This window comes from Dipodomys merriami, unplaced genomic scaffold (assembly GCF_024711535.1).
Source record: "Dipodomys merriami isolate MVZ:Mamm:240054 unplaced genomic scaffold, mDipMer1.0.p SCAF_9, whole genome shotgun sequence".
NCBI classification, from domain to species: domain Eukaryota; kingdom Metazoa; phylum Chordata; class Mammalia; order Rodentia; family Heteromyidae; genus Dipodomys; species Dipodomys merriami.
Window position 1 is genome coordinate 59293633 of NW_027206512.1, and position 576716 is coordinate 59870348.

General features: G+C 39.6%; 2 pseudogenes; one reads left to right on the top strand and one right to left on the bottom strand.

Moving 5' to 3' along the window:
* Window positions 1-28590: 28590 nt before the first annotated feature.
* On the bottom strand, window positions 28591-36826 carry LOC138820660 (U6 snRNA-associated Sm-like protein LSm6 pseudogene; annotated as a pseudogene).
* A 164013-nt stretch (window positions 36827-200839) lies between these two features.
* Window positions 200840-211068, top strand: LOC138820661 (AKT-interacting protein-like; annotated as a pseudogene).
* The last annotated feature ends 365648 nt before the right edge of the window (window positions 211069-576716 follow it).

Genomic DNA, 576716 nt, shown 5'->3' on the forward strand with positions numbered 1-576716 from the left:
TCTCTGCTTCCTACTCAAACATAAATACAAGAATTTTTTTTCTAGTTTTTATACCTATCATTTAGACTCTTAGGATAGTACAGGACACACAGGATTATCAAATACTTGATAAATAAATTGATTAATGCTTTTTTGTATAAATGAATAAAAATATAAGCATATATATGTGTATATGTTTAAAGTCATGATTCAATTGCTAAATATTTCTTTCAAACGATTCTCCCAGTTACTCTGTTTGCCTAATTAATTAAAAGAGGTATTGAATGTCTATGTATTTTAACCTCTTTTGTATTTTTCTTCTGTGACTAGCATTCCCTAATTCTGAAAATCATGCTTTCCCTCATCCTTCATCTGGAACCTGACAAGTTAATATAAACCCATCTTCTGATTCAGTGCGTTAGGTCAAGTGCAGGTCCAGACTCCAGCTGGGCCAATGACAGAAACTATCACTAATAATATCAGCAATGACTGGGCCAGGAATGTTCACCAAATTTAATTGGGGCAGAAAATATCTTCCTTAGGATTTTTGGACCTGTGGAATTTGAGACTTGAAGTAGTCATTTTCTGATGACTGAAGCTTTACAGCATCAAACTCAAGACTTATTGGCTGAAATATTTTTCAGTATGAAGTCAAAGCTTAGAGAAGAGTCCAGGGGATACATTCCCATGGAACCTAAATCCCTGGCTCCTAGTATTCCTGCAGAGATTCAGGAAATACCCCAATCCCTTTTGAATGATAGTTGTAAGTTGTAGATAATACTAAGTGCTATTATTTGTGGTTAATTTAGCTCATGCTGAGTTCCCCCTACATTTGAAACCAAAAATCTTAATAGTGAAGCCTGCAATGCCAGTGATTGCCTTTGCCCAATTTTCTCTCCAGTTGCTTATGGACACTCATTTCTCCATATACAGTCCAGTGTCTCTTTCTGCCGTGCATGTTTTGGGAAATGCATACTTAGTCCTCTTATTCTGCCAATGTTAGAGTATACATAGAAGGTGGAGCCTACTACTCAACTAGACCAGATAGTATTTAATGGGACCACCACCATAAATGTGCTGGTCATCACCAACTGAAACTTCGTTGTGACTAAATTTGCCCCTAAGGGATATGGTACCAATATTTTGTCTATTTTGTCCATATGGTAAGAGGAACACTGGAATCACCTTATAGTTTTTCTTCTATTCCTTGAAAACCAACTAAACTGGAAATGTTTCTTGCTATTTGTAGTTCTTCTGTGCATTGATAATATATAATGTTTGATTATTTTTCTGTGGATTGTGTTTTTCTTATTAACATGTGGCTGTTAGTTTCTGATAGTTATATTCCTTCTTCTCTATTGTATGTTTTCACATTTTTGTTTGTGCAGTATTTATTATACAAAGGCTAATGATTTATGTATTCAAATCATCCATTATGATTTCTGAATGTTTTTAACTTTAGAAGGGGACTTGTCCTGTCCCCCAAGTTCTTTTTTGAATTCTAAATTTCTTTTCACACCCAGTAAATTATTTTCTGTATTTCACTTTGTTTTTCTAATCACTGTACTTTGTCCCTTATATATATAATTCATCATTGTAAGATAAGTCTTGTTATCTCCATTTTTTTCAGATTATGACAAGGAGAATGAAGTTCAGAATTTTCCAGGTGATGTACATGGTGAGTACTGAAGTTCTGACTCCCCACCTCAAACTCTTTGAGCCTTTAACAGCCAACGTGTAGTGGAGAAACAAGGAAATTTATGATTCTTGGAAACTGTCTTTCTCATTTAATTTATTCCCCAAATACTTCAACCTGGCCAACACTGAAAATTAATGTAAAAAAATGGACTCTATTGTGGGAGGGATGCTGTTGCCAGAACAAACTACTGTAAGTGTATGTCATTCTCATTGTGCCTTTGGTTAAAGAATGAGTGGGTGAATGAATGTGAATGGTGTGCCAGAATCACCCTGACCTTATCTGCACTGGTAGAGTCAAGGTGAAGGTTTGAGTAAGATGAAGAATTCACTGGCTGCCTGGGAGGGGCAGCAAGCCCATAAGGGTAGAGCTGATTGTCTGACAGTTCCACAACTGTTCTCCCCACAGGCATTATCTGTGGCTCACTCTGAATTCTCAAAACACTGTCACATGCCTTTACAGCGTGCTTGTCCTTTTCACTTTGCCCAACATGGGTGTGTCTCTCAAGCCTCCGCACTGAGTCCTTTTGATTCTGTGCCCTTTGTGTCCCTCTCAGTACTAGGTACAGAGCAGAAATGCCCTCAGCACACAGGTTAGGGCCCACAGGGGCTGCTGAGGTTTGGAATACAGTCTGTCATCTCATTTCAAGATGAGAACACTTACAAATTCGCCTCATTTTTGCGGTGTTTTAGAGAAGTCTGAATACAATGCCGATTTCTTTTTGATCAGTTGTAGTGCTTGAACTCAGGGCCAAGGTGCTATGAGCTTTTTTTGCTCAAGACTGGTGCTCTACCACTTTGAACCACATCCCTACTTGCAGTTTTCTGGTGGTTAATTGGAGATAAGAGTCTCATGGACTTTCCTGCTCTGGTTGGCTTTGAACTGCAGTCCTCAGATCTCAGCCTCCTGAGAAGCTAGGTTATAGGCGTGAGCCACTGGCACCCGGTTCTACTTAATGGTCTCTCTTCTCTTTTCTTCTCTTCTCTTCTCTTCTCTTCTCTTCTCTTCTCTTCTCTTCTCTTCTCTTCTCTTCTCTTCTCTTCTCTTCTCTTCTCTTCTCTTCCCTTCTCTTCCCTTCTCTTCCCTTCTCTTCCCTTCTCTTCCCTTCTCTTCCCTTCTCTTCCCTTCTCTTCCCTTCTCTTCTCTTCTCTTCTCTTCTCTTCTCTTCTCTTCTCTTCTCTTCTCCTCTCCTCTCCTCTCCTCTCTCTCTCTCTCTCTCTCTCTCTCTCTCTCTCTCTCTCTCTCTCTCTCTCTCTCTCTCTCTCTTTCTTTCTGTCTTTGCCTTTTTTTGTTGGTCATGGGGCTTGAACTTAAGGCCTGAGCACTGTCCCTGAGCTCTTTGCTCAAGGCTAGCACTCTACAACTGTGAGCCACAGTGCCATTTCTGGTTGTCTGGTAGATGATTGGAGATAAGAGTTGCCTGGGCTGGCTTTGATCTGCAATCCTCAGATCTCAGCCTCCTGAGTAGCTAGGATTACAGGGGTGAGCCACCAGCACCCAATTTAATGGTATATTTTCTAAAGCAGGTAATTTACATTAAAAAATGATGGATATATTGGCTATTTTTGAATGAAAGAAATATGATCACTAATGTACACATATGTGTGCACATATACATTTATGTATCCATTGTCCTAGTTTAATTTATTCCATATCAGTAGAACCCACACAGATGAGGCCACATGGCAAAGTACTTTATATGAGGAAGAATTTGTGACTGACAGGGAGAAGGATAGGGTAACTTGGCCCTTCATGATTTCCAGGTCATCAGAGGAAGTTGGAGAGGTGACTAGAGGACAGATCTGGCAGGACTTTTGAGTGGCATGGTAAGAAATGCGAATTTCATTCTAAATGTCTTGGGATAACATCAGAGGATGCTAAGTTATATAGATGCTTTTATGCTTGCAAGATAGTGTACATTGTGGAAGCAAATAGAAACATTATAATTAAAGCCAGCAAAGAGAAGTCTTTCCTTTTCTTTCTCATGAAATTGAAATATTTTATTACCTGTTTATGTGCAGATCATACTATAATTAACATTTTCATGTGTGTTTTTTAGTTCAGAGGATTATTTGAACAATTTATGAATTACCTCTGAATTACAAGTTGGTAGCCAGTACCTGAACTGTTTATAGTTGATGTTAAATGTATATTAGGAAGATTTGAAATTTTTACAGCATGCTTGGCCCTGTATCATTGTTGAAATTGAAGTATATTCTGTGAATCAATGTTAATCTAGAGCGTTGGCAGTCTTGACAAAAGTAGTTGGGGCTTTGAGAAAAAAACAGTACTGAGTTATATCTATTCTTTCACGACAAAGGAAATTGTGCCAAAATAATCTCTCTATGGAGAGTCCTGAAAAAGTCCTCTGGTTTAAGTGGTAGCTTTACTCTCCAGAAAGCAATCACTAGAATCTAACAGCTTCAGATATGTGATTGAGAATATTCTTTCTCTTCAACTTGGTTTATGGAATACTCTATTTCTGAGACACAATAAAGAAAATAAATTAAAACAAGGAAAACAAAAGCAAAGCACTAGGGGGAAAAACACATTTGCAAGTTAAGGAGGTTAAGTTTACACCTGCAATGATTTGGTTGATTTGGTAGCGTGCAATGAAATTAAAAGCATTTGTTTTAAATGTAAACCTCAGCCAGACTGTGTAAGTAAATCCAATGGACCGCGAGTGTTTTTAAATGAGAAATTTCAGATACTAGTTTGGACATGTAGCTCACAAAAACTTAATTCTCTTCCTAAACAAAATGTTACTCAGTTGTCATCCCTATTTTCAGTTAATTTGTTTTCTCAATTCTATGTCTAATATAGAAGATTATCATATTTTATTATTAAAGGAGAAATTCCTTAGAATGATACAAGATTTAGGCATCTACTTTTTTTTCCTTTGAGGAAGGAATAAACAACTTTTGGAATCCATAATATGTACCAGGTGCCAGCTTTTGAATGTCCCCCTGTTGTAAGGTAAATCATCCCGGAAGCCACATTTTAAAATATAGAATATTGGAGTCTTTATTATACAGTTAACAGGCTACAGGCTGCCAATTGTTACAAAGGCCTGCAGCACACACATAACACAGCTAGGGAACATGCTAAAGAGGAAAGAAATAACCAAAACAATTACCAACAAGCCAATTCAGCTCCAATGGAGAGCTGAACAAGGATGTCATGATGACTGGAGATGAGCCAGGAGACATGATATGGGACATGATCACAGAAACACATGTGGCATGGTGTCTGGCTGCTTGGCTGGTCCTGGCCTAAACAGGTTGGGGCAACTGGACTGACAGATACAATAACCTATTAGCCAAGTGCCTGCTCCTGACTCTCAGGTGATGGGGGGGGGGGTGTTCCTTCCCCCAGCATGAAGACAAGAAGTCAGATCCTACAATCCACTATGTGGCCAATATGGTACCAGCCAGACCTGACCTCCTTACTTCACCCCAAAATTCATGTTTTCAAACTTGTTATCGCATATACCACAGGAGTGCTACTGATGGTTTCATGACACCGTGTAGTGAGTGACCCTTTTAGAAAGACACATGGGGAGAATTATTTCCTTTGGAGACTCTAGGTCAGAAATGGCTTTCCTCTGCCCAAATATACTGGGATCCATTTAACCAGTTCTTCCTTTTATACCCTGACTGCCAGGAAGCTCAAAACTAAATTACTATTTTATGTGTAACTAATTTATTAGAGGCTTTTTACTCTCCTATGTCCTCATTTGACTATTTTACCTTTCTTATCTCTTGACTCTTAGTAATATTGGCTATTGCTAGATACTTTTTGTGGCCACATATGGTATAAATGGCATCTTAAGATTATTTTATTGCATCAAAGCTCATCATTTTTATTATGTAGTAAGTGTTATAGATAGTGGTGTTCGTATATCCATTGTCACAGTCCTCCTTCATGTACTACACCAGTATTTACTCACTTATGTCCTTTACCATTGTATCCCTTGGTTGCAGGGAGGCTGGCTCCATGTCCAGTCATGGATGTGAGTAGATTAGAGATAACACATCCATTGCTGCCCCAGTAGTCAGGGGATCAGGCCTAAGATAGTCAGTATCTGGTAGATCCTGGACCCATAGACTTATTCTTAAATGGACATGTGGCTTGGCACAAGCCAGAAAGATAAGAGAAGGAATTTCTTAGAGGCTCTGGGTCAGACCCTCCCTGTATCTATATCTCTATACGAAAGTATAGAGAAATTGAGTTGAAGTCTCTGGATTCATAACTCTTGAAGCCGGGCAGGTCTTTAAATTTCTTTCCTACTAAGTCAGAACAGCTAATTCTTCCTCGAGTTGGGATCGGACTGGGGACAACAGACACATACAGCAAGAGAGAAAGCTGGAGAAGTGGGCTGGGATCCAATAATGAATGGCTTGTGGGGCTGGGAAGGTGGCTCAGTGGTAGAGTGCTTGCCTTGCATGCATGAGGCTCTGGGTTCGATTCCTCAGTACCACATAAGCAGAAAAAGCCGGAAGTGGTGCTGTGGCTCAAGTGGCCTTGAGCTGAAGAGCTGAGGGACAGCGCCTAGGCCCAGAGTTCAGGCCCCATGACCAAAAAAAAAAAAAAAAAAAAAAAGGAATGGCTTGTTCTGTTTACATTCTACTTTCCTCCTAAAAAGGTCTGGGGTAGTTTGCTTTAAGAGAAAACACCAGTAATTTGAAAATAACAATAATTTCAGGCATTCTTACATAATAAAGGAACATATCTGTGATGCATCATTCACCCAGTCTTCTTGACTGTACATGCTGTTGCCAATGGCCACAATGTCTTATTCTTACCCATTGCTAGAGTCAACCCAAACATCCTTTCTTAAGCAAAGCAAAAGGGGTTTGCTAACAATTTACTTTACTTATTTTATCCATGTAGCTATATCTGTTTTCTTTGTGACTACAGATATCTATCTCTCCATTTGTGCATCTATGAGATAGGTCTGCAGCTGGCTATGTGTTTCCTGAAGGCAGTATATTCCTTGAGGGCAGTTAGCAGGTCTTTTCACCCTAGCATCCTTTCTACCCAGTGTAGTGTCTGCCAAAGAACTGCTACTCAAGCCATCCATGCACTTAATTGTCTTTCACAGTAAACAACTGAAAATTGAGAAGCAAGGATGCAATACATTCTTTGGAGACAAAAAGAAGTCTGATTACAGAAAACAACTTACCTTTGTCCTGTGCTTTGGAAAGAACGCAGAAAATCTGGGTGTGCTCCTGTAACTTCTAGAGCACTGGAAATGGGAGGGCTCTTAGTTTTACCTTCTGGTTTTCCAAATAAGGAAAGGTAGACCTAGCGAGATGAAATGACTTGCCTAAGTTGCATAGATTATTAGAGGTGAAATCAGTATGAGAACCTAGATTCCCTTCTTCCCAGTCTACTGCCCGTTTGATGCCTTTTAACTTTCTTGCTGTTGACCACTTTGGTTTCAGTCACTTGTATGTACCCCACTAAGTCTTTTTCTCTTTTATTGCAAAAATAAAATGCTCAGCTGGATAGTAGCAGCTCATGTAATTCTAGCTACTCAGGAAGCTGATATCTAAATATCCTGGTTCAAAGCCAGCAAAGGCAGAAAAGTTTGTAAGCCCCATCTTCAATAAACCAGCAAGAAATCTAGAAGTGAAAGTGTAGCTCAAGTGATAGAATAACAAGAAATGAGAGCATGGGGGCCTAAACTCAAGCCCCTGTACTGGCACCAGAAGGAAAGAAAGAAAGGAGGGAAGGAAGGAAGGAAGGAAAGAAGGAAGGAAGGAAGGAAGGAAGGAAGGAAGGAAGGAAGGAAGGAAGGAAGGAAAGAAGGAAGGAAGGAAGGAAGGAAGGAAGGAAGGAAGGAAGGAAAGGAAAGGAAAGGAAAGGAAAGGAAAGGAAAGGAAAGGAAAGGAAGGAAAGGAAAGGAAGGAAAGGAAAGGAAGGAAAGAAGGAAAGAAAAAAATGAGAAGAGTGAAAAGCGCACTGGATTATTTGCTAGACCCAAACAATATAAACATTCAAAATCCCTGTGAGTACCATTAAAACATAGTATTTAATCTCAGGCTACTTTTCAAGAAAAAGTCACTTGCTCCCTTTGGTGACAGGAAAACATTGTAGAACCCTGCAATATGGCAAGCTTACAAAGAGTAATAAAACTCAAGGCACTGCAGAGAGCATCTTTTTTTCATTTGCTTTAACAAGCATTGTTTCATTTTAATAATCTGTGACAAGATGTCTAGCTAATATGAAAAGCCTGGTAAGTACATTGAATAAAATGAAATATAGTCAGGACTGTGGACCTCTTTTGAAATACTTTGCTATCTAGCCTTTAGCTGGAGGTCAGTACTGCTGGCTGGCATATGGAAATTTTTCCAGCCTTGAAGATTCATGAAAAGAGATGATTGTTTACTTCATTGCTGCTCAGTGTACTTAGCTGATACATAAGAAATTTTGTATATTTTTTAAATGAATGAAGTGGTTTAAACAGCCTGGCATATGTAGTGTTTGGGGGCTCATTGGCCATGAGCATGAAATGAAAAGCATAGGAAATCAGCTATTTTCAGTTCTATCACCTTATGTTTGCTCTGAAAAATATTTACATGGACAATTCAAGCAAGCTTCACTTATTATGAAAAACACTCTAAGTTCAGTACAATACTCAGAGCTTGGGACAGAAAAGAGGACCTGACAGCAGGGCTCTTGTCTCTGCATCTTGAAGAAGGGAAAGAAGCAGGAAGGAGATGAATTAATTTCAAGATCCTGCAGAAGAAGATTCCTGGGGCTTCACTACACTAAGGGATTAACTGAAACATTGAGGACCCCTCCAAGCTAGCTCTATAGCCTGACAACCTCCTTTGAAACGTAACTCCAACTTTCTAAACGTTCATCTTTGTCCCACCTGCATCAAATTTAATAACAATGATAGCTACTTAGCTACCAGTTAATAAGCACCAAGTAGCTCACAAGGACATGCAGCTCACAAAAATGTAATTCTCTTCCTAAACAATAATGGCACCATTTGGATACCATAAGAATTTATCCATGTTTAATCCTTCAGACAACTTTCATTGCTGTTGGGATGATTCCCTGATTTCTTTTCCACTCCTCTAAATCATTCATTTCCCCCCCCCCCCAGTTTCTCAAGTTTTCCCTATTAATGTGTATTTATATGGTTAAGCGATGGTTTTGTTGGCAATGATATGAGTGTATGTTTGTTTGGGGCTTAGTGTTTTGCTAGATGTGGTCCTAAACTCTTCACGAAGCATCCTTCATTTTATCTGGCTCAGAGCTATGCGGTATTGCCAATCACTCTCCTTATTTTGCAGATGAGGCAGTGGAAGTGCAGAGGCTGTAAACATCCCCCCCGAGATGCACAGGTGCTAGTGAGAAGCCTGGGATGAGACCTGTGTTCTTTTGAATCTTGATCTTAAAATTGAGATCTGTGCTGCTTCAAAGTCTTTTCTGAAACAATCTGAGGATCTCCCTGTACAGACAGGGAAAGATGCTTTCTTTTTTTTTTTTTTTTAAATTGTATTTTATTTTATTTGAGAACATACTGTACAAAGGGGCTACAATTACATGGGCAGGATAATGGATACATTTCTTACCAAGCATTGCAGCCTCCTCCTTTGTTTACCCTTCACTTCCCTTCCCCGCCTCCCCCCTCCCCCCACCCAATTTTACCCCCCTCCCCCCACCCAATTATACCCCCCTCCCCCCCCCCACACCGGCATTGTAAAGCTGGTTTTGACATGACATTTTGTACTTCTCATTGTTGCAATAGGTCCACCTGAATCCTTAAACGACTTGTTTGTCCCCATCTACTCCACATGTTATACTGACATCAAATATAGTGAAAACGGGGGTTACACTGTGGGGGAGGGACATACAAAGCAACAAAGAAATAATCTTATAAATGCATTAGAAATACATGCATGAAAGAAACGAAAACATTAAAATACATATTTAAGGGTTCATTTTCCTAGCATCACATTATCTGACCTTTTCGGCTTGACTCATACCTATACTAGATATTGCAAATAAGGGAAACCATGGGACTTATGCTTCTTTGGGCCTGGCTTACTTCACTTAATATAATTTTTTCCAAACCTTTCCATTTCCTAACAAATGGGGAAATGTCATTCTTTCTGATGGAGGCATAGAATTCCATTGTGTATATATACCACATTTTCTTGATCCATTCATCTACTGAGGGGCATCTTAGCTATGGTAAATAATGCTGCAATAAACATAGTTGTGCTGGTAGCTTTAGTGTGGTCTTGTTTGTAAACATTTGGGTAAATGCCCAAAAGTGGGATTGCTGGATCATAGGGGAGATCTATGTGAAGTCTTTTGAGGAACCTCCATACTGCTTTCCAAAGTGGTTGAACAAGTTTACATTCCCACCAACAATGAAGTAGGGTTCCTTTCTGTCCACATCCCCTCCAGCATCTGTTGTTATTGGAGTTCTTGATTTTTGCTGTTCTAACTGGAGTGAGGTGATATCTCAATGTTGTTTTGATTTGCATTTCTTTTATGGCTAGGGATGTTGAACATTTCTTCATGTGTCTATTGGCCATCCTTCTTTCTTCTTCAGAGAAGCTTCTCTTTAAGTCTTTCGCCCACTTATTTATTGGGCAGTTGTTTCTTTGAGGATTTGTTGTTGGGTGGTTTAATTTTTTGAGTTCCAAGTATATTTTAGATATGAGACCCTTGTCCGTTGTATGGCTAGTAAAGATCTTCTCCCAATCGGTGGGTTTTCTATTGATCTTGCCAGCTATGTCATTTGCCCTGCAGAAGCTCTGCAATCTTATGCAATCCCATTTGTCCGACCTTTCTTTGATTTGTTGTGCTTCCGGGTCTCTATTCAGAAAATTTCGACCTGAGCCAAGGAGACCTAGGGTTTCTCCTATTCCATCCTGTAATGTTTTCAGAGTGTCTGCTTTGAGTTCAAGGTCTTTGATCCATTTGGAGTTGATTCTGGTGCAGGGTGATATATAAGGATCTAGCTTTAGTTTTCTACATGTAGTTAACCAATTTTGCCAGCACCATTTACTGAAGAGGCTGTCTTTCTTCCATTCTATTGTTTTAGCTTCCTTATCGAAGATTAGGTGGCTATAGGTCTGTAGGTTCATTTCTGGGTTTTCAATTCTATTCCATTGGTCCTGAGGTCTGTTCTTATGCCAATACCAAGCTGTTTTGATTACTATGGCTTTATAGTAGAGTTTGAAATTTGGTATTGATATTCCTCCAGCAGTGTGGGAAAGATGCTTTCTATGCCTGATACTACATAGAATTCTACCTGATTTCCTCCTCTCTCCTCTTAGTTTGTTAAGCTGCTTCTTCCTTTAAAATTGACATTAGGCTTCTGGTTAATCACAGCACATTGTCCACATAGCTGTATCTTGTTTCCTCCCATAATCCCTTAAAATAGAGTTAGAAGGCTAGTGCTTGTGGCTCACACCTGTAATCCTAGCTACTCAAGAATAAGATCTGAGGATCACAGTTCAAAGCCAGCCCAAGCTGGTTCTTATCTTCCATTCATCACCAGAAAACCAGAAGTGGCACTGTGGCTCAAAATGGTAAGCACTAATCTTGAAAGAAAGAGCTCAAGGAGAGCACCCAAGCCCTGAGTTCAAGCCCTATGACCTACAAGGAGAAGAGGAGGAGGAGGGGGAGGAGGAGGAGGGGGAGGAGGAGGGGGAGGGGGAGGAGGGGGAGGAGGGGGAGGAGGGGGAGGAGGAGGAGGAGGAAGAAGAATAAAGATCCTGATCTTCAAAGACCATATACAGGTAGCAGGAAAGTTGAAAGTGAACTGAGACAAACAAATATAGGTCTGACAAACAATTTAGCAGAATAGAGCAAGTGCCTGTGGACATGCCTGCTTTCATTCTTCAACAAAGTAGTTTCCCCAATTTTTTATGGGCTTTTCTGTTATTGGCTTTTTGTTTGTTATTGGTGGATTTGACTGACCCATTGGCTGTACAGGAAGAATGCCAGTAGCAAAGGTAGGTCAGAGACACAGGCTGATGCTGGTAACTGGCACATCCTGTCCCAGCCCTTTGATGCCTCACTCTTAAAAAATATGGAGTGGACTAGCCAGGATAACTGGTTATTTGAGAAAGACCTTCCACATAAAAAGACGCAAACAAATACATATGAAGTCAACTAACCAAACAGAGACCGAAAACAAAACAACCATGAAAAGGAATGAAGTAAAATACATAATATTGGAAAGAGGAAATTAAAAAAACACGGCCAGTAATATTTTCAGGGAGACAAAATTTGTTCATTTGTGTAATAACAAAAGAATGCTTCAAGAAAGGGAACATTAGAACAATTAAGATTTATTTCTTAGGAGAAAAGATACTTTTCATTCTAATCCCCCCCAAAGCAACTAATTGAAACTGCTCATAAAAATGGGGGGGGGTACTTTTGGGCATTTATCCAAATGATCACAAACAAGGTCACACTAAAGCTACCAACATAACTATGTTTATCACAGAATTATTTACCATAACTAAGATATGGAACCAACCCAGATGCCCCTCAGTAGATGATTGGATCAAGAAAATGTGGTATATATATACAATGGAATTCTATGCCTCCATCAGAAAGAATGACATTGCCCCACTTGTCAGGAAATGGAAAAACTTGGAAAAAATTATATTAAGTGAAGTAAGCCAGGCCCAAAGAAGCATAGGTCCCATGGTTTCTCTTATTTGCAATAACTAGTATATGTCTAAGACAAGCAGAAAAGGTCAAAAGTTATGTACAAAGGCACTATATAGAACAAGTATGTTCTTCTACATGGAAGCCCTTTAAATAGTTAAGGAAAGGATTATGATCACAGACAAGCTGACCTTTGTTTATTCTAAGATATTCCCATTCCCTGATTGTGAATCTTCCTCATTCATCTTTGCCATGGTTTTGTCCCAAATACAGAAACTTCTTTTATCCCCGCCCATCACCCACAGTTCCACCAACCTCCTGCTTTCCAGCTCCAAGGCTCTGTTCTATGGGAAATCAAAAGTGCTGACAGCTCCAGAATCAACACTATTTTCTATGTATCACTGAGAATCAAACACAAGTCATTGCCAAATGAAGTTCTGACATGATGTCAATTGTAAGGCACACCTCATTTTCAGAGGTGTTAAACATAGGACTTAGAAACAATGAAAGCTTCAGAATATTAAGATGTGTCTTATTCTGTGACCACTGAAGCTGGAAAGTGAATTCCCAGGGGATGTAACTTTCCCTGACTGGGATTGTCACCTGCCCAGGGCTTTCCAAGTTTGTGTCCTGGTGAGTGGCTATATTGTTTGTTTTTTTCCACTGTGTGCCTATGTGCATTGCAACAGTGCAGCTCTCCATTCTGAGGATAACAATACAGTTCTAACCTAGTAATAACTAATAATAGGAAAAATATAATTAACAGTAAGCAAGCTACTTCTTTGCAAAGGCAGACCTCAGGAAAGGAGAAGATACAGCTAAAATACTGGTAAAATGTATGGATTCAATCAGCTTGAAAACAGAGCAGTCTGAAAATCTGTATAGACTTCAGCAATGCCAAAATAATAATCTAACAAATTCACTAGAGGAGGTAGAGAATTATAAGGACTTAGTATCTATGCGTAAGCCTGAGAATGGTCCAAAAATTTGAAGCATAGTTTAAAAATATAATGACCCTTACCTCATAGTAAGTTCACACTGTCATCCCTCCAAATTTAGCAAGCTCAAGAGGTTGGTCCCTTCTTTTCAGGAAAGAAATTGAGTAAATTTTGGAAATTCCATTAATCGTGCCAATTTATATTTTTATTATTAATTGAAGCAAAATAAATGATGCTTCTCAATAGTAGCATTTATAGTATAATCTATTGAAATCTTATTTCAAAAATTTCAAAAGTACAAACAATTCACAAATTCCTACAAGTGTTCTATGAAATTGTGAGAAAAAGTAGAACCGTTGTGCAGAGAAGGCTGAGTTTCTGCAAGCTTCTGACTACAGCAGTTTTATTCACCAATCAATATATAACCTTATTGTCATGTGCTTTTCTCTTTATGGATATCTGATTTAATGTATACTGCTGATCCACTGTCATGAGCCCTGTAACTCATCGGGAACCACAACTTGTGCCTGCATAAAGCTTATACAAGTTTTTTTTTTTTTTTCACATTGTAGCTCCTTATGGTTGGAAAAAGTAGTTAGACCTTCATCACTGTTGAAGGAAGTTTGAAACAGTTGAAATTGTCAACAGCACAAAAATGTGACTGCTGTGGCATGCAATAAGTGGAAAAGGACACTTGATTATAGAATAATCTTTTTTTTTTTTTTGGTCGTGGGGCCTGAACTCTGGGCTTGGGCTCTGTCCCTCAGCTCTTCAGCTCAAGGCTAGCACTCTACCACTTGAGCCACAGCACCACTTCTGGCTTTTTCTGCTTATGTGGTGCTGAGGAATCGAACCTAGGGCCTCATGCATGCAGGGCAAGCATGCCACTACTGAGTCACCTTCCCAGCCCCTAGAATAATCTTTTTGTTAATTGTGACAATACCATACAGCGGGGTTGCACTTACATGAGCAAGGTAATGAGTACATTCTTTCTTTTTGTTGTTGTTGTTGTTGTTGGTCATGGGGCCTGAACTCTGGGCCCGGGCACTGTCCCTCAGCTCTTCAGCTCAAGGCTAGCTCTCTACCACTTGAGCCATAGTGCCACTTCCAGCTTTTTCTGCTTATGTGGTGCTGAGGAATCGAACCCAGGGCCTCATGATGCAAGGCAAGCACGCTACCACTGAGCCACCTTCCCAGCCCCATGAATACATTTCTTATCAAGCATTGTTGCCTCCTCCTTTGTTTCCCTTTACCACCCCCCTAGAATAATCTTGAGATTGGAAAGTGGGGTATCATCTCAGACATCAGGGAGGAACATTCATTTTTGGGGGGGCAGGGGATGGCTTGTGAACATCTACGAATGGTCACAAAAGCTTAATTAGTGGGACTGTAAATAAGTTTTAGGCTGTGGGGAAATTCACAAATGCAGAACTCATGAAAACTGAGATTTACCAGCTTTCTAACAAAATTTATTTCACCTTTCTTTCCCTTGCTACCTAAGAATCTTCCTTCCTTCCTTCCTTCCTTCCTTCCTTCCTTCCTTCCTTCCTTCCTTCCTTCCTTCCTTCCTTTTTTTTTTGGTCAGTTGTGGGGCTTTAAATTGGCAGCCTGGGCACTATTCCTGAGCTTTTATACTCAAGTCTAGCACTCTACAGCTACAGCTCCACTTTTGGTTTTCTGGTGGTTAATTGGAGATAAAAGTCTCATGAACTTTCCTACTTGGGCTGGCTTCAAACCTTGACCCTCAGATTTCAGCCTTCTGAGAAGTTAGGATTACAGGCATGAGCCACTGGTGCCTAGCTCTACTTTGTATACATGGAGATGTCACAGCAAACCAATGAGTAAACAGTAGTACTGTATTGTGGACAAAGTCCCTTTCCATTATCATTAGGAATTATTTCAATTAGAGATATGATGTTCAATATATTATATATTTGAAGAACCAAAACATGCCTGGCATGCTCCAAGAGCAGGCCACACATTATTCTAGGTACTGGGGCCACACACAACAAGCTGACTGCTCTCGTCCTGCTTTCAATCTTACCTGGAGATATAATCAAGTTACAGGAATAAAATAAAAAAAGTGGGAAAGAGCCTTCTCAGTTTTATGATCTTTGTTCCTAGGACCTGGGCGTTGGCAGTGTGATTGCCTTTGTCCTGGGATGAAGAAGGGAGAGGGAACTGCAAAATGGGACATTCAACTCTTACAGTAGACATGCCTACCTTATATCTAGTAGAGACATCAAGCATGTGTGAGTCTGGAGATTAAGCCAGAGGTTAGGTCTAGAACTATACATTTTGGTATGAAATACCACCTATGGGTGATATTTTAGAGTCGTGAAATTATATGCAATTATCTAGAGAGCTGGTGTATGTCAGTGTTTATAGGAAGAGTGGAAGGAATCCAAAGAGACTGAAAAGAAAGGAAAAGGTGTAGAAGAAAAACCAGGAGAGTGTGGCAAGATGACAGTCATTCCTTGCAGGCTCTGGATTGGACTGCAGTGATTCATTTTCTCCTGATTCTGCTCCATCTGAAAAATCTGTATTGTACTGCTTTGCTTTTTATGCTGTGATGCTTGTTGTCTCCAAAAGAGTTTTTAAAATAGTAATTGAAGTGGAGGATTTGCCAGATGGTAATTGCATAGATGACTTCCTTCACTTTTTTAAGTCTTTAAGGCAACATTCCAGTTTCTGTAACCTTCAAACATATGTGTGAATAGTTTAGTGAGTTCATTATATAATTCCCTGAACAGCAAAAGCATGATATCATCGAGGGGAAAAAACAAAAACAAAAACAACCTAACTCTCTCCCTCATAAAATGGAGCAATGAACCATTTACCCTAAAAGACCTTCACAAGGAAGTCTATTTATATTTGGGACCTTTTACAATACATGCTCTACTGGCTTTAAGTTTCATATTTTTCACATTTCTTAGAAGTACATCTAGTTTTTTTGGATGGTACTGAGGTTTGAACTCAGTGTCTTGTACTTCCTGGGAAGGTAAACCGTAACCGTATTCCAAACTCTTTTTGTTTTAGTTTGGGGACAAGATCTCTAGTTTATACCCAGACCAGCCTGGATAGTGATCCTCCTCTTCACTTTTCTTGTCTGGCCTCAGAATGTGATTTCCAGATCCTTGCTTTCCAATTAGTTTGGATTACAAGTGTGAACCACATCAGGCACCAAGGGTTCACACCTGTAATCCTAGCTACTCTGGAGGCTGAGATCTAAGGATCAAGATTGAAGCCAGCCAGGGAAGGAAAGGCAGTGAGATTCTTATCTCCAATTAATCACAGAAAAGCTGGAAGTGGCGCTGTGGCTCTAGTGACCGAGCAAAAAGAGCCCAGAGAAATCCCTCAAGCCCAGAGTTCAAGCCCTGGGGCAGGCAAAAACAAAACAAAGTAAAAGCAAAAACAAAAACAAAAAAACCACCCAAAACAACAAAACAAGTGTGAGCCACTACAGCAGGCTAGACAACTGATTTTTGCACCTAAGTATACTTATTTGTTCATATTAAGATGTGGAAAGTTTTTAAAACCCAGAAGTCACTTTTAGGCTCTTAGTCAATACCAACACCTCTTCTCTGATCACTTATCTAACTTTAATTTTCATTGGATAGACTTAACCTTTGGATTCCCTGTAAGTAAATTAAATGGCTTTTTCTTCTTTGTGTGTGGCTGGTTTTGTATAATGTAGTATCTAGGAGATAAGTACATATTGCTACATGTGATAATGGGGCATTCTTTAAATTTTTTTTCCTGTAGAATCTCTTTTTATTCATATTTCCAAATTTATGTGTCAGTTCTACTGATCCTGGGCACTGGGACTCTTCCCTGTATTTGAATATAATAACGAAAGCACATATTTCTCTTGGGTGTCTACTTGTGAGTAAATAGTGATCACATAGATCCATATCAGACTGGAATCATCAGATAACAACATAGTCATGGGAATGTGATATTTTTTAAGGAGGTGGTATTGAGTTTGAATTAGGACCTTGCCCTGGCTAGTAGGTACTCTACCATTGAGCCCTATCTCTAAATGTATATTTGTGTGTTTTTAAAAATTCTAGCCAGGCTGGGCACCGGTGGTTCATGCCTGTAATCCTAGCTACTCAGGAGGCTGAGATCTGAGGATCTTGGTTCAAAACCAGCCTGGGCAGGAAAGACCATGAGACTCTTATCTCCAATAAACCACTCAGGAAACCGGAAGTGGGACTGTGGCTCAAATGGTAGAGTGCTAGCTAGCCTTGAGCTGAAGAGCTGAGGGACAGCGCCCAGGCCCAGAGTTCAAGCCCCACAACTGACAAAAAAATAAAAATAAAAATTCTAGCCACTAGGAAATGCAAATTGTGATCATGATATATTGTTCATTGCTCAGAAAATCAGTAAATATTTTAGCATACAAAATGTCTCCCATGTTCTGCTCTTACTTTTAACATTACTCATGGGAGTATAAAAGGTTTTTGGGAAGCATTTTTGTCCATGTATAGTAATAATAGCTTTGAAAATTTTTATAGCACTTGACCCAGGTGTCCTTTTATTATTTTTCTTTTTTGGAATCTATCATAAATATTGTTACTTTTTTGAGCCACAGTTGTTCTGGAAGACTGGTTGTAATCAGAGAAATAGTAGAAATAGTTGTATAGAATCTCTAACACTTGAAGTTATCTAGGACTTTCTCAGTGAAAGGCACACACCAAAAAATATGCCCATATCCAAAAATATGATGAGCCAATTATCTGTTTATTAATAAAATGTGACATTTTACCTATGAAGAGTTTACCACAATATCAAAATATGACTTAGTATAGGGCTAGTTGTTAAAAGAAAGGCATGTATTTAAAGGTTGAAGATAACATTGGAAAACAATTGTATCATATAGCATAGGGAAAAAAATCACCCCAGGAAGAAATGCCAACAAAGTACCAGTGCTGATGATCAGAGTGGTAGATTACTGGGTGATGGTTCCATTTTATCTATTTTAGTTTTATTTTAAAATTTAGTTTACTTAAGTACTTCAAAAATTAAGTTTTTTTTCTAAAAACTTTTATTTTAAGAGAGTATTTTTCTTTCTTTTTTTTTTAGTTTTTTTTATTGTGAAAATACTGTACAGAGAGGTTACAATTACATGGGCAAGATAATGAGTACATTTCTTATCAAGCATTGTTGCCTCCTCTTTGTTTTCCCTTCCCATCCCTTCTCATCCTCCCCCCCAGCCCCCCCAATCCTTCCCGTCCCCCAAATTAAGTTTTTAATTACATTATGTTCATGGGAAATGAACGTAAAAGGCAACTATTTTTCCCAGGGTATTGAATCAATGGAAGATAGAAGTGGGAAAAAAGAGTGTGGGGTTGAGGAGAACATGGTAGAGGTATATGTCATGTCCATCGAGAAGGACATGATGAAACCCATCAAAACCTTCAAATGACACAATAATTCATTTCAGTAGTTTTAAAACTGACATTATGTGAGTCTTCTAGGGTTGCCATAGCAAAATTCTACAGACTGGAGGTTTAAAATTGAAGACAGGACAGGAATTTCTTCTCTCGCAGTCTTAGAGGACAGAGGTTTGAAGTCAAGGTATCAGCAGAGCAGTATTTTCCAAGGAGGCATTAGGTAGGGTCTCTTTCAGATCATGTTAGCTCCTAAAGCTTTTGGCTTGGGATAGCATAATTCCAGTCTTTGCCTCTGTATTTTTACAGACTTGTTCTGTGACTGTGTCTCTGGGTCCTCTCATCTTCTTTAAAGGATTCCAGTTATTAGATGTAAAGCCTGCCCTAGGTCTGGAGTGACTTCATGTCCAGAGCCTTGATGAATCACATCATCAAATAAAGTCTCATTCTGCTCTCCTAGATGACATGATTCTTCAAGAGACTCTTCAATGCACTATAACTAGTAATAATAGTATTAGCAATAAGGGTGCTCTACCAATTGAACCACACCTCCAGCCCTTCTTTGCTTTTGGTATTTTTCATAGTGGATCTCTTGCTTTTCCCTAGGCCTAGGGTCAGATGGTGATCCCACTTATGCCTCCTGATTACAGCTAGGATTACAGTTATTCATTCCTTGACCAGCTAATACCATGATTTATTAATTCCTCAAATTTAATATGTCTGATAAATATAGTAATCATTTTCTTAAATGCATGTATTATATTACTTCCCATGTAAAATGTGGATGAAACCAAGAATTATTAATAGTGTGTTTCTGAGGAGTATGAAACAGAAAAGGGTAAGTCATGTATCCTAAGATGCTTCAGGCTCTGATTTAGGGAAGGTTTGGGGAGACCCATGTATCGTCTCAAGAACTTAATTCTGAAAAGGTTAAGGGCTTTGTCTAATGTGAATTTACTGGAAAAACAGGAAATGAATGAGGCACCTGAATATTGGACAGAGGGTCAGTTAATGCCATTTCTCTTGCCTATGTAGGAATTGTGACAATATATTCATTATTCATGCTAACTCCTGCATCAGACCAGCTCTGATGGTTGTGCCTTGTGACTCTTCTGCCCGTAGCAGGAATTGTTTTCCCAGCAAATGAGACCTCTAAATTCCGCAATCTCTTAGGGAAATTCCAAAATAATTTACTGTAAAGTAAACACAAAGGATGTATTTCTGGTGATTAGACTTTTCACAGAACTTCATGTTTTTGAAAAATAGAAGAGAGGAAAGCATTTTACCATAAAAGCCCTGTTTGTAGTACTGAGGTTTGAACTCAAGGCCTTGTGCTTGCTAGGCAGGTGCTCTATCTTGAATAAAGCTACCAATGCTTTCTGGTTTTATTTATGTTTTCTATAGGTTCTCACTTACCCTTAAAGCTGCCCTCGGACCAGGATCTACCTATCTCTGCTTGCCACATGGGATTACAGGAGTGTCTACCATACCTAGCACTGAAAGGTTCTTTCCCCAAATCACACCATCAAAAGTTCAGGGTTACATCTACCTTTTACAAACAAGGCAGTGGACTGTAAACGTTTAGGAAACCAGTAGTATATTTATCAGATATAGTATGCCTAAACAAATACATGACTATTTTTACTCCAAATAACGCTTCTTAGGGAATAAGTCAATGAATCATATTTGAATCTCCTTGTGTAATGCCTTTCTATTTCCTTTTTTATCAGTGATAACCACCAGATTCTACCAGAATGTTATTAGAAGTTCAGTCTTTTGTGTTATTGAACTGTCCAACCCCTTCTCCTCTTCTTCTTTGTAACAGATGAAGTTTGATTTGTGTAAGGAACAATATGTTGCCTAGTTGCTTTTATAACAAGTATACTCTTAGTACTGAGTTTTGGCATTGAAGATGGGATAGTAGTGTTATGTCTAACTATTACATCTTTTTAAAAATAAGGGAAACATTTTCTTTCTTTTCCCTCCATTCTGAAACTGGAATTTAGATATAATGTTTTGAATTGTAGTAGGCATATTGGACACTATAATGAAAGATATTCCCTGGAAAGGTCAGACAAAGAGCTAGAAGAATCGTAGGCTTCTGATTACACCATAGATTTACCATATAAACTTTGGATAGAACAACTTATCTGCATTTGTCTATATATAAGAAGAACTGACTCTCTTTGTTATTTCATCAGTCTTTTTTGTGACAATTGAATTTAAATCTAACAAATGTCATATACTTACATTTTTCAAATTTAGATAATTTACCATTCTTAACATTGTATAACTTGTTTCTTGTTTCATGTTGCCTTGAGATTTTATTGCTCTCAATACATATAATCTTCCTTCTTTTTTTCAATTAGTTAAAAATATTGTGCAATTTATTTGATGATTGCTTATTGATAAACATTTAACTAATTTCTAATCTTTTTAAAATAACAAACATTGAAATACTCGATTATGAAGAACATTTTTATAGATGTTTCTTTATGCCCTTACACTAGAATTTCTTGTTGATTTGGGTATGTGCATATCTAACAATTGTAGCAAACTCTATGTAATGTTCAATAGCTTTGCAACAATTTGCTATTTGGGAGTTTCTTCGAGAAGGTTTTGCAATAGCTTTAAAAACAAGCTTAATGTTTCCCAATTCTTTTGCTCCATTACTTTTTCTTATCCTATTGCATTGCTGAGGCCTCTGGTACCATGTCAAATGGAATGGAATTGAGCACAGCCCTACTTGGGTTACTGAGATTCTATTTTACTATTAGTTTATCAAACATTTTTGGTCCAAATGAATTTTACATTGCATACTGTTCCTGTGTTTTCTAAGATTTTTTTCTTTATATTTTCAAATGTTATGTTCCAGTGGATGGATTTCTATATTTTCCTTTAAAAAATTCTGTTAATTATTGACATAGTGACTACCAAATAGAAAATACTGTTTGCTTTTTAAAAGATACTTTCCTTTGGCTTCTCTTTTAGTTTAAGAAATAACTTACTGTCTTCTCATTGGAACCATCTTCTTATCCTGATCACAGAAACCAGTTGACAGGATTTCCCATGGCCTCTCCTAAATTAGATAGGAAAACAACTTTTCTGTTTTTTTTTTTTTCCAGGTAGAGTCAGCAGTTCACTTGCAATGCAGAACAGTGACAGTAGATAGACAGTGCACCCCTGCATCCCTTTTAAGATTTAAAGGGACCAAAGTGGAGGGAATGAGATAGTCGATGAAGAGGCAGGGAGATTATATTATCTCTAATAAACATGAACAGGACCAGACTTAGTAGTTAAGAACCAGAAAGTAAATGGAAAAAAGTAGATACACTCCTCACCCACCATATTTCCTTTTAAATGTTAATGTTATAATATTATTAATTATGAGAGTGGTCCTCTAAGTCTGCTTTCTTTAAACTGGTATGCATTATCCTGCCCATGTAATTGTAACTCCTCTGTACAGTATGTTCACAAATAAAATAAAATAAAATTTAAAAAAAAATCTGAACTATTTGTAAGTGAATGAAAACAGAAAGAATGAAACACTTACCTGGAAAAGGATATCCTAAAATAGGTCACCTGGGTTTTGAACGAGCCTTGTCTATCTTTTCCAACCCAAAGCATTGTCTAAGGATAGGAGTTGCCAGAGAAATGTAGCCATAGATATTTTCTCCGTTTTCTTGTGGACCTGCAGAACCTAGGTGCTCATGGGAAATTCTTCTTCCAACCCGAGAATTACCTTTCCACTCTCCCTGGCTTGGAATTTAGGCTTTTTAAAAGCCTTTTATCTTTTAAGTTTACTGCCTTATTTTATGGAAAAAAACATTCATTACTATCTTGAGTAAGGGTTCATGGCAGGTAATTCTGAAAGTTGTTGGCAATTTGGAAGTCACTTTGTTCTACTTCCATGCTTGATTGATAGTTTGCCCACATATGGACTTATAAGATTAAAACCATTATTTCTCCATTATTCAAAAACATTTCTTCATTATTTTCTTGAGTCCAGTGTTACATAAAGAAGTTCATTTTCATTAGGAAGTATTTGTGTTTGCAATTTTCTCCTTTTTCTCTTCACTAGTAAATTCTTACAACACTGTTGTACACCTGACATTACATACAGGTACCACAATGCCTGGTTTATTTGTCAAGATAGAGTCTCTCTAACTTTTTGCTTGGACTGTCCTTGCATGAAAGTCATGCTGATAGCTGCTTCCTGAATTACTGGAATTATAAGTAAGAGCCACTTATCATTTATTTGGCTGATAATTTTTTTAAGTTTTCAATATTTTTTGCTACTTGAATTTTTCACTTTCTCCATTCCTTTTAAAATAATTCTGTTGGTTCTGTAGCCTGGGAGGATTTCACCAAACATAGTGCCCTCACTCATCAGTGTCTGTTTTAGTCCTCATCCAAGAGTGATCACCTTAGTATCTGCTGCTCCCTACTTCTGGCTGTGCCCACAGGTGTGCGCACACACACACACACACACACACACACACACTCATACACACATACACACATGTACACATGTGAACTTTATCACTATGTATTTCTGTCTTTCTGTTTGGATTATTAGAAAAAGTATGAGCTCTGTACATGATCTTCACAGGAAGTAATAAATATCTATTTCATGGCTTTTAGCCAAGTGCTCTACACTTGGCCCTTGCCTCAACCCTTCTTTCTTATTTACCACAAAGTGTCCCATACTTTTTGCCTGTGTAGGCTTTGGACAGTAATCCTCCTAACTCATTTCTCCTAGTTAGCTGGAATTGCAAGTGCATACCATCATATCTGACTTTTTTTTTCAATTGTTAAATATTTATTAGAGTTACAGTGGAGACAGGGATTTGAATTTTCTTGCATCATTTTTAACCATAAGCAATAACCAATAAGCAGTTGTGCATTCTGGAAAACAAACTCAAAGTACATGTTTCACTGGGACTACAGCTAAGGTAGTTTAGGTAAAAAGTAACAAGGATAGGTTTTGACCATGAGCCAGCTAATAGTGAAAAAAAAAAAGGAAACATAAAAGGTCTTTCCTTTACATGTACAAGGAGTTTGGCCACGATCTGAAAGTGTTTTGCTTTTTGTTTTTTGTCTTGTTTTTGTTTTTTCAGTGCTGAGTTTGAACTCACTTAATTCTTCAAACAACTAACTGTTATGTCTTGATTAGACTTAAACCACAATCCTGTCGTCTCTACCTCCCATGTGGCAGGGCTTATAAGTATGAGCAATATCACTCGGCTCCACAGTCTTAATTATTTATTACCAGCTTGTGTCACTTCATCAGGAAATGCTAAAACCTTCCTCCCCAAAGGACCCATGTTTGTTTTTGTTAAAGCTATAAGAGATGCCAGGCTCCCATGGCTCACACCTATAATCCTAGCAACTCAGGAAGCTGAGATCTGAGGATCACAGTTCAAAGCCAGCCTGGGCAGGAATGTCCATGAGACTCTTCTCTCCAATTAACCATGAGAAAATCAGAAGTGGCACAGTGGCTCAAGCAGTAGAGTGCTTGCCTTGAGCTGAAGAGCTCAGGGACAGTACCCAGCCCTAGAGTTCAAGCCCCACGACTGAAAAAAAAAAATATATATATATATAAGATAAGCTGGAACTATTGACTCATACCTGTAATCCTGTAATCAGGAAGCTGAGATCTGAGGATTGCAATTTGAAGCCAGCTGAGGCAGAAAAGTCTCTTTGAGACTCTTACCTCCAATTAGCCACTCAAAATCCAGAAATGGAGCTGTGGCTTAAAGTGGTAGAGCTCTAGGCTTCTGCAAAAAAGCTTAGGGACCGTGCCCAGGCCATGAGTTCAAGCCCTACACCTGAAAAAAATATATACATATATATACACACACATATGCACATACATATATGTACATATATGCATATATATGTACACATACATGTGTTTATGTGTGTGTGTGTGTGTGTGTGTGTGTGTGATGAATATTTAAAGAACCAAGATTCACTCTGCCTCTGATGTCCTCATACTTCCAATGCAAACAAGAAAGCATTTTCCTGTCTCTGTAGCTTTGGGTTAGTTTGGCTGAGAAGAATGTGAGTTCAGGGTAGAAGGTTACTGTCCACAGCTGGGTGAGGTAGAATGGGCTCTGGCCTGAATGCAGCTCTCCATCCCTGGGCTATCGCCAAAAAATGCAAAAGTTTCCTAGAACAACAGTGAGATGTTCACCAAACACTTGGGCTTGAGTTTGCTTCTTGGAATGCCACACTGTTTTCTTTTTCTGGCACACATTGTTCCTGCTCTAACCTCACCGACTCTAAATCATAGTCTTGAATTTCTCCTGAACTTCATCAATTCAATCCAGCAAGTATTTGTTGAAGTGTGCCTGGCAATGCGAGGCACCAGGGATGCGCTGAAGAACCAGGCATGCGAGGAGGAAGGGAGCACAGCTGTGCTGTTCGTGATCTCACTGCGTGGGCACAGTGAGACTCAGCACAGACGGCAAACCTTCGTGCTGTGAACTCGGACTGCCCAAGCCCCTGTGTGCAGGGCCACTTATCGTGTTCCCTCCAACAAGTTATTTAGCCTCATTGTGCATCAGTTTTCTTAATTGTATAAAGAACATGATACTGGTAGTAGACAGTAGGAGTGTGTATATGTGTGTGTGTGTGTGTGTGTGTGTGTGTGTGTGTGTGTGTATGTTTATTTGTGTGTGCACACATGTGTACAGACAATGATAGTGCTATTTCATATATGTTTAGATATGTGTATATACATATCTATGTACTCATAAATCTGTATACCTATTGTGTATGTATGGGCGTACATTTATATGTCTTTCTATATACATACACATACACATACACATACACATACACATACACATTCTAACTATCTAAAAGGAAGAGACAGGAGGAATATGGTTGAAGGCCAGCCTGGGAAAAGTATATTTGGGACATGCCAAAACAAGTTGAGCATGGTGGCTTATACCTGAACCCTACCTATCTGGAAGATGGAAATAGAAGGATAGTCTCAGGATAGCATGAGATCCAATCTGGGAAATAAACTAAGGACCTAAGGATTGATGCCATAGCTCAAGTGGTAGAGTTTTTGTGTATAAAAGTAAGAGGCCCTGAGTTCAAACCTCAGTACCACCAACACACACAACATACAACACACACACACAACAACACAATCTTTACAGTTGATGTTGTAGGAGAAGTCACCAGCGTTTTTGTTAGGAAATGGAGTAGAGGGGCTAAAGGCCAAATTTGCAAGGGAGATAGGATAATAGAGGCCATGAAAAGACAGGAGTGGAAAAGAGAATCTTAGATTTGTGAACTCGGGTCCCTGGGAGGATAATGGGGGTATGAATACAAGTTTTGAAAGCTGGGAGAGGAGGCTGGAGGAGGAAACGGGGGATGGATGTGTTTATTTTGGACGCTTGTGGTAGGATATTTGTGTGGGAAAGTCTGAGGGTGCTGAACTAGTGTGGAGTCAGAGGCAGGCGCATTAACTGCCTTGTTGGTGAAAGGTGGACTCGCAAGGGCTTTGTACACAGGTAGGACCGGGGAGTAATGTAGTAGCCTGAAAGTATCATAGCGAAATGACACACTGGGTAGCTTTGGAAGGGAAAGTATGCATTTCTGGTGGTGAAGATGGAGTTTCAGGTCAAGATGAAGGAGCCAGCAGGTTCCCTGCTGAGGGCTGCCTTCCTGCCTTGCAGACAGCTGTCCTCACCGAGTGAAGAGAGACAGGAAGGAAGTACAATATCCAGGAACTCTTCTTTTATGTTCATCCCATCCTGAGTGCTCATCCGCCTGACCTCATCTCACCCTAATTCACTCCAAAAGACTTCATCTCCAGAAGTGACCAATCACATGACGGAACAAGTGAGAGACGAAGTAATTGAGTAAGTGGAATGAGGGACTTTAGTAATCATTTGGGAGCTTATCAGGGGCAGGGGTTGTCTCTTAATCATGTGGGCCAGACTGGAGTAGAGCAGGTGCATCCCAAACACTTGGAGAATTAAATTACGTTCTACGTGCACCAATGCTGACATTGGGAAGGCCTGCTACCCCATAAAATGCTTCCTTCCGGTTTGGACCAATCATGATCACAATTACTTCTCTGAGCGAGATGCCCCTTTGTCCCTTGGCTAGGGTTCAGATCCACTGCTTTCAGCCAGAGTGGGCAACACAAAGGAGCTTCAGAGGGAGGACAACAGTTACTTTCTTTCTGCAGGTTTCTTCCCTGGCTGCTCAAATCTTTCTCTACGTCTTTGCTCTACCCCCAAGGAGGTGAGGCTAGCTGGGATGTGTAGGCATAGCTGACTTTCCTGGGGAGAGGGACTCTTTTATAAAAGATATTGTACTTTCTAGAAGGTATTGTAGAGCTCAGATGTTAAGGGAAATAAAAGAAAATAGCAATTTGGTGCCTGCAAAATCAGAGTTTTAGAGCCACAAGCTGTCCTTTGGCAAATTTGAGTCTGAGGACAAAGCCTAATGATACCCAATGCTGCCTCAGCCCTAGCCTGCTTCCGGCAACAAGGTGGAGACCTTCGTACTGCACAGGCTGAATGTCAGAGGTGAGCAGATACCTAGATACTTAGAATCTAGGCAACTCTGTAGGCTTTCTTCTGAGATGCATGCTGTTATCTATAAAAAATGACCATATTAAATCCTGGCTTCCAGAATGGTATAAGAAATAAACAAGAAGCTTTGTTACTTTGAGATATCTTTTCTGATTTTCTTTAATAGCTAATCCTTATGCAAGTAGAAAAATTGGGGTGTACTATACACACACACACAATTCATGTAAAAACTAGTGAGCTCTGAATAAACTCTTTAGTGGAAACTATAGACTAGTCAGGGTTCTTTGGAGAAACAGAACCAGTGGATTGCAAGCCCAACCTCCAAAGAGGAAAGATGATTCATGTCTCTTAGGAAGATAATGGCTTCCTTGTTTATATATTTATATATATATATATATATATATATATACATACATACATACACAGTACATATATACACATGTACATGCAGACATGCATGCTTAAGTACTTACATAAAACAATAAATCTTGATTTCTCATCAGGTTTGGGCCTGAATGAGTCAGTGAATCAAGCCAACAACTTCTCCCGGGTGTCTACCAGTGCCAGGCTTTGAATTATAGCCACCCAGCCAGGCTTTCCCACAGTGCATTTTGGGTACTTCCCCTTGGCTCACATAGGGCAGGGGTGTGTGCATACTTTCCCATGACACCAAAATGCAGCGAAGCTAAGCAGAAAGCACGTGGCTTGGGTTTGGCAATAAAAGCATTTGGCCCAATCCAGCCATGGGTGGCAGGTTGGGGCAAGACCCCCATTTGATGATATAAGAGCTCCTTTTTGAGGCTCAGTATGCCTGTGCAGGTAGCCCTGCCTGGGTGTAGAAAGGCACTGAAAAGGTGCTACCCAGAGAGACCTGCCCTGCATGCACATGTGAGTCAGCTGGTGGGAAGGCCACTCACCGCTTCTGTACACCTCGCTAGCACTTTGGAAACTGGTAATTCTCATCCATCTTGTGTCTTCCCTTGCCAGAATCTGGAAGGGAGGCTAAGGAAATCAGCCTCAGAATACCAAGAGCTTGCGTTTTGTTTGAGTGATTGGTTATTCCACCCTAGGAGTTTCCTGGAAGCTAGTAGAGGTGTGTCCGTCATTACTAATTTTCTGTACCAACTTGGCTAGACTATACTGATTACTTATTTTGCCAAACACCAGTCCAGATGTTGCTGTGATGATATTCTGTGGATGTGATGAATAGTTACAGTTAATTTCAATTAAAGCAGATTTTCCTTCATAATGTATATGATGTGTGTGTGTCGGAGGTTGAGGGAGAAGGGATTTCTTATTAGTTGAAAGTCCTCAGAGCAAAGACTAAGGTTTCCTGAAGGAAGAATTCAGACTATAATCTATCAGTCCAGTTTCCATTCTTCATACAGGTACCTAATCAAGAAACAAGATGTGTAAGGCATACAATATTGGCTGATGATTTGGCCTTTTCACTGGCCTGGCTGCCTCCCTCTGGGGTTGGGGCTCCAGGAAGCTGCTAAGAAATATCTTGGCTTTGCATCTGGTTCTTCTAGCCTCCTGGTTAAAGAGATTTACTGCCTGAGTAATGATGTGTTTGTATGACTTCTGGAGATACAATTATCTCTGACTAATCCTGTAGTTACAATCCACCCATCCACCCACCCATCCATCCATCCATCCATCCATCTATCTACCCCCCCACCCATCCATCCATTCATCCATCCATCCATCCATCCATTCACCCATCCATCCATCCCTCTGTCCAGCCATCCAACCATCCAGCCCTCCATCCCTCCCTCCCTCCCTCCAACAAATATCTAGCACCCTCCATTACTATTCTTACCCTAGGTGCTTGTACAGAAGAGCACATAAGTACTCAGATTAACTATTTTGGTGGTCTGTGGTCTAGAGAGAGCCTATCTTTGAGAACCCCTGCGGCATTTTTAACCTTTTCTCTAGACAGATTCAGCCTTTCAGGCCATACCTCCTATCTTCATCCTGGTCCTTTGGCTATTTGCCTTCCTGTTCTATCCTGGCAGTTCCCTTTGGAGATCTCCTTTGTTGTCCATTCCTCCCTGGAATCAGCACTAACAGTACAAATGGATGATGGCACTGGTCCTTCACTGAACATCAGGCTAATCTGATCATGACTGTATTTTCCTAGTGGTTGAGAATTCCTTTACTTCTTAAGGTCTGACCACATCCTGGAAGCCCATTTAGACTCCTGGGAAAAGAGCATGTAGAGGATATACATGCTGATTTTTGTACCCCAGGCTTCTGTCCTCAATATCATTGCTGCCACCTGACCTCAGGGCCTGGCTCTGTGGCTCATATACCACTGTTTCTATCTTCTGTGGGTGGTGTTACCAGTCAGGCCTCCCATCCTGAACTGCCTTTCAGTATGTAATTTCTTTTTTTGGTGGTGGTGGGGGGGGTCCGGTCATGGGGCCTGAACTCTGGGCCTGGGCACTGTCCCTCAGCTCTTCAGCTCCAGGTGAGCACTCTACCACTTGAGCCACAGTGCCACTTCTGGCTTTTTTTAAAATTTTTTCTGCTTATGTGGTGCTGAGGAATCGAACCCAGGGCCTCATGCATGCAAGGCAAGTGCTCTACCACTGAGCCACCTTCCCAGCCCTCAGTATGTAATTTCATGTCTGCTCCTTGGGAAAGAGATTGAGATTAACATGGAAATTAAAACAGTGAAATGAATAGGTAACTGTAGGGTGCGATGCAGTCTCCTGGATCTGCACAGGAGGCTGAGTCAGGCTTAGCAAAGGCCTCCTGGTTGAGTATGCTTTACCTGGAATAAGTTAAGCAAAATATTATATAGGCCACCTGTGTTTTTTTTGTCTTGTTCTAGGTGGATGAAGCTAATGTGTGAAGTTTGGAAGAATAGATATAGTCAGTTCTCGCCTTCCCTCCCTCTCTCTCTCTCTCTCTCTCTCTCTCTCTCTCTCTCTCTCTCTCTCTCTCTCTCTCTCTCTCTCTCTCTCTCTCTCTCTCTCTCTCTCTCTCTCAATCTCTCTGTGTTACATGGGATCGAACACAGGATCTTACCAATGCTATGTGCTTGCCCAGGCAGGCATTTTAATGATTAGCTTTATTCTAAGCCCCTTAAATATAGTTTTGCCTTGTGAAAGTTTCAACTTTTGATGAGTTTAATAGGATAAAACCCTAATATAATTTAAGGAGCATTTGTATCTATGTGCATACTTTTATATGTTCTGCTATATGTGTGGTATCCAAAGTTTTTATTCTTACTGTCTCCTTATTTCTCTCTTGTTCTGCTTTCCACATTTTCTACCTCTCAAGCTCTCTGTTTCTTTTTACTGGTTGATTATCATTGCTGTCATTCATGGAATTTGATTTGAGAACCTCACAGATCACTTAAGCCAGCAGTAGGCTGAGCTCTCGATTTTTTTGTATCTCAGTTTGTGTCTCAGTTCTCTTTCTGACTGGATGTCTTTGATTATGTAACACAGATTCTTCATCTCATGTGCTGGATGATGCTAACCAGAGCAGGTTACCTAGGTGCTTGACATAAAAGAAGCTTACAGAAGAGTTCTTTAAGGTTCTCATTTGTTCTACAGGTTGCAATCCTATAGCTCAAGGCTTACCTTTCTGAAGAGTCAGGAAAGTAAGGGAAATGAGGATCATTGAAGTCAACCTCACAGATGAACAGGAGGTAGAAAGGGCATCTGGGATCAGTGAAGCTCTGGAATCAGGTGGAAGAATGTGTTTGCTATTACACCAGGATGTTGTTATCACGATTCTAGCACTCCCTGCTTATTCCTAACTTTTCTTTCCTTATTCATATTTGCATCCATGTATCTTTCCTGTAGCTTTGCCACCTCACACCTCTACATATTTAACTTCTGTCAGGAAGGTCTGCTGACATGGGAAGTCTTCAATTTGTCACCAAGCATTATGAGTTCAACTCCCATTTTACAGTTGTCACTGAGGCTTTAATAAACTAAGAGGGATAATAAAAAGTAAAGATAGGCAAGTTTGAATTAGGAAGTGGTAGATGCTACAGGGAGATACGGAGAATCTGAAATGGAGGTTCAGAGATAGGAAATGTTAGTTCCTATAGGGAACTGACAAGGAAACATTGTGGCCCATATAATATTTAAGTAGAGCCTACAAAGAAGGCAGGACTTGAAGAAATGGAGAAGGAGTTCGGACACAAAGAATGGAACTGTGAAGGAGAACAAAGACCGAGAAGCATGGGCTAATATGGAGCTAATGAACATTCATTCTATTGAAGTGGAAGCTACGTGAAGGGGAAGAAGTGTTGATCATACTACAATTTTTGTGTCAAAATAAGACATCAAATATCTCACACTGCTTTCCTTCTGTGCTGTTGGCAAATAGAAGTGGACCATAAGTCATAAGACTATTCCATTGCACAAGGCTATTGGAACAGAGTAGTGAAAAATAGAGTAAGATTTTGCCAGTCACAAAAATGGGTTCTTCACTGCCATCCCTTCAATAGATAATGTTTTTAGCAATACTGATTCATGCATTGAATGGTGCCAACAAAATAAAGCAGATCATTGATGTTTTTTTTAAAGAAGACTGGAATGAATCCGAATGAGTGTTCCCTGTTTTGTCAGCAAGTCAAGATGTGAACTGGGGCAAGTCATTTCTGTGCCAACCTGGGTGCCTCCTTACATCTGTAATCCCATGAGGTGGCTATCTGACGGTGACTTTCCTAGCCTTTTCAAGTCTATAATCACTTCCAGGTGGCCGCTTTAACTATATTTCAAAGGAAGTCACTCATTGTGTGAGTGTTGGCAGAGAGACTTCTAGTAGAAAGCATCCCAGAGGATAGACTAGAATGGCTGAAACAAAAGCAGACTCCACTAACATCAAGATTGGGGTATACACTAGAGCACTGGCCATGGAGATGGCAGATTTAGGACACTTTAATGAGTTTCAGAGATATAATGCCTAGAGAAATGACAAGGGCAAAGGGGAGGAGGAGCATGGACTGCCTTGTAGGTTTTAGGTTTGGGGCAGTGGGTTGATGGTGGTGTTGCTTTATAGCATAAGAAATAAAGGAGAAGTCGTGAGTAGGGGTGGGCTTAGTATTTCACTGTTACTGAGACTCATGCATGGATTTTATTTGGAACATGCTGACATCTACATACTAATGAAGACTTGGCAATGTCAATGCTAGAACATACTAGTGGCATTCAATGCCCTGGAAGGAAAGGAGTGAGAAAGAAACGGACACTAACTTCATTCTGTAGGTTGAGTATCTGTCCATAGTTTTGAAGGGGGCCAGCCAATTAGGTCACTAAGTAACTGGGCTAATGTCTCAGGGTCAGTTTCTTAGAAGCTCTGGTTTCAGATCCCAGCCTCCTTCCTGCTGTGTCTTAGACACAGAGCCAAGATGTTCTCTGAGTCACCCCTTCCTCATTTATTAGCTGTCTGACCTTTGGAAATTTGCTTAACCACCCTGCACCTTAATTCCAGCAGCTGTCAAAGGGGATACAAATAACAGGACCTGCTCTCTTTAACTAAAGTACTAGTCTGAGAGTGAAATCTTTGCAAATGGAAAAGGATTAGGAAAATATGGGTAATTATTTATATGATGAGTCCAGACTTTCCTCTGGGATTTTATTTATTGAGCTAGCAAGTGAGTTAAGCGAGATTTCTTGTAATTTGCCGATTTCCTCTAACACTCTAGTAGCATATGATTTCTAGTCAACAGGGTTTAAATAATTTGGTATTATTTAATGATTTCTGTCCAACTAAGGAAGGGAAAGGGTAGTTGGGATTAGGGAACAGAGAGGGGAAGCTGAAAGAGTCCAGACAGGAGGGGATAGAAAGGGCACGGGCAGAGTTATGAATGGAAATATCACAGAGAAACCCAATAATTTTTACAACTACAGTTAAGGAACCAAAATTGAAAGTTTTTCTATCAAATCACCGTACCCTATATTTCCAAATATGTTTCTCTACAGTCCTATAAAAAACATAATCACTTCAGTTGGCCTTGTGAACAACAGACCTATATACATTTGCTTTACAAAAGGTAGCAAGAAATGGAGATACTTTATGCTGAACTTGGAAATGACATTAGAAAAGCACACAGCACCCTTGTTGAGCAAGATGAATTTGGTTCATCTTCGAATTGAGGACCTAGGCATGGATTATATATCATATCATTGTCCTGCAAACCTTGAGATCTAGCACAGTTATGTGTCTTCAATGCAGAAAATGTGGCTGTTGACCTCATACAGTTTCTCAGCTCTCTCTCTAACTGTGGACTATTACTGGTTCATTCCTAACCTCTATCAAAGTCTAAATCTAAATTCTCACCTTGAAAAGCCCAGCACAGGAAAAGAAAGAGCTGTAGAAACAGCCACAGATCAAAGCCTGCAGCACTTTTAAAGACGTGGGTGTATGTGTGCGCAATGTCAAGTAGCATTATCTTGTAGCCTGTCTTTTAAAAATTGTTTGGAGTTTGTAGCAGAGAATAAGTGGAAGAAGGCTGTTGTAATTAGGAGAGCAAACCTCTTCTTACAGAGAATGCACCATGTTTATTACACAACTCCCCTGAAGTCTCTACAAGGGTGATGAAGATACTAGGGTATAGTGGGAACCAAGTAAACTTTTTCTTTGTCATAAGCTCTTAAGCTGGTTGGCATTGAGATTTTATTAACATAGAACTGAAAGATCTCTGATTACTACAGTGTGTGGGCATGGCTGGGCAGGCAGAAGAATGGGAAAATAAAGTAATTCATACTAGCTGGAACAAAAAGAAAACTTTATCCTCCTGTCTCAGAAGAGATAATCTCCATCTTGTAAGCAATTTTCCTCTCTCTTTTTTTAGATCAGTTGTCCAGACTTGAACTAATCACTGAGACCAGGGTAACAGAGTCCTTGTGTCCGCTGGGCTATTTATTCACTGGCAGCTAGAATAAGAGTATGGCCAGTATTTCTGATCGATAATGATTTGATTCCTCATTGAAAAGAAAGAGAGTGAGTGCTGGACAGAGGACAAAGGATATATTGTTGTCATTCTTACCTTGTCTTACCTTGGCATTCTGGAGACTATACCGTCTTCTTTTCCTCTGTGATTCCAATGAGGTGCTCCCTACTAGAGTCCTGTCTTGTTCACTCCTTGTTATTGAGAACAGCGCTCCCATTTCATCCTCTCACTGCAACTTTTCTGGTGCCTCTGATCCATGAAGGCCATTTTCTCTGCTATAGCACAGTGCTTTAGGGATCACCAGGCCACCATAGCCTGCTGAATCTGAATCTCACCCAATCGCTTTTCCAGACCATTTGCCTTCTGTAATGTATTTCTCATTTCTTTCTTCTTCTCCTTGCCCATTACCACCTTAGATCAGACTTTCATTCCTTTTCACTTGGATGATTGAATATTTTCTTATCTTTCTGCTTCTGGTCTAATTTTCCTTTAAGTTCCACTTCCTTCAGGGCAATCGTATCAAAGACACAAAATTCTGGCTCGGTCAATATCCCATTTAAACCAGTAGGGGAAAATAAAAAGGCAGAGTGGAATGAGATGGAAATACACTAAATGCTGGCGGGCTCCTTTCTGAAAAGATGGTGGCATTGTTCAAAAAGTCCGACATGAAATATTCTGGCAAAATCAAAATCAATTGCCAGGTGTTTCAATAAATGTGCAATAGAGGGGATATGCCAGAATTGGACTGAGGTAGACTGAGGTGGGGGTGAGGTAGTAATGATAAATGAGGCCTGGCTAGGATGACTGAAAGGAGAGCAATACAGGATTTCATAATAATGGATGTTGAAATGATGGGTATTGCCCAGCTGGTTTGAGATTGTTTGTATTTTTTTTTTAAAAAGGATATAGCCTTGCTTGCTAGAATATGCCATGCCTTTATTGTGTTTGTGTATCCAAAGAGATGCCTTCATTCATTCACTAAGCACTGTTTTCTGAGTCCCTTCTACAGGTTACGTACTGTACGTCAGAAGGTACTATACTTCACACACAGGAGGTGAGCCCAGGGTGTGCACGCACGTGGGAGAAAGGAAAGAAGTATTTTTGAGGTTCATCTTTCCCAGCACATCCAAATGTGTACTTTTTGTCCAGTAGATGCACAAAGTAGGTTTATTGAGTTGAAAACAATTCATGTGATTAAAAGATGCAATGCAGTCTCATAGGAACCAGAGGATTAGCATCTTTAGTTAATAAACAGTACGCTCATAGCCCAAAAGCACAACTCGAGTTTGTCCAACTGTGCTGCTTTACTTATTAACTAGGACCCAAACTCCCTTATGTGTTTTGTTCTCTTTCCTTCATTTTCCTCATTTTTCTTTTTGTGAAGTTCTTATTAACACATTTTAATAAGTATACGTGATGACTCATGTCTCAAGGAACAGAATAAAATGAGTAAGATGAGATTGGGGATAAAGTGTGTGTGTGTGTGTGTGTGTGTGTGTGTGTGTATGTGTCTGTGTAAAGACACTGAGAGAAATAGGTACAGATGAAAATATCAGTATGGCTATAAGTAGACTATCCCCGCTTCATCCTCAAGTTTGTGCACTCCATTTAGCTTCTCCTTTGTCCTTTTAAGTATGTTGTTTTGATATATGTTATTGACTCAGGAACCATTAGCGATTCCTTCCTGAGAGTCACTTTTCTGTCACTCATGTGAGATCTTAGGCATAGGAAAGATTAAGTTTGTGATAAATTCATCTCAGAAGTAAACAGTGGCCATGTCCCATCAGAGACATGAGAAGAGATTTGGTGTAGTTGTCCACCCATTTCCATCACAGACACAGGCTCTCTGGGCCTTGTGCCTTTGCTCTCCATGAAGGGGTCAGATGTGTATGACCTAGGTATTGTGGCTGCCCAGTTCCTTTTCTTTTGATCTTAACAACCCTGTGGGGTAGCATGGATGCTTATGGAGAAGGCTGGTGATTTACAGTCGTTCGGAATTCATGGCCTCTATTCTAGTATTGACATTGTTATATTAATTAGTATCTATTCAATGAGAAAACCATAATAAAAAAGCCATCCTAATTTCACTTTTACATTGATGGGCATTATAGTAGCATTCATTTGCCACTTATAATGTTCTGGGCTTGGAGTCAAGTTGTTCTTTTTTTTTAGATTTTGGTATTTCTTTTAATTCTTTTAGCATTTTGTATATTGACATACACATAAAAAAGAATGAAACCTAAAGGAGCAACTCTTTACAAATTGCTCATAATTTTATACATCTACCTTACTCATATGTCAGTGAAAAAAATCACCAACTATTATAAAAACTGGACAAATTATATCACAAAAGAATCAATGAAATAGAAAACCATTTCATAAAAATAGGTCTAAATAGGAAATGAACTACTTTCCGGGTATCTTCAGACCCTTCTCTTCTGGGTTCAAGTGTACTGATATATTACACATTGTTTCCTTGGAGAAATACATTCCCTTACTTACTCTTCAGCTGCCCATTTACATATTCCTCTGTCTGCTCCAAGACTCTGTTAATGCAGCCTACCAGGCAAGCCAGGACCCCTTCCGTAATCTACTCTAGAACTTAATTTGACTACAACTAGCCATCTGATGACTTGCTTTAAGAAGTCACTAAGGGTTTGCTTCTGTAGATTCATTTTAACAATCTTGGACAGCAGAAACCTGAGTTCAAATCTCAGATCTGCTCATTATTTAGCTGTGTGACTTGGGTAAGTCATCATTTCATTTCTCATGGCTCTAGGTTCATTTTGCCACTCAGACCAAACCATAGGGTGAAGTTGATTATTTTTTATAGGGATTCTGAAGCTCATGGCAGCCATGTAAAGATTGTTCTTTGACTGACTCCATTTTATAGATGTAAAAAACTGATCTGGTGCCGGGCGTCCATGGCTCACACCTTTAATCCTAGCTACTCAGGAGGCTGAAATCTGAGGATCGAGGTTCAAAGCCAGTCTGGGCAGAAAAATCCATGAGACTCTTAGCTCCAATAAATACCAGGAAACTGGAAGTGGCACTGTGGCTCAAGTAGTAGAGCACTGGCCTTGAGCTGAAGAGCTGAGGGACAGTGCCCAAGCCCAGAGTTCAAGCCTCATGACAAAAACAAAAACAAAACACTGATCTTGTGGGAGATTTACCCATCTAGTGAGTATTGGAACAAGGATTGAAAACCGAGTGATGTGGCTTCAGAACCAGTATTATTTTCCTTTCTTTCTTTCTTTCTTTCTTTCTTTCTTTCTTTCTTTCTTTCTTTCTTTCTTTCTTTCTTTCTTTCTTTCTTTCTTTCTTCTCTCTCTCTCTCTCTCTCTCTCTCTCTCTCTCTCTCTCTCTCTCTCTCTCTCTCTCTCTCTCTCTCTCTCTCTCTCTCTCTCTCTCTCTTTCTTTCTTTCTTTCTTTTTTGTTTTTCGTGGGGCCTGAACTCTGGGCCTGGGCGCTGTCCCTCAGCTCTTCAGCTCAAGGCTAGAGCTCTACTGCTTCAGCCACAGCACCACTTCTGGCTTTTTTTGCTTATGTGGTGCTGAGGAATCAAACCCAGGGTCTTATGCATGTGAGGCAAGCACTCTACCACTGACCCACCTTCCCAGCCCCCAGAACCAGTATTCTTTTTTTTTAAATTTTATTTTGTGAACATACTGTACAGAGGGGTTACAATTACATGGGCAGGATAATGCATACATTTCTTATCAAGCATTGCAGCCTCCTCCTTTGTTTACCCTTTACATCCCTTCCCAGCCTCCCCCCCCAATCCTTCCCCCTCTTCCCCACCCCCACCAACGTTGTAAAGCTCGTTTTCGACATGACAACTTGTACTTCTCATTGTTGCAATGGGTCCACCTGTATCCTTAAACGACTTGTTTTTCCCCATCTCCTCCACAAGTTATACTGACATCAAATATAGTGAAGGCAGGGGTTATACTGTGGGGGAGGGACATACAAAGCAACAAAGAGATAATCTTATAAATGCGTTAGAAACAAATGCATGAAAGAAAAAAACATTAAAATACATATCTAAGGGTTCATTTTCCTAACATCACATTATCTGACCTTTTCCGCTTGACTCATACATATATAGATATTGCAAATAAGGGAAACCATTGGACCTATGTTTCTTTGGGCCTGCCTTACTTCACTTAATATAATTTTTTCCAAGTTTTTTCATTTCCTAACAAATGGGGCAATGTCATTCTTTCTGATGGAGGCATAGAATTCCATTGTGTATATATACTACATTTTCTTGATCCATTCATCTACTGAGGGGCATCTGGGTTGGTTCCATATCTTAGCTATGGTAAATAATGCTGCAATAAACATAGTTGTGTGCTGGTAGCTTTAGTATGGTCTTGTTTGTGATCATTTGGGTAAATGCCCAAAAGTGGGATTGCTGGGTCATAGGGGAGCTCTATGTGAAATCTTTTGAGGAACCTCCATACTGCTCTCCAAAGTGGTTGAACAAGTTTACATTCCCACCAACAATGAAGTAAGAGAACCAGTACTCTTAACCTCAGCGTGCTTTAGATACTTTTCTGGAGAAAGTGAGAGACACTCAGCCAGCTGGGGATCCTGGTTGGAGAATGTAGGGTTGGCATGGGAAGAATGAGATGATGTACAGAGAAACCACAGTGCTATGAGCAGGCAGCAATTGTCACTTGCAGGGACAATGAATGTCTTTGACCCTTACTCTCACTGACCAGAATTTTTTTAAAAATAGTATTCTGATTCATGTGGAAGTTGAGGACAGAAATGTCAACAGTGTTGGAATGATGTCTTTGCTCACAAGATGAGCCAGCTGAGGGTGAGCGGGATAGTCGTAGGACCTTGGGCATTGACAGTGTCAGTTCTAAATTCAATGTTTGGGTCTTTTGTGGCAACAGCACAATGGAAGAGTGCCCTTGGGTGGAAAAATGGGACGGAGCAGGAATTTAAGTGTCTTTGGTGATCAGAATTTGTAGGAAAAAGGGAAATCAGACACATTTCACAGGACCTGTGAGGAAAGCCCCTCCTAGGACCTGGTAGAACTTCTGGGAGCCACATGAATGGAGGTTTCTGTCCGACCCTCTTCTTCTCAGCCTGGTGTGGCCTGAAAGCAGTCATTTATTAATTTACAAATGTCAGACATTTGTAAATGACTTCATTTCTGGTCATATGGTAGACAAGATGGCCCAGAGAGCTCTTCCACTGTGCAATATCTATGTGCTGAATGAAGTACTAAAGCCCTACTTGCTCATGCATCACTGAAACTCCAGAAAGTGAGCACGTTCCTAAAGATCATGACTCCAAACAAGCCAATCAGAAGCTGAAACAAGATCTGTGAGTCATCATGAAAGTAGAACTGTCCTAGAAATAATGACACAGGCTGGTGCCTGAAGCCTTTAGAATGATCTATCACACAGGAGATGAGGACTGGATCTGAGGCCTCATGGGGCTTGTGAGTGAGGAAGGATGCTGGCCTTTAGTTCGCCTTGTAGACAATGATTCCTTTTTTTGTTTTTGTTGGTTGTGGGGCCTGAACTCTGGCCTGGGCGCTGTCCCTCAGCTCTTCAGCTCAAGGCTAGCATTCTACCACTTGAGCCACAGGGCCACTTCTGGATTTTTCTGCTTATGTGGTGCTGAGGAATTGAACCCAGGACCTCATACATTCCCGGCAAGCACTCTACCACTGAGTCACCTTCCCTGCCCCTAGACAATGATTCTTGAAGGGTCTGGATAGTCAATGAAAATATCAGTCAGAATTGCCATGTGCATTTCTGCTGTTGTTATGAGTTAAATCTAAAGAATGATATTGATCTTCTTTGGAATTTATTAGCGCCAGTCCTGATCTATGTATTTAGGGTAGCTTTCACAGGGTGCATGGGGTAAAGGAAAATAAAGTCAAGTAATTAAAGCAGTCCTGTTTTGAGAACTTTCCCTGGAGCCCAAAATAGTAATATGCCAATTATCTCATTAGCATTTTCACCTTAGAGCCTTTAGGATGTCTCCAGGCTAACTTCAGCCAAAAGAAATACCTAAGGAAAAATGATAAATCACACAAGGGAGAAGGCTATCATGAGAGGCAGGCATCAGAAATAACTATAACAAATGTTCACCCCTGTTCAACCCAGGAATTAGACTATCATGTATAGGAGCAAAATAAATATAACAACCAAGCAGATTTGGAAGAAGAATGAAAAGAAACTTCTGAAATTATAATACCGTGATTGGCATTGAAACTAGATGGATAGGTGAAAGAAGGAATTTATTATACTGATCTAATTTGCATAGTGATGATCTAATAGCTGGCAGATAACAGACAGCAATTATAGTGAGTCTGTATGACTTACTATATATTAGATACTGTTGTGAGCATTTTGGAAAAGGGGGTACACTAGAAACTAGATCTGCAAAATTACTTAGAGAGGGCAATCTGAATCCAGGTGTTCTGGTACTGTGGCTCAAACTTACTAGTGAAATATCTTAGATGTAAGTTATATAGCCCACAAGAGCTTTAGTTTACTCAGATACAAACTAGAAACATAAGTGGTGTGGTCTAGTGGATTTTACTGGAGGACAGTTTCTGTGGTTTACTTTTATTAACTCACACACATACACACAGGAGAGAGAGAGAGAAGAAGAGAGACAGAAAGAGAGAAAGACAGAGACAGAGAGAGACAGATAAGAGAGAGAGGGAGAGGGAGAGAGATACTTAATTTTCAGCTTTAATTTGAACATTAATATTTTCCACACACATAACACACATTCTTTGGGGAGATCTTCTTGGCTTATTAAAAATTCCATTATTATGTAGATTTAGAATTAGAATGTATATTTGCACAATTACAATTCAGTGCCTCAGAACAAATTTATATGATCTATCTCCAATCATATAATCGACTAAGAACCAGCATGGTTTAGGAAGAGCATTGCACTGAGACCACACAGCAGGTGATTTCTGTCCATTGGTTCAACTCATTTCTACACATAATGGGTCATTGCAAATTCAGACTTCATTAGAAATAAGCTGATTTGATAACACTTATTTGAAACTGTCCTCAGAGTTAGAATGACTCCAATGTTTTGCTCCTCCTAGAGTTTACATGGAAAAAGAATTCCATTTTGGAATTCTGTCTAATGGAGAGAGATGGTTGTGATAACTGAAGAGTCAATGAAGATCCAGTTAGCTTCACATGGTATCTTTACCTATCCCTCTCCATATTGGTAGTTTGCAAACAACAAAAAACAAACTCTGGATTATTTAAGCAGAAAATGTAGGAAACGGAACATAAAGTTAGAAGGCTTATATGATTGATGAGAAGGTCAGGGACATAGCCATGAAAAATGGCAGGGACCAAAAGAGGTAAGGCCCAGCCCCCCCTCCCCCCCTACTAGGGACTCACTTGATTAGGACAGCCATGTTTGCATCCCTGGACACACCAGTGGCCTCTTTGACAAATAATTTCTTGTGATTCAAATTGTAAGTCACACCTTCAAGGTGCAAAATCAGGTGGGGTTAGGTCACAGGCTCAGAGCATGGCCTCTTTTGCTTTCTGTCAAAACAGGATGTTGATATTGATGCAATCAAGATGCAGAACCATTCCCTCAATAACACAGTGACCATACTTAATAATGATCATTATATTCTTGAAACATGCTGAGGGAGTAGATTTTAAGTCTTCAACCACACAAAGCTGCTTTGTGAGGTAATCATATTCTAAATACCTGGATTTAGTCATTTCAAAATGTACATGTATTTTAAAACATATTGTTCAGAATCACTCCAGTTTGATCTGTCAGGTAAAAAATAATAACAAAATTAGAGGAGGCGAGCTTGTTGTTAAAAAACAAGTGTAGAAAGTTGCTTTCATCAGAAAAAAAAAGTCTAACTCACCTGAGCTGCTTTTGTTAACATTTTGATGTACCAACACATTTACGCATATGCTCTTACAATGTGAGTTTCTATAGAAATGTACTTCCCAAAATATCTGTTTCAACAAATACTTGTGTAACACTATATTATCAGTTTTTCACCTGAAATGATAGAAAATGGTGACTCTTTTTGTGATTGTATCTGTGCCTTCTAGACCTTCCTGGATCTCTCTTCTCCTTTAGGCTTTGAGGTCCCTGGCAAACAGAATTGATGTATCATGTCTGTATCCTTAGAGCTTAGCCACTGTCCTACACTCAGTAGGTCCCAACGTAATTTGTGTAGGGTGTCAGCAAGACTATATTGTGTATAAAGAAAATTAATTGTCCCATAGATGGTGATTGCATGCATATTAACAGCTTGTTGAGGGCAAGTGCTCAGTTGCCTAGGAACAAGAGTTTCTCAATTTGACCTTGTGAGGAGGGAGAAAGGGGCTGAAAAATTTCCCTTTCCTCTGTAGCTGATACAAGCTGTCTGCTTCATGGCAAATTCTGCCTGATTCATTTCTGCATTGGCATTCGGGAAGAGATGCCTTGCCTTTTCTTCTGCTCAGGAAGTGGCAAAACCACATTCCCCTTGCATCCAATTGCATGACTGCTGACCCTTGAAGCTTAATTTTAGAAAGCAAGAAACCAATACCTATCTTGGCACAAATCCACAAACATTTGCTCCAAAGCCTACTGAGTTGCAATAAGTGCTGATGGCCCAGAAACGATGCAACCAGTCAAAGGAAAATAAGAAGCATTTTCTGAGGACCCAATACATTCAGAGAAGACAAGATATGCAGGTCCTTCCCCAGTGTGTAAAGTGTGGTTCCTGTTTTCCCCAAGATAGAATGCTTCTGCAGAAGTTGTGAATTGATGACTAAAAATAAAAGTAGGGCTGGGAAGGTAGCTCAGTGGTAGAGCACTTGCCTTGCATGCATGAGGCCCTGGGTTCGATTCCTCAGCACCACATAAGCAGGAAAAAAAAGCTGCAAGTGGCACTGTGGCTCAAGTGGTAGAGTGCTAGCCTTGAGCTGAAGAGCTGAGGGACAGCGCCCAGACCCAGAGTTCAGGCCCCACGACTGGACCCCCCAAAAAATAATAATAAAAAAGTAAAATAACATGGACATTATAGCAAAGTGCAGATGTGTATTTGGCAAATCTTGAAGCAGTAACATTTTTGATGACCTTGTGAAGACACAACTAAAAGCATTTCAGGATAATGTTATATGAAAACTTGATATGTCTTTCTCTCCCTTCCTCTCTATTTCTCCCTCTCCCTCTCTCTCTCTCCCTTTCTCCCTTCCTACCCACCCTCCCTTTCTCTCTCTCCCTATTTCATTAAGTACTGAGGAAAAGGTGGTTCATTCCCTTGGAGTAGAGTGGAGGGGAACAGGAGGAAGAGGAGGAGCAGTGGCTTCTGGGTGAAGGTGATATTTTCAAAGAGTTGAAATTGATTACTGGACGTCCCTAGAAATTCTGGGGACCATGAGTGAACACAAAGATGTACGCAATGTAAGGGAGCTTTGGGGAGACAGTATAATTGGGGCATGCACATAAACTTCAGATTAAATCACACTCCAAAGGCATATTCTCATGGAGAAGGCATAGAACAATTAGTCATACCTTCACTCACTTCCTCATCAAAGGGGGGCTTGGACAGGGCTGCATTCATGATAAACAATACTTTACCACTGAATCAGACCCCAGTCCTCCATTTCAGGTTTTCTTTTCCCCAGTCCTGAGGCTTAAACTCAGGGCCTGGTCACTGTTCCTGAGCTTCTTTTGCTCAAGTCTAGCACTCTACCACTTGAGCCACAGAGCCACTTCTGGCTTTTTCTGTATATGTGGTACTGAGGAATCGAACCCAGAGCTTCATGCATGCTAGGCAAGCACTCTTACCACTAAGCCACATTCTCGGTCCCTCCATTCTAGTTTTAATGAGAACCGGTCTTAATGAGAATAGCAAACAGTTATGTGATATTTAACACATACATTCTTTTTCCCCATATATTAAACAAGCTTGTTTGCTATTTTGCTATCTGTGATTATTCCCAAATTGTAGGTGGAGGCACAAAGAGGTTAAGTGGTTTGGTCCCACAAGAAATAAGTAGAAGAGAGATTTCAATTCAAGGGGCTAGCTGTGATATCCTTCTCAGCCAGTACACTGTGCTGCTCTATACAAGGGGAGATACCCTATGCTGGAGCTAGAGTTGGCTATGGGTTTGGATTTACACAACCCTTGAGGGTTTATGTTCTTAGAGGAAATATTAAATAGACAAAAAGTAATCACAAAAGTAGGCATTTATTTCCAATGGTAATTAATACTACAGTCATGCAAGGTACTGCGGCATGACTAGATGTGGCTAAGGAAATGTAAAAGTCAGGACAGTTGTTCCTGAGCAGGTGACCATCATACTGTGGCCGGTGGGATAAACAGTAGGTATCCAAGCGAAGAGATGGAGGCTGAGAAAGAATCCCATTCCTAGGGCAGGAATCATGTATGAGTCACCTTCACAGCAAGAAGGCTCCTGCCTCCTTCAGTGGATAAACAGAAAGAAGGCTGGTGCCACTCAAGGCCAATGCCACGGCAATGTCCTTTAAATCAAAGATAGGGAGGAGATAACGATTGTGTAAGGGCCTCTGCGAGGATTTTCATTTTATTCTAAGTACAATGGCGCTCCTCTGAGTGATCCTAAGCCCAGACTTGGCATGGTTTGTATTTTAGAAAGCTCAATCAAGCTGTTATTTGAAGAAAGGGGTGGGGGCAGGAAAGGAGAACCAGGGGGGCTGTGGGAACCGTCTTGGATGAACACAGTAACAATGGCAGCTGGAACCAGAGCCGGAGCTAAGGAGATAGAAGCACAGGCTGTGGCATGAGCTTGCACATGCGGAGTGAGGAAACTGGGTTTGCCCGAGATGACTCCCAAATTTCACAACTGTCTAGAGCAAGGGTTAGTACATGTTTCCAGCAAAACTTCAGTTAGAAATATTCTATGCTTCGAGGACCACCCAGTCTCTTACGACTATTCACCTCCATCACTTTAGTATCAATGTAGCCATAGACCTAGGTAAAACAGTGGACATGGCTGTAGTGAAATTGTCTTTGAACATAAGAGGCTGCCCAGATTTGGCTCATGGCTTCTGGTCTAGAAAGTGTGAAGGCCCCTGAGATTTGATATACCAAGGAAGACTGGGCTTTGATTGCCCAGCTTATTTTATTTCTTCTTCAAGACAGCACCAGACAGGGGTTGGCATTCCATTCATTAAAGATAATAATCTATGTTAAAAACAGTATTAGTTAATGCTGACTTATTAATTACCTAATGAAGCATTATTAACTAGTGCGTGACTTATCCAAGATGAAGCTGTACAAAGTGGAAAAAGTCAGTATTGGACCACAGATCTTCTATATTTAAATTATTAAACCCACTAGCCTCGCACTGTCTCCTAGTCTTATTCCCCCTACATCTTCCCCCAACGGTGGCAATTTTATTTTGTAAGTTTTCCTCTCTTTTCCCTAAGGACACTATTCCATTTTGGATGACTTTTACTTAAGAGCCAAATAACAACAACAAAAAGACAGTGAGTCTGAATGTAGCATCATGGCTTTTTTTGTGCTGTACAATAGACTTTATATTGTTTTGTCCGGCTTCTATGAAGTAGGACATAGGAGGTTTGTTTTAAAGAAACTAGCAGCATTGTCTGTCTGTCTGTCTGTCTGTCCGTCTCTCTCTCTCTCTCTCCTTCCCTCCTTGCCCCCCTCTCTCCAAACACAATTTTATCTTGGGGATAAACAGTGTTATTTTCATTCCCTCCATTGGAGCCCCACACTGAACATTTTCTATTAAAATTTAAATAAGGCACTTCAGAGGCAGATGAAGACGGGAGGCTAAAATGAGCTGATTCACTAGAATCTGTTCTTGAGAATATAACTTATTTGCTCTTACAGCTTATGCAACTGGGTTTCATAATAGAAGCTTGAAGTGGGCCAGCACCGTGTTCCTACGCTCCTCCACACAGAACAGCCATTTGCAAAGCAGGGAAAGGCGAGGCACAGACTCTCCCTAACCTTACCCCCACACACCTGGGGGGACCCAATTATCATTCCAGGAAATTGTTGGAAGCTGACAGGCTTTTGAAGATACATTGTATTCTAGGTGTGTGATCATCAGTCAGTACACATAGCAAAAAAATTACTTTGCTGCTAGCCTGACTGTCCAATATTTTTCTCTTTTCTTTGACTAAAGTAGGAGACAGGCCTTGCTAAGATGAGGATGTATATGTGGGCTTGGGTAGGAGGTGCAAAGAGGAGATGGGAGGAGGCAGCGGACGGGCTGAGAGCCCAGGGAGAACAAAGGAAAGGCAGAACACAGCATGGCGAAGATCCACACGGAAGGCTAGATAGACAGCACAAAGTAAAAGTTCAGGAGAGGCAACTGCGGATGGTTAGGGTGGCACAGAAGTTCTGATCGACTCTGAGAAGTGATCGTCCAAGCTGTATTCTTCACCCATAAGTGATGGCGTTGGATGATTTGGAAAATCCATCCATCTTCCCTTATACATGCTTTAGCTTTCTCATGGATTTAGTTACCCACAGCCAACAACTGTCTGAAAGCACCAACTGGAAATTTCCAGAAATATATACTTCATAAGCTCTAAATTATATATCATTCAGAGTAGAACAATGAAATCTTAGACTGTCCTGCTCTATCCTGCACTTGAAGATCCTTTGTCTCCGGTACCCATGCTCTGTACACTACCTGCCTGTTAATTGTTTAGTAGATGTCTTGGTATCAAATTAGCAGTCACAGTATCACAACACTTGCGCTCAAGTAAGCATTATTGTATTTAATGATGGCTCAAGATCATAAAGGTGGTGATGGGAGCAAGTTGGGTATCTGAAAGAGGAATTTTAATGTGTTTCATGTAAATGAAAAGATGTAGTTTACTAACGAAATAAGGAAAGAAGAACAAATTTTTACCTTGAAGTTGTAAGAGTCATGGTAAGCATGAATATGAATATTATATCAATGAATTGTAAGAAGGAAAAGAATTCATGATAATTTTATTGTTGTATCTTAACCTGAAAAAGTTTTCAGGGCCTGATAAATGTATAGTTGTATGGTAAGTGCTGAGTTAATATGGAAAAGGCATGAAACTTACATATTATACATATATATTATGTATAAGGTTCAGTACTATTGTTAGTTTTAGGCATACACTGGGAACAATACTTCTTATGAATGGAGGAGCTACTGTACGTAGTCACTCATTCGTGTGTGTGTGTGTGTGTGTGTGTGTGTGTGTGTGTGTGTGTGTGTGTGTGTGTTGATCTTGGGGCTTGAACTCAGGGTCTATACTCTATCCATGAGCTTTTTTTTTTTTTTTAAACTTAAGGCTAGCACTCTACCACTTGTGCCACTGCTCCACTTTTGTCCTTTTTGGTGGTTCATTGGAGTAAGAGTTTCATGGCTTCAAACTGTGATCCTCAGAGCTCAGCCTCCTGAGTAGCTAGGATCATAGGTGCGAGCCATCACTGCTATAATAATAATAATAATAATAATAATAATAATAATAATAATAATAATAATAATAATATCTATAGGTGGTTTCTAACGACCTTACCACCATTTACCAATATTCAATCTCCTTCCCTGTCTGGGTATTTTGAAGGAATTCCTTGTCCCTCTTATTCAAGATAGACACATCACATGCTTTTCTTGTGTCAAGGAAATGGGAGTAGAAGTGGAATGTGTAATTGCAAGTGTTCTTCTCTTCAGTCTGCTTTGGTTTTCCTTCTAGTCTCTATTAGTGTCACTGACTGAATGACAATAACCTTCAACGCCACTGACAAGTGAAGGCCATATAGAACAAACAAGAACAAATGCTTTTTATGCTAAACTAAAGAAAATCCAAGGTTTCTTGCTACAGAGGTGTAACCTAACTAATGAAATAGCTAGGTTTCATCAGCCTTCAGTATGCACCATCAAAATATCTTCCATGTGTTCACATACCAGTGATTTTTCTGTCATGTCTAGAGGAAAACAGTTATATCAGCCAGGTATGAAATAGTAAATGTCTCTTATTCCCATTTTCCTAGCTTTTGGTGCAGAATACTTGTTAACTATATCTTGTGAATCACAAGCAGATGACACATGTGAGAAAGCTCAAGCATGAAATGATTCCCTCTTCATGGTTTGAGATGGGCTACATCATGGAACATGGGAGAAGGGATGCCTCACACAGTAGACAAAGGGAAAAGACAGAGTTGAAGCTGCTGGCAGCATCTTTTGTGATTCTTTTCAGGGTGGAGCCTGAGATGACTGCAGAGTCGTCCTTAAAGCCTGGCTGTGACCCTTGAGTAGCATTCTGTACTCAAAAGGGATCTGGACATAGAGCGACAAGGAAACACAAAGGCTTTGTATTTGGAAGGTGAAGTCTTATTATTTCATGAAGTGGTCATCTTAGAAGACTACCAGGATGCTAAACCCCAAACCTAAAACCCAGACCCTAGGGATGGATAAGTAAACCCACCTACAAATAGAGGAGCAACTAGGGCTAAGAGCCAAAATTAAAGACGATCTTAGAAAGGTGAGGCTGTGACTAATGAATCCAGGTCAATATTGTATCAATCATAGTAAAGTCACTAGGGTGCCCATTTTATGGAGAATCTATTCCAAGGAAGTTGAGTTACCATAGGTCTGTTCTTAAAGCTATTGGGGAACCCAAAGTCTGTTTTGGGGAGTACACTGGCTTAAGAGAGAGTGCAGTCTTGAGGCTGGATATAGAAGCTGCACAGGCAGAGCTAAGGGCTGGCGCTTGTTTGTTCTGTTGCTTGGCAGTGCTCTTAGGGCCTTCATATGCCTGGTTACTTCTCATCAGTCAGATCTTACGTAAAGCCACTTATTACCTTAGAGGGCACTAGGCAAACCTCTCCAATGAAAAGGAGGCACCTGTTCCTTCCTACCGCATCACAATGTTTTATTTGCATCCGAGCCCTTATCACTACCTGGAGTTTTTCTTGTCGATTTGCTTCCCATTTGTATCCCTAACAACCATAAAAGTAGAAATCTTGTCCTCTTTCACAAATAACCCAGGTGACCAAGCATAGCATGGGGCATCTCACAGAAGCTGAGGTAGTAGTGTAGAATGATCAGCTGAATGGATGAGCTAGATGTGGACTGACCAGCTGCAAACTGCTGGGGAGCTTACTTAAGCCAGTGAAATGTGTATCAAATGACAGAAAGAAGTGCTGAAGTAGCACACGGTGTGTGAGATGCTCAGTTCAAGTGCAGGACCACATGTTGGGATGTCTGTGCTGTCTGAACCCAGAGGGTACTCTTAGCAGCTAACTTGTATGGGTGTGTTGGGGGTGGGGTAATAATGGTGCTTTTGAAGCCAGGAATATGTGAGGAATTCGCAACTGTAGCTCCATCTCCCAGCGAGATTGCATTCACTCAGTAGGTCATCTGAAAAAGTCCTGGCAAGTAAAGCCCTTTCTCTTCTTCAATTTCTGACTTCGTACTCGCGATCTCCATTTGGATATATGTAGACAATTTAGACTCAAGAAGCACTAGACTAAAATTATTCTCCCTGTTCCAAAATGTGTTCTTTTCTTTATGTTTCTTTGTTCAATAGATATCACTATGCTTTCTACGCATCTAAGTAAAAACCTTACAGCCCTTTGGATTTCCCATTCTCCCTTATTTCTATTATATTAGTCTCTAAATTTTGTGTAACTATCCCTTACTTTCTGATTTCCCTTATATTTTATTATTGCTTCAGATTTTAGGTTTTGGCCAGATTTTTGGCCAGGTTTACCTGCTTCTAAAATTCCTCTTTAAAGCTGTCTCTCTCGTGTCTAATTTTTCATTCATAAACCTTGCTTGTATCTTTTCAGAGACTTCTGCTCTGAGCTAAATTGTGTCCCTCAAAAAAAAAAATAGTGCATCTGGATGCTGGTGGCTCATGCCTGTAATCCTAGCTACTCAGGAGGCTGAGATCTGAGGATTACAGTTCAAAGCCAGCCCGCAGGAAAGTCCGTGAGACTCTTATCTCCAATAAAACCACTAGAAAACTGGAAGTGGCACTGTGGCTCAAGCAATAGAGCGCTCGCCTTGAGCTGAAGAGCTGAGGGACAGTGCCCAAGCCCAGAGTTCAAGCCCCATGACTGACAAAAAAAGAAAAAGAAAAGTAGTAATGTTGGAGTAGAAATCCTCAGCAACTCAAAGTTGAAGATAGGGTCTTTACAAACATAATCACAGAATAAAGTCATTGGCATGGGTACTAATGTCATGTGGATGGTGCCTTACACAAAAGGAAATATGAAAACAAATACACACATGAACAGGCTGCCTGAGAAGGTGCGTGCAGACACTGGAAGCGAGGCAATCGAAACCTTGCAAAAATGTCTCGTTACACTCCTCTGATGGACTTGAATTGCCTAAACCTTGATCTTGGGGTTCTGAGTAATCCAGAATCCGATTCTGGCACATTTTCTAGCATCTTCCACCCTTCTTCTTTTGAGAGAAATTTTGTATGTGTTCCAGAGCCTTCTCTGGGTTCCTGGACCATGGCTGAGTGTTGTGCATCTTCCTTTATTTTCTTACCACCCCATGGTTGTCATTCTTTTGGAATGAACTCTGCATCCCCTCACCTCAGAGGGAGTTTTCTTTCTTCTACTCTCTTCTATTCTTCCCTGACACCATGTGCCAGCCTCTATTGAGAAACTGTTATATGGAATTACATTTGGCTTTGCTTTGTAGTTGTGTTTTGCTCTGGATGGGATATTCAGGGGTGGAAATTATTTCTTAGATACATCTTCCTCTCTGGTGTTAAACCTAGAGGGTAGCTTATGAGATCCGGCTATCTAGCTGTGTATGGATCACTGGAAAGTGAGCTGGACAGAGTGACGAGAGTTTAGTTCTTGTGTTTACTCTGAAAATCGCTTGCTGGATGATCTTGGGCAAGTTGTTTCTCCTCTCTGGACCTCCGTCTTTTTTATTAGCAAAGTGGAAGGTTTGGTCAGATGATCTTCATACCATCTCGAGGGACTCTTTTTTCCAGGGATATTCTGTTGTGGTAGTCTCAAAACAGTCCAAACTGACATCATAAATACCAAACACAGGAATTTCAAGCAGATTGAGGTCAAAGGGTGGTGTTCAAAGGGCGGGCTCAAGCCTCCCATTTGTTCCTACGAAGGTAGCCATGACTTTGGTTTCCTGGAAAAGCTGAAAGGAACCAAAAGCTGACAGGACCCAGGGACTGATTCTGGGTTGGGTTATAATTAATGTTGGAATTTTGAGCTTTAGGAACATGGCTGCTGTGTTTGGGTCACTCCCTTGTTGTGGCAGTTAGGGAGAAGGCTGGTTGAGGAAATGAAACTTCTCCCAATAAGAGACCTTCAACCCAGAGAGAGAGAGAGAGAGGAGACAGACAGGCAGAGAGACAGAGACAGAGACAGATAGAGACAGGAAGAGAGACCCTTAGAAGGCAGTGCCCTGCTGAACCTATGACTCTCTTTCTCTTCTTTCCATATTTGCAATTTTCCTCACAGCAATGAAGCATTTACTTGGAGAGACAGGGTATCTACCCTGTTGATCCCTAGGATCTTCAGGTGTCTTGTTGGAGACATGGGTTTAGATTGTGGTGAGCTTGATTTTGTGATAGGAGGCAGAACTCATCTGCAATGTTGCCAAATTGTGTTAGTAACTGGCACTTTTTTTTTCACATGGGAAAATCTTGGCTGGGTTTGCCCTCAGTGAAAGCTCCCTTTCCTTCAGCAGTCTTCCCTGAGAGATCGGTATCTAGACAGCCTGGAACAGTGGACGAAACTGTTCCCATGCTATGAATAGCAAATCCTGGCTCTGGGTGTGAACATCATATAGACATGTGGTTTTTGGGTTTTCTTTTAATTTCCCCCAGAGATGGTTCATAACTTGCTAGTTCATGCAAATCATTGGGTCTACTAGTTGTAGAGTCAACTGGGTGGAATGATGCCTTAGGACTTTTGACAATTTGTTTCAACTAAAGCTTACTACTGATCTCATCTGCAGAACTTCTATTCAATAATATTACTTTCAAGGTTAAGACCTCACACTTGTTGAAATAAAATTGTGACTTTCATTTAGTCTGGCAAAAGAATATTTCCTTCAGTGACATTTGTGGGGAGAAAAAAATATACACCATGTTAAATTCTATAGTCCCAAAGGTCTGGTAGTAACAGCTTGGAACCTTCACAGGCTCTGGTTTGAATTGTAATTTTAATATTTATTTCTATACAATATCATATCTTTTCCTTTTCTGTTTTAGCAATTTCATTTTTTCCCTCCAATATCAAAGGAATTGGCATCATCACCTCCATCCACCAGATAAGATTAGCACTTAAGGAGAAGATACGATGGTCTCTACATCACCTAGTAGGAGTAGAGAGCCTTGGTACTCAGATCTGGGTCTTCTGACTCCTATGCAGTGTTCTTTTCACAGCATTGTGCTTTTAGGCTTGCCATTCAATGTTTTCTCTGAACCTTGAGTCGAAACACATATGTTACGTGTCTGCCGTCAGTCAGGCTTTCTGGTAAATACTAGACAACTCTTGATCTCTTACCTGATGAAGTTTATAGTGAAATAGTCAAGGTATGATTCTCTAGGAAATCTCCCCAATACACAACAGAATCTACACAGCTTGAGAGCTAGAAAGTGCTCAGATTGGCAAGCGAGAGAGTTTGCAGTTTATTTATAGGTCATGGGAGTCCTTGTTGAGTATCCTGTGTTCACTGAAGTCTTAACAAAAACAAAATAAATTCAGGAGGAAGGATTTGCAAACACATATCCCCTCCTACAGACTCAAGGAAAAATAGAAGACAGACAAGGCCCAGTGACTTGTTCAAATCATAGTAAGTGACGGGGAAGAACTGAAATTTCCAGCCTGGCCATGGTATCCCCCACTATGCCCTGTGTCCAGTTTCTGTTATACAGACACTTATAAGTTGATGGGGAAGAATACAGGAGCTAGCAGGGAACAGGACTGCTTGGTTTTGGTCCCCTTTTCTCTGGGCCATTATTACATTTTTATGGAGAGTTTTCCTTATGATCTTTTTCTCTCTGTCTTTTTGAAAGGAGACTTAACCTTGGAATTTGTCTTGGCCAATGGTTTGTGTAGAAGAAATAGAACTGAAATCCAGATTTGCTTAACCTAGAATGTAGTACTTACTTCTCTGTCATTTTCAAGCTGGTGTTGGGACTACGTCTTTTCTAGTCACCTCTCCAGTGCAGATCACACCCTTCTCCACAGTAGCATACCACTGGGTAGGGCTTCTGATGGAAAGGCAGTTGTAAAGAAGTGTCCTCAGAGAAGCTGTGCAATCCTGTGGGAAGATGGGTGTACCTGGTTTCTTAAATCTTGCTGTCTGTATAGATCCTGCATGCCCCAGCAGGTCACAGGCTTGGCTGTTGGAAAAACAGGCAGTTGTTTGGGAGGAAGGATCAGAGATTCTGACTGTGGTATGGCTGTGTGATGATAGGGAAGTCATAGTCCTGTCTGGGTTTGAGTGACTTCACCTATAAGGAGAAAGAGCAGGGCATCAAAGAAGGAGAGGCCTTCACAGAGGCTGGAGAGAAGGCTGCACTGGGAGTCGCCGGGCAGGTGAGACTTCATAGATGGAGGCCTGGCTCACGTGGTCTCTACCCTTCTTGTCTGCAAATCAAGGAGTGATATGAATACACAAATGGCCACAGATTCCACTGTTTACCAGAAAACAGGAAAATAGCTTTATTGTAATTTGTAACCTGGACAAGAAGACTGAATATATCATAAGCCTTTTTATTTGTTTACTTTTGTAGTTTAAAAGTAATATTCGTTATCATTTAAAGGGAAGCATCCTTAATATTTTGGTGTATTTACTTCCAATTTTCCTCCTCAGTCTACACACACACACACACACACACACGATTTCATTTCTATTATTTTAGAATGTGAAAGGACAAAAATACATTCAGAGCACATACACAATGAGAGAAAATAGTTGAATTTTCATGACAGAATAAAAAGGAACATAGATAGTATTTAGGCTATCCATGTTCAAAATGTGAAAATAATCTCTCTTTTTTAATGTGATCAATGGTCATGATAAGAATTAGCATTTGCTCACCTTACCACACACTGGTGCTTTTACAAAGTCCTTCACACACACACTCTGCTTTCCACCTTTGCCATAACTTCACAGTCTTCATGTAACACAGAGGTTTAGAAAGTTGCCAGATATACTCAGGTGGAAATCCGGGCTTGCCTAATTTAGCCAAGGGCCCAAACTGACTGTTGGAAGGTAGATTCAGAGGTCCCACGCAGGACTGAGAACTGGACTTTGTAGGGGTGATGTACAGAGGGGTTACAGTTACATAAGCCAGGTAAAGAGAACATTTCTTTTTGGACCATGTCACTCCTTCCCCCATTCTCTTTCAGTCCCTCCCACAAGTTGTATAGGTCACTTTCCACCCAGTATCTAGTGAGTCTCACTGTTCTAATAGTTCACCCTTTATCCCACCTTTTGTGTGCCACTCCCTTACCCCCAAATATATACCATTCCATGGGTTTAAAAGACTGTCTTCAAGGTGCTGAGGGTAGACTGGAAATAAGAGCAGGGCTGTCTCAGCTGGTTCTCAGCTGCTGTGTTTGCTGAGGCCCATGGTCTTACCTCTCTGACAATACTGACTATCCCAAGTTGCATTGCTCTGCACAGTGAGCTCTGCTGGGCTCCCAACAACTGCCAGCCATGAGAAGGCTTGGGCCTGCAGCCCCCGTGAGCCCCAAGATCAAGTGATGACAACCTCCTAAAAGACTGTAAGGAAGAACCCAGGGCCCACCAGCTCATTCCAGCCCAAACTGGAGGATGCGAGTGTTTTGTTATAGAGCAATCATCACAGGAAAACATTGAGTTGTATTGTGTTGAATTTCAGGCTTATTTTTTTTTTCTAGGCACTTCTTTGCTCTAGGAAATGGATTTTTGCCCTAAAAATTCCAATTCTTGTGCAAAAAAGGATTCTTTTTTTTCCTTGCTATTTTCTAACTTCTAACTGGTCACCTCTATTAGATATTCTTAGTGAGCATTTTTTTTTCTCCATGTATATTGGCAGGAAGCTCGGTGTAGACAGACATTTCAATAGATTAAGGTTGAGCAAACCATTCATTTATTTAAAAGGGAGCAAACACATGATGTCTAGAGCCAAAAGAGTTATGAAAAGTCCTGGAAAGCCATGGGAAGATTATATAGAAATATCAAGAAGTAGAAAAGGCTGTAGAGTAATGTGCAATTCCGCATTTTGACAAGTAAGCCACGTTGGCCTTTTTACTCCTATGATAACATTCTAAGGTGAAGACAGTGAGAGGAAGTAGACGTGCATTCCTGAGCTATACACTTGTTCACGATGCATTAGTCTTTCAAACAGCCATGTATTATGCACCGTAGTATCCTAACTGGGGGTTGTATGGATATTCTTTACTGTGTGTAGGATTTTCTTTTTTCTTTTTTTAATTCTTCTTCAGATTCTGATAATAGTCACATGGTTTCATGAAAGATTTTGCAGATTTAAGTTTTAATGGTTTGGAACATTTTAAACAGTATTTGTGGTGTTTATCTTGGAAGCCTTGTTACAATACTCCCATGAAACCCCGTGGCTTAGAACTCTGTGTGTGTGTGTGTGTGTGTGTGTGTGTATGTGTGTATGTGTGTGTGTGTGTGTGTGTGTGTGTGTTGGAAGTAGGGAGTGAGGGGTGGGTGTGAATAAAAAGAGATGACTTCCAAAATCGTGCCTTACACATTTGTTTGGAGAGTCATGCCATTATCTAAAGTAGGAATTCTAGAAGAAGGCTGGAACTGGGTTAATATTTCATAGATTTTTTTTAAAAAGCGGCTTCTAGCTGCAGCAGAGTACCAGGGTTGTGATTATGTAGGAGCTGTTTTTCAATACCGTATTCACTTGCTAGGGCTGCCACAGCAAAACCATCATAAATATTAGAGATTTGCTGTCTCGTGGTTCTGGAGGCTAAACATCCAAGATCAAGGTGTTGACAGGGCTGATCTCTTCTGTTTCTGACCTATTTAACTTCAGGTTATTCCTTGGCGTGTAGTAGCATGACTTGGATCTCCACATGTTGTTGTTGTTGATGGTGGTGGTGGTGGTGGTGTGTGTGTGTGTGTGTGTGTGTGTGCGCACACGCATGTGCACACGTGTATGCTTGTGTGTGGATGAGTGGGTTTTTCTCCAAGTTTCTTATAAGAAAAATGAAAATCCATTCTTACTGGATAGCAGTTATCTAGAACAAACTCTAATGATCTCATTTAAACTTCAATACTTCTGTAAAGTCACATCTCCACACGAGCTCATATTTTGAGATATTGGGATTCAGGATTATTAGAGGTGGGAGGGATATAATTCAACCCATAACAAATGCCAAGCACATGGTTATTAGATTTTCTTTTTCTTTATAGGAGCTTATGTGGTGAATCTAATAAGAAGTTTTTTTGGGGGGAATGTACCCCCTATCACTTACTGATGCCTCTGAGTTGCTGCTTTATAGTTCTGTGACCTCAACAAACGCAAAAGTATATCCTATGCTGAGCGACAGGAGCCAGTGATAGATTGTATGACTCTGGTTTGTATGAAATAACTGGATATTACAATCCACAGTGACAGATTCACTGGGTTATAGGATCATTGCTAAAAGATATAGGGTTTCTTTTGGATTGATGCGAATGTTCTTCATGTTGATTATGATAGAACATCATCCTAACATTTTAAAATCCACTGGATTATAACTTCAGCTGGATGAATTTGGTGTTGAACATGAATTACATCTCAATAAAGCTGTTGTTATAAAAGAGCTGTTAAGCTGGGTGCCCTGGCTTGCACCTGTAATCCTAGTTACTTGGATAGCTGAAAATAAGAGGATAATGATTTGAGGCCAGCGAGGGCATGGAAGTCTGTGAGATTTTCATGGGAAAATTATGCATCCTCTAAGACAAGCAGAATAGTTTTCAAGCCTCCATCTCTGGGGGAAGGGAGCTGGAGGCGGTGGCATATGCCTGGGACTCCAGCACAAAGGGAAGACTGAGAGTTAGTGGATCGCAGCTCAAGTGTATATCCTAGTGGGAAGCGAGACCCTGCCCTAAAAACAAACAGTGAAGACCAGGGCTGGCAGCATAGTTCAGTGGTATGGTGCCAAGCTAGCAAGCACAAGGATCAGAGTTCAAACCTCAGTACTTCCAAAATTGAGACAAACACCAAAAGATGAAACAAAATACGTCGGCAGTCGCATGTGAGTGTTTGGATGAGTTTAGAAGTCGGTTTCACTTATGAGATTCTTAGGTCCTCTGCTTCAGCCTCTCTTCGTGTCTCCGTTTTAAGAGAATGGCGTCTAACAGGGAATCTCTTAGACAGGTCCACCCCACACTTCACATGCTGTCGCCTTTCGATCTTACAGACCCTGTGCTCTGGGAGTTCCACATCCAAATTTGAACTCGGTCACTCTGCAACTACAGGGAATTTATTATACCTCTCTGAGGCTTTCTCTCCAACGGGGAATAAGGCATGAGAGTAATAATATTAATAATATTAACAATAACATCAATAGCAATCCCTTCCATACGGGGCTGCTTGGAGGATTTAATGTGAGAATGAATTATCCAAGAGTACTTGGCATGCATCTGGTATGCAGTGAATCATTAAAAGGCAGTGTCGTTATCAACAGTAACATTAACTTCCTGAAATCAAGACTAAAGGGTCTATGTTACCCAAATGGGCCGGATGATTTTTTTTTTAATCTTCAAGAATCAGACCCACTGAGCTTTCTTTTACACTGATACTCTGTTACACCTCCTGTGCGTTTTTAATTTGTAAATAGTTCACATAGCAGCATCTGTGTCAGTCCAGAACACATTTTTTTCCTGGCACTCCTTCCCGTAGTCTGGTAAGATCTTTGTGTTATCAAATAATCAGCTTGCCTCTGTTTCCATGAGGCACCAACTGCCACACAGAATGTGACAAATCAGTGATAATTAAAAACAGTCTTGACAGATGCAAATACAGCTTGGTAGTATTTATTGAAGACCTACTTTGCTCAAAATAATATGGCAGACATAGCAGGAGGGACAAAGATGAGCAATATAAGGATGGTACTCTCACAGAGGCCACAGGATCGCAGAGACACGTCCAAGTATCTATTCAGTGATATGTCAGATTCTCTCTGAACTTACCAGGGTAGGGGCACATCATCACTTTGTGCAGTGTGTCATGCCAGGCCCAACAATAGATAAATGAAACAAATGTTGTGGCCTCCCAGAGAAGGGGTGATTAACCCAGTGTGTAATGAACATATGTGCCAAGAGGAGAAGTAGCTAAAATTAACTAATACACCATTCAGCAAACAAGTCATGTTCTTCCATGGGCTACTATTTGGACTCAAAGGCCAGGCTGGACTCCACATCTACTGGGAGCTGCTTCTAGAACAATGGAGTAGTATTTAGAAATTTGGAGAGGGGACCAGATAGAGCAATTATGGGAAGAAAAACTGGGGTCCAATCATAAAAGGTCCTACGTCATAACAATGAGATATACAAGACACTATGTTGAAAATGAACTTTACAACTTTGGGGGGTGGGCGGATAGTTGTGGAGGTGGGAGGGAAGGGATGGTAGGAGAAAAACAAAGGCGGAGGCAACAATGCTTGATAGGAAATGTACTCATCACCTTGCTCATGCAACTATAATCCCTCTGTACAGTATTTTTTACAATAAAACAGCACGCAAAAATAAAAAAGGTCCTAATGCCAAGAGAAAATAATTTTTAAAAAGTTCTTAAAGGAGAATGACAAACTCAGAATAATGCCCAACAATATATGTGCATGAGCATGTATATGATAAAAATTTATCACTCACATTGCTTTTTTTTCTACCTAAACCAACGGGCATCAATAGAGAAATTGCTCTTTTTTCCTTTCAAAACAGATAAGTATTTGAGCAACACAGCAACATGCAGTTTCAACATCAAGTTCTCATCTGACTCATTTGTCTCTCAACAACGGAACATTTCGTTGTCAGTAGCATTAATTATATCTACACGCACTCTAACGTGACCTTTATTTTCCCCCTTTTATAACATTCTCTTCACATGGGCTCACCTTTGGGGGGCTGGAGACTAGTGATGTCAGCACAGAGCCCTTACCATGGGGGCAGTCTAAGATCTGGAAGCTCAAGTCCAACTCTCAGGGTTATGGGTTACTCTGCCTCCGGCTTGACATGCCTGAACTGAACTGGGGAATATTCTCTGCCACCAGGATGCAGAAAAGCAGGTTTTTCTGTTCACTAAGCAAGTCTTCATTTCAAAGAGTTGAGGCATGACTTGCAGAAGAGAGTTGGAAGAAGCAAACATTTTATTAAGCCCTTGCTGAAAGAGAAAAAGACCTTGGGGTATACAACTTCCAGTTTAAATGTCAGGCCTGCTCATTTCTTTCCTGGGTAGTTTTTAGGGATTCTCTCTAAGGTTTTTAAGTTTTATTTTTAGAGATTCTCTCAGTAACGTGAGGATGGTTGTATTTACCAGGCAGGGTTGGAGATGAGGTCGATGGGGCTATGGGATGTGAAGCACATCCACTGGTTCAGACTCTGGCACAAGTTTTGGCCTTTGCTCTCAAAAGCACACAGCTATGATGTGCTCTCCTGTCCCGCAAGGCTAAGGAAGCCAATTCGCAAAAGTCAAATAGAGCAAAAACCACTACAGCAAACACCTAAAGTCAAGGTGCACCTGCGCGCATAAGCACACACATACACACACCCAATGCCCTTCTTATGTTAGTGGCCACGGACCATCTGAGAAAATGAAACACATTTTTATACATCTGTGTTGTAGAACATGCTCTTCACCTGGGAAAAGCAAAGGACTCAAGATGCACCAAGAGATAGGAGTGAGGAAGCCATATTGTAGGCTGGCTTCATGAATGTACAGTTACAGGGGCCCACAAAATTACTCAGTATTGAACCCACAGATCTGCCTTCATCTTCTTGATATTCTTAATGACTTTTGAACAAGGGGCCTCTCTCTTTTTCCCTGGGTTCTACAAATTATATTGTCAGCTATTATGGCATCTTTTTTTTTTGTCATTGTGGGGCTTGAACTCTGGGCCTGGGCGCTGTCCCTGAGCTCGAGGTGAGCTCTTAACCACTTGAGCCACAGCGACACTTCTGGTTCTTGTTAGTTAATTGGAGATAAAAGTCTCATAGACTTTCCTGCCAGGGCTGGCTTTGAACCCTGATCCTCAGATCTCAGCCTCCTGAGTAGCTAGGATTACAGGCGTGAGCCACCAGCATCTGGCTCTTATGGTAGCTTTAAGTGATTATATTTCTCTATCTTCCTCTTCACCCCCATTTGGTATAGCTGAATTCACATAAAATAAAGGCTTACATGTCACTGTGGAGGACTAATGTATACTGTGTCTGGTGGACTCCTGGTAGAATTTTTCCTATTGGAAAAATGTGTAATTTTCTCAAGGTCACTTGGTTGGATTTTAGTAAGGATCAGATCAGGATTGATTGGTATGGCTTTCTATTCTTTCTGTTATGCTGTGACAAATGAGAAAAATCTGAAAGGTAATTCTGGTTTAGAAGTAACACAAAGGCACAAATGAACATTGGAAGATACTGGAATCATGCTGACAGGACTGGCGATGAAGGCATCAGCATCACACATTTTATGTTGTTTCCCCTGGCATGTTCTGGCTTCCTTAAGTGGAACCTCTCACTCAGGGGATGGTCCATAGACAACACTCAATTAACATTTGTTGATAGAATTCAAGCTAATGGGATTCCTGCTCATTCTTCACTCTTCATTAGTTTGGCCTACCTTCTTGTAGAGATCTAAGCCTTTCTGCCTGGTCTTCTTTCAAACCCTGTATTTTTGACACTAGGATGTTCTTTAGAAAGTTTTATGACTGATTGTATCAGCAGAGTCTCAAGATATTAACCAATAAAATCTTCTATGGTCCCCCATTTTTACTTTTTGCACAAACTTTGCTGGTTACATTTTCTTTTTTCCTTTTTGGTGGTACTGGGGTTTGAACTCGGGCCTTCACACTGCTATACAGGTATTGAACCACTTGAGCCATATTCCCCACCCCAGCCCATTTTAGATAGAGTCTCATGAATTTCTCCCTGTGCTGTCCTTAGACTACAATGCTCCTACCTATGAGTCCCACATAGCTGAGCTCACAGGTATGAGCCGCTGAGCCTGCCCTTTGAGTATCTATTTTAATGTTTCAGGACCATCCAAATCACCATTTCGGTTCTCCACTATCTGGGAGTGCCTGCAAAGGGCCTTCTGTTCTTCCACATTGCTATTTTAATTCAAGGTCAGCATTATTCTCCCTTTTATGTCTGGGCTGCAACATACTCTCTTCTTAACATTGTTCCCTTGGTTGGCATATCATGAGGGGTTATTGACTTTTCCTTCTGAATTGCTCACACCCTGCTTTCTCTCTACTGCTCATCACTTATGAAGATCAGACCGCCAACAGCCCCCTGGAGCGTCTCTCCGCCACCTTCCAATGTGACTACTCCATAGCAGCCATCGTGGTGCTCACAATACAGGCACTGTGCAGCATTCCCACTGCTTACAGCTCAAGCCCATTGTCACATCGGAGGTTCTTACCATCTCCACTTATTGACCTTTCTAGTTGGTTCCCCTGCATATAAACCTGCTCTGTTGCCCTGACACAGGTTTGCAGTAAGTTTCCTTGAGAAGGAGACTCTGATACAGAATTTTGTGTTCTGGGAAGTATCAACTTATCTCAGGAGGAGGACAGTGATCCAAAATTGATGGTGACCTCTAATGGCTGCCTAGGGATTTCTAAAGTAAAAGGCTGCCACAACTATCCCCATCAAACCCTGAATTAGGTGGTTGTGGGGAGTGGACTGTCTTTGGCATGGCGCCATCTTGAGGGGGTTAGGTCTGCAGCCACTGCCCCCGATGAGCTGGAAGTGGTACTCTCAGTGGCTGGAAAACAGCTTTTCCCTTCCAGAAAGGAAGGGCCTGGAAGTACAGCTCAGGGTCCACTTCACTTAACCTCTTTTCACCTCACGGAGGCTTCTTCCTTTTTCTGTGTGTGGCTTCATGCCTGGTCCTTGCCTTTTCTCCTGTTTGAAATGGTCTTTACCAGCCACTTTCTCTGTTTGATCTGAATCCTTTCAGTTTTCCTTTGTGACTGATGTCAAATGCCAAGCTCTCCAGAATCCTCCCCTCGCATTCCTCTTCTCTCAGACAGACTTAGCTGCTATTTCTTGCATTTGCTTCCATGTACTACATCAGAAGCTATGGACACTGCTTGAGAGGCAGTCCCTGTCCCACTGGCCCATTGAGGAGACCCATCCCTCTTCTATACCTGTGAAGTACGCTACACATTCCTTTATTACAGCATCTGCCTTGTTGTTTATTGATTCACTGGCTTGATCATCCGTTTGTTTATTCACTGGGTATTAATCCATGTAGCCAGTATTCCACGAAGCCCTGGAGGCACAAGAATGAATAGTTTTGCTGATGGATAAATGATAAATATTCATCAGTGGGGTCTACAAAGCCTGCACAATTCTAACTTGGGCAAATAGTATGAGGTTCATGGAGCCAGGAGTTTTTACAAATAGTTTTTACAAAAAGACCTAGTCTTGAGGTGAAGGGAAGCAGTAGGTTGGAAGTGATCAATACAATACAATTTACTTGGAAATCTGCCCACGCCCAGTGGCAGGAGAGCAAATGGGAAGTTTAAAGATGAGAAAGAAGTTGGCTGGGGCTGAAGTTTAGAAATCAGAGAACAGTAGAGGGTGATGTGTGGTGACTGCAGAGCTCATAGAAATGTTTAGGGCTTGTCACTTACGCTCACAGCAGTGGGAAGTCATTAAAATGTTCTAAACAAAGTGTCAAAATGATCAGATTAGAGATCTGAAAATATGAGCTGTCTGCTTTGTAGAGAGAAGATTAGAGGGGGTCAAGGACACCATGGAGATAGTTTGGAGGCTGTTTTCAGTTCCTAACAAGAAGAAAGTAGCTTGCACTAAGAGGAGGCGGATGGCAAGAAGGGGATAGGTCTCGAGCAATTTAGGAAAACAATAAACCTGGCCAGCCAGAGTGACTGGTCTTCATGTGATTGAGGATGATGGAAGGGATGTGTGAACATTGACTTTAGATTTCATTCACAGCCATTTTGGATTCAGAATTGGAAGGAAAAATTATCAAATTTTCTCTGGATACAAACACACATGCATATGCACATACAGGAACAAAACCATTTTCCATATACTATCATTTTCTATATAATTTCAGAGAGATACATAAAACTTCTGGAGTCCAGTTGTGAACCCCAGGTAAAAAAAGACATCTTGGTATTCTTTCCTCTTTTTCTCTTTCTTTCTTTCTTTCTTTCTTTCTTTCTTTCTTTCTTTCTTTCTTTCTTTCTTTCTTTCTTCCTTCCTTCCTTCCTTCCTTCCTTCCTTCCTTCCTTCCTTCCTTCCTTCTTTTCTTTCTTTCTTTCTTTCTTTCTTTCTTTCTTTCTTTCTTTCTTTCTTTTTCTTTCTTTCCTTCCTTCCTTCCTTTCCTTCTTTCTTTCCTCCTTTCTTTCTTTCCTCTTTCTTTCTTTCTTTCTTTTTTCTTTCTTTCCTTCCTTCCTTTCCTTCCTTCCTTTCCTTCTTTCTTTCCTCCTTTCTTTCTTTTCTTTCTTTCTTTCTTTCTTTCTTTCTTTCTTTCTTTCTTTCTTTCTTTCTTTCTTTCTTTCTTTCTCTATAACTCTAGGTTTTATTATTGAAAATAATATAGAATCTAGCACACAATGCATATTTGTTTATGAAATGTAAAAGGGTGAGAGGCGCTGGAAGGTACTGAGAGGGTTCTGCTGCTTAATTCTCTACCTTTTCCACAGCAGTGTGTGTGTAGGAGTCTTACCAGGAGAGTCACAACTTGCATATCTATGAACCAACTGCTCATTAGCTTGCAAGGCAGCATAAGGTGGAAAAGTCCACAAATGCACCCATGAGCCTCCAGGTAGTGAAGAAGAATAAATTTCAAAGTATAACTGCTCCAACGACCCTGGATTTTTCTGCAGCAGATGTCTCTCTGTAATACTAAGCGCTTTGGATTGCAGACTAAAATTTCCCTCTTTCTATTTTATGTGGGGGAGGGCATCATTTAGAGATGAAGACAGGCTATCTATGGATGGGTGCATAAGTTAATGACTTGCATCTTGCGATTCATTTTTACCTTGTGGAAGAAGCAGAAATGGTAATTGGGTTCACAAACAGATTTAGAACAGAATCAGGCCTTTGCAGATAAGACATTGCAGGAGGCCAATAAAGATAAGAGGGAGAAGAATTGCATAGGAGGAAATTTTAGGAAAAGATTTAGTTCATACTCATTAACCCTAGATGAGATTAGCTTCCTTTCTGTGTATTGAACAAGTACAGTTTAGGGATAGGGAGATTCCCTATCTGGCGCCTTAGGGATTGATCACTCAGCTTGAGTCCAATCTAAGCAGGAATTCATTGTGTGGGACCCTTGACCATAGTCTGTGATCACACCAGAAGCTGCCTGAATGTGGTCCCATTGTTGAACAACTCTGATGTAAAGTCCTGTCTTGATAGTTCAGTCCATTACAGAATGGAAATCATTTTCAATTTGAACCAAGTTTCTAACTATTGATAGTGCCTGCTCAGAGCACTGAGTTGAAGGACTCTGGATTCAATCAAAGAAAATGCAGTAATTGATTACCTATGTCTGCATTTCTCATGGATCCAGGCAGGAGGATGGGATGTGTACTCTAGAACCAAAAATGTTCTATATTTCTTATTCCTGGACCAGAAGATTCAATTGATTAATTCAGCTTATAATTACTAAGCATATAATATATGTTAGCCATGGTCCAAGGAGCTAGGGATGCCAGTCTGAAGTAAGGCTATTTCTTTTTTTGGGGGGGGGCTCCGGTTGTGGGGCCTGAACTCTGGGCCTGGACTCTGTCCCTCAGCTCTTCAACTCAAGGCTAGCGCTCTACCACTTGAGCCACAGCGCCACTTCCGGCTTATTTTCTTTTTGCTTATGTGGTGCTGAGGAATCAAACCCAGGGCCTCATGCATTCAAGGCAAGTACTCTACCACTGAGCCACCTTCCCAGCCCCAGGTAAGGCTATTTCTTAGTCTTCCTTTTGCCTATCCTATCTACAAGGTTAGACACATTTGTCCTTAAAACATGATCTGCACAAACCTACCATGGCTTCCTGCCATGGCTTTGGCTTTCACAAAACCACTTTCTCTCTTTATACCCATCTCACAGGCTCTCTTACAATGTTGAAACATCCCATGATTTGATCCTCAAATCATGTGAGCACCAGCTCCATGGCATTGCCACATAGGGACCTAAAATATGTCTCGAATGAGACCTTTGAGGAAGAGGGTCTCTCCAAAAAGAGACCTTCCACCTTTCCAACTCAGGAAATGGCCCTGCTACGCATGCAGTTCCACTTGCACAATGGCATAGTGTTTCTCTTTCCTTCACCACCACGTATCTAAGCCTTCAGCTGTTCTTGTCAATAATTTCTACTTCCCAAACTGCTCCCTAACCTGCCCAAACCTCTCCACCCCTTGATCACGGGACTGCTCATCTTCCAGCCCAGTATATTTCCTGCTGTATCAGTTCATTATCAACGTGAGCTCGCTGTGCTCTACTCTTCGTGCAGTGGGCAGGTCCAGATGATAATGGCACATAGGGTCCAGGAACCTGGGCTTCATCTTGACTGTGAAGTTCCTGGGGCAATATGTTTACCTGGGGCATCTGTTTGCCTAAGGGCCAAAGTGGCCCAGCCCTTAAGACTGTGGGTTGAGTAGGTAAAACAGTAATCACATGATCACATGGCAGGATAATATGGTGTGATGTAACCGCAGGGGTGGAACTCTCAAACTGCCACACCCACACACGCTCTGCCAGGTCTGCAACATTCTAGCATGGTTGCATTCCTGGTCTCAGACGTAACACTTGTGTTGCTTCCAAATGAAGCTGCATGCAATCACTGCACTTTCTGCCCAATCAACTCAGTCTCTCAAAAGTAGGATGAGTCCTCTCTCTGAACCAAGCAGAGTCTATGGTGGCCATAGATAGGAGGGCTTCTATTTAACTTCTATAGTTGGACTGATGCCTTTCTGCTCCAAGTGCAATCTGATGTTTGCCTAAATAACACTCCGTTATCAAGATAGGGAAAATTTCTGACTCGGCCTTTTGAAGACCTACTGAGTTACAATTTCTGAGTGATTGTCCAGTTCTTCACATGATAAGGGCTGCTGCTCTGAATGGTTGCTTGGTGCTGGGAAAATGATTGGCCAATACTAGGGAGATGGTTTCCTGTTTGTGTCATAGCACTTCCTGAGAGGAAGCATGAAGTTCGGTGTCACTTTTTCTGAGCATCCTGAAATGGCTTACATTTTCTATTTATGTCTTCTGAAGACTATAACACAGCTGGCCCTTTCCTAACAAAGAATGAATGAGTTTACAGAAGGGTGAAAAAAATCTTAACCCATGTTGCATCTCTTAAATGAGAGACCCAGGAAAAAATTGTAGATTGTCCATAGCAGGTTCTCATCCATTCCTCTTGGGACAGTGGCTTGTTGGGTTGTGTGTGTGTGTGTGTGTGTGTGTGTGTGTGTGTGTGTGTGTGTGTGTGTGTGTGTGTGTGTGTGTGTGTGTGTGTGTGTGTGTGTGTGTGTGTAGGGATGGGGGAACAGGGTGCAAATGTGAAGCTAATGACAGGTGCTTAGAGACCTGCGTGAGACACAGAGATAAACTCTTGCACTCTCTAAATTCCCTTATTGTGGTTCTCAGTTCATTGTCTTGGGAATCATAAAACCTTTGAAAATCAGTAGAGGCCAATAAAGAGGAGGGACATTATGGTCATCAATATGGCCGACATGAGGTTGGAGAGGCTGATGAGTGAATGCCAGCCAGCTCTGTGCACAGAGCAGAAAATAATAGAGAAAATGGGAGGATTACTGGGAAGTAAGGGGCAATGGAAAGGTCCTAGGCTTTGGAAGGGTCCTAGGTTTGAGTAAAAGCATCCAGGACTGTGATAATTGTAGGAAAACAGAGAACATGTCCAGGCCATGTTATCAGTGAAAAGCTCATGGAGCACCTCGCTATCTGTTCCCAGCATCCTTGCAATGAGGATATAATTGCTATCTCTCTCGGGACTCTGTACTACACCATGATGCTTTCTGCTCAAAATGTGGTTCTTAGACCAGTAGCACAACCTCACCTAGAAACCCATGAGAAAAGCAGATTCTAGAACCCCTTCCCTGACCTCCTCCTAAATCAGTTCTTCTCTTCCATAGAACACGAAGATGATTTACAGAATGAAAGTTTGGCAGTAAAGGAATTAGGAGGACTTGTTAGTTTTTAGGATTTATTAAAGCGGGATTGCTAGTCCCCTGAGCACTGCTTTCTTTTTCTGGAGGGCTTTGCAGGAAAGGAGAGTTGTGTCTTTCTTCTCTCCTTTGTACCTAGAATATAATTGGCCATTAATGCTGAAGGAAGGTCTTCCTCAGGATTTTCTTGTTTCTCACTGACTGCTTGGAGCTCCTAGCCCAGCTGAGATGGCAGGGGGTGGGGGAATGGGGGTGGTGTACATGGTGATTGCAGCTGCCTAGCACGCAGCTGACGCCAGCCACAGATGCAGGCATTTAGCGTGTGATTAAGGACAGAATAATCCACTTAACGTGGGTTGTGGGAGATATTTGGCAAGAACCAAGGTATTCAAGGGTTGGATTTGAGCTTCCAAAGATAATGTCTTTCCCAATTATTTAAAGCCCTTAGTAACTTGGATCGTGCCCAGACAGAATTAAGCCTCTTTAAGACACGATTCTGTACATAGGATGCTTGCTCATTTTTTTTCCCCCAGCAGAATTTTGACTCTAATATGTGTTTATGTCACCTGACTGGAGGTAGGCGTTGTTCAGCCAGGATCTTAGTGGAGCAGACACCAGTTGGACTTACTACCTGTAAAGGGGACACACACACACACACACACACACACACACACACACACACACACACACACTCTGCTGGCTAACTTAATTAAAGAATTAATCTATTCCATAATCCAACAAATACTGTGGTGCTGGCCTGAGGTTGCCATAGTGAGTACACAAGCCATCCCTGTTTTTACACAGTAATTGCCAGGTGGTGAGGATGGAATGAAAATGAAGCAATTATAGCCAAGGGTTAGGGAAGGAAAGACAGAGGTGGGAGAGCCAGGCAGGCAAGCTTGGCTGAGGAAGGGCACAAGTGCCGCAGGAAGTGACCTGTAGGCTGATACTTGAAAAGGGAGTAGGAGTAAGTCCCTGGGGTGGGAGGGAGGAAGCAAAGCTGAGGCAGAGTAGTCTAGAAACAGGAACCTATACTGCAGCAAAGGGAACAAAGCACTACATGGTTGGGATCATTGGAAGGATGATGCGGGGAGAATGTGTGGGCACTGGTGTAGACTGTGGAGTGACTAGAGAGTAAGAAAGGGCAGGACATGACTTCCTAATGTGAATCCTTCTAAGGTCTTTTCACATCTTATTCCAGCCTACGTGTGGAAATCCTTGAAACGTCAGGTATTGTAGGACCTGAGACAATTTCTCTACTGCATCTGGACAAGTGGGCCCCTTAAAACAGCAGTAAGAAAAGAGTGGTTGTGGTCTGCCAGCCTCCTATTGCCTTTTATGTTCTGGTCTGAGCCAAGCCCCCTTCTTCTTTTCATCCCTTAAAACTAACTGCAGGTGCACCTTCAGGGTTCTCTCTCAGTCTTCCTCAAAGAACACTTTAGTCAGCCATCTGCATCTGCGGATTCTGCAGCTGCACCTGCAACCAACCGCAAATAAAAAATACTCAGAAAAGATTCTGTCTGTACTGAGTGGTACAGACCTTTCTTCTCACCACTGCTTTCTAAATTATATACTATTAAAACTGCAGAACGGCTGGACACCTCTGACTCACGCCTGTTATGCTAGCTACTCAGGAGGCTGAGATCTGAGGATCCCGATTGGAATCCAGCCCAGGGCAGTTAAGACTGTGAGACTCTTATCTCTAATAAAATCACAGAAAAGGCTGAATGTGGCTCTGTGGCTCAAGTGGTAGAGTGCTAGTCTTGAGCAAAGAGATCAAGGACAGCGCCCAGGCCCAGAACTCAAGCCTCAGGACTGGCAAAAAAAACAAACTACCACCACCAACAAAAACTGCAGAACATTCACGTTGTATTAGGGAGACTATATGATGTAGAGATGATTTAGGTATATGGGTAGTTTGAAATACAATGCCATTTTCATAGGAGGGCTTTTTTCTTCTGGGGGTGCTTGATACCAGTCTTTAGATGTCAGCTGACTTCCTCTAGTGACTCTTGAGTCCAGTTGCTCTTACAGGAGGGGTTTTCCTTTTTCTCTAGGCTTCCCCTGTCTTGTGGGATGAGTAAGCCGCTTACTGAGAGCCCAGCTACAAACAGTTCCTGCAGGGCCTCCCAAGCAAGGACACCGTGGCAGCTCCCCCAACGCAGGTCAGCTGTGTCTGCTCAGTCGCTTTGCACCCACTGTTGCCCCAGTCACGTTTATACATGCCTTTATTGCCAAAGCCCTTCTTCTGCCCTGTCACCCCTCAAAGGTTTCTGAAAGGTGGCTGTGTGGTGTGGTGGTCAGACCATAGGACTGAGGGCTGGACATGCTGGGCGGCACGGAGGCCTCTCCTGCCCTCGCTGTGATCTGAGTCACTGCTTCAGTTTCTGCAGCTGCAAAATGAGGACAAGCGCCCCTGCCCTGTCCATTCTCCGAGTGGTACTGGGATCAAACAAGGTGCTGCGTGGGAAAGTGCTCTGTACAGTCCCATAAAAGAGGGGCTTTCATTAGCCCCGTGGGCTTTGCCAGGTCAGCGTCTGACCTCTCAGCCCTTTTCTGGCATAGCTGGAGGAACCAGGATGTGTGCAGTTCTCACCTTCCATGACTAATCACGGCCTTCCTGTCTGAGGCTGGCACATGAGGTTTCATCAGTGTTCCTGCACACGGGCACTTAATGGACAGCCCAGCTAGAGACCCTTCGCTCCCATGTAAACGTGGTCTGAATCCGTAATTGCGGGGACAAAACAATGCGAAATAAGTTTTCGAGGTACAATCTGCTTTGCATCATTCCTTTTTGTCTGTTTTCTGGTAGACTGTGGAGAGCAAGCACACCCATCATAGATGATTATCTGCCAGAGCTACCTGCTGGCATTTCCTAAAATAGGTAAGGAGAGAGAGAGAAAGAGAGACAGAGACAGAGACAGAGAGAAGGAGGAGGAAGAGGAGGAGGAGGAGGAGGAGAGGAGAGACCAAAGTAATGCCTCTCTTCAAATAATTACCCCCTAGAGTGAAAAATCATGGCTAATGTGCAAAGTGGACAGTAAATAATTTTAAAGATTAAGGTTTTTAAACTCATAGCTCATAGTAGTTTATCTTTAGGAGGAGCCTCTAACAATCTCCTCCTCTTATCCACAATACAAGGAGGCAATAGACTATCTCAGGATGTTCAGGCAGTTATACTGGGCCATTTCCAGGACAGCGTGGAGGATCCTCAGACAGCATTGAACCTCACAGGTCACACCCTTCCCAAGGCTTCCTTGGACTTTCCCCACCACACCCCCATGCAGATACTTCTTCTTTCTGCTAAAGGATGTGCATTGCTCTTGCATTATTCTCTCTCTCTCTCTCTCTCTCTCTCTCTCTCTCTCTCTCTCTCTCTCTCTCTCTCTCTCTCTCTCTCTCTCTCTCCCCTTCTCCCTCTCCCTCTTCCTGTTTTTTTTTTTTTGAGACAGGGTCACTATGTAGCCTGAGCTGGTCTTCTTGCTTCAGTTTCCAGAGTCCTGAGATTATGGGCATGTGGTACTACTATTCTCAGATTACTTTGTATTCTTAGCTTTCTAAGAATTAGTAGAATTCACAGTGGATCATAAGTACCCCCAGTCTCCTTGGCACATCTAAAACTATTTCTAGATGGAAGGGGTGAAATTAATCACTGCCTACTACACTAGGCAGGGTTGGACGGTAACAGTAGCCTCCCACCTTTTCTGATTCTCTTGCACTCAGTTTCAAAGCCAAGCTCCCACAGCAGCCAGTGGTGACTATAAGATGTCAATCAACAAACTTTTGCCTCTCTTCTTCTGGTGACCTGCTCTATTTTTCTGAATACATCTGACCTTCTGAGGTGACAGTGGCATCAGACAACATCCACATTTGCTAATGCAGGTACTTTATAACTATTTCTCTGAATCATTAATACACTTCACATAATCCCATGTCATAATTATTAATATGCACACACACATGCATATACACTTGCTTTTGCAGATGAGGAAACTGAGACTTAGAAAAGAATGGAAATGTCCTCCAGGCCATAGAGTTAAAGGTAGTGATCAGGTTTTGAACAGGCCTGTGACTCTAGAGGTTTTTGTTCACCACATTTTGTTGTTCCAGAAAACGAAAAGAATCTATTTCTCACAGGGGTAACTTAGATCTTGCTGAAAATATGTGATGGCATCTGAACAAACGTAATCGGCAGTATAAGAGGAATCTATGAAATGTTCCCTCTGAAGAAGACTCCAAGGGGTTTTTGGGAAGGTAGAAACCAAGGTGCATTTTCAATCACAGGGACCAAAGAAGGCCACACCAGAGAGATGAGCTGGTGTAGGAGAATAGAAGACTGAGCATATATACATATATATGTATATATGTATGTATGTATGTATGTATGTATGTATGTATGTATGTATGTGTGTATGTATGTGTGCATGTTAGAGGTCTGTTTTTTGGCTGAAGAGGATCTGTGGAGGGGGCACTGAAGACACATGGAAAGGGCCAGGAATTTGGGGCACAGATAAATTCCAAGGCTTCTCAATGCCAATCTGAAAAGTGAGGGCTGCATTGAAGAGCAGAGAAGTGGTCTGATTCCAGAGTTATTTGGGAATAAGATTGAAGATGGGTTGGACAGGGAAAGAGAGTAATTCTGGAAGTTCCACAGCAATCCAGACAAAGCTAAAGAAATAGCTGTGCAATTGCAAAGGATGGTCCTACAGCATCTGAAGACTCCTTGGACTGTGATTTTCTCTCTAATAACGCTGCCGATCCTTCTGTTAGTATTGTCTAGAGACCTCAGTAAGTCCTTAGACCTAGTCTCCAATGGCCATAGGCCTATGTGTAGCATTTAAAGAGTTCTTGGTGAGGATCAGAAGCTTTTGGGCCTGGCACTTCACCCCCCAGTGGGATGGCTCTGGAAAGCTAGCTGAAGCTCTCTGAGTGACACCAGGTGATTGGCTCATTTGATCCACCCATTAGGGGTTTTAGCTCAGAGTATGGGAGTGCCTACCACGTTCAAAGCACCATGTGCAATACTGGGGTTAGATCATGCTCGTTTCAACCTTCTTGGTGAGACACCCAAGTGAAGTTTCTGTTAAGCCCTGTGTCTGCCGGCACAAAAGGTGCAGTCGTAAAACCTTCTTTCAAAGCAAAGGAAAAAGAGGATGGTATGTTGAGAGCATGATGAAAAAGAAAATCCCCAAACAGAAGTGATTCAGGTTACATAAAACCCTGAAAGAGTTGGGCGCCAGTAATCCTAGCTGCTCTGTAATCTCAGGAGGCTGAGATCTGAGGATGGCCATTCAGAGCAAGCCCAGGTAGACAAACCTGGGAGACTCCAATTAACACCATTAAGCAGAGGTAGAGATATGTCTCAAGTGTGGTAGAGTGCTGTCTTGGAGCAGGAAAAGCTGACAGAAGCATGAGCCTCTCAGTTCTAGCTTCTGTACTCTTGTGCACATATGCATGTGCTTGTGCACGCACGGATGTGCATGTGCGCGCGCGCGCACACACACACACACACACACACACACACACACACACACACAGAATACTGATGTGTGCTCTACCTGCCCTTGGGGATCCTAAACAACAAGGATTTAACTTCATGTTCAAACCAAGTCAGAGGCCTCAATAATGAAGGCACAAAACAAAACCAGGATTAAAACTTTCTAAGGGGACCTTAGTAAGAGTGAAAGCAAACACAGAAAATGACTGAACGGAATCTAGTCAGCAATAGTCTGAGAAAACATATTCATTTTTCAGCATTCATACATTTACTTTTTCATGAACTCTGAATTTTGTAAGCTCTCATTCACTATGTGTGTTTCCTGGATGTTTGAACAGATTTGGGGAGTTAGTGGAGTAGATGTTAAAATCCTTATGATAAGGAAGTGTACCTGGGTTATCAGCTTCCTCTCATGACTACCATGGAAAGTAGTGGACTGCATGGCCAGCAAGAGACCCTGAAACGAAGGAGTGGTGGCTGGAATTCAGTCTCTGATCTGTTTGCTCCTGGAGGCTGAAAGAACAGCCAGGATGCATGGCAACTTCTTCCAATTAGCATGGACTTATTCGGTCTGTTTGCCCAGCTGTGTACCTGAGGAATTGTGTGCACACATCCTGATTGGCTGGCTTCGAGAGGAGTTTTCTAATTGCAACAACTCTGTTAGTTGTGCCATGGACTATGGGTCCAATGTAGTGAGAATGTAGCATTATTTTTTCCATAGTAACATTTATCGGGTCTTGTGTTCTAGTCCTTTGGTCAGATGGCTCAAGGGTTGCTTCATCATGAAAATATGAATAGAGAAAAATACTATCCTCTAGTTCGGTAGGGAGATAGTCATATAACTAAGCAACTTAAGTAAAAAATAAAGACATATGGGTAGAAACAAGGGCACCTCCTTTGGTCTCAGTACTGACTTCCAAGAAGTGATTTCTGGTTGGGTTTTGAAGAATGAGTGGAATTTGAATAGTGGTAGAAGCATAGGAAGATGTTCCAACCCAAGACCAGAAATGCAAGCTGATGTTGGGGGAATTTCAAGTGGTGTAGGGTTGAAAGGAATCTAATGGTTCAGTGTGTCAGATTAGCTCTGCTCCTGGAAATCTTCTGAATCTATAAGGCAGGGAGGGATCCAGTCTCTGATTCGGAGCCTGCTATCAGCTTTATTATTTGTCTGCCCCATGGTGCTACGAACACTTTCAATGTGTGTATTTCCATGATGTTCTGGATGTTTGTGGAGACCAGAGAGCTTGAATCCTCTCCACCTTTGCTTCCTTAGTGAATGAATATGAAAGGGTCTGACATATAGTCCTGACATGCTTGATGTACAATTACCTATAGACAACCAGGGGGAAATTTCCTAATCGTATGTACATTTTATACTTTCAGGGAACCACCTATCACTTTTCTTGAATCATCTTAGACATTGCTTACCCAGACCTTTGAGTGTGCATGAGCATGTATGTGGTATATGCATGAACATGGTGGAATTGACATCAAAGTTATTAAAAATTATTATTTTGGAGAATGTGATGAGAGGTAAGCAGGTGGGGACGATTTCGTGACATTCAATATAGCTGTCTTTGTTGTGGACTGAACAATTCCATAGGGCCATAGTGGGAATGATTCATTTAGAAGAGTTTCTACTTTATGAAGTTAAGCAAACAGTAATGTCAACAGTGGTTTGTAAGGCTGTAAATGATTTGTTATTTCTTTTTGATGACATTTCTGGATTTCTCTAAGTGGACGAGCATGGCATTCATATTAAAAACTGTTAAAATTAATGGTGGACAATTTGAAAGTACTGAAAAAAAGTCAAGGTCAAAATAAAATTGATTTACATTTTGTCAGTCAAACAGAGAAAGCTATAATTAACAACATTTTACATCACTGAATGTGTACTATGATTTATTTTGACAGTACTGGAGTTTGAACTAGGGCCTTATGGTTGCTAGGCAGATACTGTATCATTCTGTTTTTAGAGAGGGCATGTACCTGGACCTTGATCTACTTATTTAATGTTTCCTGTTGTAGTTGTAATAACACGTGCACACTATAATGCCCGGCAGCACTTTTTCTCGTGAGGTGGAGTCTCATGGTCTTTTCTGCTGGAGTTGGCCTGAACTGTGATTCTCTGTGTTCTGTGTATTTTTTTACTTAAAGACTTTATTTGTCCTTTGAATAATTTCAAGTAACCCAGAACTTGCTAAGAAGAAAATAAAGATGATTTCTAACTCATAATTCAGAGGTGAGCACTGCTATCATTCTGTGACTATCCTCCTACATTTCCTATGTTAGCTACAGCCCTGGCTTCCTTTTGATAAGTGTTTGATTTCAGTCTGACAACGTGTTACATACTAGCCAAACTTTATTTCCTCGAATCCCCAAATAAGCTTGTGAGATGGGAAAATACAAATTAAAGGTTAAGTAACTTGGATGAGCTACTGTTTGAACCTGGTCTTAAAGCTAACGTTCTTGTCATTTTCTTCATTCTCTCTTTGGTTTGGTTTCCCAGGGGTTTGAACTCATGGCCTGGCACTTACTATGCAGGTACTGTACTACTTGAGCCACAACTCCAGCCCAAAGCTAACATTCTCAATGATTATACCACATTCTCTGAAAGTCACACAAAGACACAGACACAGACACAAACAAACAAACACACACACCCCACAATCTGTGATCACTTTTATCATCCACTTAGTTAACTCTCTTATTTTTATATAGTATCAACATATTCTGTATTTTATGATGACATGTAAAAGTCACTTTTATAGAAAAAATACAATATTTGCATATTCTTTGTTAAATTATAACTCTTTTTTTGGTCAGTCTCAGGGGACTTGAACTCAGTGTCTGGGCACTGTCCCTGAGCTTCTTTTACTCAAGACTAGCTCTCTATTACTTGAGCCATAGCGCCATTTCCAGCTCTTTCTGTTGAAGCGGTGCTGAGAAATCGAACCCAGAGCTTCATGCATGTGAGGCGAGCACTCTAGCACCGAGCCACCTTCCCAGCCCCTGGAACCAAATCTTAAAGAACTATTTCTTCAAAGACTACCAACCTTTGCCATCAGGCCTCCAGACCTAGTGCCTATCCAGTTCTCATGATCTCCACCAGAGTTGGCCCTGGCTTTTCTGCTCAGCCATTTCAGTTTCCTCCTCCCACTAGAGAGGTGGGGAAGGCAGGCTTGCTGAACTCATTTGTACCCGAAAGCTATGAGAAGAAACCATCTGCTAATATGCTGCATTTTATGAAGGCATTCATATGGGCATTGCCTCAGTCTAAAAGGCTTTTCTCATGTGTGTGTGTGTGTGTGAGTGAGTGTGTGTGCTTCATGCTAATAATTCCATCTGGCTGAGAAGGCATTTTCTAAGTAAAGAAATTAATGGACAGGTTAAGCAATCAGGATAGTGTGAAATCGTCAGCAAGAATTGCAATAAGAATTTAGGTCATAGAACACCAGACTTCCAGCAGAATACAAAGTGTTCACAGTGGGGTTGGATCAGGTCACTGTGGGCTCTCTCAGCTCCAGTTTGCCAATAGGGTGTATGGGGAATTCCCAGAGGGCACCCAGCGTGTGTAGCTCTTCCCCAAATCACTTGACTGCGAATGTGCTGGGGTGGAGACAGTTTTCTTGGTGTGAACTGAAGTGTATACTTTGAGAAGTACTAGTCTGTGGGTTTTTCCATATAATGTGAATTCACTGTTAGAACTTCATTCAATAAGTGACTGGCTGGTGCCTGGCTATTCAAAGTCTGGCTAGCTTCCTCTGGGAGCTTCTTAGAGGTAGACACTCAGTGGCTTTCCGTACCCCACATCTACAGATTGGAAATGTACATTTGAATAGGATTCCCGAGTTAGACAGCACATTTATGTCTAAGACACATGCCCTGCTGTTAGGGCCAGGGAAGTTGTTAATACTACAGAAGTCACCATCCAGAATCCATTTAATTTCAGAGAGCCTGTTTCATATATTTAGTGAAGACGACGTACGGTGAGTTGTGGAAACATTGAATGTACTTGAATCCTGTGCTTCCTCAGACTGCTGGCCGATAGAGCATTTCCTTTGTTGGCATATTCTGATGTTGCCTTAACAAGATCCCTGAACAACTGTGAGAAATGCATTTTCTCCTGCATCTGTGCCCTCTGCCTTGTGAGAATCTTGCAGTACTATAGCAAGGCCACAATTGCAACCTGAGCAACTTGCAACCACTTCACATTAGCTAAAAGCCCTGGGTGGTGAGGCCCCTGGAGAGAGGTTTCAGCTGGGAACAAGGCTAAAGCCCCTCTAATGGCCTAGTCAGCTGTCAGGGCTGTAAACACATTGCTCCCCATTCAATGCCATTTGCCCCTCTCTGTGACCTCTCATGATTCCCAGACCCTGGCCACGTGGCCCAGATGGCATAATCTGTCAGGCCAAAGCAGGTGACAGTAGGACTTGCTGTTAGGTAATCAGTGACTATAATTAGCTGGGTGGAAGCGATAATGGGACCAACTGCAGGGCTGTGGGGAGGAGGGGGAAATGGAGAGGGGGGAGCCCATAATGGGTAAATAACCAGCAAGGGAGAGAGGCTTGCTCTTGACACTCCCCTTTCCTTCCTCCCCTTCCTTTTCCCTCTAATATTATATATTGTAGATCATGGTGTGTGTGTGTGTGTGTGTGTGTGTGTGTGTGTGTGTGTGTGTGTGTGTGTGTGTGTGTGTGTGTGATTTCATCTCAATCTGGAAGGTCAGTGCCAGGCAGTAACAATTCAGTAAGAGCTCGTTTGGCACTTGATCAATTTTCTTTCCTAGAAGCCATTCCAGAAAGCTGTGGTTCCGTTTGGTAATTACTCAGTGACAAAGATCTTGTGTGTCTAAGGGTAGGGGCGGGCTGTGGAAGGTTCACCTGATTCTTGGGAGTCAGTCAGTCAGACACACTGGCAATCAGACTTTGATCCTGCTGGCTTCTAGCCAGGTGAGCCCAGCTGCCCTGTCTCTGACAATGGTAGGTTCCAGCATACATCTCCAGAGTATCTCCCTGAGGTCAAGTAAATCCCACCATCAGTACTGAAACATACCTAACACCAGGTATGCTCTGAAAAATCTCATTTTTCTAGCTTCTTGATATAAGATAGCACATGATTTCACTAGAACAGAACCAACTAGCAAATCACTAATCACAGACAAGAGATGGGAACTAGTTATGTTTTTGAAAAAACAAATGGTTGTGTAGGAGCCCAGTGTGGAATCCCACTATTCCAGTGGCCAATGTAGGAGGATCTCGAATTCAAGACCAGACTGAGTGAAAGCATGAGGACCCTATCTCAAAAGCAAAATACAAACCTTCTATAGATGTATACCTATAATCCCAGTTACTTGGGAAGTAGAGATAGGAGCATTGCAGTCTGAGTCCAGCCCAGTAAAAAATGTGAGATCTGATCTGCAAAATAACTGAAGCAAAAGAACACTGAAGATGTGGCTCACGTGGTAGAGTGCCCATCGAGCAAATATGAGTCGCTCAGTTCAACACTGTAGGAATATCAAAACAACAAGAAAATACAAACAAAAGGACAGGGCGTAGGGTTCGAGTGGTGGTACAATGCTTGCCTAGCATGGGCAAAGCCTGGTTTCCATCCCCAGTGTCAAAAGAAAAGGTTAAGTAGTGAGGTTGGCCATGTCTGTGACTCACATAAGGAGGAGAACAGTTCCATCATTTTCTAAATCAGAGAGAAAGTGGTGAGAAGGGCATTCAAGAAATCATACCACTGAGGTCTGTGTGTGTGTGTGTGTGTGTGTGTGTGTGTGTGTGTGTGTGTGTGTGTGTGTGTGTGTGTGTGTGTGTGTGTGTGCGTGTGTGTTTTGCATTGTTGGGCCATGCTATGGAGATTCTTCTCAGACAGAGCCATCTGTTATATGGAGCTCACTGGGAACCTTGTTGAAACACGTTCACTTCTGCTCTGTGAAAATTCTAAACTGAAACTCGTCTATCTGTCATATGTCCTTTCTTACCTGAGAACTGTTTACGGTGTTCTTTTTTATTCTCCTTAAGAGAGGCCCCAAACACCTATATACCTATAAATAATCAGTTAATAATTTTATATGTATTCCTCTAGATCCATCTACATATAAACATTTTTCATAAAAGTAGTAATGTTTGCTCACTTGGAATATAATTTTTTTTCTACTTAATATGTTGACTATTATTCTATAACAACAGATGTATACTTCTATACATTTGTTTTCCAATTTTCTATGCTTGCTCACTTAACATACAAAGGGCTACTAATCCTTTTTTTGAAAACCACTACTTCTCTAAGGTAACTTTTTTATTTTTTAATAAGTTTCTTTATTGTGAAAATACTGTACAGAGGGGTTGCAATCACATGAGGTAACTTATATTCCATAAAATTCACCTTTTTGAGGTACTAGAGTTCAGCTTAGGGCCTAACACATGCTCAAATTCACATACTCCTTTGAAATGCACACTTTCCAAATCAATCTTTAAAAGAAATCTATGAACCAAATTGATCGTTATGCTGTTTAGAGAGACCCAAAACACAATTCTGGCAGTCACTCAAGAGGTAGAATCAAGAATTGACCTCCACTGTGGAATTGCAGAGCAACTCAATTTCATAATTTCCATGGCCTGCCAAGCTACGGGAGGTATTTGCACAAGTAATTGTGCAATGGACCCCTCATTACTGGTTGTCTATTTGAGTCTTTTTCTGGGGAAATCTCCCCAAAATATTTCAAATTCTATAGAATTAGAGGTGTAAGTCTAAATTTGTCTCAACCCACAGTATATGAAAAAGTAGCATTCCATGGCATGTGTATATTAACTTTGACATGGCTAAAAATATATCCTGATTGGATGAAAACTTTCACAGACTGATCATTACATTGTTCTTTGAAATCAGCGATGTTTGTAAGGAATTTACATATATAACTGTAAGGAGCCTAGTTAATAATTTGTGGCATCCCAGAAGTACTGTGGCTACCATTAGTTAAGAGCTGCATGGGCAAGAAACAGGAAGCAATTCAAATAGATATAAGATTTCTTTTAAAGGAGGTGGAAAGCTTCTTGAATTAATTAATAGAATTGCTAACTAGGACTGTCCAACCTTGTAAGTACAATAAAAACAATGAATTTAAAAAACATAGATCTTAGCCTAATACAAAAGCAATCTGATAAGTAAAACTTTTACATACCTTTGTATATATCAAGTGTATTTAAACATAATTGCCAAGAACAGTTGTTACTATGATTATATGGCACATAAATTAGGCAATTATGAGATTATGAGGACCAGGTATTATGCTAAATGTTTCATATACATTATTTCATTCAACAGCCTTGCAAAATCACCTTTTAGATTATTTAAGAAATGGAAGTTAGAATTTTGACCCAGTGATTGTCACTGACTGTTAATCAACAGACTATATATGATAGCCATTTGGCACATTGCTGTCTAGTAATTTCTTCCCTCCCAGTGTCTATTTGGCCTCCTGCAATCTGCCTACCCATCCCAGCCTATACCTGAGATCCCATACCCTGAAACACTCTCCAAGCCCCGAGACTCTGTGGAGATGTTGTGGTTTGTGTCTTGGTTTCACCACGGAAGCAAATTACTCTCTGAAGCTCAGTGTCATCATCTGTACAATGGGATCTGAGCATACACCTTACATATGTGTGGTGAGAGTTCATTAACTGTACAAAGTAGAGCTGAGATGTGCCCCGTGCTGACGGATGGTTTGGGCAGAACTGGGCCAGTGTGAGGCCATGTGGAGACTTCCATCTTCAGAGATAATTACAGTCAATTACAATCAGCTGGCACCTACCCTGCCATGTGGCCTGAGGGAAGAGGAAGGTCTGGAGAGAGGAAGAGACTTGTCTAGCATGTCACTGCTCTTCAGCAGCACAGTCTTCACAGTGATTCTCTCACTTGGTTTGTTTGGTGTCTCTGTGTGTGCCTCAGAAGCAAAGACTGCAGTGGTTTAGTGAGCCTGAGCGAGCAGTGCTCTATTTCTGCACCGAGTCCTGCTAGTGTTCCCTTATTTAGGCGTTGGGCTGCTCTGTGGTGTGTGTAGCAATTACTGGATTCCCTCACCACGTCCAGACCATGTTGATCAAGAGCTTTGCTTCCAATGTGTGTGGGGCCTTGCTGAAGTTCCTTACCCTTTCTCTCTCTCTCGGTCTCCATGCCTTGATCTGTAAAATGTCAGAAATAGCCAGAGCTGCCTTAAAAGGATAGGAGGATTATTAATGCTCGTGGAGTGCTTGGAAGAGGGCCTGCATGACACCTAGTATGAGCTCAATAAATGCCAGCCTCAGACAAAGCCAAACAAACCACACATGGTTCTATCTGCTTTTAAGGCTTCTTTTCTAACTGCCGCCTCCTGCTGTCCTAGGAGAAGACTCCAGGGAAAAAATTCATACTTGGAACCCCAGAGTAGGACTGAAGATTGTAAGGTATCCAAAAGCATGGCCTAGTTAGAAAGCACATGAGTGAGTGTGTATGCTCCGTCTCTCTCTGTCTCTCTCTGTCTCTGTCTGTGTCTCTATCTGTGTCTGTGTTTCTGTCTGTCTCTGTCTCTGTGTTTCTGTCTGTCTCTCTGCTCTCTCTCTCTCTCTCTGCTCTCTCTCTCTCTCTCTCTCTCTCTCTCACACACACACACACACACACACACACACAGCTACTTTTAATAGCTGGTAAGAGCCAGAGAAAATCCAATTACAGATGAATCAATCGATTAAAAAGAAAGGGGGCAGAAAAAAGGAAAGAATGTTAGAGAGACACAGAGCCAAATTACAGCCAGATAATAGAATTAAGAGTCTGTAGAACAAACCAGGAGAAATAATAAAGGGATAAGGGCTGAGAGCTCCGTCACTGTCCTGTGAAGATTTGATTCTTGCCCCTAGACTCCAAAGAGCTGCTAGTAGGGCCCACACCCTAAACAAGTGAGCAGATTAGAAAGAGCCAGAATTGTGTTTGGCAAATCACGTTTTGCAGAGAAATGAAGCAGCACGTGTGGTCTCCAGAAGAAGATTCTTTTTGCTTTAAACATATGCTCACAGCTAAGGTTGAAAGCAAACCTTTGGTTTGCAAAGGTAGAGCCTGGCCTCATAATTTTCTGTTTTCGAAGAAATTGTGGCTTTGCTCTCCCAGAAACATCTTATTGCTAAGTAGAATTTCTCTCGTGCATGCAAACATTTAACGAAGCAAAGCACATCCACTTTTAATTGTGTTTTCTTTTTTGGGGTGTGTGTGTGTGTGTGTAGGGGGGCGGTGATGAGAGGTAGGTGGAGCTGTTAATCCAGCAACAAACTCCACAGCTGTGTCTATTACGGGTGGGTTCTAGAATAACATCCGTTTCTGTGTATTTATGGAAAGGCAGCCTTAACTAGGCCACATAAAGAACCAGTGCATCTATAAATAAATTAAGGAGGCTGCCCCTCTCTGGTCCTGCTGTGCAGCTGTCCTCTTTGTTCTAGGCTTTGCCAGTCCCATTGTCCATGCAATTGCCCCTGGCGGCTGGAGGGCCCGTGCGGGGCATGTGGTGGCAGTGGGCATTTGGGGGACAAGCCCCATGGGCGAAACTGTGCAGCTCCCAGGCTGTGAGCTGGCCTGGCTGGGCACGGAGGCTCAGTCCCCTGACTTGGCCCTTGCCAGTGACCTGCCTATAGTCACCTCCTGAGAGGCAGCTGCACCAGCCTGGCTGGACTGACAGATGGCAGTGCTAGGACTGTGTGTGTGTGTGTGCGTGTGTGTGTGTGTGTGTGTGTGTGTGTGTGTGTGTGTGTGAGAGAGAGAGAGAGAGAGAGAGAGAGAGAGAGGAGATTAACAAAAATAACTCTGAATATGTAAGATTCACAGGCAGGGGGTAGGGTAGGGAACTTTGTTTTTTGCAGGACTGGAGAGCTCACTCTTCCCTCTACCCTTCCTCCAGGCTGCTCTCTCTGCTAGCTCTCTCTGGAGCATCCAAGGCTAGACTCAAAGGTGTTCTCTTCAGCACTGAAATGGCAGATTTAAAAAAAAAAAAAAAAAGGATCAGACAGGTATCCCTCTCCACTATGGAAACAAGGCAATGAGTTTCCGTTTGCTGGATGAGCTCTTGGATTTGATGGGACTCTGATCTTGAAAGGAGCTCACTGGTCAAAGCATGGCCCTTGACCTACAACACTAGTATCCGCAGACCTCAGGACCTTCAGACTGACGGAGTTTCACAAGATCCCAAGAAATAACAGACTCTGATCTTCCTACCCTGGGAACATCATTTTTAAATGCTCTGGCTTACAGTCCTGATTTTAGCCCAGTGTGCACATGGAAATCATCCAAACTATGTTCTTCTCGATGATGGTGAAATCCTAACCTTCCCCTCCCCCAGCCCCACAGGTGAGTGTGATCTTACTTGGAAGCAGAGTCTCTACAGATCCAGGGAAATTGCTATCAGTAGAGGAGGCACTGATCCCATCTGACTATATCCATTTGGAAAGGAAAAATGCCAGCCCAGCTGGATGGCTCAGACCTGTAATCCCAGCTATTCTGGAGGCTGAGATCTAAGGATCATGGTTCATGAAACTCTTGTCTTCAAGGAGGTCCTGAGATGTTAAGTGACTGGCCCAAACACAGCTAGATGATGGATGATGGATGATGATGGATTTGAACCCAAGTAGTTGTCAGGATTCCTTCTCTGATCACTGATAATACCAAACTGTACTACAGTTTAAAAAAAGGCATTGCAGCCCTAGTCATGACAGGACTCCTGCTAGCCCTGAGAGATGAGACCGGGAATCTTCCCTTGATTCTCACCCTTAGGGGTGAAGGTTTGAGGTTGGGGAAGGTATCATGTACCCTACAGCCCAGTCTTGGGCTCTAGGATTTGCCCTGTATGCTGTAGATACGGTGCCTGGAAAGGCCTGAGCCTGATTTTGGTTCTTCTGTCAGTGCCTCTTTCTAATCCTAATTCCCAAGCGATGCTGGGCAGGTCTCTCTTGCTCCATGCACCTCCATGTTTACCCCTATAAAATAGCAATAACAGACTCTGATCTTCCTGTCTTATAGCATTCCTAGGGGATTCCAGTGAGATCACACACGATGTTTGAAAACCACCAATATTATAGTTATTCCAACTTGGCAAGAGAAGAGAACTTGAGCTCTCTTCTTGAAAAGACTTCTCACCAAGGCAACTCTTAGCAATTGTTCCTCCCAATCAAGCACTTGATGTTTGTTCACCTTCCGCTAAGCTATTTCCAAGCGTGAGGGGAAATGGGTTCAGGGACAAGACAGAATTTGATGGGGCACGGTTTTGCGGAAGCTATGAGTTCAGTCACCTCCTCTCATCCCAGGACACACCTTCCCATGGGCCTCATGTCCAATCAAGCCCTATGTGCCCCAACTTCCAATGCATTATCCCTGCATATTTTATAGGGGGCTCGCTCTGTTACTTTTCTTCTTTTCTTTAGAAGTCTAGATCTCTGCCTGTTCTCATCAAGCCTTATCATCAGTGTTTGAAAGTCCTGGTTGTGATTCCCAACCCCAAATTCTGTACTAATTCATAGCCTCACCCTCCCTGCCCACCGCAGGATCCCTGCGGAAGCTGCTCTGTACCAGACACTGGGCTCTGGGAATGCCGAATGCCCTCAGTGATGAGAGGAGGCCCTATGCTCCAGGAGTTTGGAAACGTGTGTGGCTCCTGTTGGCTTTCAAGGCTGTCTGTGTGCAGAGGCCTCAGAAGGAGCCTTCTCAGTGCAAGCCTTCTCCTTCCCCCTTGCAGTGTGTAAGAGTGCTATTCCTGGCTGTGTGACCTTGAACAGTCTCTCTGACCTGCGTATTGTTAAGTTAGACCCATAGTAGGGCATAAGATCCAATGTGTACTTACTCTTTACCAACCAATATTTTAAGTGTTTCACTGGTAGAAGTTAATGTTGTTTAGTATGATGTGTTTTTGTAGATGGGGCAACTGAGGCACAGAGAAGTTAGCTAATGTACCAGAAGTCACCAGACCTACTTCATTTAAGACCAGACTCCATAGGCCAGCTCCTTAACTTATATTACTATTATTGTTTCCCTAAGTTGTCATTGGGTTAACTTACGTTTGTGAACAGATAGAGTTACTCAAATGAATGTATGGGAAAGAGGTAGAAGGAGGAGGAAGAAGAGGATGAGGAGGAGGAAGAGGGACCACACCATCAACAGCAATGATTCCATTTTGCTAAAGAAGTTTGAAATGTCTCTTAGGATCTTTTAACTTTTTCTTCTTGGGTGTCAATTTTACATTCACATATAGCACATATTTTCTATATTACTGGGAAGAAAAAAAGAAGCGTGGGGAAAATGAAAAGAATAGAAATTTTCACATTTACAGGACTTTAGGAAAGAAAACAATTGAGTGTCTAAATGAAGCAGAATATGGAATCAGAATAAGTGTTTCTGGACTCAAGATTTCGGAGACACTTCCTGTAGTGCTATAGTGCTTTCCATGTCCTACACTGTCTTCAGCCTCCTGAGTAGCTAGGCTTCCAGATGTGAGCCACCAGCAGCACCTGACTTAATACATTGTCTTTTTATTTTTTTCTTTTTCTGAAATGATTTAGAGTTCAACTCTACTTGGGCCAGCCCTATCTCTGGTGTTTTTCCTTTGTTTTATTTCTTTATTCCTTCTAATTATATAGATTCATTCATAAGAGCCTGTTTATTAATATAATTCCTGTTTTAGTCACTGTTCCAACTCAGTCTCAAAAGTAATATGTGATGTCTGGTACTAGTGGCACAAACTTACAATCCTAGCAACTGAGGTAGAAGAGATCTGAGGATCATGGTTGGAAGCTACCCAGCCAAGAAAGTCTAAGAGACTCTTATCTCCAATTATCCAGCAAAAATCTGGAAGTGGATCTGTGGCTCAAGTGGCACAGTGCTAGCCCAATACTGGGACATGTTAAAAAAATGAAGAAGCCAGTATCCATCATCATTAGGGAATAGAGGCTTTTGTCAAGCTCCATGCTAATGAATTTCTCCTCCATCATGACTCACTCTTCCTCCTCCACCACCTCCTCCTCCTCCTCCTCCTCCTTCTCCTCCTTCCTCCCCATTTACCTTCTTCCCAGGCAAAGCAGGACTATGATTGTTGGCTTTTGTCAGTCTCCAAAGAGCTTCCAATCAGAGCCTAATTCTTCAGGGTCAAGGGAAGAAGCATGGCCCTTTAAGGCATTGTGGTTGTCACAGGCTTTCTTCCTCAGCCAGGAGACTCCCTGCATCTGAGGGGTTCCCCACAGTGTTCCTTTCTTGGTCCTAACCCAGGAGAGTCTTTTTAGCCACAGAGCATCCCTGGGTCCTGTGATGTCAGATTACAAATGTTCCAAGATCGAGACCTCCAAAGAACTCTGCTATTTTGCCAAAGAATGAGAGACTGAGGAGGTCAAGTCTCCTGTCAAGTGAAGCTTTTAGGATTCTTAGCAAGTGCGGGGAACCCTCTCGAGGTGTCATCCCAGTGTTTCACAGGCAGGCTATAATTAGCAGGTGGCTCATCTTGGAGAGAAGCTAAGACCCGTCTTAGGACTGCACCCCTGCCTCTCATCTGGCTTCTCTCCAGCTTGCTCTATCATCCTTTCACTCTCAGGCTTAAGATCTTTAATGACTTCCCTTTAAAATCCATTTAACAAGGGGAGGAAGGTTTTTATAGCTTAAATTAAGAGAGGGGGAAAAAGGAGCACACCTCTTCTTTGCCGCTCTGGATCCCTGTGTTAGCTCACCTGTTTCCTAAGGCTTAGCTCTGCTGCAACCTCTGCTGATTTGCTAGGCTGGTTTAGGCACCTGCTCTGCACATCTGGGCTTCCTTCTAGCTCAGCCCTCCTTGAACTTTATTGTGCTCTCGTGTTTCGTTTCCTCATCTACTTTCCTAATCTTGCCATGAACTGGTTTAAGGGATAAGACCTGGCCAGCCCTTGTGACATAGGAGGTGTTCAAAATCACAGGAGGTGATATTTGATTGAGAAACTAGCTTTTATGTTATGCTCTTGTACATACATCAAGGAGGCATGTTTGATTTTTTTTTTTTTTACATAGCCAAACTGTTATTGTGAAGGAAATAGAAACCAGTTTGGTGAATAGGTGAATAGGCATTTCTGCTCCAAAACATCACATTGTATCAACAGAACACACATGACAAAGGCCTTTTGCAGTAGTCCAGGCTAGGGATAAATGGTAAGAAGAGAGATTAGAGAAACAGTGTGTGAATATGTACAGAGACAGAATAGGCAGCCTGGAAGTAGGAACAGGTGAGGAAACACAAGGAGAAGAAGAGACAACCTTGAAGTCTCCGGCTAGCTGGCTGCTGCATGCCACAGAGATCAGGTCTTGCAAGAGAAGGAACAAGTTTGGCAGGTGTAGAAATAGGTAGAGATAATAAGTATAGTTTGGGATATGTTGAAATTGGATGCTTATGGGACAAGTAGCTTTGTAAATGACAGGCGGGGCACAGAAAAATAATGAGGTTAGTGAGAGAAATGAATAGGAATTTTGTAGATTCCTAGACTAAGGAGGAGAGGAGGGGAAAAAAAGGATGTCAAAATGGGAGGAGAAAAGATGGCTTTCTAGAAGAGCCACAACATACAAATACTCTGAGGAATTCCCATGTGTTCCTTCTGCCAATATTCAACGTCAATGTCCTTACCAAGTACCAAGAGCCATACTTGGTACATCACGCGTTAGTCAGCATCTACTCTGAAGGAAACTAAAATGCTTGAAACTAGGATGGGTGGCTTTTTCCACAATCAGGGAGTACATATTTTCATAGACACACAGTATTACACATAGTTATGTGGTACATTGTGACACTCCAATCTATGTACACCAAGGGTACATGTCTTTTTTGCCATCTTGGTTTCATTTCCTTTCAATATATATCCAGCAGTGGGATTGGCGGATCACATGATAGTACTACTTCTAGTTTTTCAAGGAACTCTTATACTATTTTCCATAATGGCTGCACTGTTTTCCATTTACACAAGCAGGAGACTTCCTTTTTCTTAACATACTCACCAGTGGTTTTTGTTTGTTTGTTTGTTTTGGTCTTTTTCGGAGAAGTTTTTTCTTTTTAGATGGTTTGCTAGCTTAAAAAGGAAAGGCATTTCCTTCTATGGGCCTAAAATTCCAGCCTTGTAAGGTCACCAGTTATCATTTCTGTCCTCACTTTTGAAAACCAGCATGGTGAAGGGGAAAGATGTAGCTTCCAAATTTGTGCCTGTGTTTGGGAGCAAACTGGAAGATGGTACCTGGTAGACAATAGACCCTCATCTGACAACTTGCATTCTTAGAGAGTCATTTCTTAGGTAAATAGGAACAGTGGTACCTCCTTACATTGTACTGAATGAAATTTGCAGCAATGAATGCGAATTCTTACTATTAAATAGATGATTCTTTTTTTTTTTTTTTTGCCAGTCCTGGGGCTTGAACTTAGGGTCTAGGTACTATCCCTGAGCTTCTTTTGCTCATGGCTAGTTCTCTACCACTTGAGCCATAGCATCACTTCCGGCTTTTTTCTGCTTATGTGGTACTGAGGAATTGAACCCAGGGCTTTGTGCATGTAAGACAAGCACTCTACCACTAAGCCACATTCTCGATCTGGTGATTCTTCATAATAAAGGCAGTGACAATACACTGAGGTTGATGATGATGGTGGTGATTGCTATGTACCTGGATTCCTCTGTACTTTACACATACTGTTTGTGATAATCCTCATAACCGCCCTATCAGGAAGAATGCTCAGTACCTCTTCCCTTTGAGCAAGTAAGAACACTAAGGCAGAACAGGCCGTGAGCTTTGATAGCATCAGAATTAGCTCCCCCAAAATTTCCAAGGATGAAAACTCCAGGATGCAGAGGAACAAGTGGGTAGGAAAGACTCATTGCCCACTGAGCAGGAGCTAGAAGCAGAGGAAATGGGCCAGAGTATCTGATGCTGTGTATTTCCCTCACAAGCCACCTCTCTGTGTGCTGTCCAGAACTGCAGAGTCCACACACTCACTGAGTGAGGGCCAAAGTTACCCTTCTTCCACCCTTGGCACTGAGGAAGTCCTGGCTGAGTCCAAGATGGGAGGAGGGAGAAGGGTTGGGTAGGAGAAGTCAAAAAGGCCTTCCCTTCTTCCCTGCCCCATTTTGCCCTTCTCAACTGCCCCCCCCCACTCCCCTGTCCTCCTCATCCCTCCCCTTCCTTCTGCTTTACTTCCATTCCCTTCTTTTTCTCTTCCTCTTTCTTCTTTTTTCTCCCCCCCCTTCCCACCTATTCTCTAATAATGGTAAGTAGTTTTGTACCTGTCTAACTTTTATTTTCTTTCTTTGATTTTTCCTCTCTTTTATTGCTCTGTTTGAACTTGGTTTCTATGTCTTTAAATTTTAAGTTATATATATTTTTTCTGTTGCTGGCAAGCGGGGAAGTGAAACGATTATGTATTCTTTTCTGCCTTCCCTTTTCCACCTGTAAAATGGAGACAGTAAAACTTGCTACTCACCCTGGGGAGGTAGTGCAGATGAAAGGTGTGGGTCAGTAAACTATCTCCAGATGTTTGGATGAAAGCTGCTGCAGAACTACAAAGTCCACTTCCCAGTTTTGTCTGAACTTTCAGAAGTCTTTATATACCATAAAACAACTCTCATCCCCCAAGGATGTATTCCTCATGTGACGCTCTGTGAACAGTTCAAAGATTGCTTTGTGCTTGTGCTGAGTCTAAAGCTACCACTTTAGATGAAAGCTCACCATTCCTTTATGTGAGAAACTGCTATAGGACACAGGAGGAGCATGTGTTTATTACTGCTGAGATGGATTTCAACGCTTCCCCCTCCTCCTCCTCTTCTTCCTCTTCCTCTTTCATTACCATCACTAGCACCTATACCGTTTTCTTCTTTACGGTTTTATCATGTAGCCTAGGCTGTCCCGGAGCTTCATAGTGTCCTGCCTCAGCCTCTAGAATGCTGAGATGATATATTTATACAGCACTATGCCTGGTTTAGATTTGCTTCTTAGCAGGACTGAATTTTGAACTCAGGACTTCACACTTTCTAGGTTTAAGCCATGTCATCAGCTTGGATCTGCTTCTCATTTGACAAGTGTGAAAGTACGTATCATAGTAAAAACTAGAACACCTTATATGTTATTTATATTTTATTTGAAAAAACTTATACCTTAGCTGGGTACCAGTGGCTCATGCCTATGATCTCAGCTACTCCGGAGGCTGAGATCTGAGGATCACAGTTCAAAGCCAGACAAGGCAGGAAAGTCCATTAGATGCTTATCTCTACTTAACCACCAGAAAACCGGAAGTGGCGCTGTGGCTGAAGTGGTAGAGTGCTTACCTTGAACTGAAGAGCTTAGGGACAACACCCAGGCCCGGAGTTCAAGTACCACTACCAACAAAAGCAAAATGAACAAACAAACAAAAAAACCTAACTTATACTAGTTTCATTACTAGAAAATCTGCAAAAATCAACAATTCATAGTCATCTAGTTTCATAATATATAAAAATGTCACATTATTGCATGTTTATCAGGAAAACTTGGAAAGACAGCTTAAAGAGATAACAAAAATTTATCAATACAAATATTCATCACATTTGTATCTACCCTTTATCCCTTTGGTCATACTTACTTAATAATTATTTTATATATGTCGAGAGAATTGGTATCTTATGCTATTTTCCCCTCTATATTATTTAAGGCATTTGATTTTCCCATTTTGTTTGCTAATGTAGCTTTGTGTGGGTGGTAAACCCCTACTATTTAGGGATAATTTAAGAAAATATGTGAAACCACAGAAGTGAATGCTTCATTTAAAAATTTAGAATGTTTTATTACTTTTTACTCATTTATAGTTCAAGAGGGGTCCCATTGTGAGAATTCCCTCCATGCACAGTGTACTGTAAACAAGTCCACCACCTCTCTATAGTCACCCTCTATTTTATACACATACATTTATATATATATATATATATATATATATATGTGTGTGTAGATATATCATACTTCAATATTCACCAGCACCCTCTACTATCCCTCTCTCTCTTCTCACTAAATTGGTTTATTTTTCATGATTCCAAGAATTGTTCCAAAAGGTTGATAGCACCTGAAGTTCCAACAGAAGTAGATGATCTCACTTACACGCCACTAACACCAAATACTTAGAAAACAGCTTCCTTTGAAGCAAGGACCCTCCTAAACCCCAGTGCTTATTCAGTGCTATTGACATTTATCTAAGTGCTGGTGCAGAGAAGAAGAAAGGTAACTAGAGATAAAGGGAGGAATAGGGACTGCGCTGTAGTCAGCTGGAGGGGGTGTGTGGCGTCTGCCTTATTCCCGTCTCCATTATCCACGATGCACAAGAAAAGTTGAAACCAAAGAGTGTCACAGCAAGGAACTGTGTCCAACTTCCTTTCCCTCACTGTTTCACTAATTAACCTGATCACAGAACTCTCCTTTTTGCATCAATTATCACCTTAGGATAACTGTTTCCAGTGGAACATCCTAGAGGAAATGTGTGATGATAAAATGTGGCTGCTTCTTGTGGTGTTGGTTGCAGAACCCCTGGAAGGCCCAGAGGGAACATGACGTAGTCAGGGCTCTGGGTCATTCTTAACATCACACTCGAGGTCATGGTAGAGCAGGAAAGCTTGCCAGTGAACACAGCCACTTTCTCCCTCTTCCTAACCACTCATTTTGCGGTGCTATGTCCAAGAGCTATTAGGCTTTGTTCTAAGGGATGAATTATTTCCTGGTAGTAGTATTATAGCTTTTTTTCTTCTCTTGAAATCTCCACAGTTAAACACAGCTAGTCTGGAGTCTGTAAGGCTGGCCCTTGTCTGTAGACCAGTAGCTTCAGCATCCTCTGGAGGCTTACATGCAGCGATTCCCACCCCCTGCCACCCCAAGTCTACTGACCACAATCTGGGGAAGAGAGGAGTCTTAGTGGCTTCTGCAAACATTCCGGGTAAAGAAGCACTGCTCAGAGGACAGGAGGGTAACTGACCACCTTGCTGTGATTTTCTTCTTGGCCTCTCTGGAGTCTGTTTATGCTGCCACTATGGACTACTGTAGAGTTAACCTGGGCATATACTCTTCACTCCTTTCATTTGAATTCTTTCCCCAAGAAGATATTATCCAGAAGTATTCAAAAGCAAAGATCAGAAAGAGACTTCTTGCTTGTACATCTTAATAGCTGTTTGACTTTGGACAAGTTGTTCTTTCTTCCTGTGCTATAATTTAAGAGCCAGAACTGTCTGTAAGGTTTACAGAAGCTAATGATGTATGAAAATGTGGCATATATTAAGAATCTGTAAACGACCCTACTGAGCTCAGAGACCGTGTATTAGTCGGTTTTCATTGCTGTGACAAAATACCTAAGAGAACTTGAAAGAGAGCCCTTTGGCTCCTGGCCTAAAGGTTTTAGACCATGTCAGCCCTGTCACTGAGGGTCTGTTTTGAGGCAGATCATCATGGTGGAGAAGGCATAGTGGAGCCAAGCTGCTAACTTCATGGTGTCTAGGATGCAGAGAGAAACGGATCTGTCTTACCTTGTTTTCTCTTCCTTCCCATCATGTTCCTCCAGACCCTAGTCTGGGGTGGGCTTACACTCAAGGTAGACATTTGCCCTTTAGCTAACTTTGTCTGGAAACACTCTGATAGACATATGGATCTGTGTGTTTACTAATCTCATAGAAGCTTCTCCGTCCAATCAAGTTGACAGTCAAACTAACCATTTGGCCTCTCGCAAGGACTGGACAGATTTCATGGCTATGAATCTGTCTCTCCTTCGAGCCGTTCAGATGCCTGCTGATTCTAGGCATGGAAAGAATTCAGTCAATTCTACTTATAAGTAAGTCTTCAGTGCCATACATTATTAGTCTCATTTTCCAAGTGGGAAAACTGACGATCTGTCTGGAAGGTCAAAGAACTCTCTCTCTGACAAGGTCAGAGAGCTGAAATGCTGAACCATGGCTTCCCTGGTTTGCCAACAGAGTGAAGGAGGGAACATGCTTGAAAGAAGGAGCTGAGGTGAGAGGAAAAGAACTTTATCCCTATTCCCTGGAGGTAAAGAGAGGGCCAGAAACACAGCTGCTCTTGTCTGTCAAGAGGGCAGGAAGGAGAGAGATACATGTGTCATTTCCATAGCACCTGGAGACATTCACTTGGTCAAAAGCAGGGCCGAGAGGTGTTGACACAAGGTCAGTCTGCGTGGAGATCTGAGGGTAGCTTTTAGCTTATTTTGGCCAGAAAATTAAAGACTGAGCGTCACCGTCAAGCCCGTGGGGTTTTCTGAGTTGTTGAATGATTCTGTCCTGAACTGAGAGTCAATCCCTCCTCCACTTAGCCCATTTGCCAGAAGACTGAAAAGCAGTCTGAAAACAAACAAACAAACAAACAAACTCTGAAGCCTGAGGTACAAGAAATCTGGCTAATTAGCATGGTGGAGAAATAATTGCATTTCCAGTAGCCCTAAGAAGGCCAACAGTAACAAGACAACATTTGGAGGATTTTCTGGCAAAGTTCTCCCCCACCTGGCATTAGTGTTTTTGACAGCAGTACTGGATAGTTATTCTGGATGCTGTCTTAGGCATTCTATTCACAAGCTCTTTTTTCTTTTCTTTCTTTCTTTTTAGTGGTACCGGGGTTTGAACTCGGGGCTTTGTCATGGCTGTGCTAAACCATGTCTTCAGCCCTGTTTATTCACTGGTTATTTTTAGGATAGGGCCTTGCTTCCTTCCAGGGAGGTACCGGAGCCTTGATCCTCCTCCTTTCATGTTGGGATCATTGCTGGGATCACAGGCACAAGTTACCATGTTCTGCTTCCTTTCATGGAAATGGTGTCTTGTGAACTCTTCTATCTGTTCTGCTTTGAACTGAAAAACTTCCATTTTCAACTTACCAAGTGTCTAGGATTCTATGTGTGAGCCACCTGTGCCTAGCTTCAAGCTATTTCAAGTCTCTGTGAGGCACAGGTGGCTCACACATAGAATCCTAGATACTTGGTAAGTTGAAAATGGAAGTTGAAGGCCTGAATAGAGCAAATAAACTGACTTTCATCCAGGCTCGTTGTATAGCCATTGCCTATTATACTTGAGGCCTTGGTATCCAACCCTAGCACCATGTGGAAGGAAGGAAGAAAGGAAGGAAGGAAGGACATGAGAGAGAGATATAGGGAGGGCTACAGATTTTGAGTCTTGCAGCCTCCATAAAAAGAGCCAATATCTTATAAATCTCTTTAGATAGGTAGTTAGGTATAGATAAAAATATGCACATAGATATGTGTGCCCATATGTGGAAAGGGAGGTAAGCACAGTACGCAGTAGTAGACTGGATTAAATCACACAGTGGCTGTAACATCCTTGCCTTCTTCATCAAACCTGTACTCTGCTCCAGCTTCTCAGGACTTCTATGATAACTTAAATTTCACCTCCACACACTCTGCCCATGCTAGTCATTATTCCCCTCTATGATTTATTCTCCCCTAACCTTTGCCATCCATTGACTTGCAATCTACTTAGATTTTGTTTTATTCATTGACTGTCTCCCTGACTGGAATGTGTGCATCAGAAAAATGGAGCATTTGGTCTCTTTTTTGTCGTTTCGCACATAATTGATATTCAATAAATACTCATTGCACAAATGAAAGACCTTTCTTGATAAATAATGTGCATTGAAGAAGTGAGCTATCATGAATGAGCTGAAAATTGTTTTATTAATGTTCTGGTCGCCTATAAACACACAGCTACCATATAACTGAATTCTACTCCATCAATGAAGATGTTAAGTCCCTTTGAAAGAGAGCTAATGGAGCCAGAGTTTTTTTCCCCTTCAATATGGGTAAAGCAGTTTCAGAGATTTTGGCATTCGTTAGACAAAACTCAAAAAAGAGTCATCCTTTGGATGTGAATATGGTATAACATCCTTCCAGGTTTACATCTCTTTCAACTATGGGATAAAGGCATAAGAGATAGGCTTTCATGCCCAGAGCAAGTGACAGAAAACTGGTGACATGTTAATAACCCCATAGGGATCTCTTTATATTTCCTCTTACTTTCAGGTGAAACCCTTAGCATCCTAGATAGAAATGGCCAGAGAATGTCATATGCCACAGATTTGTTTCTTTCAAATGCTGTTAAAGAGTTTCTTTTTTTTTTATTTTTGTGAACATACTGTATAGAGGGGTTACAATTACATGGGCAGGATAATGCATACATTCCTTATCAAGCATTGCAGCCTCCTCCTTTGTTTACCCTTCACATTGTTAAAGAGTTTCTTTGAGGATCCACTTTAATGAATAACACCAGTGTTTTATTAGCATGAGGGGGACACCAGACACCTTTTTACCCTGTACTGAGTCTTCTCTTAGTGTGGTAGGCTGGAGCTATGTCACAAGGGCTACAAGAAGAAGGGAAACATAGTCCAATGGTAAGGACATTTTGATATTCCCAATGTCAATCATTTGGTCTGGTGGATCTTTAGTTAGCAACTAAGAGAAGGATAGTTGGCTCAGTGAATAGGGGCCTGGTTCTTATCTTCCATTCTTGACCTGCACTAGAAGATGCTGGTTACTCACAAGGTCTCTCTCAAGCATTGAAAAGTACAGAGGACCGCCCCTCCACATAGACTAGCGGCCTTGGTAAAGATGGCTTACTCTTGCATAGTACTCACAAAATCCTGGACATAGTGGTCTCTGGTGAGCCCATCAACTCCACACCGACTCTAAAAGATCAGGATAGCATCCTTGTTTTGAAGACAAGACTCAACTCAGGGGAGTTAATGGCTTTCCTGTGATTCCATGTTTAGTGTCAAAGGTACTAGGACTTGAATCTGTAAGTTTGGGCTCTGCATTACTTTGCTAGTACTACCACAATAAACTATTAGAGCCTGGGTGGTTTAAACAACACAAATGTGTTTTCTCACTGTTCTTAAAGCTGGAAGTGCAAGATGAAAATACCAGTAAGTTGGCTCCAGATGACCTTCTTACTGCCTTTTAACATGGTGTTCCTCGTCAGACTACCCATGACGTCCCTTCTTGTGTGCCAGTCTCCTTTATAGAGACACTACTCAGATTGGATTAGGGCCCAGTGTCTCATTTTAATTAACTCCTCTAAAGCCTTATTTGAATGGCTATGTTAAAGGCTCTGCTTCCAAATATAGTTTCCTCTCAAGGGACTGAGGGTAGGTATTTTGTCTTACTTAGTTCAAGCTGCCATAACAAAATTATGTAGGTCAGGTGACTCAAAAAGTAAGTATGTATTTTCTCATAGTTCTAGAGTCTGAAATCATAAGGTCAAGTTCCAACTAATTCTGATTGTGGTGAAGTTCTTTGCCTGACTTAGAAATAGTCTACCTCATTAGAGCTATCGGCTACTTCCTGAATGCAGTATTTATTTATTTTTTCTGATGCCAGAAAGGTGTCCTCTTGAAGAGTTCTGAACTAGAGGCACAATACTAGAACTCTTGGGCATTTCCCATGGCTCCTGTGTTCAACCCCTTGTCTTCCTTTCTTCTAGGATGTCAGTGGGATTTATAAGCATTCCTTAGAAGTTTTGTAACCATTCTTGGGATCTGTTTATTTTTCATTAAGGTGAGGTTGACAAGTATCTATACCCTCTGCTCTGTGGCCTGACCCAAAAAGAATTTTTCTATGTTTAAATGATTATTAAATAACAGAGAATATGTGACCGAGTAGGTAATGATCTATCCAGTCCAATGTATTTACAATCTGGACCTTGAGAGAAAGCATTTACTACTTCTTCCCTAGCCATTTAGTGGAGTGCTTTCTCCTAGCTTCATGATCAGTTCAGTGGTGTTGGAGTGGTTCTTGGCATTTTCATATAGTGGCTGTAGAGGAAAAACCAGTCAAACTTGTCAGAGTAGAAACAGAAGGGAGCAAGGAGGTGGGCTCAGAGGTTCGGACAGCTTCTGGATCCCAGGAAATGCAGACTTACTGGACTGTTTGATTTTGTTTCTCAGGCCACAGAGCCCTCTTTGTGGCTTCTTCCTGAACTGGGCCCACTGACTGTTCCAGTTTCACCAGTCTCACAGCCTGCAGAGTCAATACCTTCAAAGTGTCAAGGTGCGCTCATCCCAGAGCCCAGTCTTCCCTTCAGAGTAAAGCTGAAAGCATGATGTTTTCCCCCTTTCTAAACCCATTCCTGCCTGATTCCATCTCCCAATCCTTGGTAAAAAATCGAGGCTGAATTGTCCTTCTGAGAAAATGTGGTGCAGTTATCAAACATGGATGTCTGATAAAATATCTTGAAAATGCCTAGCACGTAGCATTCAGTGATAGGGTTGCCTATGAAAGTGGATGTACAAAATTCTAGGGATATGAAGCAAGTGAATAAAAGGACAACAAAATATGCATGGGAATACATCATCAGAAAGGAAATGCTCAAAGTTTAAACCATGATTTCCACAGGGACTTGGAAATCTGGCTTATGTATTCCTTCTTTATGGCTTTTTATATTTTTTTTCCAATTTTCCTACTTAAAACATGGGTAGTTTCAAAATCTGACTACAAATTAAGCTTGGTTGCATTTTTATTAGCTTGTACAGGAACTTCATCGTGGCAGTTCCATACATACATGCATACAGTGTCCTCTGACCTAGTGCATCCTCTTACTCTCCCTACTTTCCCTCTCCACTTATTTTGACAGGTTTCATTGTTACATTTTTATATATGCATATAAAGCACTTCAACTGTATTTGCCCTCATTTACCCTCTTCTCCATGGAGCCTACCCGCAACAGAACGTGTTTTACTTTCCTGTCATTTATTTCTTGTTTACATATCGATTGTATAAGAGGGTTTTGCTAGCCAGGTGCAGGTGGCTCACACCTGTAATCCTACCTGCTCAGGAAATTGAGATCTGAGGATGACGGTTCAAAGCCAGCCTGGACAGGAAAGTCTGTGAGACTCTTGTCTCCAATTAACCACCAGAAAGCAGAAGTGGCTCTGTGGCTCGAAGTGGTAGAGTGCTAGCCTTGAGCTGAAGAGCCCAGGAACAGTGCCCAGGCCCAGAGTTCCGGCCCCATGACTGAAAAAAACAAGGTTTTGCTATGGTATTTCCCATATGCATATATTATAACATAGTGATCTCAGGTTATATTGATTAATTAAATTTTCTTTATGGCTAAGTAAAAATGCCATGTTTCTCTATCTATTCATCTGCTATAGGACATCTAAGCTGATTCCAGAGTAAGGCTATCATAAATGGAGCTGCTATAAACCTGGGTATGCTGGTATCTTTTTGGTATATTGATTGACAGCCCTTTGGATATATGTCCAGGATTGTAAGGTTTGTCCACTTCTAGTTTCTGAAAGAATCCCTCTACTGGGTTCCATACTGGTTGCATTAGTTTGCCCCAGAGTTCCTTTCTCCACAGGTTTAACCAACAATGAAGTTTGACTTAGCAGTGTTTTGGTGTGCTTTATTCAGAAAAATATTTTTGTACATTGTTGTTCAAACATCTCTCTGAGAGCAGATGGAAAGAGGATTCCTAAGGATGGGGTTTGGACCAAACCTTCATAGTTATCAGAAACAGGTACAAAACTGAGTAAACTTTGAAGTCAAGGGTTCTTGGTTTATGTAACTGTTTTCATTCTCACTTTGCATTGTGGGCAAATACTTTTTGTCTTGCTTTAAGTGTTCTAGTGCTGGAGTTACTAAGAGTTATAGTTGTTTTAATGTTTATTTAATTTTCAAAACACAATACTTCAGGTTGAAAAAAAAGACAATCCTGAATGTATCTGTAATTTGCGGATGCCTTCTTTTTAGCATAGGGCAAATCCATTGCATCTCATATTTATTGTTGTTGTATGTATAAATTGACTGTAGACAATAAAAAGCCCAGAAACTTGGAAGAAAGGAAAGGAGAGTTGGCCACATGTTGTTGGTAATTCTTTGAAATTTATTTCTTCCAAGGCATAAAAGTCTGAGTGTGCATCTTTTCCTGTAACATCAGAAATTCTCTAATAGGCATCCAGTGGTCAGCTAATGTTGACATTTCCACCTTTTCAGTGTGTTCACAAGTTTATTTTTGAGGTTCTTGTTCTTGTTTCTTTCCCTCTTTCCTCGAGACATCGTTTTAAAGTGTGAGAGATCAGGACATATCATTCTGTATCTACCATCTATACTCTGTTCCTGACCTAATTTCCCTTTCTAATATCACAGGGACCCATAAAGCTTCTCTCTCTAACAGCCCCTGTAACCCTATTCCTTGCCCTGGCTTTCTCATTAGATGCTTTGCTCTTTGAATACAAGGATGATGCCCTAGTCAACTCTATATTCTGAGCAACCAACACAGAGCTTAAGAGTAAACTTCAATATATTCCTTAAATGAGTAAGTACAGTAAAACCAAATTAACTAAAATTATAGAGCACTTAGAACATTTCAAGCACGGTTTTAAGCACTTTATATTAATTAATGTCATCTTAATAACAAAATATCCAGAAATAATTCTATTACTATTTCCCATTTTCACATGAATGGAATGGAGTTTCAGAGGTGCTTATGGACTTTCTGTCTTCTGACCAGCACACGTGTCTCTCCTGATACATCCTTCTAAGACTGGTTTAACTCACTGGGGTGAGTCTAGGAGAAAGGTGTGGGTACCATCCCAGTCCCACATGGGATTTCACCCAGACTAGTCCTCAATTTTTATAGGCTCCAGACCAGGCTGGGCCCATGTGAGCAGGCTGCTTGCTGGCCTTCTGGCTCTCTCTGGACATTTGTCTTGAACTCTTCTGCAGCTTATCTACCCTGATATTTCTGTACCTTTTATTTAGTCTACGTGGGTACCCTTTAGGTCCTTGGACTTTGGGTTTTATTCTGGCTCCTCCCATTTTGATTTTTGTAGCAGGCCTTGATTTCTGTGAGTCAGCCTCTCTGGATATAGCCGGCCATTCACACCGGGCTCTTCTGACAGCTTTTGGAAAATATCCTGCTGGCAACATGCCACCTAGAGTCTCAAGACTGACATGGCCTGTAAAGCGGGTGGTATCACCCTGGAACTTGTCATATGGCTCTGTAGATAAAACATGTGGTAGGTCATACACTTCTAGTTTGAGAGGGGTGGTGGGGTAGTGGAGTATAGAGCTTTCAAGACTACTTTTGGATTTATCTCCTTAGCCTCACCTTTTAGTACCCTTTGTATTTTCCCCTTAACTCCCACATGCCCCAGACGCTGGGGTATGGCTCATCTATGCCGCTTATCCCCTTCCCCCTTCATCTTCTTTTAGGTCAGTCTTGACATCACTGCTTCCCTAGGGAAGACTTCACTGCTTATGTCCGTCACCACTGGCCTACATCATGTAGGTGCCTTTCTTTTTCTTTGTTATCCAGTGAATCTCCATCATCATTACTAATCATCATTGTCATCGCCATCATCACCACCATCATCATCGGAGCTGATATTCATAGCAAGCAGGGATCTAAGAGCTTCACAAGAACTGACTGAATGAACCCAGCCTCATGACCCCAAGAGAGACACTGTGTTAGGAAAGCTACAAAACTTGGTCAGGTTGTAAGATGTCTGGTGGCACAGTCATGTTTTGAACCTGAATTGGCTGGCTCTGGAACTGTGTGTGTTATACTGAAGCACACTCTCTGGTGATCTTTGTTTTACTCATAGCCTCATTCTAGAGCTAAGTTCAAATCCTAGCAAGAATTAAGCTCCATTAAAATGGATTGTGGAATGAATACTGAAATTCTCGTTATGAATACCTAAGGCCTTGCAGGTTCTAGTAATCCAGCTTCTTGATTCTATGAGGTCAAGTTCAACTAATAAACAAGGTTGGCCAATCAACGGTTGTGTCAACTTTGGACTCCTTAAGAATTCTGTGTTAATCCGTCTTATTCAATTTGAAATGTTTGAGCTGGCAGAAAAGTGTCTATCCCAGCCTCCACACTTACTCCAGCTGGAGATCTCAGGGCTAGAGAATCTAAGCGACTTGTCCAAGGTCACACATTGAGCCAGAGACAAACAGGATGCCAGCTGGGCTGGTTTCCAATACCGTGTCTTTCCCCTTGCACCTGGTCAAACAGAAGCTATAGTCACATGAGAACATGCAGTTAAAACAAACAACTGTAGCTGGTTTGATTATGACTCCAAACGGTATGAAGGGACTCAGGGCTTTGGCTGGCATGCCCTGGGGCCGTGATTAGCTTGCAGAAAACATAGCACATCTGAAGGGATATTTGTTCAACAAGGGCAAATTCATCTGGATTCTGCAAAGCCCCTAGGAGCGTCGTTCTGACAGGGAGACCTTTCTCATGTGACCTTATCCAAAGGATGTCTGTTGCTTTGCCCTTCTGCTCTCCGGGTGAGAAGCTCTGAGATTCTGCCATTCTTCTCCAGGCCCCCTGTGCTTTGGGCTATGATCCTTCCTACACTCTTGCCTTCACCTCAGCCATGCTTCCCCACTGCTGTTTCTCCCACAGCACAGGGAGCCTCTCACTTAGAGGCTGATCTCAAGTCTCAGCTCTAAGCACAAAGGAAGAACTGTTCTTTTGGGTCAAATTCACGTAATTATCTTCATTTTTACGTAAATGGAAAGTCATTTTCTCACTTCTCTAAGGTCCTGGCTGCAAAGCACATTTAAAATAGCTACAGGATAAGAGCTACTGTGATGATTAAGTAGACTTCAATATGTAAACTACTTAGTAGGACCTTAAATATAGTCGACCAGCGTGTCAATGTGATTTTTCTGTGAAGAGCCTGCCTGTGAATATTTTCTGTTTTCTGGGCATATGGTCTCTCAGCTTTTCTGTTGTAGGCCAAAACATATCATAGATAATATATAAACAAATGTGTGTTATTGTTCCAATAGCATTTTATTTATAAAAGCAGATGGCAGACTAGGTTTGCATCCATCTTCTCTACCTGGGGCCATAGTCTCATGCTTTCCCTAATTCTTTCTAGACAAATACTAGGCCATTGTTTACTGTCTTTGTCTTTTGGTCCAGCCCCTTCCTGGCTCATTCTTCCTTCTCCAGATGGATGTTTTTGTTGATATTTCTTCATGCAGAGTTCACAGCACAAGCACATAGATGTATCCTAAATTTGTTGAAATGAAAGGAAAAGAATCGTTCCAGACCTCAGAGCCAGCATCTGAGTATCTCCCGTTGAGTGGTGAGGAGCCTGTCAGCCTGTGGAGGAGATCTAGGGGTCTGGGAAGGGCTCCACTGTCTGCAGAAGCACTGTTTTGACATCCCTGAGCTGCTGTGACTGGCACATGGCTAGTGACGGATGGTATGGGTCTCCATGCAGAAGTTTTGTCCTCATGCCAGCTGCACGGTGGCCTCTGCTGAAAGCAAGCAGAATCATTGTTCTCAGCCATTGGCAGTGTGGGATCATGGGCAGTCACTCATTTCACAGGACTCAGCTCAATTGGAAATGGAGAGACAGAGAGCCAGGAGAGAGGATGAGGGTGCCTGCCACGCACATGCGCCAGCTTACCAATGAAAGGGATGGGCACACATATGTTGGCACATATTCCCAGATGAGGGCTGGCATTTCCTGTAGGTCACTGTGGATTGCCATGGGTACCTGGTATTCAGATGTTAGTACCTGGAATGTACGGAGATGCAGTAAACCACTTGGGAGTTATTGCTGACTTCAGTGTCCTGGCTGGAGGCCAGGAGATGAAAAACCTGTGCTGTTTTCTCTCAATCCCCAGTGCAGTTTCCTCTGGTCTAGGCCACCCCAGCCAGCCAAGGTTTCTCTATTACTCTGTTGGGCTCAAAGGCTCAGGAAAGCCCCCAGAAGTGCCAGGTAACCTAGATACTCAACTCCCATAGGGCTGGCACAATTTCAGACACACATGAGGATGGAGAATGAGGGTGGGTGATGGAAGACTGTGACTCTCAGAGTCCTTGGAGATGGAGGTGGAATCCTAGCTCCCCATGGACATGGCGCAGCACTGCCTCAGTCTCTTGGAGGGTGATGGGATTGGATAATCTACTTCCTGGATCCAGATCTTGACTCTGTGACTTGGGCTAAGCTGCTTAATGTTCTGTGCCTCAGTTTCCTGGTGTGTACAGTGAGAACAGTATAGTGCAGTATTACAATATGTACAGTATTGTAAACACACACAAACACATGCACGTGCCAGTGTAAGTGCGTGGTTTGTTTATAGTCTTCAGATTTCAGGTGCCAGAAGTATACTTCTGAAAGTATTTGAGAGGAGAGATCTTTGAGAGGAGAACAGGTCATGAGGACTCTGCTGTCATGAATGGATGAATCCATCTGTAAGTCAGTGGAGTAATGTATTCCTGTTACTAAGGAAGTAGATCTGTTTGGGGATCAAACTGTCTCAGGCACACTTTGCATGGTATTTCTGCCTGTTGTAGTATAGTGAGGAGGTTTCCCCATTATTCTGCTTGTAGTTCTTCCAGCCTCCATAACTATGAGCTAAATAAACCTGTAGTCTTTGTCAATGCCCCAGTGAGTGGTAATATGAGAGCAACAGAAAACAGACTAAATTTTTTAAATTTACAATTTTTTGCTACTATATTCTCACTTGAAAAATAGGGTGATGATCCTACTTCTGAGGTTCCTGATGGGGATGAGGTAGGAACATAAAGATTAAGCCATATCCCTGGGCTTAGCACACAGTAGGTCCTCAGTTATTGCTGGTAATGTGTGTGTCCTTTCACTGCAGACTTGTTATATAATAAGCACAGGGCTGAATTGTCAAGAGTCTTTGACTGGAGACCTGTCTCTTTTGCCAGCCATCTGGGTAACATTAGGCTGAAGACTATCTAGGTGTCTGTACTGAAATGTTAGATCAGAGCAGACCCACTCTTTCTGCTTTACGCTTCCTAGAGGGTAGGGAAAACTTGTGGATGACATCATGTGGAAATTTGCCTTTAGGACTAATTCAAGTTTAGAGGGCAAAGGTCATAGTTAAGGTGTTGTAGGGTTTGTACACTAGAGAAATGTGACCAGGCCAAGGACCCCCTACAGCCTACTGACTTATGCCAAAAGGGAAAGGATTCTTCAGACACATTGTCATTGTCATCATCCTCATCCTCATCATCCTCGTCAGAATCACCACCATCCCATGATCCTCACAAATGTTCCATGAAGTATATGTCATTATAATCCCTGAGCCGTGGATGAGGCATGGAGATAGAGAGATTCCCCGGCCAGAAGCACACAACTGCTAAATGGAAAGCATCTTTGATCACAGCAAGGGTGGGTTAAGTTCCAAGTTAGCCTCATCCGCATGGACTTGGCAAACAAATTGTGTCAACAGGATCGGGCCATGGGTGGCAGAACATTGAAAGGAGAAGTTGAGTAAGTGTCAGTCCAGAGGGCAGGCACATTGTGTTCACCTGGTGATCCACTCCAGATCTTCTAGTGGCTGTAAACCAATTGCACAACTTCTCAGGTGATGGCCACCCCGGCCTGGCTGTGGCACGAGAAGATCTATGAGCACGCCGTCTCTGGAAAGGTTCTGAGATGGGGTCACAGTAGAAGCAGGGCTGTTCCTTCCATCCTGGAAGTGAGGTACACTGGCAATGTTTGAGGGCGCTTAGGCAGGCAGAGCCAGGGCATGGTCAGGCAGCACAAGCCAGGAAAGCATGTTATGTTCAACGGGAGATAGAGGACAGAAAACTACTGGCCCTGCTTGGCTGTGTTATAAGGGGATGACATGATCGTTTGGGTATTTTGCCCAGTCATCCTCCTTGGAAAGGTCCAGAGTTAACCTATCTGGGATTCTGGAGAAAAAAATAATTCAAGAGGGAACACCATGTGATATCCAAGGCTTGCTCAGAATGTGGCCTTACTCTGAGACAACCCACCATGCACTGCAACTCCTCAGCTGGGCACAGAAGCTACCACCTGGCCTTTTGTCCAGCACTCAGCACACCCTCGTGCTGTGGCAGAACTGAGACCACGTTCCCATTCTCACTCAGACCTCTGCCCCGAACTGTCCTGCTCTACATCCTTTAATGCATTTCTGCCTTCACCTCACAGGGTTATCTTCACAAGGTTTTCTTCACAGTATTCTACTGGTCTGGGAATGCTGACTTCTGCATCTCTGTCCTAGGAAAGGGCTTTCCTCATTACATTTGCAGGGACTCCAGGACAGCTTCCAGCCTGCTCTTCCTTAAATCCATTCTCATGGATCCATTGAAAGGCAATGCTGAGGACGCTACCCCTGCTCCGTCAGCCTTCCATGACTCTGTTGTTCTGAAGGTACCTGGCATGTGCAGTAGTTCTGGCTGGATTTTCCTTGGCTAGGTACTGAATTCCACCCCACCAGCCTCTGGGTCCCAGACTACATTTTCTCCTGGTGCTGCCTGCCTTCTCCTCTCACATCTTCTCCCTCTTTGTGGAACCCTTTCATCTTCTTCCCATCTACTCATTTTTCCCTGGAGTGGGTGGCTTGTTTCTGGAGCCATGTTGAACTCCCAATATCCTCCTATGGTTCCTTTTGTGGAAGTCACAACTGGGCTGTGAGGGACAGCCTGGCCGAGTGTGTGCACAAATTGTCGATGTTTGCTGTGTAGGTGAGTGAGTGGATGAAGGCATTGCACACTGCCTTGGGACGCCTAGTGCGGGGACAACACAGTGTGGCATAAACTGCAATGGATAGAGCAAGGTTGTGGTGTAGAGGCAGAGAGTTGGTCAGAGAAAGGGGTAGCTGACCCCATTCAGGTGGTCAGGGAAATAGCCAGGAGTGGATAATCCCATCAACATATTCCTGCTATTTATGGTGGTTGTGGATCAATCAGAGTAGGTTCTGATCCAGGTATGATGTCCTTGGTTGTAGCTGGCATATCCTCTTGAATCAAGAACCCTGGGACTGAGATATCTATGCAGGACGGCAGAGTCACCTGGAGGAGCTCAGGGGAGTGACAGTTACCAACCATATCTTACTCTAGCAGTGACATCTCGGTGTCGCTTTACTTAGTCAATGATGCCAGGTTACAAAAGTTTCAAATATCCCACCAGAGATGCTGATTGGAATCTGATTGCTTTTCTCCATTTTGACTCCCTTGCTTTTTAAAAAAAAAATAGAGCTGCAAGTTTTCTCTTTCCATCGGATGTACAATGGCTAGCTGAACAGAATTCCCCAGACAACTTCAGACTCCTCCGTTACCACATCATCCTGCAGTAACTATGTTGTAGGCCTTTCATGCTGAAGTCCTGCCCCTCGTACATGTATACACTCCTTGTCTTGTCTTTGTACTCACATTATATATTAAGTCAGAGTGTTGCATATCCTCTTCTCTGTCTCAACAATTTTTAGAGTCACTGGGAAATGCTTTATGTCTCTTTTCTGTTCCTAAAACTGTCTATTCACTAGGAGGTAGGGTGAATGAGTACAGACAGATTGTCTTTTGGAATTAGGAGGAACTGGGCTTAAGCACTAGGCCTTTCCTGCTTGTCTAGCTTAATCTCTGGTTAATCTCGGGGCTTTATTTTATTTTTTATTTTTTTAATTTTTATTTATTTTTTATTGTGAAAATACTGTACAGAGGGGTTACAATTACATGGGCAAGATAATGAGTACATTTCTTATCAAACATTGTAGCCTCCTCCTTTGTTTCCCCTTCCCATCCCTTCCCATCCTCCCCCCCACCCCCCCAATCCTCCCCCCCTCCCCCCCCACCAAAGTTGTAAATTCGTTTTCGACATAACGACTTGTACGTCTCATTGTTGCAACAGGTCCACCTGTATCCCTATTTAAACGGCTTGTTTTTCCCCTTCCCCTCCACAAATTATACTGACATCAAATACAGTGAAAGTCGGGGCTTTATTTTAAAACTGAAGCTAGAAGTTGTGAGATTTCAATGAACAAACTGTCTCTTGTTAGGATCCCCCAAGAAGTGGATGCTAAGATTGGATTAACATGGGATAGTTTTATTGGAAGAAATGTCTGTGAGATGGGAAATTGGGGGAGAATTCAGAAAAGCTGGGAGACGATGTGAATTCTAGCTCAGAGAAGGGGAGAGAGAGAGGCAGCTCTGTAGACTACTGTTTAGTCTGTGGCAGAGGTGACCAAGACCCTGGGAATCTAAGCTGGCTAATGAAAGAGCCCTGAGGTTCTCCCAGGAGTCTCCCGGGAGCTGGTGACCCCACGTCTTACAATAGTCAGTCTTTATAGAGAAGCCACTGGGGATGTTACTTTGGCATACATATGATCATGGATTTAGGTGGCAGCATCTCAAGTCCAAGAACAGTCGTGTTTCTTGTCTGTGAGATAGAGATAGTAACTCCATGCCTGACTCAGATCCTGTCCCACAGGGGTGGTTGACTCACACTGAGGTGAAGTTCTATCTTCTACACTTGTGGGGCAGCAACACACAAAACAGAAGGAGGTAGTCTCTCTGGTGAGGAATGAAGAGGGACTTGAATACAGTGTAGGAGATGCTCAGAAAACACTGGAAAGGACCCACCTTGAAAGAATAGGTCCACTCACTCCTCTGATACTACTTGGGGTAAATATTTAAGCTGCTGTTACCTGTTACGGAGAGCTGGTGAGAAGTAAAACAAGATGACAACATAGACACCTACAGACACTAGACCACACCTAGCTCCTTCACATCCAATTTGTTCCAGTTTGTTTAATTCATAGATCTATCAAAGTATGTCTGATTTCAGGCCATATCTAATGGGTTAGCCCTCTATGCCTAATCTTGGAAAGCATATTTGCCCTATCAGAGAGTGTCCCTACAAGGTGCCTGTTTACTTATGATGTAGTGATAGTCGTCTTTCATAGACAGAGGTGTCCTTGGGCAGGGCAGGGTGCGTGGTGTGCCATATCAGACGTGGCTGGGGATCTGCTGCAAAGATACCACTGCAGAGTAGTCCCAGAGAAGCAAGATGCTGGTGTGTTTGTCTGTGGGAATTGCTTCCCTTCGGGGTAGAAGGACTGCTCTGGGCTTGCCCTGCTTTCCCCTGGTTAACCTCAAGCTTGCCCAGCCTGTCTCAGGAGTTCTAGGCAAACTCCATGGCCAGACAACAACCACGGGCCAAAAAGCATAGGCCCCTTTTCTCACTGGTGGCTTGAGCCCCTGCAGCTGACTTATAGGTGGCATGTGGATGTTGGTGAGACAGCCATACCCCTGACATAGGGCTTCTCCCCTCACAGTGGGACCCAGCACAATCGTCTCATACATGCAATCACTTTTTACGTGGTTCAGAAAACCATGGCTCACAGTAACAGGAACACCACCAGCACAGAGAAAAGCCACCAGAGATGATTTAAAGTGATCAGAAAAAATACTCTTATCATGTACTTATCAAACACTTAACCCTGGGACAGCAGGTAAGCTGTGAATGTTACATAACTCAACAACTCTGAGAGATCATTGCTTTTGGGGTTGTTTTCACAAAAGGAGAAACTGGTATTTAGAAAGTGTGCCCAGTTTCCTTGTGAACTTGCCTTTCTCCTGCATCAAATAAAAAAGAGGTATTGGCTTGTGAACCTTAATATTTCGTCCCCAATTTTTACTGTCAAGCATGGAACTAGAACTGTTCTGGAAACAGTTCACCTCCTTGGTAAGACTTCTATATCCACTCACTACAAACCTGGTGATTTCAGACAACAGAAATCTATCCTCTCATGTTGTTGAGGTTAGGATCTGAAATCAAGAGTGTTGACAAGGCCATGATCCCTCTGAAATCAGAAAGGACAGTTCTATTCTTACCCCTTTCTATCTTTGAACTATAGATACATTATTTCAAAGTCTGCCTCCACCTTCTAGAGGGGCTCTCCTGGGGGGGGGTGTCTTTAAATTTCTTCCTTCCTTTTCAGAACACTCATTACATTGGTTTGGGATACACTGTGATGATGTCACCTTCACCTGATTACATCTACAAACCTTATTTCCAAATAAAGTAACATTCACAGATACCAGTGATTATGACTTGAACAGACTATTTTGCAGAAAACAAGTTAACCTGTAGCTTTGGATGAAGCTCTGTTCTAGGAGCAGGGATATCGAGATAAGACATGATTTTGTTCTGAAAGCAATCATGGTCCAAGGAGTTCAATGTGAGTGCTTTGGAAAAAATGAGTAGATAGAGAATACAATACAATCAGTCCTAGAGAAGTTGCATTTACACAATACATTTTCTTCCAATGGGATGGCTCTGCTAATTTTCACATTTGCTTTGTTTTTACTCCAATCATTTATTGATCCAGGGGGCTAGTTACACTTAGATGAAATTTGATTCAAAATGATGCGAATTGTTACTTTTAAACAAGGACAACTTCTCTCTCTAGACTCTAGTTTCCTCATCTGTAACAAAGATTCAATTGTACACATCAGTGGGTCTTAACTCTGGCAATGGGCTAGTATACCCTGAGTCTAGGATTACTAAAAGCATCCCAATTCTTAGTTGTTCTTAGCTGGGACCCGAACGTCAATATTTTATAAAACCTAGAAAGGGCATCCTTTTATAAAGCCCTGCTAACTACTGCATTAAAATCACCTGCCCTGCCAGTTCTGGGTTCTAATATTTTTTTTCACTTTTACTCCCAAATTAAAAGTGCTATGAACTAGATGCTGGTATTGCCCCTAAACTTAGTGTGTTAAAACACTATTCACAATGTGCTATTATTTGGAGGTGATTAGCTCTTACGAATGAGAGTAAGCTCTTATGAGAAGACAGCCATGGGAGGAGGTAACCAGGATAAGAGCTCTCATGGGCTGGCTTGTTCACCCTCTGCTCTTGGGCTTCCCAGACTCAGGAACTGTAAAAACTGAATGCTGATCATGGTAGTTTGTGATGGCAGCCAGGCTCACTGTTTCTACCAAAGCTGACTTCAGGCAGCCTCTGTGAGTATTTTCTTCTTGTCTGGGAGCCTTGTGTTTCTCCCTGCTGCTCATTAACACCCAGTCCAGAGAACCCCACCAAAAAAGTGTTTACAGAAATTCTCTGATTGCAGGGAGCTGTCAGCAGGTCGAGAGGGCAGCTACAGGGATGCCAGAGGTTGTGAATTAGCAATTAATTCCTTCCCTGGCAAAGCTGATCCTTTGACGGGGCATGCTCAAGAGGCCGTAAAGATTACTCAGGTAAACACACTTCCTTCTTTGCAGGGCTTTGGAATCCAGGTGGAAGGATAGCTTAGAAAAAATAACCCGGTTGATGGCTAGGAATTGAAATTATGGGCAGAAGGCCAAAAGAGGTGTGGAAAGTTTTACTGGGTTTCTTTTTTTTTATTTTTCTTTGTCATGGCTCAGGCCTTTTAGTTCTTCCCACCTGGATGTCAACTCTTCCTCCACCTTCTTCTCTATGGGTCCCTGAAGCTATTACCTTTGAGTCTCAGTTTCTTCATCTGTCAAGTAGGTAGAACAGGAGGCTATGCATCATTGGCTTGTGATACAAAGAAGGTTACATGTAGTGATGCTTGTCAAATGGTTAGCATGTACAGGGCAGGTATCACATGTAATCAATGGGTGTGGTTACTAAGTTGTTTAGCTATGATTGCCTTGTGAACCTCCTGGGTAACTAGAACAGAAACTAAAAGATATTGACACAAATGAGTGGAGGGATTGGCAAGAAATGTCATACATGAAATCTCACTTGTCACTTACAAAAATATATCTTGAGAAGATATTATTACCTCAAATTTATAGATGAGGAAGCTGAGACCCAGGGGCGTTAAATAACTTGACACGTTTTACAGTGTTGCCTGGGTAGAGTGTGACTCCAACCACAGTTCTGGGTGAAACTAGATTGGAAGGACAGGACAACATGTAACAGAAGAAATAGTCCACAGAGGAGCAGCATAGGGTGGTAGGTGTGTGTATACACACACGTGCACACACACACACACGTGCACACACACATACACTCACACACATTTATTCACAGATAACCCCATAAGAGAAATTAATTATAAATATTTTTAGTGAAACTTTAGAGCCTAGTTGTGGTGGTTAACTACTTAGATGAACAAGACTCATATGACAACTTGGGTATCCATGTGTCCATCCACCTTCCTACTGGAGTATCTTCTGGCCTCTGAGAGGTGGTTGGATTATCATGAAATATGTCCATGCACCTATTTCTATGTCGTGACTCTAAGCCAGATTCTTTCAAGTTAAGAACCTAGCCTAGCCTTTATAGTTCTGCCAACTGGATTTAAAATTCTCTTTTACCTTCCTTTCACTGCTGTCTCTGGAGATATTAAAACCTCTGTTCTGATCCTCAGTTTCTGGTAAGTGAGTAGAGCAAGAAAACCTGTGTTGTTATTGTGAAACATATGAGATTACATGTAATGTTTTCTGCAGGAAAGTTTTCAAATAAAATTAAGAGATCTAACAGAAATTCCTGGAAAGAAAACCAAAGCTGAATTGGTAAGGTGGAGCACAGACTGTGAAAGAGTCAAGCTGGTCTCTAAAGATAGTGATTTTTTACTAATGTTGTTAAATTTCTTATATGCCTTAGGAGGGCCAAGAGAACCAACCTTACCTCTCTTCCTCTTTTCCTTCTCTTCTTTCCATCCATCCATCCATCCATCCATCCATCCAACCCTCCTTCCATCCTTCCCTCCTTCCTTCCTTCCTTTCTTCCTCTGTCTTTCTTCTCTCACTCTCTTTCTTGCTAGAGCTAGTAAGTTAATCTTAATTTTCTTATTTTACCATTTCTACTCCCACTCTTGGCTTCTTACATCAATGGGATGAAAAACCTGGAAATTCTTGATGTACTGGGAAGTATGATGGTCCCTCAAAGATGCCCGCTCTCTGGTGTCCAGAACATGGCAAAGGAGACCTGAGATTGAGGATGGAATTCAGGATGTAAGGCAACTGACTTTACAATAAAGAGTGTGTGTGGATTTTCTAAAGGGGCTTGATACAGTCACAAAAGTCAATGAAAACAGAAGGGCTGGCAGAGTCAATGTCAGGGATTGTATCAGGAGGAGGACTGATCCTGCTGTTGCTGAATTTAAAGATGCAGGAAGAGGTTCTAAGACAGGAAGAACTGAGAATCAGGAGACAGATCCTCCCTGCAAGCCTCCAGGAAGGAACATAGCATGATGACACCCAAGAGGGCCATCCCTGTTGGACTTCTAACCCACAGGACTATAAGATAATTTGCTGGGGCTGTTTAAAGCCACTAAGCTCATAGTCCTTTGCTTTGGCACTGACAGGAAATGATCTACTTTGAGTTTTTTAAACAAGAGAATGGCAAACAGCCACGGGGATAATTGCTGTGAAAAGTTGGGAAAGCTTGGGTTTTTGGGGAACCAAGTGATCAGATTTTCAACCCCAACTCCAGCATTTCATTTAGCTCTGTGGTCTTGCACAAGTTACTAAATCTCTCACAGTCTCAGTTTCCTCATCCATAAAATAACCACATACAGGCTCTTGGGGTAAGATATTTTACATTCATTGATAACTTGTAAATTTAGGTATTAGCTAACTGAGGATTCATAACAACCTCAGGGAAGTGCTGGACCAATGAGAAAAATAATGACTCACACTGACGAACATCTACTCCAAAGGTTATATCCTACAAGCCTAACTCAATCATATTTCCCTAAACTAAGTCATCAAACACTCTGAAGAAAGAAAGACATCAACACCTATTGTCAATATGATGCACATAGTAAAAGCTTTAAATTCAAGGAGAAGATTTTTGATTCTGGATGAATCATATTATTTGAACTAAAAGGCTGGATTAGTCTAAAGAACTGAAATACTCCTTATAAATATTCACTTTTAAATAAGCTACTGTCATTTATATATGGACTTCAAGTTTCATATTTTTACTTTAGGTCCAACATGCTCTTCATGTATTGGGATGTGTGCTTAACTAAATATTCTACCTGTACAAATTTGCTTCAAAGTTGGCATTCATGTGCATAAGCTCATTGCCTGCTCACCTTTGCCCCGCCCCCTTCTGCTTTTCAACTCAATGATTAATGTCACCGTGTCCCTAATCACCATGTCTAAGACATTGTATCCTCCTAACGTATAACTTGAAGCTTTTCCTTCCAGTGTGACTGTATTTTAAGGATGAAAAATTGGGGGAAAAATTAAGGTTAAATGAAGTTATAAGGGGATAGTCCTAATCTGTTAGGATTTGAGTCCTTATAAGAAAAGATACTAGAAAGTTCTCTCTCTCTCTCTCTCTCTCTCTCTCTCTCTCTCTCTCTCTCTCTCTCTCTCTCTCTCTCTCTCTCTCTCTCTCTCTCTCTCTCTCTCTCTCTCTCTCTCTCTCTCTCTCTCCTCTCCACCATGTAAGGACTCTGTGAAAAGATAGCTATCTGTAAGCCAGGAAAAGCACTCTCCCCCAAACTCTTCCTTTCACATCTTGATGGCAGACTTCTGGCCTCCAAGACTGGGAGAAAATGCAGCTAGGTTGTTTAAGATACACAGACAGTGACGTTTTCTTACGGGAGCCTGAGCAAATTAACACAGTGAAATAAAGTCAACGCATGGAAGATTCTTTTCTCACAGGTTATCGCAGCCGTGCCCTTTGCCTGATCACTGCGGGCCCTGATCCACCGAGCCGTGTGCGGCCTGTGTCCTTCCCTTTGGTGAGTTCTTATCATCCCTTCATGGTTTCTTTCAGCGTTCTGTGGTTAAAATTCCATTTGGGTTCCTTCCTACTTGTTAGGAACCTGTTTTTCAAGAATAAAATACAACAATTCTTTACCATCTTTCTCTCTCCCACTTCGGAATGACCTTAAATATTCCCCCCAAAGACCTGTGTTAAAGTTTAGCTCTCCAGCTTTGTGCTATTGTGAAGCTGTGAACCAGTGAAGTGATGGGGTTTTGAATTTAGGTCCTCAGAAGGCCTAGGAGTGCCAGGGCCCTTATTCCTCTCTGCTTTCTGGCCATTAGGTGACACGTCTTGTTACAACCCATGCTTCTGTTCTGATGAGTAGCTTTACCCCAGGCCCAAAGCAAGCAGGCTCAATTGTTCATGATTTGAACTAAAATCTCTGCAGCCATGACTCAAAATGAGCATCTATTCTTATTTGATGGGGACATTAGGGTTTGAACCCAGAGCCTTGTGCATTCCAGACAAGTACCCAACCACAGAGCTGCATCCCCACTCCCCCTCTTCTCATTATAACTTGGTTATGTCAAAGCTGACTAACACTCTCATCTTTTTCATATCCATGGGACTCAGCACAGAGTCCAATGCCTTGTAGGTTTTGCAGAATTGTGTATTGAATAGGTAAATCTGAATGAATGGTTTATGAGGCAAAGTGATTCTATTAGGATGAATCCTAAAACTCTTCATGTGGCTTGATAACGCTGCAGCCTCAATTAAATCCATCTTCTCTTAGTACCACCGTCACAAGAGTGGCTGGTCTCTTCCATATTTTCTGTCTCAGGGAATTTGAACATTCCTTTCCCTCCACCTGAAATGTGCCCCTTAACGTGTGGTTATCATGGAAGGTTTTATTGACCCTAGGGTCAATCTTTTTCCCTGTCCTTTATTCACATAGTATTGTCTGTTTACTTCAAAACATTGACTCCAGTGTGCTTTAGCATGCTTGTATGATTACAGAATTAAACTTGTGGTTCCTGAATAGGTGATGATGTCCCTGGGAACCGGAAGGTGGTGCTTACTCATGTCTTTTCATCTTTCTCTTTCCTGGGCTTAAAACAATGACTAGCACAATGCAGATACTCAGAACTATACTAAGAGATGGGAGTTAATCCATGGTTGCAGATACAAATCAGACTCAAGTTTTAGCCTTTATTTTCTCTACAGCATTTCATCCACTTGAAGTTATCTATCAATAGATTGACACAGATCAGACTTACCTCCCTCTCATTATCTTTGCCTTGAGATCCCTGCTTTCTATCCATACAGGAATAAATAAAGCTACAGTGTTCAGTCTGTCAAGAGGCTTACTTAATAAAAGTAAAGGGTTTTCATGCAGATTCTTATAGGTAAAGGAACCTAAGATGTTTCTCTATTGGGCAGGAGTAAGTAAAGGTTATGACCAGTCTTCTTTATAAGCAGAGTTGGACCATAAAGACTGAAGTATGCAGGACAAGCATGTACGTATTGTAAGTATGATGGCCAACCAACCCATCAGCATTTAGTTCAGATCCTGAGTTCTAGAATTAGACTTCTTGGGTTCAAGTAATGACTACCCCCATACTGGCAGATTGAGGGCATTTTCTTAGCTTTATTTTCTTTTTCCCTGAGGTAAAAGTTAAAAATAGTACCTACCTTGAGGGTTAAGTGTGTTAAAGCAGCTGTAGTGTTTCAAACATTGTCTGGCACATAGCATGCATCTGGAAAGGCTACATGATATGAGAGTTAGCCGTTCTTGGTATTTTAGTCCATATAAAACAAAATCTACCGCTATATCATGGCTCCTCCGTTCCAGCCCCAGAGGAATCACCAGTCATTGAAGATTAGAAGGAGAAAGTCTTCTTATTCTAGGGTCTGTCTAGGGAACTCTCATTCCACTCAGCCCCTGCAGTCAGGCTTGCAGGCTGCAATGCCTGGTGGATAGTCCTGGTTGACTTTAAGACTTACTATGAGGAGGGATAAATGCCAGCGTGTCTAAGCTAGACACTCCTGACCAGCTTGACAGTTTTCTCTCTGCACATTCATCTGTTTGTTTTGTTTTGTTTTCCTACTGGTTTGAAACATAGTCGGAGTAACTTTTTTTTATTGGGTCCTCTTAAAGACCTCAGCAAGATCACATTTACATCGATGAGAAATGCAGGAAAGAGTGAACGGCAAGAGGATTTGTGTCCAGAGAATGGAAAATTCATACTGAGACATCAAAAGAACTAAAACAAAAAGTAACCATTTGGATGGACAGAGGGGACAGCATACCAGCGTCCTCGTGTGATGGTCCTGAGAAGAATTTCTATGTATTAGAACCTCTGGGAGCTGGAGGTTGCACACACTGAAACACAGGAAGGGTTGTGACAACTGTTCTTATCTGGGAAGAAGACGTTATGAGCTCAGACGTCTACCAGTGAGTACATTAACACGAACTACCTGCATACACAGCCTCAAATCATGCTACAAAGTCAGAAACAGCACCCAGAACCTAGAACATTTAGACTAGAGAGAAAGCACCAGAATTGAAGGAAAATATAGGGCTGTGGCAAAAATCTAGGAATGGTATGTTATAGAAAGAATAGAAAGGGAAGGGCAAATTCAGGGCAAATTCAGAAGCTGAAGGGCAATGGTGACCAAAAGATTCATTCTATAAAAGAAAAGTATGAGGTTCTCAGAAACTGAACCCCTGACACATCTCTAGTATCCATTGGAGTCTAGTTTTCTGGATGTAAAATGTCTCACCAAACTGACAGAATCAGCTGCTACAATATACAAAACATATTTACCTTTCATTTCTTGCTTTAAAAAAATTAGTTCTTGAGGCAGTTTTATAGAATTGTAAATTGTAATTCTAACTTTAGCTGTCACTAGTTTTAATGTTTCAACCTGGTCATTTCTTTTAATTTTTCTGAACTGTTATCTGTAAATGCCATGGGATGAATCTACACTTCTCATGGCTGTTACAATGTTATAAATGTTAGAAGGTTGAAAAGGTTGAATGTGTGGGAAGTTCAACCATCCCAGTGCCTTGTATCTATGAGACTGTCAAGCAAGTTTTCTTCTCTTGTCACAAAGAGGATGGAACATTCTAGACTTTTGTCAGAATGAAATTTGACTAAGAATCTTGTGGGGGAATGATCTTTGCTCTGTTTTTAATATGTAAAACAGTAGTAGAAAAAAATGCCTTAAGGTTTAAGGAAAAGCAAATTCAGGAAACACTTATCCATCTGTCCAGACTTGAGCATATTAAATCTGCCTGTTGAAATTTCATAGCTGAGAACTCCAGAAAAGAACATTTGAAGTTTTGAAGTTTGAAATTTTACACCGCTCTTCACATGCCATCCCTATTTAAAAGAGCAAGAAGTAGCATTTGAGGTGATGAAAGTTTTGTTGAAGGAGAAAAGAAGGGAAGTAGCTATATTGGTATTTCTTGGTTTCAGTGGTTTTCTGGTTAGAACTAGAGATAAACATGGATAGAGATGTAATACCCGGTAAAGAATTCTGAGGCCCCAGTCACCTGGAGGCTCCTGGGTACAGATGGGTTATACCAACTGCAGAGAACTCTGTCTAGAGAGAGTCACAGTCAGCTGGGGACATCTCCATCAAGACAACTTCCTTCCAACATGCCAAGGAGAAAGGTAGTAGTAGTAGTAGTAGTAGTAGTAGTAGTAGTAGTAGTAGTCTGTAGTCTGACGTTTTATCCATTAGAAACCTGAAGTAGAGGTCCTGGGGTATCTATAAATGTTGAAAGATTTAACTATAAATACCTAATATCAGAACTATAGCATATCTTATGGACAAAATATGACAACCAAACAGGATAAATAGTAAAATATTTATAAAATATCACAATGCCAGTTGGTCCATGTGTGACTCAATACACATGTAAACATATAAATATACATGTATATATAATATTTGCATGTATACACACATTTCTTTTATAAATTTTATATGAAATAAAGTTTAAAAACAAAGTCAATAATTCTAAAACAAATTCAAAATAATACTATTAATATTATATAATCTATAATAATATTCTAATCATGTGTATTATTATTACTATTATTATTATTATTATTATTATTAGTGTGAGTCCTGGAGCTTGAACTCAGTGCCTGGACTCTCTCCCTTAGCTTTTTTTCCTCAAAGAAAGCTCTACCACTTGAGCCACAGCTCCACTTCTGACTTTTTTGTGGCTACTTAGAGATAAGAATCACATGGACTTTCCTGCCAAGGCTGGGTTTGAACTGTGATCCTCAGATCTTAGCCTCAAAAGGAGCTAGGATTAAAAGGGTGAATCATCAATACCAGGCTAAGAATCATTTTTTAATCCTTAAAATTTTGGTACATGAAATGTCTACAGCAAACATGGAATGTAGATAATTTTTCCTTTAATAAAATGTGCCAGGGTTTTCTGAGAATACTGCCTCCTATGTTTAAAAAAAGTGGTCTTCGCTTTTAGAACTCCAGGAGGACAATATCCACCTCAGGGAAAGATTCCCAAACATGGTAAAGCTAGAGTGGCCTGCTAAATGCAAAGCAAGCATGGTGACATGTCACACATTCCACTACCAAGGCAAGTTTTAAACCTGCACAATCACTTGTCTGACGGTGGGCGCGGTACTTCTAACTTAATAGAATACAACTCAAGGATTCATACTAGTGGCAATCAGGCCCAGTCTTACATTCATGAGCAACTGAACTGTGCAAGGTAGGGTTGTTTAATCACCTTCCAATTGTTTTGTGATTCTCTTTCACAAAGGAATGAATTTTATCACACATATTCGAGGGCAAAAAGAGCAGAGACCAATGGGACAAAATGAGTGGAAACAGCTAGACCCAAATAACCTGGCACTAGCTGGACAAACATGCTAATGGGGAATTATGTTTGCATTCATCTCCCTTACCTGTTTTCCAAGCTCCAGTAGGAAGCAGAACTATGGGAATTTGGAGCTGACTGTCATAGCTCCACTCTGTTTTCCTGAGAATCTTTGAAATTAACACATTTAGTTTATCTGGGTAGGATCTGGGAAAATTCCTTCATGACCCTGGTTTCTGGGAATGATGGTTTTGAGCATGCTTCAGATGCTATCCCTTCTTCCCCTGGGATGATTGATTACATTGCTCTAAGAGTCAGTTCCCCCCATCAAGCTAAAACTGGATCTATGAATAGGATAAGGCCTAAAATTGAATCCCCAAATGTTCCAATTGTGAACCTCATTTAACAACCAATTTTACTGTGCTTGCTTTTGCACTTGTGCTTATCTACTTTCCTTCCTGGCATCCATATCATAAAGGAAGGTGGAAAATAATTTCCATCGAGAGTTTTATTCTTCATCCTTGGCTAAGTGATTGCCTATCAGCTAAGTGATTACATACCTATCATTAAATTTCCACCTCATTCCTACAACTTAGGTACTGTTGACCCATTTTAGAAGTGTGAGCTTCATTATTCAGAGATATTAAGTAAACAACAGAATTGTAAACAGCAAAACCAAGATTCAAAATGAGATTCGTGGCTGGGAATATAGTCCATTGGGAGAGAGTTTGCAGGACATGGGAAATACCTTGGTCCAATCCAATCCAAAACACTGGATTGGACCAATTTAGCATCTCCAATTGGACCACCAGAAAAAGTTCCCAACCAGTATCCCTAAGCACTCACTCGGTCACAACTCAGCATACTGATCTGAAATATTCCTTACTGTCTCTCTGTGAAGTTCAAAGAAATAATACTTGATGAATGTGCCAAATTCTATCTCAGGTGCTGGGAATAAAGAAATCATGTTCCCTTCCAGTGTTTTTTTTTCAGTAGTGGGGCTTGAACTCTGGGCCTGGACACTGTCCCTGAGCTCTTCAGCTTAAGGCTAGCACTCTACCATTTAAGCAACACAACAGTGCTACTTCCAGTTTTCTGGTGGTTAATTGGAGATAAGCGTCTCATGAACTTTTCTACCTGGGCTGGCTGTGAACCATGATCCTCAGATCTCAACCTCCTGAGTAACAGGTGTGAGCCACTGGCGCCCGGCTCAGGGTGGTTGTGTGTCCTCTACTAGGGATAAATAAAAATATAGGGAAGGCTAGCTTTAATGCTAGCAAGGATAAGTCTCCTTTCCAATTAGCTGCTTTCCTGGGTTTTGAGGAAGAAGGGAATGCACTTGGCTAAGGGACTTAGGCATCTTCGTGGTGGAAAGGTGTTTTGAGTATCTTATGTTTCTTTAAGGATCGTATTCTACTGAGAAGAAAAATAGTTCCCAAAATGTACTTCTTGGACAACTGAAGAGCCACTTTTGTACATCAAGGTCAGGTTTTGCTAGGGGGAAAGACATAAATTCCTCTGACCTTGTTAGCTATGTTAGCTTAGTGAAGGAAGTGAAGTGTGTAGCTCTCGTTTTACTTTCCTGATAAGAGAAGAGAAGGCAACCTATGTTTCCATTAGGACCCAAAGATTAGAACTCCGGATGTCTGAGGAGGCTGTGGCATTTGGAACACCTGCCTTCTCCTCCCTGATCTTTCTGGAAGGAGGCCACACACCTGCAATTGTCCAAAAACTTCCCCCAACTCCTCTGCTCACGTGGCCTGAAAGTCCCAGCTCCCCTCTGTGAAGCATGCCACCTGCCTCCTCGCCTGTTCTCCTCCCAGCTTCCCACCCACAGATTCTTCCTTGGCCCGTATCTGCTCATTGGCTTTCACAGTATTTCACTGTGTAAACTTACACATCTACAATACTAAGTCTAGTTCCCAAATCCCCAAGCCCTTGAAGACAAAATTCACTCCCATAAAATGTGATATGGAATTCATCTTGGCTCTTGTGCATAGTGCTGCAATCAGCATGGCAATGCTGTCTCTTATGGATCTAATTTCTTTTGGATGATAAATAGAAGTGAGATGACTGGATCATAGAGTAGTTCTAATTTTACATTTTTGAGGCACTTCTGTTCTTTTTTCATAGCAACTGCACCACTTTACATTCCCACTAATGGTGCACAAGGGTTCTCCAAATCGACACCAACACTTGGGTTGTTTGCATCAAAACAACAACATGGAACAAAATCAACAGATCACAAAGAGTTCTGGGGCATCTAGTAGGTGTGGTGTGCAGGGCTTGGTCCTGGACTACAATGGCAAACAAAAGCAGATTGCATCCTTCTTCTGGGGGCTATTCTATTATTATTATTCCATTTTGATGGAGGAATGGAAATTGATTAGCCCCTGGCAGTTGTGAAGGCCAAGTATAAGATTATAAGACAGGAAGTGATGGAGAAAGTATTTCTGGCTGAGGTGGAAAGGATTCAGAAGACATCAGTTTGGCTGAAGACAGCTAAGGGATTTCTATATCATTTAGAGACATAAAGTCAACCTCAGAGCAAGAAGTTACTTTCTAATCTCACCACCACAGAGTAAAGGAGCAGTGCCTGGAGGCTTATATGAACTCCAAAACTCTGTCATACCAACCTTCCTCTATGCTAAACCTGTCACAGAGAGAAGAAAAAAATCTGGCTTTGATTTTCATATGGACAAGGGGTTCATAGGTCAGCGCAACGAAGGCAGTGAAAATAGAGTCCCCACCAGATAGTGCTTCCTCCATCTCGCCTACCCCACTAACTACTCTCTGGGCCTCCTGACACTGTTTGTAATTCACTTTTCTATTTTATTTCATTCTTAGATAACTTCCTGGAATGTTTTTAGAATGTTTTTAGGGAAAACCACAGACCAATGCCTGCGTGTGCTACGAAGATGAGGACACACACACACACACACACACACACACACACACACACACACACACACACACACACACACACATTTATCACTACTTCATCCTCTGACCTTGTGAGATCCCCAGCTTGCTGCTTCCCTAATCTCACTAAAGCAGTGGTATTTAACAGAGCTTAAGAGCTCACAGAGAGAATCTCACACAGCTTTGGGGCTTGCCCCCTCCTCTGCAGCCCTGAACATAGGCACACGTCTTTGCATGCATTTCCCTCCATTTCCAGTGTCCTCTTTGACCCTTACCCCATTCACTCTCTGACTTCTGTTTTGAATGTCAATCCCCCTTTAGAGGCCCCAGCAAGCGAGTAGCTGTGAGGAGGGCAGTGACCTAGAGATGAGAGGAAGTCTTGTCTGCGTAGGTTTTCTGTCCTTCACTTGCTCTGTGACCTTGGCTGAGTCACACATTCTTTCTGAGTATTTGTTTTCTCTCTGGGTCATTGCTTATTGCTCAGACTTTTGTAAAGTTGAAATGAATCCCAATAACACAGTACCTCCCATGGAGATGAAGATTGTAGTGAGAGGAATGGATGTCACAGATGGGCAGGCTCTGTGACTGTAGGTGTTTGATCAGTTGATCTCTGGTGCTTTCCAGATCACAGGTCTGGCTCTTGACTTCACACCTCTTGAAAGCTCCATCATCAGATCCTCCCACTGATTGCATGTTTTCCTCTTCCGTGTTCACAGCTACGCTCAGGGTAGTGCAAGGACCATTGTAATGGGTGCTGGCTATGACCTCTCAACACCAATGCTCATTATGAGTCACTCTCAGACAGACGAGTGTTTGGGCATAGGAAGGGTTAATACCTGGAGGACGAACAAGTCCTTACGAGTCACAGGATGGGAATAAAGATGACCGCAGGGGTATCTGAGAGTACTGAACAGTACAGTCTGCTCCCACATCTCCTTTCTGGCCTGCTGGACTATTTTCAGCCTAGAAGTCGGGTTTTATTAGCATCACTGTAGATTCCTTTGGGTCTTCCTCATGACTGTGCAAGGAAATGAGCATCTCAGAGGAAGGCAGTGCACGATGGGATGATGGGATATGAATCAGCGTCAGAGCTGGGTGAATGCACAATAGGCTCAGCAGGAGACTCAGCTATCTTCTTTTTTCTAGTTTCCACAGCTGAGGATAATAATACGTACTTCTTAGAACTGCTTTGGTTGGTGTGTTCACAACAACCATGAAACACAGAAAGATAGATCTGTATGCTTGATATGAGCTTGGCCACATAGAAAATTACATACTTAGGAAAAAAGAAAAGGTGCTGCGTTCTGATGGTCACCTAGATACACTGACTACTCTGAAACCCTGGTTCTCTTTACTTAGTTCTCACCTTCGGTGTTTCTTATGGACCATGCCTCGTTAGTTCCATCTGTGAAGTGGGTATAAAAATAACTACATTTGTGAAGTTCAAATGCAGAACAGTACCGAGTATTTGTGAAGTGTCTCATGTAACATAAAGATGAGAGAGTGAGGGTTTTGATTTTTTTTAGCATACCAGCCCAACAATGCCAGGAGTATAGGTCAGCCTTGTTGAAATCTTACAGCTTTTCTCTTAATGGCTATAGAATAGTTGATGCTGCAGTTCCACATACCAGGCTTCATACAACAAAACTTAAACCAGGAAAGAACTATTATAGTCCTCCTCCTCATTTGATTTACTTTTGATTTTTGGTGCCCATCTTGGGGCTTGAACTCAGGGCCTGGGCTCTGTACCTGAGAGTTTTTGCTCAAGGCTATAAGGCTACCACTTGAGTCACAGCTCCACATCTAATTCTTTGGTGATTCATTGGCAATATGAGTCTCATGGACTTTCCTGCCCAGGCTGGCTTTGAACTGCGATCCTCAGATCTCAGCTGTCTGAGTAGCTAGGATTTCAGGCATGAGCCACTGGTGCCCAGATTGACGGTTATTTTTTTTAATCCCCAGAAACCCCACATTTTCCTTATATCTCATATTTCCTACATATCTCCTTATTTCTTGGTCAGAACTGGGTCACTGAGAAGTGTAAGTGAGGCCCTGTGATACAGGGCAGTAACAATGTGTGATCTGTGATTGGGTAAATTGAAAGCAAAGCCAAGTACAGTGACTAAGGGAAAGAAGAATTTCTTGCTTGATAGGCCACTAATAGCATTAGACACACCTTCACTTTGGAAATAGTGACACAGAATTCAGATCACATAAGTGACATAACCAGGATCCCATGGCCTGAGATTTCAGACTCTAGACAGGAGCATACATCCTCTGACCTCAAGTTGTTTTATTCATGACCAAACATCACTTCCCTGTTGATTAGAAAGAAACAAAGAGTCATAAAAGGATGATTACGTTGAGATGAAAGCATCAAAGGCTCCTGTTTTAAAGGGTAATGTGCTGTTTAAGAATCAAGTGTCCGGGTGAGAAAGTGGGGCAGTGACACTCACTAAGTTGAAAATGAACTGTACAACTTGGGGGAGGGCTGTAGGTTAGGATGGAAGAACTGGGAGAACAGGAAGAAGGGCGTCACTGTTCAAAAGGAAATGAACTTATTACCTCACATGTAATTGTAACCACTGTGTCTATCACCTTGACAATACAAATAAAAAATCAAGTGTGCAATTGTTAGGTGGTTCCTTCAACCAGTAGTTGTTTGGTAGAGTTCATCTTCATCTATGAATCTACTCACCACTCATCCATTGGTCTGCCTATCCATTCAACCATCCATCCTTCCATTAATTCATCCATGCGTCTATGCATACATTCATGTATTCAGCTGCCTTCCTTTTATCCATTTTTATCTTACAACCTTTTATACATAAACTCACATATTCTAGCAACCATGTAATTGACAGTTCAGCATTATCCATCTACCCATGCATACATTCACATATTCTCCCTATCTATCTGTTTTTCTACACATTCACTAACTCCCCGTTTCCTTATCTCTTCTTTTCTTCTCCTCTTCCTTATCTTCCTCAGTTATTCCTCTCATAGTCATTTATCTTGACTTATTAGATGCTTCAGTGTGCTAGGTACTGGGTACCATAATTATAAACATATCTGTTGTTTTCCTTTGAGAAGTTTGCTTTCTGTTTGAGAAGAAACTCAAATATTGTATATTGAGTGCTCACTTCAGCTCTCAATCTGTGTATGCAGTGTCTTGCTGACCTTCTCACCTGAGCAGATGAAGTGTGGTGAGCATGGCTGGGTCCTAAGCCTTTACAGGTCTGGTGGATTTCCCAGTGCACAAGCTTCAGGCCTAGAGGAGGTCTGACCCTGATGTGGATGTCCCATCATCCAGCACAGTGTCATTGGAATGGAAAAGAAAATCTCTTGAAGTTACTGTGATGTTTTAAGATACTCAGTGTATCTGGCAAATGCGTTCTCTCTTGAATATTTAAAATCATGTTTTATTTAAGGGAAATGACTTTCATAAATTTCTGACCCATTTGAGCTTTATATCATTGTAATATTCTTTAAGAGCCCATTCGTGTCCAATAAGGCTTTTCACCTTGTCTAATGACTTTTTAAAATTCTCTTTTCTCGCAATCAAAACTGTAGAAGCCCATCTGAATGCCAGAGGGTTCAAGTTCAGTTCAGAGTGTTCATGGCATGGATTCTGAGAGAATTTTAAGGTGCTAAAATGAATTCTGCTCGTCTGTGTTCAGCTCTGTGTCCCCCGCGATAAGCCCTGTGTGGACTCAGCTTGGAGGACGTCAGCTCAGGTTGGAAGGAATGATCATCTGTTCCCTGTTCAGGCACATCTTGCCTTATGCATATGGGCTTGTGTTTCTAGTTTTAAGGACGGAGACAGGGATATTGGAAACCAACTATGCCAGTCTTTATTATGTGATAGGTCAGTGGGTCCCATTTTCTTACCACAGGGGTCCTGGGGGGTGGAGAGGTTAAATAGTTGAACAAAGTTGTCCAGCAAGGAACTGGAAGAGAAGATAGTCAAGGATGCTTCTTCTATTTTATTTTATTTTTTTGCCAGTCCTAGGGCTTGAACTCAGTGCATAGGGGCTTTTCTGCTTAAAGTTGATACTCTACCACTTGATCCATACGTCTACTTCTGGCTTTTGGCTGGTTAATTAGAGATAAGTGTCTCATGCAGTTTCCTGCCCAGGCTGGCTTCGAAACATGATCCTCAGGGCTCAGCCTCCTGAGTAGTTAGGATTATAGGCAAGAACCTCCAGCTCCTTGCCAAGGAGGCTGAACTCATTCAGGGATTCTGAACTGATTTCTTTCTGTACCCTCCTTGCTCTATGAAGTCTCAGCAGTAAGATAGGCCAAGGGCTTTCTCCTAGGCAATGTGTCAGGTACTCAACATAAGTACAAGTCCCAGAACAGGACAAAGTCAACTTGAGTCCCATCCTTACTTCATGACTGTATTAGTTTCCAGAGACCACTATAATAAATGACCATGAGCTCGATGGCTTAAAACAATGACAATGCATTCTCTGAGTTCTAAGGATCAGAAGTCTGAAATCAAGGTGGTAGCTGGCTTCTAGTAACTGAAAGGGCTCTTTAGCGTGTGTACCTATTTCTACTTATTTTTATTCAGTTATCTTTAAGTGGTTGTACAGGGGAGGTGTCATTTGACAAAGCAGTATATGAATACAATGAACCGCGATCAACAATCTCACCCCTTCCCCTTGAGCCACCTCTTCCCCTACGTTTCTCATTTTTATGGTATATACAATGAATTCTTGACTGTATTATCCTCCCAATTGTCTACCTCTCTCCACTTGGCCTTATCCCCCACCTTGCAAGTAGCCATTTCTTGGTGTTTGTTTTCTTAGTATTTTTTTGTTTTTTTGTCTGCTGTGGGGCTTGAACTCTGGGCCTGGGTGCTATCCCTGAGCTCTTCAGCTCAAAGCTAGCTTTCTAGCAATTGAGCCACAGTGCCACTGCCACTTCCTGTTTTCTGGCAGTTAATTGGAGATAAGAGTCTCATGGACTTTCCTGCCTGGCCTGGCTTTGAATGGTGATTCTCAGATCTCAGCCTCCTGAGTAGCTAGGATGACAGGCATGAGCCACCAGCACCCAGCATTTATTAGGTTTGGCTTAGTATTTCTAAAAAAATTATACTATTTGAGCTCTCCATAGCCTCTATTATAATTCAATTAATTCATTTGGAACTGCTTACATACCACCTAGTATGTTTACTTATAAATTTCTAGGCATATTCTATCACAAATGAAGGAAACCATGCAACCGTTGTTTCTCTGGGTCTGGCTTACTTCATTTAATACAATTCTCTTTCTTTCTTTCTTTCTTTCTTTCTTTCTTTCTTTCTTTCTTTCTTTCTTTCTTTCTTTCTTTCTTTCTTGTCAGTCATGGGGCTTGAACTCAGGGCCTGGGCACTATCCCTGAGCTCTTTCACTGAAGGCTACTACTTTGAGCCACAGTGTCACTTCCACAATTCTGTTTCTTCCTCTGTCTTCATACCTGTATTGCCTCTTCTAGGGACACTTGCCATTTGATTTGGGGTCACCAGGTAGTCCAAGAGGTCTCTTCACCGTGTCATCCTAATTTAGCTGCATCCCATTTGCAAAGAATCTCTTTCCAATGGAAGTCAGGCTCTCAGGTTTGGTAAGTTTGTGGGAACCCCAAGCAGATATAATCATGGTTCTGCTGTAGAATTTAACTGTTTCAGTTTCCTCTCTTGTTAAATGATGGTCTCACCAGCCCTTACCCCGCAGTACTGCTGTCAGTGATAAACACAGTACTGCTGTGAGTGGCGACCACTGGTTACGAGCCCTTCAACTCCCTCAGTCCATGGCATTCTCAATGTACATCACGTCCAAGTCCATAATAATAGATTATCCTAGCTCCATGGACACATATGATAAAATCTACCCTTTACATACAGTGAATCAGTATTTTACCTGTAGTATCTTACCTCCAAACTTTGACCAAGACGACGTTCCTGCCCTGTATTCTGCCCCAGGCCCTTCTCCTCCAGAAGGGGAGGGGAGCTGCCACCAGGGCCTCCAGTGACACTCAGAAGCCACCTTCTGTCTTCTGGGTTCAGAATCTCATCTGATAACCCAGTGGCTTGAAGGGTGACAAGGGTTATTCAGTACTGGTCTGAGGCTAATCTGCAGATAAATTACTACTGCACCGTGGCCTAGGACACCGTCTGGCTTCTGTAAGGAAGTAGGTGGGTTCAGATAAAACACTCAGGAGTGATCTGATTTATGAACAACACTGTCCCCAAAGGAACAGAATGTTTCTTAGAGGAGTTATCTTGCTATGAGTAGATCAGTGTGAGTCAGCTCTGAAGCTCAGGACTCCCACATTCATGGCAGCATGATCATCTAACTTTCCTCCTGCCTATGTCAGTCAACTGTCCGCTACTGAAACAAGTGTCTGAGAGAATCAAGCTATAGAGTGCTAGTCTGGCTCACACTTTAGAGGTTTCTGTCCATGTTCAGATGGACCCATTGAGCTTGCCATAGTCCATGGCAGAAAGTGGGTAGTGGAGCAGATTCTTTGCCTCATGGCTGAGAATGGAGAGAGAGAGAGAGAGAGAGAGAGAGAGAGAGAGAGAGAGAGAGAGAGAGAGAGAGAGAGAGAGAGAGAGAGAGAGAGAGAGAGGAGAGAGAGAGAGAGGAGAGAGAGAGAGTACCAGGCACTGGTAGCTCAGGTCTGTAATCCTAGCTACTCAGGAGGTTGAGATCTGAGTACTGGAGTTTGAAGCCAGCCTGAGCAGGAAAGTCTGTGAGACTTTTATCTCTAACCAAAAAGCTAAAAGTGGAGCTGTGGCTCAAGTGGTAGAGTACTAGCCTTGAGCAAAAATGCTCAGGGACAGATCTCAGGGCCTCAATTCAATCCTTAGGACTGGCACACAAAAGGAAAGAGGAAAGAAAGAAAGAAAGAAAGAAAGAAAGAAAGAAAGAAAGAAAGAAAGAAAGAAAGAAAGAAAGAAAGAAAGAAAGAAAGAAAGAAAGAAAGAAAGAAGAAAGAGAGAGAAAGAAAGAAGAAAGAGGAAGGAAGGAAGGAAGGAAAATGGAGAGACTGGAATTCCAATCCCACACTTCAGTATCCTCCCAATCCTTCAGTATCCTAAAACTTCCTACACCTAAGACTTGCCCAAATCCTTAAATACTTCCCCACCTCCCAACATCACCCCAGGCTGAGGACCAAGCTTTAGGGGACATTTCAGATCCACCTATAGTGCTCCCCTTCCTCCATCTCACTAGTTCTTCCCTCCTTCGCTTCGTGTTTTCCAGAAGCAAACCTCTCCCATCAAATCCCTGGCCACACTCCACATGCCGAGCCATGCATTAGGACTAGCTGTGTGTGACATGGTCCCTGTCTATTGCTACACAGATGGTTTTCCCTCTACCATGCCACTGTGAAGGATACAGGGACTCGTTAGGCATTATACCCTTTTAGAACCCTGGCCACATGGGACAGGAGGAGAGGAATCCATGCCAGTTTGCAGAGGTGTTTTGAGTTTGGCATTGAAGTTACAGAGGTTTGGGCAAAGACTCAAGGTCAGAGGCCCCTGGAACAGCCGAGAGTCCCACTGTAAACTAAATGCTTATCCCTGAAGAGGGGCTGAAGCCAAAGGTTGGCAAGGACAGGTCCAAGACAGGGAAGGATCTCTCTGGCCTTAACAGAAAGGATGGTTTCAGGAAGATTGACCTGGTCAAGGAAGCCAGCGCTGATGCAGCTGATAAACAAGGCCTGGCTTGTATTCTGCAGATTAGCCCTTAAAGCAATCCTAGGAGGAATGCATCTCTCCTTTGGCTAAGGAAGAGTAGATAACAGAAGGAGGGTTATTTAGCTAATAAACTGCAGAGATGGGGTTGAGCCTGGGGCCCTGGCTTCAGAAAAAGGACATCCTGAGTAGGCCAAAGAGAAGGGCAGAAAAAGAAGAAGGTGGAAGGGTGAAGTAAGTTTTAGCATTTCTGAGGCCCATCCAGGTTAGTCTGTTCATGTGATCTGCTCTTTATTCTCACCTACCTTCACTTCCTTGTTCTGTTCCCTAGGTCCCAGAGCATACTAATCTACTCATCTTCCACACCTGTTCTACTAGATCTTCTTACCTGTTTATTTTTTGTTTGTTTTTTAAATATTCCCAGTGGTTTAGGTCTAGGTTCTGCATATAATAAGAAAGCCATATTTGTTTGTAGGAGCTTGGCTTATCTGGTGTGCTATTATGATCTGCAGTTCTACCCATTTCATATGGATGACACAATTTCATTCTTCTTTATGGCTGAATAATATCAATGTATGTATGCACCAAAATTTCTTTATCCAATCCTTGGTTGTTGGTAATTAGGCTGGTTCCATATCTTAAGATTGATTGTAAATAGTTCTTTTATAAACAAATATTTCTCATGTATATGTTGATTTACATTCCATTGTATATATACCCAAGAGTGGTAAAGCAGGAACACCTATAGAAACTACTTTTAGTTTTTTGAGGAACCTCCATACTGGTGTCCACAGTATGTTCATTTACTTTCCCACCAGCAGTGTACAGTGGTTTCCTTCTTTTACATCCTTGAAGCCTTATCGTCATTTGTTTCTTGATGGCTGTTATTCTGAATTAGGAGATGACATCTCTGTGTTTTGATTGGCATCTCCTTTAGGCTAAAGATGTTGAACCTTTATTTATTAGCCATTTGTACTATTTTAAATGGACTGTTTGCTTGTTTATTGTTTTTTCTTCTTTTTGTCTTTAATATTTTGAGTTCTTTACTTATTCTGGATATGAATCCCTTGATGAATACTTGCAAAGATGGTTTCCCATTCTGGAAATTATTTCCTTTGATGTGCAGAAGGTTTTTAATTTGATGCAATCCCATTTGTCATTTTTTTCTTTTATATCCTGAACAATTGGAGCCTTATGCCATCAAGGGTTTTCTTGTAGTAGTTTCCAAGTTTCAGATATTATGTTTAGATGTTTGGCACATTTGGAATTGATTTGGAGAGGGGGTAGGCCAGACCCTGGGACTTGAACTCAGGACCTGGGCATTGTCCCTAAGCTTTTTTGGCTCAAGGGTAGTGCTTTACCACTTGAGCCACAGAGCCACTTCCAGCATTTTCTGAGTAGTTTATTGGAGATAAGAGTATCTTGGACTTTTCCTGCCTGGGCTGGTTTCCAACCTGATTCTCAGATCTCACACTCCTGAATAGCTAGGATTACAGACTTGAGTGCCCAGAATTGATTTTTTGTCCAGAGTGAGAGATAGGGATCTCATTTAAGCCTTCCCCAAGAGGATATCCCAACACCATTTATAGAAGGGATTCCCTTTAGTCCTTTTTTCTTATCTCTTTTGTGCTAAGAGATAAGTGAAAAGCATCTAATGCTTGTATTTTTTTTGTCCTTCCACCTTCCTGGTGACAGGAATGCAGACATAATGGATGCAACTCCATGGGAGAAATTTTGAGAATGAAAGTTAACCAGAATATGCATACAATTTCAGGAAAATAGTCCTTCTTCAAAGATTCATGAATATTCTTTCTAGAAGAGCCTGGGTTCTTGACAAGTTTTGTTTTTGAAGTCAATATATTAGTCTACTTTCTGTAGTGGAACTTACAGTAAGAGAGGGATAAATTTTTACTTAAGTCATGTTAATTTTTATATCTCCCTTATTTTTAGTGTCCAGTATAACTCTATGATGAATATTAGCATTTATTCAATGCTCTTGACACATAGTAGACACCAAATAAATAGTAGTTGTTAGTATTATGGTATCATCTTGCTTTATACAGCAGTACACATTCAGTGTTATTAAGAAGTTAGCAAACAAAACTCATGTTCCAGGGTAAAGCCTTTATGAAAACAGAGTAAAGTTGTTCTTCATGGAGATTCAAAAGGACAATCCAGCCAAGTTAGGCCGTGTCTAAGCTCCATCAGGAACTGAGGCCAGACTTGGAAAAGATCCTTTTCTGGGACTGCTATAGATAATGTCAACTCTTGTCCTCAAACCCAAGGGGCCAGTTGAGGGGGCCCAGTCTTCACATCATGCTTTGTGTTCACAGTTTTTATAGGTGACTTTGGTCATACGGCTACCCAAGTCAACCTAGAATAGACAAACTGAGGAATGTCACAATGGGTGGGGCGCAGCAGGATGACAGATGTCTGTAACTCTAGCTACTTCAGAGGCACATGTAGAAGGCTAGCCTTGACCCTACTGGAAAAACAAACTGAGAAACCCAAAGAAAGGGTGTGTCTCTCAGATGCTACAAGGCTTTGCCCAGCATGTATACAGCTCTACATTCACTCCTCAGCACCACCAAAAGAAAAAACCTAAGGCGTCAACCATGGGAATGAATTGGTGGTTAGAAGATAGAGGTGGTATGTGTACAAGTCTAATTCTTTGAAGCTCAAATGTAGCCATGCTCTTCTTTGTCATCCCTAGTTAGTGCTCAGAACCTAAGATGGGTTAAATACCCCCATCTGAAATTCTTAGGACCAGATGTGTTTCAGATTTTAGATTATTGTTCAGATTTTAAAATTGTATATATATGATGTTATTTGGGGGATTGGATCCAAGTCTAAACACAAAATTCATTTATGTCTCCTAATGCACTTTATGCATATAGCTGGGAGATAATTTTATGCAGTATTTTCAGTGCACCTGTGTTCTGATGAGGGCCTGTCACCCAAGAACCAGGATGAAATTTCATACTTGCAGGGTAAGGTGAACGCCATAATGGATTTTTTACATTCGGTGTGTTTGGTGTATGACTCAGGAAGGAGGCAAGCAAAATTCATTATTTAAAGAGCTTACTCTGACTTTTCCTAACTAGTCCCAGGTGGGGAGACTACTAGAATGATGGGATGTGGATTAGACATTTATTGAGCACTCGCTTGTGTCAGGCTTTTAATCCATCCTTTGGCACCACTGTAAATTACCACCATGGCAAATTAAAGACTGTCTACATTCTGGAGACTGGAAAAGTGGGAGGCAGAGGTGGTGATAAGTCACCCAGGTTCACAACGTGAGGAACTAGGATTCAACCCAACTTGTGACTCAACATCCCAAGCTATTTCTAAACAGTCTCTTTAAATCCTTAGGATGGAGACCTTATCTTTAAAAATTGAATCTATTTTTATTATCTTTACATAGCTGTACAAAGGGATTTCAATATGATGTCCACTTAGGAGTAAGACACGTCTGGATTAGTGAGGAGACCATAGTGAAGGCAATCTTCCTTCAAGTGAGCACAGATTTCTACCCTACTTGTCACTGAAATGGAAAGGATTTGCACTGTGACTCCTTCCCATTCCCATAGGCACTGTGCACCCTTTCCAGAGCCCAACAAGAGCTCTGAAGCCTTAAAGACACACCTACCCTGATCTTAGGTGATCTTGCAGCAAGACTGGCCTTTGAAGCTGCCTCCTGCCCAAGAGACTCATAGTTGCCACATGTCAACGTCCCCGCAGAACTTGCTGCTCACCACCCACCTGCTCTGCGCTTGGGAAAATTCAATCTGTGAAATGCCCTAGTTACAACACTGAGGAAAACAATGACAGCTTAGTTCTTTGTTGGCTATACTAGGCCAAGTACCTGCTTGTCCAGCTTGTTCTCAATGATAAACTGGTGTCTGGTCACTTCTGAAAAGTTCAAAGACTAGTGCTGAGCCTGTGCCTGGAGCCTGAGCATCAGAGCGCTCCTGATGAATTCATCCAAAAATGTCAAGTACAATTTTTTTTTTAAATGGAGACAATGTTGCAGATTGAAATCCTGAGCACAATTCTTTCCATACCTCGCTGTGATCATGCCCTTTGGCCTAAAATGTGCTTTCCCTTCCATCAAGGCTATGTCACCAATGCTTGCGTGTGAGCCGGCCGGGTGATGTATCCATGGCTAATGCCCCTGGCAGCAGTCATGATGTGCCAGTTCCGGCCCTTTACTCACTCTCCTTTGGGACACAGCCCCATCTCAATGTAAACAAGCTAGAATGGGCCCATGGAGGATGAGAAGCTGCGGGACAGAGATAAATCATTGCACCAAAGCCACCTTAGGTCAGAACTCCCGCTCCCAGCCAAACTGTCAGCCATCACCGAGCCTTGGGGTGATTGATTATGAAGCAACAGTTGGTACACACATCTTTACAGTACTACCTCTGTTAGGTGCCAGGCCCTTTCCAACTGTGTCTTAGTTCATCTTTATATCCCTATGGAACCACTTTATTGAACAATTATCTGGTATCAGATACCCGGTTCATACATGTCACGAAACATACTCCTTACAACTACCATGTGAGGTATGTCATAGCTCTGGATCCAAGGTGAAAAACAACTGTCTTAGGTATGGTGGATGGATGATTACTAATTGAAAAGTGGCAGAGTAAGTAAGTGTTCACATCAGGGATGATAGATGGATGATTACTAGTTGAAAAGTGGCAAGAGTAAGTGTCCACATCGGCCGCGTTCTGAATGCCACAACTATCCTTTCTATGCTTCAACTTTAACATAAAAAATAGGAATTCTTTTACAAGATTTTGGTGCTCTGCATCTTTTAAAATAATTTTTTTTTAAAAAAAGAAGAATATTGTTAAAGAAGAATTCGGAGTGTGTTTACAGATATCCAGTTAATAAATGGAGAAGTTGGGTTTGGGAGCCAGGACTCACTGACTCCAAACCCCACATTCACTGATGTCCATTATTAAGAACTATATCCTAAATGGAGAAGGACATGTTTACATTCATGTCATTTCTTTGTTTTAGAAACACAGTTTGTTCTGTTGAATGTTTTAAGAGCCCATGTTTTGCAAACCTCAAATTGTAACCGAAAGCAGGTTGTAAAAGAACGGGTGAGAGTTATTGCCCAGAAATACCAGCTGGGAAGCATTTCAGTGTCAATCTTATTATTGCTTTTAAATTAGCAGTGACTCCAAAACCCTTTGAAGTAGCTGGCAGGAATGCCTAGATTGGGAAAAATAAGCACTACAGGATATTCTCAGCAGGCGTGCTTTAGAAATGCTCCTTCTCTATGTCTTGGCATGGGAAAGGGTTGAAAAAGAGGTGGAGGGATCTTAGCAGGAGCCCCCTAGCTGATGTAGTTTGCCAGGAAAACCCAATTATCCTGTCCTTCTCACTAGCAAAAGCCCACGCAGGGGGAATGAATTATTTGTGGCAGTGGCCAAAGCTGCTGACAACTTCAGAAACCACCCGTGTGGTCTTTCCATGTCAAGCTGACTAGAAGGCCCAAGCAGCTCTGATGCCCAGAGCCTGACGGGTTCCAATCTGAGAGTTGAACCAAGTCAAATCGAATGATGGCTAATGACACTTGAAAAAGAAGTGCTGGGACATACCTGACTCCCACCTTGAGCCTCAACCTAAAGACCAACCTCCAAGACTGGGTGCAGAATGTGCTTTTTGAAATTATTGACTTGTCCTAGGAGAACTAACACTTCAAATACAATGTCTACATATGCCTGTCCATGCAGCCCTGCATCTGCCCATTCAACCATTCAGCTATCCTGCATTGGATGATCTCCTATTCTGTGCCTGAAGTGATCAGGTTTTGTCCATACCACTGACCCTCAGGTAATCAAGGTTTTCATCCTGTTCATGGTGATTAAGTATTGTGAAGAGTGTTGAAGTCACTCATTGGAAATACCAGATATGTGTCACAGGCACCAATTAAGCATTGTTTTTAAGACAATATATTAAAACAGTTGGGTATTTATGCACACACACTCACACACAAAATTTTATTATGTATATGTATATATGGAATTTCAAGCAAGTCCTGATTTTTCACATGTTTTATATATCTACATACATACACACACAGGTATATAAGGGGTCTTTTGTCCTGATTAGATATCTGAATAGGAATTTCAGTCTTTCAGAGGGAATTAAAAGTCTCAAAAGATTCCATTGTAATCTCAGAAGGTCACCCTTTGTCCTTATAAGGGGGAGAGCATAGGAACTTAGCTAAGTGAGCTGGTAAAGAATGTTTGAGACCTGTAAAATGAGATAATAGGTGTGTTTGTATGTGTATGTGCAGCCATGTGCCTTGCATGTGTGCATATGTGTGTGTGGGGGGGGTTTCAGACAGAAATATTAGAGAAAAAAACATTCATTGTTCCCTTCTGTTCTCCTTATGCCTAGGTCATTCTTGTAGTCTAGCTCTTGCTTTAGTTAATCACTGCGTCTCCACTTGGAGCAGATGCTATGAACTCCACCCATCCCATATCCTGTGGACAACTCAGCAGCGCATGCCTAGAGTGTCTTATTACAAGCACAGTTTTCTGCCTGAGATGTTTTTCTGAGCCACAGGCAGGATAGCTGTATGTGCAAGGAGCTAAGGTCTGCCAGGAGTACCTTCACCTCAATCAGTAACGTCAGGAAGGGAGGTGATGAATAGATGAGTTTATCAGCCAGGGGAAGAATGGCTCCAAACGTCGTTCTCTAGCACGTTACAGAGCAGCCCAGGAAGAACTGAGCTCCACAATCACCAGCATAAACATATATTCTGCCTGAGATTCTGTCTTGTCTGGTCTCATAGGGTAACCTCTCTACCGCATGTCCTGGATTGCCTCTGAGTAAATTTCTTGAATGCATGTCATGGCCTCAGACTTTGCTTCTAGGAAAATTAAACCAAAGACAGCAACTCTGGTTGTTGGACATGATGATTGACTTACTTTTGTAATCCAAAGTACATGAGAAATGGAGGCAGGAGGATCTTGAGTCTGGGCTATACGCTGGCCTTTACCACATAACAAAAGCATGGGGCAAACAAACAAACAAATATCAAATAAATAAATAAATGGGGATGTAAGAATGTCTGAAAACAGTCTTCCATATGTGTTTTATAATTAAACCGAATGTATGTCCAAGCAAAGGAATTTTGCAGGAGAAAAATACAATCTGGGAAGTAAGAGATAGGTGATTTTGCCTTTAAGGAGTGAGAAGTACTAGGGCAGTGTCTGGAGGAAAAGATAAATCTATTTCCCACCCTCCTTCCTCCTTCCCTAACATGTCAATCAATACCCAAAAGACCCTATACCTTCCTGTCATTGCTTTTGGGCACATCCATATCCTATGGACAAGTCAGCAGGACATGAAGACCAAAAGGATAAAAGCCTACAGAGGCGTGACAAATACTATACAGTGCTCCAATAAATGGTGAAGTCAATTTATTGATTTCTTAAGTCTGTGTGTTTGTAAATGTAGATTCATTGGTGCTGGTCTCCAGACTTGTATTCCTCGCTGTCCTGGGTGTTGCTTTATTCTTAGGATCAGTCAGGTAAGGGGAAGGATTTGATGGCCTTGCCTAGAACTATAAGGACATTTTTACAATTCCTTAATATGGAGAACGGAAGGTAGAAAGAGATAGGTGAGCAAGAACTAAAAGTATACAAAAATGTCTTTGAAACTTGGTGTAGTAAAAGCATCCTGGTTAGTTATTGTACTAAAACCACAGTGGCGAGGCTGTCTAGGTATAGTGTTTAACTACACATGAATTCGGACATTCTTTAATGGATTCATTTCTTCCTTTTCTGATGGACTCAGGCATGTCTGCGCAGGGGAGACTGGATGGCTGTGTTGGCCTCTTGACTGTTATCCTGAGTTAATGACTTCATCTACCTGTGTGTCAATGTCTCCTATGTGAAATGGGATAAAGAGTACCCCTGTTGACAAGGTACATGATGAACGGTAGATGGTAGATGGTAGAGCTGGGAACAATGCCCTGTAGGGTCTGTGTCACAAAGGCAACCACCTTCATCCTGTTGTTTTTTTTTAATTCCTCAGTCTGGATTGGATATTACCCACTAACTCATTTTCTCTTTTCCTTTCTACCACAGCCAAAGCATTTCCACCTTCCATATTAATCCACACACTTTAACCTTCACACATACCTATTCTATTATCAAACATGAGACAAACGCCTACAGGGGCGATGTGTATCCTCGGACCTTTCCAGCACCCCTGGGGGGCTGCTCATTCAGGACCTTTGAGCCACACTCTGGGTGCTGCCTCTCTTCTCCCTGCTCTCATTTCCAAAACTCCCAGGCCTGGCCTTTCTGTACAGCTTGGCCCTTTCTACATGTGAGAGGCGAATAGCTAAGAAAATCAGGAGATGACCAGGCATCCAAGAGGCTGTGAATGCCAAGAATTGCTTCATCTGGGCGATTCCATGTTTAGACTGTGTAAAAGGAGATACCAGATACTGGAGTGCTCTGAAACGATGCTAGCCACAGATGGTCCTTATAGCTACTCAACTGTCCCCAGCGGTATTTTAACCCTAATATCACAGCCAGGTATGCCGGAAGTTGTGGATCTTAGTAGATGGGCATCGTTCTCTGTTAGGTCTTATTTGATTGGTGTCCTTGAACCCCAGTGACCTGAAAGGTGGGACAAACAAAGCAGCTACCAGCTGAGAGAAAATAACAACTCCTGCAGCCGTCCCTTGTTTAGCTCCTTGGAAGGTTACTGTTCCACATGTGCCTGGAAAATTCCATGGGCATAGCCAAAAAAAAAAAAAAAGGAGTCTTGTTAGGTGGAAGTTTTAAATATGAACCTTTTGATTTTAATTTCAGGTCTCTGAGCTTCATCCCCAACTTGAGGGCCCATACAAAACAAGAGGTGTTGGCCATGGAGCAATCCAGTTTTTTTTTTTTTATTTATTTCATTTTTATTTTTGTCAATAATGTTTTTCAATGTAAGGCTAAAGCTGCTGATAATGGATTCCAGTCAGGTTATCTTTGTTTGTTTGTTTGTTTGTTTGTTTCCCCAGACCCCCAATTAGGGACTTTCAAGGATTCTAGGTGATGCTTTGCAGGCATAGAGAAACTGTATTTCCTAGGACTTTTTTGTAAACAGATCGATGTGTTTTGACTTTTGTATTTCTTATGGAAACATCATGGAAAGTGTCAAGTGATGTTATCACCTACCACCTATGGCTGGCAGCCTGGAGGAGGTGCCACCTAACCACTCCCATCTCCTGGCTGTGCATGCATCACCTACTTCTCTCAAGTGCAGGTTAGATTGAGCGACTCACTTCTCATTCATGGGATAAAGCAGAGTGGTGGCTGTGACTGAGGAGTTAAGATTTGGGTCCTCTCTCTCTCTCTCTCTCTCTCTCTCTCTCTCTCTCTCTCATAGTCTGTCGCTTGTTCTGTCTGAAGCCATCCCTGTCATGTTGCAGTGTGCATACAGGGAGAGACAGAGGAGACTCCGATAGCCATTCAGAGAGGGCACAGGGCTTCCAGTTCAACAGCCTGTGAAGAGCTAAATCCTTCCAATGGCTTGTTAGGCTAACTCCAGGGGACAGCCTAATCTCAGCCCTAGAAGAAAAATCTGTCACAGAAGGAGCCAGCTAAGCTGTGCTTAAATCCCTGACCCACAGAAATCGTGAGTTAACACATGTTTATGGCATTCAGATGCTGAGTTTTGAGGTGATTTTGTGCAGCAAGAGATAACTAATGTGCCAGCACTCTGGGATTTTCCTTGCTTATATCTTAATGGTAAGTGTGTACCCTGCGCTTCAACTGCTAGCAGGCAACAGGTTGGCAAACTGCTTTGCCACCATATAGCCTGTTTGTCTTCATATCTCCTCTAGTGCCCTTTTACATGGAAAAAGGCTACATTTTAGATTTTGTGTCTCTCTTATAGGAAGGCACTTTTACATCATTGATTAGCAGCTACTGCTTATCATGTACTCCAGTGGAGTGTGCAGTTCAGAAGTTTGTGTCTGTGGCACATGAAAACGTAAGCAGTAGAGTGTATAGGGCTAGCTTGATAGCTCTACATTCATTAGTGTCTTCTTTCTACTTGTGTAATTCGGCATCCATTATCAGGATCTCCATATGGTCCAAAGTGGCTGTTTGGAGTGTCACATCCCTCTCTCAAGCCACACGAGCAGGCAAGTAAGCAGGTCATCGAAGCGGAGTCAGTGCCAGTAAGGACTCTTTTTAGAAGCATTTTCCACCAGTATTTGAATGATAGACAAAGGGCATTTACAAAGCAAAAACCAAGTTAGCCATTTACTACATTCCCCAAACTCGCTCAAGAGTATTTGTTGTGTATAACAGTATCCACCCTAGTGATTACTCTGTAATGAACCACAGAGAAAAAAGTCATTTCATTGCTATCTTTGCTGCAATAGCGCTACTACTATTCCTATCTCTACTACCATATATTATATCATATGACATTGATGTTTGTAAAACACTGTTTATCTGTCTAAAATAAGACACCCTCACCTTCCATGGAAAAGTAACATTGTCCATGAAAGTTGTTAAAGCTGTTAAAAATAACTGAACATAAATGAGAACTGGGGTTTGTATCACAATTCCCTTTTGCACTCATCACTTGATAAAAACGTAGGTTGCTTCTGTCTCTTTGCTGTGGTGAGGTGTGCTGCAGTGAACAGGGCTGGCAGATACCTATCTGACAGAAAGATTTCATGTGCTCTGGGTATATGTTGAATCTAGAAAGCTGCTTTTGTAGAAGTGGAGAGGAGGGTAATTGTTACTAGATCCTGGGAAGAGAAGAAAGAAGAAGGGATGGGGATAAGTTTGATCAATAGGTGGGAAGATAGAGTTAGATAGGAGCTAGAAATTCTGGGGTCCTGTGTACATTAAGGTGGCCTTAGATAACAGTGATACATTATAACTTTTTAAAAATTCTTTTTTATTTTATTTTATTGTGAAAATCGCATACAGAAGGGTTACAATTACATGGGCAAGATAATGAGTACATTTCCTATCAAGCATTGTAGCCTCCTCTTTGTTTCCCCTTCCCATCCCTTCCCATCTTCCCCCCTCCCCCACCCCCTCCACCTCCTCCCCACCAAAGTTGTAAAGTTCGTTTTCGACATAACGACTTGTACATCTCATTGTTGCAATGGGTCCACCTGTATCCCTAGTTAAACGATTTTTTTTTGCCCTTCCCCTCCACAAATTATACCTTTACAACTTTTTTGAAACTTTTGTCGTGATGAAATGATACATGCTATGGGCCAGTGGCTCAAGCCTGTAATCCTAGCTGCTCAGGAGGTTGAGATCTGAGGATTGCAGTTCAGAGCCAGCCCTGGCAGGAAAGTCTGTGAGACTTTAATAAACCACCAGAAAACCGGAAGTGGTGCAAAAAAAAGAAATGATACATTTTTGAGGATATAAACATTTTTAAACTGATTTAAACATTACACAATGTATTTATCTATCACATACTTTACCATATATCTATATATATACACAAATATATGTATATAATTTTCTGTTCTATATGCAAGTTAAAATTAATTTAATTTGCAAACTATGCATAGATAATGAATCAGCTCAGTTCCCAGCAAGTGCCATTGTCCTAGTCCCCTCCACCCTGTAAGTAAAAACAGAAGAGGGAGGTCTACACTCTGGCTAGCTCCTGGATAAGTCAAGAGCACTGTGAAGAGAGCCATGTTCTCACTGTACTATTAAATATAACTTAATGCTCTATTAGTCTACTATCTAACCTTTTACTATTTCATTAGAGATTTATATTGTACATGTGACACACTATGTTTTCAATGAGAAAACATAGCAAGCATTCCTGGTACTAATGGTACAGTTTCCTATCTGATATTCCAGTGAGCTGTCTCAGAACCAGCATCTGTTTACAAGACCATATGAGCTAAAAAGGCTGGATCCACTGAATCTTTGTCTTTAGTGCAAGGCACAGGGTCTGCCTAGAGTGTTGGCTAGACAAAAGGACTAGTTAAGGACATGAAAATGTAAAGAAATAGTAAATATTTAAGAAGGTGGAAGCCAATTATCCTGAATTACTATACACTGTACATTCATGAAATTATCATACTGTATATTATATATCACAGATATGAACAGTTGATATCATTGTTAATTAAAAATTGTGTGTGTGCACATGTACATTGAGGATGGTTTGACAGCCTAGTTAGATAGATACCTCCAGCCTTTTAGAATCTTCTTTTTCCCTTCTCTGCTCTTACCTACAACCATCATCCTTGACTTCTGCTAATGAGCCAACCCTTTTTCAAACAACCCAGCTCAATTCTATTTTTAGTTCTTAAAGAGTAATTGCTTGCTCTTTGGAGAATGCTCTCCTGCTGTCTTCTTCATTTCTCTTTGTGCTCCCTTTCCTGACTAGACTTCTATCCATCTTTCAGAATCCAATGTTCTTCACCTTTTACAGTGCCTCCCCTATCCACTGCCCTGGGCCTGGACCAGCTCTTTGTTTCAGCCCTTCACTCTGATAGATACCTTCACAATGCCCCAGACCTGCGAGAGCATGAATAGAACCCATGACATTTCTATCTTGAGTGTGAGCATGGGACCCGTCATAGAATCTCCACTACACAAAAGTGGTAGCAGATGGCTGGCCATATTCAGGTGGCTCAAATTCCAGTTCTTTTCCACTGTTCACTGCCATGGGTTTCTAAGCAGGTCATCAACAACTCGGACTATCAGGTTCCTAATCTGAAATAAAGGGAAAAACCATAGTAGGTTTGATAATAGTGTTCACCTAAGGATTACATGACATTAATTGTGCTTACAAGTTAATAAACGATATACAGATGTTAACCATTGTTATCAATAAATCAGACAGCGATTTATCATGTTTTTAACCAAAAGTACAGATGGAAAGAACCTAGAGATGCTTGACTATTTGTCATCTAGAACCAAACTCAGTGAGTAACACAATCGTCACCTACATCCCAACCCAGAGAAGACCCCCCCCCAACTTTTGGGGCTTGTGGGGCCCTGACCAGACCCCCAAAATTTTATAAGCTAAGGCACTCTAGACACATTTCCTGGGCACCTATCTTGTTCTTAGCACCGCACATGGGTGGGCTTTGGAAATGATGTCACTTGGTGCCTGTCCTCATGCATCACAGTCCAGTAAGATTATGACATTCAGGTTTGTGCCTTTCCCCCTTTTTATCATGATTACCTTCTATGCGATCTTAAGGATAAATGCAATTAGTTCTTCAACAAAATCTGTATATTGCCCACACTATATTCTTATCCAGGTAAGGGGATAGCAGCTCTTGATTTGTACTTTGATCCTTTGTTGTTTATTCACGCGGGGAAAGGATACAAAGGAACAACTCACCAAGAGAAGGAAGAAGAATAGTAAACTGTCCTCCAGGACACAAAGGCACACAGGTGTGACAGCACAGGGCAGTCTCCAACGCAACCTGGACTGTGCTTTCCAGGTGACAGGGGGTTCCAGGGACCAGAGGGCTTGGCTGGAGAGATAAGCTGGGGCAGAATGCCAAGGGCAGTCCTGCTGGTGAGTATTCTTTTCCCTGAGAGAAGCCTGATTCGAGACAGGCAGGAGAAATGGGGCTGACTTGTATGTCAAAAAGAGTAGGCCTAGGCGGAGAATGGATGGCCCCAGCACCTCTGGACCCAAGTTACAGGTGTCAAGACTGCCTTTAGTCTCTTTCTGTTGTACATCCCAGCTTCCTCAAATTCTGTTTGCTTTCCTTTGTTGTTGAAACAATGGAATAAAGAATTCCAATGGGATAAGAAATTGGAAAGACTTGGAAAAAAATCATATTAGTGGAGTAAGATCCCAAAAAACATAGGTCTCATGGTTTCCTTTATTTGCAGTAAATACTATATGTGTAGGATAGTCTTAGCAGATGAGCAGAATAGCTCAATTGCTATGTACATATGACCACATAAGATGATGCTAAGAGAAGAGCTCCAAGGCATGGACACAGAGGCTTTTCTTTGTTGCTGTTGTTTTTAATGTACTATGTGATTTCTTGTTTCTTTTGAATGTTCTTCCCCCAGTGGTATATCCCTGTTGTCACTGTATTTGATTTTGGTAGCCTGCATCTTGTATTTACATTTATCTGAATTAGGGAAGGGAAGGGAAGAGGACCAACAGAATGGTGAGACAAAGAACAAGGTGGGAACCAACACAACAGCAATATACACAAGACAATATGTTGGAAATGATCTGTACAACTGGGGGGGGGCGGCTGCAGAGAGGAAAAGGGTAAAAATGAGGGAAGGGCTAACGAGTTTGACAAGAAATGTACTTATTAACTTACTTATGTAACTAACCCCTCTGCACATCACCTTGCCAATAAAAAAAAAGAAATACTTCTTTCCACTGTAAAGACTTGAAATGTTAAGGAAGTTTTCAATTAAAAAGGGTGCACTCCAGAAACAACCAGCTGGCTCTGCCAGTGCCACTCTTAGATCAACAATCCCAGTGGTGGGGGCAGGGAAATCTGTTTCACTCAGCTTGGGCTACTTGTGTGTTCACTCAGGTCTGTTGAAGACCTGACCAAATAAATCCCCAGGCCTTGAGGGCCATGCTGAGTTTGAGTTTTATCTGTTTGTTTGTTTTTTTGGGGGTCTGGTTGTGGGGCCTGAACTCTGGGCCTGGGCTCTGTCCCTCAGTTCTTCAGCTCAAGGCTAGCGCTCTACCACTTGAGCCATAGCGGCACTTCCGGCTTTTTTTCCCCCTGATTATGTGGTGCTGAGGAATCGAACCCGGGCCTCATGCATGCAAGGCAAGTGCTCTACCACTGAGCCACCTTCCCAGCCCCTGAGTTTTATCTTAAACAGGCAAAAAATCATTTTCAGCTTTTCTCTTTTTCTTTTTTCTTTTCTTTCTTTTTTTTTTTTTTTGGTACCAGTCCTGGGGCTTGAACTCAGGGCCTGGGTACTGCCCCTGAGCTTCTTTTTCTCAATGTTAGCACTCTATCACTTGAGCCACAGCTCCACTTCTGTTTTTTTTGGGGGGGGGTAGGGGAGAGGGGGTATAATTAACTGGACATAATAGTCTAATGCACTTCCCTGCCCAGGCTGGCCTCTAACCACAATCCTCAGATCTCAGGCTCCTGAGTAGTTAGAATTACAGGTGTGAGCCACTGGTGTCCAGAGTTTCCAGGTTTTAACAGCAAGTGAAAGGACCAGATATATATATATATATGTTTGTAAGAAGCCCTGGCAGTACCCCAATTTCAGCCTTCCATACTCCAGAGGAGTTAGAGAATGAACTTTTGCTAGATTACCCAGTTGGCGGCCCTGTCTGCCGGCCACCTTGGGAAGCTCGTGGTCTCTGTGCTTTCTACCTTCCTACACTGTCTGGTTTGAGGTATGGACACCTGTGGGCAATAGTCATGTTTGTGCATCATGGTTCCAGTGTGTACATTCATTTCACGCCTTACCCACGTGGCTCAGCTTACAGGATTTGAACACAAGGAGCTAAGCTGTAGAAGACTGTCACTCATGGCTTCATAAACCCAAGAAAGTAATCATACTAGTTAAATATATACCAGGGGTCAGGTGCTGAGCCCAGTGTCATTCACGCATTGCCACATTGGCATTAGACTTTGCCACAACCCATGACTAAGCATAAATATCCTCATTCTAGCAAGGGGGAAACAGAAGCTCAGTGATTGCCTGAGGTCAGAGCAGGGGAGCCGAGGCCCCGGTATCTTAGTGCTCCACCCTGTGGCCAGTATGTGGGGTCCAAAAGGCACAGCTACACACAGGCTTCAGGGCCCAGACAGAAAACAGGATCTGAGGACAGTGGAGGTGGGAGGGAGGGGTGTGGGCGCGGCAGCCCAAACTCACATCAGGTCAATAAATTACTCTGGCTCTCCTTGGTGAGCTTGTCTACATTTGGTCTTCATCTGGTGGTTTGATTTGTTTTCATATGGCAGAGAGGCATGAAGGCCCTAGTGGCGATATTGTTATATCATGACATCGATTGCTGATCTGCATGTCAGGTGGATTCGTGGGGACAGCTTTCTCCTTTCATGGCCCTGGTCTGTTCACAGGCTTAGAAGCCAGGCAGGAATGGGTTCCAATTCCAGCCCTGAACATAACCCGTGCGAAGTTGCTTAATCACGCATGACTCTTGCTTCACTTCCCCCATTCATAGCCTGCCAGGGGTGCAGAGGACTAAACAAGGTGAGGAAGACTGGGTCAGGTTTACGACAAGATGTCAGGGAAGAAATATCGACTCAAGGCCTCCGCGGCGCATGAAGAGGCCCTTGGTCCTCTCACCTCTTTCAGTTTTCCTTCCCACAAAACACATAACTAAGTGTGTGGATGATTTGTGCTAGGAAATGCGTGAGGAGCCAAGCCACTAAATAGTCCTAGCGTGAGCTTCAGGTTCTCTGTCTGCCTTCCCAGGGCTAATGCTATATCACTCTGCATTTTCCCATCCTTCCTATGGGTTGCATTACTTCCTCTCAGAACTACTGGGAAATATTTGCAGATTTAATCAAGTAAAGTTGGGGGGATTAGGCTCACCCCTAGTCTCTATGAATGTCTGATGTCATTCTAACAAAATAAGTAAGTATCATGTGAAGACACAGGCAGAAGCACAGAGGATAGAGTACCACAGGCATGGAAACAGATTAAATGCTTTAGCTATAGTCCAAGTAATTGTCCTGGGATCAGAAGCTAGAATATGCAAAAATAGTCCTCTCCTACAGGCTACAAAGATGTCTGCCAACTGTTTACTTCAGATTCTAGCCCGAGGAACTGGGGAATAAATACCTCTTGGTTTAAGCTCTGCAGTGTGTGATATTTTGTCTCAGCTGCCCTGAGAAACTATCAAGGTGCAGAGTGGAGCTGGAGTAACTGGGTGGGTGGGTGAGTTGAGTATCTCTGTGGATGTCGTTCTGAGTCAGAATGGAGGCTGTGTGGACTCTTGCGGAACAAGGAGATTGTGTTCTGGTGAGATATTTTTTGCAGTACTGGGTTTGAACTTGGCTTCACAGTGATTAGGCTGGTGTGGTAGCACTTGAGCCACACCTCTAATGCTGCTTTTTTTTATTGCTGTTTTGGAGATGGAATTTAGTAAACTTTTCTGCCCAGGTTGACCCTGAATGTTTATCTTCCAGATCTCAGCATGCTGAGTAGCTGTGATTATAGGCATAAAGAAGTCACTAGTACCTAGCCAAAGATATAGGGGTTTTTGTTTGTTTGTTTGTTTTATTAGCACTTCTGTCCTGTAAGCAAGTGACAATATGTAGAGAGGCTGCAGAAAAAGCAGAGCTGTAGATTATGTGGTGTTAATATACATGAAATATTGGTAATGGGAAGAATGAATTGAATTGATATAACTTCTTTGTACATCATTTTGGGAAAAGATCAGGATCTATTTAGCCACTTTTTAATTCAGAATAAGATATATCTAACACAATATAAGAATCTATAAGCCAGTGCCAGTGGCTTAGACCTGTAATCCTAACTACTCAGAAGGCTGAAATTCTGAAGATTGTGGTTCAAGGCCAGCTAGGCAGAAAAGTCTCCATGAGACACTTAAGTCCAATAAACTGACGTGGTACTTTCCCTCAAATGGTAGAGCTCTAGCCTTGAGAACAGAGCCTTAGGGACAGTGTGTGTGTGTGTGTGTGTGTGTGTGTGTGTGTGTGTGTGTGTGTGTGTGTGTGTGTGTGTGTGTGTGTGTGTGTGTACATTTTTATGGTTGTGAGGTTGGACGTCGTGGCCTTGGCCTTGGGCTTGCTGGGCAGGTGATCTACAACATTTTAGCCTTTTTTTGCTTTAGTTATTTCTCTTAAAAAGGGGCTCACTTGTGCCAGCTTGCACTATGATCCTTCTCTTTTCGCTCTGACATAGCCAGGATGATACGTGCATGTCACAATGTCCAGCTTTTTTTCCATTCAGATGATATTCTGAGAGTTTTTTTTCCAGCGTGGTTTCAAACGGCAATCCTCCAGATCTCTGCCTTCTAAGTAGCTATGATTAATGGTAAGCATGAGCCACTGAGTGCCTGCTCTATTCTACTTTGTAAGGTAGTCATATTTACTATTATATTGCAAATAATGTACACATTTTAAATCTTGCTTACATTTTCCTCTTCTGCCTCTAGCAAACCCAACCGTCCTTAATTGGACTCCTTTTTGCCCCGGAACATCCCGGTGTATCCCCAAATTGTTCTATCACATAGATCACCTGTTGTCTGTCACACTGCGTACACATCCTCTCTGCCTGTACCAGGACCCACATTCGAGGGAATGAGGTCAGTTTCTACTTTCTCCAGGAGATCTGACTTTAGCTGAGTGCACCCAAGTATGGATACCCATCCCTTTTATGTGGAGGGTGTGGACAGACCTCTGAACTCTGCACACATCGTTGTGGGTGTCCATAATTCACACAGTATTCCTCATGTGTAGAAAGGCAGTGTTCTCCTATGGAAATTAGAACAAGAGCTAACTTCTGATGAGCAGAACAGGGGTATTGGTAGCCCTGGCTCTTGATCAGTTGGCGTTCGTTGTGGGAGTTCATGTGTAGATACTTTCATCTAGCTGCTGTTGTCCAGGGTTTGGGTAGATAAGATAGACCCAGGTATCTATTTACCTTAGAGGGCCCCGTAAGTCTGGTCCCAGGAAGGTCAGCTGTGGTAGGGAGCTGTAGTGGACCCAGCCTTAAGTTGAATCCTGAGCCTTGTGGTACCGTGTGCCCCATTCTACTTGTAGGGGTCTGAGGCCGGGGCTGCTGCTGTTGGGTTCCTGGGCACATCGCCTCTCCTCTCTGTTTCTGAGCAGTGGCCTCCCCTTCCTGGTTTGTTCCACTTGCAGGGAAGATGCCTCTTAGCTGGCATGGGTACCAGCATCCTGACTGAAGAGCCAGAGGCACCCAAGGCTCTTGGATCGGTCCGCAGGAAGATTTGGTCCGGGCCTGAGCTCGCTACTTGTATCCGGGCTCTTGTCCTTCATCAGGCTCAGATTGTTCAGGAATTTTATTGCCAGGCAGGCTTATTCTCTGCCCCTACAACCAGAAATGTTTCTCCCTGCATGGAAGTTAGCGTGGGATTTCACTGTGAGCTCACTAGAATCCTAGCAGATGTGGGCTCACAGGGTCAAAAGGGTCAAAAGTCCTGACTTGGCTCAGGGTACCATGTCCTGAGAGACAGACTGTCTGTGGACAGTCGGAGGCCCAGATCACAAGTTTTGGAAGACAGAATTCCCCTGTCACATCAGCAAGTCCAGCGACCTGGAGATTCTGGGGCTCCGCAGGACTGGGGCAAGTCCTTGACAATGCTTCTAAGATGTGTGCTTGGGACTTGGGAGCTGGCTTTTGAGACCCTTACTGGGTTCCTGGAGTCAGAAGGAGGAAGCTCTGTCATCTGCTTTTGATTACAAGGCTTAGGCTGCTCCACCAAAGGCCCTCTGGCGCCTTGCCTCCTTGAAAACATTCAGCACATTTTTAGAAACCACACTGAGGAGCTCTCCTTGAGAAAGTGACTAAACACTGCTTAGTATTCTGAACGCGGAACAGTCTCCGAGAGGCCAGTCATAAAGTATGTGTAGGGGAAAGCTGACTTGGCACTAGGGGAAAGCAGCTGGTGCTGGCACCTGATTGGTGGAGATTGTAAAATGTCTTGCAATATCCGTCTCATCAACGAATACAGATTAAAGTTCCTCCCATCTTATGTGCTACAGTTTTCTGGCTGCACGTAGATCTTTGTGGACACTTTGGAATTATGAAGCATGCTTGGACCTATGCTCCCTTCCCATGTGTCTACCTTAGTCCCATCGGCTGTGGTTAATTACAACCCTCTAGAAAAAAATCGATTGGAGTCCTAACCCATAGGGCCTCAGAACGGGATCTCATTTTGAAAATAATGTCATTGTAAATGTAATTAGCATTGATATATTCAGCAACACGCTAGAATAAGATGGCCCTCTCTATGTTTTATTTTATTTAGTTTTTAAATTATTATCTATAAGTATCTGTACAAAGGAGTTGCAACACATCAGTTTGTATAAGTTTGCATCATGATCAGTGTCACCCCTTTCATCATTCTCTTCCTTCTCTCCCAACCGCACCCATCCCCTCAATGTACCTGATTCCATGTTTACATTTTTACATTGACTATTATGATGACATGCGAGGATGAGCCCTTCATTGGAGGACTAGTTGATCAGAAGATGAGAAATAGACATGAATGAAGACTGTTATGTGATGACAAATAGGAAGATTAGGGCGGCCATCTGCAGGACATGGTGGCTGCCCCCAAAAGTGGAGAAGCAAAGAAAGGTCCTATCCTACACATTTCAGAGAGAGCATGGCCCGGTGGACATCCTAATTCTACACTTGGAGCCTCCAGACTGGAGGCTTTTCAAATTATTATTAGAATATATTAGTTCTAGTGTGAAATTTCTTGTGATATTCCCATATATCCATATAATGTGCTTTGATCAAATACACCTCCTCTATTCCTTGTTCTTGATTCTCTTATTTTTCTTTAGGGCAGGGGTTCCTTATTCTATTCATACATGCACAGAAAGTACTTCCTGTTGTTTAAAGTCACGTAGTTTGCAGCATGTTATTATAGTTGTTTAGGAAAGCAATGCACCATCATTGCAAACCCCTCCCTTATCAGGCTGTATCAGTGTGTGCATCCTTTCATTAGAACACTCACTTAGTGCTGACAGTATTTCAGATCCTGTGATAAGTGCTGGGGCTCCAAGTGCCACCATCTATACTCTGTGCCTTCAAGGGGCTTAGAAATGGGGCAAATGGCACAACACGTCGTAGACCAGTTCTCCTCTGACTTTGATTCTTAACATTTACTTTTCTTTATTGAACTCGTGTGTGTGTGTGTGTGTGTGTGTGTGTGTGTGTGTGTGTGTGTGTGTGTGACTGAGAGAGACAGCTAGACAGAGAGGCCTATAGAGAGCCAGACAGAGATAAAGAGAGACACAGAGAGAGATAGAGAGCAAACATTGGATCAATAATCACGTTCTGAACTCTCAACATTTTATTTTTCTCTTAACTGTTGCCAGCATAACATGGCACAGTTTTATGCAGGCATTTTTTTCATATAAATTAGAGATATATACTAACATAGCAATAAAAGTGTGGGATAGGAAATACCCAACCAGCAATAGTCATTTATTATTATTATTATTATTATCAAATACAACCTGTTTTACCTAATTATATACTTATATATTACAGGCACTTTAGGTTCACATTAGCATCACAAAAACACATGAGCAATGTATTGAACAGGTTCTAGACATTGAGATTATGTGTGATCATATTTGAGGTACATTTGACACTAGATTAAGAGTTTTTGATAGTAAGTAGGAAAATGGAGATGTAGGGCTAGCATCTAAATTTTCAGTTGGGCAGCTGATGGGGACTGTGTACTCTCTCACCAAATTCACAAGTTGAAGTACTAACCCCAGGAACTCAGTCTATGACCACTTATAGACAGAAGCACTTTTAATAGGGATTTACATTAAAATGAAGTCTTTACAGTGGATTCTAATTCAATATAACTGGTGTCTTTATAGAAAAGCACCATTTTCATGCATGGAAAAACATCAGATGCCTGCCTGTATTAAGAGACAATCATATAAAGGCACAGAGAGATGACAGCTAAGTACAGCCTTACATGAAGTCCTCAGGAAGAATTAAATGTGCCAACACCTTGATCTTGACCATTTAACCTCATGAATTATGAGAAAATAAATCTCCCTCTGCTTACGACACCCATCTCTGGTGGTTTGTAGTTACTGTGGTATCTTATCTTTTTAATTTGTTAATATACAAAGCAGTTGAGTGGTCATGGATCCATTTATTCTGGGAGAACTTACAAAAGTGGTTTTAAGTGTTTGGGGTCTGAGTTATAATGGTGGTTGGAAATCAAGAGTTCATTCAAACTCAGAAGCCTATTAGATATCCAGCCAGAGACTATTTCTGCTCAGTGAGACTCAACATATAGATGACTGTTTCCTTTACTAGCAGGCTGGGTTTTGCAAATATGGACAGCTGACAGCACTTCAAGGTGGATTTTACAGAAGAGACTGAGAAAGTTTTCCTAGTTTTCCAAAAATCTAGGAAATGGTGGTGTCCTAGAAACAATGAGAGAGAGATAAGTTATTAGGGAGAGAGGGAGAAAGAAAGAACTCGGTCACATACTGTAGAGATTTTGAGTCAAAATCTGAAGGAAACAGACCGCCAACCTGTCAAGATGGCTTGATGAGAAAACTCTTATGTGACATGGGCTTCAAGTAAGAAACTTGAATCATGCTTAGGAAAAACTGCTAGGAGTTTTTAGAGAAGTTGTGTTTTTAAGGGAACCAAAGAAATAGGAAATGGTAGATGAGTGGAAACGTTTTATTATGAGTTTTATTATGGCACATTCGAATGCTGTTGGGAATGATAAGTGAAAGGGCCGATGGAAAGATTTAGGTGGTAGGAGAAAACATAACTGCTGAGGAAAGATACTTTAATAGGCAAGGGAAGATTTAATTCAGACCAAAGAAGTGGCTTCAGATTTCAGTGTTCCCTCCTACACTGACTTTGAAGTTGAATCGCTAGTGGAATAGTATTAAGAATTGTGGGGTTGTGGCTCAAGTGGTGGAGCACTAGCCTTGAATGGGAGCAACGAAGGGAGAATTGCCCAAACCTTGAGTTCAAGCCCCAGTACAACACTAAAAAGATCTGTGACCTTTACCAGGTTATTAGGCTCTGACTTTTCTGCTCTCTTGTGAGTGGATTAATGCCATCATCACAGGAGTGAAACATAACACTCTCACTCACAGATGTTTACCCAACAGCAACGAAAATGTACCTGTGCACAAAGCTCTGTCTCCTCATAGCAGCTTTGTTTATAATAACTGAAAAATGGATGCAACCAGAATGTCCATCAGCAGGGAATTAAACGATTGTGGAGTGTTTAATTGGAGAATACTCATAAATGGAGATAGCACTGATATAAGCAGCACCAGGGATAAATCTCAGAACCACTGGGCTAAGAAAAAGAAGCTAGACACATTGCATCATTCTGTTTATATAAAATTGCCCTTCTAAGAGGAGAGAAGAAAAGGTACAATGACAGAATACAGGTTCATGGCTGGGTGGAGCTGTTGCTGGAGTAGGGAAATGGGTTTTCTAAAGGGTTATGAGATTGCTTTTGGGGGGGGCAATGTTCGTTTGAAGTTTTGAATGTAGTGGCATTTACATATTTACATGACTATATTTATCTGTCAAAGCATTTAATTGTGATTTTTTTTTTTTACTTTTTATATCCTGCACTGGAATTGGGAAGGGAAGTTTCGTGAAGATAATGCTTAGAATCACTATCCTTGCTACATAATAAGTTATAAATATTTATGGATGAATAAATGTTTCAGGCACCGGACAATAGTTTGGAGCTAAAATATTTCTGTAACTAAATTTAATATTCATCTCTTACCATTGGTTCCAACTTGGACTTGATAATCATATCCCTAAACATTGGTTTTTTTCATAAAGTGTGTTGAGATTAAATATAGAATTTATTTTATAGAGTTATTATGAAAATAAAAAAGTAGACTGTAATCATATGCCCACAGCACTATCTAGCATTGATAAGAAAATAAGAATTCCTATAGCCTTGTTATTATATTTGAATTTGTTTCATCCCAGATGCTTGTGACTGTTAATTACATACACACACATGGATATACATACAATTATTACTGTATTGTGTGTGTGTATGTGTGTGTGTGTATCTGTGTGTGTGTACTAAGACTTGAACTGAAAATTTTTGGTTATTGTTTTTCCTAAGCTTTTTGGCTCAAGCCTGAGATTTTGTGCTCAAGATTAGCACTTTACCATATGAACAATAGCTCCACTTCTGGCTTTTTGGTGGTTAATTGGAGATAAGAATCTCCAAGAGTCCTGCCTGAGCTGGTTGTGAACTGTGTTCCTCAGATCTTAGCCTCCTGAGCCATCAGCATGTAAATCCTGTCCCATTTTTAAGCATAGAGACTTTAGTTTTGTAATCTTACTGCCTGAAGTTCAAATGCACAGTAAGTGTTCCTTAAGTATTTGTTGAATAATGCTTGATTCTTCCTAAAGCCTTGTGATATTTGTATATAGTATCACTTTTTCCTGGAAATGTTATTCAAACACACACACACATACATATACACACACACATACACACATACACACACACAATGAATGACCTTTATGCTTGTTGAGTTTTCTGACTTCCCAGAAGAGAGCAGGAAGTTATTTTGTCTTGTGTTTTTATAGTACGCACTACTTTCCTTTCATGGCATTTACCCCCATTTGCCACAATGTGCTCCTGAGGTGATCTGGACGATGAGCATTGCATCAGGCTGTGTCTACAGTGGGGTCCCTTGTGTCTGTGGCATCTACAGTGAGGTTCCTTGTGTCCCCAGCATTTAGAGTCACCTTCTTGACCAGAAGAACATGGGGAGGAGGAAGCACTTTTCTGCTGCTATCAGGTTGGAATTTTTTTTTCTTTTTAAATTAACATTTAGTTTTAAATGACAATTCTGTATTGTATATTCAAACAACTAATTACAGATTGAATAGTGGTAGTCAGGATAATTGGACTACAAGGCTGATTAGTGGAAAACCATCAAGTTTCCATCAAAAATCCCCCATTGTTCATGGTATACACAACTATGAAAAATTGGTATTATATAAATAAATAACGTTTTTGGCTTTCCGGTCTGTTTGCGATGGATGTTTTTCTATCACCAGTTGCATATAATAGAAAAGGAAGCCCCGTACAGATCAGAAATGGGTCCATTCTAGGAACAGTTCCCCACACAGGTGTTTTTCAATGGGCAGTGATCCTCAATGTTGGCAGAAAAAGAGTTAGCAGGAATTATTGTGAACAGAATTGTTTTGAAAATCTGACACATTGGTCTGTTTCTTTTTTGGGGAATGGTTTGTTCATTTTTAAATGAATTGATTTGCAAGTGTCCATTCCATGTGGCTCAGGGGTAACTGACAGGAAGAGAATATAGGTCAGCCTGTTCAATAAAGGAAAGCAAAAACACGAGAGAGACATCCTTACCAGCTTCCAAATCCAACGAGCAAGACATCTTGAGCCCTGACTGTGTTTAGGAGATGCCTTGCTCCTGTGAAATGTGCTTGTCTGCCTCTGCTTTTCTTTCTTCTTTTTTAAAATAAGTTTTTTATTGTGAAAAACTGTACAGAGGGGTTACAATCACTTGAGCAAGGTAATGAGTACATTTCTTATCAAGCATTGTTGCTTCCTCCTTTTTTTCCCCCCTACCAACCCTTCCCTTCCCTCCCATCTCTACAACTACATCACCCCACCCCCGCCACCACCTAAATTGTAAAGTTCAATTTTTTTTTTGTCAGTTGTGGGGCTTGAACTCTGGGTTTGGGTACTGTCCCTCAGCTCTTCAGCTCAAGGAGAGCACTCTACCGCTTGAGCCACAGCCCCACTTCTGGTTTTCTAGTGGTTTATTGGAGATAAGAGTCTCACAGACTTTCCTGCCCAGGCTGGCTTTGAACTGCGATCCTCAGAGCTCAGCCTCCTGAGTAGCTAGGATTATAGGCGTGAGCCACCGGCGCCCGGCGTAAACTTCAATTTTTGTCATAGTGTCTTGTACATTTCATTGTTGCAATGGGTCAGCCTGTATCCCTATTTAAACAATTTGTTTTTTCCCTTCCAATCCTCCAATTATACCAACATAAAATACAATGAAAACAGGGTTTATACCATGGAGGAGGGACATACAAAGCAACAACAACAACAAAAATCATGTGGTACCTTATAAATACATTAGAAACAATAGCAAGCAAGAAAAAACAACAATCCAAAAATTCATATGGAACAATAAAAGACCTCGAATAGCAAAAATAATTCTTAACAGAAAGAACAGTGATGGAGGAATATCAGTTCCAAATTTCAAACTCTACTATAAAGCCATAGTAATCAAAACAGCTTGGTACTGGCACAAGAACAGACCTCAGGACCAATGGAATAGAATTGAAAACCCAAAAATGAACCCACAGACCTATAGCCACCTAATTTTTGATAAGGGGGCTAAAAAAGTAGAATGGAAGAAAGACAGACTCTTCAGTAAATGATGCTGGCAAAATTGGTTAATAACCTGTAGAAAACTGAAGCTAAAGATCCTTATATATCACCCTGCACCAGAATCAACTCCAAATGGATCAAAGACCTCGGAGTCAAAGCAGACACTCTGAAAACATTACAGGATGGAATAGGAGAAACCCTAGGTCTACTTGGCACAGGCTGAAATGTTCATAATAGAGACCCAGAAATACAAGAAATCAAAGAAAGGTTGGACAAATGGGATTGCATGAAGCTGCAGAGCTTCTGCATGGCAAAGGACATAGCTAGCAAGATTAACAGAAAGCCCATGGATTGGGAGAAGATCTTCATTAGCCATACAACTGACAAGGGTCTCATATCTAAAATATACCTGGAACTCAAAAAATTAAATCCCCCAACAACAAATCCTCAAAGAAACAACTGCCCAATAAATAAGTGGGCTAAAAACTTACAGAGAAACTTCTCTGAAGAGGAAATAAGAATGGCCAATAGACACATGAAGAAATGCTCAGCCTCTCTAGCCATAAAAGAAATGCAAATCATAACAACACTGAGATACCACCTCACCCCAGTTAGAATGGCTATAATCAAGAACTCTAATCACAACAGATGCTGGAGAGATGTGGACAGAAAGGGAACCCTACTGCATTGTTGGTGGGAGTATAAACTTGTTCAACCACTTTGGAAAGCAGTATAGAGGTTCCTCAAAAGACTCCACATAGAGTTCCCCTATGACCCAGCAATCTCACTTCTGGGCATTTACCCGAGTGATCACAAACAAGGCCATACTAAAGCTACCAGCACAACTATGTTTATTGCAGCATTATTTACCATAGCTAAGATATGGAACCAACCCAGCTGCCCCTCAGGAGATGAAAGGATCAAGAAAATGCCTCTGCTTTTCTTTGGCAAAAATTTCTGAAGTTGTTTCTCTTTCTCACTGATGATAGCCGATCACTGATGAAAGGCTTAGCTGAAGCTCTTTCTGATGTAGCCTCTATATTTTTCCTGGTATTCTCTTTCCCCTGTTCTAAAGAGGACTTTGTTTTATTTCTTTACAATCTCGACTCAATTTGGATCTCTTTTTTTTCATTTCCAATTCTTGAGTATCATTTTGTTTTTCTAAAACTTGTTCTGACCTTCATATTTTGTTAGATCCCTTTTCTTGCTTTTGGAAGCCATTTGGAATCTACTAAGATACCTGATACATAGAAGGTATGAACACATATCTTGGTTATCTCTTATAGTCCATATAGACTCAAAAGAGTTAGCCAGATGCTGGTAGCTCAGGACTATAATCCTAGGTACTCAGGAGGCTTGAGATTTGAGGATTATGGTTACTCCAGGCAGGAAAGCTTGTGAGACTCTTATATCCAATTAACAGCTCAAAAGCCAGAAGTAGAGCTCCGGTGGTAGAACAGTAATTAGCCTTGAGCAAAAAAGCCTAGGGACAGCACCTAGGCCCCAGTTCAAGCCCCAGGACCAATGAAAACAAATAGAATTTTTTAGCTCATTTCTCTCAATTTATCTTTCAACAGCCATACTTATTCACATGACTGTACAATGTAGGTTTTTTTGTGGGGGGGAGATGGTGAGACACACCTAATTATTTTTTAAAACAAGTTTCAGTAACCTTGAGGAGATGACATTGAACCAGTGACGTGCAGAACTGCGTGCCGGAAGCTCAGGGTGAGCAGCTGATGGGGGAGGGCTGCTTCGCAGGGAGGGAGAGGACACTATCCACATTTGTTGATGGTCTTTGGTAATGAGTCCTTTGTCCACAGGAAAAAAACCATCAAAGCCTTTTGTAGGTACAGAGAAATATGCATTAGAAAAGAGTAATGCATGCCGGTGCTGTGCTTTGGGATAGAGAATGTCATTATACTTATTTTACTCATGAGGAATAGAGGGAAAGGGACCTTAACTGGTATGACTGTGGACTCACAGCTGATGCATAAGAGCTCTGTTGGGCCTGGCTCCTCCTTCAGTGCTGCTTACTGCTGTGATGGATCCAAATGTGATTCACAGCATTCCTGTACTGGAGACTTAATTCCCAATGCAGCAGTACGGGCACATGGGCTGGGCACATGGGCTTGATGGAAGTATTTGGTCCTGAGAACTCAGTCCTGTCCTCATGAAGGAATTCAGCTCAAAAAAGGCTTGCAGGAGTGTGTGTGTGGGGGGTCACTCCTTTCCATTCTTTCTCATATGAGGGGAGACAGTGTTCCTCTCCAGATGTTGTATTCACGATGTCACCAGGCTTGATCAGACTCCAAACTCACCAGCACCTTATCTTAAATGTAAGACTCCAGAACCAATGAGAGAGAAATGTTCTTTAGAAATTACCCAGTCTTGGGTTATAAAAACACAAAAATAATCTTAGGTATTTGTTAAAGGCAAAAGGAAACAAGCCCCAATCTCCATAGAATAATTGAAATGTCAGAGGGAGACCAGGGAGGGAGAGTGGGAGATAAATGAGGGAGGTAATGAGGCAGTAACAAGTTCAATCAGAGATATACTCACTACTTAACTATGTAACCGTAACCCCTATGTACATCACCTTGACAATAAAACTAAAATTTAAATAAAACAGTAATGAAATGTTATAAATATTGGCCTGATATCGATGGTGATAGAGGAATAGTACTAACTCCTAACCCAGCTGCCTGCTCCAGTCTTGATGGAAATCCTTGACTAGCCCACGAATACACCGATGAAGAGTACAGAGATGTGCTACACTTTGTCCAAGGTAACATAAGGTCCCAGGAGCAGAGATGGGTATAAAAAGAAGTTTAAGTCTTATTACTCTTGGTGACAGAGACCCAAGCATGTAGCAACTGATACTTATCAACTTATCAGGATGCCACTCCATTTTTACAGAAATGTTCTCTCTTATTAATATGCAAATATAGACAGATTAATACAACAGAACAACCATCTTTTCTCTGTTTCTTTTGCTGACAGCATTGTTGGGAAGGGCGTTGGTTCAACACATACAGTTTTTGTTATTGTTGTTGTTGTTCTAAGGCCTTGAAGAAGAAGTGTGAATAATGTGTAGAGGTTATTTTAACAAATCCCCGAAATGCTATACTGCAAATGATTAATAACCTAAAAAATAAAAATGTTGGGTTCATCATGTACGTGTTGAAGCCAGTAGACTTCAATTTGTTTTGGACAAGGATCAGCAGTCATGATAAAGCAGAAGAAAAACACCTCTGACCCCACAAATCCCCTCTAAATATCAAGATCTCTTTAAACAAGACATTCAGAAGCACTAACAGGATGATAAATGACCCATTACATATGTAACATTTGCTTATTTAATTACTAGGAACTTCAATTAAGTTTCTCCCATCGTAAACAAAGCAAGACTGTTTCTCAGGTATGGGTGTCTGGTGGCAATTCTTTGAAATCTTACTCCCAACCAGAGATCAAGTGCTCAGAAGCCAGGGAAGGGGACAAGGCCTGGCCTGATCCCACTGCCCCACAAGGCAAGGCAGTAGGTAAGCAAGAATTGGTGTTAAAAATACCTTTAATCTCAGCCTTCATTCTCCTCTTGCTAAAATACGTCACACATGTGATTTTGCCTTCAGAGCAATGTTTATCGTAGCATTATTTACCATAGCTAAGATATGGAACCAACCCAGATGTCCCTCAGTAGATGAACGGATCAAGAAAATGTGGTATATATACACAATGGAATTCTATGCCTCCATCAGAAAAAATGACATCGCCCCATTTGTTAGGAAATGGAGAGACTTGGAAAAAATTATATTAAGTGAAGTAAGCCAGGCCCAAAGAAACATAGGTCCTATATTTTCCCTTATTTGCAATAACTAGTATATGTGTAGGACAAGCAGAAAAGGCCAAAAGCTAAGATGATGTTAAGCGAAATGAACCCTAAGATAGGGACACAATATCCTTTTTCTTTCTTGCTATTGTTTCTAGCATATTTATAATGTACCATGTGTTTGTTTTTGTTGCTTTGTATGTTCCTCCACCATGGTAGAACCCCTGTTTTCACTGTATTTGATCCCGGTGCCCTCCATCCTGTATATACACTTCTCTAATTTGGGGAGGGGAAGCGAAAAAAACAAAATGCTTAAATAAGGATACAGGTTGACCCATTGTAACAATGAGATGTACAAAACACTATGTTGAAAACGAACTTTACAATCTTGGCAGGGGGTGGGTAGTTGTGGAGGTGGGGAGGGAAGGGATGGTAGGGGGAAAACAAAGGAGGAGGCAACAATTCAATAGGAAATGTACTCATTACCTTGCTCATGTATCTGTAACCCCTCTGTATAACATTTTTACAATAAAAAATGTACAAAAGAAGAAATATTGGAAGCCTCGTGTAATATAGAAGATGGTCTAATTCTTTCTTTTCTTTTCTTTTCTTTTTTTTTTTTTGTCGGTCGTGGGGCTTGAACTCTGGGCCTGGGTACTGTCCTTGCACTCTTCAGCTCAAGGCGAGCACTCTATCACCTGAGCCACAGTGCCATTTCCGGTTTTCTAGTGTTTTATTGGAGATAAGAGTCTCATGGACTTTCCTGCCCTGGTTGGCTTTGAAACGTGATCCTCAGATCTCAGCCTCCTGTGTAGCTAGGATTACAGGCATGAGCCACACGCACCCGGCAAGATGGTCTAATTCTCTTGTTAAGATATAATAGAGTTTAGGGGTGGAAGAAGAATAGAGTCCAATAAATCAGTTATTAGACAATTGCATTCAACAAATTACAGCTCCTTGTATATTGAAGGGATTAGGGTCATGCCACTGGTAGAGAGAAGTGGTTTGCTGGGTAAGACTGGGAACTGGATGTGGTGCAATTGGCTGTATTTGTTGCATAGATCTTGCTCCCCATGTAGATCATTGTGTCAGCTGGTGTGCATCCCTAAGCGCAATGCTACTGCAGGGAAAATAGTGAAGGGCCAATGGAATAAAGCCCAGCCGGCTGCACTTTCACCCCACTGGCCAGCCCCACCCTGAAGGATAGCAGACAGCTCCAGACAGCTGTTGCCTGGAAGTTTGAGATGAGCCCAAGGGCAGAGTGAGAGTTGGCAAGCAGACATCAGAGTGCAGGAACAGTCGACAGTACTGTGCCTCCAACGAAGATAGGTGACAAACTTCCTCTTCTCGAGACCCTGAAGTGACAGTTTGAGGATCCTCTGAACAACAGCACAGAGTGAAAGAGAATCTGTGCATTGTACACTGAGCCATGAGTTGACATTTTTTATTCGGTGTAGCCATTTGCCAAAGTAAGATCACTGTAAAGAAAAGAGCTAAGCCATATTTGCTTTTTTTTTCTTTTTTTGGTCAGTCTGGGCCTGGGCACTGTCCCTGAGCTCTTCAGCTCAAGGTGAGCGCTCTACCACTTGAGCCTTAGTGCCACTTCCAGTTTTCTGGTGGTTTATTGGAGATAAGAGTCTCACGGACTTTCCTGCCCGGACTGGATTTGAACCCAGATCCTCAGATGTCAGCCTCCCGAGTAGCTAGGATGACAGGTGTGAGCCACTGGCGCCAGGCTCACCACATTCACTTCATATCCTAGTTCATTACATGACACCTGGCATTTGGTACCCACTAAACCCCTGCTGAGCGAACAGGTGAATGGTAAAACTGCTTAATGTGAAGCTACTGGTTTGAAAACATAGGCTTTCTCTGGCTGTTGGAGTGAGAGAGGCAGGGGACACAATCTGGAACCCGGAATCCTGCTATTTTTCCAATTCTATCTCTTGATATTTTTTACAATTCTGTATCTTGATAGCTAGGTTGCTGTGTCATAGTTAAAGCTGTGAAATAGCTCAACTTTCTCCAACACTAGCCTCTTTTGCCCCCTAGCCTTGCAGGATGCAATCTGTACAGGCCGGAGGGAAGGCGTATACATTGGTACAAAACATGAATATGCCAGCCCGTTAACATTCCCCACCCCCCACCCAAGAATGCAAGGAGCCTTAGGAATCAGCTTAGAGGTTCAGCTGGTGGTCAGTACATTCTTCAGGCTTGTGGAAAAGGACAAGCACAGACTATTTACAGCCATGAAGAAATGGCCTTGTAAAAATGCAGAAGGACATGTTCACAGAGTGATGACTTAGGTGAGAATAGAAAAAAAAAAACAGTGTTTACATACTGGTACCCTTAAAATACTCACACCTCATCAAATTGTCAGTCTTGTTCACTGGCAACAACGGGAATTTTCCCCCTGTAAGGCAGTACCAGCGCTCAGCGGCAGCGCACTGCGCATTACATCATGAATCCTTCCCAGACCCCAATGAGGTGGGTGGTGAGGGTTAGTGTTCTTGTTGTTTCCGAGGGAGCAGAATGACATGCATGTTCCCCCACTCAGCTTTCCCTGCTCTTTAGGATGATGGAAGATGTTTGCAGCTTTGCCCTGTGGCCCTTGAGGCTCTGTCCTTTTTCCTGTGATCTGCCCCGCCACCCTTGTGCTCCTGAGGAAGTGAAGTCCTAGGGGAAGAGAAGCAGTTTGGCAAAGACTCTGAGCTGCTCAGTGAGCAATCTAAGCCTGGTTCTTTAGGTTCACGAGGTTCCTATCTAAAGAAAAGCCAGAGGCCAGAGCAAGAGCAAATGCCTAGATGGTATGCAGTTAGAGGCAGTAGGTTTTTGTTGTTGTTTGTTTGTTTTTTGTTTTGGGTTTTTTTTTTTTTTTGATCGGTCATGGTGCCTGAACTCTGGGCCTGGGTGCTGTCCCTGAGCTCTTCAGTTCAAGGCTAGCACTCTACTACTTGAGCCACAGTGTCACTTCCAGCTTTTTCTGCTTATGTGGTGCTGAGAAATGGAACCCAGGGCCTCATGTATGTAAGGCAAGCATTCTATCCCTGAGCAACCTTCCCAGCCTGAAGCAGTAGGTTTTGCCATCACCATCAACACCACAGTCTTTCGAGGTTTGCTTTATTATGATCATTACTGTAATCTTTTGCATGAAAATTATAGAGCTCCATCATGAACTTTCTAGACTTCAACCCCAGATTTCTTTAATTCCAAGGCTGATGAGGTAGCACAGCACCCTCCATGGAGTCCCGGGGAGAGGATTATTTGGTCTGTCTTGGATTCACATGCAGGCCTGGTCCTTTCGAGATGGTTCCCTGGGCATAGTCAGAAAGTATGCCCAAACTTTCTGTTTTCTCACCTGGAAAAGAAATAAAGTAAGCCATAGCAGGGCAGCTGTGAACTAGAATGGCTGTTTTCCTCCTTCTCACCACAACAGTTTTGTGTGTTGAAATAATCCCGTTAGACAACAAGCTTATTTCTGTGCGGTTGTTTTGGCTTCCTCATCTTGAGTGACATGTTTGTATTTATAGGGTCCAAGGTGATTAACATTCTTTCTGTGGATTTTCATTAATTATAGCTTCAAAATGTAAGGGTCTCACTCTTGAAAGGTCACTGCACAGATTATCCAAGGTTTTTGGATCCTCTAGTTTAGTCCCTTGACCACTGACTATGTGTTGAACATGTAGAAATTATGTGGCACGTGGAGAGCAAGGCTCAGGAGAGCTGAGGGAAACAGCAGGGACCACTTCAATAACAATGAAACCTTGTGGTTTTCTTAATTCCTTTGTGCTCAGTTCCTGCTCTATATAATAAACATGAAGATGTAATGATGTGAGAACACTAATTGAGATGAAATGCATGACATGCTTGTATCCTTGGCAGATAGCAATGGTTCAGTAAGTATTAGTTCATTGAATGTTGACTAAAATGATGTTCATCAGCTAACAATTTTTAGTGCAAAGGTGATATAAATTGAGTTCTTTTTCAACTCAATGCCTTTAAATTTTTTAAACTATAGAGTGATAAAATAATTATTTTATGCACTTAATATATATATCATATAAAAGGAAATGAACACTTAACATAGCAACACTCAATAGTTTTGATGTCCACCATAATCACACCCTCCTACATTGCCTGCCTGCCTTCCTTCCTTCCTTCCTTCCTCCCTCCCTCCCTCCCTCCCTTCCTTCCTTCCTTCCTTCCTTCCTTCCTTCCTTCCTTCCTTCCTTCCTTCCTTCCTTCCTTCTTTCCTTCCTTCCTTCCTTCCTTCCTTCCTTCCTTCCTTCCTTCCTTCCTTTGTTGTGTCAGTGCAGGGCTTGAACTCTACCTGGGCACTCTCCTTGAACATTTTTTGTTCAAAGGCTAGTGCTCTTCCATTTGAGCCACAGTTCTACTTTTGGCTTTTAAAAAAAAATCATAGTTAATTGGAAATAAGTGTCTCAAGGACTTTCTTGCCAGGGCTGGCTTTGAACTGTGATGCTCAGATCTCAGCCTCCTAAGTAAGTAACTAGGATTACAGGTGCCTAGCTCTTTCTTTCTTTCCAGGAGCAGTCACAACCCTAAATGTTGCGTTTGAATCTTTTCATTTATCCCTGTACGGGTACTGTGTTTTCATTTCTGAACAATAAATCTTTTTTAGTTTTGCATACTATTCGTATTGATTTTAATGGACTAACACTTTCTTCAGGCCTCTATTTGCTTTTTCTGTTGCACATTATATTCTGAGAAGTATCCATGTTTTTGTGGAGTTCCATTTTACTCCTTTAGTACTGTACTAACAGTGAGTGAGTATGGCAGAATCATTCATTTCATACTTAACATTTTCCCCCAGTTACTTCCAGTACTTCGATTAAGATTACTGTACAATCATGCAGTGCTTGGCTGAATGCAGAAGTAGCCATGAGTAAAACAATGCGTCCCAACACTGAATATTTTCAAACTTGCCAGAAAATAGGATTCCCTTATTTTACAAAGCAGTGTTGCCTCTTTACTATCCTAGCTACAGTGTGTATGGGCAAGGGTTGTCTGCCATCTTTGCTAAGACTTGAGAGTATCAGTCTTCAATTTTAGCCAATCTGTTGAGTGAGAAATGGTGCCTCCTTGGAAAGACTTGGAAAAAATTATATCAAGTGAAGTAAGCCAGGCCCAAAGAAACATAGGTCCCATGGTTTCCCTTATTTGCAATAACTAGTATATGTCTGAGTCAAGCAGAAACAAGCAGATAAGTTGATGTTAGGCGAAATGAAGCCCAAGATAAGGACTCAAATGATTTTTCTTTCGTGCAATTGTTTCTAACGTATTTATAAGATGATTTCTTTGTTGCTTTATATGTCCCTCCCCCACGGTATAACTCCTGTTTTCACTGTATTTGATGTTGGTATAATTGTGGAGGGGAAGGGAAAAAACAAATAGTTTAAATAGGGATACAGGTGGACCCATTGCAACAATGAGATGTACAAGTCGTTATGTCGAAAAACAAACTTTACAGCTTTGGGGGGGTGGGGGCAGGAGATGGGAAGGGATGGGAAGGGGAAACAAAGGAGGAGGCAACAATGCTTGATAAGAAATGTACTCAGTACCTTGTTCATGAAATTGTAACCCCTCTGTACGGTATTTTCATAATATAAAAAAATTTTTAAAAGAAATGGTGCCCCCTTAAACTGTAGTGTGCAGATTATTTTATTTTGTATTTTTTATTTAAATTTTATTGTAAAGGTGATGTACAGAGGGGTTACAGTTATATAAGTCAGGAAATGAGGACATTTCTTTTTTGAACAGTGTCATCCCTTCCCTCATTTTCTCCCCAGTGTTTCCCTCCTGATCCCACCTCCCCATTTGATGTAGTTCATTTCCAACCTAGTGTGTAGTATCACTGGTGAATTTGCTCACCCTTTGTCCCCCCCTTCCGTGCTTCCCCTTCTCCTCCCCAAACCAGATAAACTTATATACAAGACAAATGGGTCAAGATTATTTTTAATGTTTATTGATCTCTAGGTGTTTACTGCAGGAAGATGTTCAACCAATAAGTTACACATTTTTTCCTAATGAACATAAATTTTATGTGCAATGAACACACCAGTTTCATCAGTATGTATTCCCAAACATTTTCTGTCATTTTGTAGATTGCTATTTCATTTTCTATACTGTTTCAGATGAACAGATGTTCTTAATATTGGCAAGTACATCATTCATTTCCTCATCATTTGTACTTCCCACTTGTATGTAGAACTCTTTCCCTCTCAGTGTAATAAAGATGCTGTGGTGTTCAAGCCACAACTGAAGGCCCCAATGCTGTCCCTGGTAGCTCAGGGCTACCACTCTACCCTTGAGCCACAACTCCACTTAATGGCTTTTTTGGTGGTTAATTAGTGAGAAGAGTTTTCTCTTGGATTTTCTTGCCTGGGCTGGCTTTGAACCATGATCCTAGATATCAACTTCCAGAGTTGACAAAATGAGAGGGATGAGCCTGAACAGTGCCGGGCTCTGGCATAGTCTTCTAATATTGTAGTTGGAAACCTTTATGCTTTTGCCTTTATATTTGAATAATTTGTACACCTGGAATTAATTTTGCATATGATGTGAGATGTGGATCAAATTTCATTTTTTATTTCCATGTGAGTAACCAATTACTCTAGCTTCATTTATTGACTAGTTTATATCCTTTGCCACTGATCTGTGATGTTGGCTATAATAAATCAGATTTCTATATATGTGCGGCTCTATTTTTTGTACCTCCTTCTTCTCATGTATTTGTCTGTGTATTCCAACAGCTTGCTTCAATTACCATCACCTAATAATAACACTTGATATTTTGCAAGACCAATCTCCACCTTGTTCTTCTTCAGATGTGTTCTGCTGTCCCTGGAACACTGCTATTTCATATGAAATATTTGGGTCAGCTTGTCAAGTTATTTAAAAAATAACCTGCTAAAACTTTCTTAGAATTCCCTTGACTTTATAGATCAATTTGAAAAGAAGTGACATAAACATTGAGTCTTTCTGTGAAGTTGACATTTCATTTCTTAAACATTGTTGTTCTTTAATGCATGGCAATAAGTTTTTATAAAATTTTCCATAAAGCTACTTTCCATTTCTTTTAGATTTATGTCTAGGTACTTGGTATTTTATATCATTGTAAATTATTTATCTTTTAAAATCCATTTTGTCTTTGCTCAGTTTTGTTTGTTAATTTGTACCAAGAACCCCTGAAAATATTTTTTTTTAATGTACTCAGGTAATGAGTACATTTCCTTGTGAACAGTGACCCCCTTCCTCATTCTCTCCCAGTTTTTCCTCTCCCGGCTTCTTTCTCCATAAAGTTGTGTAGTTCATTTCCAACATAGTGTATAATGAGTATCATTGCTGAATTATTTTGCCCTTTTCCCATCATTTCTGTGACTCTCCTCCCCCTTCCCAAATCAGATAAACCTATACACAAGACAAAGGATATAGAAATCAAAAACAGCAACAGAAGGGAATAAATCAAAGAAAAAAGGAAAGAAAGAAAGAAAGAACCTCAAACAGTACAATGAAAAAAAAAACCTTTTACTTCCATTTCTTGGAGTTCATTTTGATCAGCATCATTTTATATGATCTCATGCACATAGCTATTGAGGCCTTACAATCATCTCCTAAGAATTAGCCTCCTTTGCTCTTCCTGTGTGAATGTTGAGATTGCTGTTTAATTAATCATGTCCAGGTGTCATTATTTGTCTTTTGCTATCCATTGGATTTACTTGTAGATTTATAGGCACATTCTAGTTACTGCAAATGAGAGAAATCATGAGTGTTTCTTTGGGTCTGTCTTACTTTGCTTAGTATAACTTTTTCCAAGTCTTTCCATCTCCTTAAGAATGGGGCAATGCCATTCTTTCTGATGGAAGCATAAAATTCCACTGTGTATATATACCACATTTTCTCCACCCATTTGTTCACTGAGGAAAGTCTGGGTTGAGCCCATATCTTGGCTATAGTAAACAATGCTGCAGTGAACATGGTTTTGCTGGTGGCTTTAGTGTAGCCTGGTTTGTGGTCAATTGGATAGATGCCCAGTAGTGGTATTGCTGGGTCATAGGGAAGCTCTAGTTTAGTTCTAGGAAGTTTAGTCTTTTGAGGAACCTCTATATTGCTTTCCTGAGAGCTTGAACAAGTTTACATTCCCACCAACAATATAGTAGAGTTCTTTGGCCACATCCCTGCTGGCATCTGTTATATTAAGTTGAAGATTAATCTATAGATTTGGGGTTTTTCTCTGAACATAATCATGCCAGCTGTGAGTAATGAAATGCATTTTGTTCTTTTCTTCTTTAGAAACATACATCTTCTGCTCTTTTTCATGACTTTCTATTCACTAAAGTGTTTAATGCTATCAAATAGAAGAAGTGATGTTGTACTCTATTTTCTTATTGCTCATCGAAATAATTATTGGATGCCTGCCCTGTGTTGATTTTTTCTTTCTTCTTTAGTTTTTTTTGTTTGGAATTGAACCCAGTGCCTTGTGCATGGGAGGTGTTCTATTTTACCAGATACATCCCCAGCGCTGTAGAAGCTTGTTTTAAAGCTCTATTCCTCCAGACAAGATTTGTTCTGCCAACCTGGGAATACTTTAATCCAAATGTTCAGCAAAAAGTTTCCAGGCCACCCAGCTACTACTGAGATTTGGAACAATAAATCCGATTGGGGGCCAACTTGTGGTTAGGAATTTTCAGAAAAATTTCCCCCTTCTACACAGTGTAGATGATTGAGACAGGATCATAGCCTATAATCACTTTGGGGGTGGTGTATTTTATATGTACCCTTAAGCTAAACTCAGAAATCTTTGAGGACCTAACATGTAGGAATCTTGGACTCCCTACTTAATGTGGGCCTTGAAGCTCGTCTCCTTGTTAACTGGGATTCAGTTCCACTGGGATTTAGTGAACCTCTGGGGTTTAAGACTGACTTCAATGATCTGCTTCACTTTCTGTGTTCCTTTCCAAGCCTCAGTTTTCCTCATAAAAATAGCAACAATAATAGTTAGAAAAGCATGGCAATGTTCAAGGCAATGTATACAGAGGATGAAAGATAATATGATAGTGTAAGGAAATGCCCTTAGAGGATAGCTGGTGTTGCTCTGTTTAAGATCTAGTACATGTCCTTTAGGGATTTCAGACATAATAAAATAGCCCTGTCTTCAAGAATTATGGGAAGTATTAAAAATCATTAAGTTTCTTGTTTTAAATCCCGTGTTTCTGATTACTTCCACCAGAGAAAATGCAATGTCTGTCCCTCAGAAGCTGATACAGAGTGGCTGAAGACTAAGCACATGACAAGAATTAGACTTGCAGCCCACCTGCCCTGCCATTCTCAGAACAATATGCTAATTCTGCCTTTTCTAAACCCATCCCACTGTCCTCCTCCCATGCTCATGCTGTCCTTCTGCAACAGAGGTAAACTGTCCAGTGGACATTCCCATGAGAGGTTTTGTTTTGGTTTGTCTTTTGCCCTTGAGCATCAGAGATATAAGCTCTGTCCTTAATGGAGCTGCTTGATTATAAACGTCATTTGACATTTCTTGGTCTTATCGCTCTCCTCTATTTTTATAGGGTTGCTGTAAGGGTGGAATATATGATTGTTTAAGGAAATCTGTCGAATTTCATTTCTCTGTTGAAAATATTACTAAGCATATTGAAGCTGACCATGAGAAGTTTGGTAAGTTGTGGACTCACACTGAATTTACACATCGCCCTTCACCTGGGCAGTTCTGGCAACTTTAGCATCCTTAATCCTAGGATTGGAAAAGAATGTATAGTCCACCAAGTAAATGGAAGAAGTAACTAACATGTACTGAACACACTTGAAGCTATTTCTCTGTGCTGTCTCTCTTAGGCCATGCTCATTTGGAAGATATTGGAGTGTATTTTGGGAAGGTTCACTGACTTGAGAAACATCACATACAAATCGCAGAATTCCTTTTTATAGCTTCTTTTGTCTTCCATTATTTCCTTTGTTTTACTTCTTCAACAAACTTGGACAATATAGTTTTTTACTAACAAAAGACATAGATAACTTGTGATAATAGTGAAAAGCAAGCTGTAGTAAACAACAGCTTTAAATTCTCATGTTTAGTGAAATGGTAGGTGTATTGGCTTGAGGAATATCATGATGGTTTAAATGTGTCACTGTCTCCATTACGCTTTTAGTGATATTCACATTAGCCTAAGCCTTTTCTGGTACTGTCTTCATAAGCTTATAGGGTATTAGTATTTCAAGAGGGCAACCATTGGTAAGATTGAATCAATGCTACAACTTGAATCCACTGCCACAATTGCTTATTGAATTCTTATGATTGAATTCTATTCTGGACCAGGGAGATCCAGCACCATTTTTTGTGGTGCTTGCATTCTGCTGGGCAGGACATTGGATAAAATGAGTAAATCAATTATTAATATGTTAGAAAAACATTTCTAAGGGGGAAATAAAGTGGCAAAGGAAGATAGTGCTGTGTGTATATGTATGTTTGAAATTTTAAACAGGGTGAATAAATCAAAGGAGAAGCCTAGAATGACTTTCTAATAGTCACACAATTAATACATCATAGGGACAAAACCCATCCCCATGTTTCTTTTAATGTGATTGGCTTCAGTCCTTTGAATCATTCATGGAAGTCAATCCCTAGACAAATCACCAGAATACAATTTGTCCTTGGTACAGTTTTCAGGATCCTATTGATTTCAAAGGATAGATATTGATCTTGAATTTGCTTGGAGACACATACATTAGTTTTTGTGGAAGGACATGGAGGTTTCACAGGTGACCCGGAAGAATAAGAGAGGTTCTAGCCCTTGGGAATCGAGGAGTACTGAGCCATTCTTTCCATAGGTCTTCTCTGCTTTTCTCAGAGCAGCCTCATCAGCAAGTTAGGCTCTGATTATCAGCAGTGCTATCCTTAAGCCAAGACAAGAGGGGCTCTTGGTCTCTCCTGAGCATGAGGTAGAAGTCTCTGCTTAAGGGGTTTGGTCAGCCTCTTTGATTAGGATACCTGCTGGAGCTCTCCCTAACTCCTGAACCCAGTGTGGATTCCTCTAGATGCTCTGAATTGCTTCAGGATATGTGTCTTCAGGGTCCTGAGAGAGTAGCCTGGTGAGATTCCAGGAGGGTAGCTTGAGAAAGAAACAGCTGACATTGGCTGGCTCAATAGTTATTTCATACAATTATATGAATTTGGACCATGGGGTAGGATACTCTAGCTAGTTGGGAGTAACTCTCAGATTAGACCGAGGACAAGTTTAGGGCCATGGATTACCAACAGTCCAGCAAGAACCTTTATCTTAGGTCCTATATGGTTCTCACATCAACTCCCTTAAGTTTGTGTCTAAGAAGGCTGTCATTATTATTATTGTCATTATTGTTATTATTATTACTATTACTTGTAGACAGACAAAGAGGTTACTATTACTTGGAGACAGGCAAAGAAAAGAGCTGGGTTCTAGTTCCTGTGTTCCATTCGTACTTCACACTGCCTTCTTGGGTGAAAGGGAGGAGGTGCCCCAAACCAAATGTTATGCTGCTTCCCTGTGATCAACAAGGCTTTCTGTTTATGGTTTTGCTGGTTCCTCACATGAAAACATATTTTTAGTTAGTTAGTTAGTTTTTGTAGGTCGTGGGGCCTGAACTGTGGGCTTGGGCACTGTCTCTCAGCTCTTCAGCTCAAGGCTAGCTGCCTACCATTTGAGCCACAGTGCCACTTCTGACTTTTTCTGTGTATGTGGTGCTGAGGAATTGAACCCAGGGCCTCATACATGCAAGGCAAGCACTCTACCACTGAGCCACCAACATGTCTCAAGCCCCAAGTGTTTGGTAGAAACAAAAGAGCACTTACAATTTCATTGAGTGTTGTTTAAAAAACCATGTAAAGTTAATTGGCACTTTGAATTGCAAAGTACCAGCATTTACGTAAATTTAACTCACCAAAAAAGAAAATGCATTGAAGCCCAAAGTGTGAGGGTGGAGGTCAGGGGAGAAGGAATCGTTGCATATTATGATAAGTTAGATTCAAATACTTACTCCTGAAGCATGCAAGCTGTGGTTTTAATTATTCTCAGGACTGAAGAGTATGAGTTCAAGTTTCCACAGTAACTGTAACTTTTGTTCTGTTTGCCATTTACCATAATCAGCTCCTTGCTACAGGCTTTCTCAGTGCAGACATGACAGAAGGCTGTGGAATTGGGGGTGGCTGTAGAGACAGCTGAAGGCACAAAGGCCCCGGTGGCTGCTTAATTGTTCAGCTCTGACTTCTTCAAAAGAGGCTCTTTAAAAAAAGACACTGTTTCTTATTGGAAGTTGTCTAGTATATCAGTCAACCAAAGAGTAATTATCGGGTATTTGTTGTGTGTCAACCTCTATCATAGTTGCTGAAAAGACTAGAATGGAAGGAGGAAAGGGAGAAGGAGAAGAAAGAAAAACAGAACCTACTAACAAGTAACAGAATGTGTGTGCTTACGGGTTTATGCATGGTGTATGCATGCTTGTATGTACGAATAGATGTATGTGAGCTCTTAAGAACTGGCTGAGGAAGCCATTAAAATGAAATGTGGCAATGGTGAGGTGGCTGTCATTTCCAGTGCCAGGTGTTAGTGCATAACCAAGGTCTAAACATACATATGAAGCCCCAAACGGGACTCAAACTTCATTTGGGAGAAGATATAGGCTGTGAATAAAAATAGTTCAGGGCCCTGTCAAGTTCAAACATCTGTAGGATTAGCAGAAAAGCATATTTTCTTATGAGTAGTCAAATAAAAATTAATCAAAAGATTACCTTGCTGATATAAAGAAGTTGATTATGGAGTGGCATCGTGCTAGGTGCAAGGAATTAAATCAGACTATCCGTTCTCCAGGTTTGGAAGCCCCTTGCTCTATATCATGCAGAAATGGAATATCTTAGTCTAAAATGATAACATGTTTGTTCAGAAGGATCAAATTTGTAAGCTAATATTTTAAATATCTTTGCATAAGTTTACACTTATTTTATATTTTATATACATGTAATGTTAAAGAGAATGTAGACTTGTAGACATTTTCACATGTCCATTAATGATGTGCCCTAAATAAAGCATTAAGAAATGGTTTTGGAAAGGGAAAGTCTTTGAGAAGCTTAATAGTAATATAATATAATCTCTATATGCTATTAACAAACATGGGAGAAGTTTCCACGTTATCTCATATCAGATAAAATCATGAGTTTCTGGAATAACAAAGGCCAATAGCACTTCATCATTGAAGCAGTTGATTTACTTATCATGTGTGTATCTCAGTCACAGAGCAATCAGAGCCTTGAGGCACCGTGTTGGTGCAAATAGCTGGCCTTGCGTTAATGAGTCTAACAGATGGTTTGCCTTCCCTCCTCTCCCCTCCCCTCCTCTCTTCTCCCCTTCCCCTCACTTCCCTTCCTTCCCTTTCCATATCTTCCCTTCTCCCCCCCCCCATTATTTCTTTCCTAGTAAACAGAAATAAGACATTCTCCAATACAATAGTAATTCACGCAAACAGCTTAAAACTGAATTAATGAATAGACTAAGTCCATTAACTGGAATCAAATTTCAGTTCCCTCCAGGAATTAGAAGGAGTTATAGATAAATCACAAACATTTTCTTGGGATTTCAACAGTAGAAACCCCATAGGTAGATCATAGATAGATCACCCATCCAACATGAATTTGGGACAAATTGTTCTTTATATATGACCATTTCTGTGTAGTGCAAAGGTTTAAGCAGGAATAGCACCAGACATTTTTGCATAATCATTACATGGGAGCTTGGCTGGATCAGAGATTCCTGAAGAAATACAAGACAGGATTCAATCAACCAATGGATGGTGAACACTAGGGCACTCGGTGCACAGTGAGTAGGGCCCAAAAGCTCCCAGCAGAAAAGTCTCAGAGTTTCATTCACAGCCAAACATTTTCCTTGAACAATTACTGGGAATAGAATATGTGCAAAGACAGAAGAAGGTCTTGGGGCTATGAACAGGAGGAAGAACTTTATGAGCACTGAAAACAGGACAGACAGAAAACAAGAACTATACTAAGAACACATCAGTTAATATTTATTGATTGTAGTTGAGATAATATGCTGGAGGTAATGAAACAATAGCATTTTATTCTCCCTTAAAAGCTGCACTGCAGATCAATATCCAGAACTGAATACAAACAAAAATGAAAAGGCAAAAACAAACTAAGAAACAACAATTATATCATCTATTCATAAAAGCGATGGATTTTAATTCTTCAAAGGATGTCAAGATATTGCCTAGAATGTTTTTTTTTTTCCCTGAGATTTGAGAGCCAAACTAGATGTTAACAGCTGGGTATAAATCACAGCAGTGGAAACAGGGACGTAGAAACTCACTTTCTTCTAGTGTGGGAAAGTGTCTACCAGTGGGAAAAGAAGAAAGGGAAAGTCTCCTCACATGCCTCCCTTGCGCCCCACATTTACCATACAGTTATAACTCCTGGGAGGGATCAAAGGATTTGGGGAGCATTTAGGGTAATCCTCGATTTAAGCAATTCATTTCTTTTCACTCTCATAGAGAAGTCTCAGATGAATGGTGAAGCGACTCTATGAGGGTAGCAATTGCAGTAGACAAGCAGATAATAATGATGAACTGAGATGAAGCCCTGACAGAGCACTCCTGGTTTCCTGACTAGCTCCAGCATTCCCACTTCACACCAGGAGGTGGCACCACCCAAAGCCAGCCTGCCAACCAAGGGATAGGAGTGGCTTCAGAGGACTGAACCTTGTAACTGACAGATGATGGTAGGGAGGACCAAGGGTAGGATAGAGGACTTCCAGAAGTTTCTTTACTACCTAAACGTTTGCTAGGTTCTCAAAGGCTGCACCATGAATGGGAGGAACAGAGATGGAGTGGACAAGTCCCAGCTTGTAGGAAAGAAGGATGGGGTCATCCTTAGACCCTGGACAAGTAGAAGCAGTAGAAGCTTCCACGGTGGCACAGAGGATGGGAGGAGGTGGTGAGGTGATGCCGAAGATCTGGCATCGTGGGCTGAGTATCCGCTGGGCCAATTCCCTGTGAGAATGCAGCACACAGCTCCACCAAAGATGACACCTTCTCCTGAAGACTCAGAATTGGACCAAAGGGATCGCTATAGAAAATAAAAGTAATTTCATGGTTTAGCTCATCTGAGCTGCTGTAGGCAAGCACCACTGTAGTACAGATGACATTTCATGAACAATTAAGTCTGTATAAGTAATGAAAGGAGATAGACAGCATTTTAACATTTTTGAGAGAATTGCTTATAACCTAGGATGCTCCTAACCTCCAGGACAGGTCAGAAATTTCTGGCAAAAATAACTAAATAAAAAAAAAAAGACCAAATCAACAAGGCCCAAAATAAGATTTGCCAAATCCAGGCAAAATAACAAAGTTAAAAGAAGTAAAAAAAAAATAAGCAAGACCAAAAACCTTGGAGCTAGATAATCTATTAAGAAGAGAATTCCATTTAACTCATAGTGTTAGAGGTTCAAGAGCATGCACTGACTTCTTTTGGCTCCATGAAGGACTTCTGGCTGTGTCATGTGATGGAGGATGACATCAGGGCAGGAGTGACATAAGAGGGAAAGAGTCCCACGGTGAGACAGGAAGCCAGAGAATGGTGAAGACCGAACCTTGTTCTCCCATTCAGCCCCGTGTGAGAACTAACCATACTGCTCGTGGCTTTATCTCCACAGGCTCCAGATCTTAAAAGCTTTACCTCTTCCCAACATCACCATCCTGGGAAATAATCTTCAAGCATGTGAACTCATTGTGTACACACTGAACACACAGAAACCTAACCTAAAACAGAGCGGTCACAGAGCAGCTGAGTTATGGAGTCATCTGCTCCTATGTATATATTTATGTGTTTACACACACACACACCCATACACACACACACACCCATACACACACACACACCCATACACACACACACACACAGACACACACATATACACACACACACACATACACACACACACACACACAAACGTGCATATTTACTGAGGCTGGAGTTTTGACTCAGGACCTTGATTTGCTAAGCTGGTATGATAACACTGAGACTGTTCCCAGCCCAGTTTTTCACTGGTTATTTTAGGAAGGGCTCTTACTTTGTACCCCAGTTCATGTCTGGGTAATGGTTTACCTACACTTAGTCTTCCCCTAGTGACCAGGATCATAAGTACTCACCATGGCCTCCAGCTTCTCTGTGGAGATGGAGTCTCCTAGATGTTCTTGTGTGAGCTAGAGTGGTCTGGCACTTCTTCTAGTCCACATAGTTTGGGATGGTAGGTGGGTACCATTGGGCTGTGCTGTATGTTGAGAAAGGTTTTTGACTTTTCCAGTCTGGTTTGCTCTCCAACCACAATCTTCTCATTCACAGCCTCCTAAATAACTCTGATTACAGGTATGAACCACTGGTACTTTGAAAGCCTAAAAGAGTGGTTAAAACATAGTACCACTTGGAGAAGTTCCATACTTTACTTTCAAAGACGTACTATACATAGATGAATGGAAAATGTTCATATTTTTATGAATTTTACACTGGATATCTTATGTTCAAACTATTTTATTTCAATTGAATTAGCCTTTGTCTTTCTGCCTTTTTCAATGTGGCTACTGAAAAATGTTAAATCATATGTGCATCTTTGTGGCTTCCATTATATTTTAATCTGGACTATAACAAAGGAGATGGAGAAAAATGAGTGGATCAGAGCTTTGTCCTGACTAAGGTGACCTAGTCAAAGCAGTGTATTTGGAAAGGTACCATCACTGGATGCTGGCAGACAATGACACTGGGGCAAGAGGCACGAACTGGGGTTGTACTCAGCAAACCAATGTGGGGGTCACCCTTCCCAGGAGCAATGGGAGTGCAAATGCCACAGAGAAGGAGCAGGTAAAGTTCATTAAACAAGACTTTCACAGGGATCTTCTTTTATTTTCTACTGTCAAAGTATATTTCCCCCACCTGTTTCATGTTCTTCCATAGAACAAACATACAGTTTTCTATTTCTATATGTTGAATATTTAACACACACACACACACACTCATGCACAAATCCAGATTTCAAGCAATATCTTGACAAGTAGAATGGTGGTGAGGCATTTTGAATATATTAAACCTAAGTACATCAGAAACATATGGATTACATTCCCTTTAAAATACATCCACGTTTACAACTTAATGGGAAAAGTACTTGGCAGAGGGTCTGCCTTTGGTTTTCTAAATCCCAAGTGTTTTCACGCATACACACATATTTGCATATGGAGGATGCTCTTCCGTGGAACAGCAGCTGGACTTTGTCTGCCTGCAAGGCTGGCATAGTAGGCATTTCATGAATACATTACGCTGGAGTTCTGTCCTGAGTACTTCACATAGGACCTTTCCTTAATCGGAAATTTGGAGAAGCAAAAGGAGAATGACCTAATCTGAAACCAGAAGGGAGAGGGTGAATTTAGGAGCCCGGAGCCCAGGCATTGTTCCCGCTTCTGTCTTTATTTGAGATACTAAGGAGTCTTGAGAAGAAACTTGATCTAAGAAAAAAAAATTCCCTCCCATCACTGCTGTTTCTCTAGTCTTGAAATGTCCTTAAGTACATGTTTTAATTCAAGATTAGCAGCCACAACAGTAAATCTTTGTGCCCACATGAGTAATTATTATTACACATTTATTCTTCAAACCTTTTTCCTGCTGGCCATACTCAGTGCCCTGAGAGACACCAATCAGATTCTTCTCCTTCACTAGACTTTTTTATGATGGTCTGTGATCCCCCGGAAGATCCTTTATCAGGAAACATAGCACCCTGTGGTCCTTGCTTTCCTGGAGGAGCTCCTGCAGGGAGGGAAAAACCCAAGTACCTGGGGTTATAGGCTTGAGCTGCCAGCGATAGTACTTTCCACCACGGGGGAAAGCACTGAAATTGGTGACAAAAACCTGAAGAGAGCAGTAGCAGGTGACTAAGCACAGCTCATCTTACTCATGAAAACCTTGAAACTGCCAATCAAACTCACCATGCCCCTCAGCTCAGACAGGAGGAGCATTGACTCCAGAGACTGGGATATTTTCTTTTCTTTCACAAGAAGTGTTCGTTTGGCTGACTCAAGAAAACACAGATGCTTCTTCAGGCCACAAGTGGGCAAGTTTTGAGCTTTCCTTTTTTTTTTTAAATAGTGTTTTGAATCTATTAAAGGCTAATAATAAGAAACATGTAACCAATAGGAAGATTTTGAGTGAAAAGTTCCCACAACACATGTTGTAAGGGAAGGGCTCAAGGGCTGTTGAGATGGTGCAATCCATGAACGCCTTACAGTTTGTGGCATAGGCTTGCATCTTCATGGCTGCACTTCTGGGAGCAAGATGCATCATCTGTTCAAAGGGCCGCGTGAGGGCACCTGACCTTAAAGAAAGGGATACCTAAAGCTCCCTTGGCCTGAGGCTGAGGGGACGGCTGTCTTTGTACCTCCCTGGGGATCAAGCTATTACCTGTGGCCCAATTTCATCCTGCAGGCTCCTTCCCAACACAGAGGAGAGCAGGGGGCCCAGTGGCCTCCTGGCACCCTGTGTATTAACACTTGAGCAAGGCAGGAGGGCTAATCCCTCCCATAAGCTGCTTGGCTGAGCTCCTTTGCCAGATCTGATAGGCGGCTTTAACCTTTCCTTTTTTCCCTCTTGGCACACATTCAACGGAACCCAAATCAAGAATGAAAGAGCCTTGAAAGGGACTTTCCATTACTAAATATATTCGGTTGAAATTCCCGACCTTTCTTCTACCTAGTCTTGTGTTCCCTTCCCTTCTGCTTGCCCCCTTAACATTTGGGACTCCTGACTGGCACAAATGCCCCTGAGGACATGGGCAGCGCCACCGGCGAGGAACGTGAATGGAATTTTCCATATTAAGGTGGCTTATTGGCTTTTGTTGCCAGCGGAGCTGGGGAGGCCTGGTGTTGGGGCCAGGCCCACAAGCGGGAGGGCTTGCACAGCTGGAAGAGAGTTTGGCTTTCCTAGCTCCAGCCACACATACTCTGGCTTCATGGAATATTTTGGTTTTTTTGCAATTCACCCTCTCCCTCCTAATTCTCAATCCTAGCTCCTGTGGCTCCCAAAACATAAACCCAATAAATCTTAGCAGAATAGCTATGGGTTTGGAAATTGCTTCAGGATCTGAGGGTAAGAAGAGAAGCTAGAATGTATGGGAAGCTGAGTGTTCATGGCAGCCCGGCAACACAGACAGGATGTTCCAATGGTGTTGTTTTTGTTTCTGTTTTCCATTTGACAGTTGTGGATTCTGAGAAATAGTCAGTAACATAGAATGCAAACCCAGGCACTCTTCCTCAAGAGCCAGAAAACTCGAGGTAACTCAGACCTGGAAAACTGCAAATGAACCAACACATAATGTTACCTGGATCACTGATGAAAGAGATGAGAAGGAGAGGAGTTAGTGTAAGAAAACCAGTGTATGCTATAAGCTTAATCTCCAAATAGCATTGGCCTCTCCTTTCTTCTGATTATCAGCTGAGAATCCATGTTTGTGATCACGTGAGACTCGTCCCCAGGTTATCCCCTGCAGGGCAGTCCCAGCAAGGCGGGAATCTCTGTGGAGACCAGCAGGCAAATGCCGCTGAAACACAATTCTCTCACATGTATTAGAAAAACTGGTTCACATATCACCAAAGAAATCTAGAATTTGGATGTAGGCATTTCAGATTCTTTTTAAGAACAAGAGCTAAGCTTTATCATGTGCTTACCAAAATGGTAGTTATCATTCTAAGCTCTTAATAACTCTTGTCATTCTCGTGCTAGTCCTCCGACTTAATGGCTACAATTAATCTCTTACAGATGCACAGCTAGTGGGCCGCACAGCCAGGCTTTAAACCCACAAGGTTTGGTTCCAGAGCCCATCTTCTTAGTTACTCAACCAAATAGGCACCTCTCCATGCTGTGAATTCCAGCAGTCCTAATTCTGTTACTATTCTTTCTGTCTGTTCGTCGGTCAATGCAGCCACATAAGCCAACCGCTCTATAAAATGTAAAATGATGGGTGTTTTGTTCTGTTTATATCTCAGCGACTGCAATAGTAATTAACAGCAATCTGTGGCAAAGACTAGAGTCAAGAGATGAGAACAATGTCAAGGGAATGATGAAGACGTATATGTGCCTAATGGAATTCAATTCCAGCCTGGCTGTGTGCCCCCTCCCCGCATAGGACATGCTCTGTCAACATTTGCTTAATAAATGAATGAATGGCTAATATATAGGACTTGTTACAAATACTGAGAGTAGAGATTGGTAAAGAACTTCTTCTAAGTGGTAGGAATTTTTTTTTTTTTTTGGTCAGTCATGGGGATTGAACTCTGAGCCCTGAGCACTGTCTCTCAGCTCTTCAGCTCAAGGCGAGCACTCTGCCACTTGAACCACAGCACCACTTCCAGCTTTTTCTGCTTCTATGGTACCGAGGAATCGAACCCAGGGCCTCATGCATGCAAGGCAAGCACTCTACCCCTGAGCCACCTTCCCAGCCCCAGGAATTGCTTTTGTTCAATCCCAATAGCTTTTGGAAAAGGCACTCCAGAGCTCCAGAGCGGTGCTTGGTAGTGAATGGACTGATACAATTACCAACAAAAGTATCAGCATGGGTGTTGGATCAGAATAAAAAAAAAAATCATTGGTAACTATTAGGTGATTAATCAGGTCATTGGCGATGAATCAGGTATTTCTCTGTTGTACTGGCTGGGGTCATAGGTGCTGAGCATTTAGAAATGGAGCACGTGTCTACACTGTTTGGATCATTACAGGCCTGGACAAGGCCCTTCAGAACAATTCATTATCATCTGTCATTTAGAACTTAGTCATACTAAATCATGCTCCATTTGAAGTGCTTGTTACCTCCTTAGAACAGAGCAGAGTAAGTGCCATTGTAGCCACAACCCAGGTCCAGGACAGACCATCAGACCTGGCCTATCTGGGCTGAGCCCTAGCCCTCTGATTTCCATGGGACATGGACAGGCAGTGGTGAGTCATTCAACTTGTTCAAAGTCTATGCATTTATTTATTTACTTATTTTAGTACTATTGACAAGGACTTCATAACTTATTTAATAAATGAATGGATGGGTTTGTTTCAAATGAATTAATCTTCTTATTCCAAGGTTGATTTAACAAAGCAGCATGTGAGAATGGGTATGAATGGTGAAACTGAGGAAGTGGAGTCTTCCTACTGTGTTGGAGCCAAAGAGAACTCTGTGTGGCAAGACAAGACTTCCTATTGGCTTGTCATTCAATGCTTTTGCCATTGTGTGGGGGTCAGGCCATCTACTAAGAGGTGTGTGGGGAGCAGCCTCCACATCTCAGGTTCCTAGGTAAAGGAACCATCTCCATCCTGAAGGGATTATTCCTCACTCACTGAATAACACCTAGATAAGGCCACTTGATCCTTAGTAACTCACTAAGCAGCTTTCACATACATGTTTATGAATTTGTCTCAGGCTGAAATCCAACCAGCTGTTATACAGGATTTTAAACGCACACTCATATTGTATCAAGCCTGTTAAACTGAACGTTTTCTTCTATTATTCAATCTGCTAAAAACTGTCATTTAATTTAATAATAGCATGGAAGTCTGAAAATAAATGACATGCCTTATTATATAATGCATCTTCCTACTCACTCACTTCATGGAGTCCCTCCTTAGTTGGAGGTGTTTAGTATTCTCAGTACGTACTGGAATCTTATACACCCACAACCTCTCTAAGGCCTGTTTAACACAGCTATATGGGTCTCTGATGGAGTTCTGTAGAGCTACACCTTACTGGGAGATGTTAGAAATGAATATTCTTAAAATATCTGAAGTATGCAGAAAAAAAGATAGAGATCCAATAACTGCATTGGTCTTTCACTGAAACAATTATGTATATGGAAGATCTCTCGAAACATTTTAAATTGATATCTGTAGAAGAAGGTGACAGAGACAGACAGTTTGGAGAGTCAAAATGAGATAGCTCGTGAACTAACTCATCAGATAACTCAGCAAAACTTTGTGTTTGGCTGTCAGACCTTACACCTGAACCACTGGAATTGAAAACACGACTGTGCTTCTGCTTTAAGTTCCAGAGTTCCAGAGAAGAAGTCTCTTACTTGCTGGATGCTAGACTTTGTTCTCTATCTCTCTGTCTCTCTCTCTTTCTCTCTCTCTTGCACACACACACACACACACACACACACACACACACACACACACACACACACACACATATTCTCCTTTTATTCTGGCACCAATCTGTTACAAAAGCTCTCTAAAGGAGGAGAAAACAAATGATCAGGAAGCAATTGCTCTGCAACTTGGGACAAGTTATTTAACTCCTTAGAACTTTCTCCTACTGGGCTGGGAAGGTGGCTCAGTGGTGGAGCGCTTGCCTTGCATGCTCGAGGCCCTGGGTTCAATTCCTCAGCACCACATAAGCAAAAAGAAAAAAGCCGGAAGTGGCACTGTGGCTCAAGTGGTAGAGCGCTAGCCTTGAGCTGAAGAGCTGAGGGACAGTGCCCAGGCCCAGAGTTCAGGCCCCATGACTGGACCCCCCCCCCCAAAATATAAATAAATAAAAAGAACTTTCTCCTACTTATCTGTAAAAGGGGGATAATAGTAATGCACTGGATTGTTATCAGGACTAGCTGAGGTAATACAGGCATACAATTAATTCAATTAATGCTGATTAGTATTGATTTGAGGGGTTATAAATTTTGCCTAAATATCTATCTTTAAAGATTTAAAATGCAACAGGGTGAGAGGAGACCCAATTATTTCTAAGAACTGCTTCTGATAGTTGGTACAGAGATGTATCCACACCTGCCACTACATTCCCAGTGTCCACTTATTTTGGATGTACTATTCTGACTTATTTTCAGAAGGGTCTTTTAGAGGTCAGTCATAACCTGAGTGGATTTTGCAGCCACTGGCACTCACCGGTTTCTTCTGGGGACACTTGGTCCTTTCTACTTCATCCATAGCCTCCATGACTTCTATTTCCTTTTTCCCCTTGGTCTTCCCCCTGGGGCCCAGAAACTAGATTAGATCTTGTTTCCTGATCTCCTTTGACTAGAACTGAGTGGATGTAGATTAAAGAGCCAAGCCCCCCTGTCAAGTGTGTTCTGCTAAGTGGATGCATGATTGTCAACTCTGCGTTGGACTCTTTAGATGCAGGGACAGGGCTGCCTCTGTACCCCAAGTCTATGGGAGATAAAATTGGGATGTATGTCCTAAACATAGTGAAAATTCTTTAGGAGATTTCCTGAAGCTGCAAAGAGATGAAACTCAGGGACTGGTAGAACTGTGAAATTTTAGAAAATACTTTAATTTGGCATTGGACCAGCCTGGCATCCAGTTCCAGCTTTACATCTTGGCTAGCTATGGGACCTCGTTCAAGAAATTGTTGGATATATCTGTGCATCAGTTTCCTCACCACTAAGAGAGGGGCAATAGTAATTACTCCTTCAAGTACTGTTGTAATATGGAAGTGGTGAAATCATGCAAATGGGGTGCACTGCAAAACAATTTTGACACTCTAAATGAAATTACAACTCAGGACTGAAATAACTTACAAATGAACAAGGAACTGAGAAAGTCTTAATCTTGAAAGGAATTCCATAAAATTTACATTTTATCCAGGGCAATTACTATCACTCATCATCCTTCCCTCCCACGTCGCTTCCCAGTCCTTCCCCTTTCCTCCTCTCCTCTTCTCTCCCCTCCTCAGTTTTCTACTTCTCTTCCGTTTTCATTTCTCTTTCCTCCTTTCCCCTTTTCCCCTCTCCTTTTGGTTTCTTTGTAACATTAATATTTTAAAACTATGGTTTTACCATATATTTGTGAGTTCCAAGAGGGACAGAAAAAACATTGAAACCATAGGCTGTCTTTTATTATTTTTACTTATATTGACAGGTTGGAGAATGATGTTGATGTATAATTTAGAGTTTCCATTTATAGCATCAGCTGTACTTATTCAAAATGGAGTGTACATTAAGAGAATCACTGGGATTCCAAGACAACAGAAAACATTTGAAGTGTCTCCCATTTAACTAGTAATAACATGATAAAAAGCTTGTCTTCAAAAAGGAAGATTATTTTGAGTAACCAGAATAAGAAAAAAATAGTATGGGAAGAATTCAGTGTGGCAAGCCATTATATGACTTTAAAGACAAAATTAAGCTTATGTTTTCTGTTGTATAATTTTGCTAATGAATTGAAATTGAGTAAACTCCACCTTATTTTCTACTGACCATTAACACATGGAACAAATGCAAAGGGAAATGTGTGTGTGTGTGTGTGTGTGTGTGTGTGTGTGTGTGTGTGTGTGTGTGTTTATCAGATTTAGTTTAGTTTTACAGAACTTTTCATGATATAATTTTCAAGTTCATTTATATCAATTGATGTTAATTTTTAGTTACATTATTGGAAGAAAAATGCCAAAGAGATGTTTTTATTTTAATCCTCCAGTCCTTAAACTCCTCATGAGAAGAGAATAATTCAAGTTGAAGTATAAAACCATGGACTCTTTTACACTGAGTTAATGGTGGTACAATATCTATTTTATTTAGTTGTTATCTGTAATTTGTGTGTGTGTGTGTGTGTGTGTGTGTGTGTGTGTGTGTGTGTGAGTGTGTGTGTGTGTGTGTGTGATGAATCTTGTCTATTTGAGTTTGCCCTGGGGCAGGATAGTCATGAAGAAGTCACCCAGGGAGAGCCAGATCTGAGTGGAAATTTTGCAGCAGTTTGGAACAGATAAGGGAATTCCTTCAGTCTTAGGTATAAAAGATTAAAGTTAGTCAAACATATCTACACCATTCTAGTTTCTTGAGGAAAGTTGGAGCAAAGCTGGGCTCTCAAGTGGATTGACAGACATCAATAAGGAATTTACTTCCTTCATCTAAGAGATTTCTCTGACTTGTTGCCTTCCACAAAGCATTCCTAAACTGTTGACTTGCTAACTTTTGAAGAACAGTCTTTAGTAGGACAAATGAAGGTAGGATGAGTGAGAGAACTTACTGGTAGGAATGATTGGGCATTGGATACATACTGTATGCCCAGTAGGATTAGCAAGCATTAAAACAACTTATTTACTTCTCAAAATTATCCCATTGACAGGCACTAGGCGGAAGGTAGTTCATGTCTCCATAGAAATAATTGGGAAACAGATCAGAGGTGGTAAACCACAGTGTGCAAGACTGGAAACAATATTCAACACCATATCTTTCTGACTTCAGAGATCTGGTTTTCAACTACTATGCTATATATCCTCTTAAAGAATTTAAGGTTGCTGTGCTTCAATTGGAAAAGCAAAATCTCTGCTCCAACATCTTTTATATTGATTGCTTTTTAAAGGTAGATTCCTAGCCTAGGAACATTTTACTTTTTAAATTGTTTTTATCTTCTATGTGGGTGTCTTTCTATTTGCTTCCACGGTCATTCTAAAGGTATAAAATTTACTTTTCTTCTAGCTCTCTCATTTGCATTTTGCTTATTCAGCTGCTCTTCTCCCAAATGGAAGTGTATTAAAGAGTATGTTTGTATTCTATTGCAAGCATCCAAACTTTTTGGAAACAAGAGTCACTTATTTATGTCTTACTAAGCTACCATCTCTCAATCTCTCGGCAATCTCAGATCTGTCTTTCTCTACCTTTTTGCTAGTATTTGGGACAAAAACCTGCAAACTGTTATCAGCCTTGTCAGGTATTTGATGCCATGGTATGGGTATATTCATAACATTTCATTCCTTTACTATTTCACCCATATACTTTTCCATCTAGTCACTCTCTTATTTACTTTAATTTTGTTTTACTGAAGTTCTCGTCTGTCTTGAATAATGTACAAACTGAGAGATATAAAATGAGAAAAAAATAGACTCCTAGTTTAAGGAACTCTCCAAAGAAGTGAGAAAGGGAAAAAATCTGATTAAACTCAGTAAATAGAAAGTCATTCAGAGAGAGAAACTCCTGATTGGAAGTTGAAAGGTTTAGCATTGATGAAAAAATATAAAGTGATGGAGAAAGTAGCTAGTTTAAAGCTCAGGCATGTTAGGAAATGTGAGTACATCTGGAAAGCAGATGAATTACAATGAACCATTTGAAAGATACATATACACATATATATATATGTACTTGATATATATATATGTATATATATACATATATATATATATATATATATATATATATATATATGTACTTGAAATGGCCTTGGAAATCATTACCTCCAAATTGTTTAACAGTAGTTAAACAAATATATGTTCAGTAGTTAGTTATTCCTGGGCAACTTCCATAACAGGAAGCTGCTTAAACACTGATTTTGGAGAAGAATGGATTTCTATGGTATTATTGTGGGAGAGGAAGTTGTGTTTGTTCAGTGGTATCTGCTGTTGTCAGAAAGAAGCTTCACATCACAGTCTGGACTACAGATCCCCTGTGTGGACTTAATGAGCTCTTTAGACCGTTGTTATTCTATATATAACATAAAAAATCCACTGAAGAGCCCATGATCCAAATGGAGGCATCAAAATTCAACAGTAGTCATTGTCAGGCATAGGTATTAGAGCATATGGCCTATGGCTGATACAAATGTCAATCTACATAAAACTGCTACTACTCTGGTCAAGAGCCTTTACTTTTGGATAAGTTGAGTATGCGTTCAGCTTTCCATCTGCTTGTGGTTGTATTTGGGGGCTATCCTTACTGAACTGAACCTACATTGTATGGATCAGCTGGTCATCTGCTCTTAATTCAACACATTCAGGCACTGCTGGGCAGTTCAATTCATTGTTGTCACTCTTAGTTGGTTTTGTTCCTCACAGCCTAATCCTCATGCCTAGACCAAAGAGAGTCTACTAAACTTTAAGCCAGATATGCCACTCTTCTGGTAAAATGATCTCTTATCTCTTTTAGAACAAATTCTAAAACACTGTTGTGGCACATTGAAGGGCACAGTGCCCTTCAATGTCTGCTACTGCCTCTGTCCTCATGTGACCTTGTCCCCTGCAACTGTCCTCCACAATGGCTGTCCTACCACACTCTGGCTCTTTCTCATGCAATGAAGACTTCTTTTGCCTTAATAATTACACTTTTCTAAGCAAATGTATGGAAAGCTCTGCCCAGCCACATACACCCTCTAGTTCTGCACAAATGTCATCACCTTTCACCTCCTTGATGCCTTACTTTATGCCTTTCTCTGCTTCTTTTTTTTTTCTCTTTTAGCATTTACCAGCCTTTCACACTGTATGCCTTGTTAGGGGTTGGGCTGGGTTGATTTTACATGGTCTCCTCTATGCAGAATATAAACTTTGTGAAGATAAAAATCTTTGGGGGCTGGGAAGGTGGCTCAGTGGTAGAGCACTTGCCTTGCATGCATGAGGCCCTGGGTTCAATTCCTCAGCACCACATTAGCAGAAAAGAAAGCCAGAAGTGGTGCTGTGGCTCAAGTGGTAGAGCACTAGCCTTGAGCTGAAGAGCTGAGGGACAGTGCCCAGACCCAGAGTTCAGGCCTCATGACCGGACCCCCCCAAAAAAGGAATCTTTGGTTGTTTGGGTTGCTGCTAGAACGCCAGTAGGAAGTAGTAGGTCCTCTAACTCTGTTGTGCTCTTTTTTATCTCAGCTCTGGCAGGCCTCAGTGCTTTGCAGTCACTCACTGTCTGTGCAGGCCCAATCAACTGGCACAAATTAGCTGAGCCCAGCAAGAAGGTATGGGGACAGAGCCCTTAGGTTTATTTTTAACCAATGTACTTTCTCTGCGGGAAAAACATTTTTTTCCCCCTGATCCATGCTTTGTCTTAGCAGCCTTGATCTAGGTCTTTTCGTATCTTTTTTCATTCCTATCCCTCCAGAAAAGAGAAATAATTATTATATTTTGCAAATAGTATGCTGCTGTTAAAAATGTTTAAACCTAGAAATGTGGCTTGACTGATGCCTGTCTGGCAAGTATAAGCATGAATCTAAATCCCAGGAACACACACACACACACACACACACACACACACACACACACACACACACACACACACACATTCACACACACAAATGCATGTAAGAAAGAAAAAATACATAGACATAATTATAAAAACAATAGACTCATTTTCTGCATCAAAATAGTAAGGTTTAAATTCTTTAACGTGTCTGAACTTCAGCAAGTTTCCTAACTTCTCTAGGCTTGTAATTGTTGCTTTTAATGCACTGTAACTAAAAAAGGGCTAAGGTGATAAAGTACATGGATAACTAGCAACATAACATAGCATAGCATAACACAGCCTAGCATCACATAACATAGCACAGCATAGTATAACAGTGTATAGCATAACACAGCATAGGAACACATAGCAACACATAACAATACGAACACCACAAAACAACATAACATAAAAGGCTCAGTGTTGAATTAATACAAACGATCATTTTTGTCATGTAATTGTGCTATATTAAACACCTGGACACAGAACTGTTTGCATATGTGGCGTGGAGTCATGGCAAAAAGTTCAGTCTGCATTGGTACGCAATTTCCAGATTCTGCCCTGGGGCTGGACAATTCTCTCCACGTCACATTTTCATGTCTCACCTCAATTCATCCAGTTTCATCCTCTAACATCTGCCCACCTGCACTACACCAACTGGATAGATACTTATTCTGTTAGCCATCAGTGTGCTTTCATTTATGAGTAACAGTACTCAAGCTGACTTTATCAGGACGGCAGTTTATTGGCTCATAAAAGCTGACAAACCTATTGGGCAGAGCTTGCTCTAAGTAAAATCAGGTGTGGCATCCAAATGGAACAAGGCTGTCAGCATTCCATCTCCTCTTTTCTCTCTGCATGTCCCACCCTTCTTTCCTCCGTTCTTAAGTCCACAACCTGGACTCTGTTTCTGTGTTAACTCCCCATATCCAATCTTTACCCATCTCAGCTTAGGTTTATTTTCAGGCTGAAAAGCGAGAGTACAAGTGCAGAGATTTCGTGCCTTAGAATGAAATCCTTTGCTATAGCTCTAGTGCAAATCCCAGAAAGACCTCCTATTGGCTGGATTTGCTTCATGTGACCATCCCGGGAACGAATCACTGGGGCTCAGGAAAGTAGCAAATCACTTGTGTTAACATAGATCAGGCCAAAGGAACAAGGTGCAGCTTATTTCTAGGCCACAGCGGGGCTGTATTTCCTTCAGAGTGCTGATAAGTAAACGAACATAAAGGGAAGAAACTTCATATTACTTCATATTACTATTGATTTGCTGTTAAACATGATTGGCTATTTATAATGGATCACTTGCTTTCAGTTTTACTTTCTTCTACAACAGAAAAACAAAGCATCTTTAGTCATCATCCAGTGTATTTATAATAGAAAAAAGGTCTTTGAAAGCTTGAGTGTGTAAATGTGAATGTGTGTACAAGCAATATGCAAAGGAGTAAATGGGGCAGAGAGTGGCGGGGGCTTTCACCAGGTGCAGGATGCTGGACTCTGGATTCCAGCAGTCCTTGCCGGGAGGAGAGCTTGGCACGCATTTGCAGCTTGTTATTTCATTACCAATGCTCTAGGTTTTAGAGGAAACCAATTTGTCACATTTCAAAACTCCCAGAATTTAGTATTCTTGGAAAGACTCCTACTCTGACGGCCGGAACCCAGCCCCAAAGCCCTAACAGTTAGTCAGACACTGCCGAGCTGCAGGTCCCCTGTCTGTAATCACGAAGTTTATTTTCAGCTCTAACCATCTGATTATTATTTCCGTTTACTGATGAAGTAACTAATTACTTCATTATAGGATTTTTCAAGACCAGTTACCTCCTGTTTGGATCAATTAGCTCATCGCCAACATGATTGCCATTGATTTTGATGGTTGGGCTGCCAGAAGAGCCCAATGGGATCGCTCAAGATTGGAAGTGGATTTTCTATTTGTTATTACAAGATGGTGTATGAAGTTACTGAACTTTTCTTACGCTTGGATTCTTTGGAAAATACCCATTTCCACGATCCTCTTCCATTCTGAGAAGAAGCTGTAGGACTCCCTCATTTTTCTCCTCTATTTAGAGCCAGAGAACAAATGGCATAGGCCGGAACTAAGACTTAATTTTCCCTGCACCAAGATTCACAGAGTTATCAGAAAGAAAGGAACCTCAGCCCCTGCAGTCTCTCCTCTTGGGGCTTAGAGGCAGCATTACCCAGTGTTTTAATGCATAAACTGCAGAAAGGACCTAGGGGGTGTGGAGCCGGCACACACTTTGATCCTTACTTCCATTTAAAATTACATCTTTGATTCGCTTCCATATGTGTGACCTTTCAAGTTTTACTTTTGTTAATGCTCTTTACCTTTTAAAAGTGCACATGATAGAATACCAGCCTCATAGCCTGTGTGGATTTGGTAGTAAGAATAAAAGTATCTCCCTAAAATCCATCCTCGTTATCCAGAATCGGGGCATATGACACCTTCATGGCGAGTGACTTGGCAGAATTGAAGGTGATTATGGATTTTGCAATGGGGAGATACTCTTGGATTATTCAAGGACTATTCTTATTTATTATATTGCTATTATTCAATTATATTATTATTTGACTATTCAATATTATTATCCAGGGAGTATTATTCAGAGAATACATTAATTATTTACAAGGGCTCAATTGAGTGAAAATGAAAAACAGGAGGGTCAGAGGTGGAGCTGTGACAATGTAGAGAAGGCTGGAAGGATGGTAGGTGTGGAAGACTACAAGCTAAAGAAAGAAAACAACCTATATAGTCTGGAAATGGTGAGACAAGAGTTCTCTGGAGAATCCAGAAGATGTAATACTCTGCTGACTTCCTCCATGTCTCCTCACATTTTAGGCATTACAAGCAGTGATTTGCATCTTCTCTGTCATCCATCTGTCCAAAGCTGCCTGAGAAACTTTGCTGAGTAAGTCACTTTGTCACGATCCCTGTTCTCAGGGTCTCCTTCTCTGATCCCTACCTGAGGACTATGAGTAGAAAAAACTTTTTCACGGAGTTGTTTTTCTTTAAAGAAAGAAAATTGGGGCCAAGATTATTAAAGTCCTAGGGGCAATTCAAACTCACCATTTCCCAAACTGAACACATGAACATTTTCTGCTCAAATTAGCTTCTCTTCTCATGTTGCCCTTCAGAGAGAAGGTTGCATTAGTCATGATGACCCAAAGGTAGAGGCTGCGTTATCTTCAACTCTTCTCTAGTCATTCTCCAAACTGTGTGGCTTCCTCTTTCTGTCATACACACAGAGATCTGCAATGGTTCCACCAAAATAATTTCGGTGACCTTGCAGACAGTGGGAGCCTAATTTACTTAAATTAGAACTTACAATAAAACCATAACCATTCTTTGGGGCTTTTAAAATGTTTTTATTTTGGTTTTATTTCATATCTTAACTACAGTAAATAATTCTGCAGTGAACATGGTTGTGCTGGTGGCTTTGGTGTGGCTGGTTTGTGGTCATTTGGATAAATGCCCAGGAGTAGGATTGCTGGGTCGTAGGGAAGCTCTACGTTTAGTCTTTTGAGGAACCTCCATACTGTTTTCCAAGTTTACATTCCTACCAACAGCATAGTAGTGTTCCCTTTTGGTAACATTCCTGCTGGAATCTGTTACTATTAGTTTTCTTGATAATGGACATTCTAACTGAAGTGGGGCAAAATCTCAATGTTGTTTTGATTTGCATTGAATATTTCTTCATGTATCTACTGGACATTTTTGGTTCTTCTTCAGAGAAGTCTCTCTTTAAGTCTTTAGCCCCCTTATTAATGGGGTTGTTGCTTCTCTGAGGATTTGTTTGTGGGAGGGCATTAATGTTTTTGAGCTCTAGGTATATTTTAGATATGAGGCCCTTGTCTGATGCATAGCTAGAAACTGTGGTGTATGTACACAATGGGATTCTATGCTTTCATCAGAGAGAATGACATTTCTCATTTATAAGGAAATGGAGAGACTTGATAAAAATTATCTTGTGAAGTAAGCCAGACTCAAAGAAACATAGGCTGCATGGTTTCCCTCATTTGTAATAACTAGAATATGTCTATAAATCTATAAGTTAATCCAATGAATAGTAAAATACACATAATTACACTTGGTCATGATTAATTAAACAGCACTCTAAGCATTCACACAGTGAGAACAAAGGAAGATATTATTAGGAGAGGTTCACAATGGCTCAATAACTATGTGTATATGACCATATGAAATGATACATATCAACTGAATTCCAAGAAATGGAAACAAGAGTTTTTTTTTATTGTATTGTTTTCAGTTATTTCTCTTCTTTCTTTTTTCCTTTGGTTTATTCCCCTTTGTCACTGTTTTTTTTTTTTTTTAAATTTCTGTACCCTTTGTATATAAGTTTATCTGCTTTGGCAAGGGTAAAGGGAGCAAGAAACGGTGAAATAAAGGGTGAACCAATTCAGAGTGATACTGGACATGGAAATGAACTTTACAACTTGCAGTGGAGGGAGGGGTGGTAGGGGGGTGGAATATGGGAAAACTTGAGGAATGCGGTAACACTGTTTAAAGAGAAATGTACTCATTACCTGACTTATGTAATTATAATCCCTTTGTACATCACCTTTACAATTAAATTTAAATTTAACATAATGTTTTTATTTTATTTGTATTCATATCAAATGTATGCAGATTTTAAGCCACACTGGAAAGAGGGAAGACTTTCCCATCAAGTCCTTGAAAACTGTGGTAAAAATTTGACTTGTACATTTAGTGTCCTTCTCCTAGGTTCAAAGGAAACAAGCTATGGGGAAATTCACTAGAAGCTTAGCAAAGTGTACATGTAATAGGTGAGATTTTTGGAAGAGACATAAATTAAGCTGTACTAAAATGAACAGTTTTGGGCTTGGGAGTCTGGGGGAATCTGGCCTTTGGCGAGCCAGAGCTGTTCAAGGAAGTACACTGGCAGGGAGCTGATTTAGGTTCCAAGATAATTATCATCCGCCATCTAATGATGCAGTCCACACCACCACCCAGCTAGTGCCTCCAACACAGACGTGGCAAGATGGTGTGGTCCTGGAAGCTGGGGTCTTGCTTCTAATTTTCACTTTTAAAGTGTGTAATAAAAAAGTCTCCCCTCTGTCCTTTTGTGATTATTATTTATCATTTTTAATCTTTTTTTATTATGAACATACTGTACAGAGGGGTTACAATTACATGGGCAAGATAATGAGTACATTTCTTATCAAGCATTGCAGCCTCCTCCTTTGTTTCCCCTTCCCATCCCTTCCCATCCTCCCTCCGTCCCCCCACCCAATCTTCCCCCCCGCCCCTGCCAAAGTTATAAAGTTCATTTTCGACATGACAACTTGTACTTCTCATTGTTGTAACGGGTCCACCTGTATCCTTAAATGACTTGTTTTTCCCCTTCTCCTCCACAAATTATACTGACATCAAATATAGTGAAAGCAGGGGTTATACTGTGGGGGAGGAACATACAAAGCAACAAAGAAATAATCTTATAAATGCGTTAGAAACAAATGCATGAAAGAAAAAAACATTTAAATACATATCTAAGGGTTCATTTTCCTAACATCACATTATCTGACCTTTTCTGCTTGACTCATACATATACTAGATATTGCAAATAAGGGAAACCATGGGACCTATGTTTCTTTGGGCTTGGCTTACTTCACTTAATATAATTTTTTCCAAGCCTTTCCATTTCCTAACAAATGGGGCAATGTCATTCTTTCTGATGGAGGCATAGAATTCCATTGTGTGTATATATCACATTTTCTTGATCCATTCATCTACTGAGGGACATCTGGGTTGGTTCCATATCTTAGCTATGGTAAATAATGCTGCGATAAACAGAGTTGTGCTGGCAGCTTTAGTGTGGTCTTGTTTGTAAACATTTGGGTAAATGCCCAAAAGTGGGATTGCTGGGTCATAGGGGAGCTCTATGTGAAGTCTTTTGAGTAACCTCCATACTGCTTTCCAAAGTGGTTGAACAAGTTTACACTCCCACCAAAAATGAATCATTTTTTAATCTTCTATAAGGGTTTGTTCCCTTTCATGTAGCTGCTTCTTTCTATCCTCTGATTCTAATGAGCAATTTGAACTGTATTTTAGACATTTGGAGTGCTTTGTTATGAGACTCTATTTTCCATCAAAAGCTTATGTGTTAGCAGTTCCTCAAACTACTTTGGCTCAGGCCCTTTTGTTGTTCAGATGTCATTTATTATTCACCATGAGGTGCTGTTCCGGTTTGCTCAAGTTCTATGTTACTAGGTGACAGGGCTCTACCCCTTTTTGTCTTAGCTGCCTCTGGGTAGGGTGACACTCCAGTTAGTTCAGGCAGGATAGGGTGCAGGTTAAAATATTACCCATGCCTACTACCCATGTTTCGGCCAGGGGAGGCATTTGTTCTCACTCAAGTCTGAGAGTCCCTTGCCAGGCATCCTTCACATCTTTCAGAGACTCTGCATTAAAACACTAATTTTGTCCAATTTGTTTATTAAAGTTATGGTTCACATTAAAATATGTTTATCACACACTCAGGACTAGAAGTCTCTTGCTATTCTAAGGCCTCTATGCCTTTTTCCACACTACCTCTGAGGCTTTGATATTTGAGACACTGTATATCTTCCTCAATTTTGAATTGTGTTCTGAACATCAGAACACATTTCTTCTATTGTTCTCATCCTTTTGGCTTTCCTATTTTCTTCTATATAATACTCTGTTACAGTTACAACCAGAATATTTTCTTCATAATGAGTAGCCAGGAGCCTACAGTACCATTTCCTAGGAATCACATTCATTCTCCTCTGTACCATAACACGACAGGGGGAAAGTAGCATTACTGGTTGTATTCAAACCACTGGAGAGTTCAACTGAGGATGGGGTCATAGTGTTTGAAGGATACCTGAAAGAACCTTTTTCTTTTGAATTACAAAGGCATAAGGGTCCAGGAGGCAGAGAGGTCTCCATCCCCTCCCATCTTTACTCTCCCTCTTCAGGGAGAGTAAGTGGACACAGGGATTAGAGAGTAGTAGCAGGCTGAGCCATCTCTCTCTGCATGTCTTTGTCTTTCTCTTTGAATTTGTCTTTCTCTTTGAATTGTTTGTCCATGCAATTCAAGTGAGAATGGCTATGTCTGTTCCCACAGGGCATACTTTTAGTATCTCTGCTGTTTAGTATCTCTGCTTTAAATTATTTGTTTTTAATTGCCTTTAAGTAGTTGTACGTAGTAGATGCCATTCAACAAAGTGGTTTATGAATATAAGGCATCTTAACCCCTTTCATCTTTCTCCCCATCTTTCCTAACCCTACCCCTTTCCTCACTTTCCTTAGTGTTGTTGGCTATGCATTGAATTTTATGACTGCCTTCTCCCCACCTCTTTACCTCGCCCCTCCTTTCAAGTACTCATTTCCTGGTGTTTATTCTATTGGACTATAGTTATCTTTTCTAAGGAAGTTATACCCTTTCAATTCTCCCTCGAATCTACCGTATTTCAGTTCATGCTGAGGGATAGGTTTAGACATTGAGCTAAGTAAAATAACATTGGAAAACTCATGGAATAGTGTTTTACTTGGTGAAAGTACATTTTTATTTGATCCATTCTGGAGTGTGTATCGCTGTCCTGGGGTTTAGGACTTTAGCTCTAAATCCACTGTAACACCAGCTCCAGCTCTACCATCAGTCTCACCCAACCCATGCACATGCATGTGTATGTGTTTGTGTGTGTGACTGTGTGTGCATCTGTGCACGTGTTGGTGAATTTCCAAGACTGTGAAACTTATAATGAATGAAAACATAGTGACTAATGGTTCTGGAGGCTGGGAAGTCCAAAGTTTATCAATGGTCATCTGGAGAGGATCTCATTGTCATGTCACCATTCCCTGGCAGAAGGCAGAAGGGCAAATTAAAGAAGAGAGAGAGCCTGAAAAATGGGACAGATAGCAGCAATTGTACATTTATTATGACGAGCTCTAATGACCACATACTACTTGAAGGTGCCACCTCCTAGCACTTCCACAATGACAAATTTTGTTTCATTGTTGGTTTGTGTTGTTATTTTTTCAGATAAGATTTCACTGTGTATATCAGGCTGATTCTATTCTCCATATAGTCCCTGCTAGAATTTTTCTGCCTCTTCCTTCCAAGTGCTGAGATTACAGGCTTATACCACCACACCCAGCACAGGCAATGAATTCCACCCTGAGTAGACACGTATGCAAACCAGAGTAGTGTGTGTGTGTGTGTGTGTGTGTGTGTGTGTGTGTGTGTGTGTGTGTGCGCGTGCGTGCGCACATCCAGAGCTTTCCAAAGGAAAAGTCTTTTAATTTTTCACTTTCTGTTTCAATTTTTTAAATTTTATTTTATTGTAAAGATGCTATACAGAGGGGTTACAATTACATGAGTAAGGTAATGAGTTCATTTTTTTGTTGTACTTTGTTACCCTGTTTTAATTTCTTTTTAACACATAAATATGAACTGAATGTATAGTGCATGACATGCGTTTATGTATGTATACATTGTAGAATGACTAAAACAAGCTAATTCCCTTATGCATCATCACACATGCTTATAATTTGTATGTGTATGTGGTGAGAAATTTTCAGGTATACAGTATATCACATGGACAGACTGTACCCACCATGTTTTACAAGTGAGTTCCTCAGTATGTTTGTCTTTCCTTATACTTCATATCTGTTTACCTACATGTCCTTGAATTTCTTCCCACCCTGACTTTTGTCTTCCTTTATCAGGGACTAAGTAGTTGAATTCTACAAATCACTCGACCATTAGTATTAGTGTTATGTCCTTTTGTTGCTAAGACTCAGCAGCAAAGTCACCAGGGCACTATTCATTGATGAAGAAATCTGACTCCTATTCACTGTGAAATCTGGTACCTTTTTCTAGAGGAAGTGAAAAGGCCATTACTTCATGGGTGTGGGGTTCCAGGATGTTAAACTTCCAACTCTGTAAAAGGAAGATGGATGCTCACAGTCACCACCACTACTGCAGGGGTCTGGGGTTGGGGTAAGTGGCTAAAGGAACCATATAGGTTTGATCAAGGATCACCAGCGACCTTCTCAGCATTTCTCAGTGCATCTTACAGATGTTCAATTGTGCAGCCACAAAAAGAGGAAGAAAAGGAAAGAAAGAGAAGTGATCAAAGTTGTGTTTTCCTCCCCCCTCCTCCTCAGTTCTCTCCAGCTTCCCTTGCACACAGCCTGATTTGGGAAGAAAACAGTGGATTCATTTACACAGCAAGGGAGTGCTTTTCATGTTGGAGCTTTGAAATGAAAATGGTCTTTGGGCAAGCTTCTGTCAGCCCCGTCTGAGAGCAGCAGGGACTGTCATTACGACAGGAACTTGGGGGAAACAAGTCAGAGTCTTTGGCAGCAGAGAACCAGCAGTGCTACTCTTTGGGTAGGATTTTAGGCAAGTGGAGAGCAGAAATCAAAGATGAAGGGACCTGTGCTCCGATGGGTTTAGAGGGTTGCTGCTCGATTTCACAGTTTATAAAATGAACTGAGCCCCTGTGCCTTCCAGAAACAGGCCTTGGGTGCAAATCTGAGCACTTATCTTTGCTTCCATGCCAGCAAGATTTAAATTCATGGTTTTGTGCAGCATGTCCATAGACATTATTAAGGAAAAAAAAAAAAGCAGACAAGGATGGACAGACATTTTCCTCCCAGGACGAATCACATTGCTTCAAGGCAATTTAACAATCTTCACTTTTGAATTTCTTCTTTGGAGGAAAATTGATACCCAGGAAAAATGGCATGTGTCGTTGTGCAGAATGTATAATTTGATGATAAAGGTAGTCACAGAAACCAATCCTCGAAGTAAGCCAGGCCCAAAGAAACATAGGTCCCATGGTTTCCCTTATTTGTAATAACTAGTATATATCTGAGTCAAGCAGAAAAGGTCAGTTAAGTTGATGTTAGGGAAATGAACCCTAAGATATGTATTCAAATAATTTTTTTCTTTCATGCTATTGTTTCTAACACATTTATAAGATTATTTCTTTGTTGCTTTGTATGTCCCTCCCCCACGGTATAACCCCTGCTTTCACTGTATTTGATGTTGTTATAATTTGTGGAGGGGAAGGGAAAAAACAAATCGTTTAAATAGGGATACAGGTGGACCCATTGCAACAATGAGACGTACAAGTCGTTATGTCAAAAACGAACTTTTCAACTTTGGTGGGGAGGGGGGAGGATGGGTTGGGAAGGGGAAACAAAGGAGGAGGCTACAATGCTTGATAAGAAATGTACTCATTATCTTGCCCGTGTAATTGTAACCCCTCTGTACAGTATTTTCACAATAAAAAAATTCCAAAAAAAAAAAAGAAAGAAACCAATCCTCATCCTGTACTTGACAGTTATACTAAATGATCTACTCAGATGACCAGCACAGATTGTACAGGCTAAGAGCTGGAGTGCTGCAGTAGCTTCCTATTTGTGTCTAACACAGGATTATGATTCTCACCACCTCTTGTTTGGGGTTATTCATCATTCAGAAACTCAGTTTCCTTTTCTGTAAAATGAGAATAGCCTTATCCCATAGGTCAAAGATAAAATGGCTATCATGAAACTGACATGTATTGGACACATACTAACCACTCAAAAAACACTCAAAAATGGATAATTCTACCTTAGTAACTTCAGGGTTGTGGGACAAAGAAGGAAATTGTCATGAAGGAAATCTGTGAAAGTTTTTTTTTTTTTACAGGAGGTGATTCTGGCAGAGAGGTATGTCTCTGGACTGAGAATGCAGGAATTGGTGTCTCAGAAATTTGCTCTAGGAAATGGACACAGTACCAGTGTCATGGTAGACTCATGGTGTAGTAGAGATTGCTCTGGAAAAATAGCGTGTCTGATACTCAGATGGTTTGCATTTTCTACTGGAGAAGTGCTTAATTGAATAGACAATGGGAAGTCATCACAGGCTCTTGAGTAAGAAATTGACAGACTGAAAAACGTTGCCTCCCCAGGAAGATTATTCATGAAGCTGTGACTAGTTGTGAGTAGTGGTTGGAGTAGATAGAGAGTGAAGGCTGGGCAGGACCTGGGAGGGAGGGCATCTACCAAGGAGTGGAAGTAGTTAAGAGATCAGAAAGGCGACTTGGTTAGCCTGCACATATATAACACGATTCTAATTTAGCCTTTAGAAGGGAAAAGTTATTTCTTGACAGCAAGGACCAGATGTAAAAACAAATAACCAAGATGGAGGCCAGGAAAAGACAGAATGCCTTTTCCTGTCTGCTTCACACTGAGAGCACTGCTCATGTAAATCATTCTGCAGAGGCAATCAGCACACCTGGCAAGCGAGCCGTGGCATTTCCTTGGCATTATCGGCCCCTGCACAGACACAGACAATGGGTGTCACTGGCATGTGAGCAGAACACATTTGCATTTCATAGGCAATTGAGAGGGAGCTAATTCGAGTTATTCTGCAACCTCCCCAGGGATGACACATCTGGCTGGAACAATTCTCTGCTTCCTGCAATTAGAATGGCGAAAGGGCTTTCAGGCAACCAGAACCTTTACCCAGCCCCTGAGGAACCCCAGTACTAAAGAAGGAGAATAAAAGACCTAGCAGGAGCCCATCTATACTGATGAGTCAAAAAAATCATCAGGTTGGAGCTGGGAAGGTGGCTCAGTGCAGAGTGCTTGCCTTGCATGCATGAGGCCCTGGGTTTGATTCCTCAGCACCACATAAGCAGAAAAAGCTGACAGTGGCCCTGTGGCTCAAGTGATAGAGCGCTCGCCTTGAGCTGAAGTGCTGAGGGGCAGCACCCAGGCCCAGAGTTCAGGCCCCATGACCGACAAAAAAAAAATTATCAGGTTAAGAGTTGGAGGTGTGGGCTGTTTTGTTGATGTCATTGGCTTACTGTATACTAAAGCATGGCTACCTGTGTGTTATGTGTTTCAGCCTATGTATTCTGACAGAAAAGAGTCTAAACTGTAGTCATTGTAAATAACCTCTGGTCTCTTCTTTGGTCAAGCTGAATAACATTCATTCATTTCTAAGGCAACTACTGAACATCTGTTTATTTCAGGTCCCAGGATAAGTGCAGGCACTGGAGTTCTCAGTTCAGGAAGATAATGTTGTGTTTCAACACTTTAACGATTGCAGCTCACTGATTTAAGTGTAGAAGACACTGACAGAATAGGTAAAAGCATGACAGAAATCTGTCTGGAGAAGGAGGCACTTGAATTACAATTACAATATTAAAACCTGCATGAGGAAGGGTTTCTAGTTGGGCAGAGGAGATAGCATTCTCTGTAGAGAAAGCGGCCTAGTGGAAAACAGATACATTGAGGTATCTTGCTATTTGAGAACTCGCGGTGGGGTATGTCTACAGGCTTTGCAAGGGAACAACCTGATGGTAAAGAAAATTCAAGAGTTTATTGGGAGAAGTGTGAGGAAAAAGGTTCTGAAAACAGATTATAAGTCTGGGTTATGAGGAGAGGGAGCCTTTGAGTGAACACCATGGGTAGCATCTGAAATTTCTTTAATCAGGATTAATTTTTGATGGAAGTAGATCAATAATATAGTATTGAACAGTTGGCCCTGAGCAAGGCTCTTTGAAGGATAGAGAGGACTACGATAGATCATCTTTCCTTTACATTGTTGGCCAGGGAACAAAGCAAACCCAAAGGCACCTGTTCATCTGTTTATATGCTTTCATCTAATCATTTACAAACCCTCAGGAAATGCCCAGGAAGTACTCAGGTTCTGGATAAAAAAAAAATAAAGATGAATAAAGTATTGTCTGTTTGTGGTACTCATGGACAATCCAGTAGCCTGTCATACTGTTTGATACTACAGGATCTCAGGGTGTCTAGGAAGAGAACCTTGCACAGATCTAGTGGAGAGGGGTCAAGAATGACTTCTGAGATATTCACAACAAAGTGGGCACTGGAAGCAGAGCGAAGGACAGAGGAGAGAGCAAGCACATGTGCATGCAAGACAGAGAAACAGAGAGAGCGTACAAGGGAGACCCAGAGGATGTAGAGATTCAATTGTAAAAAGAATCAGTGTGTGTGTGTGTGTGTGTGTGTGTGTGTGTGTGTGTGTGTGTGTGTGTGTGTGTGTGTGTGTGTTTACAGAACACGAAACGGGTGGACAGGCAAAATCTGCCCAAGCTGTTTCATGTGACACTTCACCAAGCTGCCTCTTCAGTGAGAGACTGCCCAAACCTGAGGGAGTCATGTTTGTGATGTCCTTCGTCTATCTGCAGAGAGAGAAGACAGTTTGCATGGAAACCCAAAATCTCTAAAAGAGACTTTCAGTTTTATTTCAAAGCTTGACATAAGAGAGTATCAATGTAGGAAAGAGCAGATCACAGAGAAAACTGACTACCTTGTCCTTTTCCATTTCTAGGGAGAGCTTTTTGTTTTTAGTCACTGGGAAATAGCTGAGACAAAGGCAGGGCCAGGGGTCAAAGTCGCTCCCTTGGGAGACCCACAGTAGAGCCTGGGTGTGATTGTGTCCCTTCTGAGCGTCTTCCTGGCAGTCAGAGGCTGGGCACAGAGGAGAAATCTGGACTCTGAGGTGTTATCCAGCCAGGTGAGCAGATTTTGTTCAAAACTGTTCCATGAATGTTCTCGCAGCCTTGGCCATGTTTCTCGTCCCATGGCGATCCATATGAAATCCCAAGGATGGTGGTAGAGAGATATTATGGCTAGAGAAAGATGGGGCACATTGTGTGCATGCATGGGAATGTCACAATGATAGTAGGTGGGGCGGGACAAGGCGACACACAGAGGGGGCCGGGGCTGGGTGAAGCTGGACCTGCTGTCCAGCCAGGGCAGTGTTTCGCAGCCTGGACCTCTGCATTGACACCAAGGCATAAGCCGTGTGCCTGGCCAGCTGGCAGGTAAAGTGCATGCTAAGGACAGAAGAGTCTGATGACACAGACCACAGGATTTCTTTGGAGGACACATTATGAACCCTTTGTGGAGTACATCTACCAGCTCTGCAAGAAAAACACCCCGGGGGGCGGGGTGAAGAAAAGACCTAGACAGGGAATGTGAAAACCAGTCCTCTAGGAACAGCAACAATAAAGAAAAGCAGCTGTCTATTTCTATTCTATTTCCGTTTCTGTTTCCATTCCCCAAAACCCACAATCAACAAATGGTACCCTTGTACCTGGAGTATTCTCTCCTTGTGGAAATATTTACCTAGGATGTGCGCCAGGAGTCACGGGCGTCTGTGTGCAGCCGATCGCTCCTCACTCAGGTGGTTCACTCGGCATGGGTGTTGTCAGGGTGGTGCGTTGGAGTTCACACTTTACATCCTGGATACCTCCCCAGGTGGAGATCGTCCACACTTGGTGTCTGGTGTTCTTGTCTTCCACCTGCTGGTGGACCCCACCTCAGGGCAGCTGGATGAGAGTATCTGTAAAATGGAGGAGGAACCATAATTACCCCCTATTTGGTGAGTTTTAAATGTCTCTCAGGAGACTTTTCAGCAAGAATGATGCAATAAGTCCACTAACCCCCGAGGCTGCTGCACTATATGGAAAAGGATGTGCACCTTTTTATTTTGTCAGTTATGGGGGCCTGAACTCTGGGTGTAGTCCCTCAGCTCTTCAGCTCAAGGCTAGTGCTCTACCACTTGAGCCACAGCACCACTTCTGGCTTTTTCTGCTTATATGGTGCTGAGGAATCGAACCCCGGGCCTCATGCATGCAAGGCAAACACTCTACCACTAAGCTACTTTCCCAGCCCTGGACGTGCATCTTTTAAGAAGTACAGTGGTTGATGGTGTGAAGGTGTGTACTGCTCACATGTTTGGCCAACCTAAAATCAAAGACCTCTGTGCAATGAGCTGTGTTCCATGGAATCCTTCTGCACCTGACGAAGCCAGAGAGAAGAGGCTGACTCAGAAAAAGGAGCCCTAAGAACAGCCCAATGGATATGTGCATGTTGCTGGACTGTCCTGCGCAAAGCCTGGTTTGGTACAGCCTTTCAGTAAACAAAGCAATGCCAACTTAAGACATGGTGACACTGTGAACTGTGTGTTTTCCCATTGGACTCCGGCCTCGTTCAAGCTCATTAATGGCCAGGTCAGCCTGAAGAGTGATGGATGTGAACTGTGAGTGGTACCCGTGTTGTGTTGGCCATGCACGCATCGACTCCATCAGCTGGTGGTGGAAACCTCTCATTAAGTAATGCTCTACTTCTGTCAGAAGTGTCTTAGGGTGGTTATTTAGTGGAGTACTCCAAATTATTGGGGGCCTTGAGAATTAAGTAGTTTTCCAAATATAATTCTAAGGGCAGATTGCATTCATGCAAACTACTAGAGCAGATGAAAACTGGCACTATTTATTTTTATATCTTGTGTGTTGGTTATGCAAGTTAGGATATAGAAAGGATGGGTATAGAGAGACATTCCAGAGCCTGGCACTTGCCAGTGGAGAATAGTTTGAATTTCAGTCTTGAGCCTGCTGTGTTACTGCCTTATAACATGGGGTCTCTGAGAAACATTAGAACAGTGAATGGGAATCCGAATGCTTGTTCATAGCTTTTTTGTTTAAGGCAAAAGACTGTATTTCTATGGTAGGAGGAAGAAAAAGTGTTAAAATAGTTCCTAATATGGACAGATATTTAAATGATGAATGACTAATGTAGAGACAAAATTAACCAATAAAGGATTGTTCTTTGTCCTTTAAAACCATCCTGATTTAAAAAACCCAGCAGGGCTTCCTATCTTTATTCCTTCCTCTGTCAGTCTTTCTAAGATCAGTTGTTTGGAAGTTGTTCTAAAGAGTTCAAGCCACATAGCCTAAGTTTGAAGACTGTATGGTCTTTCTGTTATTGTTGGTTGTGGGGCTTGAACTCAGGGCCTGGGTGCTGTCCTTGGGCCTCTTTGTGCTCAAGGCTAGCTCTCCACCACTTGAGTCATAGCACCACTTCCAGTTTTTGAGTGATTCATTGGAGAGAAGAACCTTACTGGGACTTTTTTGCCTGACTGGATTCGAACTGTGATCCTCAGATCTCAATCTCCTGAAGTAGCTAGTGTTACAGGAATGAGATACCAGTGCCTAGTGAAGATATGGCCTTTTATAGTCCTCTTGCTATTTAAATTCCAGAGCCGTGGTGTCTATATTCATTTTTCTATTGTTTCTGTGACAGAATTCCTACAATCTTCATGGCTTAAAATGACTCATATCTTTTTCTCCTCACTGTTCTAGAAGCCAGAAGCAATTTCTACAGGACCAGGGTCATATAAGACATTGTTGGGGAGATTCCACTCTTCCTATTTCTATAAAGAAGATATATAAATAGCCAATAAAAATATTTAAAATATATTCAGTATCATTAGGGAAATATAAATGAAAAGTACAGAGGAATATCATCTGACATGTAAAATATGACATAGCTACAGCTTAGATATAAAAAAAAGAGAATGCAGCAAGTGTGGCGAAGATGTTTAGGAATTGGAAAACTTTGTGTTTTGCGGATGGGAATGTGTGTGTGGCAGTTATAGAAAACAGCCTTGTGGCTGAGCATAGAAATCCCCGATGCCCAGCGGTTCTCCTCCTATATCCAAATTCTACTTCCCCAAGAACTGAAGTCCAAAATTCGAGTAGTTCCTTGCACCCCAGTGTTCACAGTGGTATTATTCACTATAACCAAATTGTAGAAACAACTGAGCATCTCCATTTGGAGAAGGTTGGCACATATTCAGACAGAAAAGATTTTTTCATCATAAATGTGATGTCTAATCCATGACTAATTGATTTCCTTTAACATGAATTGCGCCCATCTGCAGTTTAACAGTACCTGATTCATCCCTAAAGGGATCCAGCATAGTCTCAAAACAATAGTTGAAAACAACTTTTATTGTCACCAAGGCTCTTTAGTAATTCAATCACCAATGACTTTACACATTGGGAAAAAAAAAACCTGATTAGATACAGTAAGAATTCTCTGGGTTTTGCTTTGTAGCTTTTCCTATCTCCTCATTGTTCCTCCTGAACAACTTGCCCCAACGAATACTTTTTACTGCCTACAGTTCCCCCCCATTCTTTTCCAGGCTTGTCCCATCCTTCCACTTGCCTTTGCTAGGAATATCTTAAAATGTTATACCTGCATACACATACACATACATACAAACAGATGCATACACTGCCTGTGTAGCGTTATGTTCTAGTATATTTCCTGGGGATCTGGCTTCTGTTCACACAACTCTACTGACTTGATTAGACAGTGGCAAAGGCTCTTAGAGTGACCAACTCTAATCATTTTCCATCTGTCTTCATCTTTCTCCAGTGTATCTGATTCTGCTGACTGCTTCCATTCTTTGGGCTTCTGCGAAATTTCTTTCATTATATTGCTTACCCTACCTACTTGATCAGAGCTTTCACTCACCACATGAAATCTTTCCATAAGGCTCAATTATCTTTGGTCTCCCTTATCACATCTTCCTCTGGACGTGGATGCTTCTTACAGTGCTAGTGTGGCATTTAGCTTCCTTCCTCTGTTACAATGCTGGACAGCTCCCTTTGTTCCTGGAAGAGTTACATAGCCAAATACCAGGCTTTTCTAGTCTTTTTAACCAGTCTTTTCCAAATACCAGTCTTTACCAGAGATGGCACCCGTTTATTTTCAGAACTTATAAAGAGAGAATGCTAGAGACATGGGAAAGAAGTAGAAAAATAAAAAAAAAATAAGGCTAGAGTTTTCTAGCCCACTAATAGAGACAGAAAGAGATAGAAAAAGCTCAGGGATCATCTTCACCCTCATTCTCAAGACAATTGAGTAGAAGGGGGTTGTTTGTTGAATTTCTACCATATGTCTGATCTGATGTAGGCATTTGAAATGAGTTATTTCATTCAGTTTTCTGAAACAACTAAGATTTTTTTTCATTTAAATTTTATTGTAAAGGTGATGTACTGAGGGGTTACAGTTACATAAGTCAGATAAACATCTATGTTTTATACATTTTCTTTTGTTCATTTTTCACCAGTAAAGAGTTTCAAGATGTATTTCTTTTAGTTCTGTGATAAGTTCTGAATTCAAGACTTTTTCATGACAAAATCAAGACATATAAATACTTGAAGATTAAAACAAAAAAAAGAAAGAAAACATGTACCATTTGTCAATTATAAATCTTAGGACTAAGATTTGTTATGTGGGACTATTCTCTCACATAGTAATAACAAAGAGCCTTTGTTTTATTCCAGGATCACCTGTTCAAGTAAGTTTTACTGGGAAGGTGGCTCAGTGGTAGAGCACTTGCCTTGCATGCCTGAGGCCCTGGGTTCGATTCCTCAGCACCACATAAGCAAAAAGAAAAAAGCCGGAAGTGGTGCTGTGGCTCAAGTGGTAGAGTGCTAGCCTTGAGCTGAAGAGCTGAGGGACAGCGCCCAGGCCCAGAGTATAGGCCCCATTACCGGACCCAAAAAAAACCAAACAAACTTACTTGTACATAAATAAGCCCCTCTACAAACACAATTTATACAGATTCTGACACTTTTCTTCCTGTAATTTTTTCCTCCTCCCTTTCTCTCTCTGTCTCTTTCTTATAGGGACACATACACACACACACACACACACACACACACACACATGGTATATACTTCTATGTCATATCATAGTTTCTCCAAATCCTACTCTTTTGACTTTGTGAGCAGCATAATCATTTTCTGGGGATGTAGATATTCAGTGCATTTAGATGTTAGTAACATATATATCCTAATATAAAAACCAAAAGTATCTGCAAAGATCATAGCCTTCTTGAAGTCAGTCCATTATCAATATCAGCCTGTATCCATATCTAAATCTGATGTATCTACCAAAAATGTATCTGAACTTCATGAGTAAAGAGATGCTAATCTTATATACATCTTACCTAAGTGTGTGACGTACACTTGACACAAAATATAATACACAGGGTTTGAATGAATAAACCAGTGAGGAAATAAATGGAAGAAAATTGTGGGAAAATGACTTTATGGCAAATCCTTTATTAGGATCATTTCTTCAAAATGGCTCTGTGAGTTGGGCAAAAAATAACCTTATTTCCCAGACAGAAAAAAGCAGAATCTCAGAGAAGAATTTTAGCTTGACTCACACCACTAAACAGTATGGGAACTGACATTAGAACCCAACTTTAACTACACTAAAGTCTACCCTCCTTCAAGACCATCCCTGTGGTACAGACCAGGCATTAGGAGTCCAGACGTGTAAACTGAACAAATGTATTGATAATTGTCATTTCAGCACTACAGAGGAAAAATGGCTTGTAAATCACGTGCTCTCCAGCAGGGAATTTTTCAGTTCTATTCCTCACTCTTCTACTTTCCCATCATGTGTGACCTTGTTTCTCAAGCAAAGTACTTTTAAATAGCCACTCTTGATTTCTCTCTTTCCCTTGCTGCATATAAAATCCATCAAAACTTAAAGATCTTATATTTAAAGAATCCCATAGACTCCACTCCCAAATTACTGGAGCTGAATTGAAACTTTGGCAAAGTAGCAGGGTACAAAATTAACCCTCAAAAATCCATGGCTTTTCTGTATGCCAACAATGAGAAGAGCGCTGGTGAAATCAGGAAAACAACTCTATTTGTAATAGCCCCACAAAAAATAAAATACCTAGGAATTAACTTAACCAAACAAGTGAAAACTTTAAAAACCTGAAAAAGGAAATCAAAGCAGAACATAGGAAGTGGAAAAAACCTTCCCATGCTCCTGGATTGGAAGGATCAACATTGTAAAAATGGCTATCTACAAACTCAATACGATACCTATCAATATTCCAACCCCATTCTTCAATCAAATAGAAGAAACAATCCAAAAATTCATATGGAACAATGGAAGACCTCAACTAGCAAACATGCTGCTTAACAGAAAGAACAGTGATGGAGGAATATCAATACCAAATTTCAAACTCTACTACAAAGCCATAGTAATTAAAACAGCTTGGTACTGACTGGCACAATAACAGACCTGAGGACCAGTGGAATAGAATTGAAAACCCAGAAATGAACCCACAGACCTATAGCCATCTAATCTTGGATAAGGGAGCTAAAATATTAGAATGGAAGAAAGACAGCCTCTTCATTAAATGGTGCTGGCAAAATTGGTTAATCACCTGTAGAAAACTAAAGCTAGATCCTTATATATCGCCTTGCACCAGAATCAACTCCAAATGAATCAAAGACCTTGGGGTCAAAGCAGACACTCTGAAAACATTACAGGATGGAATAGGAGAAAGAAACCCTAGGTCTCCTTGGCTCAGGCTGAAATTTTCTTAATAGAGACCTGGAAACACAAGAAATCAAAGAAAGGTTGGACAAGTGGGATTGCATGAAGCTGCAGAGCTTCTGCATGGCAAAGGACATAGCTAGCAAGATTAACAGAAAGCCCACGGATTGGGAGAAGATCTTCACTAACCATACAATGGACAAGGGTCTTATATCTAAAATATACCTGGAACTCAAAAAATTAAATCCCCCAACAACAAATCCTCAAAGAAACAACTGCCGAATAAATAAGTGGGCTAAAGACTTAAAGAGAAACTTCTCTGAAGAGGAAAGAAGGATGGCCAATAGACACATGAAGAAATGCTCAACCTCTCTAGCCATAAAAGAAATGCAAATCAAAACAACATTGAGATACCACCTCACCCCAGTTAGATTGGCTATAATCAAGAACTCTAATAACAACAGATACTGGAGGGGATGTGGCCTAAAGGGAGCCCTACTGCATTGTTGGTGGGAGTGTAAACTTGTTCAACCACTTTGGAAAGTAGTATGGAGGTTCCTCAAAAGACTCCACATAGAACTCCCCTATGACCCAACAATCCCACTTTTGGGCATTTACCCAGATGATTACAAACAAGACCACACTAAAGCTACCATCACAACTATGTTTATTGCAGCAGTATTTACCATAGCTAAGATATGGAACCAACGCAGATGCCCCTCAGTAGATGAATGGATCAAGAAAATGTGATTCTCTCTCTCTCTCTCTCTCTCTCTCTCTCTCTCTTGATGGAATTCTATGCCTCCAACAGAAAGAATAACATCTCCCCATTTGTTAGGAAATGGAAAGACTTGGAAAAATTATATTAAGTGAAGTAAGCCAGGCCCAAGGAAGCATTGGTCCCATGGTTTCCCTAATTTGCAATAACTAGTATATGTCTGGGACAAGCAGAAAAGTACAAAAGCTATACATATGACCAGATAAGATGATGTTAAGTGAAATGAACCCCAAGATAGGGACACAAGTGGATTTTTCTTTCTTGCTATTGTTTCTAACATATTTATAATATATCATGTATTTTTTTGTTTCTTTGTATGTTCCTCCCCCATGGTATAACCCCTGGTTTCACTGTATTTGATGTCGGTGCCCTGCATCTTGTATATATACTTCTCTAATTTGGGGAGGCGAAGGGAAAAAAACAAATTGTTTAAATAAGGATACAGGTTGACCCATTGTAACAATGAGATATACAAGATGCTATGTTGAAAACCGAACTTTACAATTTAGGTGGGGGGTGGGGGAGTGTAGTTGTGGAGGTGGGAGGGAAGGGATGGTAGGGGAAAAACAAAGGAGGAGGCAACAAGGCTTGATAGAAAATGTACTCATGACCTTGCCCATGCCACTGTCACCCCTATGTACAGTATTTTCACAATAAAAAACATTTTACAAAAAGCAAGAAAAAATAAGAAGTTGGAAATTAAGAAAGAAAAAAAAAAGATCTTTTGACTCTTGATTTCTTTCAGAACTCTCCTTTTCTTTACTCCCTAATCTCTGGACATGTGACTTCTATTTCTCTTGAATATGGTGGCTCTTCAGTTTGACTTCCCTTGTCTTTGCAATCCTATTTGAATACCCTGTTTCGTAAATAGAGATGTATGGCATCAGAGCCAGGCCTGTTATTCTCACTTTACAAATTGCTAAAGGCTACTTTGCTGATACGGTGATAGACTTGCAAAATGGTGGCCGTGGGCAGGGAGTGTGGATAGTGAGTGATGTGGAGGAATGGTAAATAGCCTTTACCAAGAAACTTAAATGAATTGTGCACTGAGTTATGCTAAGTGTTTTGCTTTAAGTACCTTGATGTGGTTACAAATCTTGGGTCTATAAAAGACAAGCTGATGGACTCTGGGGAAACAAATCAATTCAAATAACACCTACTATAGCATCCTTGGGACGAAAAGTGTAGTAAAATAAAGGAAAACTTGCTTTATCTACTAGGAAAGACAAGATTGGCTTTTAAGGACCAGCTTCAAAATGGCACCCGAGGCTGCTGATTCTCATATCTCTATTTCTCCCTTTCTAGACAACCTTGCTCTTATCAGCTTCTGTGGCCATCTGAGGGAACAATTTTTCCATTTACTTAGCTGCTCCGCGATGTACACATGCCCCCACATTGTGTATGACGCATTAGTGGCCCGCTGTAAAAGGCTGAGTGAGTTTGATCAGCCTGGTGCGGCTGCCACCTTTATCTCTCTCTACAGCTGGAGGCACAATCTCAGAGCCAGGCACTGTCAACAGAAGTGTCATCGCGAAACCCTTCAGAGAAAATTGGCTTCTTCCCTGGGAAGACTTTGAAGAATTTTTCTCTTGACCTCAAACTTCAGACATTACAACCAAGACATGAGTTATCAGTCTCCAAAGGCTATTCAGTATGGACGGTTTGTGTAAAATATGAAATTTCAAGTGTCCATTTGTTTTTTTCCCATAAAGGCAAGAGTTATAATAATTATGATTAAAAAAAACTAATGCACATTAGAATAAGCCGAATGCTAGGAACAAGAAGCCCGGGTGGTTTCCTGTGATTATCTCTAGCACACTGATCAGGATATATATGCTACATAGCTTTCAGTGTTGATGCAGAAGAAGTAACGTAGGAGATTTAGCATTTAATTACATTCCTTGTTCCATATTGGAAACGCAACAGCTCTGCTCACGTGTAAGTGGCCAAAAGCTACTAAAAAGCTCCAGTTGAAGGCAAGGGTATATGGAAAAACTATCTCTGATTTAGCAAATCCTTCCCATCAAGAGTTATTATCATGGAATGAAATAAGAATTTATGGTAGTTTGACTTTGTGTAGGGAACATCTTCCAGGGCTCATTATATCCATTTTACAAGAAGTAAAAATTATAGTATTAACTTATCTTTTTCCTGCTGAAATGGATCTCAATGTGAATATAAGAGATTAGTAGTTGAAAAATGTTCAGAATAGGAATTAATGGCATAGTAAATAGAGAAATAGATATTTATACATTTTGCAACAGCTCCTGAGTCCGTTAAGTTCAATATAATGGTTTTTATGGTCATTCCAGGAACTCTAACCCTGAACTATGTTAATATACAAGTCAGTACGCTTGATACTTTTGATGCTTGCTTGATTCATCTGAAAGCTTTTCTTCCAAGGATTATGACTGCCACTGTATTGTTTGACCTGTTATGAAATCTTTTAAACTAAGTTTTCACTGAGTCAAAGGAATGAATGGATACTCTGTTATTCAGTAATCAGCTTGTCCAAAATCATTTGCCTGATAAATCTTCACAGCAAAGTTGTTTCTGCGGTATTGGGACTATTGCTAACAAAGTTTACCTATTGCTCCTCTATCTTGAATTACCCATTGCTGCTGTTAGAAAAGGTTACAAATTTCCTGTGCCCAAACAAGAGACATTTCTTATTTACCAGTTCTGGAGCTCAGAAATCTGAAGTCAAAATATCGAGATGGCTGGTTTCATCCAGAAGCCTTCTCTCCTTGTCTCCCTGTGACATTTTTCCTATTCCCAGATTTCCTTTCCTCATAAAACCATTAGCTTATGGCCCATCCTAATCCAGAATGACATCATTTTAACTTGATTACCTCTATAAACCTGCTCTTTCCAAATCAGGACATATTCACAGATGCTCAAGATGAGGGCATCATTGTATCTATTTTAGACAAAATTCAACCTACCCCATTAACTAAGTAAAATGTAATAAGTTAGTTATAGTAATGCAATCATGATAGTTACTTATGGTATGTGCTTACTATATACCAGTCCTTATATCAGATATTTTAGATTTTCCCTATTTAATCAAAACACTCCTAGGAGGCATGCCTATCATCATCATCATCATCATCATCATCATCATCAGCAGCAGCAGCAGCAGCAGCAGCAGCAGCAGCATCGCCTTACCACTCTCATGAGGATACAGGAAATAGTAATTTGCCCTAGATGAGAAGATAATTTGGTAGGGCTGGATCTGGCCTGGTCAGTGGGAATCCACAGGTAGTCATGGCATAGGGTCCACGTCATCTTCTAACCCAGAGCTTGCTGGTGAAGCCAGCATCGACGTAGGCTTTTCCTCAAGCCCAGCATGTGCTTCCACCTTTCCTTACATTTTTCCATGTGAACATTTCCAGCGTCTAAGGATGTCCCGTTCTGATATTTCATCTTAGCACGGATGCTGCACTTCTCTTGTTCGGCTAGCCACAGCCAAGGAAGATGAACTGGACCTTCCCCTGGAGCTGAGCTTTTTGCTTAAGGCAAAATTTCAGTGCCAGCTTCCTCTCCCAGAACCTGTGGCTGGCATGCTGTGTATTTGCAAAGCAGCAAGAGGCTGTCCGGCCCTGTCACATTGGCTTGATGTTTCTATGGTACATTGCAGAGAGCTGGTGTGAGTTTTCTGTGCACTACAAGTAAATCAGAAATGAAGATTTTTAAGGTGGTGGTGGAAAACAAAGTCCATGTTTTGTTCTTTACTTGATGCTTCGTAAGTTATAACAATTACTTGCTGTAACAACAATTTAAAAAATAGAGATAGGGGCTGGGAAGGTGGCTCAGTGGCTTGCCTTGCATGCATGAGGCCCTGGGTTCTATTCCTCAGTACCACATAAGCAAAAAGAAAAAAAGCCAGAAGTGGCGCTGTGACTCAAGTGGTAGAATGCTAACCTTGAGCTGAAGAGCTGAGGACAGCGCCCAGGCCCAGAGTTCAAGCCCCACGACCAGACCCCCCCAAAAAAAATAAATAAATAAAAAATACAGATATATAGAAGCATAGTTAATGACCCTCTTTACAGTGAGCTGACATTGAAGGCACATTTGCATATTCCTGAGATAACTAATATTAATAACCTCACATGTACCATCTACTTTTCCCTTTCTCTTCGATACATATGTAAATATAAAATAAAGAGTTTAGATTTCTTTTTTTAGTTTTTTTTTTGTTAGTCGTGGGTCATGAACTCTGGATCTGGACACTGTCCCTGAGCTCTTCAGCTCAAGGTGAGTGCTCTACCACTTGAGCCACTGTGCCATGTCCAGTTTTTTGGTGGTTATTTGGAGATAGGAGTCTCACAGACTTTCCTACCTGGGCTGACTTTGAACCATGATCACTAGACCTCATCCTCCTGAGTAGATATTATAGGTGTGAGCCACTGGCGCCTAGCTTAGATTCCATTTGTAAGCAAACAGAATCATATACCTATTTATTTTGAATTTTCTATTTATCACTTGATAATATATCATGAATGTACCATGAATATAGACTAAAAATTACAGGTATTATCTTTTGGCACTTAGTCTTTTGACCTTTTCTTGACCTTGTCCTCTTGATGATACCACCCAGTCCTAGGAATTTAAAAGCCCTAGATTGCTGACTTTCACATCTGTATTTCCAGCCTACTGAGTATCACTTTGTCTCAGAGCTTTTTGGAAGTTAACTTGTCCAAAAGTTAAGGAAAGTGTCAAGGTTTCTCTTTCTTCCCCCAAACTAGCTCTACTCATGGGCTGCTTGCTCTTTAGAAATATCCTACCATTCCTTGGGCAAAGCTTCTAGAACTCTTACAACTCTCAGGAGGCTCTTCCTCTGTCATGGCCTGCATTCATCAGCAAGGCCTATCTGCTCTCAGGTCAGAACATATTCAGAGTTGAGTCACACCACTCTGCTTCATTAACTTCTTTATCCTTTCCATCCTCATCACTGCACATCTGCACCATCAGAGTCTCCGCACTGACCTCCAGATCTGCTCTTTATTCAACTCCCTCAAGACTTCATTAGACAATTATCTTGGCAGCTAGCACCTTTCTACCTACCTCATTTGTAATGGAAGTCGTCTATACTCAGGCTATTCCACAATTCTGTTCTAACAATTCGAATAATATATATCGTATATAGTTATGTAGAAAAATGGAAATTTCAGAAAAATAGATGAAACTTGGAATTATGACAAGTGAGTTAAGCTAAGCTCAGAAAGCCAGATATCATATGTAGTCAATCATTTGCAGAATCTAGACTCCAAAAGGCTCTATGACTGTCTGTCTCTGTGTCTGTCTCTACCTCTGTTTCTATTTCTATCCAATCTCCATCTCTATCTATCTCTATCACCTCTATCTCTACCATCTATATCTACACAAAGAGAGAGAAAATGAAAGGATGGAGGACAAATAATATCTAGATACATGATGTCTATATGTTAGATAGCATAAGGAAACTCACTGGATCTGTTGAGCAGTGGGCAGAGGATGAGAAGATAGGTAATTCATTGAGGTTAATCTGAATAAATTATAATACATACACATGTGAATTATCATGGTGAAACCTCTTTGTACAGTTAATATGCATTAAAATGAATATCAGGAGAGCAATATGTCTTTGTATGCTTCTTTTTTGTCCCCTTTGATCTTTCTTCTTTCTTTACTGCTATACTGTTCAACTCATCTGTGTTCTATATTCATGAATGACTCATTTATACACACAGAGAACTACTAACAAGGCAATTAATTGGAAGGAAGTGTTTGTCTCTATCAAAATACGCATACACAAATGTTTATGTCAACTTTATGCTTAATACGCCCAAAGAGCCTATATATCCATCAACAAATGCATGGAGACAAGGTACACCATATTGTCACAATGAGAATCACAACCAACAATGGATGGATTAGAAAGGCATAACATTCAATAGGAGAAACCATGGACTGTTTTAGTTAATATGGAATTCAGGAAGACCAAAAGCAATCTATGGTGATCAAATGAGCATGGTTGGGTTGAGAAGCACTGATTCAAATAGAGATACAGTGTAAGCTCGGAAGACTAGAACAAACCACCTTGGTGTGGATGGTGATTATGTGGGTGTGTGCATATAAACACATCCATCCTACTGAGCATGCACAGCATACTAATTATAGCTATGCTCACATTTTTTAGAAAAATAATAAAATAGCTAAAACTATACTAATAAGCAGAGAAACTCACATATCTAGGTCACTATTATTACGTAATTGAATGCCAAATTTTGTGTGTGTGTGTGTGTGTGTGTGTGTGTGTGTGTGTGTGTGTGTGTGTGTGTGTGTGTGTGTGTGTGTGTGTGTGTGTGTGTGCTGTCCTTGAAGCTTGAACTCAGGGTCAAGACACTATCCTTGAGCTATGTTTCTCAAGGTAAGTAGATAAGAGTCTCATGGATTTTCTTGCACAAACTAGTTTAGAAACATGATCCTCAGGTCTTAGCCTCCTGACTAGCCAGGTTTATGGGCCTGAGCCTTCTGCACATGGATGGATTTGAATGTCAAACTTGATTCTGAATTATAGTTAATAGAAACATTTCTAGTAATGTACATCTATTTCCCCCACCTCCCTGCTCTACTACAGGGGATAATTGCTAGGCTGGTGCTCTAGGCATTGAGCTATACAGTCAGTTCCCTTGGCTCTTCATTGGTTTTTCAGGTCGTGTTGATTTAGTTGCCCAGGCAAGGCTACAACAGAATTTTTCCCCTCTCTCTCTTTCCTAAACTGCTAGGATTATAAGCAGATACCTTCATGCCCAGCCCTGTTGTCTACATTTTAAAAAATTATGTCATTACGGGAGAGAGATACATTTAGAAAAGTTTGTCTTCTAAAAAAATTATGTTGTAATGTTTTTTTTTTTTTAAATTGTAGCTGAGATTAAACCACACCATGGAGACAGCCTCTGATAAATGTGCCTCTATAATTAACGAGCTATTTTTTGATGCACTAGTATTTTTTTTCTACCAGCTTTTAAAAAGCAATTATTTATGGGTCAAATGTAATGAAGATATCTTCTGAAGAGAAGTTAAATGAGATCCACGTGAAAAAATCAGTTCCCTGTCCCCAGTGGCAGCACTTAGACTGACACCCTCCAGTGTAGCTGGTGCAGGAATCCCTGGGGACCTTGTTAAGGTTATGGCTGTGATCCAGCTGGTGACAGTGGGATGTACTTCTGCCTTTCTCATAAATCCCCCAGTGGTGGAGGGGGCAGGGGAGGGCAGTTGCTGTCCTAACACGGACCACACTTGGAGTAGCATGACTTCCACCACTGAGGAGGGGTTTACATTCATTTTATGTTACCTCTATTGCAGTTATTTGATAACATCACATTTCTAGTGCCTGAGTTTATAGGAAAGGATCCTGGGCACTGCAGGTTTGTTGCTATTTTTTTTCCTCAAAAAATAAGTCTCCAGAAGATGATGGAAAGTTATAAAATGTCAGAGCCACTAAACTTAGAGAAATTATCTTACAGTATACTCTTTTTTTTTTTTTTTTGGTCACGGGGCTTGAACTCTGGGCCTGGGCACTGTCCCTCAGTTCTTCAGCTCAAGGCTAGCGCTCTACAACTTGAACCACAGCACCACTTCGGCTTTTTCTGGCTTATGTGGTACTGAGGAATTGAACCGAGGGCCTCATGTATGTGAGGAAGCACTCTACCACTGAGCCAACCTCCCAGCCCTGCAATATACTCTTTAGACTGTGGTTCTTCAGTGAGGATAGTTCTATTTTTTTCCCCATTTTTGTTGTTATTGTAAAGGTGATGTACAGAGGGGTTACAAGTAACGAGTCAGGGCATGAGTACATTTCTTTTTGCACAATGCCATTCCTTCCCTCACTCTCTCCTGGTTTTCCCCTCAGGACCCCACCCACAAGTTGTGTAATTCATTTTCAACATAGTGTCTAGTGAACACCACTGCTGCATCTGTTCACCCTTTGTCCCTACATTCAGTGAGGATAGTTTTACAGCCAGATTCATCCAGGAGAAAAGGAGGGAAAGGAAGAGAAAGCATTTTTAAAATGCTATAGAAATCCGCCACTTGGTGTACAGACCACCTTAGTTCATTTAATTTTTACCAGCCTTTGTGAGGTGGGAGTTAGTGCCAATATTTTGGAGTTGGAAGCTAATGACATGTAATCATTGGTGTAAACACTGGTCTAAAGGTAATGAGGTCTGTGGAAGGGAAGTTGTGCTGGAGAGGCTCAATGACCATTTCAGATGTGTTTCTCTAAGTTGACATTACAGGGCAGCAGCAAGGCCCGGGGCTAACCTATGCTTTATGTGATGTTGGGCTAGACTGTTGCACTCTGTCCTTTTAATTTGTCTTCACTGCGACAGCTTGGTTGGTTGGCATATCTTGCTTGCCTTTCTTTTCACTACTATTATTTCGTCTTTCAATTGCTTTGCTTTGTGGAATGCTAAAGAAACAGGCCTCTGATTCTAATGGTCAATATTGGAATAGAATTTACAGTTTATAGATGGGTATACACAATTCATGGGAAGATTTAATTCCTCAAACCACGCGCATGCATATCTGAACTCTATATTCCCACTTTATTACTCCAATTCTGTGAGCATTCACTCTATTCCAGCTTCTAAGGGAGAACAAAACTGAAATGTAGGTTCTCTAACTGCAGGACATTATGGCATACACTCTTCTGAAGGAATGGCATCTCTTAGGAGCTTAACATGCGGCTATAGCTGCATATAAGTCAGGGATTTGGGCCTTTATTTCTGACCTAGAAATGCTGATGTGGAAGTGAGGGTTTAAAATAGACCAGCCATTTTTTTTTTAACATTTTGGTTCATTTTTTTTAATCAAACTTTTCTTTAAAGAAAATCTCATAACAGACCAATAACTCAAGAAGCACATCTATGGCAGACTTTATCAAATTGGAGCACTGGAAGCTCATACTTTCCATATTAGGGAGGGAAAAGATGACGCACGTCTTGTTCACTGAGGACTAGCTCAGGCTTAGTAGATCCGCTTCCGGATGTATTGGGCACAGTGTAGACATTCATTGTGCCAGATGTCATTGTGCTCTTTTGTGGTTGTAAAGAGGCTGAATTTCCAAGAAACTAAAACCTCTCCTAAGAGTTGGGACTCAAAATGGAGATTCGATCAAGTGTCCCTTCACAATCAGGACCTCAAATGTTTCCAAGCAAATTCATTTTCACAAGCAGAGGATTCTTTAGCATGATTTCCCACATAGTGTTATACAGTACTTGTCATGATTAGACACTATGTCCTAAGCTCTTTGAAAGAAAATAGCAATGAATAGCAATGAAATAGACAAAAACTGGATTTACTTAATGACTTCCTTTGTTCTCTTGTGAGGAACTCTGGGCACAAAACCTTTTTAGGATTATTGTCCAAAAGTTTTCTGTCTTTCTAGGCCAGCCTTTTATTTTCATTCTGAAGCAAGAGGGAGCAATCCCAACTCTTCTGAAAGGTTCTTGGATTCTTAGGAAAACCAGTTTTTATTAGTAAGTTGTCTACAGTTCTTACAAGGGAATAGTCAAGACATTAATTCTTTCATTGTTGGGTTATTTTAAATGTTTATTATGAAAAGTTTCAAAGGACCAGAATGAGCAGTACACGAAACAGTCATGCAACTCACAGATTTTACAGTTGGAAAAACTTACTCACATTAACTTATTTATACCAATTTTTATCCCTTTCTTCATTTCTTTGTGAAAAATTTCAAAGCAAATTCAGTCATGTCATCTGAGCCCTCCTTTCAAGTATTTATTTATTTGGAGTCATGAGTAAAATTTATCTTAGTCTTCGGCTAGGAGAGTAGATGGTGATCATTTTCACTTGCATTTTAAATCACACACACATATATATCACAGCAATGATACTATCTATATTTTCTCATTTAATCCCCGTGACACCATTTGAGGCAGGGTTATTGCCCTTCCTGTTTTAAGGTAAGAAAATTGAGGCTAAAGCTATAGGAACATCCTTGATAGTTCTACACATCCTGCCATAGTGCAACTAGAGATTAGTTCCTGTTTAGTAAGCACATATGTCTATTCTAGAATTGTACCTATACTATTAGGACTTGAGGCAAAAGAGCTCAAGAGGGTGTCACAATTAGTATGACATCATTTCCAGGTACTTTTCCAGAACAATCAAACCAAGATTTCTGGAGGAAATAGTCCACTCTGGAATTTTTAGGTAGTCCCTAACAAGTGTCCAAGAGAGATGAACATTATCTTTTTTTCCAAGGCAAAGTTTTGATATCACTATGATGAAATTAAGGTACTTTGAAAGGGTATATTCAATACCTTGCTATTTCTTAGGAGATACAAGAAATTGACACAATCTCCTTTGGCTCCCTCTTTATTGTTCATAGGCAAGAGGCACAGAGAATGTTTCTCAGGTCATTTTTAAGAATATATTCTTGGGGCTGGGAAGGTGGCTCAGTGGTAGAGCGCTTGCCTTGCATGCCTGAGGCCCTGGGTTTGATTCCTCAGCATCCCATAAGCAAAACGAAAAAAGCTGGAAGTGGCGCCGTGGCTCAAGTTGTAGAGCGCTAGCCTTGTGCTGAAGAGCTGAGGGACAGTGCCCAGGCCCAGAGTTCAGGCCCCACGACCGGACCAAAAAAAAAAAAAAAGAAATTCTTACATCTGTCTTCAGAAACATATTCAGTCCATTAAGACCCTTGGGCTTTTGGTAGACAAACTTAAGCAACACTGAAGATATCTTCCAGTTCTCTGGGAGACATCATTTATATAGTGCCCAACTTAAACAGCAGTGCATACCAAACACTCTCAGACAAGTTGTTTATTTTGTTCCTGTGCAGCTCACACAGGGGTTCCTATGCTGATAATTGTGGTACCTCAGCAATGACCACATGACTCTAGCTTATTGGGATGCAGCATTCAGAGCACTCTGGTTTATTTTCATGAATCTCTTTGAAGAGGAGCATGGTTTAGGTTATTTCATCTGGTTGTTATATAGTAGCAGGTTTTGAAATACATTTATGAGTCATGACAATCATTTTAAAAAGGAATACAATTTTTTAAAAAGCAGAAGAATGCACTTAAGATGACCACTGATATAAGGAATGTGAAGTACTGTGTGCACACGTACTATATCATGATATGAAATGCATTTTTTAAATTTTTTGTCAGCCATGTGGCTTCAATTCAGGATCTGGACCCTGTCCCTGAGTTCTTTTGCCCAAGGCTAGCAATGTACCACATTGAGCCATAGCTCCACTTCCAGTTTTCTAGTGGTTAATTGTTGATAAGAGCCTCATGGACTCTCCTGAGCAGGTTGGATTTGAACCATGACCCTCAGATCTCAGCCTCCTGAGTAGGTAGGATTGTAGGTGTGAGCCACCAGCGCCCAACATGAAATGCATATGTTTTGACAAGATAACAACTGAAAGAGTTTGAAAATATGTTGTCCAAGATACAACTGAGTAATATAGGATTATTCACTACCTCTCACCTCTGTCTTTCTTTGCCCTATGCTTTCTTATCTTCTTACTCAGAGAACACAGTTATGCCAAAATACAAACAGTAAAACAAAAAAAGTAGGACTAGATGAATGAAGAAAGGGTAGTCAAATATAGTACTAATATTCAATATATACATGTGAAAATGGAGCTGTAACTTGAGGGGGTTGGAGTGGCTAGGATAATTAGGGTGAATAATGGAAGGGGTAAGGTTGATGAAGATACATTGTACTCGGGAACTGGCATAGTGAATTGAAAAACTTTGGCAACTACTTAATGGTCATAAAAATAAAATAAAAATAAGCAGAGCACAAGTAGCTCATGCCTATAATCCTAGCTACTCAGGAGACTGAGGTCTGAGGGTCATGGTTTGGAGTTAGCCAAGGAAAGAAAGTGTATGAGACTCTAAGCATTAAACTAGCAAAAAGCCAGAAGTGAGCTGTGGCTCAAGTGGTAGAGAGCTAGCCTTCATCTAAAAAGCTAAGGGACAGAATGCAGGCCTTGCGGTCAAGCCCTAGGTTTAACACTAATGAATAAATATGTAAATAACTAAAATTGTAGTTATGGGATATCCTTCTGAGTAAAATAATACAGAGGGCAGAATAAAGACTAAAATAGGTAGAAATCAAGAGACACAGATTGTAATGAATACACACATATGCGTATCATTTAGTGCAGAAGTTATGCAAATGTGTATAACTAATTTTTCTCAAAAAATGTTCCATCTTTGTTTGCAGTCTGTAAATGCATTTGAAATGATTATTCATAAATGAGTATTATGGTTGGTTGAAGATGCTGGTCACATTTTAAGGTACCTTCTAATCTCTGTGGAAGACATGATAGGAATTTTAAGCCTGGAAGTAGTCTAATCTGAGCTACATTTGGGACATCTGGAAAAGATGATAGTATTGAGTGAAGGATTATGAGGAATAATTCAAGAGAAGACAGTTTTCAGAAGACCTATAAAGTGGGAACAATAACAGCATCCTTTTCCTGATCTGGTTAAGAATTTAATAGAGGACTGCACGTGCGTGTGTCATGGACAAAACATATTGTGGAACATTTAGTATACCTGGTGAAACAATTAGTACATCGTTCTGATACTCATCATCCTTGGCATGAACTAGTCTAGTGAGAAAAGACCACAGCCCACATGTCTACAGATTGAGAAGTGTGGAAAGAGTCCATCCAAGTCTGACCTACAGTTCTCATATCCTCTGGCAAGGCCAAATCACTTGCTGGCTTCAGAGCTCTTGCCACGGCTTTGTAATTGATGATGCTCCCAGAGCTGGGCTTCTGCAATCCGTCTTCCATATTGCAAAAGAAAAAAGAAACTCCTGCAAAGTGAAGGTCTTTTCACATTACATTTTAGCTTAATGTTCTTTGTGGAAGTCTTGATCTAACCAAGGGGGTGCTTACACTAGGTAGGCCAGTGCACTGAGACCTTCACATCTGTCCCTCGTCCAAGGCTTCACTTCAGAAGTCATCTCAAAATGATCATGATCTGTCTGCCCACTCCTGGACCATCCTAAGTGTGCTGTAAAGTAGATCATCGTATGAAATGTTTCCTTCCCATGAGAACCAGGAAAACACATTTGTTTCCAAGACTGTTTCAATTCCTCATTTCCTGGATTTAGACGAGGTATATTTTCTTATTGATAAGGAAATATGAATTGTCTAGGAACAAAAGCTACAATGGACTTATCAATACCATTAATGAGTCTGTACTTGGTCCATCACAACACGTGATATATAACCTTCACATTCACTTCCATAGGTGAGATAGATTTCTTCATGAAATCCATGAATCAAACCACTAAATAAATTTCAGGAGGAGGGGGAGCTACTTTTGCCCTGAGGATCTAACATAGCATCTGGTTTATGGTAGAAGAACAACTCCACAGCGATAAAGGAATAAAGGGAATCCCCAGGTGTGCTATGCAAATGGTTCATTGATCCACTTCACATCCAATCCCTGCAAGTTTCGGCTCAGAATAAGGAAGTATGAGTTGCACATTGCCTGTGGATGGGGTCTGGGTATTTATCCTACTTCAGATGCCTGTGCTTCTGTTGCATTTGTACTCGTATACACTTTCACCCATCCCTGTCATTCAGAGAGTTATTTATATGAGGACAGGTTTCCTAAGAGACAGAGCAACCTTTAAAAATATTTACTAAAAAGGAACAACAAATGTATCCTGGGGAATTCATGTGTAGAAAAGAGACTTAATTAGGTACCTAACCATTCATTATTTTCTTCTTCCTTGTATGTAATAATCCGGCTTTGATTTGGTTACTATGGTTGGCCTCAAGATGATATTGTTTTGCAAAAATACATGATTTTTTTTTCCTGATTGTCAATTCTGAAGATGCTACCAGAAGATAGTTACAAAGTTTGTTTAGCTTTTATTTTCTCCTTTGATTCATTAGGGGGGATGTAGTTCCAGTGTAGCTTCATTAACTCTTCTCATTGATAGGAGAAACTTTCACATAAAAATGCAGTCTCCAAACAGTGACTTTCATCCATGACTGGTCTCCAGTGTTTCCTGCCAGCCAGCTGCCTCTTGCATCTTTAATAAGCATGTCAAGGTACTTAGCAGCCAGCTCTGCCTAGTAGCGGCAGCAAGTGTGGATGTAAAGGTCAGACCAGGAAAATGAAATGGCTTTGTTTTTCAGTACTTTGTTTTGCATACAGGTGATTTGAAGCGTCTCAGATCTTACAGCACTAGGAATCTAGTGTGCAAGGTTTAATCATGCCGGAAGCCGCCCATGACGGTGTGTTCTTAATATTGCCATACTGTGAACAGGGGAGGGCCTGTGGGATGGTGGGAAGGGCGTTTGAGGAGAAGTCTGGAGACCTGGTTCTCCATTCTGTCACTTCTAAGTGATAACACTGGTAATAAAAATATAGCTTATGCTTCTTGAATTCCTACTTTGTGCCAGGCAGTATTTTAAGCTATTTATTTATAAATATTAGTAGGTTGAAAGGGTTGAAACGCCTAAGCTCAAATATATAGACAGAATGCCATTTCTTTCTATCTATTGTTTGCTCTTGTTTTAGTAGTATAACCATTACTGTCTTAAAAGGTAACATTATGTCCAATATAAATTTGACATCTTAGCACTCTTAGTCTTTTCTATCCAGTGTTAGCCGATGCCCTTGCATTCCTATGTGAACATCTGAAATTTGGTTAATCCATTCTAATCAGAATTTGGGAATCTTGAGCCACAATTGATCATCTAATTAGCTCTAGATTACTAACAAAATAAGTTTGAATTTTAAGAGTAGAAATATTTACCAGGAAATAAATGGGAAAAGTAGAAAATGGTGCTTCTGAGTCTATGTTGAGGTTTATGTCACCTTCAGGTAAGTGAATTATTTTATAATCTCCAGCTACCAACATATGCCATTATTCAAAAATAAGACAAAACACAATGAAATAAAAATAAAGTAGAATCTGACTAAACCAAATTAACAGAGTATATATGTATATATATATATATATATATAAATTATACATAATATTAGGTCAATTTGCATGAAAAATATAAGTCTAATAATTTTTATTTTGGTTGCATGTTGATGTGGTAACATTTTAAATATCTGAATATAAATATATATGTTAAATTAATTTCACTAATTTTTACTTTTGTACTTTGGCTACTAGAAAATTCCAAATATATTTGTGTCTCATCAGACATTTCTAGTTATCATCACCACTTTGTTTCCAAGTTTATGGAACAACGTCTCTTCCAAGAATTTCTCTGGATAATCTGGGATTTTCTCCTCCATTTTTCACTCCTTGCCAGGGGACCTTGGGTATCTAGAAAGCCAGATTTGTATGTCCTCATGGTGACCTCTGAGGTAGCCACTTCCTGTCACTGTATGTCCTCATGGAAGACTTCTGAGTCTTCAACTATTATGTTTGTTTGTTTTTTGCTTTTATGTCCTCCGTTTCACCTGATTTTTGCTTTGTGGATGGCATGTGAGGCTGGTGAAAGAATACCCCTGGGGGAAACCCGCCTGGCCGAGAGGCATCGTTGATTGCTCGCCTAGGAATGCGCCATTCATTTTCCCACAATACTACCCAACTGCCACTGAAGGCATGACACCTACCAAGAAATCTGACCTTTTCACTTGGCTGTGTAAATTCAACACATTCACTTTTACCCATTTCCTGAGCACCATTTGCTTTGTGGGAGATATAGTTTCACGGAAATTTTAAGGGCAGAGAACATTTATTAGATCATAGGAAGACTTAAACACTGTGGACAGCATTGAACTGGCTAAGAGCTTCTCCACATCAATGGAGCTGTGTGATTCACACATAGGATTATTTATTTATTTACTTACTTACTTACCACACCTGGTCAAGACCATGTGCAATAAATCTGCCAATAAGGTGAGCTTGCTGAATTCCCCCTTGGAGGAAGAGAAAAACCATGCTGGGGAATATCTACCTTTGTTTTGTTTTGTTTTGTTTTTCCCAATATTTCTTCTTTGGGTAAATCAGTGAGAGATCAGATTCAAATCTCCATCAGTAAGGTTTTTGGAAGCAAGCTCATTTTGGTTTTTCTCAAATTGAGTTCTGTATGGATGGCTCCAAGCCAGAGTTTTTTTTTTTTTTTTTTTTTTTTTAATTGTGGGAATACCGTACAGAGGAGTTACAATTACATGGGCAAGATAACGAGTACATTTCTTATCAAGCATTGTTGCCTCCTCTTTGTTTCCCTTCCCATTCCTTCCCATACTTCTCCCCACCCCTCACTAATCCTCCCCCCCCCAAAGTTGTAAAGTTCGTTTTTGGACATAACAACTTGTATGTCTCATTGTTGCAATGGGTCCACCTGTATCCCTAGTTAAACGATTTGTTTTTTCCCTTCCCCTCCACAAATTATACCAACATCAAATACAGTGAAAGCAGGGGTTACACTGTGGGGGAGGGACATACAAAGCAACATAGAAATCATCTTGTAAATATGTTAGAAACATTGCATGAAAGAAAAAAAAAACATTTGAATACTTATCTTGGGGTTCATTCCCCTAACATCAACTTATCTGACCTTTTCTGGTTGACTCAGACATATACTAGTTATTGCAAATAAGGGAAACCATGAGACCTATGTTTCTTTGGGCCTGGCTTACTTCACTTAATATAATTTTTTCCAAGTCTTTCCATTTCCTAACAAATGGAGCAATGTCATTCTTTCTGAAAGAATGACATAGAATGGCATAGAATTCCATTGTGTATATATGCCACATTTTCTTGATCCATTCATCTACTGAGGGGCATCTGGGTTGGTTCCATATCTTAGCTATGGTAAATAATGCTGCAATAAACATAGTTGTGCTGGTAGCTTTAATATGGTCTTGTTTGTGAACATTTGGGTAAATGCCCAAAAGTGGGATTGCTGGGTCATAGGGGAGCTCTATGTGTTGTCTTTTGAGGAACTTCCATACTACTTTCCAAAGTGGTTGAACAAGTTTACACTCCCACCAACAATGTAGTAAGGTTCCCTTTGGCCATATCCTCTCCAGCATCTGTTGTTATTAAGAGTTCTTGATTATAGCCATTCTAACTGGGGTGAGGTGGTATCTCAATGTTGTTTTGATTTGCATTTCTTTTATGGCTAGGAAGGTTGAGCATTTCTTCATGTGTCTATTGGCCATTGTTATTTCCTCTTCAGAGAAGTTTCTCTTTAAGTCTTTAGCCCACTTATTTATTGAGCAGTTGTTTCTTTGAGGATTTGTTGTTGGGGGATTTAATTTCTTGAGTTCCGGAACCAACCCAGATGCCCCTCAGTAGATGAATGGATCAAGAAAATGTGGTATATATACACAATGGAATTCTATGCCTCCATCAGAAAGAATGACATTGCCCCATTTGTTAGGAAATGGAAAGACTTGGAAAAAATTATATTAAGTGAAGTAAGCCAGGCCCAAAAAAACATAGGTCCCATGGTTTCCCTTATTTGCAATAACCAAATAATCTGATAAGTACATATACATTTGTCACTTTGTGCTCCAAAGTATCACCTACACTCTATTTCTCATTGAACCACCTGTTTTTATACCTGGCCTTTGCTCCTGATAGACAATGGCTCATTTAGAATACCTCCCTAGTTTTTCTCCATCTGTCCTTACCCAAGTCACATTCATATTTGTACTAGTTAGGCCTCTCCTAGTTGCAAGGAATAAAACATCTCCAACTGACATGAATTGTAAAAGGAATTTATGAATGATATAAGCAAAAAGTCAGTGTGGATGGTTAGCTCCTTCAGGTATGGACAATTCAAAAGTTTATGAACCTGTGTCAGAAATTTGTTTTTTGAGTTTTCATTTATGAATTTCTTTCATTAATTGTCAAAATGATCAGCACAGACCTAAGCCTTTTACCTACCAGTTTAGCAACTCTAGAAAAAAAATGATTTCTCTTTCTGTAATGATTTAGTGAAATTGCATGTTTTGTTCTATTGACATAAATTTATTTATTTAGTCACTCATTTATTTGCTTTGTCACTTCTAAGGCTTGAACTCAGGGCCTGGGCACTGTCCCTAAATTCTTTTGTTCAATACTAGAGCTCTACCACTTTCAGCAACTCTGCCACTTCCAGTTTTCTTGTAATTAATTGGAGATAAGAGTCTCACAGCTCTCCTGCCTGGGCTGGCTTTGAACCATGATCCTAAGATTTCAGCCTTTTGAGTTGCTAAGATGACAGGTGTGAGCCACTGTCGCCTGGCTCATATATATATATATATATATATATATATATATATATATATATATATATATATATATATATATATAATATCTACGCACCTATGAAAATCTGATGTACTGAAGCACAGACCAAAAACCAATCAATGAGGGTGTCAGGTATGGAAACTCCCCTTCCAAACCAAATGAAACAATGGGTGTGGGGCAGAAAACAAAATTGAGAAATGAATCCAAAGTGAGTTAAAATAGAAAAAACATCCCACCATGATACAGCTCATGTCCCATGTCCTCCATGAAACCTAAGCTATGACTTCAGGCAATAATTATCTTTTCCCTTCCTGACTCTTCTTCATACTTGGTCTCTAGAGCATACATTTTGGCTTTTGATATTCCATTCTGCACTTTATTGCAACCATAAAAATTTTATTGCTTGATTAGATCTTGGTGATAATCTAGTCCTAGAGATGTACAACCCCAGAAGGGGAAATAATAAATTTTGGATTATTTTAGAAATAGTTCTCAAAGACTTTTTTTGCTATATCTTAGGAAAAGGAAGGCTATTCAAATTTCTTTTTGAAAATACCCTAACATTCCTTCCAGAAATTCCCTGTTATTTCCTTGGCCTTACAAATCTAAATATGTCAATCATGAATGATAATTTTGTGAGCAAGCTCAGTGATGTATGATGTAATTTAAAAATTTTAGACCAAAAATGTAACTTTGGTATGAAGAGTATTTGTGCATTTCTTTATCTATCTATCTATCTATCTATCTATCTATCTATCTATCTATCTATCTATCTATCTATCTATCTATTCATTGCTACACATGCATATATTGTTTAATTTACTTAAAAACTTTTTCAGAATTTAGACTTCACGGGCAGGAAAACAGTAACACTTTACTGTTACCATCTACTCTAATAGCAGCAACTCAAACACTAAATAACTCTGAGCACCTCAACTTTCAATTTGACTTCTGAATCTTAGTATTCTCATCTACAATGTGGTTATAATAAGACCCACCCTGTAGACTAATTGTAAAATTTATGTGAAGTATGGCACACAAAGTTCCAATAAAATTTCTGGACTATAAAATTATATTAATTAATTTTTTCTTGGAAATAATATATGTTTTCTTGGGGGCATGACTTTAGACACTGGGTATACATTGATGACTAGTAAAAGTCTTCTTATGAAGTTCGCTTGAGCACAAGAAATCCATCAGAAAATATTATTGCTCAATCCCTAATACCTGTCTGACAACAACCAGCATATTGTTTATTAGTAATTCTTAACAGTAGAAAATAACAGCAGAACATAATTGTACTAAATCAAAGACAAGTGCTTACATGATTTCATTTGTCTATTTGTGTTGACAAAAACAAACAAGGGCTGTTTCACTCATCTTGTGTGTTATTACTTGTTAGGTATCATCATCATTTTGGAGGGCCCAGAGTTATAAAGAAAAACTAGAGTAGAAAGGAAGATACTAGCATATAGAGCAGCAGACCTCTGTTTCTGTCTCTTCTATTACTGTGGGAGCCTTTATCCTGTTCTCTTTATTCCTGCCATTATGAACTCCATTTCTTAATGTTAAATAATTTAAGATAGATATGTACAGATCTAGCACTTTTGTTTGTAATTATGAACATTCCCTTTCATATTCATGAGTCCATTTATATTTTCATTTGTTTTATAGTAATTGAATTGACTTCTCTATGTAGGACATTTGGGGTACAAAAAAGGATGAAAGTGATGACTCTAACATTGTCTGAGTTTGCATTTTTATTAAGAAGTTGATCAATTCATGTCTGTTCAAATGTTTAATTAAAATGTGCACTATAAAAAGCATAATGATAATATAATATGAATTATGTCCTAGGGTTGATATAAAGAAAGGACTTTGTACTTAAATAGAAACTAGACACATTTTGGAAGATTTGACAGAGGAGATGATACTCAGTTCTGCCCTTTTATGGACAGCAATTGATAAAATTTTGACAGACAGGGGGATTGAGTGTCCAATAAATGTCTGAAAGCCTATTCTGTCTTACAATATACAACAGTTATTAATTTGGACAGCTAACGTTGCATTTTAAAAGAAAAACTATCCATAAAAGTCTGATTGGAGGGAATCTGGAATATCAGATTTAGGAACTTGAATTTGGTAGACAATGGTAAAGTATTAAAACGATTTTAGGTTGCCAACTAATACTAGTAATCTTTACAAGCACAGAAGTAACATGATTAAATTTAAAGAAGTAGAATTTCGGTGATGAAGTTGTAGATGGATTGGGGAAGAATCAATTAGAAATTAAATGAAGAAGTAATAAAGACACAAGTATGGCAGTGAGAGTTGAAATGAGGAAGTGAATTGATATGACAAGAAAAGACCGGCAAGCCTTAGTGACCAGCTGAATATGGGGACGGTGATTGGATAGAGTTGGAGATGGATATGTTATTTGTAATTTAGACAACGGGGAATGGCCAACAGCCTAGAAGAGAGAGGAGGAAACATTGCCAAGAGGTTGCAGAGTTCTGTTTTGGAGCTGCTGAGTTTAGAAATGACGTTCCTCAGGGTGCTGCACCTGTGACACCTTTGGAGGTGGAGATCTGGAACTTGGAAGACTTTTGATGAAGGTGCAGATTTGAGGCTCACTCACTGGTATATAAAAGTCAGCTGGAATTATGGGACAGTCTAGACTGACAGGCCCGGGTTCCAGGATGAAATGCGCTGAAAGTCTTCAGAAGTTTGCATCATTTATTTTGTTCCCATAGTTGTTTCTAAGTCATCTCACTTCGTATTGCTCTGAAGAGGGGGAAAAAGAAGATTTACACATCAGTATATCAATGAAAAATAAATTACAATTGTCGGTAAATAATTACAACCTGTTTGGCATGGAAGAATTAAAAGATAGTCCAGACTATACATTTGGATCCTTTAACACCTTGATCTTGCACCTTTGCCTTGGCAAAGTCTGTGATTACAACCCTTTAGCCTTGAATAGAAAGGATTCTCTTCAATTTTCAGTGAAAGGGAGGCAAGTTAATGTTCTCAGAATGTAATACTGGTCATTGGTTTACACTGATAGTTGGTAGTGCAGTGTTCTACAAATAGCAAGTTTTCAATCAGGTTTTGCCTGTGACTGACTCAGTGTTTGCAGTCAGGACTTTGAGGAGAGCCATGACTATGGCACTAAGGTGAGTCTCAGCTTACAGAAAGCAAAGTACAGGGAGACTCCGGAGCCCCAGTTGCCTACTTTGCTAGGATGGGGGTGGGTATCTGCCTCTGAGGCCACACCCCACCGTCTAAAGGAAAGGCTTCCTGTGCGTGAACAAAAAGACAAATCAGTAACTCATTTCTTGTTTGCCAGATTGGTTTGTGCCATTGCTTGCTCATTTCAGCTAGGGCTGGGGTTAAAGAGAATTGGGCTACTACGCCTCAAAGAAAACTTTTTTTTTTGGTGTATGTGGGGGGGGTCCAGTTGTGGGGCCTGAACTCTGGGCCTGGGCACTGTCCCTCAGCTCTTAAGCTCAAGGCTAGTGCTCTACCACTTGAGCTACAGCACCACTTCCGGCTTTTTTCTTTTTGCTTATGTGGTGCTGAGGAATGGAACCCAGGGCCTCAGGCATGCAAGGCAAGCACTCTACCACTGAGCCACCTTCCCAGCCCCTCAAAGAAAACTTTTGATATCACATCTGGATATTCGATAAAAGTAACTGAATAGGGCAAAAATATGGTATATCAAGGAGGCCCAGACCATGACATTAGTCCTTATGTGATTGTATCCACCTTCTTTTATATTAACTTCCGCAAAGCCTGGCTCGTATAACGACACCAAGATGGCTCTAACCACTGCATCCTTTCACAACCAGGGCTGGAGGGAGCAGTGGAGGGGACTGCTTTCCTGAAGAAGCTACAGCATATCAAAGGTCCTGAGGTGCTTATGAATTCATGTCTGAATTTGTGGCAAACGGCATGGGCTCTGCTGAATGGTTCCAGGCAAACAAGTGTCGCTTCTGGAGTTAGTTTTAACCCAACCTAAATGCACTGGCCAAGATTTGCTAGACATTAATTTCCCAAAATAAAAACATAGAAAGGACATGGAGAAGATTAAGGAATGCCAATTCAATCATTTATTGATCTGTTCGATACAATTCTTATTTTTACAGGATTGTTGAGCATAAGCAGAGATTTCTTCCTTCTCTCTCCTCCTCTCTTCTATCCTTCTCTCCCTCTGTTTCTTCCTTCCTTCTTTCCTTCCTTCCATCCTCTTTTCTCCTTTGCCGTGTCCCTTACCTCTTTCCCTCCCTCCCTCTCATCCCTTCTTCCTTTATTTTATGTCCTTAGTTTAAGGTAGAGGCAAACATGATTATCTATAGCAGTCAGCTCAAAAAACAAACTTTAAGCACCAACGAAACAATATACTGTATCACCTGAGACTATTGATAATCTGAAGAGCTAGAAACAGAGTTTACACTGACTTTTATTGGCTACCAGAGCCCTGTAGTTACATTTGGCCTCTGTCCAAGGTGATATTCCATTGTTCCAGACTTATTTTCACTTCCAGGCAAAAGTCACTGGTTTGACTATTTTTATAAAAACAAACTCTGATAGCAATGATGTTTGAATCAATTTTTTTTTTGCTCTTGGCTTTGCTTCATACCATCAGCTTTCCCTTAACACATTTTGCCTATGAAATAAAAATTCACAGTTTTTGGCTTCAATTTTTCCATGGAAGTGTACGTCTGTGGAGATGTTAAGCTACCAGATGTTCAAATACAATCCCAGGCTGAGTCAGTGGCCTCATCATAAGCAGACTTTTTGTTTTGGGAATGCTCTGCTCATGCATAGGGAAATAGGTAGCATTTTGAAATGAACTTGTTGTGACCACTTTGAATGAAAAATTCCAGGTGTAGAAACTGACAGCTCCAGCTCAGCAAACTAGATGAGAGCATCTGCAGTGGGGAGAGTTATTCCATAAATATTCTGTCCCACATTTGGCATTCAGATTTTCATCTCGATGTGATTTATGAGAAAAAATTAAGCTAATATGAAATTAAGCATGGGTTGAGATGCTTCCCCTCAGAGAATTAATGTCAGGATCATCTGTGATACAACATAATGAAAAACATCTCCACTACTCCAGGAAAACTACCTCATTTATAATTAGGATAACTTATTTCTTGTTTATGGTTGTCCATGAGTAGCTTTATGACCTTGCCTAAGGTCTGTGTAGCACCTGATTTGTTACATGTATAAAATACAGGATTGGACTTCAACAGCTTCTAATCTTAGGAATCTATTTCCTTTTTGTTTCTCTTACCAAATGGAGATAGAAAAGAATGGGACACACTAATTGGCCCAGAATTTATTCCGCATTCACCACTGTGATTAAAGCATATAAAAAATTTCAACAACAATGGGAAAATTACTTTATTTTGACTCAGTTATCTAATTTTATGTAGGAACTTTTAATTACACATACTTAGACCTAACTAGCTAAATTATATGGATGTGGATATGATCTATTTCAGATCATCTCAAGTTTACTTAGTATCAGCACAGCTATGGGGTAATATACAGTAACCGTATTGCACTCTGGAAGTACATCTTTAATGAGTGCTCCTTCCCAAGATACACCAGAATACAGAATATCCAGGAGGAGGGACCATGAAAGGGGAAGATGCATCCCCGGTACCAGCCATCTGCTTGAGAGTGCCAGGCAGAATGAAAGTGCAGACTCTGACTTAAACATATGAAGAATTTCAGAACCACTGCAATAGCATTAGCGTGGGCTCCTTAAAGCACAGGGCCGTAAGATAGAAGAGAGAATTTCCTCAAAATCAGGCTCTGGTGCCATCTAAGTGAGTGTGGTGAACATCAGATTCCACTTGTCAGCCTGAAAGAAATGGCCTTAGTTCCTTATGCTCTCTTAATCGAGAGCGTATATCTATGTTACTAAGCTGGACCACGTCCATATGATTAGCAAGGACATAGGAGTGGCCATATGGTCACGATTGGTCATGTATGCGACAATTTTGATGGTCCATTTAAGCTCCAGACTTCTCTCTGGTCTGAGTTACAATTTACTCATTTCCCTTGGTTTGGGTGTCCTGGCTTGCCTACCTCACCACATGTGTCATCTTGAGTGCTCTTTCTATAGGTAAAATTCTCCCTGAATCTATTCCAGGGAATTTCAAGTGTGATATGACTTCTCAAGTTATTATTATTATTATTATTATTATTATTATTATCAGTTTCAAATTTGATAATCATGTATTCTTTAAGTGAAAACAGTTATGGAAAAAATGTACAAGGGGGAAATACAAATAAAATTATCTCAGTGTTCATACCCAGAAAGAATCAGCATTTGTCCTGATTAAACCTTTATGGAAAGACAGATATAAATAAAGATAAGTAGAATTTATATGTGGATGAAATAAAGTCACACATTGAGTCCAGACAAGCACTTAAAATAACCCCAGACCATAGCGATAATTTTCTAATATCCCTACCTATACCTCTCTATTCCTGAATCTATTTTTAAAGTTCATTTAGAAAATTTTAAATTCTTATTAATAAGGTGATATGCAGAGTGGTTGCAGTTGAATGCATCCAGTAATGAACACATTCCCTTTTGGACAATGTCACCCCTTTCTTTGCCCTCCCCTAGTTTTTCTTCCCTTCCCCATCTACAAGTTGTATAGTTCATTTTCAACTAGTGTCTAGTGAGTATCCCTGCTGCATTTGCTCACCCTTTGTTCCGATATTTCTGTGCTTCTCCCTCACAAGACAAATAAATGAACACACAAAAGGGAAAAAACACATAACAACAAAGGAAAACCTCTTGTTTGCATTTCCTGGAGTTCATTTCAATAAATATTATTTTATCTAATCAGACTCACATAGGCGTTGCACTTTTGTGTTCCTCCCCACAGAGTATCCTCTTTCGGTCTCACTTTGTATGAATGCCGAGTGTTTGGTATAATTTATCATGTCCTGGTATATTAGATCTAGCACATTTAAATTTTATTATTCCCTTCCCCCCATTGCAAATCACAGGGAATTATTACAGAAACAAGCTACCTCAGAGAAACCCATAACAGCAAGAGACCCAAAGAGAGAGACAAAGGAAAAGCTCTAAACTCTCAGGCAAGTGCTGATTTTGCAAGGACTATTTTATCATAAGACATATGTACACAACTCCCATGTATTATTTTCAATAAAAGATGATATTTTAAGATTGGAATTCTTGAGGAGGAGATAATTCAGTAGCCCTGTGAACAATTAACAGGGAACTAGCAAAATGAATACCAGAAAGCTGAAATCTGTCTTGTCTGAGGGCAGGTAGGGACTAAGGAAACGGAATGAATAGAGAGCAGCATGGAAGGTGAATATAGTGACAGTACTTAGTGTACCTGCATGGAAACAGAACCAGGAAAGTTTAGAGGATGAGTGGGAATAAGATAGAAGAGAGGGGAGAAGGCTGGGAGGAGAAACAGTGATGAAGATGCCCTGAACATATAAATCGATAGATTAAACTGAAATGCCCTTCTTCATTTATTTGAAGGTAATAATAAAAAACAAACAAACAGATACTTCCCAAAGTTTCAGTAAACAGTGAAAAAAATTACCTGATTGTTTTAAGTTGTACACAAAACAAATGGCCTTCTCATTTTACTGGCATTTTTCTTCACTGAGCTGAACCACAGAAGCACAAGGGAAACCACATTAGATCTGATATTTTGTTAGGGGGATGGGAGCTACATCAGCATGCCAGGTTTCTTTCAGAACATGAAACCTAGAAATTTTGGTGAACTTGGCTCATTGTTGGATGCATCCTCTCCAAACTTTGAAGATTTGATTGTGGTTAACATTCAGAGTTTTGGAGGTTTTTCTTGACTGTGCGTGATCATTGCAAAACCACAACACATTCCAGAGAATACCGAGCATTAGTTTGACTTAGAAAACAGATTAAACAAATGAAAGGGAATGTGAATTCATCTGTAATAAGGGCATAATTTTAAACAAAGCAAATACAGTATTTGTCTTGGGAGAATGTTCTGCTGTGTGTTTGTATTTTAAACTGTTTATAAACATTTGTATTCTAGAGCACTAAATACAATAGGACCTTAGTGAAAGGACCATATAGGTTCACCTGTAAATACCTTGAGAGCCCCTGGGTGAATTCTTGGGATGTCCAAGACCATCAGACTATTGAGTCAGCACAAGTCACAGACAAGCAAGGAATTGTGTTAATAGAGTCTACACAAGGAACTACATGTGTAGTACATGTGACTCCTGACTACCACATCCAATATGTAAAGGAATGCACAAGACATTTCACCCTTCTGCACCACAGATTTCTTAACTCCAAGTGATGAGGCAGGCAATCCCATCAAGTGTTACTTACCCAAACTTGTTGTTTGAGACAAGGAATATAAACTACAAGTTCCAGCAAGCCTACAATTATATGACAGGTATTATTGCTTCATGGTATCATCTTCAAGACTTCCTTCATGGAGGGGTGGGGGAAGGAAAGAAAAGATGGAGAAAGTAAGCCTAAGAAGCATGGCTTTGATACTTTATAAGCATGTTAACTATCTGAAGGAGATATATATATATATATATATATATATGTATATATGTATGTATGTATATGCATATATATTATATAAGATCTAGTGGGAAGTGGGATGCTTCAAAGGTGGGAGAGGGCTTTTGATGCAAACAAAATGTGCAAGAATCATTTATACAAGGTAGAGCATTGCACACATATAGCCAAGAGTGTGGTCTTGAAGTTCATTTGTAAAGAAAGCCTGCCAACATGGAACATAAAGGTGGAAACAGCAATAGTTGGACATTAATAACAACTCAGGCATTAACAACAGCGCATTTTATATCAAATGCTATGCTTAATGCTTGCCATACAGTGTTTTACATGTGGGCAAATGATAAGGGATTAGCTATAGGGTAGGATATAAATTCTGGGACCATAAAGGCCAAATTCAAATCCTTGTTCCATTATTTTATAGTCATGAGACTTTGAATGGGTTCTATCTTTTCTGTTCATCACTAGCATCACCTATTAAAATGGAACCTATCTTATAGGGTTGTTATTTGGACTGTATATGGAATACATGTAAATTACCAAGCCTAGATTATGTTGCATGAATATTAATATTAACTACTCATTAATAATATCTTTTCCATCCCTTCCAACTCAATGGCTCTCAAATGTTGTATCTCAATAATGACATTTATTTGACCAAAATAGAGTATTGAATGTGATGCCAGAGTTACTATTTATTCATCTTCATGACAGATCATTCATCATGTCTGTGTGTTGTCTGGGTAGCTGGATTTTGAGACTTTCCTTTCTAGGTTCATTGTTTTCCCTTGAGAATTTGCTACTGCTTAGAGAAGGACTGTGATATAGATGCTTTTCTTCCTACAGATATGACAGTTATTTGCTTACTGCTATGGAACCATAGGTTTTTAATTAGTTGTGTCCTCTATGAAAGAAATCTGATCATTGCTAATTTTTGGTTAAAGCTTTATTAACCAAGTGTACTCCAAACCAAAATAATGTTGCCCTTTGGAAGAAGTTGATGCTCAACTGCCTTGGAAACAGAAAATGACTCAAATATCCTTAAGTAGAGACTTGCTGGTGAACCTGACTTTATGAAATGAAGTCTTTCCAGAAAGTCAGTGTTAGTCTTTAATTAGAAAAGATAGAGTCTTTAGTTGACTGTGTGATTACTTTGACAATGCTCAGTAGTAAGTACTTATTGATAATTTAAGAAACACAAATTCACCATTAATTCCAGAGCCAAGTAAATTTTTTGTGTACTGAATGTGTCAGATGAGTCATAGGTGGTCTTTCTCCTCAAGAAGACAATAACCTAGTGAGGAAATGGATCCTCAAATAAACACTATGACTATATTGAATATATTATCAAGTTCTTAATCTAGAGTCTTCTTCCTTAGTGATCCTCTCCACTTGGGACACATTCTAAGTTTTAATTGTTCAAATATACTCATGCATACTACTTCCAAGTTTGAGGGTTAAAATCAAAATGAGCAAACCCATGTATTAAGCAAATACGTTCAATTCAATGTGGCTGCTGAACATATAATGTTGCAGGATATTTGGAATGGCATCTGTGTAAAGTTAGGAGAAGCCCTATGGAAATACAGTGACACTGGAAGACGTGAGCTTTGCAGGATTTATTCAGAGCAAAGGAGCAGAAAGGCCAGGGTTCAAGAACTCAGATTAGTTGAAAAGGAGAATAGAGTTCACTTTTTTCTGCATTGACAAATAGAGGAAGGAAAGCGGTAGATGATTCAGAAATGCAGGTAAAGTTCAGATTACATAGAATGGTATAAGTCAGGCTGAAGATTTGAGGGTTTATCCTAAGATCAGGGCAGGACTTTGATGTGAATATATTTTGTTCTTCCCAAACCTCACACTGAAATTTAATTGCAATTGTAATGGTGGTGAGGGGCATGGTGGGAATTTTATAAGAAGTATTTGGGGCTTGAAAGCTATTGTTGCTTTTACAGGACTGGGATAGTTCTTCTGGGTTAAGTGTGTTCTTCTTCTTGTGGTACTGGCTTGATAAACAGGAAAGTAGGATGTTAGAGAGGCTGACCCTGTGTTTCATCTGCTCTTCTATCACATTATACTTCATGAGGCTCTCACTAGCAGTTAAGAAGATGATGGCACCATACTCTTGGATTTTTGAATCTCCAAGACCATGGCTCAACAAAACATTTTCTATTTATAAATCACCCATAGTCACATATCCTGTTATAGCGATAGAAATTAATTTATACAGTGGCGGCCTTCTTAAGTATGTGTTCTGAAGAAACCATACTAGCAATAGTGTATAGTCAACTGGTGAGGATAGCATTCTCTCATGGTTGTTACTTGTTAAAGATAGTTTTCCAACATGGATAGCTTTAACCAGTTATACTAGAGGTTCTAAATGGTTAATATGTTAGAGCAATTGTCTTACTCCTAGAATTTTATTTAATATGCAATGTATACACAAATATGGATATAAATGTATATATACATATGCTATTCATGTGTATAAGAGGAAAAGGGAAATGAGTAAAGAATAAAAGGGAGAGTGGGTAAAGAGTTGAGAAACATTGATAGTGGACAGCTAAAACTGACTTACTAGAATTAGAAAAAGGCTTTAACACATTAGTATTTGAAATTATATAATATAAATGCATGTATATGTGATTGCAATGTAAAACCACTAATAAGTTACAATGTACTCCTAGAAGAGACTGGGGAATGAAAAAGCAGGATTTGTGTCTAAATTCATACTCATCCCTTGAGGAAGAAATAAACAAGCCACAAAACACAGAGTATAGACAAAGAGTTCAATAGCAGATAAAGATTGAAGACCAAAATATTGGGTGATGTGCAAAATTTTAGGAATTCCCAGAAATCTGGTGAAGTAATTCCCACAGGAGATATTTATTGAAAGAAGTTTAGTGAAAACTGGAATCTGAGAAGTTCATATGCTTATGTTTGCATCAGTGCTGTAGTATTTTATTAGCCCCAGCTTGACATAGATGAAAGCTAGTGAATCTGAGGGAAGGGAAAGGATTTCCCCATACATCCAGGCCTCTTAAAAGCAAAGAATGCATTTGTACTCTTGTTTCCCTACATGTCAAGCATATTACCTTTCAGTACACTTCCCCTTCTGAGTAGTGAGATACATTTCATCATCTTGTCTCTAGAGACGTGGTTAACATCAAAGAGCCATCTAAACCATACCTCATGCTTTATTAGCAGCAAAACCCTTCCAATCCTGAGAACAGTTAGACACATGCATTCAGTCTCCAAGCCAATGTGAACCCCTAATTCACTTGCCAGTTTAAAATGTAGTCCTGAGTCAAACTCCCAGGAGACATCAGCATCGTAGTACCTTGCCTACAATGTGATTGACAGATTTCAAGTTACCCCAGCAGAATTTACCATGAGAATGGCCCATCAAAGACTAATCTTTCCCCTGACATCCCAATGTTGTGTAGTATCTTTGGAAGTCTATTTGCGTAATTGTTCATGTTTCTTTGTTGACTCAAATCTCACCCTTCCCATAGTTGGATATGTCACTATTCTGTGATTTAGCTGCCTTTACTATCTGATACCTGACTTAGTGTCTGCCTCTAACTACTCTTGTAGTAGTTTTCTTGCCTGCATGGTAGCTCTCATGCTTACCCTGCTTCATCCTTGGGAGCAGGGAGATTCTTCAGATCTCCAGTCTTCTAGGAAGACGCTGGAAAAGAGGGTAGGGCAGTCTCAAGAAATCTCACATCCTCTTAAGTGACATCCTGAGTGCATTATCTTACCTATTGGGAGGGAGTGGAGTCATATGTGATGTTGTCACTGTCATCTGCATCAAGAAAAAAAGGGGACGTCTCATTTGAATTCAAATATCCAAAATTCATACCAGCATTTCCACTTAATTCCATGGAGTTTTCGTGTCCTCTTCTATCCTTGCCAGACAATTAATTTCACAATTAAGTTTTTCTAATTGAAAGTAAGTGCCAAATGTCACTTGTTGGGTGATATTGCTTATCAAGCTCTTCAGGTGAAATGAGGCAGAATACTCTAGAAATCAGTCCTGTTAAACTAGCTGAGAGCCCTCTAACTAAACTTGACTTCTGACTTCATGCATTTCAAGAAGACCAGAGGTTTATATTTCATGCCTACCTGTAAGGAAGGCACCCACAAAACTGTTAGGTTACAATGAACTTAATATCTAGGAGGCCAATTTAAGAAGAATCAATACTGTGAATTGAGTGGCTTAATTATGCCTGGATTAATTCATTAGATAATTAACATAAGAATGTGCTTTTCATACCATTTCTCTGTATATTAATAATAGAACTCTTCACAAGATGGGCCAATTTAACATTGAGGAATGCCAATTAATTTCAGAAATGGAAACTTTCAGTTGCTAAAATAGTTTCTAATTATCTATGTGTGACATACAGAGTGGTCGCAGAGCACTCTGAATGACACACATACTCTTTGAGGCAAATTTAACTTTCCCCACATTTCTGTTTTACTCTTCATATTTATTTAAAAGCAAACAAAATATGTTTTTCCACCCTCCTATTTTGAAATAACCTATTTACCATATCCTTGGCTTTCTATGAGGTTTTCTTGGGATTATGTGCATGTCTATCTGGTTAATTAAGAGTGATTAATACTTTTTACACAGGATTTGTTGAGATTGAAATGTGGCTTCTGATAAGTAGAGTTATGGTTCCATACTTAGAAAAATTATTATTCTTTATGTAACATTTTATCTGGTTTTGTTTCTGCTTTCTTAGCTACAGGGTTGGTGGTGTACTAGCTTTACCCAACCTGATAGCTTTAAAGTTGTAGTACTGAAAATCTTTCTTTATTAATCATATTGTTTGAGTTGATGTGAGGGTTCAAAAAGACTCAGTATAAAACATATTTCTATTCAAACACTGAACTATTGAAAATAAAATAAAAAAATAAGGGATATGAGCAAAGAGATGATCACTTTATTATTGATAGAGTGGACACAGGAAATCATGGCTTATGATTGTGGGAAATAAGTCTTAAGTTACCAGGCATGCACTGAAAAAAAAAAGGAGTAGAGAAGAATGGGTTGCTACCCAACATGGCAAAGTCAAGGAGGGGGACAGACTCTTATCTTTAGAAGAAAGATGAAAAGAATGGATTTTCATAAGCTGATTCTTTGAAAGTACAAGTCACTTTGAAGTACCCAATGGCACATCCTTTATCTTCTTAAAATGATGAAAATTCTGCAGATCTGGAACTGTGATAACAAAAAGTTTATTAAAGCTTCATCACTACTGAGTAGTCTGAGCTTGGTTTCTTGAAAGGAGATTTAAGCTTAGTTCCATCTAAATATTTTCAGAAATTTCTATTCTTAGGAACATTCTTATGCCACCTGGATTTTTATATTAACTTGGTAAGAATGTCATATGGTTTTAGGCAAGTTATTTAGGAGAATATTTAAAATGTCTATATGAGTAAGTGTATATATGCCATAAACATATGATATACGTATTATGTAGTATTTACTTCCACATAAAGCTGATAGTTTAGTCCTTAGGTAATATTACCTATGGAATTCTTATAATTTGAATTAATTGCTATTTTTATTTTATTTTAAATAACTTTTATTCTAGTCTTTAGAAAATATACATTCAAATGTAGAAATTAATTTTATTCAACGGTTAAAATAAGTCTGTTAATTGAATCATTTAAGTAATTTAGAAATGCTTTTCTTGGTAGTTAGAAATTCTTCCTCCTAGACAGTCCCCTTTCACATTCATATCCCACCAACATTACCACCTTCTTTTTCCTTCTTCTTCTCCTCCTTCTCCCCCCTTCCTCCTCCTCCTCCTCCATCTGTTGACCTTCTACAAACAAACAAGTAGATATGAAGTCTGGCTTTTTGAACTTGACTTATCTTACCTAACATGATAATTTTGGGTTCCAATGAATTTTCTGCAAGTGACACAATCTCCTGTTTTTCCTTATGGCTAAGTAATATTTCACTACATATATACATATATATATATATATATATATATATATCATATTGTCTTTATCTGCTCAGCTGTTGTAGTGCACCTTAGCTGAATTCTCAATTTGACTATTATGTAGAGTGCTGTAATATTCATGACTGTGTAGATGTCTTTATTTTATTTTGACTTACTTTACTTTGGATACATTTCCATAGTGGTGTAAGGTCATAAATAGGTCTCAGTTTAGTGTTTTGAGGAAAATGGTGCTGTGTCAGTTGAAGTTTCATCCCGTAACTCCTTTCTATTTTCATCTTTCTCTGACAGTATTGGGTTTAGGGCTTTATGTTTTCTTGACAGGATCTCCATCACTTGAGTCAGATAACAGGCATTTTATTATTTTTTATATTTTTGCTATTTTTCAGAAATAGCAAATTTTCCCCCCTGGCTTTCTTGAGACATGTTCTCCTACCTAGGTCTTCAGTGTAGCTGGAATTATAGGCATGAGTCACCATGTCTGTTCCTCATTTCTCTGTTCTGACAATTTACTGTGAAGGTTCCATTATTAAAAGTAGTATCTGCTTATTATTTAGTTCTTGCTTTTCTGTCATGAACATAGTCTCCTTTTTCTTCAGTGGAGTCAGGAGAATCAGAAGGCAAATTAAAAAGTTGAGTTCCCATCTTGACTCTCATAAGGGAGGACTTACCTATTGAGCAAATGAATATCCAGGTTCTCCATGGATTTAATTGAATTAGAGTTTGGAACAAATCCAATACCCTCAAAAGAATATTATCAATTTGAATAACAAAATCAAACCCAAACTTTTAAGGTTATGAAAAATTTAACTCAAGAATTGATTTTCAATCTCTTTGAAGGATTTGCTTCTTTGATCAGGCACTCAATCCATGCTGGGGAGTTAAATTGAACATTTCTAATTTGCCTTATTATGTCCCAAGGGGAAATTTTCTCCCGGTCTTAAATAGCAACCCCAGAAATCCTACCAAGAACAATTTCTTCACAAAAATCTAGCTAAATTCCCTTGCTGTGAAAGTGGAAGGTATTATTGGACACCAACCTTCGTTTAACTTTGTTTCAGACCCTCACACTGCCTGCATTCCTGAGCTTTTACATTTCAATGCAGTTGGCTACCTGTGTCCTCACCTCAGAATGACTCCTTGCCTTCCTTCTGTTCCATAATCAGTGCGAACTGTGGTGATTGCTATACATAAATGGATATTTCTAATGACTGCTTTCCCATACCGGTACTATTTGACCCATAAACCCTGGGCCAACTTAATTCCCTGTCTCATGAGAATTGGAACACAGGAGCACAGGTGCTACTTGTGAAGTACAGTGGACCTCTGCTCTTCCTTGGCTGCATGTGGGAGAGAAGAATTCTAGGCATCACTGATATTTCCAGAGAGACCGTGTTTCCCAGCTTCCTCTGGTTCAGGATTTCAATTCCTTTTAATGTGCCTTTAACCAAGTCCTTCTTTTATCTTAGAAGAATTGTCTTCTTTAAAGATTTTACTTTTCCGTGCCTGGTGCCTACAACCAAAGACCTTTAACTTACCTTAACCCTCATCTCTCAGGTCCAGCCTTGCCTGACATTCAATTCCAGGTTCAAACTTTCTCTGCAGGGAAATACCATGACCTTATAATACTGAAGCCACCTTATCCCTTCTCTTACCTCTCAGTTCTTCACCTTTATCTTTCTCCTTCCTGGCAACCATGGCTGGATTCAGTATACATCTAATAAAACAAAAATCGCCCCACAGGAGAAGAGTAGTTTCTTAAGGGCATGATTTCCATTGTGCTTTTCCCACCACTATTTCTTGTATGATTTTTTTTGAATAACACACATTCAGTACAGAATGATCTAATACACTCACTTACATATCATATAAAATTCAGAAAAATTCGCACTCACTGGACGGAGATACCAAGAGATGAGATTTTCCAGAAGCCATCCAGTGAATATCAGTGACCAACTGAGCACGGGTAAGCCCAGCTGTAATTGTGGCACTCAAATAGATGAGGGGGGGAAGACACTGGGTTTGAGGTCTGGGTTATATATAGCAAGACCATATCTCAAAATAAAAATCAGCTACCACTTCTGAAACATTCTGTCTCTCCTATCTAATATAGTCCTCTTCACCATGCCACAGAAGGGAGAATATTGTTTCTATCCTCCAGATAAAGAAAGTTGAGACAAGTGAAGTGATTTGTCCATGGTAGTAGAGAGGTGGGCACAAGCCACAAATTGTGTCTGCAAAACTGAGAGCAAGAGAAAGAAACAATGAAAAGTGCCTGGAAGCACTCAGCTAAGCATGATGCAAAAATCAGCACAGTCTTAATAGCCCTTCTTACTGGACAATGAAGAAGGCCATTACGGCAAGAAGGAAGGTGTTTTGAAAGGAGTCACTGAGAAAAGGTCCAGGTGGTGTTCAACAAAGGAGAGAAAGACAGGCTCTCAGTTATTCAACACCTGGAAATAAGCACCAGTAGATTATTTGTAGGCAGGGCTGTGATCAGAGTCAGCATGAACATTAGCAAGCATTTGTGTGTTTGTAGGTCAACTGGACTCCAGGTACTGAGAGTAAACTAGATATATTTAAACTTTCTCAGAAGAAAAGGCCCTTTGAATCATCACTGTAGAGATTTGGAATCTTTGTGGTTCAGAGAAGAATGCCTCACTCCTAAGCACATAGCCAAAAAGCCACAGTCAGAATTAAAACAGAGCTTGTATCTCACTCTAGTGCTTTTTGTGCTACAATAAATGGGCAAAATCAAATGGTTAAAGAGCAGTAAAAGAAGTAACAAAGATGGTAGCTCCATTCTATACAGAAGACTTGTGTAAGTGAGGTTCCCCAAGTCAAGTTCTTCCTGGAGCACTTCAGGGCTCTCTTGTTCCTTTGGAGACAACACTTTACAAAAGATTTACATGGAGATAGAGGGACAATGTAGTTTGCTAATCAGATTAAAAAGAAGTAATATTTATAACAATCTCCACTTGCACAGGTTCTGGCCCAGCATGGAGAACGAACCAAGGTAAAATTGTTTGAGAGTAAAGGTTGCAAATTCCTTTTATAAATGCAGAAGGAGAAAGCCATGAATGAGCAGCTGTCCACTGAGAAAGATCTGAGGATTTAATTATTTCCTCCTTTTCATAAACCAAGAGAAGATGTAAGCTCGAAAGAGCAGAACCGCCTGCAACCCCAGCAATGCCACATTGTGGCATAGATCCTGGCAAAGAAAAGGCTCTGTCTTGTTCTTTCTCTTTTGGAGGAATCCAGGCAAACCAGAGACTCAAGATCCCCTCAAGATCAGCAACAGACAGATCTCCCTGCTTGGAATGTCTTCTGCCACATACCATCAGGTGGCTTGTCATTAAAAGTATCCTCTCCTGTGGCTCATTCCTTAACATCTCCAGGCAGAAGTTGTGTCTATGAAAAAAAAATCGTATTTTGAATTTGTGAGGATGCCTGTCTCAACACAGAGCAGAAGTCCTGCCTGATGAACTCCACAATCAATAGCTTCTGTCATGTGACCTTTAAGGGGTTTCACCACCATCAAGGGGTATCATCATTATGTAACTGCAGTTCACAAACCAAGCAAAACGCCTTTTGAAGATTTAATTAGTACAGCGTTAGTCATTGACCCAGCAATGGAGCTTCAACCTTCTGTTGAGGTGAATGGGCTTTCAATCTCTCTTTACCCAGGCAACATAGTAAAAGAGGAACGTCCTCTTGGCGTGTTACAATGCCCCCTTTCAGATCAATGCAATCCAAGTGGTGTCAAATAGTGTATTGTGAAATATTGGATTTCACGGGAAGACAGAGGCTCAATTTATTTTTCAGCTGGCATGCTCATGTACTCAGAAGAATAGGCCCATCGCAGATTTTGCTTTAGACATGATACCTAAGGAAGATGAAAGTGCAATTATATTCTGCCGTTGTGTGGCAGTTTGAAAGGAGTTAATGCAGACAACGGATGCGTCTCAGATAATGAGCTATGGGGCAGAGAGCTGGTGAGAGGGATGGGTGTTTCAAAAATGATGACAAGAAACAGTAGGCTTGGGAGTCATTTGAAGTGTGTGTCAGGCATCCGTCAAACAATAACTCTCTGTTTGTTTGTTGGGAGCCAGTGAACTTACGGAGTGAACGCTTTCAACTTGACTGAACATAATTGCTTCCAGAAAATAGATTCTGATGAGTGAATCGAGATGACTCCCTTGTAGCCATAGCCTTTGGTTTTGTTAGCATTTACAATGCACGTCCTCCACAACAGCCTGAGCACTGTCTGAGTCCTCTACTAGGCCATATTGAGGAAATCAGATCTGATTTATGCCCCTTTGGAAGGTGATTGTATCATGGGGCACAGACACCTTCATTAAAATAACTACATAAGCAAAGGGACCACTAAAAATGGTATGCCATTGGTTTTTAAAGGTAAAGTCTGTTTTGGATGTCTCTGCATCATAGGTGCTGCTATAGGAATAAGGGCACTTAGAGAAATGTTCTGGTCACTACCCACTTTCAATGACAGCACTCATATTTTGATGCATCTGTGTTGGCAACAAACTTTTCCTTGAAAAAAGAGCTTCTCTGAATGTAGAATGTCAGAGACTGTAGCGGTCCACATTTAGAAGAGGGAATCATTGCCATTGTAGTTGAGTGAACTATTTTTCAGAGGGCATGGCTGTGTGTAGTCACAGAATGTTTGTAGTTTATCTCCTTCAATCCATATGGTGACCCAGAGGAAGTTTTTGAACTCCTACAAGTAGTGAAGATCTATTCACTCCCACTCCTACATTTAGGTCCATGCAGAAAGCCACCTGACTCATTGGTGTGACCAGTCTGTCAGCCCCCCTCAGCCTGCATGTGACATTCAATGCTCAGAGTACCACTTCTCTTCCAGAAGAGGAAATTGATCTTTGTAACACAGGCTCATCCTCTTACAAATCATTGTGGATCTCGGCTGGCTTTCAAAGTGCAGCCTGATTGTCTAGTCTTTGGCTGACCTGCTCTTTGATTTGGAAGGAACTTTTACTTCAAGGTCAGTGGCAGGGGTTAATTAGCTGATGTACAAGCCAATCACTCCAGGTCCTTCCCTTCAGTGAGCTACCCAGAACATGAACAGCCTGAAGAGAAATGGAGTTAAAACAATAACCTCCTAGCCTTCTCTACCCTGGGCAGTTTGTCCACAACCTTTCTAAGGAGCGAATTTCAAGAAAATTGAGGACCTCTCTTTAGTGTCTGTGTTTGGAGGAAACACTTGTAATACTGAGCATCTGTGTGTGTAAACATGGACAACTCAGAATATGTCTGTGGGGATTTATTTGTCCTTTGTCTTTAAAAGGGTATTGGCAGATGGTCCTGAGATTCAGTGGTATTTTGGCCCATAGTATAACAGTCATGGTACTGATATCTTCAACTTGATTCATTGATGAAATCTGACTTATGCACTTTGACTATTAGTCCTTTAAACTATAGGGGAAGTTGTAAACCTGGTTTTGCAGAGTTGGAGAAAATGTTTTCATCATTAACAATCACATTCTGGTTTTCTTGACCTGTTCCTTTTTCTTTTTTCAGTCTGCCCTTTGTTACTTAGTTGTTTTTTTTTTTATCATGCTCTGTAGTTCTTTTTATTTATTGTACTCTTAAAATCCTTCTATCTTGTTTAAATCCCCTCATAACATTTGCATTTTGAATCTACATCATATGATTTTATCATGAGTCATTTGTTTTCCCCATCGATCATTTGTAATTTATGTATCCAACATAAGCAGGATCTTGCACTGAGTTGTGGATATATAGAGAGTAGCATTGCCCTCAAAAAGTTTATAGTCTTCCAGAAACACCAGCTTCAAGGATATAATTTCAACACTAGTGGAAATAATAACATACTATAGAATATTTAACAAAGGGAATCAGTTATAGCTGATCAGTTTACATCTGAGTGAGTCATTTAACATTGATTGAACATAGACTTTCTCAGTAACTATGGGCCAAGTTCTGTTCTAGGCAAGGGTAATTCAGCATTTAATAAAACAGAAAGAACTCCTGGTCACCTTGAGGCTACATTAGTTTGTCCATAGGATTCTGGTTGTTTTTCGCCAGAGATGGATAATGGATCTTTGGAAGGAGGAAAAGATGAACAGGACCACAGACATCTGCAGTTAAGTGGCTTTCTGGTGCACCCCAGAAATCTTGGACCAATACAACTTAGGGGTTGAGGTTGAAAGTCCTAATAGATACTATAATGCTCTTTAGCAAACTATATCCTAAGCTTGGAACACAGAGTATAATCCGTTCACAAATTTTCACTTTCCTTCCCTGTTGATCTGGTTTGTGCTTAGGGTTTGAGTCTCAATAAGCTCATCATAATCAAGGATTATTTCTGTCTGAGTATACAGCCCTTCCCTCTGATCTCGGGGAAACTTGTATTTTCCTCTAGTATAAATGCTGGCCATTTTACTACAATTTCTTCTTTCCTTATATGCATTCACTGTTTAATTCTGAAAACATTAACTACCAAGGTTAACTTTCATTCCTCTGCCTCTAGCACTTGGTCCTATATGCCTGTTCTCCATTAGGTCTACCACAGTAGGAAGGCAGGGAATTAAGAGTGTCCTTCATTGTTCCCACAGCAGGATCAGAACTGTTTTCCTGGAACAGGTGTTACATAAGTGTTTACCTCTTGGGAGCTGCATTTGAGAATTAAAAGTCCTATATACTAAGTCCAAATACTAAGCCCATGATCAAAATCTTCTTTCCATGGAAAGGGCTTCCTAGAAAATTTTTCTTTGCCATTGTCTCTTAGGCCTCAGTCTAGATGCACACTTGCCGGTGACGTGTGTCTGACTCACCTCTTTCCTGCCATTTACCAGCTCTTTTTAAAAAAAAAAAAAAAGTTTTATATTGTGAAAACACTATACAGAGGAGTTACAATTACATGAGTAAGGTAATGAGTACATTTCTTTTTCTTTTTTTGGGGGGGGGGTGGGTCTGGTCGTGGGGCCTGAACTCTGGGCCTGGGTGCTGTCCCTCAGCTCTTCAGCTCAAGGTTAGCGCTCTACCACTTGAGCCACAGCGCCACTTCTGGCCTTTTTCTTTTTGCTTATGTGGTGCTGAGGAATTGAACCCAGGGCCTCATGCATGCAAGGTAAGCACTCTACCACTGAGCCACCTTCCCAGCCCCATGAACACATTTCTTATCAAGCATTTTTTGCCTCCTCCTACCATCCCTTCCTTCCCATCTCCACAACTACACTCTCTCCCTTCTTCCCCCTGCCCACCTGCCTAAATTGTAAAGTTCTTTTTTCAACATAGCATCTTGTATATCTCATTGTTGCAATGGGAGGGAAGGGGAAAAAACAAATTGTTTAAATTGGGATTCATCAGCTCTTGTTTCCTGGTCTTCTGTGAGCTCCTATCAGTCTCATATTGAAAGGAGATCCTCTGACTTTAAAACCTGTTCTTTTTTTTTGGTTGCACTTTTTAACTATTTATTTAGTCTCTTCAAGTAGTTGTACAGAGTCATTTCAACCTGTTGGAAATCTTCCCATGTCAGCTTTCACTAGGTGTGTTTTCATGGGTATAGAATGACAGTGCTACTCTGCAAAGAGATGACTATGAATGTGATCACGACCCTTACTGTGTGCTAAGGCGAGAATCAATTCTAAGGAGAGAATCGCAACACTATTCTGCCCACTTCAAGAAGTGATAAGGTTATCAAACAAGAATTAACGCAAAAGGCCAGTTTTTAAAAGCACTAGTAACAATCGCTATTCCTGTCTTTTCCTTGTTCCGTTTTATCTCCAATCTTGATTAATTTATAATCTCTGATTTCCAAAAAGGATTTATGGACATTATCTTGGAAATATACCTCTCTAAAGCTGTGTAGATTCAGTTGAATCAATAGTCATCTCCTTTTAACTTGGTTGAATATGAGATTTGCCCTGAAAGTTGCACAATTTATAACACTAAAATCAGGCACAAAGTACCTGAGGGAAACATTTTCACTTATTCTTTGTTTGGTTAATTGTATCAAAGCTTATATAAGTTAAATGATGTGATCTAGGTTAACATGTTGAAGCCGAAGAATCTAGTTTAAGCTCAGACTCAATAGCTCTAAAGTAGCTGCATTTAACTATCAATCATTGAATACCTCCACCCTTTATGCCTTTTGATTCCAAATAAATCATCTTTCCAATCTCTTTACACATTGTTTTCGTAAGAATTCTGATGTAAACTCTTCCTAGACTCCTGTCACCATAGTGGATGAATTGAATGCTTATCATCATGTAGCATCAGGTATAAGCCCGAGGGCTTTACATAAATACATATGATTTCTTTTCATTGAAAATTTGGTCTCACTTTTTGATCTAACTAACTGAATTTAAGCTCCCAAGAAAAGAGAAGGAGTGATACTAATATATGGGATTCCTCACTCATGTACAAAGGTACTTCCATTGCAATATGAGGGTTTGTAGTTCATTATGCTGTAGGTGTCAACATAGATTTTGGAATATAGGATCTTTCATTCATTTCCTCAGGCAACAGAAACCACTGGCTTAGAAAATGAATCATGGCACTGTGGGGTTGAAAGGGGATTGTAAAAGAATGCCTCATACCCGGACCTGTTGTTTTTTTTTTTTTTGTATGGATATGGTAGTTGCCCATATCAGCAAGTGTTCATGAACAGCTAGACAGTAGGATGTCAACTTTGAGTGACTTCAATACTTATCTTTTGAGTGATTCATCATTGTTTTCATAGTCATGGTAACATAGAAGAGTTAAAAACCAGCATACTTAAAAGTGGAGAGAGTAAGGTGGGTGCTGGTGGCTCACACCTGTAGCTATTCAGGAAGGTGAGATCTGAGGCTCACTGAAACCAGCCAGGACAGAAAACTCAGTGAGGCTCTTATCTCCAATAAACTACTCAGAAAAAGCTGGAAGTGATGCTGTGTCTCAAGTAGCAGAGTACTAGCCTTGAGCACAAAGAGGCTCAGAGCAAGCCCAGGCCCTGATTTCAGGCCGCAGTACTGGCACCCCCCCAAAAAGTGGGGAGAATAAACTGTGTTTCCCTTTATCCCATCCCCATATTCAGCATTTGGTGAAACACTTCATCAATTTGACATGTATTTGCAACTCCAGAAACTAGAGGGAATAATTCATACTGAAATGGCCAGCAAAACCTTCCTTCATGATCCAGAAATCAGTTTTCTGAGGTTTGTACTATCTTTCACAAAGTGGAGAACATGGCCCAGAAGACATAGGTTATTTTTAAAGAATTTTGTAAATGATACCATGCTGAACCCAAATAAATGCACGTATTTATAGATACACAAAGATACAACTTCATGAAGGTGTGAATAATGTGCCAATTTTATGCTGAAATCTATGAAAACGGATCATTCATATTGTGCAAATTCAGAACTAGAAGGACTTTTATGCATAGAATTATCAGTTGACAAAATCAAAGTGTTGGCCAGCCTTGAAGTGACTGCGGTGAAGAGTATGGACCATGACCATCACAGAAGGACAATGATAAGCTAATGTGGAGAATTGAAATAAGCACAGGAAAGAGTGGGTTGGATAGAAGAGCAGCTGACTCATGTGAAAGCCAGTTCTGAGAATGGTGATGAATGTTTGGAAAGGAACATTAACGGTGAGTCATTCATTCAGCAAATACTTAACCAGTTATTACTGTGCATAGGGCCCTGCACTGGGCTGTGAAATATAGGATTTGCAGGCTAGATGTCATCCGTTCCTCTATGGAGGAAGAGGAGCCAGCAATTATTAATGATTAAGAATTGAGATAAGCATTGCAAAAACGAAATCACTGCATACTAAGAAGGCAAACAGGACATCCAATGGAGCTATTCTCTGGACTGTCTGCCACTCCACCCATTCTTCCTTTCCCTCTGCATTCTTCAAGTGTCACTTAGCCACTGTGCTATAGTCCTGTACAACTCTTGATATGAACCTGTTTATATACCTAGCTGATTCCATCTTTCTCCCCTGGCAGTATTTAAACTCATAAAAGCCAGAGAAGATGATCTACCTATCCTTGAATACCCAGTGCCGACCCCAGAGCTTGAGATGGAACAGATAGAGAAAGGAAAGAAGGATCATCTTAGCTCCTCCATGTCATCAAACATGACTTTTCTTTAAATGGGCTTTGCCATGACACCCTCAATGGTTTGTAAACTATCAAGCTAGTATTACTTCTTCTAAGGCCCTGCCTTCTTTGTCTTAATATCATATACATGTTGTCATTTAACAATTGTGGACTGGGATTACCTTCAGGGAAACATAAGCAGAATTTGAGGGAAGACCAATAGTTTAATTAACGCACAGGCATTTCAGGTTGTGCCATAGAGTGACACGGTTAGCTACAGAGAAGTATAGAGAAGCAAGAGGTATCTGACAGTCTTCCATCCTCCTTTTAGAATGTTGCATTAACCTTTTTTTCTCTACTCTCACCTTAGATTTACAATTAGAAGATGGTGCAGTTTCAGAGAAGGATTAAGTAAGTCATATGAAAGTGACAAAATGAGTAAATAAAGTGTCGTGTGGAATAAAATGTAAATTGGATATAGGCAAGTGCTTTTTCCTGGCCTTTCCATTCAATCCTGTCCAAGTGGTTCAGATTCCTACAGTGGCTTCCATGCTCAGTTCTATTACATGATGCCACTCAAGGGCATTTGATGTTTTCTCTCTTTGGAAATTCATTTGCATTTAAATGATTTGAAATAATCATAAAAGCCAAGTGCTATGAAGTTTGAAATTAGTTACTGTCTATAAATTGCCATGCCATTAAAAGATGATTGTGGAGAACTTTGCTGTCTCAAATGTAGGCAGATTAAAATCTAACAAAGTACACCTTGTTACAAACCTCTAAAGAATGATGGGGTATAGAGTTAAATTGATTTAGCCATCTACTAGCGCCTATAAACTTGATGTACTTGAAGCTTATTCTCAGAGTAACAGATTTTTTAATGTAGGCTATGCCTTCTCTTTTTAAATCGGCTGTTTTATAGAATGTGCTAGCGTTCCTTCTTATCCTTTAAAAAATATAAAGGTGGGAAATTAGTTGCTGTTTTATTTTTTCCTTTTAAACAAAAGCATGTCTTTCAAGAGATGCTTAGAAAAAAGTTGGTAGAGTTCCAAAAGCCCCAGGACAGAGTTGACTCTAGTGTAGAAATTCCTATAATGCCCATCATGGAAAATCCAAGTAACAGGATCTCAATGGTGCAAAGCACAGACATGGTAGTCAGATATTTTGAATTTAAATGGCAGTTTAAAGATTACATAGCTGTATGATCTAGGCAAGTTGCTTAATCTGTGTGATTACAGAGTCAGAACAATAAAAATATCTATAATATAGGATTATGATGTGACCAATAACCCATTTAAATATTCAGTTCGGTCTTAACTGAAGATAAGAACTCAACAAGAATTTCATGCCATATTATTAATAATTAATTAATTAAAAGTTGTAGTGCTGGTCCTAGGTCTTGAATTCAGGTCATGGGCACGCTAAAACGGAGGTTATTTTGCTCATGGTTAACACTCTACCACTTGAGCCATAGTTCCATTTTCAGCTTTCTTTTGTGGTTACTGAGATCAGAGTCTCATAGACTTACTGCCCTGTCTCTCATAGACTTACTCTGTCTCCTGAGTAGCTAGATTTATACATGTGAGCCAGGGTACCTGGCTTAGATGTTATTTTTATACTAGCCATATCCAACATCATGAACTCTGTCTGCCCAAATTATGTTTTTTACACATATCTTCAAAATTATTTGATCATCCTATCAAAAAGCTGAAGTTTATGATGAACTTTGACTTTTAATTTTTGACCAATACAACACAGTGGAAACCTTGCTATTTCTAGGCCAAATATTAAAAAGAAAAAACAAACAATTAAAACCAACCCTCCCTGTTGCTACGTTGTTACTTTAGGAATGTTTGTTTTTGAAATGTAGACACCATATTTTGAGGAAGCTCAAGTCCACCTGGGGAAAGACACACGTGGAGAGAAAGGAAGAGCTACTGAGAGCTATCAGAGCAAAGTACCACAAACTCAGTGCTGAAACAATAGACATTTAGTTCACGGTTCTAGAGACCAGAACTCTAAGATGAAGGTGTTAAGTAAGAAGTGGTTCCTAATGAGGGCTGTGAGAGGTAAGGCCTCTCTAATTTGTGTGTAGCTGGTCATCCTCTCCCTGTGCCTTTCACATAGTTTTGCTGGTGGACATATTTGTCAAAATCTCCCTTTATTGTAAGGACTCCAGTTGTATTAGTGTCCAGTTTAACCCATCACCCCAGCACTATCTCCCCAGTCACATGGATGTGCCATCTTCTTTTTATTTTATTATTTTTTTATTGTGAAAATATTATACAGAAGGGTTACAATTACATGGGCAAGATAATGAGTACATTTCTTATCAAGCATTATAGCCTCCTCCTTTGTTTCCCCTTACCATCCCTTCCCATCCTCCCCCTCCCCGGCCCTCCCACTCAATCCTCCTCCCCCTCCACCAAAGTTTTAAAGTTCGTTTTTCCCCATAAGGACTTGTACATCTCATTGTTGCCATGGATCCACCTGTATCCCTATATAAACGATTTGTTTTTTTCTTCCCCTCCACAAATTATACCAACCTCAAATACATGAAAGCAGGGGTTATACCGTGTGGGAGGGATATACAAAGCAACAAAGAAATAATCTTATAAATATGTTAGAAACAATCACCTGAAAGAAAAAAAAACATTTGAATGCATATCTTAGGGTTCATTTCCCTAACATCAACTTATCTGACCTTTTCTGCTTGTCTCAGACATATACTAGTTATTGCAAATAAGAGAAACCATGGGACCTAAGTTTCTTTGGGCCTGGCTTCACTTAATATAATTTTTTCCAAGTCTTTCCATTTTCTAACAAATGGGGCAATGTCATTCTTTCTGATGGAGGCATAGAATTCCACTGTGTATATATACCACATTTTATTGATCCATTCACCTACTGAGGGGCATCTGGGTTGGTTCCATATGGATTCTTTCACTTTCTTTTTCTTTTTGTCAGTCATGAGACCTGAATTCTGGCCTAGTGCTGTCCCTCAGCTCTTTAGCTCAAAGCTAGTGCTCTACCACTTGAGCCACAGCACCACTTCCAGTTTTCTGGTGGTTTATTGGAGATTAGAGTCTCATGGACTTTTCTGCCCAGGTTGGTTTTGAACCGTGATCCTCAGATCTCAGCCTCCTGAGTAGGTAGGATTACAGGCATCAGACATCATACCTGGCAAGATTCTTTCACTTTTATCACACTACATGTACCTTGTGTAAATTGGTGATTCATGAAAAACATAATTAATTGTTGTTTTAAGCCAGTAAATTAGTTTTAGGTTGATTTTTTTTTAGCAGTATATAACCTAAACCATGGTCCTCCATAGACTGAACTCCTGTCAATTTCTCATGCCATAATCTAAGGTCAATTGACTTTTTGTTTTTATTCCTAGATGCTTTAAATAAGATTTTTCATCAGTTCTTGTTTGCAAAAATAAAACCCAAGGTCTATGTAAGACACAGAAACAAAAACCCTCACAATCTGCTTCTCTTGCATTTTTACTCCCTCAAATGAGAGTTTGGACACCTGGACAAAAAAAAATAGAAAGAATCCCTCAAGACTACCTGTAGGTACAATTTGTCTTTGACAGAACATGACAATGATAATAGTTTTGAGAAAACAGGATAGCTATCAAGGAAATAGTGAAATTAAGCATTACAAGATGAGTTGCTACTTCCTGTCTCTGGCTGTCTGAGTTTTATGAATTCCTTTTCAAATAACTACCTTGGTGGGTGTTGCTCCTCATCCAATGTACTCACAAGCTATCGCTGTGAAGGCCCTCCCATTCCATTCTTGATCATGCCCATCACATTTCCTCATCCATCATTCCCTTTCCATTTAAATATCCCACTTGCGGAGACCAAGCCAAGCTTTTGTCCTTAAACAGTCATGAAGATTGTCCACTATACTGGAGGGAGTGACAATTGGGAGATCCAACAGGAAATCTGGCAAGTCTGCAGATATTGCCTGACTGGACAACTGAGGAAGCCAAGATCATATTCAATCCAAAGAGTAGGATGAGAATCAAACCAGATGAATGCCCTTTCATTCTCTCTCTGGCTTTTACAGACCCCCTATCAGCACAGATGCCAAGGGAAGATGGAAAAATCCAGTTAGGTGGCTGACGGCTATGCAGTGGAAATCCTAGCATGTAAAGACTCCGCATGCACAGACTTTGAGTGTGGATCTCCCTGTGGGCTCCGAGTCCCTGATGAGCTCAAGAAGGTGTCACAAAGAGTTTGTGTGACTCAGGACTTGACAGACTCAACACACTTTTCTGAGGTGCTCACACCACAGTCACCTATTAGAAGATGTAATTCTGATATGGCAAAACGTATTTCTACAAAAACATGTATACTTGATCTCGAAGTTTCAAGTTGTTTGTGGAGCTATATAATGAACTAGATAGAGCTGGGTAGGTATGAGTACCAGAAGCTGAGGGAGAATACCTCATTTTCTGGCTATGTTGGTCAACCTAGGACAAACAACTGGATCATCCGAATTCCAACTTTCCCCTTCATATGAACAAGTTGATATTGCAAAAAATATTCTAGATCACCATTAGCCAGGAAGAGAATCTGCATAGCTCCCCCCCCCCATTGAAGCATTTAGTTTTATTTAGGTGACCTGCACCCAATTTATGGTATAGCATTGCTCCTCAGTCTGAAGAGAAATAACCATTCTACTTTCTTTTCATAGTTTGGAGCTGCAAAGTTTATTATGAGAAACAAACTCAAGGGATCTGTATGCTAACAGATGGCATAATTATACCCAGTAGAAAAATACCTGTATACTTTCCATAAATTAACATGTCTCATGTATTTGTGAGTGTGTGTGTGTCTGTGTGTGTCTGTGTGTCTCTGTGTGCATGATAAAATACACAGACGATTTTTTAAAAGAAAGGAAACAGATTGAGTGCCATTTATTTAAGAATGCAAGACAGTAAAAATGTATATTTGTGATATACAAGGCCTATTTCCATTTTCCAAAGAGCAAGTGCCTTACAAACATACCAAGGGATAAGGGAATGAACTTTGGGTATATACTTCAGAAGGAAATAAATCAAGAGCTAAAAGGTTGATTGTTTACTAAGTAGTTAGCCTTTACTCTATCAAATGTTTACTTGTGATATTTGTAAAACTATGGCCGGGGTCAAAAAATCTCATCAGAATTAGAACCAGTGATGTAATTTATATAGGATGTATGTGAGTCTGGAATTTGAATTCATAGACTCACAATCACAAAATAAAAGATATATATATATATATATATATATATATACACACACACATAATTGTATACATATAGCTTTTATTTTTATATTATGCATATATACACATATATGTATATTATATACACACATGTATGTTTACATATACATATTATATACATATATATGAAGAAATGTCTAAACAAAGAAGTTATTTGGGATATAAGTATGTACTGGGATGGAGTACTATTCATTTAATGGGAAGACAAGAGAAATTAATTGCATGCTATAAAAGAGGCATTGAAAATCCAAAAAAAATGATATGGTGTTGGTAGTTGTTGTAAGTTGAATTTTACTATAGTCTAAAAGAATGAAATTGTTTCTAATATGTACCAGTCTAATACTTAGAAACTCTGCTAAAATTGGCAAACTTTCCCAGGGCAGAGCCTATGATGACTCCATTTTTCTGGTTCTCAGGAAGATTTTATCAAGTTTTATTTATTTATTTTTATTGTAAAGGTGATCTACGGAGGAGTTATGGTTACAAAGTCAGATGGAGTCCATTTCTTTTTGAGCAATGCCACCCCTTCCCTTGCTCTCTCCCAGCTTTTCCCTCTTGCCTCTACCTACAAGTTGTATAGTTCATTTGAAACATGATGTCTAGTGGGTATCACTGCTGCAGTTGTTCACTCTTTGTCCCATCATTTCTGTGCTCCCCTTACCCTCCCAAGACTGATACATGAACAAACAAGACAAAAGTAAATGAAAACAAAAATAGCAACAAAGAAAAAATCAACTCCCATTTCTTGGAGTTCATTTCAGTAAATATTATTTTACATGGTCAAATGCACATAGCTGTTGTGCCTATGTGATCCTCTCCTGAGCATATTCTGTATGAATGTTTAGAGATCTGTATAATATATCATGTCTCAGTGTATTTTTGTTTGTACCACCCAGTGTGTTTAGTTGTACATTTATAGGCACATTCTAGTTACCACAAATGAGGGAAACCATGCAACCTATAAACATAGGATCTGACTCACTTCCTTTAATATAATTTTTCCAAATCTTTCTATTTCTTTATGAATGATACAATATCATTCTTTCTGATGGATGAGTAGAATTCCATTGTGTGTATATATATATATATATATATATATATATATATATATATATATATATATATATATATCACATTTTCTTGACTCATTCATCCACTGAGAGGCATCTGGGTTGATTCCATATCTTGCCTATGGTAAAAAAATGCTGCAATGAACATAGTTGTGCTGGTGGCTTTTTCATATATATGCATATATATATTGAAAAGTTATAACAATTTTGGTTAAAACCAACAGAAGACAATTTAATTGGCTCAAATAACCAGGATCATGTTATCATAGTTCCTATAGTTAAGAATGAATATCTAAGAATGAACATTTGATATCATAGCAGGTTCACTAAAAATTCAGTTATTTTCATAGTTCAGCTTTAACAGTATCATTAATTTAACTTGGTAAAACTCCCTAGAAGGTTATTTTCAGTGCAAGAAAAGGCAATAATACTTCTTATGGGACTTCCCAAAAATTCATTCAGACCTTTCCTCACAAGTCATTCATGAAAATGGGCATAGGCCTTCCTTGAACTCATCACTTTTTTAAATGTTTACTTTGTTGTTAAGATGTTGTACAGAGGGCTTACAGTTATGAGTAAGGCAGTGAGTCCATCACTTGCCAATCATTGTTTCCCCTTCCCTTCCTTGTTGTTGTCCCACTATCCCTCCCCTCCCTAGCTCCCACACTCCTATTCCCCTTCCCTGCCCCTCGCCGCCCGAAGTTGTAAAGTTCATTTCCAATATACTGTCCAGTAGGTATCTTTGTTGCAATGGGTCATCCTGTGTCCTTATTCAGTGTTTAGTTATTCTCCTTTTTCTCACCAGATTAGACCTATGTATATACAAGATGCAGGATATCAAAATTGAGTACAGTGACAACAGAGGAGATATGCCATAGGGAAAAGAACATACAAAGGAAACTACAACAACAACAAAATAATAAAATCACATGGTACATTTAAAACAGAAGAATAAGGACAGATCTATTATGTCCATATCTTGGGGTTCATTTCACTTAGCATCAACTTATATGGTTATTTGTACATGGTTTTTGAACTTTTCAGCTCATCTGCTAAGATTATCCTATATAGATACTAATTATTGCAAATAAGGGAAACCATGGGACCTAAATTTCTTTGGGACTGGGTAACTTCACTTATTATTATTTTTTCCAAGTCTTTCCATTTCCTAAAATTTGGGCGGTGGTGTTCTTTCTGATGGAAGCGTAGAATTCCATTGTATATATGTACCACATTTTCTGATCCACTCATCTACTGAGGGGCATCTGCGTTGGTTCCATATCTTAGCTATGGTAAATAATGCTGCTATAAACATGGTTGTGCTGGTAGCTTTAGTATGGCCTTGCTTGTTATGCTGGGTCATAGGAGAGTTCTATGTGGAGTCTTTTGAGAAACCTCCATCTTCCTTCCTTCCTTCCTTCCTTCCTTCTTTCCTTCCTTCCTTCCTTCCTTCCTTCCTTCCTTCCTTCCTTCCTTCCTTCCTTCCTTCCTTCCTTCCTTCCTTCTTTCCTTCCCCTCTTCTCTCTCTCTCTCTATCTCTCTCCCTCTCTCTCTCTCTCTCTCTCTCTCTCTCTCTCTCTCTCTCTCTCTCTCTCTCTCTCTCTCTCTCTCTCTCTCTCCCCTCTCTCTCTTTCTTCTTCCTTCCTTTTTTCCTTCCTTCATTTGTGTGCCCATATAATGGTTTGAACTAAGGTCATCTGCTCTTGCTTGGCTTTTTCCACTTAAGGCTAGTTCTCTAACACTTGAACCACACTTCCACTCCCAGTTTTCTGCTGGTTACTTGAAAAATTACATCATCTTTTCTACCCAGGCTGGCTTTGGATTTCAGTCTTAAGATCTTAGTAGCTACAATTACAGGTGTGAACTATTAGTGCCAGTCTTGCCACTTTTCTTTTTAATTATAGACTAAATTTGTTGAATGTAGACATCATCTCAAGATGTTGTTTCTAATGTCTTGAAACGCAGAAGTCAATATATCAGAATGGAAAATATGGTCAGAATTTTACTAGTTTTTTTTAAAACTAGGACATGTGAACTTATTACTTTTAATAGAAAAAAATATTGCCATGTTTGACTGAAATAAATCCAGACTGGCCTTTCAGCTATGTGAAAAAGTGGCAAGATAAAATCTGGTGGAGTATAGATCATGCCTTGTAGGATGTGTTGATCAGACCCATTGATCAATATGAAAGCATATTCACACACATTTGTTATGAATATATTATAGATACACTAAATTTAATTGAGGTGGAAGAATTAAATCTAGTCATGGAGGTCAACACTAACAAAGACTATTTATTTTATTGAATATTTCCTAACTGTCACTACTTTCAGTTCCTTCTCTCTAATCCTTAGAGAAAAATAATATTTCTCTAAGGTTGAACAACATGTTTTCTTCCTGCAAGCATATAACCAAACAATATAAAAGAATTTCAACTTAGGCTTTTATTACTAATCCAATTCTCTTTCTTGTAAAACACGATGTCCCTTTCATTTATATTTATATTCATTTTATGCTTGCGTTTAGTTATTTTTTATAAGATATCCCACTTTTGCCTATAGCCAGCCTCAGACTACAGATTTCTTAGCTATGGCTCTCACATTATTGAGACTTAAACATTAGCCACTATGCTTGGCTTATTTAAGATAACTAGAAACATTGAAAATAACTAAAATATTCAAGAATATTTTCCAACACAAAAAATAACTGCTTGATGTGACAGATATGTAAATACTTTGATGTAACATTGCATAATGTATGCAAGAATTGAAGCAGTATATCATATTCCATAAATATGTTCAATTATATTATCACTATATGTCAAATATTATATGTGTACCAGGGTATAGGTGAACATCCATCACATAAATATGTTTTAAACTGGTAAGGAAATATTATTTAGGGCTCCCTTCTTTCATCCCTTTTACTATTTTATGCAAAATTATCATAAGTAATTGTTGGATTTATATATATATATATTTTTCAACAAGGATACAGGGAAGAAGGATGCTTTTGTACAGTTAATGGTAGCTAACGTTATTAGCATTAAAATTACATCAATATGGATTTGATACATTAATTATTTCAAATCATAGAGAACTTACCCTACAGCTACTTAGAAGATGATGGTAGAGCTAATACAGAAATTAATGATACAGTACTAAGAAAAAGTCCAGATTATAATACCATACAACAGATCTATCTATCATTCCAAGTGAATCAGACTTAAATATTATGGTAGTAATTTCTGGGTGGTGGAATTATGAATAGTTTCATTTTCTGCCTTTTACTTAAGTGTATTTTCTGTAACACAAATAATTGTATGACTTAAAAATCAATGTAAAAATGTAATTTCTGACAAATTGTTCCCGTATAATAAATTACTCAATACTTTCTTAAAGCAGAACATTTTCTTTGCAGAAATTTTTCAAGAATTTGGTTAGTGATTTATGATGGGTATGTTATAACAGAGTATGTACCTACACTGCATTATAACCTGGAGAGGAAAGGTGTGGAGGATGGAGCATAAATTGGTATGGTGTCTGTCATTGGAGGGCTCAGACTGGAGAAGGGTGAAACCTTAAGGAAAATGGAGAAGTCGATCCTATACACCAATGGTGACATCGGCTTCTTCCACTGGCAACACAGCCATCCTACAGCCATCCTGAGGAATTCTCTTTATTTTCCAGTGTAGGAAGTGCTGTGGACCTGACTGAAGTGCAGCAATCCTGTCTTGCCTGTGGTTTTACTTTCTGTGGTTTCAGAAGGAAGGGTGAGTAAGATGCAACAAGGGAAGGAGCGAAATACATTGTTAATCTCTTACCAATTAAATACAGGAGACAGTATAGAATATATAGAACTTGATGATGATGATGATGATGGTGGTGGTGGTGGTGGTGATGGTGCTGCTCTCTCATGGTGATAGTAATGGGGCATAAATGTAAAAGGAAACTATCTAGAGGAGATCATTGGGGGAGGAGGGAGCAGAAGAGATAGTGAGAGATGAAAAGGAACAAAGAAATGTGTGTGTGTGTGTGTGTGTGTATGTATGCCTTGTATGTGTCTAATGAAACCTACCAGATGCTGTTTGAAAAATACAAAGGTTACATGTTTTCTCTCATATGTGCAAGCTAGATTTAGTTTATTAAAATATATGTAAATACTTTAGGTAGCATATAAGTATAAACAAAGGAATTTAGGGGATAACTCAAACATTGTAAATTTTAGTCGGGCTAAATCAAAGGTCAACAAAATAAATACCAGGAAACAGGCACTCCTAAGAGGTGGATGGGCTGAAGGGGGGCAGACAAATGAAGAAAAGAAGTGGGGGAGAACACAATATAAATTTCAAAGCATGTCCTACAAAATTAAGAAAAATGAGGGCAGGGGTGGTTTGGGAGGGATGCATGAAGAATGCAGAAGGGGGTGAGTGAGACACATTGTATTTATAAACTGTTTGTTGAATGATAACTCCTTTGTACAACTACTTAAAGATAATGAAAATACTAAATAAAAAAAGAAAGGAAGGGAGGGAAGAAATGAGACTATGGCTTAAGGATGAATTTGTTCAAAGTGTGCAGTGTACATGTAAAGAAATATCCCGATTAAACTCCCTCACATTACAAATCCATACTAACTTACAAGTATGATTAAGAAAAGAATGCATAGGAATTAGTTCCATTCCCAACTTCAGGCCTCCACTGAGAACCTGGGAACCTCTTCCCAGAGGAAAATAGGGAACTACCAGCCTGCATTTTCCACCCCTGTTTTGTGTTTGAGTTTGAAAACTCAAACTGCAGAGGAGAGTTTGTTATTTGTGTCCACAGAGATGGTGAGGGGCCAAGGCAAGATTTTATTCCTTCCCTACAGCTCGTGCTCTGTAGTCTACACCGAGGCCAGGAAAGCGGGAGATAGAAACTCTGTCTCTAAATCGGAGCTTCTCCCAAAGCATTCTGAACTCCGAGCCTTGGACCTGCTCAGGCGAGTCTTCTTTCTCTCAGACATTCCTGTTTATTAGAATTCCTCCTGAATCCATGGCCTCCTTAGCCCTGGGTGGGAAGATCCTATTTCCTGACATAGTTGATTCTTCCAGGACAGTCCTGGGGAGATGAGAGAGGTTGCTGAGGGGAGGAGCTGTGGTCTGCTCTGCCCTGCCTGTCTGGAGTAGCCGACCTGACAGCCTCCAATCAACTGCTCAGCCCCACCCAGGCTGATTGCTCATCAGCATAAGAGCTGTTCTAAAACTTGGAGATGTCAACTCACCCTACTCAATACCCACTTGCTGAGGACCGGGTGCCCCGGGTGCTCCGTGTGTTAGTTGTCACTAAGTTAGGGTTGTGTTTTATGACATGCAGAGTTGGCATTGTTCTAAACTTTTATAAGAATTTTACAAGCTTATCTGGCAAGGAGGAACTGGGCAGAGCTCTCTGAGAGGGAGGGAGTTCTCCATAAGCACCATGCAGTGCTGAACATTTGAAAAGTGGCTGGTGTGGCCAAGGGACAGAGCTTTGGTCTTTCATTTTCATTTAATTTTAGAGTGCTGCCTGTGGTAAGTGCTCTTATCCTCACTTTGCTTTCTCTGGATGGATCACGGGTGCCAGAGCACAGAGGACATAGTGGACATAGTGTCCAGTGAGGACCGGTCAGTACTGTGGGAAAAGGACGGAGTTCATGCCGGTTGGAGGCAGTAGGGGTGCCACAGGGCCTCTACCTACTCATGAACAGGACGATGTCTGTACAAAAGCCTCTGAGCGTATTTCCTTACCATGTAACACCTATTTTCATCTTTTATCAATTCTCTATATACTATTTGGGTCTATAGACACACAGAAATCAAAGCAATTCAAACACATCTTGTAAATCAAACTGAAGGAAAGGGAGAAGGGACCTCAGGGCATCAAGCAAAGTCCTCTGGTTGCGGTAGAAGAGGGATTTGAGGCTCAAAGAAGGGAAGTAAACCGCACAGCACACGTCTAAGTTGTCAGTTTAGCCTCTTATTTTCCCCACCAACATGTTTTCCCTTGTCGCCTGTAATTTCAATGACACTATATATTTGGCACTGTCTTTGATAAAAGAAGTATTAACTGTCAATATTAAATGAGTTTATCTTTTTTCTAAGATTATGATTGAAGAATGTAAAAGAACTAAAAAAAAACTGAGGTAAGAAAGAAAATTAAATTAAGAACCACATAGGAGAAACGGATTTATTCATTGAAATTCTAAATACAATCTGAAGAGTTATAAAATCTATAAAAAGCCAAAGGTGGTGATTAAATGAAGTGATTTAAAGCCATGATTTTTATTTTAAATTTAAGGACAGAGTTAAGGAGGAAAAGATGATAGAGATAGATAGTGGATAGAATTAGATACTACAGGAAGAGTAAATACTTCAGAATTTGAGCGTTTGGTTCAAAAACACTATCATTCTTCAAGGAAATAATAGAGAAATGACAAGAGAGGAAATATGTGATATGTGGGATGAGATGAAGAATGAAAGAAATAATAAAATAAGGGTGAATAATTAATGTTCACTTCAGAAAAATCTCACCCATCAAATGAATGCTAGGAGGCTTACAGCTTGAATAGTTAAATAAAGCCTTGTGATTTTCAAAAGATACAAATGGAAAAGGGTCATATTTACAACTACAAAGGCCACCACACTGCCCTTGACATTTTTCCTAGGGTCTTACGTAGCCAGTGACTATTATAACCATCTTAGGATAATTGATACCGTGGCATTACCTTCTAAACACCTTCTGTTGCTTCTCCCTGAGGTTATAATAAATTATAATCTTGACACATGCTTTCAAACTGATACATTCAAAATCAAAATTCCCAGCCAGGGATTTTTATATATTTGATTTCCAACTTGAAAGGAACACATTTTTAAAAAAACATGATGCATGTATTTTAAATACTGTATATAAAAACATAGGTGTAGGTACTATATTATAAATAATGCATATTTTGGGATTGATGATGGTTTTTTTTCTTTGTTTACTTCTCTTTGCTTCACATTTTCTAAATTCTTCTATAAAGAGCAAGTCTCACATCTGGGATAAAATGTTATTAGTACTAAAACCACACGGTTCAATTTTTATGCTAGTCTGTATGGCTTTAAAAATGTTGTTGTTTGCTTAAGAAACAAGAAATTGACCTCCAGCTGTGGTTTGGATGGAAAATGGAGACCTGGGAGGCTTCCCGTTGGGATTTTCCATCAAAACAATATTTACTTAGCAAGGGTACCATGCCAGTTCTCTTTGTGTCTTTTCCTTCTTGTAGTTCATCATATATGAGGCCACTGCTCTGAATCTTTCCCTGTGAAATCCACAGACTCACCTCGTTGTCCTGAATATCCTCACCGAGGTGAGAGGGCGCCCTGCCATTACCGAGCGAGGCGCACACAGGATGCACGCATGCTCACCTCTGTAATGTGATGCGTGTCAGGTTAGCATGCGAAATTGCTGCCTGAGGGTCACAGTCACAAGACTGGGAGTCGGGCCTGGAGAATTTGGGACACAATTTTTTGCACAGTAGGAGCAATTTAAGATGGATCATAACCATCCATTTCTAAGAACAAGGGGACAAGGTGATCTTGGTGGAGGGCCTGACGAGGTGCAGGCGCTCTAGAAAATGTGGCAAAGGGCAGCCAGCAATGCTAGAAATTAGAGACTGAGCCCAAGACAGAAAGACTTGCAGCCATACACTGAGGAGCTGGTAGGTTTGCCTGTGAGCATTATAGCCAAAGCAGGTTGTTCCCCACAGTATTTAATCTATTAAAATTTACCCTTTAAGACAGGGGCTGGTGGCTCATGCCTGTAATATAGCTATTCAGGAGGCTGAGATCTTAGGCTTGTGGTTTGAAGCCAGACCAGACAAGAAAGATGAGATTTTTATCTACACACACACACACACACACACACACACACACACACACACACACACACACACACACACACACACACACACACACACACACACAGAAGTGAAGCCATGATAGTACCATCCTTGAATGAAAAAGTGAGGGGATAGTGCCCAGGCCCTGACTTGTAGCCCCAGTACTCACACAAACAAGCACACAATGTAAATCCCAACAACTTAGGAAGGTGGGCACTGAAATAGTAAAATTATGAGTTTTTGGAAGGAGGATATCCAATCTTTTCCTTTGGTCTTTCTTCTTTGTTTCTAAAAGTTCCTAAAGAGCCACATCTCTTTCCTGAACTAGGAATGTTCTTACATTGTTCACAGATGAGAAGTTCTTTTTTTTTTAATTTATTTTTATTTTTTATTTTTTTTGTCGGTCGTAGGGCTAGAACTCTGGGCCTGGGCGCTGTCCCTGTGCTCTTCTGCTTAAGGCGAGCACTCTACCACTTGAGCCATAGCACCACTTCTGGTTTTCTAGTGGTTCATTGGAGATAAGAGTCTCATGGACTTTTCCTGCCCGGGCTGGCTTTGAACCATGGTCCTCAGATCTCAGCCTCCTGAGTAGCTAGGATTACAGGCGTGAGCCACCGGCGCCCGGCGAGAAGTTCTTATATGTAAACATTTGAAAAGCTCTACCAGAAAACTCTTAGATCTGATAAATACTTTCAACTCAACAACTGAATACAAAATCAACATGAAAAAGTCACCAGTAATATTAAATCATTGAAAAAGCAACTATGAATATTGTCCACCCATGACAGCCTCAAAACCTAACAAAATAAACAAATACCCACAAATGTACTCAATCATATGTCTAGCCGAAGAGGATAAAGAAAACTGCAACAAAATCATAAAGTATGGAGAAAAGAAATTGCAAGAAGACACTGGAAGATGGAAAGATATTCCATGTTTATGAAATAGCAGAATTAATATTGTTAAAATGGTTGTAACATGGAAAGTGACTCTATAAAAATTCCAGTGGCACTCTTCACCGAATTGATAAATACTACCCTAAAATTCATATAGAACCCCCAAATCCCAAACAACTGACGTAGTTCTGAGTTAAAAGAATGATGGAGGTGTCATAATGTATGTCTTTATGGAGAAGTCATAGTAATAGCACCTGTGATCATGTCACAAAAATATAGCAACCAATTTAACACAATAGGGAAACAGAAAGGAAACCCTTGGGTTTATATCTATTCTAAAAATGTGTTAGACACATACATTAGAAGAGCAACAACCTCTTTACCAAGTGTTTCTGGGAGCTCTGGATGTGCACATATCCAAGACTGAAAACGGATGCCTAGTCCGTACCGTATGCCAAAAATGTTAATTAAAAATGAATCAAAGACCTAGATGTCAACACCTGAATTTTTGCAACTCCTAGAAAAAAATAATAGAGGCAACACTTCAAGGTCTGAAAATTGAAGTTCAAAGCCAGCCATAATAGAAAGTCCATGAGACTCTGATCTCCTGTTAAAGAGCTAGAAGTAGAGCTGTGCTCAAGTGATAGAGCTCTCACCTTGAGCACAAAACTTGGGGATCTCACCTAAGCCTTGAGTTTAAGCATCAGGACTGGCACCAAAACAAACAAACAAACAAACAAACAAATAAAGTTTATGCAAGCAGAGGATGACCAGAGGGAAGACGCTAACTACAGAGTTGCCAACTTGTCATTTGGCAATGAATTTGCAAATACATAAATAACTCAAAAAGCAAGAAGTTAGATATCCAATTCATAAATGAGCAATTGGATCAAACAGATATCATCAAATGAAGATGTACAAATGACTGATCAACTGAAAAATAACTGGTGAATGGCAAAAAACTGATAAGTAACTAATACACTGAAAAATGATCAACATATTTAACCATCAGGGAAATGTCAATCAAAACCACATTGTCAGTCATCTCACTCCAGCCAGAATTGCTCTCTGACAAACTGGCAAGAATATACACTGTTTATAGGACCAGAACTTCATGCAGCCACTGTGGGAATCAACATAAATATACTTCAAAATGTTTGAAATACACTTACCCGTTGCTCCAGCTATGCCATTTTTGGGTTATGCCTACAAGGCTTTACTATAGATATCTGGATGCCCATGTTTAGTGCAACTCTGTTTGCAGTAGTCAGTTACAGATTCAGCCTAAGTGCCCATCAAGGGATGCATGGGTAAAGAGAATTTGCTATTCACACAGTGGAATAGTATTCAGAAATTAAAAAATGAAATTATGCATGGATCGAAAGGTCACAATAAAACCCAATTGATACACACCTACCCTCGCAGATGACATTTCTTTTCCTGACAGCCACAAACATAATATCAAGAATACGTCTCTGCTGGTGAATAGGAGCAAATTAGAACAAACATTGCTCTCACTCTATATTAGCATCTCAAAACATATTCGATGATGATGAAAGAAAAATAAGCAATGTCTTAGAATGATTGGCCTATGCTACCAACATACCGTAAACTTCATAACTTACAAACCACAGAAAATTATTTCCTTCCACTCTGGAAGCCAGGAAGTACAAGATCAGGGGGTTGGCACGGTTGAATCTGGTTGGTGAGGGCCGTTGTAGGTGTTGACGTCAGTTGGCTTTTTGGCACACCCTCACATGGCAAAGAAAGTAAAGGAACTTCCTTGAGCTTCATTCATGAAAGCGGAAATTACTCATAGGGGCAGTGCTCTTATGACTTGCTCACCTTCTGAGTGCCTGCCTCTTAATAACATCAGCGATTGGATTTAATACATGATGTTGGGGGAACACCAGCTTTCATCTCCGCAGACAGATCCAACAGTTGTTGATGGACGATCACCACTAGCACGGCTGAAGTGGAGAGTGGGGGCAATTGGTGGTCAGAAAGTGGATAGTAGTGAAGGTCACAAAAAGGGGCAATGCACCAACCAAGTCCCGAGCTCTCCCTCAGATAGAGGTTACTAAAGATCAAGACTAGGTCCAGATGGTTTCATGATGGAACATGGCTGGATTGAGCTTATCACACTGATGGTGATGGTGAGAGATGATTCTGGAAAGGAGTGTGTGGGTTGAGTTTCACAGGGCATTCTAATAATTGTCACCTGCATAAGAAGCCTTGAGAGTTTCTGGGGGAAAAAAAACTTGGTCATATGATCATTTTAGTGATGATTCCTGTAACTAGGTGGATGGGTGGCCTGATAATAGGGAGGAATTCTGAGGTCTCAGCAGAGATCTGAGGGGCAGGGAGGGCTGGTGTTGGCTAGGGAGGACGTGACAGCACAGTCTTCAATGACAAGACAAAGCTGACACTCGGCTGCTTCCTGTTTCCCCTCCCCCTCCTTCCCTCACCTTTAGTGATTTCTGGATGTTCTGAAGTGGAACCTGGCAGATGGCATTTTAAGACAAAAAAAAAATGTCCTTGCATTTCCAGGTTCCATTCTGATTTATACTCCTTTCTTTCAGAAGGAGATTAGGATGCAGCAGCATCTTGGTAGGTAATTAATGATTCAACACAGTCCTTTTGCAAAATGAAATGGAATCGGCTGGAAGCCTAAATTGCAACTATAAGAATTCAAAGGACACAAGGCGGCTGATTTGTGATTGTCACTTTTCCTCACTAAAAATTAAACTGATTATAAAGAGCTGGCAAGGAGACAGTGTGTTGCAGAAGTAATGTTTCTGACATTTAGCTGAGTGTTTACCACAAATATTCAAATTTATCATTATTGACATTCTTTAGAAAAATAGGGAGAAAATATTATTTTGGACTCACCATGCTTCCTTGTATACACATTTGCAGTCATACATAGCTGGTGGAAAATTAGAGAATTCTGAGCTCCTTCTGTTTTAAGCATAAGAATTTTGGTGGAGGATCTTGGAGGTAAGATCACAGAACTTTTCTTTGAGATTTAAGCAATCACACAAGAAGTATCTATTGAGTGTATGTGTGTGTGTATATGTGTGTGTGTGTGTGTGTGCACATGTGTGCTAGTATTGCAGCTTTAATTTGTCCATAATGTGAGTGTTATTGTTCTTTTCTTTTTTGTCAGTCGTGGGGCTTGAACTCTGGGTGCTGTTCCTCAGCTCTTCAGCTCAAGGCTAGCGCTCTACCACTTGAGCCACAGCACCACTTCTGGTTTTCTGAGTGGTTTATTGGAGATAAGAGTCTCATGGACTTTCTGACCTTGTCTGGCTTTGACCCGAGATCCTCAGATCTCAGCCTCTTGAGTAGCTAGGATTACAGGCGTGAGCCACCAGTGCCCGCCTAATGTTATTTTCTAATAAAAAAAAGTCTATTGATGTTCAAAACATTGTCACAATAAAAGTAGAATAATTCTCCATAGTAGGGGAAGGTCAGTTGTGATTTGTATCACTGTCCTTGTTAGTACATGGCCTCCTTGTGTTCCTTTGACATCTTATCCTTAGGGATACTGTTGGTGTTGGTGCTGCGCTGTGTCCTAATGAAGGTTTTCATTCTGTTCATCCATGGAAAGGCTGCAGCTGAGTTTCCCAGCCTGGTTTCTGGACCTAGTGCTAGTGCTCTAGTCAGGAGAGGGCAGTGGACAGCAGCACTGGGGCTCCCTACACATGCACAGCCCAAACACATCCTTCATCCATGTAAGACTCAACACTGCCACCGGTGCCCAGTCCTCTCCTGAGTGGTTGGCAGGACTCTCACTTGCGCTGATATGCTTTGCTATGCTCCAGCAGAAACGATAGTTTCAGGGAAAGCCACTGACATTTTACATCATCATGATCTTCAGTAGAAATGGCATCTCATTTCAATGCTTTTGACGGTGGCAACCCCTTTTCAAGGCACTAAGCAGCCAGACTTCCATGTAATTGAAGAGACTGCTAATGCAATGGCACCCAAACCATCAGTTGCCTCCCCCGTGCGCGGTGATCGCTGGGGGGCTTCCGCTCTCTCCGCCGTGATTGTCCCTTCTCCATCTGCCTCTCTCGCAGATGAGATCGAAATGGCAGCATTTCACTGGAGTTCAGTCTGGTTGGGGGTGGGCGGGGAGACGGGGTTCTACAGATTGACAAACGTAATTATCGCCTTTGCTTCCCGGCATGTGGTAGCTATGTAATAGTCTCCATATTTATCTAGTGTTAATCAGAAAAGGGTTTAATCAGTTGGAGAGGCATTTTTTTTTATAGCTCTGGCTAGAGAATTCAGCCAATAACAATTGTCTTCCTTTCTGGTATGAGGGTACCACGTTTCCCTGGCTCCAGCTGAGCCTGTCCTTCTTGAGCATTCGACAGGCAGGGCCAAGAGTCTGCAGAGAACTCTAACTCCATTCATTCTGTAAAGTCTGAGCAATGCAGGACCTCTGATGAGTGGGAATAATCAGAGAATGATGGCTTCAAGGAAACAGAATACTGTTCATCACAATCTGAAAGCTGAGTTAGTACAATGGAGTAGAAAGGTTCTAACAGCACATTTTCTTATTGTTATTTGTAACCAGAGGATGTGCATAATAGCTACTGGGGATGGCAGTTCGTTATTTAGGAACAGTTCATAATTTACATGGAGGGAGAAGTGAGGACATGCAAACCAATTTCCAAGTGGGGAGTGCATTTGTCAATTTAGGATGTCCTTGAATTGGAGAGGGAGTAGACCTTCAAGCATGTATAGTCTGCCTTCCGTCTCCACCTCCTCCAGTGAAGCGTGGTCCAGCATCTTCTTGGAGGTCTAAATGATATGTGGGCATCCACATACTCTGAGGAGCTAGAGACTTAGGACTCATTGACAGGGTTACATGGACAGGAGAGTCCTCGTGATGTCATTCCCTGTCGTGAGATTCACAGGGACAGCAGTCATCATGGTGGCTCTGGGAAGAGGGGAGACATCTAATCTTGAGTCAATGAATATTCCCCATCCGAAAACTCCCAGGAGCCTTGCGTGAATCATGCTAGTTTAACCTGTTCCCAGTGCTATGAACTGGGTGGCATTTCCTTCATTTAGCAATAGATTTAACATGTTCAACCAATTTCTCTGGGTCAGACCGATCCGAAGTAATAGAGCTAGAATTATCTAATGGCAAAATGATAGCTTTGCTCTTGCTCATAGGGCAGGTTGTTTGGCATGTACCCCCTCTCATGCTTAGAGAACATAGGTTCAGGTTCACAAAGATTTCTCAAGGAGATGAAGAGAAACAGACAGAGGCTGGTGTTTCTAAAGATGTTTAGGCAGAGACGAAAGCTCAAAGCTGATGGAAGTTAACAATGAATAAACACAGCTAGTTAATCTTGATCCTCCGATTGCTGTGAGTCTTCTAAGGGGGCCATCAGACGGCCCACTGACTCCCTTGTCTGTTTATTTTGTTTGTGAGCTCACCGAGCAGAAACACATCTCTTCTCTGCGGCACTCCCATAAAAGTTAACTAACGCTTCTATTAAAAGACACCAGGAAGGCTCGTTCCCATTTACTTGGAGGCCTATTTACCTCTCTCCTTTCTCTAGTGTGACCTTCCATAGAAGAATAATTTTATTTTCCCCATGGGTTTGGCAAACTGGTTCCAATTATTTGAAATCTCTCTCTGGATGAGAAAAATGGACGACCTGAGCCGTGCTGAACATTTTAGGCATACCTGGAAAGAGAATAACGATATGGAGCTTCTTTAAAGCAATCGCATTGTGCACCCATGGCCACGCTAAGTGGTTTACCAAGGCTTGACTCCTGTGACGCTCATGGCAGGTGGCTGAGGGGAGGCTTCATGATAAGGTGCAAAGGGGGAAACTGCAGCCTCAGAGAGCTGATGCCCCTGCCCAAGAGCATGGGAAAAGGGGGTGACAGCGCAGGAGACTCAGAGATTTCCCTTCAGAGCCCACTATGGCGTTCTGCCGGGGAGGGGGTTGAAGGGGGGAGATGCTGTCCAGGTGGAAGGGGGGAAGGAGAGACCCTCCCTGGGGACTCCAAATCTGAACTGAGACCTGAAAGCATGAGGTAGGTCTGGGATAGAGAAAAATGGAAGCAAAAAAAAAAAAAAAAGACAAAGTAAAAAAAAAAATCTCCAAAGAGCAAGAAATGACCACTCTGAGCAAAGAGCTAAGATGATAAGATAGCTGGCCGGAAGTGTCTGCGCAGTGTGGCTTCGAGCTCCCCACACCCCCTATCCTGTTACCCGCTCTTGATCCTCCCGGGTGCTATTGAGAGGACGAGGACAGACACCGAATGGCTTCTTAATTTTGGCATTCTGGAGACCTTGCCAAGAGAAATATCCATGACACGTGTGTAGCAGAGGAAGACGTGGGAAACAGAGAGGGAACAAAGATGGGTGCATGCGTGTTTCAGAAAAGTTTCCTGAAGGAGTATGTAGGAGAAGAAAGAGAAAGGAGATAAAAATCCTGTGTGAATAGTGATAGGACCAATCAGGAGACCAGGAAGAACTGTGGTAAAAGAGAGAGAAAGGAAACACCAGAGCCTTGCCCGGGTCTTAGCCTGAGTTTGAAGAGGGACTTGTGTACCTTTAGAAGTGTGAATGGGCATTCCTTCCTTTTGGTCTTGTTTCCATGTTTTGCTTATTGTGTATTTCGGTGACACAAACACCATCAATAAATGATATGCACACCATTTTTTCTTTTCATTGTTATCTTTAAGTAGCTGCACAGAGGAGTTGCCACTGAGCAAAGCAGCCTATGAATCTATTTTCATCAATGACACCCCTTTCTACGTTCTCACCCATCCCTCCCTTACCCCCTCTTCCCTCACCCTTCTTAATTTTGTAGGAGACACAATGGGTTCTTGTCTTCATTTTCTCACTCCTCTTCATTCATCTACCCCTTTCGCCTTGACCCCACCCCACCCAGTTCCAGAACCTGCTTCCTGGTCTATTATTTTGCTGAACTTTGATTTTTGCCATTCTAAGGAATTACACTATTTGAGATCTACCATGAATCTACCATATTTCAGTTAATACATTTGTATACACTTAAGTACCTCTCAACATAGTTACTTATAAGTGTATAAACTAAATCTAGCTTCCACATACAGGAGAAAACATGAATCCTTTGTCTCTGGGGCCTGACTAACTTCACGTAACATTACATTCCTTTTTATTCACAGTGATTTCATTTTTCCTGTAGATTCTAATTGATTTTTCTCCCTTATGATAATTAAATGAGATAATCAGCCAATTAACTATTGTCTCAGACTATCAAGGAATACATTTGACCATGTTTAACATGCCTGATACTCTTCTAAATTTAATGGTACAAAGATGGATAATAGAAGTACGTAATTCCTACCCTAAGATGCGCTCCCTGTCCCATAAGATCAGGTACTGTCTGCAGCTCAGTTCACAGTTCTTTGCATACTACTATTGACAAATACATGTAAACTATTTTCATGTGGGGTTGTTAATCAATGGGAAAGAATTTTAATATTTTAAGGACTTTGTTTTTGTCTTACTTCCATTTTGTTTTTGCTTTTTCTTTCCCTGCATGTTCATATTATGATTGAACATAATCTACACATTATATCTGATGTGGAACTTCATTCTGTAATGTATTTTACAAAGTAATAGCAAGACTAATTATACAATTTAAAAAGGAGAAAGTAATTTGTACAGACTCCTTACAGGAGAAGAAACATAAATTACCAATGAACATATTACCAAGTGGTTGGGATCACTAACTATTAGGAATACAGAAATTATAGTTATCATTCCACATTCTCCAGAACAGTTCAAATTAGAAATACTGACCAAAATGAGGTATAGCAACAGGACTTTTTTTTTCTTTTCTTTCTTCTTTTTATTTTATTTTATTTTTATTTTTTTATTTATTTTTACTTTTTATTTTTATTGTGAAAGCAACTGGACTTTTTAATATGATACTTGCTATTAAAAGAAGTATTATAAAACATAATTAAATGGGCAAACAGCATGCATCTAAGTCTTTGCAGTTATTTTGCTATTTCTGACAAGGAATGAAAGATTATCATAGCACAAGGAAATTGTATTCTTTGTAGCAGTTTTGCTCATGAAAAAGCACAATCAAAATGTTCACATTTTAATCAATAAAAAACTGTGCTATGGTAATACAAAGTAATACTAACCCTTTACAAAATGGAACAAACCAATGATGTTTACAACACGAGTGAATCTCAAAAATATTATGCCAGGAAACTGATGTGAAAGTGTATAATGGAAACTATATGATTTCACTATTGAAGACAAGCTTCCTCTATGAGACAGAAATTAGAATAGTGTTTGAACTGGAAGGGGGTCAGAGTTGACTAGCATAGACCCAAGTACAATGTCAGGTAGAAATGGTCTGACTTTTGATTGTGGTGGGGTGATATGAACATAAAAATGTCAGTGCTCATCCAGTAGCACCCTTTTACCATGGGAGACCATCCCTGACCTTTGCCCCTACTAATCCTCCTATTGGTTTCAGGAGGAAAAGGTGTGTGAGAGCTTAAATGCAGAAATATCCAATGTAGGTTTGCTGGCTTGAAGATCATATCAAAAGGCTGGGGATGCAGGAGACCCTTGGGCATTGACTCAGACGTATGTCCTGCACGCACATGCTACCACATTAACACATACACACACATCATGATCTGTGTGTATCTCCAGTATGATCTACCTCAAGGAGGTGAATCTGATGTAGTATGGATGACCTCTGAGTCTCTCCTCTACTGGTTTAGTTGAATAGGTGCCTCTTTCTTTCATAGCTAGTGGGGTATAAGGAATGAACACAACAAAGACGGACTTGTCAAACAGAGATTCTTGTGCTGTTGGGAAAAACTGTACATATTTGCTCTGTTCTCATTTATCCATTGCTATCATTTATTTATCTGCTAGGCAGACATTATTGTGAATACTTTTAATCATGCTCATAATGAAACCTATGATGTTTGCATTTCATTATCTAGCTTACAAATAGCTTCTTCTTCTTTTTTTTTTTTTTTCAAATATGGCTGTCTGCCTGTGGAGGCAGCCATTCTTTCGTGTTTAATTTTCATCCTCTTTTAATTTTAGTTTCTTGATTTTGTTTTGAATTACCTCTAGTTATTTGTACAAAGTGATTTTAAGTCAACATGTCAGATTAAGATTATAGCGCCATTCTTAACCACAATGCTATATTTTGATCTATGAAAACAAGAGACACCCATGGATATGTTCTTCACACTCTAAAATCTGTCCACTAGAGTGTCATAATTGCTCTTAGCTTCTGAAGTATCCTACTCTATGCTGAGACGTTTTCTTCTATCACTGGACCATTGCTCACCTCCATCTATTTTTCTTTCTTTTTTTGGGGGGGGGTCCATCTATTTTTCTGGTCCAATATTGATGACATAATTCCCTTTATAACTATATGATAAATGCAGAGCTTTATTTTGATCAAATATGAAAATGTGTCCATCAACAATGGAGACCATATGCTAGAAATATAGTGTACATTTTCTATTTTCTCACCATAGACATGAAATCATGTTGCTAATATATTACCTATTAACATTACTTCAGGTGTCCATTACACAAACATTTACAAGTTCTTTTATTCTGTTTCTTGTGGCTAGTGGCAGAGAGAACAAGAAGCATTTCAGAGCTCAAGGTGGAATATGTAACTTGGAATTACTTCCTAAGCCGCAGTACCATCCAGATTCTTCAGAGAATTTTGTTTGTAGTCTGGTTTTAACCAGCATCCAAGTGTTAGGAAAAGTTGCATGTGTATCTCTCTAAGCTAGCATAAACTCTCTTTTATACATACGTGATCTGTCAGAACCTTCTTTAAGTCAGGTAGGCACTTCCTTGGGAATAGATGTCTTTAGATACCCTGTGTCTCTCACAGAGTCACAGCATTATAGGTACATGCTGATGATTGTTGGATAAATGGTGAGATCTAAATGTCAAAATAAATACTTAAAGAAGGCAATGGCATTCTTGCAGCGAACTCAAACTCCAAGTAGAAAACTGTTGTTTTCATGGTTCCAGAGGCTCCAGGATCAGTACCAGCATGATTGGTTCTCTTTGATGTGTCTTCACATGGCCTAGCATGGCTCTCTGGTGTCTCCTTTTATAAGATCACTTTCTCTTTGGAACAAGGATTTCAATCTTATAATCTCATTTAGACTCGGTCACTTCCATAGGTGTTTATTTCAAAGCAATCCCTGCTGGACATAGTGGTTTCTACATGTGAATTCTGAGTGGACACAATTCAGACTATAACATTTATTTGTAGATAGAAAATTAGGTATACAACAAGATGTAAGCTCTGCATTAGTCTAAATCAGTATTTAGACTCTTGTTGCTAGGGATTGCTTGCAGTGGTGAAGGTAAGGATTCTGGAAACTCTAGGGCTCAGAAGAGAGCAATAAACAAGACAATCAATGACCTGTTCTTGGGTGCAGAAGGACAGGACCCATGTAGGTATGCAACACTGATCATCCTGTTCTTGACTATGTACAGTGTGCTGTCATTGTCTTTAATTTGTATAACTGGCCAGGCAAGTATTTTCTCTCCTTTTATATAATAACTAAAGTCAAAAATTTAAACACAAATAAACTAACAAGCAAGAAGGAAAAGACATTTAGAAACAGCAACAAGAACAACAAAAATTCCTTGTTTTCATTTCTTAGAGTTCATTTCACTAAGTGTTATTTGAAATGATTTAATGCACATAGCCATTGTGCCTTTGAGGTCTGCTTCTATGAATATCCTCCTGGGGTCTCACTGTGTGAATGCCTGAATAATTTATCATGTCCCAGTGTATTTTTTTACCATCCAGTGTAAACTTGCAGATTTATAGGCACATTCTAGTTTCCACAAATGAGGAAAACCATGCAACCCATGTCTCTTTGGGTCTCACTTACTACGCTTAATATAATTTTTTCAGTCTTTCCATTTCCTTATGAATGGTAAATATCATTCTTTCTGATAGAAGAATAGAATTCCACTATATATGTGTGTGTGTATATATATATATATATAACATATATTATATATATGTATATATATCCAGAGGGGCATCTGGGCTGAGTCCATATCGTGGCTATGTTAAAAAATGCTGCAGTGAACATGGTTGTGCTGGTAGGTTTAGTGTGGCCTTGTTTGTTGGGAGGACAAACAGGAGCACAGGATGGGTGGGACAAAAGGTGAATGAATATGGCTTGGTACTCACTAGAAACTATGTTGAAAATGAATTATATAACCTATGGGTGAGGATGGGAGGGAAAAACTGGGAGAGAAAGAGAGGGAAGGGAGACATAGTTAAAAAAGAAGAAACGTACTCTTTACCTGACTTATATAACTTTAACCCCTCTGTAGATCACTTAAAATAGGAATAAAATTTAAAAAATTAAACACTTTACCTGTGTGGGCAGTTAGAAGTAGAGTCCATTCTAAGTGGTTCTTTGTTTTGTACTGGGTCTAAATTCCTTTAACATTAAGCAGCTTCTTAGTTTTCACTTCATATTATATTGCAACAAAGACATATTTATTGTTTAAATCGCAATGTTAAAGGAAGTAGAAATGTGACCAACTCTTACAGATGATCAAAATTAAGTGTTTTGAAAAACATTACTACTAATGAGACTTCTTGTCAATAGGCATTGCTAGGTCTTCCAATACACAAAGTGAATGAGAAACAGAGTTGGAAGGTATAAAGATTCCCCTTTGTCACCCCTGGACATACTCACTCATCTGGAAATATCCCCTAAGAAGCCCCAGGATTCCAAGGAGCATGATTTGCAACTCAGCCTCCTTGTTAAGTTCAAAACTGAGGTACAGAAAGGCACAGACACAAAACAAAGGACTCTTTGAAGGTCACATAATTAACTCCCTTTAGGTCAGAGTGCCATCCCGAGCTCTTGATTTCTATTCCATGACTACTCTTCATGCAGAGGTGGTGACATCTTTTTTGGAATATATCTGTGGCTTTGTGGCATTAGACTCTTCTAGAATCACAAGTGAATTACACAGGGCACATGAGGTTTTCTGAAAAATCTCAAAGAAAACAAAAGTAAATTGAAAAGGCACTGTGGGGTTGACTACAAACAATTGAAATTCTTCTCAGTTAAATGCCCAGATGAAAAGGCCAAAGCTAGCACAGTTGGGCCAAAGGAGAGAAATGAAAAGTCAAGTCTGAAAGCTTTGCAGATGTCAATATGAAGCAGTGAGGACTTAACTTCTGGAAGGAGAGAAATGCCATGGCCACTGAGCACATCCATGCTTCATTTCCGGTGTGCCGCCGAGCACGTCCATGTTTTACTTCTGGTGTAAGTGCCCGCCTCCCTCTCCCTTAGCCTGCTGTTTAATGAAGGTTTCAACATTCCCGCTGGGTTGAAGGACTTGAAAGTCCACAAAACCTATCTACTGTACCTTGCAGGAATCACCTCTCCACCATCTAACTTTGGATTTTGCCCCCAACTTTCACATCCGGTTGGTCATGACTTACCGGTGCTTGATAAGCCAGAGAAAGGAAAATCATAAAACATATTATGAGAAACTAATTTTATATAATCTAATAGCGATTGGAGAAGGGGTGAGATTCCTTCTCACCAGTGAGAAAAAAAAATGATGCTCAGAAAGACTCGGTGATAGAACAGCTAATGAAAGCACAACAGGAATTAGAACCCAGGTCAGCCTAGAGGGTCCCCAGTGCATCCCAAAGACCACTAGGGAATGGGAAAAGAGTGGTCTTCAATACTTTTTCTTGGGAAAACAGCTAGACTACATTTTCCAAACTGTTTTACTCAGTAGAGCCCAGGAAACTGACTTGTGATGAATGAAATATGAGAAAAACCTATAAGGCCATGTCCATGAAGATGGACATTAAGGCCCCCTTTCCCTCTCCAGGTCTTATCTGACAAATCTACCTCACATGAATACCTTATCTTAATGGCTGCTTAAGACCAGATTTAAAGCCCTGATTCCTATTCATGATCCAAGAAAATTTTGTAGGCTTACTGCCCCTCTCCTTCATAGTCACTTACTTGTTTCTGTGAGGACTATCAAAGCATTTGTTGTCAGTGTATCCCATCCCAATTTCTTCTTTCCCTCAAATGTCTAATTCTAAAATAATGCCCTTATTATAATTGAAGAAGAACTTGTTTTACAAAGGGAGGAAGATGATGGTCTGATTTGCGGGCTGAGAGTAGTAAAGAAAAATTACATCCTGATTATCAAGAAAGAGAGTGCCATGGGTTGATTAAAGCATTATTAAATTTTCAATACTAAAATTATTACTCCATATAGAATATATATACTTCCATAGGTTAATGTGAAACAGATATATTTCAAGTTAACTGTCCTCTTAAAGAACCTACCTAGTTCACAAAGGCATCATAAATGCAATTTGTGATGGCCAATTTCATGTACCAACTTGACTTGGCTAGAGGATGCCCAGATATTTTATTGTACATTATTCTGGGTATGACTATGAGGACATTTTGAAGTCGTATGTTAAGTAAATCAAAATATCTTCCATAGTGTACATGGGTGGCATGCAATTTATTGAAATCTTGAGTAGAGTTTTGTGCACCACACAAAGTCTGTGTACCAATAGACTCTTCTGGTGATTGTGCTTCCTGAATTTGTTTAGAACAATGTCATTAATTCTTCTGGTTCTCAGGCCTTCAAACTTGGTCTGAAATTAAACTATTAGCCTTTGATCTGACTTTCTATCTAATACTACAGATCTTAGAACTTGCCAGCCTTCATAATCACTAGTCAATTCCTTACAATAAATCTCTTTATATAAATATACACATTCATTCTGTTTCACTGAAAATTTGAATTGCAGATTTTGGTGCCAACATTGGTGCTACAAAAACAGAATTTTGAGGATGAGTTTTTTTTAGTTGGTTCAAACAGTGCTGGAAGTGGCTTTCTAATATTAAATTCGAACACACTGGTGGTTCTGGTATGATTTGTCTTGAAACTATCACAATAGGACACTCATGATCAACCTTTTTGAACAAGCAAGGATATGAATGATTGAGTATATGGTACTATGAAATTTGGGTAATGAAACTATCCATTGCTCTTTGACGTGGCTAGACAAAATAAGGAAATAGAAGTCTGAGCTCAGGTTTCCAAATACACGAACTCAGTACCACAAAATAACTCAGATACTTCTAAGTGTGCACTGAAGTAGAATATTTCCTCTCCTTGCAAAGTCAAGGAGATGAGATTGCTAAAACAAACAAAAAACAAAACCAACCCAGAATCTCATCCAGTAAACAGCTGACTCCCCGGCAAGTTGAGCTCTCAGACTCACGAGTGTCATTGATTGGCAATAAGGGAAAGCTGAAAGTTTGACTATGGATTTTGAAAAATTCCCAAAGAATCTGGAAGCATCAAGCGCTAAATTCTGATAGCTTATCTTGCCAGTAGACACGGAACTTCCACCCCAGGAAATTCCACCCCAGGAAATAAGTCTCTTTTCCTCTCTCTGAGGAGATGAATACTTCCTCTCTTGGGGAGACTATAATGGCCCTTAGGAAAACTAACAGGCCCACAGTATATGAAGGGTGGAGAATGTTTCTCATGATTGTCTTGCCTTGTTGGTCCTTGCTCTTAGAGCCCTATTGAACAATGGTGCCTCAAAAGTGTACCGGAAGCTATGTGCCTTTGGATTACTTTAGAACTGCTTAATTTGTCTTGTGATATTCAACTAATTCGTTCAGATTTTGCCTGAAAATGACCACAGTTCGATTTAGTAGTGAAAGCACTGCTGTATTTCCAATATCGTGAAATGTGTGACCTTCTTATTCTTCTTTTGTGTTGTCAGAATTTGGCAATTACAAATATTGGTATAGGACAACTTAAACAGCTGTATGTCAGGCAGGGACAGGTTTTCTTGGCAAGCATTCTCTCAAACATTATTTTGTTATGCAATTGGCAACACACAAGCTGTGTGATGCTTTTCAGAGCCGTAACCTCCAAAATCTTGAAAGCTGCAGTGCCCAAGAGCTTTGTATGAAGGGCCCGAGTCCCTGTTTCTATATGGAGCTTGCTGGGAGTTGAGGAAGGCATTGTATGCAGCATTTCCCCTTTATGAAGAGTATTCATGATGTGGAGCCCTTATTTACAGGGCACTCATGGACTGTCTCCAGGCAGAGTAGTAATCCTCACACTTCTTGGCAGCCTGGCTGGCAGATAACTGAATTTGGATCAAGTCTCTTTCTCTCTTATCAAACACTGCTTTCGTAGAGGATTGGCTGACCTGGGAAGTTTTGGGTTGTTTTTTTTTTTTTTTATCTTAGCTCTAAGTGCCTCTGCCAGACAGGGAATTTCTAGCCAAGTATCAGCCTATAGCTTTACAGCATTATGGCTAAATGAGACTCCCACATCTACCTCTTTGCATTTTACTGTGGATAGTTTATGAAGAAGAGAGGAGAGTAGCAAAGCCCACAGCTATGCTATCTGGCTAAAAGTAGCTTCTATTTAATAGATACATAACAGATTTATTCACTTATTATTTGTTCATTTGTCTTTTATTGACATATTATATTAGTCATTCCTTTCATTCATAAAATAATTGAAGATAAGTGACCAGGTTCTACTTGTCTTTATTATTCTAGTTAAAAGACAGTCCGACATTTAAATAGAAAATCAAATTTATCTGGTTTACAGGCTTCTCTTTTTTTTTGGTTCATGTTCAGTAAAAGGAATATGTAGGTCAAAGAACTAAATATTTAGTGCTTTTAAATCATATTACAAGCATTTAACCATCATTTTCCTGGTTAGGAGATATTGGGGGCTAGCGATCTTTGGAGTCGGTGCTATACTATATTACTTCTTAGATTCTCATTTTCTGAGAAGGTACGCGTTTCATCCACAAAGTTTATAGATGTTCCCTGGATGCCAGCTTGTTTTGTCCTACATCAGCTTGACTTCATGGTCTCCCATGGGATTTCAGTTACACTCTGCTGCTTCCCAGGAAACATCTACAGTGGAAGAGCAGGTGACAAAAGAGATAGATGCTGCGAACTTCACAACTGTGCTGAATAACTAATAAGATAGAATATTGGTTTTGGACTCCTGTGGAGATGCTAAGTTCTGGGGCAGGAGATGTATTTCGACTTTATGGCTGTATGAATAGCCCTTGGATAAATATTATTTTTAATTAAAGAGTATCAGCAATTTATTGCCCAATTGAGAGAGAGGCAGAAAAGAGAGAGAGAGAGAAAGAAGGCATCAATGGACAAATGAACATAAGAACATGGGAAGCATGGTTTTAGGAGTGATTGACACATGCTTGTTGCGCTAGTGATTGGCTTTCCACTGATAACTTCTACGAAAATTCCTCTCAGTCAAGTCTGCAGAAACCACGTTGTTGTAAGCTCAGTGGGAGGATGTGTATAAGGAATTCCAAACATTGAGCTGTTTCAACCCAGTGGCAGTGACAGTAAAGGACAGAACTTACGATAAGCCACATTGATTTCTGCCTTCTGATACTCATCCATGTTTTTGTGTAATGCCCCCCTCTGGTTTGAACCTGTATCTACGAGTTACTTAAACCTGTAGACTTTGGCACAGGTCTGAGTTGTTACTCTCAAGATTGCATTCCATTATGTCAGACCATATCATAACGGGAGACTCACTCTGGAGATTTGTCTAGCAAATCAGTGATGATCTCACTCTAGATGATAGTTCTAGTGGGCAAATAGCCATGTTGAGGAAGCCCATAGGACTAAGAATTGTGGCCACGCTCTTAAGAAATTCAGGCAGGCCGCGGCCAAGCAATTGAAAGAGCTTCGAAGCAGCTTTCCTCATCCGGGCCTCTAGATGAGAACACAGCTCCATCAAAACCTTGATTCCAGCCATAGGAAATACTAAGTAAGGGCCCCTCTGAGTCTAACCCACACAAACAGGGATAATAAATGTGTGCTTTGTTCGAGTTGCTAAGTTTGTAATAATATTGATATACTGCATAGAAAATTAATGCAGAATGGAAATAACAATAGAATCCATTTTGTAGGATTGTAGTTGGCAATAGTGTGTTAATAAGTACAACACTCAATAGTCTTGGACATGTAAAGGTCATTTAAGCTTTGCAATTGTAACTATTAGTGGCACGGTGCTTTGAAGTAATTTAAGATCCAAGTCTTTTTTTCCCCTTGTGTTTTTATAAAAATATTAACTGATGGTTTTTTTTTCCCTAATTTGGCCCATATTTTCTAGTCCCAATCTCAAATTCCTTTTTGGCTTAGTTTTTTTTTTTTTTTTTTTTTTTGGTCCGGTCGTGGGGCCTGAACTCTGGGCCTGGGCGCTGTCCCTCAGCTCTTCAGCTCAAGGCTAGCACTCTACCAAGAGCCACGGCACCACTTCTGGCATTTTTTTTTCTTATGTGGTGCTGAGGAATCGAACCCAGGGCCTCGAGTATGCAAGGCAAGTGCTCTACCACTGAGCCACCTTCCCAGCCCAGCTTAGTTTTTTTTTTTTTTTTTTTTTTTCAGATCTATCTCCTTTTCTTATGCCTACACCATCTCTCTGAAAGATTTAGGTAAGAACAATTCTTTCTCTTGCACCAAATTTTAAAGCACTTCTAGAGGTAAGCCACTGCTCTTTTATTAACAACCACCACCACCACAAAGTCAAGATCTTACTGCTGTCCCATTGGCTCTCTGCCACCTGAGCCACATCTTCAGATTGTTTTGCTAAAAGCAGAGTGATTCTTAGTTAGGGCCTCATCTGTATCCGCAGGCCTGCTTTAGACCAGAGTCTTCCTACTGCAGCCATCCCTCACCACAGATATGCATTGTCACATCCAGTGTGTTGACATGGGTCCCTACTATTTTGCCAGGCTGTCCTTGAACTATGATCTTTCAAATAAGAGATTATAGGTATGAGCCACAGCACCTGGAGCCCTTGCTTGTTCTAATACAGTCATTAAACATGAAGAGGAAACAAACAAAAATAAGGGGAATGAGTTTAAGCACAACTAATATCAGGAGACTTTTATGTAACTAATACATATTTAACTTAATCCTTAACTTTAGCACTATTGACTGCCCTTCCCCTCCCCCCCCACAAAAAATAAATGGAAAGAGAAGCAGGGGGGAAAAGCAAGTGGCAATTTAAATAAATAAAATGAAAATAGTATTATCTTAGAGGATAATCCTAGGTTCAAAATCTTCCTCTCTATTTTGATAACTCTATGGCTGTAGTACATTGCTTAAATACTTCCTGATTCTGCTGGTTAAATGAAGCTATTTAACCATCTCAAAAAGTTGTGAAACTCAACCAGTACATGTGTGGCTCTATTCATCTCAGGCTGCAGCACGGGTAGTGGCTTTGCTCTGGGGTTTCATAGATGATAGATGATAGACAGAGAGATGAAAATTAAAATTTCACCAAAGTAAGGTGATGAAAATTCAACAAAAGTCTTCATGGAATTAATAAAGTGTTGCTTGACATTTCTTAATGATCTTTTGGGAAAATGTCATGACACGGTGAAGAGAGCTTTTAAAGGCCTCCGTGTTTTTCACAACGGGAAACAGGCTTAGAATATCATCCCTGTTCCAAAACCCCTCCAGAGGTGCCATTGCTGCTTTATTCTGTGAATAAAGAGGCTGCAATTTAAAGAGTATGTTTGAAAGCTAACTTTAGTGCTTTGGCCTTTCCTGTATCCATGTTTTTATACTAGCCCTGGAGAAAGCCAACACTTCAATTGGTACAGTGTTAGAACACCATCCACGGCACCTTAAACAGAAGTCTATTTATCCCAGGATTGTGGCTTATTTGGCTTGTTGGAGGACCGAAGCTATTCTTGCTAGAAGTCTGTGTGATGGAGGTTTTTGAGATTTGCATAGAGAGACTTTATCCTAGAGGAAAAGGGAGCTGTAAGGAAAAAATCCATGGTCTATCACTAGAAGTTGAATGAATTTGTATCCATCACATCTCATCTCTTCTCTACCTCCAACAAACATGCTTGCATTCTGGAGATTTTGGTCTGGGAAGATAAGAGACTGACACTAAAATCTCTGTTAATCCTAAAATTTTACTTTACATTGTGAAAGATGTAGGGACCCAGGACTCATCTCCCACAATGACCCAAGACAGACTGGGATACAGAAAGATAGCAAGAGCCCTTGAAGGTAGCCAAAGTAGTGAGGAGGAATAGAAAATTATCTGTATATTGGCAGGTTTCCAGTGGGGAATGAAGATGAGATTAGATGCTTATAAGCATTTGGTTTATTTTGTTTTAAGTCTTCAGCTAAAGCACAATCATAAAGCACACTGACATGTGAATTGCTGAACTGTTTGCAGGTATGTGTGCAAATTATATCAGTCAATGACTAGTCACTGTGCTGCCCACACTGTAAAAAGATCAACATGTTGGCAGAAATCATGAGTTAGAATAACAACTCCTGAGTGAGTGGAAGATGGTGATCCTAAAAGCCCTGCAAGAGTCAGTCAGCAGATAGCTCACAGGAAAATTTTGCTCCTCCAAGAGTCTGGGTACTCAATGCTTTAAAGAAATCTTTTCAAAAGAAGAGGAAGAGGAGGAGGGGGGAGGAGGAGGAGGAAGAAGAGGGGGAGGAGGAGGGGGAGGAGGAGGAGGAGGAGGGGGAGGAGGAGGGGGAGGGGAGGGGGAGGAGGAGGGGGAGGAGGAGGGGGAGGAAAAAAAATCTCTTTTCCTAAATTGTTGGATCACGTCTCATCTCCTTTCATGTCTCTGCTGGCTTACTGCCTCAGACATTTCTGTGAACTTTTCTTTCTTTGTGTAACCACATCCAAACCATGATTCGTCTCTAAGACTCAAACTCTGCTATCTTCTGAACTGGTTTTGTGTGGCTCAGCTTCTGACACCTAGAACTTGTTTGGGCTTCAATTCGTGTCCATGACCTTGATTCCCAGTCTTTGATGTTTGTCTATAGCTCAGTTGGAACAGCGATCTCTGCATCACCCTTCTTTCTTTCTACTCTAGACTTGGAGATATATATATATATATTTCCAGGCCAGTGGTGAAATAGAGCAAAGGGCTCTTTCTTCCTATTATACCTCTCTTCAAGATGCCATTCAGTGACTTCTCTTAACCTAATCTTACAACACAGAGAAATGAGAACAGTGTAGTATTCCTGAAGAAAAATAGCCCTACAATGTCATTCTAGTAATGAAATCATCTCACTGTACCCTCCAAACGTGGGGTGCTCTGAGCAGGTTTCAAAGACAAAGGAAATCCAACCAGTGAGGAGAAAAGGAAAAGAATGTGGTTGAAATGACCTGAACTATGTCTCCTGAGATACCTGGTGTAAAGGCATTTTGTTCATGGGGGTTTTAACCACCAAAACACACAAGCACACACAGCTCAGAGATCACAGATGCCAGTGAAGGGCAGTTTCAATTATTTCTCACATCTTTCATTTTCCTGTAGGAACAATAGTAGCAGATCTTTTTTATATATGTCTAAAAGCCCTAAAACCAAGCAAAGTGGTGTTGTTAATAGTGATGGAAAGGAAAAGGATGAGGTTTTCAGTGACCCATAGAACATTTTAAGGAAGACTAAAGACCTAAGAGAGGTTTCGAGGAACTCATATTTCATTTCCAAGTCTCCCAGGGGCACCAATAATCCTCAGTCCATTTCAAGTTATTTCCTCAGCTATAACTTCTCTACAGCCTATAAAAACACGCTTTCCTCTCGCCTACTATCCTTATTGGAACTGATTTATGTCTCAACCAATTAGATGGGATGGGACCCTGCCTCACGTGACCTCACTCTTTCCTGAGAAAAGCCCTATCACGTGATATCTGAGAGTAGCCTCCTAGAGGGGGTCTTTAAATTTGTGGTTCTAGAGACCATTAAGCGTTCTGTGAGTCAGACTGTAAATTTCCCTCCCTCCCAATCATCACCCCACTGGCTGAAAACATTTTTTAGTGCTTTTTTTTTTTTTAAAGTGAAAGGCACCAGTGTCGAAAGTGTTCAAATATCACTGGGTTTTACGTTTCCAAAAACATGGATTTCTTTTTTCCACAGAAAGAAGAGGTTCTGTATAGATGGTTAAAGCAAAAATGAGCTTAAAAAAGAACCTTTACTCCAAAGTATTCCTTTTATTCATGAGAAAATGAAGTCTTCTAGAAACTGTGGTACACATCATTCTTGCTAGAAAGATTTTGAAACAAGTAATGCCTCAGATGTTACAACAGAGATAATGGAGGCATTCTTGTTTCTTAGATTGGCATTTAGATTATTTCATGATGTCATCTTTCCTCCTCAGAGGCCAGCAACTTCTTCTATACAGACATTACTCATTAAGTAAAAGTTTCGTTAGGATTTATGGATTTGCTCAAAGTAAATCTGTAGGACCTGAACTCTTATTTCTAAGGGAGACTCTACATTGTTCTGTCAGTCTAGTAGTATTGTTGTTTGTTTTACTGGAAAGTCAAAGTCAACTAGTCTCTAAAGCTGACTCCCTGTTTCAAAGGTTCTCCCAGCCTTTGCCAGGAGTTTCTTCTTTGTTGATTCCAACAGAGGGACATTTCAGATAAAAACTTACTCTTATATTCATTCTAAATTAAAAGAGATGAATATATTGGCTTCCTCAATTGAAAGAAAATACAGAAGTACAATATTTCCAGTTACATGCCATACTGTACCATACCATACCATAGAATACCATTCCCCACCATCTCCTACACAGCTGTAACAGAGGTGTTTTCTCACCATGTCCTGCCTCCAGCCATGCCCATTAGATTGACCCATTGAGGCCATTGCCATACCCAATACACACCAGACACATGAGGAAGAGGAATAGTACTTATGGATGTTTCTGTATTTTCAGTGTTCGGCATATTACATTTGGTGTATGGAGTCCTCCCCTTACCCTTCACATGGATGGGCATTTAGTTAGTCGCGTAAGATGTATTAGAAAGACTCTCATTCATACCTCATCTCCTAGCTCTGACCATTTGTATTTACAAAAAAAAAACTCACAACAGCACAGAGGTTAAAGTAAAAAATAGGACTGCCATGTGATTCTGCAACACCATTCCTGGCATATTTCCAAAATATTCAAGACAGCACGCAGTGGAGGTACCTGCACACCCATGTTCACTGAAGCATTCTTTGCAATAGCTAATTTATGGAATCAGCCTGAATGCCCATCAGCAGACAAATGGATAAAGAAAACACACAGTAGAGTATTACTGAGGCATACAGAAGAAAGCAGTTATATTGCTTCTGGGGAAATAGAGGGAACTGGAGATCACCTGTTAAGTAAAGTAAGTTATCCTGGGGACGACAAACATCCTGTTTTCTCTCACCTGTGGATTCTAAATTTAAATAAAAAGACATAACAATAGAAAGGGAGCTATTTGTAAAGAGGAAAGGGACCAGTTGGATAGAGGCAAAAATAAAAAGAGGATAAAGGATAAGAATGTGATGAAAATGTCATAATGAGACTGCTTATTTTGTACGTTAACGTATGCTCGTAAAATCTTAAAAGAGAAGAATGCCATGTTGATGACAACAATCTGAACAAATTTCAGGTCTTTAAGCGAAAATTATGGGAGGAATACAAACTCAGACAACACATCTGGTGTGTTTCATATCTCTCTGCCTGTTTTTTTGGCCACAATTAGAAAAGAGGGGGGACATTAGAAAGGAACAAAAAAAATCCAACTTTCCCAGATTTGTAAGTTGAAGAAAATACACACCAAGAACATATGGTATTCACTTAGCAAACATTTATAGGACATCTATTATGCACATGGTTCAATAGCATGTATTAAAAGATAAAAATTGATGGATAATCTGTCCTTGATTCAATACTTTATACTAACTTTCTACATAATTTGGGAAAATAGTCTCCTGACTTTAACTTTTACATTTGTAAGGAAATTTTAAAGAAATTTGTTCAGGTCACCTTCATGGAAGTATAAAGAATCTAAAGGAAATGACAGTAAGAGTCAATTATCCATTCATCCAATAAATATTAACCCTGGGCCATCTACGTTCTAGGTATGGGTGATATGAAGGTAACATGAAACATACCAGGGTGTTCTGTCTGAGTCTGTATGCTTTATGAGCTGGAAAGTAGCTGATGAATCATTAATGCTCCAATGATGTTTCAAGGTCTCCGGGAACTTAGCATAGAAGTGGCAGCAGCAACAGTTTTTCATCCATCCTGTATTCATGAGGCTTCACTCTGTAATACCACTAAATAGTTTGAGTCAAATTGTCTTTCAAGTTAAACAAGGTTAAATGTATGAGTGTGTAGTCTTAAGTTCCAGCGGGCTGTTTTAGTATCTGGGGATGACTAGAATGAACTTTCCAGAACTCATTTGTCCAATATGCATGTGGTGTGGCTCTGAGAGTCAAACCCAGATTAGAATTATTTATCAATTGCACTGTAAATAGCAGCCTGAGGTAACGTTGCCTTGTAATGGATGATTTTGTAAATCACCAATACAGCCATTAACAAAGACTATATACATTTTCATACTGATGTAGTACTACAGTTAATTGCTACATAAAATTTAGTCTCTTCTAAGCAGTAGGAAGCTGTGGAAGTAGGTCTTTTGTGTGGCTAACTCTACCACAAATCTCATCTCTGTGTACTCTAATGAGCCATTTTCAGAGGATGCCATTCAAATCTTATCTTCAGTACTTACCAGCTGTACAATCTTTGTCTCTTATCACATGGTGGTGATAAGTCTCCCCCAAGCTCAGGACCATGAGATGACTCAGTGTCCAACAGAGTAATCACATAGCCACCTCTACGCTTGCATTAATATTATTTCATAGAAAACTGGGTCCAGCTAAATCTTGTCATGAATATTTCCAAAGGAAAGATCTGTTTGTCTGTACTGGGCCATCATCTGCAGATACCAGGGTTGCATTTGGTGTATTTTACAGCTCCATGTTTCTCAATATAAATATGAGAATTTTTGTTCCTAGGACTATGTTGGTTCACTTTCAAGTCTCAAATCTAGGATAACCCTGACATATCCTTGATACTCAATAAATATGTGTTAAAGGTATTAAATAAGTAATTGCATATTGTTACAAGGAAGAACCAATAAACTGTAACTCTAGTGGCCATCTTGATAAATTTAAGGCTGATAAACTAGTCTATTCTGGTAAACAGTCTTATTTCTTAGGAATTTATACTTTACTGAAATCAGTTCATTTTAGATACACATCTCACTGTGTAGGAGCAAGTTCACAATTTTATAGGTTTTGTTCTGCAAGTGTAAATCAATAGATGCCCATTACATTTAAATGCATTAACTGGCCAGAGGGTGAAACCTAAGGTTATGGATACACCTATGTGTAAAATTCACTCAGCTGTTCTCTGATTCCAAAGTTATTTGGAATGGGAAAAACACGGAGGGGAAATATGGGCTATGTATATCGAAACAGGATGTATCAAGTTTCTCTGTCAAGTTCCTCATTTGTAAATAGCATTTGTGATTCCCACCTAACCAAGAAAGATTAAGTAAAATAATGCCTTGTAAAATACAGTAGGTACTAAATAATTTATTCCCCTAAGAGGAATTATCTACATTTATAAAATGGAGTTAATATTTCCATTATAGGAGTATTTGAGCTTGGAGTGACATATCTGATATACTTTTTAAATTACTTTAAAATACACCATCATTAAAATTGAAATTATTAATAAGGCTGGAAATATTTTATTCTAAACATTTAAAAGATCTAATCTCTGGTATGCACTTAAAATTACCTTTGATAGAGTTTGCTTTAAATTTTAAAAATTAAGCCAGTCTAATATTAGAATCCTTGAACCATATTTAGAGCTCAGGAGATACATTGTCAATATCTGTGATGGTTTTCTGCCAGATAAAAATAGTAATTTCTAGTCTTTAAAGCATATATTATTCCAGATTTTACTACAGAGTCAATGAAACCTATTGTCATGTGACAGATTGATGACACTCTTGAAGAAGTCTTCTTGTACTTCCATTCTCCTTCCACAGGGGTAGTATTTAGTTAACCCTCTCCTACACAACCTAGCAGAAGTCTTGAAGAGTGGCCGTAATGGGACATCAGCTTGGATGCAGATGGTCTCTCTCCAACATGGGAAAAAATGTTATTCAATAAGAGATCATTTTGCAAATGATTACCAGTTATCTGGTCCATAAAGCAGCTAAGCTCGGGTCATTATTTCCATAGAAACTTTGTAAGTGATTTTTAACATTTCTCTACTTTATTAACCAAAATGATAAAGTTGTTGTGAATTACTGAGATTTTGGAGATCTTTGTGGGCATGCACTAGAAAAGTCTGTCCCCCCTGTTCTGAATGGTACCAGGTTGCTCTGCTTAGAGTTTGTCCTGTCTTCACTATCTCCTGTCTCCGGCAGATCAGTTCTTACCCTGTGCAATTATTGCATCTGCTTCCTTCCACGCTCCATCTCCCGCTGTCATTCTTGAAGATGAGCGAACAGCTCTCGTCTGCCCTGGGCGTCACTGGCTTTTAGTTCTGTAAGCCATGCATTCTGGAAAACCCTTCTGATGACAACATTGGAGGCAGATGGTCACTCTACAAGCTGTCAGTGGGCAAATCGAGGAGCACAACTAGTTAGAAATCATCGTTAAGGAGGAGAAAATAGGAACCAAAGAGACTGGGGACCTCTTTCATAAATATTGTTACTAATTTTTGTCTGCGTAACTCATTTCTCTTTTCCCACATTTTTATTATCACATATTAATTGGCAATACACAGGGTTCTTTTGTGATACTTCCATGGATGATGTGATATTCTTTGATCATACTCAGCCTGTTACTCATTCTTATACTTTTCCCTTCATCTCCACTTTTAATGTTCTCCTTACAACTTTTAATTAGCATGTATTTATAAAATGGAGTTAACATATACTAATGGTATGAGGAGGTTTCTCCATAATAATTTTATAGGTGGGTACATTCTACTCTAAACAAGTCCACTCCCTCTATTATGTTCCCTTAGGTTCCTTCCTTCTCTTCTCTCCACTTTTCTAAAAATACTCAATATGATTAGGTTTTTAACAATTATCTTCCAGTAGTAGTACAACAGTTGCCCTTCAGCAAAGTATGTTTTGAATACAATGCATCTTGGTCAGTGTACCCTTTGAACATTCTTACCCCTCCCTCCCAACCCCCCTTTATCTCATTTTTCTTAATTTTGTAGGCTATTCATTGAATTTTTTTTTACTGACCCCCCCCTTTCTTTTCTTCATGTGTCTGGCCCCTCCCCTTGACACCGCCAACCCCTTTCAAGTACTCTTTTCCTGGTGTTTATTTTGCTGACCCTTGATTTTGCCTTTCTAATTCTTCTTCATGACTCCATGATATTCCACGGCATATTTCCTTGGCTGATTCTGTGACTTAACTATTGTGAATAATGACACGATGAACATGGGCATCCAGATGTTTCTATTATGTGCATTCCTTCAGCAATACACCCCAAAGTGTCATATAAAAACAGGTGATTCTCATATGAAATTCTTCTATTGCTTCCCTTCGAGGGAGCAGGAGTCGTCCACTTCCAGCTTTGTTTCTTTGTAGCCTTGATTTTAGGGAGAGACCTAGGAAAAAGCTCCTCTAACTGGAGTCTTAGTCTTTTGGCTTCTTTTCTCTTCCAGGTGTTTTTTTTTGGGGGGGGGGTGTCCGGTCGTGGAGCCTGAACTCTGGGCCTGCGTGCTGTCCCTCAGCTCTTCAGCTCAAGGCTAGCGCTCTACCACTGAGCCACCTTCCCAGCCCCACGCTTTCAGGTTTTGGTCTTGCAATTCCCTCTGCTTTCTGAGTGTTGTGTGCTTTGAAACAGATGTTTTCATGTATTTCACAGTTTGCCAAGTTGTTCCCTGAAGGATGGTTGTTTCTATACAAGCTAGTATATATTGCTAGAAACCTATCTTTTATTTATTTTTTCTTTGTTTTCAATCTATCTGCAGAATGTTGGGATGCTTTAGGTTTTGTGGATGACCTGGTATTACTTTTTCCTTCTCTATATTTCTTCCCAACATGATCAGTTGGAGTTCACAGGAATAGTTGTATTCTATTTTTTCCACTTCTATTTTGTTCCCAATATCAATACATGGCAATAGCAATAAAAAAAATGAGTGCACATACAAAAGTAGGAAGAACTCCTTATAATTTTTACATCTTTGGTTCCATTTAATTAATATTAATAGGTTGGTCTTTGACATTCCAACTTCTCTTACTTCTGTATGACTTAAATATAGCTACATGTACAGCACTAACAAACACAATAGCTTTGTTATAGTTTGTTTTGATGAAGACTGATTTCCTAAAGTACAACAATATTTAAGTTTTCTTTTTATAACATACATTGTGAACATCTCTCCAGGGTTTAGTTCATTGCTTTTACATTTTTCACAGCATGACCTTATCACATTTAAAAAATTACTTTCCTATTAAAGTACAGTGAATTTCCATTAAGTTTTGTCATAACAATAATGTTACATGATAGATAGATAGATAGATAGATAGATAGATAGATAGATAGATAGATAGATAGATTATATAGATAGATTTAAGGAAAAACACCATTGAATTAATGGGCCAAAGGATCTGGTATATTTTAATGACAATACTGCTATCCCATTAATTTTCAAAATATTAATATCCATTGTCATTACTAACAGCTTTGTTTGTTTAGTCACTAGATTATCAGTTGTTCTGGACAGGTTTTTATTTCTTGATTTTACAATTCTTTTTATGTACATGTTCTTCTTTAGCTTTAGTTTGCATTTCTCTTAGTTTTCGCCCACAAAAGATAACTAGAAACTGAACATAGATATATACATGTATAAGTGCATCCTGTGTATTAAATTAAGAAGAGAAAAATATTACATTGTATTTGACTCCCCCTAGTAATAACACAATGTTAAAAACACCAATTCCAAAGTGCCATGAAAAATGGCAACATGATCTCAGTGTAAATCTGTGGAGAGATCATTAGGATGTCAAAATGAAAATTTAAAAAGTCAATACATAAAGGATCTACTGACATCTGAGAATGACTCATACTGTCAAGTTGAGGGGAAATGAGGGACTGTCAGGGGAGTTTGCTCAGATCAGCCTGGGGAGTCAGAGAGTAGGAGGCACAAAGAACTCCGCCTGCGAGCTCCATTATAAAATCACCAGATAAAGATGAAATCAAATGTGCATGCTTTCTCTCCATTAGGGATTTATTCAGTGCAATATTCTAATTCAGATTTCTCATCTGTCACTCATCTGAGATGAGCTGCATTCTCAGACTGCATTCATTTTGTTATTACAGAATATCCTAAGGGGATTTTACCTGCTCTTCTTCGTGCAGAGCATCTGAACTTTTCCTCTACTATTCAAATAACATCTATCCAAAGAAGTTGTGCCCCCAAACAGTATTTAACTCGGGAGACTGATTTGTAAAAATGATTGAGTCTACATTCTGTAATGAGAACCTTTAATTCTTTATAGTCAACTCTAACATATAAGCATATGCAATATAGAGAAAGTTCACAGTAGCGTTTTCAGTAAGTAATTCTTGCCAACATTTGTAAGTATGGCTTAGAAAATGGCTTGTGTGCTGAACATACCCATATTTTCTTTTTTGAATCCTTGAATCTTTTTTTTTTTTTTTTTTTGTAGGCGAGTCTGGCAATTTAATCTGTTAAAATGGCTAGACTTGGCTTTAAAAATCTGGTGTGTGTATGTATGTGTTTACATTTTAGCTTAAACATTTAATTTTTTAAATTTTATTTATTCCTTACTGTGTCTCTCTTCTTTCCTTCCTGCTTCATGTCCATTCTGCTTCTTAGCATAGCCACAACAATTTTCCAACAAGCATCTGTGAAAGCTCTCCAATGAATGGCTTTGTGTTCTCTATTTGTTTGCATAGCCCCAGGAAGGGTTGAACTTTAGCCCCGCCTCTCCAGCCTCACCTTGCCCCTCCTCCCCTCACTGGCCTCTCACACACCCTGTGTTCTGGCCCACAAGGTCTCAGTACAGCATGTCACTGTAGTATTTCCTTCCTGGCATCTCACCTCAATTAAGGTATCTTCAGGAACCAAAGGGACTTACTCCAACTAGCCAGCCCAACACTGTGGAAGCTGCCTTCAGTGCCTTCCTGCTGCCCCGCGGGGAACTCAGGCACCCAATCATTCATAAACAGCACCTTTTTCGTTTTTCATCATTCTGGAGCGTGGGAAGTCCAAAATCTAGACCCTCGCAGTTTCTGTGCTTCTTGAGCTCTGCTCTCTGGCTCCTGAATAGCTAGTGCCTTCTAGAGGGGCCCTCCAATGTGAGAGGATTGAACTCTGATCTGTTTAGACCTTGAAAAGGACTCCAACTGTATTCACGAGGACTCTCACTCATGATCTAATCTCCCCTCCAAGGCCCTCGGCTTCTAATACCGATGTGTATACAGATATTCAGAGCACAGCACATGTAACACCGGTGGTGGTAAGGCTTTTCCTAAGGCTTCCCTTACTAACTTATTTCCAGATCACTTCAGGATCGTTTCTATCCAGCCCTTCATGGGGTACTGTGCAGAATTCTCCTGTGTAACTGGAGACACTGCTTTCTGGAAGTGGGAAGAAGCTTCCTGCCTACTTGATATTACTTCAATAATTATTAGTTTATTAAATTTTTCCAAGTAGCTTGAACAAAACCTGTTGTCTCTTCTTTTAATGTTATTTCTTTCTTCCATATTTCAAATAATTTTTTAAAAATTATTTCCACTACAACTTTGGGCATTTCACTCTTGTAAATTGTTTTTTTTTTTATTCTATTTTTTTATTGTGAAAATACCGTATAGAGGGGTTATAATTACATGGGCAAGATAAAGTACATTTCTTATCAAGCATTGTAGCCTCCTCCTTTGTTTCCCCTTCCCATCCCTTACCATCTCCCATCTCTCCCTCCCCCCTCCTCCCCCTTCCCTGACCAAAGTTGTAAAGTTCATTTTTCGACATAACATCTTGTCCATCTCATTGTTGCAATGGGTCCACCTGTATCCCTATTTAAATGATTTGTTTTTTCCCTTCCCCTCCACAATTATACCAACATCAAATACAGTGAGAGCAGGGGTTATACCGTGGGGGAGGGACATACAAAGCAACAAAGAAATCATCTTATAAGTATGTTTGTATATCTTTAATCATTTGAAACAATCAAACATATTAATTGCTTTTCATTCTTTAGGCACTGTTTCCACTGATTGTATCTTTCAACTCTCCATTTTCCAACTCTTTGCAAGTATACTGATGCTGACTTTGGTTTCACTGAGCTTACTTCATGCTCCATGGGGGCACTGTGAGGAAGCTACTATATCGCAATCTGTCTTGGCGACAAAGGTCCCGAGTTCTTAGGAATTTCAAAAATCCTCTGCTCTTCTTATATTAGTGATTTGGTTTTCCGCCATCTTGGGTTGCATAGGATATAGATTTCTCAAGGGCGGCAAGGTCTACAACGTAAGAAAGAATTTTCATTCCATCCATAATGTTGTAGAAGCATTTTAATCAACAACAAAATGGGGAGAGAAACCTTAATGTTATGGATCCAGATGTCAGTTCCTCATAGAACATGTACAAGATCCTTTACTTTTACTTCTGTGATGGTTTTAGAAGCTCAGACCCAAACTGTTCTGGCTTGGTGGTGGTGGTGGTGGTGGTTGGGGGATTTGAAATCAGGGCCTGGGTGTTGTCCCTGACGATTTTGCTCAAGGCTAGAGCTCCACCACTTTGCACCACAACTCTACTCCCAGTTTTCTGGTGGTTAATCAGAGATAAGAGTCTCACAGACTTTCCAGCCAGGCTGCCTTTGAACCATGGTCCTCAGATCTCAACCTCTTGAGTAGCTAGGATTACGGGTGTTACAAGTGTGAATCACCAGCTCTGGGCTCCATTCTGGCTTTTAATGGAATAAATACCTTTCTGGTTCCCAAGCTATTAGATGGCTCCTATTACTTTGAGTTCCCTCTATGTCTATTTCATAGTTATATTTTATTTGCTTTCTTTTGAACTTGGATAGAGAAAAATGTTTAATAGCTAAAACCATTTTAATTCAAATTTGTGTTTTAGTACTGAATGGTTACTTAAGATTATTACTATAAAGAGATTATAATTCCATATGTCAGGTTATACATTGCATCTTGATCAGTGCCATGCCTCCCATTACGCTCTCCCATTTCCCCCTCCCATCCCTCCCATCGAGTTACATAGTTCGATGTTCACATGATGTACAATGAATGTAATGACTACATTTGTTCGCTCTTCCTTCCATGTGCCCCTCTCAATTCCCATCCCCACCAAATATTTTGCTGCTTCCTGGTTATCTTAAGGTAAAATGTTTCAGCAGAATTACTAGAACTTTCATACAAGATTGAAGCAAAGGAGTCTATTCAGATTTGCTCGTCCATGTAGCTAGAAATTGCCTCTATTGATGTCATCAATTAAGAAAATTGAGTTCATATTAGATTATCCTGAGGATATCTAATTACTGAAACTGCATCAGGACTCAAAGTACCACAAGGACCTGCATTACACCTGATATCTAGCACATTTTCAATAAATGCCTAATTGTTAGACACAAATTAAATGAAGGAAGTAAGTTTCTCTTATTGCCAGCCAAGATGGATAGGTTCTTCCTGTCCGAACTTCACAGTGGAAGGGTGCTCTGGAGAGACACAGATGGCTTCCTAGATCCCATTTGACACTCTGCTCACCCAGATAGCCACAGGAAACAAGATGAACCCTGGGAGTCTCTTCAGTCAAGGCTAGGAGACTGGCAGTGTGAAGCTGGCACTTTACGAATGCTCGGTGATTTATCATTCGGAGCTCTTGCAAATGTCACACGTTTCTTCCCAAATCACCCTCATTGTCTAGCCAGGAGTCATGCTTTGAACTAAGCCAGTGTGTGAATGCTGGATGAAGCAGGCGGCATTTTAATCTAGCTTTCAATGCTGTCTACACTTCACATAATTTGCAAAGATCTTTGAAGAAGGAAGATTTAGTTCCTGTATGATTGCAGAAGAGAGAGAGAGAAAGAGGAAATTACCCTTAAATTCAGTTACATAGAATGTATTAAGTTATTTAGGGCAGAAATGAGATTCAGATTTCTGAAACAGATCATTTGTTTATACTCTGGTAGATGTTTTAGTCTTGACAGTACTTTTTGAAAAACCTGCCCTTTCTCTTACCTGGTTTCTGTGGTTCCAAACTCACCCTCCTGTACCAATATCACAGTACAGCTTCCAGATTGATGCTGTTGAAATATAGGTTACACTGGGTCCTTCAGTTGCTCATCACAAATACCTCCTATTCCTTGTAGAGCAAGAGGCTGATTTCTAACAATAGGCTCAGGCTCCTACACAGTCTGGACCCTCCTAGTTTGCTAATCTTACAGCCTTTGGCCTCCTCAGGCTTTAGGGCAAATGCACTCTAGCTACAATGCCCCTGGCTTTTCATTAAGCTTACCAGGCAGGCTCTACCTTGGGCCTTCAGTTCTCTTATCTACCTTTGAAGGTCTCAGAGCTTGTGCACTTTCTCTTCTACCCAGCCTCAGCTTCGTGCCATTCTCCCATTAAGATCTTCCTGGATGTTCTATGTTAAGCCCTGTCTTCTGTTCCCTGCACTGGCCTTCCTGATTCACCATAGGGGTTTCATTTTTTGCCTTTTGTTTTTGTTTTTTGTTTGTGCTTTTTACCTCCAGAACCTTTATTAGCATTTTGCATGCTTTGTACATACAGGTGTGTAAAGAAACACACACCACATGAATCATTCATCGCATTTGTTGTCTGAATGCCTCTACTGTGATTTCAGCTTCAACAGTTTAGGGGAAATTTGTTTTTTGGTTTTTTTTTTAGGTTTTAAGTCTTATGTTGTCTCAATATCTCCTCAACCTCAAGACATTCAATAAAGTCAATAAAGTCAACCCTACTTATACAATCTCTATACCTAGGGTCAACTGATCTTGGAGCTTAATTACATCTGAAAGAAATCCCTTTTGCCATACAGGAAACCATAAGAATAGGAGTGAAGTTCCAGCAGCCACCCATCTGGGGATGTAAACCACACAGACAGAGTAGGAGAGCCCCTGTCTGAATCCTCTCCCCTTTCTGCTTCCTACTTTCTCTATCTTTGCCTGACTTAGCCTGTTTTCTGCCAGTATGCCATCAGACAGACCCGGGTAAAGCTTGCCCAGACAGGACGATGGTCAGCCACTGACCTTGGACCCCATTCAGGGCCCTGAAGGTAGGCCCAGAAGAAGGCAAACATGGACCCAAAAGGTTGTGCATATAATGTGTGATCGTTTTCTATGAAAACCACTGAAAGTTACCATAAACTTAGTGACAGAATAAAACTCTACTAATTCGCAAGTCTTTAAACCAAATTTGGCACAAGTTTCACTGGGTTGAAAGCAAAATGTCAGCAGAGATGCATGCCGCCTGGAGCTTCGGTGGGAGATCCCCTTTGTGATTTTCCTGGTGTTTAACTGCTTTCCAAACTGGCATATGGTCCACTTCAGAAGCATTGTATCCCCCTACCCTTGTTGGAGCATTAGTCTCTCCTCTCTCTCTCTCTCTCTCTTTCTTCCTCCTCCTCCTCCTCCTCTTCTTCCTCCTCATACTTCTCTCCTTTTTCTCCTTCTTTTTCTTCTTCTTCTTCCTCCCTCTTGCCTTATTTTTCTACCTCCCAGTCCCCATCCACTCCCCTCCTGCCTCTCATTCTTCCTTTAGGAAATATCTTGCTGGCAAGGTTCAGTATAATGCCAAGATTACTGTTATAGCATATACACTAGTTCCAATGTTTGAATTGAACTCTTTGATTGTATACTGTGTATGTGTCTTTGTGTGCATATGTGTCTTTGTGTGCATATGTGTATACATTGTTCTTTATCACCTCTTATTCAAAATCTTAGACTTTTTTCCCCTTGAAAGCAAACAGAATCAGTGAGAGAATATGACACCAAGTAGGGATGACAAATTGGCATTTGTCATCAGTTCTAGAGTTGGCCTTGTTAACTAATTGTAACTAAGTCTGTGTATCATACTGACTATATTTCTGGTACTGTTTGAATCACATTGCTACCTCATTTAACCTCAATCAATTAGAATCTATTATACTAACAATATCCCCCTACTATAGATGACAAAATATGCGCAGAGATAATTCAAATGATCTTCACCAGATTTTACAATTCCCAAATGTCAGAGGCAGGATTCAGTTCAGGAACTCTGGCTTAGACCAGTGGTTGGACCACAACTAAACAGTACAGACAATGCCTCTTCCCTACCGAGAGTGAGAGAGAGAAAGACGGAGAGAGAGAGAGAGAGAGAGAGAGAGAGAGAGAGAGAGAGAGAGAGAGAGAGAGAGAGAGAGAGAGAGGCAGGCAGGCAGACAGACAGACAGACAGACAGACAGCAACAGAGACACAAAGACACAGAGACACAGACAGACAGACAGACAGGCACAGAGAGAGACACAGAGAGATACAGAGAGACACAGAGAGACAGAGAGACAGAGAGAAAGTACAGCCCAGCAATCAGACAGGAAATACTTTCTAGACGCAGTAAGACATGGAAAATACCATAAGAAATAGGAGGACTGGAAACAGTACAGATGGATAGAGAAAAACACGTGATAAACACCTCCACTATGGGCAAGGCCATGTCCTTCCTAGCCTGTCACTTTAGTCTCTGTAATTGCTTGACTGCTTGACTCTTTTTTATAAAAGTCTGGAAGAATGAGTCAGGGGTATTATAGAACAATACTTGCTGATGGGTATGACCTATCCCTTTGATTGCTACTTTGCCAGTTTCACAAATAACTAACCACCTGAGAACTGAATTTCATTTGGATCCCCCCGTTCCTGATTCTTATCCTTTGTGCCAAAATTGTATTTTTGCAATGATGTTTTCAAAAGTGTTTTTGTTCAGCTTCGGCGGCTCAGTTTTCAGGGCCTGGGCTGGCATTGAGGAGGTAGTTTATGAAAAGTGAATGCATTTGAATGGTGAAGTTTCCTGTGAACAGAAGTGAAGCATTGTTTCGCTCTGAAGCCGCCTCTGTGATTTCCCTTCTAGGTTTCCTTCCAACTTCTTTAAAACTTCAGAATGACATCAAACAGCCTTGCTCTTACAATGAAAATAGAGTCTGATGGCATGGGATTATCAAGCAGGGCCATCCAAACTTATTGTTCTTCTGAAATATATTCATTTCAGTGAGAAGGAAACCTTAATTTTTAGGATTCTCTGTGATATGATTACTCTGTGGCTATCTGAATCCTTACAATGCAGAGATGGCCACAGAAATATCTAGAACAGCAGTAACCACAGGAAGAGTAGCCTGTCTCCACAAGCATCCTTGTATAGGAAAAGGTCCAAATAACAGGAGGTGTAAAGGGGGAGCTGGATTTATTGATCATCTATTTTATGCAAGACAAAACACTGCTTTGGGCCATACATACCTTAAATCATTTGGCCTTTTCAAAGCCCTTTCTGGAAAGTATTCTTATCTCTATTCCCCAGATGAGGAAACAGAGTACAGGGAAGGTAAGCATCTTACTCAAAAATTTTTCAAGTGACAAGGGCCAGTATTTGGATTCAGGTATTTCTTACAGTGATAAATGATGCCATTTAACGTGTCAACTTGGTACCACTCTGAGGAATGATCATTTATGAAGGTTTCTGTCTCATATCAAAGATAAAAGAGAAACCAGCAGATTGGGAGATGTTATTTGGAGAAAAGAGTAATTTTTTTGGAACATCAAATGAACATGTATTGAATATCTAACATACCTCTGGTTCCATCCCCTAAAACATGGCTTAGAAATAGAATCAACTGTTTCATTCTACCAAAAAGCTTTTGTCACAGATGTTTTAAAAAACTAGCATTTCTTGTCTGTGACAGATTTAATAAATAGCATTCAGTTGTTCTCTCTCTTTATTGCAGGAGTAGTATTCTGTAGGAATTCCTCAGTAAGTTCTGAGTTTGCCAACATTGTGCCACATTATCTGACTGAATTTCCCTTTCTTCCATGATACAAGCTTTGCATACCTCCTGTTTGCTTCTTAAACTGCTGCTCAGAAGCAATTCAGCATCATGATGAAGATAACACAGCTGATAACTTGCAAAGCCAGATCCAGCATGCTGTTCTTCAACTACCAAAACATGATTCTTCATGCCTTGCTGGATGGTATTCTAATTAATCTATGAAGATCTGTGCATACAAGTAATGATGTTTTATAACTAGAAAGAAAAAATTGACTCTGTAAAACAGTGTAGGGAATTTTTCTCTCTCAAAGACTTATCTGCTAGTCTTACAGAGATTGTCTGCACATATCTCTATTTGTAGAGTTTCATCTCTTGGAATTTCAACTTTATTCTCACATTTGAAACCTTTGGAATCAGTGTGTTGACATTTCCCTTGGCATTTTGTTTTTCCTGGATTGTATTTTCCTCTGCCAATATTCCCCAAATGATTAGAAATTTTTGTAATAGACTTGGATCCCTGGAAGCCAAACACCACATGGGCAGGCCAACTTTGTCTTCCATCCTGAAAGCAAGGAGGAACATATACAGGGAATGAGTGAGGAAATTCCACACAGGAGGAATTGGAGCTGGTCTTTGAGGAGTGGGAAGACCATCGTAGATTAAGAGGAGCAGGAGAAGTAGTAAAAAGGGGAGACAGTGAAATTAAAATAACAACAACCAAATGAGCCTGGCATAATATGGGAGATATGTGCAAGAAGCAAAACCTTGCTTGTTAAATTCAGAAGTCGACATCCAGCAAACTTATTTTCAGTCTTCCTTCAGCTCTGGATTTTATTTTCAAACAAATGAACACACACACACACACACACACACACACACAACTTAGTCCAATAGAGTTGTCACTGAAGGATAATAGAACTTTTACTATATTTAAAAACACATGGACACAAAGGGTTTTAGACTATTTTGTAAAGAGGTAATCATACCAAATGCAGTTTTGTCTCTTCACTTTTATAAATCAAAGCACAGCAAGGATTTAAAAGTAAATACAACCTTTGTTCAGAAGCTCTGAAGTCGGTGTCTTAAAAAAATAAAGCAAGGACAGTTTCAGCAAATAGTTGCAAAACTCATCGTCCAGTGTTTTGATGTGTGACTCATTAGTAACATGCTATAGACAAGCCATATCTCAGAGATGCTACACATTGCCGTATCTAACTGTTTGACATCCTATGAGATACACACACAAAAAAGACAAAGACAAAAAGGAAGTGATCAAGGAAGTTATTGACCACTTACTCAGTGACCAGAACTGTAGTTACTCACTATTTACTTCACACACAACTCTACATTGTAAATACACTTTAGGAGATGACAAAAAGTGAGAGGCAGAGGTGAAATAATTTTGTCTAGGGCAAATACCTCTTACTTATTGGAGCCATTCTTTATGTTTAAATCATCTACCCATGTCCACAATCTTTTTTCAACTGCATAGTATGTTTGGCCAATTGATGTCTTACTTTTGCCTTCAAATATACATCTGCTAGTCTAGAACAAGGATGCAACAGAACTTTTCATGTTGTTGTTGTTGTTGGTTGTGCGGCTTGAACTCTGGACCTGGGCTCTGTCCCTGGCTTTTGTGTTCAAAGCTAGTCCTCTACTACACAGTAGTAGAGCCACAGTACCACTTCTAGTTTTCTGGTGGTTAATTGGAGATAAATGTTTCCCAGACTTTCCTGCCTGGGCTGGCTTCAAACTACTATCCTACAATCTCAGTCTCCTGAGTAACTAGGTTTATAGGCATAAGCCATCAGTTTCTGGCTAACAGGAACTTTTTGATTCCTTTATTTGCTTCATTAATATGTTTATGAACTTAGTTGGGAATAATAAGTACTATTTTTTGCTTAGGTTCAGGGATGAAATATAACTGTGTAGCTGAATAATATTTTCATTAATATATCACAAAATTAATTCCAGAAATTGCCTTAACAAAAACAAAATGAAAACAAATGATCCTATTAGTGTTAGTAGGAATAGGTGAGCATATTTACTGTGTCAATGTTCTAATACTGTAATGCAGTTATTTAAGCATCACCTTCCTTCTTAGAATTCCACTATTACAAGTATACATGAAAAGATCATGTATAAGGTATATAGGATGCATAGAAACTTTAACTTTAAAGTGGTACACATAATTTCCAATAAAAGCACATAGGCCAAAACTCTTTATACGCCATTACTTTTAAAAGCTGGGGACAAGGAAATGTTCTGGATGGAATCTATTCCCATAATAATTTTAAACCATGAATTAATTAATCACTAATTCTTGGTGATCTGCTATCCATCTCTGTTACTGTCTTTTTTTTAAATTTTATTTTATTTTATTTGTGAACATACTGTACAGAGGAGTTACAATTACGTGGGCAGGATAATGCGTACATTTCTTACCAAGCATTGCAGCCTCCTCCTTTGTTTACCCTTCACATCCCTTCCCAGCCTCCCCCCTCCCCCCCAATCCCAATCCTTCTCCTTCCCCCCTTCCCCCCCCCCCCCGCACCGACGTTGTAAAGCTAGTTTTGGACATGACAACTTGTACTTCTCATTGTTGCAACAGGTCCACCTGTATCCTTAAACAACTGGTTTTTCCCCATCTCCTCCACAAGTTATACTGACATCAAATACAGTGAAAGCAGGGGTTATACCTTGGGGGAGGGATATACAAAGCAACAAAGAGATAATCTTATAAATGCATTAGAAACACATGCATGAAAGAAATAAACATTAAAATACACATTTAAGGGTTCATTTTCCTGACATCACATTATCTGACCTTTTCCGCTTGACTCATACATATACTAGATATTACAAATAAGGGAAACCATGGGACCTATGTTTCTTTGGGCCTGGCTTACATCACTTAATATAATTTTTTCCAAGTTTTTCCATTTCCTAACAAATGGGGCAATGTCATTCTTTCTGATGGAGGCATAGAATTCCATTGTGTATATATACCACATTTTCTTGATCCATTCATCTACTGAAGGGCATCTGGGTTGGTTCCATATCTTAGCTATGGTAAATAATGCTGCAATAAACATAGTTGTGCTGGTAGCTTTAGTGTGGTCTTGTTTGTAAACATTTGGGTAAATGCCCAAAAGTGGGATTGCTGGGTCATAGGGGAGTTCTATGTGAAGACTTTTGAGGAACCTCCAAACTGCTTTCCAAAGTGGTTGAACAAGTTTACATTCCCACCAACAATGAAGTAAGGTTCCTTTCTGTCCACAACCCCTCCAGCATCTGTTGTTATTAGAGTTCTTGATTTTTGCCATTCTGACTGGGGTGAGGTGGTATCTTAATGTTGTTTTGATTTGCATTTCCTTTATGGCTAGGGATGTTGAACATTTCTTCATGTGTCTATTGGCCATCCTTCTTTCCTCTTCAGAGAAGTTTCTCTTTAAGTCTTTCGCCCACTTATTTATTGGGCAGTTGTTTCTTTGAGGATTTGTTGTTGGGGGGTTTAATTTTTTGAGTTCCAAGTATATTTTAGATATGAGACCCTTGTCCGTTGTATGGCTAGTAAAGATCTTCTCCCAATCTGTGTGCTTTCTGTTGATCTTGCTAGCTATGTTGTTTGATTGGTTATGGTTTCTTTGGACTCCCATTCCTTCTGTTTGGTTCCATTCAGCATTCCCTTTGTGGTCTCCCTGACTTCCTTCAGCTCTTTGTTAATGGATTCCATGAATGCCTTTAGTGATCTTTGTGTATGCTCTACCTGGTCTCTCAATTCCTGAATTACTCTTTGATTAGCTTCCTCCCGTTTGTGGGATTCCTGCAGTTCTCTTTCCTCCCGTTCGTGGGATTCCTGCAGTTCTCTTTGAGTGTTCTCAGCCTGCTCTCGCCATTCCTCCCTTTCTCTTTGAGTATTCTCAAGTTGTTCATGCAAATCCTGTATCAGTTTTTGAGTAGCTTCCTCACGCTTATGATATTCCTATATAAACTTTTGGGATGCCTCTTCTCTCTCCCTATCACGCTCATACAGAGTCTTTTGTAAGTTGTCAAACTTCTCATTCATCATGTTTGCCACCAGTGTTTGTAGAGCTATTTGAGAACTCTCCTCTGGATTGTTCATTATCTGATCTGACCCCTGATTATCAAGATTGGGAATTGAGATACCTGGATTTGCCATTTTTCTTGTGTTTTTCTGGCTTACTCTGCCCATTTGAGATGAAAATAGCACCAGTTTCGTGCTAGAACACTATCTAAAGGCAACCATAAACCAGCGTTTGCATTTATACAGTCAATAGTCTACAGATACAATCTAGTTCAACAGATACATCTATTCAACATCAAACAATTATATGTTAATGGGCTTCGAACCGCAGAGAAGAATTTGGAAAACCAGAAATTTTTAGGGTTAGGGAGAGATGTGGGTAAAAAATAGGAATAGATTGGTGTGGGGAGGCACAGGGAGAGTTAACTATGTCCTAATCTCAATGCAGGAAATAGATTGGGTAGGATGCAAATAGAGAGAGAGAGAAAAAGAAGAAAGGGAAAGGGAAATGAAAAGAGACCAGAAAAAAAAAGAAACGTAAAAATTAATATAGTTATGGAGATTGAAAGACCATCTATTTAGAGAGGAATGTGAATATATTGAGAAAACAGGAGGGAGATAGAGGAGATGTGAAAAACTTAAAAAAATGCTTAAAATATTATATAGGTATAAAGAGGTACTACTGCTATTAAGGAATTTAAGTCTCAGAGGTTTTGGATTGAGTAATAAATTTGTGGATTAAGTGTGTACACAATGGGGGATAGGGTCTACTAGTTAACTATGGGTTTATCTGAGGATGTGCAGGACAAGAGTTAAGTCACATACAGAAGAACAAAAGAGAGGAAATGGTGAAATGGATAAGAAAGGGAGGGAAAAAAAAGATCAGAAGTTCAGTAGAGCTAGACAAAAAACAAAAAGATAATTAAGAAAGAAAGAAAAAGAGAAAGAAGACAAGAAAAGAAAGGAAAATGCACATTCACGTATTCCTAAAATAAAAATTATAAGAGGGATAAAAAGTTACTGGAAAACAATTATTTTTTCAAAAAAGGCAAAAATTAAAGATTAATAAAAGTTTTAGAAAAGGAAAAAAAAATTTTATATATATAAGGTACCAAAAAAAAAAAAAAAGAAAAGAAGAACAAGAAGAAAAAAAAAGTTCTTTGATTATTTTTTGATTTTTTTTTTTGGGAGGGGTGGGAAGAATCCTGTATCTCCCTTTTGTCTGTAACCAGCCTCTTGTTGAAGTCTCTGGTCAGCTTGAGGTCCGGTGGCTTGATTGGTTTCTTAAGTCAGTTTGTTCGAACAGGCAGAAAAATGCTCTGCTTTACCCAAGATTTTGAGATCCCCCTCCCAGGTTAGTTTAATGGGAGGGTGATCTGCTTTGAGAATCACAAAAGAGGGGTGATGAGGCTAGGTTCTGGTAGAGTTGAGGCCTTTCAACAAACAGTAGCTTTTCCCTGGGGCTATTTTGTGAAAAACTCACAGAGCCCAGCCTGGAGCCATTCTCAGGGTTTCTGTTTTTCAATTGATTGTGGTGGCTGCTAGAGGGAGGGGCAGCCTCTGGCTCTGGTTACCCAGTGAGGAAAGCCACTCCAATGGCTGGTGCCTGAGCTGGGTGACTTTTCCCTGGATGGAGCTGAGTCTGGCAGGTCACTTCGCCTATAAGTTCTTGTGACCTGCTAAATGACTCGTTTTATTCCAAGGCCTGAGTTGGAGCTAGCAGCTCCTCCGAGCTTTGTGGGTATCCAAGATGGAGATCACCGGTGCTGGGGCGGGTAGGGGTGGCCTTCCCTCCTCTGCTCCCTGAAAAGGAGTTAGGACGACGCCGAGTCTTGGATCCTGGGTCATCTCTGGTCTGAAAACTGCAGGATGAAGATGTCCGCTCCTTGTCGGTTCTTGCTGGTGTTGAGTAGAATTCTCTCACCTGCTGCGTCTGGCTCCTTCGTCCCAGACTCTCTGTGTGAGTGCTCAGGTATGACCGCGGCTGCGGTCGCCGCTGCGACCCTGCCGCCGCCGCGACGGCTGCTGGCAGGCGCTCAGATGTGTCTCCTTGTCCTGGCTTCCCCTCTCTTGTCTAACTCTCTGTTCTGTGATGGCACATTTGGTGTGATTCTCTGGCTTAGGACTGTTCACTGGAACTCTAAAACTGCTTTCTATGCGAGAGCTTGTTCAGATTCCAGCTTCTCCTCCGCCATCTTCCCGGAACTCTCTGTTACTGTCTTTTCTTGTCATCAAATATGCAAGCATAATGGTGTTAGAGTTCTATTCATATATAAAACATTATACCATTCATACAGCTTTAAACTCTCTATGCCAATGCAGTAGGTCATGGTTCTAAACCCTCTTGGGTTCTTTGCTGAGAGTCTTTTTAGGCTGTAGTCAAAGGGTGGGCCAGAATTACTGGGAACTTTCATTTCCTCATTTTCTCAAGGCATCAGTATAATTCATTACACCAAACTATAGAAACATGGTTTTTCCATGCCAGAAATGGAGAAGGAAAGAAAACATCATGTAGCAATCAAATGTAGCAATCATGAGAAAAAAAAGTAACAGTCACTGAAGGAAAAATTCCAGTGCTATTGCAATATAATGCAATCATGGGAGTGACATTCTGTCACCTTTGCTGTTAAGGATTGATAAATGCTATTGGTCTGTTGCTTAAAATGCAAGTTAGAGGCCCTGCTCATACTACAGAGAAGTTTATACAAGAGGTCAATCACATGTGGAGAAAACTGTGGACACCACCACATTGTGCTTCTTCACATCTTTTCTTCTTCTTCTTCTTCTTCTTCTTCTTTTTTTTTTTTTTAACATACTCAGATGTTTTTCCCAAAGATTTATTTGAAAGTTCAGGATTTCTGGGCTGTAGTCCTCACTACCAGAGCTGAGTAAATACATTTTGCATCTCGCAATACATGAGCTAAAAATATAAGTTATCTGTTGCCACACACCAATACAGGTACCACACAAGTGTAAGATTAAAAGTAAATCTAGGCTGATTATAATAAAATATTTCCCTTGAACAGGAACAGAAGGCCAAAAGATGAATAATTTACATAACAATTCATAATTCATCATTGTTGGATGTACTATGTTCCATGGAGTGCTATGTGCTGTGTATCTGAAGTTATCTTATGAACCTTAGTTACCTTATGCATTTTTCAAACTTGCCTTTATACTTCCTATTCTTTATCTCCAGCCTGTTCTCCCCAACTTTTCCTCTTCCTTTTAGCCTAATGGTAACTGGAAATTCTTTGGGATTGAATGATGACTTGAAACTCTTAGGTTTTTAATCATTCTTGGGATTCAGTGATTAATCTTTCCTGCCCTTTGTTTTTCAAGGTCTGTCTCAAACTTATTCTTGGCAGATTTAAGCCTATAAAAAGTTGGTATCCTTTCTGGTTCAATGTCTTAAACTTTCTAGACTAAATTTTCATTTATGCTTGCAAGCCTGTTGATTCTTTCCTAAATTAAATTTCCCATATATCCCTCAGTATAATCAGTAACTAGTAATGCACAGAGCAAATACAACGTATCATTTCCTGTCCTAGAACTACAAGTTGTTTTTGTCACATTGCAATATACTTACCATTTTTCTAACTTATACATTTTCTTGCTAGCTGTGAAGAAAAAGCCTCAAAGAGGTATACTTTCACCGCCAATACAATCACCAATATTTCTGACACCATATACTTGATAAGTCAGAGTTTAGTCAGGAAAATACAAACTATGAACTTTAAGCACTCTATAATATAGAGATAGAGGCTTAAAAATTTGAGGCAAGGCTCAAATGGTAGAAAACTTGTCAAGCAAACAATCCCCAATACCACCAAAAGAAAAAAAAAATCCATTGAAATAGATTGCTTCTAGTATTTTAACACATTACTTGGCTAGACCTATTTTAAAGACTGTATTACTGGTACTCAAATAAAAATGGATTTGTATGGCATGTGAAGAAGCATTTATTCAATTTCTTATTCTCAGAGATACACTTCCATCCCAGAGACCTGGGAGTTCAGAATATAGGCCTACTGGTCCACAGAGTTAACTCAATTCCCCCTACAGAGTTTTCCTATAGAAGAAAAAAGATGATGGGATAAAGACAAAACAGTCTTCCTCATGATTGTTTTATTGCTAGTCCTTGGTATAGCTGTTGGAGCCTATTTGCATTGGTGTCTTTTTTTTTGGGGGGGGGGGTCTGATCATGGGCCTGAATTGTGGGCCTGGGCGTTGTCCCTCAGCTCTTCAGCTCAAGGCTAGCACTCTACCACTTGAGCCACAGCGCCATTTCCGGCTTTTTTCTTTTTGCTTATGTGGTGCTGAGGAATCTAACCCAGGTCCTCATACATGCAAGGCAAGCACTCTACCACTGAGCCACCTTCCCAGCCCCTGCATTGGTGTCTTTTTATCAAAGGGGATAAAACATCCACAATCTCTTCTACTTCTTCATACCTAATGACCTAGAGGAAGATTTCTAATCTCTGTGGGCCTAGTAGTGGGAGTCAGTGAAATAGGAACAGAAAGGTGACCTGAAGGCATTTAGAAGCTCCACGAGCCTACCCTGGAAGGGCTCATCATTCAGCTAAGCACCTAAGGAAGGATATAGAAACATGACTTTGATTCAGGCTTTGAATGGCTCTGCATTCCTATGGAAATGCTTGAGCAAGTTATCTTCATTAACACAGGTAGGGATTTTTCAGATTTCCAAGGTGTTATATAATTAGGGTAGAATTAAGTTTTGTCATGATTCAATGATGAATAAAAAGAGGGACAACAAAATAAAAGAGGGTAAAATGGAGAAAGAATACAAAGAAATAGAGCAAAGGGTGAGAATAATATAGGTATAAGTGTAAAATTAATAGTGTTTTAGTGAAAAGCTAGATCCTTATATATCACCCTGCACCAGAATCAACTCCAAATGGATCAAAGACCTCAGAGTCAAAGCAGACACTCTGAAAACATTACAGGATGGAATAGGAGAAACCCTAGGTCTCCTTGGCGCAGGCCAAAATTTTCTTAATAGAGACCCAGAAACACAACAAATCAAATAAAGGTTGGACAAATGGGATTGCATGAAATTGCAGAGCTTCTGCATGGCAAAGGACATAGCTAGCAAGATCAATAGAAAGCCCAGGGATTGGGAGAATATCTTCACTAGTCATACAACAGACAAGGGTCTCATATCTAAAATATACTTGGAACTCAAAAAATTAAATCCCCCAACAACAAATCCTCAAAGAAACAACTGCCCAATAAATAAGTGGGCTAAAGACTTACAGAGAAACTTCTCTGAAGAGGAAAGAAGGATGGCCAATAGACACATGAAGAAATGCTCAACCTCCCTAGCCATAAAAGAAATGCAAATCAAAACAACATTGGGATACCACCTCACCCCAGTCAGAATGGCAAAAATCAAGAACTTTAATAACAACAGATGCTGGAGGGGATTTGGACAGAAGGGAACCTTACTTCATTGTTGGTGGGAGTGTAAACTTGTCCAAACACTTTGGAAAGTAGTATGGAAGTTCCTCAAAAGACTCCACATAGAGCTCCCCTATGACCTAACAATCCCACTTTTGGGCATTTACCCAAATGTTTACAAACAAGACCACACTAAAGCTACCAGCACAACTATGTTTATTGCAGCATTATTTACCATAGCTAAGATATGGAACCAACCCAGATGCCCCCCAGTAGATGAATGGATCAAGAAAATGTGGTATATATACACAATGGAATTCTATGCCTCCATCAGAAAGAATGACATTGCCCCATTTGTTAGGAAATGGAAAGACTTGGAAAAAATTATATTAAGTGATGTAAGCCAGGCCCAAAGAAGCATAGGTTCCATGGTTTCCCTTATTTGCAATATCTAGTATATGTATGAGTCAAGCAGAAAAGGTCAGATCAGGTGATGTTAGGAAAATGATCCCTAAGATATGTATTCAAATGTTGTTTTTTTCTTTCATGCAATTGTTTCTAACGCATTTATAAGATTATTTCTTTGTTGCTTTGTATGTCCCTCCCCCAAGGTATAACCCCTGCTTTTACTGTATTTGATGTTGGTATAAGTTGTGGAGGGGAAGGGGAAAAACAAGTCGTTTAAATAAGGATACAGGTGGATCCGTTGCAACAATGAGAAGTACAAGTTGTCATGTCGAAAATGAACTTTACAACTTGGGGGGGGGGAGATTGGGGGGGGGGGAAGCTGGGAAGGGATGGGAAGGGGAAACAAAGGAGGAGGCTACAATGCTTGATAAGAAAGTACTCATTATCTTGCCCATGTAATTGTAACCCCTCTGTACAGTATTTTCACAATAAAAAATAAAAATAAAAAAAATAGTGTTTTAGTGAGAGAACCACAAATTAACTTCAGTGACTATATATATACTATATATACTATATGTATTATATATATAGTATATATACTATATAAATATGCTATATAAATACTATATATAAATATATAGTATATATAGTTATAATATAGTTTATACATACTATATATTTATATAGTATATATTATATATAATATATACTATATGTAAATATATAACTATAATATATATGCTTTTAAAAATATAATATTATATATATATAGTGTATTTGGTTTACTTATATTATTCTGCTTCAATCCCTTTCAATTCAAGAAAGATTTATTGAGTACTGGTTTTGTGTATGCCCTGTGCCCTGCCACCCACTGTGGTATACGCTTTGCTGAATGTCTGAGATTGAAATCTAAGACAGATGCTGTCATAGGTAAATCTAGACGTCTCTACAAGGGTAGTCCGAGGATGACACTTGTGGAAACATTGTCAACCAACTGTAGATTTCAAGAGAAAAAGTTACAATAAAAATGGAGTGATCCAAGATTACTATTTCTCTTTAACTGTGATGCACAGGATTTTTTTTTTACATTTGTATTATTTTCAGGTCATTGTACAATTGAGTTTCTGTGTAACGAAGCCATTTACGAATAAATGCATCTTAATCAGTGTCACCCCTTTCAACTCTCACTCATCTCTCTCCTTCCACCCCTACTGTCACTCTTCTCCACTGTATTCTCTTCTTCTTTTCCTCTTCATTCATCTACCCCTCTACCCTTGATACTACCTCACCCTTTTCAAGTACGTGCTTCCTGGTGTTTTATTTGCTGAACTTTGATTTTAGGCTTTTTAAGGAAATACACTATTTGAGATCTCCCTTGACTCTACTGTATTTCAGTTAATACATTTGTGTACACCTGCGTATCACCCAACTTATAAATTTATAAGCTCAACCTAACATTCACATATTAAAGGAAAACATGGATTCTTTGTCTCTCTGAGTCCGACTTACTTCACTTAACATAATTTTTCCAGGTCTTTTAATTTCTTCACAAATCATTTTAATATCATTTTTCTGATGAATGGATAGAATTCCATTACACACACACACACACACACACACACACACACACACACACACACACACACACACACACACACACACACACACATTTTCTTCCAGGACTCAATCTCATTAAGGTTACCAACAAGCACTATCAAATATGCCATGTTCACTTCTCATTGGCAATAAGTATTCTTACTAAAACTTAGTGAAGATTTTCGATATCTGACTGGAAGATTGTAGAATACATTGATCACAAAACTAAACAAACAAAAAATAGCTGGATGCATTTAAATTATTTTCCAAATGACCTATATTTCCTAAAGTTTAAGAATATATTAACCCCAGTGGCTTTAAGATTTAAAAAAATTACAAATCTAGCCAGTTATTTCCCATAAAACTTTCCATATCTCCTTATAAAATACTCAGGACAAAGTTACAGAACAAAAACTGTTTCTGTGGATGTTTCTGAAAATGCATAGGTGACACACAGATTATTCAGAAAGCAATTAATTTTTTGAGGAAAAGCAAGATATAATGAGCAGCCTTCGCCTTCAAACAACTCTAATCTGATATTCTAATTTTTCTAATCACTATTCACCTTTGAATTGGCCAGTGTTTTACTAAAATTTTATCTGTTTGTAGAAAAAAAGATGGTGTTGGTTGTTTGCAGGATGTCAATGAATTCATGAAAAATACTTGGTATTCTCTACACACACAAAAAACAGTAGCTGTTAAGGCTACTATCTGAATTCTATATTTAAACACACTCTCTCCAATCTAAATATTATGTGACTTCCACTAAGATTCATATAAAAGGAGATTACCTAAGTGGATAATATCCAAACTCAGGATGACTTTTCTTGTGTGCATTTTATTTTCTTACATTTTTGTCAAACAAGGGTTGTTTTCCCTGTTCACCTCAAAGTGATGTGAATTTTGTAGGGACAGAATTCAGTCCTGAACATGGCAATACTAGTTTAGCAATTTACTTTGAAGACCACTGTGTAGAAAATGGTTGTTTGAAGTGGACATTCTGCCCAGTCCTGTAGGCAAACAAAATTTCTCCAAAAATACATTGAATTAATATTTTGCTTGGATACCCAAATACCATGACTCAAAACAATTTGCTAAAATATTTGTATTCATAAAAGAGGATATCCTGTCAACTTATGCTTTTTCTCTCCTCTACTGAGTGACAGTGTCAGATTATTTAATCCTACAATTAATGATGACAATCATTATCAAGTATTTTACTAATTTAACAAGCATTTTTAATAAGTACTTTGACAATATGTTAGGTTTGACTTTGGACAAGCAGTTACAGGGAACAAAAAACAGGTGACACATTCCTAACCTAACATTGTACTATAGCAGTAGTTCATATTTTAGAGATATAGTAAATTAATGTAAATAATTTTCAGAGACAACTATCATTATATTTGCTATGTAACAAGCAATGCATAAAGAACTTGGTATGTCCAAGAATGATAACTAATTGAATAGCTAATATAAAGATAAATGCAAGTAGGCAATCTATGGGCTGAATGAACAAGGAAAAGGTAAGTAGTTATTAAGGGTAAATATTGATTAAAATTACTAAAATTTAGTTATTAAAATTTAGAGTTTACTAACTATAAATACCATGTTTCCTGAAATTCCTTTAGACAAAACACTGTACAGGTAGATATATAAAACCCCTCTCTCAAATCCTGACCATGCTGGACATAATGTAAGTATCAAGATTTTTTTAAAGAGCTGTGACATCATGCCCTTTTGGAGGTGAATGTCCAGGAGAGACAGTGGATCTAGAACTGTCACAGTTTCAATGGCTTTTAAAAAGAGAGACCAAAAGAAATTATGTTAAGTAAAGTAAGCAGGCCCAGAGAGATCCATTTGTTTCCTTATATGTGAAAGCTGGATGGATTTAGCTTAAAAACTTAGAAGCAAATCTGTGGGGTGGTATGTAAGTATATACAAATGTATTGTCTGAAATATGGTTGAGTCAAGGAAAATGTCATGGAGTCTAATTCCCAAGGAAGCCAAAATCAAAGTTCAGAAAAATAAAACACCAAGAAGCAGGTACTTAAAAGAAGTGGAGCGGGGTCTTGTCAAGCGGAAATGAGTAGATGAAGAAAAGCAGGAGAGAACGCCATCAAGAGTTCCTTGTATACACCACAAAGTTAAGAAAAGTCAGGGAAAGGGTGGTTTGAAGGCAGGTGAGAATGTTGAAAGGGATGGCGCTGATCAGGATGCGTTATATCCATAAACGGCTTTGGTAAATGGCTACTCTTTTGTATACCACTTAAAGATATATTTTTAAAAAAGAAATTGTGCTGTGATGAGATTTACTGGGCCGTAACAGAAAATGTTGGAAGTAAAATGGAGAATGGTTTTCACCAAACAGGAAAGAGTTTATCTCTGTAAGAAATGAGTCTTTTGTGGATTGGTTTGGTTCACGACATGCAATTATTTTGATGAGTACTTGTTCCACTGAATCACAGAATTGAGACATAGTGCAACTGGTTTTTTTTCCTGAATCTGACTAAATATATAGTTTAGCCTTCATCGCACACACTCTTGAGATAATTTTCCCAGATAATGGAACAAATGTTATCAGAAAAATCAACACTTTGTTAATTAGCAGGCTTTGCTCATAATGTATTTAAAATCACTTAAATCAGCTATTGATACTATTGTTTTCATCATTTAACTGTGGCCCACTCTTTGATACATTGTGTGAAGAAAAACTGCTAAAAAGATCTCTTTCATGAAGGCAGATACCATAATCAAGGAAAAATAAGGGTGATTTTCTATAATTATGGAACACACTTGAAGCATCTTTATAATAAAATAATATTTAAAAAATGAAGATAAATCATACACGGGTAAAATCTCCTGTATCATTCTTTCACTCTATGTTGTGAGTAACCATTCTATATTTTAAGATTCCATATGTCAGGAAAACAGATATGGTAAGTCTATGAGGTTTTCAGATCTTGAGATAGATAAATATACAGGCAACTACACTAAGGGCCATGTTAGAAGTCCTACACTAAGAGCCATGTTAGAAGTCACAGTCATTTTTAGAGAATCTGTATCCTATAATTGATCATGTGTCAGTATTTTTTCTGTTATTAAATATCAGTATGTGAAGCGTGATTTTAATGATGGAAAAGAATATATTTAAAAGTTATAGAAAATACTTTAAAATATTAATAGTAGTCACCTTTGGGTAATAAAACTTTGAAAGATTTATGTTTCTTTCCATTTTTGCTGTTCAAACTAGCAATTGGAAAATATGTATGTAAAATTATATCACAGAATATAGATTAAAGAAAGTAAAACAATAGAAAATTCAGTACTCTCACTTTCCACTACTTTAAAATTTGGAACCATTTCAAGTTCCCAAGGTGATTGTGGTATATCTTAATATATATCTTAAAGCAGAAAAATCTGAAATGAAAACATTAACATTAGAATTCTTTATGTATATTTTCATTTCAGGATACACTTATACATTGAACTTTTATACTTTCAAGGCTCTTACACACACACTTTTAAATGCTAATCATAACCGTAACTTATATATGGTCTTTTTATGAACTTTTCCAGGATATGTGCCATTACTTGCTATTTTTCTCTTATTGGTTGCTAGTGTTTTCACTTTCACAAATAACAATCCAATTGGCAGTTTGGGGTTAAGCACTTGTCTGGATCAAAATATTTATGATGGAGTTCCAAGGCTCTGAAACCTCAAAAGTTGTGAATTCTTAACTCTTTATCACAGCTAAGTAACCATCAATAAATATTTTACATTTTTGCTAAGTAACCATCAATAAATATTTTACATTTTTTGGTACTCCTTGGGTCTGAAAACAAGTTGTGTGTGTGTGTGTGTGTGTGTGTGTGTGTGTGTGTGTGTGTGTGCTTGCGCACATGCACGCTTGTTCCAGATTGTTTTGAATTACAGAAATACCTCAGCTTCTTTTCATCACAGTTTCTTTACCTGTGAAACTGAGCTAATCACATCTTCAATCAAGAGTAAAAGATTAAATGAGGGGATGCAATCATGAGATTTAACACAGTTCTGGACACATAGCAAATGCGATCAATAGTTTCTTCTCCTTTTCTGGAAAATAATGCCTCCCATTGTAATCTTATTTTTCTGTGCCAGGTTTTTGCAACTGGCTTTTTACCTGGGAATGTCTCTATGGGTATGTGTTTGGTAATTCTGTCTGCCTTCCTACATTTCTTATTCCCAGCTACATTGCCTGTGTCCTGTCTATATTAGAAGGAGCTTATCTTATTTCTCCACCCTATAAATAACAGACTGCTGATCAGAATAATAATGAAAAAAATCAGATTGCAGAATAGAATAGGGATGAAATAAAGCTAACATTGAGTGAACTTCAGCTGAAAAAGGAAGGATGCACCGTGGATAAATCATTCTATATACAGAGGTAATGAATACCATCAAATAATAAATTTGTGAGCCTCAAAAAAGGTCAGTGTGAATATGGAGTGCAAAGAAATAAAGGAATAAGAATAATGAAAGCCCAAGCAGGGTACAAAATAACAGGTCCTGAACTAAGAGTATGGAAAAAGAAAAATCACTGAGAACCTGGATTACTGATGAAAGGCAGTGAGCACGGGGGTCGGGGAAGATTGAAACCATTATGGGAGTATTTCAGGCTCAAAGAGAAGACAAGGTTGGTAGAAAAGACAGTGATGCCAACAGAGAGTGAGGCTGATAAGCTATTGATGAGTGAGTGCCAGGAAATTGGATAGGATTTTAATCACCTGGAAATGGGTGCAAAGTATAAGTACAAACATTGAAACTCAATATTTTAAAACAACCAAAAGTCACATACAAAACCAGTGTCTGTCTACAGAGCTGTCTGATGAGCCACAGTATAAATTCTTTAAATAAGTAGTCACATACTAAGGGTGAATCTAGCCTTTCAGTGTCCTCTGAAGCGTAGTTGTTCTGTGGAACAATAATTCTCATCTTTACATTTGACTTCTCCTTTTTCTGAAGTAGCCTCCTCAAATAAATTTTTGGATGGCTTTCTCTCACACTAAATGTAGCTGTCTGACATGTTTTTAGGGGCTAAATCTGAAGGAGACCATCCCATTACTTCTGGGTCCAAGTCCCTGGTCCTGACACCAACTGACCTTCCCAAACATATTCTCCATATTCTCATAAAATATCTCAGACTCTGCCATCAGAAGTGTGTGTGTGTGGGGGGTAATATGTTTCTACAGTAGTATGAATTCATACAGTGATAGGAATTTACTGAGCCGCAGAGCCGAGAAGCCAAGTCAAGGATTTTCATGTAAATGTAGAGAAGAGACAGTCCACTAAGACTTCCTTTGTGTGTGAGTGGTCTCTGAAGCTCCAAGATAAAATGATCCTCAGCACAGGGATAGTTTCTGCTTCCTAACCAATGTGTATTACCGAAATATTTTATGATCAATCAGATTTTTGCTTTTTCTCTTGATCTTTGAATCTGGCATTTTGGCTCCTTATTGTGCTTTGCTTATTTCAGAGGTATGAAATATTTCGCATTTCAATTTTTGAATACTCTATTTCCATTTAGTAAGAGTCTTCTTGTTTTGGAGTCAGGCTGCTTAAGTTCAGTCTAAACTTTTCCTTGTTTATGGTATATTGGCCAGTGCCTAGGGGTAGGTCACTGAAATCGTCCATGCCTCAGTTTCCAGAGGGAAGTCCAGATATTTTCTCCAGCTGTCTCTCAGGGTTCTTAGGAGAAATGGATCAGACAATAAATGAAGAGCTGGTCTGTTACACAGACAGTGCAGTACAAATGTCAGGAATCATTAGGATCCCATTTTGCTGTCATCATTTTTGTGTCACTTAATCCTGGCATAGACCAAGCCTTTCCCTAATCCTTTATTGGCTCTTTGAGGCACTTAGCTATCACCAAAATACCATCAGGTCCTGTGATAATCTCCTTAGGATATTGAAAAACATTCCTGAAATATTTCAATCCTGGGTTGGATTAAAGTTCAGAGCTTTTTCTCATCTGATCCAAAGGGCAAATCTTTATGCCAGGGATCATATGGGATGCTATATTTCTTCATCTTTAAGCATTTTTACCTCCATAGATTTGTGGTAACAGAACAATGCCAGAAAGAAGACAAAGAAATGCCATAGAGAGAGACATTTCCAGAGTCATCCTGCAATACAGAAGGAGCACATTTTCACTGATTTATCAGTTTGCCAATTAGGAAGTCATCCAGTTAAGTTTCATTATAGTTCCCATTGTGAAGAATCCCTTACTTTTTTTTTTAAAGACTGACTTTGCTGTTTCTCATCAAAGAAAGATGACTTTTTTTTTCCTAAAAGTTTTATAGGAATCTCTGGGTCTCAATTTCTTTTACTTTGTGTTAAAAGTCAAGATAGGAGATGAAGAAACTTTACCTTGTGTGACTTTTTCATATGGATCCCTAAAAATGGCTAGAATGTATGGCAAGAACTATGAAAAACACAACTACCGTCAAATTCTGATGACAACCGTGTTTATTTCTTATTCTTTAATGTTTTCATTATTTTGCAATTATGGTTACAAAGCATACCCTGACGGATAAAAGTAAATGGTCAGATGAGTGCAAGATAGGATGAGGTCGGGAAAGGTTCTGAGGCTTCCATCTAAAGATGTGGCTGTTGTTTTTAATCCAACATCCTGAGAGCCGCTCTCCTCTTCATAGTTTATACGGTACAATTTTATTTATTTTCAGATCACCCGCTATGAGGTTGGTGGTATTAATTCTGCTTCTTCGGGTACCAAACACGGGCTCAGAGTTGAAAATGAGATGCTGAAAAAGACAGAATTAGATACTCTCCACCAAAAATTGAGCAAAGAGATACATGAGAGAAAAATTATGTCATCCGGCTCACCTGCTATCATTTCCCTCTGAAAGCTGATGATATTGCAGCTCCATGAACAAGGTAGTTTCTCTTCTCTCCCATGATCAGTGTGTGACCAACAGTTCATGCGGGACCTTTGGTACTCTTTGGATGGGTTCATGAGGAAGCAAGGGGTAGGTCTTTTCATCTTGATAGTCTTGGACTGTCTTTGAATGCCAAGGATTTGGGGCTGAGATGAGAAGCTCGGAGGCTTATAGACCTAAATTGTGAGCACTAGAGGTGTGTTCAAGGCCTCAGATGCCAGAGACTCAGTCTCTGAGAGTTCCGGTTCTAGGCCAACTGTCTTGGGCTCTATTGCCAGCAGGCTATCACGTGGCAGCTGGTGAAACACTTGACTTGAAACAGTAGCTAGCAGCAACCAGAAGCAGTTGGCAATAGTCAGCGTTGCCTAGGGTTAGAACTCCTAAGCTGCAGCTACAACTTCCTGTGTGTGGCTCTTCCTTCCACAGTTTTCAGTCTTGGCTCTCCACCGTCTCTCACCTTCTGTATGCTTCTATGACCTGTGTTGTCTCTGTTGGTTTGGTTCACCGCCTTGGTCCCAGGACACTCTCAGAACTCTTCAGCTACTTCTTCTTGTACCACTAATACTGCCACAGCCACTCTTCATGTGCCCATCTCAACTTGTTCTACATATGAGATACATAGCAAGGAGGCAAAGAAAAGGCTACTCAAGAGATCTCTGAGGGGCCTAGTGCTGCAATGTCAGGAGGCAGGAGAAAGGATGTTCCCAAGCCGACTGGGAAAGTGAGCTCAACAGCTTGGTTATACAGCCAGGAGTGGGTGAGTGGCATAGAGGAGGCATGTAAATGAATGGCTACATTCACATCAAATCATAACACAGCTTCTGTGTCAGCCAATCACAGTTCCTGCAGAGGACCTGATTACAGGACCTTCACAAATCCTGCACTGCACCAATTACTAGATTCTTGCCGAGTTACTAAGAAGGTGATCCCTGTTTCCACAGGCAGTTAAAATGGATGCAGCATTATCTACAATTCACCAGGCTTGTCTTGACTGAAGCAGTGGAGACTTGGATGAGCTCACCTGAAGGGGGCGTCATGGCTTGAGATGAAGTGGTCCTTGTGGCTGGAATTCCTCAGAGTAGTGGTGGGAAGTGAGAAAATAGCTCGACTGTCTTGAGGGAAGGCCATGTGGGTGATAAATAAGGAGTTGTTTGGATGGTAGCTCCTAAGTTCAGCAGCAAGATAGGAATAAATGGACTGACCGTTGCCACACGAGTGATTGAATGCCTTGTTCCTGATAGTTCCAATGACTGACAAAATCAAATCAAGGAGTATGTACACCAAATGAAATAAAACATGAAATAAATATTCCTGACAGTGCTTAACTTTGCTCAATTCTCACTTCTGTTTACTGTGCTTAACCCCTTGCCAAATGCTCCCAGAATAGGTCAGGTCCCTCCGACTTGTCTCCAGGAGTTGTGTACACAATTTACTACCTACAGAGCCTTCCAACTTCCAAGAAACCATGTGAGTTTTCTTCTTGGAAATCAGGAAAGTGTCCAAAGAGTTGACAGTGAAGTTTGCTTTTCCGGTTAAGAACACAGTGTTTTATAACTGATCTTCCAAGCATGAATTGTCGTCACAGAGCGTCACAAAGGGAGTCCTGCACAATAACAATTTGTCATCTTCTCCCCTCAATGGTGAATGCAAATGCCTCTGACCCAAATGCACTGACTACCAAGGGTTCCCAAGATGACCCCAGCAGAGGCCTGTTGCTGATCCTCTGTAAGTTGTCTCTTCATAATACGGAAGAGCCTTGGTCTCCTACAACTTCAGGGAATCTGAGCTGGAAAAGACAGTCATAATAGAAGTCACAGCACACAGCACCATCTTGTTCATTGGCTTGTCATGACGAATCCATGGAATGAAGTTATTTCGGAAAAGTGGATGAAGTTCAGCTATGGAATCAGAAGCCTCTGTCCTGCTGCTAGTATGGGAAACTCAGCTGCTTTGACTCTGTTCCAGGTGCCAACCAATTTACAAGAGCCTTGTCTCTATAGGACGGGCCCTGTCTGTGTCAAGCAGATCAAATTGCTGCTCACTTCATGCAGGCTTCTAAGCTGCCTGTTGCTGAATCATCACCCTCGCCTTCTGCTTACCCTTTGAGCTCTGGCTCTAGTGACCTAGGCAGGACTCTAGAGACCTTAGCAGCAACAATGCACACACATTATGGAAATGTGTCCTGAACTGGTCTATCTTGTAGCTTGAGAGTAGAAGTTTGAGCCTTCAACACCTGGCCTAGTCCCTGACTGTCAATATTTCATAGTATGAGATGATGTTGACGTTTCTGACTGCTTCTCATGCACGCTCCATTCTTCTCTGTCTCTGGTTCTGTTTTCAGTCTTTTCTTACTTTCTCATGTTTCCATGGATAATAAAAAGCTTGAGCACTAGGTTTACGCTGCCCTTGATAAAATTCTTTGTTTAGTTGATATCAATAATAACTTTCTTTTTTCAAAAATGATTACAGGAATTGTATTGGATTAAGTAACTAGTTACATAGAGACAGAGTTCTCAGGCATACTTCTAAATTCTCCAATTATATTTAATATCTTCTTGGTTAATATTTTTGATTTCATATACTGATGATCAACTGATATACATTCCTTGTTATCCAGGGTATTGATCTGAGGAGCTTTGCAAATTATTTAACCCATCAAGAACTTGAAATTGCTTACAAAATGGGCCAATATATATTTATATTAACCTCAGGAAGATCATTGGGATCTCTTGATGGGACCATGTGGGTGCTGGGTTTGGCTAGAATCCAGTCACCGAGTCACATGACTACAGACAAATTAAGTAAGACCAGATAAGTAGCCAGCTGTGTGCTTGAAAGAAAAAAAAGTCATTAAATTTTTGGCCTTTCATATAACACTGTTTGGTAACTAAATTGTCATTTGATTTGAACTGTGAACTTCAGCTCTCAGCTTTCTGAGTAGCTAGGATTACAGCAGAAGCCCCCGGTACCCCACAAGTCTTTCTTAAATGTAGACAAATTGCTCTCAGGCCTTCTTGTAAAACGTTATTTTTTTAATTTATTTTTTATTGTGAAAATACTGTACAGAGGGGTTACAATTAGATGGGCAAGATAATGAGTCCATTTCTTAACAAGCATTGTAGCCTCTTCCTTTGTTTCCTCTTCCCATCCCTTCCCAGCCTCCCCCCGCCCCCCCAACCAATCCCCCCCCATTCCATCCCCCCCCCCGCCCCCGCCACCAAAGTTGTAAATTTCGTTTTCGACATGACAACTTGTACTTCTCATTGTTGCAATGGGTCCACATGTATCCTTATTTAAACGACTTGTTTTTCCCCTTCCCCTCCACAAATTATACAGACATCAAATACAGTGAAAGCAGGGGTTATACTGTGGGGAGGGACATACAAAGCAACAAAGAAATAATCTTATAAATGCGTTAGAAACAAATGCATGAAAGAAAAAAACATTTGAATACATATCTTAGGGTTCATTTCACCTAACATCAACTTATATGACTTTTTCTGCTTGTCTTAGACATATATTAGTTGTTGTAAATAAGGGAAACCATGGGACTTATGTTTCTTTGGGCCTGCCTTACTTCACTTAATATAATTTTTTCCAAGTCTTTCCATTTCCTAACAAATGGGGCAATGTCATTCTTTCTGATGGAGGCATAGAATTCCATTGTGTATATATACCACATTTTCTTGATCCATTCATCTACTGAGGGGCATCTGGGTTGGTTCCATATTTTAGCTATAGTAAATAATGCTGCAATAAACATAGTTGTGCTGGCAGCTTTAGTGTGGTCTTGTTTGTAAACATTTAGGTAAATGCCCAAAAGTGGGATTGCTGGGTCATATGGGATTGCTGGGTCATATGTGGAGTCTTTTGAGGAACCTCCATACTGCTTTCCAAAGTGGTTGAATGAGTTTACACTCCCACCAACAATGAAGTAAGGTTCCCTTCTGTCCACATCCCCTCCAGCATCTGTTGTTATTAGAGTTCTTGATTTTTGCCATTCTGACTGGGGTGAGGTGGTATCTTAATGTTGTTTTGATTTGCATTTCTTTTATGGCTAGGGAGGTTGAGCATTTCTTCATGTGTCTATTGGCCATCCTTCTTTCCTCTTCAGAGAAGTTTCTCTTTAAGTCTTTAGCCCACTTATTTATTGGGCAGTTGTTTCATTGAGGATTTGTTGTTGGGGGATTTAATTTTTTGAGTTCCAAGTATATTTTAGATATGAGACCCTTGTCCGTTGTATGGCTAGTGAAGATCTTCTCCCAATCCATGGGCTTTCTATTAACCTTGCTAGCTATGTCCTTTGCCAAGCAGAAGCTCTGCAACTTCATGCAATCCCATTTGTCCAACCTTTCTTTGATTTATTGTGTTTCTGGGTCTCTATTAAGAAAATTTTGGCCTGCGCCTAGGAGACCTGGGGTTTCTCCTATTCCATCCTGTAATGTTTTCAGAGTGTCTGCTTTGACTCTGAGGTCTTTGACCAATTTGGAGTTGATTCTGGTGCAGGGTGATATATAAGGATCTAGCTTTAGTTTTCTACAAGTAGTTTACCAAATTTGCCAGCACCATTTACTGAAGAGACTGTCTTTATTCCATTCAAAGATTAGATGGCTATAGGTCTGTAGGTTCATTTCTGGGTTTTCAATTCTATTCCATTGGTCTTGAGGTCTGTTCTTGTGCCGGTACCAAGCTGTTTTGATTACTATGGCTTTATAGTAGAGTTTGAAATTTGGTATTGATATTCCTCCAGCAGTGTTCTTTCTGTTGAGGAGCGTTTTTGCTATTTGGGGTCTTTTATTGTTCCATATGTATTGCAAAGCGTTATTTTTAATGCTTTGTTGTACTGAGCTGGATAATTGTCCCAAATTCAGGTAGTGAGAATATTGAGTAAAGCCTAAAGAGTGAGACAATTGTCCACCATACAAATTTTAAGTTAAGAGCTCTTTTCAGACTCTGGTTTTTTCTCACTTTTTTTCCTTATTATACATTAAAATCTCTTTCAAAATATACAGTTAATGTCAGATAAATTTTCCTCTGCAAATTTCCCTAACAGGATGGATTTTTTCCCCTTCCACAATACTATGAAAGCATCATGTGTGCCAGAAGTAATGTATGAATTTTTATCATCTCTAAAATGGAAAAGCAAATACCAATCATTTCAATCATGTTGTATCATTTCCCCTTGCTTGTCTTAGTAAATTTCTTTCACAGCCTGACTCCATGAAGGCCATAATCATATTACCATTGTGTTAAAAAATAAAAAACAGAACCAAAAGCCTCAATATCTTCCCTGTACTTTGCCCATAAGAACTCAAAGATATTTATTGAAGGAATATATGAATAAATAATTTAAATTTAGCACACATTACCTTGCAATCGTCAATGCACACTCCCATCTGACATTGATTCTCACATATTAACCCCCGAGGCATCTCATCCCACTTGGTGGCTGAGGTGGCTTACACTGGGGCAGTACTCTTAGGAGAACCAGTAAAATCTGGTTCTTTTAGGGCCTCCTCTGTAGCAGAAGAAAGTTTCTGCTGGGTAAATTCCTCTGTGTGTGTATGAATAAATGTGTCTATGACTTATATTCCCATCTCTTACCTTGTACTAACATCATTTCAAAGACCTTAATGTAAGACTTTGAAACAGCTATAGAAAAACATGGAAATGAAATAGGCAAACCTTCCTGATTAGAACTCGAATAGCTCAGCAAATAAGAGCGAGGACTGACATATGCGATTGCATCAAACTCAAAGTCTTCTTCTCTGGAAATAGCCACAAGACTGAAGAGACAGCCTACAGAAAGGGAGAAATTCTTGGCCAATTATGATTCTGACAAGAGATTAATAGCCTGAATATGTAGGGAGCCCAAAAATCGAAGCCTCAAAAGAAACTAACATTGTAGAAAAATTCAGCTTTTAAAAACACCTCTAGATATTTTATTTATGTCCTATCATTTAAATTCCTGATGATCTTTCAGAATTGGCAGTATAAGCTCAAGCTATAGATAAGGAGAAATTAAGACCTAGAAATTTTAAGGGATTTGGCCAGGGTTATGAAGCTTTTTCTAGGATCTGTAATATCATTTTCTAGTAACTATGCTTTGTTATGTAACTCTGTTGGGCTCTTTAGCACCGCAGAGCCTGAGTATTGTCCTATCTAGCTGATATCACCCTAGATGTCCTGCCATACCTTCCTGACCTGTCTATCACTCCGCCTTTCTTAGAACCTGGCATGGGAGGCCTGGCTGCCCTGGCTGGATAGCCTATTGCTTTGTTCCATCAAATCCAACATTCTGTGATTCATCAACTCAGGACCTTGCCTTGCCTTCCACATATAAAACCTGTGCTCATGTAGCAATGGCTGTTCTTCAAGTTCTTAGGCTGTGTCCTGGGCTACACTCACTTTATACTCCAGGCACCTCACTATGCTATCAAGAAACTGCATGTCTAGTTTTGTCTCTTCTACTCTGCCTTAAGAATTAAATATCATCATTTGTATTCAGCGATGTCATACTAATTAGAAACAAACGCATGGTACGCTTTGAATGAATGTGATTCATGGATGATTTTTCTCATTATTTTTATTTACCAAGGGAGGCATCTTCTGTTTGGTATGGAAAGAGTGTTTTTTTTTCGGTTCTCTACAGCCACCCTGAAAGTCAGAAATGTCCTCAGTTCACCCAGGCTGGAGGATTATTTCTTGCTAATTCGAAACTTTTGCAGCCTTGCTGTGAGGAAGGGTACCAGCGATATCACAGGCGGGGCTGGAAGACTGCGGGGAGGACATCCTGATTCAGATTATTCATGAGGTGCACATAATCAGGGTCTGCAGGCAGGGATACGGAGGGGGAGCTGGAAGCCATTCAATTAAAGAGCCGTACAGTGAGACGCGGTCTGCTCAGGATACCTAGAGAAGGTGGATACTAGAAGTAAGAATCCTTGGGGCCACCTGTCACCTATTGAGCATTACCTGAGGGGATTGTTTGGTTTGGGAGAAATGATGACAGGACTGGCATTCTTTTTCACAGGAAGGAAAATACCTTGCTGAGCATTCTTAATTTGAAAATAAAATCTTTCCTGAGCTTTCTCAGAGTGTAGTCAAGGAGCCAAGCCAAATGAGGTTTCAATAGAATCGCATGTCCCTGCTTTTCTCTTGACTCCTATAAGCAGCCCCGGAGGTGTGAATAGATCAGGAGAGTGTGACTTTTCATTTTTTATAACTTTAACACCATAGTGCTTGCTGATTTTCAAGGCAAGCCATAGGTAAGGAAAATTCATTCAGATTCATAAAGGTAAAAAAGAAATATATTCCTTGTTACTCAACCATAGATCACCACTGCCAGTATTTTGGTGTTTTGTTCCCTTTTGTTTAACACAAATACCCGGTAGATTTCAAATTTTTGAGAAGTTCCTAGGGTTCTCTATAGTCAGGGTTTTCTACAGTGAGTCCTTTCCCCAAGACTCACACAATGCTTTCCTAGTCACAAATTTTGTCATCTGTTTAAGTTTCATTGATTTTGCATCTCTCACTAGATAATAATTTGTTACAAAGAAATAGTCATTGTTGCTTCTCAAAAGTTGCTCCTTTTTGGCACAATAAATTTGCCACAACGAAGCCTTGTCATGGAGAGGCAGAAATGTCATCTGGATTTGAGCTTTGCAAAATTCATGCATCTAAGTCATTTTTTCAGCATTATTGATATGAATCCTGTCATTTCAATGGCTACAAATATCTACCATTATTCACAAACATGTGTAAATACAGACACATAGGCATGCACAAAATTAGTAGTGTGAATGTAGTGTTGCAATATCGTTCCCCTTTGCCACACAATAGAACCATTTCTTCACTAAATTATTCAAAAGCTAAAATTTTTATAACTTCAAAGCAGACATTATATCATTAAACTATTGGTCACATATACAACCCTCCATTTGAAACTATATGACTGCTTCAGATTTTGATTACTGAAAATAGTGTAAACAACATTGTGAATACATATTCATTACATCTTTAGGATTTCCTTAGGATAGAGTCATGGTGCTGGAATAAATGTTTCAAATGTTAAATCTATTTTCAGAAAACACACTGATACCAAATAAATCAGTAGATAGATGTTTTTGGTCAGAGATGGAGACAAAGATGTACATCCATAGTCAAATCATTTTGCTGAACATTTTCTCAAATGCTTTCAATCTACTACTATGCTCTTTGAGAATTCACTTTAGGCTCCTCTCCCACCAACTCTAGAATGGTACAGCAACTCATAAAATAGTTATGAGACTGTGACAAAGAAAAATCATCGCAACTTTTCTTTTAGTTTTCATTTTGGTTACATGGCAAGTTTGAATATTGTTCTTACATTTATGACCTCTTTTTTCTTTTATAATATTATGCTCAAGTAATTTGATCTTGGCCATTGATGCTTGAGTTCAACAACTTTTCTAATTAATTTATATGAGCTATTTGAACACGAAAGGTAATTTCTCTCTTCTTTTGGTTTTATGGAAAATACGTTTTGAGGCTATTTAATATTAATTCTAGTATTGTTGACATTTAGAAGAAACGTGTATTTGAATCTTTCACAAGACTCTTTGTGATTTCTCACAAGCTGCTGTGACATTCTCCTGCCCAGATCACCTCTGCTCTGTGCTGGTGCTCTCCAGCTGTATTTTTCAGCATATAATGATGGGAGCGTAGATGAAAGATTGATGAGGAAAGCACATGTCTACGTACAAGGTGGAATTGCGCAATTACCAAAGAAAGACAAATGTCTAACCCTGGCTTACTTCTTGGAGTCATCAGTATTTTTTTTGTTTTATTTTGTTTTGTTTTGTTTCTTCAGCTTCATGTGACACTTACTGCTTTTGGGGAATTCTATGTCTTTTGCCCTCTAAGAACTGTATCTGCAATAATCTGGAATAGGGCAAAAAAAAAAAAAAAAAAAGATAGCACTAGAAGTTTCCAGCCACACTTCTAGACTTTAATTTGGAGGCAAAAGTAACATCATTGATTTAAAAGACCAAGGGGGAAATATCAATGATCAAGTTTTTAAGATAAAAAAGTAACTATAAAGATGTTTTGGTCTATTTTGTGCAGTCATTGAGAATTTCGCAACTTAAGTCATTTATAATGTACTGAGATGTATTTTTCATGGTTGTGGAGGTTAAGGAAGTCAAGGGTTGAAACCCTGGCCCATGGACCGGGTCTCCTTGCTGTGTTTCCACATGGTAGGATGTGCGAGAGTGAGGGGGTGCAGGAGTGGGCTGAGTTTCCCTTTTTGCCATGGAGGTGGCAAATCACAGCCATGAAGGGGGATCCTGTTGGATTCTGGCCTCATCATCCTTAAAAGATTCACCTTTTAATCCTGTCACGTTGGCAATGTGTTTTCAGTATAAGTTTTGGCAGGACAGGCATTAAACCATAATATAAAACAGAACAACAAAAATAAAGCCACAAGAAGTTTAAAGGCATCAGGTGTCAGATCACATCTGTAAACTTCTCATGGTCAAACTTTCCAGTCATGAATTCTATAAACTCTTAACTTGCTAGGTCTCTACCCCCTCCTTTCCTTCTTCGCCTTGTTAAACATAAGATTGGAGTTTTACAGTTTTGTAGTAAATGTGAGTCCTTGTAGCACTCATGGCAAAGAGTTTCTGCTGTTGTCATTTCATTGTTAATGTGCGAAGTTGGGCAGGAGAGGGAAAGAGAGGGATGGGTTTGATTTACAGCTGCCCTTGTTCCAAAGTGTCCTTTACAATCTGTCTTAGGATACTCCTCAAATCGCCACAGAAACATCTGCCATACCTTGTACTTAAAGGCATAAGATCAGTTGGTTTTATGTGTTTCTGGATCAATGGCCTATTTCTCTAGACTACGAAGCAAGTTTAGAGTTTGCTGGAAACTTAGGAAAGAAAGAAAAAAATAAGAAGCTCATTTTGGTTGGTTGCATGTAAGCCAACACCTGCTACTTGGATTTCATTTTTTAATAATGCCTCGTTGAGGGAGAATGTCAAGGGCTTCTCAAATTTGCATCCATTTGAATAAAACCATTGTTATACAGCTTGCAAAAGTCAAAACACTTTGGGGGAAGTTAGAACAGATTTTTTTTTCCCCTTGCAGAGATTGGCATAAAGGCAAAAACCTCTGAGATCTTAATCTGAACTAATCTTGGGAGAATTGCCCAGGCTCAAATCTGCCAATTAAACTCCTGTTCCAGAAGATAAAGCATTTGCTGAATTAAAGTCTATAATTTGATAGATAAGGGTATCTCTCTTGCCCTCATACATATTTATCAAGTAGTGAAAACATGCAAACTTATACTCCAGATGAAGCTATGGATATCAAGGAAGAGTCATTTTAACATGTTTTTCAAGAGAAATCATTTTGAGTGAAAAACCATGTTTTATAATATGTTTTCCAGTAAAAGGAATGCATATATTTACAAACCCAAACAGTTCCTTAACAACCTTCAAACCAAATTACAAATAGATATACCATGAAATGCCAAAATGGAAAATAAATGCTACACATATATTTTTTTTCTTTCAAAAGTCAGCAGAACTTGCCATTTCCATTTTTGATAGGGCTTAAGCAGACCTGTAGTATCTTTACTGAGTACCCCCAAATGAATATTACCATGCATAGAAAAGCATTCCATGGATGAGATTTGCCCTCCTGGCTTTTATGAGATGTTGAAGAATATGGACACCATTAAAATAGGTACTTAGATTTTTTTGGGGGGGGGAGTCCGGTCGTTGGGCCTGAACGCTGGGCCTGAGCGCTGTCCCTCAGCTCCTCAGCTCAAGGCTAGCGCTCTACCACTTGAACCACAGCGCCACTTCCGGCTTTTGTTTTCTGTTTATTTGGTGCTGAGGAATCAAACCCAGTGCCTCAAGCATGCAAGGCAAGAGCTCTACCACTGAGACACCTTCCCAGCCCACGGTACGTAGATTCTTAATAGTGATTAGCAATGAGTAATTAGAACTTTACAAGAGTATGATGTTCTTAATTAGTGTGATGAGTATGAGACATCTGGGTTTTATCCACCTCAAAAATACTGAACTTTAACTTTGTTGACTTGAGCATTAAATTTGTTGGCTAGTTGTTCCTGAGATTGTATAATACAAATAGTAAGATGAGTGGGCTTTTAAGTTACTCGTCAAAATGAGTGAGAGATGGATTAGTAAGATTTTTTCCAAAACCCTTATGTAGGCTACATTATTATCTATTCCTAAGGCTAAACAATAATATTAATATTAATATTAATATGTATCTCACAAAATCTTCTAAAACCATACCTTGACAACTGCCAGTTTTAACTTTCCTTAGAATCTCCACCATGTCTTATTCCCCTCTCTGCCTGGTTTGTCTGTCATCTGTATTCCAGTGGCAAGCTGTGCCACAGAGCAGACAGAAACAGGTGGGGGACACTATGAATGTTCGCACAAGGGTCAGCACTGCTCTCTTGGGCCATGGAGTGTTGGTTTTGCTTTTAAGAATGGAGCTAGGGGGCTAGAAAGGTGACTCAGTGGTAGAGTGCTTGCTTGTATGCATGAGGCCCTGGGTTTGATTCCTCAGCACCACATAAGCAGAAAAAGCCAGAAGTGGCGCTGTGGCTCAAGTGGTAGAGTGCTAGCCTTGAGCTGAAGAGCTGAGGGACAGCACCCAGGCCCAGAGTTCAAGCCCCACAACTGACAAAAAAGAATGGAAATAGGAAAAATGGATGAACTTGATGATAATGACGTTCCATAAAATAAGCCAGGCTTACAAAGGAAAGTATCTTGGGTTTTCTCTCATTTGTAGAACCCAAAGTAAAGCAAAACAGCAAACCAAGATCATGAAAGTAAAAGAGGATACAAAAAAGGTAGAATAAAAAAGGAATAAGGAGAAGAGGAGACAAGAATAAGAAAGAATTGTAGAAGCAGGGAAATGTGATCAAAATATAATATATGCCTGTATGGAAATACCATGATAAAATTTACTTTGTGTGACTTGATAGATGCTGATGAAAAAATGTATTAAGGGGTTTCCCTATATCTATAGGATGCACAGAGTGAATTGTAAAGGCCTATTAGAATTTATGATGCTCTAGTTGTGTCAGCCTAGAACCCAGATGACAAAGAATATCACAAGATGAGAAAGGACTTTTTTTTTTAATCACACAAAAGCTAGGAGTGAATGCAGCACCATTTGGCTCCTAAATAACTCACATCCTTTAATTGAAGTATCCTAAGAATTCATGGATTTTCACAGAATTCTAAGTAGAAGAAAGAGCTGACATGGGAAGTAAAAAATAGCAATGTGGGCCTGTTTATTCCCTGGCTTGTATCATAGAAGCCATGGCTACCAAGGACTTAACTATTTGAATTGGTGGTTCAGTATAAGAGAAAACAGACTGACTTCCTATTGACAGCCCACAATATCCACTATTAGTAGCCATGCAATAAAATTTATTTAATTATCTTAGACTAGGATTACTATTGATGGTAGATTTGGTGCTTTTCTCTTTAGTATGTACATAGAATAGAATAATTATGGTCTCATGTCCAACCTTAAAGCTCATAGTACTTTATATATCCAACTTCCACAACTACCTTTTCCCACTAGAGGAAAAATTAAGTTGCGCTGTTTTATAGGGTTGGTTTATATTTTCTGAAAACAGCTGTTGATCACATACAATCTGTACCATGTAAGTCAGAGACATGCCTTGAGTAACAGCTCCTGCATTGCTTTGTTTCTTAGAGGAAAGAATGGTATGAAGAACATTATTATCATTATGAACGGTAGCATGACTTAGTGTTCATATGAACCAGGCACTTAAAGAAAATACTTGGCCTAGACTGATTCTTTTAAAACCCACCATGGCCTTGGCATTGCTGTTGTGGTTCCCATTTTACAGGTGATAAGATTGAAATATAGAGAAGCTACACAGTTAGTGGAGCTGGACTTGAACCAGTGCAGCCCTGCCCTGAACAAATGCAGCCCTGCCCTGAGGTCTTTATTCTCAATTACCAAGTAATTCCTTGCCTTTCTATTGGCATGCACATAGAAAAGAATAGTTAGTTGTAAGTCACCTAGAAGAAACTTCCCAAGAGCTATGGGATATCATAGAGTTGAATATTTTATGTATTATTCAGAGGACTTTATCTTGAACCAAGAAATTACTAATTACAAATAAATAAGAGGTATGACTTGGTTACCAGTAGAAATCACATATCTATTACATGAACCTTGTTTCAGAAATTTCAAAATACCGCTGTTCTTAGCCCATGGAAATAATTAAATTCACCATTCCTTCATACTAATTAATATATTAGTAAAGACATGTCTTTCTTGCTTGGTTACCTATTTTCTCTTTGAATTGAAGAGGAACATCCTCTCCCTGAACTCCAAAACTCATTGATTTTCTTACTGTGTTCTCTTGAACAGAAAGAAATATCAACACACACACACACACACACACACACACACACACACACACACACACACACACACACACACACACACACACACACACACACACACACACACACACACACACTCCTCAGCACTTCCCAACTGCCTTTTTCCCCCCTACAACTTTGAGCCACTGGATAACTTCACAACCCCTCAGCTTGAACCCACAACCATACTATGAAGAAATTTGTGGTTCCCTCTTTTGGATGAGGAACCAAAAGCCTAAAGATGTTAAGTTTCTTGTGAACACAGAAGCCAGTGGAGGCTCGGAATCAAACATGGGTATGCCTGACCCTCAATCTCCTTCTCCAAAGCATTTCTAAGAAGACCACGATACACTGCAACCTTGGTTCCTCCCAGTTTCTCCACTGACCAATGGGAGACCCAAGATGATGAGCTCCCTACATTTAGATCTTGTGGGCCCATGAAAGTGGGTTTTTGCAATCATCTGTGGAAGAACAAAAAGAGAAAGGATTTGTCTTCTTAGGTAAGCCAGAGAGCCAATAGCTAAATCTTTCCATTCAAGTTCATTGCATATCCAGGACCACTTTTCCTGCATTTGTTTTCATGTGAGTAGTAGCCTTTCTCTTTTAATTGGGTTTTTGTTGTTTAATAAACCCAGGTCCAAATTAATGAATGGCAGCATTAGTAGAGATTGGCAGAGAGGGATGGTTTGTATGCGGCCTTCCCATAATGATTCCCATCTCCGTTTCTTTCCTATCAGTTCCAGCCCCTGGCCAGGTCCAGGACCTGTAGCCTGCCTTTAGTGAAATTGCAAAGGTTAAAATCTGTGTTTCAGCGATGGATTTTGTGCAAAGTAGCTAGTAGGCTGTGGATTACATTTTTCCCTGACCTTTCTGGGATGGAGCATTCTTCACAGCTGTCATTGTGTCAGGGAATGAGCCCAGAAATATCATGAGGGGAGACATTTTGGCTGGAAGTCCATGCCATGCCTAGGGAGGCAGGGACTATGTGAGGGAAACATGACCAGTAATTCAATAAGTATAGCAGGAATCAGAAATAGGGAGTGCTAAGAAGACCCGGCGATGAGGCGTGAGCTCAGGGAAGTTCACCACCCAGAGGACTGTGTCTGCATTGCTTTGCAACCATCTGTTCCCATGTCTGTCTCGCTCAGTAGTCTGCAGAGCTCCCAATGGAAGGCACTTGACATATTCCATTAGCCCTCAACAGAGTGCATAGCACGTGGTACAAGTTTCACAAACTTTCACTGAAGTGAAAGAAATAAAAGATATGCAGATGAAAAATAACTGGAAGATCAATTCATATGCCTGAGCTAATGGATTCACTGATGTGATTGTAGAGTCTGACAAGCCTAAGATCTGGAGTCAGCAAGCAAGCAAGAGACCTGGGGAGCAGGAGATGTGAAGGGCTAAGAACAAAGGGGAGCTGATTAAGTGGCTCCAGTCTAAACTAGAGCCTGAAGGTAAGAGAAGACATATGTCGTAATTTCAGGCAGTGAGACAGAAAGAGAGTACTTCTTAGTATTGTACTTAATGTAAAGCTTTGATAGACTGAATAAGCTCCTTCATACTGGATAGGACAGAGTTCTTTATTCAGTCTTTCAGTTCAATTAATCTCCCCCAGGAATACTCTCAGAGGCCAAAATATAATTTAAACAAATATCTAGGCACCCCATAGCCCATTCAAGTTGGCACATTAAAATTAGTCATCACAGGAAGGAATGCCATGAAGCACTGGGAGATAGGAAGTGAGATCATGGAGAGAGAAGATCCAGTAAAGGCTGGTGTTGAGCTGGCCTCTGAGCCGCTGGAGTCCAACTCCATCTATAGCCTATGAGGAATCTTGCTGAAGATGATTCAATCTTCACATAATTCAGTTTCCTTTCAGAAGTATAGGAAGCTGTCCAGTGTAGGAAGAAACAATGACTACAGTAGCCTGCCCTCGTTCCTGGACTAAAGTCCTGCTGACTTTAGGTGGCAGGTGATGGAACTCTTACTGTGCATCCAACTTTGCTTAAATCACACAGGCCAAAGGTACAAATGAGAGCACACGGTCAGTCTGCTACACTTCCATCTCCCGAGCCCTGAGCAAGCACAGCCTCACCATTACAATTGAGCCTTGCCGTTTGTGAAGCATTTTCTTGTGCAGAAGGTAAGGGTGATCTTTCTTCCTAACTCTTACAAATCCAAGTTGCAGAGAAACCGAGTGTGTAACTCAAGGTTGTTCATGAATTAGAAGTCTGGATGGGACTGGGGCTTAATTTCTAACTCCACCATCCTATTCTCTTTTTGCTTCACCCATATTAGAATCCTTCTACCTTCTCTCCTCAGAGTTAGAATTATTGGAAGGAAAAAAAATAAACCCTGAAGGAAATAGCACTAGAGTAGTATCAATTTGGAGCTTCAGGTAAGGTGCAGGAGCGATACAGGTGGGTAAGGAAGTGCCCCAGGCTGCAAGTCTAGACAACTTGATTTTCATCTTTAACCTTATCACTAACCAGCTAGACAAACCTCTTTCCCGTTCCCAGTATAGACAGGGCCCAACTTCATGATGGTTCAGCTTGTGATTTTTCCACTTTATGATAGTGTAGAAGCAGTAGATATTCAGAAGAAACTATACTTTGAATTTGAACTCAGCCTGGCTAGTCATATTTGGTATCTTCCTCACCTACTATGTTGAGCGGTATCAGCAAGATGCACCTCTAAAGGAGCCACAGGACATGAAGGGCTATAACTCGTGTTCTCTCAGTCTACTGAGTTTTGAAGTAAGATTCTCAGTAGATGAATGTAATAACTTCAATTTTGACTTACCATACTTTCAACCCCATTATAAGTCAAGGAGTATCTATAATTCATTTTATTCTTCTGTCAATGAAGAAAATCTCACTAGATAGTTGTGTGTGTGTGTGTGTGTGTGTTGTGTGTGTGTGTATGTGTGTGTGTGTATGTGTTGGAAGAGAGAGATTATTAGATGGACAAAACTGCCCATTGTTATCACTGGCACATTGAAAGGATGTTGTTTCTGAAATCAAAAGGACCATGTACTATCCTGGTCTGATGAATGACGTTGGGAAAGAAGAGACCTGACCTTTCTGAGATTTGACTCACTTTTTTCTCAATTGAATTTAACATTAACCTTACAATATGAGTGAGAGATGTGTGATAATGCATGTATAGTTCCTAGTACATCATTATCTCAGACAGAGAAATGCAAGTAGATGCTGTACAGTTGCTGCAATTACTTCCATTAGTAATATTATTTCCAATAGCTAATACTCTTAATTCTTTTGACAAGTTTGTTCATTAATCAGTTAATTCACCTGTTATCTCTTTGTGTCATATTATTGCTTAAGAAACTGTAAATACTCTTATTTTTATTTTTATAAATCCATCCCGTGGAGTATTTTTATATTATTTGATGACTGTGTGGGATATACGTTCCAGACTAGCTGATTGATATTTATTATTTTACTCCATTTCATTTTGCATTACTATTTCTACTAAATATGTGAATATGAAAACATGACCAAAAAGTTTAAAAATAGTCATTGTTTTAAATAAACAAGTAATTTAGGTACCATATAACTGAAACATATCATCTAGACTTAGGAGTCCTTATAAAAGTTAAAAAAAATTAGGAATGATAATTATTGTCTGCAGTTCCATTGAATGACAAAAGAACTTGTGATTGAAAGCCAAAGTCACAAGTGAGAAAATGAAGAAAGAATATTGGACCTAATGCCATTTTTTCTTTTTCATGACTTAAGATCTTAATTTCTTCCACTATCAGATGAAACAGATTCAAGAGGGTAAAAACATGGCAATCCATTGAAAAGTCCTTTGAGGTTTTCATAAAACTCCATACTTACAAAATTACCATCTCATTTTGGGCTATTATGCAAAATAAATTCTTGTCTAGCCCTGTATTCTCTAGGAGAGCATAAGCTTTTCTTCTCGTTTCTTGAATGTATTTGGTGGGGTGATTAAATCAATGTGCTTTTTATCTGTTTTCACCTTACCTCATGGAGAATGATTTTGTTCCTGAGCAGAATAATAGAAATAACTTGATGTACTACTAACATTTCTAAGAGTCATGATTACTACAGAGACGAAAGGGAAGGGAAGTAAGCAAAAGAATAAGAATAGAAATGGGAACTGTGCGAATATGGAAAGAATATTCCGACTCTGAAGTCGTAAGTTGGAGATCTTATCCAACGCATTTTTCTACTATGCCCTCTCCCCTGTGGGTTTAACAACTACCAGGGCTTTGAAATGTGAAAATTCTGTCTACATATGAACCAACTAGAAATACTGTTGGCTTTTGAGTTGAATAGGTATATGTTTGAATATCACTTCTACAGATTGATGAAAGAACTTGAGAAAATCTAGCCAGTACAGAACCATGGCCCTTTTATGGATGAGGCCCTGAGGCATCAGGCATCGAACATTTACTCCAGAATATGGATAAATTTTTTCATGAAGTAGAACTACACCCCACTTCTGATATATGTTATCCATCAATTGGCATAAGATACCTCTTATTTTCTCTGTGAGACAAAAACACAGGATCACCAAAATAACCTGGGGAAATAAAACTATTAGAAATCACAAAGGATGGGGAGAGATTAAGGTTTTTAAGGACATGCTTTAGTTTTTCCAACAAGAACCAAGCATTTCTCTAGCCATGATACATCCTCTGTCCTATGTGTAACAAATCTTCCTCTTTCTTGTAATAGTCTACCAAGTATAAATGAAGAAACAGATCTAGAGAACATACAACTCTCTTACTTAAAGCTGTGAGACTATAATTTTGTCCTTTGGATGAAGTTCATGATTTCCAGAATAACTCTTGAGATACCTGACTCAGGGCACATTCAGTTGGTATCCAGATAATCCCTTACTTGAGCAGATGTAATTCTGTGCGTATCAATACAAACTACACAACTCTCCTCTATTTCAACAAGCAAAAACAAGATACATGATGAAAAGAAGCACATGAATAGTAAAATAAAAACCAGTAAACAATGCTCGATAAGAAATGTACTCATTACTCATGTAACTGTAACCCCTCTTACAGTATCATTACAATCAAATTATTTTTAAAAAAAGTAAACAACACAATTTAAAATTCTCTTAGTTGGTAATTTTGTTGACAAAAGAGTTGCTTGGTTAACATTTGGTCGGGAATATAGGTCGATGTGGATGGAGCCACAGAGGCTGGTGTGGATGGTGAAGTGGAGGGAGAAAGATCTGGAATAAATAGAACAACAAATGCTTCCGGCTCTTCCCATCCACATCTGGGGATCTGGCAACCTTTCCTCTGTTTCTCTGAGTTTGTGATTTAAGTAGTAGATGCCCATAAAACACATCAAATCAGAATAATGAGGGAATCTAAATGTATGCCTGTACTCTGTGGCTTTTCTTATTGGCACACGGCTAATGATAGTGTGTAATACTGAACTTATAATTGCATTTTTAGCAGGATGTCTTCTCCTGTTTTGGGATGATGTTCATTTTCAACCACAGTCATTTTGTCTACATCATCTGCAATTTATTTTAAAGGATGGGAACCGTGTATCTTGTCATGTTTCTCCCTCATCCAGTTTTTTGGAAAGTATTTTTACTAAATAATATTGGGAGGGTGGTGGAAAGAGCTTTATAGCGTATTTAAAAAGCATAAGCCCTAAGCAAGATCCTTTTATGAGAATGTCTTGTGATATTGCTGCAGAGAATCTAGCGCTATTGCACATTAACCAGTTATTCTCCAGTGTTTTCATACACAGACTCACACACGCGTTTGCTTATTGTTTTGTATCAACTGGTAAAATTCACTTAAAACCCTGTAAACTGTCACAACAAACATTTGGCTAACTATAATTTAGTTTGAGAGAGCTCATTTTGTTCAGTTGTCTCTCAGCCTATCAGAACTTAAGTTGTTCTCCGTGAAATCTATGACTGCTTCTATAATGGTGCCAACATGATGTCCTATTTTTTTGCTAACAATCCAAAGCCACTCTGACTTTCTCTCTATAATCTCTCCCATACAACCACAGTTATAAGCATCAGGCTGTCTTGACAGCCTGGCTTAGATTTTGGTAGTGCTAATGGGAAGGCAAGAGCATGTTTTTAAAAGGGCACCAGAGAGGCACATGTGATCAGTCCGAGGAGCACTGAAAGTCCACTAGTGGCGTCATGGGCGTGCAGGTGTCTTCAGGGACAGATGCAGCCCTGAGGGAGCGGTGTCAGGAGACTTAGCCACTCAAGCTGTGCTGCCGCCAGAGAGGCTCTTATAGCCCGAGCAGAAAATGAGAGTCAGCATCCCGCAGCAATATTACTAGCTGTCTTGAGTTCTTAAGTGATATGTAAAAATAATAATCTCCTTTAAAAAATACCCTCCAGCCATTCCAACATGTTTTTATCTCTCTGTATTAAACTTATCATCATGAAATATTCATAATATTTCCATTTTTTTCTGGCTAAACCTGCCTCATAGACAATTACTCAATGCCAGATTCCTAGAAACTTGGATGTAGACTGGCATTCAATAAATATTTTACAAATTATTAAAGGATGGAAATATCCCACAGTGCTTGAGTGTTCCAGTCAAGACTTGAACTTAGGCCTTAGACATACCCCATGGTCTCTTACATATACCACATTAATCTTTTTCAAACAAGATGTAGTAACGATACTCCTCCTGAATTCACAGAGAGTATGCTATGAAGGTCAAGATGAAAAGTCAGGAAGTTTAAAGAATCCCCACAAAGAAGTGCACATCTCAGAAATAGGGTTCACTAGGCCAAGATTTCCACTTACCTATTGTATTGGATTGCAGACCTATTCATGTAGCTATACATTAACTGATATTTTATCTTTAATTCTTCTAAACTTCTAAACCTAGAAAATGGTGATCAACAAATTTATTTCACCAACTTTGATACTGGTGGTCTTCTCTTTGGTATGTATAATATGTCTTGAGTGGTCAGCAATGGAATCATACCTCAAGTAAGACGGAATGAAAGAATAAGGCTACAGATCATGAAGAAAGAAAATATATTTAATTTAATCAGATTGTTGCACGGGATATTGATTATAAGTTGACAGATATGTACACTTACTAAAAAAACATTCTATTCTATTTTATAGCATGTGATCCAACACACCTCTTGAAATATCCATATGGATGATAACATATAAGATCTTGACCAATTAAAAAAATACAATTTTAGCTTTAGGGGAGATATTTCTAGGTAGAAATAGAGATAGAGAGTAGCCGTGATTGCATGAGGACAATGAGAAGCATTCTAAGGAAGGGAGATAAGCCTTTTTAAACGGGAAGCACAGTGGCAGGGTTGCTGTGCCCAACATAGTTCTTCAGCTGAGTTTAAACCAACAAATAAATACACAAGAAAAAGTTCAGTGACAGATACAGGCAGAACCTAGTGCACCAAAAACATTTGAGATCATTATCCCAACTCATTCACTGCTCAGTGACTCTTCTGCTTCTATCTGGATTGATCTCAAACCCAGATCCTGTCATTGCTACATTACCTTTTCATTCCTTTTTTTTTTTTTTTTTCGAGCCTTTGGTGTTGAGATTTGTTTCTGGTCTTTTTAACTATTGAGTTTTGGCACCCACTCAGAATTGTGTTATATTGGTTTGACCTTATGGATCATGTTAGCAAACCTGCAGTTTCTAATCAGTCTAGTCTGTTTCATTTTTCATGGGAAACAGGTGGTAGGAAGGGAGGGCGGTTTAGACAGGTGGAGGAAAAGATACAGTTAAAAAGTACTCAAATTAGGTCAGACCTTGTACATGCCAGGCTAGGTAACATAATAGCATAGCATTTACAAAGTTGTACATTCTTTCTGCTTTAGCTCTGACAGTATAATAATGGTATCACCAAGAATATGAGAATGCTACACAGATCGTTCGGGGGAAAGAAGCAGACTCTGTCCTGCGTTCCACCGGCTGTACCCCTTCATCCTTCCCCACCAATCTGAGGCTCCACTCTGCCACTCAGAGGAGATTAGCAGTGCAGGTCTCCTCAATGGAGAAATAAAAGACCCAGAAGCTTGTGTGAAAAGCCTTAAATTTTGAGTTCTTCTACTTAAGTGGACACAATTCTGCTTCCTAATGCTTGTGAGCTGAGATAACATAAGAGACTACCCTGCAGAAGAGCAAAAGCTTAATTACTCTGACAAAAAGAGCATTCTTCTTTTTCAGTTCAGCCACAGAATAATTTCAGAAATGCTAAGTCTTACTCAATCACTTTTTAAATTATAGTTAACAGTGCAAGCTCTTAATCCTAACTTCGGAAAACAGTGGTGCCTCGAGGAAAAAGATAGGAATTGCAAAAGAGAAGGGAATTTATTGGACAAACTGAGAAGCCAGAAGGCAAACTAGAAATGCGTATGTGAAAACAGAAACCCTGTTTTCACTCTATTTGGTGTTGGTATAATTTGTGGAGGGGAAGGGAAAAAAACAAACTGTTTAAATAGGGATACAGGTGGACCCATTGCAACCATGAGATGTACAAGTCGTTATGTCGAAAAACGAACTTTACAACTTTGGTGGGGGTAGGGGGGGGCGGGGGAGATGGGAAGGAATGGGAAGGGGAAACAAAGGAAGAGGCAAAAATGTTTGACAAGAAATGTACTCATCGACCAAAAAAAAAAAAATTCTGTGGAAGTGGCGCTGTAGCTCAAGTGGTAGAGCGCTAGCCTTGAGCTGAAGAGCTGAGGGACAGCACTCAGGCCCAGAGTTCAAACCCCACAACCAACCAAAAAAAAAAAAAGAAATGTACTCATTACCTTGCCCATGTAATTGTAACCCCTCTGTATGGTATTTTCACAATAAAAAAAAATGGGTATGTGCTGTTAGCATCTACCACAAACATTTAGTAATGGATGGAACCATGCATGGGTAGTCTTGTTTGGCCCAGACTATTAGAAGAAGGAAACATGTTAGAACAGGCATTCTATCAATTCACAGCAAAGACACTATAGTGATAGGCAATTACCCATAAAATAGCTAAGATATCTGTTAAAAACATACAAATATTTCCATGGGCTGCTATTGGAATAAAATCTAAACCCCTTACTTAGTCTACAGTGTCCTCTAGCATCAACCTATATACTTATGTACCTTTTCAGTTTCATGTCCAATCAATTCAGTATACCAACTCTCTGTCTCTGTTCCAGCTCCTTAGATTGCAGAGCTAGAGGCACAGATTTTTTCCACGGCAAGGCTTTGAAGGCACCATCCCAGGGAAGGGAGGATAAGACAAGCATAGCATGTGAAGGACAGCAGTTTATCCCTCAACTCGCCACGGTGCTACCACAAATGTCCTTCTTACTCAGGCTCCTGGAAACCTTACACAGAAACCAAGGCCAGTCTCAGAACTTGTCAGGGAAGGAAAAATGAGCAATTTATCTGCTGGCTTGCTCGTGTCCTTGGTCTCTACTAGGTCATGATCCTCTCTGCAAGATACTGATTGCCATTCATCTCCAAATGTATAACCCAGATCACTAAACAGCCAGTGAACCCATCTTCATGGGCCTGAGTGGATACAGTGCTATGGCCACTTCAGCTCAGCTTTGTCTGGCTTGAAGGCAGCTTCTTCCTATGAGCCTCCACATCTGGGGCTGTGAAGTGATCAGGTGTGTGGGAGCAGGTTCAGAGTCACCGAGCCCATGAGCCATCCTGGGTGCTGCGGTATATGAGAGCTATCTTCAAATTATGGCCAAGTGAGGCTGAACAGATCAGGCTAGAAAACAGCTGGGGGAGGCCCTGCATGTCTGGTTTCCGAATATATAGCTCAAGTCAAGCATATTGTCAATGCAGGAACTCTATACTGAATCCTGTACTTGAGATATTAGCTCTTCTTAACTTTGCTTAAATGTCACTTCCTCAGAAATTCCCTCTTTAACCTTCTTGTCTATAGTCAGCCATTCTCTACTGGCTCCATCTGATTCTATGTTTCTTTCCCAAACTGTTTTCGATTTGTTGAAGATGTTACATGATTTCTGTTTTCTAAATTCCTCATGAATTAGAAGTTCCATGAGGCTTGGGATTTATCTTGCTTATCATTGTATTCTCAGACTACACCAAATGGAAAATATAGTTATTTGATGTGAAGTAGCAAAATAAAGGAGAAAGTAAACAAGATAGATGCAATCTCCATCAAAAAAGGAACTGTGGGCTGGGAAGGTGGCTCAGTGGTAGAGTGCTTGCCTTGCATGCATGAGGCCCTGGGTTTGATTCATTAGCACCACATAAGCAGAAAAAGCTGGAAATGGCACTGTGGCTCACGTGGTAGATCGCTAGTCTTGAGTTGAAGAGCTGAGGGACAGAGCCCAGGCCCAGAGTTCAGGCCCCACGACCAACCAAAAAAAAAAAAAAAAGAAGAAGAAGAAGAAGAATTGTATGTGTGGTAGGAAAGAAAATAAATGTGGCAAATGTTCCATGTGAAGTAAATTCAGAGTGATGATGATCAGCAGAGTCGCCATTCCACACCAAGCACAGGGTCTTCCTGAAACTGAGGCCTGATGTTTGGCTGATACATGAACACTTAAAGCTTAGTAATAGTCAGCCAACGATGAGTCAAAGAATCCCTTGTGCCATTCTACATTCACGTCATCCTATGTTCCTTCAGGAAATCAAAGGTAAGGAGTGAGAACCTAAATTCTGAGTAAAAACAACTGCTGTTCCTTCACTGGCTGGTTCATCATAGAACACAAAAGCACTTGGCCTCAGTCGCCTCAATAAGCACCGTATTAACGTCGTTCCTGGGCTTTGTGTATAGAACAAATGGGAAAATCCAAGTATTGTATTCAGTTCAGTACCTAGCCCTGAGAAGTGTTGGTGGATATTTATTTATGGTTATCTATAAAAGGAAAAAATATTAAAATATCTGGGGCTTATGATGAGGAGCAAAAATAGATCAGGTCCTCTTTCCCTGGAGCTGTCATAAGAAGGTAATAAATGAAGTGATGGATCATTTCAAATCTGAGTTGTTGTGAATCAAAGAAGCAGTGAGGCAAAATGCCCAGGGTGGCAGTCAACTAAGGCTCAATAAGGGGATGACATTTAAGCTGAGATCTAAAGAATGAACGGGAGCCAGCTCCACAAAGAGCCAGAGCAAAGCAGCCCAGGACTCAGGAGCAGTGAGTATAAAGGGTATGAGTTTTGAAGGGGAGAGAGTTATATCAGAGGCTCTGAAAGAGTGGCTGATGTCTGGAAGGCAGAGATAAGGGTGGGAGGTCTGAGATCAGGCAGGGAAGGTGAGCAGAGCCAGGTCGTGCTGAGACCAAAGGCCAATGGACTGGATTTAGATTTACCTCAAAGCAGAAGGGAAGTTTATCAGATGGCTGCAAGCAAGTGAATAGCACGATCCAGTCCCATTTCAAAAGGGAGCTGTGGGTCCAGGGTGGAGGATGGACTCCAGTTAGCCAAAAGAAGGAACAGGGAGAATCTGTCACTTGGAAAATAAGCAGTAGACCCTACTTCCCAAAGCTGTAGATTGCTGCCACAAAACATGAGTCATTCAGAGAAAGTCATGGGGACCCTTGGAGGCCTCTCCTTTCAGGGGACTGCATGCTAGAGCGCATGTGAGGCTGGTGATGAATGGGGATCTGCAGCCCAGAACCCCTGGGGGAGCTGGAACTAAGTCAGTCTTCTTTAAAACATTCACAGTCACTGATTTTTATGGCCCTCCTGACTTTTAACCATGAATTTCTAAGTTCTAATATTCTGTAATCATGGTGGTCAACTGCTTTGGTAGTCAAAGTGATTAATCTGTTTAATTCTCAGGAGGCACTTCCTAGATTTTATTATAACCCTCTGTGACATCCCCTCCCATAAAATTTCACCTGGGTGCCGTGACTCTCAGGAGAAGTTATGGTTAAGTATCATAAACTGTTCATCAAATTGCAGCACTTCCTAAGAGAGAAGCTAGTGGCTTATTGCCCCCAACTGTCAAACAGCAGTTGAAATACACTGAAAGCATGTGGTCTCCTAGGACCATATATATATATATATATATATATATATATATATATATATATATATATAGTGTAAATATAGTGTGTATATATATATATTATATGTTGCAAATGCATTGTATATGTGTATACAAACATGCACATGTGCATTTTGACACGTCCAAAATGTTTTAGTTGCCGCAATATCACAATTAAAACATTAAGTTAATTTTAAATTAAAATCAAAACATCATCTTCATATAAGAAAATTATTTGGAGCAGACTGAAAAATCTGAGTTCAAAGCCCATCTTTTCTCTTTCCCCCTTTTAGGTTTATAAAGAGCCCATGTCTTTCCATCTTCACTGGGATGGAAATTGCTCTTATTCTAGGCAGGCAGCTAACCCAAGTCCCAGGAATAGTTATGCTTACAAAGAGTTTCTCAACCTAAAAATTATGCACCGTGTTTATATGCTTTGTCCTATTTTTATCACTATGGGGAAGTGAAGGTGATTATCTCTATTTTGTCTTCTAACCCAGTATGGTCTTTCCTTTCTTTAGCTCTTTCTCCCTCTTGTCTCAAGCTTGGTCTCATTTCCAATAACATTCCCAGGTCAACTCATGATCCTGCCAACTTTCCAAATTACTTTTCATATATATTTTTATTGTAAAGATACTGTACAGAGGGGTTATAGTGACATGGGTAAGGTAATGATACATTTCCTATTGAGCATTGTTACCTCCTCCTTTGATTTTCCTCTACCATCCCTTCCTCCCCACATCCCTGACTCTTCCCTCCCAAACCCAAAATTGTAAAGTTCATTTTCATCATAGTGTCTTGTACATCTCATTGTTACAATGGGTCAACCTGTATCCTTATTTCAGCATTTTGTTATTTCCCTTTCCCTCCCCAAATTAGAAAAATGTATATACAAGATGCAGGGCACCAACATCAAATACAGTGAAAACAGGGGTTATACCATGGGGGAAGAGCATACAAAAGAAACAAAACAAAATCACATAATACATTATAAATACATTAAAAACACAGCAAAAAAGAAAAAATTATGTCCCTATCTTGAGGTTCATTTCACTTAGCATCATCTTATATAGTCATATATACATAGCTTTTGACTTTTCTGCTTTTTCTAGACATATACTAGCTTTTGCAAGTAAGAGAAACCATGGGACCTATGTTTCTTTGGGCTTGGCTTACTTCACTTAATATGATTTTTTCCAAGTCTTTCCATTTCCTAACAAATGGGGCAATGTCATTCTTTCTGATGGAGACATAGAATTCCATTATATATATAATTTTCTTTTTATTGTCAGTTCTTTATTTTTAATAAGTTTTTTATTGTGGAAATACTGTACAGAGGGGTTACAGTTAATGTGAGCAAGGTAATGAGTACATTTCTTATCAAGCATTGTTGCCTTCTCCTTTGTTTTTCTCCTACCATCCCTTCCCTCCCATCTCCACAACTATACTCTTCCCCCCAAATAAATTGTAAAGTTTGTTTTTCGACATAGCATCTTGTAAATCTCATTGTTGCAATGGGTCAACTTGTATCCCTATTTAAACTATTTGTTTTTTTCCTTTCCCCTTCCCAAATTATACCAACATCAAATACAGTGAAAACGCGATACCACATTTTCTTGATCCATTCATCTACTGAGGGGCATCTGGGTAGTTCCATGTCTTAGCTACAATGAATAATGCTGCAATAAACATAGTTGTGCTGGTAGCCAAAGGATCACAAACAAGGCTGTCCAAATTACTGTATAAAGCTCAACTCTTATCAACTTCCTCTTTTGAGTTCCCTTTATGAAGCCCTTCTTAAGCCTCAGGATAAAGTCCAGACTCTATAGGTTCAGGTCTAGAAATGTCAGCCTCCAGTCACTTAGTTACACATGCTACAGACTCTGGAATCCATGTGTCTCAGACACAAAATCAGTGTTAGGTCAGAGGAGGAAAGGCAGAAAGAATAGGTGCCAAAGAAAGAAAGAAAGAAATGTGATAATGGGAAGCTTTTAGAAAAGAAGCATAAAGCATAGTGTACAAATCACTTTGTGCCCTTGATCAAGAGAAGAAAGAAAAGGGGTGATGTGTTAGAGAAGTAGTTCCTATATTTGAGAACTTATGAGAACAACGGAGCAAAGAAGCTTTAAGAAAATCAATGGTGTGTATTCAATTGTGAACAAAGGCATGCGTGGCTGCCTCATCTTCCCATTACTGCATTTTCATCCCTCAGTTCTTTGCTTTTGGGTTTATTTTTGCTTCTGCTTGTTCTTCTCCCTCTCCCTTCTTCTCCATTCATTTATAGAAGCCTACTATTTTATAATATGGCTCTGATCTTTAGTCTTAGTGTGTCTTATTGTTCCCGCAGGCTCCATCCACTGAGACTTAGGCCTCTATTACTTCAGAAAGAGTGGAAAACCAAGATGAGAAAAAGAGAAATGTATTCTGTTCTGGGGTTTTAGAAAAGAGGCCCTTGAAATAAATTTAAGAACCAACAGTATGAAAGAAAAGACTTTTTTTTTTTTTGTAAGAATAACACCCTGTTGAGCTAACAGTCTTTTAAAACTCAAAACTTTTTTATTTTAAACTTCAAAGGACACAGGTTGGCTAATTAAGACCACAGGGTCTCACCATTCACAGAAGAAGAAGAAGAAGAAAGGGAAATATGCTCTAAGACAGGTTCCCTTTTCACAGGAAGGAGAGGAAAGACACTTTTGGGTTTGGGTATAAATGTCAGAGGCATGAACAGTGAAGATGCCTGACTCCCTACGGCAGGACCAGCACCAGTAGATTCTGAGCCTTCTCCAGAATTGAGGACCGGACTTTCGGAATTTCCTGATACAAAGGCTGGAAGAAGAGGATATGTACCTCTTCTGTTTGGATTGATCAGAAGAACATTGGCACACAATTACTTCAGCAAAGTTGATAGGATGCCGTGACTTGTTTTTTGGACAGAAAAAGGGTTGAGGTTCGTCTTCTGTTGTTTCTTTCCCCCCGTGTTTTGTAAATATATCCTAAAAGCCTGAGATTTTATGCCTACATCCATAAGTAAATATGGTCATGGCAATGGCCTCATTTTAGGAAACTCGAGGTGTAGACAGGATTGTATTCTCTCTCAAAGGAGCTGTTTCTTGGGGGTTGGTCTATTCCTGATATCTTGCGATGATTAGTGTTCTTCTCCCATATCGAGTCGGAATTATCACCGACTCCCCTAGCTTCCTTAATCACACCTTCTTCAAGTTCCATTGCCACGTCACGCGCCCACCTTGAAGGTCCTTGTGTCTACATCGGTCCCTTGCAGATGTTCCTGGATGATTGTCCCTCCCTGTCTCAAGGTCAACTAGTTATCAGCCTTGAATCCATTAGCATCTTTGATTTCCCTTTGCCAGGTAGTCACAGTTCCTGGTGTCATCTGTCCCTGTGACTGTGACAGGAGAGATGGCTTCCACCCCCAGCAGCACCTGAAAATATCCAGCAATAAGAGTCACACTACATACCCACATCTGTAATGACATATCAGTATCCCAGATAACACTCTGGAAGAGAGGAAAATAGGGAGAAAATTGAAAAACTCATGAACCACCTAAATTAACCAGAGGGAGAGAGTCTTATGATTTAAACTGGAACAGACAGATAACCTTAAAGTAACAAGATTAAAAAAAATTTTGCTGACATCAGGGGAACTGAAGAAAGAGCTTATTACTGAGATACTTGGATTCTAGAAAAGATAGAAAACCACATGCCGGGCATATGAGGATAGGAGATGATAAATTTCAATGCAACTACATTTTCTTCCCTTTATGTGTTCATTCAGCTAAGACTTCTTTTACTTGCTTTTTATTTTTCTCCAGTGACTCTCCAAACTCCTTTGATTTTCCATCTTCGTGTTCTTTTCTGTCTTGGTTCAACTCTGTAACTTTCTCATTCTTTCCTTCCTTCTGCCCATTGTCTTATATTAGTAAAGGGAGAAGTGAAGTAAAACCATATCTTATTATGCTTTTGTCCTCAAGACTTAGCCAAGGGGGATGAAAAATAGTAGATATTCACTAATTACGTATTGATTAAGTCAGCAAATAGATGGAATCCTTCTGCTGTGCGGTAAGGAGGGGATGCTGTGAAATGTCATAGAACACTGCTTGTGTTCTGAAAACACTAAGAATAGTTAGATCACATGAAAAATAATGTTAATTACGTTTCCATTAAATGATGTCAGTTTCTCCATCTGCCAAGTAAATTATCACCTTTTAAACATGCCTGTTTGGAAACTGCTTTAAATGACAGAAGATGCAAAAGAGTCAGAGTAATTGGAATTAAATTTATAGGAAAGAGTTTTCCTTTTTCCTGTTGTTTAAATGAGCTCAGATAAATTGAAATAGCAATCAACTTCAAAATGGTTTCAGGGAAGAAACTAAGATTCCTTTGCCTAAAGCTGCAGGCTGGAGCTGATCTGCTCAGTGAAGAGTTGTTCTCAGTAAAAGCAGACTGGAGCGGCCATAAATGATAGGTTGAAAGGTTTTCCCTTTGAAAATACCCTGCTCTGGAAATAGCAGTCCATACCCTGAAGGACAACAATGCCTTCATATAACAGGAGTATGCATATTATTGCCTGAATATCTCGTGGTGATTGACTTCCTAAAACTATGGCCTAAGACAAAGGCATCTCCCATTTCATGCAAGGAAAATTCTGTCAAAATAAGTTGCTTGAGTTTCGAAAGAAGCAAGATGGGGTTTACAGAAAAAATGAGCAATCCTCAAATGGGCAAGGCAGACAACAGCAAAGTCCTGCCTTTACGTTGAAGATCATTACCTAAGCACAAGGGGTCACCGTGAACATGTATTCAGAAGTCAGAGAGCAAGTTGGGCAAAAGGATCCAAGGACATCTTGTTGATTTGTTAAAAAAAAAATTATTAGCCAGAACAGTATATTGTACATCTTGTGTCTCTTAATCTCCTTGAAGTCTTTCCTACTTCATACCTCTATGCTTATATTTCTGAAGAGGAAATTAAAATGAATAAAAATTTAACAACTTGCTCCTCTTTTATATAATTTTATCATAGACCTGGGGTCTGGAATTGAATTCATATTACTATGTCTATATGGCTATGCTACACTATGTATCCTCTTCAGCATGATCTATTTTTTATTCATTTGATTATTGTGATTTGTATCTATACAGATTGCACAGTGGCCTAGCAGAACTTGACCTGCAGGTACTAAACTTACAGAATACAATACCTAGTGACAAACCAGGTTTCAGAGAACCCATTGCTACCATAAATATTATTGTAATTGTCTTTTTACAGTAAAAAGCTCACCATGAGACAAAAGATTATAGATTCTCACCACTGTCTGTTTTTTTCTTTTGTTTTTGATTTTGTTTTTGTTTTGCAAATTCTTCTGTATAGCTCCAAAGCAAGATATTAAAACCAAGAGAATATTGTGAGATGGACTTGGGGAGAGAAGCGTTATAGAAAACAATACTCCACAACACCAGCACAATAATTTCAAAGCCAGACTTCTACATTCGAAGTGGCAAGTACATGTAATTAATAAAACTAATAATTAACAATAATAACTACTAATAATAACTACTAATTAATAAAACTGCATTTGGAATCTTAGCTGTGAGAATTTTTGAAATGAAGTTTTTACTTTTTCAACCAATGGGATCTTAAGATACAGTAAAAGGAAGTAAAAACCAGTGCTGAGTGCCAGTGGATTTTGTTTGTTCATTTGTTTCTTTAGGTCGCAGATGAGGATTCCAACTTGGTTTCTGATGTTTTCAATCATTGGCTAGCATTGTACCAACTAAGCCACACCTCCAATCCCAAGAGCCAGTTTTATATAGCAAACACATCCAAGAAATTAATTGTTTCGTTTCTCAAACTCTAGGGAATAAAAGAAAGGATGAATATGAGGACTAGCATGTCACTGACAGCACCTTCTTAGGATATGATATGTCTCACTCAAAAACAATTTTGAAGTACAGTCATAATATTCAATGTACAGATATGAAATGGGAACCGGGTGGTTTCAGGGCATGGGTGGGGCGAGAACAGATGGGGGAAGGGTGGAAGGGGTAACATCCATCAGGATGTGTTATACCCATAAGCTGACATGTTGAGTTGAAACCCCTTTGCACACTATTTAAAGATAATTTTTTTAAAAAGGAGTCATTTCAAGATCTTCATGCAAGTGAACTGAAAATCGTCTGACTTTTCTCAACTGGGGCTGAACTTGTATGCAAAGGTCTATTAATACTGTGATTATCATCTTGCAAACTCAAAAGGAGAGTCAGTCGACAGAAGAAAAAGAGGCAAGGAATGGAGTGAAGCAGACTCAGAATTGCATCATTAAAATCCCTTTACAAACTCATGTTTGAGACCATGTCTGCCCTTTAAGTGACTCACTCCGAGGCATGATAAATTTCATTTTTAAGTCCTATCCACTGTTCTCTGCAATCAAAACAGTCTTCTTAACTACAAAATCCTCTCATGATGTCAAAGAAGGAAAGGAGTCTTGGGTATTTAATTGCTAAATATATAATACAAAGGAAAAATAGTGCCAGGAACAGTGTAAATATTCCAATAATTCAATATAAAATACTGAACATGGATCTTAGTGTATTTTCTGCTGCTATAACAAGTACCCAAGGCTCAGCACCTTATATGAAGGAGAGGTGTATTTAAGTCATAGTTTGGAGGACTAAGAACATGGTACCAGAATCATTCTGATGAGTTTCCCCTGACCACTCCACACTCTGAAGGGTGGCAGGATGGCAAGACAGAAAACAAGAGAAATACAGTAGGATTGTTTTGTAGCAACCCATTCTCTTGAGCACACTTTGTGATCAGCATTCGTCCTTTGGAAGAGGGTAAGTGTATCACCTAACCACCTAACAGTAGGTTCTACCACTTAAAGTTTCTATGACTCAACATTGCCACAAGGACAAAGCCCACCTGGGCGTGCACTTTGGAGGACACACTTGAACACACCTAAAGCCTACATGGAAAGATAACTAAATTGGTATTTTAAGTAGCATCCGGCCTAGGAAGAGAGACAGACTGTGGTTAGAAGGAAAGCTAGTAGTCAATACATACATGTAGAAGTCTGGGTTCTATTGAAAGCCTATTTTAAGTGAACTAATAAACTAGAACGTTTAACAGGATCAAGAATGCTCTTTTACCAGTGAAGACTAAAAATAATAATTTAACCAAAGAGTATACCTTCAAAGAAAACTTGCAATCAAATGTTACAATTGTCAAATCGACAAGTAGCACACATATACTGGAAGCCAATGGGAAAGAGATACAATGTAAAGAACGCTATTTAAATATCAAGGCTAGAAAAAAGTCTAGTTTCAAGTACGACCTTTCCTATTACATAAGTGTCACTTTAAATTTTATAAATTTCTAAAGTTTTATTCACTCTTCTGTAAGACAAATAAGATTTCCATTGTCACAAGAATTTTGTGAAAATTGAAGTAGAACCAATGGAATATATGGTAGTCTTTCAATAAATGCTCTCTCTTTTTTTAAATCAAGCTATGATTTACGTAAGAAGCCAGTAATAGGAACCAGTTTCCGAGCTGATTTTCCAGTGCACACAGTTTCTTCATGTAAGAGGAGATTCCATGTAATTGAAATAAAAACTGTTTACTACCTTTTAGACATTTTCAGCTCCTCACTCAGCCAGCATGTATTGAATACCTGACCAAATATAAATATTTGACAGCTGTTGCCTTTACTTCTCATAACCCTTTGCTGGGATTAATTTTCCCTCTTCCATTTCAGCTTAAGGTTTTTCAATATCCTATGAACGAAGAATACTTTTTAATTTTAATTTTATTGTCAAGGTGATGTACAGAGGGGTTACAGTTACATAGGTAAGGTATTGAGTACATTTCTTGTTGAACTTGTTACCCCCCTCCCTCATTGCCTCTGCAGAGGAAAAAGAGTACATGTGTTTAAGATAGCTTATGCAAGGTGATAGACAGTCTTTAGATTAAAGTATTCTGTAAGAGGAAAGAAATTTCCCCAGACTAATGGAATAGAGAACCCTTCACCCATAGTTCATGAGTTCAAATTGTCCTTAATGAAGTCAATACTGAGTCATTATCTAATGGCTGTCCAATGACCTACGTAACATAGTTGGAGGTCTGATTTCCTTGCATAGAAGACAATGTCCAGATTAAATAGAAACAAAACCATCCACAGCAGCGTCACCACAAAACTGGGCGTGATATGACAATTTGCAGCAGGAAACTAAGTGTTGATGGTCTATTTAGGGAAGAGAAAAACATAGATCAAATAGTGTTTTCTCCCCCTTAAAGTTGGATCATCTTGGGGAGTGAGAAAAGAAAACTGGCCTTCAAATTATGTCTACGGAGAAATTCTACTTCTAACTTTAAAAAAACACATTTATTATATATATATAGCAGTAATAACTTTAATTTTTAGAAAGATACCATTACCCACTGGAGTGAATTGACAGAGCAATCATCCCCAGTTCATCGTATTTGTCCACATCCAGGGTCTTGTGCAACACTGTCCTGTACTGACCTGATACACGAATGGCTTGAGCCTACAAAGAAGACAGAAAATAGGACTGAACACAGCCTCAAAACATGTGTGCTCAATGAGGCTTGGACTCTGAAACCAGCCACCACCTAAGGATGTTCTGTTATGATGGTGAGACCTCACGGAATTCCTTCGCGGATAGCTGCAGACACGGTCACGACAGCATCTGATAGCAACAGCTCCCAGGCAATTTGCAACCTGATGGCAAATTTATGAAGTTCCCTACAACATCACACAGAACTTGACTTGGCCACATGCCTTGTAGCCACATCTTTCTGACTTTGCCAAAAACAAAATACTTACGACTGGGTAACACATAAAGAATGCACAGCTATATGTGGGAAGCCCACAATGAAGGTACCAGCAGATTCAATGACTGATGAGAACCCTTGTCTCTACTTCCAGGATGAATCAAGAAAGAATCACTAACCTAAACCTCTAGAGTCTGGTCAGAACGCATGAAAGGCAAGAAAGCAATTCAGTCCTTTAGTTCATCAGGCTCCAACAAGAAACTGAACTGGAGAGAGATTCGTACTGTCCTTGTGCTATTGGCATATCCAATCCATCTTTGCTCTGGTCCATAATCTGAATCTATTTTAAGATAAGAACTGAAGAAAACAAATGTATATTTCATTCACATTGATTTGTAGAATGAAGCACTTCCATTTTATAAAGAATAACCTTTATATATCACCCCAGAATCTGTGATTACAGACTGCGGAGACAGCAGTGTCAGCCTCTGTGGTAGCTGGCAACATTTACAATAGCCTTTGGCTCTATCTTCAAATCTTATGGCAAAGGAGTTAGAAACAGAAAGACCTCAGGAATGATGTATTCAAAATAATGTCATCCTTACTCTATTATTTATAGTGCACCTCAGCACCAAATGGCCATTATTGACATTGGTTCAGACTGTGTGCTTGTGACTATTTAGGTTTACTTTATGGAAGTTGTATTTGTAAAAGAATATTGGCTCCAATTGATGTTGGAAAAAGCGTGTTGTTGTTTTGGTTCTCCTCTCATGGGGCTTTTTTGTTGTTGTGATAGGTAGAAAAATATCTCTCTTGAAAATTGAGTGAAAACTGCTATGTGCTAGAGTCACCAATGTCTGTAGGCAAAGTAATGTCGGTAAGCCATATTAAATGCAATACCCATTTTGTACACAGCTTTATTTCAATGCAGCCACCCTTATTTCCTGACCCATTGCCCATACTGTTTTTGTGCTATAAAGGCAGAATTCAGAAGGTACAACCAAGACCCCATGGTTCAAGAAACTTACATTACTGTCTATCTGGTCATTTTTAAAAGTGAGTTTGCTAATCCTCTGGGTGAGATGCTTTCTTTGACTAAAATTGAGAAATGACAAATCATCTACCTAAGACCAAGGTCTTAGGTGTATATATATATATACACCTAAGACCTATATATATATATGCATATATATGCATATATATATATATACACCTAAGACCTATATATATATATGCATATATATATATGCATATATATAGAAAGATAGATAGATAGATATAGATATGTGTGTGAAAATCTATTGACTTAAGTGGCAAATTATAGAGCCAATAAAAAATATTGTCATATTACTTGGTCCCATGTTCTTAAATACAGATGAGGAAATCATGGATCCTCATCTCCATAGATGAGGTTCCATGACTCATGCTTTTCTTGAAGCTCACTCTTGTGTGGCTCTACCCCCTATTGTCTCTCTGGCCTGTGACTACCTTTCAGTGTTTTGTTTTGTTTTGTTTTGAATTTATGGTCCTGAGGATTGAACTCAGGTCTTTGTCTTATAGGCATGCTCTACCACTTGAGCCTTACCTCCAGTTCTTCTACTTTAGTTCATAGTCTGTTTTTCATATAAGGTCTTGTTCTAAGTTGTACTAATAGCTTGAAGCATGATCTTTCAGTCTCTGCCTCTGAAATAGGTATTGTTACAGTTACGTGACAGTATGGGTGGCTTATTCTTTTAAAAATAGGATTGCATTAACTGTTGTTTAGGCTGACCTCTAACCATGTACTCCTCTCTCTGACTCCTACATAACTTAGATTACAGACATGTAGTACTATGCCCAGTCTGTGGTTAGTTTTTGAGCAATAGGATGGATATGGCCTGATGTTTCCAAGATGAAGATAAAGAAAACTTGGTAGTTTTGTCAGTAAAACGACTTTGCCCTCACATGTGTCCTCCACTCAACATCCCATGCATTCAGCCAAAAGTATAGTACTAGACATCATCTTTACTCACGATCTTAAAAGGCTCAGGAAGTAGTACCAGGTCCAAAATTCTATCTGACAAAGAAGAGAAAATTGCAGCCAGCTATGTATAATACATGGCAGTCTATTTGGAAAGAATCATCAAATACAGTGCAGTGACACAGTGGCCATGTTCTTCTGGAAAAATCTCGAGGCTTTCCAGAAGAGGTGACAAGTCTTGAAGGAGAGTCCTCAATGATTAGCTGGTGAGAGATACTTTGTTTGTAGAACAGATATACCTACAAAGACCCTTCTAGACAAGAAGCAGAACAGAGATGGAGGAATACAAATCTTCTCCCCTGATGTCACCGCTCTACTTCTGATGTCAATACTGGATTTTCTATAGTTTGTTCTCATTAGTCTTCCATTACTAGTTGAAGTCAAACAGGTGAGTCCAACAGATTTTTCATTATCTTTGGACAACAGAGAACAAAGAGTCCTGTGTATGTATGAATGTGTATATTCATATATACATATATATATGAATATTGCACAAAACAAATATCCTCATTTATCCATGTATATGGTGTAGATATGTGCATAGTATACTGTATACAGAGTTTGCCATAAAAATGATCTTGTTAAAATAGTAACTGAGTAGAGTTTGACTGAAATTATCCCTTCCACAGAAGACAGCAATTTTAGATCCCTGAAGACTATTACCATGTTCTTTCTCAACCATTACTTTCCAAAGGTAACCTTCTCAACAGATTTTGTATGCTCACATGGAAAAGTCCCCTATAGTCGATTCAATTCAATGACCTTTCCCTGTTGATTACTCATCCATTGATCAGCCAGCCACCAGGAGTACAACAGGCACCATCCATAAAGTGGTCCTATGTACCAAACTCTCAGGTCCCAGGTAGTTTTCTCTTGAGTAGGCAGGCTCTGACTTGCTTACCTGCTGTCTCAACTGATGTTTCTTAACTAAAGGCTGGTTTCTGCCTGATAAATTGAATACTATGTAATTTACAACATGAATTACCATTCAGTCTGGGGAGACTGGAATTGGCAATTTCCCTCCCTTTCACTTAACTTGAACTCATGCACAGTTCCGTGTATATATTTGAACTCAGACACAGTTTTATATATATATATATATATATATATATATATATATATATATATATATATATATATATATATATGGAATATGAAATATCTTCATACTTTTAATGACATTAATGAGAGTATTTAATTTTATCACTGCACTTAATGAAAGTAAAGAGACAAAAGAGATTTTATAAGCCATCCACGAGACCTTATTTTTAAGAAGGTCAGTGTGTGAAAGGACAGTACAACATTATCTTTGCATGGAAATGTAACCCATTTATTTGGGATGCAGAGGAAATGGTTATTATATAATTCAGGTGAACTCCATTGTACTCTCCCTTTCACCTTACAGTTACCTCATATTATTTCATATTATAATCTCCCTTTCTCTTATATCATCAGAAATGTTAGTATTAATTGGTCATTCTTGTAATAAGTGAGTTGAAGAAACTTACATTTAGCCTAGATGGGAGAAGATGGCAGTTTATATGAAGATATGATGGATTGTCATATATAATAGCATGCGGTCTGTGGGGAGGGGTACAACAAAGTAGAATTAAGATTAATATTTATAGCTGATAAGCCAAATTATTTCAATAGTTTTAAAGGAGTATTGAATTGTCAGAACTACAAAAGGGGTTTATTGGGAGGAGCAGGGTCCTATGCCTTCCATTCTAGAAACACTTCAAAAAGAAATTAAGGCCTTTGATATTTAATATGTAACAATTGTATCCATTTGACATGTATATGTGTTTATATTACATATGAATGTGCATGCACATGTGAAGAGATATTTACTGAAACTGGACATACTAATTTACAAAACAATCCACTAACTTTATAAGACTTTATAAAAACTCATCTTTTCTTTTTTTTTCTTTGTCATGAAATAGAAATTCTTACCTTTGGAATTATTAGTAAAGCAATAACCACTCTTCTTTTTACCTTGAGCCATCTGGTGGGTGATATTTGGAAAATAAAGTACCCCATATCTGGAGAGATTTACCTGTAGTTCTCTCCCATGTTGGTCATAAACCAAGATGTGAATTAGCAAGTGACTTTCCTAGTTTTTTTTTCTCTTATTTAAAATGGTAGGAATGAAGCTTTGATTTCTATAACTAGTTAGGAGTATAGCTTGGTGGAATAGCCCCTTAAAATATACAATGAAGGATTAGAAAATATGATTGTGGCCATAGATTCACATTATCTAAGAAATATGAGAATAGAAAGAGAAATTATAATAGTATTTTATTTTTATAGTTATTTCTCAATGGATTCATTAACTTCAAACTGAATAACAATGATGTTAGACTAGGGGCCATCAAGATATGAGAGAATATATACACACAAATGCACATACACACACAAACACACACACTTTTACAATACTTACCCGGGGGACGGGGGGGGGGGAAGGATTTCATTGTTTATCATGTGTGTATATGCTATATTCCAATCAATCCCACTTCCCCTCTCTCATTTTCTCTTTCTCTGTCTCTCTCTATATATAGATATTTTTCAATATATTGCCAGTTCTGAATGTAACTTATAAAGACAAGATATGAATAGAAAAATATGTATTTTAGATGGTTCTTATAGGGATAATTCTTATGCCTATAAATTTTGCATTGGTTTTAGTCTGAAATGAAATGTGAAGGTATTAAGTACAAAATAAGAAGTGCCTCCCCATTCCTATGCTGTTCTCTGTTATTTGGCCTTTCCCCAATCTTTAAAAACCGATAAGAAGAAGTAATGCTGTGCATTGAGCTAACGATGCTCAACAATGGAAGGCAATGTGAGCAAAGCTATTCCCCACCATAGAACTGAGCTACCTAAAAACATTCCCCATCATAGTTCCTCAGGTGGCTAAATGCACTGACATGGGCCAATTGTGGATCCAAGAAACTTTTATGAAAAGAACAGTGGACTTGGGACCAAAAGCTTAGCATGTTAATTTAGGATCTAAACTGTTCTTGGCTGTTGGAATTTGAAAAGTTTAACCTATCTAAAATACGTTTTTGAAATAGTCTTGTCGGCCTTGTAACTTTAATGGAGCATAAGATGAAATTTTCCTTATGAAATTCTATTGTAACATTTCACATAAATAAGACAGATTTATAAAAAGGAAACTGCTTCAAGGAAAAAGAATTTTAGTTGGGGCTTCTAAATATTGAAGATCACAGGAAGACAAAGAGCTAGCAATGAACATTGTGATAGATGATGGCTTTTTATTGATTTTATATCACTTTCATTTTTAAAAATTTCCTTTTTATAAATTTTTAAGTAACAGACCTCTCTTTTAAATTGGGAGCCCATTCTATATAATACGGTCATTAATTACCCAATGACACTTGTGACCAGGACTTAGAGCTTTTTTTTGTTTTGTTTTGTTTTGTGTTTGTGTTTGTGTTTGTTTCTATTCAAGGTATCTTAGTGGCTTCTCCTCTTTAGTTTCTCTCTATCCTTGTTCACATTCTTCTTTGCTTATGGTAAAAAAAATGAGAAGCCATGCATTCATATTATGAGAAAACTAAAGTATTTTACTCTCATGCCCTAAATTTAGGTTAATTCTCCTATCTTTTCTCATAATTTATCCTTCAGGGATTTTGTTTGTTGGTCTTATCATTCCAACTTAATTTTGACCACAATGATGGTATTGAGGTTTATAAACAGATGAATTTATAAAGAAAATGTGACATATCACAAACTCTTCTCTCTATCCATCTGTCTATTATCTATCCATCTATCCAAGGCAATACTTTGAAAAAGCAGAACATCTTGTCATTTGAATGTTGCTGAACCTGGAGGATGTTATGTTTAGTGAAATAAACCAAACAGAGAAAGATAAGTGCTACATGACGTTAATCATAGCTGCAATCTAAATGCACTGAAGTTGAGAGTAGAATAATGATTTCCAGAGACTAAGAAGAATGGCAGAAGGAGAGGTTGATCAGTAGTACAGAGTTATTCTTAGGTAGGAGGAATAAGGTCTGGTAAGTCTAACAGCAGAGCAAAGCGGTATTTAACAATACTGCATTGTGTATCTCAAAAACAGAAGATAAGGGTTTGTACTCACCATAAAAACTGATAAAAGCCTAAGGTGATGGGTATGCTAATCACATACTTTATACTAACTTGCTATCCAATATGAATATGAATTTGAATCAAAATAGTATATTTTACATAAATACTTTTAAGTTTTATGTGCCAATAAAAAATAATAGTTTTTAAAAGATGGCTAAATGACTTTTAAAAAACCATTGCATAAATGAAGAGAAGAAAGCTAGGAGAATGAAGTCATAATATTCAATGTATATATGTACAATTGGGTTAATTGAAGAGATGGGTGGGCTGGGTGATGAAGGAAAATGATGAAGGACAACATTGATCAAGATGCATTGTACTCATAAAATGTGTTAAATTAAAATCCCTTGTACAACTACCAAAAGATAGCAAAAAATAAATTAAAACAACGAAGCCAAAAAAATCCAGTCACAGATTTTCCAGGATACTTCATATATTCCTATTAAGAGGGAGATTTTGTTTATTCTTTTTCTTGGATCACATATCTGCCATGTAAAATAGCATTTTCAATGGCTATTTCTCACTCATAGAAAGGATAATCTACACAAGAATGAAGCCAAAATATGAATATAAATGCCACATTCAGAGGCAGACACATCACTTGGAACAAGTGTTATCACAAGTGGTTGCCAGCAACTTCCGGCTGCCTTTGGCACGGGACAGTGCCAATCAGTCTCTGTGTCTGCAGTCACATGTCTTCCTCGAATGGCTGTGTACAGAGTTTTCATACATAAAGAAACGAAAGATTGAATTGGTTACTCCAGTATGACCTCATCTCTCCTTGACTGCATCTACAAAGACCCTCGTTTAAAATAAAGTACCATTTGTTGATGATGACTCAAGCTTACCTTTTGGGAGGACACAGTTCAACCTACCAAAGCCAGTCTTCAACTCTGAGTTAGGGCAGTTATGACCTTTCAAACATAATCATCTTTTAATACTTTTTGTTTGGTTAGTTTTCGTTTCTTTTCCTCTCTTTTATTCTAAAGGAAAATACCTCACAGATGTTATACTGTAGCTTTTTACTGGATGGGACCTTTATTAATTCTGTAAGTTTATGCCCTGCACACTGATCTAGTTTAGCTACAGTAATCTTTTGCTGTCAACTGATTTTTCTTCACCATCCTCTCTTCCTAAAATTCTTTTATCCCAACACCAAGCAATTCACGGACCTCTTTCCATCATTCTTCAGGATCTTGTTGGAATGTCTGAGCACTTTTCATAAGAAAATAGTGCTTATTTTGTGTCATAAAACTTCAGGACTTGATTATCCCTCATCTGTATGTTGGGAAAAATATCAATGTCATTGTGGAGTCCTAAGATTGTATTGTGTTGGGGATGCAGCACTCCCTTACCATTTGATTGACACGTTACATACATGCAATGTGTTTTTTGTCTCTTTAATCAAAATAACTAGCATCATAAATGCAGAGATTTTCATATCTATTGTTTCCTGCAATACCTCCAGTGCTTCCATGTAAAAGATTTTTGATAAAAGGAAGGAAGGAATGAAGGAAGGAAGGAAGGGAGGAAGGAAGGAAAGAAGGAAGGAAGGAAGGAAGGAAGGAAGGAGGGAGGGAGGGAGGGAGGAAGGGAAGGAGGAAAGAAAAGAGATGGGAGGAACTGAGGAAAGAAAGAAAGAAAGAAAGAAAGAAAGAAAGAAAGAAAGAAAGAAAGAAAGAAAGAAAGAAAGAAAGAAAGAAAGAAAGAAAGAAAGAAAGGAAGGAAGGAAGACAGAAAGAAAGAAAGACAGAAAGAAAGAAAGGAAGAAAGAAGAGGAAGAAAGAAAAATGAGGAAGAAATAAAATGAATAAAAAGAGAAGGAAGGTCAAAGATTTTGAAGTCAAGAATGTCTGGTTCTAAAGTGAATACTTTTCTACCAAAGTATACCAGGTTAGTCTGCCTCTTTTACATTCAGAAAATGGGTCACTATATCTAATACTTGCTTTAAATAAGTGATGCAAATCCCATTACATAATATTGTAGTGTGAAAGAGGATACTCCATTATATGAGAAAGTCAGTAGTTCCAGAAAATGACCTAAAATATGTTCAAAGAGATACTTGTTATCTGAGTATGGATATGTTCATTCTCCCCAAAAAGTGATCACAAGAGAGGAGGCCAGGAAACTGAGAACAGTAGACAAGGAAGAGGTCTACCCAAGCATGGCATAGCCAGGACTTCACCGAAACCCATGAGCATCCTCCCACTTAAATCATCTTCTTTTTAAAAAGTCTCTAATTTTAGCATCAAGAACTATTAGCTTGGATATGAAAGGAAGCATTATCTTATTTCATCATTGTAGATCCAGGTAGGAGGGAAAAGTTTGTTCAGAGTACCAATATTATGGGAAGTTGAGGCTTTTCAAGAGCCTCTTGGAGAAGTTGGGTTCTGTTTGTGGCTATTCATGAAGTTTAATTGAAAATACAAAGCCATGAGGTATATTCTCTCATCCTTAACAGCTAATAGCAGTGTTGGCTTTCCCATTCACAATGTTTCCCTAATGACCTGTTATTCACAGGAGGAAGTATGGAGAAAACACTGGCATCTGAAAACAATCATTAAATATTTAATTGTCAAAGATTGAGTATATTTGAGTTGTGTAATATGAAAGATGTAGAGATAATGTACACATACTGATTACCATATTCAAATTAACTAAAACATCATTACCACTCATGCTGTGCATCGGATCCCAAAACTTGTTTATCTTATAGCTGAATACCTTGCCATTTTCCCACCTATACTTCAACAACAACTGTCTGCTTTTATAAATTTGGCAAATCAGTTCATTTATACATAAGAGTGGCTGTTGAGAAAAAGGACAAAAGCTAAAAGTCATTGACCAGAAAGGAAGGGAAAGGAAAACCTGGGTTTTGTTAATTGGAAATTATGTTCTACGGGCTGGGAAGGTGGCTCGGTGGTAGAGTGCTTGCCTTGCATGCATGAGGCCCTGGGTTTGATTCCTCAGCACCACATAAGCAAAAAGAAAAAAGCCAGAAGTGGTGCTGTGGCTCAAGTGGTAGAGCACTAGCCTTGAGCTGAAGAGCTGAGGGACAGCACTCAGGCCCAGAGTTCAGGCCCCACGACCAGACCCCCCAAAAAAGAAAATTATGTTTAGAGCTATTATGGACAACAGTGAGAATAATCTTGGAGGAAAAGTAAAATTAGCCTCAATTTACAATCCAGTAATTTCACTTCTATATATATACATATATATATACATATATATGTATATATATATGTATATATATATACATATATATGTATATATATATATGTATCTTTAAAAAAGGAAATCAATACTCAGTGAGATATCTGAACTCTCATGTTTATTATAGCACTACTGTCAATAGCTAACATATAAAAACAATATGGTGCCGGGCGCTGGTGGCTCACGCCTGTAATCCTAGCTACTCAGGAGGTTGAGATCTGAGGATCATGGTTCAAAGCCAGCCCGGGCAGGAGAGACCGTGAGACTCTGATCTCCAATAAACCACCAGAAAACCAGAAGTGGCTCTGTAGCTCAAGTGGTAGAGTGCTCGCCTTGAGCTGAAGAGTTGAGGGACAGTGCCTAGGCCCAGAGTTCAAGCCCCACGGCCGACAAAAAAACAAAACAAAACAAAACAAAAACAACAACAATATGGTATGCCATTGATAACTGAGAAAAAGAACATTGTAGTATGTGGATGTGCATTTGTTATTTAGTCACACAAACATCAATCTAGATGAGCTTAGAAGACTGTACATTAAAGGAAAAAGAAATGTCAGACAAAGTACTGACAGTGTCATGGTTTATACCTACAGAACAAACTGGCTTTTGAATGAAGCCACTCAAGGATTGAACTCATCCTTCGCCCCTTTTTAACCCCAGAATGAGGTATTTTGAATTGACTTCATTCTTTCTGAAGTAGTGGAATCTACCCAGGTATTCGGCTTCTAGAGTACCTGGTCAACGGGGAGCTACTTCTAGGGTAGTGAGGCACTTTAAGTTTGACGTTGAGTACTGTTAGACAGTGTTAAACCACTATTGATGTTGGGTTATTAAGCATTCCTTTCAGGATTTATTTTTCCTTTAAGTATGCCTAATGGTTGGTGGCTAGGGTGACTTTCCTTCCTACTTGGCAGCTGATAGCCCCTTCCCTGGTACTGACTCTCCCGAGAGAAGAGTCATCAGCCCGTCAACCTTTCGTGTAACTGCCTTTATGCCATGCTCTGCACAATATGCAGGCGCCGGAAGGAAGAAGCTACACTGTAGTCACCTATAGTTCAAATATCTGTACCAGACTGTTGGCCTTGTCCAGCTTCTGTCAATTTTCACCGAGACCAGGAGCACTTGACCTATTTGACCCAGTAGCAAGCTTTTATTGGTGCAAACACAGCTTTCCATTTGCATGAGGGATTTGCTATATAATGAGCACAAACACTGTGTTTTATTTACATGAAGATCTGGGAAGGGGTGGACAAAGAGAGAAGAGGAGGACAAAGATGATCAAAGTACTGCATGTGTGTATATGAAGACAGAGGAATGAAACTTGTAGAAGCTGCTTATAGAAGCAAGGTGGAGGGATGCAGGAAAGTGACAGAGGGACAAATTTGATTGGAGAACAGTATCTGCAAATATGGAAATACTTTAATGAAATCCCCTGGTACCACCAATGCTAACAAAATTATAAATAAATATAATATAAATATAAATATAAAAAATATACGAGAGAATACAATCTGCTGTGATTGGTGCAATGACCTTTACCACAGATCCTTTATGGCTATATAAGGACACCCATTCAGGTTACTTTTCAAACCATCATCAGATTCCTCCTAGTGTTGTGACAGTAGACACAATAAAAGATTTGGGTCGAATGGTCTCCTCTTATCTACTTTTGATCTTATCACTGGTGCAACGTGCTGAGCTAGACTCATGAAGGGAGGTTGGAAGGAATAAGAGCAGAGCAGTAGCCTTAGCCAAGGCAGTGGTAGCAATAAAAAGCTGCAGCAGGAACAGAAGCAGCAATAATCAGACAGGAGCTGAAGAGCTCCAGGGAGTGGCTGGAACAGAAACGATGGGGCGCAGGGACAATGGAGACATTGAGGGATAGTAGAAGTCGCCAAAGACTACTTTAGCCTTAGCTTCAGAGAACTGAAGTGAAAGAAAGAAAGAAGTCTGTGGTGAAGGGCTAGTGAAGAGAAAGTGTGGGTCCTTGTCACTGCATTGTTTACCATGGCTAAGATATGGAACCAACCCAGATGCCCCTCAGTAGATGAATGGATCAAGAAAATGTGGTATATATACACAATGGAATTCTATGGCTCCATCAGAAAGAATGACATTGGCCCACTTGTTAGGAAATGGAAAGACTTGGAAAAAATTATATTAAGTGAAGTAAGCCAGGCCCAAAGAAACATAGGTCCCATGGTTTCCCTTGTCTGCAGTGACTAGTACATGTCTAGGACAAGCAGAGATGATCAAAGGCTATGCACATACAACCACATGAGATCATGTTAAGCAAAATGTACCCCAAGACAGGGACATAAGAGGTTTTTTTCTTCTTTCTTGCTAGTGTTTCTAATGTACTTACAATGCACTAGGTGATTCTTTTGTTTCTACTGTATGTTCTTCCCTCATGGTATAACCCCTGTTTTCACTGGATTTGATGCCAGTGTTCTGCACCTTGTATATACATTTTTGTAATTTGGGGAGAGGAAGGGATAGTGCAGAATGCTTAAATGGGGATGCAGACTGACCCATTGTGATGACAAGATGTACAGGACACTATATTGAAAATGAACGTTACAATGCCCAGGGTGGGGGGCTGGATGAATTGGGGAGGTGAGAGGGAGGTGATGGTAGGGGAAAAATAAAGGAGGAGGTAACAATGCTCGCTATTACCCTACTCATGTAACTGTAACCCCTCTGTACAACATTTTTACAATAAACAAAAGAGCTCCAGGGAGATTCTAAACCTTGAGGGCCCAGTCGTAGACACCCTTCTCAAGAGAGCTGTAACAGTAGTGACTGTAGGACTGAGTCCCAAGCACCAGAGACCTGATTGACAGCTGTAACACCACTGCTGGCTGTAGCCTGTTACTGCTACTCCTCTTCACTGCTAAGATGACAATAGCTGTCAAGAGCTGGGTCACTGGTTATTGAAGCAATAAGCCCCAAACTGAATAAAAGATTGGAGTAATAGGCTTTCTCCTAGCTGTCAGGTCTTGGAACTCTCAGCCTTTGGGGCTCCCAGTGCAACCACTAAGATTTGGGCACAAAGATCCTAGAATGACAACCCTGGGAGAGGTGTTCTTTGATTACCCACAATTCCTATCTGGGTAGAGCAAAAAGACCCTAGACAGTTGATTAGTCACATTATCACGAAGTGATGGGCAGGTGGGTTCTTTTGCTTGGAGAATAATTTCCTACCCCTCTTTGGTTTAGTATTTACAACTCATTCCAGAGTCACTTTAAAGAAATCTTTTCTATCCCTTGTGCTAAATCAAGGGTCATTCTCTCAGACCTTTATCTTAATAGCATTTGTGTTTTGTAATTTTTCCTACTTTTCATGATGATTTTATTGTCATCTTCTTTCCTTAATGAACCATAGACTTTGTGAAAGTAAGGCTTTTGCAAGTCTTTACTGGATATCACATCCTCAGTATTTAGCACAGTCCAGGAGTGAGAGAAAGCTCTCAGGAAATACGTGCTGCACAAAGGCCGGAGCACATGTGACACAAGAGCGGTTGAGTTTGTAAGTTGGAAGTCATTCCTCTATGATTTCTTTGAAGTTCTCATTCTTCCCTATGTTTGTACCTGGGTCTCAGGAAGGTGGGTGATTCTGATCTGTGCAGCTCAGCTGATGCTGACAACCCCAACCTTGGGGTTCCCTGGGCTTAATTTTAGAGGTTCCATGAAAACAGAAATTAGCTTTGACAATCTGGGGACCATCAGCTTCAGGCAGTATCTAGACACTCAGCTTTTTTAATCACTTAATTTTAATGACAGTGGGCCTAGATTGTTACTCAAGCTTTCTTACCATTTTCCAGTCTTTATACACAAGAACTATAAACTATGAACTATAGCCGGGTGCTGGTGGCTCATGCCTGTAATCCTAGTCACTCAGGAGGCTGAGTGACACACAGGCTGAGGATCACAGTTCAAAGAGCCTGAGCAGGAAAGTCAGTGAGACTCTTATCTCCAATAAAAAGAAAACCACTAGAAAACCACAAATGGCATTGTAGCTCAAGCGGAAAAGTGCTCTCCTTGAGCTGAAGAGCCGAGGGACAGCGCCCAGGCCCAGAGTTCAAGCCACACAACCACCACCACCAACAACAAAGAACCTGTACATCACCCCCACACAGCAGAGCTCAAAGATTATGGACTTTCAGTGAATCTCCTCATGGCTCCAAGAGTTAATTTACAACTCAGTCACAGCTTATGAGGCTGCATAATTCAGTTCACAACAGTGGATGTGGAGAGAGATCAATCATGACTGTTATGTTTTTACTGCACTTCTCCAAATGCAAGAAAAGCTGTATTTTTTTCTTTTTTCTTTGATGGAGAATGGGCATCCCGCTGTCTGAGCTGTCTGAGAGCTCAAGAAAGGAAGTGATCCATTGTCCTGCAAACCTACGTGGAGAGTAGCAAAATAACAGCAAGAAACAGTTTATTCTTTTCCTTCTTGTCTATTTTTCTCCTCCGACTGAAGGATTTGGAGACAAAAATCTGACAGGTTTTTCTTTTTCTTTATATAAGCTTTGGTTTAAAGTCAATATGATTGCTTAGAGGGAAGCATCCACAGAGTCATGGTGGAAAGAGAAGGTCATGGGAAGGATGGGCCTAGAGTTAGGTAGGAAGGCACTTTCCTTGGATGGAAAATTTAAGGAGACACCAGATATCTTAGTTATTCAGCAAATAACCTGCCCAGACAATATTTGAAAGCCATCAAAGTTAAGGAGAGGTGTCCATATCAATATGTTAAAAAGACAACACTGGTTATCACTCTTTTTTTCTTTTGCTTTAGGCTATCATACTGCTCAATGGATTCTGGTCTGTATTGCTATTTCTGATATAATTTTTTCATCATTTGATGTCTTGTATTACTTTTTGTTTTGAGAAATACTGTATACAATATTATTTATTTTGATTCTGAATATTTTAGGCATTTATTGTTAGTAGTAGTAGTAGGGTCTCTCCTTTGCCTCATCCTAGTATAGTTGTGACTCTGCTTAATGACAAGAAGAATGAGAAGATAGTAATAGTCCTACCAGCCTCCCACTTGCTAAGTAGGTCTTTTCCAACCTCTATCACTTTTACTCCCAGTCCTTTTATGCTTTATTTGTTTAAATATAGAATGTTCTTTTGCTGGGACCAACTTTGGGTATCTGCAGTAATGTATTCACTTCTAACATATTACATTGGTAGGATCATATATCTCATTGCTATAACAAAGAGAACAATATCAACAATTTTATTTTTCTGGTTGTAGTGCTTGAACTCTGGGCCTGGGCGCTGTCCCTGAGCTCTTCAGCAAGTGCTCTACCACTTGAGCCACAGCACCACTAACAATTTTATTTTAAAAGAGCATATTTCTTATTCTCCTCACAGTGAGGGAAAGAGGTCTCCAGGATTGAATAGTGGTTCTCCAGAGTGGTATAGTAGTGAACTCACAACCTGTTTCACTCAATACCTCTGACCTCAAGCCTTTCTGATTGTGAACAAAAGTAACAGCTTCAGTTTGGGAAGAAAAGGGAGAGAAGAGATGGGGAGAGCACACTTCTCTTGTATTCACATTGATTCCACCAATTTGTTTGCATCTCATTGTACAGAACAAAGTGAAACGACTGAATTACTTGTAAGGGAGGCCAACTCAGAGGAGACATTTGTTCTTCTAGAAGGGCACGGATATAGAGGAGAAGCCAGCAGTCTCTGCCACATGCATTACAATGCACTGTGGCTTACATGTTCCTGGTTAATTATATTTATGGGTTGTGTGATCTCTCATCAGCTCTGGCAGTGCTCAGAGAGTAAACAAATGGTTTTAGCAGGGATTCTTCAAAGGAATGCCTGCTGAAGACATTGCTTAATAACACAAGCTTATGTGAACAGGAAATGACAGAAGTGACAGTGCTGCTCCAAGGTCATCAGCTGAATTCACAGATAAAAATGATACCCACCGAGTAGTGCTGATGTGCCATAGACAAAATCAAACAGAACTTCGAAATCATATTGAAGAGCATTTGAAAGGCAGAATGCGTTTCCATCGGCACCAGTATGTTGCAGAGAATTGCATGTTTAATAGTGAGTTAATATTAGAGGTACTCACATTATCATAGAAACATCAGTGTATGTCTCCTATTCTCTTAAACTTATTAAATAAAATTCTATGTGTTTACTATCTATTAATACTCCATTAATATATTCCTCATCCTATAAAATGAGTGTATACAACTACTAAACATCAAATTCCATTTTAGTAATGAAGGATAAAAATAAAAGTATATAAAAATCCAACTTTTATATGGTTGTCATAACACCGTATGCATTTGCAAGGTATTTCACCTATTGATGATTGATTATGTTATCTATATCATATTGTTTTACTTTTTTTTTTTTGGTCAGTCATGAGGCTTGAACTCTGGGCCTGGGCGCTGTCCTTGCACTCTTCAGCTCAAGGCGAGTGCTCTACTGCTTGAGCCACAGCACCACTTCCCGTTTTCTAGTGGTTTATTGGAGATAAGAGTCTCACAGACTTTCCTGCCCGGGCTGTCTTTGAACCTCGATTCTCAGATCTCAGCCTCCTTAGTAGCTAGGATTACAGGCATGAGCCACCGGCACCCAGCTCTATTATATTGTTTTAATATCCACATTTATACCATAAAATAGATTGGTATTTGTAGCACAAATACAGTTTGTAAATGTTTAAAAGCATGTATATTCTGAAGGTGGATGCTCAGGATGCACAATGGCGTAAGTACTGCAGGAATTGATTGGTGTGGTTGACATAACTATCAAAAAAGACAACACGGGAAGTAAAGTGAGCACTGTTGTTTGACCAAGCAAGAAAAGCCCTTTAACGGCTCTGGTCCTGCCATCTTCATTCCACCTCTCATCATGCTTTCCCCATTTCTATCACATCACCACCAGGCATGCATTCTCTGGCATTTCATGTTTGACATTATGCATCTTCTGTTGTCTTCCATGAAAATCAGTCACTGAGAACTGACAGCTAAGACCGATGAACCCAGTCACTGGAAGATGCTGAACCACAAGGACTCCTGTCTCTGTAGAAGTGGGGATTAGGGTCAAGAGTTGGATCCAATAGAAAGGAAAATATCATTGCAAAGGGATGTAGAAAGATAGCAGAGAAGACAACCACTGAGATCTTACTGTGTTGCCTCTTCTAAGTAGCTGAAAACAAATCTTTTTTGTTTTCTTTTCTTTTTCGGTATTGGGGAAGGAACCCAGGGTGTTGCACTTGCTAGACAAGCTCTTTGCCACTGAGCTATGTTCCAGCGCCTGGAAAACAAATCTTAATTCATTATGATGTGAGGCTATGTCAAGCCTTCTGTGTTAGAACTGTGTCCCTATGAATTTCACTCCTCTGTGAAGGCCAACTCCTCTCTCAAGGGGCCAAGGCTTCCTCATCCATATCACAGAATAAGTATGGATCAATTGACAGCATGTACAGAATACACTTTGCAAACTATGAACTCTTTTATGACTTTTATTAAAGGAGGATAGTATGTACATATTAAAAGATGGTCGGAAAAAGCTTCATAATGGATTAGTTAGCCAATGAGAACTATTGTGTTCATAGGTAGAAAATTAGAATATATTTTATTAATATTTTATTTAAGTACTTGTACTTAAATATTGTTTAAAGTTGATATTTTACAAAGCCACATATAGATCCAACACATCTTGATTGATGTCTTTTTATACTACTTATTTTATATAATTTCCATTTAGTATTTCATTTAATCCTTGCCACAACTCACAGGTAGCATTCTGCATTTCTATTTTACAAATAAAGAAATGGAAGCTTCCTCCTGAAATTTCCTAATCTTTCTAAGGTTTTGTGATTACACTCTTGTGAGACCATACAATCAAATTGAGGCTCTCTAGCTCCTCAGATCGAGTAGAAGGCCCACCTTCCAGGAATCACCAAACTAGTTTAACTCATGGTCCTCCATATCATATGCTAATGGGTGAGAAGGATGAGATGATGCATTTCAAATGCCTTCACATAAGGCCTTAGTGATCATTTTGTACAAGTTTCTCAGCGGGCTGCATCTTTCTGTCAGAAGGATACACTACTGCAGGTATATTGGACACCCTAGAGAGAGAGGATCAGACAAGAAGAGAACAAAAAGTGGAAGAATCAGTGAGTAGATAAGCAAGTCGACAAAAACTCACCTTAAGTGTGGCGTCAGATTCATCCACTGTTGAACAACTTTACTCTGGGCTCAGGGATTGTTTTCAATGAAAGTATCTTGAAGAAGTTTCCCAAGGATAGAGTAAGGCAGCCTATGCATCCATGCATGCATTGAGGCTTAACAATTTCAGAAACAGAATTCAATGTAAGTCAGGGATTGAGACTGATACATTTATAGAGCACAATCTACGTACAGCTACTCTAGGTTCTGAAGATTAAAAGTGGCTAATGGAGGAGGTCTGGTGATATACACTGCAGTATACTGTGCACGCTACAAGAATGTCTAGGACATTATTGGAGCAAGCAAGAACATGTTTTGTCATTTCCCAATACCAAGACTCAAGAGCAGCCTTGACCATTTCTTGGATTCTTTCAGATCCTCAGGCCACTGTATGAGGATGGTTTTCTTTCAAATCCTCAGGCCACTGTATGAGGATGGTTTTCTACAGGCCACCACTTTCCATGCATATGTGAGAATAAAATGACTCCCATAATAGCTGTGGTGTGTATGTACAAACATGCACAGAGTCATTGTCCTTTATGATTGAAAACAGGACCACTGACAGTTTTATGTCCCTGACAGTCAACCAATGTCAACGGGATTTTATGGTGGATTTACACGAGCAGGCTCTGAGTACTGAGTTAATAGGCTTTCAGCCTCTTCAATAAAAGTCCACGGCCTGAACTCCAGCACGGGCTCAGCTACTGTGAATGCTGGGGTATGCAGTGCTTTCCTGGCTCCCGAGTCACAGTACTTTGCAAAATGATGCTTGTTTGTTTTTAAAATCTTACTTGTTTTCTTTTTCAAAAGTAGCCTCTGCTACCTTCCAGAGTCACTCGTCCAGGACATGCAGGACCCATTCTATCTGTAGCGGGACACACCCCTTGAGTCCCAGATGTTTGGGGATGATTCTTCAGGGGATGCTTGATGTTGGAGAGAGATTCGAAAAGTACTTGCTCTGTTTTGAATCAGCTCGAGTAATTTGAGAGTGGAGTCTGTGGGATTCTTTAACTACAAAATCATGTCATCTGCAGAGAGGGAGAATTTTGCTTCATCTTTCCCTATTTGGATCCCTTTTATGTTTGCATCTTGTCTTATTGCTGTAGCTAGGCATTCTACAACTAAATTGAAGAGAAGTGGAGAGAGTGGACATCCTTGTCTCATTCCTGATTTAAGAGGAAATGACTTTAGTTTTTCATTAAGTGTAATGCTGGCTGTAGGTTTGTTCCCTGGATTCCTAGTTTTTCCAGAGCCTTCATCATAAAGGGGTGTTGGATCTTGTCAAATGCTTTTCCTGCATCTATTGAGATAACCATGTGGTTCTTATCCTTGCTCTTGTTGATGTGATGAATTATATTAATTGATTTGCGTATATTAAACCAGCTTTGCATCCCTGAAATGAATCCTGTTTGATCATGGTATATGATTTTTTTGGATGATTTGTTGAAGTCAATTGGTCAAAATTTTGTTGAGAAGTTTTGCATCAATGTTCATCAAAGAAATGGGCCTATAGTTCTCTTTCTTTGATGAATCCCTGCCTGGTTTTGGGATGAGGGTTATGATGGCTTCATAGAATGAGTTCAGTAGTGAACTTTCTCTTTCAATTTCATTGAAGAGTTGGAGGAGTATTGGTGTGAGCTCTGCTTTGAAGGCCTTGTAAAATCCCACTGTAAATCCATCTGGTCCTGGACTTTTCTTAGATGGGACGTCTCTTATTGCTATTTCTATTTCAATGTAATTGCAACCACTCTGTACAATATTTTCACAATAAAAAACTTATTAATATAAAAAAGAAAAAAAGAAAATTTGTTACTGGCATATAGAAAAGTTTCTGCTTTCGCATGTTAAATTTGAATGTTTTATTAAATTCAGTTATGAGTTTAAAAAAGAAAAGTACTCACTCTGAACCTCAGTCTGGGAAACTTGGAAATCAAGGCGGTCACATTTTCAACCACTGGAATAACATAAAGAGCAAGAGATGGAAATTGACTTTACAGTGGGAAAGTCTTCAAGACAACAAGCAACGTGGTGAAGCCAGGTTTCACAGCACACCAAGGGATCGCCACGTGCATTGGATTAACACCCTGTAGACAAGAAATGAGCCAGACGCCAGGCTAAAACTTAGTATCTTTCTAGTTGATCCTTTTGAGAGATATGTTGCTGTCTTTTTTTTATAGCTAGAGAAACTCAGAGATACTAAATTCTTTCTGTACGGGCCCCAGAGCAGAGCCAGATGTGCCTGGATCATGCTTCAGTCTGCCGGCCCCACCTCCACAATCCCTCACTTCCTGGCCTTTGACCTTAATATGCACCATAAGTGCTGACATCTTCATGTCTTTCTTTCATCCCCTGGCAAATGCCATAATCAAGAACCATTAGAGAAAACATGGATACACCTGACCTTTTGTACCCCCATGTCCAGGAGGGAGAAACTAACGGTACAGCAATGAATGAATTGTGGGTCTGTGCCTCACGCTCCCACTGTATCTGAACCTTGCATTGAGGTTAACAGATGTTATAATACACATCATCATGCAGATCTCCCTGTAGTGCCTGAGGCAACACTGCAGAAATAAACAGGCTGATATTTCTGCTGTGCATCCTGACAATAAACGCCATATTCACCATCTCGAGGCTAAAATCCTACTCCTTTTAGGTTAACGTCAAATTTTTCTAATAAATACACATAAGTCAAGTCAGATGTTCGGTCTAATAAATTTAGAAAAGTCCTATTTTTTTCCAAGCCTTTCTACTCTCTTTTCTCAAAGATACCATTCTGATTAATCCTCAGAAATCCTTCTGGTAGAAAACAAAATACTCTTCTAGAGAATACCTGATATGTTTTGATATGAAAAGGGAAAGTCCCTGGCTCAGTACTTCCTCTTCCAAACTAGGTTCATGGGAGTCTAAAATTCAGTCATTAAGTCCCCAGGACAAGTCCCATTCCAAAATTTCAGTCCCTGATCCTAAATTTATAACATCCCTAACAGTGAAAAATAAATGTCTATTGTTTGTGTAAACATCGTAAGATTATTATATTAGCCTGGGCTCATTAAGACACCAGATTCCTCAGAGACTCACCTACAGGTTAGGAAAACTTGGCCAAGTCAGCTAACTTTTTCTATATTTTAATTTTCTCAACTGTAAAATGCAAATAATGGCCTCTATCCTGTATAGTTATGGAAATAAAATTAGATATTATACAGAAAGTGCTTAGAAGCAATATTAGACATGTAATAAGCTTTTCAACTATTTTTTGATTTTCCCAATCTGTGAATCAGAATATTCACACACACACACACACACACACACACACACACACACACACACACACACACACACACACACACACACATGAAGGGCCTTTTGAAAGGACAGAGGCCACCAATCCAAGGCCCTAGTATAAAGCCTGACAAATATTAGGTTTGAAATGATGACAAATGTCAACCAAAATCAAAACATTAAGTATGGTAAAACTGTTAAAACTAAACCCTCATTTGGAAGGCCTTTGAAATGCTCTTAGTAACGTCCCAGTTTAGTGTCAGCTGTAGGAGAGCAAACCAAACCTTTGATTGCTTTGGCCCGGGCCATTTCTATTTTACTTCTCCAGAGAAGACTTTTAGATTGTATGATGAGAAAGGAGGTGTTAACCAGCACCACTACTATCAAGATAGAATCAAATAACAAACATTTATGGCAAAATACAAATAGAAAAATAAAGGTATCATACAGAAAAAGGAGAAATATTAAATATTGAAATACATACTTCATTGAACACATACTTTAATACTTCTCTTGTACTGCACCGAACACTAAAACATGTACAAGAAAATATTCAGTAGACTATTTTAGTAGAATAATAATAGCAAAGAAAACAATTCTTTGGTGCAACTATAAAATTATTTATGACCTTATCAGACATGGTGCTTTTTGTTATCAAAGGTGTCACAGGTAGGGTTGCATAGCTGTATCTGAAAGCAGAGAGGACAAAGAGCAGGCAGTGTCTGGACCCACCAGCCCCAGAATAGGAAGGAGAAAGCACTTCACAGGTCACATCATAGGTATATCCACACATTCAGAATGTAGCCTCCCAATAGTTTCACCTTGGGCCGGAGTCACTATACCAACGGACTGTTGAAGACTTGGCATCATCACAGACATAACAGATTCTTGATGGTTTCCATGGCAACCTAATGATCTTCTTGGGCTCAAACAAGTTGGTGTTTAATTTGAAAGACTATCTGGGAGTCATCTGATCAACAACATCATTGGGTAGGAGGATGGAAGAGGAGGCCCATAAGATATTCAAAAAGATGGAGGGGTCAGCTTCCTCTGTACGGTATTTTCACAATAAAAAACAAACAAACAAGAATCAGAACTTTCTCCTCTAAACATTTTAAAGATAGGGCACCTTTTTAAGTTCTCTGTAATCTGATAAACATTGGGCTGTACAAGGTATGAAGGAATCCTGGATGTAACTATGTTTTGTAAAACTCCTACGTGTTGCCTCAAACCCAACTTTGAGTGAAATATTGGCTCTGCAAGTCATTTTGCCACCCTGAGAATAGAAAAGGCTATGAATAATGGGAATGATTGAATATAACTTCTAAAGTGCAGAGGAGTACATATGCACATTCAATGCAACCAGATAAACTCCAGGGATATAACACTGCAATCTTCCCTGAAACCAGGCACTCCATTCCCAGCTTACCTAGAACAGAGTGAAGACCTTACATCTCCCTACAGGGGTCCTGTACATGACTGGAACATTCTGTGGAAGCACTCCAGAAATTCCAAGATTATGGCATCCAAACTACCATTCCTGAAGCCTTCTTCCCAACACTCTCCCATGGCTCAATAAGGAAAATGAATGAGCAGAACTTGGTTTATAGCGCTTTACTACATCTTTCCAATACTCTATGGTACAAGAGTTATCCTCTACTTAAAATGCCTTAGGTCTATTGCAAGTAAACTGAGGCATGGATATTCATATTTAGAATTATTTGTCAATGGTGCCATAGTTGAGGGAGTAGCTGGATGAGGAGAAATGGTAGAAGGATTGGATGACTACTCATTTGTGATCTACAATGTCTACACTTTGGAGTGGTATTTTCTCTGATTCTAGCTGAAGAAAAAAAAGGAAGAAATGCTAAAATCTTGGTTGTTGGTATAATCTTTGGAATATATCAGCTGTCAAATTTATAGCTAAACCAGCAAGCTACATGAAGGAAGTGAGTGTGACAATATAGACATTGAAATGAAGCTATTTATTTCCGTGAGTTGAAGTGACCCTATAACTCATGGCATTGCTGAAGTCTGTAAATTCTCAAGGATTCATGTTGTGTTGTATTACAGTGAATGGCTCATAATTCATTTATGGGCCTTCCTTCGGTATGCCCAGCCAGAATATTTCAGCATAAAATTGCCTTTACTCTTTATGGAAATGGAAATGCAATTGTAATTCTCTGGCAACTGATTTATTTAATTCAGAATAATAAGGTTTTAAGTAGTGATTGGATACTGGATTGTATTTGACAAGTACCAGTGGTGACTGGAAAGACCACAGAGAACACACTAGCATTACTTCACCACACCCACTGTGAGACCAGCTTCCCCTCGAGTCTGTCCGATGCTCACTCATCTAAAAGCAATATAATTTCATATTTTCAAATGTTAATTAGAATTTATTATAGAAAGACTAATATGGAGGAACCATAATAAAAATGCTTTCAAAGCCTTTAGAAATTGTTTTATGAGTATGGATGTGCATATCTATCAAAAAATAAATGGTAGATACATCCCCTATATATACATATATATGTGTGGATATATGCATATATGCATCTATACATATATGTACACACATATACATATACATTAAGGGATTTATATTCTAAGTTCTACCTCAGCATCCACATGCTGACCCTAAGGCCCAGGGTCTTTTCTAAGACTGTGGGATCTTAGTCTTGCTGAGTGGACAGTAGCATGTCTACATAGGAGAGTCAACTTAAGACTGAGCACGATCTGCTGACAGAGCTGGTCATCAGTATGAATATTAACTTATTTCCTAAATTAAGACCTTTCTTCCAAGAGAAACTTGCTTCTATAGTGTTGGTAGTTAGGATAATGGTAAGACTAGCTATATTCTAAGAAGATTCCTGTGTTACTTATTAGGATGCTACCTTTTTATAAGTTTTGCCATTCATATTGACTCAGAGAAAAGTTAGGGAGGTAAGATACATCACTAAGCGATTTATGTCCTTCCCTGAAGCCCCAGGCCTCAGGCCCATACTATCTCCCTCCCCCCCCCCGCCCGCTAACATCCTTACATGCTATATATTTTGGAAGTATCTAATGTTTTTTTAATTTAATTTTATTGTCATGGTGATGTACACAGGGATTATAGTTATACAATAAGGTAATAAGTACATTTCTCGTTGAAAATTGTTACCCCCTTCCTCATTTTTCTCCTACTTTCCCTCCTGTCCTCCCAAGTTGTAAAGCTTATTTCCAGAAATGTGATCTTGTTTTTCCTTTTCTGGAAGATGGCCAGCTTTCACTGGCCATCTTAGCTGTGTGGACCCTATTCCTCTGGATATAATTGGATAATTTTATAAGAAGCCCAATAGAGCAAGAGCGATTTTACTTTCTTGCAGATATTTTAATTATGCAACTAAGTATATGAATGTTAGAATTGTAGGAAAGGGACAGTAGTTCCAAAAAATTACAAGTCATCTCTTAACCTCTGCATCTCTCTGGCATCTCTGACTTTTTTGGAGATGATCCATCATGTTGGCATAGACTCCCATTTTCCTTTTCTGAGAGTAGAGTTCATTTTACCCTGCCTCTCCTTTCTTTCCAGAAAACACTTTTACACCACTTATACATCCTTGCTTTTTAGAACATTGGTCCCAGACAACCCAAACAGAGCAATAGGTATCCTTTGTCTCAAACCAATGTATAGATTTTGACAGTGAGAAGAAAATGGATAAAAATCTTGGCTAAGCACAGCATTTAACAAAGTGTATAAGCTCACTGAACTCATCCCTTTTCTCATCTATAAAATGAAGCTGGTTGTATGAAATAATAATGACCGGCTTAAAGAACCTGCAAGGTATCTGTTATTTAAGTATTCTTAACAAATCCTTGGTACAGTACAAAAACTAAGTAGCTTTGTAATAGCTTTGCTTCTGATGGTGAGATTTTAACTCTCAGATTCCTCAACTGTCGATGGAAAAGGTGAGCTCCTGCTGTGAGGATTCCCTGGCTAGCATCCATGCCAGCAGAATGAACTGATTTTTAACTATCCACAGAGCTCTTTCCAAACTCTGTGTCATGCACTGTGTGCATCCATCTATGCACAGTTCAACCATTCTGGGACTTCCAGGGATGTGGTAAAGATGAGAACACAAATCCTTCTCTGCCCATCCTCATTCCTGAATCCCCATGGAATGAATTTTTTCAATTATGATAAGCCCATTGTCCTTGAATATGGTCCTTATTTAATATTGAACCTTTATTTCTGCAACATACCCCTTACTTGAACTTTGTATTCAACAAGATTTGTGGGTTGATAAGCCTGTTTTCCATGACTATAACAAGGTGCATTGAACCGAGTTGTTTATGAAGAAAAAAAAGTTTATTTGTCTCATTTCTCTAGGGGTGAAGAAGCCTAAGAGCATGGTGCTGAAATCTGCTTGGCATCTGCCTGAAGTCCTTGCTGTCTACCCCAGGACAGAGCAGCATTTGATGAGCAGAGCAGGTGTGCCAGTTTGGGTCTCATCTTTTTTGTTTTTTAATATTATTGAAAAGGTGATGAGCAGGGGGGTTACAGTTACATTTGTTTCTAATCATTGTTACCCCATCCCTCTTTATCTCCCACTTGCCCCTCCCTGTCTCCCCCCTGCCAAATTGTAATGTTCATATCCCACATAGTGTCAAGTGGGCATCTCCAAGTCTGCTGTTTCTGTGATTCCCTTTCCCTTCCACATATTGCATTGTCTATTATGCAAAACACGAGGTGAATGTACAAGATGCTATATCGAAAATGAACTTTGGCGGGGGGTGGGGGGATTGGGAGGGCAGGGATGGGAAGGGGAAACAAAGGAGGAGGCAACAATGCTTGATAAGAAATGTACTCATTACCTTGCTCATGTAATTGTAACCCCTCTGTATGGTATTTTCACAATAAAAAACTTATTAATTAAAAAAACGACTAAGAGAAAACGAAGAAAGAAAAAAACAATAGAGAACAAAGAACAAACTATATACAGGGGCTTATGAGAGCCTCTTATTCCTACCTGTTGAAGTTCATGTTAAAATGCATTGTTACCTCTAGTCCTATTCACTAAGCACTGGGGTTATCGAGAGCCCCTGTTCAGAATGTCGAACTCATGTTCTAGTTCTTACAAATGAGGGAAATCATGTGACCTATTTTTCTTTGAGTCTGCTTACTTCACTTACTTCAATTTTTCCCAACTCTTTCCATTTCCTTCTGAATGGAAGAATGTCATTCTTTCTGATGGAGGCATAGACTTCCATTGTGTATATATACCACATGTTCTTGATCCATTCGTCCACTGAGGGGCATCTGCGTGGGTTCCATATCTTGGCTGTGGTAAATCCTGCTGTGGTGAGCATCGTCGTCTTTTTACTGAGAGGCATAAAGACATCCTGGGCCCCTCATGGCTATCTCTAATCCTAGTGTCTCCCTGAAGCCACACCTCCAAATAAACTAATATATGATTTTGACAATTCAGTTTCTAGCACACAGGCTTTGAGTGGACACAGCGGCAGCTGATATACAGACACTGCATTTTTACAAGGGAGCCAAGAGGATTTCAGGTTTTCTTTTTTCTGTACGTTTTTCATTGTAAAATGCTGTACAGAGGGGTTACAGCTGCATGCGCGAGGTAATGAGCACATCTCCCAGTGAGCACTGTCACCTCCTCAGGTTTTCTAAAGGCACTTGGACTTTCCATTTCCAGTCCTTGTGCTTCCTGGAAAACAAAAGCAAAAACAAAATTTAATTTCTCTGGGTTTGATGTCAGGCCTTTTGTTTGTTTTGTTTTCGTTGCTGTTGTTTGGATATGCGTGTGTTTATTGTTGTTGTCTTACAAAAAAAAGCAAAACAAAGAAGCATAGTTGTCTGCTCTGATTTTGCTTATATAAACTCCTGAATATGCTCCTCCATGCCATGTGTCACTTTTCCCTGTGCTTTTCTTTCAGAGACTATTTATCCCTCTGAGATTCCATTTCTTTCATTCTCCATTATAATGTCACATCACTGCAGGCAAGAGGCAGCCCCTACCAGTCTGGGTTCGACAGATAAGGTCTTTCCTATCTATCTTTTCCCACCAAAGATGGAGTGGAGATGCTCAGACTCAGTAGGCTCTTAGTGATGTCAGGAGAGATGGGGGAAAGCAGGGTACTGTGGGTAGAGAGTATGGTCAGGGCAGAAGGACAATGAATAACAACCAAGAAAAGTGCAGTGTTGGTGTGAGAAGAGTATGTTTGGTCAAGAAATCCTATTTCTACAAAACTCTGCTAACACCTTATACCTGTGTAATACAATACTCTGCTCAAGACAGGCATAAAACCTCCACTCTCCACTTCTGGCTAAAAGCACCTTTAACTTTAGCCAATGATACATAGTCTCACCGTCTTCTTCAACCTTTGGCATGGGTCAGCACCTGTGAGTCAAGGAAGTATCTCTCTCTATCCCAGCAGAAGCACAGACTTAGGGAGGTGGTGATTTCAGAGGGTTTATTTTAGCAACAGAAGATGGTGTCCTAATGACAGGCAGGTGGAGGGGGTTGCCTCCCCTTGGTTACACTGGAAGATCACACTGTCCTGATCTGTTTTGTCATTTCGTTGTCTGTTGAAAAGATAACAAAATGGTGGTGAACAGCTGGTGGTGGAATTATGTTTTGTGTACAAAATGCAGGAGAAATTCTGGCACGAATATAGCACAAAAGCTTTGTGTTGTAATTGCCTGAGCGGATGAGAGTGGGAAAATGAGCGATTGCATTTATCTGAGTGAAATGTGCTGTCTCCCCTCCAGGTTAAGCATCCCCAACTATGGCTGGAGCCAGTGAATAGCATCCTTTGTGCATCTCAGATGGGATCTGGGCGGCAGGGAATAAAATGAACTGCCATGGGATTTCTGAATAGTTAGAGTCAGCTCTCAGTCTAGCAAATCTGTGGTGTTATCACATCGTAGTTTATGTACAAAGAATCATGCTCTCCAACAAAGTAATCCAGACAACAGACTTATTAAAACAGAGGTCTGCTTATGAAGAGTGGGAGCATGCCCAGCAAGAGGCCTTCCAATGATAGACATGTAGGCTGTCAAGGCACAGTGTTGTAGAATCTTCCAAACCTAGGTGTTGTGCTCTTTTAGAAAACTGCTATTCAATACCCATGCTATAATCATTGCTCATAGCAATGTAGGGTGTAGGGTGTAGGGTGTAGGGTGTCATGTATTATCCATTCAACCATTTGAGAAACCTACGAAATCAAAATGATAGATGCTGGGCTTTTTTGGGGGGAAATTTACATGAAAAACTAGAGAAAGATAGCAATCTAAAAATATTCCTATTGAAGGGAACATAAGCAAGTTAAGTTAAAAGTTGGAAGAAAACTATGAAGATCAAGGGTGATCAAACTTAGATTGATTTATAAGCCCATTAAACAATATCATTCCACTGGAAAAAATATGGGAATTAGAGATGAAAAATGATTCATTGTCAACATGACCTTTCTTTCCAAAACAGAATGAGCAGAATACCAATCGCTGGACCCATATACAAAGAAAACCTTAGTTCTAAAACCCCAATGACTTTTAGTCTTTTAACAGTCTCTGTTAGAGATAGAAGAAGAAATAAGACATAGATACAGAAACATTAAAGACTTCATCCTGAGCAGAGGTCAATATTATGCCTCTGGTGTAAGAGTGATTCCTTTTTATTCTTAATTTCTTTTTCCATAAGCAATGGGTAATCATACGTCTCTGTAAGGGTAATTAGAAGGATTAAATTGATAGTTCTGACATGTATCACTTAATGAAAGGAACACTGATAAATTCATAGCAATTTCATCGTGTGCATGTACAAGCCTAGATGGTCTATCAGTACTCAACAGTGTTCCGTATTGCCAGAATTTTTCAGATTTTGTGTTTTTACATCCTATGATGCCTATAAAATGCCCATCTGTGTCTCCTGTCATGATTGAGCCATTCCATTTGTAATTTTTATCATAGCAGGGTAAAATTAATTACATGAACAATCAAAGGTGCCGAAGAATAAAAGATGGATTATTAGTATCATATGACTTGTTTATAGTGAGTTGACGAGTATATTCTAAAATAACAAGAAAATTATAAAAGTACTAGAGTATACTACCAGAATGTGTAGCAAATGCATGAACTAGCAGGATAATCACTTCATTACCATTAGTGTTATTTATCTACTTAATTATACATGCTATGCTTACATAAAACTAGAAGCACAATAAGTTTGTGTACACCAACATCAGCACAAACGTATGAGTAATTCAACAATTTCATTAGACAATAGGAGTGTTTTGGCTTCATATAATTCTGAGGGATAACTACCATATACTTAGGACAGTTTTGGCCAAAACATAGTTGTGCAGTCTATATTTATGTTTATGTTCAGCTCACCTCCCACACATTTAACAGCAATACACTGTTTCATTGTCCCTTTCTTCCATTCATTCTTTCATAAACATTGAGGTGAATTGTTCTTAGTTATAGGATCGTTCAGTAAGCCAAAAAGGTAGACTTCTACCCTTGTGGAGCTTCCCTTCCAGGGGGAGACAGACACTAAGTATATTAGCTTTGTATAATAGTCACTTGTACAAGTAAACAAATAAAAAGAATAGAAAACCTTCATGATTTTGTAAAGAAGTGGCAAGAACGCGGTCAGGTGTTGATCTATACACACTGTTTTTATTCTAACTATAAAGAAAATTACAATATGGTACCATAGTCATTGCTGTGATTCATAGTGATACCTCAGCTGTCTTCAGCAGAGACCAATAATTCCTCGTGGCTGTTAAGCTTCAAGGAGCTTTTTTAAAAATAAGTTTTAACTGTGAAAATATTGTACAGAAGGGTTACGATTACATGAGCAAGGTAATGAGTACATTTCTTATCAAGCATCGTTGCCTCCTCCTTTGTTTTTCCCCTCCCATACCTTTCCTCCCATCTCCACAACTGGATCCCCCCCACCCACTGCCTAAATTGTAAAGTTTATTTTTTAACATAGTACATCTCATTGTTGCAATGGGTCCACCTGTATCCCTATTTAAATAATGTGTTTTTTCCCTTCCCCTCCTCAAATTGTACCAATATCAAATACAGTGAAAACATGGGTTATACCATGGGGGAGGGACATACAAAGCAACAAAAAAAATCACGTGGTACCTTATAAATATATTAGAAACAACAAGAAGAAAAAAACACTTGTGTCCTTTTTTGGGGGGAGGAGTTCCAGTCGTGGGGCCTGAACTCTGGACCTGGGCGTTGTCCCTCAGCTCTTCAGCTCAAGGCTAGCACTCTACCGCTTGAGTCACAGCACTACTTCCGACTTTTTTTCTTTTTTGCTTATGTGGTGCTGAGGAATCAAATCCAGGGCCTCATGCATGCAAGGCAAGCGCTCTACCACGGAGCCACTTTCCCAGCGACTTGTGTCCTTGTCTTGGGGTTCATTTCACTTAATATCATCTTATAACAATAGATACTGGAGAGGATATGGAAATAAGGGAACCCTATTGCATTTTTGGTGGGAGTATAAACTTGTTCAACCACTTTGGAGAATAGTATGGAGGTTCCTCAAAAGACTCCAGATAGAGCTCCCCTATGACCCAGCAACCCCACTTTTTGGGCATTTACCCAAATGATCACAAATAAGACCATACTCAAACTACCAGCACAACTATATTTATTGCAGCATTATTTACCATAGCTAAGATATGGAACCAACCCAGATACCCCTCAGTAGATGAATAGATCAAGAAAATGTGGTATATATATATATATATATATATATATATATATATATATATGCACTGGAATTCTATGCTTCCATCAAAAAGAATGGCATTGCCCCTTTTGTTAGGAAATGGAAAGACTTGGAAAAAATATATTAAGTGAAGTAAGCCAGCCTCAAAGAAACATAGGTCCCATGGTTTCCCTTATTTGCAATAATGAATATATGTCTGAGACAAGGAGCTATTCTTTTTTTCCTTCCCTCCTTCTTCCCTCCTCCCTCTCTCCCTCCATCCTTCCCTCCCTCCCTCCTTCCCTCCCTCCCTCCCTCCCTCCCTTCTTCCTTCCTTCCTCCCTCCCTCGCTCCCTTCTTTCTTCCTTCCTCCCTTCCTTCCTTCCTTCCGTCCTTCCTTCCTTCTTTCCTTCCTTCCTTCCTTCCTTCCTTCCTTCCTTCCTTCCTTCCTTCCTTCCTTCCTTTCTTTCTTTCTATCTTTCTTTCTTTCCTTCCTTCTTTTTTATTAGTAATTGAAATGACTTTATGGTTCTTGTTATTCTATATGCTATATATGCTTGCTTTAGAAAACTCAAAAAATACAGTAAGTTGTAAAAAGTATGAAAAAGGAAAACTACTGCAAATCCTACTGTCTGAACATAGCAACTATTATTTTTGCTTGCTTTGTGAATTTTCTTTAGAAACGTCTCTCCATGCATATTCATTCTCATGTTAATAGGCAAATGTAGAGATGAGAACTCAGATATGTGCAAACATGTATGCAAATATGTGCAAATATAGTATATACATGTGCATAGAGAGAGAGAAAGACAAAGAGAGAATCTGACTTATAATAGCTTCTGTTAGGATTTTCCCCTCTGCAATGGGGTGGAAGAGATATGCATAAATACCAAATTTTGAATTTTTATCTTTCCCCTGGCTGAAGATGAGATTTTCTTGCCGTAGTGGACAGCATCAGTAAGCCCAGCTCTTACTCAGCTCTATGCCACCAGGTTAAATAACCCATACTCCAGTGTAGTTTGTTGCCAGAGATGTGAGGATATTGTGTTTTGCATTTTCATATCCTAACATGCCCATCTGTGGTCTTCTGTTTCTCATTGTCAGTATGGTAGTCAATAAATGACATGAAATATCAACACTTTCTTTTAAAAATAGGCATGGGGTTAGTTGAATTTTTCCGACTGTGAAGTAGTATTAGTGTTTTGCTCACACTGAAGGTAGACTTGGCCAAGCTATGATGTTTAGTTTGTGGCACTTATGCTATTTTCAACTTTCAATGGTTTTTAACCACAGCATAACTGCAGCATAAGTCCAAAGAGCATCTGTATGTCCCCCAGATCTGTACATTGAAACATAATGGCCAACGAGATAATATCGAGGTGGAGCAATGTTGCCCTGAGCACCGAGCTCTGGGACAAAGTATGGAGGCCCTTTTTCTGCCCTTAAATCCCAACCATACAAGAATGATGTTTGAAGTGCCATTGTAGAAGCAAACACTGGGCCTTTCCCAGATATTACACCTCCTGGTGGCTTCAGGGCTTTGTAACCTCTGAAACTATCAGACATCCATTTCTATTGTCCCTAAATCCTCTAGTATGGGATACTCTGTGAGGGAAGCACCAAAACTTTACCTCTGTGCCTGTTTCATGTCGAGGCTGCAGCAAGCAAATGCAATCCCCTAGTGCCTTCCTTTCGATTCTGTGGGGACCAAGATCACAGACTGCACCACATCAAGCCCAGTGGCCCTGTCGCCTGCTACATCGGGGCCATAGAGCCCTCTTCTTTCTGGTAAAGGAACCTAAGCTGAAAATCAGTCTCATTTTGAAATGAAGTTACAGAGTGATTCAGGTATTTCACGTGGCCTTCCAAGCTAGCTAACACAATGTGAGAGCAGACACTGTAGCCAGTTGGGAAGGTGAGGCAGGATGATATATCTGTCTTTAACAGAATCAGTAAATAGAAGCTGAGTCTGAATGGCAGAGACTAGTGGAGAGAAAATTAGGCCACAAATACTCATGGTGATTTTGGGAACAACAACAACAACAAACGCATGGATCAAAACTATTTGGTTAGGCCCAAATTTTGCGGGTCTTTTTTTTTCCCCCTAGACTACTTGAAGCTCCTCTGTGCTCTTTCCATTATTTGAAGGAATGTTTCCATTATTTGAAGATCAATGTTACCTGCCAGCCATTTCTCAGTGACTTCTGGGTATGTTCCTCACACACCATGCCGCAATAGCCCTAGCCATACGGCCAAAAACACTCAGGTGACTCCTGCCGCTGGCCTGCTCCCCTCTCCCCTCTGCTTCCAGTGCCCTAGCGTTGGATCTGCACATGCTGGCTTCTTTTCATCACTCAATATAAATTCAGAAATTCCCCTCTGGCGGAGGAAATTCTTCATCTTCTGACTTAGTGTTGTTTCTTACTTAGGATTTATCATCAGTCACTGTCTATCACAAAGTCCTGCTATAGTTCCGTATTTCTCATTATGCCAACAAGTAATGTAGTCACATATTTGTTTATTGACTGTCTTTGAGTGACCCATCACAGCTCATGTAAAGTCCTGTGAGAGCATAGATCTTTGCATCACGGAAAGATGCCTGCTACATCGGGTTCTGTAACATTTGTTGAGTAAATGCGCAAGCGCTTGCAGATGCTAGAGTGTGCTGCAGCAGACACACATTTGAATCAAAGCAGAGCAGAAAGAGATGAGTGGCTAATTAACGGAAATGGCAATTTTCTGTAGAGCTATCCATGGAAGGGAGCAATCAATTCCTGCTCAATCTGAGGCAGCAGGGAACTCTTGCTAGAGGTGAGATTATTCAACCTCAACTTGGGAGAATGAGGAAGGATTTTGAATAGCAAATTGTAATGGCACACAGAGCACAGGAGAGATACAATAGATTTACATCCATCAAAAATAAGAATCGAGACTGAAACCATGAAAATGCAAAGCCTGTGTTGGCAACAGTGAATATTTCCACCATGAATTGAGGAGAAGTGGCAATGTGAGAGACAGAGCAACAATCCTTAATGATGCTCACTAAAGACAATTAGAGGCAGAAATAGTATATTAGTGAGAGGGATAAAGTGCTACAATGGAAGGAAAACAAAAAGCTCTCTGTACTTTACTATTCTGTTCCTCACATTTTTTCTCTTGCAAAATAGCAATAATAATAATAACCTACCAAGAGGGTGGCAACTTTCAACCCTTCCCATCATCTTTTCTTGCCGTTCCCTTTGGAAGATCCAGGTTGCTTGTCTTTCCAAAGCGGATGTGCTGTTTTCACCTCACCATAGAACCACCCACAGTCATGGGAGGGTGCGTTGGCACTTTGGGTGCTCTGTTTGGGCAGAATTGAAGTCACCATCCATTTCGTACCAGTTTTCAGGCTTTTTGCACAATAAAGATACCAAGAAGGTAGAAGAGGAGGAAGTGTCAGGCCAGGTTTCTTAGAAAAAAAGTCCTCGTCAGGACAAGCACGCTCCCCATTTCCTTGGGCTTATGTGCACACTCAAATGGGCACAGAAGAGAGAGAGGAAAAGAAAGTGAGGCAGAGAGAAAAGGCAAACCATTACCAACCAGCTCACTCAAGAAACAGTCAGTGTTCCGCCCTGGGCTAGGCCGGCAGAAACCCTGTGCTTCAGTCGTGCTTGGGAGATAGATATTGTACAGGAATTCATGCACCTGCCAGCTCCCTTCTGTTCCTGTGCCAGATGATAAAGTGTAATTCTCAGAGAATTCATCCCTGACCCTCACTTGCACTTGTGCGTGGCATTCTCTGACACCTTTGACGGCATCTGAGAAAGCTAGACTTTCTGCCTTCCATTGAGAAAGGTGCCCCACTTAAAGTCAGACAATAGAGGGGGCCAGTGATTCCATGCTGGCCTCAGTCGGGGAAATGGGTGTGGGTCATGGCCCTTGTGGCAGGGCAGGCTGAGGCTTTGGGAACAGGTATGTTCTCCATACTTCGGCATGGTATTTAAGAAAGTATTAGTGCAAGAAAGATAAATGGCATCTTTAGAATATTTTAGAGTTAGCAAAATGACTCATGAGGTCTTTCCTTTGAGTCATACAATTTCCAGTGGAATTCTAACTCAGAGAAGCAAATTTGCATAACTCTGAGACACTTCCTAAATCTTAAGGGCATCAATTAAAATGCTGGTAGTTGAGTTTACATGTCTTCAAAAGTCAATAGGAAAGGATTAACACCTATCAAGAACCAGGATTTATCGGAACAGATTGTTTTTTTTGAAAGTAACTAAGTTAAATAGAATATTAATATTAATGTCTATCTATCATAAACTTCATGGGGCCTATTCTTGGCCCTCAGAGCAGCAAATCTTTCACCCATAATTGATGATATTCTTTGGTTAATAGGTTCAATCTACATGTGTTGAGAATAGAGCGGTCTATTGTATAGCCTTTCCCCTTTATGCATGCTATCAATATGTTAGTATTATGGTTTGGGTTGTTGTTTTAAGATGAAGCCTGTAATCAGAAAAGAGATTAGTCAACTTAGATTTCTAGAGAAATGGAGATTTATGGAGCATTCCTCAAGGAAGAAAAAGTCATTCTCTTACAGTCTTTGTAAAGCAAATTGATTGAACAAAATTCACATACTTTCCATGACAAGACAGTGAGATTTATAGGATATAAAAATGGGCATCTATTTGTTGTAAGAACTTGAACATTGAAGCCAGAGTAGAGTTCTGACACCATATGCTGTCCTGGTCTGAATATAGACTATACTAAAGGATGACAAAATATTTAATAATGTTCATTCGATAAACAGCTGAGTTCCTGTACCACATATTATTAGGTCTTACTATATGTTCTTGTCATACTCCCATAATTTCTCTTGGATTCATAATCGTAAAACAGTGGTTCCTCAGATATGTATGATCTAGAATGCCACCAAGACCACACAGATAACGTATCACCTGCCAGGGCAGGGAAGTGTCCCAGGTTTGTGTAGTTCCAAAGCTCATAGTACTACAAAACAATCTACCACCCAACAGCATGCTTAAGAAATATGTATTATCCTACATACAAGCCTGGCTGCTATAGTCTGAATGTCCTCTGAAGTGTGCTGCTGAAATGTAATCCTAGTTGGGATGGTGTTAAGTGGGGTGCTTTAGGAAATGATTAAATCAGGGAGGAACGGCCCTGGTGAATAGTTAGTACTTGATGATATTGTGGAAGGAAGTAGCATGGAGCAGCATTGCTCTCCAGCCATCTGAGGACATTTACTTAGCACTAGTTAACAAGATCCTACCTTCATCAACTCAGACCTTGCCTTGACTTTGGACTTCTCAGATTTCAGAACTGCGCTCGATGAGTTTTTGTTGATTATGATTTTGTTACTCATGTTCACGGGGCTGGGGGTGGATGCAGAGACAAAGCGTCACCCTCGCATGCATGAGGCCCTAGTTTCACATCTCCAGAACCACCACATATAGATGATAGAGAGCTGTTAGATAGAAAAAGATAGATAATGAATTTCAGTAAATAGATAAATAAAAATAAATCCGCTAGCTTCGCTGGACAACTTAAATAAAAATTGCTGGGAGCCGGTGGGTGGCTCACACCTGTAATCCTAGCTGTTCAGGAGGCTGAGATCTGAGGATCACAGTTCAAAGCCAACCTGGGCAGGAAAGTCTGTGAGACTCTTATCTACAATAAACCACCAGAAAAACCAGAAGCGGCGCTGTGGCTCAAGTGGTAGAATGTTTACCTTGAGCTGAAGAACTGAGGGACAGTACCCAGGCCCAGAGTTCAAGCCCCATAACTGACAAAAATAGATAGATAGATAGATAGATAGAGAGAGAGAGAGAGAGAGAGAGAGAGAGAGAGAGAGAGAGAGAGAGAGAGAGAGAGAGAGAGAGAGAGAGAGAGAGATTTTATAATGGCAGCACAGATAGACTAACCAAGGCAGCAGGGCTCCTTCACTACAAATCCATTTTTTAATTATGCCCTCTGCCTTTCTCACTCTTTTATTTTTGTTGTGACCTTGGTGATTGATTGGAGTTTTATCCTGACCCTTCCTGTATCAGGAAAGGCCTTGGCTAGTGCAGCCTTCTTTCCATCCTAGAACTCCCATGGCTAAAACAGTGCAGAATGTACACAAATGCACACTCCCTGTCATTATCCCCAACAAAAGGGATACGCTCACAGACCTCCAGGTGCTCCATATGTCAAAGGGAGACCATCTTCACAATTCCAATATAGTGTAACTAGTAGTAAACAAGAAAAAAATCACAGTGTTGTGGACATCAAATAGGTGGCCTTGTATTATTCATTTTATTCCATTCTGAATCATTTAGTTATTCATTTACTTTTACTAAACTATCCAGCCAACCATAAGACTTACAGAAAAATGATCTATAAGTGCAAGGATAGCAGCATTGGATTTACAGAACAGTGAATTTTTTTATTAATAAGTTTTTTTATTGTGAAAATACCATACAGAGGGGTTACAATTACATGAGCAAGGTAATGAGTACATTTCTTATCAAGCATTGTTGCCTCCTCCTTTGTTTTTCCCCTTCCATCCCTGCCCTCCCATCTCCATGACTACACGCCCCCTTCCCCACCGCCCCCTGCCAAAGTTGTAAAGTTCAATTTTCAACATAGCATCTTGTACATTTCATTGTTGCAATGGGTCAACCTGTATCCCTGTTTAAACAATATGTTTTTTCCCTTCCTCTCCACAAATTATACCAACATCAAATACAGTGAAAACAGGGGTTATACCGTGGTGGAGGGACAGACAAAGCAACAAAAATATCACCTTATAAATATACAGAACAGTGATTTTTATGCCACAGAATCTGTGGCATCTCCTAAAGCTGCTGGAAGAGTAGCCAGAGGAAAGAGCTGAAAGCAGCTCTAAATATTTAATTTCCATCTTTGAACTAGATGTCAGGAGAGGCTGAAGATAGCCCCCCACAAGCCCAACAACCCAAAGCACTCCCAAAGCTTGCCCTCCCTCCCTGTCTTGGATGTCACAGGGCTTTCACTTGCTATTTATCTCCCAAATTCGACTCTCTCTACAGGAACTAAAACCCTATTATTCTTAAATGGTCTGGTTTGATGTCACCTGGCAGAGAATCATTATGACTCTCCAGGGCAATTTTCTTCCTGAACTAATAACGCTCCATTAGCATCTTTCAAAACCAGAGGAAAATCTGTTCTAAGAAAAAGGAAAGAGGTAGCAAAAAGTGAAATGCAGAATAAAATGTCCCTCTGGCTTTATGTAATCCTTTGCTGACACACGATTTCTCAATTAGACAGTTCTGGCTCCCCTCTTCACTGCTGGCCAGGGAACAGACTTCTGGTGGAGCAAGGAAGCAGCCTGTTTCCCATTGTTTGCCCTGTCTGTCAGCAAGAGTGATCCTCAGATCTCTCCACAAAGCAACAGTTTAGACGATGAGGAAAATGGACAGAACTCAACACTCTGTCCACAACAGGTAGTTTTCTGTCGTTCTCTGATACTGAGCATAATAAGACTGTGATACATTTGGGACACATAATACATCTCTCACCCTCTTACAAAGTAACACTGATTATAAATTGTACGTGTCTACACATTACCATAGAAATGACACGCATATAAAAATGGATGTACATGCATGTATATCTTTGTATAAACACATATGCACACACCATACACATGTAGGTTAAATATTGTCTTGCTTTTTCTCAACCTTGTACCATCCTTTATTCTTGCTTTAATTTCTACCATGCTGATTCCTTAGCAACAAATGCATTGGTGGAGTTAGGAATGGAAAACTTGAAAACAGAAGATCAATTCGTACTGCTAATGAAACAGAATGTGTCTTAGAAGATTGGAAGAAAATGTCCAACAGAGGAAAGTTCCAACTATCCAAGTTCTTAGAAGGTGTTTTAGGCTTTTAGAGATTGTAACTGCAAGTCCATGACCATGTTTGTAATGATTTAGCCCCTCATTTTAATTATTTCTCGAAGTTGGCCTGTATGTCTTCTAATTGCACACCATGCAGAGAGGGAATAGTAAACAGCCCCTCACATTCATGAGAATAGATATATATTTAAATCGATTCACAAGTATACAAGACAGGTTATAGGCCTAATTTCAGAGTAATATCTATGAAAGGTACAAATTAGGCATCTCTATGTTGATGGTCATGTTGTTCATAATGCATTTTATCTAACTAAATTTGGAATTAATGCAGTAAATAGACATGATATTGAATCTCATCAGTTACATGGTCCCAAGAATTAATAATTTCAACTGAAGATACAAGCTATAGATTCAGAGAATGCTTAGAACCAAGTCATTACCTTGCTATGTAAGCTTATGAGTAAAAAAAAAAAAAAAGAAAGTGTTTTGATCTAGACTATCTGCCTGCAAATCTTATTTTCTCACTTACTTATGATCTTATGCAAGCTACTTGCTTTCTGTACCTCAGTTTACCAATCAGTAAAATGAGGATAGCTGTGGTAAACTAGCTTAGGAGAGATGAGATAATTAAATGAAGTAAAATGCCAAAAGCATGTAGAAGAGAGGCTGTTACACTTTAAGTAGATAATGCTAGTGGCCATGTACCCAGGACCCAGTGATGCTCCCAATCCACAAATAACGACCTCACACCCTATCCAGAATGGTTATCATGTTTAGACTCTACTCTGTTTGTCAATCGTGGTTCATTTTAATACATGTAACACAGAACTTAACACTAGTCACTTAACATTTTTTTGGTTCTAATACCTTGCCATTTGAATGCATATTTAAGTGACTCCCTTGGCATTATTCAACTAGAAATGAACTAGAAGAGAAGTAAAATGTTTGAGTATACATTTGTACAATAGACCGCACATGACATTGAATCTCAACAATTTTATTTACCCTTTTAACTATCTCAAAAAATGTGGGGATTAATATCCATTTAGATGTAGATGCTGTCCAATGTCCTTAGCTTCAAAAGTGACAGGCTCAGTCTCTGTACTCTGTTCCATCTGTGGATGAGTGGAGTTTATTCCTTTCATTCAGCCACATGGTGTCTTACCTTCATAGGAGCATATGTAATGGTTCTTTTTTCCTTCATGTTAAAAAAGGAGAGACGAGACTCTGTCAGCTTCATGCCACATGTAGATAAAACGAGAACTACTTACATAAGGTTGAATCAATACATTCTACGGCTCCCTATTTTCTTCTTCTGCTCTAAAATATTCATAGTTTTGCTAAGGAAATACAAATACTGAGTGAGTGAGTGAGAGAGAGAGAGAGAAAGAGAGAGAGAGAGAGAGAGAGAGAGAGAGCAAGCAAGCAGGGAGAGGAAAGGCAGCAGCAGAGAAGCCTGCGGGGTATACGCAGGCAGCGGGCACATCTCAGGGGCCCCCATCAACGATGCGGGCCCTTTAATCTTCCAGCGCCTTAAGCTACTGTGATCTGTTCAGCCTTCTGTGGCTACATATGTCTCCAAGCACAGGGATGTTCCTAACAGCATGAACTTGGCATTATCGGCCCCCTGCCTTTTGAATCATTTGAAATTAAGCAGTGGCAGTACATACTGGCAGAAGGACTGTTTGGGCCAAGTAGAACTAGCCAACATTTATAATGTTTTAAAACTAAACTAACATTTAAAAAAAAACAAGAAGAAAGAAAATCCACTGTGCTTCATTAAAGATAGCATAATTCAACTTTCTTCACACATGCTTCAGTATCAGGAGATTAGAGCCAAAAAGAGATAAGTGACGGTATTTGTTCAAACATGACCCCAATGGATTCATTACCAATAAAAGGAAGAACAGAAGATTCTCAACATGGACAGGAGACATTTTGCCTGGTTCTTATTGAAATGGGAAAGTAAACCACACCCTAGGCCAGTAGGAGCTCTCAGAAAAGGAAGAGCAATGAGATAAACTTTCTAAGGATCATTACAAAAATCATTTCCAGTAAAAGGTGAGCCTCAGAGAGCATGGGTTTGCTTGACCCCTGGTGTGATCCAATAGAACTCAGAATGACCTGATAGGAGGTCTTCTCACTGTATGGGAAGTGGTACTGGGGGCTGGTTTTGCATCAAATAGCTGGTAGAGGTTAATTTACAAGCCCATGTACTTGCCTGCATGCTTGCTAAAGCAGGAGGCATCCTGTGACCCATACCAAATGTCTCTGACACCTGGGCCAGGTCATGTTGTTCTTGTGCCACTGACTTTTTCCTCCTTCCCTCCCTCTTTTTCTTCCTCCCTCCTTTCCTCCCTCCCTTCCTTCCTTCCTTCTTTGATTTTTCTTTCTTTCCCTCCATTCCTCCCTTCTTTCCCTTCCTTCCTCTGTCTCCTCTTTTCTTTTGTTTCCCCTTGTCTCCCTGCCTTTACACTTAGGGCCTGGAGCTCCCTATGCAAGAACGCTTCCTCTGAGCTATGTGAGCTATGTCCCCAGTCCCTCTTCCTTTAGCTCACTCTAGCTCTGCCACTGCAGGCCTCCAACTGTGGTCATCCAGCTTCCACCGCCGGATTAGCTGGGATTACAAGTATGAACCACCATCCAGTCACACTCTTTGCCTAGAAACAACAAAAGGTTGTATAGTTGCTTATTTGTTTATTTTTCCGCATGTTTGTTTCCAGGTAGATACGTACGCATGCATTCTTCTGCTGAAGAAGAATGTGCAAAAGTAGTGAAAAAGTAGTCTTCTGGAACGTGATGATGAAAGGAAGGGACAAGGGCCGAGAATGTGAATCCTCCTCAAGCAGTACATGGGGAAGGGCGAGACCTGCTCAGGTCGTCCTCTGGGGTGAAGGAGAGAAGCAGAGAGGTGCTGAATGGCGGCAGTGGTACACCAGCAGGACAAGCAGTGCAACAGAGTCAGAGGACTATCTTGTTCAGGGACGGGGTGGAGGGCCTTGGTGGGTCTGGGCGGAGTCCTGGCTTTGTCCCCCTGTAGATCACATTGTAGCTTGTCCCCTTGCCGTCCCCAGCTATGACCCAAACGCCACAGCAGGATTCCATGCAAGGTTGACCAGGTTGTTCTCTCACACAAATGCAGTTTACACATTTCAAATGGGATCCCTCACGTTCATGGCTTTGTCTCTAACTCTTCTCCTAATTCTGACTTCCTCCAGCCAGCTCTCCATCCATAGTATCCATCCAGATTCCCACGTGGGCCATGTACTCTCTGGGCACATGAAGAAATTCTTATCCTCTCTCTGTAACTGGCACCTGATGTTCTTCCTCTAGGACTTGCTGGAGAGGCCATTTTCTCAGGAGTCTTTACTTTCAGTTCAGATTGCTTATGGGCATCCTTAGGTTGTGCCTCTGTAGAGTTGTTAAAGTAATAACACTTATTCTCACAACCAAGGATACAAATGCAGAGGACAGAGATGGGGAGGGTAGAGTCTGGGCTTCCTTCGTCTCAAGAACTCCTTCCTGGCCTCCACCATGCAGCCAGCTTTGAGAGCCGTTGATACAGACATCTTCCTCCTCTGCAGTGTTCCATTAAACACTGCTGCCTTCTACAGCAGGGCCTGCAGTTTTCCACACCAAGAGCCTGTGGGTCAACCCCGATCACAACCATTTTAACAAACAGATATGACTTTGCCCCATGACATTTTGTTTACAGAAATAATCTAGAGGGCTTCCTTTTGGGTTTAGCTTCCAAACCCAAGTTGGCCAGACTCTGTTGTATAAAACACTCTGATGTCCATACTCCCCTGGACTGCCATGGACCACTTAGATGTCAATCACACTAGATAGTAGTAGCTTCTACAAAGACAGACATTCTGTCTTACCTTATAGTTTATGAACCCAAAACAGCTCCTGCCAACAGTTGGCACTCAAGAGTGGATCCTGGGGTGAATAATGAATGAATTGTAATGGGAAGTGAACAGTGCTTAAAGCTCAGTATAAAGCTAGGTCCTTACTCAAGCATGTTTATGAGCTTTGAATTTAAAGCTTAGTAAAGTGAAGAGGTGTTTAAAATCTAGATACTAGAGCTTCATTTTCTTTCTCTCTGTTTTTTTTGTTTGTTTGTTTTTATTCAGGTAGAAACCAGAACCTTCCTTTCACCGAGGAGGTACTCTATCTCCACCTCTAGAGCTTCATTTTCTAATATTTTCCAAGTTACAAAGTTTGTGATATGTAAATAAGTCCCTCTGGACCAGTATTTGTTTGGACTAAGAAAAAAAACATATTCTTGTTTCCTTTCCCTTACTTTCCGAACAATTACACAGATCTGTGTTTGGTGGCAACATAATTTTACAAAGAAAACTGAAACTATTCAAGGCTTCCAAAAGAAACATCTTGTTTATAAACATCCCATCCTATGTAGATTCAGACAATGAGTTGCTCTTTATTTTTTGTTGTGTTTCGTTGTTGTTGTCTGGGTTAGGGTCTCAGTTTTATAGATGGGGATGACCTTGACCTCATGATCTTTTTGCCTCACTTAACACCCCAAGTGCTAGGATCTGTTACAGGCATGCACTAGAGTTCACACTTGCTTAATCTTTTTGCAACAGTACCTTGGTTAAATTCAATACATAACCTAAAATGAAGAACCATGAGGCGGCCTGCTGAGGTGGGAAGGGTGGGTGGGAACGTTAAAAGGTATGACATAGGGGGAGGGGCTCTATCATAAACTGCTCTGTTGAACGGCAGCTCCTTTGTACAACTATGGAAAGAAAAGAAAATCATAAAGAATCCACTTTCCCACCCAAATGGTTAGTAGTTTCCTCAGCTGAAGTCTAAATTATCAGAAGACCCTGACAGCCCTCTTGTTCTCTCCCCTCACTGATTTTGAGAAGGAAGATCTACAACGGTTTTTCACAATGTTGCCACTTCCAGTGCATTCCCTTACAAGGTGAACATGGTGACTGACTTAGCAATGATAGCCATCCCCCTCTCCTCCCCTTCCCTCCCCTTTCCTTCCTCTCCTCCACTCTTCTCCTCTTCTTTTTCTTCTCTCTCACACACTTTTCAGTCACATTTCTCAGTCCCCCTGCTCTCTACCCTCCTCGCTCTCTATTTCTCATATTCCAACCTATAGAAACAACAAAAAAAAACCCAAATGCCTATTCATATAGTCATGAATAAAGTCTTTCTCTTTCCTGACTTTTTCTGGTGATCTTCCAGATCACCTGAACCGTAAAGCTGTCATGAGGATTAGAAGAGGAGATGTTGAACATTTAGCACTATAGCTGGCATATAAAAAACTTCCCTGATTTTACCATTAGTCTATTGCTAATTTTCTCTGCCCTGACCTTTTCTAAAACCCTGTGAGAGGGCCAAGACAATGATACTTCCCCTTTCTTCTAAATGAGAAAACTGAAATCATACAACATTTTAGTATTAAGCCATAATTACAGACCAAATCCTTCTGCTTGCTAGGAATTTTCCCATCATGCTATGCTCCTTTTGAAGTGCTCACGGTGTGAGAATCTTACCAGAAATATCTTTTTTTTCCCTCATAAGAAGCCATGATTTATTACAACATTATCCACACTCTGAAAACATTACAGGATGGAATAGGAGAAACCTTAGGTCTCCTTGGCACAGGCTGAAATTTTCTTAAAAGCGACTCAGAAACACAACAAATCAAAGACAAATAGGATTGCATGAAATTGCAGAGCTTCTACATGGCAAAGGACTTAGCTACCAGAAAAATCTTGAATCATACTATTACTAATTTGAAAGTCAAGATAGATAGATAGATAGATAGATAGATAGATAGATAGATAGATAGATAGATAGATAGATAGATGATAGATAGATGATAGATAGATAGATAGATAGATAGATAGATAGATGATAGATAGATAGATAGATAGATAGATAGATAGATAGATAGATAGATAGATAGATAGATAGGTAGGTAGATAGATAGATATATGATAGATAGATCTACATCAATCATCCATCCAAAGGAGTTGAATATCTGGAAGCTAATTGATCTGTCATTAGCAAGCTGGTTGTGCATTGGGTCCCAATTTTTCTTATCTATAAATGGAACTGATAAGACAAGACGACTCTTAGGTACCATCCAGTTGTAGACTTCTTTAATCTTTGAGGTTTCCCCGTTTCTAGATTCTGTTATTCATGCTAATGGAAGTGGAAGTGGAAGGGTAATTGAAATTCACAGCTAATCCCACAAATTGTCTTGGAATCCTTGCCCAGTCCCCTTTCCTCCTTTACCTTTCAGTTACTGACAAGTGGATGTAATTGACTGATTTCAGCTTGATCTTCCTTCTGATCTTAACTAACCTCAAGAGGAAACAGAAAAAAAAATCCCTAGCCAATGGAGGAGGAAGATGTGAAAGCAAAGGCATCAATGATCCCCAAATTGGCTATTTGCTTCCTGACTTAATAGAAGTCTCCCCATTCTTGTGTGAAATTTGTTTTTATTTGGTTGATTTTTGATGACATACTGTTTGTAGAACTGGGATGACTCTTTACCTGAATTCCCACCATGGTAAAGTTATCTGGAACAGAAGGATTGATTAAAAAGTTTCTTTTTAGGATCAGAGGCTATTTCTAATGGAACTTAATTCAGTTTCCACTGTGACACTGATAATGGAAACCTTTCTCCACAACCTTACTCAATGTGGCCTATAAGATTATAGATGCTAAAGAACCTGGACTAAATAGTTGACTAGTGGAGATGACTAGATCAGTTGATTAGTTGCTTACATGTTTATTGGCTGTTTCCTTTGCAGCATTTTGGGACTGCCTTTTAATAATCTTATCTAGATCTCTCTGAGATCACATTGGTCTCTTGACACATTTTCATCCATGTTTATTTCAGGTATTCTTTGTAGCCTATTATAATAGCTTTAGCATTTAAAATATATAGATATAAATGTACACAGATATAAATGTACAGATAATCTATACACGTATGGATATCTGTCTGTCTTGCTATCTTTTTCGGGCTGGGAAGGTGGCTCAGTGGTAGAGCGCTTGCCTTGCATGCTTGAAGCCCTGGGTTTGATTCCTCAGCACCACATAAGCAAAAAGAAAAAAGCTGGAAGTGGCACTGTGGTTCAAATGGTAGAGCGCTAGCCTTGAGCTGAAGAGTTGAGGGACAGCGCCCAGGCCCAGAGTTCAGGCCCCACGACCGGACCCCCCCAAAAAAATTTTTTTCGTTAGAAAGCTTATACTATCTGAATTTCTTTTCCAATACTTTAGCTTTAAAAGATACTTAAATAGTAACACATTTTAAATCTTTTATATTCTTTTCATCTTGTTTCCTTAAGTGAATGATAGAATAGTGAACCCTATAGTATATTCTGTTACTGAAATAGCCTCAGCTAAGAAATTATTTTATTTTCACATATCAAATATGGAATTTTAAGTATATTTGGATGTTTTTGTTCTTTTGTGGTTGATTTAGCTTTTTTTTTTTTTTAAATAACTGTTGGAGACAGGTTCATGCTCTTGAGCCTAAGTAGCCTTGAACTTATGATCCTTCTATCTGCACCTCCTGATTCCTGGATTACAGGTGTGTAGCTCCATACCAGGTAGCTATCTCTGAATGGATACTTGTGCTCTAAGTTGCAAAGCTTTATAGAAAGTTCTATCAAAGAAAGGGAGAGCATGACTCATTTCATTAATACACTTCCTGTTCCTTGTTCCTTTCAAAGTCTATGCTGTTCAAAAGTATTTGTTATTGTATTCATTTAAAATTGTATTCAGGTTTAGACAGCATTGCAATTAGAATGATCATGTCTGCTATTTTTGGAATGGTTTATATTTCTATATGTTCATTACGACTATTTAGAAACAATAATTTCTCTCCATTAGTTCAGTAATTATTTTATTTCCACAGATTTTTGAATGTAGATGTTGTGGTTTTCCTTTTTAAATACATTCTTAGGGTTTATAGATGTGCCTACTGTAATTTTAAGTGTAATGGATATTATTTTCCAAACAAAACATTATTTTGTGCCTTTACATTGGATCCTGATATTGTATACATTTGATTCTAATAAATAAATTTGTTTTCCACACTATGTTGAAAATGAAGTTTACAACTTCGGCGGGTGGGGGGGTGGAGCAGTTGTGGAGATGGGAGGGAAGGGGTGGTAGGGGAAAGCTAAGGAGGATAGGAAATGTACTATTACCTACTCATGTAACTGTAACCCCTCTGTACAGTATTCTTACAATAAAAAATGTACAAAAAACCCCCAAATAAATTTGTTTTCCAGAGTTATTCTCCTTCTTTCCCTTTCATTCCCCCTTCTACTTTTTGATTCTTAGTGTGCTAACATTCTCAATTATCTTGTTTTTAAATAAAGATCATTTTAACTTCTGATCTCTATGCTAATGTCACATATTTGTTATCCAAATACCCAAACATAATGAGAGCTGATACCTGGACTTTATCCCTTACTTAGTAGAAGTAATTTTATGCATGTCCTATTTTAATTGGATGTTTGCAACGGGGAAGTCATTTTTTTCTTTTGTTAAATAGTTTCCTTCAGTTCTTATTTTATGTTAGTTTGTAGTAGCAATGGTAGCTCCCTTACTGACAGAGATGTATGATTTTGTATGTTGATTTTTTTTATAATGAAGTATTACCGTAAGTTTTCTAACTGTAGTTTTGGTAACAGTATATTAGTCTTTGAACTCATTTTTAAGAATCTGCACTTATATTAATATATAAAGTTAATGTGTATTTCTATTTCTTAGTATCATAACATTTATAAATTACAGAAACTTTAGATTTACATGAAGTTTACAAATTTCATAAATTTACTATGTAAAAGTTATTCTAAATTGTGAACGTGGTTGAAAAACTATATCTTTTAGGGATCAAAGTCACCTTCGGAAGTGTATTCTACTTAAAAATGAAGTAAAAGGATAAAAAAAGACTAAAACCCCATGTTTTCTTTATACTTTATTAAATCATTTATTTTATTATAGCTTATTTTATATTATTATTTTACTACTGTAACTTATTTATATTACTGGCTTATTTATATAAAGAACCAAACTGTTTATATTAGGTATACCTTGTGGGGGGGAGGGAGGTGGAGGTCAGTCTTGGGGCTTGAACTCAGGAAGTGTGTGCGGTCCTAGAGCTTGAGCTTTTGTGCTCAAGGTCTACCACTTGAGCCCCAGCTCCACTTCCAGCTTTTTTGGTATTGAATTGATGATAAGAATCTTACAGATAAGATGATATTAAGCGAAATGAACCCCAAGATAAGGACACAAGTAATTTTTTCTTTCTTGCTATTGTTTCTAACATATTTATAAGGTGATTGTTTTGTTGCTCTGTATGTCCCTCCCCCACAGTATAACCCCTGTTTTCACTGTATTTGATGTTGGTATAATTTGGGGAGGGGAAAGGAAAAATCAAAAATTTTAAGTAAGGATACAGGTGGACCCATTGCAACAATGAGATGTACAAGATGGGCCGGGGGCTGGGGCATGTAGTTCGGGAGATAGGAGGGCAGGGATGGTTGGGAGAAAACAAAGGAAGAGGCAACAATGCTTGATAAGAAATGTACTCATTACCTTGCTCATGTAATTGTAACCCCTCTGTAAGGTATTTTCACAATAAAAAAAAAAAAAGAATCTCAGAGTTTTCTGCCCGGCTGGCTTCAAAACTTCATCCTCAGACCTCAGTCCTCTGAATAGCTAAGATTAGAGGCATGAACCATCAGTACCTGGCTATTAAGCATATCTTTTTCAACCAGCATAGGTGGTAACATATGTTTTTCTTGGAAACATCAACTTACTCTGCAAGTTCAAATCATCTCCTATGTAATCACATGTGTAATCACATCTGTATATGAACATCTATCACTCATAAAGAATGATTCAGGTTGAAATGAAGAGTCCCCAAACTACCTTAATAGAAACTTTGAAAAGGAAGTACCTAATAAGTTCTTTGTGAGCTCACTGCGTTGAAAGGAACGGAGCTCTTCCCTGAAATAAAGAAAGCCATCTTGGGAACTAATTAAATGGAAGGGTTGTTTCTATGTCCAGACCCTGGCCTTCACTAAACTTGACTTACTTCACTAGATCCAATCAAACCAGGTTTCCAAACAATGAGGATAAAAGAAATGGCAAGGTCATAAACATGACTCATTGTTTGATAGTAGCTCCAGTATTAAGCCTACAAATATGGTGGCAATTCAAGGCAAGAAGAGAAAGACCATACCAATGAAGCTTTTATAGTAAATGCTGCAATTTGAGATGAAAGAGAGAAAGAGAAGATGCAATTTCCTTTTATAAAAAGGAAAGTATAGTAAGGAATATGAAAGTGGGAACACTTGGTGTTTTCATAGCATATGTTTGATTTATACAAAGAGCAAGAAAGAACTTCACATGTTCAAAAGTAACCAAACAACTTTAGTTGCAAGACATGTTGCCTTAAATAATGGGATAAGTGGTTTTCATTCAGGAAAAGAAACCCAAAGGAAGCATTTTTTTTGCCTTTCAAAAGTCTTTTTGCCTTCATTCAGAAACAATAAAAAAATGCAAAATGAAAGGACCTTTCTATGCTGTCAGCAGATATGGGATATTTCCAATTTTCTTTTCATGACCTCTCAGAATAACACAGTCTCAAAAGTGCTGTTCAGTTGGAAAAAAGAAATTGCCTCACAATTATAGATTCATTTAATATAAGGTGTGTGGTTTCTGGAAAATGCAGCAATCATGACAGAATCTTCCACACTTTGCTACCATTTTAGTGGAGCATAAAAAAATTCTTGAAGGGCCAGTACTTTGTAATAAAAAGTAATTTTTGCTAATATATTCCCTAGACACGAGGCATTGTTTTGTATTGGATTGCATACATTAGACCAAAATGTTTTCCCATTCAAACTTTTAATAATCCAGAGACTTCCTGCAAGTTTTATGTATGTGCTTTTAGGGCATTACAAACAAGTTGTTCTTTTTCTTCATGAAGAGTATTGTAAAGGAGCTATAATTGGACAACATAAGAAGAAATACCAGGAAAAGGAGCAGTTGAAATTTCAGTCTCTATTATTCATAAACACACTGAAATGGAAAAATCAGGAAGACTGAATTTTTTTGTAATAGTGGTTCTTACTTATTCATCATACTAGTAACAAAATAGCTTAATCATAAATGCCCAGTTCAATGTTTTGTTGCCAAATTATATCACCAATATAACTACTACTTGGTTAAAAAATATATATGGGATATCATGTTCCAGAAAATTCCCACCTTCACTTTTCTATTTATTTTTCCTAAAAATCAATCACTATTCTGATTTTTATCATCTTTGATGAACTTTACTTTGTACTTAAAATTTTTATAAACAGTATCATACAGAGGTTTTCATTTGCATTGGTCTTCTTTCATTCAACATGTTTTGGGGATTCACCCATATTGTTACTTTAATAATTTCATATCCTTTATTAATATTTAATTATGTCAATATTGTATAGCATGATTGTTCATTTTTCTGTAAATAAGCATTTTAATTGCTTCTACTTTCGGTCTAGTATTGATAGTATTGGGTAATTGATATTATTTTGTTGCATTATTATATAGTATATATTATTATATAGTATTGGTATTGATTATATTGGATAATTTTGAATGAATGGATACAGTTGTATTTGTCTTGTCTGTATCTTCAGAGATGGACTTGTTGGATCATGTGATAGAGCAAACCATCTTTGATTTAAAACAGATTTAAAACCTGTATTTCATTACTTTCTCTACCTTTTTTCTGGCTGCATAAAATTGACATGGTTATTTATTTTAATTCATTTGGCACATGAGAGTTTCCAGTTGCATTAAATTGCAACAATGAAGTGGAGTTATTACTCAGAATGACCAAGGAGAATCCAAAATAACCACAAGCAAAGAGAAAGGTGGGGATAGTATTCTCAGAGCAACACAATCTGGCCAAAATGACTCCACTGTCCAAGGTTGGTCTTCCAAATGAAAAGGCATCACTAACCCATAGAATGTGGACACCTACTGGAACTTAGAAAAAGATAGACAGCTGATACTTCCATAGAATTTTCACCGAGAAACCCAGTGCTGATAACATCTTGGTTTTATTTATCCTAACTTCCAGAATCATGAGATAATAAACTTTTTTTAAGTCCATTAAGCTTCTGCTTCTTCATTCTTTCCTTCCTTCCTTCCTTCCTTCCTTCCTTCCTTCCTTCCTTCCTTCCTTCCTTCCTTCCTTCCTTCCTCCCTCCCTCCCTTCCTTCCTTATCTTTTCCTTTTCCCCTCCCCCTCCTTCCCTCTTTCCCTTCATTTTTCCTTCCTTATTTATACCTTCCTTCATTTTTCTTCCTCCTTCCTTTTTTCTTCCTCTTGCCCTCCTCATTCCCTCTCTCTTTATTCTATTCTTCCCTGCTTGTCCTCCTCTTCCTTCCTTCCCTTCCTTCTTCCTTCCTTCCTTCCTTCCTTCCTTCCTTCCTTCCCTCCCCCCATCCCTCCCTTCCTTCCTTTCTTCCTTCCTTCCTTCCCTCTTCCTCCACCTCCCTTCCCTCCTCCTCCTCTTCCTTCTCCTCCTTCTTTCTCCTCCCCCTCCTGCATCCTTTCCTCCTCCCCCACTTCCTCCTCCTCCCCTCCCCTCCTCCTTCTTCTTTCGGAATCATCTTTGGGCCTTATACTCACTTGATTTTCTTGCTCACCTGACATTGCACCACATGAACTACATCTTCAGTCTATGGTCATTTCTAATAACAGCCACTAGGAATGAAAACACAGGTGGATGCTTGCTTCCTACGTAGTACAAGACCAGATAAAAATATACATTCTGTGACTGAACCAGCTAGGTTCAAATCTTAGCCCTATTGCTTATCAATTATTTTAAAAAGCAAGCTTTTAATTCTATTTATTTCCTTATTCTCAAATAAGTAATCATTTTCATTAATAGCAATTTTATAGTTTCATTTTTATATTTCTTTACGATGGACTAGTATATGACAAAATGCCTAAAGCAAAGCTTGTTCTCCAAAGACCTGATATAATGATAGCTACTTTATCATAATTATATAATTATTTTATTTTCCTTTTCTGTCAAACCGGAGGAGATTCCATAATGCTTTTTATTAAATTACTGTGTCTTGTGGCAAATAAAAATACAAGCCTTCAAACCACTTCATCCATGTTTTTGTTTTACACTATTTTAGTTACCTGTAGTCATTAAAGACCTCAAATATTTAGTAGAACATTCAAGAAATAGACAATGCATAAGTGTTAAGTACATTTTCATGATTGTTAAAATTATTCTATTAATTACTATCATGTGGGCATAATTACTGAGTTTAGCTATATTATATTATTTATGCATGCTTATCAATATATGTCTGCCCACTCACATGACCTCACCTTGAAGCCCAAGCACAGTAACAGATAATCACAGGAGCTTGTGTTTTGAGTTATAACACACTGGACAAACCCAATGATTCACACACACACACACACACACACACACACACACACACACACACACACGTATAGAGATGTGAAAGCACTTGAACTAAACATAGAATCATGAAAGGGCTCAGCAAATGTTATTTTGAGCTGCTTCTAGATTATGATAGGATTCATGCTGAGTTCAATTATTTGAGGGCCAAGAATTTATGCTTTTTCCCCCCTTGAAATTCTATCCAGAAAATAAAAAGAAAAGAAAAAATCAGGAAAAGAAAAACATAGCCAGAAAAAGCAGTAAACCTTAGTTATGCCCAAGAGCGAATTCATCTCATAAAAATAGCATCCCATATCATTTGTTTGTCCCCTTCTCTCTTTGCAAACAAAGAATTTTCCCAAAAGGAGGCCAGAATTGCCCTCTTTGTTTCATGCTACAAGAGTCTGGCAGGCCCTCCCCTGACACCCAACAGGCCTGTTTCTGTTGCCTTTGTGACTTCCAAACTAAGAACAATTAATGCGCAGAGCAATCTTATCTCCTTATCATAATGAATTATTGGCTTTATTAGGGGCAGAGAATTTTGGCTTTTCTTTGGTTTTGATTGCAATGGCTTTAATGCAAACAAATAAGGTCTGGGATTATTACACATTCTTCGAGTTCCCTTAGTAGGAAATACCACCGGCTATTTCCCTTATAAATATTAGTGTTGCTATTGTGTTCTACAACCTTCTGCTAAGAGAGGCTCAGGCTCCTGAACATGGGGCTGTTAAAAATTGCCTGCTGGAGAGTCCCACATAACCAGAACAAGGTTCCTTATTGGGTGACTTATAAATTATATGACCTTGTGGCAAAAATATAAACTAAATTTTAATTAGAGAATGTGTGAAGAACATCCACTGTGCCCTCCACAAATGACAGGGTAAAAGAGGTAAATGAAATGACCAGATTTAGCTCTTTATATGGAGGTTGCTCCTCCTCGGCTGGGTTCTGATATTGGTGAGGTCATTGGCCTCTCTTTTGTATCCTAGGATGGAGACCAGTTGTTCTAAGTCTCAAAGGAACCTAAGAATTTACTGAGCCTCGTCATGATTTACATGGACTTGTATTTTAAGTTATAAGACACTGAGAAAACATAGTACTACTGTGTTTTATCTTCATAGGGACAGATCAGAAAATGTAGACATTTCATAGGTCTAGCATATATGTCCTCTATTCTGAGAAACACCAAAACCTAGAAATAAAATGAATCATAGAAGTTTATTTCCGTAGATAATTTGATGAAGACATCTAAACATGTCCCCCACCCCCAACTGCCAAATCCTCTTGCCAGCCCTGTTGGAGTTTTGCCAGAGAGCAGCTAGTTAACAAATCTCAAGTATGTTCTCTTTGGGATCCCTTCCATCGGGCAGAGGTTACCTGGTGCCTGCACTTAAGAGGGGCAACATGCCACCCAGCAGCTATAGACAGTTTGTGTTTCTACCCACAGCATATCAAAACACTCAACAGGCAATATTGTACATTGGCAATTCCACAGCTTCACTGAAACAGTTCAATTAGAAGCTATTAGAGGTGATAATGAATTTGCCAAATCTTTGCACACCTGCTGAGGATTTTCAAAAGGGAATCTAGTTCTCCAAGGACTAGCAGATGAAGAATTCCTTAGGGATACTCATCCACAAGGCTTTACCTAGCCTGATGAACCATTTTTGGCTACCTTTGCCTTCATGGGCAAAATAACATTGGCTATTGGTTGGGGTATGATGACTACTTACTTGCAAAATAAAATCATACGTGGCTTGAATTCGCTTTAAAATGATAAAAAATGAAAAGGATTGTATGACTTTTACTTTTCTGATCATCTGTACAAACGTCTGTAAGTAGATCTGTTGGGCATTTTACTAGCTTTTCATCTTTTCTTCCTAATTCCATCAATTTTAAACCCTCATCGCTGGTCTTCCCTATGGAAAGCAGGCTCTGGATATTTACAAGTTCGCTCTAGTCAGTTATCTTAGAATCCAATAGGTAAGAAAAGTTCTTCCTTCACTTTTTACCCCATGAAACATAGAAAATGACAACAGCAGTATGGCACTTAGACAGAAAGGGATACATTTATTGGGAGCAAAGGGGACTCTCAGCAGGTGATCAACAGGTGATCCAAGGAATGTTCCTTGCTCTCCACACATCATGTAAACATAACCAGGTGGTCATTTCAAGGTCTGCTCTTCTGTTCCCATCTTTGAGGGAGCACCAGAGACTAGTTTTGCCTTTCTGCCTGAAAACAATTAAAAAAGCAAATTATAGTTAAATCATGGACCTAAGAAAGGATAGTGATTCTTAAAAGACTCAAAACAAAGAGGGTAAGTCTAAGCTTTCTTCAAGTTGTTATGTTTTTCAACCCAGAATGGGAGGCTCCAGGAAGAGCCATGGTGGGTTCTATGGTTACTACGAGGGTCAAAGCAGTTCAGGAAAAAGTAACCTGATGAGAATTTTCAAAATCAACTGACAAGAGAGATGAGGAATCCCCAGGGAGAGCTCTCCCGGACTCCAGAGGCTTCCTGCCAGTGTTCAGCTGAGCACTAAGAAGCAGAGTAAACTAACATTCCAGTAAACTAACATGCGAGTAAACTAACAAGTCAGAAGGATTAGATTTAACCAAGTTCCCTGGTGGTGGAAGGACAGTCAGTACCTATCCTCAGCAGGAAGACTGGAAATCCAGTCTGCAATGCATGAGGCATTGCAGAAATGAATAAAATGGTCGTGGCTAAATAGCTGGCAGAATCAGCCCTAGACTCTGTAATCCTCACTCCACGAAGTGAGTGGAGTGGATAGCTGGGCCAGACACTCTTTCCACAGTTAGCTTAGGGTTCCTCTGGTCTCACATAGTTTACTCCCTACTCCTCTTATGGGAAGATAAAATGGCCAACATAAAATAAGGTAGAATTCACAACGTGAAATTCAATGAAAAATTAACAGGACACACAAAGAAACAAGAAAACATTATTCATAATGAGGAAAAATGAGACATCCATCTAAACTGAAAAATGACACAGATGAAGAAATTAGGGACATAAAAGATTAATAAAGAGAAAGAATGAGTAAAAGGGAAAAAAAGAATATGAAAGCCAAGGATGTTAGCACATGCATATAATCCTACCACTTCAAAGTCTCAGAGCTGGGTGATGATGAGATTAGGGATAGCTTGGGCTATAGTAAAACCCAGGGAGAAAGAAAGGAAGGAAAGTAGGAAGGAAAGAAGGAAGGAAGGAAGGAAGGAAGGAAGGAAGGAAGGAAGGAAGGAAGGAAGGAAGGAAGGAAGGAAGGAAAGAAGGAAGGAAGGTAGGAAGGGAGGAAGGAAGGAAGGGAAGGAAGGAAGGAAGGAAGGGATGGAGGGAGGGAAGAAAAAGGAGAAGGAGGGGAAGTGAAAGAAGGAAGGAAAGAAGGAAAAGGAAAGAAAAAAGGAAGGAAGGAAAGGAAGGGAAGAAAAAAGGAACAAAGATAGAAGTGAAACAAGAAAAAAACAAAAAGGAAGAGGAACAAAAAATCCAAGTTTAAATCTATTTTCTAGAACTAAAAAATAAGATATGAAAATTGAAAATATAAATAAATGAGACCTAAAGTACATGAATACTGCAGGAAAATAAAAGATTAATTAACAAGAAGACCCTGCAATAAATACTATACAAAGTGAACCCCAAAGGAACAACAGAACCAAACAGAAAAATAAATAGAACTCTATAAAGCAGCATGGAAATGAGAACGTGTAACCATGTTTCAATAAAACTTTATTTACAAAAGAAAATGGCCAATTCAAGCGCCATAGTTTGCTCACCTATATTTGAGATGAATGCAGAGGTGACTTATGAGAACCATCTGCCATGTGAAGTACTGTATCCCACTAAAGTAGATCCATTTGCTTCTCATCCTCCCTGATAAAGTAGGTATTGAATGAATTATTTCTTTAATGAATACTCTTTTGCTGTATGAATAAGCACATCAATCTAGTGGGGATATAATTTCAAAAAACATCAAGCTTAGAATTCCTTCTTTTGATCAAATTGCTAGAGCCTACTTACTATCTTCTTTTTTCCTCAAAGGGTAGAGCCTGGTATGAAATGTTTACACCTAGTGTAACGTTTTTATAGGACAAGAAAATCGTTTTCGAGCACATTCTGCAATCAATTTCTGGAAATGGAGAGAGAACTTGCTTTCCATTTAACTTGAATGAGGTAAATGCCCTTCATTTGAAATTCATCAATGTTGTCAAAGCCATTCCTGGTTGAAAACACAGGTGCTGTTTTTCCATAAATTATTTGGGCCTCTGTGGAGCCCAAGCTAAACAGAAACGGCAGGGAGTTTACAAAATTGTTTTCTATATTTGAAAATGCCATCTAAATGGGAAATGAAAAGGAGAAGCATCTGGCCAGGCGCAGGCTTTTGGAGAGAGAGAAGACAGATGAGGAACAAGAGCCCAGAAGGATTTTTATGTCAATTCAGTGCAACTTTTCTTCTTGCAGGAATATCCTGATCTGCTTAATAAAATAGCTAACATCCCCTCACCTAATTAAATTTCATAAATGAGTGCTCTGAATATTCCATCTATTCTAGTCCAAACTTCATCCTGTGTTGGAATCCCAGAAGATTCAAATCCGAGAAGATACCGTTCCCCCCACTCCATCCCACCCCCCAAAATGGACATTTCTTCATGTTTGAGTACTTCAGGGACAAAGTTCTGGCCACATCTGAGATACTGCTTCATATTTATAGAATTAGGTTGTCTTTTAAATACCAATGAGATGAATGTCTTCTCTATAGTCAAATCAGGTTTTATTATTTGTCTGTCATATACCCAAGGAATGCTGAGAACTGATAAAGGTTTCAAAGTAATCGCAAGTATGTAGAGGAAAGATGTCTTTTGAACCCAAGACTTTTGCTGTGTCACTTGTAAGTTGTTTGACCCTGACATTTTCTCAGATGTAATTTCCTCCCCTCTAAGAAGATGCCATTAAGTGAGATCAATGCTCATCACACTCTAGAATCTATCAGCCTCATTTTCTGAAAGGATTGTGAAACTACGGATCATTAGGCCCATAGTTGGAGTCAGAGTTTTTGATGTGGTAGTTTCAATGAGCCATAGAATTTGATTTTGCAGCTAGCTTCCAGATACTGCAGATGTGGGTCAATGAACCACACTTTGAGAATCATGGAGCTGGAAAATCCTAAAGGCGACTTTTCAACAGTGTCAGAACCACATGTGGGTGAGATGTTGTCCAAAGAAAGAAGAAACAAATAGATTTTGGAAAACACTGATAACTCCTTCAGTCTTTTAGAAAAGGCTGCATTTGGCATTGGGTATTTGGCATTGTATTGGTTCTGAAAAAGTCTCATCAAAAGAAGAAAAATTCAAAAAAAACAACCAGAGTGACTTTAAGTTCCTCTTATTTGACATTCAAAACAACTTATTTTTAGTTCCTAATTTTTCTTGTAATGAAAATTAACTTATACATATAGTGTATAATGAAAATATTGAGTTCTGAGGATCTTGATTCAAAGCCATCCAGGTCAGGAAAGTCCATGAGACTCTTACCACCTCCAAAATAAAACCAGAAGTGAAGTTGTGGCTCAAGTGCTAAAGTGCTAACCTTGAGCAAAAGAATCTCAGGGACAGTACCCAGGTCCTGAATGCAATTCCCAGGACAGGCACAACAACCAAATTATATTCCTGGTTGGGCACCAGTGGCTTATGCCTGTAATCCTAGCTACTCAGGATACTGGGATCTAAGGGTAGCAATTTGAAGACAGACTGAGCACGCAGGTCTGTGAGACTCTTATCTCCATTTAATCACCAAAAAACTAGAAGTGGAGCCATGGTGCAAGTGAAGAGCTTGAGGCTTGTGTAAAAGGCTCAGGGACAGCACCCAGGCCCTGAGTTCAAGCCCCAGGACTGGCACAATAACAACAACAACAAGCCTTTCTTTCTTTTAAGTTGACTTTCTTGGGTATTTGTTTACAGTAACCAAAACCTTACTACCACAGTCCTTTTGTAACAAGAGGATCTTTTTTTTTTTTATTTGTGAACATACTGTACAGAGGGGTTACAATTACATGGGCAGGATAATGCGTACATTTCTTACCAAGCATTGCAGCCTCCTCCTTTGTTTACCCTTCACCTCCCTTCCCAGCCTACCCCCTTCCCCCCCATCCAATCCTTCCTCCTGTAACAAGAGGATCTTGTGACCTTTGAGCATCAGGTCATATGACAATACAGAGGGACATGCCTGCTTCTTCTTCTTGATTGCTAGGCAATGCGCCAATCCTACCAAGGGCAGAGGATCACGTGAAAGTGTTTGAACACATGGATGTATACAGAAACCTTTGAAAATATATTTGTGAATCTCCAGTGTCTATGTATCTTTCTTGTAGTCTAATCCAGAATTGTGACTATGACCTACGATTAGCTTCTAGGTAGTTCTGTAATCTCTCCTCCCACTTTCTCCCTGAGCTCTTCCTGCCCCGCCATCCTCATGTTCTTTTATTCCTGCAGTATTCCAAGTCTGCTCTGAATCCATCCACTTGGCATTTTTCTTTCTCTTTTTTGTCTTATGTGTCATTTTGTTACACTTCTTCAAAAAATTCAGATATTTATCCAAATGTCTTCTCACACTGAGCCTATCCCTTGTTGCTCTATTTTAAAATGTTTACACCCTCCAACCTTCAGGACATCATATTCTTTCCTACCCAACTTTTTTGCTCCTCCACCATTTTATACCCTGTGTTATTATCTCTCTCTCCTCACCAGTATGTGTGTTGCGTGTTTTGTGTTTATTTTTGTCTTTTTTAAAAATAAAATGAGTGTTCTCTGAGTGCTTAAAACAATACTTATAGTATATGCTCAATAAATCTTTTTAAATGAGTAAACAAAATTTGAAAGCTTTATGATGGTTATCATTGCTCATTTATTAATATGAGTAGAAGAGAGAATTATTCATTTTATGAATGTCCAGACTAAGGATCAATTAGGTATGAATATGAGATGCATGATTTGGATAGTCTTATCTTTTCAAAACTTTCTCCATTAAACTCCTTGTTGAATTAATGAAATAAAAATATAAGACTGATGTCAATTTTAAAAATCTACTACTACTAAAAATACTACTGAAAGTAGCTTCAGCCTGACTTTGTCTTAGAAATATAGGCTGTTAGAGCCAGAGGAACTTGAAAAAGGACAAAGTGATTTATTGAAGAATAACATCTATTTTTCATTAGTGGTTCCTTCTCACTAAAATCAAGGACAGCCATTTAACTTGTATTTCAGGAACCTCAGTCTTGGAATTGTAGGTTGATAGTGGAAATTTTAACAAGCTCCAAGTGTTACAGATTCTTGTCAAGCAAAGGAAGTCCATCTGCTCCAGCCTGAGTGATCATGTAGTTCTTTCTATCCTTGTATTGGTACCAAATCAAGATTATGTGTAAGTACAACCATCCAGTTGCTAAACACATAAAAATACTTCATTGACCTCTAAATTTGCCAGCTGTTGTACATCATAACTGAACAGTCAAAGCAAAATCCAAGTCCGTGAAACAACCAGGCATTGGAGGTAAAGAATCACAGGCAAAACAATATCCAAGTCCGTGAAGCACCCAGCCATTGGAGGTAAAGAATGAGTGCCTTTACTTGATATAATTACACCCATTTTCCAAATGAAGAACATTTGGTTAGATCCTTACAAGGAAGGCCAAGACAAAGCAGAATGTACAATTTACCATGGAAAACAATTGTGAGAGAAAATGGAGAAGAGTGGGGGAGGGGGGGGGACGGAAGAGCTGCGAAGCCTGCAATCCAGGTCTAGTCTATAAGAAAGAGAAAAGGAAGAAAGGAATACCGAGGGATCAATTTGTTTTCACTGCATTATAGCCTGCAGATGTTCGGAAAGATCTGTGAGGTCTCTGTGGACCAAGGGCAGCTCTTAGAGGAGTTCTGTGACTCCTTGGGAGGGGACTGGATTCATTTACCTGCTGTCTTCAGTCCTCTTCTAGAAACCCCCTCCATCACCCACGTGGGGGCATATTTCAGAGCTCACAGCCGCTGGGGCCCCTAGTCCATCACGTGGTATTTTCTGGAGTCAGAGAACTAAGAGGCGCCTTTTCCTGGCCAGTAAGTGGAGACATGGAGGACCTGGGAAATGATTTCACTGAGTGCGCCACGGTCATGAGTGGTGGCATCTAAAAGAAGCTCTTTGGCTCCTGAATCACATTCAACATCCCTTAAGGCTGGAAAATATCATCTTAAGTTTCAGTTCCAAAACATTTATTCTGGTAATGCAGTGATAAATGGAAGAACACAACGTAAAGGAAACTAACATTGGAAGTCTGGGAAGGTGGCTCAGTGGTAGAGAGCTTGCCTTTCATGCATGAGGCCCTGGGTTCGATTCCTCAGCACCACATAAGCAGAAAAAGCCGGAAGTGGTGCTATGGCTCAAGTGGTAGAGAGCTAACCTTGAGCTGAAGAGCTGAGGCTCAGCACCTAGGCCCAGAGTTCAGGCCCCACAACCAGAAAAAAAAGAAAACAAAGAAACTGATGTTGGACAAACAGGAAGGAAGAAGGAAGGGCAAGGGCAATCATTTACAAAATAAATTTGGGAAATCGAAATTGAAAAAAAGATTAGCAGCAGAGAGTAGGGGAACTCAGGGATCTGGTACTGATTGGATAGTGAAGAAGAAAGAAGACCAGAAAATAGCATTAACATGCGAGGAGGTTGAGACTGCTTGCAGAGATTGATGATATAATGCTGGCAGAGCAAAAACGAGTGAATTAGTTCTGAATATGTGGAGCTTATAAAGTTATTATATGCCCTAGAGTTTACTAACAGGGTTAGAATTTTCTATATACATACTAAACTTATTTTTTGTCTCCTTTTAGATTCTTATTACTGAGTGAAGGCATCCCTGGGAGGTGAGTACATTCATATACTTAAATACATATATTATATATAATATCTATGCATCTTACATATATGTGTATATCTTAGGCTGATGAATGCTTATGAAGGGCAGAATCTCTGAAAATGACAACTACTCAGTCTGCCTTCTGCACAATGTTTTTTCACATCGGATGTGGAGGGGGTAGATAATGAAGGGGTAAGTAGAAATCTCAGTGGGTCAGACCTCTGAGTGAAACTCAGGAGGCTGATATCTAGACCACTGTGATTCAAAACCAGCCTAGGTAGAAACATCCATAAGATTCCATCTCCAAAGAAAACTAGCAAAAAGTCAGCCTCAAATAGTAGCTTCCTAGCCAAGCAAGAAAACTAGGTGAGTGCAAGGCTCTGAGTTCACACTTCAGTACCCCGGCAGGGGGTGAGGGAGAAAGAAATCTAATGAGGCTTTGAACAACAGAGTTAGGGTCCCAGTTTTATTATGTGAGGACAATGAATGAACACACTGAATAGTATTTTAGAGGTCATAAGCTCTTAGGCATACTTATCCAAATAAAATAGCTAGGGGTTATATCATTTTACAGTGATGAGCACTAAACTTGATGGTAAACTTTCTCGAGGTCACTTAGATATGAAGCCAGAATCTGATGTTACATCTCTACCGCCCTGTTCTTGTGTGAATTATGGGAAGTTCCTGAATTCAGAAGTGATTAAAATCATAGCTCTCCAGAAGGACTGAAGTGATCGAAAAGCCAAAGATAGAAGTTATGAAAGACTGATGTGTACTTATAATATGCAGGCAACTTTAGAATTAAAACTTTACCTAGGTCAGCATAAAACCAAAGGACTGATCTGACCAAACGTGGTATATTCACTTGATAAGTAACTCACACTGGTGTGCAGTGCTCTGGATCACAAGGAAGTTGGGTGATTTTTATGAGTCTGTTTTTATGCTGGCTTGAGGAAGGGTAAGGTCTTAGCTTCCATGAATGGTAAGGTCTTAGCTTCCCCCACAGGCAAGCTTAAAACTCAGGTTTGTGGCCAGAACAGTAGGACTTATGCACAAAATAATACAATCTCAAGGTGACTTCAAAGGACATATACAGCTTCTTCACAAGAAATGCATTTGTTTTTATATTTATATATAAGAAGAAGAGATGGTAAATATAGAGAAAGGGAAGAAGAGCCAGCTACTGAAGGAAATATAATAGAGAACAAAGACATGCATTCAAAGCACATTTTTAACATTCCTCTAAGGAGGATAAAAACCTAACAACAGAGAACAAAGCAAGCAAAAATACTTATATAAAAGTTTCACTTTCCCAGGTGTGCATCTGTGGAGAAAAGGAACACAGGGCTCTTCTTCTTTCCCCTGTGCCATTGTTGTTACTCATAGAGTCAAATCATTCAATCTGAAACATCCCTCCTCCCATCACTCTGTCCAGTAAGCATCTGGGTTCACATTATTTAGGTCACTGTTCCCATTTGATAGTAGTTTTTCCATCTCCTAATTTTTGTTTGTAGATGTTAGTTTTTAGTGTCCAAACTTTCAAATTGTGGGTGGTACAGTCTCCTTTATGAGTCTGTTATATTTGATAACGTCTCGTCGCCTCTAATTGCCTTGGCACATGCAACTTTGCATGCAATTATTTTAGAGGATTTCATCAGTAGATGCTGACCATTTTGAAGGCAGAGATTAGAGAAATAACATCAGAAAACCTATCTTAAACCTCTCTATAGACAAGGATGATAGGTGTATATCACAAACATTCAAATATAGATTAGGGCATATATGCATTTATATATTTAGACTCACAGACTGACAGAATAGGAAAAACACCACAGTGAACTTCTAAAGCAGCACACCAATTCTGCATGGCAGATATAAGTCATTTAACGTCCAAAAGGAAACATACCTTATCAAATAATACTAAAACCAGCATATCAGACTGCAAAGCTGGTAGTGGAGGTTAGCTCTTCTTTTGCACACTCCTTATGCTTATTAATCAGAATTTACAACATTCATAATATTATCTGAAATCCAGATGAATTGAACCAAGCCCTCTAGCCTGCCTTAGCATTGCAAAAAATCACTTATCCTTGTGACTTAAAAGATGCTTTTGGTGTAGATTAAGTGTCATAAACTAGAAACTTGAAAGCTAGCTAAAATGAAACAAGGAAATGAGGACAAGGATGGTCAGGGAAGGTACAACATTGATTCTTGGAACATGACTCAATTTGAGAGAAAAAGCTGTCCAAGGCCAAGGAAATTTCCATCTCCTTCCATCAGATAGGTACAGAGAAATGAGCTTGTCTCTGCTTATGATTTCTCCCGAGACAAGCTGAAATGAAGACATAAGATTTCTCAGCATGGCACACACAAAAGCTAGCAAGGGACAGATCTGGAAATTTTCTGTGCTCAGCTCCTTATTTTACCCAAAAGCTAATATCTTCAATTGCCAAGGGAGAAAAGAGCAGAAAGTACAAGAAATCTACATCCTATGTGAATAATTAATCAAATCTAGTGTCTGAAGAGAATGTCTCTGAATTCAGGAGTGAAGCGTGATCTCTCTCACTTGGTTCTTTGTGTGTTATTATGATCATTTCACTGAAACTGAGGTTGGCAGTTCAAAACTTGTTCTCCCCCTTTCCTCTCCAAAGACAAAGCAGAATGTCCATGTATCATCCTGGGTTTCACATTCAGTTAGTGGTAAGTAATGCCGATGGAAAGGGAAATTATTTTAATGTATGTAGGCTTCTGTAGAGCAAGTTTCCTAACTCAATTCTGTGCCCAAACTACCCTTGATACTGCAAATGATTCACATTCATTTGTTTTCTATGGCTTTGTTCCACATACACTTAAAAATAAAGTGGAACCTATTGGCAACACTAATTTTTTTACAGGGAAGACTCTGGGGAGAGTCATACAGGAGATGAAACTGACAGGGATACTATGTAAACATGTAACAATGAAATCCCCCCACAGCCTCCCTATAAATGATATTAGCCAATACAAAATACAATGGAATTGTTCCTCCAAGTTAGGACTGAGGAAGTATTAGTATGCTTACCTGTAGTGTGTGATACTGAGTACCTTAAATGGCTAAGGGACAATGAGGGAGATTTTAATGGCTGCCTTTATCCAACACGCACAATGAAATTCAGATTCCTTCATATCATCTAAGAATTAAAACATTTCAAAAAATATAACACCCATGCATGTGTGTGCATGAGCATGTGTGTGCACACTCACACACACACACCCCACACACATATCTTGGAAGATGAAAGGTCTAGAGCTCCAGAAGAACTTCCAGAACACAGTACTTGAATGTAAGGCAATTAGATTACAGCTTAAATCCTTGACAAACAACGCCTTATGATCCACCAGTCATGACTGAAGAAAGATAGAAGAATGAGAAGGGAAGGGAGAAAGCAGGACAAGAGAAGACAAAGAAAAACCAGGAAGAAAGAAGGAGGAACATGAGAGAGGGATGAAAGTAAGACAGGGAGGGAGAGAAGAAACACTGACTTTGAAGATTTCTGTCTTGATTTGTTGCTTACTAATAGTTACACATTTCCAAATTCATAAGAAATGACCTCCCAGAGGTAGTAAATACTGACAAATGTCTTATAGATCTTTAATCTTATAGATCTTTATGCCTCATAAATTGTAGATCTTTATACCTCACCTTAAAAACCTGTCTAGGGCCAGAGGTATGGCTCAAGTAGTCCAATTCCTTCCTAGCAAATGCAAAACCTTCATTTCTAACCTTAGTGCTGACCACACAGAAAATGTAATAGTCATCTCTCTATTTCCTTTCTCCACTATTTTCATATAAAATATAATATTGCATATAAATATATACATAATATTATATACACACATCATGTATTCTTTTTACTTAGTTTACTTTTTACTGGTTTACTTAGTATCTCATTGATGTATACTTAGATGTTTAAAATGTTGGCTATAGAGGTGTGTGTGTGTGTGTGTTTGTGTGTGTGTGTGTTTGTATAATGCTTAAAACATCAGATAAGGATGACCCATTGCAACGATGATACCCACAAGACACTATATTGGAAATGATCTTTACAACTTCGGGGGTGGGGGACAGAGTGAGGGAGGTGAGGGAGGGAAGGGATAGTGGGAGAACAACAAGGGAGGGGGTAACAATGCTCGACAAGAAATGTGCTCATTGCCTTACTCATGTAACTGTGACCCCTGTGTACAGCATCTTTACAATAAAATAAAATTAAAAACACTATCTGATAATGTAATTACCAAATAATGGGATTATGTATCAAAGTAGATAGACTTTATGATTCATCTGGAAAAGCCAAATTTTCTCCGTACCTGAGGCACAAGTTTATATTTCTATGACCACAAGGACATAGATTTTTGTCCTAAAAACCCATATAATTGGGCTGGGAAGGTGGCTCAGTGGTAGAGCGCTTACCTTGCATGCATGAGGCACTGGGTTTGATTCCTCAGCACCACATAAACAAAAAGAAAAAAGCTGGAAGTGGTGCTGTGGCTCAAGTGGTAGAGTGCTAGCCTTGAGCTGAAGAGCTGAGGGACAGCGCCCAGGCCCAGAGTTCAGGCCCCATGACCGGACACCCACCCCCCCCCCCAAAAAAAAAAAACCTTATAATTCTTCATTTTCATATGATCTACTGAGTCACCTGGCCAGATAATTTTGCTTCTGTAAATTTCTTGGATCTTAACTTCAGTTATAATTTAAATACTATTCCTAAATACCTTACAGTTACACTGCACTTCTGATCTTGTAAGGTAGACCTTTCTCCATTTCTTCTCTCTCTCGGCAGGTAATATTTTCTCCCAATTTACCAACAGTTAAAAATTATGATGCCAAAAATATTTTAGATTTATAAAATTAATTTGAAAGCCCACCTTAGTTCAGAGCATTTGTTGTCCATATAAAGAACTAGATAGTTTCTCTTTTACTTTTTATCTATTTCTTTTTATTTTTCAATCTATCTTCGCTACTGTAAAGGTGACGTACAGAGGGGTTATAGTCACGTACATCAGCTAATAAGCACATTTCACTTTGAGCAATGTGACCTCTTCCCTGACTTTCTCCCAGGATTTTCCCTCCGGACCCCCTTTTCCTCACAAGTTCATTTTCAGTGTAGTGTCTAGTGAGTATTACTTCTGCATTTTGTTCATTCTTTGTCCTACTCTTTCGCATTCCCCAAACAGATCAAGTTACATACAATATATAAAGTTCAGAAATCAAAAGCAGTGACAAAAGAGAAAATAAAAACAAAATTAAAAATCCTCTTGATTCCATTTTTTAGAGTTCATTTCAATAAAAACCATTCAACAGGATCATAGGCACATAGCTCGGGAGCCTCTGTGATCCTCTCCTCAGAATATCCTCCTTTGGTCTCACTGTGTGCATGTCCAGAGTCCTCTGTAATTTATCATGCCCAAGTGGATTTTTTTGTCTTTTACTATCCAGTATGTTTACTTGTAGATTTATAAGCACATTCAAGTTACACAAATGAGGGAAACCACACAATCTCCATCTCTTTGGGTCTGGCTTACTTTGCCTAATATATTTTTTCCAAGTCTTTCCATTTCCTTACAAATGGTACAATATCATGCTGCAGAAATGTTTTAGATGGAAACTTTGTTCTAGAAGTACTCTCAAACATCCTCCAAGCTGGCTCCTTCATGACCTCATTGCAATGCTATTCCTCCTGGTTATGCCACAGGAGCTACGTTATGCCGTGCCTTGCATCTGCATCTCCCCTCCATCGTGACTTGTGAGTGGCATCCGGTCAAAGCCACTGCTCCCATCTCCCAGGGCTTCACATAAAGGCTCTTCCTTCTACGGTAAATGTTCTCGTTTCCTCCATGCAGCCATTAAATATCAGCAAACCTTGGGACCTCTCATAAACCCTCCTTTATAGTCAGAGTGCTTGCTAAATAGACAAAAATTGTATTTATTCATTTTTATGATGGAACAATTACCTATTTTTCCATGCCATCGAAGTTTATGCATCTTACACTCTGCTTTCTTCAGATGTCTTCATCCGTTGTGGACATTCCTACTTGGAGATGCTTAAGATCTCTCCAGGTGTTCTCTCGGTCATTATGATACCATCTTTCCTAATTTCTTCCTGCCCTTCTTCCTAATCCGGTGTCTTTCACATTCCTACAGTCCAGGCTCTGGTCTTCCTTCATCTCTCCGAATGTACCTTTCAGAAGGAGCTCTCTTGGACTTTTGCCACTGCTGGGGACACTCTTCTTATGCAACTGGTTAGCTCTTTGTTTGTTCCTTCCCATCTTTCCACCTCAGTTCACATCTTTAAGTCCCAGAGACCTACTCCACTGTTCATGTTCCATGCATGCTCTACCCACACAGGGAGAACGTACAGAAAGGAGTTAGCTCATTTCTGATGAGTATTCAAGCACTTTCTTCCTCACAACACTGAAAATCCCACACAAATGATGCCCTCTGCTCGTTTATTCACTGTCCTAGAGCCAGTCCCTGGCGTGGCTAGGATCCACTCACCCACTGATTCTCCTGTTGCTCTTGGACAGAGTCTGATCCCCCTCTCTCCCATTCACCCTACTCTCAGCTCTCATCCTTACTCTCTCCCAGGTTCTGAGAAAGTATTTAGCTGAGTGATCATTTGGGAGAGGAATTTAGAAAATGTCTCTCTCCTCCTTTGGGCAATTGGATAACTAAAACCATCAGCTTCTAAAATGGCTTTATCAAGGTATTTTCTTCTATCCGCCTTCCAAAGAGAGCCCCCCACCTTAAAATTATTAAGTAGCTGTTCAAAGGGGCTACAATTGCATAGATCAGGCTGTGAGCATAATGCTACATGGTCACAGTCATTCTTCCCTTTGTTCTGTTCCATATCCCCCGCCCCCCATCGCCATCCTCAAGTTACATAAGTCTTTCCTCCCCCTCCCCCTGCCTTTATTCCTGTGCCCCTACACTTCTTAATTTCTTTGCTCTAGTCTTCAACTGGCTTCTAACACAGGCAGACAATAGGAAGTTTATTTATTGAACCCTTCAAAGCCTTAAGACATCCTAATTCTTGGCTTCTTGTAACTGCATTTTTGTTGAACAAATTTATGGAAGAATTTATTAATATATTCAATTTGAAATTGTGAAAACAGAGGAGGATCAAAGAAGGATTTGGAGTAGACGGAAGGATAAAAACAAAACAGAAGAGGAAAGGGAGTTGGCAGAATAAAGGAAAGAACAAAAAGGAGAAAATTTTTGAGGATACTTAGATAATTTCATCAATCTTCAAAATAATTTGGAGTGGTGAAAAATAGAAGATGTAATTTGGATATAATTTGAGTTTCACAGAAAAAAATAGAAGAAAGAAGTTGAACAAAGAACTCATTTCCAAACAGTAGAGCATCAAGGGACAAAGCTCGAGATACAAATCAGAAGTCAGAGATGGAGTTGCAAAGAGTTCACAGACTGGGATGGTACATTTTTGTTTACAGATGGGTAAGGAAACGGCTTCGCTATGTCACAAAGAGAATTGAAAGCAAATTTAAGACTGGAGATAGTTTTTTTTTTTTTTTTTGACTCTGAGCTCAAAGCCTTTTCAGCCCCAGGCTGCCTCTTATAAAATGTAAGGAATTTCAATAAAGTTCAAGGGCAAGGACGTACAGGAAGATTGGGAAAATCAGATGAATGATGGAAAATGTAGCACGGGACTAGATAAGTGAATCAAACAAGTGAAAAGACTCATTTCTAATTCATAGATGTTTGACGTTATTCGGTGTTTAGTATCTGTGATTTAGTGGTGCTATGGCACATAAACCAGCAGAGCAAAAAATAATGAGAATATGAGGCTGGCAGTACCATCCATCAATCTGAAATATAGAGTCCTGGCAGGTCTGCGTTCAAGATCAAAAGTCTTAGTTTGGAACAGCCTGGTAGACCCAACCAAATGCCAATATTTCATAATCCTTTCATCTAAATTAGAAAAAGAAATGTCATCTGTCTAGAGCATGTACCCCACTGTGGTCTCCTGTCCTAAAACTAAAGCAGCCTGAAGTTAGAGGGACAACCACACCATTTGTGAGGAATGACTTTGCGCATTTTCATTTCCCAAATAAAATTGTGGACTGGGACAAAAACACAAAGTAAATTTTACTTGACTGTCAAAATTGATTTGACATTCATTTCTTAGTGGTTTTATGTGTTGAGGTAACAAGTATGGGAGCATTAGCAGTAGGGCAAAATGTGCATTCCTCTATGTTTAGTGCTATTGTATTATGCATTAAAATGCATTAAGAGACTTTTCATGTACCATGTCTACGTACTCTTTGGCCTTGTAAGAATGTGCTTCTGCTTAGCAGTCATATGCAGTGTTTAGAGAGGGTTGAGAATGCACACAGATGTATGCAATTCTCTTTCCTACACACTAACAAGAGTAAATATGAACCAGAGGAAAATCCTTTGCTAATATGGATAATTATTTATTTCTGAGCTGTTCATATTTACCAGATACATTCTTAGATTGTTTTACATGAATTTCCTCATTTAATCTTTCTTACAACCTTTTTCAGAGATCCTTAGAAGAATTCTGGGGCACAGAGAGGGAAAGTAAATTATTCTAATTTCTATAGCTAGTGGGAGGGGCCACTGGTTATGGTCCAAGCACTTCATAAATGTGACTGGGTTTTCACAGAAGCCATGAAAAATAAATCAGCAGCTTCATCTTGCCAAAAATAAGCTAGAACAATGTCCCTGAGTTAATATGGACTCTCAGGGCTTCCGTCAAACATCAAAAGAGGCATTTGTGGGAACTAATTTGTGCACTTTCATATAAATCATCCTAAGGCAGCAAAAAGAAGTCATACTCTTGAAGAAGAAGAGTATGTGGAAGCAGCGATAATGAAAGATCGGTCACCAAGTAAAAAGTTACAATTATCTAGAAGAATTAAATTCTGTTGTTGGAGTTCATATGAGGTAACTCTAGCCCAACATTAATGCACTGTATACTTCAAAATAGCTGTGGTCAATACAATCATCATATTCCATATACATATGTGAAAATGGAGCCATTTTATTTGAGGGAATAGTTGGGATAGGGGCAGATAGGAGAAAATGATAGAAGCAATGACATTGATCTAGATATATTATAATGATCATAAACTAACATGTTGAAGTGAAACCCCTTTGTACAACTACTTAAGGATTATTTTTTTAATGTTCTTGAACTTGAAAAGGGTATGGTGAGATGAGGGAAGGAGGTATATGATTAAAGAAGAGATATGTATGAGGGAAATGCAGTAAAAAAAATTAGATGTATATCCTAGAAAATGTAAGAAAAGTAAGGGGAGGGGTAGGTGGAGGGGGATGGGCGAGAAGGCTGGGAGGGGTTGACATGATCAAGACACATTGTATTCATAAACTACTTTGTTCAGTGGAAACTCCTTTGTACAATTATTTGAAGATAATAAATGCATCTTTAAAATGTTCTTTAGGGTTGGGAATATGGCTTCGTGGTAGAGTGCTTGCATCACGTATGCATGATGCCCTGGATTCTATTCCTCAGCACCACATACACAGAAAAAGCTGGAAGTGGCGCCGGAGCTCAAGTGGTAGAGTGCTAGCCTTGAGCAAAAGCAGCTCAGAGACAGTGTCCATGCTGTGAGTATAAGCCGCAGAACGGGCCAAGAAAACTGTTCTTTATTTCTTAAAAAATTTGCAAGAAGAGAAGACTTCAAATGACCAAGAAAGAATAAATGCTTAAGGTGATGAGTGTGTGACTTATCTTGATTAGATCATTATGAAGTATGAATATTTATTGAGAGAGGAAGTGGTTCTCATAAATAATTTTGTATAGTTATTATGTCAATTACAAATCAGAAGACATGACTCATTAATCAAAACAAAAGAATTGTCTGTTGAAAACAAGAAGTTTCAGGGTTAAGATAGTATTGGTCTTTTCTCACCCATTTGGAAAGAGTAAGGGAAGATCTCCTAAGCCAAAAGCAAACTAAGAGATGAGACAATAACAAAGGAAATGAGGCAGAGACAGGCCAGTGTAGTTCTTGTTGACTGAGAAAGGAGCCTGGCAAAATAGCCTACAAGAGTGCAGCCATGAGATCGCAACGGTAAGGATTTGGGAACCATTACAGATGTTCAAAGAATCCAATCTCTCCGGAACTAATGAGTGGCTTGATCTAAGTTGAGCTCAAGCTTCTCATTGTGCAGACTTCTGACAAAGCTTTCACCCAAGAACCTTCTAGAAGTTCATTTTTAAAAAATCCCAAAGCTTTTCCAAATCCAGAAAAGACCCAGTACTCCATTTAAATGTGAATATACCTAAGAGTTTAAATTCTAATATTTGAGATAAATAAGGAAAAGTGCTCGGAATGAAAAAGAAACAGAAAAGTAATGAAGAGAGGAACCAGGAAGAATCCGATGCATGTATGATTGTGGGTTTGTGGAAATGATGTGAACTCTCACTGAAGAATGAGGTGTGGCTCAGTCATGTCTCGGAGTTCACATGTTGACAGGAAGAAAATCACTGGACCCTGGAACACGCATAAACTACAATTTCATAAATGAAAGTTCGGTTGGATCTGGGCAGATCTGGGCCTCCAGGAGGCATTGGAGCCAGGACCACTCAGAATAGGGATTGCAACAAAGAGATGACGGGACTAACTGGATCCACAGTGAAGTGCTGCTCCCAGACAGATGGCACCATAGTCCCGGAGCTGACCTTACCTTTCATCTGCTCCTCAGTAATGTGTCAGAGACGTCCTTAGCATCCAATGCCATAGAATAGTCTCTCTCTTTCTTTTTGAGGCAAAGGACAAAGGGCGCAATGCAACAGCGATACTCATAGGACATTTGGAAATGAACTTTACAACTTGTGGTGAAGGATTGGGGAGGAGGCAAAGTGGGAGAAAAATGAGGGAGGGGGTAACAATGTTCAACAACAAATGTACTCATTACCTTACATCTGTAACTAACCTCTCTGTATATCACCTTGACAATAAAATTAATTTAAAAAAGTTGTTTTCACTGTATTTGATGTTGGTATAATTTGTGGAGGGGAAGGAAAAAAATCAAAATGTTTAACTAGGGATACAGTTTGACCCATTGCAACAATGAGATGTAGAAAACACTGTTGAAAAACGAACTTAAAAATTTAGGTGGGGGAGTGGGATTGTTGGGGGGGATGAAAGGGGGCAGTGTAATAGTGGAAGTGGGAGGGAAGGTATGGTAGGGGAAACACAAAGGAGGAAGCAACAATACTTGATAGGAAATGTACTTATTACCTTGCTCATGTAACTGTAACCACTCTGTACAGTATTTTCACAATAAAAAACTTATAATTTGTTTTTTCCCTTCCCCTCCCTAAATTATACCAACATCAAATACAATGGAAACAGGGGTTATACTGTGGGGGAGGGACATACAAAGCAACAAAGAAATCATCTTATAAATATGTTAGAAATAATCACAAGAAAGAAAAACCATAGGGGAGCTCTATGTGGAGTCTTTTGAGGAACCTCCATACTGCTTTCCAAAGTGGTTGAACAAGTTTACACTCCCACCAACAATGCAGTAAGGTTCCCTTCTGTCCTCATCTCCTCCAGCATCTGTTGTTATTAGAGTTCTTGATTATAGCCATTCTAAATGGGGTGAGGTGGTATCTCAATGTTGTTTTGATTTGCATTTCTTTTATGGCTACGAAGGTTGAGCATTTCTTCATGTGTCTATTGGCCATCCTTCTTTCCTCTTCAGAGAAGTTTCTCTTTAAGTCTTTAGCCCACTGGTTTATTAGGCAGTTGTTTCTTTGAAGATTTTTTGTTGGGGGATTTAATTTATTAAGTTTCAATTATATTTTAGGTATGAGACCCTTGTCCGTTGTATGGGCTTTCTATCTTGCTAGCTATGTCCTTTGCCATTCAGAAGCTTTGCAATTTCATGCAGTCCCATTTGTCCAACCTTTCTCTAATTTGTTGTTAGGAATACAGGTGGATCCATTGCAACAATGAGATGTATAAGACGTTATGTCGAAAAACAAACTTTACAACTTTGGTGGGGCAGGGGGAGGTGGAGGTAGGAAGGGCTGGAAGGGGAAATAAAGGAGGATGCAACAATGCTTGATAAGAAATGTACTCATTACCTTGCCCATGTAATTGTACCCTCTGTACGGTATTTGCACAATAAAAAATTAAAAAATCATAAAAATTTTTAGAAAGGAAATTGCAAAAAAGTAGAATTTTTTTTAAATTTAATTTTATTTTATTTGTGAACATACTGTACAGAGGAGTTACAATTACATGGGCAGGATAATGCGTACATTTCTTACCAAGCATTGCAGCCTCCTCCTTTTTTACCTTTCACATCCCTTCCCAGCCTCCCCCCTCCCCCCAATCCCAATCCTTCTCCTTCCCCCCCTTCCCGCCCCCCCCCCCCGCACCAACGTTGTAAAGCTCGTTTTGGACATGACAACTTGTACTTCTCATTGTTGCAACAGGTCCACCTGTATCCTTAAACAACTGGTTTTTCCCCATCTCCTCCACAAGTTATACTGACATCAAATATAGTGAAAGCAGGGGTTATACTGTGGGGGAGGGACATACAAAGCAACAAAGAGATAATCTTATAAATGTGTTAGAAACACAAGCATGAAAGAAAAAAACATTAAAATACACATCTAAGGGTTCATTTTCCTGACATCACATTATCTGACCTTTTCCACTTGACTCATACATATACTAGATATTACAAATAAGGGAAACCATGGGACCTATGTTTCTTTGGGCCTGGCTTACTTCACTTAATATAATTTTTTCCAAGTTTTTCCATTTCCTAACAAATGGGGCAATGTCATTCTTTCTGATGGAGGCATAGAATTCCATTGTGTATATATACCACATTCTTGATCCATTCATCTACTGAGGGGCATCTGCGTTGGTTCCATATCTTAGCTATGGTAAATAATGCTGCAATAAACATAGTTGTGCTGGTAGCTTTAGTGTGGTCTTGTTTGTAAACATTTGGGTAAATGCCCAAAAGTGGGATTGCTGGGTCATAGGGGAGTTCTATGTGAAGTCTTTTGAGGAACCTCCATACTGCTTTCCAAAGTGGTTGAACAAGTTTACATTCCCACCAACAATGAAGTAAGGTTCCTTTCTGTCCACATCCCCTCCAGCATCTGTTGTTGTTAGAGTTCTTGATTTTTGCTGTTCTAACTGGAGTGAGGTGATATCTCAATGTTGTTTTGATTTGCATTTCTTTTATGGCTAGGGATGTTGAACATTTCTTCATGTGTCTATTGGCCATCCTTCTTTCTTCTTCAGAGAAGTTTCTCTTTAAGTCTTTCGCCCACTTATTTATTGGGCAGTTGTTTCTTTGAGGATTTGTTGTTGGGGGGTTTAATTTTTTGAGTTCCAAGTATATTTTAGATATGAGACCCTTGTCTCATGGCTAGTAAAGATCTTCTCCCAATCCGTGGGCTTTCTATTGATCTTGCTAGCTATGTCATTTGCCCTGCAGAAGCTCTGCAACTTTATGCAATCCCATTTGTCCAACCTTTCTTTGATTTGTTGTGTTTCCGGGTCTCTATTCAGAAAATTTCGGCCTGAGCCAAGGAGACCTAGGGTTTCTCCTATTCCATCCTGTAATGTTTTCAGAGTGTCTGCTTTGAGTTCAAGGTCTTTGATCCATTTGGAGTTGATTCTGGTGCAGGGTGATATATAAGGATCTAGCTTAAGTTTTCTACATGTAGTTAACCAATTTTGCCAGCACCATTTACTGAAGAATTTGTCTTTCTTCCATTCTATTGTTTTAGCTCCCTTATCGAAGATTAGATGGCTATAGGTCTGTAGGTTCATTTCTGGGTTTTCAATTCTATTCCATTGGTCCTGAGGTCTGTTCTTATGCCAATACCAAGCTGTTTTGATTACTATGGCTTTATAGTAGAGTTTGAAATTTGGTATCGATATTCCTCCAGCAGTGTTCTTTCCGTTGAGGAGCGTTTTTGCTATTCGGGGTCTTTTATTGTTCCATATGAATTTTTGGATTGCCTCTTCTATTTCCTTGAAGAATGAGGTTGGAATTTTGATAGGTATCGCGTTGAATTTGTAGATAGCCTTGGGAAGTATTGCCATTTTCACGATGTTAATCTTTCCAATCCAGGAACATGGGAGGTTTTGCCATTTTTTAAGTTCTGTGTTGATTTCCTTTTTTAAGATTTTAAAGTTTTCATCATAGAGGTCCTTCACTTCTTTAGTTAAGTTAATTCCTAGGTATTTTATTTTTTGTGGGGCTATTACAAATGGAGTTGCTTTCCTAATTTCAGCCACACTTTTCTCATTGTTGGCATACAGAAAAGCCATTGATTTTGGGGGGTTAATTTTATAACCTGCTACTTTGCCAAAGTTTTGAATCAGCTTGAGTAATTTGGGAGTGGAGTCTATGGGATTCTTTAAATACAAGATCATGTCATCTGCAAAGAGGGAGAGTTTTATTTCTTCTTTCCCTATTTGGATCCCCTTTATGTCTGCATCTTGTCTTATTGCTGTAGCTAGGCATTCTAATACTAGATTGAAGAGAAGTGGAGAGAGTGGGAGAATATTTTCTTAATGACAATGCATATAGTGGATGCTGAGATTCTTTTTTGAGATAAAAAAAAAGAATTCAAGCTATACCTGGTGTTTCAAGTCTGTAATCCTAGCTACTCAGGAGGCTGAGATATAAGGATCACGGTTCAAAGCCAGCCCAGGCAGGAAAGTCTGTGAGACTCTTATCTCCAAAAACTACTCAGAAAAAGCCAGAATTCGTGGTGTGGCTCAAGTGGTAGAGCACTAGCCTTGAGCACAAAGAGGCTCAGGAATAGCACCCAGGTCCAGAGTTCAGAGTTCAAGCCCCAGGATCAGAAAAATTAAAAAAGATAATTCAGAGACCCTAACAAGGCAAGGCAAAGATAAACTTGTTTAAAGACGTGTTCACGAAGGCATTTCCAAACCTTACTCTTTCCTTCACGGCTAAGCCAATTTATGAAGCATTTAATTTTAATTTTATTAAAGTCTATATTGTTTTGGAACACAAAAGCAATGTAGGGAATTTTGCTGTTTTATACATATCATCGATATGTCTATATCTTTTACTATTTATAGATTTCTTTTCTTTATAGTCTCTGAACTTGAAAAGATTGTAAAACTACATTGCAGGAGAAAATGGATAGAAAAGGATAGCCATTTAAATGAGAGCAGCTAGCCTATGGGGCCAGATCACATGTTTGTCCTAGTTTGTGGGATCTATGTGAAAGAAAGGTAAAAGGAAGAGATGAAAGTAAAATAGTGACCATTAAATTTCATATATTATTTCAGATATGTACATATTGTTTTTGCTCAGAAAAACCTTCCCTGTTGCTGTTGAGCAATTTCCAAGAGAGTTAAATACAAACCAATGTATAACCCAGTAATAGTAACTGATATTTGTGGGGGAGAAACAGAACAATGCTTGCCAAAATATACCCAAGATAATGTTTACAGAAACTTTATTTAACATATTAAATAACTTAAGAAAAGATATGAAGAGGATCCATAATTTTTGCTAGAATGATTCACTATAAATATATCAATTCCTTATAAACTCTGTGAAGAATTTTGACATGATCCCAAGAAGAAATCAATGATTATGCTTTAAAAATAGATTGAATCCACACTTATAACAACAAATCAATAATAATGGCAAAAGGGACATGCACTGAAATTTTATTTTAATGAGAATAAAATAGTTCCACTAGTTATCCTCATATCTAATAAGGCCTCAATATTCAACATAATATATACTAAAATATAACTCAGCAGATGGAACATGCTTGAAAGTCTAAAATAAACCCAAAGCATAGGTAAATAAATCCAGAGTATTTGGCAAAGAGAATTTCAAAATTGGTATTTCTAATTGATAAAGAAACCACTGGGCAATTAATAAACTAGGGATGACACAATAGCTCACAGGATTTTTTTTTTTTTTTTGGTCGGTCGTGGGGCTTGAACTCTGGGCCTGGGCGCTGTTCCTCAGCTCTTCAGCTCTACTGCTTGAGCCATAGCCCCACTTGTGGTTTTCTAGTGGTTTATTGGAGATAAGTGTCTCACAGACTTTCCTGTCTGGGCTGGCTTTGAACCTCGAACCATAGATCTCAGCCTTCTGAATAGTTCGGATTACAGGTGTGAGCTACGGGAGCCTGCTGCCAGGAAAAAAAAAAAAATTCTTACACAATACTTCACATTAAAACCGACCTCAAAATAGTCTAAAATTGTTACTGAGAGCTGAGGATGTTGTCGATTCTAAGCTCTAGTAGGTATAGACAGCTACTAAAATTTGGTATCATGAGCTTACTGCTCTCCAGTAATAACAAAGTTAGTTTCAAAAGGACCAAAGAGTAGCTGGGGAAAACATATACAGCTACTTTATGGAAAAGGTATCACTGACAAATTTCTTAAGTGAGTTTACCAATTAACCCTCGCTCAGCCAAGGAAACAAAGCTCAAATGCTCTGGATGGTACTCAGTCTATAATCAGTGCTTTCCTTGTGTCAGCACAAATCAATATACAGTAATAGCTTTTGATTTCCTTATAAAAATACTACCTTCAGCATTGGTCCATATGCCCATTGGTCACTTAGATAATCCTTAAGATGTCATGGTTTTCTCCCAGAGTGGGTCTACAAAGGACACTCTTTCAGAATTTATTTGTTTAAGAAAAATGTCTTCATTGAACATTCACATTTCAAAGACATTTTCCCTTGTTTTTGTTTGTTTGTTTGTTTGTTTTTGTTTTTGTCAGTCATGGGGCTTGAACTCTAGGCTTGGGCGCTGTCCCTGAGCTCTTTAGCTCAAGGTGAGTGCTCTACTGCTTGAGCCACAGAAACACTTCTGGTTTCCTAGTGTTTATTGGAGATAAGAGTCTCACAGACTTTCCTGCCTGGGCTGGCTGTGAACCATGATCCTCAGATCTCAGCCTCCTGAGTAGCTAGGATTACAGGCGTGAGCCGCTGGTGCCTGGCTTTCCCTTGTTTTTGAGCTCTATTTTGAAAGTTATTTTTTTTTATCCCCATCACGTTTTAAGGTGTCACTCAGTTGTGTTCTGCTTTCCATACTTTTACAAGAAAATACATCTTTAAGTTTTCTTTTCCTCCTCTGGCAGACTGTGTGGCTCCTGTTTCTGTGTTTATTTAAACATTTCCTCTTTATCTTTGGTTTTCTGAAGTTTGGTGACTGTTTTTCCAGAACTCATTTTCTGTCTCTTGCTTAGAATTTCCCGATCTGCTTCAATGTGGAGTAATCTCTTAATATATCTCTATATATTCTAGGCTATTATCCTTTTAAATATTGTTTCTGAACCCATTGTGTTCTCTCCATGCTTGACTCCTATCACACATGCTAAAGGTTGTTTTTTTTTCTGTATCCCATGCATCTCATGTTTTTCTATTCCTTTCTACCTATGCTGGTTTGCCTTTGAAGTAATCAATCCTGATATCTCTTGTCCTGCCTTCTGCTGAATGATTGGATAAGTTCTCCGTTCCATTTTGTTTTCAATCAGGGATTTGTGTGGGTTTTGTTTATCTTAAAATCTTGCCATTTTATCCATGTTGTCTACCTTGAATATTATGGTTTTCTTTAATGTAATAATAACAAGGAAATAGAAAAGATGACATGTCAGGGGAGTTAGTATCTTAGAAACGAAGCGTGCAAAGACAGTCCCCAGCCTGATACCTCTCAGTGGAAAATAAAGACAAATATCTCGGCCATTGTTAAATGAAGTATTTCTAGCTACTTGTTCTTATCATTTGTCAGTAGTATCTCAGAAGTGAATTCAATTACAAGTCCTTCAAAGCATCTGTATTGTCCGGTTTCTATGTGAGTAGACAGCATGCTGGTTTCTATGTGAGTAGACAGCATGCTGATTTGAACACTGGGAAACCGATTCCAGTGTCAGCTGCACCATTAACACATTATTAGCTTGGACAATCTATTCCTCTCCTATGCACAACATTTCTTCCTCTGAGAGGTAACAGGTACCATAAAATCAAAAGAATCCAGGCTGTTTCTGGAGGTGGAAGAAAGGGAAGAAAGAAGGAAGAACAACAAATAATTGAATAGAAGCTCATCAGATTTCCCTTGCACAATATGTCCATGTGGACACTCAAGCATTTCCACTTAGAAGTTTCAAGTTCTGGAGGAAAGTATGCAGAGACAAAAGATTATGACTGTGAGAATTTGCCTCTGAAAAGAATGGTACTCAGAGTCTTTCAAGTTCTGAAAAAGGAAAAAACACAATTGTACAAAGCCAAAGAAAACCTTTAGTTAGATCTGCGATCTTTTATCACTCTTCACCTTATAATATGAATTGAACTTTTATGGTACTTGGGTTTGAACTCAGGGCCTTGTACTTGCTTGACATGCACTCTACACCTTGAGCCATCTGCCCTTTCTTCTCTCAAGAATGCTTAGACTAGAATTTCATATTTCCACGCCTGGATCACGATCCTCCTATTTATTCTTCCATAAAATTATGATAAGCATATACTCTGCACTTAGAATTTTTATTGGTTAAGATGGAGGAGGGAATCACATGAGATTTTGGCCCAGGATGACTCTGAAATAGAATTCTCCTGCTTTTAATTTCCTAAATTGTTAGGATTACAGAAAGAGGTCATTACCTTCAGTTTATAATCTGACTATTTTGGGCAAATTAACTGTTTATAACTTGAAACTCTTCTCAGTTTCCTGAATGATAAAGTTAGTATGGTTTGAATAAATACCACAAAAAGATGGATATGAAAATTATGGCCTAAAGATATGAATCATAAGATATTATAATATGTTATACAAATGAGTAGCTATAAAACTCTAAAAATAGAGTACAAGAATCTTAAACAGTGTGTATGTAACTCTTCAGACTAACATATATAAATCCATTGCTTTTGTGACAGAGAAATCATACCAACCATCAATATACTTGCTGCCAATAAATCACATGCTAGTATTCCCATATACTTTTACTTTCTAAATCAAATTGGCTACAGTTGGAAAAATTGTATGAGATTCATTTGCAAACTTATATTGTCCTGCCTGCTTCTGTAGTTAAAAATTCAATTAAATATTACATAAACTGACACATCATAGATATAAACAAAAAGTTACTATTATTTCTAATATAACCAAATTTAACATTTTTCATAGGCTGCGTAATGTTAACTAACCAATATATCCCCTTAAAGGCGGTGAAGTTACCATTAAAAAATGTAAGAAAGAAGCAATACTAATCTAGAGAAAGACTGAACTCATATTACCCCACAGCTGTCATTAAGTCCTAGTTCACATTAAGAAAACTGAACACTTGAAGTTATAACAAATTCATCAGGATTGAGCTTACATAGAAAATACAATGAGGAAATCTAATCAGAGGATTGTCTTTAAATAACAGGCCTCGCCCTTCTATCAAAACATTCCTGAATTAGTACACATTGTTCTGTTGTGAATTATAGTGAAATATTTAGGAGAGGCACGGATAATTTCTCATGTATTTTTTTTTCAGTTGAAATGACCTTTCTGATTAGATGACCAATGACTCGTGATGGTGGCATTGAATAAAAGAAATAAAAAGTGCAAAATAATCTTTAAAAAATGGGTTCTAGAATTGAAAAGGAGTGTGGGACACATTTTCAATGAGAGCGACGATATTGTTAAGTGTGTGGCCTGTCTGTAATGCTGGGTCTCTGGTTTGGTAGGCTCTGTCCATCTACTCTCTCATGCATGTTAGAGTCTTCCCCAAGTCAGCTGAGCAACCCTGTCAGCTGTAGGCAGAGGGAAGCTGACCCCCCACTAGAGCTCCTTCAGAGAGAAGACAGAGAACTGTTATCTTTACCTTCTGGCCACATCACAGTTCCAATGTTTCCTCCAGTTGCTGGGAGTCGTGGGGCCTGAAGATGCTACAAGAGTAGATGGCAGCCCCCAGTAAGTCTGGCACCTGCACTCCAGCCTGGGCTCAGATGTCCAAAGCAAATCCTCGTCCATCATCCCGGGTCAGTGAAGCTTGAAAGTGAGAGCCAAACCCTCAGACACCATCTGGGAAAGTGGAAAACCTGTGAAGCAGAAGTCAAAGAAAATGGGGTTTGAGGTTTGGCTGGGAATCTTCCCAATAGGAAGACCCTAGTTATAAAATTACTTTGGGTCTTAATCTCCTCACCTATAAAATGTGCCTCACAATTTCGACCCTCCCTGCCTCTGAGGTGTCTTATGAATGGGAAAAAGACAGTTTCCTGAATTCTTTTAGAAAGGAGCCTCTCAATGTTCTTAGTTTCACAGACTCTCTCCTGCTCTCTCCCATCCTTTCTCTTTTCATTCGTGTTCCCTCCTCCCACTGATTCCCCCCCTCAACGCCTTTCAGTGCCAGTTCCCTGGTACTCATTTTGTTGTGCTGTGAATTAGTTGATCTAATCAACTGCATCTTTTAAATTCTCCACTGCAAATATCATATTGAGGGTAGTACATTTGTATGTCCTTCCATACAGCCCATACCTTCTTTACAGTGTTTACTTGTACATTTACTTATAAGTTCATTCTAGCCTGTAAACATGAGAGAACACATACATCCTCTGTCTCTTTGGGCCGGACTTACTTCACTTATTTTCCAGGCCCATCCATTTCTTGGCAAATGATGTAATACCATTCTTCCTAATGGATGAGTAAAACTCCATTGTTCATATCTACCACATTTTCCGGATCTATTTGTCCATCGAGGGAACCTGGGCTATTATCCTATCTTAAGAAAATTGAGGGGAGTGGGAGAGATGGGGAAAATGATGACAAAGCTGACAACAATCCAGCTGCCTTGTACTTATACAATAAGTCGTTGAATGTACAACTACTTGAAGATAATTAAAATATAACTTAAAAAATAAAGAAGCCTTTTTCTCTTGATGTTTACCTCTCTGCACTATTCTGTCAATAGTTACTCCCAAGTGTACATTGACGCTAGCTTGAGAACCTTCTGTAGAGTGGACTGTAAACCTCAGAAGCCAGGGCTTTCCTACTAACAAAGGCAGACTTTCCTCATGGATTTATTTGGTACCAAGACTTTCCTCTTTGGTGTATCAAGGAATGAGATCCTGCTCCAAACTTCATTCTTCTGTTCCATTATCTATGGAGACTACCTGGAAGTGAAAGTCTGTTTGTATTGAGAAGTTTCTTGCCTGATGGTTCCCATCCTGTCAGAAACCCAGAGAATGAGAGGACAAATAAATAGTAGGACAAATAAATAGGACTACAAAAATCCACTCAAATACAGTGATGATCAGAGGAAGAAATAATTTACTCTTTACAAGCAGAACAAAGAAGTCTCCAGGATGAAGATAATCATTTCAGCATCATGAACTGTTGCATAGTATAAGGAAGGATCAACAGTTATCCAGTTATCCCAAAATTGTGACCTTGTTTGCTTGATCTTTTCACTCTTGTCCTAGAAAGTAAATACTTCTCACTTCCACCAAAAATGCAACATGGCTCAGATGAAATGATCCCAAAGGCAAACAGTACCAACTTCTGTGATCTATATTGTCTCACTTAAACATACACCAGCTACTTTGAGAGGAAATATTGCCATCTTCTTTTAGAGACAAAACACTAAGGCATGAAGAGTTGCTGTCCTCTGGCTGCAAGACCAAATGGGTCAGTCTTTTGACCTTCTGGCTAAATTTCAGCCACCAACGTTAAGTGAATTATAATCCCTAAATCCCACCAATTACCTTTAACTTTATTACGTTCAGTAAAGCATGATAAGAATAAATATAGATCAAGACAAAAATCAATCCAAGAGTTTTGGAGTTTTGCTCACTTACAGTTCCCTGCAGAGAATATACACATCATGCCATACTGGGCCACATGCACTGGACTCAGCCACAGGACTAAGAGAGAGAGAGAGAAAAAAAATATTGTGCAAAGAGTGTTCAAGTTGTTTCTGCAGGAAGAGAAGGGTCAGGTCAGGTACGCAGGCTTAGGATCAAAAGTATAGGATATAGCCAGGCACCAGTGGCTCATGACTGTAATCCTACCTTCTCAGGAGGCTGAGATCTGAGGATCACAGTTCAGAGCCAACCCAGGCAGGAAAGTCCCTGGACCCCATGAGACTCTTTCTTATCTCTAATTAACCACTCACAAACTAGGAGTAGATCTGTGGCCCAAAGTGATAGAGCACTAGCCTTGAGCAAAGGAACTCAAGGACAGTGTCTAGGCTCTGAGTTCAAGCCCTATGACCAACCCTTTTCTCTTCCCCCCAAAAAACTCCCACACAAAATATGGGATATAAAGGCTATCCTTGATTGGTGACTCTTCAGAGGTAATTGGACAGGTGTGCTCTGGCCAAAATGTAAGAACTGAAAGAAGAATGAAGACAGTATATAATTATAATACATCATACTTTATTTAGGAGATGCTTTTAAAAATTGATTGTAACTGTTTCTACTTTGAGGAAAAAATAATTGAAAAGATAACTTATAGAGAAACATCATAAAAAGGTAGATCCAGTCCAGGGTAAAAATCTCCTTTCCTTACTAGCTCTATGAACTTGGGGAGATATATTTAACTTCATTGTGACTCTGTTTCCCTAAGCATAAACCTAGAATGTAATTAGTGATTCATAATGAATGTTGCATATAAGCCCACTTAAAAAAAATCTCTTACCAGGCCAGGAGTTGGTGGCTCATGCCTGTAATCCTAGTACTCAGGAGGCTGAGATCTGAGGATGGCTGTTCAAAGCCAGGCCTGGCAGGAAAGTCCATGAGACTCATCTCCAATTAACCACCAGAAAACTGGAAGTGGTGCTGTGGTTCAAGTGATAGAGTGCTCGCCTTGAGCTGAAGAGCTTTAGGGACAGTGCCCAGAGTTCAGAGTTCAAGCCTCATGACCGCCACCCCCCCAAAAAAAATCTTTTTTAACTGTACTTTTTTTTGTCTTTCTTTTTTGGTACTGGGGATCGAACCCAGGACATTGCACTTGCTAGGCAAGCTCTTTGCCACTGAACTACATCCCAGCCCCCCCCCCCAAATTCTTATCTAAATAAAATTTTATGAAGCTGCACTTGATTCTTCAGAATAATTTATGAGAGCTTTGCTATCCTAACTTATTCAAATGATAGTATTTAAATAAGAAATTTTGACCAACAAACCATCGAAGATCAACTTTACTAGAATGAAGAAAGTACATACACACAGTTACAACATTTAAAAACTCTTGGCATCTCTTAAAATAATAGAATCTTGTAATAAAAAAACCTAATGGAGGGGGCTGGGAAGGTGGCTCAGTGGTAGAGCGCTTGCCTTGCATGCTCAAGGCCCTGGGTTCGATTCCTCAGCACCACATAAGCAAAAAGAAAAAAGCCGGAAGTGGCACTGTGGCTCAAGTGGTAAAGCGCTAGCCTTGAGCTGAAGAGCTGAGGGACAGTGCCCAGGCCCAGAGTTCAGGCCCCACGACCGGACCAAAAAAAAAAAAAAACCTAATGGATGTTTGTTTTATAAGAAAATTGGTGGAGAATCATCATCTATCTAGTATCTGTTCAATATATTTTACTCCTTATCTCATCATTAAAGGGTAAGTGGTAAAGACATCATGCAGGACTAGAGTAGATCTTTGGGAATCATCCACTTTAACACCAACCCTTGAGAAATAGAGTCTCATCTACACATACCCTTGTGGACACTGACTTCTGAAAACTGCCAAAATAGGGAATGAATCCATTCCCTCGAACTCCAGTCTTTAGATATTGCAGAAGGTGAAGTGTCCGACATCTATTCGTAATGGAATAAGAAGCAACACCATTAAAACTAAAACCTTTGACTATCACTTCACTCCACACGTCCTGTAATCCACCATCTGCTGGGTTTACCTCTGTGTGCACAACTGGAACAGAGCATTGGAGACAGTCATGGGAGCGGTGTGAGCTTACACAAACCCTCTCCTCTTTGATCTCCTTGATTAAAATGGGCTGTGCAATGAAATTACCTCCCAAGAATGTTAGCGTTAAGTCCTGTGGCTAGCATGGTGAGTGTCTCACAGTAGACCTGTTCTAAGTACGTATTCTGTATTGGTAAAATATGCACTGAATGTTTGATATTATTAATCTTTTGTCATCTTTCCAGCACGGTAATACTTTTCAGGCTCCTAATGGATAGTTCTGGCATTGATTCAGAGCTCTCCACCTTTTCCTTGGAATAGAGGAAGTGTGGCGGCTTCTTTTACTTCACATCCCTAGGACACGTAGGGCTCTGTGTATTGTGAGATGCTCCCTTGGATGGATCTATGGCCTCCATTACTCACCATGGGTGTTGCCATTGTTTTTCTTAAAACATAACATTGAACAGAGTCATTCAAGTAATGTTGGGAGGAACACAGAGGTTCCAGACATGGAAAGAAACACAGTGTAACACTATATTCATCACGAAGGACACAGTCCCTAGAAGGAGAGGCATGATCAGACCTCGTCTCTTGTCACACTCTCTAAGGACTGGGGTAGGAAACACTGCCTCTTACCCCCAGACAAGCTGTGCGGAGATCAATGTTTACATTGTGTGGAAGCACCTAGAAAATAAATGATGTGGGAAGGAGGTTCATCATCTATTTTAAAATGCTACTTTCTATTTTAGACAGAACATGTACAATTTCTGTTTAGCAATTTCAGCTAATTGTTTGATTAACATTTTGAGGAACAGATTGCAAACTTCCAAATGGAAAAGATCATTTTAGGGAGGGAAGCTAGGCAGCTGTCAGGGATTCGGAATTAACATACATTTGCATAACAGATGTACAGTAAGGTGTCTATGACAGACAATCACTGAATATTAATGCTATAGACCACGACATCATTTGCGTAAATGCTGTCTGCTGGGTATTGAGGTTGGTGTGCTCTTTCAGGAGACAAAGGGCCAGAGACCAGAACAGATGCACCAGATACGAGGAGGCATCTTAATTTATGACATTCTCGCCAAAGACCTTGTGGTGTGATTTCAGATTTTATTACAAATAATTTGCAGATAAAGGAACGAAGTCATTATCTTTTCCTCTATCGTTAGTCTCTCTCAAAGGAAGTGCGTTCATTTGTGGATGGCCATTGTGACGCCTCGGGAGAGCCACATTCTCTATGTGGAGTGGGGGAGGGGTGCGGAAGGAAAGGAAAGCTGTCTTGAAAGTCAGCACGGCACCTTCAATAGACTTGGCTATTAGCATGTTGTCCGACACCTGTCACTGAGCAACTCATTCTCCCTGCCCCCCTCCCCTGCCCTCCCTCGCCTTCATGTGTGCTTAAATGCAAAAGCTGGTGACCCACGGCCATTGCTAAAGATACTTTTTAGAAGGTGAATTAGCATTGACATATAAAGCTCATTCTGTCAGATCAATGTTAGGAACATATGTTGAATTTGTACTATATGCGAGGCATGGAAACCTAGGTTCTCTTTTTGTTTTCTTTTGGACTCCTAGTGGATGTTTTTCTTTTATTTTGCTATCTATGGCTAATCTCCATTGAACACCCTCCCCAGTAATTACAATCCATAGCATAATTTGCCTATTGACTGTCCATTGTCTAACCTGTCCCTGACTGGCTCGGTCAGGGTCATGCATTTGATCAGTGTCTATGTGAGCACAGGACACGTACCCGACCTTGCTCTCCAGGCTTCCTATGGAAAGCACACTTTCTGTCACAGAGAAGCTCGCTGCCTACTGGGGATGGCAGTCAGTCAGTAAACAAATGTCTTCCGATCAGTGGCTCTTCATTGTATTAGGCCTTGTCATGGCTGTGGATATGACACAAGAAATAAAACTGGCATTTATTGCCCTCAAAGCACATTTTCAAGTGGATGAGAGAGTAGGTAGTAAGTATGATGATATTATCAGGTGCACAGATGAAAGCAGGTCATTAAGAGATCATGGTAGAGACTGAGATTTAAGGGGGACAAGTTGACTTTATTTTAATCATAAAAGACTCATCTGGAAGAGCAGCAGTTTTCCTCATACCTGAATAGTGAGAGACCAGTAGCAGCTGTGTGGAAAATGGAAGCAATTCTACTCATGTGCTACAAATCACAAAGGCAAAGTTCTTGAGGCTCCCCACACATGCACACAGGTAACTTGACCTGGAGCAGGCAAGTTGTATGTGTTACATGGATGGAGTGTTATGCAGGTGACACAAATGTTTTAACAGAAATACAGTAGATTCAGGATGAACCCAAATGGTATAATTCCTTACAAAGGCTCAGTCACAGGCCAGCAAAATGAACACCAGGAAATGGGTACTCAAAGGGCTAGATGGGGAGAAGGAGAAAAGGGTAAATGAATGAAGTCATAATCATCAATGCATATCTTCCAAAATTAAGAAAATTGAGGGAAAGATGACAACTTCTATATACAGCTATAGAAGATGATAAAAATGTATTTTATAAAAGAAAATAGAGGAGAGAATCTTTGACTTAGCTGTTGCTGTAGAGCAAGGAAAGGCCATCAAGTTAGCAAAAGAAGAAAATTTACCTGAAAAGTTTTTTCATGAAAACCCACAGTATAGCGAGTGTTTGGATATTCAAAAACAGAGAAAGTAGTATATGAGAGTGCTTAAATGTGCAAGAAAGGACAGCCCTGAGAATTGCATTAGAGGGAGATAGATAGACAGACAGACATATAGATAGATTGATTGATAGATAATACATAAATTGATGATAAATAGATAGAGGCTAGTGTACTGGTGGGATTGGAGAGGATGAGAATGGAGGAAGGTGAATGTGATCAAAGTACTTCCAACATGTGCAGAAATGGAACAATGAACTTGGTTGAGACTGCAATAAGCATGGAAGCATGAAAGACATTGCAAGCAAGGGTGGGCATTAACGGCCAGTGATGGAGGGGATGTGCCCAAGTCTAAGTACATCTCTGCATAGATGAGCCTGGCAAACTGAAATCCCTCTACAACTAACTGATGTTAACGGAAATGTAGAAACAAAATCACAGGTAGTCCAGTGACCAGCAGAATGTCCACCTCCCCACGCAAATGCTAGTATACTTACACACCCACATACAATAACTACATTTGTATTAATTTTAACTAATTTTAAAACTATGCGCCCAAACCTGTAGACACCACATTACATATATTTCATGTGCTGTTTTTTAACTCCCATTGGAATACTTGATGGTATTAATTTCACTCTCTGGATGAAGGATTATATAAAGGTTTAGTAATTACCTAAGTTTACAAAGATTATTGTAAATTCTTATTTTAGGAAAGTCTCCAAAATTATGAAGGAAAAATTATAAGGAATTCTGTCAAAGAGCCCCCACAAGTGAGTGCTCTTATATGTTTGACAGGAATATTTGTCATTTTCTTTTCCTGGTAGAAAACTCCAGCTGTGGTTAAAGGAAAAATGGAGAATTTTGAATGTTTTATATAGAAAAGAGAAGAGCAGGGTAGGAAAAAATATTTCTATGTAAAAAAAAGATAAAAGGTAAAATGGATGGCCTCTAAGTTCTATAATCTTGGATTGTAAGATTCTGAAAGACCTCCTATTACGTGCTCTATTCTGTCAGAGATAATTGGAAGGTAGAGTTATTTCTCTCAAGAAAACAGAGGTATTTTCTCTTTTTGTCTTTGCCAATCAATACCTGACTCTTTGAGGAGACCTATGTTCTGAGGTACATGTGGAGAGGAGCAATTTGATTTTGAAAGCAAAGAAATAGGTTGGGAAAAATGGCTCCCAGTGGTTGAGTGCAGGATCTTATCAATTGGACAAATTGTGCCATAAAGAAATGCTGTCTTTGTTACAGCAAGCCTTATGGTTTAGACCTGAATCCGTTGTTTCCAAAAGAAATCCACCGGAATATCCAAACAATAAACACAATCGTATCCTGCCAAACTCATACTACATCGAAGTAAATGAGACCAAAACACTTAGATGAATATATGATTCATAATTTAACTAAAATTATGTTTTTCAAGAAGGATGGGCTATGACACCATCGAAAAAAATGTGCTCTTTACCTGACTTATGGAACCCCTCTGCACATCACCTTTATAATAACAATAACATTTTTAAAAGAATAGACTAGACTGCAAAACAATTACAGACATACCAAGAAATGTCAGAGTTTTAAGCTAGAATTCTTTATACACAACAGAGTTCCCTTGATTCTTACAGACCTTGCTATATTAATTATTTCCTTTGCTTCTGTGTCTTTATTTCTATATGCTTTTGTTTCTTTTTAAATAAGTTTTTTACTGTGAAAATACCATACAGAGGGTTTACAGTTACATGAGCAAGGTAATAAGTACATTATCAAGCATTGTTGCCTCCTCCTTTGATTTTCCCCTACCATCCCTGCCCTCCCATCTCCATGACTACACTCCCCCGCCCAAAGTTGTAAAGTTCGTTTTTCAACATAGTATTTTGTACATCTCATTGTTGCAATAGGTCCACCTGTATCCATATTTAAACAATTTGTTTTTTTTTCCCTTCTCCTCCACAAATTATACCAACATCAAATACAGTGAAAACTGAGGTCATACTGTGAGGGAGAGACATACAAAGCAACAAAACAATAACCTTATAAATATGTTAGAAACAATAGCAAGAAAAAAACCACTTGTGTCCTTATCTTGGGGTTCATTTCACCTAACATCATCTTATCTGACCTTTTCCACTTGTCTCAGACATATACTATTTATTGCAAATAAGGGAAACCATGGGACCTATATTTCTTTGGGCCTGCCTTACTTCACTTAATATAATTTTTTCCAAGTCTTTCCATTTCCTAACAAATGGGGCAATGTTATTCTTTCTGATGGAGGCATAGAATTCCATTGTGTATATATAACACATTTTCTTGATCCATTCATCTACTGAGGGGCATCTGCGTTGGCTCCATATCTTAGCTATGGTAAATAATGCTGCAATAAACATAATTGTGCTGGTAGCTTTAGGATGGTCTCGTTTGTGATCATTTGGGTAAATGCCCAAAAGTGGGATTGCTGGGTCATAGGGGAGCTCTATTTGGAGTCTTTTGAGGAACTTCCATACTACTTTCCGAAATGGTTGAACAAGTTTACACTCCCACCAACAATGCAGTAGGGGTCCCTTCTGTCCATCCCCTCCAGCCTCTATTGTTATTAGAGTTCTTGATTATAGCCATTCTAACTGGGGTGAGGTGGTATCTCAGTGTTGTTTTGATTTGCATTTCTTTTATGGCTAGAGAGGTTGAGCATTTCTTCATGTGTCTATTGGCCATCCTTCTTTCCTCTTCAGAGAAGTTTCTCTTTAAGTCTTTAGCCCACTTGTTTATTGGGCAGTTGTTTCTTTGAGGATTTGTTGTTGAGGGATTTAATTTTTTTAGTTCAAGGCTATCTCCAAATTCAATGTAATATCTATCAATATTCCAACCTTATTTATTCTTCAAGGAAATAGAAGAGGCAATCCAAAATTTCATACCAAACAGTAAAAGACCCGGAATAGCAAAAAAGATCCTTAACAGAAAGAACAGTGCTGGAGGAATATCAATACCAAATTTCAAACTTTACAACAAAGCCATAGTAATCAAAACAGCTTGGTACTGGCACAAGAACAGACCTCAGGACCAGTGGAATAGAATTGAAAACCCAGAAATGAACCTACAGACCTATAGCCATCTAATCTTCGATAAGGGAGCTAAAAAACTAGGATGGAAGAAAGACAGCCTCTTCAGTAAATGATGCTGGAAAAATTGGTTTACCACTTCTAGAAAACTAAAGCTAGATCCTTATATATCGCCCTGCACCAGAATCAACTCCAAGTGGATCAAAGACCTTGGAGTCAAAGTAGACACCCTGAAAATATTACAGGAAGGAATAGGAGAAACCCTAGGTCTCCTTGGTACAGGCCAAAATTTTCTTAATAGAGACACAGAAACACAATAATTCAGAGAAGGGTCGGACAAATGGGATTGCATGAAGCTGCAGAGCTTCTGAATGGCATAGGACATAGCTAGCAAGATCAATAGAAAGCCCACGGATTGGGAGAAGATCTTCACTAGCCATACAATGAACAAAGCTCTTATATCCAAAATATATCTGGAACTTTGTTTCTTTAGTCTATGCATTTGTTCAGCTCTCTCACCCTACAAATGGTTCTTGACTTGCACTGTACTCCACTGGTAAGTGCAGTTCAGTCTCTCTAGTACCCAGTCAGTACCCAGTCTCAGAACAAAGTCTATGCGTATTTCCAATTTATTTCTAAATATTTATCATCATAATGCATCAGAAACTTAATTATTGATATACTGTCTGATTGCGATTGATCATACCACTCATTCTACCCCAAATTCTACAAATGATTGAGCAAAGCTGTTTTACTCACCCTAAAGCCCAATGCTCACCCACATCCCAGCATATGATAATGACTTAATAACTGTGAATATTTAATAAAGGAATCCACTGTAATTTGAAAACTGATATTGCTATGACATTATAATATTATTATTACTAATAAGAATGACATTTTGATTATTAAATCTAAAGGGTAAATTGCTGTCTTAAATTACCTGAAGTATTCTGCTCCTTGATTTCTTTAGATTCCAAGTTTCTCTCTTCTAATTCTTCGATGTTCCTAATCCATTTGATTATATTCTGCTGGTTCTTTCTCAATCTACAAATGTCTATTTCTTCCTTTTATTTTTCCTTTTTTTTTTTTTGCAGTACTCAAGCATTAACTTCAGGCCTCATGCTAGCTAATCAGGTTCTCTACCACTTGAATCCCTCCACTAGCACTACTTTATCATTTTTGATGCACCCATTGACAAGTAGAGCTGTACTTTGTAATTTTTCCCATTTGGACCTCCTCAGTACTCAAATTCAAAGAGTGGAGTAACTTATCTTAACAGTTTTTTAAAGTTCATCCTAGATTTCTCTCTTGAGTTACTGTATTCTAATTTTGCCATAGTATCTGTTCAGTATGGTATCTCATTTGCATTTTACTTTATTTTTACAAAAATATATCTTATTGGTATTGTAGAGGTGACATACGGAGTGGTTATGCACACATAAGCCATGGGATGAGTACATTTCTTTTTTAACCACTCTCCCCCGGTTTTTCCTTCTGTCCCCACCCACGAGTTGTATAATTCATTTTTCACATAGGGTTTAGTGAGTACCACTAGTGCATTTGTCCCACCTTTTCTGTGCCCCATTTAAGACCAACTTAAAAGACAAAATGAAAAGACACCAAAACAGCAACAACAAACAAAATCTCTTGTTTTCATTTCTTAGAATTCATTTCATAAAAGATTATTCTATATGATCATAGGCACATGATCCACTCCTATGAATATCCTCCTTTGTGTGAATGTCTAGAGACCTGTATAATTTATCATGTCTCAGTGTATTTTTTAACTATCCAATGTACTTGTTAGTTGTGTTTTAAGCTCAGGTGGATTTAATGTGAATTATTTTTCTCCACTTGCTCCTCTTCTCGTACTTTATTCTGTAAATTTTATCTGTTTAGTTAACAGTGTGACAACTCATTTTATTCCTGTATCCTATCAACGGCTATTGTGCTTTGTCCCATCTATTTTCAAATACTTATTGAGTTCTTCTTTATTCCATCTTCATCAGTTTGCACAGTCAATTTCTCTTTTCTTTCTTTTTTTTTTTTTTTTTTTGTTAGTCACGGGGCTTGAACTCTGGGCTTGTGCGCTGTCCCTGAGCTCTTCAACTCAAGGCAAGCGCTCTACTGCTTGAGCCTCAGCACCACTTCCGGTTGCACAGTCAATTTCTCTACCTAGAAATCTGGGGAGCTTCCTGTCTTTCTCCATGTCCTTGGTCTCAAACTGGCCAGAGTTTCCACATCACAATCAAAATGCTCTTTCTACTTTGTACTCTAACCCGAATAGCTTCAAAACTATTGCCTTTGCATAATATAAAGTCCAGCTTCCAAAACATTTTGACCTTCCATAAGTTGATCTCTTCTGGGTTTTATGTCTTTCCTTTTTGTATCCCTAACTTCATGATTAGCAGTCATAGCTTTCTGCACACACTTGTTCCTTCTCATATTCATGATTTTGCTTAAAGAAAATTAACCAAATCCTAGCTACCTCCTTCTTCACATTCTTGAAGTTATATCTCAGGGTCTCTACATTCCTGTCCAAACTGGATTTGGTCATACTACTCTGCTCATACAATGCCTTGTGATTATATACAAAATCAAATTGGGTGGGAAAGCACGTTGGACGTGACTTTTGGTGATGTAAAGACATTGAGATCAGGGGGTTAATTTGTGACCCATTCCTCTGCAAATCTCAAGTAAACTGTGGCTAATACTTCGCAAGTGAAGAAGGAAGCGAAGAAAAGTTAGGCTCCTACTAGTTTCCTTTCTCGGCTCTCATGTTCATTGGAGCTATTCTTCTAGGAAATGTTCAAAGAGCCAAGGTGACTCTTGAAAGGAAAGAAGCAAATTATGAGGACACTGCTCTCTCTGAGTTCAGCAAACATTTGTAGGATTAATGAGTCTGCAGTTTATAATCTGTTTTCCACTGTAGCAGGGCCCGAGCTGTTTCATCTGAGCTGAGAAACTGCTGGAGCCTGAATTATCCGCGAAGGCCCTGCCTGTTTGTCATGCAGGCTAGTCCACAGAGAATGGCGTTCACGCATTGAAATGCAACCAGGTCAGGTTGGAGACCCAGCAACAGCTACTGCCCTTTGGCTGCTGGAACACCTTGTGCCTGTCTGTGTCTGGGAATCGTTTCCGTACACCCTGGGGAACTGTGCTGAAGAAGTGGGTCTTGCAATTGTTATTTAAGGCTCACCGGTCACTGGCTGGCTGGCTGTGGCCTCTCAGGATCTCTCTTCCTGACTTGGGCACGGAGGGAGAGCAGTAGGATGCTGAAGCTGTTCTATGGAATGCTACTTCAAAAAAAAAAAAAAAAGATGGTCAAGTATCTCTTGAGAAAAAGAGTGGATTTACCTAATCATAGCAAGTGCTTGGTCCTTCACCGGAAGCAAGGACTTTCCAACTGACTCTCTTCCACTGCAAACACTTCTAATGGTTGCCATATTTTGTCTCTTGATTGGTGAGTGATTAGTTGCTATGGGGTTTTCTGGAGTATGTTCAGTGGATTCTTCTCCACATGGTTCTGGTGAAAGGCAGATGCTAATCTACTTTGCAAGTCAAAAGTCTACTTTGGCTTAAATACATACTTCTCCAGCCTCATTTGCTTCTTAAGACTCAGCACATACCCTAGCCTCGAATAATCAAACACTCATAGCAGTAAATTAACTGGAGAGAAGGGATACAAAAAGGCAAGGTCTTAGAGAATTCACCCTGGAGAGCTATGGTAGTGGTGGCAGCAATGTCTAAATACTAAGGTAGGAAGAGTTCAGATGACCACAGAAGAAATATAAGGACTTCCAGAGCATGTGAGCAAAAGCAACAAACTCATATGGGTCCTTATTTTGGCACAGGTCATGATCACCTTGGTTTCCTTATTCTGGTTTTTTTGTTTGTTTTGTTTTTTTCTGTCCCAGGTTGTCCAAGTTCTCTGGTAACTCTGTAATCCCTTAATAGCCTTTTAAGAAATTCCTCTCCTTGTATCAGTCAAAGAAACTTTGTGTGTTACTGTTAAATTTTTTTGGCTGGTAAATTGCTTTATGCACATAACAGGGAAAGAAGTGTTATAAAATAATTATTAAAAGAATGTTAATGGTCTCTGTTCATGAAATGGTGAAGAGAAATGGTTTCAGATTGGGTATTGTGGTTGGCCATCTTAGGTCAGTGGTTCTCAATCAGAAAAAACTTTTGTCTCTATGGGACATTTCTGAAGGAAGTGTTTGGTTGTCACAGTATGGTGATGTGTTGTTGTCATTCAGCAGTTCAAAGCCAAGGATATGTCTAAACATCCCATAATACACAGATCCTACTTTCATGAATCATCTGTCCTAAGAGGAGTCACATCCAGGCTGAGATTATGTGAGGTTGACTATAATTTAGGACCAGCTAATCCCATGACTTGCTCAGACCCTGAGAGTTTCTTAAAGTTATTAGAGATGACCTTCAAATTATTTTTCACATTTTATGTTTATTTTATGATTGATTTTTGCTTCTTTGTGAAAAGATAATACATATATCTATTAGTATATTTATATATGAAAGCCACCATAAAGATAATGAATGGAAAAAAACTGAGTGGTTTTTAATGTACCATGTGATTGTGATTCCTCTTTTTTGTTGTTGTTTGTTTTGTATGTTCTTCCCCCTATGGTATATCCCCTGTTGTCACTGTACTTGATTTTGGTACCCTGCATCATTGAGGAGGGATAGGGGAATAATAAAATGCTGAAACAAGGACACAGGATGACCCATTACAACATTGATACTCACAAGACACTATGTTGGAAATGAACTTTACAACTGGGGGTGGGGTGGGGTTGTGGAGGTGAGGGAGGGAAGGGAGAGTAGGAGAAAAACAAAGGAGGGGTAACAATGCTTGACAAGAAATGTACTCATTACCCTGCTCATGTAACTGTAACCCCTCTGTACAGCATCTTTATAATAACATAAAATTTTTATAAAAGAATGAGAGAAAATAAACTGGGACTCAGAGCTTCTCTGAGAAAATGTCATTTAAACCAAAACTGCATGAAGAACAGTCTATGCAAAGGGTAGAGACGTGAATGAAGGCTTTATACATGAAAGAACTTGATAAAAGAATCTAATGGAAGCCAGTGGTATTTGGGGACAGTGGGTGATGGAAGGGGAGCCGTGGAGAAGTAGTATAGAAAGAGTCACAGCATGGCTCTCAAGGCTGTGAGGAGCTGAATTTTCTCTCTGTACGGAACCCTTTGTTTTCTGACCTAAGGATTATCAGCCTACCAAAATGTGGATTTGCTTTATACTTTTCAATACTGACAAAAAAATAAAAAGCCTAGGTTACTTCATCATGACTGAGTGCACATAGCAACAGTTTTCAATGTCAGATTACAAAAGTCAAAAATAAAATAATTGTTCATTGTAGTCTTATTTATTTCACAAGTATACACCTTTAAAAGTATATGTCATCAGCCCCTGGTGGCTCATACCTGCAATCCTAGCTACTCAGGAAGCTGAAATCTGAGGAACATGGTTCGAAGCCAGCCTGGGCAGAAATATCCCCGTAAGACTCTTATCTCAAATTTACCACTAAAAATCTGGAAGTGGCACTGTGGCTGAAGTGGTAGAGCACTAGCCTTGAGTACAAAGAGGCTCAAGGACAAACATCAGGTTGAGTTCAAGCTCCACAACCAACAACAACAACAACAACAACAACAAAAATAGATGTCCCAGAGGTATGAGAAGTTTGAAGTCCTTAAATCAACTTCATCCAACTCATTTTTCCTATGTTTTCTCTCTTTCCTTCTTTCTTTCTTTCCTTCCTTCTTTCTTTCTCCTTTTCTATCTCTTTTCTTCTTCCTTCTTTCCTTTGATCCTCTCTCCCCCCTTCTCTGTCTCTGTCTCCATGTCTGTGTCTCTCTGTGTCTTTCTTTTTTGGATTTCTACATATCTACCATCTTGCATGTAATAAAATCACAGTCTATGAAGAATTTAAGATAATTAAAGGAAAGAATCTAGTTTTCTCCTCCTGTTAGCTAAAGGGCTTGACTATGTTGCCTCTTCCCCAGTGCTTAGCACAGATCGCAATCTATTTTAAGACTAACCTTTCTCTTGTTGATCATGAGTAGTAAGTGTCTTCAAGCCAGAGTCTCTCCTCCACTTGTGCTACGGGCTTGATCCAAGTGAGCACTGGAGAGTTCTGGGTAAAGAAACTAGGCCCTGGGTGGTCATTAATTTCCCTTCCACTGTCCACATGTCCAAATTACTCTGTCCAAAAAATATTCCCCTCTGTAGTCTCTAAACTGAATTTATAACTTCTGTTTAAATACTATGCTGTACAATCATATATCTTCTCTATTTTGTGAACACAAGATGAAGAAAAGCTCCATGGAGCCCAGTGGCTCCAAGGAGTAAAACTGGAAACCCTCTAAATACCCATTTCCTACTGGAGGCAAGCAAGCCTGCACAGGCGTACCTTCTGAGCTACCTTAGTCCAGTTCTGGAGACTCAAGGGAGAGATCTTAGATTACAAACGTTCCTATGTGCTGCTTGTGAAACCTTAAAAAACACTCAATGCTCAGGTGGTCTGTTTCTTCAAGTGGAAATAGAATATTCAAAATTATTCTAACATATATTAAGCCCTTACATTGTGCCGAATGCTTCTCTATGTATTTAATAAAAAATTATATGATGTATATATGAACATGTTAATTTTTAAGTACTTTTTTTAGTTACTTACCCAAGATCTCACAATTGGAAGATAACAAACTGATTACATTTCAAAGCTTTGTTCTTTTACTTGCATACATTCTATGAAGTTTTAATCTGGCTATTTTATTCTTTTTCCTGGAAAATAATATACAGAAATATACAACCATACATACATAATACATATAAGTAGAAATATACATACATATATACATACAGGCAGGAGTTTATTTTCAATACATGAATATATTTTATTTAACTTGATTTCATTTTTAATGCATTTGCTTCCTAAGATACACTTTGAAATACTTTTGCCATTTTTATTTCTCAAATGTATATTTTTTTCATTTTTATATGCTTTTTACATCTCATTTGGATGCCAATCTCAGTCATTTTTTTCAGTCATTCATTCACTAATAAAACATATTATTTTTCTTCTATATGGCAGATACTACACAGAAAAAATTTCTCTTAGTCTACTGTTGGGAGGTAATTTTCTACATACTACTCAACTGCTGCAGCCTCAAATCAACTAAAAGCTTTTCAACAATGTTTACCTTACAAACACCTTCAGAAGATAGAGTTAGCATCTCCCTCCAAAGCAGAGGAAATATTTGCTTTCTGGTCATTACAACAAAAAAAGAATATCTCCTTCTGGCACAAACACTGACCAGATTTATTTGAAAGACTGAAGTTTTATTGTCTCAGATTAGCTCAACTAGGATGTAGGCTGGTTGAATATATAGCATCTTCCTGAGTGCATAGTACTCTACATTAGTTCCTTGGAGAGAAATAAGTATCCATGTCTTTCTTATGTGGCACATACAAGTAAGGTTTACCCAAAGAAAGTTCAGGTGCTTTGAGAAACAAAGTCCACCACCTTCTTAAACTTCTGCCAACATCTGTGTGTGGCAACAATGCATTAGCTTGCAAAATGCAACAATCCCAGAGCCTTCATGTTCTTAAAAAGATATGGCTGGCATAGTAGCTGTAGGTTATTCATCGGGGACAGTGCGACGGGAGGTACCCATGGTCACTAAACTTAAAAAATATAGAACAAATATTTGATCCGCGGGTTTCCTCACTCTCAAGCCATCAAACAAAATATAAAGGAATTAAAGGCAAGGATTAGAATTAATCAAACAGCCTTAATCAGTCATCTGTGAGTAGCCACGTGAAGCAGGCATGCTAAATCTTTTACAATGACTGGCATAAAAAGCAGCTCAGAGCCTGGCGAGGGAAGAGTGAAGAGCAGCTAGAGTAAGTAGACGGATGATCTTAGAGGTTAAGAGACTTCGGAGAAAAACAGCCCTCCGTTCCATTTTGAAATCCTGCATGACACCAACACAATTGATTTAATGTGTTTAACCGGTCATTTCCTTATCTCTAAGGCAAGAATAATAGATCTGATCTCCCAAGCATGTCATAAGCATTAAACAAGGTGATGTATAGAGCATTTAGCATGAAGCTACACACATAGACAGTACTCATTAAATGGTAGCTATTAGTATTCCTAATAAGTCCGGAGTAAAGATTGCATGAGTGATTGATTTCTCTCCATCAGTTTCCCTGCACCCTAACTATCAGGGCATTTACCATTCGCTTGCCTCCAGAAGTCAGCAATGTAATCAGGTTTATAAATACAGACCACTCCCTTAACTGCTGAAACTTGGGAGCTAACAGAGCCCCTGATTTTAAGTGTGGTGGATACTAATGGCTCTCTTCTTGTAACAAAAATATCTTCAGGCTGCAATTGTGAGATAGCACTGAAGCTAAGCACTCACTTTGTGCCCTTTTTTACAAATGGTGTGAAAAATTACAAGGCTGGAGGTTTTTCTGGTTATCCATTTGTCTCTTTCCCATCGTGCAAGTGGAATAAGTACTGCTGTTGCCAAGCAACGGTGAGAGGATGGAAGCGATGGTGCATGTGTAATGTGGCTCTTTGGGTGTGAGGGGCTTAGTTCTAGAGCTGGCCCAAAGGCACTGGAAAGGAACATTGAAGAGCGTACTTGCCTTCAACAGCTGGACTGCCATGTCATTAATGCAAATCCTCCAATAATTAAAAGGGCTGCTTCTACTGAGCAATCCCATCACCAGCGTTCTGTGAACTGTGGAAAATCCTAAGAACTGCAAAGCACAGACGCTCTTGCTCTTGAGAGTCACCATGTGCTCTCCATGGTACCTCGCCCTGAGCACACAAGTACGACAACACCCCTGACTGAGTCATCAGAGTGAAACGCGAACTCTGAAAAAAGTCCCTACAACAAATATGGATCCAGCCTATGGGGGGAAAATGGAGGGTGGTTTGTTTATGCAGGTAAGATCATCTTGAAAAAGAGACTGGAACTACAAGGAGAATATGAGAGAATGAACAATTTGATCGTGCAAGTTTTCCGTTTCACCTTATTCAGCAGTGAAAGTGAAGGCTGTCTCTGTAACATTAGTAACGGAGACCTCCCGTACTAATTATAGTCCAATTTCCCAAATATAGAATAGAATGTTCCAGATAACATGGTTGTAAAGAGTGTTGCCTGGCAGTCAAACCCACAGGTTCCAGAACCAGACTGCCTGCGTTTGGATGCCAGTCCTCCGGTCTGATCTGTTGAGTGGCATGAATTTTTGAAAGGCCAATTACGGTCCCTGTGTTCTCCACATAGTGTTCTCATGCTTTTCTACAATCCTCTGTAGTATCTCCTAGCTTTGAACCTTATAATGGGTTATTCTTCTCTTTTTTGATTCATGCCTGAGCTAGTTTATAACTCATCTCATGGCTCTCCTTACCTATCTGAGAAATGAGCTAAGAAACTGAAGAGATGGTATAGTTTCCTCTTCTGGACAGGCATGTTCTACTCTCCAATAGATGTAATACTGACCATTGCCTAGCCTGACATCTCAGGCCAATTGCCTCTTCTCTATCCATCTACTGGCTCCCACAGACTCATCTCTTAGAGGTATCAGTGGAATATTTTCCATGAAAACCAAAAAACTTTAAAATTACAAACAATACAGTCAACTCCATAGTTATAGCTAGATACCCTATTTAATTTGTACCTCATTCACCATGACATTCCATATCTTAAAAGTGTTTATTAATTCCCTTTAATGAGCATGTTAGTCACTAGCTTTCTCAATCATAAACAATCCCCCTATTCTCTGATTTTTCTTCCTGGTCTTTTCATTAGAAACTAAATTATGTGTGTGTGATATACATATGTGTATATATAAATAACACATGCCTTATAACTAAAGGCTTAAAGGGACAATTTGCTAAATTCAGAACAACTTGGAATTAACTACTGACAACATTCCAGGATGCACATTGTTTCACCAAGCTCAACCAATTTGTTTAAACTTGCTACTAAGGCTGTTGTAAATACATAGACTCACTAAAAAATTATTTCCCACTTTGGTTAATGAATCTTTCAGATTTTCACTCCTCTACGTAGGCCGTGAGCCAGGAAGTTTTTCTCTGTGAGAGTCTCTGTGTGTTTGTGAGTATTTTGCACCAACCCAATAGCTTTTAAGTTAAACACAGGATGGTGAGTCGGGTGAGCAAGCTACTACTCTGTTTAGAATTCTTCTACAACAACGCTTGATAAGAAATGTACTCATTACCTTGCTCATGTAATTGTAATTCCTCTGCATGGTATTTTCACAATAAAAAACTTAATTTAAAAAAAAGAAGAATTCTACGAATTGTGACTTTTGCCATCTCTGGCCAGGATTCTTATTCAATTGCTCAAACACTAACTGGAATGGTTTGAATTGGAAAGGTGATGTGAGTTAAGGAATAAATAGAAGTCACGAGAGAAAAAGGAGGGAAGGAAAGGAGAAATCACCCCATAGATGCACTATGGAATGACTTCTCTCAAGTAGGAAGGGCTTCAAACTCAGGGTTGCCTCATTTCTACATACGAGTTCTGTGGAATGGTTGGCTTTCAGTCTTTAAGGTAATACTTTTGTCAAAAAAATCCAATGATATTCTTCCCTTTATTCATATCCTTCTGGAACCAATAATTATGCAATAATACATACACCATTTTTATCAACTACAAAGGGCTCTCACACAGGACAATTTATTAAAAATTTCTCATGACCTCTATAACCATGTATTTTACACTCTATTTCTCATCCAAGACAAGGACTTGAAAGATATGGTTATATACCACATTTTCTTGATCCATTCATCTACTGAGGGGCATCTGGGTTGGTTCCATATCTTAGCTATGGTAAATAAGGCTGCAATAAACATAGTTGTGCTGGTAGCTTTAGTGTGGTCTTGTTTGTGAACATTTGGGTAAATGCCCAAAAGTGGGATTGCTGGGTCATAGGGGAGCTCTATGTGGAGTCTTTTGAGGAACCTCCATACTACTTTCCAAAGTGGTTGAACAAGTTTACACTCCCACCAACAATGCAGTAAGGTTTCCTTCTGTCCATGTCCCCTCTAGTATCTGTTGTTATTAGAGTTCTTGATTATAGCCATTCTAACTGGGGTGAAGTGGTATCTCAGTGTTGTTTTGATTTGCATTTCTTTTATGGCTAGAGAGGTTGAGCATTTCTTCATGTGTCTATTGGCCATCCTTCTTTCCTTTTCAGAGAAGTTTCTCTGTAAGTCTTTAGCCCACTTATTTATTGGGCAGTTGTTTCTTTGAAGATTTGTTGTTGGGGGATTTAATTTTTTGAGTTCCAAGTATATTTTAGATATGAGACCCTTGTCTGTTGTATGGCTAGTGAAGATCTTCTCCCAATCTGTGGGCTTTCTGTTGATCTTGCTAGCTATGAATCCTTTGCCATGCAGAAGCTCTGCCACTTCATGCAATCCCATTTGTCCAACCTTTCTTTGATTTGTTGTGTTTCTGGGTATCTATTAAGAAAACCCCTGCTCTCACTGTATTTGATGTTGTTATAATTTGTGGAGGGGAAGGGAAAAAACAAATCGTTTAAATAGGGAGACAGGTGGACCCATTGCAACAATGAGACGTACAAGTCATTATGTTGAAAACGAACTTTACAACTTTGGTTGGGGGAGGTGGGTTGGGGGGGCGGGGGAGGGCAGATGGGATGGGATGGGATGGGGAAACAAAGGAGGAGGCTACAATGCTTGATAAGAAATGTACTCATTATCTTGCCCATGTAATTGTAACCCCTCTGTACAGTATTTTCACAATAAAAAAAAAATCTAACAAAAAAAGAAAGATATGGTTGAGTCAGTCAGCAACTTAGTGTCAGAGATTAGATGACATATACATTTCTCTTCTTTTAATTGGTATACATTAAATTATAGACAGTAAGGGGTTTCATCCTGACATAGGAATAATGTACTTGGATCATATTCCCCTCTTTAATTTTACTCTTTCTCCCTTTTTTTCCTTCTCCTCAGTAGTCTTCCTTTACATTTGTAAACTTTGTTGTTGACTTAGAAGTTAGCAGGTGTGACTGATGGTCTGATTACCTTCTTACTGATCTTAATTAACCAAGGTTACTGGTAACTGAAAATACTGACAGATTTTTGTCACCCAGGTTGCAAAGTAAGTCTTATTGATAAATAGTGTCCCGAACAGCTAATCCAAAGGGTTTCGACCTTACCTGTATTGACATTTTTGTATATATGCTTCTTTCCTATGGTAGTTTTTCATGTACTATTGGAAGTTTTCCACCCTTTCTTGCTTCACTACACCGTTAGCAAGGTCTTTCAGATTATAAAAACCAGAAATGCTTTCTTCTGTGAAATGTCCTCTGTGGAAAGAATATCACCTACAGTTGAGACATACTGACCTATTCTATATGTAGCTAGCATGTTTTATATATATCCATGGCTTCGTTCTTTTACAACCACAATAAGCTTCCATGGAGTTTCTACTATGTACCTAAAGGTATAGATGTTATTAGTTAAATACTATTTCCCAGGTATCTGTGAAAGAGTTTCTGCTATTAATACTATTCCTGAGATAAGAAATTTATGATCTTTTTTTTCTCCCTGTGTGATAGAGAAAATGAGAAGGGAGGCCAGAATTTAAATCCCAGCTCTCTAACTTCAAAATAACTTAGCCACTTCTATCCACTTTTGCCCAAACCACTAAAGCCTAGACTCCCAGAGGGGTTTTGTAAAGATGCCAGGAAAGCTCTTACCAGCTAGTCTAAATAACTCACTTTGAAAAATAGGAAGCGCTTCAAGGTATTCAGTGAATTACCTATTTGAATATCGAGTGTGGAGATAACCTGAGTGGAAATGGAGTGAGAGACACAGCTACTGAAATGTCCTCCTGGACACGCGGCCCCTGTGCGGGGAAGGGCACCAGGCCTTCTGGAGGATGCTGCTCGCTCCTCATCAGAGCATATCCCCATTACGTCACCAATGAATCCTGAGCTGGCCAGCTCTGTAGACTTGGAGCATCTTCATTGCAGCACAGAAACAATTTTATTCATCTGGGCTGCAAAGCTTCGACATAATAGAAACTCAATCAAAGCTGCCTGAATGAATGACTCCTAGATAAATGGAGAACTATGAGATGCAAGATGGGAAATACAATCGGCTCCTGGTAACACAGGCACAAAGGAAAGCCTGTCAAGTTGGCCACTTAGAGAACGTGTTTTCTATTATCCAAACAGGAAGCTGCTGGGAGCAGAGTTCATAGGTTCAGAGCAGCAAATAAAGTAAGAGCAAATTGGTCCCGAATCAATAAAAATGGGTCTGTCCTCTCTTTTCAGTTTCATAATTCAAGCTGTGGCGACCCAAAACCACCCAACTCCATTCCACCCTCGTTTAAGACTCTTACTTGCCTTGTTAAATATTCAGGGCGCTGCCCCTCCGGAAAGGGCAGGAGCACTTTAGCACCACAAATTGATCTGCAGCTTCTGTAGGCTCAGCCTGTTGAGAGATTACAAAACGCAGCTCCTGCCTGCGCGTGTTTCCCACCCAGGGAAGCCCAGCAGCTGGAGGCAATCAGCAGCCCGCTCTGCGCAGCACCCTCTTCCCCGCACGGGCAGGATCACTCCTCGATTCCCGGGAGGAAATACTGACTTGGAAGATTTCCTGGCATACCTTTCTCTTTTTAATTGTTATGTTGTCTTAGGCGATGGTTTGGGAGATTCTCTTCGTGTCAGAGGCCCTGGCGTCTGGCTAAGGTACTTGATGTGCAAGAAGGAGAAATGCTTTTCCCATGGACATAGTCACAGCACTGAGGTCGCTCAGTAAACGTTGGTGGACTGAATTAATTGGTTGGAAGTGAGGAGGTAATGAGTTAGATTTTCAACTGGACCTAACAGGAGGCTTCCTAGAGCCACTGATCAAACATGTTATTTCCAGGTTGGATAATAATTCAATTGGTAGGATGCTATTCAAAGCAACTGGCAGAGTAAAGTAGCATGCACATAAATACCACATAAAATTACATATATTACACTATATAATAAAATACTTCTACATGCTGTCATATTCCACAGCATTATATATTATACTATCTGTTTTCTGTTAGTCTGTTTACTTTGTGCCTCCTTGATTCATGTATGCATTCAATCAATATTCCTATCCTCCTACTATGTGCTGAAAACTGTTCAAATGTCTGAAGATTTAAACAATGAATCAAGAAGGCACAAAGTAAACAGACTAACTCTACTCTGCCAGCCCCCTTAACAACGTACAATACAGAAATTAAACTCAGTTACGAGGAATTAAATAATAGAAATTAATTTTCTCACTTATGGAATCTAAGATCAGTATACCACCAGCACAGGTGGATTCTGAAGAAAGCTCTTGGATAGGTCACTGTCTTGACTTATCACTGCCTGAAAGAGAAAGGAGGCAGGGGAAGAAGAAAATGAGACAAAGAGTCCATGCAAGCTCCCTGATACTTCTTCTTTCTACAATTCTATTAGTGTATACTAATTGGACCCGGTGGGGGAACTGACTGTGGGATTTCTCTTTTTATGTAGAAAGTTGTCTGACCCTGAGGACTTCGAAATCTAATTATCTCCCCAAGTCCACACCTCCAATGATCATTAAGCTGAGTAAGATTTGGGGGATTATAGATTCAGCACAAATTTGGGAAGTACACATACATCATTTCATGGAGAGTGGAATTCCATATGTACAATGTGCTACGTCATGATATAGAAATTCGAGGCTGCAAAGACTCAAAGACAGGAAGAGGAAAAAAATCAAAGAAAGATCATTACAGGATGCAAAACAGAATGTCAAATGTATTGTCCTGAAGCCTAAACACAGAGACAGAAACTGGAGAGTGATTAAAAAAGATACTGACTAGCCGGGCGCCTCAGAGCTGAGGACTGTGGTTCAAAGCCAGCCCAGGCAGAAAAGTCCCTGTGAGACTCTTACCTCCAATAAATCACTCAAAAGCCAGAAGTGGAGCTGTGGCTCTAAGTGGTAGAGCAGTAGCCTTGAGCTTAAGAGCTCAGGGACAGTGTCGAAGTCCTATGATAACAACAGCAAGAACAAAAAAGTTACAGACTACACAGAGGAGAGGAAACTAAGAGTAAAGCAGAGAGATAGAGGTCCAATGCCGGGACCTTGTGTGTAGAGTCAGTCAGAATGTAGGTATTACCAACTACAATCATGACTATTGATCCTCTGAGCATTGATTTCCTTAATTATAAAATAGGAAGTGTGAAAATAGTTCATTTACAGGGCAGTGAACATTTCATATGTGAAATTTGCACGTAGGAATTTACACAAACAGCTGTCCCATTATACGTGGTTGATAAATGGGAGCTGCTAATATTAAAAATATTGGCCTGAGATGGTGATACTTGGCTGTAAGTCCAGCATGCAGGTGGCTGAGGAGGGAGGATCGTGAGTTTGAGGATAGCCTGGCTACATAGCAGGACTCTGTGTCAAAACATTCAGCTCCTTTCAATAAGCACCACTTTATATGACCATATACATATAGCTATTGAGCCCTTCTGATCTCTACGAAGAATATCCTTTATTGATCTCATTATGTGAATGTGTAGAATCCTGTTTACTTATCATATCCAAGTGTAATTTTTAAATAAGTTTTTTATTGTGAAAATACCATACAGAAGGATTATAATCACATGAGCAAGGTATTCAGTACATTTCTTATCAAGCATTGTTGCTTCCTCCTTTAATTTTCCCCTACCATCCCTTCCCTCCCATCTGCACAACTACATCCCCCCGTCACGCCTAAATTGTAAAGTTCACTTATTTGTTGTCTTTTCCTGACCATTGGGATTACTTGTAGATTTATAGACACATTTTAATTATTATACCTAAGGGGAAACATGCAAACTGTTTCTCTGGGTCTGGCTTACTTCCCTTAATAGAACTTTTTCCAAGTCTTTCTATTTCCTTACAGATTTCTATATTTTGATGGAAGCTTAGACCCCCATTGTATAGATATACCACATTTTCTTGATCCATTTGTCCACTTAGGGGCATGTGGGTTGATTTCATATCTGAGCTATGGTAAACAATGCTGTTTGTGGTTCTTTTTTTCCTCTCTCTGTTTTTTCCCCCTTTTGTCACTGTTTTTTGATTTTTGTACACTTTATCTTGTATGTAAGTTTATCTGATTTGGGGAAGGGAGCACAGAATGGTCGGACAAAGGGTGAACTAATTCAGCAGTGATACTCACTAGATACCATGTTGGAAATGAACGATGCAACTTGGGGGTAGGAGGTTGGGAGGGAAAAAACTGGGGGAAAATGAGGGAGGGGGTGACTGTTCAAAATGAAATATATTCCTTACCTGACATATAACTGGAACCCCTCTGTACATCACCTTTACAATAAAATTTAAAATAAAAAAATTGAAAATGTCCCAGCAGCATATCTAGTTGGTCCCACATACTGCATCTAACCACCTCCAAAATGACTACTGAGATTAAACTCGACTATTTCTGTATGACCTTGGGCTAATGATTTAAATTCTCCCTTCTTCAGCCTCTTCATCTCTAAAGAGATTCAACCTCAGAGCCTGGAGATGTCATGTGATTTGTAGAGATGTTGTAAGCACTTGTAAACCAAAACACACAAAGTACTTTTTAAGGGAAACCTAGACCCTGGCGAGTGGCACATTCTGAGTAAGTGTGGCATGTCTGTGATTAGCACTTCTTGTGGGCACCTTTGCACCCACCTGCTCACCTGCTTCCTCTCTTCCCCTTGGATCTCTTCCTAGGACTGTGCAGAACAACATTTTAAATTTTTTTATTATCGTTAGTAGTTGTTCAAAGAAGGTGCCCTTTAACGGACAGTTTATGAATCTAGGACCTGTTGTTCCATGTCCCCCTTTACCAGTCTTGTCCCCCATGACCCACCTCTTCCCTTACTTTTCTTATTTTGTTGTATATGCAATGAATTCTTGGCTGCCATTCCCCTCGCTCTTCCCCTCTTCGTTTGACTCCCCACTTCCCTGGGACCCAGTCCTCCTCCTGCAAATACCTATTTCCTGCTATTATTTTTGTTGCATTGTGACCTAAAGAATTATACTATTTGAGCTCTCCATGTTGCCCATTATACTTCAGTTAGTTCATTTATAGCCACTTTCATACCACCCATTGTGTTTACTTGTAGATTTATGGGCACTTTCTAGTTACCACAAATGAGGGAAACCTTGTGTTCTTTATTTTCTCCAAGTCTGGCTTACTTCACTTACTATCATTTTTTTTCCAAGTCTTTCCATTTCCTGATGAATGGCGCAATATCATTCTTTGTAATAAATGAGTAAAAATTCATTGTGTAGATATACCACATCTTCTTGATCCAAATTCATCCATTGAGAGGCATCTAGGCTGATCCCATTTCTTAGCTATGGTGAATGGTGGTACAGTGAACATGACAGTGCTGGTGGCTTTCCTGGAACCTTGTTTTGAGTGGAATTGCTGGGACATAGGGTAACTCCATGTTTGGTTGTTTGAAGTACTTCCATACTGCTTTCCAGAGTGGAGGAACTAGCTTAAATTAATAAATAAATTACATTACTTCTCACTCAGCTGAAAACTCTCCAGAAGCCAGCCATCCTGCTTTGAGTAAAAACAGTCCATCTCCCATTAACCTAGACCCCTTCCCTCTCTGACCTCAGGCCCCACCACTGTGGCCTGTCTCACCCACCTCTCTCCCCTGACCTCTGTGTGAGCAACTGTACTTCAGTGTCTCTCTACTTGTGGGCCTCTCTTCTGTGGCCAGCACAGTTGGCCCGGGTATATTCACAACTTGGATCCTCATTCCATTCAAGTCTCTGTTTAAACATCACATTAGCAGGGATCTCACCCCTGTCCAATTGTCCAAAGGAGCAAATACCATCCTGGAACATCCTCAAACCTCGATATTTCTTTATGTTTCGTATCTGTTATGGGTTTACCTTGATCTTTGCCCACTGCCTTCTATACTAACACATATAAGCTTTAGGCTGTCAGCAACTTGATTAGCTTCTTTAGGTGTCCTTGGCAGGCAGAATTGTGTTAGGCACAGGAAGACGGCCATTTTTGGAGCTAAGAAGATCTGTGTGCCACTGACCAACCTCCTGACCATGTGAGCAAGGTCTGCCCCTGTAGCGGGAATGCATTCTGACTGTCCTCCTCAAAGACAGACTCAGGGCTCAGAGTGCTGGCTCTCCAGGTTAGTGTCTTCTCTAGGCATAATGTGGAAAGTCTTAAAAAGATCGTTCAGAGAGGCAGAGGGCAGGTAATCTGCATTGTTTTGCAATTTAAGCTTTACCTTAATGATCCAGTAAATCACCATGAAAAATCTGAATACCTCTAAAATATGTTGACTCTGAGAAAGTGCTGACTCCTGAATTCTCCAGAGGAATGTTATTAGTGATTAGTTCAGGATGAGCCCTTTGTAGGCACTTTTATGTTCCACTTGGGTCAGGAGCAAGGGGAAGAAGGTGTGTTTCTCTATGCCCTTGCATGCAGCAGTGTTATCTTTCACACAGGCAAGGCAAGGTGGTAAATCCTAAAGAGAGAGAAAGAGAGAGAGGGGAAAAAGAGAGTAGCTCTTGTGGTATTATTCTAACCAGAAACTTCAAAGACATCATGAAGCTATGGGCTTTTAATATTCATAGACAGAGTTAAAACAGGTTATCTTCCAAGTTCTCTTTCCTTGCTCTTTTGCTTGTTAGGGCTCATCTTCAATTTCATTCTATGTTCAATTAATCCCTTCCCAACTTGTCCCTGTGTATCCTACCCTTAGGATTAGATAACAAGAGCTCCCATTCTGGGCATGAAGTCTTTAAAAGACCTTCATATATTACACACACATTAAACTTATCAGAGAACTTATCAGAGGAATATACCATCACCTCTACTTCTTGACATCACTTCTCAGCACAGACACAGTCTGACTGCTAAGTCTGAGCCTCCTTCCCAGGCATGTCTGAGCTGCACAGAGCAAAGCTTATCCCCAGCTCTCTTATCTTTGAAGCAAAAGGTCAGTGCATCTAAATGCCAGGAAGGTCTGCAGGTGTACTCTCACTGACAATGTCAGAGACAGATGCCTGGGGGACTAGAGCAGGAGAAACACCAACCAGAAAAAATTACAAGTTAATTTGTGAAAACCTGTCCTCACAGACAGTACAAGCACAACAGACTTGTGCCGGGAAATGTGTGCAAATCATTCATTTCCTCCTTTATCTTAAGAGTGCCTCTCACAGCTCCAGAGAAAGAAAGGAATTAGAAAGATTGCACGTCAGCTTCCCAAGGTTGCGGGGGAACATTTTCTTGTACTCAACCACTCATATTGATTTTAAACCTTTATGTGTTTTTAGTATTCATGAAATAGGCACAAAAGACAAACTCTACACTTTATGTGAGTAACGAGGTGGGAAGTACATACTAGAAGAACAAATAGTATTACCACCAAAAATACGTTGAAGATTTAAATTTGGAAACAAATGAAAACTTTCAGATTTATTTACATAGTTTGAATTTAAATGTTGGTATTTTTATATTATTACAGGCTCATGCCTGTAATCCTAGCTACTCAGGAGGCTGAGATCTGAGGATCACGGTTCAAAGCCAGTCTAGGCAGGAAAGTCCGTGAAACTCTTATCTCCAATAAACCACCAGAAAACCGGAAGTGGCAATGTAGCTCAAGTGGAAGAGCACTAGCCTTGAGCTGAAGGGCTCAGGGACAGAGGTCAGGCCCAGAGTTCAAGCCCCACAATGGAAAAAAAAAAGTATAAAAATATATTTTAATTTCAAAATATTTGAGAATTTCAGAAAACTTCCAATTAAATTATTCTGGGTTTTACAATAACCTAAGTACATTTTTGAAGAAAATATATGAAAACTTTGTAAAAATGAACCCAGTCATATTTTATGCCTCATTCTTTTAAATCATTTAGAACAAGTATGATTTGAAATTATGATACTATTCATAAGAAGGAGAATTTAGCTCAGTGAAGAAAAATATTGAAAGAAACAAAAAAGAAAAAATTAAGCTATTTAGAACTAGAAATGATAAAAGTAAGTAGACTTTGTTTCTCAAGGAATCACATCAAATTAGCAGATATTGCACTGCAAATACTTAATGTAAGAGAAGACTCCATTATCTGTCAAAACAATAAAAACTAGCAAGAAAATTGTTTTCATCAAGTCTGCAAACTGCACAAGTCAGGTCCAACCAATGCAATTTCATGCTAATTACTTGAGTAAGACAGAATTACTGATCAACAATAAGGGCGTTGAGAAGTTGAAGAAAGCGAGTTAGGTTTATTTAGAGGCACATGATAGCAGGATGAGAGGATCAACGAGGTTGAATAGTGGTGCTATAAACTGTCACAGTGAAAATGGAACAATGAAAAGTTTGGAATTTTTTCACAAGTATATACTTTAATAGAATTAAGCCAATGAGAAAAATAACCAGTGAGAGTTCAAATGATTATGTTTGAAAATAATGCTTCTCAACTTCCCTGTTCAGCTTAAAAGAACATTTTCTATGATAAGGCAATGGGTATTGCCTTTGTTACACAGAGAAAAAAATACAATAATTCCTAGTGAAAAGTTAACATATCCTATCTACAAAGGATGAATGAAACTCCATAGAACATAAATACAATATACACACTGATGTGATCAGAATAGTATCAGTATTGGAAAACTTATCTTTATAAATCAAAGTGGGCTGATTTTTGCTATGCTGTACTATACACTTCTCTTCATGGAAAGATTTTCTCAGTTCTTTTAAAAATGAGTAAGTTAAACTTCTTCTTACAATGTGTGACAAATATGATTTGAAATTTATACATTATAAGATTTCTTAAGCAGAAACGGTCAGATAAATTGATGTTAGGCGAAATGAACCCCAAGATAAGGACTCAAATGGTTTTTCTTTCTTGCGATTGTTTCTAACGTATTTATAAGATGATTTCTTTGTTGCTTTGTATGTCCCTCCCCCACGGTATGTTTTCACTGTATTTGATGTTGGTATTTGGGGAGGGGAAAGGAAAACAAATTGTTTAAATAGGGATATAGGTGGACCCATTGCAACAATGAGATGTACAAGTCACTATGTTGAAAAACGAACTTTACAACTTTGGTGAGGGGGGACGGGGGCAGAGGAGGTAGGGGGGAGATGGGAAGGGATGGTAAGAGGAAACAAAGGAGGAGGCAACAATACTTGATAAGAAATGTATTCATTATCTTGCCCATGTAATTGTAACCCCTCTGTATGGTATTTTCACAATAAAAATATTGAAATAGAAAAAAAGATTTGTTTTTCATAGGAAGCACTTAATGTGTGAATGTAATGGTGCATTTATTTCTAAAAACATTTTAATATCTATTTTTATTGTAAAGATGCTGTTTTTGAAGGGGAGGAGGGCCAAGGAGAGTGAAGGGGGTGTGGCTGATTGGAATCTACATGAGCAGAGAGGTAATAATGTAATAAGGAGTTCTCCTCAGTATAACTGATTTAATCCAATAAAAAATGAGATATAATACTGATCAAAAGGAGAGTGTATTAGTCTCTTCTGTACTTTTTTCCTGGGTCTTGAGAATCATCCTGTCCCCAAACTCACTGAGAACTGTGCTAATCAATCCTAAACACAATCCGATCAAAATCTCCCCTTACACAATGATTATTCCTAGGAATATGGAAAAGCAGAATGCTGCAGAATGACAAATATGGGGGAACTGCAAATATTCAAGTATCTACTCCAGTATCTGTATGAGCAGTTGAGTACAAGAAAATGTTCCTTAGCAACCCTGTGAAGCTGATTTGAAATCTTTCCCATTCCTGTTTTTCTTTGGAGCTATTAGAGGTATTATTAAGATAAAGAAGGAAAGCTGGGCGCTGTTGGCTCACACCTGTAAATCCCAGCTACTCAGGAGACTGAGATCTGAGGATCACGGTTCAAAGCCAACCCCAGGCAGGAAAGTCTGTGAAACTCATATCTCCGATAAACTATCAGAAAACTGGAAGTGGGTTGTGGCTCAAGTGGTAGAGCACTTGCCTTGAGCTGAAAAGCACCACACCCAGGCCCAGAGTTCAAGCCCCACAACCAACAAAAAAAAGAAAAAGAAAAAGAAAATGAATGATTTGCACACATTTCCCAGCACAAGTCTGGTATACTTTTACTGTCTGTGAGGACAGGTTTTTGCAAATCAATGTGCATATTTTCATCCTCAGATGTCAAAAGAACTTTTGCTCAGCCTCATCTTTTCAGTATTGTCTCAAATATTTAATTATTGTGCATGGAACCTGTTATACAAAGAACATTTGCTAAGTATATAATTTGATGCACAAAATGCCCTGAATGAATAATTAGTCAATGATGAGGTAATGGACATTTTGTCCTACACAGCTAAAGAGCAGCTAGAATTTGGCCACAGGTAGAATGGATGCACAAATAATCTATGTAACCAATTAAATCATTAAGCATAAAAAGGAGTTATGCCCACTCTCTATCACTTCTGAATTATTCTTTTTTCCTGCGGTACTAGGATTTGAACTCTAGAGTGCTAGACAAGCATTCTACTCCTTTAGTCAGACTTCCAGCCCTTTGTGTCCCAGTTAATTTTTTCAGATATATTCTTATACTTTCTCTGGGACTAGCCTTGGCCAATCATACTCCTATTCTGCCTCCCAAAAATCTGGGATTGTAAATACATACCATGATGCTCAGCTCTGTTTTGAGATGAGGACTTGCTAACTTCTTTTGTGCTCTGTTGATACTAAACTTCAGTCCTGCTATCTCCACCTCCCAAGTAGCCGATATCACAGGCATGTCACAACATCTAGTCCCCTTCTGTATTATTCTTGAGCAAAGGACATTAGTTATTTCATTGATTAGGTAGAAGCTTTTTAACTGATGTACACCAACTTGCCAATTCTTGTTTTCTTTTCTGAGCTACTAGAGTCCTATTCCAAAAGCCATTGCCTGTGCCTTGAGCAACACTGGTGCTGTTACAATATCTGACTTCAAGTTATAGTACAGAAGACAGGAAAAAACTCAGGAATCTTTATCCTCAAACCATACTGAAGAAACTAATTGCTTTCTGTTGCTTCCATTACAGTGATCATTATCATTCATTTAAAAAGGCCCCACGTTTTGTAAGAACTCAGCCTGATGTCCAAGGCTGAGGGAATCTGGCATTTTGTTCTTTGGATTGTTGAAAGAAAAATCTGTTGACAGAAAACATTGGCTTTCTTTGCTTTGAGGGAAGGTGTGTGTATACATGCACATGCTGCCAGTTCAATAGGTAATACAAAGATTAAATCTGAAAAGGGTTCCATGATCCAAGACATGGCATTTCACATTGAGTTGTATTTTTACAATATTTTCAGGTGGAATTTGATTAGTGGGAACAATTGACTATTGATTCTCATTTCTCAGCACTCAGTAGAGCATGGAGAAAAGTCTTTGCTAATTGTAAATTCTTGAAAGTGTCCTCTAGCAACCTGGCCTCCAATATAAAAGACTGAAAAGTTCTGTGTTACATACCAAGAGCGAAAAACTTCTCCAAGTTACCTTGTCCGAGCCAAGTCTTCCCACCTCTAATGTTACAACTATGTCAAATCTACTTAGTGGCATCTATGAGTTCTCAGAAATTAAGTCTGAGTTAGGGAAACAATGATTCACTATTATCTTCTACAATTTTATATCTGTAATATTGTATTTATCATCTATTGGGGTGTAAGTTTAGCCTTTTCTGTTCCCAACCAGAAATTAAGAGCATCAAAAATAAACATGTTAGGTAGATATAGCAGAAAACATAAGCTATGAATTGAAATTCAACAGACTGGGTTTATATCCTAATCAAAAGCCTTTTAAAATAACTTAGCTATCTGAGAGTCATATGAAAATTATGATAACCTCCTGGGTTTCTTGTGAGGTTTTAATGAGATGCTAAATGAAAAAGTATAAAATTGTTTATGTAGCTATAACTCCTCTGTACATCACTTTTACAATAACAATGAAAAATTGGATAAAAAGGTGAAGTCAATATTGGGTGTTTCGTATGTTCATGAAAATTCTGTGTGCTGTCCTGCAACACCAAAATTAATTTGAGGAACAACAGTAAGCTATGAGTGATCTTAAAAAGGCAAAAAGAAAGCAAAGAATCAAAACTGTAAAAGATACACATTGGGTACATCAATATGTCTTTAAGTGTTTCCAAACAATAGAATATAGTAATAAAATAAAATCAGTGAGTAAAAAATGCTGCATGTGGCATTTTATTGAAATAATTTAAAGTCTTCTCTAATTTCTATACTTGGTTAACTGTTCAATCTTTTTACATATCCCAACGTTGTGCAGCAGGGTTTAATAATACAATAAACACGTAGAAAACCAAACTGGAACCTAAACCAAGTGATCTCTACTACAGCTTCTTATATTAATCCAGAGCCTATATCTCTTCTCACTGGAGGAAGCGCCAACTAGAATACGCATTTATCATTCTTCTGACATCTATTTCGAATGTAGGAATTTTCTAAGTAAAACACACACCAAAATTTTCAAAATTTATAAAGGTCATGTCATTTTGTTGCCTTGATGGAAGCAGTCATTTAGATATAAAAACGTATTGGCATAAAATTTAAATACATAAAACAAACACAAATGACAATACCTCATTCAATAAACAGGGAAAGTAGCAATAAAAGAACCAACACATATTCATGTCATGTTTTGAAAACTGCACTTTCCCTATTATAATGACACTAAAGATCTCTTTGTCTTGGTTCAATTTTGATCCTATTTAACAGTCTGCTTAATTCTGCCATTGCTAAATCTACTCCCTTGATAAGAATCTACAGTTTCTTATATTCTATATTCTATTCTTATATTCTATTCTATATTATGTGTTATTAAACCATTCATATATATGTATCATTATGATACCATTTATAGTCTTTTAATATTTCTGGTCTTCCATATAGGACTACTATTGCAGTTCATACATGCCTCCACCAATACAAGAGTGTTCCTTGTCAATATTTCTCAGTAAAATGTATGACAACATTTAACCTTAGGAAATATCATCAAGACATTTATCATTACACCAAAAATACATGACGGATACTTTGTTCCCTGATCTTTTGCATTGTGATTATCTAATTGTGCTGATCCGATAGGTACTAAATGAAATGACATCCTGACATTATGAGATTTTTATATATGTGTTTTGTATTGGTTTCCTGTTTATGAAATGAATTTTTGCATTTTTATTGGACTACTGATGTTCATCTTACACACGCATATACATATTTACATACATATATGCATTCACATCCCTTCATAATTAGAAATAAAATTCCTAATTTATTTCAATTTATTTATGTTTAAAAGTATCTGTAATTATACAAAGGAGGTGCCAGATAGCAAAGCAGTTTCTGAACACAATGCCTCTTGATCAGTGTCGCTCTGTTCCTCATTCTCAGTATCTTTTGACCCACTTCTTTCCTTACTTTTCTTTTTTTAAAATATTTTTTGTTATTTTAAGTAGCTGCACAGAGGATGCTATTCACCAAAGCAGTCTGTGAATACTGTGCACCTGCTCACTGTCTCCCTCCATGGCCTCACCCACTCCTCCCAACCCGCCCGTTTCCTAGCTTATCATAATTTTAGGTCATATATTGAATTATTTTGCCTTTTAACCATGCAGTTTATGTGTACAATGTATCTATATATAAACATACATATATATCTATATACATATCTAGTCCTTCATAATTGGAAACAAAATTCCTAACTTACTTTGATTTTTTAAATTTGAACTTTTATTGTATTTTAGGGTCTGTCAATAAAAGCATTCATTTTTACAGAATTTTATTAGAAAATTTAATGTGTTTTAACTGATACACAGATAAAAACTTAAGGTACCACATAACATGTTAATGTATGCATATATTTATATTGTTTAAATCATGCTAAATCTACTTCCACAAACATTTATCATTTCTTCATAACTAAGTATAATACTATTCTTCTAATTTTGTGAAATATGAAGTTCATTGTAATTATCCATACTCATCGCATTATTCAATAACATGCCATAATTTCTTATTCACATCTAATTACCCATAGATTCATTACAATGTATCACAGAAAGAACCGTCATTTCAATAAACAGTGCTGGAAAATTAGATATCCATATGCAGAAGAATACAAAATTAAACTCAAAATGGATTAAGGAGTTTAATGTGAAACCTAAAACTTTAAGACTATTAGAAAATAAAATAGGGAAAATATCACAGGACTTTTGAATGCACAAGATTATTGCGGGGGTGGGGGGTAATAGATCACCAAAGCACACAAAATAATGTAAAAATACATCAATAAATTTACATCAAACAAAAAATTTTCTACTCACCATAGCTAATGATCAACCAAGCAAACAATTTACCAAACAGCAGACAACATGCACAAACTATGCTTTGGGTGAGATTTTAATATCCACAATACATAAGGAATTCCTAAGGTTGAAGAGTAAACAAACAACTTGATTCAAATGTAGGCAACATACTTAAATATAAATTCTCAAAAGAACATAAAAATGGGGAAGTAATGTATAAATATATGTTCAACATCACTAAATAGGGAAATACAAACAAAAATCCCAATAAGAGATCAATTCATTCTACTACAAATGATATCAAAGAGACTAAAGAATTTCCAGGGCTAGGTGCTGATGACTCATGCTACTTATCCTAGCTACTCAGGAGGCTGAGACTGGAGGATCATGGTTAAAAGCCAGCCTAGGCAGAAAAGTCCATGATACTCCCTCTCCAACATACCTAGAAAAGGCTGGGCATTAGGTATATAGCTCAAGTGGTAGAACTCCAACCTATCCAGCCAGCTGAGCAAGTGCAAGGTTCTGAGTTCAAACCTCAGATCCACCATCCCATAAGAAAAGGGTTGTTAACAAGGACTTGGAAATAACAGATCCTCAGTACAATCTTACAATTTAGGTGGGAATGTAGATTAGTGAGCCATGATAAAAAGAAATAAATATCCTCCAAAAAAGAATGAAGATTACTCCAAAAGCTCAAAGCTAGATCTTTCCTATGATTGAGCAATACCACTAGAAGGTACATATCCAATAAAAGTGAAATTACTATTCAGAAACGACATACACCACTGTTCACAGAAGCCAAGAAATGGCAACAACCCAGGTCTCTATCACCCTATGTATAGACAAAAGAAAATGTGGCCTGTGTACACAATGGAGTATTATATGACCATAACAATACTGATATTCCATTATTTTAAGCAGCATGGGGGTTTTGGAGATTCAGCTCATTGGAAGAGCAAATTGCCTGGCAAGTCCAAGGCTCTGAGTTTAATCTTCAGCTCTGCTAAGAAAAAAGAGAGAGAGAGAAAGAACTAAAGAAAAAGAAGAAGAAAAGCAGCATGGAGGTAATTGGCAATCTTTTTATTAAGTAAAGTAAGCCGGGAACAAGAAACACAAGTGTCACATTAACTCACTCCTATTTGGAATATAATATAGTTGATTATATAAAAGTTGTAAGCAGAAGAACGGTTGCCAGAGGGAGGAGAGAGGAATGATAGAGAAAAACAGATCAATGGAAATTTGATTATATTTTTTGTATTTTGTGCTGGTATAGGTGCTCATATGCAGGGACTAGATATTGTTCATTAACTTTTTGCTCATGGCTAGAACTCTGTCACTTGAGCCACAGCTCCATTTCCACATTTTTGGTGGTTTATTAGAGATAAGAGAGTCAAATCTGTTCTGTCATGCCTGGCTTTGAACCATGATCCCCAGATGTCAGCTTTCTGAATAGCTAGGAATGCACGAAGGAACCACCATTGCCTAGCTAACCTTTTATAACATCAGTTTGCTGAGTGGTTTTCTCCTCCTCATTAGACCCAAAGTGACTCACATGTATATTAATGCCACTAAGTAGAATGGAAATGGCAGTCAAATCTAAATTAATTGATAGCTTTGAACAGTTTAAACACACTATAGAACAGACTGGAGTGAAAAAAGACTTATAGTTATCAGCACTGACTGCAAAGCATCAATGAATAGAACACATAGCATTTAGGTTGGATGATGGTAAAAATTTTACCCATAACCTAAGAGAGAAATGTAAAAGCAGAGTTTTATTCTTTATTCATATATGGAAATTTAGTCTATGAAATAGGTGATATGACAGGTGAAGAAGGAAAACCACTGTTTAATAGGTGAAATAGGTATATTTATTAAAAATATCATCCCTGACTTAAACAATATGCTAAAATCTACTTCAAACAGATTAAGAATCTCCACACAAATATTCAAATTTTAAAATCCTGAAAAGGTCGTATCGGTGACAGTGATTTAGAACTTGGGATAAGTAAATATTTCTTAAAATTTCAAAAGCATAAATCATCATTTCATATTGCTGTGGGGAACATCTTTCATGATTATTTCTCCCTGATAAACATCGCAGGAGATATTCCTCTTTATTTATTCACAGTCAGCTTCTCTGTTTCTCCTCATTTTTATCTTCTAGTCTCTTACTATGCAGTCCCTTTCCCACTGGCAGATGAGCTAATATTAGTATTCAAAATGCATATATACTATAATAATACTCAATCCATAGGCTACCTGCTAAATATATCACTCTTGCCTATTAACTTGGAAGTCAACCAGAGGATTGGCTAGCTTAACTAGTTATGATTGGTGCCTATAGGAACCATTGGTGGAGATCTTCAGCAAAGCAAATTTGACTAAATGATGAAGGGGTCTGAAAAGACTAAGATGCATCTAACAAAAGTGGATAGAAAGTCAGAGATAAATGTAAATCTTCTTAGTAGGAACGGTCATGAGCAACCTGGATTTTCATAAACACACCTTTGTGCTATGTGCATGAACTATACAAATTCCCAAAGGACGGTTCTCATGGAGTGTTGTTTACTAAAACAAGGTAATCCATATTTTGGATAATATCCCTTTACTCCAACTGTACTGATGTGTGTTCCACAGAGCTATGTACAAGCTGTTTGACTGCTATTCATAAGCACAAGAACATGAATTAATCATCACTGAGGCTCAAACAGATAGTGTAGTAGCTACATGGCAGGCATAGATAGCAACAGTAGACATCAACATCAACATTGAAGACCTTGTACTGCACCAATTCATAACTGGTAAAGCTAGTCAATCCTCTAATTGATTTCTTCCACTTTTGAAGTATTATTAACTGTGTTAAGAATAGGTACATATTTTGGGTAAGAATATATTGCCTACCCTGACCTACCAGCATTTTTCTATCAGTTATGGGCTTGAAGAATGCCCTTCTTACCCTGTTCTTACCTATCTTTGGGTTTCTACATCTTACCCTACACAGAGCCACTCCCACAATAGACATTTATTTTGTATGGTAATAGAAGGCAGGAATTCTAAGATAAGGGGCTGGAGACATGACTTAAATGGTAGAATGCCCACCTTGCCAGTGTAAAGGTTCAGTATTGTCAAAAAAAACTATTTTATTTACTTATTATTTATTTATTTGTTTATTTTTTGGTTGGTTGTGGGGCTTGAACTCCAGAACTGGGCGCTGTACCTGAGCTTTTTTTGCTCAAGATTAGCACTCTACCACTTTGAGTCACCGTTCCACTTCTGGTTTTTGAGTGATTAATTGGAGATAAGAGTTGCACAGAGATTTTCCTGCCCTGCTGGCTTTGAACTACAATGCTCAGATCTCAGCCTCCTGAGTAGCTAGGATTAAAGGTGTGAGGCACTGGGGCCTGGACCCAAAAGTGATTTATGCCATGAAGGGAAGGTATCAGTAGATCTGGAGACTGGTGAGGACGGCCTCCTGGTTTGCAGATGACTCTATTATCCTCAGTCTTCACAAGACAAAGAGGAAGGAAGCTCCCATTTCTCTTACAACCCCACCATGATGGCCTCCCCCTTATGACTTTATCTATAATTACTTCTCAAGTCCCCATCTAGTACCCCTTTTCAACTGAGGAACTCATTTTATGGCAAATTAAGTAAAATGAGGCTTTCTTCACATAATTTACTTAGCAATCTAATTCTTCATCTATAAGCATTTGTCCTAATTGGATTGTAGAACTCATTAATGGTTTCCTCCCCTGTAGCTAAGGTTACCATTTAAATGCTATTTAACGGAATTAGCCAGAAGAAAACACTCCTAAGTCTAAACATTGTATTACACAATGTCACATGTGGTTTAAATAATAAATAAATAAATAATCTCCATATATTGTGATATTCTCCAAAGATAGAGCATATGGGTTTAGGAAACAAGTAAAGAAGCATTGTGGTTTATGACAACACACTCAGAGTTTAATTTCTTGGCTCACATTTTCATCATTCTCTAGCTATTTTAAAATTCCAATAATATCCTTCCTGGGCAAGTTTGGGTATTTTAGTAACAATGCTCAAATGATTTATTTTTAAATAAAATTTTACTTATTTTCCTCAGTATCTTAGAGCTTATACAGATATCATCAACAACCTCTACAAGTTTTATACCTTGTTCTGTCTTGTCTATCATTTGTGATTTCTCCTTTTATTTGATTGGAAAATTCTAGGAGAAACTGGACAGCATTTTCCAGTTTCTCAAGATTAAGACACTGTTAGAACCATGGACAGCGTCACCCGTGCTTGGTTGTTGAAATAGGTAGTTGTCTGAGATTAATTCACCTTTCTTTTCTGTCCTTTACCCGCTTTGCTCCAACATCTCCATTTTCTCACACATAGTAGAAGTATGTGCTCCCTCAAGCTGGCCACCCCCATTTCAACCCATTTCTTCTTTTTTAGATAATGTCTCACATGTTTACCCAGGGCTAGCCTCGGACTTTGATTTTCCTAACTCTAGCCACCCAGATAGCTGGGATTTTAGATAGAAGGTATCATCATGCCTGGCCTCAAACTATGAGCCTCCTCATCTCTGCCTCCAGAGGAGCTGGATGACTAGTGGAGAGCCACCACACATAACCTAGGCCATCTTTTATATCTGCAGTTATCCATTCCAAGGAACTATCTACAAATAAGTAATCCTGATGAGCTAACCTTAGCTGAGAACTGACACATTCTATTTTAGTCACATTTTTTAACTTTTCTATCAGTCCTGAATATTACTCTCTCAGATCTACGGTAAGTTATTTCAAATCATAAAATTTGCCAAGATTTCTTTTTAAAGAATTGCCTCTCATAGGAGGATTTCATTTCTCAGGAGGGCTGTGACTCTAGCTTTTCAATATCTGGTGGATATTGTCTGTGTTAACAGCCAAGTGGTTGGTTTGTAGACACAGATATTTGCAATTTTCTTACATAGACATAGCAGTCAATGAAGACAGAGTTTTATATCCTCTTAGTTTCTGTGGTGTGAAGTAAGAATGCAATATTTTCTTGTGTGTTTATTGATTATTTAATTTGATCCTGGATTTGCTTTTTATTTTGTGTTTTATGTTTTTTTCTCAATTTTCTACTATTGGTTTTAAATCTTGCAAGCCTTGGTATCACAATCTATTTTCAAATCAGGCTGTAAATACAAGGACTATTCATCCTGTTTTATTATGCTTTCAAAGATGGCAAGATGAAGAATAAGCTAAATTACTCATTAATATTTGTAAATGAAGATTATGTAATAGTTCTTACCAAGTATGGGCTCAAAGCCTGAGTGAGTATAGTGAAGAAAAATTCTAAGACTGATCCTCTATTCAATGGCCCACTTAAACAATGTGATTTCCACACAGAGTTGTAACATGCATTTTATCGCATCTACTACAACTAGCATCCAAAAATCAAGTATGTGCCAATAATGCTTTCCGATTTATTACATGACAATTCAAGTCTTGATGTAAATTAGATGAACTGATTTATAAGACTACGCATTGTAAATAATTGTTACAATCTCTCACAATGCTTTTAGAAATGTTCTATACGTGAAAGCAAAAATTGTCTCAAACAGGAAATGGCTGGGAGAATTTGGTTTCTTGTTCTCTCTGGATTGAATGAATGAGTGTGTGTGTGTGTGTGTGTGTGTGTGTGTGTGTGTGTATCATATAAGCATATCTATATGTATACATACCTATGCATAGATGTATTTATTTCAAAGTGGTCAAAAATAGATATGTTATTCATATTGGTAAATCATCTAATTCTACATAGATATAGCTAACTTATAAAACTCTAAAGAAGTACATGAAATGGAGCCTGATTATTTTTTTCTGCCCAGTACATTGTATGCATGCATAAAGAAAGAATTCTCATTTTCAGTGACCACAGAAAGTTGTGTTCTTTGTTCTCTGTGATGACAGGGAACAGCACATAGGAGAGTTGAAGAGAAAAATTGACTTGAAAAAGAATAAAATATACCGTTTTAAAGAAAAATAATATAAAGGAGTTTAATATGAAATGTTTCCTATCAGTTATCAATAAAGCTAGCCCAAATAAGTGATCTTGCTCTTTCAAGGACTTAAAGCCTCACTGCTAAGAGCATCTGAGCCTCTAACTTCTAGAGTGGACAGTGTCTAATAGTAGACACACAGTCTTTGATGCATGTCAGACTGGATGAGCTACAGATACTGTGTGTCCTGCTATTCTCCCGTCTTTCCTTGCTCATCATGGTATACTGCATTGTAACTAAGAAAAATGTCTTTTTCAGAGAATCTCCATTTAGAACACTAATCAATGGATTAAGGTAAACCAGATAACATAATGCAATCAATGCACAGTGGAGCATGAAAGATCTAACAATGTCCCTTCTACAGTCAAACAGCTTTTGCAAAATAGAAAATAGGGCAAATCTCATAACTTCTAGCATCATGGGGAACTTTCAAGTATATTTCAAATTTTCCTCATAGTTAAACCAATGAGATTCTTCAGTCCTTAATTGAAGTCAAGGATAAATTCTTTCAATAAAGACATAGTCATTGAGCCTCTGCAATTTCCTTGGCCTTGTCAGGATAGACTAACTGAATTTGGTAATTCAGAACCTATTCCCATTTCTTACACAGATGAGCCCACAAATTATATCATTGTACTATTGTTTGCAACTGATAATTTCACATATGGAATGAATTGCATATCATTCATTACTTAGTGAACATAGTGATGCTTCCACATAGATAGTGATATAAACACATACTATAACATACCCAAAGTGTGAGTAAGCATGGATACACATGCACACACACCAAACACACCCTCTAGAGTATCTGATCTGACAAATTCCTTTACTGCAATACTGGTAAATAAACTAATATGCTTAAGGTACTACCAGAAGAAAACAATTTAGGGGTAACTACCATGACTAATGCATAAATGAAGGAGGTGGCTGATGTAATATACAAAATAGGATATTGATGACATGTGGCATGTATTAGATGTAATTTGACTTATAATGGCTTTAGAGATGAGAAAGAAGGCTGAATATAGTGACACATGGCTGTAATGCCACCTCCTTGGATGATGGACACATTTTAAGTTTGAAGCCAACCTGTGTCAAAACCAGCAAGATGCTATCTCAAAAACACAGAATAAACAAACAGCTGGGTGTAGCTCCAGTAATAGAACACTTCCCTATCAAGCTCAAAGCCTTGTATTCAATTCTCAATACCAGTACCAAGAAGAAAGATAAAAGAAAGTTGAAGAAAAATAACTTTTAAACATCTGGCTTCACAGCTTTGAGGTGTGAGATGTTGGTAATCAAAGTTTATCTAAGCCAGGCGCAATGGCTCACGCTTGTAATCCAATCTGAGGATCACTGTATGAAGGATCACTGAAGCCAACCAGAACAGAAAATTTCCTGTGAGACTCTACCTCCAATAAAATACTTAGAAAAAGCCAGAAGTGGTGCTGTGTCTCGAGTGGTAGAACAGTGGTGTGGTCTTAAGCACAAAGGGGCTCAGGGACAGCACCCAGGCCCTGAGTTCAAGCCCCAAGACTGGCAAAAAGAAGTTTCTCTAAGTGTGTTGGTGGTATTTTGTCACTATGATACCTATGATAATGTATTTCTGAAGGGAAAGGTCAATTTTGCTTAGTAATTTGGAGGTTTCAGCCCATGAGCACTGAGACCCCATTGCTTTGAGGCCTGTGAGAAGGGAGTATCAGATCCTGACATGTGGCAAACAAAACTTCTCACCTCTTGGGTAGAAATCAAAAAAGAAAGGAGGGGCAAGGCTTCCAAACTCCCCTTCAAGGTGAAGGTCATGCTCCCAATCACCTAAAGACCTTCCCTTTGGGCAACCTCTTAAAGGTTCAACCTTCCACCTGTAGCACCAAGCTGAGGACAAGGCCATGAACACCTTGTGAGGATATTTAAACGGCAAAGTATAGCATTAAGCATCCATGGCTGGAACTGCTGTTTTTGAGTTTAAGAATCACAAGGTAGCTCTTGAATGCAAAAGAAAAGCCAGTACTAAAGAGGATGGTAGAAAACAATGCCAACACTTGTGGCAAGAGCCTCTGTGACTATTCCCCTATCAGTCACAGACTAAGACATATCACAGGAAAAAGTGACCTCAAAATCCCAATGATTACAATAACACACATGCATTTCTTACTCATGCAGTATGTCCACTGCACATCCACAGGAACAGGAGTTCCTTTTTACCATGAGCCACTGCAAGCCTGGACTGATAGCCAGTCTCAGCGATTGTCCATCAACGCAGCAGATAGAATGAGAAGCCAAAAGGTCTCACATTCGCACATGAACGTCAGTCCCCTCCCACCTCTGGTCACCGCCCCTTGTCTGGTAATATTTGTAATGTCCCATAAACTCTCAAAGCTTTCAGAAATTCTATTCTTCCTCAGCCTCAAAAAGATGATTAGAAATATCCAGAAAATTACCACCACTTCTATGATGCATATTTATGCACACTCTATTTTTACTTACAAACAAAAGCTCTTTTGATTTACATTAAAGTTTTTCTGTGACAAGTACAGATTCCCCAAGTGAAATGGAATGTTTTTTTCCTTTATAGATATTTATATTTAGCAACAAATATGTTATCTCTGTGTATACAGTTGTATCTATTTTCTGATCCAATTATCAATGATATTAGCAAAACAAGAGAGAAAACAAAACCCAAGCTTTTGTAATTATACCACATTAATCCCGTGGTTTTCCCTGCTGCCTGTCAGCTGCACAGTGACATGCAGTTAGGAAGGAAAGAGAAATTTTGTCTTTATCTTAAGAGCTGACCATGCAGTACTCCATCTGCCCCAGAAGTAATCTTCTCTTCCAATAAATTTCATTCTCTGGAGGCTGGTTGTTTCATGTAGTAGGATAGCCCAGAATTGAGAGCTAAACGGGCCTGAATTTCCTCCCTGGCTGAATCACTTAGTGGCTGTGGAATCTCTAACAAAATGGCCTACTTCTCTGTGCCTTCTTTTCTCTGTAGAGAAAGAGAATTGTTTTTAAAAGAAAGGATTGACATATACACTGTGTATAATACAATTTTTATTGTTTTTGTAAAGGTGATATACAGAGGGGTTACAGTTGCATGCACAACACAGTTTTATGTTGTTCCTTCAAATGTGCTTTTCTTCCATAATTTTTCCTACAATCCCTTACTTTTTATTGCATATTTAACTTTATGATATTGCTATTTGCATATGTATACATGAGGTTAAACTTTGCACAAAGGCTATCCAATTATTACAACAATTTTGTATCTAATACTGTAGCAAATGAAAATGTATTTTACAGATGAAAACCACTTGGACTCCTAAATAGGTTCATAATGTCTACTTTGTTTACCTTCAAGTGATGAAGTGATCCACAGACAGTATCAGAACACACAAATAAAAAAGTATACAATCTTTTAAATAAACTTGTTTTCTTGTGAGTTGGAAAAAAAGTATACAATCATTCATAAATGAGAATGTGGCAGAGTTAAACAAGTATTCAATTAAAGAGGCACAGTGCAAAAAGAGTGATAAAATGTTTCCAAGGAGAAGCCAGGTACCGGTGTTTCATGCCTATAATGCTAGCAAGTTGAGAGGCTGAGATCTGAGGATTGTGGTTTGAAGACTTCGCTAGGGCAGGAAAGTCCATGAGACTACCAGAAAACAAGAAGTGGAGCTGTGGCTCAAAGTGTTAGAGTGCTATCCTTGAAGAGAAAAGCTCAGCACCCAGGCCCCCCCAAAAAAGACAGCACCCAGGCCCCAAGTTCAAGCCACAGGCCTGGCACATAGATAGATAGATAGATAGATAGATAGATAGATAGATAGATAGATAGATAGATAGATAGATAGATAGATAGATAGATAGATAGATAGATAGATAGATAGATGCTACTTTGAAATTTTATATATACATTATATAATATATATAATTTGAAATTATATATTATGTAATATATATAATTTCAAAGTAGCATGATTTGACTCTCCAATAATTAAGAACAAAGAATGAACAAAGTAAGAATATTCCTGAGTCTAGTACAATTTTTAGGCTCTGATATGAAATTCAATTGGGAAATGAAGAATGCCATGTCTTGATTTCATACATCTACGATAAAAAAAATATCAGTCACCAACTTCCAAAACAATGAAATCTGCAGAATTAAGATCCTGACTGTGATTGTAAGTTAAGTAGAACATGAGATGCATTTATTTTTGGAATTGTAATTTTTATTTACCGTACATTTTCTCAACGTGCTCTTTTGCTCTCCATAGTATGCCTGCCTCCACATCATGCACTCACTTTAAATGGACTTTCCTAAGCAGGAATTGCCATGAGCAGATGAGGCCCTCCTTTCTGGTGTTCTGATGCTGTCCCAGATCTCCCCTGCTTGTCTCTGCCTCTCACCTCTGTGGTTTAACTATCCATGGCCTCCAAGTGAACACAGTCAACTTTCTAGGTACACAGTGCTCTAACAAACCCAGAGCTTTACCAGTGAAGCGCCAGGCAGTAGGCCTCTCTCATACACACATCTTACATACATGCATTGTGTGCATTATGTATATAAGTATCTGTATGTACGCTTATGAAAAATATCTAAGACCATTGTTAATTTTAGCCAAATAAAGATCCATACCAAAAGACATTTATGGATACAAAAATGTTATAGAATACCAATTAAATAGATATAATCAAAAGGCATTTAATTTGCACAAGTCCTTCTATAATAAGCCTAAACACTCCCATATTATTCTCCTCTACAGAGTAACTCAGAAACCTTACTTGCATCACAAAAAACCCTCAGAACATTCATCAAATTTAAAATCATGTTCAACAGAAATCTTATTTGCATGCAAACATAATCACATCAGTTAGAACAAACACTAGTGTTAAGGATGTAGTAAACACTCTGCAAGAGGAAAGAAGAGTAGAGAGAAATAGATATCAAAACAAGAGTGAAAAAAGAGGCATATGACTTTTGGATATAATGAGCCTTGTGTCCAAGTTTCTGCACAAAAATCTTTAAGATAGTGCTTTTGGTTTGTTCTCTGTGTTAATTTTTGTAAGTTGAGAACAAAGTCTAGCTTTAAAGAAAGAAGAAAAGGAGAAACAGAGGAAGAGCTCGGAGAGAAATGAAAAGAGGGAGAAAGAGTAGGGGGAGAGAAGAAAAGAGGAGAGAGAGAGAGAGAGAGAGAGAGAGAGAGAGAGAGAGAGAGAGAGAGAGAGAGAGAGAGGAGAGAAAGAGAGAGAGACTGTTTTTCCAGGAAGAGAAATACAAAATACAAGGAAGGGACCTGAAAGGAGATGAGCAGCCAGCAGCCAGCAGCCAGCAGCCAGCAGCTAAGGGGTTGGCAAGCTAGAGGATGCAGGTGTTCTTGGCTGTATCACAAATGTTGCCTGCCAGGCCCTGGCACCTTTCCAAGTGCATGGATACCGTGCAAGCATGTGAAGATGTTGATAATGAGAGACAGAATGATGGAGAGGTGAGAAGCCAGAATCAGGGTCTTAAACAGAATCCAGACATCTGACACATCTTCAGCGCTCCTCGGCCTCTCTGCCACTACAGCTTTGATGAGGGAGCTCAAAGTGCATCTCATACATTGCTTGGCCCAGTTTTGGGGAGTCAGTTTATCATTGTGGAGAAACGGTGAACGTTGGGTTCAGACAGCTGTGTTCCCATCACTTAACAGCTGTTACCTGGCTGTGTCATCTTCCAGAGTTCCCACATCCTCATGTGAAAATAGAAACTAGAGGAGACTTTATGAAGAATAAATGAGAATACATGTGCAACTCTTGGGTCACAGAGTGTATCGAATAGACAGTAGACACTTCCCTCCTTGGGAATCGTAAAGTCTTTCTTTGTCTCCGTCCAGGTTGGGTCTTGGCTGTCAATTGGAGGTTTCATCTCATGTAAAAGATGTCTAATCTGCTCGTCTCCCCCTCTTTAAATGTGAAGGGGCATCTATAATCAGGTGGTAGTGTGAACTGGAGAATCACAAGCAAGGATGCTGGGACAGAGAGCCAAGGGAATAGGAATTATCATGGTTTCTCCCCTGGGAAGTAGTATAACCTTGGGATGATTTCTGTATCTCCATACCCTCAACTGTGTTCATCAGGCTTCCCTGGAGAAACAACCAAAAGAATCAGTTCACCCAGTTGTCAAGCCAGTAAGTGCTAAGATGTACACTTCACAAGCTATAGATCTAGGAGAACCCATGGTACAAGTTTTCATCCTGAAAGTCATTAGTCAAGAGAGCCAGGGAGAGTCAATACTTCCCTTCAAAGCCAGTGGGAAGAAAGGCTCTTGTCCCAGCTCCAGAAGGGAGGCAAGAAGTCATTCTTATGCTGACTCCCAGCCACTGAGCTTTATTTAGACATTTATCTAGTTAGATGAGATGGTCTCACATGGAGAAGAGCTGTCTTCACTACTCAGTCCACTGACTCAAAGTCCCTCCCAGACACACAAAATAATGTTTGAACAACTTCTGGGCACCCTGTAGTGGTCGAGTTGACACATCGAATCCACCATTACATCCCCCACATGACATGAGAGAAAGAAGGAGTGATCCCCAAAATATGAATTGATACTCTAGAAATCTGTTAGACTTTAACATCCTCCAAGAAGCAAGGTGAAACATTTAAATTCTAGAATATTCTTAGAATGAAGGAAGCACTAAGAAAGATGACACCTTACCATATTGTGAAGAAAACTACAGGTGGGATTTCTAAGATGTAAACCTTACCATTTCTTTTAAAATATATGCCCATGAAGAGCCAGGCTTTTTTTTTTATTTTAATTTTATTGTCAAGGTGATTTGCAGAGGGGTTACATTTACAAAACTAAGGCAGTTATTACATTTCTTGTCTAACTTGTTACCCCCTTCCTCTTTTTTCTCCCTCTTCCCCCTAATCCTTCCCCCAAGTTGTACAGATCATGACCACAAACAAGTCTATGAAAGCTACCAGCACAACTGTGTTCATTGTAGCATTATTTACCATAGCTGAGATATGGAACCAACCATATATATATATATATATATATATATATATATATATATATATATATATATGCAAGAGCCCGACATTTTATATGCATTATCTTACTAACCCCTCACAGTGACTCTTAGAGCTTAGATTTAGTAGATCTATATTAGGTGAAGAGATGGAGAGACAGCAAGTAGCATGCTTCAGGTCATTGAGCTAGGTAATGACTATGCTGGGATTTGTGTGCCAACAGAACTTCTCCTTTAGCAGTGTGGCCTCTTTCTTTGTTTTATGTACTAGGTCCTGGTGCCAAGAGTATTACCTGGCAAACGGCAGGCCAGTCCCTCAGCAAACATTTGTTGAAAGAGAATCTTTAATTTTTGTTTTTACCCAGCTTTCTCTCTTTGCTTGGTAACCCTACTCAAGTATGGTCCCCTATTTCTGAGTTAGCACTAAAGAGAGAAACATCCTTAGCCTCAGCTTCATTAGCTAATGAGAACTGGATACTTCCTCTCTAAAAGATTAAGTTTTCTCTAGAATAGAAAAGGACTCTGACATTCATAACCTTCTCCAGCACAAAAATTTTAGTGCTTCAAATCCATCTCTCTGTAGGATACTTCAAACATATTCACACTTCTGCAAACAAGCATCTTCCCACACACCCATGAATGAGTTCTACATAGATGATAACTCAGACAATAACAGCCTTTAGGCTCTGGCCTGAGTTTTGATCCTCTACTTTGCACTTATGAATTTCAGCAAAACAAACATATCATCTTCCCATTTATAGATTTTGCCTGATTTTATCTAGCACCTCCCATTGCTTCATAAACTCAGTATGCTAATTCATGCAAAATACTTTGGTGCAGTACATGCCAAATGGAGTGTGAGAATGAACGATGAGCTATAGGTTATTGTTCTTTCTTGTTCTTAATTTCCAGCTTCACTTGGTAAGAAATGTGTTACTTCTCTAGCAAGAAATTTCCAGCATTTGCGCTATTCTAAGTGCTCCTGGCATTCCATATACTTTGGTACTATACACTCGATTGTCCACCCAAGGCAAGCCTGTTTTGCTAGTTACCTATCACTGCCTCATTTTTGCTTCTTACACATATTGACTTAAGAAAGTACTAGAACCCCTCCCCACTGGCTGCACTTTCTATTAAACTTAGGAGCTGCTTTTTGTATGTTTACCTAAGTCATATTCTACCTTCTCTTTTAAGTAGTTTCCTTTCAAGTTGAATTAACAACCAGAAGGTCCCAGTTCATTACTTCCAAGGTGACTCCAACAAGCAGAAACCAGAACAATTGGAACATGGCTTCAGGCATCCACTGTACAAGTCTCAAATCTCGGCCTGTTGTATGTTTTCTTAATGACTTTCAGTGGCTCAGAGAATATATAATTCATTCTCCACCTATGTTCACTAATCCAACTTTCCTAAAACAAATATTAACTCAACTTATCTGCTAAAACAAGTACATCAAGTCTCTGATCAAATGAACTCAGAATAGAATGTGGATGCAGAATAGAATGCTGAGAACCTGGAAATGAGGAAATTAGCATTATTGGAAAGGCAGGTCCAACACTTCTTTTTCCATGTATTTTCATTCACTCTAGTTCAAAATGCCTTCCCTGAATTATCTCTGTGCAGGGAGCACCAGGCTGAGACAGCACAGAACACTGTATTCCGTAAAATAATCAGGGCTAGAAGGCCTGACAGCAGTTTCCTGCTTTCAGAGTTAAAATCAAATTCTGCCCCTACCTGTAACTAATTGTGAACATCAGGAAATCATTCTGTGACTCAGCTGGTGTGAAACAATAACATCATTTCTATCATCAGAATCCTCCAAACTCTCCTGACACGGATATCTTGCAGGAAAGTCTCCCTGGATTGTCAGAGATGAAGAAATGGATATTTGGTGGATTATTAGAAATATAGACACCCTTATACATGGATGGATCGTGGAAATAAATGCAGAATGGATGTCTGAACCCATTGTCTATAAAGGTCCTTTGTAGTTAAATTGTGATCTACTCTAGCTCTACTACCCTAACAGAGCACTTGCTTGCTACAAGGAGCCTGGAGGAACAAGCCAAGAAATGACACTTGCACCTCTTGGCTTTGCAGTCAGCCTCTCAAATGGTTGAGTATTTATATTCCTCCATCCTTCAAGAGATGATGAAGTCACTTTGATTATCAGAGCCCCGAGGATATGAAGGGGGAGCATGGAAGCATGACTCATTATCCAAAACTGATAGGGAAGGAGATGACCGAGATGACAAAACACTCCAAAGGTGATTTTGACAACATCTGTTGAGAAATTGGCATGCAGGATCTCCTGGTTGGGCTTCCCTGTAGTAAACAACACTGGACAATGGATAGATCATTGGCTCTTCTAGGTAAACACTGTGACAAAGCACAGGCTTTGGAAATGGTTAAGACAATTGTTGATTGAACTTCACCTCCAAACAAATGTCCCAGTATCGTTCCCAAGGTTTGGGCATCCTCCTGAGTTCATGCCACCCTACGAGAACCTTCTCTTCCTTCCCAGGAATGGGAAGGTATACTGGGAAAATGTTTTTGAAGGGATCAGGTAGATCACTATGTCCTGAAAACTCCAGAGATCATTGGCTTTACTAGCTATTTCAATAGGAGCCTTAAGGGGGTGAGAAGATGAAATACTCAGGGCTTATTGAAGTGCAAGTCCATGGAGAATGGGTGAAAGACTATAATAAAAACAAAATACACAGAGAGGATTGTGGAGAGAAGTGGATGATAGACAGGAAAAATGCAAATGTTTAGGAAAATGCCTGGGCTATTAAGAAGGAAAAACCACAAATGCCACGATTATAGAGAAGTTAGAAATGCCTTTGAAATCTTCGAGGAAAACCTTTTGTTTTAAACTCTCCCTCTGCAGGGACCTACGAAAGCATGCTCAGTAAAGCATCATTAAACCTGCATGGGCCTAATGAAATAACTCCACATCATCTAGTTATTAAACAAACAAAAAGGTCTGCCCGCATTTCCCAGAGAGCTCTCCAGCTCACACGCCTTCTCTTGAGCTCAAATTAAGGAATTAAGTAGTCTGACTTCTTGCACCAGCCTGTATTCAAGTCTTTAATTGACAGAGTTGAGGACAGAGGAGGTAAGGAGGGGTATATTAAGGATCAGCTTCTACTTTCTAATGCTGATTGTCCATAAAGAACACATGAACTAGCAACACACTTAAGGCTTCTGAACAATTTCAAAGATGGAATTAGAGTACAAACATTAATATTAAAAATGATTAGAAAGAACAAGGCAATTGTACCTGGATGGCTGTCAGATCATAGGGCTTTTCTCCTTCGATGGGTCACTGTTAAGCTTCAATGTATTTTGATAGCATGAATACATTGCTTTTTAAAAAAAATAGCCTTGATAAATTTTTTGGAGTACTCAGGCACCATGGCCATGGTCAATTGGATTATGAAATTAATAATAGTGTTAAGGCAAGGTTTCTTCCTGATGGTGCAAATTATGAACAAGAAGCACAAGGCAAGACTTTATCCAATACTTACTTCTTTACATTGGGAAACTCTGGCAGTGCTCTGCCTCTTGGTGTAACTTCAGTGGAATTATTCATGAGACTTCCATATGCTGTGGCTTCAGCTGCATCTCCTGTTCTTCTCCCATGATTTATTTTTTGGAGGGATAGATTCCTTTCTCTTGAGCTCCTGCTAAGCTTATAGATTGCTAACTAGACCAGAAATGTTTGTACCTACACCTTGTGTCTCCTAGGGCTCTGTCACACAAAATACTGTGGCTACATCTCCATTTGGCTAAATGCACAAACCTAAATTTCCTTCAAATAACCAAAGAGTTTTCTTCCTATCCTGGTGGTCTCATACTTAGGCCACTTCCTGCCCTATTCTTTGGTCCTAAAAAAATCTTTCAAAGACTACATTCATCCTACCAGTTTCAAGCTGGCTTTCTGCTCCTGCAATGCATCATTCTCGAATATTATTAGGAAAGTGATGGATGGCAACAATCACACACACAGCAACCAATGCCTGGGACATTTACAAAACTCTTCATTTGAAGGTTTTGATTCCATTCAAATGCTTAATCAATTCACATCACTCTTACACAGTGCAAAAGTGGTATTCCAGAAAGAATGGGTCATAAGAGACGAAGCCAGGCCGGCGGACTGTAACCAGTTCACACTGGCAGGCACACAAGCCAAGAGCAAATAGAACGTTCGTCCTCACAATCCTTTGTTCAATGACTTCTTCATGGTTGCTTGAAATTGGCCATGTTGAAAGAGGCTATTAATTCACACTACAAGTCAGTATGCAATATTGTCCCAGAAAGTCCTTTGTTACAATTTTACCTGCAAGACATGCCTGAAATCCTAAGGACTGCCAATCATTGAAAGAGAAATCAGATTGGTTAATGGCCTTAAAAAGAGGGGCTCTTAATTCAAAGAATTGCCTGCAAGAAAAGGAAACCCATTTTGTGCCCATCTGTTGTTGTTGTTGTTGTTGTTATTGTTGTTGTTGTTGTGTTTTGTTTTCTAGTGCATAAAAGCAATCCATACCAGAGCTCCAGACAATTATTTCATATTCATGCTGTGTTTGTACATAACTTTCAAAGTCATTATGTAGCTTCTTACACTTTTCGCCTTGTATAGCTCCAGAAGCTTTCTATGAATATATCCATTTAAGTTTTGTTCTATTTTGCTCCCGGCCTCTAATTTCCATCCCATCTACACAAAGTTCTCCCAAAGCTACTTTCCCTCCCATCTCCACGTACTTGGATTCCCTTTTAGCTCACTTCCAACAGTGGCTCCAGGTCAACTGCCCCTTCCATGGATCATGGCTGTTGGTATCTTTCTGGTGAGGGTCATGTTGCTGATATTCCTTCACTGTTCAATGCAGCTATTCTAAATCATGGTTTTCAGACTGCATTTCTGATGATCTCTCTCTTTTGGGCTGTGCTTTTTTATCTTTAGATCCTTTGTGGACTCGCAGTTTTTTTTATAGGAGTTTAAGGTGGGCACCTGCCTTTGAGTCCATACAGCCCTTGAAACCTCTTGAGACTTTTATCTGTAAATATAGGATTCATTATGATAGAATGATTCCCTCCAAGCAAGGAGTGGGCCTTATGAACTCCAGATTCCTTGAAGATTCTGTTGAAGTAAGAGGTGTGAAGGGGTCAATGACTTCCACAGGAGACTCTTCTAATGTACTGAGATGTTTCATAGAGACAGAGCAGTGGTTCTTAAGTGGGAATAAGTTGTCCCTCAGAGGACATTTGAACAAAGTCTGAAGCCATTTCTTAGTTTCATAATTAGGGGGAACATATATACTATTGTGTTCTAGCAGTAGAAGTCATGGATATCAGTAAAGATCCCAGTGTACAGAACAACTTCCTAGGTAAAGAATAATCTGGTTCAAATACAAATGTGCTAGACAACCCTGCCTTAGAATTACTTACTTACTTCAATCTCCCATAGCAGGTCACTAGCTAATGAGAATAAAAATTCAGTGTGACTAAGTGCTACTGTGACAGGCACTTGCTCTAGGTTTAATTACAAGACAGGTGCCAGTGGCTTTAGTTTGTAATTCTAGCTACTCAGGAGGCTGAGATCTGAAGATTACAGTTCAAACAGCCAGAGCTGAAAAAATTTCAAGACTCTTCTCTACAATAAACTACTCAGAAAAAGCTGGAAGTGGCTCTGTGTGCTAACTCTGAGCACAGGGTACCGTTGAGGGGTAGTTCAGAGGCCCTGAGCTCAAGCCCTAGGATTGGCAAAAAAAGTAATTACATTTTGCAGATCATTTTAGTAACCCTTGTTTAATCACCCAATATCTCGAAGTCATAGGATTGTTGTGTCCATCTACTTATATCAATCTGGAGACACAAGAGTATTCTATTGCTCTCTGTAAGATGGTAATTTTTACTCTCTGTCTTCACTAAATCTACAGTGGAACCCCTCATCATGTTTGTATCATACAATGAACAAATTATAGCATCAAATGAGCCTCAGGAATCGTTCTACTTATAACACTCACAACAGTACGTCTGCACGTGGATGAACCCTAGGCTTTGCTGAATTCCATTGACGGGCGTGTAAATGAGGGTAGCCACTATGGAAATCAGGGTGAAGGTTATCTCAGAAAACTAACATATGATGTAACGTATGACTCTGCTTTATTACTTGTAGGTCCATATGTGAACTTGCTTGCCCTTGTTTATTCCAGCACTGTTCACAATAGCCACGCTATTACATCAGCCTAGGTCTTCTTTAGGTTGATTAGTGGATAAATAAAAAAGGGCATATAGACATATAGAGAATCATATAGAGATAAATGAGAATGGAATTGTGCTGCTTGCAGGAAACTTCATGGAACTGGAAATCTTGTTAAAAGAAAAAAAGTTCGAATGAGAAACAAAAATAATGAGTGTGTTCTCTTACATGTGGAGCATAGACCTGAAAAAGGAACGGACATCGGTGCAGGGCTTGGGGATTGTTTGGAGCAGGAGCCAGTGAAGGGAGAGCGCCAAAGGAAAAAGGGTGATGAATGTGATTCAAGAATGAAAATGGAGGGGCTGGGAAGGTGGCTCAGTGGTAGAGTGCTTGCCTTGGATGCCTGAGGCCCTGGGTTCGATTCCTCAGCACCAAGTAAGCAAAAAGAAAAAAAGCCGGAAGTGGCGCAGTGACTCAAGTGGTAGAGCACTAGCCTTGAGCTGAAGAGCTGAGGGACAGCGCCCAGGCCCAGAGTTCAGGCCCCACGACTGGACCAAAAAAAAAAAAAAAAAGAATGAAAATAGAATATTTAAACCCCTTAAACTTGTTTTAAAAAGGGGAAGAAGAGAAGAAAAGGTAATCAGGAGGTGAGCTTGATCAAAGCTCATATGCACACAATGTAATTTTGGTCAAGTTCCATGACACATAAACATGTCACAGCTAAACCCCTTTGTGCAAGTAATACACACTCATAAAAATGCCGAGCAGCTACCAGTCAGTGGGTATACTTGAGATGTGACTTGGTAAGTAATATCTTTGTGACTGGAAAATATACACCGAAACCAGAGGGAGTTAAGAAACATCTTCAAATACTTTATTTACTGTATGTACTACATCAATGCTTGATGTGTTGAATTGAAATAGGATGATTTGCATAGAGTTTACATATATCCCATTACATATAACCCAGCAACAATCAAATAGAACAATACAGTAGTTGAAAAACTTAGATGTATTGAGAAAAGGAAAAAGAAGAATATGACTCCTGGAACACAAGATGTATTAAGTATTGCTCTGAGCCAACTCCTAGATACCAGCTCTTAGATCATAGTATCTGGAGAGTCTGAGACATCTTGCGAATCTGATGGTTTCCCATGGCATCCTGATATTAACTTCCAATTTTTGAAACCTGCACAAACTGTTGCACAGAAATCTGAGTGGTTTGCACTAGGTTACGTGGAAGTCAAATCCAGAACAGAATTGGTGTCTGCTGGGTTCCCATTCATCTGTGACCCTTTGCAATGCACCTTATTTGAAGCAGTCTGGTTGGTAGTCACTAATGGCTTTGCTATTCCTGAACCATTAATGTTTATCCCTAATCAATACTCTTGACAAACTTGCTTATTTTCAAGAGTGTGATTTTTCTGCAAATAGTGACTTTTGGATATTGATTGTCTAAAAGTAGTGAATAGATTTTAATCTAAAAATTTGAATTTTCTGACTACACTCAAAGGAAAGTAGCTTTGTATCAATATCTTGAATCTTGGATGCAAAATACTGAATATTCAGGAAAGTGTTTAACAAAGCTTGGAAAGCCTGAGTTGGGAATGAGAGCAGGCTGTTAGCAATAAACTTGACTTCATACCAGGAAGTGCAGTGCACCTTGGCATGCAGCCCTGACCTCACAATCCAGGGCCCTCACTTAAATCTCAGGCTACAGCCAACTCATTTCCCCCAGCCCAATCGATGGCTCTCTAATAGCTGGGCATCCTGCTCTGAATTACTTGCAAACCACTAAGATACCCTTTCACTGTTTATTTTCTGACTTGAGACACAGAAGAGCAAGGTCAGGTGATTCTTTCAATGATTGCTCTTAAAATAAAATCTTTCACTTCAGCCTTCTGAACTTTTGAAAGCCAATGTTCAATAATACAGCCATATCAGCAAATTCAGTTCCTCACAGGATTTTTTCTTAAATTTTATCATCTATATCTATATTTACATCTATCTTTCTGCATGAAAATATATTGCTGTATTTACTAGTAATCATTAAATATGCAATTATACATCGATGAAATATAGCTATTTGTGGTACATGTGCATTTAGTTAACGTTGAAAAGGAAAGAATAAATTACATGTAGAGTAACAAGTTACGTCTTTATCATTATGAGCTTACTTTCTGTGACACCCAGAATGCTTACTGAAAAAACAAACGGTTCATTACTCACCTAGGAGCAATGAGGGACAAGATTGAATGGATCTGTATGTTAGGCAGAAAATAAAGTCTTGGTATTATGAGATGTCTGAGCAACAGAATAGAGAAAGGCTGAACCACAGTATGAAAATTATAGTGTGAAATTGTTGTGTGTAATAAAGTTGCTACCCACATCCTTATTGGAAGTCAAGGCTCTAAAGCTGCTATACCACCACCACCAATGCCATTATCATCATTATCATCATCATCATCATCATCATCATCATCATCACCATTACCATCATCATCAAAATCCAATGACTGCAAAGCAAAGAGAGGAGAAGTACCGACAATTCAGGTTGAAAGCATGTTTCAGCAGAGTGCTTTCGTAGCAGGCATGAAGCCCCGAGTTCAAACACTAGTATTACAAAAAGGAAGTGAGGAAATTTGAGTGTAAGTGTCATCACTGAATCTTTTTTTTCAGAATTTATTTATTTATTTATTATTGTGAGAATACGGTACAGAGGGGTTACAATTACATGGGCAAGATAATGAGTACATTTCTTATCAAGCATTGCAGCCTCCTCTTTGTTTCCCCTTCCCATCCCTTCCCATACTTCCTGCTCTCCCACCCGCACCTCCCCCCACCAGTTGTAAAGTTCGTTTTTCAACATATCGACCTGTACACCTCATTGTTTCAATGGGCCCACCTGTATCCCTAGTTAAATGATTTGTTTTTTCCCTTCCCCTTCACAAATTATACCAACATCAAATACAGTGAAAGTAGGAGTTATACTGTGGGGGAGGGACATACAAAGCAACATAGAAATCATCTTGTAAATATGTTAGAAACAATTGCATGAAAGAAAAAAAACAAAAAACATTTGAATACTTATCTTGGGGTTCATTTCCCTAACATCAACTTATCTGACTGTTTCTGCTTGACTCAGACATACACTAGCTATTGCAAATAAGGGAAACCATGGGACCTATGTTTCTTTGGGCCTGGCTTACTTCACTTAATATAATTTTTTCCAAGTCTTTCCATTTCCTAACAAATGGGGCAAGGTCATTCTTTCTGATGGAGGCATAGAATTCCATTGTGTATATATATCACATTTTCTTGATCCATTCATCTACTGAGGGGCATCTGGGTTGGTTCCATATCTTAGCTATGGTAAATAATGCTGCAATAAACATAGTTGTGCTGGTAGCTTTAGTGTGGTCTTTTTTGTGAACATTTGGGTAAATGCCCAAAAGTGGGATTGCTGGGTCATAGGGGAGCTCTATGTGGAGTCTTTTGAGGAACCTCCATACTGCTTTCCAAAGTGGTTGAACAAGTTTACACTCCCACCAATGATGTAGTAAGGTTCCCTTCTGTCCACATCCTCTCCAGCATCTGTTGTTTTCAGAGTTCTTGATTATACCCATTCTAACTGGGGTGAGGTGGTATCTCAATGTTGTTTTGATTTACATTTCTTTTATGGATAGAGAGGTTGAGGATTTCTTAATGTGTCTATTGGCCATCCTTCTTTTCTCTTCAAAGAAGTTTCTCTTTAAGTCTTTAGCCCACTTATTTACTGGGCAGTTGTTTCTTTGAAGATTTGTTGTTGGGGGATTTAATTTTTTAAGTTCCAGGTATATTTTAGATTTGAGACCCATCTGTTGTATGACTAGTGAAGATCTTCTCCCAATCCGTGGGCTTTCTATTGATCTTGCTAGCTATGTCCTTTGCCATGCAGAAGCTCTGCAATTTCATTCAATCCCATTTGTCCAACCTTTCTTTGATTTGTTGTGTTTCTGGGTTTCTATTAAGAACATTTCAGCCTGTTGCAAGGAGACCCAGGGTTTCTCCTGTTGAATCTTACTATTGGCATCCCCATGCTCTTTTTGTTGTCTGTTTGAGATGAAGATTGTTTACTTTCTCAGAATTCAAAATATCTAAAAGCATGTGGCCAAGGATGTGTATTAGAAGGCTCTAAGTCCAGATTTACTTATTTGCAGAGTGCCTTGCTTGAATCTGATGGGTTAGCAGGCAAACACTAAACACTATATAAAACTTCTATCTATCTATCTATCTATCTATCTATCTATCTATCTATCTATCTATCTATCTATCTATCTATCTATCTATCTATCTATCTATCTATCTATCTATCTATCTATCTATCTATCTATCTAATCTGTCTGTCTGTCTGTCTGTCTGTCTGTTTGTCTGTCTGTCTGTCTGTCTGTCTATCTATTTATCTTTCTATCAATCTATCCATCCATCCATCCATCTATCTAGATTGATTGATTGATTGATGGCTGACTATCTACAAGGAACACAAAAAGTATATGGTAACACCAGTGAATCACTCTACAGTTCTTACCTGTCACTTAATTGCTCTTCTAACTGGCAAATTCTATTTTTAGATACTAGCCCCTTTGAACAAAGAAGAGAATAATGTGAGATTTTTTAAAAAAACTACAAACTCTGTTTCAGATGTTAGTTGCTGTTGCTAAGGAACCATTAAAGTCTGACTATCATTAAAACAGTCTCTGAAATATCTGCTGGAATAGAATTGTTCTTCTTTTTCTTTTCAAAGGCAGATGCTTGGACAAACACTTTCTCTAGTTAAAAACCCCTGTTAATGTTCAGACATTAATGTTCCCTTTCCTCTTCATTTTTGGGGAAACAATGAAAATCGATTTTTTTACACTGGAAAAGATAGACCATATGGCTGCTTGGCTGTTAAATCTAGACTGTCCCCAGAGCAGCTGAAAGGCTATTGTATAAAGTTACATTTTTTAACTTGTAAAATGATTGAGAGCCTTTGTCTTTTACTTTTTAAATAGGAATATAACAAACTGTGGATTTCCTGTATACGTAATATACTTAAACCTATATATACTTAAACGTATATTAAACGTATATTAATATACTTAAACGTAATACACTCTGTCACAGCCCGCTCTCAACAGTGACACACATTACTTTGAACATCGCAGACAATACTCTTTGCTAAACTTCTCACAATTCGCAAACCTAGAGAACATTTCTCCTCTGCTACCTGTCACTATAATTATTATTTCTACTCAGGAATGTAAAGTAAATGAAATCATACCATATGATTTGGTTTCTTTTGCCAAAATTTAAGGTTTGGGAGATTCTGACAAGTTTATTTCTCAGTGGTATACTTTTTATTGATAAACACTACTCCACTGACTGACCTAAGTCATACTGTCTGTCCACAGCCTCTTGGTGGATATGTACTTCATGTACGGTGCTATGAAAAAAAGATGTTGTTTGAGAATGTCCTTTTATTTATGTATTTGGGGGCTTTGTCTTCTTTTCAAAGTTAGAGTTCTATGTCATAGATGCTTCCCTGAATGATGTACTCCCTTTAGCAAAGGCTTAATTGGCTAATGTTCTAATAAACTCATTGCTATTTAACCATATCATATGTAAAAAATCTGGGTACCCTTCCAAATATCATACTTCCACTTGACCTACTTTAAACATGCTCTAACATATAGCCAGAGAGATTATACACCGTCTTCTGACAGGAAGCCTGTTTTAGCACAGCACTGAGTATTTCAAGTAATTTAGCGAACATTATGGTGACTCAGGCACTCCAGAGTGTGAGTTGTTCACCTTCATCTCTGTACAGTTCAGCAGGAGCTGTAGCTTGCCAACACTGCCCGATACTGAGAAACGCTATTGACCTATGTTCTAAATTTTCAAAATTCAGCGTAGCATTTCTACTGAATGTGTAATTTCTTGCACAACACTCTGATGTAGAAAAAGAAGTCAGATCATTGTAAGTTAGACCCATCATGAGTAAGGTCAAAGCTCCTTCCTCGTTCTTCTTCCCTTAGAATCATTAGAATCTGTCTGTGATATCTCAGTACTTGGTAGTTTCTGATAGTCACTGTAGTACTGCCATTGTGGAGCTGAAAAGAAACCCAGACTTTAGAGCATTGTTTCCCAACTTACCTGGACACATGGGTGGGGCTGGACAGTGGCTCTGAGTTCTATGGGATTCCACTTGGTAAATGGTTTCCAGATAGCATTAGAACAATCCATATTGCAGTACTTTGGCATCTGGGAAGCTCTGCATGTCTCCCTTCTTTTTCTGAGCTGTAGAAAGAAATAGGTTTCATAAGATCACATTGGAAATCAGCCCTGGTGGTATTTTGAGACACTTGCTAAGAAAGCTGGCTGAGATATTTGCTATATTCTACACACACACAGTCCCTTCTAAACCTCTAAAGCTTTGCTCTACTGGAGGATGGTGGTCTGCTGTGGGAAGGCTTGACAAATTGTCATGATGTCAACACGTGGTAGTTCTTGGTTCTGAGGGCGCTGTGAGGGTAGCTCCTTCAGTCCCAACAGTGACTTCTCTCTGTTCACTTTTCCAAAATGAGCTGAATTGCAGAGGCCACCACCTAAACACCTTTGTTTTGTTCCCTCTTGAATGTGTTTTTTTGTAGCTATGTGTGGTCTTAGTTTTATCTTCTCTCTAGGCTTTCTTATCAATGGGCCCAACTTCTTTGACTGTTTGAATGTTATCCCAAAATTCATGTTTAACCTCCTGTGTGAGTATGACGGGAACAAGGACAACTATCAGGTTATTGAGTCATGTTGCCATCATGAAAGAATCAATCCCCCCACGGGTTCATTGGATCATGGGCTCTCTGGGGAGTGGGCCTGCTGTGAACCCCAGTTTAATTCTGTCTATTGAATGCGGACTCTTACCAGGTACACTTGGTGCTACCTCAGGACTGCAGAGGTGCAAAGAGTGGGCTTTTAAGTTACGCCAGACCATAGCCTTTAACCCTGGATGGCTTAAAAACTTCAGAAGTGAGAACTGAATAAGCTTTTAAAAAATCTGTATTAATGGGGCTGGGAAGCTGGCTCAGTGGTGGAGCGCTTGCCTTGAATGCATGAGGCCCTGGGTTCCATTCTTCAGCACCACATAAGCAAAAAGAAAAAAGCCAGAAGTGGCGCTGTGGCTCAAGTGATAGACCGCTAGCCTTGAGCTGAAGAGCTGAGGGACAGCGCCCAGGCCCAGAGTTTAGGCCCCCACGACCAGACCCCCCAAAAAATCTGTATTAATATTTACTCTTTGATACTCAGTATTCGCAAAAGTAGAACTAAGACAACTGTTGTCACCATTTTACAGATGGTAAAAGTGAGGCAGATTAAGTGGCTTGTCACATGGCATGACAAATTATGCACCTTTGAGACTTACCAGCCTCTTTCCCAGTTTAGGTGGAGAAAATACACCATATCTGCTTTGAGAGAAAAGGACAAAAGTTGTTCTAAATGTTCCAGACAACTAAAAATAGCTGCTCGTATGAGCAATGAGGTAAGACTTTTCTAATTTCCTAATTCCCTACAACATTCAGACATATCATAGGCAGAGTTAGTAAAGGTTCATAAAAGCCAAAAAAATCTCCTGCAAAGACAGAGATTTAGATTCTTTTTCATTACCTACAAGGAGACAGCATTTAGGATTATAGATGATGAACTAGCATGATCAGAGCAGAAGGTTAGAAATAAAGAACAAGAAGGACATCAAAAGAAAAATCATTGTGAAGAAAGTAGTAGCGAGTAACAAGCAATCTGGAAACACCAGATACCAAATGAACTACCAATATCCACCCAAAATGTAATTCAAATCTGATATGTGATCTTGCATTTGAAATGTAAACAGAAAAGAAGTAAATTTAGTTTTACTACTACATTTTATTTATCTTGCCATATTGAAAGTATTACCATCACAGAAGGAACTGATAATAAAATAAACTACTGATATTTTGTCTCTTCCTTTATATATTGCATCTTTAAAACCCAGGGCATATGTCAGTATACCATGAGCACTGAGAAGCAAAGGATTAGCATTTATTCTTTGTCATAATGCCCTAAATTCATATAGAAAATTGGTGTTAGTAAGTAATTCAACCTCTTTATACCACCTAGAAGCAGTCACATACATTAGTAACTACAAAAGGATTGACCAGATACCCAATATTTCTCTTTGTCCAGTTGCAATTACTAGGCTCAGAAAAGGACATCAGTCCGTTTGTTCTGCTCACCATTCAAGTAGATCGCTTTACAGGTTTATCTTTAAGAAAAAGGAGTAGGAAGGAACATTGTACCTTTTGAATAGTGTTTTAAGAGTACATAGAAAGTTCTCATATGCAAACCTCATTTAGATGCCCAAACTTATCAAGTCCAGAGAAGATTAAACATGTTCTAAAGACCAATAATATCAAGAAATTCAACTAGAAATTGAACATAGAACGTTTGCTTCCAAGCTTGACTCATTTCAGTCTGTCTTTCCCTATACCATAGCTGTATCCAAATGCAGAATCATACTTCATGCCCAAAAAATGTTGTAGACAAATGTATTTGTATCATGTCATTACCAGGAGGGCTCAGTAATCCCTGACTAAGAAAGTGTCATCATTATTTGAAACTGCCTTTGATCTATCTTTACAAATAGTAAATAACAGCTATTGACCCATTAGAAAGCTCAGAGTGGTTCTAAATAAAGATTTTCATTTTCCAGGTTGTACCATGGTAGTTTGTCTTCCAGAATCAAATGACTTCTTCTGAAGCAAGGGAAAATTGATTTCTTAAATCTGACCCAGGCATCAGGTTGGTGTGCTTTTTTGTGTGAGTCTAACTGGATGTTTTCTTAGCAGGAAGGATTTTCCTGTTACCCAAGCAAGCCTTTTGCACAATGTATTCATCAAAGCAATGGCGGGGGGGGGGATAGGCTAGCACACACAGCTGGTTTAGAAAACAATGTTTTTTTTGTTTTTACTTTTTAGGTAAACATTAAGGGTAAAAAGTAATTTCTAACAGAAACTACAAAAGGACACACATTTGCTCTTGACAAATTCAGTCTGAATTATTTACTAGCTGCTATAGATTGAGGTGTACTTATGTAAAACCACAGAAGTCTTGACACCTTCTCAAGCCCTGTGTTATGAATATTCATGTTACTCACATTAGCCATTACAACATTGGCTTAAGTCATTGTGACCATTGTCTTTCTACCATTGGAGGTTCTCCATTGTGAAGAGAACAAATCTTACCTATCTTCCACAAGCTCTAGGTCATCTGAAAACAAAGACCAAGCTTCCCTTTGTGCAATTATTGAAGCATTGTGAACCAGGGGAGAAATGTGAACTTAACAGGGACGGGGTAAGAACTGAGTGAATAGAAGCGAAACACTCAGGTGTGACGCCCGAGCCACAGTGGAAGGCCGGCAGCAAGCCAAGCCCAGAGGAGCAGCGGAGGAAAGTGGTGAAACGGAAACTTGCAGTCACAAGGGACTGTAAGAGAACACACGTGCTCCTTAATTTTAATTCAGGGAGACTTCTATGACTCAACATGAAACCCTCGAGGAAAGATATCAAAATGTGACCCTAGAATGCTTTTCAAAAAGGCATTTCTCAAAACATCAAACCAAAGTATAAAGACAACTGTAAAATTGGAACAATGGTGAGTAGTGTGCCTCACATAGAATAGTTTTAAAATCCCTTATATATTAAAAAAATTTGAAAATTAAAGGGTTAATCACCAAAATATTCTCTCTCTCTCTCTGTCTCTCTCTCTCTGTCTCTCTCTCTCTCTCTCTCTCTCTCTCTCTCTCTCTCTCTCTCTATATATATATATATATATATATATATATGTATATATGGCCTGAAATTCTTTAAAATTTCTTTCAGAAATTCAAAGTATATTAATATGGGACTGTTCTCATCTCTCATCCTAATTCAATTGAAAGTTGGGGCAGCAAATGATGATGAAGTAAGTGGATATTCACATACAGGAAAATAAAGTTAGACACACACTTTACAAATTTCATAGTAAATTACCTCAAAATGGATCACTGACTTAGATATGAAAGCCTTAGAAATTAATAAAGAAGAAACCCTTTGGGTTAGATGCACCAGTAAAAAGCATAGTCCAATTGAGAAGTAAATGATAAAGTGGATTTCCTTAAAGTAAAATTAATTTCTGCTATACGCAAGTCTCTGTTAAGACAATGAATCACAAGTCACAGTCTGGGAGAAGTAGCTGCAAATGGCAGAGTTGATGAATGACTGTTATAAAAAAAAAAACTTAAAACTCAATAGTCATAAAATGAGCATCTTGATTAAAAAATATATAAATGACCTCACTAAAAAGGCATACAGAGGATCTGTTAGTATATGCACAGATCTCCCCACATTGCATGCCATTAGGAAAATAAGAAGTTAAAACGGTACACCTAGTTGAATGGCCAAAATCTGCAGCATGGGTGAATCAAAGGCTGGTGAGAATATGGAGCAATGGGAACTCTTTTTCATTGCCACTGGGAATGCAAAATCTTACTTCTTTTTTAGAAAATAGAAGTTTCTTTGAAACCTGGACATACTCTTACCATGCAATCCAGAAAACAATCTCCTTGGTATCCACCTGAAAGAATGGAGCGTTTATTCCACATAAAAACCAGTCCATCGGTTTTTATAATGTTTTTGTTCATAAATAACAAATCTGGAAACAATCAAGATGCCCTTTAGATAGTAAAACGGAGCAATATATTGCGGTACATCCAGTCAATGTAATATCCATCAGCACTAAAAGGAAATATTTTATTTAACCATGAAAACTCTTAGAAGAAACAGATAAAGATAAATAGATAAATAGATAGTTACGACTAAGTAAAGAACCCAATTTGAAAGTGCAACATAATGTATGATATTGTGTTCTAGCAGATGATATTATGTAAAATGCAAAATTATGAGGACATTTAAAATGTCAGTGGTTCCCAGGTGTTGGGAAGAGAAAGGGATGAATATGCAGAACATGGAGGATTTGAAAATGGTGAAACTTTTTTATTTAATTTTATTGTCAAAGAGATGTACAGAGGGGTTATATGTCCATATTTAAGGTAATGAGTACATTTCTTGTTGAACATTGTTACCCTCTCCTCATTTTTCTACCACTTTCCCTCCCACTCAGGCCTCACTCCCAAGTTGTGCAGTTCATTTCCTACATGATGTCTTGTGAGTATCACTGTTACATTTGTTTGCCCCTTGTCCTTTGTCTCACCATTTTATTGTTTCCCCTTCCTTCCCCAATTCAGATAAACATATATACAAGATGCAGGGTACCAAAATCAAATACAATGACAGCAAGGGATAAACCAAAGGGGAAAAAATGAAAAAAAAAAGAAATAACCTCACAGAGTGCATTAAAAACAACAAAAGCAAATAAAAACCTCTTGTTTCCATATCTTGGAGTTCATTTGGCTTAGCATATACATTTAGCTAAGCCAAATGTATATGGTTATATATATATAACCATGTATATGGTTATATATACATACCATTGATATATTTTTTCTAGAACTATCTTAGACATATACTAATTATTACAAATGAGGGAAATCATGGAGCCTATATTTGTTTGGGTCTGGCTTACTTCACTAAATATGATTTTTTCCCCAAGCCTTTTCATTTCCCTGTGAATGGGGGCAATGTCATTCCTTCTGATGGATGCAGAGAAATCCAGTGGAAGAACATACAAAGGAAACAAAAAAATCACATAGTACAATAAAATTGACAGCAACAAATAAATACCTTTTGTGTCCATATCTTGAGGTTCATTTTGCTTAGCATCATCTTGTATGGTCATATGTACATAGCTTTTGAGCTTGGATTGACTACACTTTTTTTTTTAAGTTTGCTGTTTTTGTGATACTTATCATGTGCCAAGAAAACATTCTACTATGTACCTACATCACCAATAGTCAATGCAGTTTCCATTGTTCTCAGGTCTGGGAACTTGAGTGTCAAAAGCTTGTGGGTTGGGCTGACAGACTCAATGTGTTATAGCACCAAGTCTTGATAACTAGAAGTTTAGGGCTCTAGACTCTAGAAGGGATAGACTTGTGGATCTAAGCACTTAGGTTGGAGAATTTTATACTGGATAGGGCTTTGAGTGCCACCAGCCAGACACTCAGCAGTTAGAGTAAACCTTGACTTTTAGTAGTAGTTAGCACTAGCTGTAATCAGTGCAGCAACTAATGTTATAGCTCTTGAGCTTCAGGTGCAAGAACTTGGATCTTTATTGGCAAGTGTTATAACTGTTGGGCCTGGAGTGTCTTGTCTAGAGCCTGAGGACTTGGCAACTCCTTAAATTCTTTCAGTAATCCATCATATTCTGCTCTTCTGTCTTTGTTATCTTGACTCTCATATTCTCTATACCACAATGCTTCATAGTCTGCCACTGCTGGCTCCCTGGAAACATTTCATCACCTTCTGAACACTAATGCTGCGACTGCTACTGAGATGGCAGCCATTCTTGTCCGCACTGACGATTTGCTGTTGCTATGGGCACTGTCCCTTCATGTACCATCTCAGCCCATTCTACCCAAGGTCACAAGTAGATACAAAACGACCATTTGGGAAAAGTCTTCTATGGGTATACTATTGCAACACAAAGGTGCAGCACAGGAGTGCGTCCCATTGCTGATGTGAGCAGTAAGCCAAACAGTCTACTTGTACAGCAAGAGGAGGTTACGGCCCGGTGTGACATGTACATTGCAGTTGACAAATTTGGATAATTTAGCATAGTAATTTTTACCAATCAGAGCACAGCAACTTGTTACCAGAACCAAAACCCTCACACAAGGAATAGTCACCATTTTTTTTTATTATGCTATCACAATATTTGTGCGGAGCCACTAGCTTGAATGAGACTAGCAGAAAGGTCAGCAAAGTCATTCAGTTCGCTGAGGTTTGTCTTGAGTGATTTCTTCCAAAGCCAATGAAGGTTGTCTGCAATAGTCATGACTGAAGCAAGGCCTTCGGGAGCGAGCAAGCACCTTGGCTCTGTGTTCAGCCTGATGCTCTTTCTTTCTTTTCTTTTTGTAGTCTGATGCTCTTTCTTTCTTTCTTTCTTTCACTTTTTTTGTTGGTTGTGGGTCTTGAACTTTGGGCCTGGGCGCTGTCCCTCAGCTCTTCAGCTCAGGGCTAGTGCTCTTCCACTTGAGCCACAGCGCCACTTTCAGCTTTTTCTGCTTATGTGGTGCTAAGGAATCGAACCCAGGACCTGATGCATGCAAAGTAAACACTCTACCACTGAGCCAACTTCCCAGCCTCTCTTTCTTTCTTTCTTTCTTTCTTTCTCTTTCTTTCTTTCTTTCTTTCTTTCTTTCTTTCTTTCTTTCTTTCTTTCTTTCTTTCTTTCTCTTTTCCTTCCTTCCTTCCTTCCTTCCTTCCTTCCTTCCTTCCTTCCTTTCTTTCTTTCTTTCTTTCTTTCTTTCTTTCTTTCTTTCTTTCTTTCTTTCTTTCTTTCTTTCTTTCTTTCTTTCTTTCTTTCTTTCTTTCTTTCTTTCTTTCTTTCTTTCTTTCTCTTTTCCTTCCTTCCTTCCTTCCTTCCTTCCTTCCTTCCTTCCTTCCTTCCTTCCTTCCTTTCTTTCTTTCTTTCTTTCTTTCTTTCTTTCTTTCTTTCTTTCTTTCTTTCTTTCTTTCTTTCTTTCCTTTCTTTTTATTTCTTTGTTTCTTTGTTTCTTTCTTTCTTTCTCTCTCTCTCTCTCTTTCTTTGTTCTATCCTTTCTTCTTTCCATTTTCTTTTGGGGGGCTTGAACTCAGGGTCTGAGTGCTGTCCCTGAGCTTTTGTGCTCAAGGCCATTACTCTACCACTTAAACCACAGCTCCATTTTAGTTAGCCTTTTGACTGTAGTGAAGTATCTCTCAGAGTGGAAGTGGAGGATTTCAAACCAACAGCCTGTTTTGAAGGCAATTGGGCTGTTTACCAAGGGGCCACTTGGCTGGTAGTTCTTTATTTGAGATAGACAAGTATCTAACAACTGCTGTTCAAGCAATTCAGTGGCTTGTTCTCAACAGTTCAAAGAGTGTGTACATTAAAGAATTAGTATGAAATTAATATCCACTCAGTACTTAAGAGAGATCTGTTCTCACATTGCTCAGCTGCCTTAAACACCTATGCCCCTAGGGAATCTGGTGCACCTGTACCCTGTCTCCCAATGACTTTAAGTAGTGCATCACTCTGCTGTGGAACTACAGGTTGCTCCAGTTGGAAAGTTTGTGCATGTGAAGGGTAGTAGGAGATAGTGTGAGTAGCTATGGGGACCCTGCACATTTCATTAATTTTTAGGGTGAACTGTAAACTTCACTAAGAATAAATTATAACTTTTTAAAAGTAGGATTCCACAGACTGTTGGCAAAGCTGTGGACTAACAGGCTCTTTCCAATCCTTAGTGATAGATGTATAAACCAATAAACCCTGTTGCAGAACAGGCTTAATTATAGTATCTGCCTCACTTACCTTCTGGTCTTCAGTTCCTCTCCTGTAATTCTATAGTACGAGAAACACACACAAGCATAAGATTGCTCATGGTAGTGCTGCTTATTATCATAAAAAATAGAAATTTCCTAACTTGCAAACACAAGAGGATTATGGAACACACACAATGCAATAATAGTTACAACCAAATCAGGGAAGATCTATATTAAATAACATGAAGTGGCTTTCAGGATAAATGGGGAAAGAGAAGTGGAATGTAAGAAAGAAATATAAAAAATACACACAGATACACTCAAACATAGAACTTGTGCAAAAAAGATAAAGGAAGAGGAATGTGAAAACCAGTGGGAATAGATAGAAAATGCTAGACAGAAGTAGAGAATAAGAGGTAGAAAATCTGAAGGAAGAAAAACACTTCTCTGAGTCAATTTTTTTCACAGTGGATATCAGACATGTGTCTAGACATTCACATACTGAGACCAAAGGGGGATGGTTCATAGGAGTGGACCATAAAGGATCAATAGCTATGTACATATGATCATATACAATAATATTTTTACAAAATGAACCCCAAGAAAAGGAAACAAGAGTTTTGTTGTGGTTGTTGCTTGGGTTTTTTTGTCATTTCCTTTTGTCTGTTTATTTGTTTGGGGGAGGGTGTAGGGGGCACAGAAAAGGTAGAACAAAGGGTGAACAAATACAACAGTGGTACTCACTGGACACTATGTGGAAAATGAACTATACATCTGCAGGTCGGGATGAGAGGGAAAAACTGGGAGAGCGTGAGGGAAGGAGAGACATGGTTCAAAAAGAAATGTACTCATTACCTGGCCCATGTAGCTGTAACTCTTCTGTATGTCACCTCTAAAATAACAACAAAATAGATTTTTAATTTTATTTTCTTGTAAAGATGCTGCACAGAGGGGTTACAGTTACATGAGTCAGGTAATGAGTCCATTCTTTGTCAAGTATTGTTCCCCCCTCCTTTGTAATATATTTTTTAAAAAAACTTTTTGTATAACTTAACTCTCAGAATCTCAGGAGCACATATTACACAAATTAATTTCACAAATTAAGTCATTTAAATCAACCAGAAGACAGTGGGATTCCAGGGTGACACAGAAATAGTAGAAATAAATTTAATTCCAATAGGACACACTATAACACCACACTAAAGAAGATGTGAACACAAAAAAATCCCTAAAGCTACAGTAAAAAAAATGTTAATCAAATAAAATATCTTTAAAGTAAAAGACAATAAAACTTCTCAGAAATGTTGTAATGTAGGGCTATGGGTTAGCAGCTCTAAAACTACGTATTCAGTAGGATTGCATAAGGATTAGATTTGGTAAGGAGTATATGTACTATATCTGATGAGAGCCTGGTTTCTTACAGCTAGAGAATGAAGTAATAGTTACTTCTTTCTAGTACCTATTCAAATTACAATGAACTTACAATATATAATAATTAAATGACAAAGACAATAGGCAGATCTAAAGACTGGCTGGAGATACTCATCATGATTAGTACAAAGATTCTAAATTTGAAACAATATTTGCATTTGTAACAAACCACACTTAGGACGAGGTGTGCAGGGGTGTGGGAGACGGTGTGAGAGATAGAGACAGAGAGAATTTTGGACACATACAGTATGCATATGTGCTTGCATATACACACACATACACACACATGTATGGAATAAATTCAGAAGTGCTTTTAAATGTTTCACTTTTTGCTGATGTTGTTGTTAGTCATGGGGCTTGAACTCAGGGCCTGGGCACTGTCCCTCAGCTCTTCAGTTCAAGGCTAGTGCTCTATCACTTGAGCCACAGTGTCACTTCCGTTTTTCTGAGTGGTTTATTGGAGACAAGAGTCTCACAGACTTTCCTGCCCAGGCTGGCTTTGAACTGCAATCCTCAGATCTTAGCCTCCTGAGTAGCTCCGATTACATGCATGAGCCACTGATGCCTGGCTCAAAATGTTTAACTTTCTGCACTTTGCTACTTTTCTATTATAACCCTGTATTATTTTAAGAGAATAGGAGGCAATTTTAAGACTATTAGAGGAAAAAAATCAAAATTATTTTTGTATCTTAAACAATTTGTAGATAGGAAAATAAAGATGCTGGTGGTTTATCCTCTCCGATGATGTCATAAGGAGATGGAGAACCTGGGAAGGTGTCCTTGTTCTTTCTAATGACTATTCTCTGTTTGACCTTGGTTGAATTATCAGTATCTTGGGCTTCAAGCTTCATTTGAAAACCATGTATAATGAAACGTGCCTTCTGGGAGAGTTACAAGGGGGTCAAAGCCCCATATAGTGAATGTAAAATATTTAGAGGAGAGTTGGCCCTGGGTTCCCATTTATCTACCTTTGTAGGGCAATGCAGGGACATTAGAAACACTGACTTTTGAGTTACTGGAATTTGTAATCCAGAACAATTGCAAATCCAGGGCTGGAAAGGTTTGGGCAGAAGAACATGAGGGAATAACCTCAGTGGGTGAATTCCACGTCATCAATTATTTTGAACAATGTCACAGTGCAATTCAATGTCATAATTCAATCCAATGTGAATTTCAGTGCCATCCTTTGAAGGTCATTAAAGCTAACTTGTACTGAATCAAATGTGGTTTTAGCCTAGGATGGTCTTGATGGCTTTTCTGAACCCTTTTTAGCTTGGGAGGTCAATGTCTCCTGAGCACATCCAGGTTCAGAGTCCTCTTCAAGCTGGCCAGTTTTCCTTTGGCACCGATTGTCTTTGTGAAGTCAGAGGATGCAGTTCATTGCTTACCTTCCCTTGATTCTCAGTGGGGTTTATTTATAGACTAACCACACGGCAGTCAGAAATACCTTCAGACCAGGAGGCCCCTACCATCTGTTCCTGCGATAAAACGCTTCCAGTGATTTCTCCAGGACTCTGGTACTTAACAAAATGTTGTTGCTGCATCATCCAATCTGTGTATTTATAGGACAGAGAACGTGTGTATGTTACATATTTGGACTTGTTTCTTTCAGCGGGAGAAATATAGCCTCTGCCATATGCTTGCTGCACACATAATTACCTTCCCACTCCATACATCCAGTTTTGAATATTTTACTACTCAGACAGCAGCAGGTTAGACTCTTCCCCCTTGAGTCCAGATATGCACAAAGCCATCATCCTGGAGCAGAAGCTCTTGGCAAGATGGCCATTAATCAGATAATTACTAACTTTCAAGCTGATTCTCTGAATAAACATCACCCATCCTGTCCTATCTACTGGAGCCTGGAGAAAAGGCCCTGCTTCTGCAGTGAGTCTCCAGGCACTTTCCCAACCTCCCCGAACCTCTAATGTTTCCTCATGTGTGAGGAAATGAGCGCCCAATAGTAGAGAAACCACCTGTACTTACAGAGCATGCTCCTTATGTCCTGTGCTGAACGTGCTCTATTTATGATGCTAGTTTACCTCTTAAAGCGGGTCAGGCTGGTGGGGCTCAGAATCCCCATCTCATAAAGGAGTAAACTTAAGAGTCAGAGAATAACTAGCTTAGAGTTGGCCTGTAGCTTAGATCTTTCTCTCTGCATGTGGAGCTCTGTGGCTCAGTACTACCAATCTTGCTTCATTCAACCAATATTTATGGAAAGCCTCCAATCACACCACACATCACTTTACATACCACTTTCATTCCTTGAGGCCTACATGGGTGTTTATTCATTCCCCTGGGCTCCATGCCGAGGTGGGAGTACAGAATGTCAGGTTCCACTCTGAAACAATGACATGGGTCATTTCGACAAGATTTCCAAGCATGTTGCATGCACTTTTGAGTCTGAGAAACATAGCTCTAGGCAAACCTTTTTTTTTTTCTTAGCCATTGATGAGTCATGTCTGAGAATTCCAGACTATGCTTGGAATTGTGCAGAAATCCAGAGCCTGACAAGCAGGGCCTGAGGGAGAGGAGCAGGGATAGATGCCAAATAGTTCGGTATTTGCCTCGAGCTTTCTCTGACACTGGGATGTAGGTAGAGGAGTATTGTCACTGCCCTTGCCCTGTGACCCCTTGCAAAGATGCTCCCTTAAATGACAACACACACAAATCTCAAGATTGTACCTGAGTGAAGATATGAAATGTCCTTGTGATTGTCATCAGAAAGTACACTGGCAAAGAACACACACAGGTTTATAAAGAAAATGAAAAACATCTGAGACACTTCATGTTTGCAAAGAATGTCTAATGAGTTCTCTCTTCCTCTAGAGGTGAAGGCACTCTCTTGCACTAGTGTGTGTCTTCACGTGTATTATCTCTTTACACCCTGGGTGATTATTAGGTTTTAATATTAGGTATCCATATTGTGAGGACGGTGCCAGACTGAGTCTTCCTCAGTGGAAGGAAAGTAACTGGGGGGGAAAAAGCCCTCACTCAATTACCACTTATTACAGTTGCAATGCGTCTTTGAAGCTCATACAAGTTTGTGGGGGTTTTGTTATTATTTCAACACTGGGTGGCATGTCACTGTCTGAAATCTTTGCAGAAAAAAAATTCAATTAGCATCGTAGGGATGGTGATTCTACACTATATTCGGCAACATGGAAAATGACAGAGAAAGAGCAATTTAGGCTGATAGCTACATCAACCACAGTACAGTTGATTAAAAATTTAACAGTTTTTCTGATGAATGTCCTAGCTCAGATTTGGAAAACACTGACGGATTTAATTTTCCACTGACTAAATAATCATTTTATAAGCCATGTATAATTCATGTAATTGCAATGTTATGGGCTTGTTAAAAATGACTGCTACTAAACAGTTAACACTCTCTTGCAAGCAGAGGCTTGTAAAGGATCATTATTGAAATTAGTTGGCTCCCGTTAACTGAGAATGGGTTTTTGCCTTTAGAATCTTTAAAAGAAACTAAATACAGTCTTTCAGTATAACCCTCTAAACCTTAACCTCTGCCAAGAATCCTACCAAAAAAATGTGTGGTTGGGGAAGACTGGGGTTTGTTTCCATCTAAACATGCTGATAGGCTGGATAACACTGAGCAAGTCAAGTCCAGATTCCTAGACAATGGACCCAGCGGTGCCACCTAAACAGGGTCATTGGGGAAGGGAGGGAAGTGGCATCTCTGGGTTCACCCAGCATGGGTGCACTCACCTCTAAGCCTGGTGACATGGCCCTCCGCTAGCAGCTCTGCAGAGACATTTTGTTTTCCACCTCCACTGGGGTTCTTTCAAAGGACTCTTTGTCTGTAAAATCACACGTGGACAAGCCCACTTGCAATTGCAGACATGTTGCACCGTCAGTCTCTGTATCTGATCCCCCGCTCCTTGAGCTATTTTCTTTGTCATACTTACTCTTCAGATACTGAAGAACTTGGTTTTTACTTATCATTATGTGTAATGATGCATCGCATAGCCACAGAACAATGCTTTGGTCAACCCAGGGAAGTTGGGAAGATTTTTAAATGAGCAAAATCCCTACAGACTAGTGACACTGTGGGTGTTGTCACATTGTAGAAGAATGCATTGCATTGCTCACTTTCTGTAGGGATATTGTAAAAAAATCTACTGTAGTGCCAATTGTACAAAAGTATAGCACATGCAATTTTATGTAGGAAACAATACTTGATTTTGATAATAAATGACTGTTACTAGTTTACATATTTACTACTATCCACTTAATATCTTATAAAAAAGGGACTCATAAAAATATATAAAACTGAAGATTGGTTTCAACCATTATCATCCTCATACTTACTCTTGTTTCCTATGTGTCTTTATTGAACAAAGAAACCATGTCCAGGGACTGGCCTAAACCATCCAAACTTGTGCCTTCTTCTCCTTTCTCTACACTAACAGTTAGTCATTAGACTCAGCAGATGAAACAGGAGAAATGTGATTATGTGGGGAAGCATTCTCAGGTATTCTATTATCTGGCTAATACTGAAGCACAGTAGACAAGAACCATTGTGAAGGTTAACTTTGACAGTCAACTTGACCAGATTAAGAGAAGCCCAAGAGATTAGTAAAACATCTCAGGGTGTCTGAGTCAGGAGGACTCTGACTTCATCAGCTCAGTCATGATTAAATCATAATAATCAGCAATTAAATTAGTGATTGATTAAAATTTTGCATAGCCTATCGTAGATGGTGGACTATAAAAGATCAAGACTAGGTGGAGTAAGTAGGTCACTAGGGTTAGGAGCTTTTGAAGGGCAAATCTTAGTCCTTGACCCCTGTTGTAATTTTCCTCTACTCCCAGACTACCATGAGGCAAGCAACTTGGCTTTACTGTCATGATTTTTTCCTCACCATGGCCCAACTGAGCAAGCAGAATATGGACCAAAATGTTGACAATCATGAACCAAAATAAATCACTCTGTCTTATAAGTGCTGAAATCCGGTATTTTTCACAGCAATTAAAGACTAGTACAACTATAGTTTGGAAAGCTTTCCAACAGACTTTATCAACCTGGTTCGAGAATCTACCCTTAATGGTTCAAAGGCAAAGAATTGGCTTTTTTTTTTAAATGAGCATTTAGATTTAGAAATCAGACCTGGTAAATAAAGATTTTTTTAATTGTGAAAATACTGTACAGAGGGGTTAGTTCACTTTGTTAAATTTATCAATCAGTATTTTAAAGTATTTTAAAATTTAAAGTTTGCACTTTCTTTTTTTTTTTTACTCTGGAAATGATGTGGTTCTAATTTAGCCGGGCTCATAAAACTGATATGGACAGATAATTCAAGTTTGTCTTAACAACCAAGTTTAGAAGACCTCTATTTCTATTCAACTCCCTGGGGTATGAAGAAAAAAGCACTTAAGCAATTACATTATATCAGACAGAGAAGTTGAATTGCTCGATTGAAATTATCATCTATCACAGCATTATCTTGGGAAGCTGTGACTATGATTTTTCTCTTTGTCTTTTCCTTCTTCTGCTTGCTTATGTCGTTGAATTTTTTCTGTTGGATAGTTTGTCAAATTTGGGGATATCAAGATGAATAAAACATGAGGTTCAAGGAATTCTCAGTCAAGTTAGGGAAATAGATATTTTCTAAGATGGGAAAGAGAAGAAAATGAATCTTCTTCTTTTCACCTCAAAGGAGGGCTTTCCAGAAGGAATTTTCTTGGCCATTCAAAAGTGAATCCGAGTTCAGTAGGTATGGAGAATGGAGAATTATATTTTGTTTACAGAGAAAAATGTTCCAAGGGCAACTTGATGGCACTGGAGCAGAGTGTGAATAGTTGTTGAAACTTTTCTCAGGACACACATTTAAGGAGCTCTACCAGATGAATACACTACCAGACAAATACAAGAAGGAATTCAAAGCTGATCCATGTTCTAGAATATGCACTTCAGATAGACAGACACACACAAGTACCTACAGGGCAGAATAATACTAAGCAGCTCTAATTGGGTGAACGAGTTTCCATGGGAACATGAAGATACCAAACCACTAAAATAACCTGAGAAAAAAGAGGACATTTCATGACGACTGATTCGTGAGCTCTGAGGAAGAAGGAAAGAGACGTATGCACATCACATGGGAAGCATCAGATTGTATCTAGCTTGGACTTCAGACAGCCTTTGGTTCCAAGCCTGCTGTCCTATAATTGGTTAGAAAAGAAAAAAAGAAAAAGAAGTTGGGATGGTGGCGGCAGTGCATGGCCTCAATCCAGGGCCGTTGTGAGTGTGGGAGCTCTGTGTCCCCCATCTGTGGCTCATCCCTCATATGGAGGGAAGTGCATGAAGTCTAAGACCACTGTGTTTCTCTCTCAGAGTCCTTTGTCTAGACCTATGCTTCAGGGCATCAGAAGCATGATTCTAGACTTGTGAAATTTCTGCATCATTGCATTCTGGTATTGGAAAACCTTTAACCAAACAACCTTTCGTTGCTACCAAACCCCCTCTAGGTAACTTCACTAAAACTAACTGCAATACACGAAGGAAAACCACAAAATTCTAGAGAGAATTGTAAAGAAGCCAAGAGTTTCAAAACTCAACCAGACTAACGCCTGTCAAGCAAAGCAATTGTCTACGATCAGAGCAGCTAAATGACTCTCTAAGTCCCAGAAATCATTCATGGTAATTGAAAAACACTTCAGACTTTTCAGAAAGCATTGCATTTCTTTTTCCCAAACTGTGCTTGAAAGTAGAGTGCAGGATAAATAGAAATACCATGAAAAATTGTCTAGGAATTAGAAACATAAAACCTTTTTATGTTTCAGAAATAAAGGCTATAAAGCAAAATATTTATACTTAACTGTTCCCATGGATGGTAATGAGATATTTTTAGGAGAGAAAAGCTTCTATGGCATATGCACACTGCCTTGTTCAGATCAGGACCAATTACAATGTAATGACTAACCAACTGCAGATTTTATGGTTAAACAAAACTTCATCTTATTGATGGCATGTTCACTTTATTACTCTGCAGAATTTCTGCTCTTTAGCATTAAATATGGGCTCAGTTCTCTTGCCTAAGATTCAGCTAACCAAGTCTTTTTTTTTTCACTGGATTAAATTTATCAGTATAACCAGCAAAGCAAAATGTGGATGGGAGGCTCAAAGGAGGATCCAAAATGCTCTATTGTGCATATAAGACCTCAGTTTCCCCTTGGTCTTATAGGGTACACTATATCTATGCCTTCTCATCACTATTAGCATGTCTGTCCATTGAATCCAGTGGAAGACTCAGGCTTACTCCAACTCCTATGCAAGTCCTGGGGAATAAAGGAGCAGCCTGAACCATTCAATGGCATTTACACTACAAAGCAAGAGTCGACAGGGTAGTAGTTTTATTATTGTAGGAATGATGATGATCACCACTATTTACTGAGCAAAGGTGCCTGCAACAGTGTTCAGGGTTACATTGGGAAGACATATTTCATTTATTCATCATCAGGGCCGCTGAGGTAGGTACTGTTAATAGTCTTATTAGAGGCCCTAACCGTAAACCTTTTGCCAGGGCACTAAACTGTTTTGGTTAGGAGGCATTTCTGTGTTTGCCTCTTGTGTCAGTGTTTTCCCAAACTGCAGCCAATTTCGTACCGCTGTTAAAATTTATTTTATCTTAAATTTTTATTACTTTTTGTAAATCATATCTGAAAATTATAGTTTTAGTACATGAGTTACAATAGATATTTGGGGAAAACAGCAATGATGACAGTCATTTAATTTTTCATATAATAGTTTAACAATTCACACAATTTTAAAACTTATAAAAATGTACAATTCTAAAGAATATCCTATAATGACAGCATTTTGAATGTACAAATGCCAATGTGTAGGGGTTGTATTATCAGTGACCGTTAAATAGTTTTTGATCACCTGTTTATTCATTTCCATCGCCTCGGCCTCAAGCACAAGCCATTAAATTCTCCAATTGTCCATCTCCACATGCCTAGGCTTGTCTTTAACACCAGTTGCACTCGGCTGTCAAATATGTGTTCAGTCTTTGCAAATAGATCAGAAATGTAGCATGTAGCAAGGACATCCACAAAGCTAAAAGCTTTAGCAAACAGTACAGCCATCAAAGAAAAGAAGGATCTGCCAGAATGCCACAGGAGTCCCAGGGGACAGTCACTCTGTGAGAGCCCAGAAGTTGATAGTACAGACCAGTCTGGTGAAGTCTGGGAAGGGTCATCCAAGTGCATACTCTGATTCTCTAGGAACCCTCAGGACAAGGCACAGAGCAGAATGTAGCCCTACTGCCCCACTAGGAGCGTGATTTGCCGGATACTGCTGTCTGGGATCCCCCTCGGGTGTCCTTTTTGGTGTGTCTGGATGGATATCGGGGACCAGAATAGAATTCAACTTTCCTAACAAAATCTCCAGTAGGGACAAGTGTCTTACAGTCCTACAGTCTCTCAACTCAGACAGATAAAACTCATTCACCACGTAGCAATCACTCTCTACCCAGAGAAAGAAGTACAGCAGCCAAGCAGCACAGAAATGAACACTGTCTAATATGCAAGTGAGCCCCACTAGAACGAGGTCCCCTATGGTCAGGAACTTATATCTGCTTAATGCCTGGAACAGTATGTAGCATAAGGTAGATGCCCAACAGTCCTTGGAGCTGAGGTATTGACCTCTTTGCTTTTGACTCAACCATCAGTGGAACTACACCATTAGCTGTCCTGAGCCTCAGCCTTTATAACTGCATGAGTTTATCTACCTATCTTTCTACCTATGTACCTATCTGTCCATCTATCTACCATCTAATCTATGTATATACATACATTCTATTGGTTCTATTTATTTGAAAAACCACGACTGTATAGTGCTGCCAGCCTATGCCTACTCCAAAGTCAGGTAATATGCTGTACCACATCTGGTATTTCTCTGGATGATGATTCTCAGGATCATTTTCAAATATCAGCTGTTGAGTGAGGAGAAAATGGAACATTTTTAGAAGAAAATTTCTATCTCTCTTCCTTCTGTTTCATTTGAATGGGAGGCAGTGTCAAGTCCTAAAGATTTCATCATTAAAATAAAAGAAGTCTGTGTAGAACAAGTTTGAATTTTGCTGTGGACTCCGGCCAACTGGGGACAAGGCCATATCCACCAATTCTCATCACTTCTCATCTCCTGTCTGATTCCTCTTATGCTGCTCCATCCTGGCTTATTACTTTAACTGGAGACTTAACTCTTATCTAGCCATTTTATTAGCTACCACACTAATGGTCTTGACACCACTTTAGGTTTGTGAACCAAGGAGATAGTCTTCCTTTCTGGGTCCAGTCTCCGCTCCTTGAATCCAGGTTGTTTACTTGCAAGGCTCAAGGAACTCTTCCAGGCCAGCTAATCAACCCCCCACCTTATTATGCCCTTCAGATGTCAACTAGCTTTCCAAGAGCCCAACCTATTAGCTGGGATTATGCTTGGTGTTTTTCCCTCTATCCTATACCATAAAAGTATCCACTGAGAGATACCTATTGAAAGGTTACTGATTCTTCACTTCATTATCTGAATGATCAGAAGCAGCAATGACCCAGTGAAAGGTCATTGAGGTTGAAATCAAATGACCTAAATTTGAATGTCTATGTTATTACCCCAAGTCCCTTAGAGTCAATCATCTCATCAGTGTAAATGCTAATAAAAACCTGACTCAGTAATATTTTATAGCATCATTAAGATATGCACATGGAGGTATGTGCTAATTGTCATAAGCTACAAAAATGTCAAATATGTTTTTATTGTTTTAAGCATCATCCTGAGCTGATAATATTTCCTAAATACCTAAAGGAGAAGATTGGTGCAGAAACAAATGTATACTTTTTGGATATCTGGCTTTGTCTCGAGCACCAGGTTTTGTACTCAGTACAAAGGTAACTAGGCACACAAAAGGTACATAAGAAGTCCATCATGTTTGGTACTGAGTAGATGGTAAATAACCCCGATTGAGATCTGGAACATTCCAGATTGTGTCTGAAGACAAATGAAGGTTCATTTGTCATTTGAAAAAGCAATCCAATCATGATTTTTTGCAAATAAAGGTCTTTAATCCCTGCACACTGCCTCTAAAAAAATCAAGTGCTTCCCAAATGAGTGTTACCTGGTATTCTCTTCAAAAACTAGACATAGTTTGTAGGGAGCCCTCTAGAGGTCTGTTAATGTTATTACCAGTAGCTTCTCAGGAACCATTAGGGCTTTGCCAAAAGGAAAAATCAGGAATTCACCAGCTGTGGACTGATAAGGTTCAGAGAATTTAGCACTGGTAGTTTTTCAGAAGCAAATTATTTTCATTAAAACTGTGAAAATGTTAACTCGCTTTAATTTCATTTACATTTTAAGTAAAACATTCTAATTCAAAATTGAAAGCACTACTCATATCATCTAGCATTTTAATCCTTAACAGGCAGCTGTTTTCATTTCCTACTTTCACTTTTTAGTACTATCCAGAAAAATATTTTTGTGAACTTTAGGGTCTATAAGAGGAAACTATCTGTTGGATATTTGCTCCTGTTCTTGGCTGACCCTTGCCTATAACATTTTTTTTGTCTTTTTCTTAATCATTCAGGAAAAAAAATAACCATTTAGAGTTCAGAAAATAATATATTGTTAAATGTCAGTGCTTTTGTTTATCTGCATTTTTTATCAGGTAACATTGTTGTGAAAAGAAGTGGTTTGGCTCCCACTTTTGTTCTTATACATTGTTCCAATAACTCATATAAAAGCAAATCCTAGTCCTTCTTTTGCTGGTCTTGTGCTTTTGGAGATATATATATATTCTTTTTTTTCAGTTGTGGGGTTTGAACTCTGGTCCTGGGCGCTGTCCCTCAGCTCTTCAGCTCAAGGAGAGAGCTCTACTGCTTGAGCCACAGCGCCACTTCCAGTTTTCTAATGGTTTATTGGAGATAAGAGTTTCATGGACTTTCCTGCCCTAGCTGGCTTTGAACCGTGATCCTCAGATCTCAGCCTCCTGAGTAGCTAGGATTATAGGCATGAGCCACCGGTGCCCGGCTTTGGATATATTTTTAAAAAATATGTCTAAGAATCAAATTGTAGTCACTCAGATCAAATATGTTTCATATATTGTAAAAAGATGATGATGGGCTAGTGATTATGTTGATATCATAATGGGTTTCTAGTGAAGATCTATCTCCATTTCAACTGTCTTAAATGAGAGAAAAATTTTAGCAATTTGCATATGCACTGCATGAATTAGTCATGGTGGTGATAGATGTGTCTTCTCCTATGGCTACAAACTGTTTAGTAATTTGAGTTTGAATTTAGCTATTTGACCTGTAGATGATTGACAATGTTTTTGTCAGTCTTTGATATATATATATATATATATATATATATATATATATATATATATATATATAATTGTGAAAATACTGTACAGAGGGGTTACAATTACATGGGCAAGATAATGAGTACATTTCTTATCAAGCATGGTTGCCTCCTCCTTTGTTTCCCCTTCCCATCCCTTCCCATCTCTCCCCCTTGTCCCCCTCTAAGTTGTAAAGTTTGTTTTTTGACATAACAGCTTGTACATCTCATTGTTGCAGTGGGTCCACCTTATCCCTATTTAAACAATTTGTTTTTTCCCTTCCCCTCCACAAATTACATCAACATTAAATACAGTGAAAACAGTGTTATATATTTTTTAATGTTATTTGTTCTAAAAGGAAAAAAGATAGGAATCCAAAGTCAGGAAGGGAAAGACAACAGTTGATATAATGGGGTGGGGAAATAGAGGTTTGCCATTCATGTTGGCTACCTTTAATGAGACCATTACTTGGTCTTGTCTTCTTGTTCTTTTCAGATTTTTCTCTTTTCCATCTCTCTTCTGACTAGCTGTAATAGGAGAATTTCCCTCTCCCTGTATCCCTTCCAAAAGAAGAAGGATTTACTAGACAAAGAAGGGTTGTTTTTCTTCTGATTCCCATTGCTTCCTAAACATACTACCCAGTGCTCTCAAGATAAATATTATGATAAATGGTAGGCAGATAGATAGATACATGATAGATAGATAGAGATAGATAGATAGATAGATAGATAGATAGATAGATAGATAGATAGATAGATAGATAGATAGATAGATAGGTAGGTAGGTAGGTAGGTAGATAGATAGATAGATAGATAGATAGATAGATAGATAGATAGATAGATAGATAGATAGATAGATAGATAGATAGATAGGATAGATAATAAACAGATAATGGTTATGGATACCAACATTTTGGATACTGAAAAGCTTGCATGATCTGCTGCCTATAAACTGAAGAACCAACTTGCCAAGCTAATAAGGTAATTTAATCTGGTTTTGAAAGTTCAAGAACCATGATGTTAAGGCAGGAAAAAATGGATAACACAACTTAAGAAGAGCCAAAATTCATCCTCTCTTCTTCTGCTTTTTTGTTCTATCCTGGTGTTCAAGTGATTGGAGGATTTCACCCACGCTGGGCAGGACCATTGCCATTACTCAATTTGCTAATTGAGTAATTGCCATTACTCAAATTCTAATCTCTTAGAGCAACAACATCATGAACACCCAAAATTATTTTTTGGTTTCACTTCCTTAGCTCCCTGACTGACACATGGAATTAGCAATCACCTCAGGATAGGAAGAATGACTTGGTGAGCAGGAAGCAGAGAAGAATCAGGCCTTCCAGAAAAGGAAGGTGCGAGGTGGACAAGTTTATGTAATTCTGAAAGAAATGTAGGCAGGTCTATTTGTCTATGAACATATTCTATTGCAGCATTTTTCTTGTGTCTTGTTCTCAGTGGTTCTCAACTCATTGCATCTTGAAATCTCAACAACTTTACTTTTGTCTTTTTTAGTTGAAATAAGTCTCAAAATTACATCCAAAATAAAACAGAATACTACTAGATAGGGAAACAAAATAAACCAGTAAAATTGCAAGAAATATAGAGTAAAACCAGTTGTTTTTAGGTCCATTCATGCCTATTAAATATTGACTGAGGGTCTAGGTCATATCGCAGATGGGACTGTGTAATGTATAAACAGAACCAATGGGGTTTTGCTTCACAGAGCATTAGATTTCACCCCAAGTATTCCTACAATTTCTATAGAAATAGGAAGCACAGTATACATTTAGTAGCAGTCAAACAAGAAGGACATCATGAACTCAAGGCATTTTGCCTAACCTAAGGATTGCTTCTTACACGAGATTTCTGGAAGGGATATCAGTTCCCCACAAGATTGAAAATGAAAGGTGTGTTCCCTGTCTCCTGATGTCTGACTTTTGGATACAGTGATTCATCCTAGACTAAGTCTACCACAACTTCTTACCAAGTATTTATGTTGAGCACTTTTAACTTGGGGTGTCCAGATGTGCTTTGCAGGGGGTCATGAGTCCAAAGCAGACATGATTCTGGATCAGCAGAAAAGTTCATGATAGAAAGAAATCCTATGTTGTTCTCATTATGCTCAGAACTGTACCTATGGCTCAGTGATTGAACCACTATGTGAACTAAAAACAACAACACAGCTTTACAAGAGTTTAACTGCAATCACAAAGAGACACAGCTGTTTATTTTCAAGCTCTTTGCTTATGATGGACACATGATATCTTATACATGTGCCTGTATGTGAGTGAATTACATCCCTCCCACATATTTAAGAAAAGATTAAATCTGTGCTTAAATTGATGACAGATTTGACACAATAATCAGTAAGACCTCAAAGTAAACATGGAATATGCTTCTAGGTTTATTTATAATATTCTAGTTTTATTCTAATATTCATTAGAATACATCTTTTGTTTTTCTACCCTTTATTTCTCTGCCCTGTCTTATATTCATTTTATGGGCTAGTTTTCATTTAATTAGTTCTCAAGGAGGATTCTGGACCCTGTCAATAAAGTCAGAGGGTTGTTTACATTTTCAAACATCATTGGTGTCTTAGAATTTCATCTCTCTGTGTCTAGGTTCTGGCATCAATAACGCTGAGTCTTAATAATCACTCTTGACTCCCAACAAACTTGAACATAAAAATCATAAATAATTCTTGCTTGCATTCTGTAACGTTTACTGAGTGTTAGAGATAAAACATAGCTATTGAGTTTCATGATGCAAAAGGAAAAGAAGAATGATGTTTAGTTTAGATGAAATGTTATATTCTACCCTGTTGATTTGTAAACATTCCTAGTAAAAGAGCGCGTAGCTCAAATGGTCTGTGATGCTCTCCTACCATGGCAAGACTTGGTCACGTTTCAGAATGCCTCTTTAAGTTTAAGTATGACACATAAGTGGATTTTGTTTTGAGCTTGCTAAAGTTATTAGAAAATCAAGTCAATATGTTTGTGTCTACTTTAAGGCAACATCAACTACACTAGAAAATAGAAATATTCCTCTGATTTAAACAAAGGAGAAAGAACTAGGCACAGAGGTGTTGCAAACGTACACTCCTAGATACTCACGGGGCTGTGGCAGGAGAATTTCAAATTCAAAGTCAGCCTGAACAAGCTATGAAGACTATGCCTGGAAGGGAGATAAAAAAGACTGCAAACGTGGCTCAAGTAGAAAAGTGCTTAACTAACATGTGAGCATTTGGGAGGCCTTGGGGGGCAGAGTAAGTTTGACCGAGAAAATAACCCTCATGCCACATGTGAGTACACCAGAATTCCCAACAGGTAGTAATGAGGAAAAGATCAGACACGTAAAAGCACTTCTGGAGAAATGATCAGAAGTTTGGAGAGTTCACCAAAATCAAAGGATTCTGCCATGAATCTACATTTTTTTCCTCAGTGATGGATCTCTTGGAATAAAACCACGGAATATTTGCAGGGCGCTGATGGTTCATGCCTGTCATCCTAGCTACGCAGGAGGCTGAGATCTGAGGATTGTAGTTCAAAGCCAGCCCAGGCAGGAAAGTCTGTGAGACTCTTATCTTCAATAAACCACCAGAAAACCGGAAGTGAAGATGTGACTCAAGTCACAGCCTTGAGCTGAAGAGCATAGGGACAGCGCCCAAGCCCAGAGTTCAAACCCCATGACCAACCAAAACAAAAAAGAAAGAAAAGTTTTATGTAAACAAATGACTTCTGTGGAATTTGAGAAAAATGTGCTGCTTTCATCTAGTAATAGTCATTGACCAATCCCCATTAGGATACAGTGTTTGTAAAGTAGCATAGTTCATGAAGAAAACAGCTCCATTCTATGCCAAGCTCCTAGCATTCAAAGTCTTCATTCTACTCATTTCATGGTGAGGAACTCTTTCTTACAAAGCCCAAAAGAACCAGCATTCTAGAATCTGCTAACATTATTGAACATCTCTTATATTTCCAACCATCTCCCAAGGGTTTGTGCTATCTTCTTGGCAACTGTATTTTGCTTTTGATCCAATCAGAGCTTCAAGATCTTCAGTCTCAAAGATGGGGCAGGTGCTAAATGATGAAGACACGTTTAGAGATTTGGAGTCGAAGACTGACACATAAACAGAAGATATGATTCATGTCCATCAAATCTGTGAATTGCTTCGAAAATTAGGTTTTAATTTCTGCTGAATTGCTATGCCATTCTTTGACAGCTGTGATTTCATTGACTTCGGGGTAGTTCAGCGATAGGAATTAGGCATAGTTTCAACTTGTCGTCTGCTCCAGCCACATTTCCAGCTTCTCTTGGGTGCCTGTACTTTCTGAAACATACCAGCAGAGTTGATATACACACACATTTTATATATATATATATATATATATATATATATATATATATATATTTTCATACATACATACATACATATATATATTCTTCCTTTTCAGAACTTTGGAAAATCTGTATCTCCACTCTGGCAGTCTAAAAGTAGGATTAAAGGTATAAAGATTTGTTGTTTATTGTCTGGTTTATCAAACTCCTGATCCTGAAAAAGGAGATTAATAAACCTCTCCCATTTTTTCCTTAGTCATCCATCTATATTAAGTAAACAAAATGGTGTTTCAGCTGTTATTTCTTTAAAAAATAGACTCAAGCACACAAAAATTTGTCTTAACCATTTTTTTCCATGAATACCTACAATAAACTAAGTCTTTACTGAAGTCAGAACTCTAACTCGCATGATGCATAGAAACTGAAAGCACCAGGTACTCCTGTGACTTATAAATCTCCTTTTTTCTTTCAATAGTTTTCCCTATATTAAATGAACTCTTTGTAGTTCAGACCAGACTGTTCTGCTTCTCTATGGAAAAACAAACTTACAGAGTTCAGATCAGTAGTTACTATATATGGTTGTTGTTGGTTTTGTTCTTTTTAAGCATCCTCAAGGTAAACTTATTTGGCTTCATGTTGATTGTCCAACCAAGATGATGAGACACACATAAATAGGGAAGGGCTAGTGTTTTGGTCCACTTGTGCTACTATAACTGAATGCCTGAGACAGAGTAATTTCTGAGGAAATGAGATTTATGTTTTATAATTCTAAAGCTGGGAGATCAAGATCAGAGTGCTAACACCTGATTGGTAAGTCTTGTTTCTTCCTTTCAAATAGAAGTGCTAATGGGAAACTGTTGGATCCTCACACGGAAGAGAAGGAAAAGAAAGCAAAGTCACCCTTGTAAATCCTTTGTAGAGTGAGGTTAATCCATCTCTAGGGCTCTATTTTCATGACCTAAGTATCTTACATGGGGTTGCACCTCCTAATGTTACATTGGTATTGTTTCCAACATATGAATTTAGATCAACACAAAACATAGCAGGTAGCTATTGGAATTTGGTTTCCTGGAAATGTCTTTGGCCCTGAAATATAATATGAAACTATGCCTTTGGTGGTACTGGGAGCGTGATCGGGGCCTATGCTAGCTAGACAGACATTCCTGAGTCTACCTTGGTTGTTTATCAGGAAGGATCTTGCCCCTCACCCCCTGAGCCAGCCTATGTTTACAAATTATTGGGAATGGATCTGAATTATCAAAAGCAATCTTTAATATCTCAGGGAATTTGACTTGCTGCAGTCATGTAACAACAATGAAAAGAGATCTCTATTCATCCTAAGTAGAATATTGTGGATTGTGATTCCTTACTTGCATCTTCCCTGGTCCAATCCACGAGTCACATCCTTTGTTACCTACACGCCATTAACAGTGTAGTGGGAATATATTGATATGGACATAGGCATGGGATAAAATCAGGCCAATGAAACACACTGAAATGCTGACTTGATTTTGTTAGTTGCAAAAGGTGGAAGACTGCAGTACTGTGTCTATAAATGGCTTTTGTCAGTTGAATGATGTCTTCTTCCCCAACCCCAAAAAGCCTTACTAAAGTCCTGGGCCCCAACACCTTCTTTGAAAGTGGTGTTGTGCAGATCTAATGAGGTTAATGTGAGGTTGTGAGGTGAAACTTCTCTTAAGAAGAGGAGGAACAGCATGGAAGACACAGAGCTGCTCACGTCACATTGGGGAAAGACTAGGCAAACATGGTGTCAGAGCCTGGAGTCATACAAGCCCAGGAAAAGCAAGTACTGCCACAGACACCAGAAGATACAAGACAGGAATAAACCCATCATCCCCCCCCCCCACTGAGTCTCCAAAGGTAACCAACCCTTGCCACACCTTTACAGGGGGGGTTTTAAGCTTCAGAATTGGTTCACAATAAATGTCTTCTGATTTAAGCCACGAGTTCAGAAGGGTTTTGTCACGTAGCCCTAGGAAGCTGCTATGGCTGGCAAGTAACGAAGTCAAGAATTAACTCCCGGAGGAATCTACACTTCCACAAACAGCAGGAGAGAATTCAATCTTGGGTGTTAAATCAACTAAGGCAAGCCCCCTCTGGACAATGAAGTTCAGATTCTATTGGGTAATACTAGAAGGTTCCAGATGAACTCTACTCTCCCCACACTTTCTTTTAGTCAAAAATCTGAGAATGATAGCATTGTCCTTTAATCTGTGCCTTCCCAGAAGAATGAAATGCTCACCATCACGAATCTACTCTGCCCTAGTGTGTATACATCACAGTCTTAACCTACCTACTCTTTGCCCTTCCTAGTTCTTGTTCACCTACCTCGTGATCTACCTGCCCTTGGTGGCTATCTGTCTCAAATAACTTATTTTGTTATAGTCATCCTTCTGTTGGGTTATGCCTGTGGTCCTGACAACTCTCACATTTTAGTCACTCCTTTAAGAATTTTCTAGATAAGTTGGAATTGGTAGCTTGGTTTGGACTTAATGTATTTTAACAGCACTGGATGTTTCTTTCCAAGAAACATGCAAGAAGTGAAAGAGAAATTAGAGTATGCTTTCATGTTAGGTAAATGGTGAGCTTTGATAGGCCCACCATTCCTGAAGAAGAACAATTTTAGGATGCAGACTTTAAAATGACCAGATCCCCATTCTACTGCTGAGTAGCTCAGAACCCTTGCATACCTTACATAATTTCTACAAGCCCAAACCAAGAATGTAGGATAATATGAGTGTTTATCTTAAGGAGTGACAGGGGAAGGGAAATAAATTAATAATGAAAATATGCTTCATGCCTAGTATACAATAAACTATCAGTAAACATTTGCTCTTCTTATTTGTCTACTAGATATGTGGTAAATATTTTATTTTTATACTAAGGCATTTATAGAGCTTCCTTTTTCAACTGAGACTTTTGTATAAAGGTGTTTGATGCAATCGTAAAACTAAAGTATATATCTACTCATAAAGAAAATAAATAAAGGCAGTGTCAGTCTTGGTGGAGTTTTTTTAATCATGTCTGGCTACAGTTAATTTTATATCTGTATTTTATGAAGCATATTTTATGGGTTAAAGTATTCAATTACACTTAATAGATGTGGTAGTACAGGCTGATAGCTCTGCCATACCTGAAAATAGCAACACCTTGGCATTTTAAAAAGCTTCCATGGCAACATTCAAAACTTTTCATTTGTCTGAGATTACACCTCTCAGGCATAAAAAGAAAGAAAGCTTCAAGAGTCTATATAGAGAATGCGTACTCACTGGCATGAAATGCACAAGGCTGAATGCAAGGAAAGCACGCTAATATGTCATGGCAATTCTTTTTGGGGGGGAGGGGTCCAGCCGTGGGGCCTGAACTCTGGGCCTGGGCGCTGTCCCTCAGCTCTTCAGCTCAAGACTAGCGCTCTACCACTTGAGCCACAGCGCCACTTCCAGCTTTTTTCTTTTTGCTTATGTGGTGCTGAGGAATCGAACCCAGGGCCTCAGGCATGCAAGGCAAACGCTCTACCACTGAGCCACCTTCCCAGCCCTATCATGGCAATTCTAGTTCTGTGCATGTTGCAAGAAGACGACAATCTATAAACCCATACATTCCTGGATGATCCCTCCTAGCATGTCAACAAGGTGGAGTCACCGTGCTATCAAGGAGAAAAAAATCATAATTTGAATATCTGAAGCTCAGAGAGTTTTTGTTTCATTGAATGGGGTTTATTTTTATTCCTCTTCATCTTTTTTCTTTCAAGATGGGCTACAAATTTCACACACTAATTATCTAAACTGAATGATTATTGGGCAATGTTATGGTTTTGTTTGTGGGCTGTTTCCTAAATGCCACAAACATCTCCAAGATGGCAGAATTGAGGAATTCTATGGACCTTCAAGAGACAGGGCCAGGCATGGTGGCTCATGCCTGCAATCCCAGTAATTCAGCAAGTAGATGTAGTGGTATTAAGGTCTGAGACTGGCCTGAGCAATAATGTAAGACCCTATCCACAAAACAACTACACCTAAAATGACTAGGGTGTGAGGTATTGCCCAAGTGTTAGAATACTTGCTTAGTGAGCATAAAGTCTTGAGTTCAAACCTTCAGACTGTCTTAAAGGAACAAAAAGATGAAGTTTCTGGGAAAGAAGTTAGTCATTAGAAGTGTACTTACAAAGAAAACTGTGGACTTTGATCTCTTGGTCCCTGTTTATTGGCTCAAGGTATGAATTCTTGTTTAAAACATGATCCCACTATCATATCACTTCACCAAATGTCTAAATCAACAATGCTACCCAGTCTTGGATTTGAGCTCATAGAATCATGAATGAAAATAAATCTCTTTTTATTTTATAGGTATCCTGCCTCCAACAACTCACAATCATGACTAAAGCTAACTACCACCAGTAGAGAAGTGTGCATTTATGTACATAAAAGTCTATTTTCTCCAAATGTTCCAAAAGGCGGATAGTGGATGACTACCACATAATGGAACTTAGCAACATATCTTGACTGACTAACACAATTCAGATGTCTTTATTTTCCCAAGTTCATACCAAATAGTTCTCACAGTTAGCTGCTTGTTGACTGTCATCTGGCATACATATGACTGTCTTCTGCAAAGAAAGAGTGACACCAGCTACTACGAGTTTAGACAGGTTCTACTTGTCAGAATGTACTTCCATCAAAAGGTGAGAATCCAGGAAGTTTAAGTATTGAAGGAGAGAGGAAATCCTCCCTTCACACCAAAAGCACCTTAACGAAATCTGACAAGCATGAAAATGAGAAGCAATATATTTGCCGTCCATCTTGGCTAGCTGCTTTCTCTAAGAGATCAAAAGTTTCTCTGTCTTGAGTCTCGTGTTTCTTACTTAGAAACTGAGAACGATGCTTTCTCTGGTTTTTCATGAAAATCCAAGCAAAGAATACCCCAATAACTTCTGCATGAAAATTTCAAATGCTCCACAGATAGGAGACATGCCCACTTTGAATGCTGGAGAGAAGATGGATTTTCCAGCTGTGAAAGTACAAAAAGTGACAGGCTTTCCCACAACTGAGGAACTCTCAAGACTTGGTAGGTTTTTCAGCACCAGATAGCTCTATTGCTCCAATCTTTCAATGCTTTATTTTTAAGAAGTTTGGATCAAGTCAATTAAGAGAGCACAAACTGAGAACAAAAGGTAGAAAGTTATATTTCAATCGATCTAACCTCTTCCCAGGACTTTCCCATAATTCCAAACCAGATTTTCAGTAAGGAATTGGAGTGATGTTTTCATCTCTAGCAGAATCCCTACAGTCACCTTGTGCCCTGTACCTGGAATCTGAGATGCTCTGGAAGACATACATCCATTATAAAACATGAGCTTGCCTTCCCTTGGTGCAGCTTTATTGCATATTTGTGCCAATGGCTTCCGGGTGCTTCGGAGGCAGGAGATATGCTTGTTTACCATTTGGATTGGCTCCATTGCCACTCACCTGTGCTGGGCTTAGTCGGGCAGCCCCCTTCTGAGCCCTGCAAAACATATTATCTGAGCCAGAAGGAGCCTGGGGATTCTGCATAAATCCAGACTCCACATCAAGCATTGGCAGGAAGGATGTATTGAGCTCTGAGGCCTTTCCAGCGCTGGCAGGATCAAAAACGCCAGGCTCCTATCACAGGTGCACAGCATCACAGAAGACAGCCACAAAATCCCACATTCTAATCACAGAGCCTGAAGGTTGGCAGAATTCAAGCAGCAATTTCTCTTTCACCGATCTCTCGACTTTTCCTGGGAACCAAGAGGGAGATGTTGTATCTGACTATTAATGAGCCAGGACACACTTTATTGGTTCTAAACTACGTTTGTCATGGCAATTCACATGAGTTAGCACCGTGTTTCCAAAGCTTGCTACAGAATCTAGCAAGCATTTGTTTTAATGAGCTAACTTACCCACAACAACTTATACTGTTTTATGGTATTTATTACATGGTGTCATAAACACTATTAAATTAAATTATAGAACCATTTGCATTCTGAAAAATTAAAGTGTTCATCATTAAAGAAAGAAGAAAATTCAAAGACACCCACTTCAGCACTCCCCATTCTGTCACATATAAAAGAAAGTCGTGTGGCATTTATTTTTTCATTTTCATCTCATCCTAGCTAAAAAGAAATCCACAGATCTGCACCTTAACTAGCATCCTGGAAGTCTAGGTTAGACAGACTATAGCAGGTAAAGCCTAAGTACCTTCCTATAACCAAACGCAACCAATTCTACATAAATAGGTAAGTTCCAGGCACTAGTGCATATCTACTAGCTTTTTGGGTAGGTGAGATTGGAAAGATCATGGTTTGCGATAAACCTGAGCAAAAGACTCAGGAAATACTATCTCACTCTATAGCTAAGAGATATCCAGCTATTGGAAAAATTAGATTGAGAGAATTTCAGTGCCTGGCCAGATTAGGGAGAAAAAATAAAGTCATGAGATCCCATCTCAACATAAAAAGCTGCACACAGTGTCATATTTCTGTCATTGTAGCTATGGCAGGAAATTTAATAAGATGATTATGGTCCAGTCTGGTGTAGGGGGAAAAAAGCAAAATTATAACTAGAAAACAATTAGATCAAAAATGGTTGGATATGTGCTCCAGTAGGAGAGCACCTAACTAGCAAGTGAAAAATCCTTAGTTAACAATCATAGTCCTTTCTACTTCCTTACGAATGGGGCGATATCATTCTTTCTGATGGAAGCATAGAATTTCATTGTGTATATTTACCATATTTTCTTAATCCATTCAAAAGTAAGCCAGGCCCCCAAAAGCATAGATTGCATGATTTCCCTCACTTATAGAATTAGAATGTGCCTATAACTCTACAAGTAAACACAATGGATGGTAAAAAGACAAAAAAAATTACACTAGGACATGACAAACTAAACAAGACTATAAATATTCACACAGTGAGACCAAAGGAAGATATTCTTATTAGAGGATCACAAAGACTCGATAGCTATGTGCATATGATTATTTAAAATGATGATCAAAAGAACTTCAAGAAATGGTACCAAGAGGGCTGTTTTTGTTATTTTGCTTTTTTATTTCTCTCCTTTGGTGCTGTTTATTTATTTCTGTATCTTTTGTCTCATAGTATTTATCTGTTTGGAGGAGGGCAAAAGGGAACACAGAAATGGTGGGACAAAGGGTGAACAAATGCAGCAGTGATACTCACTAGACGCTCACGTTGAAAATGAACTATACATTTTGTGGGGCAGGGGGTTGGGAGGGAAAATTCTGGGAGAAAACAGAAGAGATGACAGTGTTCATAAAGAAATGCACTCATTACCTGATGTATGTGACTATAACCCCTGTGTACATAACCTTTACAATAACAAATAAAACTAAACTCCAGTCCTGTCAAAGATGGAAACAAATAGGTAAAAAGCAAAAAATAAATCAGTAATCAAATAAATGTATGATGTTGGGGTCAAAAAAGGTGAATCTAAGTTATGGAAAGACTCAGGGATAATACAACTGGTTAGAAGAGCCTGCAGAGACTCCTAGAGTGGATGGGATACTGTTCAAAGCATATTTCACATTGAACAAAGCCCTTGGTTGCCATGACAAGGGGTAACTTTCTATACGTTTATCATAATAATGCTTACAGATCCTCTGGCTCTTACTATGCATGTCCAGCCTACCACGAGAATTAAATAGTTTAGAATGGCCAGCGAGGATGTTATGTGTTTTCTCTAGGATTGTGCAGAATTCTCACTAATCACCCATACCCAAAGTTCCTTCAGGTGACGTGACCTTCCTGAGAGTTAATATGGCATGCAGATTTAAGATCACGGCCCTAAGCTCCTGTACTTAGCTGTCTGTTCCTACAATGAATTGCCCTCAACCACTACAGTCTGGAAAAGGTAATAACCAGTTCTAGTGTTAGTCTAAAAACAGGGTTAAAATATTCTAGGTTCTTAAAATTGTACTTTGTAATTAGTGAATATATTTAGGGAGCTCTAGTGTTTATTACTTTCTTACAAATCTCTTCTCTTCTATTTTCCAGAACTAGCCACATGTAAGAAAGCAAACATTACAGGCTAGGAACTTTTTAATGACAGAATTATTCAATTTTCAGCTGTGTGTTTTTAAGTTATTTTCCATTTTCAAATAAAGAAAGCAACACACTAGCATAAATAAGTAGGCTCGCTCTAAACGAAGGCTGATGAAGGTGGGTTAAATTGTTCTCTCAACTCATCTGACCAAGATTGCCACTATTAATAAAAATGTCCCGAAACAATGATCAACCACTCTAAATTTCTGAAAAACAAACCCAAGTGCAATTGCTTATTGATTTGTAGATTCACTGAACTTCTGAAGGTGCAGTGTGTGACCAGAGTAAGCAACACATCCTTTGGGTTTCTAAGAAAACAGGCCTATGTTCTATGCCAGTGCACTTCATCTGTTTTCTATACTTACATGAATGTCAGGTTGGCCATTGAAAGTTATGAGGGACATGGAAGGAATGTCTATGTATGGCAGGGAATATCCAGTACATGAAAGGGTACTCAGTCTGCTTGGGCCCTGTGCTAGTGGACACAATTCCTCATTCATTATAAACATCAAACACATCTACCCAAATTCCCAAAATGCCTCATAAGGTAAGTTGGTGCCCTGAGAATTGCCAGGATGAAGAGGCGACTTATTCATGGAGTAAAAGCCAGAGTGATTGTCCAGGGAGTTCATCCAGACTACCGAGAACCAAAGGAACCGATCCAGTGAACTAACATATTACCAATAGAAGAGTGTGAGAAACAGCCCACAGAGACTGGAAATAGACAGAAGGAGGAAAACAAACAAACAAACAACAACAACAACAACAACAAAAACGAAGACCAAAGGAGACGATGGAAAGAAAAGAGGAATTAAAGTTTGCCAAAGAAGGGTCTATGGTATGAAATGAAGTAGGTAATTAGGTATAGTAAGAGAGCCTGGCTGAGTGCCGGTGGCTCACGCCTGTCATCCTAGCTACTCAGGAAGCTGAGATCTGAGGATCACAGTTCAAAGCCAGCCTGGTCAGGAAAGTCTGTGAGACTCTTGTTTCCAATTAACCACCAGGAAAAAAAAAGTGGTGCTATGTCAGGGCTGTTAGTGTTATCTTTGTAAACGGAAAATATATTGCCATGAACTTGAAGCTGAACTCATTCTGAATAAAAGGAGAGGTAGATGGGTTAACAACTGATGTGGCTCACTGGCCCAAGGCAACTGAGTTTTAATTCACATTCCATTACTTCTCCTTCAAGAAGTGCCTTGTCTTCCCATGCTTGTAAAATGCCAAGCAATGCTTGGCTTCAAACACTTTTGTTTGTTTGCCTGTCTGCAATTGAAATAAAAAATGTTCAGATTTAAACAAGTGATGCTTCCTTGAATTAATTCTACAACATGAATGTAAATTATATAGGCCTCTTCTGGAAGTAACCTTTAAGCACATTCTGTAAATAGCTACAGATCATGTAAACAATAACATGCTCCTTTCTATTTCCCTTCTAATTACTAATCTATCTCCTTTTTCTGTTTTCTTTCCAGGAAAACAAAGGTCAATAAGGCTGTATCTGAAACCCCATTCCAGAGCTTCACTAGGGCTCTTCACAATAACTACATGTCTCTTCAGAAATACCAACAATCCCTGAGCGGTGGATAATTGGTTGCCAAAATGCATCCTTAGTCTTGCAGTTATGTTGTTAAGAGGAACATCTTCAAGATTTAATGTGAAGAGCAGAAGAAACTTGAGTATGTTTATAAGCTGAAGAGGGCAAGGGAAAGAGATAGAGAAGATGATAGAAAGGGCTAACATGACTAATGGATGGTATCTGAATGTCAAGGCTGGAAGGAAGCGATCTATAACACCCATCTTAGGTTAAAGGGAGATCATCACCCATTTAATAGGGGATACTAGAGACTGGAGGATGAGATGAGCATTTTTACACACTCAGCTAACAGACAGCTTTAATTTAGCCTGCTTTACACAGAAATTTGCTATTTCTCAAGTAAAGTGTAGTCAAATAATATAAGCTCTTATTATCTCAGGAAGTAAGACATATCCAAACTTAATAACTAACATAAAATAATGAAGGTAACTACTGAATATGACTCAAGATTCTCTGAGTTGCTAGGAATGCAGGGCAACTTGGAAATGGAATGGAAGTTGCTCCCTTATGAAACTAGGAGGCAGAGCATCCAAGCTCAGCATCCTGTGGCATCTCTGGACAGTTCCTATAAACCAATGTTTTCGAATAAATGAACTGTGGTCCATGGACCAGTGGCAGCAGTATTACCTGGACACCTGTGTGACTCAGACTACAGAATTAGATACCTGGGATTCAGCAATCTGTATTCAAATAAGCACTACAGGCCCATGTTTTCAGAACCACCAATGTAAACAGCTGATTCCCTAAATTCAGAAGCAGTAAACAACTCTCAGAGTGTTTCAAAGGCAATTATAAAGTCTTTATAGAGACAAGGAGAATGGTTCTGTGTATGCCCACACCATGTGGCTAGTAGCTGTTCTGAAGGCATTTTAAATTAATTTTCAAGTTTAATCAAGAAGAGTGAAGGTTGATGAATTTTTAGCAAAGAGAACAAATCTGAGCATTCACAAGAGTATTCACAAGTTTGTTATGTCAAGGTTGTGTCAATGCAGCTTTGCCTGATAATTTATCTCACTGTGGTAAGAGACCTAGGCTCCACCTTTCCAAAGCTCTCCAGTCCTCCTTTTGACTCACTATCTGACCAGCCAGGTATAAATCTGAGGCTCTCTGAACACCATTTTACTCTTACATACTGAGTTCCTAATGTGATTGGGTCAAAATTAGCACAATGTTTGAGCTGTCAAAAGACCTCTGCAGATTATTATAAAATTATTTTTAAACCTCATTGCTGTTTTGTTTTGTTGCAACTTGTTGTTAGCACCCTCTCTGGATATGAGAGATGGAGAAGAGAAGAAGCCCAGGAAAAGAAGAACACAGAAAAGGTTTTCAGTGCTAGAGTTGTTCGTATGAATATTGGAAAATGGATAAGGAAAGGAAAGGTGACTCAGAGCTGTAGATCTGCACAGAAGATAGCTCTATCTTTGATAGTATAGATAAGAATGAGGAAGAGGACAGAGACAAGACACCAAGGGCCTGCCATGCAGGGTTCCAGCATGAAATTCGACACTGTCAGTCTTCTAACTAAGGAATTAGGCACATGTTTATTTATCTATTTATTAAAATTTTATTGTAAAGGTGATATATGATACATGCTAATCCTAGTGATTTTCCTCTAAAGAGGAGAAAAGAATAAATATGATGGAATACAATTTGTGAAAGAAGTATCTAAAAAGCTCATTTGTTTTCTCCTCTTTCTCTCCCTCTCACTTTCTCAACTGCCCTATAGTGTAAGTAACTAAAGCCCTCACACTACACAAGTCAATAGCCAAATGAGTGAACTTGAACTTGGAAGTTCACATACCCTTCCATGTTCCGGACTTGTGATAATTGCAACACCATGTAACTCTTTAACTGCATGATTTCAGATGGCCCCAGGTAAGTTTGATGTTGATTGATTCTAGCTACATGAGACCTATGGTATGGTACCTCCATTATCAATATATTACATAACTAATATATAAGGGATAGCTCTAGTCTCTTCCTTGATTCTGCCTTTACAAGCACTTGATAGGAATTTCTCTGAGATATAACTAAGAAAAATTTTAATGTGGTAGGGTGAAACCACACTGAAGGGAAACACATTGAAAGGGAAAATATCTTGGTTTCAGATTCTAGAATGCAAATTTCTCTGGGTAAGAAGACATAAAGTTACTAATCCTTATGAACATTTTTAAGTAGATGATAGGAAGGAAAGTTTGACAAGATTATCCTTTGAGGTGTTAAGTAAGGTTTTTATTGACTTTCAAGATTCAAAGAAAATAAAAATAGTAAGTACTTGTAGTGTCAAAGTAAATTACATGATGTTTTATGTCTCTGTGTGTGTTTTTACTCCACTGTGGAGGTATGAGAAAGAGAAAACAGAGAGGAATATGTGGATAGCAGAAGATTTTTATCATGTTCTACACATCACCTAGAAAATACAAATTGTAGAGCTGGTCCAACAGTCCAAGATAAAATTGTGGTTTGTCTGCTTAATAACAAAACAAGTTAAACCCCTCTGTATTTTCCTCTGCAAAATGTGAATAAAGGTAATATTAACTACTTTTTTTACATATATCAGTTGCCTCATGAATCTGGGGTCCATTGGGAACTGGTTGCTCTAGGAGGGTCTCATGTATCGGCAGGTATATAGGTGTTGCCTTGGGTAATGGGTTTAGGCCACATGTCTCTGATAGTCAAGAAAGCTAGCTTGAACATGACCATGAGGTAGCATGAGAGTTACAACAGAATAAGAAGCATTCAAGACCTCTTGAGACTTTGACTCCTGGCTGGCACAATACCTATAATATGGCAGAAGGCTGTATTCTACTGACTGAATCAAATAATAATAAGGCTTATCTAGACTGTACCACCTAATGGTGTATATACCACTATGGGTACTAAGAACTAATATTAAAAATAAGAACGGCCAATGGACACATAAAGAAATGCTCAATATTTCTCGCCATAAAAGAAATGTAAATCAAAACCACATTGACATTTCACCTCACCCCAGTTAGGAAGGCCATTATCAAGAAATCTAATAACACAAATGCTGGCAGGGATGTAGCCAAAAGGGAAGGCTACTACACTGTTACTCAACCTCTCTGGAGAGCAGTATGGAGAATACTCAAAAGATTAAACATAGAGCTTCCTTATGACCCAGCAATCCCACTTTGGGCATTTACCCAAATGATCACAAACAAGACCATACTAAAACTACCAGCACAACCAAGTTCATTGCAGTATTAAATACCATAGCTAAGCTATGGAACCAACCCAGCTGCCCCTCAGTAGATGAATGGATCAAGAAAAATGTGGTATATATACACAATGGAATTCTATACATCCATCAGAAAGAACGACATTGCCCCATATGTAAGGAAATGGAAACACTTGGGGAAAAAATCATATTAAGTGAAATAAGCCAGACCCAAAGAAACATAGACTCTGTGGTTTTCCTCATTTGTAATAATTAGTATATGTCTTGGATAGTCATAGCAGAGGATCACAATAACTCAATAGCTATGTACATATGACCATATAAGATGATGCACTAAGTGAAATTAACTCCAAGATTCAGAAACAAGAGTTTTTTCTTTGTTGTTGTTGTTGTTAATGTACTATGTGAAGTTATTTCTTTTTTGTTTCTTTTTTTCCTACACCCCTCATGCTTTATCCCTTGTCACTGTATTTGATTTTGGTACCCTGTGCATTGTACATAGGTTTATCTGAATTAGGGAAAGGAAGGCGAACAACAAAATGGTGAGACAAAGGACAAAGGGTAAACCAATGCAACAGCGATACTCATAAGACACTATGTTGGAAATGAACTTTACAACTTGGAGGAAAAGTGGGAGAAAATTGAGGGAGGGGGTAACAATGTTCAACAAGGAACGTACTCACTACTTCATGTATGTAACTAACCACTCTGCACATCACCTTGTCTTTAAAATTAAATTTAAAGAAACAATAACAAAGAAGAAGAAACAGTGTATACAAAGCAAAATAAAGATTATTATCTCTATAAAATGACTATATGAGGTTCTGGTACTATAACAAAGGCACTTCTAGAATATCAAGACTTACAGAGCCAAGTAATCCATATGCCCAATAATTTTTATTGTAGAAATATTAGGGAAGCCAAGTCATTTGTCCAATATTTCTTGGCTGGTTAATGATAATCTTCAACAAAAACGTAGGTGTTTTTCAGAATGTTCTGAATGACTCTAATGTGATTGTGCTAAGTATTTCCTAAACATATAGTAACAGTCACTATCCTTCTTTAGTCTACAAAGAATTTTCTAAAAGTTTTCTAAAAGTTTGTGGTAAGTTTACAACACCTGGATGCAAGGATTTTTTTTCTTTGCTGTTTGTATGCAGTGACTTCTAAAGGATACTATCAAAAACCTTTGGACAATGATCCCAAAATGTAATTGAAAACATTTCCCAAAGCCCCAATACATATTTCAACACTCACCTACAAACATGATTGTTGCATGGCTACTCAAGATAACACTGGCTCTATTTTATAATTCAACTTCATTACAGGGCAGAGAGAGTAAGGCATCATAAGCCCAGCTGATAGAACCTGTTATGAAAGCCCTTGTTCTTTTACCCTAAGGACAAGCTGTAGAGAAATGATAGGAGAAATATGCAGAGAGTGAATCTGCTCTTAGACAAGCAATGGAAGAGCCAAGGTAGCGCTGTCAGTGGTTATAATTATCGTGGTTGCTCTAGAGAGCTGGGGATGGAGGTGCCATTGTGTTTTCAGCTGTTTTTGTTATGTCTCGGTTTCATCGCTGTCCTTTTCATGGTTCCCAGAAAATGATACACTGTCAGTCAATTGGTTTTTTGAAATCTCAGCAATGAGGGGTCCCATTGTTCCTTCCTTGTGTGTTTATTTATCAGGTTGATCTAAATTGTGCTACATTGGCAAAGAATTCCCACACCTTGGTAGATTAAAACAAAAAGGATGCATTTTTTTCTCATGTCCTTATCTGCCAGCAGAAACTTGCTCTAGATTGGTTTTACTCCAGGTCCCAGCTGGCAACACTTTGCAGGTTATGAAGATAAAGTGAAAGGCGAAATAGCAATCACAAACTCCTCTAAGGTTTTGTCTCATAACTGGTAGCTTGATATTCCACTGGTCACCTTTCTACACCTAATTACAAACAGAGGGAGAAGCACAGTACGATGATATGCCAGAAAGACCAAAATGGAAAGACTTTGAGGATGTTTTTAATGTGGACTAGGAATATAGGCACAAATCCAACTTGTAGTAGAAGTGAGCAGGTATATGAATATGTGAATCAACCTTAAACCTGCAGATTTTAAAACTAGGTGAAATGCTTTGCAGTTCTGGTCTGGGGGCCCATGAGATTCTCTGCAGTGCAGTCCTCCCTTGTGGAGAGAGTACAGGCCAAACTCGTGGACAATCTTCTCTGTATTCCCATGCATTATCATTGTGATCCCCAAATCCATGGGTCTTTGTCTCATCATGTCCATTCTTATTTCTGTAGCTACAGACACATCTGTATTTGACATTGTCCATGCCCCCTCCAGCTCTAACCTCCATCCTCTAAGAATCTTATAGGCAATCAATGCCAACTTCCTTTACACTCTATCTTGCCATTTTTAGGTTCTATCCATACTGAAAAGGAAATCACCTAACTTGCTGTAAGGGGTCATCTAGCAAAGAGCCAAAGAACAATCAATGTTATCTCTAGGTGGGGGCTATGTTTCACTTAGTTAAAATCTCTATGAGCCACTGCCAGTTAAATGAAAGAATGAATGGATATGTAAACCACTGAGGCTTCTGGATCATCTCCTTTAAAACAACCTCTATCCTTAACATTGGTTTTTATCTTGAAAGTCCAGGCACCAGGGAGGCATGCTTTATTTGCTCTCCAGTATGAGAACATTGGTATTGGCACAAAATCTGTGGCACTGGGGGAGATGTTGGTTCAACTCCTTTTGACATTTTATCAAGCTACCTCGTCCTTCAACATCACGTAGGCTTAGCCTGATTCTGCAAAGACAATACCAACTGCTTCCTAGTGTTCTAACGATGTATTTTCACATTTCACATTGAAGGAATGAAGCTGCAGAGAATTCTATTTTCCAAGAGAATGAGACTGTAAAACACTTAGTCTTGTGATGAATCCTATAGGTTTAGTACTTCCTGCTCACTCATTTCAAATACAGCTTTCACTAGAGCCTGTGTTCCTAGTACACATTCAAACTCCTCAGGGGCATGCCTATGTGTGTGGAAAGTACTCAAGGGTTTTTTTTAGTCATTATTGTTATGATCACATTTACCTATGTTTTCTTTTGCCATCAGCACTTGCCCTTACTTCTTTTGTCTTCTTTTTCTTTCCCTAGTTCTTTCTCTCTTTCCTCCCTTACTGTCTCTCTTTCTCCTCCTATCTCTTCCTCTATTTCTTGCTCTCCCTCTCTTTCTCCCTCTCCCTCCCTTCAGTTTTCTCCTTTCACAGAAAGAGCTATAAACTTACTATATTTGCCAAATTGCCCACACCAACAAACAAAAATCACCCTTCGTTAACATACTCATCCACAAAGCAATACATTCCAGCTTTCCTCTCTCTTCTCTTCCTCCAGACACACCCTTTATCTGATAGGTGCTAGACCTAAACCACAGGAATGAAAGTAAAGTTTAAAACAGAAGGCTGTCTAGGCCTTCTCTTTCCCTTTGTTTGTATATAGTGATGTAGACAGCAAAGGCCTAAGAGAGGCTAAAGGTTTCAAGGCGAAAATCATAGATGGTTTATTAGAAATGGCTTTTTCCATTAGCCATCTGTCTGACCTTGGGCAAGTTGTACTTCATCACTGCAAACCCTCATGCCCACTCCTGGGAAAAGAGGAGCTTAGCTCATGAGATCTGATTTCCCACACTGACATTCTGACACTGGAGATCTGGCAATGGCACTGCTAGCAGTCGGAGCTCCCTTTGCAGGAGTAGAGGACATGTACTGATGGCGGATGCAGGCTCAGTTCACTGATTTGACCTCCAGCAGCAGAAAATGGCACTCCCATGAGATCTGAAATTCTGTGGTAGAAATTTACTATCGTCAGTTTTCTCTAGGACTATTACATTACACCCTACGAATCACTCCCTCGTGCCTTCAAACTGTATACCCAGGGTCAGGAGGCAGGTAGGGTGGTCATTATTACCTCCACTTGTGAAAGACAGCTAACTCAGGGCTCTGCCTGGGTAAGAGAGCAAGGACCTAAAATTAAAAGTAGCCCAATAAATAGATACTTTTGGTTGTCAATTTGACTAGATTAAGAAATGTTTGTGTACTTTGATAAACACAGTTGGTGAAGTCATTTGAAGCGACAAATTGATCATGAGAGCTCTGACCTGATCAATTGATTAATATGATGACATTATGGGAACAAGGTAAGAGTTAGAAAATGAGGCCTAACTGGAGGAAGTAGGCCACTGAGGATGTGTCCTTGGGTCTCCATTCTTCCCTAGTCCCTCCGTCCTCTTCTCTCTGCTTCCTGGCCTCCCTGATGAATTTCTCTGTACTGCTATCCCCCCCACACACACACACCATGAAAGAATGACACTTCTGAAACTCTAATCCAAAGTAAATCTTTCTTTTTCAAGTTTTTCTCTCCAATACTTTGCCATAGAAGTAAGAAAAGTAACTAATACAGTGAACAAGTTGAAAGCCTTTCAGCTCTACAGTTTATGTTTGTTGTCTCTCTCCTCATTGACCTTAAACATGATCACTAATACATTTTTTGCTCTGAGGTTTATACTTTCCATGATCTTTAAAAAAAAAGAGTAACAAAGATGATGGTGATGATGGTGAAGATGATGATGATAAGAATCTAGAGATCATTTAAAAGAAGTTGTAAGACCAAGTATTTTATTCTAATTTACATATTACAAAATACAGTGGAATTAGTTTGGTTGAGTTACAGTCTACCTAATTTTCTAAGCATGCTTACTTGGGGATGGGCAAAGTAATCTATTACTCTATCCACCAAGTTTGTATTCCCACAGCTGTGACTGTTCATTCTGTTAACCTTCTTCCCAAAGCTACTGACTCCTCTGGAAGTAGAGTTCCTGAAAGTTGGGAAACTATTTCCTGTTCTGAAACCCAACAAATTTCTAAATATAGATTTTAAAGGAGCTTACAAAACACTTTGTTATTCATATATTACTGGAAAGACAGTCTCTGCTCTGCACTTGCTATTATCATTTTGTTCTGTTTTGTTACTGAAGTATTGTCGGAAATCTCCCATCTGAAAATAATCTCTGACTTGCACTTTCACTGTGGTTTGTTAAGTGAGGAGACAAAGGATTCTTTTGAATACTTGCAAAATGCTAGGTGATGTATTAAATTTTCTTGTATTGTAATCCCATGCTATTGCCACATCAATGGAAATATCATTTTCTCTGAAGGAAATGGTCTTCTCCTTTCCCACACGGTAAACGACTCTCTTGGCTTTTTGGCCTGAGGGACAGAATGTGTACTGGCGCCAGGGAAAGACTGAAAGGAGAGGCCAGCTCCCGGCATGGGGTGGTGGAGGAAGTATCACCGTGCAGAGTGATCTCTGCTGGAGACCCGCAAACTCAGGTACAAACCAGGGGGCCTCTGAGTTGTGGCTGGACACTTGTTCATCATCTGTGAGGATGAAATTGAGACAATGTGTGAATGAGGTCAGCAGGGGAAAATCAATACAGAAACCATTGAGGGAATACTTGGAAATAATAACTTAAAGTGGACTGAAGAAGAGAAAGAGGTGGAAGAGATTAAAGAGAGAAAGATCCAGAAGGGGAAAGTTATGATGATAGGCTATTAATTACAAATGAGGAATCAGAGTGCTGGTGATTCATGTCTATAGTCCTACTCAGGGGGCTGAGATCTGAGGATCACAGTTCTATGCTAGCCTGAGAAGGAAAGTCTGTGAGACTCTTTTCCCCAATTAACACCAAAAAGATGGAAGAGGAGCTGTGGCACAATCGGTAAAGTGCCAGGCTTGGGTGAAAAAGCTAAGGGACAGCACCCTGCTCCTGAGTTTAATCTTCAATACAGCCATGCGTGCGCGTGCACACACGCACGCGCACGCACACACACACACACACACACACACACACACACACACACGATGAATTTTAAGTAGAGGAAATTTTTCTGTAGTGCTTACAACTGTTTAATTTTTGTGCTGCATGGATTGAAGTGTGTCCAGTGAATTTGGCAGATAGTTCTTTGCGAAGCACAGGGTGGTTATTTCCAGTGGACTAAGCTGTCTGGGGTGGGGAGGGGGAAAGGGAGGCATCACTGTAGTTTAAGGAATGATAGAGAAGGGAGAAGATCATTCGGGGAGGTGAGTTGATGATTCATCAGGGAAGTGAAGACTGAGGAGATTCTAAGCATGGAAAATGGCTGATAAACTAATAGAAAGCTAGTTGTTTGCAGAGTACTGGTGATGTTTTTCATTAAGTCCATGGTCCTGTCTTCTGCATAACTTGGAGATGCCTGGAGAACTGGAATCCTATTAAGCTCTCAGAGATGAAACAAAAACATAGCTAAACTAGAGTACACACTGCATGGGTGAAGGCCCAAAGAAAGGAACTCGGTATTCTCCAAGACCCTTGTATATATACACACAACACACATACAGCATATATACAACACACATCACAGATACAACATGTAACCTCATGAACATATAAAATGTACAACACACCAACACATATGTAAGCAATGTAAAACAACACACAATACTCATGCATATCCTATAGATAATCTCCAGCACATACATTGCACATGTACATGCAGGTGAATGTACATATGACACACATGTGTATATGTGTGTACACATTGCACCTAACACCCTCACACATGCATACAAATCACATACATGAAATACCCACATGCCCATTTTTCTGTTTAGTTTTTTTTGCACTGGTTTCTGCACTGTCACGACCGAATAATGCACATTGATAAGGTGTCCCCAATAGCACAAATATGTGTGTGTGTGTGTGTGTGTGTGTGTGTGTGTGTGTATGCACAGCAGAGTTGCCTAGCAACTGAGGGTGGGTTGACCATTGTTCAAAATAAAAGGCAGAAGGAAAAAGAAGAAAGATGTTCTTATAGAGCTGCAAAATCAAATGTATACCCAAGTACAGGAGCAGTGAAGGTACTCAGGAGCCAGGAACTGTCACCGCCATTCCCTGCAGAGGGAAGCCCACGGTGCTCCACAGAGAGCTGGAAAATGCAGTCCTCCGTGTCCCATTGGAGTCAGAGCAAGCCCTAGCTCTTGAATGGGCAGAAAAGGCTTTTTAAAAAAAACCAACAACTGGCAATGAATTAGTGACCTCTTGGAAACTCTCACATCTCTCTTGCCTGCTGTTGGAAATGCTGAGGGTGCAGAAGCACAATTACCTATTACACATAATAACTACAGACTCTCATTTCTGTTGATGGAAACATGTAAGTTAGAGAAAAAGCATCCAGACCAAACCTGATAGAACAAAAAATAAAGTTCCCTGCCCTTGATGAGCAGCTGCATTCTACACTGAGGAAAATTCTCCATGAGCCATAGCTACAGAACTTGTTTTTCTTACTTTTTCACTGAATTTGTTCACATAGGAAGAATTCCAGAGAAGAGTTAATAGTCAATCTTGTCTTTCTTGTCTCTAGCAAAAAAAAAAAGTGGGTGGGGAATAATGATCCTCATGTCATCTTTTCTTGTGTCTCTTTTCACTTATACTGTAGAATATTCTGCACAACATTTCAGGACTCTCAGAGATGAGATTGTGGTACCATTTCTCTCTGTTCTCCCTTTCTTTCCTTCCTTTGACTGTACCAAGTTGCATGCTGGGCTGTCATAGAATGTTCTGAAGTTGTGCCAAAGAAACTAGTTCAAAGAAAAAAAAAAGTTTTCTCCTACCTTTCTTAAATTAGTCGGTGTCTCCAGCAGGGATTGCTTCTCACTTCCTCGTCTGCCTCTGTTTTTTCCTGCAGATGTTCTAATGCAAGCTCAGAATGCCAAGAAAAATCTCTGGTCCAGAGACCCTCTTATCATGCTCCTCCTGAAATGTCTTTGTCCTCTGTACTGTCCAGGGATGTCTAGTCTCAACTGTGCCTGTTTTTCACTGGTCTTTTGCGCTGGTTTCTACATTGTCGCAACCCAACAATGCACATTGAGAAGGCCCAGCACAAAATAAAACATGTCCTCAGCTTGCCACTGCAGGCTAGCTCAGTGACTGTTTGAAGTTTTCCCTGGCTCTCTGAGAATTGTCCCAAAATTATTTGATCTTTGAAAACGTGTGTTTGAAACAGCACTTCTTCCTTTTGCCTGGGGTCAGTCCTCATTTAAGCTTCTTCTCCTGATTATTAAGTTATCAAGCACATTCATTTTACTCTCCAAAGGGTCCCATTTTGCCCAGGAAATTGTAGAGTCCGTGAGGATAAGCCAAACATTACAGACACAAAAATACAAAAAGATTTCCCCCAAGAAATGGTGAGTGTTTGCCTAAGTTCCTGGCTGTGGATTTTGTCTTCTGTGGACACTCAGAGGCCCTTCTGCTGAGAGGGCCCCCATTGCCACAGCTACAACCTTCTTGTCCTCTGAAAAAGATGATTTCCATGCATCGTTCTTTCCTGAGTTTCTCTTCTCACGCATAGGACTTCCACAAGTGAACCGTTCACCTTGGGCATTTCCTCATGAGTGAAACATCTGCCCTCTATCAAAACACGCTTGTGTCATGTATGTTTAATTCTTCCCAGTTGAGTTAGTTGTGTATGTTTAATTTCTATCACCTTTTTAATAAGAGAATATTCAAAATGTTAAGAAAGAAGGAACTAGCAGAAGAAAGGCATGAGCGGGAGAGGCCAGTTTGAATGCATAGAGTAGTATAAGCACATTATTCTTTGTTTTCCTTTTCCAAACATGTTCTGAATTTCTGGCAACTTTGTAGTTTGGGTAACTTCAAATTTTGAAGCATAATGATCAAAACAAGTGAGACTTGGACTTGCTCAGTGGCATGAATAGCAAAGCAAATGATAAGCAGCAAAGCTAAGTGACCAGATGCAGTTCTGAGACAGAAAGGCAAAGGCTGAGATGTGAATTTCAGAGGGTGAGGGGAGGGGAATCCACAACAATTTTCTCTAGGATTTTCCTTGAGTTGTCTCTTAAGATTCCAAATTTTTACAGGAGAAGAAAAATGTTTTTCTTCTCTACTGTCTTTGCATTGCTTTCTGAACTCAGCTCACAGTGGACTCCCAAAGACTGGTTGACTGATTAAAAAGAGTGAGAAAATGAGCTAATCTGAGAAAGTCTGAGAAACAGACAATTGCTTCCAAATCTACAGGCAAATTTCTGGATGACCTTTGAAGAACAATTTATCTCACAGTTTCTTCAACTATAAAATAAGTGTGGCACATAATCATGATCCTATAGAATGTATTTAAAACTTTGTGAGCCCATAACTGGGACTGTTGGATCACAACTAAGAAGAAAGTTAAAAGGGAAACAGGTTTCGTGACTCATATGTTGAAGTCATTTTAAAAATGAACTTGAACCTCAGCTTCTCTATAATTCAAGGTCATTAGAATGGGTCATCTTTTTAAATTTTATCTCTCTCTAAACTGCAAGAAATATCTACATCAAAATGCTGAGATTTCATCTTCAAAGATCAAGTCCAATAACACCAACTCAGTCTTCAATATAAGCAAGAGGAATAGACTTTATCCACATATAAGTCACAGATCTGTTGATTAAAACCAGTATTTTCAGTGGCTTTATTTTTCTTTTCACCATAAAATCACCACCATGCTGTCTCAAGCACGATATTTTTCACTTTCAATATAACAGGCAATTTATTTTATTGTTCCTTGAAACTAAAATAATCCAATAAAGTGGCTTGGATCCAAAGAAGACCATAATGGCAAAATGATTGATCTTTTTATAATGCATTGCATTGCTATTCTCAAATTGGAGAAATGTAATATAGAAGATATTCATTTATACCACTGACTGGTATTCATCTCTGTAATAGAATGTAATACCCTTTTGTGTTTATTAAGTATCTGTCATCACTAGAAATAAAAAGTAAAAAGGCCTCACTATTAATTCTCAGGTATAGTCAAATATTGGTTGTTGTATTCCACTAACATGAAGGATCTTTAAGGAAGGTAGAAGAATCAGCTCTATTCCACGAAGAGGAAAATAAGAATGGTTTACCCAAGGCCCATTAGTGGAAGTTGAAATTAAATAAGCTGTTACTTATTATTCAACAGGAAGAAAAAATAAGTAATGGAAGCTACCCTATAATAGGGCTCGGCAAAGGGCGATCACTTCAGAAGACATGATAAATTACATGTTATCTTACTAAATCTTTTATGGTTCATTTCTAAGATATGGCTTACTACCTCCATCACATGGATGAAGAGGCAGAGAGGCTCAAGGAAGTTTATTCCTTCTTGAGCTATTGAACTGCCATTTAACTGAGCCAAGGTTTGACATGAATTTTGACTGATTCATTAGTCCACTTTAGTTAAATTGCTCTCACTTTCACTTTTCGGACAAAAATCCATTTAATAACAACAAAAATGGTGGGCATTTATGAGTGTTTGAAAATCTGGAATCCTTGGTTAAGAATAGTGTTGGGTGAAGTTGTACTTGAGATACAGGAAATCTTTAAGCACATGTCACTCTTGAGTGTCTGTGATAAGTCAATGGGATAAGGTGACATTGAGAATCATCACAGGGTTTTTATAAATTCCAAGGCTTAATCCTGAACGACTACCTGGAGAATGTGAAGAATAAAAGGCCGTGACCTCTACTGTGGGTTTCTGCTCTTCTAAATATCCACTCCAACTCATTAAACTCCATTGTTAAGGCTTCTTTTAGCACTTACTGAGTGGATACTGGGAAACTTCTCTGAATATTCCACAGTGGAATGCTTTCCTTATATCCTTGCGGTAAAAGAGGACTAGTTGCATCACCAAATTTTAATAGCATGAAGACTTGAGCCATTTCTATACAATTCCAAGTCTCAGAAATGTGTTCCCTATTTCAGCTGTATTCTTTTTTCTAATTTCCACTTTTTTGCCTCCTTTCAATTGGGATATAAGCAGAATAAATTCACATGCGGCTTTACAGTATTATGGAAAAATGTCAGACTACCTGTTGGTGTGACGGTAAAGAAACATATTGCAAGTCAATACTCAGTTTTTCTACAAACATTTGATCGTAGGTGGGTTACTTGGTTTTCTTGGTATTGCCACCTCAGGTTGTGTATGTCTTCTCTGAAAAATTCATGGGTTTGATATGATAGATTTTTGTAGTTCACTTAGATGCCATGTAAATCTCTGACCTGTTGGAATAAACAGTTTGGCACAGGACTCCTGATAGTCTCCAGGAATTTTACTGAGGACAGGCATTTCTCCCTATAACCCAAGTATTTTTCTTTCCCATTCTGCTTTCAATGTCCAATCTCAACAGATCAAGGAAACCAAACCCTCTGCTATCAATTCCTATCATGACACAGTATTTCAACTGTAATGAGCCCAGAATATACATCACAGCCACCTACTCTATCACCAACCTGTGTTTGTAAGTTTCACTAACTTTTCCTCTTTTTTCCTATCAAGATTGTTTTCCATTTTTATACCCTTGTTAAGGTATAATTGATAAATATGTATGAAAAGCCCACAGCTAACACTATATGAAAGACTGAAACATTGAAAGGTGTCATGAATAAGTCAAAGATGCCCATTCTCACTGCTTCTGTTCAACATAAGAAGTCCTACCAAAGCACCTTAGTAAGGAAAATAAACAATGTTAAAATTGGAAGGGGAAAAAAAAAGAAGTAAAATAATTTTCCTGATGACATAATTTTCTATGGAGAAGATCTTCAAGACTCTCCAAAAAATTATTAGTACCAGTATATGAATTAAGATAGGTACACTAGTTAGTTGTGTTTCTGTACATAAGAAGTAAAATACTGAACATTAATAATTTATACATAACAGTATTAAAAATAAAACACATAAGAAAAAACTCGAGGATAGAAGACTTGGTAGAAATGGCACAATATGAAATAAACTTAAGACACAAATAAGTGAAAAGATTTTCTGTGCTTTATGTATTAAAGAGTTAATATTGTTAAAAACATCCATACTATACAAAGCAATCTACAGACTTACTGTCATTCCCATTAGGGTCCTTTCAAAAACACCTACCTGTAATGAGACTTAAAGTTGGAAGGATATTTATTTCCAAAATGCATTATAGATAATAATACTTTAATTAGTTATTCACATTAATCAATGGACATTCAATCACACTTTGGATATTCTAGTCTTCAGAGAGTTTACAACAGAAAATTGGAACAGCTCCAGCAATAAAGTGAGACAATTCGTTTCTACCCTGACCATTTTGCTATTACTGAAATCTGAATTTTCTCTTTGACTCCTCAGTATATTTGCTCATTTATAGGCCCTTGCTGACCCCTTTCCCCCCCCACTCACATGGATAAGGTTCCCAGAGGGCTTCTATTCAAAGCCCATCATGCCCCAATTTTGAGCTTCCCTTGTATGACAAGCTTGTGTTATGAAGGCTAGAGTTTACTCTACTATGACAAATCACAAGTTGGCTTGCACCACAATGGAGAAGTCTCATCAGATGCATTGACTAATCCTTGATAAAGACAGAAAAGGACTGTTTTGTTGTTTATAGCATGTAAGTTCTAACTCTTTTCTGTCAGATCAGGCAAAGACTGGATGTGTCCTGACGGTTCATAAATGCAGCCAGAAATTTCTTCCTTGGCCTCATAGACTCTACTCAGTCTAAATGTGGCACAAAACTGCAGCACCAATCTGCAAGTAAAGAGGCATGAATGCTATCAACCAAATACCTGATATCACCCACAACCCTTGATTTAAGAGAGCTGAGACTGATCCAATATTGAGTTAACAGGTTGCTTCAATATGGCGTCAACAAGAATAATCAGTGCTTATTCACAGAAGACGTTTTTAAATATATTTTTATTGTCTTTAAGTAGTTTACAAAGAAATGGCCATTCCAACAGAGAGGTTCATGAATACAGAGCCTCTTGATCACTGTCACCCTTTTTAACATTCTCAACCACACATCTCCCCAAGCCTGCCCTTCCCTCACTATTCTTAATTATTAGGTTATACATTGAATCTTCTGCCATTTAACAAAGCCATTTCTTATACAATGCATCTTGATCTGCGTCATCCCTTCAACGGCTTCACACCCTTCTACCGTCCCTTCCCTTATTTTTCTAGGTTATGTGGCATAGACCCTGCACTCTTGCCTGCATTCTACTCATTTTCCCTGTTGGTCATTCTACCCCTCTCCCCCTTGAGCCCACTTTGCAAGTCACCATTTCCTGGTACTTGTTTTGTTAGGCTTTGACTTTGTCTTTCTAAAGAATTATACTATTTGAGCTCTCCACAGATTCTATTATACTTCAGTTAATTCACTTATAACCACTTGGGTACCACCCAGTGTGTTTACTTCTAGATTTATAGGCACATTCTAGTTCCCACCAATGAGAGAAACCATGCACCCTGTGTTACTCTGGGTCTGGCGTGCTTCACCTAATATAATTTTTCCAAGTCTTTGCATTCCCTTATGAATAGTACAATTTTATTCTTTCTGATGGATGACTATAATTCCATTGCGTACATACACCATATTTTCTTGATCCATTTGTCCATTGAGGGACATCTAAGCTAGTTCCATATTTTGACTATGGCAAATAGTGCTTCAATAAACATGGCTGTTGGTGATGTCTTTAGAGTATCCTTGTTTATGCTCTATCAGATAAATGCCCAGGAGTGGAATTGCTGGGTCACAGGGAGCCAAAAATATAGGCTGGAAGAAAGACAACCTCTTCAACAAAAGGTGCTGGTAAAACTGGATATCCACGTACAGAAAACTGAAACTAGATACTATATATCACATTGAACCAGCATCAATTCAAAATGGATTAAAGACCTTAATGTAAGGCCAGAAACCATGAAACGTTTACAGGAAAGGCTAGAGGAATCACTAGGGCTCTGGGCACAGGTCAAACTTTCTATGTAAAACTCCAGAGACACAACAAATCCAAGAAAGAATTGACAAATGGAATTACATCAAACTTAAAAGTTTCTGCATGACAAAGGACAAAGCTAGCAAGCTGAATAGAAAGATCACAGAGTGGGAGAAGACTTTTCCCCGCTATCCATCAGACAAGATTCAAAAATTGAACCCTCAAAAAATAAACCCCCAAAGAAACAACAACCTGATTAATAAGTGGACCAATGACCTGAAGAGACACTTCTTAGAAAAAGGAGTAAATAGGGTCAATAGACACATGAAATAAATGTTCAATATCGCTGGCCATAAAGGAAATGCAAAGAAAAACAACACTGGGATTCCAACTCACCCCAGTTAGAATGGCCAATATCAAGAAAACTAACAATAACAAAAGCTGGCATGGATGTGGCCAAAAGGGAACTCTATTACACTGTTGGTGGATATGTAAACTTGCTCGATCACTCTGGAAAGCAGTATGGAAAGTCCTCACAAGAGAAGATATGTTCTAAGAAGCCACTTATAACCCCAGGTCATCCTGAACTCTTATGTTATGATTTTTTTCTGTACTGCTATGACTCGGATAAAGTGTCCCCTAAATGCCCATATATTAAAAGCTTGGTCAGTACCCTGTGGCGGAACGTTTAAAGCTGTGAGAGAAAGTTGAGTCACTAGTAACATGATCCTGTGGGGAAATTGGGACCCCAGTCCCTCCTTCACATTGCCTCTCTCTCTGCCTCTCTGCCTCTCTACCTCCCTCCCTCCCCTCCTCTCCCTCCTCCCCCCCTCCTCTCTCTGCCCAATCCTTGTCCATGCCCCCTCCCCCAGCTTCCTGACCAACACAAAGTAAACCATTCATATTCCTGTGCTTCTCACATCTTGCAACAGGACTAAAAATGTGCTTCAACTGACCCTGGCTGACACCTCCCAAACTGGGTGGCTCCAAGGAAACTTCCACTCCTTATAAATGGGTCATCAGGTATTTTGTGATCACAGCTAAGTAACACACACACACACACACACACACACACACACACACACACACACACACACACACACACACACATATCTATAACAAATTTCAATTTACAAGCCAACCAAAAAAATGGATAATAACTAATAGTAAAATACAATGATTATAAAATGCTGTCATAAAAGTCATGCAAATGTCCTCTGACTTTCCCTCTCACTCTCTTGACTCTTTTTCTCCCAATCTTGTCATACGTTTCACTTCAATGGAGTAAGTTCTTTTTCTAACCACATCTGAATTGCCAGAATCACTGCTCTTGCGCATTGAGATCATTATTAAGTGGCATAAGGGTGACTTGAACGAAAGCACAAGGCCTCTTATCACAAGCCTCGAACAAAGGAGATGGTCATGAAGGCATGGATGGTGGGTGTCACATACAGCATTAGTACACTACTCAGAGACCATGGTAGCACAATGTGGGATAGAACAAATGCTACCAGTTTTATCATGTTACTCAGAATGGCGTGCAGTTGAAAACTTATGTCTGGAACTTCCTATTGAATATTTTTGGAGCATAGTTGATCCCTGTGTATTAAAGCCACCGTAGAGAAAACACAGCTGGCAAAGGAGGCTGACCTCCTGCTGTGGAGCAAGACCCATGGGGTCACAGTGGAGGAAACTCACCAAGTGACTCAACACAAGAAAACCAAGACTGGAGAATCACAATAACAGGTGCATTTTTTTTCCACACTGAGAAACTTCATGCTTAAATTGTTTGATAAAAAAGTGCTGATATTGAGCTATTTAAGCAATCCTTGATGGCGCCAGGCTTGATTGAAAAATAAAATATGGTGCACTCTCACGGGTACTGTGCTGACTCCACAAAATTGCCGTAGTCGGAAGCCCGAGAACCTTTCCGCCCAGTGATGAGCTAATCTCTTGAGGCTTAGAGTTCAAGTTCAGTTCGGGTAATGGCTTAGCTGCTTCTACGCTTCCTGAAGCTTAATAGAATGTTGGGAAGGAAGAGAAGGGTTTAAAATGTGAGAGAGAGAGAGAGAGAGAGAGAGAGAGAGAGAGAGAGAGAGAGAGAGAGAGAGAGAGAGAGAGAGAGAGAGAAGAATTTCTTTGAGCAAAAGATTTTAGATGCACATTTCGGAAAAAACTGAATCTCGGTGTTGAGACGGTATGTAGGGCCTGACAGGGAGTCAGTACTGAGCGACAGCAAGTGAAAATGGAAAAGAAGAGGTGCCTGCTTTCTTGCTTCTTATACTAAGGCCGTGATCAGCAAGTGAAAATAGAAAAGAAGAGGTGTCTACAAGCTTACTTCTTATTCTAAGGCCTTGCTCATGCCTAGAACCCCACTAGAAATGCACCCTATCATGTCTGCATAGAGAGTGCTTCGTTATCCATTTCTCTGTAAGGCACTGACTATAATATGCAAAATCTACCCACTTAAATAGATGTTAGAGCTTAGTTCCTGTGACAGTTGCTGGTTCTAATGCCAACTTATGCCAGTTCAGACCTTAGATAATAATGTACCTGAGGCATAGTGTTGTTGAGAAGATTTTATAGCAAATATATCTACAGTATCAAGAATAGTGCTATTCTGGATACTGGCTCATATCTGTAATCCTAGCAACTCAGAAGACTAAGATCTGAGGATAATGGTTTGAAGCCAGCCTGGGAAGGAAAATCCATGAGACTCTTTATCTCCAATTAACCAGCAAAAAGCCAGAAATAGAGCTGTGGCTGAAGTTATAGAGTGCAAGTCTTAAGAGAAAAAGCTTGGAGACAGAGTCCAGACTCTGAGTTCAAGCCCCAATACATTCTTTTCTCTTTGAAATAATAGAGGAAAAATCTCCATCATTTTATTTGAACTCTATTTCTTCTTGGGGTCCAAGTTAGAAGTTATTTCATAGATTCTCTAAAATAGAGTACAAAAATTGTCCCCCTGCTTTCTAAGTAAAATAAAGCCATTTGTGATGCCATTTATAAAAAAAAATAGTGCCTGGCACATAGTCAGAGATACATCAGTGAAGAATGCAGACATGATCAAATCATCACTGAGAAAATGATTAACCATAACAATTGTGATTTGTAGTATGAAATAATCATATGAGTCTACAAAAGACACCATTAGAAAGACCTTTATTAATTTGTAAGAAAATCCAAGAACTCCTAAGTTTACCAATGACTTTCTCTTTGTATATTTTGGGCAAGTCCCACTTTCTTTATGAGCCTCTATTTTTCAGTATCTAAAGATGGAGCACAAAGCCCCTTTGTGCTTCTAACAACCAGACACTGTTATATGTGTAAGCAGATATTTGTTCGGTGTTTACTAGCCCATGATAGCATTTGACGCTTTTTTTTGTCTTTTCTTTTTTTGGTACTGGGGGTGGAGTCCAGGACATTACACTTGCTAGCCATGCACTTTGCCCCTGAGCTATATCCCAGCCCCATTTGACACATGTAAACCTACTTTTTTTTTTTTTTGCTGGTCATGGAGCTTGAACTCTGGGCCTGGGCACTGTCCTGAGCTCTTCAGCTCAAGGCTGGCACTCTACCACTTGAGCCATAGCACCTACTTCCAGCTTTTTCTATGTATGTGGTGCTGAGGAATCGAACCCAGGGCCTCATGCATGCAAGGCAAGCACTCTACCCCTGAGCCACATTCCCAGCCCCAACTACTTAATTCCAACTCTAATCCTATAAACAGATTTTCTTATCATTCCCAATTTTTAGTAGAGGAAACAAGAAGTCCATTTTAAATAATCATCTTGAGATCAGGAAAGTGGACTCTCATGAATGCAAACTCAGAGAACGTGGCTCAGGTGGTACAAATGCTCCTTTTGAACCAATGTTCATCTAGCTCCATTTTTCAAGACAGAAAATCAAAGTCCTATACATTCTCAAAGGCCCTCAAACAATCAGCAGACCCAGTACTGGAATCCAAAGTCTCTTGCAGGAATACCAGCTTTCCTGAATTCTGTGGAAGATGTTTGGCCACTCATCTCTTGTCTTAAGTGTTCCCTGACAGTGGTTTGTCTTGTTCCATCAGTTCCTCGTTGGAGCTGGGGGAGGAGGGAGCCTGCAGGTGTGCTCACAGATGCCTCTGTTTTAGATTTATGAGATGCTAGATCAAGTCCCCAAAGAAGAATATTAATCACAAGAAGTTATTTCCCTTTTAATTAAAAATATATTATCAACAGTGGCTCTAGCCCTGCTGATTCTCAGAGCAGACAAGAAGGGTGAGCATAGCAAGTGAGCAATATTAATTTTCCTCAACTAATTTATAGATAATAACTCTCATCTGTGCCAACAGCTCACAAGCCTGTTTGTGTGCCAGGTCATCCTGTGCCCCAGGGCTCTGTCTGAGTTTCCTCTGTTTTTTTTGATGACTTTGGAGGCACCCTCAAGGAAAGAGACGTGTGGAATGAGAATACAGGGCGAACACTGCCACATGCATTCCTTGTTCCAAATGGCTGTCATCTTGGGAAGCTGGCTGAAGGAAAGCTCAGAGCTGAAAGAACACATAGTTCTCAGAAAACAAAAGGCATTTCCAGACTCAACGCGACTCAGCTCTAATCTTAAGTGCCGTGGTTGTATGAGCTGAGGAAGGGTCCCTCACAAATTCATATGTTGGAACCCTTAACCCACCAGTAACTCAGACTTGTGATAAAAGGTGTTAAAAAGTAATTAAAATGAATATTGGGATAAGCACACATCTAGCAAGGCTGGTATTCTTTGACAAAGGGCATTTAGACTACAGCTGCACACAGAGGAAGACTACACGTGAACAGAAAGAACATGACTGTCTACAAACCCAAAGAAGATGGGCCTCAGGAGAAATAAACCTTGCTGATACCTTGGTCTGGGACTGTTCACAATACATGGTAGTAATAAATGGATATGTTTAATGGAAATTCTTTTGTCCAACTACTTGAAGTAGTTGTACTATTGTCTTTAAGATAATAATAACGATGGTAATAATAATAAACTGCAAGAAAATGAATCTCTGTTTTTGAATTCACAATCTGTGATATTGCATGGGTAACAGCCCAGATGCCCCAGCCCATGTGATTCTACAACCAGCCCGAAACTAGACAATCCCAAAACAATCGAAAGAGTTCCACAAAGCCAACCAAGTTCAGCAAAATCAACCATGTAAACAAACTGGCCACTGACTCACAATGACTGCTAAGTCTAGAGGGACAGGCAAAGCAGTGTCCTCTAAGGCTATGGCTTGGATACCTGTGTACTGCATGAATGACTGTAGGTATCTGAAGAAAACTTATTCAGTGAGTAGATGAAATTCCTCTCCTTATTATGATACTGTGCTATTTCTATATGAATTGTAGCAGATGTTTTCCAAACAGCATTTCCCACCCCAACATGCTCTTGTCACACTGTCAATAAAGGTAGCATCCTGTCTCTCCAAATCCTGAAATCTGAATGGGCCCATGACTTCTTTGATGAGTAAAATACAACAGAAGTAGCCAGGCAGTAGCGGCTGATGTCTGTAATCCTAGCTACCCAGGAAGCTGAGATCTGAGTATTCTATTTTTTTGTTGTTGTTGGTAGTGGGGCCTGAACTCTGGGCCTGGGCACTGTCCCTCAGCTCTTCAGCTCAAGTCTAGAGCTCTACCACTTGAGCCACAGCGCCACTTATGGCTTTTTCTGCTTATGTGGTGGTGAGGAATCGAACCCAGGGCCTCATGCATGCAAGGCATGCACTCTACCACTGAGCCAGCTTCCCAGCCCCTTGAGTATCATATTTTGAAGCCAGCCCAGATAGGAATTTCCAAGAAAGTCCATGAGACATTTAACTCCAATTTAAATCACAGAAAAAGCCAGAAGTGGCACTGTGGCTCAAGTGGGTTCAAACCTTAGATCCAAACTCCCCCCTAAAAACACAACAACAACAGAAGTAAAACTCCACCAGATCTGGACTAGACATTACCTATACTGACGGTAGTGTGTTTCTGGTGAGGTGGCAGGCAGTATGTAGTAGGTTGGGGCCTTACACTTGCTGTGGTGGTGCTCTATCACTTGTGTGTATCACCTCCAACCTTATTTTCTTAATTAAATTTAATTTTATTATAAAGGTGATGTATAGAGGTGTTAAAGTTACATGAGTAAGGCAAGGAGTACATTTTTTGTTGAACAGTGTTACCCCCCTCCCTGATTTTTCTCCCACTTTCCCTTCCTCCCCAACTCCTCTCCCCCAGCTCCCAGCTACTTTTTATTGATTATTTTAGAGATAGAGTCTGGTGAATTTGTCTTCAGGGCTGTCCTCTAACTGCTGTTCTCCTGCTCTAGCTTCCTGAGTAGCTGAGATGACAGACCTAAACCACCAATGTCCAGATAATTCTTCAAAGGTACCTTCATTGGAAAAAGATTTTGCTATGCTTCCTGAAGTAAAGGTGATGGAGAGCAGCCATGGAGAAAGAAGTGACCTTTGAAGCAGAGATGACTGTCCCAATCTAGTCCTCCCCAACAAATTGACTCACAAAAGTGTAATCAGAATAAAGGCCTATTGCAAGCTACTAAATTTTATGCTATTTACTATACAGCACTAAGTAAAACATGGTAGCATGTCTCAGGAAATCTTTCTCTAGGATTATTAAAATATGGATTTATACCTCCCTTGACTTCTGACAACAAAGCGCTATTTGAGAACATTCTTAACTATTTTGATTTTCAGGGTCCTGTCTGAGGGCCCTGCATCTAAGCATTCAATAAAATTCCATTGAGAGCACAGAGGTAACATGGTGAAGAAACTTCAGTCTCAGCCTCAAGGAATGTATGCTCAGCTTGAAGAAACACAAGAAGTTAGAAATTCGCAGAGCAAGGCTATCAGCTCTCCTGTTATAAAAATATAGTACTTCCTTAGATATACGGAGAGGAGGGGGAGGAATAGTAGAGTCACTCTTGAAGCTGAAAGAAAAATGAAAAGTAAAGTAAAATTTAAGGTTGTATGCCAGAAATGTAGAGAGTTAGCTGACAGAATGACACTGTTTAAGAAGAGACAGTAACACGTATAAGAAAAGAGCTTGGAGGAAGCATCAAATGAAACCTTAGGGGAGGGACCAAGGCGGGGTGGGGGGGATGGGAAGGGATGGGGAGGGGAAACAAAGGAGGAGGCAACAATGCGTGATAAGAAATGTACTCATTACCTTGCTCATGTAACTATAACCCCTCTGTACGGTATTTTCACACAAAAAAGAAAAAGAAAAAGAATGGGCTGGATTGGAAGTCACCATGCGTATGTGGGTTCTACCAATCTCCTTCACATCTATTATCACAGATTTGACCAGTGTGAGGAAGCCTAAAATGAATTTCTCAGATATGACCTGTGGAGTCAATTTTAACCTGTGATGGGGCACAATTGGATCAATGTATCATGAAGAGAGGTTAAAAATATTACAGGAACACCAAGAAAAGGAAAAGGAAAAAATTCAGTGTCTAGAAGGGAACATAGAACTGTAATTCAGTAAAGTACTGAAGGAAATGGTGGAGAAAAGGTGTGATTTAGAAATATATTTTTTCTTTTTCCTTGTAAATTGGAAAAGAACACAACTCAAAAAGTATTCACAAGAAAGGATTCTGAGGTGGGAAGTCACTCCTTGCAGCAGCACTTGAGGGAGAATGGGCATTAATGGGCCTAGTTCAAGCTCTACAAGAGCATTTAATAAACAATAATCACATTTGGAGTTGGGAAGAACACAGTAAGATATCCCAAGAAAGAATCAAGGAGGATAGAATGTTCCCTTCAAGCCTCTGAGAATTGTGTTCTAGTATTGCATATCTCCAAACCATGGAAAGTATATTTATAGGAAATGCTCTCTCTTTTATTTGGAGGCCATGAATAAGGTAACTAAATGACATTACTACTATTGGTGAACAGAGTAAGATTAGAAAAGTATCCTTGGCCCCCGCCTTGAGCTAGATATTAAATTTTCAAGAGGACAAACTATGAGAAAGATGAACAATGCAAGTAAATAATCTCAATAAAATCATAAAGGCCTCCTGCCAGAATGTTCCCTTCTAGATTATAGTTTGACTTCCAGGACATTGGAATTCCATTCCCAAAGCCTGCTTCCAGAGTCCTGAGCAGGCTTCCTGCTTAAGTCTGTCCTAATAGAAAGAACTCCAGAATAATCTAAGAATGCTTCAGATATAATGATGTACAACCTTGAATCTTCTATAATTGTATCAGCTACCCTAGGAGCCACCTTACTTGAAAAGAATGAAATACTGAAAGTTTCCCCTGATCTTTATATAACACAAATCTCTAGACTGGTCTCAGAATAAGTTAGCAGGTAGTATGCCCATAAATATTAAGTAAAGGAACTTGGCTCAGTGCAAATCAACAAATCCATAGAATAATTAAATCTCAGTGGGAGAAGCTGAGAACATGTATCTTTTTTTTAAGTCTGCCTTCTCCTGATGTGTGAAAAATGAACACAGCAACAAATATTTGCAAAATGCACTGTGCACAGAAACGTGGAAAAAACAACCAAAATTGACCCTGTGCAAAGGGAGGAATTAAATCGCCCTTTCAAATGTCCAGGTCACCCTCTAAGGATTACATTAGGGAAACTGCAATAGATGAACCCATCTCTAGAAGAACTGGCTATTAACAGCCAGACTCCCCCAGGAGATTATGAAACTCTCAAATAAAGACTTAGAGAAACATGACTGGAATGTGATTACCGTGGTGAAAACTTGAGCCTCAGCAAGTGGAAACATGCTGATTTTGAATAACAAGCAAGCCCACAGAGAAGGGGTATTCAGAACAAAGATGAAAAGGAGAGAGAGGGGAGTGTGAAAATGTTATAAGATTCTTTCAGAATGTACCCCTGAAATAGGAAAACAATAGAAAGATGAAAGGGATATTTGTTATGGATAAAGCACCTGTTCTTTCTTACCCAATCATTCCCTGAGGTAAGGTGCAGTGGTTCCTACTTTATAATTTTAAGGAACTAGCCTAAGATTATGCATGAAATAATGAGCAAAAGAAAAATTGGGTGTTGAACGTAAAAGGCGGAAAATATGAGCTGGACAGGAATGAGTCATGCAAAAGAAAAATCATCTGGTGACAATATTCAGCAATTGCGTGTCTGTGACTAGCATATTGCTAGAATGGAGGGGAGTGCTTCAAACTTTACCCTTGGAAGACAGTGGCTATTATGATAGCCCTTTTCTGGATTCCATCATTATTCACCAAAGAACTCTCTGAATATCATTTGAATTCTCAGGTAGACCAGCTAGTCAGGAGAGACCCGTCCACTCAGGAAAGCCCAATGTAGTAGGCGGCTTGAAATGACCTCCACCGAAACCTTGAAGTGTCTCCTTGTTTTGTGTGTAAGTAGAACTTAAGAGCTGCTTTGTTGACTATGGCCAAGATGAGAGAAGCCATTCTGGCCATTGAGTTTGTTTTATATGACTCTGCCTAAGCAGAATGGAGTTAGATAGATTGTTCTGGTGGCCTTGAGGAAGCAAGCATGCCTACTACGAATTGCCCCTTAAGCAAGCTAAGTGGCAGGGCCCTCCAGATAACCTTAGGAGCTGTCTCCAACTGTGATCAATAAGAATCAGGGGCCTTCAGTCAAACAGCTTCAAGGAAATGTATTTTGCCAACACCCTGACTGAGCAGGGTAACAGCTGCTTCCCCAGTCAAACTTCCTGATGATGCTTAGTATCTTGACTTGGGGACAATGGAATTTGGTGGAAAGAAGACAGAGTTCAGCAGTATTCAGACTCTTGACACACAGAAACTCCAAGATGATAATGTGTTGCTTTAAACTGCAAAGGGAAAATGTATGGCTCAGAATTGAGGAGGCAGCATTATGCCACAAATACACTGAGTTTCAAGTATACATGTTAGTGCACAGACAGAATAGGGAGGTAATGCTCTCATGGCAGCAAATGGCAAGTGTATTGTGTGTGCCTGCGTGTGATTGTGTGGTAAGAACTTTGCACTGAAACACAGACCAAGTCGGGCTTACTACATAGAGCAGATGCAAGGATTAAAGAATTACTTGTCAGTAAAGAAATGGATAGTGCATGAAGAGGAGTGTGTGGAAATTATTCATCTAAAATGTTTCCCACCATGACATTGAATGCAGCATACAGGGATGGTTAATGATTTTGATGTGGTTAAGATCTGGATGAATTGGTTTTCTCTTGTATGATTTTTAGTGCAGCTATTTAAACTTATACCTCAGTCTTCACAGCATAAAACTTGAGTAATAATAGTCTGTCTCATAGAATTGCTGTGTACATTAACTAACCTACGGTGGGTTAAGGGCTTAGACCAGACCTGGCCAAAGTAAACTCTAAACTAATTCATTCCACCAAACTCACAGCTAAATCTGAAAGTGCTGGTTATGAATCCAGGAATCCCCATATTTGATCTTTCTATTACTCTTAGCTTCCATCACTATGATAAAATTCCTGAGCCTGGGAACATTGTTTTAGTTTTTTAAAAAATGTTTCCCTATGGGGACTTGAACTAAGAGTCTCATGCTCTGGCTTGTGTGTTTGTGTTTTTCCTTCAAGAGTGGTATTCTACCCCTTGGGACATAGCTCCACTTTTCTGCCCAAGCCAACTTCAAACCATGATCCTCAGATCTCTGCCTCCTAAGTAGCTAGGATTGTATACATGAGCCACCAGCTACCAGTTTCTGAAAACCTTATTTTAGAAGGAGGTTTATAATATTCATTCCATCTTGGGTGAGAATCTTTTAGAAGTTGGCATCACAACTGTGGGAACCCTTGGAGAGCTACAATATGACAAGACAGAAAACTAGAGAGTGGGCGAGTGGGCACATTTGTTCTCCCTTGAGAACTGACTGACCTTGTGAACCTAGCATGTAGCCCTGATTAGGACAGAACTGCCATGCCCCTAATTACCTGAACCCACCTCTCGAAACCCACCCTTTCTCATGTCACTATGTGAAATATCCCACACATGAGCCCTTAAAGTATTATGCTCACATCATACCAAATCATAGCAACCTCCATCATCACAGTGTCTCTAAAAATGGCCAGGAAGAGATCAACAAGCTTCACCATCTTGGGTCAAAGATGAGTTGATGCAGTTCCAGATCCTAGACATGAAAGCACACATCTCTCTCTGCTGCAATATGTGTTCTAACTATCTCTGTGTACCTGCTAACAGCAAATAAAAGCAAAAATAATGTAAGGCTAAAACAACCTCATCTCCTGTGCATAAATGGATGGCCATAAATCATCCATAAATCATTCATCAGGAGCAAAACAAGTGTGTGGTCATGCATTTCACTAAATAAATCACCCCAAAGCTCCCAAAAACTGAAATAAGAAACATCTGCAGAGAATCAAACAAGCCTACCAAGATGGATAAATCACACCACAAGTCGGAATTAGAGTCTCATTGATTTAAGGTAAAGTCCATCTCCTGACTGATGACTTCAACCCCACTGTTACTATATAATTTGACCTTGTCTTGATGAAATAAAAGCCCTGAACAATTTGTCCCCAGGCAGCTAGGAGTAATTTATAATTGACACAAAAAAGCAGGCTTTTTGGTCATCAGCTAAGAAAGGGGTGTTTCTAAAGTCTTTATACCAGAGATGGCTCCTGACACATTTTTGATACAATTTGAAAATAAAAGCAATTGGGATAAACCAAACACAATTTTAATTAGGAAACATTTCATCCTAAGGAAAAGGTTTCATAAATCATATCACAAACAAAGTAATAAAATAAAATCTTAACACCTAAAGGAACCTTAGAAATGAATGGGCAATACCTCCATTCTGAGAATAAGTTGAATGTCCTATGTAAGAGCTATAACTTATGGCATGAGCTAAATAAATTGCATTGAAGTTTTAAATTACGTTAAGGAATAAAGAAGTAGGATCCTTGTATTTATTTAATTTTTAATGCTGTAGAAACAAGTTTTGATATTTAACCAAATCAATTTTTGATAAAAAAAATTAACAGTTAAATTATGGAATCTATGCTACGTGTAGCATATTGGAGATAATTCTCATTTTTTTGCAAGCTCATCACATTTCCTATGGAAAAGTGTTGCCCTGACCCCAGGATGCCCTTTCAAGCTCCACGCTTAAGAATGAAATAAAACTTACTTTTTTTTTCAAATGATTATTTATTTTATGTTATTGTAAACATGCGTCCAGGGTCCAGCTATTTTCTATCCCATGGGGATTGCCTCAGATTTGCATCTAGCATTATGTTATGCTTTTGCATGGGGATTGTTCCGAAGGAGTGGCTGAGGAAGTTCTGGGTTTTCAAGAACTTCCCCATTTGTGCAAATTATGGGATGTTTTAATAGGCTGTTTTTATCCTGGAGATTCCATCAGGTTGGCATAAATTTCGTCAACTACCAACTCTCCTTGCCAATCCTGCTGCCTCCTTTCAACAACACACAACTCTAAATTCGATTCCAATGCCTTCTTCTCAGAGAACCAATCCTGCAACAACCAGTATCAAGAGATACAAAGCAGGCTGATGAGGTGGAATTTGGCCCTGGATCACTCACTGTTCAGCTGGTAAGTGGTGCCCATCTTTGGTGATAAGAGATATGAGGGCACAATGTGAGGGTACCACTACTAGAATTTCCACCATCAGAAAGGAAGTTTATTAGTAAAGATATATATACTGGTCCCCATAAAGATTCAGATATCCAAGTATGTAAGAAATTATATATGGGGAGGGGAGGGGGAAGATGGCGGAGGAGAAGCTGGAATCTGAACAAGTTCTCGAATAGAAAGCAGTTTTAGAGTTCCAGTGAACAGTCCTAAGCCAGAGAATCACACCAAGTGTGCCATCACAGGACAGAGAGTTAGACAAGAGAGGGGAAGCCAAGGCAAAAAGACACATCTGAGCGCCTGCCAGCAGCCGCGGCGGCGGCGGCGGCAGGGTCGCAAGCGGCGGAGAACGCAGCCGGCCATACCTGAGCGCTCACACAGAGAGTCCGGGACGAAGGAGCCAGACGCAGCGGGCGTGCGGATTCTACTCAACACCAGCAAGAACCGACAAGGAGCGGACATCTTCATCCTGCAGTTTGCAGACCAGAGACGACCCAGAATCCAAGACTCGACATGAGTAGAAGCCCGACGTCCTCACTCCTTCTCAGGGAGCAGAGGAGGGAAGGCCACCCCTCCCCCCCAGCACCGGTGATCTCCATCTTGGATACCGACAAAGCTCGGAGGAGCTGCTAGCTCCAACCCAGGCCTTGGAATAAAACGAGTCATTTAGCAGGTCACAAGAACTTAACGGCAACCAAGTGACCTGCCAGACTCGGCTCCATCCAGGGAAAAGTCACCCAGCTCAGGCACCAGCCATTGGAGTGGCTTTCCTCACTGGGTAACCAGAGCCAGAGGCTGCCCCTCCCTCTAGCAGCCTCAACAATCAATTGAAAAACAGAAACCCTGAGAATGGCTCCAGGCTGGGCTCTGTGAGGTTTTTTTTTTTTTTTTTCTTCACAAAATAGCCCTAGGAAAAAGCTACTGATTGTTGAAAGGCCTCAACTCTACCCAGAACCTAGCCTTACCACTGCATCCCCCTCTTTTGTGATTCTCAAAGCAGATCACCCTCCCAGTAAACTAATCTGGGAGGGGGATCTCAAAATCTTGGGTAAAGCAGAGCATTTTTCTGCCTGTTCGAACAAACTGACTTAAGAAACCAATCAAGCCACAGGACCTCAAGCTGACCAGACACTCCAACAAGAGGCTGTTTACAGACAAAAGGGAGATACAGGATTCTTCCCACCCCTCCCAAAAAATCAAAAAAAAAAATCAAAGAACTTATTTTTTTTTCTTCTCTTCCTCTTCTTTTTTTTTTCTCTTTTTTTCTTTTTTTTTGGTACCTTATATATATATATATATATATATATATATATATATATAATTTTTTTCCTTTTCTAAAAATTTTATTAATCTTTAATTTTTGCCTTTTTTGAAAAAATAATTGTTTTCCAGTAACATTTTTTTTCCTCTTATAATTTTTATTTTAGGAATACACGAATGTGCGTTTTCCTTTCTTTTCTTGTATTCTTTCTCTTTTTCTTTCTTTCTTAACTATCTTTTTGTTTTTTTTGTCTAGCTCTACTGAACTTCTGATCTTTTTCTCTCCCTTTCTAATCCTTTTCACCTTTTCCTCTCTTTTGATCTTCTGTATGTGACTTAACTCTTGTCCTGCACATCCTCAGATAAACCCGTAGTTAACTAGTAGACCCTATCCCCCATTGTGTACACACTTAATCCACAAATTTATTACTCAATTCAAAACCTCTGAGACTTAAATTCCTTAATAGCAGTACTACCTCTTTACACCTATATAATATTTTAAGCATTTTCTTAAGTTTTTCACTTCTCCTCTATGTCCCTACTCTTCTATTAATATACTCACATTCCTCTCTAAATAGATGGTCTTTTAATCTCCATAATAATATTAATTTTTACGTTTCTATTTTTTTCTGGTCTCTTTTCATTTCCCTTTCCCTTTCTTCCTTTTCTCTCTCTCTCTACTTGCATCCTATCCAACCTATTTCCTGCATTGAGATTAGGACATAGTTAACTCTCCCTGTGCCTCCCCACACCAATCTATTCCTATTTTTTACCCACATCTCTTCCTAACCCTAAAAATTTCTGGTTTTCCAAATTCTTCTCTGCGGTTCGAAACCCATTAACATATAGTTGTTTGATGTTGAATAGATGTATCTGTTCAACTAGATTGTATCTGTAGACTATTGACTGTATAAATGCAAACGTTGGTTGATGGTTACCTTAAGATAGTGTTCTAACACAAAACTGGTGCTATTTTCATCTCAAATGGGCAGAGTAAGCCGGAAAAACACAAGAAAAATGGCAAATCCGGATATTTCAATCCCCAATCTTGATAATCAGGGGTCAGATCAGATAATGAACAACCCAGAGGAGAGTTCCCAAATAGCCCTACAAACACTGGTGGCAAACATGATAAATGAGAAGTTTGAAAACTTACAAAGGACTCTGTATGAGCGTGATAGGGAGAGAGAGGAGGCATCCCAAAAGTTTATACAGGAATATCATAAGCGTGAGGAAGCTACTCAAAAACTGATACAGGAATTGCATGAACAACTTGAGAATACTCAAAGAGAAAGGGAGGAATGGCGTGAGCAGGCTGAGAACACTCAAAGAGAACTGCAGGAATCCCACGAACGGGAAGAAAGAGAACTGCAGGAATCCCACAGATGGGAGGAAGCTAATCAAAGAGTAATTCAGGAATTGAGAGACCAGGTAGAGAATACACAAAGATCACTAAAGGCATTCATGGAATCCATTAACAAAGAGCTGAAGGAAGTCAGGGAGACCACAAAGGGAATGCTGAATGGAACCCAACAGAAGGAATGGGAGTCCAAAGAAACCATAACCAATCAACTAAGTGATTTGAGAACAAACACTGAACACCAAATTAAGGAAGTAAAGAAATTCATACAAGACCTAAATCAGAGCTTCAACAAAGAACTTGAAGCCATCAAAGCTGACCAATTAGAAGGAAAAGAGATAAAAAACAAAGTAGAGAGTCTTGACAGCAGGTTAGATCGAATCTCAGGGATTGAAGGCAGCCTAGATATTATAGAGAAAGAACATACAACCATCCAAGACAAGCCCAAGAAATATGATAGATCTATCCAACATCTGGAAGACACCATCAGAAGGCCTAATCTAAGGATAATGGGTGTAGAGGAGCACCTAGAAACAGACGTTAATGGTTTAGGAAATTTGTTTAACAGGATCCTAGCAGCGAACTTCCCAAACATACAAAAAGATAGGCCTATTCAGATACAAGAAGCTTTTAGAACCCCAAATAGACCAGACCAGAATAGGACATCCCACTGTCACATTATAATCCACACAGGATCAACTCAGACCAAGGAAAAGATCCTTAAAGCTGTCAAGGAGAAAAGGTTAATCACCTATAAAGGGGAACCAATTAGAATCACCTCAGATTTCTCAGCAGAGACAATCAAAGCAAGAAGAGCCTGGAATGACGTATGCCATGCCCTAAAAACAAACAACTATCAACCAAGAATACTGTACCCAGCTAAACTCTCCTTCATAACTGAAGGCCAAATAAAAACCTTCCATAGCAAAGAAAAATTGAAACAATACACCAAACCAGCCCTACAAAAGATTCTTAAAGATGTCCTACACATAGAAAACCAACAAGACCTCAACAAAGGCCAAGAAACTGCACCCAAACTGAGAATCCAAGCAACATAGGAAGAACCCAGTTTTCGCAGCCCCCCAGAAGGTGGATAACATGGCAGGAACTCGCAAATACCTCTCAGTCCTATCTCTTAACGTTAACGGACTGAACTCTCCAATTAAGCGACATAGACTGTCTAGTTGGATTAAAAAACAATACCCTTCTATCTGCTGCCTGCAGGAGTCACATCTTGCCCGTAAAAACAAACACATTTTCAATGTTAAAGGCTGGAACAAAATCTACCAAGCAAACGGCCCCCATAAACAGGCGGGAGTTGCAATCCTAATATCAGATAAAATAGACTTCAAATTAAAATTCGTGAGAAGAGATAAAGAAGGTCGCTACATACTAATTAAAGGATCTCTCCTTCAGGAGGATATTACAATTCTAAATATCTATTCGCCAAACAATGGAGCACCCAAATTTATCAAAGAAACACTACTTTCCCTCAAATCCCATATAGATCCAAAGACATTAATTGTTGGGGATTTTAACACACCACTCTCCCCACTAGATAGATCAACTCGGCAAAAACTCAACAGAGAAACCGCAGATCTAAACAGCTGCATAGATCAACTAGACTTAACAGACATCTACCGAACATTTCACCCAGCAGCATCAGAATACACGTTTTTCTCAGCAACACATGGAATGTTTTCTAAAATAGACCACATTTTAGGCCACAAAGCAAACTTGTCTAAACTCAGAAACATTGAAGTTATACCTTGCATTCTCTCTGACCACAAGGGAATAAAATTAGAACTCAACACCAAAAGCCACCAAAGAAAGTCCGGTATCACATGGAGGCTGAACAACACACAGCTGAATCAAGAGTGGGTCATGGAAGAGATTAGAAAGGAAATTCAAATGTTCATGCTTTTCAACAAAAATGAACACACAAAATACCAGCTCCTCTGGGACACAGCAAAGGCAGTACTCAGAGGCAAGTTTATAGCTCTGAGCTCCTACATCAACAAATTGGAGAGATCTGAAACTAGCAATTTACTGACACATCTAAACCTCCTTGAAAAAGAGCAGCAAGATAAACCCCATCCACTAGACAGAAAGAAATAATCAATATTAAATCAGAATTAAATGAATTAGAATTCAAAAAAACTATAGAAAGAATCAACAAAACAAAGAGATGGTTCTTCGAAAAACTTAACAAAATTGACAGACCCTTAGCAAATCTTATCAGAAAAAGGAGAGAGCACACCCAAATTAATAAACTCAGAGACGAGAATGGAAACATCACCACGGAAACAACCAAGATTCAGAACATTATAAGGGAATACTTCTCAAAACTTTATGCTAATAAGTTTGAGAACTTGACAGAAATGGACCTTTTCCTAGCAAATATTGACATGCCAAAACTAAACCAAGATGAGTTAAACCAGCTTAACAGGCCCATATCAAGCATTGAAATAGAAACAGCAATAAGAGACCTCCCAGCTAAGAAAAGTCCAGGACCAGATGGTTTTACAGCGGAATTTTACAAGGCCTTCAAAGCAGAGCTCACACCAATACTCCTCCAACTCTTCAATGAAATTGAAAGAGAAAGCTCACTACCGAACACATTCTATGAAGCCATCATAACCCTCATCCCAAAACCAGGCAGGGACTCATCAAAGAAAGAGAACTATAGACCCATTTCTTTGATGACAAGACAAGGATGCCCACTCTCTCCACTTCTCTTCAATCTAGTATTAGAATGCCTAGCTACAGCAATAAGACAAGATGCAGACATAAAGGGGATCCAAATAGGGAAAGAAGAAATAAAACTCTCCCTCTTTGCAGATGACATGATCTTGTATTTAAAGAATCCCATAGACTCCACTCCCAAATTACTCAAGCTGATTCAAAACTTTGGCAAAGTAGCAGGTTATAAAATTAACCCCAAAAATCAATGGCTTTTCTGTATGCCAACAATGAGAAAAGTGTGGCTGAAATTAGGAAAGCAACCCCATTTGTAATAGCCCCACAAAAAATAAAATACCTAGGAATTAACTTAACTAAAGAAGTGAAGGACCTCTATGATGAAAACTTTAAAACCTTAAAAAAGGAAATCAACACAGAACTTAAAAAATGGCAAAGCCTCCCTTGCTCCTGAATTGGAAAGATTAACATTGTGAAAATGGCAATTCTTCCCAAGGCTATCTACAAATTCAACGCAATACCTATCAAAATTCCAACCTCATTCTTCAAGGAAATAGAAGAGGCAATCCAAAAATTCATATGGAACAATAAAAGACCCCGAATAGCAAAAACGCTCCTCAACGGAAAGAACACTGCTGGAGGAATATCAATACCAAACTTCAAACTCTACTATAAAGCCATAGTAATCAAAACAGCTTGGTATTGGCATAAGAACAGACCTCAGGACCAATGGAATAGAATTGAAAACCCAGAAATGAACCTACAGACCTATAGCCATCTAATCTTCGATAAGGGAGCTAAAACAATAGAATGGAAGAAAGACAACCTCTTCAGTAAATGGTGCTGGCAAATCTGGTTAACCACATGTAGAAAACTTAAGCTAGATCCTATATATCACCCTGCACCAGAATCAACTCCAAATGGATCAAAGACCTTGAACTCAAAGCGGACACTCTGAAAACATTACAGGATGGAATAGGAGAAACCCTAGGTTTCCTTGGCTCAGGCTGAAATTTTCTGAATAGAGACCCGGAAACACAACAAATCAATGAAAGGTTGGACAAATGGGATTGCATAAAGTTGCAGAGCTTCTGCAGGGCAAATGACATAGTTAGCAAGATCAATAGAAAGCCTACGGATTGGGAGAAGATCTTTACTAGCCATACAATGGACAAGGGTCTCATATCTAAAATATACTTGGAACTCAAAAAATTAACCCCCCCAAAACAAATCCTCAAAGAAACAACTGCCCAATAAATAAGTGGGCAAAAGACTTAAAGAGAAACTTCTCTGAAGAAGAAAGAAGGATGGCCATAGACACATGAAGAAATGTTCAACATCCCTAGCCATAAAAGAAATGCAAATCAAAACAACATTGAGATATCACCTCACTCCAGTTAGAACGGCAAAATTCAAGAACTCTAACAACAGATGCTGGAGGGGATGTGGACAGAAAGGAACTTTACTTCATTGCTGGTGGGAATGTAAACTTGTTCAACCACTTTGGAAAGCAGTATGGAGGTTCCTCAAAAGACTTCACATAGAACTCCCCTATGACCCAGCAATCCCACTTTTGGGCATTTACACAAATGTTTACAAACAAGACCACACTAAAGCTACCAGCACAACTATGTTTATTGCAGCATTATTTACCATAGCTAAGATATGGAACCAACCCAAATGCCCCTCAGTAGATGAATGGATCAAGAAAATGTGGTATATATACACAATGGAATTCTATGCCTCCATCAGAAAGAATGACATTGCCCCATTTGTTAGGAAATGGAAAAACTTAGAAAAAATTATATTAAGTGAAGTAAGCCAGGCCCAAAGAAACATAGGTCCCATGGTTTCCCTTATTTGTAATATCTAGTATATGTATGAATAAAGCGGAAAAGGTCAGATAATGTGATGTCAGGAAAATGAACCCTTAGATGTGTATTTTAATGTTTTTTCTTTCATGCATGTGTTTCTAAGGCATTTTTAAGATTATCTTTTTGTTGCTTTGTATATCCCTCCCCCACAATATAACCCCTGCTTTCACTATATTTGATGTCAGTATAACTTGTGGAGGAGATGGGGAAAAACCAGTTGTTTAAGGATACAGGTGGACCTGTTGCAACAATGAGAAGTACAAGTTGTCATGTCCAAAACGAGCTTTACCACGTTGGTGTGGCGGGGGGGGGGGGGGGGGAAGGAATAGGATTGGGATGGGAAGAAGGGGGAAGGCTGGGAAGGGATGTGAAGGGTAAACATAGGAGGAGGCTGCAATGCTTGGTAAGAAATGTATGCATTATCCTGTCCATGTAATTGTACAGTATGTTCACAAATAAAATAAAATAAAATTTTAAAAAAAAATTTTAAAAAAAAGAAAAGCACCTATGAATATATAGAAATTTTGATTTGGAAAAAAAAAGAAATTATATATGGGAAGATAATTGATTTGGTGAATGCTACAAATAGTAAGAAATCTTGATGGTTAATTTATGAAGACTGAACACTCAGGGTGTGAATCCTAAGCATCTCTCTGGTAGTTTTAAAGAATCTCTTATCCCATGCAATGGCTAAACAGAAAACTTGAAGATAATTTAGTACTGACAGTAGTTTATGTTGAATAACACTGAAGGTTTTGCCCAGGAAGATCTGGCACACAAGGTCAAGGCCTTGTTTAGGAAGGCTTGAACAAATGCATGTGACGGGGACTCTAACCTCATGCCTCCGAAGACTGATTCTTCCGACCACCAGAACCTTCTGAGTCCACGTAACTGTCCACTCCTCCTTCGGCATTGCCAGCTCTCTTCTCTTGCCCTATAGCATACTGAGGTTTTGTGGTGGTGGTGGTGTTTTTCACAAATAGTTCCCCTCTAGTAGCTGTCACTTCCTCTTTGGCCTCAGGTCTATAATCAGAGCTGGAAAGACTATTTTCCCAACAAGTTACAAGACTCTGCCAACAGGACCAAGAAGAGCCTGGGAAAGTCCACAGAGTATGCCTTCTAAGGATGCCTGCCCAGAAACCTCTACAAAGTAAGACTGGAGAAGGATGAATTTATGGAATTGCTGCACCTTGTCGGCACACGGGCAAGAACCACAGAGGGTGATACAAAACCACCACTAGGGTAGCTCTTAGAAACCTGGAGGAAGCAATGTCTCAGACAGATTGAGTTTGAAATGCCTGAATCATCAGCAAAGGGACATAAAATTACAAGGAAGCAGAATTGTCAGAATGCCACGGGGAGAAGAGAATGCCTACCAGAGGGATTATTTCCACAGAGAGCCTGAAAGACACACCATTCACCCACAAGGCCTTTTACACTCCTAACTCCATCTCAGGTCCAGCTAGAAACCTCACCCAGAACCTCTGAATAGTCAGGAAAACACCTGAGACTTTCCTTTCAATAGTATTTACAAATTTATCACCACATGCAAGTTCTACCTCTAATCTAGAAAATCCAATTTCACTCTTATTTAAATGACCATTCACCCTGGAGCTTAATCTAGTTTCTCTTTTCTTCTCATGATTTTGTAAGGGTTAGAAATAACAGATATCAAAATACCAGTATTTATAGATGTCACACTCTGAGTTATTCACAGATACCTGAGAATGTACAGAAAAAAAGACTATTTGATCAATCATTTCCACCAGAAATTTATATAAATGACTGAGTGACAGACCCATTCCCAGCAGACAAGTCCTCTTAAGGAAACCTGACCCCAGGGCAATCACAGGGGAAATAATAATAAGCAGAGACCATGCTTGAAATAGTTCACAGATCTGGAAGGAGAGGCATCTAATAGGTCATCTCCATTTATTCAACAACTAATTCTCTGGTTGAGCACTACTGAGCTATGGAGAGAATGTAACCTCCAACTCCTCTCACCCACAGCTTTGTGGTACAAAATCTGAGAACTTTGACATCAGGCCTCAAACCAATAACTTGCCAAAGAAACATACAGTAAAGGAGACTGAAGTTCAATTGCCTGATTGGTGGAGCAAATGACTTTGGGACCTGAAATGAAGAACTGGAACCAGAAAGATTTAAGAATATATTCTTAGGCCATTTGGGGCTGTTCTCATGGGAATCATTCTGCATCAGAATTCTCTGATCCAACACCATATTCCTGTTGCAAGCTCACAAATGCATACTTTACTTTCTCAGTCAGGTTCTCCTTGAGTCTGGGTTCTCCTTGGGTTTTTTTTTTTCCACTTACTTCTGTCAGAGATGAGTTACCCAAGCAAGCTGCTTGCAAGTCTCGCATGCCTGTGATCTCATGGAACTGATAGAGGGTTTTTATTAGACTCATTCTAACAAATGTGAAGTGAAGCCCCTTTAAGCAACAACCATCCTCTTGGGAGAGAGTCAAATAAATATTTTCCTTGTTCTCTTCCTCTCAACTTTGTAAACAAAGTACAGTTGCCTGGGGTGAGCATTATAACATTACTTTTACATTCTCTGTTTGCTGAACTTTTCATAAGAAAGAAAAGGGAAGAAACGCATCAGGGAAAAGGGGAAGCGTGGGACAGAGGAAGGAGAAGAAGGATGTATGAGGTTTTGCCTCAGCTATGCCAAGGGCATATGCACCTTGCAGGAAAGGCTCTATGGAAATAGCTGTGGCTTTGAAAAAGAGCAATTGAGCATGGGTTATCTGGGGTGACGACATTTATACCTAGAGGAGATTTTCCACTCATTAAGTGTATGGGCTTTATTATTCTCATTAGGACTGCACTGCATTTTCAATGAATTGTTTTTGCAAAACAATCTTCAGAATAATACAGTGATGATTTTCACAATTTCTCAGCTCTCAGAAAATAAAAATGCAATCTATTCATTTCCCATTCCCCTGGAATTCCCAGGAAACTTTCACAAGTACATGAAAACTTCTTACGTAGAAAAACCTACAAGGAAATTTTACACTGTGTAGAAAAAAAAAGTAATTATAAAGCAAGCAAAGGCACTATTGTCTTTTAAAAGGATAGTTCAACCATTCGAACATAAAAGCATTTTGTCTTCTCCATGGATGCTGGCACTGAACTGGTTGAAGAGAGCATTTGACGCCACAAACATGGCAACAGGAGATGTTATCAGCTCATAATTTACGCTGCTTCCTTATGAGCTAAGTGAAAAGTAGATTAAAACCAAAGCAGCTTAGGTTCAGACTAGCTCTCACTGAAGGATTTATGAATATTATTTTTATCTTTCTAAAAAGAGGGAAAAGTAAATTATTTTCTGATCACGACCTGGTCCAGGATCAGAAACAGTTCTCTGGACAAATTTGCTGATAGGTTTCAGGGATCCAAGATATATTTCTTCAAGTCTAAATTTTGTCCACTCTTCTTGCTCTGTAGCTCACAATAAAGATCAAAAGACAGAAAAACGATCATTGATGCTCACAAGAATTAGCATGTCGAAAAAGATGAAAGACGGATAAAGCTTTTTTCTATGTAAAAGGGTTGTCAAAGAACTAATGTGGACATTCTCAAAATTTGAGTGGTCACCTTTTTAGTCAGGTGTGGGTGGCGAAAATAAATGAAGGACATCCAAAGAACATAAGCAAAGGCTGTTTCTTCTGAGCTTGCTAGAGCAAAAGAGTCAGCCACTGTTAACTTGCATTTGGGCAGAATTCCAAAGGCAGACAGAGTAGGATACTCCTCAGTGCAAACAGAGGATAGCTCAGGTGCTCTGATTGGAGGTTATTGGCAGGTGCTAGAAGCCGCTAACCAAAGCAGGGCAAACTACGTGGATGGTTCGGGTACATATCTGATTTTCTATAGTTGGCGCCAAGCTGGAAACAACAAAAAACATTAGGCAAATTTGCAATGATTATTCAAGTCCTGGCTATTTAGATCAAACTGTTAGAAAAGTTATTGATTAGCCATTAGTTAGATTATTACTGAGATAGTGGTCTGATTTCGTACAAGTTAGCTATACAAGGTTTACAGTCACCTGACTTCCTGACCTAACCATTAGGAGAAGAGGTTGATTGGGTCCCAGCGCCGATGGCTTGCAGCTCATGGTTCACAATTCTCTTTTACATGATCTGGCCATTTATCATCCATTGGTATATTCAGTCAACATGCTATTTTTTTCCTTGTGTTGTGATTTAACTCTGTGAGCTAGAGATTGAAATCTCCTTTTATGAGAAAGTAAAACTAACCCTCATTTCAGTATATTGGACTGAATCTACTGAACAATTCCCAGTCACAAATTCAACTCAAGTAAGTTACTTTACTGCTCTTTGTAGAGATGGCAAATTTGGGATTGGTCCACTGTTATAAAGTTAATAATCAATAATCAAAACATAATGAAGAAATAAGCTTTCTGATTAATAAAAGGACTTAGGACAATCTTTTGAATGACATCCCTAAAAGCTAAGAACCTGTATGTACCACCCCTTAATTTTTCTTTTTTTTCTTTTTATTGTGAAAATACCATACAGAGGAGTTACAATTACATGGGCAAAATAATTAGTACATTTCTTACCAAGCATTGTTGCCTCCTCCTTTGTTTCCCCTTTCCATCCCTTCCCATCTCCCTCCCATCTCCCACCCACCCTCCCTCCCCACACCCCGCCAAAGTTGTAAAGTTCGTTTTTCGACATAAAAACTTGTACATCTCATTGTTGCAATGGGTCCACCTGTATGCCTAGTTAAATGATTTGTTTTTTGCCCTTCCCCTCCACAAATTATACCAACATCAAATACAGTGAAAGCAGGGGTTATACCATGGGGGAGGGACATACAAAGCAACAAAGAAATAATCTTATAAATGTGTTAGAAACAATGGCATGAAAGAAAAAAACATTTGAATCCTTATCTTGGGGTTCATTGCACCTAACATCAACTTATCTTAACTTTTCTGCTTGACTCAGACATATACTTGATATTGCAAATAAGGGAAACCTTGGGACCTATGTTTCTTTGGGCCTGGCTTACTTCCCTTAATACAATTTTTTCCAAGTCTTTCTATTTCCTAACAAATGGGGCAGTGTCATTCTTTCTGATGAAGGCATAGAATTCCACTGTGTATATATACCACATTTTCTTGATCCATTCATCTACTGAGGGGCATCTGGGTTGGTTCCATATCTTAGCTATGGTAAATAATGCTGCAATAAAAATAGTTGTGCTTGTAGCTTTAGTATGGTCTTGTTTGTGATCATTTGGGTAAATGCACAAAAGTGGGATTGCTGGGTCATAGGGGAGCTCTATGTGGAGTTTTTTGAGGAGCCTCCATACTGCTTTCCAAAGTGGTTGAACAAGTTTACACTCCCACCAATAATGCAGTAAGATTCCCTTCTGTCCACATTCCCTTCATCATCTGTTGTTATTAGAGTTCTTGATTATAGCCATTCTAATTGGGGTGAGGTGGTATCTCAATGTTGTTTTGAGTTGCATTTCTTTTATGGCTAGAGAGGTTAAACATTTCTTCAAGTGTCTATTGGCCATCCTTCTTTCCTCTTCAGAGAAGTTTCTCTTTAAGTCTTTAGCCCACTTATTTATTGGGCAGTTGTTTCTTTGAGGATTTGTTGTTGCCACCCCTTAATTTTTCTGAAAGAAGCTTCTAGAATCCATAGGTATCTAAAGATTGTAAAACTTTTCTTCTTCATTAATGTGTACTTGTCACTTGCCCAAACCTGCTTCCTTGGAGTCAACTTGAATACAACAGATGTTAGCTGAAGACTTAATGCTGAGAGATATCTACATCAATGAATTTAGAGTTGTAGTCTATAAGTATTCATTATTCTAGTGTGTGAAAGAGATATTCAGATATGTTACAATGAGCTAGGAATGGAATGATAGACCAGGCCATTCATTGCAAGACTTCACAGTCAAGACACATTGGTCACCCAAGAGTATGCAGAAGGTCAAGAAGTAGGGAAATTTAAACATCAGGAAGAGAGCACCCAGATGAAAGCTACTTACCACCCTTTCCCAAGACTAGGCCATCTCTTGTAAATTTTGACATCTTTTTTGTGTTGTTGGTACCTGTTTTCAAGCCTGGGCTGATGTTTCCCCATAATGTGGTACTGTATGTAATAGTTAGTGGTATGTGGTAGGACTTTGGATCCCAAGTTCTATCCCATTCCCTGATTCAAAGGTTCCCTGACAGAGAAGGTATGTGCTTCAGACCTTAAAGGCAAACAAAATTCCACAAAATTGTAAATGGTCAATAGTCAATACTTAGGACTTGAGGAAGGTCTCCTTAAGAAAGGAACAATTCCAGATCAAGGTTTTCAGACAAAATGGGTGAATAAAACAATAGGCATGTATTTCTTCATAGTTTTAGACATTAGAAACCCAAGGCCAAGGCGTTAGAAGACGTTTTCTTCTAAGACCTCTCTCCTAAGCTTGTAGGTCAGTACTTTCCTATGTTTTCACATGGTATTCCTTCTGTGCCTATGTCCTAATAAGAACCAGTCAGGTAGATTAGGGTCTGATCCAACAACCTGCCTTTTCATTCCTTATATCAGTAAAATCTCTATCTGTGAATCCTGTCATAGTCTCAGACACTGGGTGAGGCAGGACTCAGCAACACATGAATTTCAGAGAAGCAAAACTCAGCTTATCACACAAAACTGAAGGATGGGTATCAAAGCAGAATTTCTTGAGTCTCCATCCCCACATCTCATTGGTGAGAGCTTCCTGGACAATGCTAAGTTCTCTTTTACAACGCCCCCCCCCCTGCTGTGTGGCCCTGGAGCTATCACAGAAAAAGCTGAACATTTGCTGAAGTTCACCAAAGCAGGTCTTGTCGCATTGGGAGGCCAGAGGTTAAAGCTTTGTCCAATGCAAAAGTCCCCAGAAAGTCCAAATGAGAAGCAATGTTGTTTACAAGAGAGTTCCAGGAAATCTCTACTTCTAAGCAATCCTGCCCTGTGAAGAAGAGCCAGGGGCTAGTCGTCGCAGATTAGAAAAGGGGGAAGATATTTAAGTTCAGTTTCTCCTGTGGTCAAATACTGGATAAAAGTGGGGTGCTCCCGAAGGCAGTATCACTCAGCAATTTGGTTCCTGGCCATCCCTCTCCTGTCCCCAAGGACATCTGCATTTTCATGTCCTTCCCTTAGCATCTGCTGGAATTCAACTGATCCTGCACACTGCCCAGCAGGATGTTCTCCGTCTGTGTCACGATTTCAGAACAAAGCATCCTTATCAACTCCTCATGATCTCAACTCAGCCAGAAACTTGCTCTACATGAAATGTATAGATCAAAACCCTGCGGAGTTTGACATTTATGTTTTTAATAGATTTTTTTCTCTCCTTCTTAAAACACCCACAGGCTGAGACTGAAGTGGAAATGTGTTTGCTTTTAATTGCAGTGTGTGCTCTATAGGCTGGAAGATGGCTAAGCCTCCCTTTCTCCTGTTCATTTGTACAAAACAGAGCTGGGAATGCAAAGAGGAACAAAAGGTCTGAAATGTCAATGATAACCAAAAGTCCTTTTGAAAAGGCTTCGCTAACCGGAATTTGGGGAGAATTGAATTCACAGAGGAGGAAGATTTCAAGGACAGGGA